This window comes from Python bivittatus, unplaced genomic scaffold (assembly GCF_059951505.1).
Source record: "Python bivittatus isolate LINGU-HERP-01145 unplaced genomic scaffold, Pbiv_v1 ctg000480_np1212, whole genome shotgun sequence".
NCBI lineage: Eukaryota > Metazoa > Chordata > Lepidosauria > Squamata > Pythonidae > Python > Python bivittatus.
Window position 1 is genome coordinate 8926140 of NW_028277075.1, and position 569045 is coordinate 9495184.

Genomic DNA, 569045 nt, shown 5'->3' on the forward strand with positions numbered 1-569045 from the left:
GATGTAAAGTGCAGTGCACTTTACCGAATGAACCCATAAGCTAAAATCCTTGAATTCAGTTTCAGAAAGGCACATGGGCCTCATCATCCAAATAGGACATTTCCCTGGTGAGAACTCATGGAGATGTAACAATGTGCTAGATTGCCTCTTTGAGATACTTCACTTCTTCTCAATGGGACAAAAACTGAGATGGACAGTCAGGCCCAGAGTCTCACCTGAAAGTCTCACCTGAAGGCCATATGTCTACTAAACAAGCATCAATATAATTATGTAGTGGGAGTAGGGGTAACTTTTTTTCACACTAAAAGGAGTGAGAATGGGTGGGAAAGAAGGTCTCTTCTCACCCAACTTTACTTCAGTATTTTAAATAGTTTTCCCCTGATACCCTAAGTTTGTCAAGTGGGGGGGGGGGGTTGCTGTTTTCAAAATTGTCCATGATCAAATATTTAGTACTCATGTCACATACAGTGGTGCTTAAAAGTTTGTGAACCTTTTTGAATTTTCAATATTTCTGCATAAATGTTATCTAAACTGTGATCTGTTCTCCACACAAGTCCTAAAACTAGATAGAGTTTTATCTAATATGTAGCTTTGGATCATTTTCCTCAATAAATAAAGGAACAAGCATAATGTTTTTGACTCATTTGTTTCATTGGGGTTTTTTTGTCTAGTTTTAGGTCTTGTGTGGAGAACAGATCACGTTTTAGGTCATATTTACACAGAAATATTGAAAATTCAAAAGGGTTCACAAACCCTTAAGCATCATCATAGCTCTAATCAAATTTGTAATCACTCCCAGCTGCATTTCACCAAATAACTATAACTTTGGGAGGTTTGGGAGGAGATGTACACATCTCCTATGATTCATCCATTTTGGGCCAGAAGATAGAGTAGATATAATAAATGTTGATTAAAATTATCAATTATAAGAGGAGGAGCAGGGGGAGGGGGAGGGGGAATTTATTCTATTTTCAGGGCTTAGTACTTTGGGTCATTCAATGAAACTTTCTGGCTGAGAATTCAAGACAAACAAAAAGCATTACTTCATATAATTTATGGAATACATTGCTACATGTAGTGGTTAAGGTCAGGCATTAGATTAGCTTGGAAATGGCACCAACAGAAAAACAGAAGTTGTATTTTGTGTGAACTGTTTATTGTCTGACCCACAAATGCTTTACACATTTCAAGGAGCTGAAGTGGAAATTCCTACTGCAACAAAAATTGCCTTATGACAATAACCTATCAGTGAGCATCCCACGCTTATTACTAGATTTTCTAAAGAATACAGCATGGTCAGAATGTATGAACTTATTAAATGTTATTTTAACAATTGTTAAAATTTGGTGCCAGTTTATTGAACATTCTTGTCTAAACTGATTGGTTTTTTTCTAATTAGTGCTTTATAAGCATTCTTTTCAATGCATGTATAATGACAAGTATGATAAAGAAATGTGTGCATGCTACAATTTAAGCATAACATGAAGAGCGTCCTGTACCACATTGGGCTTCATGATTACTAATGCTCCGAGACAGGCCAAAAGATCAAAAATCAAAGGACACTATGACTCTCCAGGGTGGAACAGGAAGCATTAGCACTTGCTTCCATGTAAAAATACAGTAGATAGAATTGTAAAACAGAACGTTCAAATTAGTCTTTTTGTAATCCTGTTTTCCTAGTGCCACCCTTAGATGTATGTCAGTGCTTCAATTTCCTGGAATCCTTTTACAGGGCATTTTTTTGCCTAATCAGGAGAACAAGTCAGAGAAAGAGAAAGGGAAAGCATCTAGGATATCTATTTAATTTTAGACTTACATTGGATTTTATACTATGTGTTTTTTTAGGCTATGGCTCAGCAGGATTCGCATATCTCAGAGATGAAAGGAATGGTTCAGTAGGCCACAACAATTCCAACTAAGAAATGCATGATGTGGCTCTATTTAGCATTCCCATCTGTGATGGAATGGACTTATGAAGGCCAGGCTCAGGGAGATACAGTGTGTTCTTAGCCCCCAGCAGGAGCGTGGGAAGTTCAAGAAGATGAGGCTGGCACCTCCCTAAGGAATTCACGGTGTTGTGGCTGGCTGGCTTGGGAACTTGGGTTCAGTCTGGTGAGATTCTGTCTTGAGGTGGAACTAATAAACGCAACAGAACTGTATTTGCATTGTCTCTTGGAGTTCTTTGGGCTGAACCTGACACCATCATCACCACTGGTATAAATATGGTCCAAAAATATTAACCTCTAGTATGCCCAAGATAGTTCAGTCCAGTGAGTAAATAAAGCTGTTGCAGGATCCAAAATCATCCAGGAGTTATCAGATAGTTATGTCTGATCAAAAGTGATGGAGAAACTCCACTATGAGGAACTGGAAGCAAGCAAGAGCAGACACTGATCCATAAGAGCTGGACAAAGCATCAGATCCAATCTCCTGCTCAGTGCAAGAATGGAAATTAAAGACTCCCTGACAGATACTTCTTCACCCTTGCTTGAACGCATCCAAGGAAGGGGAATTCACCACTTCTCTGGTAATTGGTTCTGCTATCAAACAATTAGAAAGTTAGGAAGTTACAGCTGGGAAGTTTTTTCTAACATTCAGTTGGAATCTGCTTTTCTGTAATTTAAACCCTTTATTCCATGTGCTGTGCTCTGAAATGATAGAGAATGGGTCTTGGCCTTCTACGTGCTAATTTCTCTGTATATGTCTTTAAAATGCAGTGTGCAAAACTGGATATATAGTAAGATATATTAAATCATGGATATATTAAATCATGCATTGCAGAGAGTGTATTTCCTCCCTCCATTATAATAATAGAACTCAGAGTCATTCAAAAAAGCAGAGGGAGGTTCAGGACAGATTGATCTTTGCACAGTATATAGTTAATCTGCGGGATTAACTACACACAATTTGGTGATGTCACCAAATTAAACAGCTTTAAATGGAGATTAGAAAATATCTTGGTAAAACTAACAATGGCTACTAGCCATTATGGCTAAATTTTATGTACAGAATGCTATCTGGGAGCCAACTATTTTTCTTCCATTCTCCTTGCAAGTTTTGAAAATCCCCTCTAGAAGGCTAGTGATGGAGTCACCATGCAACCTACCAAAGACTTCCACAAGCTCTTGCTGCCTTTCTCAGAATCAGGAAAACGGCATCCTGGGGCAAGCTCCGTCCCTTTGGGGCAGATGCAGATGGAAAAGGGGTGGAGCCTGCATTGCTACAAGTGAAGGAATGTCTAACAGATCCCAGGAAAGCAGAGGAGGAACAGAGACTGTTGCGAAAGAGACAGCCCAGCCCAAGGGAAGAGGGAAGCACGAGAATGAGAGCAACTCTGCCTTAATTATACTAGTGGAAGAAGTGCTTTCAAGATTCTATTAACGTTGCCCTACTAGCAATAAAGGTCTTTCCAAAAATCCAAGTGTCTCTTGTTTCTTGGGTTTGCCAGCCTCACAGGGCTTGACTTTAGTCTTGAAAGCCTGTCAAAGCAATTCTCCCACTCATCTTATACCTAGCATAATTAAGTAAAAGTTCCACTGAGTCTCTTTCTGTATACATGGTGAGAAAAGTTCTGATAGAGCCCATCTCTATGAGATTTACAATGTGAAGCAGATTTAGGCAACAGAAAGGAAAAAGAGGCAAAAATAAGCAAAGGTAGACTATGCAATTATTTTACAGCTTAGTTACAGTTGGAAAATACTATCAAGAAATGTTTCAAAAGCTGTCTTGAAAAAATGACTTTTGATTAAAATCTGAAGGAAGAATACAGTAGCTTACTGTATTTTAAATTTCTTTTAAAAACTGCACTGCCATCAGAAATATGCTTCAAACAAGTAAGATCTGCAAGTCATGTTTATTCTTGACAACAGTTAACATAATGTTCTTTGGCCACGAGAAGGAGTTAAAGGAGACACCAGGTACAAGAAATCCAAATAAAATAATATTCCCTTGAATTTTAATCTTGGAATTCAAAGCCTTGTGCAAATGAAAGACACCTGGAAAGAAATTCCTTGCAAACAAGAAGAAATTATTCCAAAACATGGAATAGAGAAAAAGTTCATTTTGACTAGTCTGACCCAAAATCTGAAGTGGACCAAAGTTATTGAAATAATCACTTTTTAAATAAGTAACCAGAAATGTAAATCTGCACATTTTTTAAAAAAAATTCAAAATTAGAGATTAATGTTCAAAATTACACTTTAATTGGGATTTTTTTAAATTTTTTATTTTTATCCGCACTCAATCGTTACCGATTCTGCAGCGACTGCCCGGACGAGTCCCTACAGTTTTCAAGGCAAGGTGTTTTGGAAGTGGTTTGCCATTGCCTCCTTCCTAGAGCAGAGCCTAGCTGGCAAGCACAGGAGGCGGGGTTTCCGTGGCTTCACGCCTTTTTCGGGCGTGCGCGACTTCCACATTGCTGGCAACTGCTCCCATCTCCTGTCCAAGCGCTGCCAGCATTTTTCCTCCCACCGGGATGAGAGTACCCATTTATCTACTCACATAAGTTTTCGAGCTGCTGGGTTGACAGGAGCTGAGGAGGAAGCAGGAGCTTACTCTGCTGCATGGAGCTGGGCTCGAACCGCTGAAGTGTCGACCATTTCTGGCCGGCAACTTTCAGCGTCATTAAGCCGCTGCGCCACCGCGTGAGTTAATTTCATATCCATATCATATCATATCAGTGAGTTAATTTCATATCCATACAAACCAGTTGTTAGAGGAATTCTAGTTCAAAATGTCTTCCTGGCAGGAAATGAATGTTTAGGAAATGTCTCCCTTAGGAGAAATGAGCAATGGTTGACCATTGTGTTGCTTGCTGGGAATCAACAGACCCATTCTAAGGATATGCTCCCTTCTCCCCATTTAGACCTCCTGGTTTCCCCAACATTATTCCAATTTCCTTCAGCAGGTGGCAATGGCTTTCTCAACATTTAACATGTAGATAAACTTTCACTGAAGGCTGGGTAATAGTTAGAAAAATAGTGGGGTCATATTCTGGGGTGAAGTATGTGCTCTGCATTCAGAATTTCCTAGGATCAAGCCCTGGTATTTCTAGTTAAAGGGATCAGATAGCAAGTTACAGGAAAGGTCTCAGCTAGAGACCCTGGAGAACCACTGCTGGTGAGGGCAAACATAGAAGCAAATAGTCTGACCTTGTGCAAAGCAATCTCCTAAGCCTTGTATAAGTTCTATGTTGTATTATGAGGACAGAAGGAAAATAAATAGTAACTGTGACTACATGCTGTTTTGTTTGGCAAAACAGTAAGATCAAGCTGAGCCTGGGGCTTTCCCCATATACCTTTCGTTTGTACAATGAACAAATAAACAGGAGAGATACTTGGCAATGTACATGATGGAACAAAGGATTAATGCTTAGAAGGATTTTACTGAAATTGGCATTATTGAGCAAATAACAAGTTCCACAGTTATTCCAGGAGTTTTAAATCAGATATTTTATTCTGGAGCTGAGTCAGGCAGGGTCCAATGGATGCTCCAACTAAGTTTGAATTTACTTTGTTTCATATTCCTGAAGACTAGAAATCTAACTGGTAGAATTTATTCAGCAGCAATTATACTCATAATTAATTAATCTCTTAATTAATAGGCCCATGGTTTGTCAAATAAAATGGTGAAATTACAGATCAGCTATACCTTCAGAAGTCTTGCAATATCTAACATGCCTAATATTTATATCCAAAGAAACAGTGTTTAAAATTTGGTTGCAACTTGTACATTTTTAATATTTGATACATAACTACTTCTGACCCTGTAGAAGATCTCACTAAGAACCTACTGCACATTTTTTTAACAAAGGTAACAAGGGGAAGCATCCTGTCACATAGATCAAAGTAATTAAACATAGATTTTCCATAGCTTCTATCTATAAGATTTTATTGATATTAGTTGGTTGAAAATAATTACTTAAAAATGGTTATATCCTTATTAATGCAAAACAAGGCCACTATTCCCTAACAATAAAATAGTTCCTACATTACCATACTGCTTTTATAAAATCTGAGACATTGCTAACAATGTATGATATTCCAGCCTTGATATAATGCATCACTGCAAGCCCTTTTATGTAGAGGTTTTGGAATAGTAAGCTCCATGTCCATGTTAGATTGTATGCTGTATTTACAATATTTTTTAATTTATTTATTGTTTTTCTCTCCATAGGGAAAATGAAATAAATGGAATTATTTCAGAGGGGTATTATTTGGATTCTCTGTAAGAAATTAGTATTTCCCTACAAATATACACACATAATCAGCATTTAACTTGTAAATGAATTCTGAAACAATAAGTCGCTATTTAACATTGTCTTCATTTTGAACATTTCAAAAGAGGCTCACGGTTCTGTGATTATAACAAAGAGAACATACAAAAATGACCCTAACTCACAATCTAAAAGTCAGTTGTGAAAACAGATCTCCAATCCTAGGCTTTCCTTCCCAAAACAGTTATCCATTCAATTATCCTGGCTTATAGTCCCTTGTCCATATGATTTCCATTTCATTTTAGCGCTCTCCATGAAAGGTGAAAATGTATTAATAGAGCTATCATGTAGTACACCAGCTTAAGAAACCCAAAGCACAGCCTTGCCTAACTTGATATCTTCAACATCATTTGAACTACAACTAATATTTGACTACTGGCCAACTGCAGTTATAGTCTAAAACACCTGAAAGGTAGCAGCTTGGGGAAGGTGACCATAAAGTACTACTAAAAACTCAATGGTCTTTGCAGATTTTAAAGTTGCATTTCATAATTTAATTGTAGGATTAGGTTTTCTTAATTGCCCTTTTTAAAAAAAATATGGCCCTATAAACATTAATTTGGGTTGTTGAGATTTCGCCTGGAGAATTTCCAGAGACCTACCACTTCCCTGTGCTATATTTGGAAATGCAAGTTTCTGACTTTTGTTCTAGCTGCTGTTTTGCATTTCTCACTTTTCCAAACAGGACCCTGCCAAATACAATGAATCTATAGCACCATGTATACATGAAGAAACACCAAAAACACTAGTGGAAAAATAAATAAGAACAGAATGCCACCATTGGGAAAGGCAAGACAAAACCAAGCCCAGCTTCACCAATTCATGTTACTTAGAATGGTGCATCCAACTTAAGAAAGCAATGACCCAGTTTCCCAGTTGGGACACTTTCAGCCATAGGAAGAGTTCATACAGGTTGATCTGCCACAAGCTCAGGGCCTCAGAAAGGGATATCTGGGCCTTTCGGAACAGGGAGTTACTCTTGTTCCTTTGATACCTGAGAAAAACACAAAAAGAAATGCATTAACTGTCACATAAACTAGCAATAAAACACTCAGAGAAGAACAATTTCTGAAAAATAAACTATTTTGTAATTTGGAGCTGAGTACAATAAATGCAGTGTCTACTGATTTACATAGTGGCTCTTCTCATCTGGGACTCAAAGTGTCTCTTTTCATCTCTACCTTTGCATTAAGCTCTCTGATTACTCCATACTTTATAGAAGAATGAGTGTAACAAAGACACCAATAACAATCCAAAGGAGAGGAAGAAAACAAATTATTTAACCTTGTCTAGAAAATCAGTGAGAGGAAGCACATAGTCTTCCACACTACTTTGAAGATAGGGATGGAGAAAACAGGTAAGAGTGAATAGGAGAGGACAGAAGATCGATTAAGATGGCAGGTAAAACAGAAAAATCTGCACAGAAAGAGCCAAACACCCCCAAGCCCCATTTCATATTCTTCCTCAAGTGGTGAATGGTATGTTATGTCTACAACTCCATAAGTCCTTTGCTCCACTTTAATTGAATTTCTTTATGTTGTTTCAAGATAACACCAGATAATAAATATCAGGGCTGGGCAAATGCTTTGAAAGAGGTACTTCACAACATCATGAAAGTTATACAAAATACTTTTCTTGTAATCAGTGAAGGGGCTGTGCCCTTTTCCAAGCTCACACAACTATTCCACATGCATATTGTTTCATTTGGAAAAAAGGGAAGTGAAATAGCCGCACGTGCACATGTTTGTGTAGATAGCTGGGAGGAGCTACTTTAATGATTTGGAGAAGTCCGACATACATGTCCCCTCATGTAGCAAAGTATCTCTTTTGAAGTATTTGCATAACTCTAATAAATATTATATGACTACTATTGTCTACTGCATGAAAAAATGTGCCAAGCCTATTTTTGTAGCTTCAGCTATTCCAAAGTCATTGGATACAGGAAACATATAGTCAATTAATAGTTCAGAATCCTGCTTATGGGGACTGATGGATAAACAGTTAGAGGAGAGCCATGGAACACTGTTTGTATACCTGATAACTGCAGTGACATTATTGTATGCACAAAGATGGAAAGATTTGGCAACACCTACAATGGACGAATGGTTGATAAAGATGACAGAACGTGCTGAAATGGCTAAATTGGCATGTTTGATTATAGAAAAAACCATATCTACATTTATTGGTGACTGGAAACCCCTTATGGACTTTTTGCGTAAAAAAGAAAAAAGAATCCGGTTTATGGTTATGGTTATGGGTTTGGGGACTCACACAGAAACAGCTCGTATGCAACAGCGAGACATATTGAGGAAGGAGCTGGCATTAGCCCGTGTCTGCAGGGCAGATTCAATCCCCCTTAGCAAATCGTTGGTCTTCAGCAGCAGCAGCATCTGACGAGGAACGTTGCTGAGAAGCTTAGTGATCTGAGGTAAGTAAGTAGCAGCGTTGGTCCGGATTTCCACATCCTGGAATAATCAGATTAGAAATGTATGGAAGACAAGGAAGGAAGAGATTCACCTTCTAAGCACTGTCAGTACTGTCTACTGTGATCAACAGAAGATTTCCAAGGTAGTCAAGGTCTTTTCAAATAGAAATGCAAAATCTGAGAACTTTATGATTACACAAAGCATATGCTTTATCTATGGTTTATGTCTCCTTTTTAAAAAGAACCTTAGAATCTCCCGTTTAGTAGTTCTGACGGCATTTATTTACTTACATGTTGGATTTCTATCCCACTTTTCCTGAGCAGCTTATATAGGAGGGTTCCCCTAATTTTATCTGTGCAAGGACAATCTCCTGAGGGGAGCTGAGCTCAGAGAGAGCAACTGGCCCAAAGTCATGCAGTGAGCTTCAGGGCTGAGTCGGGATTTGGACCCCAGTTTTCCTGGTCCAAGCCTGGCACCTTAATTATACTATATTAAAAAATATAGCACAAGAACTGGTTTACACCAGTAACTCAGTGAAAGGCAGTATGCATTTTATGCAGAAAACCCCAAGTCCAATTTTGGGAATGGCTGATCCCCAGTGTGAAACTGCTATCGGGCAATTAGAAGAGAGCAGACTCTCTTTAAAGCAAGCTGCTAAGCAGGCCTATTGTTCTACCTGAGATAGCAGCGAATCTTCAGCATGGCATTTTTGGGTGTCACTTCCTTATCAGGTATCCCAAGAAAATGTACCTCTTTAGTTGTGACAGGCAACCGATCAATGCCTCTGTTGACCGATTCCCAGGAACGTGCAGTCAGCATGCAAGCAAACAGGGGGTACAGGTCACCTGCTCCCAGGCGCTGGCTATATTTTTTTATCTGCTTCATATCTGCCTTGATCAGGGCCTGCCAAAGTTGGCAGTAATTCAAGCGGAAGTTGTCCGTCAGGACCTTAAGAAGAAGAGGAAAACAAGGCACAAAATGTTGTTAAATAGGAGTTAGGCTCAAGAACAGATTGTACTTGGAGGAATTAAATGGCCTGGGACACTTGTTCAGTGCCAATAGGGACAGCTGACTACTACTGCAGTGGAACACTGATGAGCATGTGTGGCACCTCTCTTATATTCTACATTTAGCCTCACACTCCAAGTGAAATATTAACACTGTGCCTTCTTTGTTGTGCCTTCCAGAGCTGTATTTGTCCAACCCTCTGTGCCCATGCTTCAGACCCTCTCTCTCCAATATGCTTGTTGGTTTCTTTTTGGCTTGGCTGCTCTTGGCATTACCACAGCATCTATCTCCTGCAGGTAGAAAGGGCACCTCATGGGAAAAGCCTGCTGTTCGCTGCCATAGCAAAAAGATTCCTACCCACAAGTGGTCAAATGTTGCTGCTTAATGACAAAACCAGCCTTAATTATCTCTCCATCTGTTTGTCCAGCCAGCTACATACCTGATAGAGTCCATGGTCCAGAAGTATAATGTGCGACTTGCCTGTAGTTGGACACTTCCTCACCAAGACATTGCCAGGATGTGGGTCACAGTGCACAAAGCCATTCACAAAGATCATTTCACTGTATATCTTTCCCAGGTTGCGAGAGATCTGAGGAGAGAAAAGGAGGCGATGCAAGACCCCAGCAAGCAACAGTACCAGGGGCATAGGACTATAACCTTGTTCAGATCAATACCACCTATTGGCATGGCAGAGAAGTAGCCAATGCTGGCAAATTCCTTTTTATGACATAAGATATACAAGAGAAAATGACAGCATCCAACTAACATATGTGCCTTCAGAGAAAGGATTTAAGGTATCTCTCCCTCATCTGGGTAGAGCTAGAACCATGCTAGCAGAAATGTAAACATGTTAATCAAAATTAATCACAAAGAGCAATAATAAGAAGCGCTATTGGGGCCCAGGGTGTGGACAAGCAGCATATAAATCACACATAAGTTGTGTGGGTTGCCCAAATCTTCCTATGAATTTCCTTATTTAGTAAGGAGGGAATGCTTGTGCATTGTGTGTGCATATGCATGTACATGTGAATAGATACAAGTGAGTCAATTATCAGAGAAGATGAAAAATGTAATTCAATGTTTATGGAAGATACCTCATTGAGGAAAGTTGTATGTGAGCATTCTTGCTCAAATGTATTGTTGCATGACCATCCACATGCAGTTGTGAATCTGAATGACAGCCTATGGCTAAAGTGTTATCTGAAATGAACTGTAAATCTATGCCTGCCAGAGACTGGAAAATAACACTTTCCAGTAAAATATGACTCAAACGTGACTCTGACTGCATTTACTTCTTTTGAGTTTGCCTTCAAGCATGAACAGAATCCAATTGGTAAAAAAAAAAAAAAGATGGATGTCAAAATATTACAGAGTACTAATGAAAGGAGGAATGCTCATTTAATTAGGAAACGGCAGATGCAATATTTAATTTTCTGGACCAATTGCCCAATCAGCATGAAGTAAGGAAACTTGAATTTCATATATACTGAGATGAAAGAAGAAGCTGGGGTTGCTGTGAATTAAGAATAAAGCAATGGAAAAATAAATTAAGTACCTGATTTTTTAAATCTCTTCACTTACAGTATGTCTACCTCCACTACAAACATACTTTGTTTATATAAGCAGTGTAACTAGCAGAGTTCCCCCCCCCCAAGGAATCCATAGTATGATCAGGTTATAATGAGAATTATCCATAAGCAATCCATCCCACCTACTGCTCACCCCCCAGGTTTTGTAAGAAAAAAGAATGTAACAAATAAATGTGTACCAAAAATAACACATCAACTTCAGAGTGCTATTTATTTCATTATATATTATTTCAAAGTTTACCCTATCTTTCCACTGGTCACACACGGCCAGAAATCACTCATGTGCTACCACGGTTATGGCTTATAGAACTGTCAGTACCATCCACACAATTAGTTAATTACCTTTGTTAAATTTACCATACCTCATCTATTCCAGTGCAATGATCAAAATGAGATATGAGGACTTCTATATATATACTTGACTTCAACCTCTCTCCAAACATTCCAATAGTTTTGAGCACATATCCAGTTGTTTAGCACACCTGCTATATGATTGTGAATATTCTTAGGCATTTCTACCTGTTGCCTCACATCAGTATTCCCGTTTCTAACAGTGAAAGACTTCTTATCATAATATAAAATTATCAGTATTTCCCTATTTCAGTATTTACATGAGACAGTGAACAAGCTGGTTAAACACATTTTAATCTAGTGTGTGATATGAACCCAGACCACAGAGTTATTTTGTGGTTCACTATCTTGTGTGAACCCATAAAACTGGATTAATAACTAAAGTATGATTAAGTATGTTGTGTGAACACAGCCAATGAAAGAAGCTATTATTTTAATGACTCTTTAAGGTCAGCTAAGATAACTAATGTATATAAAAAAATGTTCCTAAAGAATAATTATTCAATAATCGTATACTCAGTACTTTGTGATTGGTTTGCATATTGTTTTCCCCTTCTCAGTGGCCAAAAAGATAGACAATAATAATTCACAGGTAACTCCTTGAAAAGGAAAAGATAAAAAGATGGGTGAGCTAATTTCAAAATATGTTATTGATATTTTGGAACTCTACAGTGCTGGTGTTCAAATGTTAGGGTGGATTATCACAACAACTTAGAAGGTATAGGGGAGAAAGGGAAGGTTAAGTGTAACTTAAGCCATGCCTCCTAAAACTATGGAAGTAAAATTCTACAGAACATCCAGATTCTTAAGGATTTGCATTGAGTGCTGAATCTTTCTGTCTAAATTATCAGCACTAAGATCATTCTCATTAAGGAAATTAAAAAAAAAAAAAACCATGAAAGCAAGCAGTGCTTTTAGGATGATACCACAGGGATGTGCTATGAAATTACCATAATCGCAATGTATATTGTATATCGAAAGGTCTGTCTGAAGCAGTGCAACAAGTCTTTTAGGTCATAGGGTACATTACTTCTGAGGAGTACAGGCACAATCTTTGCAGAGGAAGGATTGTGTTCAGCTTCTTTTAGCCACCACCCATGTATAGGGAAACCATCTATGACTTTTAGCATATCTTCTTATATATGGGGTTCAACCCTGAGCTACACATACTCGCTTATATATGGCTTTGAAGCCAGTATCCCATTCTTTGGCTCGAACCACAGAAACTAGTTTCTTTGTTTTGGATTTGTTTTTTTTAAAGGAAGTCAAGTAATGTGGACAGATATGTTCAGTTTTGACCTGGAGGTATTTCATGATACCCATCTCTGGAATTAAATTGATGTTATAATGTTTTAATCTCCCTGCCGACCATGGAGCAAGTGGTACAAGATGGGATCCTACGTGCCTGTTTATTCCTGTCTATTCCAATTTAGAAAACATGCTAACTGTTGGCTTTAATTCAGCCATAATATTTGCCAATTATTTTAAGGAATGGCGACACTAACTTCTATTGATCTCATTAAAAGTAAAGGTCGTGATGTAGCTAATTTCTTAGGGCTTGATATTACCTCCTCAGGCCAAAAGAATAGCATTGATTTTAAAACCTTAATCGAAGGTTAATTGGATTAGTAAACATGCTTTTTAAAAAAAAAAAAAACACCACCACTGCAGGCCCCCAGTCACACTGGTGTGAAATTAGCAAAGGCAGTGCAGGATGTAGGTGACTGAACATGTCAGCTTGCTCCCCATCACAACTGGGCAACACCCTGTATTAATGTCAGCACAGGATTTCATAGAAAAGACAGTAAGAAAAAAATGAGGACTTACTCTTTAGGAAAGCTAGAGCCCATAGAGTTTGGGTTTGGATTTTTGTTTTTGCTCTTTGGTGCAAAGTTACATAGATTTGTTGTGCATTTGCAAAATGTTTGGCTGAGACTTTAGGCTACTTTATAGCTAATAATTGGCCACAAATTTGATTGGACACCAATAGAGGAAAAAGCCCATTTCTAAATTCTAAGCAGCAGAATGTTTGGCTTGGTCAACACTTTCAGTCAAATGAAGTGGAAACATTCTGAAATAGCTAAGTGAACCGTACTATTTCAGATTGCAGGGGATAACAGCATTTATGTATGCTACCACAAATAAAATACAAAAAGAAAACTAGGATATCAAGGAGAAAAATATTCTAGAAAAGTAGCACCTTATTCTTCTGATGATACACAACCTATACTTAATGGTTCTTCCATCTTACTTCATATTGACACACCTAAGATACTTCAATTTGAATCAAGGTGGTCTTCTACATTCTCCCATAAGGAGTTAAGAAGAACACTACTGGAGCAAACCAAGGAACTATGTAAGCCAGTATTCTGTTTCACAGAATGACCAACAGATGCATCCAGGAAGCTCACAAAGAAGACATGAAGGTGATAGCTTTCTCACCCTGTTGTTCCCTAGTACCTGGTGTGCCTGAAGATAGAAATTAAACATAGTGGACAAGGATTCCTATTATCCCCATCTAGCATGACTATTGGAAATAATGGGAGCTGTAGCCACTTGAATGTGAGAAAGATTAGCTTTGAATATCATGATGTCATTAGATAAAATTATCTGACTCCATGGCAAATGGCTGTGTCCTACATCTTCTGCCAAATTCTGTCTCTTGGAATGCTGAAAAAGGGATTCATCATTACTAGCTGAATGGAGCAAGTGTACTTTAAATGATTTCTGACAAAGAAGAATACCCTATATTAATGGGAGTGGCAGATCATTTTTCCTGAATTCCAGATATGGCTTTCTAAAGGCCAGTGGATAAAAATGCCTCCAAGTCCTAACAAGAAGAATCTTACCAGCTATTTCCAATAAACTCCATTCATATTTGGAGGGCTGATTTGAGATTTTAAGAAAAGAGTTTTTAAGACAGAACAAAGGGTAGTTGACCATTTATTTATAGAGAAAACAAACATGTTGAAAACATTGCTCTGAAGAACTGACATGCCCAGTTCATAGTCATTACACAGGCAGGCAAGGAAACAGAGTATAGTTATAAATGCAGATCACATATGGCTGCGTAAATTCAGTTTATTTTTTTACTATTGGTATAATGATTGTTGCTTAGCATGAATAGTCCTGAATCCAGCACAAAACACATAAAATTATTTATAGGATTGTAGCAGCTAACTGATGGCAGCTGAAAATTACAGGTTCTGGCAACCAAATGGAATTTAACTCATGGGCATTGGAGCTGTCCTAATCAGTAATATTGAGCATTTTTCTAAGAGTACACAACATGCACAACAACATCAAAATGTACAGAGGTACTATTAATGTAGTGTGGAGGTAATAAGGTTATATGCAGAACAAACTAGAAATTTTGGTAACCAGATCAGATGAGCAAGATCCAAAGAATGGACCTCTTGCTGCATATATCTGAAAACAATAGTTTGCTGGCCACGTATATGATGGCTGAGACACAAAACAAAATTTACAGAAGATTAAATGCTAAATTCTTTGCTTCACTGACAATGGCAAAGCCTTTGACTGTGTAGATCATGCCAGAATGTGAAACATATTCAGGATAAAGGGCACACCAAACCCCTTGATTATTCTTCTAAGTAATCTTTACAATGAACTAAAACTATTGTAAGGACTTAATTCTGAGAAATATTGGAAGGGTGGGAGACAAATATGCATATTATTCTCATATCTGTTTAATTTATAAACCAACTATATTACATGAATGGCAGGATTGGAAAGTTGACAGTCACAGAATAAAAACACTAGCAATTTATAATATGCAGATGATATTACTTTGTTAGCTGAAGGTAATGAAGACTTAGAGTTCCTTATGGGAGTGAAATGAAAAGTGAACAAGATAAAAAAATAAAGCTAGTATTAAGCCGTGTGCTTAATCTTAATCAATTTACAGTTGATGGCAAAGAAGTGAAAGTGATAGATAGTTCTGTCTTCCTGGGCTCCAGAATACAGATGGACAATGTGCTGGGAAGTACAGAGGAAATTAATGCTAGAGAGGAAGGCAATGACAAATGTTGATAAAATCATGAAGGTAAGGATGGTTCACTAACAAGATCAAAATAAGTCTGAGAAAGAGCAAGGCAAAGAATATAATTCAACTTATGGATGTGGGGATAGTTATCAAAAGTATCAAGAATGCAAAAACACCAATCAATCAGATTTAGGTCGCATTCAAATATATTATGGGAATAGTCTTGAAAGAGCTATGAGTTGTTACTAGAAACAAGTCAAAATAATGAGCATTTGTCTACATAGTCATCACCAAATTTGACTCAATGGCACCCAAATAATCAACTTAAGGTTAAACAATGGAAATTGGACTAGATGTTTTTTCCATAAATGAACAGCAGGAAGAACCCAATTCAGAGCAGGTTCATGGGTTAATGGCTTGGGATTCTTAACCTTTTACCCCTTGTCCTTTTCGGATAACTGGGATCTGCTATTTGTACTAGAGAAATAGCTATAAAATGGTGGTTTCCCCTCCACATTCTCAGTTTTGAGTGAGACTGAAAAGAGGGACAAAGAGTTAGACTCACTATTTCCCACCAAAAACCAATGTTCTGATCTGGATTGAGTTTGATATTTTTTAAAAATCTTGCATTTAAATCCTATTGTCTGACCCTCACTGGGAGTTTTGGGAGTTGCCAAAAGAATAAGTGTGGCAGGGAAAGCTGTGAATTTGCTACAGGCAGTGTCTCTTCAGAAAGTTAATCTTAGAAATCTAGATTCCTTGCACAAGCTTCTTCTGTTAACTATAAAACTAGCTGGCAGCCAACAGCTAAACTTGTCTAGTTTTTGATGACTCTGCCAATTTTTCCCCTTATCTTAGTTAAAAACATTGCCAACAATTCCACTCTTTGGAAAAAGGTAAACACTGTCAAGCTGCAAGAAATGGAGACATTTCTGTATTTTATGTTAAGGTTCAGCAATTTCTTAACAGCCTAAGCACTTATACATTCATCTGATAGTCCCCCAACCTCACCCCAAATCTGGAGAAAAGGAAACCTAGCTACCTTAAAATTTTATTACATGAATCATATACATCATAGCAGGTGGCAGCAAATAGACAGCCATAGCCGATCTTGAAAAGCTACCTATACTTGGCTATAATATAGCCAAGGCCATAAACTAGGCTAAGAAGAAGTAGAAGTATACTGGAAGAAGTTAATGGTAAACCATTTCCATACTGATGCCAAGAAAACATGGAGTCCAACTCAATCCAAGGGAGACTTTAATTTTTTTGTTCCAACACTGGCTTCTAAAATATTTGATGCCCCAATCCAGACAGTTCCTTTCTTAAAATACCTCATTCCCACAAATCCTTGGTCTTCTTTTTCCTTTACTTTCCTCACTTTCTACGTTCAGTCTCTCCACTTTCCTCTTTTTCTTAGTCTCCCAGCTACATTCTCATTCTAGGCTGCACGCAGACACATGACCAAGAAACTGTTCCACAGTCAGATATTTCAATGTTTGCACTTGTCTTTAGAAATCAAAAGCTTCTCTGATTAAATGCTATTATAGTCCAGCACTTGGACGGATCCACACAGATTAATGTGCTTTGGGGCAGCTTTAACGATAATCCTGCTACAGATGGCATAAAATAAATGTCAGTAACCTAGTTTGAAGGGAGCTTTCACCTCAAGGATCCTTTCATTAAGAGGAGAAAGACTCAGGCTGCTTTTTAAGCATCTTTTGCTTGAAAAAAGCAGAGTACATAACAGAGATCTTTCTCCATCTCTCCCAATTAAATATGACAAAACTTTTCTGGGGTAGAGTGGTATGGTTATAACCATGGCTCCACAGTGAGGCTGCATGTTTGCCTTCTCCAACTGGGCCTGTTCCAGATGTGTTGGACTTCAATACCCAGAATGGCCTAAGGTTGCTATAGCTCAGCACTAGTACACAAGTTTCCAGTTTAATCCTCAGGACCCTGAAAAAGCAAAATTAATCTCAACATGGCTAGGAAAAATTACTACCAATCCCAACAGATTGTGCTGCCTGGATAAAAAGATCAATGTTTTGACTTGATATAAAGCAGCTTCCTATTTTCTCCTAGCAACACTAGAAAAACCTGCAATCTCTTAGCATGCATAAAGTTAACCTCTATTTATTTACTATATTTGTTAATCAACTCCAGAATATAATTGTACAAATCACACTGAAGACCTAATACAAAGCAAAATTAAAACAATAAAAATACTGCATATTCCAGCCTAAAAGCTTAAAATGAACGTTAGTGCTAAGAAAGACAGTTATGATGTAGTCATGCATTAACCACGTTTTTAATAATGAAAATAATAAGAGGATATTAATAAAATTGTGCAGTGTTCATATTCTAAGAGTAAATGACATACATGTTGCAAATCTAAAACGTATACAAGGAAGGTATGAGACATCTTATTGAAAGTACAGAATAGAGGGAATACAGGCAGAAAATCTGTTTGATCCAGATGTTTGACTACAACAATCCCTTGGCATAGAATAAGAAAGGTTCAAGCCAGTTTACTGGCTTAAATATTGACAGCATATTTTCTCATACAAAACACTGTCCTCTGATATGAAAACTACCATCTTAGAAAGCATAGTTATGGTACAAAGCATCCAATCTGAAGAATTCTTCTTTTTAAATCAGTTCTACCACAGTGACCTAAAAGCTGTACTTTTCTTCATAGCAATGAACAACCACCACTTAAAAGGGATAAAAAAAAATAATTAGACAAGGGCAACACAGAGGTTGTTACTAAATCTGCCCTCTGACACAAGCGGCTTCTGTGATCCCAAATACTGAGACTCAAAGCACACACACACACAAGCAATAGAGGCATAAGGAAGCAGTGAAGCAGTTATTGTACATGTCAATTTTCCTTTATGTTACTGCCAATTAGTGTATTAATGTAATTTGGGAGTGCTTACTTACCTTTGTGAGCAATTCCTTCTAGTGAAAAGTAGGAAAATATATAGATGTAGGCTTTTAACAGATAATGAATGTGTAACTTGACTTCCCCTTTGAATTTAGGCTGGAATGTATATAAATGATGTTGAGTGACCTCTGCCACAGAATAAAAAGTTGATGGGAAGGGAGCATTGAGGCTTCAGAGACAGACAGATTAAGTACAATTGATTTTATGCTGGAGCTCTCTGATAGCTAGTCAGCCAAATGGCATTTTGACGCTCATCAATAGAGCACAGGGGGAAAAGCAAGCAGCACTAATTCAATCAGAATTCACTGACTTGGAGGGCAAATCTGACAGGCTCAATTTGCCCTATTTTTTGCATATAAAACTAAGCCTCTTCCCCTGAAAAATCACATATACTTTAATCCTCAAACAGCCAGCCACACGCACCCTGTAATCGGGAACCGCATCAGGCTATGAAATATGACTGCATCTGGAACAGAATGTGACATCTCTATGCATATATTTCTAATTAAGGTAAAGGTGCAGGACATATAGTAGAAATCATACTTGAACACCAAATCTGCATGTAGAACTATGTGGAATTGTGTACTTCGTGTTATAAGCCATAAATTGTGCCACAGAGAAAAAAGAGTACTGAAATAGTTTCTACTACCAATTATACAATCTTCAGCTCCCCTCCTCCCTCCACTCAGTTCCTCATTTTGCTCTCTGCTCAAATTTTTTCTGGCTTCTTCCTGAGAATAATCACATCAACAATATAGCTAATCGGGAGTCATGTAATAAATAACATGACAGTCTAACTTATTTAAGTCAACCTGTTTTGGCTAAGTCACAACATGATTTAGACTCCTTCTATGACTGCTCCTCTCTACCCCATGGACAATTTACATAAGGACAGTTAAACCACACTATTGCTTTCAATATATGTGCGATAATGGTTAGAATTAGTAGTTTCTGTGAATGAATACAATTACAGTATTGTGCTTAAAAGATTAACTCTGTTGTAGGTTAATCTTCTGAATGTATGTTTTAATTCTTTTTAATAATGCAATCCTTAGGTAAGCCTTTATGTCTTTATTCTCCAAATTTCATTAACTCTTAAGCTCCTAAATACTGGGAACTCTCAACTTTAAAGAGCTCAACTTAAAGATCCCTTTAGATGTCACCACTGTATACCATAAAGAGCACATTTTTGGCTCAGCTCCACTGGCTGCTGTCATGGTCAAAGGGAATATTACCTCACTGACATTGATGCAGTTTCTCTCCATGTAGTCCTTGTCATTCACTTGTCCACCTTCCATGAACTCCATGAAAAGAACGCGTCTTGTTGAAAGCTCCCAATAAATTTTTGGAACCTGTAACAAAACACCAGACTCTGAAGAATATTAAGGGAAGCAGAGGAAGCTAAAACTAGACAAACCATCTTTTTTTAGCATGAGATATGAACACTTGAGGAGACTGGTCCTATCTGTCTTGGAAATATGAATATGTAAGTAGATTATTCCGGCTCAAATTAACCTTTCTCCATTCCCAGCGGAACAGATACAGGAAATAGTTAAAAGAGTTCAGAACTGGAAATTCTTCACCATCAGTAAATGTAAGAAAACAGTTATAAAGTACTGCATATTCCCAGCCACATACCATTCTGCAAATACAGTGCAGTTTGGTAAAGGGAAAACAAGAGCTGACACTAGAACCCAGAAACTTATATTCAAATCCAGGTCTGCCTTGGATAACCTAAGCTCAGTGGTACAGCATTTGCTTTGTATAACTCCTCAGTTCAGTGCATAGCATTGTTGGTCAGAAGAATCCAGGGACTTGGCCTCAAAAACTGGCAAGCCACTGCTAGTCAAGGAAAACATTACTGGCCAAGATGGAACAACGGTCTCACTTAAAGGCTGGATTCATACAATATATTAGACTAAAATGTGGTTGTCTAGTTATTGGCTCACTATATTGAAATTACTTTATAATTTGGTGTGTAGTAAGATCCAAGGCAATTGGGTTGATGCAATAACCTATAGTTCACTTAACCATAGGATAGCATGTTCTGCGAACACTGCTATCATAATCTCAAATATCATATGTATAGAATTTCATGGAATTATATGGTTAGAAGAGACCATCAAGGGCAATCTCTTGCTCACTGCAAAAATCTAAATTAAAGCATTCCTGATAGATGGCTGTCTAATCTCTGCTGGATCCCCTCCAATGAAGGAGAGCCTACCACCTCACTGGGTATGTTTATGAAGATTCTCAGTCATCCAGGTGGAATTGTCTGGAGGTTGAGTCATGGTAACTGGACTTCTTTTCTTTTCAGCAGAGACGTTTTGCTACTTGAAGAAACATCTTCAAGAGACTGAAGAAGCTGCTTGGACAAGTAGCGAACTATCTCTACCAAAAAGAAAAGAAGTCCAGTTGCCATGACTCAACCTCCAGACCTCACTAGGTAATTTGTTTACCTGTCAAATTGCTTTTCCTGTTAAGAAGTTTTCCTAACATTTAACTTGAATCTGTCTTCCTGAAGCTTACATCAATTATCCTTTTATTCTGGAAACAGAGAAAATAGTTCTTGATTTTCTTCTGTGTGTCATCTCTTCAGGTACTTGAAAAGTGTATCTCCCTCGGTCATTTTTTCTCAAGGTTAAACATACCCATTTCTATCAGACTCACCAGAGGGCATGATATCATCAAAACTCTGTGCTGGTTTATTTAAGCCAGCTGTTAATCAGCACTCACCTCACAGGCATGTTGGGAGTTTAACTCTTCTGTCTATATCAAAGGCAGGAGAAGAACTATATCTTTCCTGCACCACCTTTAACATGGTTCTGTAAGAAATCAGCCATCCCACTTTGTCTTACAACAACCTTTCGTGTGCAGATGTAGCCAAGCAGACATGCTCCATATATAAGCCTCCAGGCTATTACATCAGCACTGGCAGAGAGTAAACAACAATGTTTTGCAAATATGAGATTTCTTGGGAGATTATTAAGCCCCTCTTTGCAAATGCAATGTCTTTTTTAGGTGTTACTGGAGCATCTATCAATGAAAAAAGGGTCCCTTTCCCCCAACAACTAAAGCAGACAAAAATATCTCTTCTATCCTACTGCCAAACAGAAAACCTATGGTCGGAAAACTGAAAATGTTTCTGATAAAAGAGTATCTCTTTTAGAATGAGGAATGAAATATTGTCAAAACTACATTTTCAATTTTAATATAATATTGCTATCATTAGCTCACCATGTGAGTCATCAGAATAAATAAATTGAATTGTAGTAAGACTGTAAGATTAGCAATATTAGAATTGCTAGTATATGTTCAAATTAGATAGTCAAACAAGCAATATTTTTCCACCTTAGTGTTAGAAGTTTCAAATGTTCCAGAATTTAAAACAACTCAAAAGGGTTAGATTGAAACTGGGACATCAGCTTTATATTAGAAAGCCTCTGTATCCTCCTAGGTTCTGGAGGAGGATGAACGTTGCTTCATAACTTTCATATTGACAAACACATTTATGGATTCTAGACTCAGATAATAAAAACTTCCTTTTGTTGAGAATCTATATATGCAATTATCTGAGTAAGTGTGAGGCATTTAGGCCTTTTAAGTTTCACAAGCATACAAAATATAATATGTTATATGCAAATTAATACAGAACATACGTTCTTTAAAGCAAATTTCTATGCACGCCCTCTCAGAAAAAAATCCTATTGAGTTCAGTGGGTCTTATGTAGCCTTATAGAAGTTGGGAATTTAAGGATTGAGAAAGAAGAAAAAACCAGATATATTTCAATTCAGATGTTGGGTTTTTTGTTGTTAACGGCTGGTGATAAAATGTGGTTCCAAAATTGCAGAAATTATAGATCTGTGGGCTAGAACTCTTCAGTATTTTTTAATCTGTAAGCTCTTTTTTTCTCTAGGATACCTCACAGAAAATTTCCAGGATCTCTATAGCACATCCAGCAGTGCAATATATATACAGCATAATTCAGAGGACATGAAGAAAGGTAAGGATCTTTTTATTCCAGCCTTGCTCAGAATTATCTCCAAATTCCCTTTTTATTTTTCATTAAAAAAAAAAAGACAGTACAAACTGATTCCTGATGCTAACAGGTTTTTCCCTGCTGTTACTATGCACTGGCCCTTAAATCTACTGATCCAAAAGGGCATTGCTTATTTTAACCCTGAATCAATACTTATCCTCATTTTAAAATTTACAACAGTCAATGGCCCTTACTAAGCTTTGTAAGTCTCAGTTGTACAAAATCATAGTCTTTGGCAAGCTTAAATTATGCACAGACATTGGGCCCTAATGCCCGCACATGGAAACAATTTATCTTTGGCTTTACAAGCTTAACTGGGTTCACAGTAAGAAATCCACTTCCCTGCTGTGCTGTAGGTTTCCTTCCCCATCCCTCAAGAAAAAAAAAATTATACAGGAACAGAACACCCTTGCTGTCTTTGGGGTTGATGAAAATGTCTTGGAATCGACAAGTTGGACAGGGGAAATCTATTATTTAGCCATTTTTGCAATAATTTGTTATTATTCCCTGAATCGATACTACAGCGGCTCTTTCACCCAGCAAGGATGTGATTGGCGGTCTCCATGGGGATTTGCTTCACACTCTCCAAGTTGTTACAGCAGCCATGGACATAGGCACACTTGTGATAAACATTCACTCAGAATGAGCCATCAGCTTTTGGCCTTTTCTGCCCTTTAAAGGCCTGTTTGCTTTAGCATTAGACATGGAAAAGACTACAGTGGAGCATTCCCAGGCTCTGTTCAAGATTGAAAATGGCCAGGCCACATATACAGCTTGAGAAAGGTGGGGCAACTCTACCCAGGCTGCTCAAATCCAGATGACCACTAGGTGGCAGCAAACAGCTTACTCTCTCTTGGCTGCCAAGTAGTGGCTTTCCAGATGTATTCATTGCAGGTATGTAGCCCTAAGAGAGGGGCTCCACCCTGTTCAGTAATAATAGCAACTGTTCAACTGGTGCTTTTGAGAGAAAGGAAAGGACAACAGCAAGTCACACAAAAGCTCTGTAGACAAACACACATCTGGCTAAAGATGTGCATTTGCAATCCAGCTATGCACCCATGGCAGTAATGCCCATGATCACCTGTGTCAGGTTCAGCCAGCGCCACTGTTCAGTTCACCACCGCTAGTCAATTTCACCGCCTCAGGCATAGGCGGTCAGGGAAGGGAAACGAGGCAAACCGCAAGCTAATTGCAGGCAGGTGGTGGCAGTTAACTCATGGCCAAGAGTAAATTGAAACTGGCAACATTGTAGCACAGGCGCTCCCCAGCCACCCCGGGCAACGCCGATTACAACACTTTAGGAATACAGTGATCCGGAGGCAATCAGCAACCAGTTGGAACATGACTTAAGAAACCCCAGTTCATCCGAATGAGAAAAGCCCCACGAGCACACCGACAACACGGACAAAAGATGATGATTATGAGGACAATGAAACCTGACTGAATCTGCCATTAAGGAGAGGGGAGGGAGATCACGACAAGCAGAGGGGTGACCCAGGACAAGGGCAGGGGCGGAACCCAGGGGTACTACGGGTCAAGGGGCGACCCCTATAAAACCCTGTAAGAAACCGTGCCAAGCCAATCCTGGCTTTGTCTGTAACCACTACGCATTACGCCTGAGTAAACTAGCTTTCGTTCGAGTTCGTGTCTCACAAGGGTTATTTCCAGCACCTAATGCAGTGAACCTTACAACCTGAATGAGTGCTTTAAACATTCAGTACATGCCTCTTTGGAAAAAGGAAGATTGTGAAAGGAAACGTCCACCTTTTTCAAGTATCTGAAGGGATGCTACACAGAAGAGGAGAAAGGCTGACTCACCACTATCCAAGAAAACAGGTTTATCTCCAGTTGGCTGAAGTTATGGGAGGGTAGACTGCAGCTGAATGGTAGGGCAACCTGCTTTCCCTCACAGAGGGGAAGATTTTCAAAGAGAGGATGGACAGCCATCTGGGATGGGAGGGAGATGTGCTGGCTCACTGAGTAGGAAACTGGATTATGTAGCCTATAAAATTCCTCTAAGCAATGCTTATTTGTGATTTGCAAAGTCCTGTGTTGTTGCAGTTTATGTGTGGGTGCAGAGGCAGATCCCTTCTGTCCCTCTTGCTGGGGGGCAGCAGTGGGTTAGGGTTGTGGTGCAGGTTCTTCAGTATTATCCTTTCATGTGATGCATAAGGGGTTATCAAAGTATGAGCCTGACATTTGCTTATTAGTATTCAAAGCACTCTAGGCCTCTGTCAGAAGGTGTACTGCCACATCTGCAATATGCAAACTAGACCCATTGCAGCAGCAGCAGTGGGGAAATGGCAGCCCCCGTCCTCATCTCGAGATTGCTTCTGATATATGCAGAAAACTCTACTGATGGCATTATGCCCATGCTGAAAATCAAGTTGTGATGTGCAGGAATGTTGCATTCAGAAGGAGGGGTTCCCCTTTTGGAAATGTGCCCAGCTGGGTTTCCGGTGCGGCATCAGCCAAGACCTCAGGCAGGGGTGGTGGTGTGGCAATTGTCATCTGGAAATCTCTTAAGGCTTTCAGAAGCGCTGCTCCACAAGTTGCCAGATGTGAGACCCTGTTCATTAAGTTGGGCTCTAGGGATCAGTTGGGATTGTTGCTACTTTATCAGCCTCCTTGCTGTGTAGCAACCTCCCTGTCTTAGCTGCTTGACTCCATTTCTGGGTTGGTGGTGGGGTTCCCCAGACTTATGGTCTTGGGGGACTTCAACCTGGAAGTGGGGTCTGAGGCAGCTCAGGAATTCATGGCTACCATGACAGCCATGGGCTTATCCCTGGTCATCCAGGGCCCAACATGGGACAGTGGTCACACATCTCATCTGGTTTTCCTGTTGAAGCAGTAGCAATATGATCTGGAACTGCGGGAACTTTTAGTGTCCCCCTTGTCATGGTCAGATCACACCCTATTACCATGGGATTCTCCAGTGCCACTATCAACCACAGTGAGGCAGGACCTATTAGACTGGCCTGCCCTTGGTGATTGATGGACCCTGATGGGTTTCAGAGGGAGCTGGGGATTGTTCCTGCTGATCTGCTGCATAGTCTATCTAAAGCCTTGGTGGCTGCTTGGAACAAGAGGGCTGCCAAGGCCTTGGACTGGATCACACCTGTGGAGCCTTTCCCTTCTTGTGGATCCCATCACTTTCCATGGTTCACGGAAGAACTGAGGGAGATGAAATGGGAGAAGAGACGTCTAGAGCATCACTGGCACTCAGTGAGGGACAAACTCAACCGAACATGGGCTAGAGCAGCTATTAAGGGCTACATTGTGGTGGTAAGGGCGGCAAAGAGACAACACTTCTCTGCCCCTATTGTGCCACAGATAACTGTCCCACAGCCTCATTTCAGGTGACACAACCAAGATCCCCCTACAAGGCCACACAGAAAAATATGCTCAGCATCTGTTGGACAAAATCACTCAAATTTGTTCTCAGTTGGACACAGGTCCCAGTTAGTAAAGTCTGGTCCCTTTATTTGGGAACAGTTTGAACCTGTTGGGCCTGAGGAAATGGACAGGGTCCTTATGACTGTGAGCTCGACCACTTGCTCTTTATATCCATGCCCCTCCTGGCTAACTAAAGTGGCCTGGGAGGTGTTGTGTCGGCAGATTCTAGCAGTGGTGATTTCCTCCTTGAGTGAGGGGTTGTTTCTCCACCCTTAAGGAGGCATTGGTTTGCCTCCTTCTCAAGAAACCATTGCTGGATCCCACCATACTGCACAACTTTTGTCCAATATCGTACCTCCCCTTTTGGGGGAAGGTGTGGAGAAGGTTGTTGTGCAGCAGCTTTAGAGGACTTCCATGGGATGAATACAGCATTGGTTGTACCTTTAGATGATCTCTGGCACAAGCAGGGCGGAAGTTGTGCATCCATCCTTGCTCTGCTTGACCTCTCAGCAGCCTCTGATACCATCAACCATGGTATCCTTCTGGACTGGTTCTGGGGATTGGGGGTGGGTGTCGCTATATTGTGGCTGGTTTTCCTCCTTCCTTCAGGGTCGATACCAGTCAGTGGTAATGGGGGGGGAGGTCCTGCCCTCAGCCCCTACCATGTGAAGTGCCACAGGGTTCAGTGCTCTCTCCACTCCTATTTAACATCTACATATTTAACATCGACATGAAGCTGCTGGGAGAGATCATCCATCACCATGGGGTGAGGTAACATCAGTACACTCATCACTATGCTCTCTGCCCCTGGTGATGTCCTATTCCAGTGTCTGGAGGTTGTGGGGGCCTGGATGGGGAACAACAGGCCTCAGCTGAACCCTGGTAACACTGAGTGGCTCTGGGATTTGGGGCCCTCCAGTTCAGGGACCATGCCATCTTTGGTACTGGATGGGGTTGCACTGCCCCAAACAGACCTGTTGTGCAACCTGGGGGTCTTCCTGGAGTAGCAACTCCTGCTCAAAGAGCAGGTGGCAGTCATGACTAGGAGGACCTTTGCACAACTTAATGTTGTGCACCAGTTGTGCCTATCCCTGAATCGGGAGACTCTCTTCATAGTCACTCATACCCTGTTCACCTCCCGGATGGACTACTGTAATTTGTTCTACATGGGCTGCCCTTGAAAAGTATCCAGAAGCTTCAGCTGGTACAAAATGCAGCAGTGCAGGCAGTTCTGTGTGCTCCTAGAATGGCAAACGTTACACCTCTGCTCCATGAGCTGCACTGTTTGCCAGTTTGCTTCCAGATTCAATTCAAGGTGCTGATTTTGATCTTTAAAGCCCTTCATGGCATGGGGCTGGGTTAATTGACAGACTGCCTCTGCCTGATTACATCTGCCCATCCCATCAGGTCCTGGAGAAGAGGTCCTGTCTGCAAAGAAGTTTACAATCTGGCAGGACCTAGAAAAGATGGGTCTTTTCTGCCATGGCACCCAATCTGTGGAACATCATTCCCCCCAAGGTGAGACTGGCTCCATCCTTGACATCTTTCTGGAAGTCCCTCAAAACATGGTTGTGTCAACAGGCTTGGGGATCTCAAGGTAAATGTGAACGAGTGAGATGGCTGCATTGTCTATAACATCAAATCCTCTCTGCTAATCTGTTAATAGTAAATACTGATGGATGTTTTTAATTGTAGAATTTTTTAATATTGTTTATTTTATGATTTGTTTTTTATTGTACGCTACTCAGAATCACTTTTTGTGATCATATATAAATATGATAGATAGAAAGAGTGTAATGGTACCCCTGTATTTGCACAAAGCTCAACAGATGGCTCAGGGGCATTTATGTGTTTTTTATGTCAGAATGCACATACAGAAATGTACTCTAGCAAGGAATATTCTGTTTATATTTTACAGAATGTGATAAATTTCTGGCAGTTTTCCTTCTGAGCCCATTTGATTCCTTCTGTCTTGCTCTTCCCATTTTCTTTCTATGTTTTTCCATTTACCAGAAGAAACTTGTGAAAGGTGCTCTCTGATGGGCCAGCAGTTACCAGAAGACCTAGACCCTGAAATCAGTCCCAAAGAGCAGTAGCCACCCAAAAGAAGATGATTAGGGATTAGCTAATTTATACAATCCAATGTCATTTCATCTTGAATTTTTCAGAAAGACACTCTCTCAGAGTACTCATGAAAGAGACCCTCAACTCTAGACCCCTCAAGTGACCCTGGCAATGTATACCCCCCCAAAAAAATATCAAGCCAAATTCAGGTTTCTGTTGAACATTGCAAAATCATAATGGGATTCCTTAAGCAGCATCATTGCACTGCTTATGGTTTAACACTAATTCACTAGGCCAAGACTATAAAAAACTGCATTGTAGGTATGTCCTTAACCACAGAACCCATTCTGGCTTTCTATGTTATTCAGGGTAGTGAAATAGCAGAATAAAACAACTCTGGTTTCCTATTTTATGTTTTATTTTGAGCCAAACTATTGATTGTGATAGTCCTTCCCAGTTTCCACACTATTTAAAACAACAAAACCAGACTCAGATTTGGAATTGGTTGATATCCCAGAAAGCTCTGGGCCAGAATACATGGGAGGGATGTTCATTATTTCCAAATGTCCATTAAATCTGCAAATAGAATATTTGTCTCCAGTTATGCTATATATGTAATGATGTCATTAAACAAATAATGTAAATCGATGCAAATAATGTAATTTGCATCACTTCTGACATCATTACCCAAATGACTTAAATTGCTACAGAGATTGAAAAATTAAGGTAAAATTAACATAAACTTAACTGCCTCATCTGGATTTGTCCATTATATTGGGGGAGAGGGGATATCTGGTCTGAAATTTTGTCCATTACATCCCAATCCTGCTCAATGGGGGTCCACTGAATCGAGGTTTCACTGTACATACAGGCATGCATACAAACACATGTCCACCATACCTTTAGGAAGTCAAAGCATCTGAGCATGTAGGCAACCTTCTCAGCATTCTTTCCCTCATTAAGGAAATCAAGTTCAAGAGGCAAGTTCTTCTTAGCTTCTTCCACTAACCACATGAACTCAAAGTCTGGGAAGATTTGCTTCACAACCAAGATGAGTATCTGAAATCATAAATCAATAATCTTGTTGGGTGCCATGCAGCAGGAAACTAGAACTGGGAGATGCATGCAATAGGCGTACATCCATGTGTTTAAATAGGAGAACTGTCCCAGATGTATAAAAAGGAAGGAGAAGGATTCCACTTTTAACAACAAAAGGACTGTGGAAATAAAGAGTGCATAATCCTCCCCCTCTGCCTACTACCTCTTCACTATGGGCACAGAGGCAGGCTATAAATTGTAAATAATTTAATGGGTAGCTTTACCACTTAGCAAAGCTCTAAAAGCAAAACTGTCCTTAGCCAGGGGAAAAGAAATTTTAGGACAGCAGGTAGAAAATGGCATATGCAAGAAATTAGGGCAGGGAAGAAAGCAGTCAGTTGTCTGTCTGTCTGTCTATCATCATGCTGCTTCAATCACAAAAATAACCTTAGGTGGCTTAGATGTTCAGGTTAAAATAACCATAGAAGTAATAAAATTAAAAAATAGATAATAATACATAACCACATATGAGAGACAACAACCAAATAAAAAAGGATTACAGCAATCAGAAATAAAATACAAGGGAGTAAATCAGTGTACCCTACTCCAGGACTTGTTAGAAGAGCCGAATTTTCAGAGTTTCATGAAAGCCAATAGAGATTTGTTATTAATCTCATGGGGATGCTGTTCCACAGGGCAAGTGCAGCTACAGAGAAGACACATCTCTCTGGCCTCACAAGTTGGGACCAGGAACACTCCAACTCTTATATTGCTGATCAGGCAGAGGTGACAGGAGAAAGAGGTATTCAACACCTTGAACTGCACCTGGAATCCCACTGGTAACCAGTGTACTCACAAAGCTGAAATGTTACACGGGCAAAATAAGGAAAACCCATGATGCTCGACCAGCTACATACTGGATGAGTTGTAGTTTCCAAGTGGTCTTCAAGGGTAGTCCCATGTAAAGCACATTGCAACAGTCAAAGAAAAGGTGATTAGAGTATGAATGACTCCTGATCCAGAAAAGGATGAAATTGGTATAGAAGATGGGATTATGCAAAGGCTGCCACCTGCTCTTTAAGCAGGAACTGAAAGTCTAAGAGCACTCCCCAAATTACATATAAGTTCTATCTCGGGAAGAACAACCACATCAAGGACCTGAAGGTCCTTGAAACCAAACTCATAGAACTGTTGCTATGACTAGTTTAATTTCAAAAGTACTTCATGGTTAAACTATCTTCTCATACAGTCAATTCCTATTCCTACATGAGGTCATATGAACTTAACATTCCCATCTTTGGCAAATAGGAAATGAATCCTTATTGTGGCAGCTAAATTCATAACATAAATTAGAAGGGATAATTTAGACAACTGCATCCAACACTCAGTCCAGTGCAGGAATCCAAATTAAAGCATTTTAGAGAGATAGTTTCTAGCCTCTGGTTGAACACATTGCACAATGTCTCTATATAATTGGTTCCATTTTTGAGCTGCCCTTGCTGTTAAGAAATGTTTTCTAACATTCAATCAGAATCTGTCTTCCTGTAATTTAAATTATTATTATTATTATTATTATTATTATTATTATTATTATTATTATTATTATTATTATTCTGTGTCCTGTACCCTGGAACAAGAGAGAACATAACTTGTTCTTCTTTTACATGATAGCCTTTCAAGTATTTGAAGAGTGCTATCATATCTCCACTGGATTTTCTCAAGACTAAATATACCTAGTTCCTTCAGTCTATCTTCATAGGACTTAGTTTCTACACCCGAATCATCCTTGTTGTCCTTTCCTGAATCTACTCCAGTTTCTCTGAATCCCTCTTAAAATGTGGACACAGTGCTTGAGATGGATAAAACTGAATATAGTGGAATGATTCCTTTCCATTATTTGGAAATAATACTTCTGTTGATGCAGCCTAAAACTGCATTTGCTTTCTTTGTAGTCATGTCACACTGCTGCCTCATATTTGGTTTGAAATCAACTATTTTCAAGATCTTTTTCATTCTGCTGAAGTAACTGTCCAATTGCCTTCTGTTGTGGAACCTTCTTTCATCAGCTGAAGTGTGGCTACTTGCTACTCCAATCCTTTGACTTTTTCAGGACTACTGTGAGCTTGCATTTGCTGCAAATATATATCATGTTGTTTTCAGGCAGGAGGCAAACTTGGCACAAACACTGCAGATCACAATTATAGGGACCTCTCCATTCATTTTCACTTTTGCTTCTTAGGGCATTATCAGTAGAAAGGCTAATGTTTCTTTTTTCACTCTTGGGTTTCAGATTAGTACAAACTCTTTAGTTAGAGGGAATTTTTTTTCTGGACTCCCTCTTAAACTGCCACAAAATTTTCCTTACAAACTTCTCTTCAGGTATTTTGTGAGCTTGTTCCCTGGAACATGGCTATCTTATATGCCTGTTGCACTCTCTGCTTACTCTATAGGAAGCAGTCATTTAATCAACCCAAGTGGACAATCAGCTCTCTCAAATTAAAGTGGCAGAATTGAAAATTCTTACTTCCGGTCAAATCACTTTTGGAAGTGATTGTATTATATAAATACAAACATGGGGGGGGGGGACCCTGAAATACTGGGAATCCTTCTTCCAAACTGCCACCAAGTAAGAAAAAAAGTTTGGGTTTTGAATTCAAGAAAGCAATCTAAAGGAGCAATGTTTACAAAAATCCATATATTGCATTTTCCACAGATCTACTTGAAAAAATTGCCAGCTATTAAGTCTAATCTCAAAAATAAATGATATTAAGTTAACAAAGAGTTTCTACATTGTACAAATTTGAAGATGGAGCAAGACAGTCTATGAACCAAACCAAAGCAAAGAGATAAAAAAAAATTCTAACTCTGCATCTTGTAGTTATCCACCTTTTTGCAGCCCAGTTGCAGTAGCCCTAATGTAAACAATATTACCTAGATACAGAGACAGAGACAGAGACATACATTATATATTTGAGGTACAGTATGTAACAGAGATGCAAAACATTTGATGTACTGGATAGCATACTGCTTTATATGACTGCAGCAGTGTCCACGGAAACGTCAATTTGATTCTCCCATTCCCCTCCCTTGTATATGGCCCTTGCATATCCATCCATGATATGAATTTTGACTGGAAATGTCTCAAATCACCTAAGATGTTTATGATGTAAATTGTAAAAGTCTCTGACTTAAGAGGAATAAAAGAACACGGTATTCCTAATAGATTGTTCCACATCTATTTTTTTTTCAATGAATCACTTTTTTAGTTTAATTTAATAGGATTGAGAAAGCATGATCAAGATCCAATATAAGTTCTACCATCTTTCTACTTTTCTTTCCACTGCTGAACTACAATGTTGTGAAGTTAAAGATCTCCAGTGCTAGCTTTTTCAGTATGGATTAGTTAATCATTATCAGGGTTTTACTGGGGTAATGTGCCTTTAATTGGAAGTTTCCTCTTGGTTTTACTCTATAATTGTTCACTATGACAGCAGAAGCTTCTAAAAATAGTCTTTTATTGCTAATTAATCAATCTGCCCTTTCCTGTTTCCTGCAGAGAAATTCTTTTCCTTGCTAATTTCCTTTCACGTTTTTATAAAAACATAAGAACAGCCCTGTTGTATCAGGCTAAAGCTCACTGTAGTCAACATTTTTGCTTCCTACAATGAGCAAGCAGATGCCTCTGAGATGCTTCTAAGCAGGAGATGGAAACATAAACTTTTATCACCGTTGTTCCCCTGCAAATGGTATTAGACAATATGCTGCTCCCAGCCACAGGTAACATTGAGTGTCCAAAATAATAGCCCTGTCTTCCATGAATTTATCCAATTCCTCTTTTAAACCCAAAAATGAAATCTCACTGTTTATTAAAAGAAAAGAAGCAAGGGAGAAGAGGAAAATAATATAGGAAACTGATTAATTATTGGGAAAGAAAGAAAAAATGCATCGGTAATAAGATTCAGTAATCTTGCTGAATAAGAAGCAGTAACAGAAGTTAAGAGAAAGAAGCTACTAATTAATTTTGCAGGGGGGCTTTGCAAAAGGATCAGAGTAAATATATCCAGGATCACATAAACTATTGCATGGAATTATTATTTTAATTCCCATCCCTGGAGACTGGGAAAGCAGTACTTCACCAGGATGGATGCTTTAGTATGGAAAGAACCATCCTGGAAAAAGAGAGGTGGATGGGAAATAGATGAATAGAATGATACAAAATGGAAACGATACTTTAAAGCACATTTTCTCAAATGTGATCATATGATGAAGATGCCACTTCAGTTTGCATTACTGAGATCTAGATAGAGAAACTGGAGGAAACTTATCCATCCTGTTTCTGTCCACAAAAATTCTGATGCACTGCCAATGCAGGGCTAAGAAGAACAAAATTGCCAAGGTGAATATGTGTACTCTCTAAGATCTTGGTCTCCCTCACCAGGATTCCAGTTGGCTGATTCTGAGTGTCACGTGGAATGGGCTCTGAGGAAAGGAAAGGGCTGTATTCTTGCTTAATGGTCTCCATAACTGACTTCTTCAGGTTATTGCAAAAAATGTGATATATAATAATGGTGCTAAATAAGTTTGTGTGTGAATCACTGGCTCACATAATCAAATGAATCACATTTGGTGAGTTCACCCAACCCCCCAAGCTAAAACCCATGACCCATAAATCAAACTGGCCAGGTTCAAAAAACATATCGAGGCAAAAACAAAGAAAATACAAGACAGTTTAGCATGTTGGGTGAATGCTGCCTTTGTGATAGGTATATGTGTCTTAATCAAGACACATATACCTATCACAAAGACAGTATTCACCCAACATGTTAAACATGATATGCACAATCTTTTCAGCACCAATGCCATATTCTGGCAATGGCGGCAGGCACAACGGCAGCATGGGCAGTAGAAATAGAAGAATGTGGAGAAATAGGAAAATAGTGAGAGAGGACCAGCAAGTGGGAGGATTGGCATGCAGTATTAACAGAGCATATTAGCAAAACCCAATGGTAGCAATGATAAATCAGAGGTCATTGTGGAGAGGTTTAAATAGTTACAGAAAAGTCTGGCTATTGGTTATCTGCCTATGGTTTAAATAACAAGCTCAGATAAAATGTTATGCAAGTGTAGAGTTCCAGCTTGAACATGCAAGAAGCCATCTCTGCTCTGTATTTGATTTGATACACACACACACACACACACTTATAGTATACACTACTTCTCTTTCACACAGCAGTTGAAAAATGTGCAGCTTATTTTCTGAAACATTTTAACAAGCTAAAGACATCCTCGTTGAAAGAAAAGAATCATAATGCCAGAAGAGATCCAACCTGAATTTTTCAGCCTGTCTGCCTTAGGGATAATGGAGAGCATTTTTAAAGTGGCTACAGAAAGCCTCTGATTTACCTCCATCAGTAGAATATCCTTAGAACTCTGTGCTTCGACCTTAGGATGCTGAACCTTTACAGCAACCGTCCTCCCATCTTGTAGCACAGCTTTGTGGACTTGGGCTAAGGATGCTGCCCCCAACGGAACATCTTCAAAACTGACAAACAACTCATTGATCTGCAAGGAGAAGAGAGACATCAAGTTTGCAGATGCTTAAGTCTATCAATATTTTAGTCCTTGAACTTTTGCAGTATCCAAGAACAAAATAGAGCAATATAACATATTATCGTAATATTTAGAAAGGCCATGTCACTGAGAAACTGAAGAATTCATACATCACGTGTTAAAAACCAAAAGCATTGTTGTCATCATGTAGTTTGTCCACACACTGAACCAGCGTTAAGATGAGAAAAGGCTTGGCTGTTGTTTAATTAAATAATTTTTACATTTACCTTGCTCAGTAATAACTGAAAGTAGTTACACACAGAAGTGTTTTTGAGCATGACACAGACATTCTAGCATTGGTGAACTGGACTGCCTAGGTAATATTACAAGCACACTTCATCCTTGTTTACTCCATGAAAATTAGATTTAATCTGTTAATTAATTTTACTTTCTGCAATAAAATTTCTCTGTTGTTCTTTTACTCAATAAGGTCCACCTTGAGATCAATCACTATGTGCTCTGGAGAACTGAAGTCTTTTCTCACTGTTTTTAGATCATTGCCATTTCAGATGCCAGATGAACCTTGGCTAGTAAGGATAATTTCTTCCATTAGACAACAACCAACTAGGTCTACCACAAAATGGGCCTTAATCAGGGGACTGAAATTCATAGCCACATCACAAACAGTTATCTGTTGTAATCACACTTTGTGCTGCTAGAATTACTCTTAGCATAACACAAATGTCACTTGTTATTTGCTAAATTAAAAAATACTATACAAAGATCTAAGAGAAGGCTTAGTGATGGCTTTATGCCCCCTCCAGAATGGCTTCTGAAAATTGAGCTGTGTTGCCTGTTTTCCAAAAGGATGTAAAAGAGACACCATTTTAATTTAGCTTTAGAAATATGTAGTGTTTTCTAACATGGCTAGGATGGATAGTATCGTTTTAATGTTGTATTTTATCATTTATTTTTGTATATTTCTTGTATACTGCCCTGGTAGACCCAAAGGTGACAAAACAACTCTAAAAAGAAAGAAACAGAATAGATAACGTCCTCCTTGTGAGCTTCCCATATACATTTATTTAGTTGATGTGAAAACTGATCCAACAGTGCTATTCTTACATTAGCAGGGTGTTTGAGATGGCTTTTCACATATTTGCCAATTGGCTATGTTCACATATAACCATAAACAAAGATTTCTAAGTCATAATTTGCTAAACAAGTCCTAATGGACTGGTCTGTACATAGCAGTTTAACCAGCGGGGCTCATACCACACTGAGCAAGAATCAAGCAGATCACATGATGGTTCAGTACACTGTATGAAGCCAGAATATACCTTATCTAGGTGAGCTGAACTCACACATTGCACTGAGTCACTGTGTGGCTGACTTTGAGTTAGTGTCCTGCATGAACCTAACCAATTACAGTTTATTTAATATCCACAATTAAACCAAACAGGGCTCAGTTTGATGATTAACCTGACCCTAATTAAGGATAACGGATTCGCTGCATATAGTCATGGTTCTATGACTATATGCAGCTAACTGATATCCCATTCACTGAAAGACGTAACAGTCAAAAGCTAAACAGAAGGAAAGCAGAATAGATAGGGTTGCCATATCTAGGCTGCAAAAATTTGGACAACCATGAAATAGCAGCAAAGCTAAACTCTTTGCTGCCATCTAGTGATTGTCTAGATTTTTGCTGCTCAATTATAGGAGTCCTAAGAGAAGAGGATTAATCAGAAAAGTGCATATGGGAATTGGACTATTGGAGAGCATGGTATGTATGTATGTATGTATGTATGTATGTATGTATGTATGTATTTATTAAATTTGTATGCCACCCATCTCCCCCCCCCAAGGGTGACTCTAGGTGGCTCCCAGTTAAAATCAAAAACCCCATCAACAATTAAAAATGCCCCATAAATAATTAAAATAAATTAATCCATTAAAAATCAAGTATAAAAAACAAACCCTGTACATAAATACTAAAAACATTGGGGGGCAGGGGCCAAGGTCAATCACCCCACAAGCCACCTCCTGGTGCAAGCCCCCATACGGCCCCCAGGCCTTCTGGCACAGCCAGGATTTCATCCCTTTCCCGAATGAGGTAGGATGGGCAGAGAGAGAAAAAATAGGAATTTTGCATTAAAGTTTCAACCTTACAGTTGGGATTGGCTTCAAAGCTATTTTGAATCCCCTGGGTTTGGCCAAGCGTGTTTAAAAATCTGGTAGCAGATTTGAAAGAAGACTGCTTACTCGTCCCCTACTTATCTCATATACATGCATGCACGTACACACACACTTAAACTCACATAACAGAGGCAGCAGTCAAGGAATACATTATATATGCAGAAATTAAAAGAAAACAAATTGAATGCTAGTGCATTTTATAGCCTACTTTTTAACACAGTAATTAAAGATGGGAACTGTAGCAAGCCAGCAATTAAATATGAATAAAACACTTTTAAACAGCCTACATGCAAAGCATCCAACAGAAACCTTTTGTGTTGATGAAGGGGGAGGCAAAGAAGCAGCCCGTGCCTACATGCAGCTGTTGACAGCAGCTTTCCCTCCCTCCCTCCCTCCCTCCCTCCTCCTCCCCCCAGCCAGCACACAGACACACCACTTCTTGGCTCTGCCACCCCTTTCTTCCTGCTTCCACAATAAGTATTACCAGCAGCTAACTGGCACATTTGCAGCAATTAAATTCCAGTGGAGGCTCAGCTGCCTCCAGTAATTCACAGGGAGGGCACCTTTTAATTTTTTTTTATTTATTTTATTTCTCTGCCGGCAAAATCAATTAAACAGAACAACTGCATTTGAAAAGAACTAGTTACATATTTTTTCATAATTACAGTGGATTCATGATTCATCCTTTTGACATCCTTGCCGCCAGAAAAATTGTCTTCCTTTCGTACATTTCACAAGATATTAAGATTACATTTTAGTTCCCCCACCCTATTAAACCCAAGTTAACGCTCAGTCAGAGGTCAGATGGCTTAGAGAAATTAGTAAAGTTGTCAGGGGGCTGTTTTGCTTTTTAATAGTTTCATGGTATCACCAAAACTACTATACTTGACTAGAGGTTTATGTATCCTGGAGAAACAGTAGATATTCTCCACATTCGTGATCACTCCATAGATTGGCACAATACACTGAGCCACAAACTCGTCCGCGCATTTTAGTCTAACATGGAGTGCAAATCCTACTCACATAGTTAGTGATTACACAGTATGGCAGTACTTCCAAGACTAGTAGAAACATAGTTCCTATAGCAATTATTTAGATGAACTAAACCAAACCAATCATATTATGGCTTAGTGAACCCAGTCAGTCTTTGAATCTTCCTTTAGGAAACCAATCCTTCTCTCAGTCACAAGAAAGGCTGTTGGGAAATGTAGTCTTCAAAATCCAACCCCCATTACAATTTGCTATGTGCTAAATGAGATTGATTGCCAATAAGACTGATTTCACATCCATCAAGCTGCATCTTTGAGCTACCTGGCATACCGACATTCCTACTGTATCTCCATATGTGCCACTGTTAAGCCTCATGAGTTGCGGGTCTAAGACTCCATAGCATCACCTCATTATAAGTGGTGCATAGCTAAGCAGCTACTTATCTGGCCCAGTGCACCTTGGGCTACCACATCTGGGCTGCAAAAATCTGGATAACCACTAGATGGCAGGAAAGAAATGCAGTTAAGTCTGAGTCTTTCCTGTTACCTATGGCCATCATGAATTCTGCAGCCCAAATATGGAGCCCTTATTGTACTGCCAGATTGACTTTAAGCTGTTGAGATGTGTGGAAACATTCACCACATTGAATATTGAAATTCAATCTGCACAGCCAGATAATTTACATTATAAAATTCTTCACTGCTGGGGCTGATTTTTAATCATGCAAATAATATATGTAAAGATAGAAATAATGTTTATAATAATCATGATGAGAGTGGTAATACAGATTGGGCAGAAATTTGAATCAGTAAAACTCCTGGCTTCAGCCATACATATTTTTAGACATGATTTTATGAGGATGAGAACATACAGTAACTCAATGGCACTTATATGCTTTGCATAGAAAAGATTCAGTTCCGATACTTGTCACCTCTAGTTAAAAAGATCAGGTAGCAGGTGACAGGAAGAAAATTTGGCCTGAAACCAAGGAAAGCCACTGCCAGTAGGAACAGATAGTCTGACTTTAGTTGGACTAATCTGTCATGATGCAACTGCTCTGGAAGAGTGGCTACATTTGTCTTGCAGCAAAACCGAGAGTCTCTTGGCATCTTAAAGACATAATATAGTAGGGTTTTTTAAATTGTATTCCACAGAACCTTAAGGGGCAAAAAAAAAAAAAAATTCACTGAAATGCAGGAGTGAATATTTACAGCGGAAAGGGTGTGGCTTGTCAGCTGACCTTCAGAAGTCCCCCCCCCCCCGGCCCCGGGGTGTTTGTGCTCATGATGACTCAACACTGTTTTTGAGAGGCAATGGCAGCAGCAGAGTGAAAACCACCCAGTGGTTGAGATGGGCAGTGACAAATCTGAAATATAAATAAATAAAAATTAAACGAAAACGATGGGCACAATTTTTACCTAGGAAAATGCCTCTGCCTGGCAGCACTCTCCCTGCCTCTTGATCTAGGGTTCTTTTTCTTAAGCTTATGGGTCCCATAGCCTAAAAAAGTTTGAAACCTCCTGTATTTATAGCACAGGTTTTCATGTATGTGATGTCTAGTCCACAAAACATGGTATTATTAAGACATTTATTAGTCTTTCTGGGACCAGAAGGTTCTTTGCCTTTTCTGACTTGGAAAAAGAAAGCTGTATGTTGCTACACAAGTACTCAGAAAGCTTTTGAAAATTCCTGTTGAAACAAATCTATAATATACCAACCTTATTCCATCCTGCCCCAACTATTTAAAAATTAAATAAGATGCTGAATCATTGAAACGCAGATCCCCACCTCATTAGTTTTCACAAGACCTAGGCCTCTAAGGTCACCCAAATGTTACACTAAAAAAAAGAGCTACTTTACATTTGGACAGCAAGTACAATTCTTTCTTCCTTCCATCAATTTATGCATTCTGTGCTCAGAAATCAAGTGTTGCATTGTTGCTCTAGGAGTTATTAAGACAGCAGAAGATGAAAGATTAGATTTATCATAGCAGATAGTGGATTATGAAGAAAAATTCATCAAATGTCAGAACAAACTGTTCAGAATTTATAGAGGCCAGGTCTGTGAAATCTGATTGGACTTCTTCTTGACTAATGAATGCCAAACTTAATTGATGAGACTCTAGCTTGGTTGTCAAAGTCCATATTTATTAAGTATTCCTAATAATAACAACTTCTGTGCAATATAGTGCCTTTCACTCCAATCTGAGGCCCTGTATAAAATTTCTCTCCCCAACTGTTAATGGAGATGGATCATGCCCTTATAATGATTGCCTATTATTTGGCCTTGTGGATGCTTTGCTGTAGTTATTGCAGAGCCTGACTAAGGCAGACAGCAATAACAATGGGAGGAATAGGGGATAGAAACCTCCCCTACTAACAAATGCATTAGTCTCTTCATGGTTATAGGATTCTTATACATATCTGGTTAAATTATGTATGAAAACATGTTTAGATCACTTCAGCAAGCTCTACATCGGTTTGAGCACCAGCTAAAGAAGGAAGACCTGTACTGTCAGCCCTATCCACAAAGTTATGGAATTCACTTGGACTGTTCAAGAATAATTTAGGCAAATTGGTACAGCTTTAAGGAAGGGCAAAAAGGATAATCAGAGGGGTAGAAACTGTCTCCTGTGAGGAGAGATTGAAGGAACTGGGAATATTTGAGACTGAATTTACACTGAGATAATGAACCAAGAGGGCTAATACTATAGGTTTAATTGAGCTGTTGAGGTGTTTTAATTCTCCCAATTTTCAGTTATGCCACTGGGCTTATATTGACCATATAATCTGGGCCCAATGCATTAGTTAAATCTGAAGTTTCTAAACTATTAATATTATTAGAAAAAAGTTTTTGAAATTTCTAAACCTTCAATTAATTTTTATTTACAATTGAAAAATTGTATTATGATAGATGATGGGTAATTTAGAATTTGCAATAATGAATTAGAATAAACTGTTTTAACAAATCAATTTATTGAATTAGTATCATAGGATCTTAAAGTGGATTATTTCAACCAAATATTCTTTTTTAAATACAGTGAACACCCCAGATAATGATTAGCAAGGTTTGGGTTTCATCCTTTGTATGCTGGAAATGCAGTCTGGGGCTATTCTATGTTGACACCATTTCAGTTTAATATTCATAGGCAATGCCAGCTCAAGAATATATGATGCCCCTAGGCCACGTTGACTGATGGTGCCACCTCCTGCTGATGTGAAGCTTTGCATTTTTAGAATGGATTGGAAGGAAGGACGGCATTGGCACCCCCCTAAGCTTTGGCGCCCTAGGCCAGTGCCTACTCAGCCTTATCGTAAAGCCAGCCCTATTCATAGCATTATAAGTAGGGCACTCGGGAAAGAAATAAGGGTCAAAGATTTACGTTTGGGATTTAAGGGTCAAAGATGTGGAATTTCATTCTGGAAATGTGGAACCTATCCAAGTGTGAAGTTTAGATTTATCATCCACAGGGAGCAACTAAGATGATTATTTTACTCTGGTGGAAACACTCTAGCATATCTAAATTAAAATTCTGGATGGAAGACATGTTTATCCTATCTACAATTAATTGACTTTCTACCTACACTGGAAGAAAACTGATCAATACAATTCTGTGCAGTCAAGGTTTATTCTGAGGTTTAAGATTTGAGTACTAGCATATATTTAATTATTTTAATATATAGCAACTATTTTTTTCTTTTTTCTCTACTTTTTAATTATGTTCTGATTTATTATGTTTTGCTTTTTGTATCATTTGTTTTTCTCTTTTGTGACAAATTAAAAAGGCATACTTTTTTTTCAAAAAAAAAGTGTGGAATCCCCAAAGTTTAGAAAGTGAGAACAAACCAGGGTTTCAGGTAACTTTTTTTTCATGATGTTGCACAGATTTTGATGAGCCTTAGAGCTGAAGAAAGAAATTGTAAGTAACAGACTACTTTTCTTAATTTATAGAACAATTTTAAGGAAAAAAAATAAAATTGTCTGAGATTCCTGGCAATTTTCAAGTGATTCATCAAAAAGAAAACGAGAAGTGAGAATGAGAATTGCTGGTATAAACAATAGCGTGGACACGACCTGATTTTAACGTAGTCAAGAATTTTATATAGGCTCAACTTATCTTCATGGTGAGCAACAACAGAATAAATTATTCAATAAATGTAGGCAAATCTTATACATTTGGGTTATTTATAAAAATAGCTTTACTTGGAAAAAAAAACACACCTTTCTTTTGGTGTTTTAAAGCATCATCCTCCACTCAACCCAGCTTTCTATTAGTATGTGCTTGGTGAGTAATACAATAGTGGCCATTAGCCTAATTTGGTTTAAAAAAGAAAAAGAAAAGAAATCTGCACAGAAATACTTTAAGGAAATGCTTTATTCTGTCCTAATTTATTTTTGCTTATCATCCACATTCAGAGAAATACACAGAACATATTTAATTAAAGTCAGAAGTTTAATGAAAGGTAGAACTAGCAATAAAATCAATAAGCCTGGATTGATCAAGTGCAGCATTCTAATATATGGGTATTACTAGAAAAAAAGGAGTAGCAAAAATATGTAGCCAGAGGCAAGAGCAGAGAAAGCAACAGTGGAGGAAAACAGTGAGACTACAGTGGGCAAAACAACAATGCCAAGCATTTTGACCATATCATGTGCATGTGTGGTTCAGATTTTCTATTTCTTACCTCTAGGTTTGGGAAAGTAGTTTTAGAGTTTTCATTTTCCTTCTTTTCAAATGTATTTAAGCCTATTTCAGGATTTATACTGTAGTTTTTGTGTGTGTGTTTGCCTCAACGTTTCAGGAAATTGCACCAATGCAATCTGGCCATTGTCAGAAGCCACTGGGGACTGATTGAAGACCACTATTTTACCCACCAAACTCCAACCATGCAGATCTATTTTTGTATTTATATTTCCCTTTTACTCAGAATTATAATTCTTATTTTTCTTTTCTCTCAAGAGACAAGCTTCAACACCTGTGTTTTAAAAATATAACAATAAAGAAAATGTAAACAGTGCAGACTATGGATTAGTTAAATTGGTGATTAGTTGAACCTTCCTCAATTCTTCAAATGTATCAGACTTCCATAATAAGATCTAGTAAGCAGGGAACCCTTTAACACTGAGGGAATATCATCATCAGGGACCACAAAGTGGGCCTTCCTGTTGCTGCCCTTCTCTCTTGGAAGAGTGGTGCACCCAGTTAGATCAGCACCAACCCTATTGGCATTTAGAAAGCTGTCAAGTCCTGGCTATTTCAGAAAGCCTTTGGAGATTGAAATGAGTGTTGGTTTGTTCTTGCTGCAATATCTAATTGTTATGTGGTTGAGAGTGCTATTCCTTAGAGGTAAAGATTATTTTGGTTTTGTATTGTATTGTACTATTATTCATTGTTTTAATCTTTGGATTGTATTGGAGCATGGACCTCTTAAAGTTGATTGAAATTAAAGCAGCCTATTAACCTATGTCAATTAAAAATTTAATACTTAGCCTCAAAAGCTAAACACCAGGTTGGGGAAGAGAGTTCAAAGGCTTCCTACTCCAGCGGGAAAACTGGGAAGCCTCCAGGAAAAATACAGATATGTCTCTTCTCCCAAGACAGCTTCATGCCAAAGTAAAGTATCACAGGTTTTCCCATGTTTGATTATACTCTGCCTGTGAAAATTCAGCCTAATAATAGGTAAGTAGTTCCCCTCCTAATATGAGTTCAGGACCCAGTTTCAATATACTCCTTTGTTTTTCTCTGTTCTCTACTACTTCACATCTTTTTTTTCCTCTTCCCCTTCCCATACTGCTGACATAAATTACCTTTTGTCTGGTTGCCTACAGTTAAGTGAATGTTCTTCTTAAAATAAAAGCAGTTAATTATCAATAGAAGCGAATATATGTAGCTCAGGGTTGAACTGTGGAGTCCTTAGGGTTCTCTGAGCTCAGACTCTGCAGTTAATTGTGTTTTAGTATGTTATGTTCTTCATACAGTATATAATTAACCTGTGGAATTAATTACCATAAGATTTGGTGATGGCCACTAACTTGAATGGCTTTAAAGGGGATTGGATAAACTCATGAAGGATTAGTCTATCAAGTACATTACTACTAGTTTTGAGACTCAGTGTTATTTTTGGGTTAGGGACATTATGCTTCCAAATACCATTTGCAAAGGAAGAGAAGCAGGAGATTCTTGCTCACAAGTACTCTAGAGACATCTGATTGACAGATAATGGAAAAAAAGGAACATGCTTTATAAAACCTATTGTGATCAGGAAAATTATAAGCAATTTATATGCATTATATAATGCCGGAATATTGATTTATTTGTTGTTTCTTCCCTGTTTTTCTATATAACTTATCAAGTCAGCCTAAAACAACAGAACAACCACCAGCAGCAACTGATGGTTTTAAGAAGGAAAAACAGCTTAAAAACTTTAAGGAAAGCAATATGCCAAGAAAATTTACTGAAATTAAAACACATATAACTGTTTATCTGTTACTGGACAAAAATTTGACCAAAAGTGTCTTAAATCCTACAGTTCCAAATTCTGGATATTAAAAGCACAGAGGCCTTCTGTTCAACAGCTACCCACTATATCTTCAACAGACCTTGATATTTTCTGGATTTTAAACAAATTTTTGAACTATATTATTCCATTAATTAGAAAGAAATATTTTAAATGATACTGTAAATATAGAAAAACACATACAAATTCAGATTATAATGAGATAATATTATTGTACTTTCTCTTACAAGTTGTATTTTAAAATGTAAATAAATAATGATTCCAAATCAAAATAGGTGACACATCTGTCAGGTTTGCCTGTATTAATTAATCCTACTTAGCTATGTATCAGTAGTGTACATAAACTGTGTTTGTTTATTCAACTATTCCTTTAAAGTTGGATTCAAAACTGCTCTTGGAGGCTTGAGGGTTGGGGTATGTGAGGAAGGAATTGTTCCACTGCTATAAAAATGGCCTGTACCTCGGGTTTGGGGGGACAGGCTTGTGCTGGATCTTAGCCATTCCATAAATAGCACTTTTTTTCCAGTTTGCGAAATACATCCTGAATCAGTCCACAATTCTTTACAATAATGCGAATTTAACATAAACTTTTCCTCCTCCAGTCATACCATTATAAAGAGACATGAAATTGGTTTTACTTCTTAAATAAAGAGCAATTCTGTCAGTAGTGACTTTTCCTGTTAATTAATCAGTTATTTCCCCAACTGTCAGAAATTAGTAGGCCATGAAAAATAAATCCATTGAAAAAACTTTCTTCCTTTTAACTCAAAAGTTCTCTTAAGTGGTTTGAGACTTGTTCAGTTATAACACCTCCCCTGCAACTAAGAGTTTGTGTAGCGTTCCTGTTAAAAGACAACCTGGGTTTAAGTCCCCATTCAGCCTCAGTCTAATCTGTATTGCAGAGGACGCACTATGGATGTCACTTTCAGGTTCTTGGAGGAAGAGGGGGAAACAATATAATCATAAATGTAAAAGCTGGACTCCTGCTTCATTTCATTAAGCCTCTTTTAGGAACAGGAAATCTGCCACATTCAGTCAAACCAGGAATTCACCTCCACCATGCGGTTGAGGATATTCAAAGCAGCAGATGGAGAACTACAGGCAAGTAACCCCCTGAGCATATTTCTGACTCCTTTATAATCTAAAAGGAAACTTTGGAGGGCTTGTCAGAATAAAGAAAATCTTTTAATTTCATTTAGAGAAGGGGAATAGCTTAAATATGCATAAAAACATTCATATATTTTGTGCATCTTCTGTGGACATTATGATCAGGAGATTATGTTCTGCCGGCTTATACTGATTTTTGATTGACTGTGACATCACAAAGCACCCTCAACAGAACAATTTTGGCATTCAAAATATAAATGTGAGGTGCTATATTTTGAGGAAGGTTTTGTAACAAAGGGGCATATACTTTGAATGGAGGAAATACAACATTCAATATCTTGATCCACCAAATGATCTAGAAAACCCAAAAAGCCATCAGTGTAGACTCCTTCTATGTGTAATCACTTTGCCCTACCTGGGCTTTGAGTGGAATGCTAGAGCCTACTCTCAAAAATAACAGGCAGGGGTAGACAAAGGAAGAAGAAGAGCCTGAACAAACTAAAATTAATATTAAGCTTAATTATGATGACTGTATAGATAATTTCTCTCAACTGTTGTCAAAGTTACAATTCATCAACTAATGGAGATCCTCTGAGTGCTGGGGTGGGGGACAAAATTGCATACCTCTGGTATGACCAATTTACTCCAACCAGGTACTTTCCAAATGTGCCGAGTTCCAAGGACGGACTTTTTGTAACCAACAACTACAAATTTTAATTTTTTACATAACCAAGGGCCATAGTGGAAATAATAGTGATGCAGTAATGGATGGAAGCTTTAGCTCTTTTTCACGTTATTGAGGTTTTCGGTTTTTTAAAATAAGAATAGTATACAAAATCTATTGGAGGCTTAACCCACCTACGTCACTGGATTTTCTGATGAAAACTGGCAAAAAGAAGGCATTAATACCATGACTTGCAATTTGCCATTACATTTTTGTGGCACAATGTTTAGAGATCCTGGAAGGTGCAAAAAAAGAGCTGGGCTGCTGTTCACAGACTGCCCATTCCAAATACAGCCCAATACATCTGGAAGGCATCAGGTTGGAGAAGGCATTTTTAGGCAATACTGAAACAGGAGAATAATAAACAGCCTTGGAATAAACTTAGCTTTCTGTGTTGTTATGTCTTAAATGTATACTCACAACAAACCATCCAACAAATGATAATTATGATTAATGATATAATAAGCCTAAATACATGAAGACATTTTTAATGAATACAAAACCGTTCAACAAAGCATGGAGAAGAAACAAAATGGCAAGAAAATCAGCATTCATTACTTGGGTACAAAAGGCAGAAAAACTTGAAGCCACATGCTGGCCATTGATTTTATATCTGTATGCATAAAAGAATGCTTCAGATATCATAAGTTTTGATTGTTTTGATATTTCTTTAAAAATTACTGCCTTTCAATAAAATCAATGTGACCTGATTTTTCCCGTTTGTTTCACATACTCAAGGGTTGCCACAAGGTCACAGTTGTGCTGCGTGGATTTTGCATTTTCAAGGCTAGACACTGAATTGAAGGATTTGCCATGAAAGCAGTGAAGAAGACACTATTCCCTTCCTCAAATTCATCTCCCTCTGCTCTTTGCATCTCCTATCTTCTTCCTTCTTTTTCCCACCTCAGATGCCAGAGGGCTGGTTCAATAATGCAATTCAGCTGATTTTGCCATCTTAAAGCAGTGTCTGCTTGCATGTTAATCACCCTTAGAGCCCAGCCTGTAAAATGGGCTTGTTCACTAAACTCTATGAATAGGGAAACAAGCACAGCTGGCCTATTCATAATCAACATAAAAATAGATTAGCACTTTACATATTAAACATTATCGTTTCAACTATTAACATAAATCAGTTACAGTTATGGGCTCAGAGCTGCTGCTACTGCTCTTCAGGGACATGATCTGCAAGAGAAAGGAAACAATCTCAGATTGATGGATGTTACTATAGGTTTGTCGGGATGGTTAGGGGTATAACAGCTTGTACACATTTTTCAGCCTTACAGAAAGACATCAGAAGCTATCTTATACCAAGTCAGATTGTCTATCTAGCTCAGCACTGCCTACATTGATTTGCAATTGCTCTTCAAGGTCAGACAAGGATTTTCTTCATGGCTTACCCAATCTTCCTTCACTAGTGATGGTAGGGATTGAACCAGGGATCTTCTGCATGCAACCTTTATGTTTTCTCACTGTGTTATTGGATAGACGCCAAGAACAAAAGCTGCTATCAGAGCAACTGCTAAAAAAATAGCTCTCTTTCCATTCCTAATTATCAGACAGCAACTATACATTAAAACAAAACCAGAATTATTCATGGATTCCAAATGGATTCATCATAATGTATCATGCAATGATTGCTCCCATTAGGACAGCATTCTCCCTTTAACCATGCCTTCCAAATTTTAAGATACAAAAGCAACAATAAGGTTATAGCACACTGGTCAAAATCATTTGACAGTTTCTGTGTTCCCATGGATGTGTTACAGAATGCCTTACCAGTGCAGAATAATCTAGTTAAATATGTGGTGGCTAAGCACGGACTAATGTAATGATGCAGTCCAAAAGCTGACCAGGCATGAATAAGGAAGTTTTGGTTACAGCCTTGCTTCTGCTTTGAATTCAGTCAATGACTTTAGGCAAATCCCTCTCGTCTCGTCTCCTCTCCCTCTCCCTCTCTCCCTCATTTGCAGTTGGATAGTGGTGCTGGTAGTGGTGGTGATGCTGGTAACAGTAATAATCTGATATCTTTCAATGTTATTGTAAGGATTATAAAATAATGTACTAAAATGTTATGAATGGTATGAAGTTATATAGAACTGTTAAATATTATTAGTATGTCTCAGCAGGTTGGCAGGACATGGCCAACCTTGTCTGGTCTGCAAAACTAAACAGAGTTGAGCCTCATTTATACATGGATGGCACTACCAGAGCTGTAGACTAGACTGAAAAGTTGGAAAAAAATATCCTGTAAGACTTCAGAGACAACCACTTCTGTATTTTTGCAAAGAAAACAAAATGTTGCCCCTCTATATTTTAGTAGTTACACTATTAAAACTTATACTACCTTCTTCATCCTAATGGCCTTCAGAGATATTATGGCATCTAAAAATAACATAAAACTGTATTAGGACATGGGGTCTATTTTGATCACATTTCCATATCACATGGATCAAGAATAACTATTTCAGTAGGAAACTTCAAGGCCATTAGACAAATCAGGGGACATACTGGGCTCTTCAAGAGCTGCATTTTGATATCCTAGCTTCCCTCTAAACTACTCACCCAGAGAACTTCTTAGCCATGCCTCTGGTAGTGACCACATCTGAAAGCAAGCAATAGAACTGTTTCTCTGTATGTTGGAAGTACATATTGGAAGTACTTATAGGGCTTTACCTCCAAGGGTCATGCCTGTACTACTAGGCATGTATGTATTTCTGCATTTACTGAAAACAATTTCAGCCCACTATTCATTGATAAGAATCCCAAAGCAATAAGCTTTTGCTGGACACCAGTAGCTTGCACCAGATTGCCCTCAAAAGACCTTTCCTTTTTAAGGTGCAACAGGCTCATCAAGCTTAGGGGAAAAAAATAGGCACATCACTTGAAATCCAGGCAGTGGCAGCGGCACAACTTTTCATTTGACTAATGGGGGCCCATTTGTTCTGGCTGACATTAATGCTCTATGCCATCCATCTCCGACTCTTTAAATTATCTTTTTATGGCTGAAATCTTTTTCATAATTGATAAAAATCTCCTTTTTATAGCCTATGTTATTAAAAAAATGTGGAGTTTCTTTTTCTTTTTATTCTTCGTTTTAGTTTTAATATAAATGTGGTTTTTATTGATATATGCTTGAAAAGCTTGAAAAGCCCACTGGAAAAGAGTAACAAAGAAAGTGAAAACTGCAGCCCTGTCCTATCTGTTTTAAGCTTCCATCCTCATCTTCATCATCTTGAGCAGTTAAACTGCCAACCTTTCTAGGACTTCCAGTACAAAGAAAGGTTAATCAGTGAAAAACCATATGGAATCCTCTAAGATCCTCTAAGTCAGGCTTCCCAGATAATTTTAGTCTATAGCTCACATCATCCCGGCCTGTGCTCTTCCTCTGTACCCTGAAACTCAGCTGATTTAAAGAGAGAACTCTAGAAGAGCGTTCATGAGTATCTATGCTGCTTTCAACAGCATCATAGCTTCAAGCTACAAGCTCTGCTCCTTTCATATGTGTGTGTGACACCACAATGCATCTACAGAACAAGTGTGGCTTGCATCGCAATACCAAAACACCGCTTTTGTCATTCTGCTCCCCCTTGTGTTTGTCCCCAAGGGCATTCTTTTCCTGCAGCTTAGCCTCCCCCAATATGGGGATCCCCATATAAGTTGGATTTTACTACCATAATCCCCTAGGCACCACATGCAAGGCTATTACAGAAAATGTTGTTTATGGTTTATAGGAAGAGTGTTTGTGACATCACATGTTTACCCAGTAAGTGCTGTCACTAATGATAACAAAATTGCAGAACTGTTTTCCATTCTTCCCTCAAAGCTCAGCAATGCAGAGGAAAGAGAGGATTGATTGATTGATTGATTGATTGATTGATTGATTTTCTACATTTTTATCCTTCCACAATCCAGAGTCTCTCAACAGTTTACACAGAGTATAAAAACCCAGTAAATATCCATAGTATAACAACTATAAAAACAATAAAACAATAAAATAGGAGAACAACACCTCCTATTCCCAACTTCTGCATACAGTCCAATAAGATACCATGGTTGATGGTGACAAAAGCCACTGAGAGGTCCAGTAAAACCAGAAGGGGTGCACTATCCCCATCCAGGTCTCAACAAAGGTAATCTAAGAGACCAATGCAGTCTCCATCACAAGCTTGGGTCTGAATCTTGACTAAAAAGGCTCCAGATAATCCACTTTCTCTAGGGTGCTGCAAAGTTGATCCACCAGTTCTAGCTCAACAAAGGGAAGGTTGGAGACCAGCCAATACATTTGAATTCAGTGTAATTGGGCTACTTCCAAACTAACCCCATTGCTCCCAAATGTTACACTTGTGTTCATCCTTTAGCTTGAACTGAGAATTTGAGGACACTAAGGGCTAATCTTCAAGACTGTCAATCCTTGACAGTTTAAAACCATATACTGCAGAAATGTTAAAGTTTCATCTCTAACTTAAGAAGGATCAATAAACCTTTTATCTGTTGAGGAGTCTGATAAATACATAATTTTTCTGTTAAATTGTTTTCAGATTATATGAAATATATGACCTGGTTGTGTAATATGGGAAATTCCAATTCTCTATTCCAAATCTATTTTATACTATCCATATTTTTGTAAAAAAAAAAATTTAATGTTGGTAATACTGAATTCTTGGATTAGCCTCTTAAAAAGCTGTCCTCTTATTACATTCAGAGTTACAAAAGTTTTGGAGGCACCCCAGGCATCTCAACCAAATAAGGAACATTACAAATACTTTAACATATTGCCATTCAACTGTTTCTGGCAAATTATATTTATTTTGTAATGCTTCAAAAGTTTTATATATATAATTAATAATTAACTAACTCATTTTATACCCTCATTTTTCATGCCAAAAATATTTTCTTCTACCATTTTTCACTAAGGATTATTTCAACTGTCAAGTCCTTACATATTATTCTATGAGGTAAGGAAGAAAGTGTTATGATTCACATTCCTATTACTGGTTGATAAGAATTTGTTGTTACAATTTGTTTGTTTTAAGAACTACTTCCAGCTGAAAGCTTCATTGCACTTACTTTGCATATCTGAACATTTTAAAAAATGCTATAATTAACATTTTGTGGATGCAGTCTTACCCTTACTTGTTTGGTATTAAGTTCCACTGAACACAGTGGGGCCTACTCATTAGTAAATATGCACAGAATGACACTGTAAGTATTCAATACTCTCTTCACCAAAAGAAATCAACATGTTAAATTGTCTAATACCTTACTACACAGAACATTGCAGAGTCTGGCAAATCATTATTTAATATAAATAAGCAACCTGCTATGATTGTGTTCTGTGAGATATGTGGCACTCTGCAGGGGTCACAAGTATCCCTATGAAAATATTTCTTTAAAATATTAACTTTCTACAACTTAGAAACTCTTTTTTGAAACCTATCTCTTTTACAGTATCACCACACAAAGTAACATCTATTTAATAGTCATGTAGCATATCAGTTCCAAAATATTTAAATAAAATGCTGATCTTTTCAAAGTTCAACATATGCACAAAATTGTCAGGTTCAGTTCATAAATAAAACTGACTAAGGATTGCTTTGGATATGTATTGCCCCATCCAGATTACAAGAGGATGATGTTTCCTTCACACACACTACCAGATAAAACATGGAAAGCAAAATGCAACTGAAGAGCATTTCTGACGGCCCCACTTGTTGATAAGTGAGCTCTAAAATTAAACTGATTCATGCCAGTATGCATATTAATAAATACCATGTCTATTAAAGAAGATAGGAAAGTGATAAAAACAGGAAATTTGTATAATTTATATAATTTCTGTTGCTCTGAATAAAACGACAATAGAGAACATACACCTATGCAAATATCTGTAGACTCTCTCTCACACATACAGAGCTAAGTTTAAGCAACAGAAGCTATTGTGATTGTACAGTCCTATTAAATATAGGTAATTAATTTTAACCCATACTTATTAATTCAATTAATATTAATTTAATGGTTTTGGAGTAGAGCTCTAGGACATTTATATATACATACATGTGGGTTATATACAGACATTTGAGGGGTGACCTCCAGGATTGGTTTCAGTTGGAGTTGGCAGCCTTGAGGTTGACAAGATGGGGAAACTGGCCATTGCACAGAATTTTTGTCTGTGTATTTTTTCCTTGGGGGTGGGTAATCTTAAATTCAGGGTCATCTGTACTTTGTTTAAGTACATACAGAGAAGAAGCCTGCCTGTCAAATAAAACAATAAAGTAAAACCATACTATAAAACTGTATTCATTAATTAAAAATCTTGTCATATTATAAACAAATGTAATAGACAATAAAAATCTGTTCACAGTCCCACAATATGACATCACTACCAATGTCAATAAAAGGCTGGTTATAATATGGGTATAACCAAGACTTTTAATTAGTTATTGTTAACTTTGCTTTGTTGCAAGAGTTTATTTACTTTGGAGATACAACTTGTGAATATACAAGTTGAACATTGTTGAATGTATTTATTTGCTCATTCTAAATTACATTTCTCAATTGGATTGTTGATTTCTTTTCTTCAAGGCTAGAACTTCATGGCTAAGATAATGTGCCATTTAGCCCTCATGTATCTTTCTCAAGAGAGAGAAGTAAACTTTACTTCTTTTTTCACCCCTTGGATTCTCTGCTAGATACATCTTAGTCTCAATCCACAAATAAGTTAAATTTGCTTGTTATTGAGCTACTCTGCATTTTGGTCCCATCATTAACCAGTTACTGTCAGGTTCTTGCCAATTAAATTATTGAAAAAGCCAAAGACTACCACCCAGCCAAAAGTAGGATTACAAAAACTGTGGTATATTAATGTGTACAATGCCCACTCAGTTGAAACTAACACCAGAGCATTAACATTCTACTACTTTCATAGTAAAACTGTTTCCATATCTGTCAAATAGGCTGTCTGAAGACTTTTTCTAAATGACCTCTATAACTTAACTGCATACAGGTAGTCCCCGGGTTAAGAATGTCTGGGTTACAGTTGACCCATAGTTAAGAATGGAGCCTACTGTAGCAAAATTTGAGTTAAATACACAATGATTCAAGTTAAATACACAATGGTTCAAATTCATTATACAGTACTACTTATACAGTATTATACAATAATACTGTTCTGGCTTACCTACAAAATTGACTTAAGGACAGACCTTGGGAACAGAACTTGTTCTTAAACTGGGGACTACCTGTACTTACAATTTCAAAAATTAACTTTATTTTTTAAACAAAAAACTCAGCAATCTAGTACACAATATTTTTATATTTTTGTCAACAAATATCAAATTATAGGTTTTGTAGACTGTTATTGTGGATTTCATACACTGTAAGATTCAAACTTTTTAAAAAGTTTAGACGATTTTTAACAGTTAAGTCAAGCAACAAAATGGAAATGGCCTGGCTATTGCTTATGGCTTCTTTGACAAGATCAATTATATTCTCCAGATATAATCATGTTTTTGGAATAAGAGAAGAACATATTTTAGGGGAGTTGACACATATCCCTAATAGCAGATTATTGCAAATCGATAAAAAATAATTACTGTAGTGCACCTTAGTTCAGACACCATAGATTCAGAGTGTCTCTTCATTTTGAAATGTAGATGCTACAAACAGTTGATCTTCTAAACATGTCTAAAAATTCCCTTTTCCCTAAATGACTGTATTAATTTTACTAATTTCGTGATAAGGTAATTGAACTGATTTTCACTGAAGAATAGAGTCTTGATCTAACAAGGGAGATCCATGTGACAGAGTCTTTTTTCATACGTGATAAGGACACAATAAACATTTATCATAGTCTTTCCAAAGCTGACATCCTCTAGATGTATTCGGCATCAACTCCCATTATCCCCCAACTAGAATATTATACCTATTAATACTGTACTGAATTGGATGGAGGGAATTTCTAATAAGAATGAAGGTTTGCATCCACATCACAATCACAAACTCTTTTTCTTATGAATAAAAATTTGAGCCAAGAAGTAGTTCTTTAACATCTATTTTTGTATTTGTGTAAAGGTTTGCTACTCTTGAAAAGCTTCCCTGATCTGGCTTTTCCATCTAACCCCAGAGGAAGGCTTACTTTGAATGTTGGGATGCACTGGTGAACATATGGCTTTTTTTTCATCCCTTATGATGCTATTGTCATGTTGATGTTCATCATGATGATGATTTCAGTGGGTTTACTTTTACTGGTGGCTTTTGTGGGGGAGGAGATTGGTGATGTTTCTGTCAGCCACTCAAAGTCTTCGGTGATGAGTGGCATACAAATACAGTAAGTAAGTGAGTAGGTAAAGCAGTAACAGAAGCCATTTAAAAGGGAATACTGAAATTGCTAGAGTCCTGCTCCTCATCAAAACAACTTTAACTTCATGTGAAAAAGTCTGTCTTTCATGTATGATATAAGAACCAGCATCTTGAATTAGCGTCTAGGTCAATCAGCAGTTCCCACAAAAGACATTAATGTATGCCATCATTCAGTATCCTATAAGATGAAACTGAAGGAAACCAATCCTGCATCATTCCTATACTCCAGAGGCGAAGGTACATTTGCCTCCATAGGCACTGACCAGCCTATATAGGGATTCAGGCATACTGACCAGCATTACTTCTATCTTATCTGGATTCAGTTCCATCTAATTGGATCCTAGTGAGTGGGCATTGCTCATTACAGGGAACTGATATCTCAGCACCCTGAACTGATACTCTCACATGGAGAGTCTGTTTGGCCAGGGTCCTATATGAAATTGCTGTGAGACAATAATTTCCAAATACTGGTTTAGGAGCAAGAAAGTTTCTACAGGATGTTATGTCTATTAACTAAATATAGGACACTCTGATGTCACTCAACTGTACAACATTCATTATTGTCTCACAGCAATTTCATATAGGACCCTGGCCAAACAGACTCTCCATGTGAGAGTATCAATTCAAGGTGCTGAGATATCAGTTCCCTGTAATGAGCAATGCCCACTCACTAGGATCCTGCCATTTCAGGGACTGTGTGGTTCACGCAAACACAGGAGGATATATGCCACCAGCAGGGTAACCTTGCTCACTCTGGGCTGTATTTTCTACTGCTGCCATTCAGAGTTTTGACATTCCTATCTGGAGATACTTTAGCTCTCAGGTGAAAAAAATATTCAGGATATAGGTGTTAAAAACACTGGAAATAAAATCAAAACTTTAGGAGATACAGCAGAGTTATTTTCAGGGAACTGAGGTTTGTCAACAATAACAAATTTAATATAATGTGCCAAAAAAGGTTTACTTGAGGATTGCTTCCACAGCAAGTATCCTAACTACAGTTTTGAAATATTTTATGATCCAGATTATAAAAAAAAAAATCCAGTATTGAAGAGTATTGAAATATTTTACAATCCAGTTTATAAAAAAACATTATTGAAGAGTCTTCAATAATCAACAGATAGGAGGTGTTTTCCATTTCATCCTCCAGACACAATTAATCTGTCAGAGAGGTACCGAAGTCATCTCAGCTTATAACTATTCAGTCGTAATCCATCTCTTTTCTGCCTTATCTCTTTTTGCCTATTCATCCTTTCCTTTCCCATTTATTTTCCCCTTGTTTCCTTTATTGTTTTCTTTCCATCTCTCTAAAACTAAATATCAACCTGGCGTGGACCATGAGGGTGAAGGAATGCTAAGAAGAAAATCTGTGACTGAGAAGGGATTCAGGCTTCCTCGCTGGGAATCAATGAGGCATGGAGGGTTCTTTCTGGTTCTTGAAATGCTGAAAGAGACTGGGATGGCTCAGTGGCGGCTGAAAATGTATTCATCCAAGAAGAAAAAGGTCCCTGTCGCAAAAGCTACATTCAGTCAAAGGCCCACAAGCAGAGCTAGAGAAGAGAAAATGCTGCACGCCAAGGTAGCTGCTTTCTCTATGCACAGCAACTTCTGGATGAGATGGAAGCCATTTGGAGGGTGGCCTGAATGATATAGGCCGTATTAACACAACATATTCATCCATTATTCAGTTAGCCATGGTTCATGCAAGTAACTCAGTTTCTTCAGTTGTATGACCATAAATTGAATCATAAACTAACTACATGGGCTAGGTTTGCCCAGCATGCACGGCTAAAATATGGTTGATTCGTTTGGGATTCAATATATTATGTGGATATAGCCACTGAATGGAGTTTCACTTGCATGACAGAGATTCATTACATATTTTTAATGCATGAATTCAGTGCACAAATACGTGTCCTAATTGTAACCTAAACTCACTACATTCCTCCAAAGAGTACAAAGAGCCTCCAGGCTTGGGCACTTACTCTGGTTCCTTTAGTTATTCCAGCTGCTGGTTTATGTACAACCTTTCTCAATCTGTACTAGAGACCTGGAATATGACCATCAGTGAACACAGAGAAAACAAAGAGTGCCTGAAAGTCAGTGTAACTCCCAGGTCCAAAGAGTTAACAGTGACACAGCTCCTTTGGTACCATATGGCCTTGGTGTGAAAGGCAGCAACGATTTATGTTGTTATTAAGGGGATTTATTTATTTTTCACTCAGGGGTTAATTAAGGAGCGTGCAAATGTAAAGGGCTGACAGTGCTTATCTGGAAATGGTAAAGTGCAGTGAGAAGCAGCACAAACTGCCCATGAATAGCTTTCTGCCAACAACAACTTTTCTGCTGCTTTTAGCTGAAGCTGCTCTTCACGGGGAAGAAAACTCAGTGGCTCTGACACAGACGATCTGCGTTGCCCTACTGCTGTTCCTTATTCTCTGCTGTTTTTCCATGTTTTATGAGCCTACCATTTCAATTGTATTTGTCCTGTTTTCTGATGGGATGCAGAGGAAGGCCTAGAGGAAACTCATCTTTGGTAGGAGTCATCTCGCAGAATGAGGCCTGTGCGAAGATGGCAACCAATTTGATCAGGGGTCTAGGATACTTTCTCTGGGGGGGGGGGGGAAGAACTAGAAGTTTTGGAACTCTTTAGCTTGGAAAAGGTGATGGGGACATGACTGAGCTGTATAAAATCATGCATGCTTGGAGCAAGTAGACAGAGAGAGGTTTTTCTCTCAAACTCTAGGCCCAGATATCATCCAAAAGAGTTGGTTGGAAGTAGGTTTAGAAGAGGCAACAGAAAGTACTTCTTCACACAATACATAATTAATCTGTGGAATTTGTTACCACAAGGTGTAGTGATAGCCACTTACTTGCATGGCTTAAAAGAGGATAAGTTTATGGAGGATAGGCCTATTGAGGGCTATCAGTCTTGAAGACCCAAAGTTACCTCTTGGCTGCAGACAGCATATCTCTATTTGCAAGGGAACAATGATGGGAGAAGAGTAAGTCTCCATTTCCTCTTTGTGAGTATGTTTGTTGACTATTGTAAGAAACAAAATGTCGGACTAGGATAGACTTTGGCCAGAACCAGCAGAGCTATTTTTATGATCTTCTGTTTTTAAGTTCTAGGTTAGAGGTAAAAAAAGTGGGAGAACTTTCCAAAAAGATGGATCAACTTTGACAATGATTGAGCAAAACAGGCATGCCTGCCAAATGCCCAAGCCATGAGGGTCCCTTAGCTAATAGGTATTTAAAGGGAGGCTACTGTCTCTGAGGAGTTTATAAGGAAGCAAGGGGTTCACCTACGTTTAAGAAATCGTCTTAATCTTTATGAGCTGCCTGATAGGAAAATCATTTTCCCCAGTGCTTTCCCCACTGAGGTCTCCAGACTTTTGGAGGCCTGGTCTGTCTGCAATGTATTAATTTACTAGATTTGTAAGGGCCGTCTGACTCCAAAAAGAATCTGTGCGGTTTGTGCAATAACATATATATAATTAAAACACAGCTAAAAATATAACAAAGCATAACTGCCTGGACAACAACAGCAACATTAAAAAAACATGACATGGGCTCCACACACACCTTAACCCCAGGCCTGGGAGCAGAGCCAAGTCTTAAGGGACTTCTGGACACTTGGAGAGGGGTTGATGATATAGTGATGATGACGATGATATGATAGGAGTAATAAGTGCCAATGTCCCTGTATCCTGCTTTGTTGCAACTATGTCTCTTTCTAAAATAGCTGCCTCTGGGATTCAAACTGCTCTCAGGCAGAGGACTGCTGTAGCAAAAGAAGGCTCGGCAGCTCAGCGATAACATGTTAAAGGGCCACTAATTAGACAGAAGGCCATCCATGATTAGCCAGACCAGATCAAGACTGTTTCAGACATTTTTACTGCAATGCAGCCTGCCAGATTGTTTTGCCTACCTTCTGTTTATCTCCCAATGATCCTCCTATGACTCTGTATCTCAGCACCCCTGCTTACTTGTCCCACATCTGCATTAGGCATACTCTTCAGCATATGAACTATGCTCAGCATTCAACTTCACTGTGGTGCAATTGTTAAAACTGATGCCAATCAGATCACTTCTTTGGATTTAACTTAAGGACACAATGTGACCCCAAACTGGCATCAGTCTTATCAAGTAATTGGATTCCTGACAGGTCCTTCCCTTTTTATTCTATTTATGCCACTCATCTATTCTACATCCCAGATTCAGCACTTCACTCCTGGATCCCTTTGAACTAACTGGGCTTTTACAATAAAGACTTCAATAGCTTTGTTTGCAGTAAATACTGTTGGTCTTGAAGAGAAAACTCCTACAGCTAGCCTTAATAAGACATGCCTCTGTGACCTCCTGAATTGAATGTTAGGGAAAAAACCCACTAAATTAATACATACAAAATAATGCAGTCAGTTTATCTTGTCACTGACAATCATGCAAGCTTTAACAGATTTTCTGTGACAATCACCCAGCAACACTGAACATGACACAAAGCAATCAAAACAGGCAAGAGAGCTAGAGAAAAGAACCAGCGTTTTAAAGGAACCCAATAGTTCATTTTGAGCCCTGCAAAAAAATACAACAACAACAAAAATTTAAAAATGGGAGTACAATATTTCTGCAGCAGAAGTATTATTTTGTGTGGCAGAAAATGCTTGTAACCTGCAGGGGGTGAAAAAAACAGAAAATGTATAACTGTTGTGTATATAGCTGTGTCTTTTTAATAGAAAACCACTAAGCAGGTCTGCAAGACTAATCAAACAACATTCTGTGGTCTTGCTTGAATGACAGCCAACAAAGGGCGATTGCCTGACGTACCCCTTTGCCTAGGTCCTCCTGGATCACTCGCTCGATCTCCTGCCTGCTGCTCTGAGGAGCTTGGCTGTGCAAAATCTTGAGGGTGCGGGTGTATTCCTCAGGCAAGAGATAATCAAGAGCCCCCAGATGCTGTCCTACTTTGATGAAGGTGCCTCGGTTGGCACAGCATAAATCTCGGAGACGTTCTGCAGAACGCAGATGCACCTGCAGAGAGAAAGGGAGGGAAAAAAAAAACTCTGAAACTTTGCTTGAAACCTTTTCTCCAAATTATATACTGTATCTTTCCATATATCCTCTCCTAAGGCTTTGAGATACAATTGTAATCAGGAGGCTTCCTGAATTGATCATTAGGACAGAAAGCACATTTCAGAAAAAAGCAGACATCTTTTCCCCCAAAAAGGGCCCTAGGTCGATGTCTCCGTTTGCAATGCCTGCGTTGCACCTGCATTACCCCCAGTCGTATCAGTAGGAACTGGCACCCACGGCATGTGCAGACTTTCAAATATTTGATGTTCAGGCGTGAGCATTTCCAGTCCCCTGACATATTACTTGAGGGGATTCAAAAATGTGCAGCAAAAAGAAGTGGACACAAGCCCCGCCCCTCCTAGCCTGATGCTTACAGCTGTTCAATTTCTGCTTGTATCCTCCATTTTACAAGCCTCTGTAAGCTTCCTTGATGTGGGCCGAGCCGTGGCATGCCAAAGGGCCGCGTAACCACCAGGAAATAAACCCCCCCCAACAAGCAGTACGCTTTCACCGTGAAGAAGCACAGCTGCACATCATATGACTCGGGAAGGACAGAAAAGGCCAGTTTTATATGACTCCTTGACTGGGCTGTTTATCCCTTTCTTCTCTCCGAGTAGCCGAGATGCCAAGGGGGAAGAAAAAAAAAAGAAACACAAAAAAATGGAATGGAAAAGGTGCAGATGGAGGTAGAAAATGGAAGGGATGAAGCCAGAGCAGCTGGGCAGTTTGTCACAGTACAAGGAGTTCAGCCCATTACAGGGAAACAGTTTTTATGCAGCTTGAATAATTGTCCTCGACACTGTCTCCAGCAGAGGAGAAGGGAGGGGGCGGAATCAGCATCCAGCCAGAGTAGGGGAGGTCTATCTATAGCTTTCCAGAGTTAACCTGTATTCCAGGGGAAAAGAAAGGCAAGATGGGTGCATTTGAGAAGGAAAGAGGCCATGTTAGCCCCAATTCTTCATATTCTTAATAGCTCATGTTGGAAAATGCAAAAATATATTCCCTGTAGCTCTACAAAATATGCAAGAAGGCGAGGCTGCTGGGAATATACGTGCACACACATACATTTAAACATGTTAATTCATCTCCTAAAAAGGCTGCCTCAAAACATTTTTGATAGCCGCTTACTAGGAAGCATCAAGAAAATCATAACCGGCATCACTGCAAAGATATAGCAAAGTACTATCAGATGATAACTCTGTCTAAGTAGATGATGAGCCAGTGTTCAGACATTTTGTATTTGTATTTTATATTTTGTATGTTTTTTAATAATTTGTATCCATCTTAATACTTTATATAACCTCTCCATCTTTTGAGAGAAGGCACGAGGTCACTTGCAGGTTGTCCACCCAGCTGAGTTGGTAGATTAGAATCATGATTTTTATGAGTGGCCGGGCTATTGCTTCCTGACGCCTACAAAGATTTCACAAAGACCTGACCATTTTGCTGATGACCAGCACTCCCGGTCTTGCCTTGTTTTCTGGGAGGAAACAATTGCCATATTGCCCTAGCATCCACATCTGAATGAGAGGCCCCACTTTGACAAGGTGCAAGCGCTGATTTGCCTCCTGTTTACCATAGACCTGACTGTTTTGCAAACAATGGGCATTACCATCGGGTCCTCTGTTGCCTTGTTTTGCTGATTTACTTTGCAGATCCTGATGGAAAACCTTACCTGTCTTATTTTGCACTATAAGAAGAAATACACTTGTTTTGTTCCACTACTTTGTATTGCTAATAAGAAACACTCCTAGCTGTGAAGCATTCCCAGAGGGCCAAATAAGGGATTTCCTGTGCCCGCCTAGACCGGGCAAGACTGATGAAGTGTACCAATGAGATTTTGCCATCTCCCTGTGTGCTAATGTATAAATAATGCTGTTGAAGACAAGCACTTGAGCTTGCTTTGCGAAACTATTCCCAAGCATCTTTCTTCTCTACAGAGTAAACTTTGGAAAGATCTCTATGTCTTGTGTGTTCTGATTGGGCGTGGGCACACCAGGCTACGAACCCAGCGTTCCTGGGACAACACAGAGACAAGAGAATATATGCATACTAGTCCCTTAAGTATCATAGGTTGAACAATAATGGTTAGCAATGCATACAGAGGTACTAGAGGCACACTGATTGCTTAAATGCTGAGACAGAAGGAGAAGCCACATAGTACGCATTAGAGATTATTCCAAAAGATAGTGTATGAAAATGCTTTTATCCCTACCTTCACTGCATTCGCAAGTGGTAGCTGTAAAGAGCAGAATGTTTGCACAATTACAGGTAATGCACCAATTGTGACCCCCCCCCCTCCTGATCTTAGCAATTATTATTCACACCTCAGTTACATCCCATCTTGATTACTGCAATGCACTTCCCATGTGAATTTGGAAAATGCAGTTGATACAAAATGTGACACCTGGGCTGTTCAGAGTGCAAGGGACAGGGATCCTATGTTGCTTGTACTGAAAGATCTGCACTGGTTGCCATTTGCTTACTGGCCACAGTTCAAAGCATTGGCCCTACATGGCTTAGAGCCCAACTATCTGAGGGACTCTTCCCACTATAAAGCTGTCCAATTCCTCAGATCAGTAGAGATCTTTTTCAATACATTTCTCTCATAGATGGCCCACTACTAGATAGGCAGGAGAGGGCCTTCTCCCAGGCTATGGAATCTCTCCCCAAGAAAGTATTGTACACTTGCCCCTCTCTCTCCCAGTAATTAAGAAAATGTCAAAAACAAATACCTAGAGTCAAACTTTTAATTGCTCATTATTTTAGTGATGCTACTTGCGTTTTTAGTTTTAGTTATGTTGATTTAATGGCTATATTTTACATTTTGCATTTTTTTAAATTGTGTAAACATACATTATGGTTTGGGCCAAACAGAAGGATGGAGTATAAATTTAATAACAACAAAGAATAAATGGTGACTGGTAACAGAAGATTTCCTCAGACCAAATGAGATCATGATCTGAATCCCGTTTTCAACAGATTGAATAGACTTAAATGGAATACTTTACAATCACTTATTATAGGACTGTATAAACATCTATTTATTTATATAAGCATTTACATAATATCAAAGCAAGGAACAGAATAAACAACATGGACTGAAGTTCTTTACTTCCTTTCCCAAACACTTAATGAATAGATAATATTTAATACTAGAAACATCAAACATATTGAATTGTACCCAAACTTAGCCATAACAACATAGCCATAACAAAACAGCCATAACAACAAATTTAACAATATAGATTTCAGTAGGTTTACTCTGTATATTACTCAACTGAGATGTGATCTTAGTATTTTTAATAGTGACTGCATGGAAAAGAAATTAAAGGCTAATTAGAAGATATGACACTATTGTATTCAGCTAGACTTTTTACAAGTAAATGGTACCTAATGTTGGTCTAAAATCTAGCTGAGAGAGAGCTTTAACTGTCCCCCATGATGGTGCCCAAAAGCATTAGGACATCAAGCCTGCTATTTGCACTGCAATAGGCACAGAAACTTCCCAACAGATCTCTTAACTGTATCAGGTCCACATTTATTTTTTAAAAGGCATTTACATAATTCTTAATCAAATAAATGGCGTCTCGTCTAATTTAGTTTTAAATTTCAATCTAGACCACTTAGATTGGAAGTGTTACCCTCCAGTTATTGCTGAACTACAATTCCCAAACATTCCTGCAATGGTGATGATGCTGGAAATTTTAATTCACCAACATATGGAGCGGCACAGATTCCTCAACTCTGGTTTATATAATGATGTACCCATAAATTGGTAATAGAAGACATGTACTCAGGAATAAAGAAGCTGAAGAAATTCTCCTTGTTTAAAGAAAGGTAAAATAAGTGCATACAGTATATTTTAATTAAACCTAAAGAAATCAAACCTTGTATATAGATCAGTCACAATATTGCTTTCGATTGGTCTAAATGTTGACATATTAAAAATGGACTGAAAATTTAATGCCAGAATACTCAAGAGAAAATAGATGTAAATAAAGATGTAAATTTTTAATATATTATTGTATCCATTTGCTTCACTCTGTTTGTTTTAAATTTTGCTGGTCATTGACCAAGTAAGTATTATTGCTATTGCTATTTATTACAAATAATGAAATTTTAAAAACAATATACCCATTATACTAGAGTTAAGAAATGTAATATATAATATAAAATTAATTAAATGTCTATAATGGCAATATTTATATAGTTAAATACAGAAAAGCTCAGGCATAAATTATACCGTGTCAAGCAAACTCCTAAAACTCTTATTTGTAGTAATGGATTACTTAACATCTCTGTACTGACACACAAGGAATAATCTCAGGTGGGAAGTAAAATATGCCAAATACAGAGGGTAGTACAGTACAGTATTTCAGTTCTTGGCTGCAGTAAAGTATCTCTATGAAATGCCCAAATTCATAATTTGTTTCATTACAATCATCAGAAACAAATTATTTGTTGTCGCTTGTTTACACAGCTGGGCCTAAACATCCCAAACAAGCTCTTCCTTGAAATCTCATTCAAATTTTAATCATACCAATTTTCTTCTCAGAGTTCAGGTTCAACACATGCCAGATCAAATACACAAAATACAGCAAAGCAGTAGTGAGTGGATGCCCTTGCTGAAAATTATTATGAAGATTTTTTTCAAGGTTGCATAATTTTCCTTGGTATGACTTAGGTTACCTTCAGGAAAAAAAATCCTATAGCTCTTCAAATAATGAAGTAACCAGAACAAACTGTATAAAAATAAAAGAATGGAACTGTGCAATTAAGCCTATTATAACACTGGAAGAAACAAACATATTAAAGCAGCCAACTGTAGGAAGATATTGAAGAAAGAAAAATATCCAAGAATAATAGTTTTTAAAGACTACAGTTTACGTACAATTAAAATCAGGTAAAACTTCCATGAAATTGGCCAAAACATAGAAAATTTTGGTGTGGATGGGATGATCTGTAAACTGTTGTATGTAATGAAGTACAAAATATATTACCATGTAGCGCATGCACTAATATTGCTGTATAGAACATACAGAGGCGAATATAACATATTCATCTCTAACATCATGGTTAGAGACGAATCATCATAAGCTCTACACAAAGTATAATAATTATCACAACATTTGATTGATGCTTTTGGGAAAAGAAATCAGGTTAACAAAGATTATATTTGTAGTACAGTAGAAAGCCTGGTATAAATTTTAGGTGAAAAGAAATTAGAAGATATCATTAAAAAACAGAGCTCGGCTTTCATGATCCAGTCCCAAGAACCTTCAGAAGCTTATGGCAGCAGCTCTGAGGAGGAGACAGAAGCAGTGCCTGGTCATTCTCCTGTGAGACCCTCTATTCTGGACCTTGGAGCTTGTCTCATCCATCCTAGGTAGACACTGCTGCTCTCTGACTCCAAAGAATGGGCTTCGGATTTGTCCAGTGAACCAGGAGTATTGCCCTCCACAATTCCACTCTTCAGAGCTGAGCCCTTCTTTTAAGCAGCCAGAGACAATAAACCAAACTGATTTTTTCAAAAACCTAAAACAGGATTTGTGAGGGTAAGCTACTGAAAGGATTTCCATTTAAGTCTGTGAATATTCTCACACAGTCAAAAGTAAACAACCCAATACATCAGTTCCTAAAATAAGGAAGAGATGGAAACTGTGTCTGCCACCCAAAAGAGAACTGCTTCTAGCCCAACACATACTGGGCAGGAAAAAAATGTGACCTTTGATTATTATAAGTAGAACTCATACTTGGTACTCAGCAGTTGCTACAATTTTTTCGTAATGGCTTTTTAGTTTTTCTACAAGAAATTTAGCATCAGAAGTTCCTGAGTTTTTTGTGTATGTTTAATTAGGTTCAGCCCAGCCTGCTGTGGAGAAGCCTGACACTTTCTAGGTCAGTGTTGTAGGAACCTATCTATACTAGGCTTTAGTACTGTTTTCTTTGGTCCTGGATGTGAACACTTGAGATTTAATGGATATTGGTAACAGCTATTCAGGGTACTGAACCTAGTACTCCATCACTTTTGGATGGAAATCCCACTGGAACATGACATCAACTTAATAATGTCTGTAGTGTTGCAATCTGGAAGGATATACCATAACAGTAAAGATTTTAATTGAATTCATACAAGCTAGGAGGGGGGATAACTGGTCACTGCATGTAGATACATTTACTACTGTACTACCTGGCCTAGTACCATCCTTACCTATGGAACTATGAAAACAAATGGTACTAGTACAATAAATAAAACAACCTGAAAATGACAATTAACAATGGTGTTATATATTACTTCACTGAGCAGGACAGATGACAAACCAACTTGACTGTTGTTAATGTACTTATTTGGACATTCATTAAGGAATACAGTGGAGGGGAGAGTAGCAAGAATGAACAGAAATGTTTTCAAATGGTCTTTTCTTTATAGACTATAAAAAATGATCATTTTACAAAATGCAAAATCATGGCTGCTGATCAATCACTGTCTCAATTTTCTCAGGACTTGGCTTCAATTTAAATCCCACTTAGATATACAAATATTATCACTAGATCTTGAGTGCATTGTAATGCAATCCTCCTGAATCAGAACATTTCTATATATTATCATCCCATATAAAGTAAGATGTATCCCTCCTGTTCTCCCAAATTTTTGAACACATTTCTCTTCATCAATGATCTGACTCATTAAGTTGAAAATTCTTGAATAGTGACTTTGGAATTGGGATCTCCAAAGTACATATACTTTATTCCCCGGAGAAATTACTCATTCCATGCTAGAGACCTGTATGTACATGGATGAAGATCTCACTGTGGACAGCAGCTTGAACTAATTCTTGAGCTGGAACTATACAGTAAGTCAAAACCAAGAGACAACCAAAAAGGCAAGATTCAGGAGCAACACAGGAACAAATAAAGATAGAGGAACATGCCAGAGTTCAATAACTTTGTTACTGAAACAAAGTTCAGCTGTAAAGCAAGCATTCTTACATTCCTTCCAATGAACAGCCTAGTAGGACAGTCAATACAGGATCCAAATGGTTCAACTACTCACCCTATAAGGCAGAATTTACAGATCTAGTAGTTCTAAATAACATGGCAGACAGCAGCATTACCAAACAGCTTGGAGAGAATTATCTGAGAGAAGTGCTGGCCCCACATCCATGTTCTAACACTTTAAGATCTTCCATTTCCCAGAGGAGGGATTGAATTTGAGAACAGCAATCTGGTATTAGAAGATTTCTAAATTCAGACTGCTGGATCAAGTCAAATGTCCATAGAGTTATCTACAGTGCCGCAGCCTATGTGTTCCCCCCTTTTGTCACTGTGTCCTGTGGGCTTCCAGTCAAGACAGGACATGGGAGCTGATTTGAGACCCTTTTTCCATTTCATTGAGCCTAATGCCATTATTTTTTAATGCTGATAGGAAAAACACATAAACATATTTTCTTTTTATAACTCTTATAAACACCAGCATTTAATACACAAATATGTACAGCTATTAAAGCTTGAAAACTGATACATGCACAAAAAATACTATAAGGCTCAATGAAAAATTACACACTTTTTCAGTTCTCCTTGCACATTCCATAAATCTTCAAAATGCATTGAAGATTTCAGTGCATACACTCAAAATGGGAACTCAAGAGCTCATGTTGAGCTGCAAATGACTGCAAATTGTTACATCTTAAAGATTTTTGCAAAAGTTGCTTCTGAACTGAATTCATAATACATCATGCCAAATCATCCAAGCAGCTTCCTGATGGACACTTTATAAATTGCTAGCAATATTTACTTAGAGCTTATTGTGAAAATATATTCTACCTAATTACCAATGCTAGAAAATGTAATCACATTTGGCTTTAATCAAGTTCTTTAGTTGTTTTATCTTCTGACAAGTTTGGCAGATTTAAGAGAAGAAAATTTTTGATGTTTGCAACCTGAAAGCTACATATGACAAAGGCTAAATCTACTAACAGAGGTGAATATGTGTAGCTCAGGGTTGAACTGTGGAGTCCTTGGGGTTCTCTGAGCTTGATTGTTTTCTTGCAAACGTTTCGTTACCGGGCTAGGTTACATCTTCAGTGCTAGGAAGGAATGGGGTTTGCTCTCTATTTATATACTGTGGCATGCCCTGCCAGTGTTGGTGGGGGTGGGGGTTTTGTTTTATTTTTTCCCTCTGGTAGTTCCTTGATTAGGGTATTGTTTACTGCTTGATTGTATGTCTGGTAGTAATCTTAGTGTTAATCTCTACTTATCTGGGTGATGATTGGTGGTGAGATGTTCTGGTCTTTTGTTTTCCTTTCTATTGTCTCTTTTGAATAGTGTGTAGACGATATAAATTCAGTGAATTAAAAGTGCACAGATCTAAAAAAAAGTCCAGAAAATAAAATTGTGTCAAAGTAAGAATTTGAGAAATTTTAGAAAATGCCAAGCAGGATTTTTCGAGAAGGGCCTATCTTCATTGGGGTGCCACCACTGAAAAGGGTTTTTTTTTTCAATAGTGTCATTTTTCATTCAGTGACTGTACCCAGAAAAGGGTCAGAAAAGATGATCTCAAGGTCTCAATACAAATAGGAGGTAATTCATCAGATGATCTAGTTCCAAGCCATTAACAGCTGTAAAAACTTCACTTAGAATTAGTCCCATGAATAATCTTGCAGCCCATCTGCATTAGCTGAAGTTCTTAACCCTTTACAAAGCCACCTCAACAGCTGTCAAGTGAAAGAGTAAAACAAATGCCTGAACCAAACCCTCCAAACGATCAAGGCCCCTGAACTCAAGTAAGCCTCCTTAATAGCTTGCTTAGGCATTTGCAGATGCTGGCTCATGAGTTATCTTAAATCAGCACTTCTATTTTTAAATGGGAACTAGGAAGTAACTAACCACAAAAACTAACTCATGCTGACCTCCACTTTACTTTTCTGCCTATCTCACTATAAGTAGAAAATCTGACCCATGTTATGATTGACATTTGACATCATTACTGGTCAGCATTATTATACAACTATACAGAGGTTGTTTGCACCCTCCTTCAGTGGGCAGAACCTTGTGGTCTGTTCAAATAAACTTGGCTCAAGCAGATTGTGTGGTTTCCCACTAGTAAATTGGGTCATGGGGAATTTTTCTCCTTCACAAGCCATCTGGGGATTATAGGAGTTGTAGCATAAAACTAAAGCAAGGCTATCCTATCCAATACAGCAGTAGACACTGTCAAGCTGAAGCTTATAAAGACTCTTTCATCATTTAAATCTTTAAGTAGTCTTTTCCAGGTGGGGACATGCATTTGTGACTGGGAAACCACTGGGTAATGTCTGCAGGGTCAGAGTTGCACAATACAATTCCCCCTATCATAGACACATACATACCTGTAAAAAACCAACTAGAGGGCACTTTGCATTTGCACAGCTTTAATACATTTCTTCAGGCAGATCAACACTGAATCATAGGGTTGGAAAGGACCTCAGAGGTCTTCTAGTCCAACTTCCTGCCCAGTGCAGGAGTCCTCGTACCTTCCTGGACAAATGTTTGTCTAGTCTTTTCTTGAAAACTTGCAGTGATGGAATATCCACAACTCCAGGAGGCAGGCTGTTCCACTGCTTAATAGCTCTCACAGTCAGGAAATTCTTTATTTTAAGTTTGCATCTCTCACTGTACAGCTTTCACCCATTGGTTCTTGTCTCACCTTCAGGTGCTCTGGAGAATAAATCCACACCCTTTTCCCTATTGTAGTCTACTTCATCAGAGTAAAGTTCTGCAAGTGGGATTTTATAAATGTACCCAATGGGCTAGGTTCACACAACATGCTAGATTAGGCTACAATGGGGTTGGATAGCTTGTAGTTCCATGTATTGTGGCAACCCAGCCATCATTTTGTAATATGATTTCTTTAAGCAAAGCATGTTATTTGAATTCAGCATTTATATTTAATTAGTCCAGATTTAGGATTAAAATGTGTGAACTTACAATCATTAGAAAGAGGAGAGGCGAATAGTGAGAGGTAAGAGACAGAACTGCTTTAGGTAGTGAGATCTTAAATAAATGGCGGAGGGGGGGAGGCAAGAACTCCTTTTTTCCAGAGAGGTCAGTCTTTTGCAGCAAAAACAAGAGAGTTATATGGCTATTTAAATACCCATTTTTCTGATAGAAAAAATAAGACAGATTCATTCCTTCTGTTCCCACCTCAATAGGGACATAATTCTACATCTCTTTCCTCTTTATACACTGAAATCCCATCATGTTTTCCTCCTTCCTGAAACTCGGTTTGCTGATCTGAATTTTAAACGGGAGAAAAATGAATGAGGAATTACTCTCCCTGTACAGCTTCCTCCATGGTAGGCTGGTTGTGGTATGATCTAGTCTGAGAGAAAGAAATGTGCAGATTACTCTGCTCACATGCATTCCTCTCCATCCCAGTCCAATTGTACCAGCCGCACGCTTGGAGGCCTTGCCAGAACACGATTCAGCTGGAGAAGAATGTTTAATTATTATTCTCCCCATACACCTTTCTCTCCATTGCTATCATAGTAGCCCTAACCTACAGAGAAGCTACTTGGCAGGCTGGGTTGATTTACCTGTGGAAAATGTTTGGCAGGAAAGGTAACTCCCATTAGGTATATCCCCAACACTAGTGTATGGTAAGCAACTGAGAAATAGGCAGACAGGAGCAAACTTGAGCCCACTGGCTGTGGTCACAAATCACAGGTTAGAAGTGTCTACACTTCAGAGAAATTCCAACTATTTTTGCTAATGGATAAACAGCATTTGCTTAAATCAGGAGTATGCAAGCTGTGGCATTCCAGATGGTGCTGAACTACTACTCCTAGCCCGTATGGTCAGTGATAAGGGATTTTAGGAATTGTACTTTGGCAACATCTGGAATGCTGCCAATTGTTTATCCCTGATCTAGACAAAATGAACTTCTCTCATGCCTGTACTGACCCTTAATTTATTATTTTTCATCTGAGCAAGCCAAATTGAGGTAAACCAATTTTAACTTTCAGAATCACAAAACACCCTAAGATTGTCATACCCACTGGTACAAATAATACTACAACAGCCATCTACCCAGACCCATCTAGGCAAAACAAGTCCAAAAAATTAAGTAAGGATACACTTAATATATTCAAAATCATAACAACCAAGTCTCTAAAGTCAATGTGGCAAATATCATTCTCTTCCTGCGTCAACCTGTGCAGTGGCAAACTTTCCTAGGTCCTGTCTAGCAAGCTATTGCAAACTAAAGATGCAGTGGCACAAAACATGCTGTTACATTAGAGTTTGAAGGGTTGCTACAGCATAATGCACTTAGAATTAACTTTCATGCTGTAATTCATGAGGACTTAGATGAACAATGTGGTGCAGATAGGTGACCTTTAGACATGACAAAAATCCTTCTTGATTTTCCAAAGTGAATATGCAAACTTTAGCATAAGATTTTCAACATGAACCCAAACTGAGTTCCAACATGAACCCAAATTGAAAATATAATGAAAACCAGAGGGTATAGGATATGGGGATGCAATAGCCACCCACCTGCACCAAAAGCTTGAATAAAGCCTCTGGTCACTTTGGCCCATATCTTCTTCCATTGCAGTTTGATGTACACACAGCTTGTGCCACATTCCATTTTGCTCCAAGGTTGGTCATTTGTGCTCTGATTATGCCTTATTGTCAATGACCTTGCAGTTTTAATCTACCTTATACTAATTAAAAACATTTTCATTAGCCAGCATGATTTTGGGTAAATAACTAATATAAGTATCTGGGCCGCGATTACTTATCAATAGGAGTTATTCAGGGGAAGATCAAATGTATATAGGAAGAAGCTGGTCTCTAAATACCAGTAAAACACAATAGACTCTTCATAGAAGGCATTTTTAGAAAATCTAGGCACCTTAAGTTTTATTTTTTTTAATTATACTTGAAACACAATTCATTGAGAAATTTTCCAAAGTGGGACTCCATCACTGTACCCTGGAGCATTTCATTAATTTCAGTATATGCTGTGTGAGTAATTTTCTAGTCAATGGTTTCCTCAGGCATACAGACTTCTGGAACCAACCCAGAAAAAGTTACTGTACTGAAACCAATTGAATTTGGAATATCTCACCTTTTTGCACTTATCAATGCCATCCAATCACTAGAACACTGGATTTGAATTAGTAAATTCAGATTAAATCCTAGTTGCACAGAAAGAATCAGCAACTAAAGCTTCTCATCTTTAAATCCATAATCCATATTAAGGCAACATTTTCATTAGTTCAACTAAAAGTTTACAAAATATGCCAGCTTTCAAATTTCCAGGACCATTTCAACTTGAAGGAATTGCCTTAATAAGGATTTTTATTTTTTTTCTTCCTCCTCATGGACAAGATGGATCCTTTCCTTTTTCATTTATATATAGTTTCTAATATCTCTAAAACTTAACTTGGGATCTCACTCAAGGCACAAATGACCAGGCTCAAAGTATAATATTTTGGTCATATTATGCAAAGACCTAGCTCTCTAGGGAAGTGTATAATGCTGGGAAAGGTGGAAAGAAAGAGTTGAAGAACACAACCAGCAGCAAGATGGATGGACCCAATTAATGGGTGCACAGCTAAGGACCAGACCAAAGACAGATTATCCTAGAGAAAGTCTATTGATGAGGTTGATAAGAATCAACATCAATCTGATGTCACATAATCAGTCAATTCCCTTCAATGGGGGATAATCCAGATAGGCAACAGAAAATGTGTGCTGATGTGCCAACTCTTTTACTCTTCGTGTGTATGGGTAATAGCATCTGCACAAGAGATTTACAATAAGGAGAGATTTGTAGTAAGGTCATAGAAAGAAAGAAGATGCTATACCCCATATTTCCAGAATAACCCTGTGGGACTCTTAATTTACAAAAACTGCAACAACAGCTACAATAAATCCTAACCATACCTCTCTTCCATATTATTAGGTCAGAAGCATGGTGGAGGATATAAAAACAGCTAATGGCAAGCTCTGTCCCCAAGCTTGTACATTTGTTGTGATGCCACATACAGTGGGGCGAAAAAATATTTAGTCAGCCACCAATTGTGCAAGTTCTCCCACTTAAAAAGATGAGAGAGGCCTGTAATTTTCATCATAGGTATACCTCAACTATGAGAGACAAAATGGGGAAAAAAATCCAGAAAATCACATTGTCTGATTTTTAAAGAATTTATTTGCAAATCATGATGGAAAATAAGTATTTGGTCACCTACAAACAAGCAAGATGTCTGGCTCTCACAGACCTGTAACTACTTCTTTAAGAGGCTCCTCTGTCCTCCACTCGTTACCTGTAGTAATGGCACCTGTTTGACCTTGTTATCAGTATAAAAGACACCTGTCCACAACCTCAAACAGTCACACTCCAAACTCTACTATGGCCAAGACCAAAGAGCTGTTGAAGGACACCAGAAACAAAATTGTAGACCTGCACCAGGCTGGGAAGACTGAATCTGCAATAGGCAAGCAGCTTGGTGTGAAGAAATCAACTGTAGGAGCAATAATTAGAAAATGGAAGACATATAAGACCACTGATAATCTCCCTCGATCTGGGGCTCCATGCAAGATCTCACCCTGTGGGGTCAAAATGATCACAAGAACGGTGAGCAAAAATCTAGCAGAACCACACGGGGGGACCTAGTGAATGACCTGCAAGGAGCTGGGACCAAAGTAACAAAGGCTACCATCAGTAACACACTATGCCGCCAGGGACTCAAATCCTGCAGTGCCAGATGTGTCCCCCTGCTTAAGCCAGTACATGTCTGGGCCCATCTGAAGTTTGCTAGAGAGCATTTGGATGATCCAGAAGAGGATTGGGAGAATGTCATATGGTCAGATGAAACCAAAGTAGAATGTTTTGGTCTAAACTCAACTCGTCGTGTTTGGAGGAGAGAGAATGCTGAGTTGCATCCAAAGAACACCATACCTACTGTGAAGCATGGGGGTGGAAACATCATGCTTTGGGGCTGTTTTTCTGCAAAGGGACCAGGACGACTGATCCGTGTAAAGGAAAGAATGAATGGGGCCATGTATTGTGAGATTTTGAGTGAACATCTCCTTCCATCGGCAAGGGCACTGAAGATGAAACGTGGCTGGGTCTTTCAGCATGACAATGATCCCAAACACACCGCCCGGGCAACGAAGGAGTGGCTTCGTAAGCATTTCAAGGTCCTGGAGTGGCCTAGCCAGTCTCCAGATCTCAACCCCATGGAAAACCTTTGGAGGGAGCTGAAAGTCTGTGTTGCCCAGCGACAGCCCCAAAACATCACTGCTCTAGAGGAGATCTGCATGGAGGAATGGGCCAAAATACCAGCAACAGGGTGTGAAAACCTTGTGAAGACTTACAGAAAACGTCTGACCTCTGTCACTGCCAACAAAGGATATATAACAAAGTATTGAGATGAACTTTTGATATTGACCAAATACTTATTTTCCACCATGATTTGCAAATAAATTCTTTAAAAATCAGACAAAGTGATTTTCTGGATTTTTTTCCCCATTTTGTCTCTCATAGTTGAGGTATACCTATGATGAAAATTACAGGCCTCTCTCATCTTTTTAAGTGGGAGAACTTGCACAATTGGTGGCTGACTAAATACTTTTTTGCCCCACTGTATACATATACAAAAGGGGCAGAACTTGCACTTGGACCCTGGTGATGGCTCCGTCCATCCCTGAGAAATTTGGGGGATTCAGTTCATCTCTCCACCAACAGGGTATAAAATTTCAAGAAGCAATTTGCATTAATGACACAAATTATCCCGCAATTCTTTTATCAATTCTCTTTCAGTCTGATGGAAGAAAACTTGCTTTTAAAATGTCTTCCAAAGGAAAAGAGTATTTTGATGAACTTCTCCTAAGTTGTTCATAATGTTTTTGCATTAGTTTAGTCATGAGTAACTAAGGGTGTATATGAATGTTTATCTTCATTGTACTATCATCTAGGTGGTTGGCAGCCTCTAACTTCCTATGCTTTAATTAAATCCCATGGGAAGACATTATGAGGTTGGGAACTCCTCCCAGTGGGCTTTTTTCAGATTCAGAAGTGTGGGTAGCTACAGAAGCTTCAGAATGATGGAAGGATCTGTAACAGAAAACAACACCATCAGTAGCAGCTTCTGTTAACTCCATCAGTAAAGTAAATTCAAAAACACCAAGAGCAATTCAAACCAAATTCTTAAGCACCCAGAGAGTAAAGTAAGAAAACAGAAGCTTCTTTTGGAAAGGGAAGAAAACCCTGGACAGACTGCAACAATATTGCTTTGCACAGCGTGCTGCTTTCCAGCAGTAGTCATCTACCTTTCAAACTGATTGTCTGGGATCATCTGTTGTGGGAAAGATGTTTTTTAAAAAAACAAATGCAAACTCACAAAAAAAGTTTGTGTAACTCACTTATACTGATGCTATGAATAATGCTACTGTAATGTGATAAATGTTGCTTGTTTAATTTGGAAAAAAATCAGCAATATTATCTGAGGCTCCTTCCTGGTTTGTGGTATCAAGGAAGTTCCCTCAAACTGTTAACAACCATATCACAGTGCAGAGGTTGGCACATTCTTATCTAGTTGGGGTTAGTAGCCAATAGTCCTTAACCTTTTATTAAAGCTTCCTGTTCCATAAAGCTGAAGAGAATTCTTTCTCTGACACCTGAAATGATACATATATATTTGTAGCCTTGTCCTCAATTGCACCTAACCATGGAAGAAACATGCTCTGGCAACATCATTTGCTAGCTGTGTCCTAACAATACTGCCTTCATCTCATCCCTGGTCCATGATGAGACAGACTTAAGTCATTCATAACTGAACAATGTTAAGGTTCAGGTAGTATTTCCCAACGCCATTCAAGATATATAAACTTTGTTGGGCTTTGTCACCCTTTACGTTGGAGGAAATTCAGATGGCTAGTAGTGACTGGGTTATACAACCCCACCAGTACAGCAATTTTTTTGGTTTTACCTACAATGGCAACAGAGAACATTCCCTTCTTTCTTCTCTTTTTCCTCTGCCCTTATCATAGCCTTTCAAACATTATGACCTCCAACGATCCTCCTAAAGCTTAGCCAACCTAACAGGTATATATGTGCCCTGCCTTCAAAACCCATTATCTTTATTGCTGTCTTTGTCCCAGAAAGGCGTAAAAGGTTGGAACATTTGACCTCAACCATTCACTAAACAGAAATCTGTCTGTCATTATGGAAACTGCCAACTGGTTCAAGCTAAAATTAATGGGGCTGAAAGGTTACAGAGTAGAACGCTGGTTTATTTGCACAATTTTTTCAATTAAGGGCAAGTCATGAACAATGAAACAAAGTGGAATTCCAAAAAATGGGATTTCATGACCACATATTAGGAAGGCAGGAAATAATGTGGATTGTCAAGTTAGGCAAAGAACTAGACTACCTAAGCAGATAAACAGAATGACCAAAGGCAGGCAAAAAAGCAGTGGGAGCAGGAGCGACTTCCGACTTCTGCCAGCTTCCCCCTTGACTTTGCTTGTGGGAAGCTGGGAGAAAGAGTCGAAATCATGATCACAAGACTACGGGGATGCTGCAACGACCACAACTTTCCAAATAAAACTGGTCTGAACATTGTGGAATTTCAATTCCACAGGAGTAATGGGTCCTGGACGTTTTACACATTCTTTAAGTTAGCAGACTTCAGGTACCTTGGGCTAACTTGAAGGTACAGACAGACAAATAGGTAACCACAATGAGAGTTTTAGTACTATATAGATAACATTGAAAGCTGAACAACTGCATATGACAAGTGGCTGCCAAATCAAACTAAACATTTTAGTCAGCTGGATGCTGACTGCAATTTTTGACTCAAGGCAGTTGGAAACAGTAGTAAATGTGATACACTGACCCAAATAAACCATAGCTAAATAAATAAATACAAAAGAAAAAGAGCAAAAAATACCAAAATACAACACTAGAATGACTATTTTAAAGCCAAAAAGTAAAAAATGGGCATCCAACAAAGCCAGCTTAATCAGAAACAGAATTCTATCACTGATACAAGCCCTTCAAGTGTTCTTTTGTATTTAGCCTAATACATCTATCACATTTGCCGTACACACTAGAGCCTGGACACAACTTTTGTAGAAACAGCAGAAACAGTAACAGCCTGTTGGAAACAATGCTACCCGTGTCAGACCAGAACTTCTGCTTTAGCTACTTGATTTTTGCTCTAAAATGTACAGAAGGGGAATGGGGAACAAAAATAATGTGGCGAAAGTAGACAAATGATGGAGCAGTGGTCAAAGGACTTCCATTTAAGGCCTCTCTCTTTGACCTGAATTTTCAATTATGGTAAATATACAAATAAGAGGAGAAGAAGGTGAAGAGTGGTTTTCACATATCTTTGCATTTACATTCAAAGACAAGTATAAGAATTCAAGACAGCTCACCAGAGTCATTGTTCTGCAAGACTATTCTGTTACATAAAATATCTCTTATTCTACTGCTTTTAAGGAAATAGGGATGCAAAGGCCACTAATAAGCAGTCAGCAGTCAGCAGTTTTTGTTTCATGGCATTATATGATATTGTATCATTCTGTTTCTCAGCATTAGAGTAAATTATAGCAACGCATTTGGAACTAGCTATGTTTATCTCAAAGAGAAGACTAGGGGGACAAGATATTTGCAGGGCATTTAGATATGGCATCAAGGCCAGTTGTTTGTTGCTAGAGTTCTAAATGTTAGTTGATGTCAGGATGGTGTTAGTGGTTGGACAGGATGGAAGATTTGGTGGTTGGTTGAATGCTTGGAGTGTTCAGGCTGCTCAAAGACTTGTGGTGCCCTTTTCAGTTTGGTGCGGTGTGGGAAATGGCAGCAATGGCCGCTTGGTAGGCTGGCAGAGACAGGATCCTTGCTGGGGCGGCTAGAGTATGGTCAGCCAGTTGGCAGAGGTTCATGGAGTCAGTGAAGCTGGCAGAGAAACTCCTTGGAGAGCTGATGGCAGCAAAAACAGCACCCCTGATCAGTTGGCTGGCAATGCATCGATTCAGGCTGGAAGAGCAAAGTGGGTGGAAATTCATCCTTAGGAAGAGGGAGTATCTGCATCCTTCATTTGGCCTAGGTCTGCTGGAATGGGAGCATGTCATTGGTCTTGGGAGAGAACTGACCGGTGTCCTGCAGCTGCTGAGTGTCCATCCATGTTGGGCTGCTCTTTCATCATTTTTTTCTCACTGTGCCATGGGCCTGGGACAAGAGTGGACAGGGGTCTGCTGTACCTGTTACATCATGACTTGCAACAACCCTGGTTTCATCTCACCTGTGTCTCCAAGGACTTGTTGGAGAACTGTTACTGGACTGACTAGTTTGAGGAAAAGATATTGGAAGGGAGCCAGACCCATTCACCCCTTTTCAGGTAAGAGATAGGGTGGCCTGATGTACAGTATGAAAATATTTTTCTTCTACCACCTAGTGAGAGTAGGGGGCATTGGGGAATGGGAAGATGAGTATATGGGAGAGGAAGTGGATAGTTAGACTGACAGATGCTGAATGGTGGTTAGAAGGACTCAGGGGCTAAGCCAGGGAGCTGTTCTGTTATGTAGTAATGTTATGGTTTGGGGCCTTTTGACCTGGGGGAACAGAGAGTAAGAGGAGGGGGAGTGATGGGTTTTGTAAGCAGGAAAGAACGTCATGGTGGTGACAGGCAGGGAGAAATATGGCAGGAGACAAGGGACAGGTCACTCTCAGGGAAGGTGGCCTCAGTGTTTAGTGCCATGTTTCAGCCCCCTGTGCTTCGTCCTGTGACCTAGTCATTGGAGCTTCCGAAGCCCTGGGCTTTGCTTGCTGCTCGAGGCTGCTCTGTAAGGAGGAACGGACTAAAATTCCTCCAAGCCGATGTGCAGGACTGATCAACAGTTATTGGAAACACTTAGTTGCAGTCATTGCTGCCCAAGGGGGGGAACCCCAATTACTGAAAGCAAAGATTCACATATTTTTGTCACACACAAATATGTAGCTTTGGATCATTTTCCTCAATAAATAAACAAACAAGTATAAAGTTTTTGACTTATTTGTTTAATTGGGTTCTCTTTATCTAGCTTTAGGACTTGAGTGGAGAACAGATCATGTTTTAGGTCATATTAATGCAGAAATATTGAAAATTCAAAAGGGTTCACAAACTTTTAAGCAAACGTATTTTGTAGAAAGAGGATAGTAAACACATGCCCTTTTTAAAAAGAATGGAACTAATTTGCCTAGAAAAATGCCATTCACAGTCCATCTGGATGTACTATGATTTCTATTTGCAGTTTGTCCTTGGCAATAAGTTGATATAGATAATTGTCAGAACCTTCAGCAATCAAAATATTAATGTAGTAGTTGCTTGTTTTGTTTCTGCCATTCACTAGGAGTGGGGAGAGGGGAAGGCAACTTACCAAGGAAAATCCAACAAAACGCCATGACTACGGAGGGGAAGGAATTGCTACAGCTGGAAGCCAACAGCGCTGAGCTCGAGCTCAGGGCAGTTGGGGGAATCGAGAAGGAGCCATCTTCTCCTATGGAGGTCGAGGAGATCTTCATCCCTCCCCAGGTGATTGAAGCGCAAGTGGTCATTAAACAAAAAGACAGAGAGTGACAGCCCGCTAAGTGATGGGATCCACAGAGTGACTGGGAGTTTTGGGAGGTAGCCAAAGAACCACCACCTGAGAAGCCAGACTGCCCTAGATGGTTGAGAGCCACTGAAGGGGTGACAGGATTCACCGAACAGCGGGACCAGGATCGCAGGGTCTGGGCACTGGAGGACGACGTGCATGCCCTGAGAGAAGAGATGAGATTCCTGTTTTCAGAACAGGGGTGTGCCAGACCAAGGGCAGCTGAACCAGAGCCACCACGGCAGCGAGCAGTCAGTGAGCCAAGGGAAGCAGCAAGGATCCCGGGTCAAATTGCCAGACCGGGAGGCGCCCAACTGTGGGGTCTTGAACGGCCAGCGGAAAGAGAAGGGGAGCTGAGGAACCAGCAAGGAGGGGCGCGGAGGTAACCCGAGGACTTCGGAGCATGGCCACCATGCTTCGCCCGGAAAGAGGGGAACCCATTGAAGAAATGGGGTTTGGAGAAAACGTACGATGGAGACCTGGGAGAGTTGGCTAGCTTCCTGAACCAAGTCAGAATCTGCATGAGGAGCTGTGGGCACTTGTTCTGAAGTGACGCGTGGAGGGTCTTGTACGTATCACATTACCTGGTGGGTCGCACAGCTGAGTGGGTGATCGATCTACAGGAGGCTGAAGCACCGGAGTTGGAGATCATTTCAACGGGTTCATCACAGCGTTGCAGGATCAGTTTGAAGAGCCTTGCACCCATGCCCAGGCAGAAGATGCCATTACAGAACTCAAGCAAGGCTCCCACTCGGTGACCAAATACACCCTGGAATTAAAGCGACTAGCAGCTAAACTGCACGACTGGCCCGAAGCATTTCTAGAGAAGCAATTCCAGAAGGGGTTAAACTCAAAGCTATGTGAAATGGCCGTAGTGTGAGGCTGCCCAACCACAGTATCTGGATGGATCTCTCATGTCTCGGTGCTAGAATTTCAATTGGCAGCCATCCAGGGAGTGGGAGCAGCGGCTCAACCAAAGGTGACAAGCTCTCCTCATCCGCCAGCAGCAAAGCAGACCGTAAGAGTTATAAAAGCCGGAGCGAGCGCTCGGGCAGTGGGGAAGTCATGCTTCCACTATGGAGAGGAGGGCCATTTCATCTCAGCCTACCCAAAGAAGCCGACCCAGAAACCAGCTACAAAACGCAAACAAACTGGCAAGTCTGTGAAGCTGGCAAAACCGGAGAAAAAGGGAACAGCGGCTGCAGGAGAGGAGGAGCAGTTCCCGATCCAGATCCTGATAGAAAGTGACAAGGAGGAGGAAGAGCAGCCGATGGAAAACTCCAGCCGCCTGCTCTAAAGCACACCCAAGAGGAGGTGGGAGACCCAAGGCATGACCAGCGAAAGCCGAACGAGACCATTGAGGATATCCGGGTGAGTCCCATGTCAACCGAGGTGAGAATAAGAGTGCTGAGAATGACTCACAAAGCGAAGTTTACAGCCCTAATAGACTCAGGATGCACTGGTGTTTAATCAGTCCCACGCTGGTAAATGGACTGGGACTAAAAGTGTGCAGGCTGAAAGTGCCCATGGTGTTTAGGTAAGTAGATGGAACCCCAGCAGGGGGAGGAGCTGTGCGCTATTACACAGAAGCTTTTGAGTTAAGAGTCGGCTCATGCTGGGAAACTTTAAAATGCCTAATGGTACTTCTGGAGAGTTACCCCTTAATTCTGGGGATGTCTTGGCTGGAACTGTGGAACCCCACAGTGGACTGGCGCACCAGGACCCTAACGTTCCTGGATGGTGTGTGCAATGTGGAATGGGTGGACACCCCATGCTTGGTAGAACCAGGACTGGCAGCCATTGGCACCCGGCTCCAGGACCCAGGATCCCAAGAAGGGGGCATCTCAATCCCTGAACAATATAAGGACTTGGCGAAAGTGTTTAGCGAAACCGAGTCCGATCAATTACCACACCGCCCAATGGATTGCGCAACTGAACTAGAGCTGGGCATGAAATACCCAACCCCAAAAATGTATTCAATGAATCAAAAGGAAATGGCGGCACTCCGAGAGTTCATTGATAAAAACCTGTACCGGGGATTCATAGAACCCGCCAAATCCCCCCTAGCCAATTTATCCCCAACTTTGCTCAAGTTGTCCTGCCTTTGACATATTTGTTAAAATCCAAAGGCAAAGAGAAAGAAAAAGTCCAAAAACCACGGTCACCATTAAATTGGACTGAGGAATGCCAGGAAGTGTTTGAGCGCTTAAAAAGACTATTTACCGCAGAACCCATTCTGAGACACCCAGACCCAAGGAAACCTTTCGTGATTCAGGCAGATGCATCCGATGTAGCAATTAGAGCAGTGCTATTACAAAAAAATGACAAGGGACTGTTGCACCTATGCACTTGCCTATCCCGAAAATTCACTGAAATGGAGAGACATTGGTTAGTTTGAGAAAAGTAAGCGTTTGCTGTGAAATGGGCTTTGAAGTGGAGGCAACTACGGGAGGGGGCCAATCTACCATTTGAGGTATGGACTGACCACAAAAACTTAGAGGCTTTAAGATCCCCAAGGAAATTGTCTCCCAAACAAGTCCGCTGGGCGCAGTTTTTTAGCTGATTCCAGTTTACTCTGAAATACCTTCCAGGGGGAAAGAACTTTTTAGCGGATGCCCTTTCACACCTGCTGCAACACAACAGTCAGAGAGAGAAGGTTGTGTCGGCAATTATTCTGAACTGCCAAGAGGCGTTAGCTGCACCAGAGTGCAAAGCAAAGGGGGAGAACTGCCCCAAGGACTACTGAAAGAAATTAACTCCCATATCAACAAAGATGAATGGTTCTTACAAAATAAAGCAGCCCTGGTGGAGCGGGAAGGAGCATGGTGGAGAGGGGATAGACTGTATGTTCCTGCCGGAGCCAGAAAAGAAGTGCTGGAAAGGAGCCATGACAATAAAACAGCTGGGCATTTTGGTTTCATAAAAACCCTCCACTTCCTCCGGAGGCAATTTTGGTAGCCAACCATCCAGAAAGATGTGGCAGACTATGTGAACACATGCCCCATGTGTGCGATGGCAAAAGGGCAAGGGGGGAAGCCCAGAGGGTTGCTGCAGTCCGTGGCGAACCCGACCAGACCGTGGAAAGAGATTGCAATGGATTTCATCGTCAATCTCCCAGAGAGCAGAAAGAGAACAGTGATTTGGACAGTTACAGACTTATTCGCCAAACAGATGCATTTTATAGCTTGCAAGGCAATCCCCTTAGCGTCTGAATTAGCAACCCTGTTCATCCAACACATTTATCGGCTCCATGGATGTCCCGAGACAGTGATCAGCAATCATGGAATACAGTTCACTTCAAAATTCTGGAGGGCGTTCCTAAAACTGATTGGGACTAAACAGGGTCTGAGTTCGAGTTTTCATCCACAGACAGATGGGGTGAGTGAACGACGGAATGCTGAACTGGAGTAATATTTGCAGCGTTTTGTAAACTATCAACAGGACAATTGGGTCGATCTATTGCCTTGTGCAGAGGTTGCTTATAATAATGCTGTACATGATAGTATGGGATTTTCACCTTTTTAAATTGCTACAGGGCAAGACTTTGTGCCGATCCCTGAACTGCCCCATGAAAAGACGGGAGTTACCTCAGTAGATGAATGGGTTAAGCAAATGAGAAACTTGTGGCCAATCACAGAAAAAGCTCTAGAGAAAGCGAAAGAAAGTTACAAAAAATATGCAGACAAAAAGAGGGTGCCAGAAGAGAAATGGAAAGTGGGAGATAAGGTCTGGTTATCAACATAGAATTTGAAATCATCACAGCCATCAAAGAAACTGGGTCATAAATACCTGGGACCATTTGAAATTGAGATAGTAATTAACCCAGTGCCAGTTCATCTTAAATTACCAAAGAACCTGAGCAAGATTAACCCTGTGTTTCACAGTGATTTACTGAAGCCATATAAAGAATCTCCTAAATGGCATCCAACCCCACCAATACCAAAACCCTTAATGATTGAAGGCGAACAACACTTTGAGATAAAAGACATTCTGGATGTCAGGAGATTTTTTTGGGGGGGGGGGACATACAATTTTTAGTGCAATGGAAACATTTTCCAAAATCATTTTCTGAATGGGTAGCTAAGAACCATATGAAGGCACCAGAATTAATTAAGGAATTCTATGAAAAATATCTAGATAAGTCTAAATGAATGTACAGCGTAAATGTCAATTTATTGCCAGTAGATGTGTAACCTGTCTTAATTGTATCCTATTGTTTCAGGTCTCCCAAGATAATCGTGGAAGATCTATTTTCTTTGGAGGGGCGGCATGTCAGAACCTTCAGCAATCAAAATATTGATGTAATAGTTGCTTGCTTTGTTTCTGCCATTCACTAGGAGGGGGAAGGGGAGAAGTGAAAGTAGAAGGAACTGGCATGCTATCAAAGGCCAGGAAGATGGACTGTTATCGGAGGTTAGGAATGTGCAAGGTCACACCTCTGTGAGAACCACAACTGGCGCCTGGAAAGAGGGGGGCAAGAAGTAGGGGTAAAAATAAAGTGGGAAAAGCACGGGCTTTAGTTTCAGCAATGCTTTGATTAGAGTTGCATGGACGTTCCAATAAATGAAATCTTTTTTGAACCTAACTTGTTTGCATGAGATTTTACTTCACTGGGATTTGAACATCGCAGACCTGACAATAATATGCATTACATCAGGCATCTGGGGAAAATTTTATTTGTAGTACATAAATGACCAACACCATGCCTGCCAAAACATGAAGAAAGATGAGAAGAAATCTCTTCTACCACCCTATTAATCTACCACAACAAGAGTCTAATTAATTTGTCCCTAACAGTTTCCATATAATAGCAGCAACAAAATACTTTAGGATGGCAATTACCTCTAATGTCAAAAAGATGAGGAAAACAACCATCAACAAAAATATCAACATCTTCCACGCTCCCCTTTTTCTATCATGGGTGAGAGTTGCACAGGAATTACTATGCAATTAATTACAGTACATGTTATGATTGAAACTACATTTTCCATCTAAAGATATACTAGTCCAGGTGGAAGGGTACATCTGTCAATAGATGTGGGAGAGGAGAAACATTAGTGCAGGAGTGGTCAAAATTATGCATTATTCTTTAATTAGTTGCACATATGTTCCACAATTTACAAGCAATAAATAGTATATTTATATATTTATGGAACTGTTATTAATGGCACACATGGTCCAGAATTATTCTACTTAAGTTAAAAAGAGAAAAAATTACTTTGGCTTGAATTAACCAATAATTATCTTGAAATATTTCAATAATCTCTTGAAATATTTCCCCACTATTCTACTTGTTCCTGCTGCAATCAGAGTTTCTATTTAGTGCATACAGCAACATTCCAGCTACACTAATCATGGTCTGGCTACTGCACTGCACTCCCGCACTACTTTCTTTTGGAGTTGTCTATGGCTTGGATTTATTTAATGTCCTGCAAATCATCATGTCTGCTAGTGAAGCCAAGTCAAATACTGCTACCTGGATTGTCCCAATCCTTGAAGACTTCAGCATATATTGTAAGAAAACTTTTTTTGCAATGCAATGTTGCACCTCAGGGGTGAACTTTGTGTTGTCTTATGCAGAAGTATGAAATGCAGGGTGATATAGTGGTTAGCATGTTGAACCAGAACTTGAGAGCCAGATTCAAATCTCCATTTGGCCATGAGATTGAGCCATTGACTGTACCTCAGCCTAATCTACTTCCTATGATTATTTTGAAGATAAAATATAGGAACTATGAATGCTACCTTGAACTTGTGCAAAAATTGAGATTTATATATTATTATATTATATATTACTTTACATTACATTACATTACATTATATTATATTATATTCTTCCTCCTAGCATTTGTCTTGCTTGACTGCAGGGTCTGCTTGTTTTGTCCTGTGCCCACAAGTTTGTATTCACAAAGCCATCAATGCATGACACGTCAAGAGGGTTGTTCTTCAGCCAGCTTGTCATAGAGGTTGGTGCTGTTTAGGACTGAGAATAACTGGCCCAAGATCACCCAGCTGGCTTCTGGGTCTTAGGAGTACTGGAAACCTGGGTCTTCCTGCTCCTAGTCCACAATGGTTCTGATATGATATGATATGATATGATATATGATATATGATTTATCATTAGAATATCAGTGACATATAGTACAGAGATTATAGTCATTCTGAACTTCATCATGTATCTTGCATGTGATGAAGAAACTGAAACTACTACTTGAAGTTGGAGAAATTTTAAGGACTGGGTGCAAAGAACATAATTTGTTGTCAGCAGGGATTCTAAGCAGAACCTATACTGGAGCCTCTTTCATTTCATTGTCATGGCAGCACAATTGCTACTCAACAGAGATGCATTCATGGATCTTGCACAGGATTCTATGTACTTACAAGTACGTAAGTACTGTATATGATCAAGGGCCATTCAGAAAGGAATAGGGCAATTATGAGAGAAAAGGTAAAGTTAGAAACTAAGAGAAACACATCCTATAAACCACCAAATTAACACTGTAATTGTAAAAGAACTGGAAAGTCACTGGGTTGGTGGTGTTTTTTAAGTTGGATAACAATATATGCCCTGCCTGTTGTGCAGAACTCAGATTTAAAAGTATTGTGTGATTGTTCATCTGATAAAAAAAAACCAGCCTCTTTCTACAAAATCTGTTCATTCATGCCTGTCAAAGGTCATAGCAAATGTTGCTAAACAGTTTCAGCATCTCTCAAACCATCTAACAGATAAAAGTTATAATACTACTAGTTAGAAAAACATAACTTGGTAGCATACAGGAACCACAGTCAGCGAAACAAATAAAAATGATATAAACAATATAAGCAAAAAGGAATACTGAGGGGAAAATGGTGTCAGTAGGCCATTGTCTCATGAGTAAGCCAGATACCCCAATATTGATATAAAATGTACTATATGTACATGTATCTTAGTTTACACAATCCTATTCTGTAACATTATTATTATGAGTTACTTTTTATTGTCACTTATATACCGAGTATAATTTTCACATCAATCTCCAGTTTAAGTACAGGGACGGAGCCAGAAATTTTTAACTTTATACTCATCATTTTCCAGAATCCAAAATCCATACACAGTACATCTTTCTTCAAGGATACGAAATGTCTTTCCCCCTTCCAGGTGGAGAAAATGGTGGACAAACACATCTCTGGGGAGTGGGGATGACACTGAGGCAGAGACCAACGGCCAGGCAGCTGGAAAAGGAGAAGCCAAGAGATTGCCCACCTGTCTTTGGAAGGCAGCTCCTTGTGAGGAAACCTGCAGGATCCAGAGGGAACCTGCAGGCAACTTGCAAGTAGAGCACCAGAAGCCAGGGAAGAAATATCAATCTCACAGCCTCATGCAAAACCTGGGTTCTAGTGCACATTGGATTATACAGTGGGGCAAAAAAGTATTTAGTCAGCCACCAATTGTGCAAGTTCTCCCACTTAAAAAGATGAGAGAGGCCTGTAATTTTCATCATAGGTATACCTCAACTATGAGAGACAAAATGAGAAAAAAAATCCAGAAAATCACATTGTCTGATTTTTAAAGAATTTATTTGCAAATCATGGTGGAAAATAAGTATTTGGTCACTTACAAACAAGCAAGATGTCTGGCTCTCACAGACCTGTAACTACTTCTTTAAGAGGATCCTCTGTCCTCCACTCGTTACCTGTAGTAATGGCACCTGTTTGACCTTGTTATCAGTATAAAAGACACCTGTCCACAACCTCAAACAGTCACACTCCAAACTCTACTATGGCCAAGACCAAAGAGCTGTTGAAGGACACCAGAAACAAAATTGTAGACCTGCCCCAGGCTGGGAAGACTGAATCTGCAATAGGCAAGCAGCTTGGGGTGAAGAAATCAACTGTGGGAGCAATAATTAGAAAATGGAAGACATACAAGACCACTGATAATCTCCCTCCATCTGGGGCTCCACGCAAGATCTCACCCCATGGGGTCAAAATGATCACAAAAATGGTGAACAAAAATCCCAGAACCACACGGGGGGACCTAGTGAATGACCTGCAGAGAGCTGGGACCAAAGTAACAAAGGCTACCATCAGTAACACACTACGCTGCCAGGGACTCAAATCCTGCAGTGCCAGATGTGTCCCCCTGCTTAAGCCAGTACATGTCTGGGCCTGTCTGAAGTTTGCTAGAGAGCATTTGGATGATCCAGAAGAGGATTGGGAGAATGTCATATGGTCAGATGAAACCAAAGTAGAACGTTTTGGTCTAAACTCAACTCGTTGTGTTTGGAGGAGAGAGAATGCTGAGTTGCATCTAAAGAACACCATACCTTCTGTGAAGCATGGGGGTGGAAACATCATGCTTTGGGGCTGTTTTTCTGCAAAGGGACCAGGACGACTGATCCATGTAAAGGAAAGAATGAATGGGGCCATGTATCGTGAGATTTTGAGTGAACACCTCCTTCCATCAGCAAGGGCATTGAAGATGAAACGTGGCTGGGTCTTTCAGCATGACAATGATCCCAAACACACCGCCCGGGCAACGAAGGAGTGGCTTCGTAAGAAGCATTTCAAGGTCCTGGAGTGGCCTAGCCAGTCTCCAGATCTCAACCCCATGGAAAGCCTTTGGAGGGAGTTGAAAGTCTGTGTTGCCCAGCGACAGCCCCAAAACATCACTGCTCTAGAGGAGATCTGCATGGAGGAATGGGCCAGAATACCAGCAACAGGGTGTGAAAACCTTGTGAAGACTGACAGAAAACGTCTGACCTCTGTCACTGCCAACAAAGGATATATAACAAAGTATTGAGATGAACTTTTGATATTGACCAAATACTTATTTTCCACCATGATTTCCACCATGTCTTCCATTTTCTAATTATTGCTCCCACAGTTGATTTCTTCACCCCAAGCTGCTTGCCTATTGCAGATTCAGTCTTCCCAGCCTGGTGCAGGTCTACAATTTTGTTTCTGGTGTCCTTCAACAGCTCTTTGGTCTTGGCCATAGTAGAGTTTGGAGTGTGACTGTTTGAGGTTGTGGACAGGTGTCTTTTATACTGATAACAAGGTCAAACAGGTGCCATTACTACAGGTAACGAGTGGAGGACAGAGGATCCTCTTAAAGAAGTAGTTACAGGTCTGTGAGAGCCAGACAACTTGCTTGTTTGTAAGTGACCAAATACTTATTTTCCACCATGATTTGCAAATAAATTCTTTAAAAATCAGACAATGTGATTTTCTGGATTTTTTCCCCATTTTGTCTCTCATAGTTGAGGTATACCTATGATGAAAATTACAGGCCTCTCTCATCTTTTTAAGTGGGAGAACTTGCACAATTGGTGGCTGACTAAATACTTTTTTGCCCCACTGTAAATATAGGTAGTTCCTGGGTTAAGAATGCCTGAGTTATGGACAACCAATAGTTAAAAACAGAGCCTACTGTAGCAAAATTTGAGTTAAATACACAATGATTTGAGTTAAATACACAATACTACTTATATAGTATTATACAATAATACTATTCCGACTTACATACAAATTTAACTTAAGGACAGACTTTGGGAATGGAACTCGTTCTTAAAATGGGAACTACTTATACTTTAAAAGTTACAGAGATCTTCTGAGCAGCAGAGCAACTAAACCACCTGGTGAGTTTCCCTTCTACCCAGGGCAAGTTTAAAGTAAAAACTAAAGAAATAACTATAAGGATTTAAAAGCAACTAAAAGCAAAGGTCATCAAGAGTTTGAACTAATAAAGTTTAAAACCGATTAAGGGAACAGTTGAATTGGGAATGTTGTTTATTTTAATGTACTTTTGAACTAATTAAATAATACCTCCATAGGAATGCGGACTGTTTCCTAAGAGAGACGATTGGTTGATTTTGTTAAACAAAGATACAAAGAATTTTAAAAATTAATATTCAGATGAAACCAGAATTTTTCCATAGGTTCTATTTTCCATAAATTATCTTGGGACTTATGGATAGTCAATTAGAAAAGACTTATGGAAGATTGGTTTTATATATGGTAACTGCAGCAAGGCTACTATATGCACAAAGATGGAAAAATACTGAAATACCCACAAAGGAAGAGCGGAGTATGAAGATGGTAGAATTTGCGGAAACGGCAAAATTGACCTGTCTGATCAGGAATAAAACAATAAGTACTTTTATAAGACTGGAAACCCTTTATGGACTTTTTGCTGAAAATCGAAAAAAATGAATTGGTGATTTTTGGATTTGCTGATTGAAAGGGGTTGAATATAGGAGGGACGGAATTATGTAACGTAATCTTAAAGAGGGAAGAGAGACAATACATTTGTTTGTAACTGCTGTAAAAAAGATCGGAAGTCGCTTCTTTAAGTATCTTTTTCTTTTTTATACCTCTACCTGTATTGTTTCCTGCACTTTTTCTTTTATTTTTCTTCTTTTTCTTAACATTTCTTCATATATTTCTTCATGTTTATCTTTTATTCTTGTAAAAAACTTTAATAAAAATTATTTTTAAAAAAAGGATACAAAATGTCTTAGGTTTGTAGGCCTCATGCTTAGAGGGGAAACAATACATTACTTTTAAAGCTAAGCGCTTCCTATTTTGCCTAACCACCTTGTCATTTAAAAAACATATACTTCTGAAAGGTCTGCTGTAGCAACCATTTGTAATCAGGCTCTAAGATACTCCAATATGATTTTCTAGATTTATAGACACACACTGTACATGAACCACCAGACAACTCAGTTATCTGCTGCTACGGATAACACTGTTGCAAAACTCCATTTCATTTTTCACTGTTTCCAGTCAAAATCAGCTGCTGCTGTCATTCGTAAAGACAGACCATTATATCATACAGTTTAACTAAAGCCCCAGATTAACTCCAGCGTTTCACTCTTTGAACATTGATTCACATAATCCAGTTGACTAGCCATCTGAAAAACTTTCCATATCATTTCTCTACCAGTATAATAAGCACTGACTACCTCCTCTGGGAATAAATCTCTTGTGCACCATTTACAGACTTACATTTTGAACATTTATAACAACATATGTAACAACAAAACATAGACCTGCATGTTTCATCAGCTGCAGACAATCAATAGGCTATGGACAGTGAGCTGGCCTTATTTTTCCTACTTCAGGTATCACAAATAGCACATATTTATTTACTATTTCTAGGCTACCTGTCATCAGAAGGCCTTCAAAGCAGCTATCAACCCAACAGTTATGTTAATCATCCTTAAGATCTTTTCATAATTTGAAGAGCCAACCCCAAGCCAATACCAATTTCAGATATCCCCTTGACACTGACAGAGTAGGATAAAATGAAGATGTTGAATTGGCAGGTAAGCTAATTGTGTGTTAGCCTCAAGCACATTCCTTTATCAGATGCACCTTAGGGAAATTTTGATAAGGTCACTGATTTATCAGAGAAAGCCTCCAGGATTTATAAATCTCACCCTCAATCTTTGTAAAGATCCTTTACTTGATCCAGTATATATTTCCATAACAGGTATAATGCTACTCTCTTTGTATTAAGCAAGTTATAAAAATAATTCCTTTTTTCCCTCTTCATATCAGACCACTTATATATCAGATGGACTCATCAGCAGTGCCCTAAACCTCCATCAGCAGTTCCCTAGGATCACTGAGATTTGTGCATGCTTCTTAAACAATACATTTCACTTAAGCATAATCACTATTTTAAAAAATATAAAGCTTTTCCTTTTATGTCCATATTTCAAAATATATGTATGTATTTATATATTAGATTTATAACCCAGCTTTTGCACAGGAGCTTGAAGTGACATATATGGCGTACCCTCTTCCTATTTGTCCCCACAAGAGCAGCTCTGTGAGGTAGGTTGGCTGAGAGAGAACAATTGACCCAAAGTCACCTGGTGAACTTCCATGGTTGAGGGTAGAAAAGAAGCTTGGTCTCCCCACTCCTTGCAGTCTCCTAAAATCATAATAAAGAAAAAAGAAACAGATGCTGTTCTTGTTTTACGGATAGACAGCTGCATTTAATGTTTTGCTGGTAACATAATCTTGATCACTACTGGATTAGATCAGCCAAGTTAAATACTTAATAATTCTGAGACAAGCTATATTAAGGCCTACAAAAGAGGAAAAAACTCTTGAAAAAAATAGAAAAGTGGTAGTATATTTCCTAGTATTTTATTTTCATGGGATATAAAACAGTTTTTAAAATGTTTTTATGTTTTCCACTCTTTACTCCTCCATTTTTTCTAAAACATTATATAATAAGTAGACAATATTATATAATTTACAGTATCAGGTCATTACAATATCTATATACACTAGACAAACTATATAGTAGACCTACACAAATCATTCCATGAGAATGATCCACTCATTCTCTGGATTCACTCCTCAAAACTACTGCTTCTTAAAACCCCAGTGTGGCTGCTTTGAGGCTTTCTGGAGATCATCAGACTCTCCCACCAGGATAGCCAGCACTGTTGTGGCTGTTTTGCAAAACAGATCCAAAGAGGTGCTTCACTTGCTAAATGATCTGCAAGGCACACTACATAGCACAACTCTAAACTGCAAAGAAAAGGCATATTAACATATATTTTCACAGGAGAAGGAAGGACGCTTCCATACTATAGCATTTCCACATATCAATATCTCACACCGCAGCCTGACACTGACCTCCAGTCATCTTTATTTCAGCCAACCTCGATCCTGCGTTTCAATATCCATTTATTAGCTTTATATATCACTATAATTTACAACATAGTGATTAACATCATAAAATCTTAAAGTATATTTTTTAAAAAAACATAAAACTTATACAAACATAACAACAGTCAACCACTAATAATCAAACATGGTGCCAAATTCCCTCATCCACCGAAAGGTCTTATGGAAAAATTCACAGTTAACTGATTTCTAGAAAGTTGTCAGGGTAAGCACCGACCTGGCCTCAGGGAAAAGATTATTCCATAAAATAGGAGTCATTATGAAAAAACATCATTTCTGGGTGCCAACCTAACTCATCTTTCAGCAAATATGGAGGTATAAGTAACTTTTCCTAGGAAGAATATACCTTGATTCCTTGTAGAAAAGACAATTCTGGGGATACCAAGAAGTCAAGCCATACAGGATTTCATAAGCTATAATCAGTATTTTGAATTTCATCCAGAAACCTACTGGAAGCCAATGAGGAATGTGTAGCACAGGTGTTATTTAACTACAACATAAATAAACAAAACATTGCATTTTGTACCAACTGGGGTTTCTAAGTGGTCATCAAAGGTTGCCCATATACAACACTACAGTTGTCTACTGTATTGTATTTTTCTTATTTTGATAAACTGCTTAGGAAACACATACAGTATTGGTAAGTAGCCATATAAATGGAACATTATTAATAAATTAAATTTAATTAATTAAAGCACATGAACATTTATCCTTTCATTTGTTGCCTTGTGTATTAAGAGAACAGGGGAAGGTCTGAAGCACTAACACTTGCAGAAGTATTTTCTCCCCATAGTCTCAATCCTGCAAGCAGAAAACATATCTGGATGTGCTAACAAACAGAACTCCAACTCATATATTTTGGTTACTTTGGACTTTTTTTTTTCCAAATAAGCTGTTTTAAGTATATGGAACCAAAAATTGGCATGCAAATCTTTACAAATAAATAAATGTAACTATACTTTTAATATCTAAATAAATAAATAAAGCTTCAGCCATTTTCAAGAATTCCAAGACATTAAACACTAAAGCACGGTTTTTCAACCTTGGCAACTTTAAGAGTGTAGACTTCAACTCCCAGAATTCCCAATCCAGCCTGCTTGGAAAGTTGAAGTCCACACATCTAAAAGTTGCCAAGGTTGAAAAACACTGCGTGACTGAAGACATCCATTTTGATTAAGAATGTTTATATTACAGTGTGGCAGTATTCAGGTTTTCTGGAAATAAAATTGATTTGTACCATAGAATTAGTTTAACAAAAGTTATAATTAAAAATTAAATATGGATTTAACAAAATAGTAACTCCTACACAATGTCTAGGGTATTGCATTTTTCTTGTTTTGGTAAACTGTTGCAGGGAACACATATTGGTAAGTAGCCATATATATGAAACATTATTAATAAATAAAATAAATGTAAACATTGTGTGAACATTAATTTCTTTCTTTGTTGCTTTGTCTATTGAAAAAGCAGGGGAAGGTCTGAAACCATCTTTTGAAGTTACTCTTACAAATATTACTTTACAGTAGGAAATGGTGACTGCAAATGTTTCCTACTCCCATTTTAGGAAGTGTCCCAAAAAACCCAAATTCTAAAATAAGCTTTATAGCTTCCTTCAGATGTGACACTTGCTCCCAGCATATCCCAGCTTTTTTTAAAAAAAGAAATGTCACTTCTTTTAGACAATGAGTTCCTATAGATGTGACAATTTTCCTCCTGTCTTTCTCACTCTTGCCTCTTGTTCTCGGCTTCTTCCATGGTTTTTCCCATCCTCTTCAAAACAGTTTATTCAGGTTCCTCCTCCTTCTTACACCACTTCCCTCCCATCTCTGCAGCAACTACACATATGCACACAGACACACAAGCCCCAACTACCTTCCATTTTGTTGCCTAGGTAACCTGTTTCCTCCCTAACACCACTTTCTAATATATCTGCCTAACCTTTGAGGGTTAGCAGGCAAGTCTGACATTTTCAGAGAACATTGTAGGCACTCAAGGAAAAACAGCACCACAAAGGGAGAGGCATTCCCATTCAAAAAACGGCTGTTACAGTGGGCAATGCCAACACAAATGCCAGTTACCAGAAGGCAAATTTAAGAAGGCACATGAGATTACTTTCTCCAGTCCCTCGTCTTTAGTGATATTGACTAGTAGCCCGCAATCTCTCTCTTATCCCACTCTTTTTTTTTTTCTGTGTAGGTTAGCATATATATAAACGAGGCACTGGGCTGCATCCACCAGTAGTTTCATTTTTTAAAGAATGCATGTGGGGCTTAACTAAAAAATGGGATCTAAAGGCATTTTTGGAATTGCAGATAATTCTGGAAGTTCATGCTTCATTCTTATGTACTCAGATTTTTTTAATATTTTGTTTTACATTTTAAAAAACTCCTTTGAAATTTTTAAATTAAAACTATATTTAAATTTAAATAATATGTTAAAATTTTAAAGTAGAGTGGTCAGGGGACTTGATGGACATCAAGGAGATCCCTGCAGGCATATTCTGTCTCTATTTGTCATGTTGAATCACCCAGGGCTAGACATTTCATTTTCAACTTCCTAATGATGTTCAGAATTCAGGTTCATTCAAAAGAGCTGAGGCATCTGATTTGGAATCTAAGAGACATCCTATGACCTCAGAAATCTTCTCTGAGTTTGTTTAGATTTTTTAAAAAATATTGTGCTGCTATTGATTCCCCCTTATTAATAATCACCGATCCACTTCAGCAAGGAAGAAACTGCAAAGTCTTAAAAGAAAGTGAAGGAGAAGACTGTAGTGTATAGCAGCTAACAGTGTAGAAATGAATCTGCACTCCTGCTCTGGAGTGATAAAGCCTATTATCTTTTCACTCAGCACAGAAAAAAATAGCCTCAAAATTGCACCAAGAAATCGCGGGTCAGTGACCTAAGTCCTTTCACAGGTTTTGTGTAATAGGCAGAGATAAGCCACAGATTCCAAACCTACCTTTTTGTGTGGAGCCTCCATCTAAAATTTTGATTGCCCATCATTTTGAAAACCATAAGAATAATTCTTAAAAATCCCTCTTCCAAACCAGAAAAACAAAACTCTTATTAATGCATGTTGTCACTGTCTCATTCACTGCAGCCCTCAGTCCCCTCAAAAATTGTTAAATGTAATTCTCAAAATTCTAAAAGTTGCTCATCTATCTGAAAGGCACTGATGACACTCTTCTAACCTGGTGCCCATTTTGGAAGTCCTGGTCTCAACAATCTAGAGCAAATCAACTCCAGCTGGTGCTGTTAAATGCCAGGTAACAAGACTCCCTTCATCCATAGTGTAGATGAGGCAGCCAACCTGGCAGCCAAGAATGGATGGGCTCAGAGGAGGTGTGCGGCACAGAGTCTGGCATGGTTCATGTCTACTATGGACCTGAGCCAATTTATTGAGGCCACAACTCATGGAAGTAGTCACACTTCCAGTCACAGGGAGATAGGACCTATAGAATTCAATTCGTCTACTCCAGGTGATTAATGGACCTGGATGGGCTTCAGAGTTTGGGGTTTTTTCTATGGATCTGATAGGCAGTTCAACTGAGGCTTTAGTCTCCCCTAGAATGCGGGCATGATGAGGGCCTTGGATCGGAGTCTTCCTATGTGGCCTCTCCCTGTTCATTGAGCCCCTGGGTTTCTCTGATTTTCCAAGGAGCCGAGTCGGTGTGTAACAAGGTTCCTCGTGATTGAGGCAGCTGACCTGGCAAATATAAACAAGAATGGATGGGCTCTGAGATGTAACAACAGAAAAGATGCCTGAAGTGCTGTTGAAGAAAGAAGAGCAAACCCAACCAAGCATGTGTAAGAGCTTGTATTAGGGATTGCATCATGGTCACAAGAGTGGTAAAATGCAGTTATTTTTCTGCTTTTATCACATCTGCAGATAGCCAGCCACCAGCTCTGTTTAAAGAGATGCATTCCCTGCTGGGGAGGGATGAGTCACAGGAATAACTACAGGGCCATTGTGAAGAATACTCCAGGCATCTTACAGATAAAGTTGCTCAAGTCTGCTCTAAGTTAGACTCTGTCTGAGCAGGTCCTGTCAAATACTCCAAGGCATGGTCTTGTCCTGTTACCTGGGAAATGTTTGATCCTATGACTTCTGAAGAAGAAAGCAGGATTCTCACAACTATTAGTCTGTCCACCTGTTTATTAATCCCATGTCCCTCCCAGTTGGTTAAGGCTCCCAAAAAAAAGTAACATATGGTTAAATCCATGTGATGGTAAATTCATCCTTGAGACAGGGGGGTGGGGACTTCCGGGAGAGGCATGGTGAACTGAAGATGTCTCCACAAAAGCGGAGCTGATGAACACAGCAAAGACCAAAGAACCAGTGAGCAGACTGGTTCTTCAGAACCTCTCCAGATAATGAGAGGATAGGAGATTGCCCACATGTGCTCCAGGCCGCTGGTCCTTGTGAGGAGACCAAAGGACAGCAGTCTTCCACGGGTTTGAGCACTGGGAGACAAAGGGATTAGCCATCTTGCTCACAACCACAGTGGAGCCTTTTAAAGGACACTAAGCTCACAAACCTCACTTTCTAACCACTTTCAGAAATTGCCTATTAATCATCTTAAAGCTATTAGGGACCTTCAGAACAAGAAGTTTGAAAAGTCGCAAGGTGAGTTTAACTTCAACTCTGAACAAAAGAAAAATTAATTACAAGCTTAAGAACTTTAAAAAATTGAAATAAACAGCAAAAAGCTAAATAAGATTTTGATCTAAGAAAGTTACAAATGGATTTAGGATCCAGATAAATTTGAAATAAGATTTTGGAATTAATTATAAAGAATCCTTCCTGTGGGAAAGTCAAGTCGTTTTGAATTCTTTTCTGACATAAAAGGGATAAACCATTTAAAAAATTGAACACTAGAGGGAACTAGAGATTTTAATTAAAGGATAAGAATACATAAACCTGATTAACAGCTACAGAATGATGCAAAATATTGTAACATTGCAAATACTGGAGGATACTTTTGAAAAATGGAATCAGAAGTTAATACCAACAGTGCCAATAGTGATGTTTGCTTCTATGGATAGACTGTGTCCAAAAGATGTTTTGGAAGAAATGGCAGAAGAGGAACAAGTTTTCTTTCATTAAGGACTGAAGGCAGACTCACCCAGTGTTTTCAGACTTGTCAATCCAAAGGTTTCTAATAGCTGAAAAGTGGTTAATAAGCAATTTCCAAATATGATTAGAAAAGAAAATATACAAACTTACTGCCCTTTTAAAGGCATCGACTGCTGTTTGAGCAAGATGGCTAATTACCTGTCTCCCAGTGCTCAAAACCCACTGGATACCGCTGTCTTACGGTCTTCTCGCAAGGAGAAACTGTCTGGAGCACTTGTGGACAATCTCCCATCCTCTCTTTGTCTGGAGAGGTTCAAAGAGCTGGTCTACTCATCAATTCTTCGTTCTTTGCCACAATCATCAGCTCCACTTTTTGCAGAGCCGTCTTCAGCCTGCCATTTCTTCCTCCGGAAATCAAGGGAACTAAAGATTCTAAGTAGAAGGGGGGAAAGAAATACAGGCCAGCTTTTGATATCGGTTAACTGGGACTTACAAAATTACACAAAATGTCATAACATTGGAAATACTAAAGGAGATTCTTGAAGAATGGAGCCAGAAATTAGTAGCTACAATATCAACACTGTCAGTAAATATGTCTGATCCTACAAACAGATTACAGGTAATCCCCGGATTAAGAACGCCCAGTTTAAGGACAATTTGGAGGTCCTCCTGGAGAGCAGGTGGTAGCTGTGGCCAGGAAGGCTTTCACACAGATAGAACTGGTGTGCCAATTGCACCCTTACTGGACCAGGAATCCCTCCTAATGGTCACCTCATGCATGGTTTATTGCAATGCATTCTAGATGAGTCTGCTTGAAGACTGAGTGCTTGAAGGCCACTCAAACCTACAGCTGGTCCAGAATACAATACTGTAAGCAGTCATGGGCACATCTTGGTATGCCCACAGAACACCTCTGCTACACAAACTGTGCTGGTGACCACTGAGCTTCCAGATACAATTCAAGGCACTTGTTATCTCTTATAAAGCCCTTCATGGCATAGGCTCTAGCTATCTGAGGTACTGCTTCTCTCTCATAAGTTCTGCCCATCCCGTAAAATCTGACAGAGTAGGTCCATTTTGTGTCCCATCTATTAAGCAATATTATCTGATGGGACCAAGAAAGCACACCTTCTCTGTCATAGCACCTGCCCTCTGTACATCATCTCCCCCAGAGGAACACACTGCTCCCACCCTGAAAACATGTTTTGTTTCCCTAGCTCTGGGATAGATCAGGGTACCCCCATCTGGTATACAGAGTCTGTTTTTAGTTAGGGTATGTCTGTTTCCCCACCTACCCCCATTCCATTATGTTTACTGTTATGTTATCTTTTGTTTTTATGTCAAGGTATTGTATCTGTTTTTAATATGAATAACACCCAAAGTCAGTGCTGAGTTGTGCAGCCTAAATAAATAATCAATGTATGTTGAGGACAGCTAACCTACTCAGTGATTGGACAGCAAGAATAGGCCTATTTTGCTTAAAATAGAATTGCATTTTTGAGCAACAATACTGTAGTGTTGAGAGTACAGTCTAATAAAAATGCCACATTGTCACAACAGCTGTTAATGGAGTAAGAATCAGTTGGAACTTTCATTATAAATAATCATCAACAACACACTGACTGGACAAAGCATGTAATCACTGCAAAATACTTAAGAAGCCTTCAGTCTACTGACATCTCTTGTAACAAAGCAGTTTACATTTGCAATTGATTGTAATACCAGGCTAAACAACTTCCTCAGATTTTGTTTAAAATTCTGAGAAATTCTGGTGAAGATAAGAAATAAAGAATAGGGAGGCATTAAGTAATGGCTTTCTGACTTGAAAATTTGCAGACATATCCTAACGGTCTTTTCATATACATATGATGCTATTATTATTAGTGTCATTTATACTCAAAGGTAAAGTCTCCTTCAAGTGGAGTTTCGTTCTGGTGTTTCATTGTGTGTGTGTGTGTCTTCAAATCAGTGTTGACTCCTGGTGACTGTCTGGACAAGTCCCTGCAGTTTTCTTGGCACGGTTTTTCAGAAGTGGTTTCCACTGCCTCCTTCCTAGGGCTGAGTGTAACTGGCCCAAGGTCACCTAGCTGGCTTTGTGCCTCTCCCACAGCACCTGATACAGTATTCCAGGTACAGCTTGACCAGGGCAGCACAGAACAGAACTATTAATTCTCATGATCAAAACATGATACCTCTGTTGAGGCAGCCTAAGACTGCATTGGCTATTTGGCAGCTGTAGCACACTGCTGACTCATGCTGAATTTGTGGTCCACCAGGATGCCCAGATCCTTCTCAGAAGTTTCTAGTCTGGTGTCTTAACCACTACACCAAACTGGCTTGGTGTTTCATGGAAACAACCATATAATTTGGCACAGAGGAGCACAGAGATTACCTTGGAGAAGAAATAGGGAGATCAGTAGCAAAACATGAACCCAGACTATTAGAAAAACATGAGCTCAGTCTGGGACAATAAGAAAGCATGAGAAATAAATTTAAAATTGCCCCCTCTTCACTCACTTTGGTATAAGAGGGAAGGAAGCAGAAACACTGTAAGGCTTTCAAGATTCTGTTATATCATAGCCTCCAATCAATAAAGTTCTAGTATTTCTTGTTGTGTCTGTTTCCTGACCCGGCCTACTTCAAAGGGCTCAGCAGCAATACTGAAATGGTTTTCTACTGCCTTCTTCCAGGATTTTTTTTAACTGTCCAGTTTAGTTTATAGCCCTGGTATTTATTGCCTGGAGGTCTCCCATCCAAGTACTAATCTAGTCTAACTCTGCTTTGCTTCCAAGCCTAACTTGATTTTAATTAACGGAGAGGGAAGCACAGCATTTCTCAGAGCAAGGCTACCCACATCTTTGAACCTTCCCATCTACATCTGAATGAGATAAAACATTACTGCAACTGAATTAAAGGAATTAATATGGCAAAAATATTTTGAGATGGAAGAGAATCTGTTTTGCTTGTAATTGACTACAAAAGGGTCAGAATCCTTTAAGCTAATAAATCTATTGGGCCTATATGGCATCCAGCAACAAAGGAACAGCCCCACCTGGAGATGAGAAATAGAAATACATATAAAATCAGGCTAAATAAGGAGAAAGAACTGGAAAGGCACGCAGATCCACAACCAGATTGGAGACAAATATTTTTGCTTATGAATGTCACATAGCCTAATTATATATTCAGAATTAAATTAGATGTTATTTAAATGTTTGCCATTCTACAAATTTGATGCAGGACAATGAAGTATAACGTGCTAGCTAATACACCAGTTATTTCCCTTGGCAGGTATCTTACCAGAAGCCACATTAATCTGAGACTTGCTTAAACAAATCCTTTTAACAATTGCAGTCATATTTGCTATGAAACAAATTTGTTGAGTCTGCAGAATTCAGAACTTAAACCACAATGGACACCTCTAGAAGGTAGAAGGGATTCCAGTGTGGTACAGTGGTAAAGGTGCTGGACCAGGAGTGGGGAGACATAGGTTCTAGTCTACCCTCAGCCACAGAAACTCATTGCATGACTTTAGGACACTCTTTCTCAGCCCAACATATCTCACCTGGTGTTATTCTGGGGAAAAATAGGTGAGGGGAGTACTAAGGCAAGATAACTATAAATCTAATTTTTAAAACTCCACTTGATTTTACAAATTGGTATATTCTTCAAGGAAATTATTTCTCTCTTCCCTCAGGTTCTGCCTAAGAAATAGTGGTAGCAGAGTCCACAGTTTTAGGAAGAGAATGAGGTTTAGCTTCCCCTAATTAGTGATCAAATCCAAATCTGAGCAGAGGAAAGAGCAGTTCAGCAAGATTAGCTTGGCTCTGGGACACATTTCCAAAACACTGAAAAACAAAACAAAATCACTGCTGCTCCTCATATCACACCAGACCAAAGTAATCAAGGAACTTCAATATTTTAAAAAATGCCTTTCAGAGACACCATCCAGCCCTCCTGAACAAAAGAAAGAAGGTAATTAATGGCTTTGTTCTTGACAAAGCAGATCTGAAACCAGCAGTGTTAATAGGGAGAATGATGTTGGCTTAGTATTTCTTGGGACTCTGTACAAGCAGGTTTGTTTCCCTTTTCTTACAGAGAAAAGTAAATAGTCTCCCAATTTGCTACCCATAAAGAGATGTTAGGAACTGCCTGGCTGTGAGCATTAGCAGCATGAGTAGTTCACATATGAAAGGAAAAATGGAGAGGAACCAAAGATGTTCCCTTGAAGCTAAGTAGGAACCTGCCTAGGAGTCCACAGGGAGCCCATTTCCTTCTTAATCTGCTCAGTCTGTAATTGTTTCCTAATGACAATGTCCTTGTTTGGCCCCAGCAGACTCAGGGAAAAGGCTGACACTGACATCTCCTGTCTCCTCACAACTATTATGTCTATTCCATTAAACAGTGCATCCTATTAATTGTCGCGCATTGTCCACATTCACAGCAAAGGATCTTCAGAGGTAAAGCAACAGCTATTCAGGGAAGGGGTGAGGAAATACAGTTTACCTGTATTTTCTCTTCTAAAAGAGCCTCTGAAATGATGGCTCAGTGATTTTCATATTTCAGAAAGAATTCTGTAAAGAAACTGAAATGCACATAAAGTTTCAGTGACAGAAGATTTAGCTGTAACAAATATGAGACAAATACTATTCTTCAATGTCAGATCCTTAAAAATAATGTGCCTTAGTCACCTCAAGAATGCACCACTACAATATGCTTTATATGGAGCAGCCCCTGAAAATCACTTGGAGGCTGCAGCTGGTCCAACACGTGGTAGCATGCCTACGTGGCACCGCTGTTCTGTGAGCTGCACAGATCTCCAGTTGGCTTCTGGTGCCATTCGGGTGCTAGTAATTACCTATAAAGCCCTTCAGGGCATAAGGCCTTGTTATCTGAGGGAATGCCTATCTCCAATAGGTTCTGCCTGTACAGTAAGATCTGGCAGAGTAGGCACAGGTCCTCTCAATTAAACATTGTCACCTATTAAGGCCTTGGAGGCATGTCTTCTCTGCACAGCACCTGCCCTTTGGAACAGCACTCCCCCAGAGATCCATATGGCTGCTACACTGGTGATGTTCCAAAAGGTGCTGAAAGCCTAACTATTCTCCCAGGCCTTGGGAGATATGGAGCATGATGAGTGAGCCTTTGTATGATTTTGTATGGGTATATTGTTGTGATAGATACAGATAAAAATCATACAAAGAAGTGGGATGGGGCTGCTGCCTGGTTGGATCGTAACTTGTTCCTCCAGAATCTTAATTGGGCCTCAAATCAACTTTCAGAACTTTTTTCTTTCACATTGTTCTGATCCTTCTTGAGTCTTCTCTAGTTGGTTTGCTAGGGGTTTTTTGGAGTGTGGAGTTTGTGTGTTTTACTTTCCCCAAATCTATCTGTCTGTCTATCTATCTTAAAACATCAGAACAAAATTGAAACAGATTATATATATCCAGAATATATATCAGGAAAAAAAGGGAAAAGAAAAAGAAAAAAGAAAGAAAAAAGTTTTTTTACCTTTTTTTCCTTTCTTGCACTTTTAGCTTTTTCTTTGATTTCTTTATTCTTCTTTTATTTTACTTTCTTTATATTAGTATTAGTTTTTAATCTTCCCTTTTAAAAATCTTTAATAAAAATTATATATATGAAAATGTTGAGAATCGCTGGACCTAAGACAGAATGCTGAGGTACCCTACTGCATACCTTTCTCCATGTACACATAGATCCATGAAGGAACATACACTGGACATGGCTGTTCAACCAACTGCAAATCTATCTGGTAGCAGGACCATCCAAACAACATTATTCCATTTTATCAAAAAGGACAACAGTCAACTTAATCAAATATCTTACTGAAGACTAAGTACAATGCATCTACAGTGTGCCTTTGGTCTACTCTGGTGTTTTATTATAGAAAATCATCAAGAATATTTGGATTCTGGCAATATTTGTGAAATAAATGAATAAAATATATTCATCAACTTCAGTCCATAAGTTCATGCCATCTTCATCCAGATGTATGACTTCCTTCCCCTTTCTCTTAGTTTCACAACAAAAACACAACTTTTTTCTTTTACTTCATTTGTTCATTCATGCGCTTTATCATTTACACCTCTTACATTACTTACATTATCTTCTATCTGACATGGTCATCACCAGATAAGTCCATAGATATTGCCCTCCACCAGGCATCATCAGCTGGGACTTTCACAAAATGCTTTTTGGTAAGATAAGGTGAAGATTAGGTTACCAATCTTAGTTTTACCCATGCCACATTCCTTGCTAACTCTCACTTTTGACATATTTGCCCGTTAGGTCACAAAGGCAACCAAAGCGTAGTTTTACCCCAACCATTCTCATACTGTTCTATTCAAACTATGTTCATTACTTCAGGAACCTTGTAAGCCAATATACTAAGAGATATATGCAGTGTACTGACACACCCTTGGGATGTGACAAATTTAATACATCTTCATACATGCTCCACATTCACCTGTAAAGGGATAAACCCCACATTTTGTACCTTTTCCTCACAGGGAAGAAACTCATAGCAACTGCTATTGATAATTTTGGTCATGATTTTCTGCATGCATGTGTGCCAAATATACTAGACCTCAACTTTTACACCACCTTCTTCATGACTCAACAGTTGTACAACCAGAATTTAAAAAGCAACATCATTATTTTTATATTGTACACTGAATTTTAACCCTGGAAAGAGTTAACTGCAATCCAGGATATGAATCCCTTCACAACTTCCAGATACACTGCCCATGCTAGCTGGGAATTCTGGATATTATAGTCCTAATGCTACTGGATGGTCTCAGCTAGAAAGGGTTGGTTTAGCACTATAGGCTACAACACAAGCACAAACAATGGTGTACATCTTGCAGTACAGTAACATACTGAATTAATGAAGTCTTCACCTTGACTAAGCTTTAATGCTGAATCATGACAGCTAGGCTGCCAATTAAAAGGAAGCAAATGAAACGAAGTGGGCCTCTCCTCCATGCATTAACTGAAAACCTATCAGCCAATGTCTGACAGAGGTTAATGAGGCCATAGAAACATAAGGCCAAGGGTCAAAGCTTTGCATGGGCTATTGACAACAGCTATCAAATCACAAAAATGACTACAGTACAAGAACAACCCCAGCATCAACTCCTAGGCAGGCAGAAGATATTAGGGGCATTATTTCTTCCAATCGATTTTTTTAGGACAAAAGAAGATTCTAGAAAAACAAACTTTCAGTCTTAATAAGTTTTGCATCTTCGAAATACCTACACTCCTTTCAACAGAGAACCTACTTTCTTTCTTTATCAAAGCTCATATGTTAAGCCAGCTTTGCTCAACTTCCTGAAGGCAAGGGCTGCCCTTAGCCTTTGACTGTAGTGTCAAGGAAGGTACTCTTAAAAAGTAAGTGTATTCAGGTCAGTGAGGTCCAGACAAAAACAAAATCTGATTTTATATAATTTAAATGTAAAAGTATTTAAAACTAAATTAATTACTATTAATATGATTAATATGATTATACCCCACATTTGTAATAAATCTTCCTCTTTGTCGCATTAGAAACTTAGTCATAAACCATCACTTATAAGCCATTCACACATCACAATGTCATATTACTGCAATGTGCAGGCTAGGACTATCTGATCTAGGTTGCAAAACACTAGATGGCAACAAAGAGATACAGAAGATTCTCTTGGCTGCAATCTAGTAATTATCTGGATTTGTGCAGTCCTGATTTGGTAGCCCTGGAATGCTAAGCACCTTGTTGGAGGAGTGAATTTTAGCTGCTTATCCAGTCTGAGATTGCTGAGAATTAGCTTGTCAGTCTTAAGAACTATCAGAGATAAGGGAATTGTCTGAGAAATGGCCATATAGCAGATCACAAAATTCATGGATAGAGAGCAGTACTGTTATCTCCAGCTGTTACGTTTTGTATTGTTTAACCATTTTCTTCTGTATTACAAACTAGACAAGAATTTGCCATGCAAGTTCCCTTGATATCTTCAGGAACATCCAGTGCCTACTTACTGTAAGGCAATATTTGGCCTCTTGTTTTAATGCCTACATTATAATGCCTACAAAATAGACATTAAGTTATATTTATTTTAACAAGTATATTTAAACATACAAGTAATGCTTGTAGGTGAGGGTGGTGAGAGTTCCTCTATTATGATCCTGATTAAAATGGCTCTTCTGAAGCTGCTCTTTGCACAGGAAGCAGCTTTCAAGGAATTATTTCATGTAATTCATGAAGTACTTCTGGACCGCAAGAGGGAAGGAATGAGCATGCTGAGCATAGATAAATACCAGTTGTCAGGAAATGCCCAGAATAAAGCTACCAGTTTTTTTGCAGCTCATCTTTAGCGCAGCATCAGCAACAGCAAATCCTTTAGTGCTATTTCTTCTGAAGGCCGTAATTGTCTCTAACTTCTCTTTGTTTTCTGCCTATATGGCAGAATGTTGCAGCTGAACACTGTCTGCCATTCTGTCACATGATCACCCAGGCATACACTCTGGGTCGGTACCCTGATAAAACAGGCTGGGAAAGAAATGTTTTTATACCTTTGCACAGCAGTTCTCACAAGGGGAGGCTGGAAGTTAATATGGGCTAAGGTGACTGGCAGAACTGGGGGGAAAGGAGATGAGATGGCTGACAAAACGTGGCTAATGAGGCAGTTTTGCTGGAGTTCTGCTTGCTCTGGAGCAGGCCCAAGAAAGCTGAAGCATTCCAGAGTAGTCCAGACCACAAGAGGGAGAGATCAGAGCATCACAGGATCATGTTCCAGAAGAAGATAACATCCCGCCAGCCTGAGAAATTGCCAGCCAGGTGTAATTAAAACCCTCACTAATGACTAAATAGGGAGGGAGTAACAGACAAACTACACACAGAGATAGCCATAAACTTAAGCTAAGCATATGTCAACTAGAGAAGAGTTAATCTAGAAACACTGGCACAAGTAACAGTAAATCACTGCTACATTCTTATCCTTTTATGGCCAAAGAACAGGAGGATGGAAATACACTGGTTTAACTGCCTTAATTGAAAACTGTATTATTAGCTTTGCACACTTGAAAATGATACTAACAAACTTCCAATTACCTCTGTTCCATTTAGTTTCCTGAACTGCTCTGTTTCCTTCAAGAGAACCATACTGCCATATACAGCCCCCAAAAGAAACACTTGTCCCAAGATAAGACACTGATTAAGTTCAAATACTAACTGTGCACAGATTACAGTAATAACCTTTGAGTTAAGCATTTCTGTGCTTAGCAGGAGCTGCTGGTTTTCAAACCAATAGGGACACTCAAGCAGGGAATATACAGCATTTGGGAATCTGCTATCAAAGGGTGAGTCAAGCACAATCATACTTTCTGAGTGAGCTTTAATTAATTTTTCCCTACTTTTTTGGCTCCTTTCCTGAAGCCTCCTTGCTTCTCTCTGTATTATTTTCTGTGATATAATCAGAGTCTAAAGAAGCCTGCTCTATGGCTTTCACTTTTAAATTCTACTTTGAATTCATAACCAAAGCCTGAGAAAGTTGAGGGCAGCATGTACACACTGAATTTTTCAGCTGTTGATATCCACTCAGAAGAGATGTCCTTTGAATTTCACGTACTCAGAATAATATCCACTTATGCTCTAGTTCTTTTTCTCACCCACATCTAAAAGCATTGTTTGAACATCCCTATCTCACCATTTTCACCAGTGCTAAAGCTCTCCTGGCACAAAGATTCCCAAATCTCTACCTTTTTATTTACTTATTTATTCAATTTGTGTAGCCACCCATGTCACATTTATGACTTGCTATTTTCATAATGCCTCATTCCACTTCTTACAAATTTTTTTTCATCCATTGCTGCCTTTCTTTAATCTTCAGTTAGGATTATTAGAAACTGGCATACAAGTAGTCCCTGGGTTAAGAACGCCCTGGTTACAGATGACCCATAGTTAAGAACGGAGCCTAATGTAACAAAATTTGAGTTAAATACATAATGATTCAAGTGAAATACACAATGGTTCAAGTTCATTACACAGTACTACTTATATAGCTTACATACAAATTTGACTTAAGGACAGATATCAAGAATGGAACTCATTCGTAAACTGGGAACCACCTGTATAGTACTATGCTGTTCCATATCCTAGAAGACTGGCATACTAACCAAGTAGGTTTCTTCTTTTAGAGCATATGTAGGGATACTGTATGTTAGGAAAATGTCAACATTTCAACCTGAGTGGTTATTTGAGCTATTTCTCTCAGTTTAGAAGTAATTACTGCCACTTTTTTGAATCTGCTGAAAGACTCTCTTTGTTCCCATATTCTTGACATATTTGCAAGTACATGTACATGAGTGAACTGACAATGCACACCAACACTGACCATGGATTGCATATTTCATGATACATCATTCAACCCTAAGATATTATTCATTTATTTATTTACAGTCTTACATGGCCACCTATCTCATACAATGACTCTAGGCAGCTCACAACAATCCATAAAACATAGTTAAAAACATACCCTTCCCCCCAGGTGCCAAACCAAACATCCTCACAGCTCAACACCCCCCAATCCTAGCCCAGTGTTTGGGGGAAGAGCCAGGTCTTCACAGCCCTCTGGAAGAATAAAAGGGTAGGAGTCCCTCTCATATCCAGTGGGAGGCTGTTCCAAAGGACTTGGTATACCTCCAAGGTCCTATCAGATGGCAACATTTAAGGGAGGGGACCTGGAGCACACCCACCCTACCTTAGTAGGACAGGCAGATACCCTCAGGGATCCATGGCAGGATGAAACCTCTACTTCCAATCCAAGGTTTGCTTTAAATAAGGGGTTGGCAATTTCTGATAGCCAAGGGAAGCATTTACCATTTTTGGAAGGAAAAGGGGAGTTGGGTTTTTTTTTTTTACCCCTTTTTTTAATAGCTTAACCCTATTATTACAAACATAGTAGTTTTTATTGTTTTTCTTCCCAAAATTATGGAAACCTGTAATTTGGATCAGACAGGGTTGCAGGGGCCACAAAAAAGAAAACAGTGGCTCTTGGGGACTCAGATTGTTAACCCAATTTTAAATCCATGCTGGCTGCATTTTCATTTATCATTCATAAGAACACAAGAGTTCTTCTAGTGGATTAGATCAACAGTTTATTTAGTCCCTCATTCTACTTCCAGCACTGGTTAGCCCAACACTTCTGGGATATTTACAAGGGTTATTTACATGAAGGCAAGAGCCCATGCTGAGTGTTAGCTCCCAACATCTAAGAAATACATTGCCTTTAAATCCAGCTATCATTTTAATATGTAATTAGTAAGGATATGCAGGGGTTTAGTTCTGAAGTGACAAAGGTGTTTGGGTCTGTCATGGGTATGTTTGATGTATCTCTCAGTAGCATTTTAAAGCAACTGCACCTTTTTCTGGTGTCACACAACATGGCTGCTTTCAGGTGCCACTGACAGCCACAGTACATATATCCATGCCCGATCTAAAGCACTCTTGTAGCTTCAGATCCAAATTCTGCTCTCTTATGGAAGAGACAATACTCACAGAAAGGCCTGCCTGCCACCTGCACCAGATAAGGACTTTCTTTAGATTTTCATTTCTCTAGATTCATTAGACTTTTAAGGCCTTGGCAGAGGGCAGCACCAGGCTGACCTTCCTGGACTCAGTAAAGAAGCAGGGTTCAGCTTGGTGAGTTACTTGCACAGGAGACTATCAGAAATACCACTACTGTAGATTAGATAGGGAAGACAAAAAAAAAAAATCTCAGAAGAAGCTAATGACAAACCATATTTATCCTGTTGCCAACGAGACTGCATGGAAGCATCCATGAAGTCACCAAGAACTGAGCTTGATTTGAAGGAGTTGAAAGAGATTTCACATAATTTATAGTTGGGTTTTATTGGTTTTAGCTGGCTTTAAGAGTTTGATGCCTTTTAATTCTTATATTATTATGATTATTTTGATTTGCAGCTTTCCATTTTGTTTTTATGACAGTTCAGATGTCATATCCTCATGTTTAATACGGGGCATACATTTTCATTTCCGTTACAAATTGGAATCCAGTTTCTTTTGGCATTCCATTTTAGAGTTACTATTTGACTCTAATGAAATCTTAGCAGTACAGCAGGTTTCTTGTTTTATTCAAGGATACCTGCATTCAATGATACAAGATATTCTGAATATTGGGTTAGAAGTGCGTTTCAATCCTAACATTCACTAAAAACTTAAATTATAGAAAATCTAAGATAGTTTATAAAACTGTTTAGGGGACTAAACTGGGCATCCTTTAATATAATAGTCTTATTTCTGCAGAAACAGTTTTTTAAACTTTTCTGGAACTCAACTCTGAGTTTAATTTATCTTAAGAACGCTTTTGGCAATTTATTCTATAAATATTTGTTATTTAAATGCTATTGCAGCTTCTGAAATTCCATACTTATTAAAGAACTTAGATTATTTATTTATTATTTATTTATTTATTAAATTTATGTGCCGCCCATCTCCCCCAGAAGGTGATTCTGGACAGCTCCCAATTAAAATCAAACATTAAAAACAGTAAAAATATAAATATCCATATTAAATTAGCTAAAGAAATATTATATAAAAAAACAATATACAATTCAAGATGACGGGGGGCAGAATCAATTACCCCACCAGCCAATTCCAACAATGCGAGCAACTTATTAGGCATAACTAAATCAACCAGTTATCTTTATCGCAAATTTAAATTTAAAAAAATAGATGAAATTTATTTATTTATTTATCAACTTTGTCACTGTCCATCTCATGAAACAACTCTGAGCAGTTTACAACAAGATAAAAATTCATTAAAATACAACATAAAACCAATCCTATAAAAATAATATTATTTACATGATCTTTGGAATAATGTTTAAATTGGTGACAAATTGTTTTAAAAACTGTGAAACAAGCTTTATTGTCCTTAAAATGTGGTTAATACAGCAACAACAAAATTCACACTTAGTAGACACCTCAGAAAATATTTAAGAGGGCTTGGTTGTATTCTTTTCATTGTTAAGACTGCAATTCAGCAGTTAGAACATTACTCATATTATTTGCTTTTTTGATATTTTGGAATGAAAATGCTAGAATCCTTGACATGATTTAATAGCCAGTACAGCTTACCACACATGTACAGGGTGTATCATATGGAATTTATCTACAATGTAAGTCTATGAATACATCATGCATGGAGAGGCAAGTACCCAAGAGCATTATTTGAAAACACTGGGAGAACAAATCTACACCAAACTTGCAGAAGTGGATTATATATTTTTGTAAATATCTGAAATGATTCTTTTTCTGGAGGCACAAAGAAGAATATTTTTATAGCAGTTTGGTCAAATTTGCTTGATCTGTTTTGCTAAAATTATGGTTTTCCATTTGCTGTCTTGGTTTTTTTTTAATGTAATTTTTGTACATTACGTATGTTGTTATTGTGTCGATTCAGATCACATGATACCATAACATCTAAAATCTAATAAATCTGTTTATATTTTTGCTGTGTCTTATGTCTTATTTTAATCATTTAAATGTTCAGACTTCAGTACATTTGCTGAATTTTATGGATGGCATTGGGGTTTTTTTTAACTGAAAGATAATATTTTTAGAAAAAAGCAATGAAGAAAACAAACTTTAATTTATTCCTTTTAGAAACTCTTACATTCTATGTTTTGTCAATCAAACATTTAAGGAGTCCCTATTTGATGAATTCAGATCACTATTCATGATAAATCCAGGCCAAATGAATTAGGCTTGACGGGTTCACTGGAAAAATGTTGTACAACCTGGCATCATTCCAACTTCTGCAAGAGCAGGAGCAAATCTGACTGAGAAATGAAGGACATCACTAGAAATATTGTAAATATCTATCCTAACTGATACCATGGCAGATGTTATTTTTAATTGGGCTATTCAGTAATAACCAAACAGCTACAGCAGCTGTTGTTGTTAGTTTGCTTCGTTATTTCTCATTTCTTCAGATACATTAATCATCCAGGCAACTTTTCTTACCACCACACCTCCTTTATGCACAATAATTTGTTCCAACCTTCAACCATTGTTCGCTACTGATCTCTATCCAATGATATCAAAATTCTTACTGCTAACCGATAAACAATTTTTATAATTGCCATAGCTAAAATATGGGCCATCTGGCTATCAGAAATTTCATGAAAGATGGGAGTTAAATTCATATTAGTGATTCCATTGATTAATTTAAGAATGCCTTGTATTAGTCTCTGTCACTCCATCACTGACTCTTTACCTGTGATTTGACATAGTCATACTCTTCTGTCCCACGTGGAAAATTCCGGAGAGAAGTGAGGTAGTCTAAAGTAATCACTGCTGTCTAGAAAACAATCCAGAAACAAAATTATAAACCACATTCTCTCTTTCCTAGTGTTCTGTTAAAAGCATTTTGACACTTCTGATTCCATATCCCAGAAGTATAGCTCTTCATTCAGAACTTGCACTGTGTTTTCCTACTCTATAAAATAAATAAAATTCACCCACAGTTCAACAAGCTACACTTTATTCTGCATTAGTCAGACATCCCACCTTCAATAATCTGTTAAATTCTGGACACCACAGTTTAAGGACTTAGATACACTGGAACAGGTTCAGAGAAATGCAAGAAGGATGATCAAGGCAGTAGAAACAAAGTTTTATGAAAAGAACATATTTTAGCCTTGTAAATAAGGTGGATACAATGGCATATATGTGAAAGGATGTTCCAAAGAAGGTTAATATCTGTTCTCCTCTCTTCAAAAGGAATAATGGATAAAAGTTTCCAGAAGGCTAATGCCAATCAAATGTTGGGGGGAAAAACTTTATAATATAAATGATCAGTTTGACAATGAAACCAAGGGTAGGAGTGGTGGGCATGTTTGCTAGATGTGTCCAATCAGACGAATATAAGCATCTCTTAGAGATACTTAAAATTGGATTCCTACACTAAAAACGAAATTGAACTCAATAGCCTAAATGTACCTTTCCAACTTTATATTATTCTAAGCACAGCCCAATCTACATACCTACCTTTCTACTAAAATCTTTGGCAAAGAATTTTTTTTTCAATGTCAGCTTTCACATTTTTTAATTTCAAATGCACAGCAAAAGTAAAGCCTTAATAAGCATTCACAAGGTCCTTTCAAACAATGGTGCAAATAACAAGGCCTTTCTACAAAGTAGACTAAGGATTTCTATTTCAGATATTCAGAATTAGAGACATGAAGTAACAGAAGGAAAATCCAAGAAATAAGGGCCTTGCTTAGCCCAATTTATATTTCATAGAGTCATGATAGTACACAGACTAAACTTGTTGTCCAATCCCTTGAATTTTCCTTCTACCCACTTTTTAGAACTGCATCATAAATCACAACAGTGGCATCATATCTGTTCTCACAATGACTAAATCTTATTTATTAGTATTGATATGCATCACACATCAGAGCAATGCAGAGACAGAGAGAGACAGAGAAAGATGGGCTCAGATGGCGCAATATCTGGGACAAATGTCTTTTCTATATTATTTTTTCTCTTTATTAGATCATCTCACCATCATGATATCCTCCAAACATACCAGTCTCCATACCTATCATTTGAAAATCCAACACACTTGGAAAATATCAGGCTGGGAAAGGTGATTAAAATATCAGTCAGTCATGTAATTAAGAATGCTTTACAATCTTATTTTATGACAAAGATTTTGGAGCTTAACAATGTCATGACAAACAGAATCCCTAAACACTGTGCTTTTCTCTGCCATGGAAAAACAGTGATGTGAAAAAATAAGTCTGCAGTTAAAGTCAAAGAATATTAGGATAAAAAAGAGTAGTAATCCTAAATTTGGGGGTTGGGGGTAAGCCAAACAATGATTTGGCATTTTCTACCAAATATGCTAGCATATGGACCTAAAATATGATTTTCAATGACTCACATCAACTGTAAACCAGAAAAATCTACATTAAATATATAACGTTAGCAAACATATTCTCTGGAATCCATTTCTCTTTTAAAATGATTCATCCTTTTAATCCTAAATGTTTTGCTTTAAAAAAAAATTAATGTTTTCATGCATACAAGCTGCCAGGTTGAAACTTACTGTGGCAACAGCTCTGCCTACTCGAACAACTCCAAAATCATTGGGATCCAGATGCTTGCTGCTGTGCAGGTAGAACCCAGCGGTGGCCCCCGCTACACTAGCAAATGATGCAAGTTTTAAAGCTCTTCTGGCCATGGCAGCAAACTGCATGGAAATAAAAACAGAGGAAATATGAACCTGTAGCATAGATGCCACAAATGGCAGAAAGGCAGGTAGGCCTCACTATGCATTAATTAGATCTGCACACTTCCCTCGGTTGTCCAAGTAGACTAAAACAACTATAGGAGTACCATGTAAACATAATGTCTCAGGATAACAGTGCATTAACTCACCAGAAATATAAACAGGCTTCTGCTAAAGTAACATGAATGCAGAGGTAGGGGAATTGGGGGGCGGGGGGAGAGAACTATGTATTTTCAACTACAAATGTTCCAACTCAAATAAATAACTTAGGACGGCTGCCCGATCTTCCACGGAGTCTTTCTGCTTTAGTTGGTGGAAGGGATTTCTATGTCAGAATAATATTTTTATGCCTAATATTTTCTTAGGTTTTCTGCTTGGGAGATTTTTTTCAGCAGCAATTATTTTTATAGAAATCTGTCTTATTCCCCTCTTTTCCTATGTGTTCTTTTATTATTATTTTAAAAGGACTTGTGCCTTGAAAACTCCATCTGCTGCTCTACTTTATTCTCACTTGAAGTCAAATGGGGCTATTTGTGTCATTGCTACTACTGAGCTTCTCAAGTTACTGCAACACTTAGCACAGGATGGCAGCTTCAGTGGGGAACCTGAGCTATTAAGCGACACCTGCTTTTGTGTGGGGTTTGGTTTTGTTTGGCAATAAAGTGAGAGTTATTAAAATATAAAGTAAAAGGAATCGTTAGAATAAATTGCTTTGGAAATTTTCCATAAGGCATTGGTGTAGCTCTAGCATGTAAAAGAGCTGCTATATATCCCTCGGGAAAAGCTTAAAACCTTGTCAACCCCACAATATGTTTCCAATATCTAGATTCTCAGCATGAGAAGGTCTTCTGATTTCATGGGAATCAGAAGGTGGTTAAGATCAGCACACTAGTGTAAGCACAACCCTTTGGTGGTCAATTACACCAGAACAGTTTTCTACCTACTTGGATGACTGTGATTTCTCTATTTCCTGCTTTTAGTATTATATTCAATGCAATGTAGTATAGGCAATAAAATAATTCTGCCAAAAAGCAGGGGTAGGTATTGTTTTCAAAACTCAATGCAACTGTAGTAAAGGACCTTTAGTCATTGCTCTGATTATGCAATCTATATACCATTTATATTGCTCAAATGTTGAGGACAAGAATACCTCACCTTTTCCTTGCAAAGGTGTAAGGATAGTTTAAATCTTCACTATGTCTCTAATTCTTCTAAAATAAAAAAGCATTCTTCACAGACATTCAATACTTTCTGGGAATAGAAGGGGTCAACCTTAATTAGTAAAACATGCAAATGTTGACAACATATGTTTTCTATATTCACATTTTAACAACCACACATCAACCTTATCCTAATGGCAAGCTTATATAGTGGCAGAAAAGACTACAAAGAAAACTTTGTGGTTAATATGACTAAAGGAAATTAATTCTTTATGGGGGAAAGACATACATATACTCAAAACAAGGACTGTCTTTCCCCACTGCAAGCTTGTCTCCACTGCTGAGTGAAAGTGCTATCCACTCATCCTTGAGTCAGCAGAAAACTATGAAATTTGCTGTTCCTATTGCTGATCCCTATCCCTCCATTGCCTTTAATTTCAAGTCACTGCAGTCACAAGGCTGCCCTCCAAGATTTTAGGTGTGATTGAATGATGGGGGGAGGGGGAGGAGAGACACTACTCTAACACTGACACAGCTAAGTACTATTAAACTTATTTTACTCATAAGCAGGGGACAAGATGAAAAACCCAGCAGAAAGAAATAGGTACCAGGACATGTTTGTGCTATGGTTAGGTGCAAATGGCAAAACGCTGTTAATTCAACTCTCAGACAAAATGTATCTGTTTAATAAGTAAGATCTTCAGATGACATACTTATTAAACACTTTTTTTACGTACACACTTATTAAACACATACATAGGGGAACCATGTAACTCAATGTATGGAAACTGCATTATGACTAAGACAGACAAAGTGGTAACTACTTCTTTCAACAGAATTTAATACTGGATCTGATAAATATAAAAAATGGAGTCTTCCTCCAGAAAAAAAAATCCCTGTTCTTTCAAATCTGTCTCTAATAGAACCCAAGAATATGAACAGTGAAATATTCTGAAATGGACTAGTCTACAAAAGCTTTTGTTGCAATGAGAGCCATAAATGTCTATTCGGGAGTAAGCCCAATTGAGTTCTGCATGACTGTACTCCGTGATAGAAGATGCTCCTGAAAAATTCACTCCTGAATTTTTGGGTGAGTATGCTCCACCCACTTTCATGCAACTTATTCCTGAGTAGACATATAATACAGGATGTTGTAAATCTGTAAAGTGTTTAATACCACAACATTCTTCACTCAAGATTCCCTCCCCCTTTCAATGATTACTTTTCCACCTGCCCTCAGCATTTGCTGAGCTGATCTCACATTCAGTGCAAAACTACTTTGTTTTAAAATGGGTCAATAAGATCATTGACTAAGTTTTAATGCAAGCATGAAAGCATGTTCAAAAGAATCTCTACGGTATGTTCAATTCCCTGACTTATATTTAGTATCAGTTACAGCTTCCTAGGTTTTAGTGTCTTTGTATTTTTGTATATTCTAATTTAATTGATATTCTTTTGTTCCTGTTCCACACTTAGTTTTTAAGCACAACATAAAGAAATACTGTTCTTTGTCCACTGAAGATTATGTCATAATAAATGCGCATCTTAAAACTGCTAAAATATCCTGGATCGCATTAGTCACACGCTACACGTGAAAACACTTCTAACGCTAGCCGGTTTACGAATCAAGAACTGGATGGGGGTCGACTGAGAAAAACCTATAAAAGGGAATATTCAGGTGGGTCTTCTTTGGGACGGAGTCCGGGAGAATTCAATTATAGAGGTCAATAAATGACCGAGTTCTACAGAAACGAGAAGTGACCAGCTGGCGTTATGAATAAAGAAGGACTGCCTGTATTTCGGGAACGAAAGGCAGAATACACTGATTGGGTGGGTGAAAAATCAACTCTGACCGATCACTGAAGCAGTAGATTCCCCGCATCGGTCTTACGGGGAAAATTCCATACTTAAAGGAAAGGGCGGAAGCGAAATCCTCGAATCACATTAGAGGGAGGGAGAAAGTGGCGATGGGAGTCTATTCCAATCCAATTCATTAGAATCCTCTATGTTCTCCTTATCCAACGTTCTAAATTCCACAAAGGCAGGAATAATTTCAAAGGCGCCTGCTCCTCTTCCTCTTCCTCTTCCCCCGTCATCCGTCCCGCAAAGCATCTCCAGCAAAGTCAGAGCGACCCCCTCCACCCCGCCTGCCGCACTTACCGGCTTCCTGGGCAGCGCGACAATTTTAATTGGCGGAAAATATGGTTCCCCCCCCTTCTCTTCCCACGTGGTACAGGCTTTTCTCTGTAGGGGATGCTGGGACTTGTCGTTTTTTTCTGGTAAACCCAATGGCTTGTGCATAGAAACAGCGTGCGTTCAGGAGAATTAGGACAGCGGCGCTTTCGGCGACTTTGTCGAGTGCGTAAAGGAGACCGAAGCGTTAACAATCGCTTTGGCTTTCCGTTCATTTCAGAAATAATTTCTCAGTTCTCTTCCACCTGACGCCATTACCAGCTGCGAGTGTCGGTTGGGCTTTTTGGTTTGCTTTTGTTCTGCTATTCCCCTTAAACCATCTTTAAGCTAGAATCCTAAACATAAAATGTCCTTATGTACCTCAGAACAATAGGAGTTCTCCGGGCAGTATGCAAAATATTTTATAGATGCTGGACAGGGTAGCAGGCCTTATCTTTGAATAAATATACATGTAGATTAAACTGAAAATCCTCGTATTCTCTATCCCACTAGGAGTAAAAGTCTATTCATGATAATAGAGGAATTAATTCATGTCCTGACAACTTCATTTACCTACACACTCTACCTCAATATTAAGAGTAAATGGAAATCCATGTGTGGCTTGGGAATTAAAACTAGGAAGAAAGAGTTAACAAAAAATAAAGTTGAAAACACATTAATTTGGAGATAATGGGCACAAATCTACCAGTAATGACAGCTTTATCACAGATGCTATTAAATGTAGTGAAACACCACATTTAAGGCAATCTGGCAGCGCCAGCCAACTCTGGGAAACAGGGTCCTACCCTTGTTAGTTGGATGGGAGACTACCAGAAAATATCAGGGTTGTAGGCTAGAATGGAAATTGAAAAAACAACTCAGCAGAAGACAATGACAAACCACATGGATGCATCCATGAAGTCACAAGGATCAAGCTGAACTCGAAAGAGGCTTTACGTACATTACAAACTGGGATGTAATTTAGGGAATACTTAATTTCTAATTGTGACCAGTGGGATCAAGCTTAGCCAGCACTCTAGTCCATCCATTTCTTTTGTTTTAGAAAAGGATTAATTCCTGTGAAGAGTAGTAAAATTATGCAGTTTGAGAAAAGGCCCTGCCTTATCGTTTTAAGTACTTCTGGGCTTTATTCACATTTCAGAGGGGATCCAGATGTCTTCTAACGCTAGCAGTTCCCTCCCCCAACTTCTTCCATCATTATTCTTATCACAATAAAAACAATTGAGAAAAAGACAATCGTTGTGTAATGTTTTTTGACTGCTAGTATTCAAAACTGCCCTGAAATAATCTAAGTAGACTACCATTGGGGATGAAGGGCTTATTGGAAGAAACATCATCTTTCCTCATATTCCTGAAGCTGTTTTGAGACTGATATATGAATTTTCAAAGCTCTTCTACGTGCCATGAGGGATAAAAGTTGCAGCAACAGGAATTGACTGCATCCCTTCTAATACCATCCCAACCATGTCCATGGAATTTCAAAGAAAAACTAGCAGTGGAACTTAATCTGAAATGCATATTTTATGAGCCTGTGGCATATAAAATTCAGAACTTGAGTCCAGTTCTCCATATGTTTACACTAAAGTTGCTTTCCTTCCCCTGGTAACACCTCCACCAGTTCTGTCAATATATAGTTTATCAAGATTCTCAATAAACTGAAACATTTCCTGTATATTGCCACTATTGCTGTCAATAATCAAGGATAAATATGCTCATTAGAAACAATGGAAGTGTTGATGACAAGGGAAAATGCTTGCAGGTGTGAGAGATGAAGCTTCCTGTACAGCTGGTGCCTAACTCAGGCCTCTCTACCATCAGAACGAAGAATAATGGCAAACATCACTGATTTCTAAAGCAGCCCTAGAATAATGATGATGGTGATAAAACAGATACTGAAAAAAGTTTAAATGCATTTTATGGGAGAAAGAATCAGAAAAATGAGAATCTGACAGAGCTGCAAAATTGTCAAGGAAAGCACACCAGATCTAGGGCACCAATAACTCTGCTTTGCATTTTCCATTTTTCTGACTTAAAAGGACATTTCAGGGATGGTCTTTTATAAAATGTGTTTCCTTCAAGGGACCCTTTTATGCAAATATAGACACAGTATAGACAAATGAGACAAAGATCTACTGGAGAAAAATATACTGTAAAGAATACACAGCACGAATATACAAAAGAACTGAACAGAAAAGATTGCAAATCAATGATACATACACTATAAAGGCTTAATCAGTGAACTACAGCCGGATATTCTGAGAACTTAAGTTACATAGGCCTTAGGAAATATTATTAACAACAAAACTGCAGGAGTTGATGAAAAACCAGCAGAACTATTTAAAATCTTACAGGATGATGCAGTTGAAGTGCTTCTTGAAGTTTGTAAGCAGATATATAAAATATAGCAGTGACCAAGCAACTGGAAAATATCAATTTATATTCCAATACCAAAAAAGAACAGTGCTAAAAATCCTACTGAAGAATTGTACTTATCTCACATGCCAGCAGGATAATGTTCAAGATCTTGCAATCCAAACTTCAACAGTACATGAAACAGAAACTGCAAGATACACAAGCTGGATGCAGAAGAAGCAAGGGCACCCATGATTACATTGCTAACATCCAGTGGAAAATGGAAAAAGTAAAGTTGATTTAAAAAGACATCTATTTTTGCACTATTGATTGTATAAAGGCTTTGACAATATAAATTGCAACAGATTACAATAGCTCTTAAAAATAGGTGTATTAGGTATAGAATTGGGTATATCATTGGGTATAAAAGAATGTGTAGGATGACTATGATGCAAGCATTAGAATGGAATATGGAACAACTGAATAGTTCAAAATTGCAAAAAGAAAAATGTGCCAAGGTTGTATACTGTCATTTATTTAACTTATTTATTTAACTTGGAAGCAGAATATATCATGAGAAATACTGGATTAGAAGAAATAGAAACTTCAACCTCAGATATGGTGGCTGGAAGTAAGGAAGACTTAAGGAATCTCTTGTTGAAAGTTAAAGAGAATGTGAAAGCTGACCTCAATATATTTTTTTTAAAAAAAGCTTTCCCCAAGTGCTAGATTTAGAAATAAGGTTCTCATAAGAATTGTGCTTTCTGGATGGATTATATAGGTATTATTAATCAGCTCTGCTAGTATCTTAGCAAACATTTGTTGGAAATTGTCCACACAGTACAGCTTCAGCTGCTTTAGCTAGAAAACCACCATCTTGCCTCTTCAAGCACAAGCATCTTCTGTTTTTTTTGTTTTTGAATAGATATTGCATAGTTCAAGAATGCTATTTGATGATGCCTGTGATAACATTTCTGAAAAAGATCCCTTTATTTTATTTTTAATAGTTTCTTATCCACTTGGTTTTCAATAATATATCACAGAATTATAAAGAAAGAATTTTAAATCAACATCTGCATAATATAGCAAACACAACCAAATGAAAAACTAAAAATGTTTGGAAATAAGATGTTTTTACATGACACTGAAAAGAAAAGAGTGCTAGCTTAGACTCCATTATACAAAACCTATTTCATCTTGGATGGTGACAAGACTTTGAGAAGGATTTCCATATACAGTAACATATATATATATATAGCAGGTATATATAGCAAATTCTTTTAAAATCCTATCCCTTATTCTGTGCTTTTTGAATTGCCCACTAGCAGGCCCCTGGAACTAGAGGCCCTGGCTACAGTTACTCGTGCCCTTGTCACCTCCAGCTTGAACTACTGCATATTCAAGGAAAAATATTGGAAACGCTGGATGTACAGCTGTGTGGGAAGCAGTTTATTTACTTGCCAGGAAGATCTGTGACCCAGATTAGGGATAATACTATGTGAGATCCAGAGAGGATGGTTGGAAAACAATGTTTCTCGTTACATGCTCCATCCCTATGGAACCACCATCCTCCAGAGATCCGGCTGGTACCTTCCCTAGGATTTTTAGGAAGGCAGTCCAAATGAAATTGTTCTAGAGAGCACATTTCTGCATGGTTTCTGGAAGTAGTCACTATGGGAAGGTTTTTATAATTTATTGGGAGTGTGGGTTATTTTATACTGTGATTTGAATGATTTTACTTGAGATTTATATAAGTTGATCTGCGTCTGTGTGGAGTCTACAGTATAGAACTATTGTAATAATAAATGCAATTCATTTGTTTTAAACTCTTCAAACACTACCAGTATCAATACATTTTGTTAGTTAATTATGCTAAACGTTGTAATATACATTAATATGCATCTCTTATGCATATTCAACGTATTACCTAGGTGTAATGTGTACCTGATACAACTATAAAGGATTTTATTATTATTGACTCTGATATTTTTTGGCCATAAGATTTTGGTTCATGCTTTAGATGGTCCTTTCTTTACAAAATATTATAATAACCCTGCATTAAACTGTAGGAAATTGCAGCATTTTTATATAAATATTTGCATACTGGTATTTGCATCTTCTAGAATTTATATCCAAAAAAGAAGAAAAGTTAATATTATGTTTTATAACAACATACACACATTTTAACCTTTTAAAATATATTTAATACATTTTCAGTGCTTCATACTTTTCTTGAAAAAGTCTCTATGTGATTTTGAAATGCAGTTAATTTAGTACAAGGACTCATCATTACGTTACTCCAACCATTGCCAACTGTTTTGAAATGACATGGCCTCATGGCTTCTTTATCATCCCTACCCACAGTAGAAGCAACTTAAATTCATATTACAGTGGTGCTCTCCACGGCCATTCTGACTTGGGCTGCAGAAGACACTGGATGCCTGACTTCCACAGAGTATCTGCCCACATAATGTTTGCCTGGCCCTTTCAAAGCACTTGTCAAGTCTTAGGCAGGATCACTTCAGAATGCCAAGTCTGTGCTGCACATAAGGCCAGCTGGATATACAGGTAGTCCTCAGGTTATAACAGCAATTGGGACCACAAATTTCCATCACTAAGCGATGCAGTTGTAAAGTGCAATGTCACATGACTGCATCACTTAGCAAGGGCAGTCCTGGCAGTCCCAGTTGCCGTCATAACCCCAGGACCGTGCACATCATTAAGCAAAGACCTCATGTGACCGTAACATGGGAAGAAGCGGGAGCCCCAGACAAGCAGGCTAGCAGGCGAGAGCTGCGGGCTGGCAGGCGCTGCAAGTGGGCACTATGGAGTGTGGGTGGGTAGGTGCTGCAGACAGGCTATGGAACGTGGGTAGGTGGGTGCCGCAGGCAGACACTACGGAGCACAGGTGGTTGGGCAAAAAAGTGGCGGGAGCAGGAGCAACTTGTGGAAGTGACTTGCACTTTCTGCTGGCTTCCCCATTGACTCTGCTTGTGGGAAACCAGCAGGAAAGATCGAAAATGGCAATCACATGACCATGGGACGCTGCAACTGTTGTAATTGCAAGCCGGTTGCCACATGCCTGAATACATGACTGTGGGGATGCTGCAACTGCTGCAACTTCAAGGACCGGTCATAAGTCCCCCTTGTTCAGTGCCATCGTAATTTTGAACGGTTGCTGAACGAGTGTTTGTAACCCAAGGACTGCCTGTAGCTGATCCTGTCAGTGAGTGCATTATAGGTTTTCTGTTGTTTTTTCTGACAAAGGGTTTTGTGTGGCTATACTATCTGCTGTTTTATTACTTGGAGAGGGCAGGCTACTTCCAGGAGCTGCAGACCATGGCTACTTGCTGCCAGCACATCCATTTCTTTGTAATACTTTACTTATTTACTTATTTGGCACATTTCTAAAGCCACCCAACTCCATAATGACTCTGGGTAGCACACAATACTAAAAACCATAAAATCATGACATAACCAATAGAAAAGACAGATATTCCAAGAAAGCAATAAAAACAACCCTCAACCCCTCTACTCCCAAAAGGGTCCCAACACACTCCCTAACCCAGGCCTTTTCTTAATTTACCCATGAAAGAGAAAATATGACATCAAGTTAGGCAAGTAAAAGACCCCCTCTCCAAATACACTTTCCTAAGGAAAGTACACTGTCAACTCATCCATAAACCAGTTAGACATAAAGGAATGTTGATTCATATATTACAGAATAGTAGACACTCTGGCAAGCAAGGGCGTTTATTAACACCTAGGGGAAACATCTTAGCAGACGTTAGACCCGTCTTAGACCCCTTTGTTCAACTCAAGGAAGCTATTGTATTAATCCCCATTATCTCACCATTCTGATTTCATTAACATGCACATGCCATAACCCTATCAAGAATTTGCTATACTGATTAAATGTATATTGCAGTTTGCATAAATTCACCCACTTTAGGCTTGTCTATTGCCTCTGGTACTGAAATAAATCAATTCGTCCTTCAGTGGAATTGTATAGTTGTCTCTGGTCCTAAATGAACTCCTGAAAATTCTCCTATACCCATATTAAACCTACAAGGACAGCAACATTCTGCAGCCTGATTAATGAAGCAGCAGAAGCCTCCAATTTTGGTGAAGTGCACTTATACCAGCATACTTTTTCTCCTGATTGAGGGACTAGAAAATAGCATGTGAACGTGGCCATGAGAAAGAGCCCTAAGACTGTGATCTTATGCTCACTTGTATGAACTTGAGACCTAATAGACATAGGTCTACTTAGAAGGAAATGTTAATAGGATTCTTCTTAAATAAATTACTGACACTTATTTCTGAGTAGAGTAGTTTATTAGGACTCAAGTTCTTTTGAACCATCTAGACTGCATGTGATTAAAACTTGTTTTCCAATATTTTGCACAGGTACTATAAGTCAGAAGACGTCTCTGATACTATAGTTATATTTATACAATATTCCAATCTCTTAGAATAGGATATAAAAGATTATTTTCTGGAAAGAAACATAAGGCATTATAGAATTTGACATGCCATTCAATTTCTTTAATATTTGAGATGAATGAATGTTTACAATTTTTTTACAGAACATCTAATCCATAATTTAATATATTATTGCACTATTGCATGTAATTACTATATTCCTTCTGAACGTAGTGTTTAAATTAATATAGAGCAGAAATGTTACTGATGTGCTAAATTTGGTTTATCTTGGTATGCTGTATGAATTCAGTTGTTGCTACCTGTAACATATGGTTTCTGGTTCAGCATTATATACAAATCCAGCCATTGTACCTTATTCAACAAGCTATTTTTTATTATTATTATTATTATTATTATTATTATTATTATTATTATTTTAAATTAATTATGGCACACTCCCATAGACTCTTACAAATACAAATACAAAACAATAAAAACTGTTTAAAACATACAACCTCACAAAAATATACAAGCTATAGTTAAGCATTCTTGCTATGGAATTCCTTTCCTGGTTAGTTATGGTTGATACCAAATTTTAAACTTCCACCCCAGGCTTAAGTTTTGTTCACCTTGTACTGCTACATTTCTGACTATCTTCATAGGTTTAAAACTCTGTTGGCCTTGTACATATGTTTAAGAGTTTTATTGAATTATTCATTTTAATTGTAACATTTAAAAATTAATTTGTTTGGGGGTTTGTATTTGTTTTTGTTTTGTTTTTTAAAAAAACTTTTAATTGCATTTTCATTCTGGGATTTTTAAAAAACAAAAAACAAGTGGAATACAAGCATAAACTGCAAAATACAACTTTGTACAAAATATTAACCCCCATGCTTTCAGCATTATTTATCTGTCATGGAGTTAAAAAGACAAAATCATGTCTGCCACCATGAGTTCCTGGAGGTAAGGCAGCATATAAATGTAACAAATGATGTGTGAACTCAGTCTGTGGTTAATGTATAGTTCAGTGTTACATACATCCAGAAAATTGGATTGAATAAACAAATCATAGTTAAGTATGGGTAAGCATATCATGTGACCAGAGCCTTCAGAAAAAACTTAGGTACTCTCTGATTTTCTCTAAGCCTATTGAGGCTGCAATTTCATACATATTTAGGCTGAAAGTAGGAACTTTCATAGGAAACTTAGAGAAGCCTACTGTACTTCCATATAATTTTATTTTAAAAATTGAGTAAGTTTAGCCATGCAGAGCAGAGCAGGGAGATCTCAGATATGTGGATTCTTCTTTTTATTTCATGGGAAAGGTAAAAAGTTTTAGCTGGATTCACTTATCACAATACAGTGCTGTAAATGAAAACGATTCATTCTGGCTTAGCATGTTGTGCAATCTCAACCTTTTTGATGCCGTAATTAAACAGGAGTTAGAAATCCTTACTGATCTATTTCAAATAATTCAGAGAGCTTTAACTGGCTTGCCCCCAGTTAAAAAAATTTCACTTGGCTTGTCCATCATGTTAAACTACAGTAAAAGGTTGTGGACTGGGTTGTTGCAGTGTCTTGTGTGAACTCAGCAAGCGAGGCAATGATAGTTTAGTGCTTTGTACAAAACCCAAGGCATTTTCCTAGTTAAGTAGACCACCGTTCAGTTAATCAACATATCGCGGGAACTCAGCCTTTATCAATACAGTCTAGTCCTCTACTCCACGCTAATCTATTGTTTTTCACTTTCAACTCCTACTGGTAGTATCAAGGAATTTAGCTTTTTTTCATTTCATATATTGTAACCACTACATTACAAAGGCTTTCTTGTACATTATACAGCCCCGCTCCTTCCAAATTGTCATTCATCTCATCCTGCAAAAAAATTAAAAAACACCTCATCGTAGTATTACCGAATTCCATCAAATTTTCTTCCACTCCCTAGAGCACTTTTCTTATGACTTCTTTTCCCTTTTTATTTTTTGGAGATACATTTGAAAGACAATCTGTGTTCAGAAGAATCACATTCCCAACGAAATCCTCAACCACTGATTTCTTTACATCCGTTACAAAACACCTCGAAGCGTTCTAGTACTGCAAAGCGTCCACACAGACAGACTCATGTCTTCCCGCTTACATTAAAAAAAAAACGTAAACACTACAACTCCCAGAATGCCGTTGGATTCCTCCCTTCCTTCGGGGTGGGCGTCATTCACCATCAGCAACGCAGGATTCGCAGAAGAGGGAGGAGGACAACAAAATGGCGCTGACCAGGTGGGTTGAGGGGAAGAAATGGGAGTTTATTATGATGTAGGGGTAGGTTGTTGACTTGTTCCTGGATTTCTTTTTTTTTATATATACTGTAAGCCTAGATGTATACACATCGTGGTCTGTGGTGAAGTGGATTGATTACAGGAAGGTTGCGTTAGGGAGGTCTGGGGTGATCCGGGCATTTTCTTTAGCGCTTGTTCCCCAGGCTGGTCGGCCGGCCTGTTGCCCCCGCCCCCATATAGTGCACTTAATAAGAATAGTAGAATCCTTTCAGAAATGAAAGCTTCGGTTCAGAAATAATAAGTAAATGTTTGGCCGCACGGTGTTTAGGTTGGCCGACTATCCAGAAAAAGAATGTATTGGGTGGTCACCCCTTCTCTGCCGCCCCCCCCCAATTAGGATCGGTAGGGTGTGATCGATTGACCACAGTATACCGAAAATTGAACTTCAAATCTAAAATTGTTTTCACCCAGCAAGGATCATATAGGAGGTTGCTGATAACAATGGCTTCCACATGCGCAAATAGGTCACTGTTATTTCCGGGTCGGATTGGAATCCACTGCTAGATAACACTAAGTGGAATGGGCCATTTTTTATTCCAGGTAGCCCCAAACAAAACATTTTCATGTGTTACGTTTACATCTTCAGTTTTAATTTGTCAGTTGTATAATAGCAATGCATGAACATCCTTATACAGCAACTTGCATTTCAATATATTGTACAGTATGTTAATCTTATGAGATTAACATATGTACGTAGTAAAAAAACAGATGCTTGTTTTAGCCGGGTTTCCAACATATTACTGTATAGCTCAGTCAGAGTGTAAATCCAATGTAAGTAATTGGCCTTTGTGTCCATACTGGCAGTGATGAAGCATAGAAAGGAAAATCTGAAAGCGAGCCTATAGCAATTGGGATCTCGGCTCATCTTTTCCATTTATGTGTTGGTATACTGCATAAGAGAATCACAGTGGGATATATTGCACTGTATATAAAGCACTGCAGTAAAGCTCTAAATCTGAAGCAATTATCATTTGAAATAACTGAAGTAGAATTTGTAGCTTCTGAGCTCCTAAAACAATCTAAAAAGAACAGTTCAGAACTGAAGATGACTAACATGAAAATTAATCCTTTCTCCATAGATTTAATTGCCAAAAGATCTGAACAATATTAAGCACTGTGGATAGTTTCATAGTCAAACACAGAACCATTTTTAAAAATATTTTTGGAGTAAATGTCACATATTATATTGAAAGAGAGAACAATATTAATTTCTTCTCTGTTTGCTTAGTTTTTTACCAGCACCAACTCAGCTGTCTCAGGACCAACTGGAATTAGAGGAGAGAGCAAGATCTCAAAGAGTGAGACAGACTGCATTGGTGTCATCACGAAGGGAACCTCCTCCTTATGGTTATCGGAAAGGATGGATACCACGAATGTTGGAGGTAAATAATAGTTTGCATTGCTTTATTAACCAAAAATGATTTCATTCCTACTGAAAGATAAAGTTTTGGTTTTTGAATGTAAAGTGTAAATTTTATTTAAAATGTTTTTCTTTCATAGAAGTCAGCTTAGGTGTTCCAAACTCAGAATCCTTGAATTTGCTGTTATACTATTGGAACATACTTAGCTTGATGCATTTTGCCCAATTGTAGCTGCCAAACATTTTAATGTTTTTATTACGTTTTATGGTTTTTATTGTAAACCATAAAAGCATAGTAAACAATAAAATGGTTCAAAAAAGATATCAAATTAACTAATGGCCCCTATTGCCCAGTCCAGTGTGACCCTTCAAGATTAATAATCTTCCTCAAGGACATCAGGGTGGGAGAAAGCTGTTTCAGAAGCATAGCCTCTGTACCCCAACCTCTCAAAAGAAGTACTTAAGTACTGCTATACAAGAAAGGCCATTTCTGCTTGCAGAGATGGTCCTGAAGATATCTGGGAGCCAAGCCATGAAGGGCTCAAAGATTATTACTTTGAATTGTGCCAGGAAAGCTAACAGAAGCCAACGGAGCACACACAAAATAGGATTGATGTGATTATAATGGCTCTCTTACACTAAGAGGTGGGTTGCTGTGCTTTGCACCAGTTGTAATATAAAAAATCCTAAAAGACAGCCCCATGTAAAGTATAGTCTTGCTTAGAAATGATGAGGGCATAGGATACTGTCACCAAAACATCAGGCACCAATAAGGCCAGCATGGGCTCACCAACTGAAGCTGGTGAAAGATTCCCATGGCCACAACACTCCATTTGCAAATCCAGCAGCAGCTATGAATTGCAAACTTGATCATTCAGGGAGAGTGCAACTCCATCCAGAGTTACAATAGGAAGTGACAGAAAGCCAGATGCTTTTTGTACAATAGCAATTCCATCTTCTAAATTTCAGTTTATTTAGCCCCATCCAGACTTTTCATAGTTTCCAGACACCATGTTAAGACCTCCACCATATCTCCAGCTTGGTCTGGGGTAGAGATAAATATTTGCAGTCATCAGGATGCTAATAATACTTCACCCTAAACCAACAGATGATCTGTCCCAGCAGTTTCATGTAGATATTAAAAAGCAAGGAAGAGACACTGGAGCCCAAGAGCATCACAGAAGTAAGCAACCCACCTGGCTGAACTCTCTTCCCCATTACCACTGACTGGAAGCACTCACATAAAATGTATCAGGACCACTGCAATGTACCCCTCACAGGCTGTTCAAGAAGGCTGCTATGATCTATGGTATTGAATGCTACTGAGAGAACCAAGAGCACTTTATCCATGTCATCCATCAGAGTGACCAAAACAGTTTTGTCCCATTCCCATATGTAAATCCTGACTGAAAGGGATCCAGGTGCTTCAAAATTCTGTAATAGAAGCAGGCAACTGTCCTGCCAATTCAGTAAGCCCAAACTGGTGTCTTAATATCCTCTGGAACCCACACTTAACTGTGGCACCGTGGCAGAGGACACCTCCCCATGGTGTTCTCTCACTTTATGGTGGACCACCCACCAAGATTCCCCATCTCTCAGAGGGCCAATCCTCAGGAAGTCAAAAGTATCATCCAGATCTGACAAGGAACAATAATAGGGCCCCAGTCAGTCACCAGGATCCCTGGGGAACCTGTGCTGGCCCTGGAGTAGCCTCCAAAAAGCCCTCCCCAGACTGCAGTCCTTCACCATCAGCAGTCCCAGCCCAACAACTTGTCCTAGCTGCTGCTTGCTCTGCCCACCAACACAGACATCAAATGATGCTGTCTCCCCCACCTCCAACACCATATCCTTACAGCATTCATCTCCAACCAAATCCATTCTCCAGTACCCTTCCACAGTTCCATGGCACCCTCTGCTTCATTCCATCTACTCCCCACCTCACAGTTCTAGTGTATTTCACTGTGTTTCCTAAGACAGTCTCCCATCCACAATTCTCTATTTGCCCATTCTGTGGTGGGAAATGTGGATCAGAATCTAAGATGAGCTAGAATTTGAAAGACCTGGATTATAATATCCCATTTGAATTGTAAATTAATTTCTTTTGCTTGGGACATTTGTTATTTCTAGGTTTTGTTTCTCAGTATATGAAATGAGAATAAAATACATCAAGTTTTGTTTTATGTTTATATTCAAATAATACAAAGTATAAAAACTTTTAACAGTAATCAGTAGGAGTAATGGGTTACAAAATATCTTTTGAACTATAAGGACATCTTATAAAGAAGGTACAGAATATGTAGTTACTTAAGCCTCTGTGTGAGGAACTCAAAAAGTAAACAACTGTTACTCCTACTGAAGTAAAGTAAAACATACTGTTATTACACAATAACTGAAATTGCTATCAATTTCCTAAAGACAAAGTGTTGCCACACTCTTTTGAAAAATAGTTAATTTCCCTTTTTTAATTTAATCAGCTTCTCAAGCTTCAGACTCATGCAGACTTATCCAATAAAAATTAAAGTTTCCCTCTAGTCAAACTTAACACCTGATGACTGTGTGGTAGGTCCATTTTTTTGGCAATAATACTGAAATGGTTTGCCTTTGCCTTCTTCCACAATGTTTTTCAACTTCCCAAGCTAATCTACAGTTGTGTGATGTCAAGTGGTATCTCATCCAAGTATTAACCAGATCTGATTCTTCTTAGTCTGTTCAGTATCACCCAAGGTCAGTTAGGTAGACGGTTCCATTTAAAACAAAAAGGATACAAAGTATTCAGGTATAAATTTATTGACAGTATTTTTAAGAGGAAAAAGCCAGTATAGTGGTTATGATATTAAACTAGATCAAAAACAGGTGTCTGCATTGGAATGTCTACTATTTTGATTGTGGCTTTTAACAAGAATTGTTCCTTTCTTTTGTCCAAAGCTGTTTCTTGACTGTTTCTTTTTTTTAGTGATACCTTAACTGAGTTATATCTAATGGTGGCAGGTTGTGTTTTCTCTTACACAAATTGAAATACCTGTTTTTAATTGATTTTCATTACCTATTATAGCCCTCTATACAGTATCTTAAATTGTTCTGCCAAAAGGTTCCCCTAAAACCTACAAAAGCAGAGCTATAGGGGCTTAAAATTCAAAGCCTACACTGCATGACTAGAATGATACCTTTTTTACTTCATCTTTTTTTTTTTTTTTTGGTTTTTGGTTTTTTGCCATTTTGGTCTGTAGTTTGCTGGATCTTCCTCTGTACCCTTTTTGAAAATCCTTGCTCTCCTGTCATCTGGTACTTTACCAGTTTTTTAAAAGTTCTAATCCCCCCTCAACTTTGGAATTTCACTAGGTGTATCAGAACCAGTGCTTTTTAACTTGTTTATTAAGCTTTAGCCTTAGGATAAGCAATGAATTAGCTAAGCCTATGAATGATACTGAATAGCATAGTGAAAATCAAAGATGATTGTGAAGAGCTCTAGAAGAAACTTTTTAAACTGGGTGAATGGTCAACAAAATTATTTTAAGAAAATATAAAATGGTACACATTGAGGCAAAAACCCCTAACTTCACATTGATACTGATGGGGTTTGTGCTATCTGTAACTAACTAGGAAGATTTTGAGGTCATAGTGGATATCTTAATGACATTATTGAGTCAGTGTTCAGCAGTTGTTAAAAAAAAAAACTGCTAGGAGAAAGGCAACTGAATGGGAAAATGATGAAAGGGTATAAAATCATGCATGACAGGGAGACATTTTTCTTCCTCTTGTCAAAATATCAGAATCAGGGGTGATCCAGTGATGCTGATTGAATGGTGATTTGGAACAGACAATAGAAAGTACTTCTTCACACAGTAATTAACCTGCAGAATTTGTTATCACAAGACATGTTGATGATCATTAATTTGGATGGCTTTAACAGGGGACTTAATACATTAATGGAAGACAGGTCTCTTGATTGCTATTAAAATAGAAGATTCAGTGTTACATCCAACTTAGGGTAGCATATTTCCAAATACTAGTTGAGTGGAACAACAGCAGGAATGGAGTATGTATCCCTCTCCTACTTGTGAGTACTCCAGAGGTATATGTTTGGTCACCTGAGAAACAAAATACTGGACTGAGATGGGTCTTGGGTTGTTCCAGCATAGCTATTCTTATCAGCTAGGTCTATCAGGAGCCCAAAAGGCAATTCAACTGGCCCCAGAGATTTAACTCATTCAGACTAAAGAAATATTTCTGACCATGGTTTTATCAATGCTAAACTTCAATCTTGCTCCTTCCTTCTACTCTTTATAATTTCCTGGTGGAACAAACAGGTTTTTGTTTTTGTTTTTTTGGTGGTTGTGGTGGTGAGCACTGCACCAAAATAGGAACTGAGTAGCTCACTTCTTTGTTACTTGTTAGCATTTTGTCTTCTTTATTGAACAGCTGATATACTGATTCCATTTTTTTTCCTTTTGTTTTGAACATATCAAAAGAAATCCTATTTGTCCTTAGTATGCTCCCCCAGTCTCAGATCAATCTGAGCTACCACTTTCCTGATACTAACTAGACTATCTATGTACACTGTTGTTTAGTGGCCTGGCCTTTTTTTCTTTTATATCTTTTTCCCTCTATTTTCATTAATATTAATCTTCATCAGGAGTGGTTACAATTATGCTTTTAGTATCTTTTTTTCCTTAGAAACTCTCATCCACCTTGAGCTCCTTTTCCACATACCTTCTTCTGTTATGGAATCCTGCTTTTTACATGCTTTAAGTTTATTAATTTTTTTTAAGTTGAAAATATGCATTTGATTACACTCAGCTTTAATTTCCATTAAAATTAATAATTTCAAAATAACATTTCTTTCTCCCAAAGTTCCTGCTACCTCCACTTGATTAACTACGTCTTCAGTATAATAAATGAAGCTCTTTCAAGGGCAGGGTTATTTAATTCCTAACAATTGTTTTTGGCAGCAAACCCAATGTAGTTGCAACATTTTTCATTTACTTTTTAAAAAATGTTGGATTGTTGATGCTCCTAATTCAATTTTTTTTTTTTTTTTTTTTGGTGCCTTCAAGTCAGTCTTGACTCCTGGCAACTGCTTGGACAAGTCCCTGCAGTTTTCTTGGCAAGATTTCAGAAGTGGTTTGCCATTGCCTCCTTCCTAAAGCTGAAGGAGAGTGACTGATCCAAGGTCACCCAGCGGCTTTGTACCTAAGGCAGGACTAGAACTCACAGTTTATAGCCTGATGCCTTAGCTACCACACCAAACTAGCTCTCTCATATGAATTAGTGTTATTTTAAGTCACATAGTATACTGGTTTTTAATGAAATCTTGGAATTCAATTATAGTTGTAAATATGTGAATTGTGGTTTGCTAGACATTGAGGAAAATATGCAGACCGGTCTTTTTGTCTAAGGTTTGTGTGACAACTTAAAAGGGAATAGATAATCAGTTTGCATGTAAAATACCTGAATTTGTTGCTAAGCATGTCTCAAAAGTATATACATGATTAATAAATATGTTTAGGATTATAGCATAGGATATAACATAGCTACACAATTAATTCCTATCTAAACATACAATTTTTGGAGGAAAAAACCTTCTACATACCAATGGAAAATCAGTTTTGAAACTAAAACAGCTTTCAGAAACATTTTGTGTTGGATAAGACTGATACATAGAAAGCCAAAAAGTATGCCAAAACTTGAGATCTTTGATCTTCTTATTTTTTAATGAATCTTCAACCATTAATTACTTTATTTTCTTCTCTTGTCCACAGTCTAATCACATCCATTTTTATTTCTATATAGGATTTTGGAGAGGGAGGTGCTTTCCCAGAAATCCATGTTGCCCAATATCCTCTGGATATGGGCAGAAAAAAGAAAATGTCCAATGCATTAGCTGTTCAGGTGGATGCAGAAGGAAAAATAAAATACGATGCTATAGCTCGGCAAGGACAATCAAAAGACAAGGTAATAGGATTCTCAAATGTTTATGTTTGAAGTATAATTTCTTGTTCAGCTTACTAAAATGTTTTGTTATGAATACGGGAAAAACTGCTCACAAGAAGAGATGTAAAGGTTTTAAAACATGCTGAGAAATTTGGAAAGAAATTTAGACTTTCCATTTTTTTCCTGTGGCTGTTTTTGTTTTTTTCCCAGAAATGAAAATGAGTCATGAAATATATCCTAGTATTTTATTTATAAACAATACAGAAAACAGTTGTGAAATAAATTAGTATATGTTTGGAAATATACCAATTCAAGAAACAAAGAAGTATATTAAAATTCTAGAAATTCTACATCTCTACTCACATATCTGGCAATGCAGTAAATTTAGGAAAATGGATAATATCTTGAATAATATTTCATTTTTCTGAATTGTTACACTCAAAAATAATATAGCAACTCTTTCTTCCTTTTTGTTTGCTGTAAAGAATTGAATGGTCTATAAAGGCACATATTAAAGATTATTAGCTACACATAGAATAAAGTAGTAAATGAATCTATTTCTGACAGCAGGGCAGCATTGAAGAAATAATATCTGCAGTCTGAAGTGATATTTTTGTCCATACCCAGATTGACCAAAGGATATATTTCTATTTCTGTACCTAATTACTGTTGTCTGCCTACCTGCATTGTTTTATTTGTCTGCCTATTTAGCCTTCTGTGCTCTCTCCTTAAGACTAAGGGTAGAAGAGATTACCGTCTATGATTATTAGAGCCTGTGCTGTTTGCTGTATTGATTGTTATCAATGGATGTTGACTACCTCAACTATGAATTTTGTTATGTGTGTTTTTATGGCGGTTTTTTAATATTGTTTTTAAATTGTATTGTTTTTGTGTTTTTATACATTTTAATTGCTTGGGAACTATCCATTGAGAAGGGTGGCTATATAAATTTGAATAATAAATAAATAATCTTCACCCATGTGTGGGAATCAATGATAGAAATACTTTCTCTATCTTGTTAATAGAAATACAATGACAGTAACAATAGAAATTGATGTGTTGTAAATATATATCAATACAGCGTTTTAACATACAGGTGAAACTCGAAAAATTAGAATATCGTGCAAATGTTCATTTATGTCAGTAAGGCAACTCAAAAGGTGAAACCAATATATGAGATAGACGCATTACATGCAAAGCAAGATATGTCAAGCCTTACTTTGGTATAATTGTGATGATTATGGCGTACAGCTTATGAAAACCCCAAATTCACAATCTCAGAAAATTAGAATAGTGTGAAAAGGTTCAATATTCTAGGCTCAAAGTGTCCCACTCTAATCAGCTAATGAATCCATAACACTTGCAAAGGGTTCCTGAGCCTTTAAATGGTCTCTCAGGCTGGTTCAGTAGGAATCACAAGCATGGGAAAGACTGCTGAGCTGACAGTTCTGCAGAAAACCATCATTGGCACCCTCCATAAGGAGGGAACCCCTTCATGGATCACTGCCTTGTAGTGGCGAAGGGGCTTGCGTAACTCAGTGAAGCCATGAGCTATACCGTGCAGGGCCACCCAAGACGGACAGGTCATGCCAGAGAGTTCTGACAAAATGTGGTCCACTGGAGAAGGAAATGGCAACCCACTCCAGTATCCTTGCCAAGAAAACCCCATGGACAATGTTAAAAGGCTAAAAGATATGATACCGGAAGATGAGCCCCTCAGGTCGGAAGGTGTCCAATATGGTACTGGGGAAGAGCGGAGGGCAATTCCAAGTAGCTCCAGAAAGAGTGAAGCGGCTGGGCCAAAGCCGAAAGGACGTTCAGCTGTGGATGTATCTGGAAGCAAAAAGAAGGTCCGATGCTGTAAAGAACAATATTGTATAGGTACCTGGAATGTAAGATCTATGAACCAAGGCAAGCTGGATGTGGTCAAACATGAGATGACAAGATTGAACATCGACATCTTGGGAATCAGCGAACTGAAATGGACGGGAATGGGTGAATTTAATTCAGGTGACCATTATATCTACTACTGTGGGCAAGAAACCCTTAGAAGAAATGGAGTTGCACTCATAGTCAATAAGAGAGTGGGAAAGGCAGTAATGGGGTACAACCTCAAAAACGACAGAATGATCTCAGTGCGTATCCAAGGCAAACCATTCAATATCACAGTCATCCAAGTCTATGCCCCAACCACTGATGCTGAAGAAGCTGAAGTTGACCACTTCTATGAAGACCTACAACACCTTCTAGAACTAGCACCAAAAAAAGATGTCCTTTTCATCATAGGGGATTGGAATGCTAAAGTAGGAAGTCAAGGAGTAATCGGAATAACAGGCAAGTTTGGCCTTGGAGTACAAAATGAAGCAGGGCAAAGGCTAATAGAGTTCTGTCAAGAGAACAAGCTAGTCATAGCAAACACTCTTTTCCAACAACACAAGAGACGACTCTACACATGGACATCACCAGATGGTCAATACCGAAACCAGATTGATTATATACTTTGCAGCCAAAGATGGAGAAGCTCTATACAGACAGCAAAAACAAGACCAGGAGCTGACTGTGGCTCAGATCATGAGCTTCTTACTGCAAAATCTAGGCTTAAATTGAAGAATGTAGGGAAAACCACTAGACCACTCAGGTATGACTTAGATCATATTCCTTGTGAGTACACAGTGAAGGTAATAAATAGATTTAGAGGATTAGATTTGGTAGACAGAGTGCCTGAAGAACTATGGACGGAGGTCCGTAACATTGTACAGGAGGCAGCAACTAAAACCATCCCAAAGAAAAAGAAATGCAAGAAAGCAAAATGGCTGTCTGATGAGGCTTTACAAATAGCTGTGGAAAGAAGGAATGCGAAAAGCAAGGGCGAAAGGGAAAGATATAAGCAACTGAATGCAGATTTCCAGAGAATAGCAAAGAGAGATAAGAAGGCCTTCTTAAATGAACAATGCAAAGAAATCGAGGAAAACAATAGAATGGGGAAGACTAGAGATCTCTACAAGAAAATTGGAGATATGAAAGGAACGTTTAGTGCAAAGATGGGCATGATAAAGGACAAAAAAGGCAGGGACCTAACAGAAGCAGAAGAGATTAAGAAGAGGTGGCAAGAATACACAGAAGAACTATACAAGAAAGATCTTAATGTCCCTGATGTCCACGCTGGTGTGATCACTGACCTTGAGCCAGACATCCTAGAGAGTGAAGTCAAGTGGGCCTTAGGAAGCATTGCTAACAACAAAGCTAGTGGAGATGACAGTATTCCAGCTGAGTTATTTAAAATACTAAAAGATGATGGTGTTAAAGTGCTGCACTCAATATGCCAGCAAGTTTGGAAAACGCAACAGTGGCCATGGGATTGGAAAAGGTCAGTTTATGTTCCAATTCCAAAGAAGGGCAACGCCAAAGAATGCTCAAACTATCGCACGATTGCACTCATTTCACATGCTAGCAAGGTTATGCTCAAAATCCTACAAGCTAGGCTTCAGCAATACATGAACCGAGAACTACCGGATGTACAAGCTGGGTTTCGAAGAGGCAGAGGAACTAGAGATCAAATCGCCAACATTCGCTGGATCATGGAGAAAGCACGAGAGTTCCAGAAAAATATCTACTTCTGCTTCATTGACTATGCAAAAGCCTTTGATTGTGTGGATCACAACAAACTGTGGCAAATTCTTAAAGAGATGGGAGTACCAGACCACCTTACCTGTCTCCTGAGAAATCTGTATGCGGGCCAAGAAGCAACAGTCAGAACTGGTCATGGAACAACCGATTGGTTCAAAATAGGGAAAGGTGTACGACAAGGCTGTATACTTTCACCCTGCTTATTTAACCTATATGCAGAGTACATCATGAGAAATGCCAGGCTGGAAGAATCACAAGCCGGAATTAAGATTGCAGGGAGAATCATCAACAACCTCAGATATGCGGACGATACCACCCTAATGGCAGAAAGTGAAGAAGAACTAAAGGGCCTCTTGATGAGGGTGAAAGAGGAGAGTGCAAAAGCTGGCTTGAAACTCAACATTAAAAAAACTAAGATCATGGCATCTGGACCCATCAATTCCTGGCAAATAGAAGGGGTAGAAATGGAAGCAGTAACAGACTTCATTTATTTGGGCTCCAAGATCACCGCAGACGGAGACTGCAGCCATGAAATTAAAAGACGCTTGCTCCTTGGGAGGAAAGCTATGGCAAGCCTAGATAGCATATTAAAAAGCAGAGACGTCACCTTGCCGACAAAGATCCGCATAGTCAAAGCTATGGTTTTTCCAGTAGTAATGTATGGCTGTGAGAGCTGGACCACAAAAAGGCCGAGCGCCGAAGAATTGATGCCTTTGAACTGTGGTGCTGGAGAAGACTCTTGAGAGTCCCCTGGACTGCTAGGAGGTCAAACCAGTCAATCTTAAAGGAAATCAACCCTGATTGCTCATTGGAAGGATCGATAATGAAGCTCAAGCTCAGATATTTTGGTCACCTAATGCGAAGAGAGATCTCTTTGGAGAAGACCCTGATGCTGGGAAAGATTGAAGGCAAAAGGAGAAGAGGACGGCAGAGGATGAGATGGTTAGATAGCATCACTGAAGCAATGAGCATGAAACTGAGCAAACTCAGGGAGGCAGTGAAGGACAGGAAGGCCTGGCGCAATATGGTTCATGGGGTCACGAAGAGTCGGACACGACTTAACGACTAAACAACAACAACAATAAGGAGGGAAAGCCCCAAAAGGTAATTGCAAAAGAAGTTGGATGTTCCCAAAGTGTTTTGTCAAAGCACATCAATAGGAGGTTATGTGGAAGGGAAAAGTGTGGTAGAAAAAGGTCCACAAGCAGCAGGGATGACCGCAGCCTGGAGAGGATTGTCAGGAAAAGGCCATTCAAAAGTGTTGGGGACTTTCACAAGGAGTGGACTGAGGCTGGAGTTAGTGCATCAAGAGCCACCACACACAGACGGATCCTGGACATGGGCTTCAAATGTCGTATTCCTCTTGTCAAGCCGCTCCTGAACAACAAACAACGTCAGAAGGGTCTTACCTGGGCTACAGAAAAAAAGAACTGGTCTGTTGCCCAGTGGTCCAAAGTCCTCTTTTCTGATGAGAGCAACTTTTGCCTCTCATTTGGGAACCAAGGACCCAGAGTCTGGAGGAAGAATGGAGAGGCACACAATGCAAGATGGTTGAAGTCCAGTGTGAAGTTTCCACAGTCTGTGTTGATTTGGGGAGCCATGTCATCTGCTGGTGTTGGTCCACTGTGCTTCATTAAGTCCAGGGTCAGCGCAGCCGTCTACCAGGAGATTTTGGAGCACTTCATGCTTCCTTCCGCAGATGAGCTTTATGGGGATGCTGACTTCATTTTCCAGCAGGACTTGGCACCTGTCCACACTGCCAAAAGTACCAAAACCTGGTTCAATGACCATGGGATTACTGTGTTTGATTGGCCAGCAAACTCGCCTAACATGAACCCTCTAGAGAATCTATGGGGCATTGCTAAGAGAAAGATGAGGGACATGAGACCGAACAATGCAGCAGAGCTGAAGGCCACTATTGAAGCATCCTGGTCTTCCATAACACCTCAGCAGTGCCATAGGCTGATAGCATCCATGCCACGCCACATTGCGGCAGTCATTGCTGCAAAAGGGGCCCAAACCAAGTACTGAGTACATATGCATGCTTATACTTTGCAGAGGTCTGATATTGTTCTATTTCCAATTCTTGTGTTATTGATGTCATGTAATATTCTAATTTTCGGAGATTGTGAATTTGGGGTTTTCATAAGCTGTACGCCATAATCATCACAATTATACCAAAGTAAGGCTTGACATATCTTGCTTTGCATGTAATGCGTCTATCTCATATATTGGTTTCACCTTGTGAGTTGCCTTACTGACATAAATGAACATTTGCACAACAATCTAATTTTTCAAGTTTCACCTGTAGTTTTTAAAGCAAAAGAAATATTGCCAGATTTGTAGCCAGATATCATAGGGGCTAATCCAGCACTATCTCTTGGACTTTGCATATTGGTTTTTTCCATAAATGGAGAATACCTTTTGGGTCTAGGAGACTACATCATATTTGCAGTTAATTTAGTGTTGTCTGGGATGACTGCTCTTTCTCCTCAGGTAAATGGAAATTACAAGGCATTCAGTGTTTAGGCTATCATGCACATACAGTGGGGCAAAAAAGTATTTAGTCAGCCACCAATTGTGCAAGTTCTCCCACTTAAAAAGATGAGAGAGGCCTGTAATTTTCATCATAGGTATACCTCAACTGTGAGAGACAAAATGGGGAAAAAAATCCAGAAAATCACATTGTCTGATTTTTAAAGAATTTATTTGCAAATCATGGTGGAAAATAAGTATTTGGTCAATATCAAAAGTTCATCTCAATACTTTGTTATATATCCTTTGTTGGCAATGACAGAGGTCAAACATTTTCTGTAAGTCTTCACAAGGTTTTCACAGACTGTTGCTGGTATTTTTGGCCCATTCCTCCATGCAGATCTCCTCTAGAGCAGTGATGTTTTGGGGCTGTCGCTGGGCAACACGGACTTTCAACTCCCTCCAAAGGTTTTCCATGGGGTTGAGATCTGGAGACTGGCCAGGCCACTCCAGGACCTTGAAATGCTTCTTACGAAGCCACTCCTTCGTTGCCCGGGCGGTGTGTTTGGGATCATTGTCATGCTGAAAGACCCAGCCACGTTTCATCTTCAATGCCCTTGCTGATGGAAGGAGGTGTTCACTCAAAATCTCACGATACATGGCCCCATTCATTCTTTCCTTTACACGGATCAGTCGTCCTGGTCCCTTTGCAGAAAAACAGCCCCAAAGCATGATGTTTCCACCCCCATGCTTCACAGTAGGTATGGTGTTCTTTGGATGCAACTCAGCATTCTCTCTCCTCCAAACACGACGAGTTGAGTTTAGACCAAAACGTTCTACTTTGGTTTCATCTGACCATATGACATTCTCCCAATCCTCTTCTGGATCATCCAAATGCTCTCTAGCAAACTTCAGACAGGCCCAGACATGTACTGGCTTAAGCAGGGGGACACATCTGGCACTGCAGGATTTGAGTCCCTGGCGGCATAGTGTGTTACTGATGGTAGCCTTTGTTACTTTGGTCTCAGCTCTCTGCAGGTCATTCACTAGGTCCCCCCATGTGGTTCTGGGATTTTTGCTCACCGTTCTTGTGATCATTTTGACCCCACGGGGTGAGATCTTGCATGGAGCCCCAGATCAAGGGAGATTATCAGTGGTCTTGTATGTCTTCCATTTTCTAATTATTGCTCCCACAGTTGATTTCTTCACACCAAGCTGCTTGCCTATTGCAGATTCAGTCTTCCCAGCCTGGGGCAGGTCTACAATTTTGTTTCTGGTGTCCTTCAACAGCTCTTTGGTCTTGGCCATAGTGGAGTTTGGAGTGTGACTGTTTGAGGTTGTGGACAGGTGTCTTTTATACTGATAACAAGGTCAAACAGGTGCCATTACTACAGGTAACGAGTGGAGGACAGAGGAGCCTCTTAAAGTAGTTACAGGTCTGTGAGAGCCAGACATCTTGCTTGTTTGTAGGTGACCAAATACTTATTTTCCACCATGATTTGCAAATCAATTCTTTAAAAATCAGACAATGTGATTTTCTGGGGTTTTTTTCTCATTTTGTCTCTCATAGTTGAGGTATACCTATGATGAAAATTACAGGCCCCTCTCATCTTTTTAAGTGGGAGAACTTGCACAATTGGTGGCTGACTAAATACTTTTTTGCCCCACTGTAAAACAGAGGGTGGGAAGCTTTGATGAATCAGGGTTATTTATGGTGGTGTAAAATTGTATTTGTGGCATGTGAAATAGAATTTTTTTATTATCTAGAAGTACAGTGTGATAATCTTCTGTTTGAACCGTCTACATATAAATACTGCTATTCTTTGTCCTTCCATCAATGGTGCAACCTGTTTTTCCAGTACTAAGAAAGCAACAACATACCCCAAGCTCATCTTCCATGCATGTGGATAGTGAACATGTGGTGCTTTTCCTGCATCAGATTGGGCTCTGAAGCTGAAAGAAAGAGACAGTCCCCATTGGTATTTAGCCTTATGCTGTACTTTAGAAAAAGCTGTGGTTTATTGTCACAGCAGATGGGGTTTGTTTGGGTGGTGTGAAGCAACAGATAAGTAGACCGCTGGCTAATTGTAACCTGGTTATTCACCTCAAAGGTTTATCACACTAAAGCCCATTTATTGCCATTATCATAAAGAGTGGATGATTTTTGTTACTTTTTCTATTTAGAACTTCCTTGTTTTAATGCTAAAAGAACATCTTTGCATTTTATTCCCTAGGATTTTTCTTTTCTTTTTCTTTTTTTCTTTTTTTTTGGTCCTGGAAGTAGGTTTAGTTCTTCATGCATTGAGATTCTTGTGTTTTATGGGCAATTACTGTGAAGAAATAATTGCTCTTCAAATGTCTTTCACTTGGCTTTGTGAAATGTGATTCTGTTGATGCTCATTTTAGGGACTGTTAATTTTGGAAATACTTGGATGAGAATTGGTAAATGTCTCCTATGCTAAATTATTATTTGGACTACAAGTCTGCTTTTATTGCAGTACAAATGTCATGACGATGGAAAGTTGCTACTTAGAACAATCTCTAATGAGCAATACTTACTATTTGAGCAAAGTAAAGTAATTATAGTTGTGATATATTCAGTAGAAGAGAATATATGTGGTTCAGGGTTGAACTGTGGAGTCCTTGGCACTCTCTGAGCTTGGTTGTTTGCTTGCATTTCATTACCCAACTAGGTAACATCATCAGTGCAAGTGATATACAGGTAACATCATCAGTGCAAGTTGTGATATATAAAACAGCCTGAAGCCATTTTTAGTTTCCCATGGGCAAAATATATCATACTTTATTTTAAAAAATATTATACAAGCAAAAATAAAAACAATACGTGATGATATAAAAAAGTATATATTAGTGATAAAACAGATTAAAACTTGTTTAAAAAGAAAGAAATCTAGACTGGGCCTAAGCAATTCGTAAAGGGAAAAGGGCCAGATTGAAACCTTTAAAATAATTGTGGGCCACAAAGGAATAGCTGGTGCACCAATCAGCTGTTAGGCAGCACAGTGGCAGCAGTAGAGCTAGCGTCTGTGAGACTTGGAGGCATCAGGTCTTTTAGAGTGAAAATGGCTGCAAGAACGTATGGGGTGGTAGCACTCCTTCCCAGAGGCAGTGGGTTGGTTATTTTTCAAAAAAACACCAATGGGCTGCACAAGACTGCTTGGCAGGCCACATGTGGCCTGCAGTCTATATGTTGTGCAGAACTGATCTAGACCATATCAAAACATTCTGCTCCAATCCAAGAATATGCCATTTTACTACAAGCATAAAAGTCTGGAAAGCAGATTGGATTATTACTTACCTTTAGGCAAATTACTCATCATCATCTCTAGCTGTAGGTAAACAAGATAATTGTAGTTCCAAATGGCAAAGAATCCTAGGTTTTGATTATCAAAAAACCAGAATCCAGGACTGTGTTATGTGTTTTTCTCCTACCTAAAGCTAAGAGTTAGGAGTATTATATGATAATTTTTAACCTTATTCTGAAATAGTTATGCTAGGTATTATGTAGCTTGTTCGATATTGGAAAGATAGTCTGGTTTTCTAAAAAGTCACAGAGCCTTTTTTTAATCTACAGTGTTCCTTTTCCTTAGTGCTCTTTTCCATGTTTCAGGTCATCTACAGCAAATACACAGACCTTGTTCCCAAAGAAGTTATGAATGTGGATGACCCTGAGCTGCAAAGACCAGATGAAGAAGCTGTCAAAGAGGTATAGCTGGTAGTGATGCATATAACTGCTGGAAGTATGTGCATTTTGTCCAGATGTTTAATATGTTACATATGATTGCAGCTTACAGAAAAGACACGAGTTGCACTGGAAAAGTCTGTCTCTCAGAAAATTGCAGCAGCAATGCCAGTCCGAGCGGCTGATAAACTAGCTCCAGCTCAGTACATTCGGTATGGAACACTTTTTGTATTGTTTACTTTTTGTATATAGTGTATAATATATGCCTTCTTCACATGATTCTGTGAAGGCAGGAAGAGTTACAGGAGAATTAAAAAATTATTGCTGTTTAATGAATTGTGATATAGCCCTGAAATCACAGTACAATGTACTTGGCTATACAAGTGTGTTGTTCTTATCCTGTTTCTGGTAATGATTTTTTCTTTGAAATATATAACAGGCTCATGGTCCATAAAAGGTAAATAAGCATAATGATGTCTGTGAAGCAACAGGACTTGTAACTGGAAATTATATTCTATGTACAATCAATAAAATTGGATAGAATCTGGAATATCGAGCTTTGTTCTCTTTCTAAAACAGCTCTAATATATTTCTGTACAGTCTAAAGCACAGTAAGATTTCATCTATTGCTTTAACGTGTGTGGCTGGCATTACTGTGCCTTTGAATAAAACTGAAATGCTGGCAAAGTTTGTACTGATAAGACCTTTTTTTCATTTTGTCAGATACACACCATCACAGCAGGGAGTGGCATTCAATTCTGGTGCGAAGCAGAGAGTTATTAGAATGGTGGAGATGCAAAAGGATCCCATGGAACCACCAAGATTCAAGTGAGTTTCAGAAATATTTGATTGTTAGGCCATAAGAAGTTTTTGTAAGTCCTAATTATGCTACGATTTTCACATATTAGGATTAATAAGAAAATTCCTCGTGGGCCACCATCTCCACCTGCTCCAGTAATGCATTCTCCCAGTAGAAAGGTAATGCTGTTCCCAGCTGGTTTTTTTCCTCCAATTCTTCTTTGTTTTCATTTTTTTATATTATTGTTGGTGTTGTTAAAATGTATATGCTGCCCAATTTCCCACAACTCTGGACAGTTACAAATAAAAACATTAAAAACAAAAAATACAGCAATAGATGACAGAGTAAATATGGCAAAGATGACAAAAAACAGGAATGAAAAGAAACAAACACACAATCTGATATATGCATGTGTGTTAAAGCAGAAGCTAGTTTTCTTCTATCTTGAGAATAACTTAGAGCTTGATTAGACTTAGCTGTTATTTACAATACATTGTTTCATATATATTTGGATGGGATTTAAGCTATTAGTAGCTTAAGAATAAGCTTTTCTTATTACTAAGAAAAAAGATTTGGGATTGTGTTGCAAGCTCAAAAAAACCCATCCATCCAACATGTAACATCTGTAGCAGCAGTAGTAGTCATAGTGTCAGTCATTATCACCATCATGGAATTTGCATGCTAAAAATCATTAAGGTTTAAAACTAAAACTGACTACCATAAAAACTTTATACAATTTGTAGTATTTGTTTGTTTATTACATTGTATAGTGCCCATCTTAAACCAAACTCTGGGCGGCTTACAACATACATACATAATAAAACCTGGGTGGTTTTAATAATAAAACAACAAAGGTGGGGTCCTGTTGGATCTCAGAGGGAGGGTGTTCCATAGGACAGGGCTGCAACAGAAAAGGCACACTTCCGAGGACCCACCAGAAGGCAATGTTTAAGAGAAAGGACCTGGAGCATACCTACTCTGTCTGCTCTGGTGGGACAGCATGATTATTCTTGCCACATATGAAAAAGAATACTATAGAGTTGGATAGTAGGCAGAAAAAGTAAATAGTTCTGTAAATACTTCAGCATCATTAGCACTGTTCATTCCTATCAACTGCTCAGGCAGTGCAGTAAGCACTTGCAGAAAGACAGCATGTTCTTTGCATTGATACTTGCTGAAGTAGCTTAAAATCATCAATGAGATTTAAGGGAATTAAACTCCCTTAAGGATGCATGGAAGCTCTGTTTTACAACTTGAAGCTGACCTAAGCTGATTCCTCCTTAGACCTTGGTACCCCAAGGAAGAGTGTGATTGATTGATTTTAAAAATTCCACGTTTGTATTTCAGATTGTTGAAAAGTTCTTGTAGTTTTTAATTTCCAAAAGATAGATCTTCAAAACCAGTTTGTTGTATATTTTATTGAAACTTGCTATTTATTCTGCTATAGTATTGAGAAAGTCCCTTTTTGTTGATAAAGATAAAAACCTCTCTCTTCTCTGTGTAGATGACTGTAAAGGAGCAGCAAGAATGGAAAATTCCACCTTGCATTTCAAACTGGAAAAATGCAAAGGTAATTAATTGGTCACAATGATATACCCAAAAAATAACATCCTAAGAATCTCACTGAACAATTGGTAATTTGGATTACTTTGAAATATCTAGAACTGAGTAAACAAGCTACTTTTAGAAAGTTTTTTTTTCCCAATTAGTTTCAAAATATTCTTAGAATAACAGCTTGAAGTAGGGCAGGGCAACAACGTCAGTTGTTAATCACTATAACTAATTCCACAGATGGCGATTTGCTTAATGTAACAAAACATCATATCATAATAGCAAAAGTATTTTTAAATGTCTCCATAATAGATATTCAAAATGAGTATTTTTTAAGCTGCATGTAGAGTAACTTTGCGGGTGCATTCTACTGAAATTAAAAATATGGAGCTGCTTTTGTAGTACACCTATTTTTTATGGTGATTAAATGCCTTGTCGATTTTCATTGCAGGGTTACACCATTCCATTAGACAAACGCCTGGCTGCGGATGGCAGAGGATTGCAGACTGTACACATCAATGAAAACTTTGCTAAGTTGGCAGAAGCTCTTTACATTGCTGACAGAAAGGTCAGACCATTGTTTATTCTCCACTATACATTTTCCTTCAGTAATTTCATTCCATAGAATCTGAGCAGCACTGTAGCATTTGGTTAGAACCATGAGAACAGAACTTTGTGATAACATGGTACAAACTTAATACTAGTTTCTGGTTTCTGTAGCTGTCCAATATTCTACCTGGCCAAATTCTGGGTTGTATCTGTATTTTTATATTATAATTCAAAGCATAAAGGTAAGTTTGCGTTGCTATCATAATTGCTTAAATTCTGAATTTTGTGCAGGCTCGTGAGGCTGTAGAAATGCGAGCCCAGGTAGAACGGAAGATGGCTCAGAAGGAAAAAGAGAAACATGAGGAGAAACTTCGGGAAATGGCCCAGAAGGCCAGGGAACGAAGAGCTGGAATTAAAACTCACATGGAGAAAGGTACCACTTTTCAGTGTTCCATTTCATAATATTTCAAAGATTTTTTAAACCAGTTATTGGAAGAGTTAATCTGTTGGGAAGATTACAGTGAATCTGCAGGAATCTACTTTATCCTATCAGTTTCTACCTCTTCATGTATGCTGGTTCTTATGTACAGAACTGCTGCCTGATTGCATGTAGGTTCGGGTAAAAATGAATTAGAGAACCTGCCGTCCTAGAGCCAGATGCAACCAATGAATCTCATTTTGTCCCTCATAAAGTCTATCTAGCCAAACTGCTGAAGTTTCTTCCCTTTTGAAGCGGGAAATAAATGAAAACTGTAGCATAAGCCCTAAAGTAGGAATATCACAGTTCAAAAGCAAGCAAATCCTTGAATTCCAAAAATAATTCCAAGTCCCCCACACTTTGCAGATATCAGTTTCCCCAAATGAAACAGTTGTGCATCCCTAAAGTAGAAGTAAGTTCCAATTAATTTAGTGATGTTTAATCCCAAATAAGATTTTAACCTTCAGTGATTTTTATTGCATATATAACTTTTAATGAATTTCAGTCACAATGAACATTATTGGGGTAGAAATATTTGACCTCTTTTCAATTAATTCTGTGTCACCCTGAATCTCAAATCTACCTGTAGAGGATGGAGAAGTTAGGGAGCGTGATGAAATCAGACATGACAGGCGAAAAGAAAGGCAGCATGACCGGAATCTTTCCAGAGCAGCCCCTGACAAAAGGTAAAATTGTTCAGCTAATATATAATGTAACTGACGCTTTTCCTTTTACAAGAAAAAAAATACTTGTAGTGCATGCAGATCTAAAACAATCGGCCTCATAACTATTCTGTCAGATTGTACTTTTTTGCCAGAATTATCCATTATGTAGTGCGGGTAATCTCTTCAGAAATTTATGTATGTATGTATTTATTTATGCAAGCAATTTATATGGCCTCCCAACTCACAATGACTCCGGGCAGCTTACAAGAATAAAAATCCCAAATACAAAGCCCAGTACACCCCCCACCCCCAGCAACAATAACACATTTACACTAGCCATTTGATGGGCTCCTTATCGACCTGGGATCTTCAGGCCCGCTGCCAAAACCATGGCTTCAGGGCCTCAAATGTCTCAACATTTGTCTCAGATGTTGAGACAATATTACCAGTTGTACTTCAAGTGATACAGAGAAACCAAGAGTCTGTATAGCATTTAATTATTACTTCATTACATATCCCAAAGGAAGGACATTGGATAAATCCCCCACACTACTGTAAGATATAAATGAATTTTGGAATTAGCACTTTGATATAAAACCTTTCATGCTTTTGTCCAAAGAAAGAGCAGGACTAAAGTGCATTATGAACATAAAACCTGTAAATAGCATCCTATAGATGTTTCCTTTGATTATTTTCATTTTTCACCCTTTATATTTACCAACCTTATCTTGATTTTTATTTTTTTTAATCTATAAAGGATTGATTTTAAGATCAGCTAGAAAAAAATCAAATTTGTTTGAAATAATTTCCCTATTTGCAATTCACCTATTTCCTGATTAATAAACACTTTAATTGGTTATTAGAAACATTAATACATGCTGATTTGCATCTAAATACAAAATTATGGGGAACATAATCTACAACCTCTAGTAATATACCTCAGGCCAACGTTTGTAGAAGATATAAGCCAAGTGACACACTTTAATACAAGACAATTATATGGGCAAAGTAATTTTTGTATTTTAACAAGTCAGTGCTAATTTCCCCCAGAAGATCAAATATATTCTAGATTGTAGCTAGCATCATTCTGCAGGAAGAATAGCAAGAATAGGTGAATGGGTTCTTTCTTCCTATGTATCTCCTGACTCTTTTCTCCAGAGTAGATTTGGAGCCCTGGAAAGATTGAAGAGAAGAGAAAATGAAATCCCATAGCTCCAGTCTGATCATTTTGCAATATAGCCCTTTGCCCATTCAGAATAAAGATAAGTGAGGCTAAGTGTTAATAATTGACATTATTGTAACCTAGAAATGTATAATACTGTTAAATTCAGATCAAAACTACAGAGGAATGAGAACAGAGATATTAGTGAAGTCATTGCATTGGGTGTTCCTAACCCTCGGACATCCAACGAAATTCAGTATGACCAGAGACTCTTCAACCAAAGTAAGGTAAGGAACTTCATAAGTATATGGAACAGAAAATTGTAGTTTCTCTATCTGATAAAGAATATAAACATTTTTTAAAAGTATAATTGATCTATTGGTATACTGAGCACCTTAAATTTAATTCTCCAGGTAATTTGCTGTTTGAGCCTTTGTGTGTAATTCTGGTTAGCGTTTGCAGAATTGGATAATACGTGTATATACAAATGAACATTTCTAGTGTTGGGAATTATACCTTTATTATAAAATATACTGCAGACATAGGAAAAAGTAAGTTCTCGGGATGCTGTTTCTACAGTGAAGGAGCACCCACCATGTACTGTTGGAAAATACTATTGACTGACAGGCAGTGGGTTCCTATGAAAGCACACACTATGCCTTGGGATTTTATTTATTTTTCAAATTTATATGTGCTGCCCATCTCACTATACAAGTGACTCATTCTAGAACACGGTTGAAAGGGAGTACAGATAGTCCTTGCTTAATGACCCTAATTGGAACCAGCAGCTCCACCACTAAGCAAAGTGATCGCTAAGTGGGAAATCATGTGACCACAACTGTGCTTTCCAGCTGGAAAGAGACAAGTTAGTTTTACACCTTCAGCTTTTGTTTGCTTCCTAACCACTCCCCACCCCTTGGAATGCTCGAGTGCATGCTTACTGTCTTGTACGCATTGAAAGCAGTGTGATCACACAGCAGCCTGGGACTGGGAGCCACAGGCGTGCTACACAAACAGGCTACTCTCTTGAAATCCCTTTGTCTCCAATCTGTCCACTCGGGCGGGGGGAGAGAAAGCAAGTGATTTCTTTAGGCAATCTCTCCTTTGCCTTACCCTTCTTCCCCCCACCCTGCAGAGCAGAGAGATTGGAGATGGATTTCAAGAGAGTATCCTGTTTGCTCTTCTACACATCAAAAGCAATGCGATTGCACTGGCAGCAGGAAAGGGTTGTTTTTGCTTGTTGGAAGCTGACTGTGAAGCTCACAAACGGCAATTTTGTGATCACGGGACACTGTGACTGTTATAAATGTGCACCAGTTGCCAAGCGCCCAAATCACAATCATGTGACCAAGGGTACAGCATGACAGCCGCAACTTCGAGGACCCATTGTAAGTCTTCTTTTTCAGTGCTGTTGTAACTTCGAACGGTCACTGAGGGGCTTGGAAAGCGAGGACTACCTGTTTATGTTAATGAAATCTAGATAGCTGCCACTTATATCCATGATTTCTGTTCCTAGTTTCTGTGACCTTGGAATGCAGCTTTTGGTCGCCTTCTACATAATTTCCATTTATATACTTGAACACAGCTATTATGCCTCCACCCAGTCTTCTTTTCTTCAGACTGGACATCCAAAGTTCCTTCTACCTGCCCTTCTCTGAACTTTTTCTCATGTCTTCATATCCTTTGGGAAATGGTCTCATCAGTGCTAAATAGAAAGAAATAATGACCTCACACAAAAGTTTTTTCTAATGCAACCCAGAACCACATTAGCCATTCTAGTAACTGTCTCACACTGTTGATTCACCTTCAGTTGTTGTGAGTGACTATACCCAAGCCCTTCTCAGATGTAGTGTTTCCAAGTTATAAATTCCCCACCTTGTATCTGCACCCTACATTTTTTCTCCCTAAATGGAATACCTTACATTTCTCCATGTTAAACATTTTGTTCCTCTTGGGTGCCTTCCAACTTGTTGAGATTAGACTGCAATCTCATTCTGTCACCCTGAGCACTGGCCAGGTCTTCCAATTTTGTGTCATCCATACATTTGATAAGCAGCCCATTAGTCCCATCATGAATAAAAATATTGAATAATACTGGACCCAAGACATTGTGGAACCACACTGGTTATTGCTGTCCAACAATGTAAAGTCCTTACTGCTGATTTCCAGAGTGTTATTTGCCAGTCACTTGCAGACTCCCTTTTCTGTACACTATCCAAACTTCAAGAGTTGACAATGAGAGTAACATGTGGAACCTTGTCAAAAACTTTGCTGAAATTAAGCTTCTCTCCCTCACCCACATCTTACACTGTTCCTATGTTTTGCCTTTTTTTCATAGTCACTGTAAGAGCAAAAGCGATTGAAACAGTGAAAAAGGAAGGCTTGTCAAATGTATAGCTCTAATGACTTTCTAGTTCTCCCAGCGAACGTTACTGTTTTAACTTTTAATAACAATCCATTTAATCAAGTCGATAGGTCAATATAAATGTTGGCTTTTGAGATGGAACTTCTGGAATTTGTTACTTGTTATCCTAAGTATGTGAACTATTCCTAGGGTATGGACAGTGGCTTTGCAGGAGGAGAAGATGAAATTTATAACGTCTATGATCAGCCCTGGAGAAGCGGCAAAGACATGGCCCAAAATATATACAGACCAAGTAAAAATGTGGATAAGGACATGTATGGTGATGATTTGGAGGCAAGAATAAAAACTACTAACAGGTAGGGAAATTAATGTGAACCTCAATGAGTGGACTTCTACAAGAAATATACTACATTTCCTGCTTTCTTGCCTCTTACAGGTTTGTTCCTGATAAGGAATTTTCTGGCTCAGATCGTAGACAAAGAGGAAGAGAAGGACCAGTTCAATTTGAGGAGGATCCTTTTGGTCTAGACAAATTCTTGGAGGAGGCAAAACAGCATGGGGGCTCTAAAAGACCTTCTGATAGCAACCGTCCTAAAGAACATGATCATGAAGGCAAAAAGAGAAGGAAAGAGTAAAAAACTGATCTCTCTCTGGCCACTGAGACTGAATTCAGTACTTTATGCTTTTAACTATATGCTCCGTGCTGAAAATAACGCACCATGAGTGTTCAAAGGCAACATTTCCCTATGGAATAGAGAAGGAAGGAAAAAGCAGACCTCTGAATAACATAGGTTCTGTATCTTGGTTTCTAAGTATGTTCATCCTCTTTGTTTCAACAGAGAAGGATGTCTTAATTTGAAATATGCCACTTGATTTATTCTTTACTTAAAAATGTTTATTCTAGGTATATTCTCTTGTACATAATTTTCTCTATTTCTATGTATTGTACTTGAAAAAGGGAAGGGTACTAATTCATTTGCTCTGATGTGACTATATAGTTCCACTAAACCTTAAAGAAGCAGCTGCACACATTTAATTAAGATGAATATATACATACCAAAATTTATTTTAGTTTCTTTACATAGCAATGAAATAAAGTATCCTTCTTTTTAATTGGTGTTAGCAACTATTTCATCTGGCTGTTTTTTCTTCTCTTGACGTTTAACTTCAAGCTGAGGGGTTTAAGACAAAAAAGAACTGAACTTAATACCCATTTTCAATTTTTTTTAACTAGAATAAATATCTGAGCTATATATTAGTGCTATTTCCATCAAGTTAAATAATACAGTCTGCATTATCTATGCAGATTACAACTGTATACCTTTCAGACATCCATACACATTGAATTAAGCTACCCACATAGCAGTGTATTAAGTCCTTTTAATTAGAGGTGCACATGATATGGAAAATGTATCTTGTCCCAGGTACAGAAGAAACCATGGCTCTGGAGTTTATAAGACCTATCCCAGGTGGGTCATGATCCTCCCAATATTTGGAGCTGCTTTGTTGTAGGTTTCAGCCAAGACAAATTTTGGACTGTCTTGCAGGACAAGCAGAGGAAGGCTGCTGCACTCTGCTCCTCCTTTCCCTTTGTCACACTTACACGTTCCTTCCTCTGATCATTGAAACACCAGCACCTTCCTCTCCTTTGGGTGCTGCAACCACCTTATGTGAATTCAAGCATAACATCCCCCAGCCAGTCCACCAGCCCTTTACACCAACTATCCCAGTCTTCCTTCCCTTTGCTGTTGCCTTGTGTCACTGATGGCTTTTCTTTTTCCTTGCTGTCTCCCATCTCAGAACATACATTTTGATTTTGGTCTGGAACAGTCCATGCACAAAATGTTTTGCACATCCTGCTTTTAATTGTTACTTCTTAATTGTAGATCTGGGGGGGGTTTTGAATGTTGTATAAATAACAGAATAATGAAGCTTTTTTTTGAAAGAGAGGCACATGATATATCTTAAAATTAATTGTCAAAGAACTGAAATTACCTGTCTTCCATCAAAAATATGATCTTTCAACAAAGCGTTACTGCGACCCTCTTCTGTAGCAAATCCAATCCAGCCAAAGCCTTTATGGAACCCTGTTTCTACATTCTGAACATTCAAGAGAATACATTAGTTGATCCAGATATCTGAATAAAATTTCTATTTTACATTGGAGACTGTATTCATGGTTAGTTACAAATTATTTTATCTGTTAGGTAGACTAGAAACCATTTTCCAGTATGCAAGAACTAATTTGACAGAAACTGCCTTATGGAACAATAGTTTTAGGGAGAGTGGTGTTGGTAATTATTTTATTTTTCTTGTATTTACTGGTATGTATTGGAATACGGAAAACTAAAGTATACTGCATTACCTGAAAGTAAGCCCCAGTCCAATTCTGCATACTTTTGAATAGTTGTGTGTATGATTGCACTATGTTAATAAAGGATTTTAAAATATTAGTCAGGCAACATGATGTACTTGACTGTTCACTCAAACTTATATATTACTACAATTTTTGTGCTGCTCCATTCCAGAGATTCTACGTGGTTTATGGTATTAATAAGATTACAATTGTATTCATTTTTTAATTTTTAAACAGATGCATAATTTGCGGCACAATACCTGAAATTATATACTAGGTCCTATTAACTCTGGGGGAGTTCAGAACAATGTGCACTTATCCTATTAATCAGTGGAAGTCAGATTACTCAAGGGCGACTAAACTGTGTCTATGATCACTAAGAAAGGCAGACAAATCACTGTATTTTCCTTTTAAAGCAGTGATAAACAAGACTCTTCTCCATGTTCATGTGGATTGTGTATCTGTACCAAATATAGCACTACAAAAAGTGTTGGTATGCAGGTATAATTGTAAAAGCTAAAGCAAAGATTTCAGCTTTAAAAAACTATGCATATACCAAAAAGTAAATGAATATTTATGCTTTATTTTATACAAAGCAGCATAATATTCTGTATAAAGTATTTTGATACACTTCTCATTCCAGAACACCTTAGTTATAACAATGACAAAATCTTTCCAGAAAAAGTAAAAATAGGATAAAAACCCATTAAAATATCAGGACTGCATTCTTGATAGTGAACAATTTCTATTAGCTGGTAAGAGAGAGGGAAATTATTTTGTTTGAATTATTCCAAATCTGAACCATGGAAGGAGACAGAAGTAAAAAATTTTATATGAGCAGAAGTCTGCTTGAATGCCCTGGATCTCATCCCTTACATTTATATTAAAACTGTAATCATAAAGGTAGAACTGAAATGTAGCATCCACAGCAAAGGATAATTGCTATCACTAGACAAACCTTCATGCCTTTATAAAGAATAGCTTTTTTTTTCCGAGCTAGGAAAAAAAAAATTACTAGTAAAAATAAGAAATAATTCAGCCTCATCAATCTGGTGCCCTACAGATATGTTGAACTACAGTTCTCATAATCCCAGCAACATGGCTAAAAAGTAAAGCCTAAAAGAAACTCTGCAAGCTCAGTATTATGGACGGTACAGTAGTGATGAAAAGTTTGTGAATCCTTATTGTCCATAATCTTGCAATATTGTGAACTACGGTGTTGTCAGAGCTTCAACTAAGAACTATTAAAATATGAAGGGATTCTGGTTAAACAGCACAAAACAGTATGCTGCAGCATATCCACTGAACAAACTCAGCCAATATTTTCACTGTGATTGTTGGAAAAATTAACTAGAATAATCAGCTGTCTTAGAAGGTCAGACGAAATTGACCCCAAATTGAGTCAGATGTTCCACTATCAGATGACAGTGATGTGAGTTTGAAACAACTTGTTGGTTGTTACTATCAAAATTTGCTATTCATTAGCACAGCTTTGTAGAAGTGAATCATACCTGATCAAAAGATCTCTACAAACCTCTTTTGTCTCTTGTGAAGGCAGAAAAGGCTACAGATCTGTTGCTAAAAACTCTGGTTTGCATCATTACACTGTCAAACAGATTGTACAAATGGAGAAAATGCAATAGCATTTTTACTCTTTCTATTTTGTAATCCAACAAAAATCACTCTTAACAGCAAGACAAGCAATACTCTAGGAAATTGCAAAGAACCACATGGCAATGGCAAAGGATCTATAGGCCACTCTTTCATTGTCTAATGTTACTTTGATGTGTGTACCACAAGAAAAACACTGAATAAAAGTGGTATACATGGGAGAATACTAAGGAAGCCACTACTCTCCAGAAAGCACACTGGCAAACTTTAGACGAAGCCACCTGAATGGTCCGGTAGGCTATTAAAACAATGTTTTATATACAGATGAGATTAAGATGGAATTTTGCAGCCTCAAGATGTGGACAATTTGCAATTGCTAAGGGAAGAATAGATTTTAGACTGCATTGAATAGCAAATTATACAAGAAAATGGCAGAATATCTGTAAACTAAAGCTTAAGTGAGCGAGGGTCAAAAAGCACAATACTAAATATGCAAGTAAATCTGCAACAGAATAACTGAAGCAAAAGAAATTACAACTTTTGGAATCAAAGCCCTAATCTAATCCAACTGAAATATGCTGATGTAAGCAGTTCAAAGAAGACAGCCTAGATATATAAATGAGTTGAAGAAATTCTGTAAAAAAGAATGGTCAAAATATCCCCAAGCCACTGAACAGCACTGATCAACAGGTACCTAAAACATTTGGTTATAGTCACTGATGCTAAACACCAGTTACTAAACCTAACATTTCACATACTTTTTCCAACAAATAATGTAAATGTGGGTTCAATATATTCAATAAATACATCACATGTTACACTACTTTGTGTCCTTCTCATTTAACCCTATTCTCTTTGTCTATTAAACTCAGCTGAGGTTTGCACCACATTGTACATCACAGTACTGCAGGATTACGGATAGTTTTAAAGAATTCACAAACTTTTAACCACTTATATTAAAATACCCTAGAGCAGTGTTGCTTAACCTTTTTTCTCTCAGGACCCCTTCCCACTTTTAAAAATTATGGAGGACTCCAAAAGAACTTTTGTTTGTATGGGTTATATTTATCAATATTTACCATATTAAAAATTAAAGTTGATGCATTCATTACAGCTACTGCTTCTCATGATTTTTTGATGGGATTTTAATACTGTATTATTTTTCAACATAGGCTGGCAAATAATTTTGATTTCAGGGACCCCTAGACGGTTTTGGGGGACCCCCAATGGTCCTAGGACCACACTTTAAGAAACACTGCCCTAGAGTGTTGCATTATAACACCCCATCACATGCTAGGCATTTCTGTTAGTGCAGACTAGTAAAATCAGTTGTACGCTAACAAGGAAGCTAGCATGGAAAAGTACCAGCAACAACCTGGGGAAAAGCCTCAAATTTCAGGAGGCAAGCCCCCGCAGCTTGTCACGTGCTCAATCGGAGCACATGATCCCTTGCGCTTCATGTATTACCATATATAGTCATGGGCTTGTATTAGGTAGTGTGACGTATATATGCTTAACCCAGCCCTCTGATGTATTAACCCAGCCCTCTGATGTACTCAATAAAAGAGGTTTCCAGACTCCGGTCTGGGCGCTCTCACCCCCCTCGAAGGAGAATCAGTTTGGTGTCTTCTTTCCCCTCACTCGTGGGAGGCCCGCAGTAACTGCGTGAATGTTACACTAGAGGACATCAGGTTAGAGAAAACTGCCAGAAAGCCTTTATAAATGTCATGCCTACCTATCTATTAATCTATAATTTTGACATATAGGAAGGGATGACTCTACCTGACAATATCAGACCACTGCTCAAATACAATTTGAATGATATTTTTTACTTTGGATGCAATCATTTAATGACTATGATACTTACAAATGGCAGGATGCATTTCTTCACAGGTCCAAACTGAGCAAAATATTCTCTTAGTTCATCTTAAAAAAAAATGGCAGGAGATCAATAAGGTATAGATCATTTAGATGCACTTCACATTTCAGGGAGTCAGGAACAAACTAATTTCTAATAGCCATCTTCTCAATTGGTGGGTGGGCTATTGTGGGCTAAAGAAATGGCAGCATTCTGAGGAGCAGGGTCTAGTCACCCTAAATTTCTCACAATCCCTTGGGATGATAATATATTACAGGCATTTGAGGGAAATGGGTGACTAAATTTAACTGTTTGGTGCTGCTCAGAATGTTAGGCTTCAAATTTCAGAAGTTCTACAAGACAGTAGCAATGGCAATGGGCATTCTGGGAAACCACATCCTCTAATTGCTCAAAACATATGCTCAAACTAGCACCCAAAAATTATACAGCATTGATTGATTACATTTTCAACCTGCCTAATAATAGCTCTCTCTGATCAATTTTATAAAACAAAAAAGATTAAGATAGCAGCTTTTAATTCAAATAAAATTCAGATTAAACAGTTGACAGTCCCTAGATGGGAGAGGATTACTTTGCTCCTCTATGCATATAACTGTACACGAAGAAGAAAAAGTATCGTAAAATGCTTTTAAAAGAAGCAAGCATATATAGTCAGCATAATCAATACAGGAAAAAAAAATCAGATTCAAATTCAAATTAACTATGACACTCACTGACTGGGCTCATACAATTTACCCATAATTAAGTGAAATTAACCCAATCTTCTGGGCTCGCATGACACAGTGAACCATAAGTATTCACACTGGTTGTCTACAAATAACATTCTAGACTAACACATGGTTGGCTGGTTTGCGGTTCCCTATGTCACATAATTGCAGTTATTCTATGCTGTATATCTAGGATCCAATCTTTACATCACCATTTATCCCAGAAATAATGGACACAAAACCAAAACAAGCACACCACATAGGGCTGAAAGTGTTGTTTGAATTAGATTTCCGAAATGAAGAAGTCTGCATTAATTCCCTCCTACGTTGTAATTCGCACAGGAACCTACACAGTATCGGCCGCAATGCCTGTGTCTCGGGCAAATCAAAATTGCCTCCGAAGCAATTTCCACTCTAATTACTTATAGCACCTTATCACTAAACCATTGATATGGTGATATAAAGCCTATCTCCCTTAGTGATATATTGCCAGCGCGATAGCTGAACGAAGCTATAAGCCGCTATAAACCCCCTAGTATACAAACGGCCATGTGTTTAACGCTTTCACATGGGCTCTTTGCGTAATCTTCCCTTGACGGCCGTCGTCTAACTGGGGCCTCGATAAGAAGACAAGAGGGATCGCAGACAAAATCCGCAGCATCTCCTCAAGGCAAGAGAAATTGGAAAGGAAGAAGTCAAGCCGCCACTGCGATAAGGAGGTAGGAAAAATCCACTCCGGCCTCACCTCCTCTTCACACGAAATAAGTTGGAATCCCATGCCCAGTAAGAGAGAGCGCACTCGGATATACCCCTACCCTCCGGCGGAACAAAAGCTTCGGTCACCCAAACTTCAAACAGGGGCAGACCCTAATATCACCCCGTGACCATCAGAAGAAAACGCATCTTCTTTCACTCACTCTCCTCCATGTTCCAGGGTATTCGCCTAACGAAGACCTCGAACACCCGCCGAGAAACACCCCTCATCGCCATCTTAAAATGAGGGACGGACGACCTTGGCCGGCTGAGGCGGCTCCAAACCAATGGGAGGCGAGTTTCCGCCGCTTCGGCTGAGCGCGTCCAAGGTCACGCTTTGCGTTAAGATGGCGGCGGCCACGCGGGAGGAAGATGCGTTCCGTCGCCTCTTTCGTTTCTATCGGCGGTGGGAGGGGTCGGATCCTACCGGGGTGATTGACTTCTCGAAGCCAGCTAGGCGGCAGGTAAGACCGAGGGCGCCTTCCGCTTCTTCGCCGTCGCGGATCCCACCGGTCTCCGCTGCCAGGAACTTTTTTGCATCTTCCTCTTGAGAGACCCTCCCCTTTTCTGCCGCACGTGCTGCGCGGTTTTTCTGATTCGGCGGATTAGGTTCCCGAGCGAATATCGGCGTGAAGGCTTCGTAGTAACAATCTGGGGAAGGTCTCCACTTGACAAACAGTGAAATTTGATCGCGAGAGAAGACTTCCTTGGCCAGTGCCAGACGTTCTCAGTTTCTGTGCTCCCTCCCGTGCAGCATTTAGCAAAATATTGACCGTATTTGCCTCTGCTAAATGAAACCATTGTTTACTAGTCACGGTGACAGCACTGAGGACGAAACAGTTCACATTATAGTTAACATAAATGATGTTTAAAAGTGTCCCGGTAGAATTTGCCTGTTAAGTCGCTGGTTCAAAACCTGGTAGAAACTTAAAAAAAAAAAAAAAAAACTAGTATGGTTTAACGGTTTAGGCATTAGACTAAGAACAGGAAGACCAGATTTTAATCGACCCTCAGCCACAGAAACTCGGTGATTTGGCGCCAGTCGCTGCCTGTCAGTCAAACCTACCTCACAGGGTTATTGTTGTGGAAAAAATAGGAAGAGGGCGTCCTGCGTATGCCACCCTAAACTCCTGAATGTAATGGGATGTAAATCTAATAAATATAAAGGCCTGAATCAATAATGGAGTTGGGTTTCAAATTTAAGGTTTATTGTGGGAGCCTAGTCATTGTAGGTAGTAATAACCTGGTATGGAAAAACTATGATATTTCAAGGGCTTTTTCTTCAGATACTGTTTCATTTATTGCTTAGACCTCTGGGGTTAATAGTGCTTTATAGAGATTGATCAGAGTACATCTACTCATATTAAGTGAAACGAAGTGGTAGAATTCTGGCTTGTAATACTTTGTCAGGGGTTTCTAAAACTTTCGCCATCACACCTCCCTTTAGTATAATCTTAATGTACACAGCTCCCCTAAAAATCCAAACATCAAAATGAGCAGTGGAAGCAAAACAATGAAACTTTGGGAAAGGTGGATTTGTTGTAACCATGTAACTAAAAGGCTCTTCACACCTCCCCTGGATTCTGTCTGCACCTCCCCAAGGGAGGTACACCTCACAGTTTGGGAAAGCTTGCTTTATGTCATCTTTTAATTATCTGCCAGTTTAATGAAAGAAAATATTCTCTGATAATTTACTAAACATTTGGTTTAGTATTAATTGGGATAATTAAAATATAAGAAATTACTAGGGACCACAAAGAAAGTAAAAACTCACTAATTTTAAATACTCCTACAAATATATTGTAAGTGGCATTTCTATCCCACCTTTGTAGCGCACATGGAGCTTCCTTGTCTTTTACATTATACTGACAGCTAACCTGTGACAAAGGATTGACCAAGTGTAGCCTCAGATGACCTAAAGAACCTTATATTCTAGTGCCAATTTGAGTATTGGTCCCCTTTATACCAGTCCAGTACTCACCACTACATCTCACTGGATCAGGGAAAGGGAAATCTTGTCAACAGGAACAGTGTAATCTAACAGAATTCTGTAGAGCCTACTTTATCAGATGCATTTTACAGGATAGTATGCTCTTGCTCATGAAAATTTATGCATTTACCAAAATGGACTAGTTAATTGCCAATTAATTTATCTTTAAATAAGAGGAAGATTTAAATTTGCTGAGAACATAGACAAGGATGTGTTTTTGTTTTGCTTTGTTTTGTTTCTTCAGACTACTGTTCCTCAGGAAGTTGTCTTAAATTTGTCTATTTCAGGGAAATACAGTGATGTTATATTAATTTAGCTAAAGTCACAGGATAATCTGTTAAGCTGGACCAAATCACCATAGATATTGTTCAGGGAGGAGGGTAGTATAAAACAATAGTCTTCAATTTTTCATTTAAGTCTCAACGATCATTTTGTTAAAGGACCTGAAACTCACTATGAGAGAAACAGAAAGCTCCCTTTCTCTAACTAGTGATACTCTAGACTGTTTCTCATGGCCAACAGCACCTCTGTATATGCTCACCTGCAGCACCAAAGTCCCACTTTTAACCAATAGTCCCCTCTCTGCAGTGTCAGTAGGGGTCTTTCCTACCAACTTTAGTGGGGAACTGCCACCCTTTTCTTTCTAGATGGTGCAATGCTACCACAAGCACATTCAAATAAAGATTGATTGCTCTGCCATTCTTCTCTGCTTGCTCTCCTGTGCATGGTTGTGGGGAGATGAGCTATGTTCTTCTCAGGGTCTTTGTCTTTCTACATACCACCAGTAATACATGTGTCACTGGTTGAGGACTATTGATATAAAATGCATTTCATGAAAGGAATGGCTAAAATGATGATACCTGGTCCAGTGCTGCTTGTGGGCAGCTAGTTTAGAACAATAACTCAAGGAAAGCATAGGTTTATTAAATCTGGATACCATTTTTTTCTGCCAATTCAGTGATGCCTGATAAACATCATAGTACATATCCAAATGTGTTCTGGTCTGGCCTCTTTTTTCCTTTATTCATAGAAGCCTGCTTTCTCACATGGAAGTGTGATCAAGAGAAGCATGTTTCCTTAAAAAAACAAAATAAGAGAGAATTATGTTTTCAAACAAGGCACTTGATGAAAATAATATATCAAATTTATTTTTTTTTTAATAGAATTCACTATCTCTTTCATCCTTTTGCTAATGATAGACATGATAGACTAGGATATATCTAACACTGGTCATCTTCCACTATCGTAGATGTAGCAGACTTAACCAATTCTTCTTAAACCCCCAATGTCTTCCAATTTTCAACTAAAAGGATGGAAAACTGAAACTGATTTAGGAGAATGTGGTGAACAAGGAATAGTTACTGGAACAAGTGAAAATCCACTTGAGTAACATATGGAACAAAATGATCTCTTTCTGTTCATGAACTGCTGGGATCTTAACCCTTTGGTGGACAATATAAGACTGTATGCCCTGATTATCACCCTGATCAAACAGAACCAAATATTTGTTTTAATATAGGGTTCTAGATAATTTTATCCTTGTGCTGTTGATTATCTTCAGAGAGAATACTGCATTGTAAACATTCACTTGTGTGCTATACTTGTACCATAATCTTTGTCCATGGAAGATTGTGCTTCCTTTTATGACCCTTGATCACTAATGATAAGTGATAGAAGTTCAGTAACTAAACAAATTGGCATAGGAGCATAACATAGAAGCTACCTCTCCATATGAGAATGTTTTACTGCATCCTACTAGTTAGCTGAGCAATATTATGTGCACCCTCTTTTTCTTTTTTTAAACAAGTTTTGTAGTATCAGAAAGGAAAATCTTTTGCATATTTCTTTTTTAAATACCCTGATCCCATTATCTTCTCAAGATGGTTAGAAATTAACTGTTGAAGAGAAAATTGTCCATACAGCTGACATTTGCAGGGTGATAAGGATTAAGTTCTGTCTTCATTAACAAAAGGTCTCTTTTAATTTAATTAAGAAAAACTAAGAATAACATATTAAAAATTACTACTAAGTATTGTTTTCTGACTTGGACCAGTTCTTAGACAGGTTCTCTGGTCCTCAGTTAAGACAGTAATTAATGCAGTATAATTACAGCTCTCCCAAGAGACTTTCTGACATAAAAATAAGCTCTTCAGTCCTTAGGGTTGCATAATTATGATTACCTTCTTATTCTCTAGCATAATTTGTAATTTCAGTTAAAATAATGTATCTGCTGGAGTTAGACATTTATCCATTATCCCATTCAGACTGGAATTCTAGTCTGTTGTAGGCTATAAAATGTGGCTTTCTAGCTCTAGCAGTTCCAGAGTTAATAGCTGTTACCATACATAATGTCAAGATTATTTGCAGGAAGAAAAGCAAGCTATTTGTCAGAACATTGTGGTTTTAGGGCTAATTATCCTACTACTGAATCAAGAATAAAATGTATTATAAGCTTCCTCACAGTTCCAAATAAATAAATACTGTTTTATTGTCTGGTATTTGACAGTTTTCATATCATGAAAGTCAATGCTACGTTGCTTTTGAAAAGCTGAAATGCAGCATATATCGCATATTTTTAATATGCATGTTTTACAAGCATTCAGAATCCATATAATAATTATGCATTACTGGGCAATTTGAGATATTTTAAATAAATAAATTCTGTGCTTTAGAGTCAGTGTTGACTCCTGGCAACCGCCTAGACATGTCCCTGCAGTTTTTTTGGCAAGATTTTGGAAGTGATTTGCCATTGTCTTCTTCCTAGGGCTGAGATAGAGTGCCTGGCCCATGGTCACCCAGCTGGGACTAGAACTCACAGTCCCCCAGTTTCTAGCCTGGTGCTTTAACCACTACATCAAACTGGATTTCTTTGATATATTTTAAGCACATACAAATATAAGCTTAATCTCTTGGCAGCATTTTATGTGGCACTGTAAAGTATTTATTGATAGTCATTTATTACTCCCATTTAAAACTTAAACAGATGAGTATGAGAGACAGTATGGCTAAGATTATTCCTGTATTTATTTCTATGACATGTGCTGATAATTAATTTTTTACTTTTTACTCAGAGAATTTGTAGTTAAACAATAATTTAAATTTAATCATATTCATTACCAACTGATTTTTAAAATATTCTAATAATATTTTAAATTACACTATACATTTATTTGCAAGATGGAATTTGTATGCAGGGTTCAAAAATATCCTTATCAGTATCAAACTTTAAAAAATGACAAGAGTTTGGACTTTAATGGGTTGCACACATAAATGTCTTATATAAGCAGAAGGGCTTTTCATAAGAACTGTCAGCCCTTGGAAGTAGGTCAGATCCAAAAATAGGCACCATAAGGATTCCAGGAATACTATTTAATTTTTGTAGGATATAATAATAGAACCTTGATAGCCTGTCAGAGTCTCTATTTGCCTCATCTTATGCCAAACAGAATCAATTATTTTGAGTTTCTTTGTCATGCTTTCCACTTTCCCAGGACTGAATTGCCATTTCACCTCCCTTAATGGCTTATCCTTTTCTTCATCAAGGTTATTGCTACATTCCTTTATAATCTCCAAGGAATGGGTAGAGTTGGTGGTATTTACAACTTCTGGTTGGCTATCAGTTCAGTAAGAATCTATAGACATCTCTGTGGATATCTGATACTCAGGTTTTTGGTTTTTGGTTTTTTTTACTAGGTGGTCAGCTGCCCTCTGAAGTTAACGTCAGTAAGTGATCAAGATACCTACAGAGCAGGATTGCATCCAGTTACTCAATGGAAAGCTTATGGTCTAGATAATTATCCAGGTGAGCATATTTGGGATATCTCAGCATACATGAAATCTAAATTTAGTCAGTAGAACAGCTGATAATGTGTGCAACATTTTTGGAAGACATACATTATAACACCTGCGTTCCTGTTTTCTTCAGTGTTCGTAATTTAAATTTATGGGGGAGGTCTTATCTATATTTTCTCTTTTTCACCCATCTCTGTTTTTGTCCAGGATTCATATATATTAATAATCCCTTTCTTCCGGGCTCTCAGCGCCATTGGGTGAAGCAGTGTCTAAAGCAATATACCCAGAAACCTAACGTATGCAATTTGGATATGCATATGTCTTCTGAGGAGGTTACTGATCTCTGGGGGAAGAGTCAATATCAGCTTCGGTAAGTCCTATCTCTGAGTTATGCCATAACAAATTTGGTAAAAGAGCACAATAGGCATTGTGCTGTTGGTTCCTTTCTTTTAAGTTGCAGCTCCTTTTAAATCCCTTTGAGTCAGTTGCAAAAAGCCAGTGTAAGCTGTATTCTTGAGGAAGCACTAAAGCTCAGTGATGGAGTATGTACTTGTAATGTCATAGAGAAACCAAACTTGTAACAGCTCTTTATTCATTATGCAGTTAAAAAACAAGTAACAAACACAATCCATATTCCGAGGTTCCTATTTCTCTTCTCCTTACATCCTTATCTAGAACTCCTAGCCTGTCCTTTGTTCCACAATAGCATAGTGTTTTGCCCATGGAAAGCCCTAGATCTAATGTTTGATATTTCCAGGTAAGTCTTAAAGAAACTGAATTTTGAAACTCCAGAGAACTGCTATCAAATTATATAGTATTATGCTTAGAATAAGGAAATATATTATGTTCTTATAACTTTTCATTAGAAAGCCTAGGATCTACAGTTTTGATTACGCATGATGGCTTTAGGTCACAAATTCACAAATATGGATCTAGGTCAGATATCCATAAATCATTGAAAATTAAGCAAAATTCATGATCAGGGGTAAGTATGAACTTCATATTTGCCCTTCCAAATGCCTCCAAACCACAATGCAGTTGTGTCCTCCTTTTTAGTCCACAGTGGAGATTAAAGACATGGGATTGCCCTGACTCCAGGATTTAAAGTGGGAATTTGGGGAGTCTGGCTTTAGATTTTGATGGACTAGGAGGAAATGACTTGGGCATAGGGTTCCCCTACTTTGGTCGAGACACTACCATTTTTTGGCAGATCCTTGAAGACCAAGGAAATTGGAAGGAAGACTGGAGGCCTGGTAATTGTAGCCATGGATACCATGGTACTTGGAAGAGTAGGAGAAGAAAATGGCAGAGATCAGGAAGGAATGACTGGTACTGGAATGGAAGATTCAAGAAGAAGGAGTTAATTTGTCACAGTCAGATAGCAGTTGGATGATTAATTACATGCCATCAGGTTGTTGTCAACTCTTAATGACCACATAGATAGATTTTCTCTATGGTGATCTGTCCCTAACCTGGCCCTTCAGCTCTTCCAGCGGTACCCACATCAAGCAGTTGAATGGAACGTATTAAAAAAAGGACAAAAAAGGCAAAGGAAAGAGGTGATGGAAGGAAGCTTCTGGAGGAGGAAACAAGATTTCTCTTCTATGAGATGGAGGGACAAAGCCAGTCAGGCAAAGAATTGGCCGGTATGGTGAGCAATGAGCTTCCTACAGGAGCAGCTGGTGAAGGGGAACAGTGGAGGAAAAGGCTGCAAGATCCTCCTTCACTATGCTAGTTCCAGAAAATACCATTATGACAGTCTGCATTCAAACATGGCTTATTCTTAGCTATTCATCTAGCTACTTAGATACCCACTTTGTTTTAGTTAGCAGATAAGTAGAAGCTGATAATAGATCAGATAGCTTTGTTTCCCATAGGGAAGTATTCCTGTAGGAGAAGGGGGGCATCAGAGGTGGGTCTTAAAAGACAGAAACTGGAGAGGAACTTTGATAGAGGAGGTGTAATGGGTGGCATAACCTAAGATAGATCTTGTCAGCCCTACAAGGTAGACCAGACTAAGAAACTAATCCATGTAGGTCTGTACTACATTTTTGTAGCAGTTATAACAGAATCCTGCAAGTCTGAATGTGCTTCCCCCTCCCTCCCTTTTTTTCTGTGTGAACTAGGGAGGGGCTTGCCTGAGACATTTTCTCAAGTTACTTTCTTGACCAGGGCCCAGGCCCCTTTTATCTGACTGTTTCCTTGGTAGCAGCTCTTCCTCCTATCTTTCAAGGCCATCCCCTCTACTGTCTACAAATCTAGACAGCAAAGGCTATTGAAGATTTGTTGTTTTAGTAAAGAGTAATGCTGGCTAGTGAACATAAATTGGACTGGGCACTGTTATGTTCCTGAAGGCTTCTTTGTTCAAGGGCAAGTCCATAGAAGATTGCTGAAGAAAGTTATTGAGTGAGATCCAAAAGATTCATTGAAAATGTGAAGAGGAGGATGAGCTGTAAGACTTTGTCTGCCCCAAAAAATGATTCCTCTGGGATGACAGAAGATAAGCTGTTCTATGAGCTAGAGCCAAGGAAAGTAATTGAAAACAGCTTGCTTATTTTTTTAATAGTAATTTTATTAAAGATTTCAATTGCAAAGATAAAAACTAATACACACAAAAAAAACCCTAAAAGAATAAGAAAAAAATAGAAGGCGCAGAAAAGAAAAAGAAAGAAAAATAGAAAAGAAAGAAAGAATAAGAATATAGTAAAGAAGAAAAAAGAAATATATAAAGAAATTATTTCCCCCTTCATCAGAACAAGTATGAACAATATTAGTAACTTATCTTCTCTTAAAATAAAACAAATGCTCACTTCTTCCTATATCCCATCTCTTGTCTATAAACAAATCCTTAAAGCCTCCTTGTTTCAGTCCTGATCAGCAAAAGTCCATTAAGGTTACCAGAGATAACAACATATCTATTTTAAACTTGATCAAATAAGCCAACTTTATATTCCTTTCTTTTACTTTTGACAATCTTAATCTTTAGTCCCTTCAAATAATGTCTTGATTCCTTTTCATTTTTTCTTTGTCCCTTCTCACAAAATTCTTCAAAGCTATAACAAGCCTCTTTTGTAAATCCAATATAGGAAAATTATCCAGATCACTCTCTTGGTTTGTTATTTGTATATCCCTTTTAATTATTAAGACATCAGCCAGTTTCTTTTGTATGTCCAGTGTAGCATATTTTTCCATATCATTCTTGTAGCCTATCATTTTTAAATCCACTTTCAGATCAGTCTCAGTCTTGTCAGGTAAAACTGGTTCCTCTTTCATAACATCTTTTAAATACAGTCTATCTATAGAGGCAGACACTCTTAAAATTAACTTCTGGGTCCATTGTTCAAAAATATCCTTCAATATGTCCAATGTTAAAATATTTTGACTCATTATGTATTAGTAAGTCAAATGTAAGTGTTCTTCTTTAATTGTAATTTTTAGTTCCTTCTGGTTCCCTCTAATGTCCAATCTTCAAAGTCTCATCATTTTTTTTTTAATTCAAAACAAAAGCATTTTTCCATGGGAAGGATTCTTATAATTAATTCCAAAATCTTATTTCAAATCCATCTGGACCCTTAGTCCATTTGTAACTTTTTAAAATCAAAGTTCTAGGCACCCTTTTGCTGTTTATTCCAAAAAAATATATGTTTTTCTAAGTCCTTAAACTTGTATTTAAAACTTCTTTTGCTAAGGATTGAAGGAAACTCACCCGGTGTTTCAGACTTGTTGATCCAAAGGTTCCTAATAATTAAAAAGCAGTTAACAAGCAATTTCTAAAAGTGATTAAAAAAGGAAGTATGCGAACCCAGTATCCTTAAAGACACCAACCGTGGTTTGAGCAAGATGGCTATTCCCTTGTCTGCCAGAGTTTTAAACCCGCCAGAGACCACTGCCTTGCGGTCTCCTCACAAGGGGCAGCTGTCTGGAGCACTTGTGGGCAATCTCAAATCCTCTCCTTGTCCGGAGAAGAATTATCAAAGAGCCAATCTACTTGCCGGCTCCTCATCCCTCCACGATGGTCAGCTTCACTTTTAGCGGAGCCATCTTCAGTTCACCATTTCTTCCCGTCATAAACAGTTTGCTTATTTTGATGTGTTTCCTTAATAAATGGGGAAAATCCCAAAGTCCTTTTTCATCAAGTCCTATGGACCCACAAGAAGCCCCTTTAACAAGCCCCATTGTGCAGGACATGGAGTGAAGAAGGCCTATTAATTTTTTTTATTTAGGGCATTTACAGGTAGTCCTCACTTAGCAACCACAACTGGGACTGGCAACTCCATTGCTAAGTGGAAAATCGCATGACTGCAACAGGATTACAACCTCACTTCCCATTCAGTCATTAAGTGAGACATCACATAACTATGACTTGCAATTTTACTTCTCCATTAATTCTGCTTGTTGGAAGCCAGTTGCGAAGCACACAAATGGTGATCATGTGACTGCAGGATGCTGCGATGGTTGTAAATGTGAGGATCGGTTACAAAGCTGTCTTTTTACACCATTGTGACTTTGAACAGTCATTAAGGCAGTTGGTAAGCGAGGACTACCTGTATATGGTTGCCCAACTCAAACAGTGTGACTTTGGGCAGCATACAAAATTACAAAAGAAAAATAACACTAAAGCATACTAAATAATTAAATGTAATTGGGACTAAAATATATTATAATTCACCAGTTGGGTACTCATCGTGACCCAAGGACCCAGAGGAACACCCAGCTCTTAGCTGCATTTCTAAAGGCCTACAAGGTCAGGGCCAACTATATATTGGGGTAGGGGTGGGGGGATTGTCCCAAACAATCATTCCTCCTGAGTCCCAAGATTACATTGTTTCAGAGAAGAGATCCAGAGTGTGCCCTCCCTGTTGGAGCTTGTGGGACAGGCAGATGCCCTTGGGAGAAGGCAGTCACACAAATAACCTAGTCCTATGTCATGCAGGGCTTTGTAGACAATAACCAGTACTCTGAATTGCACCTGGAAGCCTATAGGGAGCCAGTGCACTCATGAAGTAGAGATACTACATGAGCATAATGAGGAACACCCTTAATTACCTGGCCCACTGCATTCTAGACCAAGTTTCCAGATAGTGTTCAAGAGCAGCCTCATGTAGAGTGTATTGCAATAATTCAATTGGGAGGTAACTAAGGCATGAATGGCAATAACCAGATCCCTCCAATCCAGGAATGGGTACAATTAATACACAAGAGAAAGTTGTGTGAAGGCACCCCTTGGTCACAACCACTATCTGCTTTTCAAGCAGGAGTTGTCAGGCCAGAAGTGGGTTTGCTCACTGAGCCTGAGTGGGGTTATGTAACCCCATCCTGAGTCAAAGATTAAATCTGTCCAGTTCCAGGACCCATGGGGTCCAAAACCCACAGCCAGTGGGTAGGATTGAGCTGAAGCTTGCTCTTCCCAGTCCAGACTCTTACAGTCTCCAGACACTGAGACAGAACCTTGACAACTTCACTTGGGTGGCTGGGGCAGAGAGATACAGTTGAGTATCGTCAGCATACTGATACTAATGCTCCCTATTCTAATGGATAACCTCCTCCAGTGGCTTCATGTAGATGTTAAAAAGGAGAGGGGAGAATGTAAAGCTCTGAGGTACCCCACAAAGGTCTAGGACTAGACTGCTCCCACTACCACCATCACTTACTGGAACCAGTGATTTATCCAGGACCACTGGTGATTGATGAGTGTGGGGTATGAAATCCCTGGTGGAGATTACTCCCTGACTGCCACAGTTTTGCTGGGGAGCCCCGATATGAAGCATCAGTACTACTCTGTCTTTATTGCTTCAACAGGATTTCCCAGCAGTCTTGTTTAGGGTGTTCCACTGTGTTTTGGGAAAAGGCCGAATGATCTACTTAGACAGTAATGAGATATTTTTGCAACATTTTGCAGGTAAAATTGCAGAGTGATTCAGACCTGGATTCCACATAGGGTCTGAAAAAGTGACTGGAATAATACTTTGTGACATCATGAGGGATTCATTTCAAGTTGCTGATTCTAAAGAACTGGATCAGGAGCTCAATGGCATGAGCTCTACCACTTGCAGGTTGGACTCATGCCTAGTGTATCTTCTTCAGGTGGCCAGGAAGAGCTGGTTCCAAGAGGTGGTCAGTGCCTCATTGGGAGAAGGAGCTGTGCCAACTGCCTTAAAGGAGACAGTGGTGAGCATCCTCCTGGGGAGGCCTTTTCTAGATCTCACATTATATACAACTTCCTCCCTCCAATTTTCTCTTTTTGAGAAAGGCTGTAGAGAAAGTGGTGGGATTACAGTACAGGCTAGATGAAGTACATTTATATAGATACCCTTCACTCAGGGTTCAGACCTGGGCATGGAACATAAACTTCATTGGCCCCTATGATGGATGATCATCAGAACTTCAACAGAGGGAGTGCAGCCCTCCTGGTCCTTTTAGATCTCTCAGCTGCACCTTCAATACCATCAATCACAGTATCTTTCTCAACTGCCTGTGAGAGTTAAGAGTTGGTGGCACTGTGTTGTAGGGGTCCTACTCTTTCCTGAACAGTGAGGGATGGATTGGAGAGGGGGAAGAAATTGTTTCAGTGGGTTCAGCCCAAGAACAACAATGAGACAATCCAGTACAGTTCAGTTCCTTTATTAGCTCGCACCTAATAGACAGAATCTCGCCAGACTAAACCTATGCTAAAGCAACTAGTAGATATACTCCGTGAGACTCTAGGGAGGGGCCAGTCTCATCCTCTTCGTCTTCCCACACTCTTGTTGCAGGCTGAGGAGGCGCTTGCTCTGGAATGCCTCTCCCCCCTCCTGAGAACCTTGAACTTCCATTCCAGAATCTTCCCCACTCATGCCATCCATTACAGTTGCTTCCATACGGGGTGCCTCAGGATTCATCTCTCTTTTGCTCTTTGATGTCTATAAGAAGTAGCTAAGGAAGGTCATCCATCAGTTCAGGTTGGAACCACAGCATTGTTTGGTAGATCCTCCTATGACGTAGTAGAGGAGTACAGAAAGAGCCTTGAAGAAAATACGTGGAAGCCATACAAAGACATCAGCTTAGCCCAGAAACACAGGAAGAAACTCAACATTGGCCTACCTTGACTGTTTTAGGGAGGGAAAGAGAAACTTTTTCAGACTTTCAAGATTCTGTTGTTATAGCCTATATCAATAAAGTGGAATCCTACTACTGCTTGTGGTGTCTGTTTCCTGACTTGGTCTACTCAAAGGGCTGACAATTGAGGAAACAGGAAAAATGCCGATCCTTTTATTAGTAGTATGCTGATAATATGCAAATACACATTTCCATCCTGGGCCAAGCTGAGGATGTGATAGAAGTCTTGACCTGTGTACAGGTTGTAAGAGAATGGATGGGGGGGAAATGAAATTAAATCTTAGCCAAATAAAAGTGCTGCTTGTCTAGAAACTATCTGACTCTTCATTTTTGACTCTGGGCAGAGTTGTATTCCCCATGAAGGAGCAGGTCTGCTACTTGGGGTTCCTCCTGGGTTAATGGCTACTGCTGGATATGAAGTTGGCAGTTATGGCTGGAGGTGGTTTTTGCCCAGCTTAGCTGGTGCATCAGTTGCAGCCCTTTCTGGTGTGAGAAGTTTTGGCAACAGTAACTCTTGCCCTGATCACCTCTAGGAAAGACTGCAGTGCAATTCACATGGGGCTGCCTTTGGATTCACAGGGAGTACATTTGATGCAAATTGCAATGGCCTGCCCACTAGCAGGTTAGAGCTGATAACAGCCTGATGTATCAACAGGCATTGCATTGGATCCCAATTGGTTTCCAAATACAATCCAAAGAACTGATTTTAATCTTTAAAGTCCTTTAGGGCTTGGCTTTTGGGTAACTGCAGGACTGGCTTTTTCAACCAGAACTGGCCCATCTTCTCACCTTGGGTAGGAGTATTTAGGATCCTCCTTTTACATGAGGGTTGTGGGCTATGGCTAGAAGAGTGTTTCTCTATAATTGCCCCATCCCTTTGAAACAGGGAAGGTCATTCAAACAGCTATTCTGCAGAGCATTCGATTTAAAAGATTGTTGGTATTCATCAATGGGTTGGGTTGTGATTTATTGCTTTTGTGTGTTTTTATGTATCTATTGCTTTAATGTGATATTACTTCTAAACTGCTAGGAGCCATTTCAGAATGCTTCAGTATATAAAAGCCATCAATAAATAATTAATTGTTTAACTGATATAAACATAAGTAAGAGTAGTTTTCTTTAGTAGATAAGAAATAAATGCTTTTCTGCCAGCCTTTTCTCTCTTTTTTTGGTTCTTTTTAATTTTGCATATAATAAAAATAATTTAATTTAATTTAATTTAATTTAATGCATGCCACTGTTCTTAAATTATCCTTCTTTCACCTCTGCATATTTTTTCTGTGTGCATTGGATCTATTTCTGAAAATGCAGTACAGATCATATTTCACTGTTCAAATAACTATTAAAGTTAAGCTTTTTGACCAACTTTGTTTAGAACTGTATCAGGGACTTGATTTTCCATGTCAAACTTTTGCAGAACTTTTTATAACTGAAACTGGTCATGTTTCTGTTATTCTGTATCCTTTTAGAAACAAAAGTGCCAGTAAACAACAGCCAAAAAGCTTATTGGAAAAGCTGCGCTGGGTAACTCTAGGTTACCATTATAACTGGAATACAAAGGTATGCAAGGGGCAACAGAACCTCCTCAATGATGTGATAGCAAATATTTGATTTTATTTTTCCTATGGGTAGGAAATAAATTCAGTGTAAATGTCTAATTTTAGCACGAAGAATAACAATTAGACACCAGGGTTTTAAAGCCAAAATATTCTAATCAGAATGTAAACTTGAACTGGAGAGAAAACATTCTTTATCAGCCAGCTGCAGACATGGTTAGCTTAATGAGCTTTGAGCTTTTTATTGTCTGGTCTTCATAAGAAACCAACCTATTTCCAATCTTCTAAGTACAGTATATTAAAGATTCTGGGCCCTGATAATATAAAGAGGGACCTTCTTATGGCATGTTATAAAAACTGCTAATTATATGTCTGTCTTCTCAAGTCATTCAACCATTGTTGTCCAGAAACAACAGCTATGAGGACAAGCTGTACATTAATTCAGTGACACCCTGATGATGCTTTGAAGTTGCTTTAAGTCACTAGTGAGAAAATTAGCTAAGTCACACTGCAAAACTGCTATTTCAGTGAAAAACATTTGACTAACCTCATTGTTAGCTACAACAGAGGAGAGAAATTGATTCAGACAATAGTGCTCCATATTTTAGATAGTTGTTATATTTGAGTTTGCAATAAAGAAATCTGATTATTTTCCTTCTATAACTTTGGCATTGTGGGCTTTCAGCCAAATAGTGGCCTAAGCTTCATTTTAGATTATTAAAAAGTAGCAACCTGAACTTTAATTTAGATTACTAAAAAACATATCTAACTGCAACTTCTTTTGCTCTTTTTACTAGAAATATTCAGCAGATCACTATACTCCCTTCCCATCTGATCTGGCTTTCTTGTCAAAGCAAGTGGCTAAAGCTTGTGGATTTCCCAGCTTTCAAGCAGAAGCAGGGATCCTGAACTACTATCACTTTGATTCATCTTTAGGAATTCATGTAGATGAGTCTGAACTGGACTTTTCTCCGCCTCTTTTATCATTCAGGTAAGCAGTGCAAATGTTTTTATATAGCAATATATATTTGACACATCTTGATTTAAAATTTTAGAAGTCAGAATTCTTCTAGCATTTTATTTATTTCATTTTTATCTTGATCTTTCTTTTCCTCAGTGGTATACTTTATTTTTCTCACATAATTTTATGAGATACCTTGGTGAACTCTACCACTCAACCTATCTGTTCTCTAGAGGTCTCCAAGAACTGGTGTGCACATTTGAAATTTTGAGGGCATATTGCTGTGGAGGTTTAATTCATATGTTCATTTTTATGCCTTAGAAATAGATAATTTATGTTAGCTTAAGTATTAAGGTGCATGTAATTTGGTCCTATGACCCTGGAATGGAGATAGATAACAGAAACCAGACAGCTGTCCTCCTTTCAGTGTATATGTGGAAGATATGAAAGGATATACAATCAGCAATGCTATTTACACTGTTGTTATTTACAGTATTGTAAATGCTGATATTATATAAAAGAATAGAATCCTACTACTGTAATTTGAAAAATAACAGGGAGGTCATTCCAATAGTTTATGAAAAGCATTCTGGTGTAAGGATTGGTTTGTAATTTGCAGCATTTCTTTTATCTTTCTTTAACAAATCAAATGTATGTAAATCTGTAGCTTTGCTTTGCTCACAGTTCTTCTGCAGTTCTTTAGTGAGGAGCCTAGTGATCACTAGTTTGTGCGTGCCAGTAAAAGTGTACTTGGTTGCATCTATCTCCGATTGCTGTGGTTTGTTATTTAAAGTGAGCATTTTTCTCACAACATTGAAGATACGCTTGCAAAATTACTTTGCCTTTGGCTGTTATATAGGCATAACAATCATAAAAAAAAAAATCCATGCTAAGATACTCTGCTTACTTTAACCTATATTTGATTTTGTTTTTCTAGGTAGCCTAGCCTATTGCCAATATGCAGCCACCCATCCCTCTTTTTTATCCTAAGCTATCACTTAATGCTAGGAAATTGTTTCCTTGCCTACCAACTAGCACAGATTGCATTCCTTTTATTTCCACTTGGTGGTTGGGAAAGAGAACAGCATTCAAATGCTCCAATGAACTTTTGAGTATATACAGATACTTTTCTGTGTGAGCCTGTTCAAGTCTGACATGTTGCAAATGTCAACTTTATCAGATTGGATTTCATAATAATGGAAGGCATTATGAGTAGATTCTAAACACTCACAGTATTAATAACAAATAAGTTTCTCCTAAAACACAAGTGAGCTAATGTATACAAATATAAACAAATAAATTAGAGCGCAACATAAGTTTATTTATTTATTTAACAAAATTCCTAACCTGCCTCTATTCTGGCAAACTCTGGGCAGCAAACAGCAGAAAAAGGATAAAAATTACATAGCAAATTAAACCAGTTGAAACTCTTACAATGAATTGTTTGAATTTGCTTGTTTTAACATAATTATAATTACGTTAGCCTATGATGAAGGCTTGATAGATGTAATATTTTTTTAATAATACTTATCTCCTTTCCTGCCAAGTAAAATGTTACTTCTGTTAAACTATAGAGAATGTAGACATTTATTGCTTCCCAAGCTTGGCATGGAGAAGTATGGTCTAGTTAAATATTTGAGGAAAAACTGAACCTGCTTGAAGTATGAAATAAATGAATGAGATACTGAACTGATATTAATATGTTACAAGGTGATGGTTACATTTATTTCATAGATAACAAGGCTTGATTGTGTACATTGTACAAGTTCATTACTTTGCTTTAGCTGTTAGCTAATTCTGAGGCCTATTAAATCGGAAACTTTTCATGATTGCCCCCATTCCATGATACTAGAGGCACAGGTGGCTTTAGTGGCAAGGAAGAGCTTTGCCCAACTGCAGGTGGTATAGCAGTTCCTGAAACAAAAAAGTCTAGCTTCAGTGATCCATAATAATTTCAAAATTGGATTACAGCAACATGCTGTACATGGAGCTGTGATTAAAGTCTTGTTAAGTAGAGTGGCTAAATGAGATTACATAATATTGTAAGAGAATTTTTTTAGGGGTAGGTTTAAGCCAGAGACCAGGTCACAATTACATCAAAGCATAAATTGGTTTATTAACAGGATCAGTACTGGAAGTGGAAGAGAAAAAAAGTCTAAAGAACGGTAAAGTTACAAGCCTTCTTTTTACACTTAAGTAAATTATCTTTTAGAGAGGTTACTATAAAATGTACAGATAGACATTAGTCATGTGATAAAACCTAGCAGTTGGTGTGATTGCCAAGGTTAACAGTACTGATTGGGTTAGTTTATACGCATATTGGAAATTATAACAGTTGGAGTGGATGAAGTAAAATCTCCCTTAACAATGGATCCTTTGGATTAAACAAAGAAATATAAGAACTGGTGTCTAAAGTTGTTATTTTAGTTTAGCCTCTATCTGAAAACCTTAAATACGCTTATCTTGTTAGTGCCTTGTAACCTTTGAAGTGGCTGAGAATTCCTAGTGCCTGATTGCTTTTCAGCTGAGTTTGCAATACTGTACTGTTAGGGTCCTAAGTGTTTTTTGCAGGGGGAGGGGTGCCCAAGTCAGTGTTGACTCCTGGCAACCGCCTGAGCTAGTCCCTGCAGTTTTCTTGGCAAGATTTCGAAGTGGTTTGCAATTGCCTCCTTCCAAGGGTGAGAGGGAGTGACTGGCCCAAGGTCACCCAGCTGGCTTTGTGCCTAAGGTAGGACTAGAACTCACGGTTTCCCAGTTTCTAGCCTGATGCCTTAACCACTACACCAAACTGGCTCTCCAGAGTCCTAAGTTGGACTCCTGAAATTTTCTCCTACAATACCCACTTTTAAATTGCTGCACTGATTGCTTGTCATCTACTAGGCCCAAATCCAAGCTATTGGCACTAGTTTGTAAACCTCTAAATCACTTACTGCCTAAGTTCTTAAAAGATTATAACCTCATACTATCCAACATGTATGTTAAGATCACTTGGGCAGACTTTGCTCATGAGCCCATCTGTGGGTTAAGTAAGCACTAAGTAAGTAAGCACTAAGAAAATGGCCAGTTACGGAACACTGTCCAGGGGAAGGATGACTGGTTCCCACTCTGTCTAGATAGCTTAAAATGCTTGCTCATCTGAAATTTTACAAGGTAAAAACTACTGTTGGGCTAAACTTTCTTTTAATTAATTGTTCAGCTGAATCCGCATTTTCATTATTTTTCTTTAATAAATCTTTTCAATGAATTGTTCCGCGTTTTCGGTGTACTACTGTATTTAGAATATAATAATAATGTAATTTGTAAATATCTCTATAGGCCCACATGGGGTCCATAAGCTTTATAAAAATAATATTAGCTTAGCTTTCTATATGCAATGTTTCTTTTTTTTTTTTTTAAAGGACCCTTTAAAAAATGAGTTGGTAAATGCCAAGGAGGTTATCTGTGAGTGCAGTGGAAAGTCTAACAGGCCCTGGGAACAGTAGAAAGGAGCAAAGCTATTATAGGAGGGAATTGGAGTGTAGCAGAAAAAATTTCATCATCCAGGGGAGGGGGAAATGTGAGAAAGAGACACATAATAACTGCCTTAATAATGCTAAAAATAAGTTGATCTGGAGAACTGCTTTGACAGGCTTTCAAGATTCTGATATGTTTACCCTACTGGCAATAAAATGGTTCTTGTTCCTGAGTTTGCCAATCTCACAGGGCTTGACAATGAGTACCACACCATATTGATCTTTCCTCAGTGAACATTTTGCATCTGAGTCTGTTGGTTGCTTTCTTGTCTATATTATGTGGATAAATGATACATGGAGGCCACAAAACAGAACAAAGTATTTGTGAATGGAGCAGGAGAATGAAATGTCTTAATAATTTCTTACACTTAATACTTATCCCTTTTTTCCAGGAAAAACCTGTTTCTCTGTTGTGATAGAATAAGAATGTGACTTTTATGAGATTTCAAAAGAGCCTCCTAAGTGGCTACTTTAAACTACTGCCTCTTGGCTGCGTATCATAAATAATTTTTAAAATGCACTTGGACAAACACTACCTAGGACTGATTTACAAGTTCATACATTGTAAGGTAGTTTGTTTGGTTTTGACTTGGCTTGTTATGTGAACCCAGTGAACCCTTATACTACCTTGGCCCTAAGAATAACTGTGATGCTCCCATAGAGATCAGTACATGTTTATTTTAAGGATAGTACAAGTTTCAAAGTGTATTGCTTTGTAATCTCCTAAGCAAATTAATACCATAAAAACAAGAACCAATATGATATAAGTCTGGTGGATTCACATGTGCTAAATTATAATGAAGCTTCAGAGTAGCTTACTAAAAGGGAAATATCCTTTAAAAAGTATAAAGCCTTCCCAACTATGTAGCTATGGTTTTACTAACTTGTCTTCTTTCTTTTACTCTATTAACTTTCTAGTTTTGGACAGTCATCCATATTTCTGCTGGGAGGACTGAAACGAGATGATACCCCTGTGGCCCTGTTCACACATAGCGGAGATATTATGATAATGTCTGGTTTCAGCCGCCTGCTGTACCACGCAGTTCCCAGGATCCTTCCCAATCTAGAGGGGAAGCCTTTACCATCATGCTTCGAGCTACCTCTCCCTGCTGACCTTCCTGCGGACTCTGTGATTGAGCCCTGCTCCCATGACGACTGGCAAACATGTGGCAGATATTTGGAAGCATCCCGTATTAATATGACTGTGAGACAGGTGCTACCTGAAGGTCAGAGCTTCTTGACTGAAACTAGGACAGAGAGAGAACAGGATGCTTTCTCCACAGACTGTCATGAAGAGTATAGAGAAACCAAAAAGCACAAGCCTGTTACCAACAAATGAGCCCATCTTCTTCTTTTCACCATGACTTCAAACACATGAAACACCAACACGTAGCAGAAGAGATAAGATATGCCACTGAAAGAAAATTGATTAACTGTGGAAATAAGTATGTATATGAACTTCACAGCCAAATATAGGGCTCGGGGAGGAAATTCAGTGCTGTTTCTATCTCTTTAGGGTCACATAGCAAACCTATGTGGGTTACTTTGATGCTTTGCCTAACATTGGCTGATTAAAGAAATTAGAATCATCCTCAGTCTATAACTTTCTTGTTATTTGCTTTTGAGATATCAGAGGGGAGGCATCAGTTAAAAGAGCAGATTTGGGTAATCCAGAGTGTGCCGAATGGCCTGCCCAAGGGCTTTCATGTGCCAAGTTCAGTAGCTTAGCTCTGAACTTCTCTGGCACAGTTATCTGCTGCCTCACCTCCTGTGTGTTTGGGTCTCTTCTGAGCCTCACTAATACTCTTTACACAAAGATTAGTTTGTCTTTGCAGACTGTGTCACTAGGCAAGACTTCCTAGCCTTGAAAAGACTGATCTGCTTTTTGCAGAGGACCTATGTCTGCCTACCAATCCTCACCACAGGAAATTCATCTCCCTTTGGCTGTGATGTGTATGGCTGTTTCTCAGCTGCTTTCTTTCGCTGTCTAGTTTTCATTAACAGTGTCTGAATGAGGGGAGGGAGGGCTCAGCTGAGCTGCTTGGAGAGGCTGCTAGCATGCCAGCTAGCACTCTCCTGGTGATGGCATGTCCATCCCCAACACCATATCATGTGGAAGACCCTTGACCACCTCCAGCATGGCAGTGATTTTCAGGCCCTCCACCCACATCACCTGTTCTATAATGGGGACTTTCCTTGTGTCCCCAAAGGTGCTTTAGGTTGTTTCCTTCCTTTTTGGAACAACCTTCCCCACCAAAGACTCTCTAATTAGGGACATGTGGCTCCCTGTGTCAACTAGAGCCTGCATATTGGTGTTCTTGAGCCTGACTGGGACCATGGTCAGGACTGTGCAGTTCCCTGAGGCCTTGCATAACTAGCTGTTTGCACCCTTTTCTTCTGGCACATTTTCTTCCATGACCAGACTTTCCACATTTGAAACATTTAATGGGAGTTGCCTTACTTAAGATCCCTTTGTCTCCCTTAGGGGCATCCCTTGGTACTTCTCCTTTTTGAGAAGGAAATGCTGGCTTCTCTTTTTGGGAGGAGGGGGTTTGCTTTTCCCCCAGCCTTCCTTTTATCTGGTCAACAGCTGTTACTCCTCTGCCAGCCTTCTCTGCTTTTTGGGCTGCTGCATAGCCCTCAGCTAGTCTTATTGCCTCCTCCCCTGCTGCTCCTGTATCCAGAAATGGCCTAGATAGAATCTGTATGAACTGTTCTAACACTAACAGCTATAATAGGTTACACACAGTTTTCCTTGAGACATCCACTTGTAACCAATTAGCAGCTGCCTCCTCCAGGATTGCCCATGATTCATGAAAGCCTTGCTCTGCATTGAACACATGGTCCTGGAACTTCCACTTATAGGTCTGAGGAGCTATCTCATAAGGTTGGAGAATTACCTCCTTCACAGCATTGATTTCCTCCCTGAGCTGGCAATTGCATGAACATTCAAAGGGCTTTCCCAGCCAAACATGGAGGTAATCTAGCCATCCAGCCTTTTTTTGGCCAGCCCTGTGTTCTAGCCACCCTCTCAAACATAGCTAGATAGTCCTGCAGATCTTCCTCCATCCCTCTCCTATGTAATTTCACAAGCACAGGTGTGGCCTCCACCTCCACATCCACCACCTTAGATTCCTCCCATTCTAGCTCTCTCCCATCTGGTCTACCTCCTTCCTTTTTCAGCTGCACAAGCTGCTTGAAAGTTCTCTCCTGGTTTTCTAGTTTTCTTTCCCATTTTGTTTGCTCCTGCTCAAACTCCGCCCACCCCAGAATCACTCATGAGTCTCTCCCATTGTTGCCTCTCCTTCCTTTGTGCTGCTACCATGGCATGCATAGCATCTACCATCTCCTGCATGCTTTGCATTTGATCTTCTATCTCCCCTCCCCCCCAAGAGACTACGAAATATCTTAGCAAACTTCTGGTAACCAGTCTATTTGGATTCAGTAGCTTGGCAAACACCTCCTCCCTCTCACTCACCCACTGCCTGTGTACCATAACTGCCACCTTAATACACAAACAGTCCCACTGTTGGGTGCCATTTATATGGCACAGTGTGTCAGCATTCGTTTTTTAACTGAATGTGTATTGTTTTGCAAGTGTGGCAAGTGACACAGAAAAACAAGACAGTGGAGGCTTTTATGCATTTTACCATATACAGTGATGTGATTTACAGCAGGCATTTACAACAAGTATATATACCACAATACTGGTGTTCACCCAGGGTCGGGTTTCCTTTCTCCTAAGTCTCCCTCCCAGAGATTATCCCCCTCGATCTCTCCTGCTTCCTCCCCCTTTCTCTCTGTCTTCTTCCCTCTTTTCTAGGCTTGTGAGTGAGAGAGTGAAAAGAAACAAATGGGCTAAAATTTTACTGTAGTGTGCTCAGCGTGGCTTGACCTCCTCCTGGAACCGCTCAGCTGAACACTTACTACTTCTCCATTGGGGGGGAGAACCTCTCTCAGGGTCTTCTGCTCAGTCCTGCCCCAGAGATCAGGGCTTCTCCACTGACAGCCAATCTTCTTCCCCTCCTGGGTCTTGGGGAAGCCACCACCTGCAGCCAGCCAGGTCCCTCCTTCCTGTTCCTGCGCCTTGGGTGGAGCTCTTTGGGTCTTCCCTTCTTCCAGGGGAGCCACCTGTGGCTTCTTCTCCCTTCCTGACCAGGAACCAACAACTGCTCTGCACACTTAACTTCTCTCCCCAACTTTTCTCTCTGGCCACCCCATTGACTCCATTTTGTACAGATTTTTCTTTCCTCCTGTCATTCCAATGTTTAGGTTAGACTGGCAGCATGCCCCCAGCAACTGAGGAGGAAGGTGTCCCCCATGGCTGTAGTCCCCAACACCTATATCCCCGGCTGGACCAATGGGACTCTTGTCTTGACGTCTCACCATAACAGCCCTGGCTAGCAGCCAGGTCAGCTCATCAGGCCTTGTGACAGCGCACCTGCCCTTCAAGGCCAGCATTGAGCTTCTTTTTCCCCCTTCCACTCACTCCAATGGCTGGCTCATGCCAGCAGAATAGCAGCCAGGCCAGGCCACTAAAACCCATATGCCACAGGCAGCCTATAAATTTAATAATAACCAAACCCCTTGAGGCACTTTGCTTACTGCATATGACTACATCGACTTCACTGAATACTGATTTACTCTGAATACTGCCACTCTGGAGTCATGCTGTGCTGACTAGAGAAATGCTATAAGCTTTGCAATATATTTATAATCTATTAACTGATATCAAGGATTCATTTTGTGAGCAGGATGGACTCTTTTATTTAAAATATCTTCCATTCTTGGAGCAAAATAATTAGGAATTGTCTGGTGATTTTTCTATTCAAGATGTCCTTTTCTTCTCCTTGTCTATGAATACTAAAACAGCCCTGTTCCATCAGCATCAGGCCATTTGGTTGCGTACATAATGCAATCTTTGCAGCCTGCCTCCTTTAGGAGGAGATTGGAGAGAATGACTTTACAAATGGGAACAATGTATTTGTAGAAGAAGCACCCAATAAGAAAATTAATCAGCGACTATCTCTGTTGCCCAAAAGGTAAATATATTGAAACAAATAAGGACAACAGTCTTCTGTGCCCATCTATTTTAGTATCCCGACTTCCCTATCTAGTTTTTAATGCAGTTTTAATTGCCAGAGTGCAATGCTCTGTCCCAGAGGTATTTTGTCGCACTTTTCCCATGAATAAGCTTACTCTATTTTAAATTAAAGATCTGTATCTAACTTGAAGAGCAGTTTCCATCACCACTTCCCTCTTTATCCTCCACCTTACTTTGCTGTATTGCTTAAGCTGCTTTGTGCAAAACTCTCACCTTTTTCTCCATTCTTTATTTAGCTATGCTATTTTGATATGCTTTGCAGAGAAGGAGGCATCTCCTCACCTCTTCAGGGTTACAATATAAGAAATCTGTGCCCAGCATTTTTGCAATGTTCAACCATGGTATGGATTTGGTTTTGTCTTTCATATCTCTCCCTCTGGGACTTGTATAGTTATTGATCCAGAAGAATTTTCACAGGAACTATTGATACTGTTTCCAAGTGTCAACTTGTTAACTGTTTGGACAGAGAAAGTTATTCCAGACAAATGTTGAACCATTTTTCTGTTTTTGTGGTTATAATTATTGTAATTGTTGAGTATTCTACTTTTACTATTTTTTTATTTTGCAGACATTTTACTGTATTTAAGTATGCTGTTGTGAGTGTAAATGATTTGGCAGCATACAAATTTGATAATAAACATCAGATTATATTAATTAGCATCTAAGACAACATTTTAACTTATACAAGGCAACTGAATTTTGTTCTCATATTGCAGTAGAGGCCTAATCCAGGTTAGCTAGTGTATGTAATTAGGAAGTGTTGCCTGAGATGGTTCCAATTACTCTGACATATTTCTTGGATTTATATTTGACATTTTCAGGTGAGCACTTAGGGTTTCACACATTGCACTAAGCCTTGATTTGATTTGATTTGATTTGATTTGATTTGATTTGATTTGATTTGGAGTGATATGTGAACTTAGGTATTGCAGTTTATTTATTTATAAAAAAATTAAACTGCCTCTATATTAAAAGACCCTAGGTACTGCACAGGGATTTATAAACCCTGCTTATTGTGGTCTTCATACTAAACCATGATTTAGTTCATGGATACAAAATGGGTAGTCTACCAGCAATCTTTTTTAATCATCAGAGTAGGTAGATCCTCAAAATTTAACCTGTTTTAAGCAGGAGCAGAGTTTTAAGGGACAGAATGGACATCTTAAGCCTTGCAGATACTTCAGACACCCATTTCAAACCCCTACACACACACACGCACACCCATACGCCAAAAGAATTCAGTCCCTCTTTGGGTCCTATTCCTTTTGGAGTACAACCCTTGAGCCAATAGAAGTACAGCACCCCTGGCTTAGTGTGATTATGCTTACTACCTTAAGCTTCTTTCTGAGCAGATATGCTGAGGAATGTACTCAAAGTAAATTTGGTATATGCCAAAGTAAGTTTTTCCTGTAAAAAATGTACATAAGATACTATGTGGTATTTCTAGACAGAGGAGGATAGCTTACAGGAAGTCTATTTTAAAAGAAGCTTCTGCCAATCAGCTAGCCCTGGGACAGTTAAAAATGCAGTTTGGCCTCGTATTGTTCATCCTTATGATGGGGATTACTATAGTAAGTGGAACTGTTTTCTGTGATCAGTCTAATCTGTGTAATAGCAGTTTTTCCATACAATCCAGATTTAGGAAGATTCTCCTTGTGGTACATAAGGATCTGTTAGCTGATAGCACACTTGAATTCCCATTCATCATTGTAAACTCCATTAATATGTATTGATCACATTGTTGTAAACTTTGTTACCACTTATTTAATAAAACAGTCTGCAGCTTTGCAAAGCATTGTGATTTTGCACACACACACATTTGGAGACAACTGGGCATTATCTTGGATAGCCTTGCAAGCCTGGAAAAACTGGCTGCTTTAACCATTAAAAAAGGATGTCCTTTATCGACATTCTCATATACAGTGGGGCAAAAAAGTATTTAGTCAGCCACCAATTGTGCAAGTACTCCCACTTAAAAAGATGAGAGAGGCCTGTAATTTTCATCATAGTTATACCTCAACTATGAAAGACAAAATGGGGGAAAAAATCCAGAAAATCACATTGTCTGATTTTTAAAGAATTTATTTGCAAATCATGGTGGAAAATAAGTATTTTTTCCAACACACCGCCCGGGCAACGAAGGAGTGGCTTCATAAGAAGCATTTCAAGGTCCTGGAGTGGCCTAGCCAGTCTCCAGATCTCAACCCCATGGAAAACCTTTGGAGGGAGTTGAAAGTCCTGTTGCCCAGCAACAGCCCCAAAACATCACTGCTCTAGAGGAGATCTGCATGGAGGAATGGGCCAAAATACCAGCAACAGGGTGTGAAAACCTTGTGAAGACTTACAGAAAACGTTTGACCTCTGTCATTGCCAACAAAGGATATATAACAAAGTATTGAGATGAACTTTTGATATTGACCAAATACTATAAATAGTGGCTGTTACAGTCCTTACACTGTATGCTGTAGATGACTCCTGTTTTTTCTTGGACTACTGGGTCTTTTAGTTTACTTAAGATGTTTCCGAGGGCTTTAGTTGGTTTGTGTACTACAGTGATGCAGTGTAGTTGTAATAGTCTGTTGGTTGTTTCTGAGATGTTTTTGATGTATGCCAGTGTTACCCTTTTTGTAGCTTATGTTGGTTGTGCTGTAGTGGGTTGAGTGGTCAGGCACTTTTTGATAAAGTTGCATGGGTATCCATTTTGTTGGAAGATGTTGTATAGGTGGTCTGTTTCCTTTTTCTGCTGTTCTGGGTTGCTGCAGTGTGTTTGTACTAGTCTGAATAATGTTTTTACACAGCTCCTCTTGGGAGAGGTTGGGCTGTTACTTTGGTAATGGAGCACTTGGTTAGTGTGGGTTGTTTTTTGATAGATTTAACATTTCTAATTTGCTGTTGTCTTCAAAGGAATAAAATTCACAAGGGAAGAAGAAAACAACAACACACTACCCTTCCTGGATATCCTTATCAGTAGAGAAAACAACAGCAAATTAGAAACAGCAGGGCAAGCTACTGTATATAAACAGGGAGCAAAGCCCACACTCACTCGCTGATCATGTTACTTAGGTAGTTAATGAAATGTCTGCAAGCAAACAACCAAGCTCAGAGAGCACCAAGGACTCCACAGTTCAACCCTGGGCTACATATATTCTCTTCTATTGGTACTTCTAAATACTGTACAAAAGGAAACATTTTAAAGGTAAGCATTTTATTTTTATTTTATTTTATTCTTATTTTATTTTAACTTTTTAAGACTTTTGAGAGTGATCTAGCTTACTGTACAATATCTAAAACAAACCTGCATTTGGCTGAATGCCCTTATATGCAGTAATAGTATGTTCAGTGATATCTGCCTTCAGTATGCATTTGTACGTGTTCAGGAAGTTTCTACATTTAAGTTGCAGGTGAGATATCCAACTTCATCTCTACAGTACAGCACCGTACAGTATGAAGACAGGATATGTTGGATTAAAACATTTTTCAAGTTTCATTACTGCAATACTGTATAGTACTGTAAAAAATCCTGTTTTCCTCAAACATTTGAATCCAGAAAAAAAATTAATCTGCTTCCTAATGCTTGGGTAGGGATTCCTCCCTCCCTCCTTGCCTCATCTCAATGTGTCAGTATGTGTGGCAATGATTCCTGTGTGAGAAAGAAAATGACTAGTTCACGCAGAGGGAGGGGGGTATATTTTCTCTAAGTGTGCACTCTTGTGTCTGCATGTGTGGCAATGATTCCTGTGCGTGAGAGAAAATGACTGGATCATGCAGATGGCAGAGACCCAACCTGTGGATAAAATACTAGTGAAACAATATTTATTGTCTATCTGTTCTCTAAACTCCTGAACTTCAACTTTGCAATCTATTTTTATGAGTTTTTATCCCTTCCTATGAACCCTGGCTTTTCCTCATAAATGGACTGTATGTAGCATCTGGCCTTCACAGTTCACTCTCTCCAATTGTCAAGAATCAGATTCAGTCTTGCACATGCTGTACACTAAGGAAAAAAAGTGGCCAAGAAGAAGAGCAGACAGGGAACCAGTTGAGAACAAAGATGGAGTGTATAAACAAATACTCAATATAGTAAATAAATGAATTTAAAATATGTTGTTGCTAGCAGAGACCATTCACATACTTTTGTCCAGGAAAAGAAATTTTTAGCAGACAAGGAAACACATTCTTGCACTATAGTACTGCCTCCCCCCACCCTAACACTGAAGATAAATTGTTCTGAATCAGTTACACAACTATTTTGGGGGTTATCTCTCTCTCCGTCCCTCCCTCCCTCCCATACTTTGCAACTGGCTCTTATTTTAGCTGGCGATGCCTTCAAAGGGAAAGAGAAAGACCTCCACTTCAGCTAAAGAAGGATGCAAGAAGCAAAGGAAAACTGTCGATCTTGATTTGAAGATGAAGATCATCAAAGTACATGACGAGGGGAAGAAGGTGAATATTAAAGCACAAGAAGGGCTGGCCCATTCCACCATCTCCACTATTCTGAAGGATAAGGAAAGGATCAGAGAGGTGATTGAAGGATCACCAGGAAAGAACGCAGTTATAACAAGGCACCAAACATATCCACGAAACAAAAACTCTTTATATTTTGGATTGAATATCAAATACAAAACAGGATTCTGATTAGCCGCCTTCTCATTCAGGCTAAGGCACATAGCATTTGCACAACATTGAAGGAAAGAGCAGGTGAGGAATGCACTGAAACATTCATTGCCAGCTGTGGCTGGTTTATGTGGTTTCAGCAAAGTTTTAATTGCCACAACATATACATGTCAGATGAAGCCACAAGCTCTGACAAAGAAGCTGCCCAACTTTTCTTGGATGAACTTGATGAAATCATAGCAGAAGGGAACTATCTGCCTGAACAGATACTCATTGTGGACAATATTGGGTTATTCTGGAAAAAAAAAAAAGCCAGAGTGGAGCTACGTACACAAAGAAGCCAAAGCTATGCTGTATATAAAGCATTCAAGGACAGAGTAACCTTGCTGTTGGGTAGAAATGCCTCCAGATTCAAGCTGAAGCCATTTCTGATCCACAAAACACAGAACCCCTGTGCACTCAAAAACATACGCAAGTACTCACTGCCCGTTTATTATCAATCCAATTGGAAGGCTTGGATGACACAAGTCCTCTTCAAGGATTGGTATATGAATTGTTTCATACCTCAAGTAAAGGAATATTGCTTGGAAAACAGAATTCATTTTAAAATTCTCCTGCTCCTGAACAACGCACCTGGACACCCCCCACATCTCAACAATCTCCACCCAGATGTAAAGGTAGTTTAGCTACTCAAAAACACCACCCCTCTCCTACAGCCTGTGGACCAGGGAGCTGTCACAACATTTACATGCAATGTTTGGCAAAGCCATAGCTGAAATGGAGAATGAGACAGTAACATTGTGTGACTTTTGGAAAGGCTACAATATCCTCCATTTTATCAAAAACATTGCAGCAACATGGCAGGATGTCACTGAAATGCATGCAAGTGATTTGGAAGAATTGTTTAAAACATTTTGCTGTTCTTGTAAATAATTTTGAAGGATTTGACCATGACAGACATTTGGATGAAATAAATCAGAACATTTTGACACTCATGAAATCCCTTGATTTAGAGGTTGAAGCTGAGAATGTGAAACATTTGATAGCCTACACTGAGGGAGAGCTTTCAAACAAAGACTTAATAGAACTGCAAGAATTGGAAGGATGAGGAGTTGTGGGGGAAGAAGAAGAGAAAAAATAACAAGATTTCGAAGGAGGAGGAGAAAATGTAGAAGTTCAGCCCAAAAAGTTCACTGTGAAAGGATTGGCTGATTTGGCTGAGGAAAAGCCAGGGTTCACTGTTATACAGTTCATGGAAACACAGTGCCATGAACCAAGAAGAACTGGGAGCTTCTGTATTGTAATATAAATTGAACATTAACAGATCATGGATCCAGGTAGATTTATGTTTGACATACCAGCCTAACCTGGTAAAGGGGACTCTGTGCAACAGAAGATACTAGGATCTCTAAAAACAAATCAACACATACCAAATGTTTGAGGGAAAACATACTACTATCACAATTAGATAAACTCCTCCCCCCACCCATACTGTACCTGCTGTTTCACTTAACAACCAAAGGAAAATTGCAAGCCCAGTCATGATTGACTTAACAACTGCAGCAATTTGTTTAACAAACATGGCAAAAAAAAGTAATACTTGGTACAGTCACATGATGCCTCACTTAATGACAACATCACTTAATGACAAATTTTACAGTCCCTATTGTGGTCATAAGTCAAGGACTGCCTGAATTAAAGTTTGTGGATACTGTTAACCCACATAGCCTGTCTTCCTTCTGTATCCCCAAATTCAGACTACAATTATCATGTAGCATACTTATTAAAGCTGCAATTTCTGGTACAGCTATATACCAAGCAGTTTATGCAAACATGCTATTTCTTCCAGAGAATACATGTTTTCAAACCTAGAAAATTGAAGATGCATTGGTCTTTCTCAACCATAAGAACATTACTTAAGAGGGAGCCTGATTTTTGGAAGGCAGAGAACTACAGTCTTGTTACAGGAGTGATTTGACATTTTAACTTTGAGATACCTTGTTTTGTCTTCTACAGGCATATTTGATGCATTGCCAATAAAATGTTACAGTCTGTTGTTTATAATTTCTAATATGTTTATAAATATTTATATTTATAAAGCTGTCTTGTCCCATTTAAGATCATAGACATGCAAGAGATTTGTGATTCTTCCAAAAGCTGTATTACAATTTAACAGTCCAGCTCTTCCAAAGTTCAGCATCATTAAGCTACTGCTAGAGTTAAAAATCTAACTTTTAAAAACCTGCTTTAGTGTTACAATCAACAGGTATGTGGTTGATGAAGATTTTTCTGCCACAGAAAGAAGGGTCATAACGATTTCCCTTTTTAATTTGTAGTGTGTCTGTTCAGAGGCAGCCAGAAACTTGTATTAGCAGAAGGTGGCAACCCAAAGTAGCATGAAAAATAAGACCACTTAAGTAGTAACAGTAACTTATTGTTCTATAAATCTGCACAACTAGGATTGCCACCTTGGAACAGAACTCTGTATCTTCAGCAACTGCATGACAGGAAGAAATCCAATGTGAAAGTCTCAGTATGAATTTTAATTTAAAAAATACTTCTAAACCACTTCTGTCATTATAATAGCATGGGACTGATTGAATAAACTAAATTTGTGTAGGTTTGCCCGATTAATTAAGCCAAAACCAAGCAAAAATATAGCTTAGGCTAATTTATGAAGCCCACTGCTGGCTGGGTTTACAAAGCATGATAGACTAAAAGAGCTCTGTTGAAGTTTACTGCAGGTAATTGAGTTAACTCAGTCAATTATGATTCAACCAAATTTTAAGGTGTTGTATGGATGCAGTCACAGATCCTTGGGGCTCTGCAAATCCTTCAGTAAGTGCTTCACAATGCACAGGAACACGAACAGATCACCTGTTCTTGAATCATTACAGCAGTTTCAGGATTAGAAAATAATGCATCTGCTTTAATGATTCAGAAAGAAGTGTTTATTTGGGCTCTTCCATGTTGTAAAATATCTCATCTGAAGGAGTTGTACAATAAATAGGTGTTTATAATGAAAGCTTCATCTTGATTTCAGAAGGTAAATTCAGGCAACAAAGGTTAAGATATATATAACACAGGCTTCTGAGATATACTGCAACCAGTAGTACCCTAAATTCTCAGGTTTGTACATATGTACACATGTATTATCACATGTTCCTTCCCTAAAATACCCTACAGGTATTTTATAAAGTGAGTAGTAGTAAGCAAAAAAAAAATCAAAAAGAATTATGTTGATTTTTAAGGTATTGCATAGGAATCTTACTTGTTTATCTTGAATATCTGACTCTCACTTTGAGATACCACTTTGGCCAGATTTGGATTGTCCCTTCACCTGATGCCCACAAGACTGCATCTCCTAATACTGAAGACAACTGCCAGCCCCACTAGATGTATCAGACCAGGAAATCTTAATGCCTGGTCAGTGTGTAATGAGGCTGCCCTCATCAGTGATTTAATACTTGACGAGAGGGCCGACCTGGCACATATCACCGAGACCTGGCTGGATCTGGAAAGGGGGGTTGCCCTTTTGGAGTTATGTCCAGTTGGGTTTTGGATGTGGCATCAGCTGAGATCCCAGGGCAGGGATGGAAGTGTGGTGATTGTCATCTGGGAATCTCTTATGGCTTTCAGGGGTGCTGCACCACAGGTCACCAGATGTCAGACCCTGTTCATTAAGTTGGGCTCTATGGATCAGGTGGGATTGCTGCTGCTGTACCAGCCTCCCTGCTGCACAGCAACTTCCCTGCCTGAGCTCCTTGACTCCATTTCTGGGCTGGCAGTGGAGTTCCCCAGACTTATGGTTTTGGGGACTTCAATCTGTCTTCTCTAGGAGAGGGGTCTGAGGTGGCTTGAGAGGTCTGAGGGAGTTCATGGCCACCATGACAGCCTATCCCAGATCATCCAGAGCCTGATACGGGACAGTGGCTGTACACCGCATCTGGTGTTCCTGTCAGAGCAGTGGCTTTGTGATCTGAAACTGGGCAAGTTGTCAATGTCCCCCTTGTCATGGTCAGATCACAGCCTGATTACCATGGGATTCTCCAGTGCCATTATCCATTGCAAGGAGACTGGATCCATTAGATTGGTCCACCCCTGGTGACTAATGGACCCAGATGGGTACAGAGGGAGCTGGGGGTTGTTCCTGCTGGTCTGCTGAATGGTCCATCCAAAGCCCTGGTCACCACTTGGAATAAGGGGGCAGCTGAGGCCTTAGATTGGATTGTGCCCATGTAACCTCTCCCCTCTCAGGAACCCCAGCACTCCCTGTGATTTACGGAAGAGTTGAGGAAGATGAATCGAGATAAAAGATGTCTAGAGTGTCACTGCTGCTCAACAAGGGACAAAGTCGACCGAACACAGATCAGAACCGCTGTTAAGGCCTACCTAGTGGCTATAAGAGCGCTGACACTCTTATTACACCTGCAGATAGCCACCCCACAGCCCTGTTTTGTGTGACATGAGCCCTCCCGGGTAAGGAGGGCTCGGAGAACCTCTTACAAGGGAGTGCAGAGGAATTTGCTCAGCATCTGTTGAATAAAATCACTCAGATTCATTTGCAGTTGGATGCTGACTGTGCTGCAGGTCCAATGGAGATGCCTAGGGAGGAGGCTTGCCCTATTATCTGAGAACGGTTTGAACTTGTTGGACCTGAGGAAGTGGACAAGTCCTTAGGGCTGTGAACTCAGCCACCTGCTCTTTAGATCCATGCCCCTCCTGGCTGATTAAAGCAGCCCGGGGGGAGGGGTGTCTTGTAAGTGGGTTCTAGTGATGGTTAATAAGCCATCACTGGACCTCACTATACAGGACAATTTTCATCCTGTATCTAACTTCCGCTTTTTGGGGAAGGTGGTTGAGAAGGTGGTTGCACAGCAGCTTCAGGGGACCTTGGATAAAGTGGATTATCAGGATCCCTTTCAGTCAGGATTTGGGCCTGGGTATGGGACTGAAGCAGCATTGGTCATGCTTTTGGATGATCTCTGGTGAGGGAAGGATGGGGGCTATGCATCCATCCTTGCCCTACTTGACCTCTCTGTGGTTTGATACCATCGACCATGGTATCCTTCTGGATCAGCTCAGAGAATTGGGGGTGGGCAGCATGGTGTTGTGCTGGTTCACTTGCTTTCTCCGGGGCTGATTCCAGTTGGTTGTAGTTGGGGAGGAGAGATCTCACCCTCAGCCCTTACTATGTGGAGTGCCACAGGGTTTGGTACTCTTCCTCTCCTATTTAACATCTACATGAGGCCACTGGGTAAGCTCATCTGTCGGAGAAGGTGCTTAAATGGAGACTAGATGGCCATTTGTTGGGAATGTATAGTAGTGAACTCTTGCACTGAGCAAGGGACTGAACTAGATGATCACCAAAGTATCTTCCAAACCATATGTTCTATTTTTCTATGAAAACCAAATTGCATTATAACTTATTGTGTGAACCAGGTCATCACATGTAATAGAAACCATTGTTTGTTTTTATATTGTAGAGTAAGTCTCAGTTTTCACTTGGGTTGATAAGTGTAATGAATGAACAAAAGCCCATTCACTCAAACAAGGGACAGCAGGCCCTTCCTGCCCCCACATTCAACCAGATAGTCAAAATACAGGCAAAATAATGACTTCAAATGCGAGCACTTAAAAGGCAAAAGAGTTCAGCAACTACTTTACTGTACATACCTGCAGCAGATAAGCAAAAAGAGGGAGGAAAAAGTATTTCCAATCAATTTAAATCCAAGACCCAAGGGGTGGGGGTGGGAGAACTAGCAGATTTCTTCCAATCCTAATTTTTAGGAATTAAAGCCTCTCTTGGGAAAGAACTAAGGAGGGAGAACATGTGGAAGAGGATGAAAGCAAGATTGCTAAAAGATGTAAGCAGGATGGAGACTGGAAACAGCCAAGGAGGAGAAGCAGACACCTAAGAAATGTTCAGGTGGGAGGAACCAGAGTAGGAGCAAAATTGACCTTCTCAGGGATTAGAGCTGGAGGGGGGTGACTTGGAGCTAAGACAATCTCCAGGGAGCAAAGAAGAAGACCTGCATTAGACTGGGAAGAGGCAGAGATTCTGGATGAAGTCAATTTCCTGAGGACCACAGTAAGAGCAGAGCAAAGTGTTTTTGGGCTGAAGGTAAGAAGCTGCCAAACCATGACCAAGACATTTCTAGGAAATCAATAGGAGCTCTTCCCTCACCCCCAGGTCCTGCTGTGCTGCTTCATTGTGGCTGGGGGAGAGTTCCTGGGAGGGATAAGCAAAGAATGTAGGGAGTGTATGCCAAGAGTATGTATTCCCAGCAGAGTCACCCAAGGTGTGAAAGTCATCCTAGCTGCCCAGCTAAAGCAAATAGGCACCTATGTTGAGCAGCAGTGATATGATATAGGAAGATGCCAGAGGCAAATGATCAATTTAGTGACAATGGCAAAGGCATCAATTCATACTGTGTGGGCGAAAGCAATGGTAAACCACTCCTGTATTTTTATCAAGAAAACCACATGAATAGAAAATATGATACAGTGCTGAATGATTGGCCCCTCAGTTCAGATGGCACTCGATATGCTGCTGAGGAAGAACTGAGGTTCTTTCAAAGTACTAATGGTGTTTATGACATGGCTAGATTAAAGCCTTTGGGGCGTCTAGTTGCTGATGTTGCCATACAGGAAAAGAAAATCTGAAGCTGCAAAGATAGAATTACAGTAGGAGCATGGAATGTAAGAAGTATGAATACAGGAAAGTTCAACCCAGTGAAAGATTAAATGAAATGAGTACAAATTGACATTTTAGGCATAAGCAAATTGAGATGGATTGGGATTGGACACTTTCAGTCAGAAGATCACATTGTTTATTACTCAGGATATGAAAACCAAAGAAGAAAGGATGTTGCTTTTATAGTTAGGAAAGGTAGAGCAAGACCAATACTTGGCTACAATGCAAGCAATGACTGAATAATATGGATTAGACTTCGTGGACAACCCTTTAATACGACAATCATTCAAGTTTATGTTCCAACCACTGATGCAGAAGAAGAGATTGATGAGTTTTATGATCAAGTTCAATTTGAAATTGACAGAACATGCAAGCAAGATGTGTTGCTTGTGATTGGAGACTGGAATGCCAAAGTTGGAAACATGAAAGAGGAAAATACAGTTGGATTGTATGGCTTAGGAAACCAAAAAGAAGCAGGAGGTCAATTTATCAATTTCAGCCACTCCAATGATTTCTTCATAGCTAACACTGTCTTCAAACAACCAAAACGATGCCTCTATACATGGACATCACCTGATGGAGTATATAGAAATCAAATTACTATATTATTGGTAAAAGGAGGTAGAGGAGCTCAATTATAGCATCAAAGACATGGCCAGCTGCTTACTGTGGAACAGATAATGAACTGCTCATGTGCAAGTTCCAAATTAAGTTAAAAAAGAAAGCCAGTCAGTTTCCATGATACAGTCTTAAGCATATATCGACCCTTTTCAAGGAGAACATCAGGAATTGCTTTGAAGTTATGAACCTCATTGATAGAGAACCAGAGGAAGTATGGAATGAGCTTAGAGACATTGTGGAGTCTTTGGGGTTCTCTGAGCTTGGTTGTTTTCTTGCAAATTTTTCATTACCTGGCTAGGTAACATCTTCAGTGCTAGAAGGGACTGGGGTTTACTCTCTGTTTATATATAGTAGCTTGCCCCTTAAATACATTGTTAAGGATGAATGTGAAAAGAGACTGCCAAATATGAAGAAAGAGAAGAAAGCAAACTGGATGTCAGAACAAACAGTGGGAATTGCCAAGAAGAGAAGAGAAGAGAAGCCAAAGCCAAGAAAGACAAAACTCTCAGAAAGGAACTTAACAAAGAATTTCAGAGAGCTGACAGGGAGCAATATTACAACATCTGTAAAGACATTGAAGACCAAAATAGACATGGAAAGAAAAGTCTTTCAAAAGATCTCTGAACTCAGAAGAAGGTTCCAACTTCAAATTGGTTTTTTTAATATTTATTTATTTATTTATTTATTTAATCAAATTTATATGTCCACCCATCTCACACAAGGTGACTCTTGGCGGCATACAACAAAACCAACCATTAAAATTGAATATAAAAACCAATTAAAACAAATAATCAACATACAGTAAAACCAAGATTATGAGAGAGTTAACTAAGATGTCAAACGTGGTGCAACCAACGCGCAGACTCTCTGCTGTCAGGGGATCCCCAGGCCTGATGAAAAATCATGTTTTGAGGGTTTTCGGAAAGGCCATAAGGGTTGGGGCTAATCTTACCACAGGGGGGATGATGTTCCAGGAGGCAGGCACCACAGCAGAAAAGGCTCGTTTCTTGGGTCCTGCCAGATGGAATGCTTTAGCAGATGGGACCTGCAACATGCCTCTCCTGATAGACCTGATGGGGCAATAGAAGTAATCGGGGAGAGGCAGTCCCTCAAATAACCTGGCCCCATGCCATATAGGGCTTTAAAGGTCAACACCAGCACCTTGAATTGCACCCGGAAGCAAGCTGGCCACCAATGGAGCTCACAGAGCAGAGGTGTAACGTGTCCTTCTAGGAACACCCATAACTGCCCATGCCGCTGCATTTTGCACCAGCTGAAGCTTCCAGGTACTCTTCAAGGGCAGTCCCATGTACAGCACAATGCAGTAGTCCATTTGGGAGATGACCAGGGCATGAGTAACAGTGAGTAAAGCCTCATGATCCAGGAACGGGTGCAACTGGTGCACAACATGAAGTTGTGCAAAGGCCCTCCTAGCCACGACTGCTACCTGCTCCTTGAGCAGGAGTAGTAAGTCCAGAAGGACCCCCAGATTGCACACCGCGTCTGTTTGGGGCAGTGCAACTCCATCCAGTACCAGAGATGGTAAAGTCCCAGAATCAGAAGGCCCTAAAACCCAGAACCACTCAGTCTTGCCAAGATTCTGTTGAAGCCTGTTGTTCCCCATCCAGACCCCCCACAGTCTCCAGGCACTGGAACAGGATATCAACAGCAACACTTAGTCCACCAGGGTGGAGAGGTACAATTGATGATCAGCAGCATACTGATGATACCTCAACCCATGCCAACAGATGATGCCCCCCAGTGGTTTCATGTAGATCAGGGGTTCTCAAAGTACGGCCCACGGGCTGGATACGACCCGCCAGGGTCATTTATCCAGCCCACCCACCTGATTGGCTGCTGCAGCTGTCTGTCAGAAGCGGAAGTGCCAGGGCTGTGTCAGGAGCTGCAGGCGATGCATGAGGAGGGAGATCGCAGAGCCGGACTATTCTACATGACAGGTATGCCGGGTCCAGCAGCTCTCCTCCTCTCCTCATGTTTTTTTCAGACTATAGCCCGGCCTCCCAACATTCTGAGGGATCGTGAACTGGCCCCCTGTTTAAAAAGTTTGAGGACCCCTGATGTAGATGTTAAACAGGAGTGGAGAGAGCACTGAATCCTGTGGTACTGTGATGGAATGGAATTTTGAAGGCCTGGCCTTCATAATTCCATTCCATCACAGGTACCCACATAGTAGGGGCTGAGGACGAGATCTCTCCCAATCAACACTGACTGGTATCAGCCCCATAGGAAGGTAGCAAATCAGCACAATACAGTGCTGCCCACTCCCAAACCCCAAAGCCAATCCAGAAGGATATCATGGTCGATGGTATCGAAAGCCGCCAAGAGGTCAAGGAGAGCCAGGATGGATGCACTGCCTCCATCCCGCTTCCACCAAAGATCATCCAAAAGTGCAACCAATGCCCTTTTTGTCCCATGTCCAGGCCTGAATCCAGACTGAAAGGAGTTAAAATTATACGTTATTTTTTACTGGATGATCCTAAGCATGATTTTGCTAGCATGTGAAATTAAGGATATTGTACAATAGTTTCCATGCTCTGTTAAGTCTCCTTTTTTTGGCATTGGAATGTAGATTGACCTCTTTGAAATAGTTGGCCACTGTGTCGTTCTCCAAAGGGGTCCATAGTATGCTAAAGGATGCAAATGGACAGATAGTAACTAATTCAAAGGAGATCAAACAATGATGGAAGGAGTATATTGAAATACTGTCCAGTCGATATGTCAACATCCAAGATACCTTAGAAGATATTTCCTACTTACAAGAACCTCTAGCACTAGAAGATGAATTTAGATCAGCACTCCAGTTATTACCAAGTCGGAAGACTACAGAAATTGATGGAATATCCACTGAAATATGCCTAGCAACAGAAGAAGAATCAGTCAAGGTTCTAACCAAGCTATGACAGGAAATCTGGAGAATGACACGGTGGCCAGCTGATTGGAAGAAGTCAATCTACATTCTAATATCAAAAAAAGGAGATTTAACAGAGTGTGCAAACTATTGTACAATATTCTTAATTTCGCATGCTAGCAAAATCATGCTTAGGATCATCCAATGCAGATTAGAGCCCTGCGTGGAAAAAAGAGATGCCAGATGTTCAAGCTGGCTTTAGAAAAGGCCAAGGAACATGTGACATTATTACATTATTGCTGATGCACACTGGATAATTGAGAAAGCCAAACAATACCAAAAAGACGCTAGTATGTGCTTCACCAATTATAGAAAGGCCTTTGATTGTGTCGATCATGTCAAGCTATGGAAAGTGCTCAGAAAAATGGGAATCCCAGAACATCTAATTGTCCTTATGAGAAACATATATAGGTCAGGAAGCCACAGTACAGACAGAACATTGCAAAACAGACTGGCTCCAGGCTGACCAAGGAGTACAACAAGGTTATATAATCTCTCCTTATTTATTCAATCTATATGCTGAATATATATTAAGGGAAGCTGGATTGGAAGAAGAAGAGCATGATTTTAAAATTGGAAGAAGAAACATCAACCTGTGCTATGCTGATGACACTACCCTGATAGCCAAGAATGCAAAGGACCTGAAAGCCCTAGTTCTGAAAGTCAAAGAGCACAGTGAAAAAATGGGATTAAAGTTAAATATAAAGACCAAACTAATGTAAACAGGTAAAACAACCAGCCTTAGAAATGGCAATCAAGATATCAAAGTGGTGAACAGCAGTAAAGGAACAACCAGTCAAGAAATATGCCACAGACTAGTACTTGGTAGAGCAGTCATGAAGGCCTTGGAAAATATCAGACTCATGGTATTCATGGTAGCCATGGTATTCCCTATAACATTCTATGGAAGCAACCATTGGACTTTGAAGAAGCAAGATAGGAATAGTACAGTACTGACACCTTTGAACTTTGTTATTGGAGAAGACTCCTGAGAATACTGTGGACAGGCAAAAAAACAAATGGATGGATCTTCAAATTAACCCAGAGTTCTCACTCAAGGCACAAATAACCAGGCTCAAATTATCCTACTTTGGACACATTATGGGAAGACCTAGCTCTCTGGAAAAGGCTCTAATGCTGGGAAAGGTGGAAGTAAAGAGAAGAAAAGGATGACCAGCAGCAAGTTGGACAGACTCAGTTACAATTGTGATGAGTACACTGGTAGGAGATTTGGAAGAACAGGATAGGGATACATCATCATGGAGAATATCTACATGGTCACTAGGAGTCAAAAGCGACTTGATGGCACATCAATCAATCAATCAATCAATCAACAGGAGCTAAGAGGAAGTGCTCCTAAAGCCTTTAATGGAAAGTTGCAATCTATGGAAGTCAGGGATTAATCAGGCCCATCTAACTGCAGAAGTGAACTGGGGAATATCCTTCCTCTCTACCTCAAGCAAAAGTTCTAGACCAGAATCTGTGTTCAGACTGTTTTGTTTTTAGGTATGCAAATTTGCCTGATTTTCAATTCTCATATTTCTATTGCATTTTGCAATTGCTCAAGGAATTTGCCTGATTTTTTATCAGAAAGTTACTGCCTTTTGTGCTAACTCAATTCTTAAGCTTACCATCAGATCTGTACTTAGGTCTTCCCACAGCATTCTATGGAAGACTGATGTTGGCAACACTATTTGTATTTTTAACAGTGTTAATGCCTTATTTCAACCTGTTGTAATTGCTTTAGCATTTGACCACCCCAAGTTAAGAGAAAAATGTACTTTTTGCTTCTCTTTACTAAAATGTATTTTTATAGCACAAGATAGAGACTTTTGTTTTTATCTCCTCAAAAGAAAAGAGGGCACAGCCTGGAAGGTGGACATCCTCCACCCCCTTTTCTGACAGCTAGGCCTGCCAACCTGGTCCTCTCTTACAATATATGAACAGCATTTTTGTCTCCTGGCCCATTATGTCTTGAAAAGAGATTGTTCTTAGGTGCCCCATGTCAAGTTTATCGGAGGCTTGCCTTATGAATGATATTTTGCTGTTTCTGATGCAATCCTTCCCTCCCATGGTTGTTCCTGGTATAACAACCAAGAGCATACAGATTATAGCCAATGGAAGCATTCAAATGCGAAAATTTCTACTAAGAAACAACAGAAATTGCTCAGAAGTACTGCATGATTAAAATCTACCAAAAAAACATTATAAACCTAATCTCATTATGTAACTTGAGCAGACTATGAAAGGCAGCTAAATGGAGTAATGTATTACAGTTAAAAGGCAGACCTGGGTAAAAAGCAGGCCTCAGAGCAGAGCAGCAATATATTGGGGAAAGGTGCTACTCTTGCTACTCCCAGTGGCCTACAGATAGTCTTCACTTAACATCCATTCATTCAGTGACCATTCAAAGTTACAACGGTGCTGAACAAAGGGACTTATGACCAGTCCTTAATGTTCAGCTGTTGCAGTGCCCCCACAGTCACATGAACAAAATTTGGGCTCACTCAGGCCCACCCACATTACTGCTTTTTGGCCTGCCTACCTGCTCCCGCCACCTGCCCCTGCCACCTGCCCCTGCCCGCCAGCACCATACCCACCACACTGTATGCCACTACTGTACTATCCAAGGCATTCTTTCATGCCACCTTCTTTCAGGTCAGTACAGACAGGACCCCTGTTCGCACCCCGCCCAGGGTCTCCATTGACACCCCACCCAGGGCTCCATTTGCATGACGACCAGGGCCTTCTTTGAGGCCCTGAGTGGAGAGCAAACAGAGGCCCTGGCTGGCACACAAATGGAGGCCCTGGCCAGTGTGTGAACGGACTGGCAGCATGTGAACTGGACCTTTGTTCAGCGCTGTTATAACTTTGAACGGTTACTGAAGTGGGGCTGGCAGTGTCAGTGAGACTTGGAGGTGCTCGACAGTGTTTCTTTCAGGGCAGAGGTAGCTGGGAAAAACTAGGTGGCAGCAGAGGAACCTTCCTGGCGGCAGCAACACTTGGTGGTAGTGGATTTGTTGAGTTTTCAAAAGATGCCAGTGGTTCACACGAGGCTGTTTGGCAGGCCACATGCAGCCTATGACTGCAAATTTTGCAGACCTGCTCTAAAGTAGCAGAATAGCAGCTTAGGAAAGAGCAGGTGGCAGCCGGGGCTATGAGGGCCTTTGCACACCTTCGGGTTGTGCGTCAGTTGTAGCCATTCCTGGATGAGGAGGCTCTACTCACTGTCACTCATGTCCTTGTGACCTCTCACTTGGACTATTGTAATGCGCTGTACATGGGGCTGCCCTTGAAGAGCATTCAGAAGCTTCAGCTGGTACAGAATGCAGCTGCCCGGGTTGTACATAGTGTCAGCTACTCAGCAGATGTAACACCACTGCTTCGGGAGCTACGCTGGTTGCCAGTGTGTTTCTGGGTGCAATTCAAGGTGCTGGTTGTCACCTTTAAAGCCCTTCATGGCATGGGACCGGGTTACCTTAGGGTCCATCTTTTTCCAGTTGTTTCTACTCATCCAATTCGGTCTGGCAGGATGGGCATGCTCCGGGTCCCATCAGCTAAGGAGGGAGACGTGCCTTTTCGGCTGTGGTACCTGCTCTCTAGAACATCCTCCCTCCTGAGATTAGGATGGCCCCGACCCTTCTGGCCTTGTGGAAGGCCCTGAAGACCTGGCTTTATGCCCAGGCCTGGGGCCCCAAGCGTGCGAAGGGCCCCATTTCATTGTTGTGCTGATACCAACGGTTTTTTAAGATCTCTTGGCTGTATTTATATTTATATTTAATTTTTTGTACTGTTTTAAGTGTTGGCTGTTTTTATTGTTGTTAGCTGCCCAGAGTCACTGGTTTGATATGGGTGGCTATACAAATTGAATGAACGAACGAACGAACAACTAAATAAATAAATAAATAAATAAATAAACAAACAAACAAACAAACCTTAGGCTATTTACTTCTTTCTTAGGCCTTTGTTTGTTTTTTTTAAATATTTTTAAAAAGGAAGATTAAAAACTAATACAAACTAATATAAAATAATAATAAAAAAAGAAATCAAAGAGAAAGGTAAAGGTGCAAGAAAGGGAAAAAAAAGTACAGGTAGTCCCCAGTTTAAGAACAAGTCCCATTCCCAAGGTTTGTCCTTAAGGTGAATTTGTATTTAAGCCAGAACAGTATTATTGCATAATAATGTATAAGTAGTACTGTGTAATTAACTTTAACCACTGTGTATTTACGTAACTCGAATCATTAACTTGATTTAATAGGCTCTGTTTTTAACTATGTGTTGTCCTTAAACCAGGCGTTCTTAACCCGGGGACTATCTGTAAAAGAAAAATAGAAAAGAAAGAAAAAAGATACAAAGAAGTAGCTTCCAATCTTTTTTTCAGAAGTTATAAGTACAATTATAAATTTATGTCAGGTTTAGCCCAAGGAGCGCCAAGAGACAATGCAAAATGAGTTCAGCTATGTTTATTAGCTACAACCTCTAGCAAGAATCTTCCCAGACTGAAACCCCAGTTCCCAATCCAGCCAACCACAACACCGTGAATTCCTCAGGGAGGTGCCAGCCTCGTCCTCTTGTAGTTCCCACGCTCTTTCAGTGAACTAAGAAAACGCTTATCTCCCTGAGCCTGGCCTTCATAATCCCATTTCATCACAATTTACCTCTTACTCTATGGTTACAACATAGCTCTCTCCTTTCTATAATCTATTCTGTCTAATCCTCAAAACCATAAATCATAAATTAATTTTTTTCTGTTTCATGCAAAAAGTCCATAAGGGGTTTCCAGTCATCAGTAAACATAGATATTGTCTTTTCTCTGTTCAAAGAAGTCAATTTAGCCACCTCAGCAAGTTCTATCATCTTCACCAACCATTCCTCCATTGTGGATAGTGGCACATCTTTCCATCTTTGTGCATACAATAATCTTGCTCTGGTTATCATATATAAAAACAAAGTTCCATGACTTTTTTCCAACTGTTTATCCACTGGTTGCAAGAGGAAAAGTTCTGGATTAAGTTGTATATTAATCTTTAAAATCAACTAAATCAGTGTATGTATTTGAATCCAGAATTTTCTAGCTTTTTTACACATCCACCAAATAAGATAAAATGTCCCTTCTTGTTGTTCACATTTCCAACATAAATTTGAAGTGCCTTTATACATTCTAGACAATTTCTCTGGTGACATAAGGCCTTTGTTTGTTTTGAACAGTTCATAATTTTGAATAGTTGGGACTATCTCTGTGTTTCTGATAATTGTTGATCTTATCAGAATGCCATGCTTCTAGGAATTCTCCTGCATTCTTGGATTTGGCATGATCTAAAATGATTGCAATTCCCCAGTTAAATTTATGGTTAAGTTTGTCTATGTGTTGTGAACTTAAATAGTCATTATGTCTTCTGATTACTAACTGGTGTTTATGTATGTGTTCTCCTAATCATCTCTCTGTTTGTCATACACAGTGGCTTTCACAATCCTTGCACTTTATGTTGTAAATAATTGTTTTTTTTAGTTGTTGGATTTTATGTTCTGGAGTCCTTGGGGTTCCCTGAGCTTGGTTGTTTTCTTGCAAACATTTCATTACCAGGCTAAGTAACATCTTCAGCAGATTTTGTGTTCCTTTTTGGTTTCCTCATTAGGACAAGCCTTCCATTTCCTGAAAGAAATCTTCTGGAGTTTTACAGCTTCCTGGACACTACTGGAGTATCATGCTGGCCTCTTCCTGGACATAAGTGGCTCTTTTTTATATTGTGGAATATTTTCCAGTTGAACCTCAGTTATTGTGATTTTAAATAAATTTCCCCTTTTGTATTGGACCCAACTGGCAATTTTCTGCATGCATGAATGTTAAATGTAATGGCATTATGGTCACTGTTTTCTATTGGTTTCTCATTTACAGCAGAACATGGTCACCATTTAAATTAGATCTGGAATTGCCTCCCTGCTGGTTTCTTTCAAGACCAACTATTCTAAGATGTAGCCATTTAAGGTATCTAGACATTTGGTTTCTTTGTTGCAGATTGAGTATGAATATACACAATCTATTTCCTCCATTATTACAAGAATATATTTTTACATGCCTCCCTGATTTCTTCTACCATTTCAAGTTCACCCTCCATATTTTGATTAGGTAGCATATTATTAGACCCAATTTACATTTATGGCCAAACATTACCATTTGCAGGGATTGCATGAAAGAATCTAGCCCTGTGGTCCCCAAATTCTGTGCTGTGGTGCCCCAGCGCACCGCAGCAAACTCACGGGCACTGTGAGATCACAAAGTACTAGCTCAAGGAAGTTCACAGTTTTGGCCTAGGGGCACCATGAAAAAATGACTAAGACACTAATGGCACTGTCAGTCAAGAAATTTATGGAATCTCTGATCTAGCCAATGTTTTCAAAAAGTTAGTTTTATACTGTCTGATACAGAGAGCAGCACCTCTCTCAAGGCACCTTCCCTCTCTTTTTTTATAAAGTTTGAATCTGGAAATGAATTCCAATAATTCTCTCCATTTCTATTACAGCCACTGTTCTCTGTTCTTGTTCACAACCAAGCACTCTACTTCTTCCATCTTGGTTCAGGGAATTCTAGCACTGGCAGAGAAATACATATATACCATACTATTTTTCAAATGTTATTGGTATGAGCCTTTTTCATGACCATTTTATCTCCTGACATCCATTAACCCACTTCCAATGTTGTCACTATCCTGTATAGCATTTTCCAAGCACTCTTCTGAACTGGATGCTCCCAGCTTGTCTCAGCTTTAAATGATAGGCTTAGTGTTGAAAAGCTTCTCTACCACCTGATATTATGCTCCATCAGCCTGTTACATGTTATTTTTTTCTTCTTCCTATACAGGTTGTCTCTTGTACCAGTTTGACTTATCCAAAATGTTTCCCAGTGCCTAATACATTTAAACCCCACCTCCTGGGACCACCAACTCATTCATGTATTGAGATTCTTGAGCTCTGCTTGTCTAGCTGGTTCTGCATATAGAACAGGTAGTATTTTTGAAATGCAGTCCTGAACTTGAGCCTGGTACTTAGTAGTCAAAAGTTGGCTTCCAGGATAGTAGATTGCATTTCCCATTGTCATTGCTACCACAGCCATGGCCTCTTCCCCAGCATTGTGCAATATTTTATCTAGATGACATATGACGTCCACAATCTTTGTACCAGGTAAGTTACCATACAACCTAGATAACTGTCACCAACCTATATTTCTGTTGCTAATGATGAAATTGCCCGAACCAAAAGTCCTTTGTTCCCACCCACCCCCACCAAAAGATTCCTTCTCTTGAAAAGATGTGTTTCATCACCCAAGGATTGGGTCTCTACTCCAGGCACATCACATCATCTGCAAACTTATGTCCTCCTTTCCCAAGACTTTTTCTCCCTGACAGCAAGAAAGCTATCATACTGGGAGTGGAAAGAAACTATCACACCCTGAGAGTCTTGCTTATATACCTCTCTGCCTCTTCAAGCATCTCCAGCTTAACCACTTTGGTTTCAAAGGAATATATTTTCTGAAAACTTGGAGTTCTTTGCATTGAATATAAATCCACAATTTATGCCCAACAGGCAGAAAGCTGTATGTTTGACACACTATACAATCAACTGGCATACACTCCTGCTGGCTTTCTGCTTCATATTGTTTTCTCCTTTAGGAACCGCTTGATCTAAAAGATTGCCACTATGTTAATTTCCCTAATCCTGGATTACTCACACAATTCCATTGCGGTTAGTATGGGAGGTTAGTATGCACCTTCCCTGTCCTCGCAAAACTTATTTGTTCCCGTTTTTTCTCCTGTTCACTTTCTTTGGTCATGAACTCCCAAACAATCTCTCCTCTTTATAACAGGACTGTCTGAGGTCTAAAAGCATGAAGTATTTTTGACTCAACAGTTACACAGCTGTCTGCACAATTATGAACTGTGACCATATTAATGTGGTTACATCTTCACTTAAGATCTTGTGCCCCCAACATGATAGAAAGGTTGGAGTGTAAGTCCTTGTGGCCTCTCCTCACATCTTTCCTGAATGCCTGATAAGGGCTGATAATGTTACTTTCTTGTGTACTTTTGTTACTACAACATTATGTTTTATTTTTAGGGGATGTCATGCTTTATTGTGACTGGGGTAGTTCCAGACAGAGGGAGTTGCTCTATCTACTTTAATGAACTTTTTAGTGAAAAGTTGTGGGAAAACATGTGAGAGTTATAGATGGAAGAAATTGTGAACCAAGCAGGGCACCTGATTAAGTAATAAAGTTTCAACTGAAAGCACCTTATTGAAAGGAGGCATACAGGTAAAGGGCCTGTGTTTGGCTGAAGTTCAAGACTGAGGGCCTTTCCCCACTACCATGTTAGTGCTATGATTTTCACAGCAAGGGAAGAACAGCCTAAAGTAGGCAGGTATGGTAGAAATGCACTTGCAAACATAGGAAAGGATGATAAGAGGTGTTAGCCATCTGATTCTTTTTATCCTAAAACTTTAACATAAATAAAAATCAAGTGTTTGTGTGTATAGTAAAAGCCCAATGAACAGTTGCTACAGAACAGAGCATCTGTCAAGCTTTTGATAACTGAACATACCCAAAAGTTTCACAGAAGTTTCCCTAACCAGATTTATTAAAATGGAAAAGAGATTAAGTAACATAACTCTTATCAGCTAAACATGTTCACTTTTAAAAACAATTGGTGCTTGATAGGGTAAAACTTCCTTCATTCCCTTGACAACAATCTTTTAATGAACAGGAGAGCTAGCTATTTGCCAGATAATGGAAGAATATGAAGATGTTCTGGACTTGCAGTGTTTTTCAAACTGCCCTTCTCATTCCCAGGCTCAGGGAAGACCATAACATCAACTGTTCTAAAGATTTCTGGAGGTATATCTGCTAGGAAGAAGAGAATGTTCTCTTCATTTGATTTAACTGAGGTAATTGGATAAAATGGGGATTAACTTGTGTGCCAGATTCTGCAGAATAGCACATCATCTAGCACAGAATAGATTCTGCAGAATAGCACTGTCTCAATTTTCTCCACTGGGCATGGGCATAAATATTCTTGCTTTAGAATGTCATTATATCTTCCTTATGTTAACATGTATCGCAGGACATTAAATTTAGCCACTCTCTGGCAAAGCAAACACAAAATATTAACTAGACAATTAGCTAGAGTGAAAAGTCCCCCAGACAAGCTACCACCATAAGAGATGGTAGTGATACTCAGATCATTCTGATTATCAATAACAAATACACATTGCTTTAATTCCATTTTTGGTCTCTCAAAGCTCAGTGAAAATGGATATTGGGCTAAGCATCCACAACATATTAAGTCAAATCCAATACTTTTCTTCCCAGACCATAGAAATGGTAAGGAAGCTATAAATGAAAATCAATTTTAGCCAGAATATCAGTCAATAGAGCCACATGTAAGCATCTCGAGAAGCTAGTCAGGATTCTAGGCACAACACTGGGTTGACAATGTTTCACGAAACTCTGATCATGGCTCTTAGAAATTCAGAGTACTCTCTTACAATCTAAGACCTTTTACAATTACAAATCTGTAACCAATATGACAGGTGGTTGATCACATTAGCCTTAAAAATATTTGTAACAGCAGGAACTTAATTACCACTAGCAAATGAAGAATAGCTTTAGCAATTTTGTAGGCCCCCATCAGAAATAGCTGTTATTTGTTTTCTTCAAACAACAGAAGATTAAAAAATTAACCCCAAATATATAAATCGTTTAATGTACTCTACATAGATGCCATTAATTTTCCAACAATGTGTATGACTTGCAAGCTTCTTAATAAAGAGAAACACTTCTGTTTCAGTGGTACTGATACTGAATCTTTCCTCTTTATATGGTATGAGGCAAGGGCTCAGAAGTTCCTCCTTAGAATTACTTGTGTTGTGGGCAGGATGACTTCAGAAATTGAAACAGATGAAATTTTAGGTGTGTCAAGATTTGGAGGAAATAATTGACATAAACATTGAAAAGAAGGAGGGAAAGGATGCAACCTTATTTAATTCCTTTTCTGGATAGAAATTGGGATATAAGGTATACTACATCTGACTTTCACTGAGGTATTTTCATATAACCTCAAAGCAATAATGGATGTGTCACAGAAGAAGCTGTAAGTTTTAGCCAAAGCAAATCTTTAGGAACTAAGTCAAAGGCTGCCTTTAACCCATTAAAAACAGCATAGGGCAATAGGGTATTTTTAACTAGATGCTGCAAAATAATGTGCTGATTTAGTGTTGACTGTTTCACTTTAAACTTAGCTTTTTCATCAACCAATGTATTATCTTGCATTAGCCAATCAACTGATTTCCAATACAGATGACTAGTCTACAACTTACTGATTACACTTAGAAAATGGTTTGGGCAGAATTTTGCCACCACAATTCTATCACCTCCTTATAAATTGGCACTGCAATTGATCAACTATGATCTGTCAGTGAGTGATTGATATGAATGCTAAAGATGCCAGTACAGGAGCCCAACAATCAAAATTTATCTTTAATCGTTCAGCCAGAACCAAGCCTCTCTCAGTTGTGTTATTGTTTTTCAATTGCAGAATAACTGTGGTGATCTCAGGCTAATCTGTTTCATTTATTTAATAAAACAGTATAGAGAAAAAAATAACATAAAAGAAAAAAGGTAACAAAGAGAAAAATACAATAACCTAAGTATAGAGATATTTCATAGATATATATATGAAATTTTATATAAATTTCAATAAAAGATTACCGTATTTGTCATCAATGATACATAATCTATGTCTATAGGCAATTATTCATACTTTGCAAGTAACATCACATCCTCAATCCACTGGGTAATTAGGCCATAAATTTGTCTTTCCAATGTTGAAGATTCAGTCCAATCTGGAATACATTCCGGACTTTACTTATGAGAGATCAAATCACTTACAACATCACGAAGTAAAACATAAAATTGTTCAACCTCTGATGGTATTGTTCTGTCCAACCCAAATAACTTTTTGAAAAGAGTGGGTTATAATATTGGTGTCCATGGGCAGGAAGGAAAATGTATGTTGTGATATAGCAGTGCAAACTCTGCAGCTTATGTACTTGTGTGTGAAAGAGTAGAACTTGCATTGTGATGTAACAAACCACATTTTATCATTTTGGTGTCACTATGAACAAATACTGATGGGCTATAACATGCCAGATTTGGTTATTTTCCATAACTGCCAGTTGGGCCTCCTGCTTTTTCCTTTTCAGCAAGACCTTATACTTTCATTTAAAAAAAAAAATCTGCGTAGGGAACAAGTATCTCGGTTGACCCTGTACACTTTGAGTAATTTGGTCTTGGCATCAACACATTTTCAACCAAACCAAAGCTCAGAATTAAGCTAGGTTCTGCTATTCTTAACCAGAACTTGGCCCACTAGTATCTCCTGATTTTTACTGATCCTTGCTTTCATCTTATTCTCAGCCCAGAAGTGAGACAGGCTTTTGTTCTTAACTCTACTGTTGTTAAAGCAGAATATCCCTTCCATATTCTAAGACTATCAAAGGGAAGCTTCAAGCAAGATCTGTTTAGGAATTGATCACCCGTCATTTTAGAGCAGTGTTTCTCAACTTGGCGACTTTAAGATGGGTGGACTTCAACTCCCAGAATCCCCCTGCCAGCAAGTGAGTGGAAGTGCGAAACGAGACAGTCGACAGTAACAGGAAAAAAGTTCGCGATCGGCCAGGACGGCAAATTTCAAGCGGATACAGTTTTCCGCCATTCAAGGACGGGCGGAGGACAGACGGGAAAGGCCCCTAAAGCGTTCTTCCGTTTCAGCCTTGCTTCCTCTTCTAGAGCGAACAAGTCCGCCCTCGGTCCACATTCCGCTCTTTCTTCACGGGACAATCCATCCTCTCTCTCGTAGGATCCGCGCCTAACGATTGGACCAATTATTTCCCCCGCCCCTAAATTCACTTTTCCTCTCGTGATTGGTCCCACCGACACTCGGAGCATCGTCCTCCGCTTCCGCCTCTGAGTCGCTGCCTCTCAGCAGCGAAAGAAGTTAAGCCCCCGCCCGCAAGCGCCTTCTCCTAGCGGGCGCGGCCATCGCGGCTCCGGGCCAAGGGCGCGCCGTCCCCGCCTCACATTGACGCTCTGGCCTATGATTGGCGAGCGCTTCTGGCTGAGTTTCCGGTGCGATAAAGCAGCCCAGGGACGGGCGGTGGTTGGTTTCTAGGTTGGTGCCGTCCGAGCCGGCAAAATGAAGCGCAGCGCCGAGAAGGTGGGCTGGCAACCTCGTGCTAACGGCTGCAGCCTCCCAGCGCACGGTTGCGACCGGAAAAACGGTTACGTACGAGGCTTCCCGGGGCCCGAATCCCACAGCCAGGTAAGGCGGTGGTCGGCGCATCGGTATGAAGGCGAGCCCGCCAAGGTGCCTGTTCGGGTGACCGAGGCCTGGTCGGTCTTTGCTCCCGGTCCAGAGGCCTTGGGCTGGGCTGTGCCGTACCTTGCCGGAGCTTTGCCGGAGCCGCTCGCTGTCAGTCACGCGGCGAGGAAAGGAAAGGAAAGGGTGGCCTTGAACAGTCGCTTTCTTCAGTGGCTGTTTTCTGCCCTCGTTTCCTGGTGCGGTCGAGGCGGCTTGGCGTCTCCTCGCTCTGACCCCAGCAAAGGAAAAACTTTCCTTTCCCGGTTTTTTCCTCGAAGGGTTCCTTAAATAACAAGGCTCAGCATGGCTTGGTTTCTCCCTTTCTTCTCTTGTGGGATAGGAGGGTTGTTCAGGAATGCTATACGGATTCAGTTTCGCTTTTTCATAAGGGTTGTTCTTCGGCACTTTGGCCTTGTTGGGATACCTTCATTGAGGTTTTCCAGGGCCGTTTATCATCTGCGGGAGAGGAGCCATCTGGAAGAGAAATTTTATCCTTTTTCAGCTTATTCGTCTATTGGTTAAATTGAACAGTTAACAGATCACTACCATGTGCAATTGTCTGGTTCTTCAAGTGCATTTCTAAATTAAGGGTTCCCTGAAAAGGATGGTGAAGACAGGAACTACAGTACTGCTGTCTTCTACTGTGGGAATGAGATACTGAAAAGTTGTTTAAAAGCTTGACAAAATACAGGGTTAGGCAGGACGGGATTCCTGCTGAGATACTAATGTTAGATACATCTTATTTGATTTGTAACATAGCTTCTAATGCCTACAACTCATATTGGCTGTTGTCATTACAGTTGGTCAAGATTAATTGAATTGTAGTTGGCTCTGTCTAGATTCTAGGTATACATGGCACACTGAATCATAAATTAACCACACAGGCTGGGTTTACATAATACACTAGGCTAAATGTGCTGCCATGGTTTGTGTCTCTCTGTGTGGTGCAAACATATATTGCCTTTTCAAAGGTTAACTATGGCAGTGTATGTCATGGGTATGCTGGGGATGTGGGTGCAGATGTTCAACTAGCAAAATTTGAATCTCTAGTATTGAGTGTATAGCTTATTTCTGGAAATCCTTCTAAAATATCAACTGTACCTTATTGTAAGCAGCATACTAGGATGTGCTAGCCTTTATTGAAAACTGTCTTGATTTGTGGTTAGCATGTCTTACTACTGTCTCCCATAATCCGAAGCTGTGGACATTTTGTAACTTGTACAAATGGACAGTACTCTTCTGTGCAAACTTATGATTTTGAAAAGGCAATATATGTTTGCACAACACAGAGAAACCAACCATGGCAGCGCATTTAGCTTAGTGTATTATGTAAACCAACCTCTGTGGTTAATTTATGTAGTCTTTTATTATGTTGTGGTGAGTTTTATTTAAGATTAATTAACAAATAATTTTAAGTTACATTTTGGCAAGATACTTTTTTTGTCTTTTCATAGTAGTGTATGATGATTATGGCTACAGGAAGCTACTTTTAGGCGCTTTCAATTATATTTAAATTTGAGTGTCACAAAGGATTTTTTAAAAAATATCTGAAACAGGAAAAAACTGCTAAAGCTGAACTGTAATATTTGTAATAATAGCTATTTTATAAATGGTTTCTCGCCACTTCTTTAATTTTTCACACACTTATGCAAGTTACAAAAAAGTTGGAAAGGATTTACTTATGAGGTAACATAGGGTCAGCTTAAAAAACAGTGTGCACTTGAAAGTTCTTTTGTCAATTACAGCGTAGGTTTTTACATGAACATTCATAGTCTTAGCTCTTGCATTTATTAACGGGAGAGTGATATTCTACCCTGTTATTCTTTTCCTCATTCTTTATCTCATTTAGTCTGTCCAGATGTTAAGACTCAAAAACTGAGTTTGCTCAAAACCTTAGCCAGAATTGTAAAGGATAATGTTAATCAAAATCATACCCTGTACTGAAATCAAACAGTCTTTTCCTCCTCTTTATTTTTAGTTGGGAAACCCTGCTAACACAACTAGCAAAAATTATTGGGCCCAGCCAAATGGAAGTTCTCATTCAGATTAGTTTGTAAAGCTTCCTAAATTTCCAGAGTGTTGAAACTTGCACACTCTTACAAAAAATAATACATTTTAAAGTTTGTCTGTGTTTCAGCCTAGTTGGGCTTTTTTCTTTTTCAGAGTAGGCATGGTAGCCTCCTTGGCAAGTCACTGGAGTAACTGAGTGAGGTTAGAAAGTATTATTATAAAATTTGCAGATAACACAAAAATATTATCATCTTAGGGGGCCATATCAAAATACAGGAAGATGTACAGACAGACTTGAACAAACAATCCATGAACTGCAGTGGCTCCCAATAGGCTTCCAGGTGCAATTCAAAGTGCTGGTTATCACCCATAAAATGTTTCATAGTATGGGGCCAGGACCACCTTTCTTCAATTGTTTCTGCGCAACTTACTGTATCTGAGAGGATTAAGCATATTCCAGTTCCCATCTATTAAACAGTGCTATCTGGCAAGATCCAGGAAGTGGGCCTTCTTTGTTGTAGTGCCTGCCTTGTGGAATACCATACCCCCTGAGATTTCTTTGGCCCCAACTCTGTTAGCATTTTGTAAATCCTTGATGACTTGGATGTTCCCCATGGGCCCTGTAGGTTAGATGAGCCCATCATTGTGGTTTTCTTTGGCACGACATGATTTACAGAGCTACCCAGAGTCACAACTGAAAGATGGGTGGTTATATAAATCAATATAATAAGTAATAAATAGGAAAATTGGTTTGATTGTGGCAAGTTATAGATGTAATAAAAACAAGGAAGTAGATTTTGGTTAGGTAAATTCCTAATAGAGCTGTGTAATGATTGAACAAACTCCTTTGGAAGGTGATAGATTCTCTTTTATGGAGGTATTTAAACAGAGGATGGATGGCCATCTGTCTGGGGTTGCTGTATAATGGATTCCAGTATTGGGAAAGAAGTTCAACAAATGATCTCCAAGGTCCATTCCAACCTTTTTCTTCTATCATTTAAGTGTGAGCACCAGAACTGTACATAGTGTTCAGAAAAACAGAATCATGATAAACACTGTAACTCCACTTTTCTATCGTTTGCATTTTGTTTACATTGTACAGTGAAAGAAGATGGGCAGTGTTGGAAGAAATTTGTTTTCTATCTCATCCAATCAAGTCTTCATGATGCAGATCAAATTAGTACACTTATCCAAGATCAAATTATTGATTATAGGCATTGAGTCAGTGTCAACTCTTAGCAATCACATAGTTAGACCTTCTCCAGGATGATTTATCCTCAACCTGACCTTTTAGGTCTTCCAGCAGTGCACCCATGGCTGCTGTATCAAGTCCATCCACCTTGCTGCTGTTTGTCCTCTTTTCTTTTATTCTACCTTTCCCAAATGGCTATTGTTCTGCTAACCTGGCATTCTTCCTCCATTCCATGAAAGACCATCGCCTAAATTAAATGATAATAAAAAGTCCCTCTGGCTGTTTTGCAGTTCTTATAAGAATTAAGCTTTAGTAAACTTAACCTAGAGCTACCAAATCTAAGGTGAAAAAATCCAACTATGAGATGTCATAGAGTTACCAAAGATTCTTCTGCCATCTATCAATCCTCCAGATTTTACAACCCAGAACTGGTAACCTGCTCTTATCCCAATGTTCTTTGCACATGTATTCCTAATTGGTTCTGGCAGCTGTTCAAATAAGGAGTTTCCAAAACATGGATCATGTTAATTAGGCCACCTGTCATCCTTTCAGAGCTATATTAACAGACCATTAAATAGACAACATCACTACAGTTGACTGCTCCCTGTTGGATTGACCTCTGCAGTTGCAGATTTCTTAACTATGCAGTTATTGTTTATCTCACTGACTTCTCCCTAGGAATCAGTGGCTCTCAGTTTAACTCTCATAAAAATGGTAAGTCTGTGCTCCAAAAGTCTACCATCCATGATAGATAAAAACTTGGTCATTCAAAGAGAAACCATGTCAAAGGCATGCTCTTTGAGATTTTATTATTATTTGCAATTCGTAAAGAAAATACAGGGAAAACAACTTACAACAACAACAAAAAAAACCCTAAGAACAATAAAGAAATTTTAAAAATATGCACACCCATCTATCAGATAATCTTATTAATTGTTACATTCTATTAAAACAAAAAGAAAGAAAACACAACAGAACATAGTGGCACAACCCCCAATAATTAACATATTTAATATAAATCACCTAAATATATCATGTATATATTTGAATGACAAAATATCCAAATATCCATAAAGATTGTCTGTTCTGGTAAAATATTGTAAAATCTATACCAAAGGGAATCATGTTGTACCATTTTTGATTAGCAGAAAAAGTAGCCTTCAGAAACTGGTTACACATTTCTTGAATCCTTAATAATAACTTTATTGCAAATTTTTAAAAAGAACAATTAAAAAAAACTAACAAAGGCTAATATTAGGAGAGTATAGAAAGAAAGAAAATTTAGAGATGAGATATAAAAGATTAAAAAGTGTGAAAGCCAAAAAGAGAAGAAAAGAATTGAAAAGAAAAAAAAAGAATTAACTTCTGACCCTTCTCACAACAGATATAAGTAACACTATACATCTAACTCTTACTCTAAGGTTAAAATATAACTTCCATTATTAATCCATATTATTTCTAATAATCAAATCCATACAACAAAATTTCATTTTTTTCTGTATCTCGCAAAAAGTCCAAAAAAGAAATGTTTCCAAGTAGTATTAAAATTACACAATCTCTTACCTTGAATCAAAACATTAATTCCACCATCTCAGGTAATTCCATCAACTTCATCCATTCTTCCACCGTAGGTAGTTTTGTCCTTCCACCTCTTTGCATATAAGAGTCTTGCTGCTGTTATCATATATAAGAACAAAGTTCCATAGATTTTTTTACAACTGTTTATCCATCAAACCTAAAAAAAAATTATCTGGTTTTGATTGTATGTTAATCTTTAAAATTTTCTGTATACGAATATGTATCTCATTCCAAATTTTTTTTGCATTTTTACAAATCCACCAAAGATGATACAATGTCCCTTCATGTTGTTCACATTTCTGACATACATTTGAAGTACCTTTATACATCATTTTATAAAAGTTCTCTTTTAAATTATAATACAGTGTAAATTTTAATCCTTTCTGTCACATATTTTCCCATTGTTCCATCTATATGTTATAACCAAAATTTTTAGCCCATTTTATCATGCACTCTAATTTGTTCATCTTCTGTCTCAAATCTCAATAAAAGTTTATACATCTTTGCAATAACATGTTCATCATTGGTACATAATTCTGCTTCAAACTCAGTCTTACCATATTCAAAACCATAAACCTCTTTATCCATTTTAAACCTTTCTTGTAATTGAACATAAAAAAACCATTGACACTCATATCCCTCTGCTAACAAGTCTTCTCTTGTTTTCAATTTAAAATCTCTTTGAGAAAATTCCAGTACATCACCATAAGTTAGCCATTTATTTTTCGTTATCATTTCTGTTTTGTAAAAAGCTTCTTGTGGAGACAACCACAAAGGAACTTTTGAAGACAACCTAAATTTATATCTGTTCCATATTCTTAAGATGTCATGTCTAATAAAATGATTTTTAAAATCTACATTAACTTTAGCTTTATCATATCATAAATAGCTGTTCTACCCACATCTTAAATCATGTCCCTGTAGTTCCATTAATCTTCTGTTTCTCAAAGTCATCCACTCTTTCATCAAGACCAAACAGCAAGCTGCAAAGTAAACTTTCAAATTTGGAAGACCACCTCTCTCTTTGGCATCTTGTAGTACTTTATACTTAATTCTTGGTTTTTTACCTTGCCACACAAATTTAGATATATTTTTATGCTATTATATAAATGGAACATCAGTTGTCATCACAGGTATTGTTTGAAACAGAAATAATGTTCTAGGTAAAATATTCATTTTAATTACTGAAATTCTACCCAACAATGAGAATTGTCATTTTTCCCATCTTGACATATCTTTCTTAATATTGTTCCAAGTGGTAACATAATTGTTTTGAAACAACATACAGTTGCTATTTGTCAAATGCATCCCCAGATATTTAACCTTCTTTTCCACTTTAAAGCCAGTTTTATTCATCAGTTCTTCTTGTACCTGTATCTTTATATTTTTTGTTAACATTTTAGTCTTTTTATTAATTTTAAAACCCACCAGAGCGCCAGATTATTTCAACTTTTTCATTAACTCTTCAATCCCCTTCAGTGGGTCCTCCAGTACCAACACCAAATCAACTACAAAGGCTCTCAACTTATGTCTCTTTTTTTATTTTTATGCCCCTTATTTTCTCATCTCTCCTTCTGTCTCTATTCAAAACCTCCAAAACTAAAATAAACAACAGAGGAGACACTGGACAACCTTGTCTCATTCCCTTTTGTATCTCACATGGTTTGGTTAAATCTCGAGTCACAATAATTTTCACTTTCTGTGATGTGTAAATCAATTTCATTCCTGTTACAGAAGTCTCTCCAAAGTTCATATCTTCCAAAATTTTAAACCTAAAAGGCCAATTTAAATTATCAAAAGCTTTCTCTGATCCAAAAAAATTAATGCAGCTTGTTTTTCATTATGTTGTTCCAAATATTCAATTATGTCCAGCACTGTCCTGACGTTATCCCTTAATTGTCTTTTAGATAAAAAGCCATATTAATCTTCATAAAATTCTTGTAACATAACTTTCAGTCTCTCTGTTAAAATCATTGTAAAAAGTTTATAGTGATTATTCAGTAATGATATTGGTCTATCCTCAAAGCTCTTGTAATATGATCCAGGAAGCCCATCTGGTCCTGGTGCTTTACTTGATTTCATCTTTCTATTAGCCAGAGGAAACAAGATGGCTATGAGGCTGCAGCTTTAATAACAAGCTCCTGCAAAAAGGTTCTCTACTTTCAAATCCATATATCCTTTAAAATTTTAAGATTTATTTGATACTCCCTTCTGGAGTATTCTTGGATAACAGCTAAAGCTGCAACTAACTCCTTGTGCTATGGGGAAAAGGAAGAAGCAACAAAGAATACCCTCAGCGACGCAGCCTTCAGCAAAGCTGCTGAAGCAACAAAAGGTAGATAATTTTATAACCAACAAACATACCTCTTCTGCAAGTAATTCCTCCCGACTTCACTTATCGGACAGGTATGATCCATTAGAGTGGGACTTACAAACAGAGATAGAGAGTCAGCAACTGGTGGAGCTTACCTCTTCCTTGATAGAAAATGCCCCCTCTCCACAGGCTGTTGCTGTCAGCTTAGCTGCTGAACAGTTTATTCAGAAGGGAGTTGGAGCCTCTGACCTCCAAAATTTGAAAGATCAAAACTCTGTAGATTTATTATCTAGATACAGTTTGTTGATGGCACAGACTGTTTTCTCAATTTTCGACCTATTGACCACAGTTAAAAATCAAGTAGATGCCTTAAAAGAATCCTTCATAGACTTTACTAAAAATCATCAGAAGCAATTTGAGTATCCTGACAAATCCAAGAATCCACCTCCAAAATGCCCTTTGCAAACACTCACCAGAGAAAGGAAAACCCTTGTTTCAGAGCTAACCCCTCATTAGGACCAGCCAGGGAGGACAAGGTAAAGATAAACAGCCTTGTACATTCAGGAGGAAAGGGGGACACACCGGTAATAAGCAACTGTTACCTACAGACTAACAAGATAACACTTCAAATTTTAAACATCGATATGAATAGAGGCAAATGGGACACCAAAAGGACAGTCACCCAATCATTAAGTCTGATATTATGCTGTGAAAAACAGCTTCTGGACTTGCACAAGATAGAATGGCTACCAGCCAGAGGCAGCTTTAAGCGGGTTTTGCTGACATTTGGGCAGCCAGTGATTCCTAGTATGCTCCTAAAAATGAAAGCCTTTTTGAATTCTTTCTCAATATTTCCAATTCGGGTCTTTCACTCTGGGACAGTTAGTTCTCTAACAGCTCAGTGCAGCCAAGAGAATGATGGAGCTGTAATATGTAGTGGAAAGGTTACCTCAGATAAATTCAAGGCTATTCCACCAGTGGAGTCCTGGACAACGATTGATGAAAGCAAACAACCCACTTATTCTACATTTGTGCAGCTGCCTGCAGACTCATTAGAAGAAAGTCTAATTAACTCCTTCAGTGCCCTTGCTGATAGCAGACAAGTGAAAATACTTAAGAAACTAGATGATTTAAAGGGATCCTTGATGTCAATATGTCATGCAGCAAAGCCACTTATAAACCTAGAACTCTGCAAAATGCAGGTTAAAACCCCCCTTCTTGGACATCAAAGTAAATGTGCAGATGGGGTAGAACTTCCCATCAGCATTGGAAAACATGCTCTAAAGATACACAAAACACAAACCCCGGTTATAACTTTGGAGTCAGAAGTCCCTAGTACACATAGTGCAAGCTTCAATTTCATATAGAAGCAATGGGAAGTTTCTAGACAAAAAAATATTAACACTGGCCCAGATCCATGAGCAGCCCTCTGATACACTCAATCCTGGGCTTGCAGAAGATAGATGCACTGATGAGATGGAACAGATAGAGGACTCTGGCAGGAAAAGTCCTTTAATACAGATGGTTTAACAACACGCGGACCGGTACAAGACAAAGCCCCTTAAAGATTATATCATGGAATTTAGCTAGTTGGCATTGCAATAATGGCTTCAACCATCTTGAGTTTTTGTTAGATATGGATGTTCTATTGCTGCAGGAAACTTGGACAGCTGATGATCTCCTATTCAATGGGTGGAGATCCATTATTTAAATTGGAAGCGACTGAAGGTAAAGGCCCAGGGCGATTAAAAGGTGGTCTGGGAATTCTCATTTCCACCGCCCTGAGAGTTTCCCCTATACCTAACTCCCCTCTTAAACAAATGGTCATGGCAATACTTTTGAACATGGGTGGCATGCTTTTGTTAGTTATTAATGTTTATCTTTCTCCAAAGCGGAAAAAAAATGAAACTGCCACAAGTTGGCTGGAACTAGAGGATTATGTTGGCAATCTTCTTTTGGAATTCCCTAATGCCATGGTTCTCCTTGGGGGCGATTTTAATGCCAGGCTAGGCACTGATAACCATGCACTATATTCCAAATTCCATCAGCATCCTCCACCCGTTGTGCCTAATCTACCCCCTACCGTGTTGGTGCGTCTCTCTAGAGATAAATCTAACTATGCCGGAATACGACTTGCAAAGCTGACAAATAAATGTAATTTACTCATCCTAAATGGCTCCATTACAAGTGATTATCCAGGTGAACTTACTTTTATCGCCGGGAATAGAAAAAGCACTATTGACTATATGTTAGTCAATTCAAATCTAACACATCTGGTGAGGAACTTTAAGATACTACCACATCCAGAAAATGACCATCTTCCACTCGGTTTGCAGCTGGCGACTCCAGCTATGCAGGAGCATCTGGTGAGTCATTATATTCCTGGAATTGTCCCAGAAGGTCAAGCCAAGTGTCGTGCCAGATGGTGGTCTTCTCTTGACCATAAGATGAGGTCAGCACTTGCAGATTTACAAACACTTTGATTGCCCATTATGTCAACTGATGACACACAGGACCCCTTGAGGGTGTATAAAACATTAATACAAAAAATACAACCTATAATAACTCGTACCTCATACTCCTCGACCAAAAGGGGGGCAAGTTTTTCCAAGTCATGGTTTGATAGAGAATGTGTCGATATCAAGAAAGCTCTTATATTGGCCTATCATCAGTATAAAAATGAAATAGAGAATAATAGCACCAGTACTGAATCTCTTGAACACTTTCTTAATATCAAAAAACAGTATAAGAAACTATTGGCCAATAAGAAAAAAAATGATATGAAATCCACCTGGCAACGACTTATTGAAGCCGCTAAAATGAAGAATTCTTCCAGGTTCTGGCACCTACTTTCTCATCGATCTGCGAGATCCTCTACCATGTTAGATTCCCATATAGCCCCAGAAATATGGGAACTTCAATTTCAGAGACTATATGAAGATTCCTCCAATGAGATGGAAATACAAATGAAAGATGCCTTAACTGAGTGGCCTCCAGTTTCAACATCTGAAATCAAGATGTTAATTGGTCAACTAAGAAAAGGGAAGGCCCGGCAGCGAATTTTATTCCAGTAGAAGCATTGAAAAATTTTACGGAATGGTGGGCTCCGATGCTAGCATCCCTCTTTATTTATATTGATAAGACCAGATGAATCCTGGAGGATTGGGGCTTGGCTATTATAGTCCCAATCTTTAAAAAAGGTAGGAGGGATGAACCTACAAATTATAGGCCGATTAGCTTGCTAAATACAATCAGCAAATTAGATGCTAGACATTTACAGGAAAAACTCAAGGACTGGATGGTCCAGAAGAACCTGATAGCAGATGAGTAGGCAGGATTCAGAGAGAAACAAGATACCATTGAACAATGCCAAGTCCTTCAACATCTGATAGAAAAATATTCCAGCAATAAGATAACATCATTGTATGCTGCCTTTATAGACCTCAAGGCAGCCTTCGACTCTGTTTCTTCCAAGCTTTGGGAGAAAATGGAAGCTGTATCAGTAGACAACAGGCTTCTCTATTTAATTTGGGCGCTACATACTAACACAACCCTTAAGGTTAAATGTAATAGGCAAGGGTTTCTTTCAAAACCAATTAAAGTATAAAAGGGGGTGAAACAGGGATGTATCTTGGCTCCCTTACTCTTTAACTTTTACATCAGTGACATGGTGAGATATTTAAATCACCCAGACTTTCACCCACCTAAATTAGGGGTTCGTAGTATAGCCCTGCTGCTTTATGCAGATGATGCAGTTGTCCTTTCTAGGACACTGATATGTCTAAAAAGAGCCCTGAGAACTCTGGTCCAATACTGCGCAATCTTCTAGAAAACAAAGATTATGGCCTTTTCTAAAAGACCAAAGCAACACTTCTGGACTATTAACAGTCATAGAATAGAACAAGTGAATAGTTTTAAATATTTAGGTATAATCATGCATGCCTCCAGATCAAGGAGAGCTCATTGTGAATATGCAGCCGAGTTAGGTCTTCGTTCTGCCAATGCCATTTTAAAAATTTTTCAAAGTAAAGGGGGGTATTTGGTCCCAGCAGCTCTCAAACTTTTCCAGACAAAGTCGCTACCCAACTTCTCTGTGGGTCTGCTGTTGGCTCTCCAACTTAAAGTATGATATACCTGGTACAATTTAGTACAAGCTAAATTCATTAGGGCAGTTCTGCAAATGCCCAGATGTGTTTCCAGTGCACAACTACACTTGGAAACAGGCACGATAAAGGTTGAGTGGAAAGTGCGCCTAGCCTCGCTGAATTTCTGGCTAAAAATAAAGTAGTACCCACAGGGCCTAGCTCCACTTATCCTTCAGGATACATTTCAATCCTTGTGGAAAAAGGACATTGAGCTCATCCTCTCTAAGTTAGGCTATTCTACGGCTGGGATTCTAGCGATGGAATATGAGCAGGCAAGAATGGCCATAAAGCAAAGGACAGAGCATATAGAACAACAAGCAGATCTAGGGAACGTTCCATCCTTTCTATCTCCGCCATGCAGCAAGTTTACTGTCACCGCTGCCAGATATTTAGCGCAGCTCAAGCTCCCCAGTCATCAGAAAGCATTCTCCTTAGCTTGTTGTCATGCTTTTCCTTCAGCGGTGCTGGACGGCAAATATAAAAGCATTCCATTAACCGCAAGACTTTGTCCTTGTGATGCCAAGGAAGTGGAAGACATGGGTCATGTTCTTCTCCGTGGTACCTTTTACCAAGTCCCACAGAGTAAATTGCTTGCTCCCTTGATCAATAAACAGCCTGGCTGTCAAAATTCAGATTACCTTCAAATGCTTCTTATGGACAACCGGCCTTATGTTACAGCGCAGGTAGCCAGGTTCTGTGCTGCGGCAATAAAGATCCATCAACATTGGATAGGAAGCTAGATGAAAGGTTTTGTAGTAACGGATTATAGTCAACTAGTATTTTAGTTTGCATTATCAGGTACCTTCAGAATGTGCTTTAAAAGAATGACAAATTTTATTAGAATTTGAAATATTTCATTATTGTTATTTGATAGCTACTAGCTTAAACAAGGTCCTTAGGTAGATTTTTGCTTGTGTTGGTCAAAGACCGTATTAAATTCTACTATTAGATCTGCTAGTCCTTAATAGGGCAAGCTCCTGCTATATAGTTGTATTTTACATAAGTCTAGACATTATTAAATTCCATATAATTTTAGATATTATGATTACATTTTAGATGTCATCAAATTTTTGTAATTTTAGATGTTATTAAACTTTAGGGAAATCTCAGATACTACCTTACTTATATTTTAGACACAGACTGCTTCGTCTGAATTCTATCTATGGTTTTGTGCCAGATTGCTTTATATATGTATTTTAAATATGTATTAAATGTTATCTAAATATTTCTTAGTTTTATAAGTGAACATAGGTCACTCATGAACAAACTTCTTGTACTGGTCTAAGACTGTAATAAACTATATCTATCTTTTTATTAGCCTCAGATACTTCCATTATTGTAATAGGTCTATTCATAATCTGCCTTTGCCTATCTGAAAGTTTTGGCAAGTTTTGTTTTTTTAAGTAATCATCTAATTTTTCCAAAGAGAAGTCCTGTTTTTTATATAAATCAGAATAATACTGGTGGAAAATTCTTTGCATAGTCTCGTTATTCATTATTTTCATATCCCCTTCTTGAAATTTTGTAATGACTTTCTTTTCTTTCTCCTTTCTTAATTTATATGCCAACCATCTGCCTGGCTTATTTGGAGATTTGAAATTCTTTTGTTTGACATTCATCTTTTTTTCCAATTCTCTTACTGTTAACATGGATAGTTGTTGTAAAAATTTAATTTGTTTTAAAATACTTGACTTTGCTGATGTTAACTTTAGTTCATCCTCTTTTTTCTTTATTTCCTCCAAAATGGCTTGCATTTCTCTTGACTCCTCTTTTTACACTCAATGTTATACTGTATGAAATACCCTATAATGAAAGCCTTACTTGCATCCCAAACCATTCTCAAGTCCATATCTTTATTTAAATTATTCTCAAAAAATTCCATTAGTTTTTTTTAACAGTCTTTCACTATCACTTCTTTTTATAGCATTTCATTCCATCTAAATGAAGTAGTTTTTCTTTTAAAAGTCCAGCTCTGGAGTCCTTGGGGTTCTCTGAGCTTGGTTGTTTTCTTGCAAACATTTCATTACCCGGCTAGGTAACGTCTTCAGTGCTAGAATGGAATGGGGTTTGCTCTCTGTTTATATATTTGGCATGCCCTTCCAGTGTTGGTGGGGGTGGGGTTTTTGTTTTGTTCTATTTTTTTTCCCTCTCGTAGTTCCTTGAGTAAGGTATTGTTTACTGCTTGTACGGTACTGTGCAAAAGTTTTAGGCAAGTGTGAAAAAATGCTGTAAAGAGTGCTTTCAAAAATATATATTGTAATTGTTTATGTTTATCAATTTACAAAATGCAAACTGAGCAAATAGAAGAAAAATCTAAATCAAATCAATATTTGGTGTGACTACCCTTTGGCTTCAAACCAGCATCAATTCTTACACTTGTACACTTTGTACACTTGCACAGAATCAGGGATCTTGTAGGATTAGAGTCAGGTGTATGATTAACCAATTATACCAAACAGGTGCTAATGATCTTCAATTTCATATGTGGATTGAAACACAGTCATTAACTAAATCAGAAAGAGCTCTGTAGGAGGCTTAAAACTGGGTGAGGAATAGCCAAACTCTGCTACTAAGGTGAGGTTGTAGAAGATAGTTTCATGTCACAGATCATACACCATGGCAAGACTGAGCACAGCAACAAGACACAAGGTAGTTATACAGCATCAGCAAGGTGTCTCCCAGGCAAAAATTTCAAAGACTGGGATTTCAAGACGTGCTGTTCAAGCTCTTTTGAAGAAGCACGAAGAAATGAGCAGCGTTGAAGACTGTAGATGCAGTGGTCAGCCAAGGAAACTTAATGCAGCAGATGAAAGACATATCATGCTTACTTTCCTTCGACATTGGAAGATGTCCAGCAGTGCCATCAGCACAGAACTAGTGGAAACCAGTGGGACCCAGGTACACCCATCTACTGTCCGGAGAAGAATGGCCAAAGTCATGGAAGACTTGCGGCCAAAAAGCCATACCTCCGATGTGGAAACAAGGCTAAGCAGCTGAACTATGCACGAAAACATAGTGGTTGTTATAGTCCTTATACTGTATGTTGTAGATGACTCCGTTTTTACCCCCCTTGGGCTACTGGGTCTTTTGGTTTTGCTTAAGATGTTTTGAAGGGCTTTAGTGTCTACATCTACAACATACAGTGTAAGGACTGTAACAACCACTATGTAGGACAGACAGGCAGAAGGCTTGCAGAGCCCATCCATGAATACCAACTAGCAGTCAGAAGACATGATAAAAACTCCTTAATCTCACAACACATGGACAGACTTAACTGTAGTTTTAACTGGGTAACTGTCAGCATCTTAGACCAAACTAAATCCAAAAATGCAAGAGAATTCTTGGAAGCTTGGTATTCAGACAAGGCAGCCATCAACAGGCACATAGAGATAAACAACATCTACACACTATTCAAAAGAGACAAAAGAAAGGAAAACAAAAGACCAGAACATCTCACCAGCAATCATCACACAGATAAGCAGAGATTAACACCAAGATTACCACCAGACATACAAGCAGTAAACGATACCTTAATCAAGGAACTACCAGAGGAAAAAAAAAAATAGAACAAAACAAAACCCACCCACCCACCCCCACCAACTTATGCTTATGTTTAAAAGCCTGCCAAATTAATGTTTCAGAGAATTATTGTTATGGATTGAAAACCGGATAGGGAAATAATGTGATTATTGTAACTAATGGAGTGCAAGGTACTGAAGTATAATAAGCAAAGCATAATGCTGACTTGTCTCTAGCTAGAGTATGAACTTACTATGGAGCTCAAAGAAATTGATCCCATATTGTTTTTCTTATATTTTCCTGTTTCCCCCAGATTCATCATATTGCCCACAATGGAGGTTTATATAAGAGACCTTTCAATGAAACTTTTGAAGAAACACCAATGCTGGTTGCTGTACTGACTTATGTAGGCTATGGTGTGCTCACCCTTTTTGGATATCTTCGAGACTTTCTACGGCAGTGGAAAATTGAGAAATGCCATAATGCAACAGAAAGAGATGAACAAAAGGTAATGTTTTGATTTAGAGGCAAAGTACCGGTTAATGTGCTTGCAATGAAGTAGACACAAAAGTTAAAATAGGCCATTGTTTTCTGAGTATATCTTTCAATCTGCATTAGTTGGCATTAAAACATAGATTGAAGCATGCTTAGTTAACTGTAGTTTAAAATTGTATTCCAAATGATTAGTTAAATTATGCTTCGTGATACTTCAGGCTTCTGAAACTATCCTAAATCATACAGTACTACCCCATATCAGTATGTGAATTACACTCTTACTGTTGACTGCCAATTAAGATGAGGTGAAGAAACTGAGTACTTGCCTCTTTGGGTGGGTCTTGGCAGAGTTGAAAATAGTACATTCCTGGGTAGTTCATTCAGAGAGAGAGAGAGAGATTCCCCCTTTATTGCCTCCTTCATTTACAATTGTAAATGCTGTTTTAAAGTAAAGTGTCTTATGTATCAGTGTGATGTAAGGAACAAAAGAAAGAAAAGGAAAAATGCCTGGAATTATTTATCATAAACCAAACTCCTACAAATTTCACCATATTGGTAAGAAGTTACATTTCTTTGTTTTCTATTGAAAATATATATGTAATGCTGACACAAAGCACACATCCAGCAATCCACTAATAGTCCTACCACCATTATGTAAGAAGTCTTTTAAGCATAACTCATGTACAAAGAACCCAAAATGTTGTATTTTGATGTTCCAAATACAAGGGGTTCTAGCCAAGGAGACCTTTGTATCCTTGACAAGCAGCAATTTCTCTGAAATCTTGTTAACAGTTTTGTCAATTTCAGCCCAATATGTGGTACTAGTAAGACAAGCCAAAAACATCCAGGTTAATGTTCCAGTTCTTGAACTGTATTTCCACCCACAAGGTAATTGCAAATAATAGTTTCCAGAGGTATCCAATAAAGAGAAAACAATATTTTAGCCTAATGTTAAGAAAAGAAGTAACTAGTTTCTGATTTTTAAAGCATCTTTTAAATATAGGATATTCGAACTGATTATTCCAGTGGTCATGTAATTATCATCTACTTCCTTTAGTGTCGTATGATAGAAATATATAAATCTGTCTTATAATTGCTTGAATTAATTAAGCGTAGTGTTAAATTAGCTGGTATTAATAGCATGATCTGTTTCTGAAATATTGCTAAACTATAGTAATTGTGGTAAGTAGTGTATTGGCAGAAGGGTAAGTAAGTGGGTGGCAAGATTACCAGAACAGAGAATTGTAGGTTGTTATATGGGCCAGGCACTCAAACAATCTGATCTAGTTTTCTTTTTGCTAGATTATTAGCCTTTACCCTGTGATGTGTGATCAAAAGTGATATGTGAGTTTTTTATTGTTTGTAAAGGGTATTCCTTTTGGGTAAAGTATTTCTTTCTCAGTTTTAAGTGTGATATAAACCATGACTATTGTTGTGAGCTGCTTAGATTCATGATATGGGCAGCCTTATCAGTGCTGTAAATAAATAAATGTACCCTCCTTGCCAGTCAGCAGGCTTAGATATTCGCAGGGACATCCCCAATAAACATCCACAAGAGAGAGATGTTCTCTTTCACATAGGCAGAGGCAGGTCCCCCTAGCCCACCGGTCCCCAACCTTTTTGGCACCAGGGACCAGTTTCGTGGAAGACAATTTTTCCGTGGACCGGGATGCTGGTTTCGGGATGATTCAAGCACGTTACATTTATTGTGCGCTTTATTTCTTCTATTATTATTATTATTATTATTATTATTATTATTATTATTATTTCTATTATTATTTCGGCGGGAGGAAATGCTGGTGGCGCTTTGCACGGGGATAGGAATCGGTTACTGGTTCAGCCTAGACGCGAACGTCGGAAAGACGTGATGCAATGGAAGATCAGACTCCCCTGCGACTGCCAGCTGGGCTCAGCCCTAGGAAGGAGGCAATGGCAAACCACTTCTGAAAAAAACCTTGCCAGGAAAACTGCAGGGACTTGTCCAGGCAGTCTCCGAAGAATCGGACACAATTGAACGAATTAAAAAAAAAAGCTCGTGGGCTTACCAAAACTGTGACTGAGAGAAGCGCACAGTGCGGGAAAGAGGTGCGGACAGAAGTGTTAAATAAAATAATGGTGGGCCACGCATGGAGTAAAATAAGTGTCAGATTCTGAGCATGCAACCTAGATCCCTCGCATGCTCAGTTCACAGTAGGGTTCGCGCTCCTATGAGAATCTAATGCTGCCGCTGATCTGTCAGGAGGCGGAGCTCAGGTGGTAATGCAAGCAATGGAGAGTGGCTGTTTTTGCTCACTCACCTGCCGTTCACCTCCTGCTATGCGGCCTGGTTCCTAACAGGCCACGGACCGGTACCAGTCTGTGGCCTGGGGGTTGGGGACCCCTGCCCTAGCCCTTCACTCTCTTACAGAAGATAGAGAAAAGTCTTGTTCTTTTTTAAAATAAGATAGAAGCTAGGAATCAAAGTTAGGAAAAAGACTTGGCTCTGTCCTTATCAGTAACTTCAATCCCTAGAAAGTGAGTAGTTCAAGAATAATTGAGACAGAAAGAAAATCTATTTCAGATATTGTTTATCTTGGAAAAGATAGGTGTAGCCAGGTATTCCACATTGAGTTTTTGATTTTTTTCTCTGTGTGATATTAAGGCAAACCTCATTCCTTCATTGTCGTTATTTCTGTTGAGGAGGGCTAATAATATCTACGTGGCATAGAAACAGAAAAAGGAGTGAGCAAGCTACCTGATGATCCTGGAGGAAGAGGAGACAGATAATAGAAACCAGACTATTGGCTTTTCTCTGGTGTGAAAGGAGTCAGTATATGGACATGATAAAAGTAATTGTTTATGGTACATGGTGCTAGCATCTGTATGGGGGAAAGTTAGAGAGTCCTGATAGTAGAATGTAATTTAGAAATGTTTGGGCAGCCTGTAGTGTTATCAGATGCTACATTCTGGCTGGTCACAATGTGATATACATTGCTTTTTGGATCATTCCTACATAACATTTCTGGGGGTATATAACCCATAACCTTGCTGAAACTGGGGTTGTTTTGCATTCTTCTGGCCGGGAGGCCAGTGGTCACTGTAATTGTACACACCAATGAAAGATACTTTATTGCATGTATCTCCAACTGCTTTGGTTCCTCATTTAGGTGGGCATTTTTTCTACAACAGCATGGCATAGTTTGCAGGAGCAGAAGGTCAAGAGCTGGGTCAGTCTGCTGGGTTCATCATGTCTCTGTCATTTTCACAGGTTCACAGTTTCTGCGCATGCCCTTCTTTCTCTCCAATCCAGAAGTAGTTTGGAGGTACATGGTTGGAGCTAGGTTGCAAAGAAATATGTCAGGGACTTGACAGGAGCAAGTCTGGGTGACTAGCAATTCTGAAGGGCAAGTCACCAGTTCCTGCCATCTGACTCTGGAGGAGCGAGTAACAGGCAGTGGAACTTCAAAGGACACCTTGTGTGGATACATTAGGAATTTTGATGCTTTGATGTTAGTTTTATTTTGTCTGCTTCAAGCTGAGAATGAATGTAATATTTTTCGTGTAGAATCTTTTTGTCATCTATAGTAATAATTATTAAAACCTCCAATCTTTTTATGAAGGCTTTGTAGCCAACCAGTGGCACCTGTTTAGTTTATCTGTTCTTAGTATTATACACTGTGGAGTTGTTTCTGAATTAGGCAGTCTTTTAAAACCAATAAATAAAACTTGTGATCTAACCTGAATAGATTTTTTTTTCTTTTAAACCCATTTAGAAACAGCTGTTTTACTGTTTTATTTTTACCCTTCAGGGGTTGTTTGCATTTTAATATCTGAAGTTAAAAAACACACAGTAGTTTTATTTTGTTTATATTTTATTTATAGTTATAATTTATTTATAATTTTGATTTATAAGGTCATCCCAACTCCTTTTTCTGACCTGGACTACTCAGAGGGCTAACATCAAAACTGAAATCTTCATATTTTTTATTAAAAGAGGCAGAGAATCTTATTTGTAATGGTAGAAATGATATCAGGCCCTCAGGGCACCCTACAATCTATGGAATATCTTGCTGCAGCATTATTGCAACATCAACAAATGGATTTACAAATAATTAACATGCAAAATGCCATGATGCAACTAACAGTATTTTGGACAAGAGTTGCCTCACCCAGCTTCCCAGCACCCACTGCAAGCTGGTCCTGAATTAAAATGCACCTTACCCTTGCAGTTGACAATAAAAGATCACAGAGAATTCTTGCCATTCTATATGACTGCTTCCTTACACATTCCCATCATGCTGGGGATTGATTGGCAACAATGGATATGCACTGGGAGTAAGGAACAATTTCTTTTCCATCCCCAAAATGTCAATACCACCAACTGTAATCTTCCCATTCTCAACATCCATGCCTATGAAGCTTGCTGACTCTCCTACCCTTCCTCCTACCAAAAAAAAAAATACACAGACTTTCCAGATGTGTTTGAGGTTCAGGAGGCAACTGCGCTGCTTCCACATTGGATATGTGACTGTACCATTAACTTGAAACTGGGAGCTGAAATGCCAGTGGAAAGGCAGTATCCCATGGCTATTTGAGAGTTAGCCATCTTGAAGGAATTTTTGGATGACAGTTTGAAAAAGCATTTATTTACCCTTCCAAATCTCCAGCATCTACATCCACATTTTTTATCCCTAAGGGAGATGGTTCTGTTAAAATAGTGCATGATTGTAAACTCCTAAACCGTGTGACCAGTGGGGACCACTACCTGATGCCTCACCTGGACAGCCTCCAGAACACACTTGTTTTCATGGAGTTGGATTTGAGAAGCACAATTTGATCAGGATGAAAAATGGACATGAATACTTCTGCATTGGACACCAGATATGCCAAATTCGAATACACAGTAATACCTTTTGGCTTGGTAAATTGCAGGCTCGTCTTCTCCAGATTCATGAATGAAATATTTTCTGATGTTTTGGACAAATGCATAGTAGTGTACTTAGATACGTAGTGAGCTTTTTGGAAGACAGTTTGCATGAGACTCATCTCAAAATATCTTAGGAAGGTTCCATAAACACAAATCTTTTGCTAAATTAGAAAAATGCGTCTTTTTCCCTACCCCAGTTGGGCTATTTGGGTTATCGGATCTCTACAGAAAGAATATAAATGTACATGCTTTTGTGGCAACCATCTAGAAATGTGAAGGAGGTACAATGTTTTCTAGGCTTTGCTAATTTCTATAGAAAGTCCATCCCTAATTTTGTACACCATGTAAGATCACTGTGTCAACTCCTAAAGAAATGGCATAACTTTGTTCAGCTTACTCAGTAGGGAGCAGCATTTCAGGACTTGAAAGCCGTTTCTCTTCACAGTTGTTACTCACCCAGACCTCACCTGCCGATTTGTGGTGCAAACTGATAACTCAGATATTGCAGACAGGGCTGTTCTTACATGCAGGAGGGGAGACTGAGTCTAACAGGGGAGGTATTGTAGAGAGGCACAGAGGTGACCTGGGATAAACTATGCAGTGACAGTTACAAAAACATGCTTTAAGCCTAAGAAATGAAGAAAGTATGAAAAACTAACTCATATTGGCTCTTCCCTAACTCCCTGGGGTATAAGAAGGGGGAAAGGGAATACATGGTCAGGCTTTCAAGGTTTTGTTGCTATAGCCTATACAGACACGAACTTTCAAGTTGAGAACTTTCACCAATACAAACAAGATGGACCCAGAAGTCAGGGCCGGAAGTTGGAGCCAGAAGTTGGGAGAAGGCGCGCCACAAACTAACCCTTTCCCACCGTCTCCCAGCTTCCAGTTCCGACTTCTGGTCCTGAATTCTCGCGTGGTTGGTTGTGTTTGGTGTGTGGCAACTGCAAATTGCAGACTGCAGATGTCTGCAATTAAGCACAAGAGTGCTGATGAAAAGGGGGGTAGCACAAAGCCGAAATCCATTACGATACGAAGATGGAGATATTGAAGAAAATAATGGCGGGGAGAAGATGGCGAATGTGGCACGTTCCTATGGCATGAATCATTCCACAGTTGGAACGATCATTAAGAACAAAGACAAGATCACAGAACATGTCAAAAATTCAGTGCCTATGTAATCCACAATAATGAGAGAAAAAGTGTTGGAAGAGATGGAGGCACTACATGGCATGTGAATCGAAGATCAGCATCAGTGGCATGTGCCACTTAGCCTACTGTTGATCCAGGAGAAGGCTAAGAGCTTATTCCATGGCTTACAACAGAAGGCTGGTGAAGGTGCTGCTGAAGAGGCGTTTGTTGCAAGCCATGGGTGATTCCACTACTTTAAGGCTTGTGTGAACCTTCATAATGTGAAAGTCAGTAGCAAGGCAGCAAGTTCAGATGAGGCTGTAGCCAAGGAGTTCCCGGAAACCCTCAAGGAGATCATCAAGGAAGATGGTTATTTGCCCCAGCAAATACTCAATGTGGATGAAACAGGGCTTTATTGGAAGAAAATACTGGACAGAATGTACATCAGTAAGGAGGAGAAGACTGTGCCAGGCTTCAAAGCTGTGAAGTATAGGCTAACTCTGCTGCTAGGTGGCTGTCAGGAACTGCAGCTTCCAGTCCAACAAAAAGAAATCTTCTCTGGAACTCAGCAAGTCCAAAAGAAAATCAGTTTATTGAGAATTAACATACAGCCATGGCAGAGATTGCTGGAACTGAAAAGCCCACACATGCCAACGTTTTCTTAACCACTCGTTCCTTGCCCCCCTTCGGTCCTTCTCGTGCCTTCTCCTGCTCTCATACCAGCACGACCTTGGCATTCTTAAGCACTAGATAACAGCCCATCTGCTCTAACTGCTATTCACCTAGCCCCCCCCCCCCCACTACTACTATGGCAGAACTGAGCAAGCTAGCTATGATGCTGGTTAATTGATTGCAAGGTTCTGACAATGGCAGTGCTTCTGGTGACCTGAGCCTAAAACCGCTGCTAGTCTACCACTCTGAGAACCTACAAGCTCTCAAGAACATCTCAGAAAGCTCACTTCCTGTTGTATGGAAGGCTAACAAGACAGCTTGGGTCACCCTTCTCATCTTTGAAGACTAGTTTTCCCACCATTTCATCCTGGAAGTGGAGAGGTACTGCTGTGTGAAAAACATGGATTTCAAGATTCTGCTCATATTGGATAATGCCCCGGGTCATCCACCTTACCTGGACAATTTCCATCCAAATGTGAAGGTCGTGTATCTGCCTCCCAACACCATCTCCCTCCTGTAGCCGATGGACCAGGGAGTGATAGCAACCTTCAAAAAATACTATCTTTGGCGCATGTTTAGGCAGGCAGTCCAGGCAACCAAAGCAGACTCCCATATGACCTTGCTCCAGTTTTGGAAGTCCAACAACATCTACAAAGCTACCAAGAACATTGATGCAGCCTGGGATGAGGTTACTCCTGCGAACATGAACAGGGTGTGGAAACGTCTGTGCCCTCAGTTCGTTCATGACTCTCATAGGCTTGAGGTGGCAGAAAGGGAGTCACAGACTGTTATCAGCAACTTGGTTGCTCTCAGCAAGGAGCTTCAGCTCAACCTGAGGAAGAGGGACTTTCATGAGCTAGTAGCTGCACAGACGGAGGACCTCTCCAATGAAGACCTCATGAAGTTGGAGGAGCAGTGAAAACAAGAGGAAGAGATTGAACCACCACAGCAGTTCCAGACCAAGCTGATGGCGGAGGGGTTCAGCTTAATTGAGAAAGTGCTATCATTTTTTGAGGTGCAGAATCCTAACATGAAGTGCTTCACCAAGGTGTCTGCAGCTTTCCATGATGCAATCCAGTGCTACAGCGTCATTTATGAGAAGAGGAAGACCACCACCCAAAGTTCACTGGACTGCTTCAGGAAGGTGGAAAAAAGTGTTGTTTCAGCTACAGAGGACAAACCCATGCCATCTCGGCAAGCACCTATGCCATCGCCGCAAGCGCCTATGTCAACACTGCCGCTTATGTAAGGCACCAACTGCGCATGTTTTTTATGCTTGTTGGACTTGCGAACAAAACGGACTTACAAACAGGCTCTTGGAACATAACCTGTTCGTAAGTAAGGGACTGTCTGTATCAATAAAGTATAGTTCCAGTAAAACTTGTGGAATCTGTTCCCTGACCTGGACTGCCTCAAAGAGCTGACAATTGCAAAGGCAAAGTTTGATAGGTAAAAAGCTGTAAAGTTCAGATTTTGAGATCAGAAAGAGTAAAACACTCAGTTGCAAGCAAATAACTTTTATTTTCCCCCGAAGAAAGAGAACAGGATATATTTGCAAAGAAACCAATTTTCTGCACTTTTAACTTGATGATAAGAATAGGGTTAAACCATAAACTGACCTCATTTGATACCATACTTATTCAGGGTGGTAAAATCCAAACATGATTGTGAAGTACACCACAAAGATCACTTTAAACTGGGTGAATGGTCAGTCAAATTATATATATCCAGTTCAATTTAAGTAAATACAGAAATGTGCATTTAGACCAAAAAAAAAACCTGACTGTATAATATGTCAAACCTTGGGGTTATAGTAAATAGCTCAGTGAAGATGTTGACTCACCTCGGATCCAATACAAAATGTGGAAGATACAGATTCGGTGATTTAGAAAAGGGATTAAAAATAAAATTGCCAGCATTGTAATGTCCCCACATGTCTGTGGTATATCTGCATTTGGAATTCTGTGTATAGTTTTACATTTGAAAAAAGATTTAGTAGAACTAGGGGAAAATATTTAAAAGAGGACATCCAAAATAATCAGGGAGCTCAAATACATTCACTCTGAGAAAATATTAGAAATTTTAGGACTCTTTAGCTTGGAATAAGAAGATGAAGAAGTTAGAGGCAAAACTTTCCACTCCCCCAGCTTATCAGGGAAGACAGGGTATTATTATTATTAGTCACACAGTCAGCCAGATGTTTAGACTGGATTTGGTATTTTTATCCACCTGTCAAGTCCTTCCCAAGGACCTGGGATAAGCAAATGTTGTTATTTGAGGGTGTTAAAGGTATTGTTGCAGGATGTAAACTGTTCCAAGTAAAGCTGCCTTTTGCAATTGACTGATGGTGATTTTGTCAATGCCGATGGCGTTCAAGTGGTGCTCCAGATATTTTGGAATTGCACCCAAGGCACCTGTTACTACTGGTACTATCTTCGCTTTCTTTTGCCCAATTATTCTACTTCTATTTGAAGATCTTTGTATTTTGTGATTTTCTCCAGTTCTTTCTCTTCTATTCTGCTGTCTCCTGGTATTGAAATGTCCACTATCCAGTCCTTTTTGTCTTTCTTATCAACAGTTGTTAAGGTGTTGTTTGGCAAGTGCTTGTCTGTTTGAAAAAATCACAGAGCACTTTGGCTTCTTCATTTTCTGTTACTTTGTCTATTTTGTGGTCCCACAAGTTCTTGCTTGCAGGCAAATACCATTGCAGATATTCCAATGCACCATTGTTGCTATTTTGTCATGCCGTTGTTTGTAGTCTGTACAATCTTCTTGCAGCAGCTAACTAGGTGGTCCACTGTTTCTTCAGCTTCTTTGCAGAGGCGGCATTTGCGGTTGGTTGCTGTCTTCTCAATTCTGTCTTTGTATGCATTTGTTCTTAAGGCTTGGTCTTGTGCAGCCAGAATTAGCCCCTCTGTCTCTTTCTTCAATTTTCCTGCTCTTAGCCATTGCCAGATTTTGTTATCTGCTTTGCCTGCTAGTTTTTTTGTGTACTGGCCATGTAATACTTTGCCTTGCCATATCTCTTTTCTATTCTTCATTTGGTCTTTCTTGTAGGCTACTTTGGTCTCCTCAGTATTCAGTAAGTACTAGCTTCAGTGCATCTTTTTCGCTATCCTTCAGATATTCTTCCAATGCCCTTTTTTATTCTTTAGCTGTCTGGTTGTAATGGTATGTGGGAATGACCTTGGGAGATGGCGGAAGAGATGCTGCCTAGGGAACAATCAGATAAGAGAGGGTATAGCCCACAGCTGGATAACGGGAAGAGAAAGAAACTCAGAAAGGAACCTCCCTAACTTATCAAGCTGTAAAAGAGACAGCAGGTTTCTACTTTCAGACTTGCAAGGTTCTGTTAATGTAGCCTTAAATAAAGTAGGATTAGCTCATCTGGTCATGTTTCCTGTCTGGGAAGGCTGACACTACTGTACTTGCAACATTCCATGCCCACCTATGCTCCTTGATAAGTAGAGTCTGTCAACATCACTGCATGGAAGAAGGGCATGATTCATTATCATTATTTTTCTGGTCTTCCTATCCAGAGCTTCTAGTTCAACTTCAGTCCACTATTCCAGTTGTGTACCTAATGACAGGAATTGCCCAGGTGTTAATCACCTTGATGGTATTCTTCTACTGAGTTTGGACTTTAAGATCTTCTTCACTCTCATGATGTATTCACTACTAACCTTCTTCTTGACTTCAGTGTGCTTGATGTTGTCAGCTTGAAGGATACCCAGGTATTTGTAGTGATCTTCTTCATCCAGACTCTTGATGTTATTTCCATAGGGCATCTTGATTTCTTCAGTTTTCACTATTTTTCCCCTGTTGATGGTAAGGGTGGTACATTTGTCCAGCCCAAACTCCACTGCAATATCTTGGCTGTATATTTGGACAGCATTAAGCAGCGATTCTATTTCAGATGGTGTTTTTCCATACAGCTTCAGATTGTCCATGCAAAGGAGGTAGGACAATCTGGCAGATGTTTTTGATGTTTGATAACCACGGCCTGACTTGTTTAGTATTGTTGACAGAAGAATCAATGCTATGACAAACAGCAGTGGTGATAGTGAGTCTTTTTGAAAGATTCCTCTCTTGACATTAACCTATCCCAGTCTATCACTATTGACCAGCAACTATGTCTTCCATTGTCCCATTGATCTTTGCACAAAGCTTCTGATGTTTCTACAGACTCCTGTTGTTTCTAGGCACTTGGTTATCCAGTCATGTGGCAGGGAGTCGAATGCCTTCTTGTAATCAATCCAAGCTACATTCAAGTTGGTGCTCCTTCTCTTGCAGTTTTCCAAAATCATCTCATCAATTAGGAGCTGATTTTTTTTTTCCCTCTCTCTCTCTGCTGTTTGGACAGTTTCCTTTCTGCTCAAATGGAATGAACTTATTTTCAACCAGATGGTGTTGGACTGCATCAGCTATAACACAAGTTAGCAATTTGAAAGTTGTTGGTAGGCAGGTAATTGGCCTGTAGTTGCATGGTGCTCCCCTTTTTGTTGGATCTTTCATTATCAGGTAGATTTTGCCAGATGTTAACCAATCTTCAATTTCACCTCCTTGCAGTATGTTGTTAAACTGCTTGGCTGTGATTGGGTGCAAACCAGTCAGTTGTTTCTACCAAAAACCATGCAGTTCATTTTCACCTGGAGTTGACCAATTCTTGACCCTCCTTGCCCTTCTCTCCACCATTTCCGCTTTTATTACAAGTTCTTTCATTTCAGCTTCTTTTTTTCTTATCCACCTCCCTTATCCAAGTTGCATTCTTGTTGATTTTCTCTGGGTTGTCCCATAGCTGTGCCCAGAACTGCACTGTTTCTTCTTTGTCAGGTGTTGACTGGTTCATTGCAGTCTCTCCATTGATGGATTGGTAGAAACATTTCTGATTCAACTGAAATTGAAGATTCTGCCTGTAGCGTGCAATGGCTGTTATTTGCTGCTTTATTATTTCCAATGTTTGCTTGATCTCCCTTGCTTCTAGGTGATATTTCCTGATCAGGCAGTCTTTGGTCTTCATGTTCTTCAGCCTCTTTTCTTTCATCTGTTCTAGCTTGCTTATCATCTGATCTTAGCATGCTGATCTTATTTTCCAACCTGTTCTTCCATTTTGGCTTCCATGATGCACTGTTTGGCCTTTTTTCTTGTTTGTTGATTTTGCACTCAAGGTCTTCAGTTATAACTGCAGGTGTGCTGTACATCAGTTGGTTTGTTTCTGGCAATGCGCTGGTGCTTATATTTGATATTACAGTATTGACATTTTTTAATACTTATGCTAGCTGTTTTTTGTAACAAGCTTCAATGCAGACAATCTTATTCTGTTGTTTTTGTGCTGTTTTAGATGCTCATTTATTCTTTGTTTCAGTTCCTCTTGTTTTTCAGTTAGAGAACTTTGTTCTTTCTGAAGAGAAGACAAAGGAGAGTGTGCCTGGTTTGGGAATAAAAATGGTTCAGTAGAGATGCTGTCTTCCTCTACTGCCAACTCCCTCTCTTTTGCCTCTACTATCTGAGCTACTTCTGGCAAGGCTTCAAATTCTTTACCCTGAGTAGACCTTTGCAGTTCTTCCAATTCTACTTCTGTGAATACTTTATTCTGTATTATAAATCAGTGTTGATCTGCTAGTCTCTGTTCTGTTATTTCTGATTCTGGATGTTGTTCTTTCTAGAACTGGTGCATTCTTTTCAGATATCCTCTTCTTGTTGGACTTGATTTGTAATAGCAGGTCGTTATTTCTTAGTTTTCAGTCTTTGTATATTTGTGATGGGTAAACAACTTTTCTTCCAGTAGTCCTGCAGCTGCTGGCCCTGGTTGCTCAGCCGAAGTCCTGAGTCCTGTAGTCCACTTGACACCAGATGTCCAGGAACTAGAACACGTAGCACAGTCCTTGTCGACCTGGGGGATGACCAATCTGGTATAGGTTTCTGTAAATTACATCTCACCATATTGTTTATGGGAGAGACACTCTTTGTCTGGCTCCTCTGATGAGACCTGTCTAGTATGCTTGAACCTCTAGCATAGCTCCTCAAAGCATGCAAGCCACACAGCTGTGTCAAGGTAGTGCCTCACTGAGGGTTGTTATTGTTGTTATTATTTCCCATCTTTTTTTTTAATTTGGTCAACTCAAAGTGATGAGCATATCTAATACTTCTGCCTCCTATTTTTCCCACAATAACAATCCTGTGCAGTGGATTGGACTGAAAGAGAGCGACTTTCAGACCTAAAGGAGGCCTAGAACTCACAGTCTCCTGGATTCTGGGCCAACACCATAACCACTACACCAAAGTGGGTCTCTTGAATCAAACAAGTAGTACACGAGAAGCTTCCCAGAAGATAGAATGAAATGAAGCAGAGGAGATGGAGGAATATGATACAAAGGCCTAGGACTCTCAAAAAGCTCTTATACTTTTGAGGTTCAAAATAGATTTCAGGGCCTCTATTAGTAGTGATTGAAAAGCACCTGTCAGAAGCCTCAGGGACTGGCTGTACAAAGGGAAAGATTCTTATCTCTGCTTTGCAAACAAAGCAATGGATGGTGGTGATCAGAGACTTCCTAATAAGAAGGACTGAAGCAGCAGTCTGTTGGCCAGATAGCCTAACAAGAGAAATATGCTGTCTTCTTGGGGGAATATATTTGGAATTTGACTGAAAGATTCCCAAGACTTTTTAAGGCTGCTGATAAATATCCCATTTTACCTACCCATATGGAAACAAATGACATAGCCAGGCATAGTCTTGAAGACACTGCAAGAGACTATGTAGTGCTTGACAGGAAGGTGGAAGAATGAGGGACCCAATTGGTGTTTTTTCATTTCTTGTCAAAGGGCATGGCCCAGGAAGAGAGACAAGAATACTGAAGTACTGGCTACACAGATACTCCTGACAAGAAATAGGTTGCAGTTCATAAGAACTGAGAAGAATGTGTTTCAAACTTGCCTTCTAATCTTGACCCAGAGGACCTTAAACTGAATCCTGTGGGTAAGGGAGAAGAGATCCCAGAAAACAATGTAATGCCAAGTACCGAGAACAAAACTGGGATGAGTGTGTATGAAATGGAGGCACTCAATAATGAATACATAGATACAGGAAGGAATAGGTAGGTCAATGTACATAACTGAAGGATTTCAGTCTCTGTATAATGCACAGAAGATGGGGAGCAAACAGAAAATACTACAAGTCTTAATGCAGGAATGAGAATATGATTTATTAACATTACTGAAACTTGGTGGGATGAAGGGAATAGAATAATTAAAAAGAATAGTCTAGACAAAAGAAGTGCTATTATATGTGGAGGAAATGCACACATGTATAGAGATCCAGGAATCTAAGCATTCAAAAGCATTTGAGTAAGCATTTAAGGAAGGTTGTTTTTTTTAAATTTTGTCTTGAATTTTTTATACAAGTTAAAATGAACAGAAGTGAAAGTGAATTATGTTTTCCCCACTAAATTGGATTTCAGCTGTAGGAGTGTCAAATAGTATTTCAAATGTTGTGTTTTGCACACATTTGAACCAGGCTTCACAAATTTGGTGTGCTCCTGGAGGTAACCCAGCAGATCACGTATATCCAGTTTCATGAAATTCATCGTTTGTATTTTCCAAGTAATAAAATATTCAGAAAATGAATGCTGGAATGCCAACATTCTGTTTCAGTATAATGTGCAAGCCAAAGGAAGCAGAAATGAGTGGGTCATCTCTTCCTACTTATTTAACTAGCTGTTATAAAAAGCCTATAAATAATACTTGAGGCTTCTCAAAACAAGAGTCTCACATTCCCTGGGGCCTGATTGGTACAAGTTCAACTGTTAGCATAGAGAATGAGGAACTGGTGAATAAATCATCTGTATGGTTTCCAAATAAATTGCAAAGCTGACTTTCCATTTGTATTAATGTACTTCTCATGTTTTCAGGATTTTGTTCCTTTGTACCAAGATTTTGAGAACTTCTATACAAGGAATCTTTACATGCGCATTAGAGATAGTTGGAACAGACCAATCTGCAGTGTACCAGGAGCAAAAGTGGATATGTTGGAACGAGTTTCTCATGATTATAATTGGACATTCAAGTGAGTAAAAAGCTTTTAAAAGTTCATACATAGCTAATCTTCAGAGGACTTCAGTAAATATTGAACAGTTAGTTTTAAAGGTAGGCTGTATCCTCAGTACAGCTTTAGAACTTGTTGCTGAATTTGGTGATATAATTTACCCTTTCTTATGCTTCCTAGGACTTCCTAAACATGAGGATGGTAGGTCCAGTCATACCTTGTAGGGCAGCATATTCCACAATATGGGGACTCTCACTGACTGAGAAGGCCTACCTCCTTTCTAAGCTTCCTTCACATGGGGAGGGATCTTTAGCGGTGCTTTTTCAGTGTTTGGACAAGTGGAGAGAATCATGCTTGGTAAAGTGGTCCCTGATTTATCTGGTGCCATGTTTTATGAGTGGTAACCAACATTTTGAATTGGCTTGGAAACCTGACTTTAAGATGTGTAGTTCTTCATTGATTAGTTTTCTTGGCAAGCAGTCTGAACACTGCATTTTGCACTAGATGCAGCTTTCTGAGTTACCTTCAAAACGGTCCTGTGTAGAGCACATTGCAGTAGCCCAGTCACAAAATAATCAGGATGTGAGTTACTGTTAATGGAGTTTCCTTACTCTGGGAATGAGAATGGCTGTTTGTAAAACATTATAGAACAAGAATAGATGACCATTCTGTTCATGTCTCCTAAATGGCAAGCCAGCACCCCTTTAAATCAAAAGAAGAGGATCAAAATTACTTAGGCAGACCTGCCTTAACAAACTTGCTAATAAAAGGTGGGCTAACGTACACACATATCCAGTTTCCAAGATCCCATAACTTTTCCTTAAAATAAGCCTGGCTAACGGGAATTTGAGAATCTAGTTTTCTTGGTTACTGTTAAGAAGATTGGCAGTTACTGTCACAAGAGTATCCTGGTCCAGGTAGGACCACAAATGGCACATTAGCCCAAGTTGAGCAAAGTTCTCCCACCATTACCGCAACTTCCACCTCCTGCTCCAGCAGAAGCCATAGGTCCAGAAAGATCCCCAAATCACAGACCAGCTACTTTAAGAGGATCACACCCCTGTCAAGAGCAACTTCTAATACATTATTACCAGATAATCCTGATGTTTACAGACATACATCAACTCCATCTTTTTTAGGGTTTAGTCTGCACTAGTTTCCCCCATCTAATCCCTCACAGCCTCCAGTAACTGATTCAAAAAATTTACAGCATTTTCAGTTCAGCCTGGTTATCAGCATACAGCTGAGTATAATCAGCATGTTGATGACATCTCACCCTATATTGACAGATAACTTCTGCTATTGGATTCATATAGATGTTAAATAACATGGAGGCAAGGACCAAGCTCTGTGTCACCTCAGACTGGAGTAGCCAAGGGTTTGATCATTCATCCCCCCCAATCACTAACTGGAACTGCCTACTCAGGTAGGAGTAGAACCATTGCAAAACGGTGCATCTCACTCCAAACCCTTGCAAGCTATCCAGAAGGATACCATGTTTGAAAGTATTGAATGTCACCAAGGGATCTTGTGGTCCAACAAAGGTGCACTTGCCCCATCCTAGTGAAGGTCATCTAGAGCAGCCAGTGCCACAAATCCATCTTTCTTGCCCTATCCATCCTTCCTTAAAAGGAAGTCTGAGTCACTCTGAACAAAACTGCAGGGTAAGAATGCATGTAATAACCACAGAAGGAATTCATGCTTCATTGCTTTTAGTGGCATTCAATATGCTCAAGCATGAGCTTAAATCAGTGCTCAGTCGTGTCCACTTTTGATTTTACAGTACATCACTTCAGGCATCTTTTCAGTCACTTCATCCCCCACAGCTCCTTAGTAAGCCAAGTAGCTGCCTGGAATTGGCCTCTGGACAGATATTTTGCTAGAGCAGTCTCATCCAGTGGCCTGACAGTCTCTGTATTCCAGAGATCAACTAGGCATGAGCTGGAACTCCTTGCCAAATTGTCAGGCAAATCCCTCCAGAGTAATCTGGAACCTGAGAAAATCCATCACCTTTCTAATACAGTCATGTGAAAAAGAAAGTATACCCTCTTTGAGTTCTATGGTTTTACATATCAGGACATAATAAAAATCATCTGGTCCTTAGCAGTTCTCAAAAGTAGGTAAATACAACCTCAGATGAACAACAACACATGACATATTACACCACATCGTCATTTATTTTACAAAAAGAAAGCCAAAATGGAGAAGCTATGTGTGAAAAACTAAGTACACCCTTACTGCTTCATAGGTATGAAGAGGCTAAGTAGCAGCCAGGTGCTGCTAATCAAATGCCCTTGATCAACTGATCATCAGCAAGTGTGACTACCTCTATAAAAGCTGAAGTTTTTAGAGTTTGCTGGTCTTGAGTATTGAGGTGTGTGTGTTAACACATTGCCAAGGAGTAAAGACATCAGCAACGATCTTAGAGAAGCAATTGTTGCTGCCCATCAATCTGGGAAGGGTTATAAGGCCATTTCCAAACAATTTAAAGTCCATCATTCTACAGTGAGGAAGATTATTCACAAGTGGAAAAGATTCAAGACAGTTGCCTTCTTCCCAGGAGTGGATGTCCCAGCAAATTCACCCCAAGATCAGACTGTGTAATGCTCAGAGAAATTGCAAAAAATCTAAGAGTTACATCTCAGACTCTACAGGCCTCAGTTAGCATGTTAAATGGTAACGTTCATGACAGTACAGTTAGAAAAAGACTGAACAAGTATGGTTTGTTTGGAAGGGTTGCCAGGAGAAAGCCTCTTCTCTCTAAAAAGAAAATGGCGGCACGGCTTAGGTTTGCAAAGTTGCATCTGAACCAATCACAAGACTTCTGGAACACAGTCCTTTGGACAGACAAGACCAAAGTGGAGATGTTTGGCCATAATGCACAGGGCCACATTTGGCAAAAACCAAACACAGCATATCAGCACAAGCATCTCATACCAACCATCAAGCACGGTGGTGGAGGGGTGATGATTTGGGCTTGTTTTGCAGCCACAGGACCTGGGCACCTTGCAGTCATTGAGTCGACCATGAACTCCTCTGTATACCAAAGTATTCTAGCTATCTGTCCAACAGCCAAGCTTGGCCAACATTGGGTCATGCAACAGGACAGTGATCCCAAGCACACCAGCAAATCTACAACAGAATAGCTGAAAAAGAAAAGAATCAAAGTGTTGCAATGGCCCAGGCAAAGTCCAGACCTCAATCCGATTGAAATGCTGTGGTGGGACCTCAAGAGAGCTGTGCATAAACAAATGCCCACAAACCTCAATAAACTGAAGCAATGTGGTAAAGATGAGTGGGCCAGAATTCCTCCACAACGATGGGAGAGACTGATAAAATCATACAGAAAACGATTTCTTCAAGTTATTGCTGCTAAAGGTGGTTCACCAAGCTATTGAATTATAAGGCGTACCTAGTTTTTCACGCATGGCTTCTCCATTTTGGCTTTCTTTTTGTAAAAGAAATGATGACATGGTATAATATGTCATGTGTTGTTGTTCATTGTATTTACCTACCTACTTTTGAGAACTGCTAAGGACCAGATAATTTTTATTATGTCCTGAAATGTAAAACCATAGAACTCAAAGAGAGTATACTTTCTTTTTCACATGACTGTAGGTGAAAATCACCCTTGTGGTGATTTATTGTACTATATGATCTTTGGAAGGACAAATAAAATAGGAATTAATACTTTATTTTTAACAATTGAAAGATCTCAGATTTCTGTTTGGAGTTGAAAATGATTTCTAGGTGGAATGGCATGTCATGTTTTTCTGATTAGCCTATGTTTAAATAAAAGGTTCTGGGTGTGGTATGTAAGAAGAGGACTTTGCACTTGGGATCAATCTAATTGATCAGAAATATTGTCCAATTGTCTCATGATTCAGTATTACAGTTAACATGCTTTTAGACTGTGCTTCAACATGCTAGTGTGTTAATATACTTTTAGCATTGTCCTTTACTTATTACAGCAGTATACTGGCTTTCAGATGCACTTCTTTTGAATTTGTAGAGGATATCCTGCATGAGGAAGTGACAAATATTTGATAAGTCAAGTTCTTTGTGGACAGGGATATCTTGAAATTAGTACAAAGAGATATCAAACTGTTTTAAAATGGCTTCAAAGTTCTGCTTTAATTCTTAAGAGAGTTTTCATTGTTCAATCAGCACACTGGCATTTACTCATTTTATTTGCTTAAAGCCACTTACATTATACTGGTCTAAGACTGTAATAAACTGTACTAGTGCTAAAGCCACTTACATTATAAATGTTTTAAAAGCTATCAAATTGTGAAACAGAGCAGAATTTGTATAGTTTGTCTTAGCTATTTCAACCTGGCCCTTTAACCTTTTGGACAAAAGATACTAGTACATTTTAACTAGTTAGCTTTCATCAGTAATCTCAATAGCTTTCTTTCCACATCATATTACGGCATAACTTTGAAGCTCTTTGTTTTCAAAAGCAGTTTTCAGCGTAGCATGGAGTCACTGCTTTCAGTAAGCTGCTAGAGAACTGAAAGCTCTGTACAGTATGTCCCTAAGTACTTTATTTTCTAAATGCATTGCCTAGATTGCAGCAGTTATTGATAGTTAATGAACTTGATACTGTTGGTGCTCTCTATATAAACATATTGTGTTTTTAATTAAAATGCAGGTATACAGGAAATATAATAAAGGATGTAATTAATATGGGATCCTACAACTATCTTGGATTTGCAGAAAACACTGATGCTTGCAAAAAGGCAGTGGCTGAGGTTCTCTCACAATATGGATGTGGGGTTTGCAGTACTAGGCAAGAGATGGGTAAGTTCAGACAAGGAGCTTCTTCACCCAGACTTCACAAAATGTATTGCTGTGTGTTCTTTCTTAATTCAGCTTCTAATAATTCCAATATTTTCTGTTCTTACCATAAAAGAAACCATTTGCATATACAGTGGTATTTTACCTAATGTGAACTTAGTTTTTATCATATATACAGGAAACCTGGATAAACATGAGGAACTAGAAAGTTTAGTAGCCAGATTCCTTGGCGTGGAATCTGTTTTGGCATATGGAATGGGATTTGCCACAAACTCAATGAATATTCCTGCTTTGGTTGGCAAGGTATGGCTTCAGGAGAAGGGACTATCCTGATCCTGTCTTTGCAAGTCTCTAGTAATAACGTCTCATAGTATAAGTTGCTTAAAGCCTTATTAACTGATATATAGATCACAATAATAAATGAATGAATATTTAAAAATATGTTTGGTGAGAGAGAGGAATGAAAGCTCCAGTATTTAATGCAGTTGTATTTTACAGTTTCTTACAGGAAAAAACAAATTACTATGGGAGAACTTATGCCACCATGATTTTAAAGAGGAAGCTTTTTGATATTTCAGACTGCAATGAGATAGGAAGATATCAGTGAATTTTAAATAATTTAAAAAATTATTCATCTTGACTTAAATAAATGATTGTTACCTAATATTTGTTGTTAATCAGATAAACATTCTGTAAAATAAAGTATCTGAAGACAGTTTTAAAGTCCAGACCACCAAGCTTTCAGAAAGTAGTTGTATCTTTCTGAATTATTTATTTTGCGTTGTCTCCTTATGTTCAGGGTTGTCTAATATTGAGTGATGAGTTGAATCATGCATCTCTGGTCCTAGGGGCAAGACTTTCAGGAGCAACAATTCGAATCTTTAAACACAATAGTGAGTATTTGGCAGCAGATTGAGTTATTATTCAAATGTATGCTCTGTCACTCTTAAAGGATTGGAAGTTTTATTTATTTTACAATGTTTATAACCTGCCCCAATCTTAATTGAATCTGAGCTGTATATTGCAAAATGAAAAGCAGCAATAAATCAGTAAATAATTAAAATAAAATCATCCAAAACCTAAGCATCATAGTTGTCCATAAAACGAAACTAATTTTAATTTAATTTTTTTTTACTTTGATGTAATTTTGAGGGCTGACTGCATGCTGAAATAGAGCTGCTTTGGCTTCTTTACAAAATGCTAGCAGAATCAGTGCCTTCCCTACCTTTTTGGGGAGGATATAGTATAAAATGGGGGGCACCACAGAGAAATCTTATCAACTGCTCTCTGTCTTGTGTGTCTTACAAGGAGTGGGCACCTGCAGCAGGTTTCTCTTGATGGCCAGACCAGGCATAATCAATTCTAGAAGAGCATTATTTGATATATTGCAGCACTGCACTATAAAGGTTTTAAAGGTAATGATTAGCACTTTGAATCAGGCCCAGAAGTGTACTGGTAACTGATGCAGCAGCTTCAAAATAGGGGTTACCCTGAAAGGGTTGACCCCTCAATAGCTGCTGAATTTTATATTGAGTGACCTCCAAAGGCAATCTCATGTGTGTTACAGTAGTCCAAGTAGTATCAAGGAGAAGAGCTATTATTGCCAGGCCATCTTGGCCCAAGTAATAGCATACTGACCAAAGCTAGGTGCCACAACTTCCATTTGTACTTAAGCTGGAGGTAAGATCAGAATTGTGCAGGCAGTGGTTTTCCCATAACGCTCTATGGAAGTGAAAGCTGGACTTTGAAGAAGCAGGATAAAAATAGTATTGTCCCTTTTGAACTGTAGCATTAGAGAAAACTCTTGAGAATACTATGGATAGCCAAGAAGGAAAAACAAATGGATCATAGTGTGTTCCTGCATTTAAAGTTGCTGCAACAGTCATATCTTGAAAAGTACTTCCCTGAATTCTCCCTAGTGGTATTCTAGGAAGCCACTTGAAATTAGAGATCAATTAAAGAAATTGATGCTGCTGGTGGCGGGATGAAAACAAGTAGGAGAAACAACAGAGCAGAGCTTCTGGAAATCTTTCTAAACTCTTAATAGTTTTGCTGTAGGTTACATGACCAGAAAGGAGGGGTGTTTAGAATGCAGGAATCAGCAACATTCTGAAGTTATGCCTGATGGTTTCTCCCATAGAGTTGTATGGCTGGAGTAATCCAATTTATTTTCAATCTCAATCTTTCTTTGGTCAGCTTCTCACCCTGCCCCAGACCAAAATTGGTCCCATTCTGTTAAGTTTTTGAAGAGTTACAGTGCTGATTGACAGACAGATGGGGCCCAGTAGACTACTTTGTGAATAATGTAACCTAGAGTTTTGGAGTGTGCTTTAAAACTATTACAGTAAAATGAGAATTGCCTGTTCTAAACAAATTGTAAAAATGGTCTGTCTAAATCTTTGCCTTTTCTATTGTTCTTTAGTTACATAACTGTGCACATACACATTAACTATTCTGTTTCAGGTTAAGCAGTCTTATGCAAAATGCAGAAAAGGAATTAAAAAGTATAAATACATTTAGTTTATGCCAAGATCATCCACTCTACTTCTCTTTACTTTCTGTCCTTACAAACCATCCTTGCTTTTGATGCTTGTTAAATAAGAAAAAGCTTGCTCACACACGTAAGAAGTTGAAAACTGCAGCAAAATGTTCAGTGCCTTTGTATGAATGGCAGGATACTCTTCTTTCACAGAAATCCAAAACTTGTCCATGGGCAGATCAGTGAACCTCATCTTGAATGTACAATCAGACTGCAGTTCACAAAGTTCTTCCTCTTCCTTCAAAATGAAGTTCTCAGGCTGAGCAGAAGATGCAGAGAAAGGATCCCTCACCCAGTCATACATTTGTGTTGAAAGGGAGGGAAAGTACTGATCGGTTTTGTTCTGCAATATACTCCAGGTGGTTTTCAATTAGATTTGAGACTTTTTGGTATCCTTCCTCACTCTCAAGCCCAAGCAGCAGTGGAAACATTTCAGTATTTCCTTTTGCAACATGTTTTTTCCAAACATTCAGTTTTCTTTTAAATCCAAAAATCTTGTCACTTGAAATCAAAACATTTTCTCCAGTCCCTTGCAGAGACTTGTTCAGCTGGTTCACATGATGAAAGATGTCTGCTAAGTGTGCTAGTTTCTACAACCATTCTCCATCTTCAAAGCACTCAGCAAAATGTGGAATACTATTTTCTCAAAAATACTCTTGCAGTTCTGCCTTCAGCTCAAACACCCTGTTGAAAACTCTTCCTCTGCTGAGCCACCATATTTCTGTGTGTAACAGGAGACTTATGTGCTCTTTGTCCAGGTTTTCACACAGTTTTTTAAACATTCTTGAGTTAATTGGTCTTTGTTTAATAAAGTTAACCATTTTTGTAGCATCATCCAGAACTTATTTCATCCCCAAGAAGTTTTGACACCAACACCTCTCTGTGAAAAAAGCAATGTGTGGTGACAACATCAGGATTTTCTTTTCTTACAAGACAAATGAAACCCCTCATGGAGCCAACCATTGATGGAGCACCATCAGTACAGATGCTGACACAGTTCCTCCAAAACAGACTTTTAGTTTCCAGATATAAACACAAAACATTAAATATATCTTGGCCGTTGAATGTTTCATATAGTTCTTTGCAGCAGAAAACGTTTTGTTGAATTTCACCATCATTTACAAATCTTACAAATGCTATAACATGACATTTATTGATGAAATCTGTTGACTCATCAACTTGGGTAGAAAACCTGCTATTCTTCAGTTTATCACACAAAACCTCTTCAGCATCATGTGACATGTCATCAATCTGGTCCTACCATTTTTCCCACTATTATTTTACATGCTGGCATGATTACTTTCTTACCCAAAGCATGACTTTTCCTTTGCTGTGTAATAAGTTCTGCTACTAAATAACTTGCTTCTTGGGCTTTTTTACTGACGTCATTTTATTAACAAAAGCTTTACTCTGTTTTGTGAGTCCAGTAGCTATTTAAAATAATCAGAACTTTCATTTGTCATAGTCTTCAGGTATGCCTCAGAACTTGTTTTGTACAGTTCTATTTCAGCTTATTCTGATTTAGCTTCCAACTTGTTTAGTTCTACCTTCTGAAGTTACTGAACTGAGGGCAATTCCTAATGTCCTTCCTGCAGATCTTTAATTTCTTTATTCTGATGTTCTAGTTTTGTTAGCTTGTCAAATCTGTCAATAATATCAGCCTGAAGAGAACCTAATTTTCCTTCTAGATCTTATTTTTATTGAATTAATGTGGAAATATTATCTTCCATTTTATGCAACTCACCTGTAAAGAATTGTTTGAGAGAAAGAAGCAGAGGAATCAGGCTTGGCTTCTTCCAATTTTGTTTCTTCCTTACTGTGTCTCTTCCTACTCAGTTTTGATAAATAAAAAGTAAGTTTACACCCAGAATTGTCATTTATTAAATGGAAACATTGCATTGTAATTTATTAAAGTATACCATTATGAGTAGAATATCAAATCAAAGAAAATTTAATAATAATTAAATGTCATAGTATGTAAGTGTCCAAATAATACAGTGTGAAACAAAAAGAAACAAAGCCCATAAGCACATTAAATTCTAAAAACAAATATTTTAGATAATCAATCTTCACACTAGAAATGTAAGCATTTGAATCATTCTCAAGCTAAGTCAAATTTTGAAGTTATGAGCCACCATTTCACTTCCCCTTCCCATCCATATCTAGTTTGATTTCTTCATCTTCTAAAAGATAAATTCAACCTCTCTTAATTGCCCTTGGATTTTATCTAATCTGTTTTTCTTCCCTGACTTTCTGCTTAACAACACTAAAGTCATATCTGACTGCTGTTCAACAGCTTGCCTAGTCTCTTGCTCTTGTTAAGCAGTTTGTGCACTTCACATCTTCCCCTTACATTACGGTGTATACCAGTGTACTGTTGTCTTTTAGTTTGACTTCGCTCTGTATCCCTAGTTATATCCCTTTTGTTTTACAGTGCTACAACTCTTCTTTTCTGGACTTATAATATCAGTTTTTCAAAACATTACTGGGTACTGAATAGTGTTCAGAGGATTTTTCACCTCTGATTTCTGGAATTTTAATCAGTTCATTCCAAGGTTTTTGTTATTCTGACAGAAACATTCTGAAGTGAAGATTACTTCAGCACACTTCTAATGGCAGAGCAATCTTTGCCAATTTCCCCTTCCCTGTATTTCCCAGTGCCTCTGCCAGAGGATCCTTTAACCCCCTAGAACCAATGTGGTTATTCTACAAGATCCTTCCAGTCTTCAGAGCAGATGCTTTCTTTTAATTTTTATCTCTAAGTTACTGTGGAATCAGGTGGCCTCGAAATTGAAATTTTAAATAAATATCTGATAAAAGCATTATGACAGAAGGACAGCTTTTCAAACCATTGACTTTTGCTGGATCCAACTTACTATTTACATTACTTTCATAGTACCAGTACTAGCTTCCTGAACAGAGCACCAAAGAATGTGGAAATCAGAATTTGTAACTTACTAGCTGTTCTCTCTCTTTTGCAGTTTGGCCTCTTTGATATAGTCAATCTTTTCCAGCTTTTTTGGTACTGCTACCCTTCTTAATTACTTAAAATTGTTTTTTATCTTCCTGCTTCCTCTAAAAGGTCATTCATATATGTTGCTTTATTTTAGAAAAAACCATCAAAGTTCTTGTGATTCTATTACTATCATACCATCAGAAACGATGCAGAGGAGATCTTATGTATCTTATTCACTCACTCAGATGTTCTTTAAGTATGTGATTGCAGTTATTAGTGAAGCACAAAGGGGAACTTCATGGTCTTTCACTTTTCATTAAAGCACAGTCCCCAGTAGTCAAGACCAATATGTGCAACGATGAGGCATGTTAGGAGTATATAAATCAACCAATATTTGCAATGATGAGGAGTGTTGGGAGTTATAAGTCAGCAACATCTAAAAGGCCATAGATTCCATACCTCTATGGAAATCTTTCATTTCAAAAAGTGAAACCCTTTTTCATATTTTATATGTCAATACAGATAGACTGTTTATGTTGAGAAGATTGCATAAAAAATGTAAGAGGCAGCCTGCTACTTCATTCTGTTTCCCATATGGGCAAAACAAATGGTAATGGGAAGCCCCACAAGCAAGACTTGTAGCCCTTCCTTGCTTATGTTGATTTGTATTGAAAATGACTTATATTGAAAAATATACTATCCCTGATTTTGGTCATATAGTCATCATAGCCATTGATAGTTTTAGCCTCCATGAATTTATCTCATACTCTTTTAAGTAGGCTGTCATTAGTACATCTTGTTGATAGCATCTTTTGTTGTCCAGGTTATATACTATGTAGACCAGTTTAAATACTATGTGAAATGTTAATCCATCATTCAATTTTACTAGATCACCCCAGTTTTTACTGTAGTGGGAAATAAAGCAGTCTCTGATTCTCTCTGTTCACTTTACTAAGGACAACAAAACTCTGTACATCTCTATTAATTCCCCTCTCCATTTAAATACTTTCTAAAATAAAGATATTGTAGATTTTTCTTCATAGAGGAAATTTTCCAGCTATCAGATGATTTTGACTGACCTTTTCTAGCCTGGTAATAGCTCTTTTTGAATGGACAATCAGTATTACTGTGCACAGTAAATCAGTACTAAGTCATTATGATGCTATCTGTATCATCCTTATGTTTATGTTGAGCTGCAATTCCCATTTTACTGCTGACTCACTCATCTTGTATGGATCCTTTTGAACTCTTCACAGTCCCTTTCATTTTTACCATCTGAATATTTAATATTGACATAGAGATCTCATTACTTATCTTTAATTCTCGTTAATTTATAAAGGGATTTAAGAAGTCATGGTACCATTAGATAGTTATTCTCCCTAACCCCATTTTTGGCTAATCAGAAACACGTTTAGCTTTCCCAATGTATTCATTAATTTACCTCACATTAGATGCTTCTAATGGCTTTCCCTTGTGATCAGTTTAGAAGCTGCTCTACTGTACACATATCTGATTCAGTTTCCTGTACAGTTAGCATGGAATGGCCAAATGCTTAATTTCATCTGGGCATATATGAACATCATAAATGTAGTTATGATTTTATTTTTGCATGTCATTGTTCCTTTTATCCATATAAAAGAATATGGCTTTCCGAGTTATCGCTTGATCTAAATACATACTGTAATTATGCTTTTTATTTCTGATTCTGCTTTTAGTCCCTTTCTGAAGTAACAAAGATTTATAATTGTGCTCTTTGTGTATAGATATGCAGAGCCTGGAGAAGCTGCTCAAAGATGCCATTGTATATGGGCAACCTCGCACACACAGGCCATGGAAAAAAATTCTCATCATTGTTGAAGGCATATACAGGTACAGGCCTACAGCACCATTCCATTGGTGTTCACCATATTCAGCTGTTGTTCATTTTCGTTTTGAGGCAAAATGTAATCAAAGCCAAAATATAGGATTCTCACTACTTGATCTTGGCAGTTCTCTTTACTTTAACGTAGCGGTAATAAGTATACATGCCCCAAGTAGGACTAATACTAATAAATCTAAATTTAAAATGTAAATATGTATATAGGGTGTTTCAAAACTGAAACTTAGTGTTCATCTCACTTCTTTCGTACATATCAGAAATGGAAAAATCTCCACCCTATGAGTCAAATCCAGTCTCCATTTGTTTGTTTTTTGGCCATAGTTTTTACTTCTCACTATCCGCCAGATTAACTTTGGTAATACTAAGCAAGCTTGATTCAAAAGGAGTAAGCTTCCTGTGGAGTAAGTGGAATGCCGGTATGGTAGCAAGCAAAAGTGATCTTGTTTCTACTCTAAGCTGTGTAGCATGGCATGGTAGTCTGTTTTACGCACAGACACATGGACATTTTGGGGAGCCTGGGTGAAATGAAAGAGTGCGTCAGTATTTTAAACAGAAGGCTGTTTCCAAAGCTTTACTACAAATGTAGTCATATTTTTCCGCAAACCAAAGAAATATGCTGTTTTTGTTGGATTTAAAATGTTAAGTAATAGTTTTAAAAATGGCAACATTAAAAGTCCTTGCCATGATTTGTAAAGCAACTGACATTCTGATTCTTGAATACTAAATACTTGTTATACTAAAAGGTTTGGTATTTTCCCTGTCTACATATAAACCTAATATACATGGTTGCAAAATAGCTTCCCAACTTTTGGAGATAGATAACCCTGCTCAAAATTTGATCCCTGAAGTTTGGCCACTTCCTTTTCCTTTCTAGTTGAGGCCTATGACTCCATGCCTGATTGCTACATATAAGATCTTCTGACAGTTTTTCTTATAGAAGCATAAAGGCATACTGTGTATAAGTGTATCTACTGCCATTATTACAAAATGTTGGGTGAACCATTTTTAAAGTTGATTTTGGCACTACTAAGAGATTCTCAATTTGATCTGTGCTTTTCTATAACAGCATGGAGGGATCCATAGTCCGACTACCTGAAGTAATTGCTCTTAAGAAAAAATACAAATCTTACCTGTACATGGATGAAGCTCATAGTATAGGAGCACTGGGTCCCAGTGGCCGGGGCGTAGTTGAATATTTTGGACTTAACCCTGAGGATGTGGATATTATGATGGGGACATTCTCCAAGAGCTTTGGAGCTGCTGGAGGATACGTTGGAGGCAAGAAGGTAAAAATAGTTATTGGGAATTTGGCTGATTGTAATGAAAAGAAAAAGCTTCTAACTGTAATATTAGCAATGTACTGATTTCAGAATGTGGAAGCTGGCCATTAGAATCTCTCAGATAAAAAGACTTGTTTCCAAAATGCTATGGACATATTTATTTAAAGTCACAAGAAAGAACCAGATAGCTGGTTTTGTACTATACTGTTTTTGCTTTGTACTGTTTTTATGTGTTCCTATTAAAAATGCATAGCCCAAACAAGTATTATTTTACTACCAACATTTTAAAGTTTTAAAGCCAGAAGGTTAGTGACAGTAGTCTGTTCTAGGTGCTAGAGGTGTCTTGCTCAAAGAATGAAATAATATAAAATAAAATATTGCTGTTCAAGGCTTATTTGATTATTGTTTTAGTGAAAATGTCACCTCTTACAAGGATATCATGATAGTAGAATTGCTCACTTTCCTGCATAATTAATATGTCTGACTGGCCTTTCTCATGTATGTTGCTATACATATTTCCTTCATTAATACCATGATATTAACATATGTCTGTGCATTTCCTGCTAGCGAAAGAAGATTGGATTAATTATATCAGCATTTATCTGTCTTTTTTTTAAAATAACTACCATACAGTTCTACTAAAACTTTGTAGCACTACTCACAAATAAGCTTTATACATATTTGGGTTTATGCTAATACTATGTTCTCCTTTCAGATGTGTGGAGATACATATATTCTGGGCTTTCTAACCATATATATTGATATTCTTTTCATAATAGTAAAATACAGTGAAATTAAGGCCAAACATAGGTGAAAATTTATATTGGAAGATGGCCACCTTTTGAAAGATAAGTGTTCCATACTGATGTACTCTTTATATGAGTTGTTGATTTAATTTACTCTGGAGAGATAAATCCGGACCTTGTTTATACTACATTAGACAGTGTATACACTCTCTTGCCCACCATATAGAATTAGAATGTAGTAAAGTTTCCTCATTATGTTCTAGTTTTCTGAAAAAAGGAATATTTGTATGATAAGCATTCAGTTGTGTGAGCAACCTGTGATATAAAGAAATAAAGCCCTAGTAGAAGTTTCTCATTTCAATGAAAACAAGGCTTTATTAAGTAAGAGAATAATTAATGTACTCCTCTACACTTTGCTTTTCTCTCATTCTCATTTCACCATTGACTAATTGTATTTCCAATTTTATGTGCGTTAATTTCTCTTTTGGGGATAGAAAGACCATACCAAGTATGCTTAGCAGCCCATTTATACCTGTTCTTCTATATCAGACTCCCTCAACAGATACATCCCATGAGGGCTGAGGACCCACTGCAATCATCTAAAAGTTTGAACATATTGGTGTTATCTGGGAAAGACTATGTACATCAGTTACTTCAAACTCATAGCCACATTGAATACAATTTTAAAGTTCAAAATCAGATGGTTATAATCTCTTCTGATAACATAGCAACAAACCTAATTGTGGGAGTTACAATGGAAGTTGGAATTTCACAGAGCACAATGCTGATTGTTGGAACCCAACTGCTATTTAGCAGCAAGTTTGAGAAGTACAAAGCAAGGTCAATTAAGCAGTGAGAAAGAATTGCCAGATTTAAACTGCAGTGAGTATAAGAGAGGACTCACTCTCATGTTAACAGAGGGCAATCAATTGCTTAAAGTGCCTTAATTCTAATATTTAACAGATTCTAATCTAGCCATGCCATATCTTCCGCAAGAGTGGGCTGGTGAGCCTGACACCAATCAACTTCGTTGTGTTTTTTTTTAATCTCTTTAAGACAGTTTGAAATTGGTTCATCTCACCGAACTTTCCCATAATGACTCACTAGATAGATGCATGTCATCACATGAATAATCTACCATTGTTTGCTTTGCTAACTGGTCGACCCTAGCTTCTGGGGGAGTAATCGCGGGTTGAAGACGTCTCCATTTTTGTGGAACTGAGGGCCTTAGCAGTTAAGAGGAGCTGATGAAGGATCCAGCTCTTCGGAAGCATCTCTGGACAAAGAAGATGATTAGATCACCCACAAGTACTCCTTACAGAGGCTCCCTGTGATGAGATCACAAATTAGTGATCTCCAGCAGGTTGAACACTCTGGGAGTTGCGGGAAACATTGAGCCCAAGCCACAGCTCAGAGCCTTTCAAAAGGATGCTAGGTTCACATACACTTCCTCTTTTAAATGATAAAGGAAACTACCTATTAACAGTTTATTTGGAATTAAAAACCTTCTGAAAGGCAAGTTGCTACGTACTGGGAGAATCTCCTTCTATCTTTGAAGAAAGAAGATTTAACTAAGTTTAAAAAGAAAAAATACTTTAAATTTTGAAACAGCAAAAGGGAGTTTAGAATCTTGACTGTGGACAGTTAAGGGGCCAGATGGATTTGAAAGAATAGTTTTTATAAACTGTTTTAAATGCTATAAAAATACAGCTGAAGATTTTGGAATTAACTGTAAGAAACCTTAATGTGGGAAAGTTTTGACTCTGAAAAGAAACAAAAGATAAGCCTGGGCTTTGAAGGTTAACTAGAGGGAACCAGAGAGCAATTAAAGGAGGAGATACTTATTAACATAATGGAGGAATGTAATCTTACTATAGAGAATTTAAGTCAGTTGAGGAACAATGTGTTCAGGATTTATTTTTAAAACTTTTTGATACTCCTAAAGTGGAGTTAACAGAGGTTATAGAAGAATAAAAGATTTTATTGGATAAAATAGAGGCTGAAGATGATTCCAACAGGGATCTTAAAATGGACTTTAGAAAGGTGTTAGACTGTAAAAAAGATATGGAAGACACGGAAGAAGATGTTGTGGATTTGAAAAGGAACTTAAAAATATTTGACTATAAGAGTTATGGAGAAAGAAGCTGCATGAGACCAACAAATTATGCTAAATGATGTTTTAACAATTAAAAGGGATATTCAGATTATAAATCAGAAGAGTGACTCTGAGAGCCATTTTATTTTGGATCCACAGCAGAGAAATACAGGTAGTCCTTGCTTAATGACCACAATAGGGAACAGAAAATTGGTTGTTAAGTGGGGCGGTCATTAAGTGACTCACCATGTAACTGGACCCAATTTTATGACCATTTTTACAATGGTTGTTAAGCAAATCACATGGTCACTAAGTGAATCATGTCATTAAGCAAATCCAGCTTCCCCAATGGATTTTTGCCAGAATTCACTTAATGACCACATGATTCGCTTAACAACCATGGTGAGTCGCTTAATGACTGGTAAAAAAGGTAGCAAATTGCAATCACATTACCACGGGGGGTGATGCGATGGTTTGCGATGGTTGTAAGTGCAAGTACAGGTCATAAAGCACTTTTCCCAAGGCTGTCATAATTTTTGAACTATTAAATGAATGGTTGTTAAGCGAGGACTACCTATATGAAAACAGAGACAAAATTACAAGATTATGTTGTGGGATTTATTTGAAGAAGCGATTGAAGATCAAGTTTCTTAAAAAGAAGAAAAAGGAGTTCAAAGTGGACTTATTTGATCAGAGTCAAATTGTATAAGTTGTGATTCTGGATTGTTACTATTGGAATCTTTTATTATGACCAGGATTGTATGATGAGGATTTAAAGATTTTTTCATATGGGGATAAACTTTCTATGTTCTATTTGTTAGAGAAAGTTATAAGTTTAAAGGTAAAGGGGACCTTTTTGATTTAGTCTAAGATATATATGTTAGTATTTTTATGCCTTTGGGAATAATTCTTTTAAATTTTACTTACTAGCGAAAGTTATAGTTAAAATGCATAATGGATTTATTTGTTTAAGGTTAAAATATATGACATTTATTACTGGTACTCATACTGCTTTTGCTGTGTAAGATTGATGAATTTTTTATAATTTGGCTATTATTAAAGGATGACAAATGGGAAGAAGAGGGTTTTTTTTTTGTAATAATAGACAACTTCTTAAGTTACTGTAAATGTTTATACTTGATTGGAGGAAGGGGGAAGTCACCTTTTATATGTCTTTCTCTATTTTTCTCTCTCTCTCTTTCTCTTTCTCTTTTTTGTTTGTATATCTTTTTTAGTTCTTTACTAACTAGCTTTTATCTATATAACATTTAATACAAATATTATATAGAGATAACTGATCTACCCTGATTGTGGAACTTTTCACAGAAGCAGAGATCACAGATTATCAGTGGGTTTGCTGGAGAGTAGAAGCCAATGTAAGCCAAATGGTACTTAAAATCTATCCTCAGAGTTCCAGCCATCGCAGCATCCCCATGGTCATGTGATCACGATTTCCAGTGCTCCCTGCCAGCTTCCCACAGCAAAGTCAATGGGGAAACCAGCAGGAAGTCAGAAGTCACAATCATGTGAGATCCTCACTTAATGGCCCACATGGTCCTCACTTAACGACAGCAACCAAGACTGCTAGAATTGCCGTTGCTAAGCAACGCAATCATGTGATGTCACGCTTTGACTGTATCACTTAGCAATGGAAATTCCAGTCCCAATTGCCGTCATAACTGGAGGACTATCTGTATTTTGTATTCTGTATTTTGATTCTCCTGAGCAATTTACTTACCACTATATTGAAATGGGACTCACTTTCACAGAGCCTTTCATTTCATTTTTGTTCATTCCCTCCAGAAGCTGTCATCTAAAGTTCAGGAAGTACTCAAAATAGCATGCTAACCCTCTACCTGCCTTTCTATAATAAAAAAATTATTCTGCTTACATGGGCTTTGGGTTTAAATTGTCTGCCTTTTGTAGATTGTTTTCCAGGTTTTTTTCTTTCACTTCATTTTCCCCCCTCTATTTTGCCCTTTCATCTTTTACAGCATATTTTGAGATTATTTCTTTGATAAGATGGATGAGCATTACTTTTCTGTCATCTACTGATTGAAAGGTTTCTAAAAGATCTTGTAAACTGCTACCTTCTAATGAAGCTTCCAATCCCTGCCTATCAAGTCTCTTTATTATTCTTACATCCAAATCCACTTGATGTAACCACTTGCAGCTAAGGTGATCTGCCTTCTCAGTAGCAACCTGTGCCCTGTGAAACACCTTCCCCCCTGAGATCTGGCAGGTCCCCATCCATCTAGCTTTCCAGAAGGCCTTAGAAAGCTGGCTTTTCCCCCAGGCATTGGCATAGGGTGAGACTGGAATCTAGGGATTGTGATTTTTATGTATTGGAGAGTGTTGTTTTAGGGCACCAGGAGTTGTTGGTGTTTTGTTTTGTTTTGTTTTTGGAGGTTGGTTTTTATTGTTTTTATGTTATTATCACTGCTGCTGTGGTAATCTTATGAGCCCTTTGTTTCATAAGTATAACACAATTCCTGAACTGGTGCTGCCTTTTTTCTAGAAATGATTTATGTTTTTCAGCTAAATAAGAATGTTGTTCTCCCCACCTTCTTTCCCATTCCTTCTACTTCTTTGGAATGCTCAGACCCTGGTATTCATAGGGCCCTGTCTTTTTGTACAGGTTGCATTACTTCTTTACATCTTTCTTAAAGGCTGATTCCCCAGTCTCTCAACATTTTTAGTTCCTTTTTGGGGAAGTTCATTAAGACAGTGGTGGTCAAGAATATACATAGCACCTTAGATGAAGCAGATTATCTGAATCATTTTCAGTCTGGGTTCAGGCCTAAGTATGGGACAGAAATGGCATTGATCCCTCTCTTGTCAGTGCACCCCTACTGGTTCTGTTGGCTTCCTGGCAATTTTTGATACCACTGTCCATGGTATCTTACTGGATCACCCATTAGGGCTGGGAATTGGAGACATTCTTCTTCAATAGTTTTATTCCTTCCTCATTGAGTAGTTTCAGCCTGTTTCAGTGAAGGAGGAGAGGTGGCCCTGTGACCCCTAGTATGTATGGTGCTGCAGGAGTTGGTTCTCACCCCTATACTATTTAACATCTATATGAAGCTGTTGTATGAGGTCTTTTGACAGTTTGGGGTACAATATCAGAATGCTGATGATGCTGAATTGTACATTGCTACCCTAAGCTGTAAAGGAGATGCTGTTGATATTCTGGAGGCTATAAGGGTCTAGATGGAGAGAACTGTTGATTCATTATGCATCAAGGTTTCATTCATTCTCCATTCATTAAGAAGAAATATAGAGGATACAGATGGGGAATGAATGAAACCTTGATGCATAATGAGTCAAAATCCCTGGGTTATGATCAGAAAAAGTTCTTGGTACTATCTCAGCTTTGTCAGTCCATTTAAGTAGTTTCTTGGAGATCCACAACATATCAGTTCTCAAAAATGAGTTATGTCTCTCAGAATAGTGTGTATATTCTTTTGTATTTATATGTCACCAAACGTCTATAAATTCAAAATTCTCAACCATTTCAAAACAAAATCTTAGGAAGTTTGCCTTGTGTTGTTTTAATTTCTTTTACCAAGATTTGTAGCTTTAAAACGTTCCTGGAGGAACATGTATGTAACCACAGAGCCATATTGGTGTAGTGGTTAAGGTGCTGGCCTAGAAACCAGGAAATTGTGCATTCAAGGCCTCCCTTAAGCATGAAAGCCAGCTGGGTGACTTTGGGTCAGGCACTCTCTCTCAGCCCAACCCAACACATAGGGTTGTTGTTGTGGGGAAAATAGGAGGCAGGAGTATTAGATATGTTTACTACTTTGAGTTGACTAAATTAAGAAAAAAAGGGCAGGATAAAAATCTAGTAATAATAATAACAATAAAAAAATATGTGATTGCAGGAATGACTGCTCAAAACAACCTGCCTCACTTGCCTTTCCCATTAATTTTTTAGTATTATGCTCAAATAATCCACATAAAAACATAAAATAATTTAAAAACATAGTAATCAAGGAATACAATGTTTGATGACACATTTTAAGAGCAATAACACAGAACCTAGCCAGAATACTTGCAATGCTGATTTTGGAAACTGAAAGTTGGAGCTTGGTGTTAATAATATTCTGTTTGTTCTGGGTGCTGTAACAAAATGACAGAATTCTATTTGACTCTTTGGAAATGACAGTACAGCAATACATGGGCATTTGTTTCTGTCTCTGAACCACGAAGGCAAACTTGTTCAGAATAATGATAGTGATACATCAGAAATTTCAGATGTTTCTTAGTTTTCCCTTAGCTTTGTGTAGAATTATTTTTAATCCAGAATGAAAATTTGTGAAGAAAAAATAGTACATTTAGAAGAAACAAATATATAAACAGAAGTTTAATTTTTTTCCTGTTTAACAAAAAAATATGATAACATAACAAAAAACATCTTCAATTTTTAAATGAGTTATAATATAGCCAGACTTCTCTGAATTTTAGAGAGACTATATTCAGCTAAATGGTCCTTTGAACAAAATCCAGTTCAAAGCACTATATAAGAAATTTAAGATAGCTTCACACTTCAATATGCTTAATTTATATTAATGCTATATAGTATAATCTATAATAGAATTTAGCAAAGGTCTTGGTGATGACACACTTTCTGCTATTCTAAAATAAACTATTGTTTATTTATGTTTAAGATATTGGGGAGTTAAATAAAAATAGGTAATCAGTTACGTTAAACATTTTCACCTTAATAACAACATGGTATAATAGCTGAAGAATACAATTTTATGGGTGGGAACCTGTCAGTGTCTTTGTTTATCATGGAAAAATGCAGAATTTGATTTCTACCCTAAGAACTTAAGATCAAAAATCTTGGAAATATTCCTCATGTTTTTTCTTCCTTTTGAATATTTCTTGAAAATTTGTGCTAGGGCAGGAAACAATTAATTTTTAATTATCCCTCAACTTCTTTGAGCATAAGGTTTTAAAGTACTGCATATACAGAAATGCTATAGATCAAATACACAATAATATGTTTTATTAGTGTTAACAATAACTATGCCTTGTCATTTTCAATGTTTTAATCCAGTTCTTGTATATACAGGTAATCCTCACTTAAAATTGGTCGTTAAGCAGGACAGTTGTTCGAGTCACCATGTGACCGGACCCGATTTTACAACCATTTTTACGACAGCAGTTAAGTAAATCACCATGGTTGTTAAGTGAATCGTGTGGTTGTTAAACAAATCCAGCTTCTCCAATGGACTTTTTGCCAGAATTCGCTTAACCATATGATTCGCTTAACAACCATGGTGATTTGTTTAACAACCACAACGATTTGCTTAACAACCGTCGTAAAAGATATTGCAAATCACAATCACATGAGCGCAGGGAGTGGTGCAACGGTTTGCGATGGTCATAAGCATGAGTACAGGTTGTAAAGAACTTTTTCTGAGGCCATCATAACTTTGAACCATCATTAAACGAACTGTTGTTAAGTGAGGACTACCTGTAATTCATTTCTAAAACCATCTGGCTGACTGCAATGATTGGTATATTTTCACAGAACCTTAGTTAATACCATCAACTAAGTGAATTCTCTTTCTACATTGTACTTCTTGACAGTTGTGAAATACTGTTTCAATAAACCAGTTCTAATTTACCTATTACAAAGAATGTATCTTCTAATGGTTTGCTGTATTTGCTTTGCCAGGAGCTGATTGATTACCTTCGTGTCTACTCACACAGTACAGTGTATGCCACATCATTTTCCCCTCCAGTTCTTCAACAAATCATTGCATCAATGAAGTGCATTATGGGTGAAGATGGCACAACATTTGGTGAGACTCAGTCATTGCAGTAGTTTTTCTTATCTGTACATAAGGAAATAGATTTCCTAGCCTTGGCACAAATAAGGGAACAACCTCTTCCAGAAGCATTAAGAAAAGAATAGGTCTGGATAAAGCATTTGAAAGAGGCATTTCACAAAGGATAGTAGTATAAACTGCTTAAAAGGCTGCTCTCTGTTGTCTTTGCATCCATGACCGTACACAGCAACTTCATTTTGCTGGCTGTTCAGTAGCAATATTGTCTGTGCATGTATACCCATGAGCAATGAAAAGGCAGCCTTTAAAGCAGTTGCATGAGTCTTGCAAAGGAAGCAGCTACTTTGATACTTCTAAGAGTGGTGCTTCATTTGCATTAATATGCTTTGCAAAGCACCTTTCAAATGCTTTGTGCAGCCCTAGAAATACTATAGAAATTATATAGTATACACTATGCAGATTTTTCAAAACTCATACAAAGTATCTTTTTTCAAATTGCTAAAGCAGCATGTCTTTTTCAAGACTTACGTGGCTGTATCAGAAGCTACTCCCAATTGTCTTCACATGCTCTGTGAACAGGATGCACATCTGTGTGAAGACACAACTGGGAACAGCTTCTGAAGCAGCCGTATGAACTCTGAAAAAGATATAGCTGTTTTAAAAGAAGCATTTAATATACCGTATTTTTCCGACTATAAGACGATACTTTTTTCTAAAATCCTTACGATAAAAATTGAAGGGCGTCTTATGCAAGGAAGTAAGCCAAGGAGAGAACCATGTGGTTGCAAAACTGCCCATACTTTGTCTCTGCAAACAGGCTTCCTCCTATTGCTAGCTTCCAATCACGAGTGAAATAGCTTGACTCTGCAAACAGGCTTCCTCCAATCACGAGTGAAACTGCCCATACTGTCTTTGCAAACGGACTTCCTCCAATCATAAGCCTTATGTAACTGACGTCAGCTGATGCTGAACAAACCAATTGGAGGAAGTCTGTTTGCAGAGACAAGCTATCCGCAGTTTCACTCGTGATTGAATGTAATCAGTTATGCAAAAGAGCATGGAAATAGAGCTGCAGAGAGACGGTTTGGACCTCCTCCCACCGAGTGTATCAGGTCAATGCTACCTAATTACTAAATAAAAATGTGTTCTGCACTATCTTTAAAATATTGATTTCTTAATTTTGGGTTGGAAAAGTGGGGGTTGTCTTGTACATGGGAGCCTCTTATTGATGGAAAAATACGGTATACCCTGATGAATTCCAAAGCACCATTTCCAAAGGAGCTGCACAGCTTTAGTAAATCAGGTTGATTGTCTTGGGTATTAGTGGAATGAGGTATTGAATGTTCGTGTATAAGTCTTTTTAAAATGGCTTCTGTGCTGAGATTAGAGATGGATTTAAATAAGCTAATGCACTTTTTATTGAACATTTATTAATAGAATCTGAAGTAAGCTTGCCAACTTTCACAGGATTTGAGTAGTTCTTCCTACTCAGCTGTATCCAGGATGTTAAAAATACTTGATTCACATTAATGGGATTATATGGGTTGATGTGTAAAGCATTGGACTTAATGCTTCTAAACTCACAATTTGAACTATCCAAATTTTGCTGCTGACCACTAGATGGCATTATATATTGAGCAGTGATGCCTGTCAGATTTGGTAAAACTTTGTCTTAAATTTTTATAGAGGATTTTTTTGGAAAAAGCTAATTTTTATCCTTTTTATTTCATATGGATATAAGTAGGCGTCATTGCCAGATTGAGACAGGTTATCTCTTCTTTTTCACCAAGGGGAAAACTTTATAAAAACCTTGGTTTAAGTCACATATAAGTATTCTTAAATATTTCTGTCACCTGTAAATGTTCATGATTGGATAGCCACGCTGAAATTTAGATAAAGGAAATCTTAGGCAAGATGATCTTAGCTAAGATGATGATTTGTCAATAAATTATATGGAGGGAGTAGATTGTCTGCACTGAGTCTGTAGTGGTGTGTTATATATTTTTAGGTAAGAAAATTCAGTTGAGTCTTGCAGATTGCCTCTGAAATGTATGTGAAAAGTTACTGTTGATATCTTATTAGGCATCCTAGAACTGCAGCTACAAAAATTTTGTTCTTCCCCCCCCCATCCTCCAATTTTCAGTAAAGAGAATGACTTTGCAATAGATGTAATTTTTTTAGGTTTTTTGTGATAATAATTTTATTAAAGTTTACAAATACAAAGATAAAAGAGTAATACAAACTAAGAGAAATATAAAAAGTGAGGAAAAGAAAAAGTGCAGAAAAGAAAAAAGAAAAGAAAGAAAAGAAGAAATATATAAGTGACTCCCTCCAGACAAGTATAAACAACTCTGATAACTTAACACTTTATCTAATATTTGAATAATAAAAAAAATCTTCTTTCCATAACTCATCTCTTATCAATAAATGAATTATAAAAACTCATTCATCAAAAGCCCATTAATTACTACCAGTGATTAACTAATTAATTGATTAATTAATTATATATATGTATGTATATAAAAACAATGAAATAAATCCATTTTCTGCTCCAACGTATCACTATCTCTAAGAGATAAAGCAAAACAAATCTCTCCCCAGCTGTAAACAATTCTTTAAAGCATCGTCATTCAGTCCTGGTCATAAAGAAATTCCTTTAACAGCTACCAGAAACCAATATATTTGTATATATATGTATATAAAAACTCTGATCAAATAAGTTCACTTTGTAGTCCTTCCGTTTAACTTTTTAAAAGCTTGGTCTTTAATTCCAACAAATAGTGTCCCACAGGTTGATTTCTTATCTTTTTCTCTTTGTCTCCTCTCAGGAACAGTAGTAGTTTAGTACTGTTTAGTAGTTTGACAGAACCCTTTTATAAGTCCAAAATGAAAAAGCTATGCAAGTCACTCATCTGACTTATTATTTGTATGTCTCCTTTAGTTATTAAAACATCAGCCAGTTTCATTTGTAAATCCACTGTGCCATCTTTTTCTATGTGACTCTTATAGTCTGTCATTTTTAAATAAATTTTCAGGTCCACATCTTCTTCCATATCACTCTTATAATCTGGCATTTTTTTCAAATCTGTTTTCAAATCCACATTCAAATCAGCCTCAGTCTCTATTTTATCCTGTAGAATCTGTTCCTCTTCTGTAACCTCTGTTATATCCATTTCTATAGTGGCACACAATCTTAAAAGTAATTTCTGAGTACATTGTTCCCAGACAGCTTTAATTTCTTCTATAGTCAAATAATATTGCTCCATTGTATTAAAAGGTCTCTTTTCCTTTAATTGTAATCTTTAGTTCTCTCTGGTTCCCTCTAGTTAACCTTCAAAGTCCCCTCTTATCATATGTTTATTCTCCAGTCAGCAAAACTTTCCTACTGGAGGATTTCTTACAGTTAATTTCAAAATCTTCATATATACTTTTATAAAATTTTAATCAACCCACAAGTAATATTATTTCAAGTCTATCTGGTCCCTTAACTTTCAAAAATCAACATTTTAGATGCTCTTTTGCTGTTTCCCAAAAATTTAATTTTTTTCTATTTAATCTTTAAACTTACATAAAACTTCTTTCATCCAGAATAGAAGGAAGCTCTCCCAGTGTGATGAAACTTATCCTTTAGAAGGTCTTAACATCCAAAAGGTCGATAATAAGTAATTTTCTAAAGTAGTTAAGAGAGGAAGTTAGTGAACCCAGTGTCCGTTTGAAGGCACCAAACCGCAGCTTAGGCAAGATGATTTTCCCCTGGCTCCCAGAGCTCTCAAACCCAGGAGAGATTGCTATTTTGCAATCTCTTCATGGACAACCCTCTATATGGAGCAAACTTGTGGGTGATCCTAATCCTCTCCTTGATCCGGAGAGGGTTCCAAGGAGCTGGTCCCTTCACCGGCTCCTCTTTCTACCGTAGCCATCAGCTCTGCTCACATGGAGCCATCCTCAATCTGCCATTGCTTCCCCGGAAGATGTAATTTTAATTTTTTTGACCCTAAGGTACAATTTTTGAATTTAGATTAAAGAATAGCCAATGCTAAAATCTGCTAAATTTGATGACATAGTTTGCTCCAGATGGCTTTTAAAGTACCATATTTTTACGACTATAAGACGATACTTTTTTCTAAAATCCTTACGCTAAAAATTGAAAGGCGTCTTATTCAAGGAAGTAAGCCGAGGAGAGAACCACGTGGTTGCAAAACTGCCCACACTTTGTCTCTGCAAACAGGCTTCCTCCTATTTCTAGCTTCCAATCACGAGTGAAATAGCTTGACTCTGCAAACAGGCTTCCTCCAATCACGAGCCTCCAATCACGAGTGAAACTGCCCATACTGTCTCTGCAAACAGACTTCCTCCAATCACAAGCCTTATGTAACTGACGTCAGCTGATGCTGAACAAACCAATTGGAGGAAGTCTGTTTGCAGAGACAAGCTATCGGCAGTTTGTGGCATTTTATCAAACAATAATACAGTGTTCTTGAATTTGCTCTGTAAATAAGATTATTTTATTTGATCGATTGATTGAGTGATTGATTGATTGATTGATTGATTGATTGATATAGCTGCCCATCTCAAGTACATGACTCTGGATGGTTCATAAAGTACAATATTACCCATAGTAGTATAAGAGGTTGGTCTGCTATTATGTCACACGGAGTCATCTCTCACAGAATAATCAGGTTACCTAGATTTTGAGGCAGTTATGCATGAAGCAGAATGAGATATGAAATATGTCAGGATGTGAATATTGAGATCCACGAGTAAAGTTTGTTACACTGTTTTCAGTACTTGGACTTTCAAATTACATCTTGTTACACATTGGTTTTGTAACCTTTTCACAGAGACAGTGAAGCCCCATATATGATTAAGTAGGCTTCACTGTTATGGGAATAAATAATCTGTCTGTCTGATTAGAGTTCTGATCAGATCTGTCTGACAGAATTCTTACATTCTTCATGAAGAGGGGTTTATGGATAAGCATCTTGAGCATTTTCTTCATAAACTGTATGAGCAGTTGGTAGCTCTCTAAACTTGAAGTTCACCATTTATTTGCAGTTTCTGTAGCATATTGTTAAATATTTGTAATTATTCCAAAAAATTTCCTTGGCCAAACAGGATGTTAATAGAAGGCATATGGATAGAATACATATGCTTCAGAAAATAGCATTTCCAGAATGGGACAAGAGGCTAATGAAGAGTGAATAGTTATAATTAGATGACAGCATATGAACATGCAATTTGGAAGGGGACAGTGGCTTCCTTTCTTTTATTTCTTATTGTTTGTTTCAACAAATCTTTCAGTGCCTATTAGTGTTTCCGTCTGGCACTTATAATGATAATCCCCAGGGATTTGTCTCAAGTAATTCATGTAATTTAAGAATACAACTAATGACAGTTTTGTATCTTAATTTTACAACTGAACATGAATTAGTTTATATACAGGTGTTGTGTTCTTAAAATCTGTTTCCGCTATTTTCCTTAGCCTATTAAGTATTGCTGTCTAGTAACTAGCAATAGTATGTCCTTATTCTCAGAATTCATAAGTGCATACCCCCCCCTTGTGTTTTCTAACATTTAACTTAAAGTAAAATACTGATTTTGAAACCACCATAATAAGGCTTCTTTAAGACAAAGTAACTATATGATTGTTCAACTGAACCAAAAAAACTGAAATATGGAGAATATGTGGTTTCTTTGAAGAAGAGATTTTAATTAAAACCTTGAGTGCTGGAGAAGATTAATCTTTCTTTAGTTTATACAGGTGGAACAGGGTTTAAAGGAAATAGCGTGGGACACACTTTGTGCTAACTTCAGATGGGGATCAGAAAAAGAAAAATATTGGTCCAAACGCATTGTATAAATAAAAAAATTCATTGGAGCATTTTTTTTTCTTTTATCCAATTGGTGAACTGAATAATTTGTAAATGAATTCAAATAATAATTTTTTAATGTTTGCAAGAATTAAATAATAGCAAAAAACAGTCCATAGGGTTAGGGTTGCTTATCTAATTAAATTGACTGAACTATAAGTAATCTGAAAGAATGTAAATATGATATGCAATCATTGCTGTGTGTTAATCTACTTGAAGGAATTATCTTTTATTATATAAATTCATAGACCTGATTCATAGCTATGGATTGCTTAGCTATGGCTTACTAACCATGGTTTGTAAAATAAACCATAGTTGGCTAGGTTCACGTACCACCTACGCTATAAACCATTGTTTATGAACCACAATGGCTGGATTCACACACTATACTAAATTAAACATTTTAGCTTTGTTTAATGTGTTAGCCTAGCCAAAATGACTCAAAGAGAATGAGTGGGGAAGGAAAAAAGATTCCATTTCTTTCCTCATTTGGGAATACAAAAAGACATAGTGTCAATAGTTCATGTTGTAAGTTCCTATATGTATGGTAGGAATTTGTAAACTACCAAGAGGAGATTTAGAAGCAAATGTGAGTATGAAATATAAATGTGCCTTGTTTTGAGTCAGTCATTTGGTCCATCTAGCTTTCTAGTGCTTTCCGATGACTGGTGGCAGTCAGTATAGGTGGCGGTCTTTTTTGATAGAACTGTGTCCATGATCCAGTTTTCAATGAAGATTCCAGCAAACCTATTACTTATTTTTTATAAATCATGTTTTCTACTTCTGAATCACAGCCTTCCCTTGCTTTCTTTTCCCAGTCCAGTCCATATTTCATCTTAAGCAAATTCATCTGTTACACCATTAAATCATGGAGGTGGGTGGTGGGGACTGTATAGCAGAGGAAGAATCAATGGCATATCCTTTGCCTTGTCCAATGAAGTTACTTCAAGTATTCCTATATTGTTGTTCCAGTCCTTCTGCCCTAGTTTACTTTTGATTAATGGCCGGAGAACTCTATTGTACTGCAAATTAAATGGTCAGTCTTCAGTTTTATTTGAAGAGAGCATATGGGCCACACATTGGTTCTTCAGTATCTGAAGAAAATAAAATGGTGGAGGTAAGCATCCAGTGTTTTGAATTGTGTCCATTTGCTCAGAAAAGGACAGACTTAAGCTGGAGATAGAGGAAATTATGAGGAATGTTCTCATGTCTAGTAAGTGGATATTTCATCATTTACCATATCCATTGTGACAATCTGAATGAACAGGCTCCCCCGCCCCCCCACTACTTTGTGAGAATATCCACAACATGCTTTCAAGACTCCAAATTGGCTGATTAGTCCCCAAAGTTTGAAGTCTTTTGAATTACTTCATGGTAGAGTTTAACTCTTGAATAGTCTGGATCCAACTGCATATTGCTTCAGAGTGTGAAGGGCCATGAACCATGAACTTGTCTGCAACTCTTTAAAGCAGGGACACTTTTTCCTGAGACTGTGTAGCTCCACCTGCATGATTCGGGGAAAAGACACAGCTGCTGTAAAGCATTGAGACAGGTAATACATCCTTTTTTGAAATTGAATCCATGCATCACCTTTTTGAAATTCAGTCCATAATGCTGCAGAGTTCTAATATTTACAGTTGCTTGCTTTAGTTACAGATTGGTTATTTCTTTGTACATACATACCACTGCTTCATTGATTTTGCTGTGGTTCATGGTGCAATGAAGTATGAATATTAAGTCTGGTATATTCCTCCCATTCTGTAAGCCCTTCGTAATTGTAGAGGTTCTTAAAGAGCAATGTTTACATATTGTTTGCTACTTTCAACGATATTTTCCAAATAATGCTAAGTCACTTGCAACAAATTGAATTTTATCAAATTAGACAAAAGATTTTGTTTTGAAAGTAATGACACAAACTTTAATGAGTCCAAGAAAGGATGCCTAAGATTTTAATTGCCCAATGTTTTCCATGCTGGTTAATTTATAAAATGGGGAAATTGAGTTTTAATGTCTAGTAATCTAACTGATAATAATAGAAAAGATGTAATCATAGGAAACATAGTTTGGATTTGTTGGGGTATGTAACAGTTGTTACAGTTGTTGTTTTTCCCCAAGAGGGATTATTGGAAGACAGGTAAAAAAAATTTAAATGCTACAAAAACTGTTAAGCTTTGTATGGGTAACTTTTCAATCAAGAATCTAGAAACTTGTTAAAAGCAATAAAATACTTGTATTCTTCTGGAATAATGAATCCAAATAAAATGTTTGTTTAGTTGACAAAGCAGACTTTTGCATACAGTTTAATACAATTTGCTCTTAATTTGGAAATGAGGTTATTTGCCTCTTCATGACTTATAAATTATTTTTTAAAAACTTGTATCAAGGCTGAAAATGTTTGGTTATACCATAGGTATTTCTCTTTTGAATTTCCTCCAATGACACAATTGTTAATGTAGTGTTGAATTGTCACCTTGGGAACTCAGAGACCAGTCAAAACTAATTTGAACAGAACAGAACTTTTGTTGTTGTTGTTGCTGACCTCAAGAATCCCAAGCTGTGCCAAGGAGCTATTGGGAAAACAAATACTTTGTGAGTCATAAAGAGTTTCCTGCTTCTCCTCAGGGGACTGACAACTTTAAAGCATCACTTAGTAGGGCTGTGGTTCTGGCAGGGAGTCTTTTAAATCTAACAGACTGCTCCTCGCCTTGCAGTTCCTCATGGCATGAAAGAGGCTTTTGGAAAGTTCTCTTTATTTCATCCAGGTAGAATGTTTTTGGTCCTTATAGAGGAATGTTCAGAGATGCTGGGCACGTAGGACTTTTCATTCAGATATTTAGCACGGCTGTAAATGTATTGGTAGTTCTGAATAGCTGCCCACTTGAAGCACTATCTGAAAATGTTAAAAATACTGAAACAGTTGTCTGTGGGTAAAGGAAGTGGTAGACATCAGTTTTCCTGTGAGAAGAATAAATAGTATTTTCCTGTGAGAAGGATAAATAGTATTTTCCTGTGAGAAGGATAAATAGTATTTGCCAAATGACAAATCTATTTGAGCAAATATACTCAGCTCCAGTCAGCATCACAGATAAATAGGTTATATTCCAAAACATTTGGAGGACCCCAAGTTGCTACCTTTTCTGAAAATAAATGAAAACGTCTGCATTATCAAAATGTGAAAGTGATATTAAATCTAACTAAACAACTTTCAGCCTTATCTGTGATATGGCCTTATTTATTTTTCCTATATTTTCTTCAGGTTTTTCCACAGTAAATTGTAGTTCGTGATTGTATATGAATACTGCTTTATTTTTATCTATCTATCTATCTATATATCTATCTATCTATCTATCTATCTATCTATCTATCTATCTATCTATCAAATTTATGTGGCCGCCCATTTCACAAAAAGTGACTGGGTGGCATACAACACTTAATTAAAAAACAAATACATAAACAATCATTATTAAAAATATATATATGAAAAAGCACAAGACACAGGAGAGGATAAATGTTAACTGCAATAAGGGAGCCACCTCAAGATCTCACCAGTCCCCGGGTCCCCCAGGCCTGATGACATAGCCAGGTCTTGAGGGACTTCCCGAACTTTAACAGGGATGGACCTAGCCTCACTTCTAGGGGGAGAAGATTCCATAAGGCAGGCGCCACGGCAGAGAAGGCCCACCTCCTGGGACCCACCAAGTGTAGTTCCCTAACAGGTGGAACCCGCAGCATGCCTCCCTCAGATAACCCAGCCCCATGACATGAAGGGTTTTAAAGGTTAAAAGCAGAACCTTGAATTGGGCCCAGAAGCAAACTGGCAACCAATGCAGCTTGAGGAGTAGAGGTGTAATGTGCCATTCTAGGGGCACATATAACTGCCCATGCCACTGCATTCTGCACCAGCTGAAGCTTCCAGATACTCTTCAAGGGCAGCCCCATGTACAGCGTGTTACAGTAGTCCAGTCGGGAGGTGACTAGGGCATGAGTAACCCAGGACCCCCAACCCAGGAACAGCACAACTGGTGCACAACTTGAAGCTGCGCAAAGGCCCTCCTAGCCATGACTGCCACCTGCAATATTGCAATCCATTTCATATCTAAAATGAGTTTATGCAATTTCATTCCTATTGTGGAAAATATTTTAATTGGGATGTTTGAATATATTGAATTTTGCCTAAAATTGAGGCCTTTTGTTTAGATTAGCAGTGGACTTGAAAAAATGGAAAACAATAAGCAGATTTTAAAGCCCTTATAGAAAAATCTTCCTCCTTTCTTAGTACTTATACAAAAAAAAATACCAAAACCTTTGTTAGTAAATCTGGATTCAAGGGAATACTTAGCATTATTGATTTCTCTAGAGAAAAACAAGCAGACAGCAAATATTGTCTACACTGTCATGTAAAATAGCTAAATTGTTTTCATGATATATTTTGTAAGCATCCCAGATTCCATGTCATATAAATGAAGTGCTTCTGGTACATGTTCCCAATGTTTCCTCCTTCTGACATTTCTTGGATCCTGAAAGCATGCTTGATAAAAACAGCATGGAGAAAGATTCTTGTTGCTTTTAGTTTAATTCTTCCTACTTATTTTTTTTCAGTGCTTACTGGGACTTAGAATATATGTTGCAATGTATTTGGGGTTTTATTCAGTAAGGTGAACACACATACTGTATAAAACTGTAAAACAGATAAAAAAACATGTCAGTTCAGTTCTAGAATCCATATTTTTAGCTTATTTTCCCTCTTTAAGCATAGATTATTTTTTAATTTCTTTTGAAACCTGGGATTTAAGGTGTTTCACCTCTTTGTCATTGTTATAGGAATATATGCATGTTGAAAAACAGTAATGCTATATTTTATCTATCTACCAATATAGATTTTACATATTATTATATGCTTGTATGATATTCCATTTCAGTAGCTAAAGCTGTGTTAATAAAATGCAAGTGTAGTGTAGGACTGTGTATGAAATCATTTTGCTGCAGAAAGGAAATGGCATTGCAGAGAAAATGCTTAACTTTTTAAGACTTATCACCTCATTGCAAGAAATCTTTTGACACTGGCAGTGATAGATCCTATCCAGTAATGTATGACTATCACAACATTATCAAACTGGAAATTCCTAACCTATCACTTTTTTCATCTTGGGAATTATCAAAGAATCCAAATGATTCCCATTGGCATCATCCTCCTAGCCAGTCTTTCACTTCTTGTATTCTTGACTCTTTTCTAAGGCCTCATCCTTTTGTAGAAAGGAATGAAGAAAGCTTTATATGTGCCCTCAGTTCGTTCACCCTCCTGCCAAGCACTACATAGTCCCTTGCAGTGTCTTCGGTGTCTGGTTGCATCATTGGTTCCCATGAGATTTATGACAGCTACTCTTCATCTAGGGATCTGGAAACATCCTAAGTGATGAGAGCCTGCAGTCTGTTCTGTATAACTCTTCTTGATAGGCTTGGGCCTTTAGGTCATATTCCTTCATTTTTCTATCCTGTCTGTTTGGCTTTCATCTATATATTCTGGGAGGCTTGCTGGTGCTGTTATGCTTCCACAATTCTTCCTCTGTCCAATTTACTACTACTTCAGAGTATCTGCTTCTCACACAAGGATAGTATGCCTGTTCAGGGACTTCATTGGGAACTTAAAGCCATTCATGGCACAGGGCCAGGTTACTTGCAGGATCACCTATTTCCAATTGAGTCTGCCCATCCCACGAGGTCCAACAGTGTGGGCATGCTCCAGGTCCCCTCTGTCAAACAGTATCATCTAGCAAGACCTAAGAGGAATTAAATGATTGTGGGCTGGCCTCCATTACATTTTGTATGTGTTGGTTTTTGTCTTGTTAGTGTTCGTGTTTTAATTCAACTTTAGCAACCCAGAGTTGCAATTTCCCGTCGAAGCATTTAAAAAAAAATAAATAAGTAAACCTTCTATAGTTGAAAAGAATTTCAGTAGGGAGCACAAATATTGTAGAGGACATAGGGAATGGCCTTGAAGGACAATGGGAAGACCCATTGCCAAGGCAACAATCAGACAAGCAGGGTTTAGGATGATTCCAAGAAACTAATTGGTTTTTTAGACTGATCTATAGGATAGGGCGGATACATACATATGTGTCCATAGAAATGGCTCCTGCTATCTCCTCAATGCTTTCTCACTCTAGGTAGCTATAGCATAGGAACTTTCTAGGTAATTATCATAGCAAGCTGAGAGGGCAGGAGGATCATATTACTTATTTTGCTTAGTTTTTTTTTTTTTTTTTTTTAATAAACCGAAAAAATACCTTTGTTTAGGGCAGGGATCACAAATTCACGGCTTTCAGGCCACATGTCACTCTCTGAGTCATTTTCTGCATCACTGTGAATCACTACATTCCCATAATCATCTAGTTCAGACCTCAGTTACGCTATTGTTTTGTATTTACATTATATTTTGAAGGTGTTAATCTTGCAAAACAGCTGCACTGTAATCTGAGGTTCTCTAAATTGCAATGAATTTAATAATTTCCCCTGTACTTAGGCTGTCAGCTTTTAGCCCACAATAATTTGACATTCGAACAGAATCCTGTAACTGAAATCCATTCATAAATGTTCTGCATTCTGCAGTGAGGGAGATTGGGTTTTGACCTTCTACATGACATTCCATCAGATATTTCAAGATAGTTGTCCTGTCTCCCTTTACTCATCTTTTATCAAGGCTAATTCAGACGCTTCTTAGTGCTTAGTTTCTAGTATTCTGATCATTCTTGTTGCCCTTTTTTGAATCAAGTCCAAATTTTTCTAAACAAATTGGACATATACAGTGGGGCAAAAAAGTATTTAGTCAGCCACCAATTGTGCAAGTTCTCCCACTTAAAAAGATGAGAGAGGCCTGTAATTTTCATCATAGGTATACCTCAACTAGGAGAGACAAAATGGGGGGGGGGAAATCCAGAAAATCACATTGTCTGATTTTTAAAGAATTTATTTGCAAATCATGGTGGAAAATAAGTATTTGGTCAATATCAAAAGTTCATCTCAATACTTTGTTATATATCCTTTGTTGGCAATGACAGAGGTCAAACGTTTTCTGTCAGTCTTCACAAGGTTTTCACACCCTGTTGCTGGTATTTTGGCCCATTCCTCCATGCAGATCTCCTCTAGAACAGTAATGTTTTGGGGCTGTCGCTGGGCAACACGGACTTTCAACTCCCTCCAAAGGTTTTCCATGGGGTTGAGATCTGGAGACTGGCTAGGCCACTCCAGGACCTTGAAATGCTTCTTACGAAGCCACTCCTTCATTGCCCGGGCGGTGTGTTTGGGATCATTGTCATGCTGAAAGACCCAGCCACGTTTCATCTTCAATGCCCTTGCTGATGGAAGGAGGTGTTCACTCAAAATCTCACGATACATGGCCCCATTCATTCTTTCCTTTACACGGATCAGTCGTCCTGGTCCCTTTGCAGAAAAACAGCCCCAAAGCATGATGTTTCCACCCCCATGCTTCACAGTAGGTATGGTGTTTTTTGGATGCAACACAGCATTCTCTCTCCTCCATACATGATGAGTTGAGTTTAGACCAAAACGTTCTACTTTGGTTTCATCTGACCATATGACATTCTCCCAATCCTCTTCTGGATCATCCAAATGCTCTCTAGCAAACTTCAGACGGGCCCAGACATGTACTGGCTTAAGCAGGGGGACACGTCTGGCACTGCAGGATTTGAGTCCCTGGCAGCATAGTGTGTTACTGATGGTAGCCTTTGTTACTTTGGTCCCAGCTCTCTGCAGGTCATTCACTAGGTCCCCCCATGTGGTTCTGGGATTTTTGCTCACCGTTCTTGTGATCATTTTGACCCCACGGGGTGAGATCTTGCGTGGAGCCCCAGATCAAGGGAGATTATCAGTGGTCTTGTATGTCTTCCATTTTCTAATTATTGCTCCCACAGTTGATTTCTTCACACCAAGCTGCTTGCCTATTGCAGATTCAGTCTTCCCAGCCTGGTGCAGGTCTACAATTTTGTTTCTGGTGTCCTTCGACAGCTCTTTGGTCTTGGCCATAGTGGAGTTTGGAATGTGACTGTTTGAGGTTATGGACAGGTGTCTGTTATACTGATAACAAGGTCAAACAGGTGCCATTACTACAGGTAACGAGTGGAGGACAGAGGAGCCTCTTAAAGAAGTAGTTACAGGTCTGTGAGAGCCAGACATCTTGCTTGTTTGTAGGTGACCAAATACTTATTTTCCACCATGATTTGCAAATAAATTCTTTAAAAATCAGACAATGTGATTTTCTGGATTTTTTTCCCCATTTTGTCTCTCATAGTTGAGGTATACCTATGATGAAAATTACAGGCCTCTCTCATCTTTTTAAGTGGGAGAACTTGCACAATTGGTGGCTGACTAAATACTTTTTTGCCCCACTGTAGGTAGTCCTCAGCTTATGATGGCAATTGGGACCAGAACTGCTGTCACTAGCCAACACGATAGTAAAGCATGACAGCAGTCCTGGTTGTCGTCATTAAGTGAGGATCTCATATGACCGTGACTTCTGACTTCCTGCTGGCTTTCATTTACTTTGCTTGTGGGAAGCAGTCGGAATGTTGGAAATCATGATCACATGATCGTGGTTCAGTGTGACATAGTCCTGAACCGAGTGCCTGGATTGTGATCACATGACCCCAGGGATGCTGTGACGGCCAGAACTCCAAGGACCTGCCATAAATCTCCCTTCTTCAGCACTGTTGTAACTTTGAACAGTCGCTGAATGAATGAACGTAACCTGAGGATTACCTGTAGCACTTAAGGCCAGATCTGACCAAAGCAGAATAAAGTAAAACAATTACTATATGTCATTTAGAAATTATACTTCTCTTGATGAAACCCAAATTTCATTTGCTTTCTTTTGTAGCCACACTACTTTGCTGGCTTATACTCAGTTTGCAATCAACTACTACTCCAAAACCATTTTAAAAGTACCATTACCAAGATATGTTATCCCCCTCCTGGCTCTCATATATGTACATTTGATTTCTGTTTCCTAAGTGAAGAACTCTGTGTGTGTGTCTGTTAAATTGTATCTGTTACTTTCAATTCATTTCTTTAATTTACAGGATAGTTTTTGAGTGTTGTTTCTGTGTTCTAGGATATTAGTTCTTTCACCCAAAGTTGTATAAACTGCAGATTTGATATGTACCAAGTCAATCTCTTCATCAAGTCATTACTAAAAGTATTGAATAATAGAGGATTAGGATTGAATTTTGACACCTCATTTGATATCTTTCTTCATGTTGATGAGGACCTATTAAGAAGCTGTCTTTAAGTGCAGTTTCGTAAATCAGTTATGTGTCACTTGATATCAGGTTCAGCCCAAGAACAGCCGCAAGACAATCCAGTACAGTTCAGTTCCTTTATTTGCTCACGCCTAATAGACAGAATCTCGCCAGACTAAACCTATGCTAAAGCTACTAGTGGTTGTAACTCGTGAGACTCTAAGGAGGGGCCAGCCTCATCCTCTTTGTGTTCCTACAATCTTGTTGCGGGCTGAGGAGGCGCTTGCCCTGGAATGTCTCTTCCCCCTCTTGACAACCTTGAAGTTCCATTCCAGAATCTTCCCCACTCATGCCATCCATTACACTTGGTGTCATGCCAAATAATTATAACGCTTGGCAAATCAATATTCAAAACAGTAATTAACATTTACAGAATATCAATTTTTTCTTTTCTTTTCACTTATTTACATTTAATTACATTAATTTAATTAGTTACATTACATCTAAGGCATTTACATCATAGAATATCAAGAATTTCAGCATACACTTAATGACCGCAATAGGGACTGAAAAATTTGTTAAGCGGGGCGGTTATTAAGCAAGTTGCATCCAATTTTACGACCTTTTTTGCAGCTGTCATTAAGCAAATCACCAGGGCCATTAAGCGAATCACACGGTTCCCCATTGATTTTGCTTGCTGGAAGCCAGCTAGGAAGGTCACAAGTGGTGATCACGTGACCCTGGGACACTGCAACCATTGAAAGTATGAGCTGGTTGCCAAGCACCCGGATTGCAATCACATGACTGTGGGGGTGCTGCAACTGTTATGTGAGAACTGGTTGTAAGTCCCTTTGTTCAGCACTGTTGTAACTTTGAATGGTCACTAAATAATGGGTTGTTAACTGAGGACTACCTGTATTATATAAATATTGTATCAAATAACATACTGTACTAAAATTGAGAAAATGGAGCAGTATACAGTGGGGCAAAAAAGTATTTAGTCAGCCACCAATTGTGCAAGTTCTCCCACTTAAAAAGATGAGAAAGGCCTGTAATTTTCATCATAGGTATACCTCAACTAGGAGAGAAAAAATGGGAGAAAAAATCCAGAAAATCACATTGTCTGATTTTTAAAGAATTTATTTGCAAATCATGGTGGAAAATAAGTATTTGGTCAATATCAAAAGTTCATCTCAATACTTTGTTATATATCCTTTGTTGGCAATGACAGAGGTCAAACGTTTTCTGTAAGTCTTCACAAGGTTTTCACACACTGTTGCTGGTATTTTGGCCCATTCCTCCATGCAGATCTCCTCTAGAGCAGTGATGTTTTGGGGCTGTCGCTGGGCAACATGGACTTTCAACTCCCTCCAAAGGTTTTCCATGGGGTTGAGATCTGGAGACTGGCTAGGCCACTCCAGGACCATGAAATGCTTCTTAGGAAGCCACTCTTTCGTTGCCCGGGCGGTGTGTTTGGGATCATTGTCATGCTGAAAGACCCAGCCACGTTTTATCTTCAATGCCCTTGCTGATGGAAGGAGGTGTTCACTCAAAATCTCACGATACATGGCCCCATTCATTCTTTCCTTTACACGGATCAGTCGTCCTGGTCCCTTTGCAGAAAAACAGCCCCAAAGCATGATGTTTCCACCCCCATGCTTCACAGTAGGTATGGTGTTTTTTGGATGCAACACAGCATTCTCTCTCCTCCAAACATGACGAGTTGAGTTTAGACCAAAACGTTCTACTTTGGTTTCATCTGACCATATGACATTCTCCCAATCCTCTTCTGGATCATCCAAATGCTCTCTAGCAAACTTCAGACTGGCCCAGACATGTACTGGCTTAAGCAGGGGGACACATCTGGCACTGCAGGATTTGAGTCCCTGGCAGCATAGTGTGTTACTGATGGTAGCTTTTGTTACTTTGGTCCCAGCTCTCTGCAGGTCATTCACTAGGTCCCCCCATGTGGTTCTGGGATTTTTGCTCACCATTCTTGTGATCATTTTGACCCCACGGGGTGAGATCTTGCTTGGAGCCCCAGATCGAGGGAGATTATCAGTGGTCTTGTATGTCTTCCGTTTTCTAATTATTGCTCCCACAGTTGATTTCTTCACACCAAGCTGCTTGCCTATTGCAGATTCAGTCTTCCCAGCCTGGTGCAGGTCTACAATTTTGTTTCTGGTGTCCTTCGACAGCTCTTTGGTCTTGGCCATAGTGGAGTCTGGAATGTGACTGTTTGAGGTTGTAGGCAGGTGTCTTTTATACTGATAACAAGGTCAAACAGGTGCCATTACTACAGGTAACGAGTGGAGGACAGAGGAGCCTCTTAAAGAAGTAGTTACAGGTCTGTGAGAGCCAGACATCTTGCTTGTTTGTAGGTGACCAAATACTTATTTTCCACCATGATTTGCAAATAAATTCTTTAAAAATCAGACAATGTGATTTTCTGGATTTTTTTCCCATTTTGTCTCTCATAGTTGAGGTATACCTATGATGAAAATTACAGGCCTCTCTCATCTTTTTAAGTGGGAGAACTTGCACAATTGGTGGCTGACTAAATACTTTTTTGCCCCACTGTATGGTCTATATGACTAGACTTAATAATATGTTAAAGGATTGAGCTAGTTTTATACTAACGTTTTATGGATATTCTCTTAAGTTCTACAAATGTTACTTATTCATTGTCTTATATATCCCTTTCCGATTTTACTAGCACTACTATATTTTTGGTTGTACTTTATCATATCTTCTGGTTGATATACTTATCAAGAAATATATACAAAAAAAATCAGACTTTGATGGTGAATACCTAGAATTCTGTTCTTTAAATAAGGCAGGACCTCCCATACTCACACCTGATTATCATCCGATTGATTGAAACACCTGACTCTAATTTCCCCTTCAAATGAATTGATAATCCTAGAGGTCTACATACTTTTGCCACATGCAAATATGTAGCTTTGGATCATTTTCCTCAATGAATAAATGAACAAGTATAATATTTTTCACTGTTTTGTTTAATTGGATTAACTTTATCTATCTTTATTAACCTTGTCTGGAGAACAGATCATGTTTTAGGTTACATTTATGCAGAAATATTGGAAATTCAAAAGGGTTCCTGAACTTTTAAGCACTACTGTAATAGTTTTACGATTCAATCCGCATTCATTCTTTCTGTCTTCATCACCCTCTTCTTGACCCTCTTCTTTTTACCATGCATACTTAAGTATTCCATTCCTGCCACATTCAACTCTCCTTTATGTTTCTCTTGAAATATTCAGATGTCACTTCCATAGAACAAAGTGGCAGAAACATGCTTTTAACACAGCTATTTTAGCTTTTTTAAACCTTCACAACAGCCCACATATTACTCTTTGCTTTCAACTGACTTTTGCAAATTTTAAAATTTCTCCATTTTCTCATTGTTAGTAAACATTTGATCAAAGTGTATAAATTCATCTTCCTGCATAACTTGCAATCATTCATTTTGTTTGTCTGTCAAACACAGCTACAGGTAGTCCTCATTTACAGACCACAATCAGGACCAGCAACTCTGTCATTGAGCAATGTGGTCATAAAGTGAAACATCAGGTGACCGCGCCCGACTTATGACATCAGGTCCAGCTGCAATTGTGAAGTGAATTACCCATGGTTGTTAAGTGCAACATCACGTGACCGCGACTTGCGACTTCCTGCCAGCTTCCCCATTGATTTTGCTTGTTGGAAGCCGGCTGTGAAAGTCACAAATGGTGATCATGTTACCATGGAACACTGCAACCATCATAAATGCATGCCGGTTGCCAAGTGCCCAAATTGCAATCATGACCACGGGGACAGTGCATCAACCGTAAGTTCGAGGACCAGTCGTAAATCTCCTTTTTCAACACCATTGTAAATTCGAATGGTTGCTGAATGAGCAGTCGGTAACCGAGGACTACCTGTACCTTAGTCTTCAATACATTAAGTTTTCGATACATAATGGCACCATATAATCTATCTAACATTCATTGCAAATAATTTAGGTTGTCAGCTAGGAACACAGCACTGTCTGAAATCAGAAAACACGCACTCATGTCCCCAACCAACACACTGTTGACATCATCACAACAGTTCCTTATACATTTATCTATAAATACCATAAACAAATCAAGGGAACATCACACATTGTTGTCTTATTTCCTGCTCAGTGTTGAAGCATTTGCTAACATTCAGTTTACTATCTCTCAGCTTCGCTTCCATCATATATCAGTCTTACCATATTCAGCAGCAGCTCATCTTCAACTTTGCGCAAAACACATAATTCAGGCCTATTAACTTGATCATGCCTTTTCTTTAAATTCACTAATGTGCAATAAGCTTTTTTCCCCCATATTCACACATTTCTCAATGATACGCAGAGGAGCAAAACCTAGTCTGTACATACATCCTCACTGTACTTCCCAAATTTTGCACATTATCTTCTCTCAGAATTCCGGGCAGAATGAAATATTTATTTGATTTAAAAAGCCAATTAATAGAAAACTACTCAAGGCAGCCTTATCCCCCTGTAGTTTTTGTATTGTGGAGGAACACATGATCTTGGAAAAGATCTGCACAGACTGTTAGCAAAACATGAGCTTAGTCTGGGAAAACAAGACAGCATGAGAAAGAAACTTAAAGTTGCCCTAGCTTGACTCTCTTTGTTATTAGAGGGAGGGAAATGGAAATGCTATCAGGCTTTCAAGATTCTGTTATTTTACCTTATATCAGTGTTGTAGTGTTCTAGTATTTCTTGTGGTGTCTGTTTCCTGACCTGGCCTACCTCAAAGTACTAACATGCATTCAATTGTTATGTTTTCCTTTGAAAGAATGTCTTAATCGATCCCCTTAGGCATGCATGTAGTCTTTACACACATGTTAAAGTTGCATAGGCATTCCATAAACAGAATATATCATATTTTAACAATTCTCCAGTTATACCATCTATTCCTGCACCTATTTCTTTGAGTGGTGAAATATAATGCAAAATCTAAACAATTTAAAGACCCACCTGTTGCAGAAGCATACATCAGTTCAGCAAGCATAAGTGATATTCTCTGCAACCAGTGGTTACAGAGAAACTGATGCAAGGCAAGAAAAGTTTAAAATTGTTAAGCCAAATAGTTAAATTGTAGGATGCACATAATAGGATCCTTGGAGACAATGGGTAAATAGAAGAGCAGATTTTGGAAAGAGGCAGTTAAGATCTTTGTAGACCTGCTGGCTCCAGGTTAGAGTTCAATTAGCCCCAGCCTCTGAAGGTCAGGTAGTGGGAAGGGGGATAGAATGGAAGAAAAAAAGGCAGTTTGGGGGAGGAGGGAAAGAAGTAGCTCAGAAACATATGCAAGGGTCTGGCAAGGCAGAGAGAAAAAGGGAAAGAACAGAAGAAAGCTTGGAACCAGCATGGCAGGGATTCCCCCCCCCTTTTTTTTTTTTATTGGCAGAAAGACTAATTGCACGCAGTAGTTAGAAGATGTGAGGCTTGGCACAGAGAATCTAGGAGCATCAGCTGACACTTTTCCCTAATGTGGAGCCGAACTCTTCTCTATTCAGAGGAGGATTCAGCTGGGAGGTGATTTGTTGGTGGGAGAGCCAAGAGGAGAAGCAGACTAGAGAAGAGGAGGAAACCTGGAAGAAAGTGAGAGAAGAAATATACTCCATCTTTAAAAAGACTGTTAACTCAATATCTTTGGGTCATTTTAAAATTCCTGTTACACTGTGTGTTGTAGTATTTGTGTGTTTGTAGGCTATTTCTTAATGATATATGTAAAAGCTGTAAAAAGTTCACAATTAGAGGTGGGATATTCTTTTTCTTTCTTACTGGATGCAGAGGAGGGAGAAAAATCTCCCCAGGTCCCACTGGACTGGAGCAATGTTATATAAGCCCCAGTAAAATAAATAAATTAACCTGCACCTTAGAGTTCCTCCTGCTGGTAGAAGGTTTGGCAGCAGGTTAATGAGAAGAAATTCAGTAGGAACTAAAAGGGATCCCACTTGGGAAATCTCTGGGGGAATCAGCTCTCAACTCAGTATCACCTTCTACACATGTGAGGAAATGCACCCTAAATAATCTACATATTAGTGATTCCATAACTGAACAAATTTGCCTGGAAATTTGGGTGAATGGCTACAAGATTAGTCTCAAAGATTATGAGTGATAGGTTTTCCATATCGCACTTTCCATCTGCACGCACTTGAAGAAACCAACAGACAGCAAATTTGCATATAACAGTGGAACCGTAAATCAGTCTGACTTGTTTTTTACGTGCTCCAGAATGTCAAAATTATTTTGCATCCTCTTTTTACATAGGCAGGGAAATCTGTAATATATTAGGCCTATATCCTTGCTTGGTATCTTATGGTTAAAAGTCTCTAAAAATCAAAATATATTCTCCATCTTCAGTTTCTAATTTGATTTTCTCACATAAACAAAACTGGATTACTGTTAGTTCTTCATAATATTGATATTGGAGGATTTTGCTTCAGCTATTTTGTACTGTGCAGATATGAATCTGAGAGTGGCTAGTTATCCTTTGAATTCTAAGCTAGCATTTAAATATCTTCTTTCCAAAAGGGAGGTTATATATTTGGGTTTTGGTGAACAAACTAGTGGAGCAGTCTGAAGTTTTCTATTTAGAATGAAATTAAATGGTATCATGATGTAAATGAGAGCTAGTGTGGTGTAGTTGTTAAGGCACCAGGCTAGAAACCAGGAAACCATGAGTTCTAGTCCTGCCTTAGGCCCAAAGCCAGCTGGGTGACCTTGGGACAGCCACCCTCTCCCAGTTGTAAGAAGAAGGCAGTGGCAAGCCACTTCCAAAAACCTTGTCAGGAAAACTGCAGGGACTAGTCCAGGTAGTTGCCAGGTGTCAACACTGACTCGAAGGCTGACCACACCCCAGAAGTAAATACCAACATTCCTTGTGAATATAATTTTATTTATTTACTTGTTAGATTTATATCCCACTTTCCTTTAAATACCCAAGATGGATTACGTAGCATTCCATCTTCCCATTTTTCTCAGAACAACCCTGTGGGATTGGTTTCAATAAGAGACTGATACTGGCCTATAGTCACCCAGTGAGCCTCCAGTGAGGATGAACTTGAACCTGAATATCCTTGGATTCTAGTCCAACACCTGAATCATTATACCACATTGACATTTGGCTGTAATCTGAAATTATATTTTGGCATTTCCGTTTTAGTGGTATCTTGATAACTTCTCAAAAGTTCTGGTCTATCTTAAACCTTAAGTGCAACTTCTGTCTTGCTATATGGGATCCAAATATTCAATCTCATCTCAACATATTTTTTTTATCCTGCTGTTTTGTTGATAACCAAAGAAAAGTTAAGACACTCTTAATAGTAATCTTTCACATTTTGATGGGATTTTTTTCTGTCTTGTATATTTGACTCTTCGTAAGATAGGCTATTAGCTAATATTTAATTTAAGATTTGTAGGAAAAAAAATTACTGAAAAAAGGAAAGAATGTATGCATATCTAATTAGCTTCCTGATTCAAGAACACATTGAAAGTGACACTAAGGCAGAAATAGCAATATCTAGCTATTCAATTTTTTATACTTAGATTCTACTTTTCTCAAATTATTCAAATTCATGTTAATATCACAGCATGGTTTTGCAAAAATGTGATAAAACTGGATTCATTATTTTTTCAGGCAAGTTCCGTATACAACAGTTGGCAGAGAACACCAGATACTTCCGAAGACAACTTAAGAAAATGGGATTTATAATCTATGGAAATGAAGATTCTCCTGTTGTACCTCTGATGCTGTATATGCCAGCAAAAATTGGGTAACATTTGGAAATTGTTCATAGTTTACACCCTGCAAAGTAATCAATTTTAAAGAGAAGGAGCTGTGGCAAAAAATCAAATTTCCTAATGTTGGAGACAAGTCTTTTATTTTTAGTAGGCTGTATTTAAGTTCAATTTGTTTTCTTCCTAGCATTTTTCCTGCATGTGTAGGGTCTGCTTTTTTTCAGATCAACCAAATGTTGATCTGTTGCTTGCAACAAGAATTGACTGACCAACTTGTCACCTGAGCCTGACATCATGGGCTGAGAGAGAGTGACTCAGTACCACTTTTAGTTTTCTTTCTTGCAACATTGTAGAATTACAGAGCACAAAGACTGACTCTTCTACTTAGATAGTCATCAGCAAGGGAGGAGTGTAGTAGAATTCTTAGTAAGTGAACTCTCAAGCTGAAGTTGCTGTGTTACAGCAGAGACTTTCAAGTTTAAGTTACAAATCCATTTAGAAGCAGCCAGCTGGAAGACAGCCCCTGCCACATAGAATTTTTCAACTCTGAGAACTTAATACAGTAAATATTTTTGGAAAGTACCACCTTAAGACTGAACAAAATAAGTCTTTGTGTATAGATATTCTCTTTCTAAATCAAAGCAGTCAACAGTAACCTCTCAGGCACTCTTTGCCAACCCCCCCTCCCCTCGTGCTAAACAGCACCAATCTTGTGTTGTTGTGGTTTCATTAGTCCTGCCTTGGTCCCTTTGCAGTGCATTTGGACGAGAGATGTTGAAACGGCATGTAGGTGTTGTTGTTGTGGGCTTTCCTGCTACCCCAATCATCGAATCCAGAGCGAGAATTTGTTTGTCTGCATCTCATAGCAGAGAGATACTTGATACTGTAAGTACCTTAGTTTGTGTCTGTTTTGTCCTTCTCTAAAACAAAACATTCAGTTTTTTAAAAATATAATTAGCTATAACAGTTAGACACCAAAGAGATACTTTGTTCAGGAGTGGGTCACATGAGTCTTGTGTCTAGGACACATCAGTAAATCCAAGTGGGGAGCTCTGTTTCTGAGTTAGAGACTTGATGTGTTTGTTACTTGGACTACTGTACTGAATCAACTATTGTTTTATGCACTAGTAGTATTCAAATAGCAAGCTAAAAAGACAGGTATATGAAGATATTCTAGATAACTTTTGTAACAATATCCTGATTATATCATCTCCATTTGAAAAAATTTGAAGTGACTTTCTCACATATGGGTCAGGATAAATCTAATTAATGGGGATTTTTAGAGGGCAGGTGAAAGCATTTTGCTTTTATGTGCCAAATTATAATTTAATTGAACAATAGCAGAGTTTAGCATATTGTTAAAGATTTGCTGCAGTCTTTAGCAACTCCTGAGAAATCCATTGCTTTGGCTTTTTATTTCAATAAGATACTAATTTAAAAAAAAATGCCAATTTTTTCTTTCAAATTATTTCATAGGTCTTGATTTAAATAGTCGTGTCTTATGTAACCTTTGTACATATGTACACACACATATATACATTGCTGTCATGTACTAAGATAAAAGTGATGTAATACATTTGCATGGTTAAAAGAATCAGGAGAAATAAATATAGTGGTGGGTCAGTATATGTGTGTGTGTATTTACAGACCAAGAAAAATTATGTATAAACATCATCGTAATAGAACAAATGTACCTTGAAGAATCAGCGTTTCCAATTAGGTAGCAGCTCCTAATGTCACAGAAAGCCTTTTGATGAACAATAGATTAGAATATTTCAGGATTAGTATTTGAATTTTAGAGATTGGCTAAAAGGTGCATTCTCTTTCTCAGCAAGCTATTCTGTTAACTGAAAAGATGGTTTGGCACAGCCCATTCTTAGAAAATTGTATCTATGTTAATATTTAGACAGATTCCTAAGACATTAATAATACAGGTAAATCTGCCTTCTCATGTCTCCTCTCCTTACTCATTTCGTGAAGCATTCCTTTTAGCCTATGTTATGTCTTTCTTCTAATACGTCCATACCTTGTCTGTATTCTAAATATTTATTTTGTTTTGAAAAACTGTTATTTGAAGGGAAAAAATCTTTTTAGTAAATATACTTCTTCCAGTATTTACAGTGGGGCAAAAAAGTATTTAGTCAGCCACCAATTGTGCAAGTTCTCCCACTTAAAAAGATGAGAGAGGCCTGTAATTTTCATCATAGGTATACCTCAACTAGGAGAGACAAAATGAGAAAAGAAATCCAGAAAATCACATTGTCTGATTTTTAAAGAATTTATTTGCAAATCATGGTGGAAAATAAGTATTTGGTCAATATCAAAAGTTCATCTCAATACTTTGTTATATATCCTTTGTTGGCAATGACAGAGGTCAAACGTTTTCTGTAAGTCTTCACAAGGTTTTCACACACTGTTGCTGGTATTTTGGCCCATTCATCCATGCAGATCTCCTCTAGAGCAGTGATATTTTGGGGCTGTCGCTGGGCAACACGGACTTTCAACTCCCTCCAAAGGTTTTCCATGGGGTTGAGATCTGGAGACTGGCTAGGCCACTCCAGGACCTTGAAATGCTTCTTACGAAGCCACTTCTTCGTTGCCCGGGCGGTGTGTTTGGGATCATTGTCATGCTGAAAGACTCAACCACGTTTCATCTTCAATGCCCTTGCTGATGGAAGGAGGTGTTCACTCAAAATCTCACGATACATGGCCCCATTCATTCTTTCCTTTACACGGATCAGTCGTCCTGGTCCCTTTGCAGAAAAACAGCCCCAAAGCATGATGTTTCCACCCCCATGCTTCACATTAGGTATGGTGTTCTTTGGATGCAACTCAGCATTCTCTCTCCTCCAAACATGACGAGTTGAGTTTAGACCAAAACGTTCTACTTTGGTTTCATCTGACCATATGACATTCTCCCAATCCTCTTCTGGATCATCCAAATGCTCTCTAGCAAACTTCAGATGGGCCCAGACATGTATTGGCTTAAGCAGGGGGACACGTCTGACACTGCAGGATTTGAGTCCCTGGCGGCATAGTGTGTTACTGATGGTAACCTTTGTTACTTTGGTCCCAGCTCTCTGCAGGTCATTCACTAGGTCCCCCCGTGTGGTTCTGGGATTTTTGCTCACCGTTCTTGTGATCATTTTGACCCCACAGGGTGAGATCTTGCATGGAGCCCCAGATCGAGGGAGATTATCAGTGGTCTTGTATGTCTTCCATTTTCTAATTATTGCTCCCACAGTTGATTTCTTCACACCTAGCTGCTTGCCTATTGCAGATTCAGTCTTCCCAGCCTGGTGCAGGTCTACAATTTTGTTTCTGGTGTCCTTCAACAGCTCTTTGGTCTTGGCCATAGTGGAGTTTGGAGTGTGACTGTTTGAGGTTGTGGACAGGTGTCTTTTATACTGATAACAAGGTCAAACAGGTGCCATTACTACAGGTAACGAGTGGAGGACAGAGGAGCCTCTTAAAGAAGTAGTTACAGGTCTGTGAGAGCCAGACATCTTGCTTGTTTATAGGTGACCAAATACTTATTTTCCACCATGATTTGCAAATAAATTCTTTAAAAATCAGACAATGTGATTTTCTGGATTTTTTCCCTCATTTTGTCTCTCATAGTTGAGGTATACCTATGATGGAAATTACAGGCCTCTCTCATCTTTTTAAGTGGGAGAACTTGCACAATTGGTGGCTGACTAAATACTTTTTTGCCCCACTGTAAGTGTCCTTTTGTATCTAAAGAACTAAAAAATGTATCATGGTATATGCTTTCATAGATGGAAATCACTGTTGCTTTTAACAAAACAGAGTATAACCCATTAAAACATATGCCCTATTTAAGTTTATTGGTTTTTAAAATCTCATAGATTCTTGATGTTGCAGCAAACATACCAGACATTTTAAAATGTGTATTTTCTACTGCTACATGATATCAATAACTGGGGTCCATTTTTACTTAAATAATAGCAGTGGAAAAATGGTTTTGTGGCACTGATAAGATCATTGACAAGAGTATTGAAGAAATTTGATATGAGGAAAATCATCATGAGTCTTAATCCTTTCTTCTTTCCAAATATTGATAACTTAACAAATATTGATAACTTCTTTCTAAGTAGATAAGTTGGATTGGTCCTACTGAATTACCACATGTTAATTGGACTATAGAGCAGCTTTCCAGAATGTAAACCAAAGGAGTGGGAAGAAGACATACCATTTTCAGTTTGTCTAGCCATATCTGGGTCTTCCTTATGCTTGCTAAAGTGAACATGTCTTTTCTGTTCCTCTTTCTTCTTCACTGTCAAGAATATTCTAATTTCTAATTTCTCTAACAAGCTTAAATTTCTAATGGTCCCTTATGAAATCACCCCATATGATAAATAGTGGTTCCCTATTACAGTGTATAATTAGGTGATATAAATACACCTTTTCTGCCTGAAAATACTTTGGCCCTGAATCAGAGCAAAGTTTTTTTTTTAATTAATTAATTAATTTATTTATTTATTTATTTATTAAATTTATGTGGCCGCCCATCTCACCAAAGATGGTGATGCAATTATAAAATACTTTCCTGTGGGGCTGCTGCTTTCTTTTCAGGGATGAAAAATGTACTTTCCTGAAATCACAGTTTACTGATGCCTTTTCCTTTGTAGTCTTTGCAAGTCACAGGCTTCTCTTTGTTTTAAATTAATAAAATCCTAAATCTGAGTTCAAGAATAACAGTCTTTCAAGAAAAAAATAAACCACAAATTATTTCCATATGCTATTTTTTGCTGAGTTATTGCCTAAAAATAAAATAAAAAACTGCTAAGCTGTGTTTGGTAATGTTACTTTTGTATCTTTCTCCTTGCCCTCCCTCAAATATATGAAGACTATTTAAGAGGGCAGGGAGAGAAAATGCTCCCAAGCAATTTCACCACCTTGAGGTTTCATGGCATATGGCACTCAATTGTTTACTTTATGTTATTGACCATTGAGATCCAAGTGGTTGTGAGTGGATAAGATGTAATGAATTGTTGGTGAGGTAAGAGGCTTGGCACAGCCCTTCCAGATGTTGTTCCATAAGCTGGAGCAAAAATTAAAAGATAAAAAGTGAGAGATATTGTAGTGTTGTGGTTAAGTTGTAAGATTAGAATGGGAAAACACAGGTTCAATTGCTCCTTCAGCCATAGAAGCTCACAGGGTGACTTCAGGGCAGTCTCTTTCTCTCTTTCTCCCTCTACCCTACTTACCTCACACGGTTGTTTTGTGGAGAAGAATTGGAGGAGAAAATGCTGTGTACACCACCTTGAACTCTTGGAGGAAAGGCAGGATATGAATCTAACCCATCTGTCTAAATAAGAAAAAGAAAGAAAGAAACTGTCATGTAAAAGAAGAACAACTAAGAAGAACATTTTCTGTACACCTTTCCTCCAAACACCTTGCAAGAGCCAGGTGTTTATCTATTTAGTTGACTTATATACTGCTCCAGTTGTTACTAATTCTGAGTTCCTCACATTCCTGAATTCAGTAACAGGATTAAAATACTGTAATAAACATTAAAATTCAGATTTTTTGTTGTTGTTTAGTCGTTAAGTCGTGTCCGACTCTTCGTGACCCCATGAACCATATTGCGCCAGGCCTTCCTGTCCTTCACTGCCTCCCTGAGTTTGCTCAGTTTCATGCTCATTGCTTCAGTGATGCTATCTAACCATCTCATCCTCTGCTGTCCTCTTCTCCTTTTGCCTTCAATCTTTCCCAGCATCAGGGTCTTCTCCAAAGAGATCTCTCTTCGCATTAGGTGACCAAAATATCTGAGCTTGAGCTTCATTATCGATCCTTCCATACTTTTAAAAAAATGAGCAGGGACTCAAATACTCAACTTCCAAATTGGATCCAGGTTTTTTCTGGGCTCAACATTTGCCTATCTTCTTACCTAGTCTGTTAACCCATCTACTTGTTTTGGGAGATGCATGTAACTGTACACAGCACTGGAGCTTCACTTCCCTACTAGATGTCTTCCTAAACTTATCAGGTTATTATGTTTAGAGATCTCATTGGATACTGCCACTTTCAAACCTCGATTTAAGAGCTAGAACTCTGCTTTCTTAAAATTAAAGCTGAGGTTTTCAGGAGTCTACATTTGGCAAAGTAATATCAAAACTTGTGGAACATATTTTTGATGGTATGCTTATTCACTGAAGTGCAGCATTTACTGCATTTCAGTAAATATTGCAATTAATTTTATATAGTTTCCTCATGAAATGCAATCTAATTCAGAATCATACCATAGCTCTATTGATTGTGGTACAGGGTAGATATAATTCCATTGGCTGTGCACTTGATATTATAAGGCAAGAAACTTTTTTCCTGAGGGTTCACCATTCTTAATGAAACAAAAAGGAACATTGGAAAGAACTGAAACAACAAAACACTTGTCCTAGTATAAGCCTTGTCATGACCCTAATCAGTTATTTAAATGCTACCTGTAGCATTTCTCCACCCCACCCCACCCCCAAGCAGTAAACTTTCTTTGTATGTGCTTTATTTTTCCAGGCTTTAAAGAAAATAGATGAAGTTGGAAACCTCTTGCTATTGAAATATTCTCGTCATCGAGTGCTACCTCTCCTTGACCGACCTTTTGATGAGACAACATATGAAGAGACGGATGACTGAACTCTTTTGATGTGTTTTGTGAATTGAGTATGCTCCCCAGAACTTTATAAGGCTCAAAGACCAAGGTTCTTGAATCCAATACTTAATGACTGCTCAGCATAAACAGAATGACTTTTTACTCACAAAACTGAAGTGGCCACAAGAGCTGTTAAATCATGTGTGGTAAATGGCAAAACAAAACCTGGGTTTTATTCCCATTGCTTCAAGGTCCTGCTATAGGTAGGTGCCTGACTTGCATTTTTAAAATGCTGCCTCCTTATTTATGTTGCAGTAAGATCCCGTTAACTTCTGTTGACACATCTGCATTACCCATCATACTGCCATGGAGGCTCTGTTGGTGTGTTAGAAGATGCTGCAGTGTTTCTGTTACTTTTTCTCATTTCTAATATCTGACCTTCGTCAGAATATATGACTGGCCAAATGAATCAGTTAAGGTTTCTGAGGAGATTGTTGACAGCTAATTAAAATATATTGAACAGAAAGAATCAACCTAAATATTTCCTTTTCCCATTATTTCATGCTGTTGGGAGAGTACCTTTTTATTATTAAAATGATAGTAGACCCACCAGTTTGAGGAATATTGTGTTCATCAAGGTACAAAAGAGGAAGTCTTCCAGACCATTGGCCACTTTGGTTTTTCAGGTTAAGTATCAAGCTTTCTGCATTTGGGTAAGTAGCAAATAATATCTGAGAGCAGGAAAGGTTTTTATGTGAGCATTTTTTTTCTTGAATGGAATTACTCTACTCATGCATACTCTACTTGTTTCTATTTTCTTCATAGAGAATATTACAAAATTGTATCCTTGTGAATTCAGTTGATGTATTCCATCAAGGAGTTTGTATTTTTCCCCAATATGGTAAATATTGACTATCATATCCTACAGAGTGAAGCTATAATAGTTACCATGTAAATTTAACATAGTAAATTATCTTGGGCAAGCTTCATCATAGAATGAGCATTGGAAATTGAGTTCTGGCTGGTTATATTAGGAATTTTCTGTATGAAACGTTTTCTATATGAAATTCTGAATTTAAGTTGCTGGTATGATGATTTTAGATTGATTGTTTAGATCTCTGATTATGAAGAAGGTTAAAAAGAGTCTGAACCAAAAATTAAGAGCCAGTTTTGTCTCTATGGGCTTGACATGATATCATTAACCTTTTGGGGACCACTAGAAGAATTATGATCTGATGGAAAAATAATTTATGTATATAGCTATTTGTGGCAGCTGGCAAAATGATGTTCTCTCAATAAAAGTGTGTATAAAGCAGTTGGAGTATATCAAAAGATGACATCAGTACAAAAACCCTCTCAAAGTACAAAAGCGCATTGAAAAATGCAAATCTCTGTGTTGTCCATTTGCCAAATGCACCTTCTTGGGCCAGTATTTTACTGAACTCTATCGTAAAATTATCTGCAGAAATTTTATGTGTAACTGTAAAGAAAGTTGGGAAATAAACTGAGTGAAAAAACGATGTATGGAGCCGGAGGCTTATTAGCCCGAAAGCTAATGGTGGCCCATATTTTGGTAGTCAGTAGACAGGCTTGCACTGTAAGTTACAATTTGAAAGTCTTAAATTGCACTGTGCTCCTACTCTTCTCTGTTGGTAATAATGTACATATATCCTAGATTTTTAAAATAAATGTTAAACATTTTAAATGAACTTTTTAATTAACTTTTTAATTTCTTCCAGAAATACAACTTTTTTACACTGTGAGGAAATCAAATTTGGGTGCCATATGGGAAGGGAGGAAAAAGAGAAGCAGATTTTACATTGACTTTTAAGAAAATAACAATGCATGTTAAGCTGAGAAACTGCTTGACAAATCTATTTGTGTTCTGCTTAATAAAGAGTTCACAAAAAGGTGTCTGAATATTTTATTTCTTAAAAAAAGTTGGTGAAAACTCCTTGTAGAATATAAAGCCATAATATTGGCTGATGTTTTTGTATGCCAGGCCTTCATGGAATTTGAAAGCTGATAGATGTTGAGCTGAAATTAGGTGAAACCTGTGAGATTGAACACCCAGGTCAGCTGCCCTGTGACCTACTTCAAACAACTTAAATGCAAACCCTACCTTTAGACTGTGCTGGAATAAAATTGAATACATAGCAGGGGACAGAAAATGGACACATGCATTCCATTCAAATACAGTATTTCCAGGTCCCAATTGTGAAAAAGAGTATGAATTATCAGTGTTAAATTTAGAAGCTAAAAAGTAGGTGTGCCAGCAAGATTTGATTTGGAGAACATCATCAGAATAAAAGATCAGTGTAAGAATCAGATTTAATACACTTAGCTGATGTGAAAGAAAATCTGAGTGGTTCTGGGAAGAAGTAAGAGACATGAAAACTGAAGTGGAAAAAGGTTTTCCTAATAGGCAGGGTCAGGCAGAGGATGAAATCCTGGCCAAGAAGGAAAAACTGACTGAAAATAGTGATCAAGCAAGAAAGGATAAGGAAAGGAATGTCAGTCAAGAATATCAATAAACAGAAGAAAATAACAAGAAAAGGAAAATGAATATGTTTAAGATCAGCAAAATCACAAGAAAAAATTACAAGTAGAATAATAGAGTTTGTAAGAGGCCATTTAACCCATTGAATCCAACTCCCAGCCCAGTGCAATCCAAATTAAAATATCCCAGAGGGATAGCCTTCACTTGAATGTGTCCAAAGAAGGAAATGCAGTAAATAAATCCTTTCAGATTGTACAGCTACAATGAACCAAGCTTGAAATTGGTTATGTTGACCCTTTCCAGCCAGGATTCAGGCATAGACACAGGACTGAAACTGTATTGGTTGCGCTTGTCGATGACCCTTGGAAGGACCAGATGGGGGAGTGTGACTCCAGATCCTGTGGCTGTTGATACAATCATCTATGGTATCTTTCTGGTCTGACTGCAAAAATTGGGAGTGGACTTGGAACAGTTTTGTTTACAGTGCTGCTGCTTCAATACCCCCCCCCCCCCCCGCAAACCCAACAATCTTGCTGAGGACAATTCCATACGGCATCCATTTCTTCAGTCAAATTTTGGAGGTATCTGGGATTGAGGTGTTCCTTATGTGAGACTGCATTCCTGAGGGTGGGAATCTGACCTGAGTAATTATTAATGAAGTAGATTTTGTAACTAATACAGGAGATTTATTTATAGATTATAGACATAGTGCCTAGTTAACTACTTCCTACTAGAAGAAGAATCAAAAGACGTGCTCTGTTTCTGTGCTGGGGAAGAAAAGCAGAAGGAAGTGACCTCAAATTATCAATCTCATAAACAAAGGGAGAGAATAAAACCTTTACACTTTATACATCCTACTACAGTACTCCCTTGTGGTCAGTAATCATAAGGTGCTGAAAAGTTGGTGCCATTGGATTTGGAACTCAACAGTATCACTGAGTAACAGCTATCCCAATTTAATTAATTTCTATGGAAAAGGGTAAGAGCCAGATCTTGAAATTTAAATATGGATTTGATATATTTTTACATGTGATCTGCCTGAAACCACCTTCAAATAATAGATCATGTCTATCAGCATGGAATGCACTGTCATAATAATGGATCTAACTGCTTTAGGCTCCACCAAGACAAATGTGAATCTGAGATACGATCCTCTCAATTTTGCATGATTTTTATATGTTATCCACTGAAACTTGTTAAATCAAAGTTCACTTCTGTCTGTATACCATGAGCCATCACAGTCACGGAACAGTTTTTTACATTACCATGATGCACAAGCCTTGATCCGATATATAGGTCTTCCAAGACCTGTATAAATTTTACATGAGATCTAAATGAAACAATAAATTATAGAACTAATCTGTCTGCAGACAAGTCATAGCAATCAAATCTGATTATTTTTGGCAACAATGTGCAAAAATGTGATCTGGGGCAAGGATCCTCAGATCCAAATAATTACATAGGATCCACATAGAACTACTACCAGATCATAGGTCACATCTATCTGTACACAAGAAATCATAATGTCAGATTCAGCACTCTTTTGGACCCTTTGTGATGCATAATATGGATTCAAGATACAGATTTTTAGATTTTTTCAAGGAATCCACCTGAAGCCACCATTAAATAATCTATCATGTCTGTCTACACAGAGTACCCGCTGATAATCATAGATCACACCATGTTTGGCTCTGCCATACTTTTGATTTTGCATTTTTTTATATACGATCCTTTTGATTTTGCATTGTTTTTACATAAGATCACCCAGAGCTACCATCAAATGTTGATATGCATTCACTGCACCCTACAGTCATGAATCTGACCATTTGTGACACCACTGTAGCGTAAACCAATTTCAAAGCACAGGTCTTCATGGATTCCCATGATTTTTAACATATCTACATGAAACCAGCATGCCATTACAGATCACATCCATCTGGATGCAATGATTCATTGAAATAGTTTCAAAGGTTTTTGGAATTTCTATAACATAAACTCATGATTCTGAGTCATATATTTTCTGGGATCAACACAATTTTTGTAATGAACAATCATAAAATTACAGATCATATCTTTCTGCATACAGTGAACTATCACAATCATGGATCCAAAGAACTGTGGTTCTTTTCATGGCATGCACACATGCCATGTCTGTGTGCATGCATGTATAAATCTCAGGTATGGCTCCTCATGGCTCCATATAATTTTTACATAGGGTCCACACAAAATCACCATCAGATCATATCTCATCCAACTGCCCGCAATCATGGATTCAGTTTTTTGGTGCCCTTGTAATGCAAATATGTGAATTTGAGGTACATTTCATAATTCATCTAAAATGTGCTGCTTGCAATATTGTTATGGTCATGGGAGTATTTTTTTTTTTTAAAGGAATAGGAATAAGTGTAACAATCAGCAGGATTTTTCCACAGAAATTAAAAGGATACCTTATGTTGAGAGACATCATTAAGAAGATCAAAGCTAAGAACCACCAACTAAGGTGGTGATGGCTGAGAATTCCACAGTCACTAAGATATTTAGGAGAAGTAGAAGATAAAATTTTCCCCATCCATTTGCTTGGCAAATGTCACTGATCAAAACAGAAGTTTCAGCCCAAACCTCACCAGAGGGAAGATAAAAATGAATCAAAATAATCATAGCTTTTAAGATCATTTCCTTGATCTAGCTGTGCATCTAGCTGTGGCACAGACATACACCAACAAACTCTTTTATGTTGTTTACTCATGATGTTGCCGTCATCTGATCTCAAACGCATACCTGAGATAGCCTTAAGTCATCAGTGATACTGGTGTTAGAATAGTGTTTTCCTCCTTACTCTGACATACCTTTTGGCATGGACACAAGTATTCTTTTGGTAGTGCAGTCAGGTGACTCCCACAGGATGTGATGAACCTAGCACTTATTGGCTACTGCATGCTGATGTGGGCATGCCTGTCCCTGTGCACAGTCTTCCAGAGTGATGCTGCTTTGAGCAGAAGGGTCCAGTTCTTTTAAACTACAAGTAGTCCTTGGCATATGACCATTCATGCAGTGACCGAAGTTACAGTGGTGCTGAACAAAAGGACTTACAACTGGTCCCCAAAGTTACAGCCGTTGCAGTACCCCCGTGGTCACATGATCAAAATTCAGGCGCTTGACAGCCTGCCCACTTAAGACCGCTGGGGTGCTTCAACCCCCCACCCACCTATCTCCTCCCTGTCTATGCCCTTTTGGCCCCCTGCACTCCACGGCCCCTGCCGCCCTAGCTGTCAGCAGAGGAAACAAAAAGATGGCGAAGGTCAGCTGGGGAGGCAGAGCTCAGGGTGGCAGGGGCCTTGGAGTGCAGGGTGTTAAGGGCAAGTGTGGCTGGGACTGGGCTGTGGCAGCTGTGGCTTCCCAGGGGGCTGCGGCTTCACACTGCACTGCTGGGGTTTCCCGGGGCACTGTGGCTTCATGCCATGCTGCTGGGGCTTTCCAGGGCACCATGGCTTCATGCTATGGCTCAAGCTTTTTGCAGCCCCAGAGCCATGGTGTGTCAAGAAGCCCCTGAGCCGCAAAGCAGCAAGCAGTCCCAGAGCCATGTGGTTCTGGGGCTGATTGCCGCCCCGCAAGGCAGGGTGCGAGGCAGCCAAAAGGGCAGAGATGTGGGGAGAGATAGGTAGGTGGGGGGAGTTGAAGAGGAGGTAGTCCCTTACTTTACCAAGGCTTGGGGATGGGAGGGACCAAGCCTGGAATGGCTTAGATTGGGGTGGGTCCTCGGCTAATGACCGGAGGAATTCACTGTCATAAGTTGAGAACTACTTCTAGGCTCTTCCTATATCTGCCAAGTCTCTAAGCCAGTCCTGGGCTTGGAGTCCTGGATCAAGCCTGAACAGTTAGTTGACCAGCAGAAGAGATAGGAAGCTGCACAGTGAAATGTGAGAAAGCCAGTGCTCTCTGCTGCTTTATGGTGCACCTTTTCCACATATGTCAATTATTGTACCGGCTGCTTTTCAAGATGGGTTTAGGAGTGTTCTTGAACAAAAGAGTCTGATAGATTTAGCTGCCTGTCAAAACTCATTGCGTGGGTGTATTCAATGGAAGCTAGCTATCAGATGGTAAGCTCCTTTTGGACACAGGTTTAATGCTATTCTAGAACAGCTGTACTCCAGAATGCACCGATGCAAACTCCTTATGCAAAATCAGAGCAAGTTCTGACAGATGATTAAACTCACTGGCCTGCTATCTGTCAAAATTCATCTTCTCCCCAGCCCTCACTAAGGAGAGTGACTGGTGGATTCTTTTGCACTGGCTTGGGTTGTTTAGTGGGGCAGGAAGGAAAAAACCAGGGAGAATACGCCAATAAGAATAATATAATATTATTGGTGATCTTTTCAAAAGCCACATTGTGCAGGATGAGTAACTGAAGGTAATATCATGTATATTTTATATGTCAGTCATGGTCAGTATTTATGAATGAAGGGTTAACAAGGAAATCGAATGGTAGCTTGCACAGTGGGGAGGATCTTTTCCAGCCTTCAAAATCCATTATGTAAGACCACTGAAAGTGGTAGGGAAAAAAGGCATCATTAGAAACCCCAATAATACTGGGGCAAAGAACTACAGGGAGCCCTTGGTTGACAATGGTAATTGGGACTGGAATTACTGTCACTAAGCAATGCATTTGTAAAGCGCAATGTCGCGTGACCACATCACTTAGTGACAGCAATCCCAGCACTCCCCGCTGCTGTTGTTAAGTGAAGATCACGGGTCATTAAGCGAGTCCCAAGCAGCTTGCAAGCAGACTGGCAGGCAGGTCAGTGGCTGCTGCTGGGCAGGGAAGGGTGTGCTGGTAGTTGATGAGGCACAGCCGGGGATGGCTGCTGCTGGATGGGAGAGGGTGCTGGGGTGGCCCACAAGGTGTGGCCAGGGGTGGCTGCTGTCAGGTGAGGGAAAGTGCATGGGTGTCCCACAAGGTGCAGTATGAGCCTGGCAGGTCTGGGGGTGGCTGCTGCCAGGTGAGGGAGAGTGTGCAGGTGGCCCACAATGTGTGGTGCGAGCACAGTGGGGCTGAGCATGGCTGCTGCTGGGCAGGGGAGAGCGCGAGTGACTTGCTGAAGGGATTTGCAACCTTCCCTGCTGACTTCCCCATTGACTTTGCTTGTGGGAAGCTGGCAGGGAAGGTTGCAAGTGGCGATCACATGACTGTGGAACTCTGCAACTGTTGCAAGTGTGAGCCGGTTGCCAAGCACCCAGATCTCAATCACATGACCGCTGGGGTGCTGGGATGGCCAGAGCTTCAAGGACTGGTTGTAAGTACCACTCGTTCAGTGCCACTGTAACTTTGAAGGGTTGCTGACCGAGTGGTTGTTAAATGAGGACTACCTGTACTCAATGAGATAACCAGTTGGACTGTGAGTTTTTCCTGTTTTCATAGATCTAATCATATCTAAAATTTCTTGGAGATATAAAGGTGTAATAGGCAGCTTGATTGTGTGTAATCTTAGGAACAGCTATATTATACAAAAATGAATTAATGTCTTTGTTCCATTTGACTCAGTATTATACAATCAAGAGTAAACAATGGTTTGGTTATTATGTAAGAATCATTATTTATTTTAGGTTTGGTGTCTTAATGCAGAGATAACAATCCACTGTTGTAACTGTTTCAGTTTAGAGACTAGTAATTTATTGGGGTCTTTCACCTTGTTCCCAATATAACTGCTTATATGTTTAATAAATATTTAGTTGCAAGTCTGTAAAGGAAATTAACTTCTTGTTTAGCATTCATAAAAACTTTATATAATCCTAGTATGGGTCATTTTACATGTGCACTCATAAATGCCTTAAATTTTTCCCCATATTTTCCTGTTTGTTTTATTTTTAATTTTTCCATGAATCATAAGCAATAATCCAACTACTATGATGACTTTATTTAGTATAATATATATGCTAATGACATCCCAAACAACCAATATATTTCCAGAATGTCTGTTTATCGGGGGAAGGGAACCCTTGTTATATTACTTCTGTTTTTGAACTCTGATGGTTCCAGGAAGCACAAAATCCATTATTTTTATGGTTTCATCTGTGTGCATGGATGGGTGTGCAGGTTCATGCCTGAGATTATTTTATGTATTATGATGGCACGGTTATTCACTGAATCAGTAATCTTTCAAACAGTGTATGGCTTGAAAGGTAATTTAGGAGAAGGGTAATACTACCTGTGATCTATAAGACTTTGTTTCCTCATATTCATGACTGAGATCTGATTTGATGATATTTTCAGGTGAATACCACATAAACATTGGACCCTTTTCAGCCTGGGTTCAGGCTGGGGTATAGCACTGGGAAGGCATTGGTTGTGCTTGTTGATGACCTTTGGAGGGCCTGGGATGGCAGTGGTGCAACTGTCCTGGCTCTCCTGGCTCTCTCAGCGGCTTTCGATACCATCAACCGTGGTATCCTTCTGGACTGGGTCTGGGGTTGGGAGTGGGAGGCACCGTTTTGCAGTGGTTCTCCTTTCTCTGTGGCCAGTTCCAGTCGGTGTTGGTAGGTGAGGAGAGGTCAAGCCATAGGCCCCTGCAGTGTGGGGTAACTCAGGGCTCGGGTCTCCCCTCCCTCTTCTTTAACATTTACATTAAACTGCTGGGTAAGGCTATCCGACGGCACAGGGTACAGCATGATCAGTATGCTGATGACACCTAGCTATACATATCTACTCCTGGCTGGGCAGGTGGTGCTGTTTTGCTGCCCAAGTGCCTGGAGGCTGTAAGGGTCTGGTTGGGGATGAACCAACTTTAGCTCAACCCTGGCAAGTTGGAGTGGCTCTGGGTTTTTGGCACTCCAGGGTCTGGTGACTTGTCATCTTTGACTCTGGATGGGGTTGTGCTCCCCCAGACTGAGCTGGTGCACAATTTGAGGGTCCTCCTGGACTCACGGTTCCTGCTTGATGAGCAGGTGGCAGCTGTGGCTAGGGGGCCTTTGCACAGATCCATCTTGCGCGCCAATTGCCCCTTTTCCTGGACTGGGAGGCCTTGCTCATGGTCACTCATGCCTTACCTCCCAGTTGGATTATTGCAATGTGTTTTACATGGGGCTGCCCTCGAAGACCACTCGGAAGTTACAACTGGTCCAGAATGCAGCAGCATGCACAGTATTGGGTACCCATAGGTTTGCCTATGTTATACCTTTATTGTGCGAGCTGCGCTGGCTCCCAGTTTTCTTCTGGGTGCAATTCAAGGTGCTGGTTATCACTTTTAAAGCCATACATGGCACAGAACCTCGTTATTTGTGGAACCGTCTCTCCCTAAGAATATCTGCCCACCCCATTAGATCAGATAGGGTGGCCACGCTCCAGTCCCCTCCCTGAAATCTTGCCATCTAGTGAGGCCTCAGAAGCGAGCCTTTTCCGCAGCTGCCCTTAGCTTGTGGAACAACCTCCCACCAGCAATTCGACAGGCCCCCACCCTTCTAGCCTTTCAGAAGGCCATCAAGACCTGGCTTTTTACTGAGGTGCTAGGATAGGATTGTGTAGGTAGATAGCATGGAAGGAGGGCAGCTGAACCTGCTGTGGGGCATCCCAAGGGGATGATTAAGGCGCAGGGTTTCTGTTTTATCATTTTACTGTTTTTACAGTTTTATGATTGTTTCATTTATTGGTTTTACAGTTGTTGTGAGCTTTTACATCGTTGCTTAAGATGGGTGGTCATATAAATCTTTTAAATAAGTAAGTAAGTAAGTAACTTGAGGACCTGTGCCTCAGATTGTTGCTTTAGTGCCACACAGATGCCAAAAAATGGCCAGATATTGATTATTATGGCTGATTTGAGGACAAAGATAATTTGTGATTAATATAATTTCTGGTGGATTCCTTATAAAAATCAGGTGATTTTGTTTTTAATTTCCTTTGATTTTGTGCCATGTTACCATAAAAAATTACCACATTGCCACCAAAATTACAGAATCTGGGTTTTTGTCTCTTCAGCCATTCAGAAAGAGGTAGTTTATGGTTTGATGGTATTTCAGGTATGTTTTTTTTTAAAAGGGGGGAAAAAGAGTATCCATATCCCAAATACAAGACTCCTGAACTCTAGCAATAACAAAACAAAGACCAACCCCAGCCTGTTATTCTGATGGCTAGTTCTGTACAGGGGCTGTGAGCTGTCTTCTGGCAATGGCTTTAGATGAATCTCATGTGAAAATCGTGTGGATCCATACTCATGTCCAAGATCCATATTGTACACCATTGTGGCTTCCAACGTGTCCAATCTATTACTGGGATGGGTTAAATGCATTATTTTAAATTGATGAAGATTTCATAGGATCCCATGTAAAAACTGAGTGAAACCAAAAAGATCTGTGCCTCAGATCCATGTTTATGGATTGGTTACTGTATCTGATGTTGGTTTTAGGTGAACCCCATCTCAAAATCATGCAAAATCAAGACAACCCGTGCCTTGGATTCATGTTTTTGTGCCATAACCTATCATCATGACAATTCATGCAGGTCTCAAACAGGAACCATGAGGATCCTTGCCCCAGAACATACTTTTGTGCTATGTTGGACCTCAGAAACAGTCAGACACATGATCACTATGTCTCATTGTAAGCAGAGTGCACACAACTGAGATCTGACCAGTCAGACTATTATGTGCAATTGTGATTTCATTTAGAAAACTCTTATCATTTGAGTGTTTCAGATCCATGCTTTTGCACCATGGCAGTATCAAATACTATTGTATTTCTGTTTGTGATAACTGGCTTCATATAGTACCTTGTGATTTTATAGTGGTTTAGTGGATGTCATGTAAAAAGCACACAAATCAAGAGGATCGATCGGAGCCTCAGATCCACGTTTTGGACTAAGATAGACCCCAAAGTGGTTGTAAGTCCAGTCTGTTATAGAAGGAGTAATATATCGGACATAAGCTGTTCTCAGATGAGTGGACCCCACCGGATTTTCCCACTTCTCAATTTTCTTTACGTGGGTCGGGGGGTGGGGATTGCGCGTGTGCGTGTATCCATTCCCGCGGCACGCGTTCACTCCCGGGCCTGCGAGCAAGAATCCTGCGGGCAACGTCACCGAAGGCTGCTGCTCGAGGGAAGCCAAACCACTGGAGGGAGAGCAAGAGCCGCAGAGGAAGCTCGACTCCTGGGAGCGCGCTAGGAGAGACGGCGAGCGCTCTGCGAAATCCGAGAGCGGGCAGGTCCGCGCCCCGAAAGCGCCCGGTCGCGGCAGCCGGGCTGAGGAAGCCACGGAGGCGCCGGGGAAGGACGTCGAGGTGAGGCGGGCCAAGAAGAGCCGAGCGACGGGACGGGGGCTCTTGGCTGGTCCGAGGAAGGCGCCGGGGTTGGGGAAGGACCGACGCGCGGCGACGCTGGGAAGGCGAGCGAGGCTGGCTTTGGGGGGAGGGGGAAGCGAAAGTGCCTCCCGCCGCAGAAGCAACAGCGTTGGAACCGTCCCCCGGGGAAGCTGCGGCGGGGGAATTGGCCGCAGAGTTTGCAGGACAAAGAGCTGCCAAAAGTCTTCGAGGGGGGCTTGAGCAAAAAGAAGGGGGCGAGGGCGCGCTCTGCAAAATGCGAACGAAATGGGACTCCTCTGGCAAAGGAGCGGCTGGGAGCTCGCTGCAGCTGCGGCAGGCGCAGCAGCCGAGATAATCGGGGGCCGGGAGATGCGGCGGCTGCGGGCAACACGGCGCCTGGCCGGGTCTGAGGAGTGGGCAGCGTGTGGATCGGCGACCGGGGGACACGGGTTTCTTCCGAAGATGACCCCGGCTTCGGGATGAGGAGGAGGATACGGCCGCGGAGGCAGCGAAGTTCGGAGGCGACCCGAGGAGTGCTCGGCCGGGAGGGACTCTGTTTTTCCACCTCCCGAGCAGAAGCGTTTCTTCGCCTCTGCTCCGTGGAAACGGGGCGGCTTCGAGAAATCTGAGCGCCGCTTCTTGAGATCAGTTGGGCGACGCGAATGAGCCACGTGCGGCGGAGAGCCGGAGTGGCAGCGGAAGAAATCGGACTTCTCGTCGCGGGACGACGGAGGGGAGCCGCTTCCTCCTGTTCTTCCTGCACCTTTTCGATCCGCAGCTCCTCTCGCGCCAACGCCCTCCTTCTTCAGCACCGGGGCCTGACCGGGCGCCAGCCCAGAGCTGGGTAATAAAACCTGGTGCTCAAAAAACGGCGAGGAACTGAGCCGGACGGAGGAAACGCAAGCCGGGGCGGAGGCCGCGGGTGGGTGGGGGGGCGCAAAGTCTTTCCCTCACCCAATTTTGTCTCTCCTTCATTTGCCCACTCTGATCCCCTCCGCTCCGGCCGCTTCCAAAGAGGAGGAGAAAGGCGGCAAGAGGACCGGGTTGTCTCACCTCCCTTCTTCTGAAAGGTCTAGACCGGCGAGGGTAGATTAGCGCGCGCCGCGGACGGTCTTCCTGCTCGCCTGCCTCGCCGGGGGGAGCCTTGCAGGAGGGGCGCTGCGCTGGAGTGCGGGGAAGAGATGTCTAAAGTCCGAGGCAGAGCTGTGCTTATTCTGAGCCTTCTATTTCTGACAACTTGTCTTACTGCTGTCAAAGGGCTGCCCTTGAAGAAACAGCGCAGTCCCAATCCGAAAGAAAGGGACTATACCTTGGTGGAGGTGAGTGAAAGCGCTATCTTGCCTTCTTCAGGCAGGCCTGAACTGACCAGGCTTCCTGACCATTCCACAGCCCTACCTGAGGTACTTCCTGAAAGTTCTGAAGAACATAACCTTAGCAAAAGATGAATCAAGACTCTTCAGTCCAGCTGCTGTTACTGCTGGAACAAGTTCCCTGTAGCGCCATCTCCGCCCTGAACGTTCCTGTAAGGTTTATTTTCTCTTCAGTTTTGTGGCCAGAGATGAAGGCAGACTATTCTCTTTGCAGGAGCCCTCTGTCTCCTGCTGCTTATTCCTGACCTACAGGCGTCATTCTCTCCCTTTTTGACCCCTGTCCTTGCCTTGGCAGGAGATAATTGGCCTGTCACAGACAGTGGGTAAATGGTGGCTCCAGGTGGGGAGTTGGCAGGGGGGGGGGGAGCATCAGAAGCAGCTGCTGCTGCACCTTCCCTTCACACCCGGAAGGAGGCCACTATGCTTGCTTGCCTGCCTGTGCGGAATGCAGGCCCACCGCTGGCTGCAGCAGGGGATGGTCTCTGACTTGTGGGTGGATGTGCTTTTTTTACTGTTTCATTTCTTTAGCAATTAAGCCCTCTTGTCTCCTGCTTTGTCCTTTTCTGAGGTTGGATTTGCAGCACAACACAGGCACTGAACCATTGCTCATTCTGAAAAGGGCCTATTGTGCACAAGCTTTTGCTTTACTCTTTTGGAGCCATTCTTCCTTTTGAGATGTGCCAGATTATTTTAGTCAAGATAATTTGGGGAGTGGGGGGAAGGATAGTTGCTGAAGGGGGGGAGCAAAGAAAGATTTGAAACAGTGGAGGCAGCAGCTGAGAGGAAAAGGACCTGTTTGAGGAGATAAAGGAAGGAGGGCATCCTTTTGCTGGAGAAATGTCTTTTTCTCTGAGGAAATCAAAATAGTATGTATTTGATACCACTTCTAATTGCAAGAATTCCAAAATAGTTTACAAACCTAGTAAATCCAGAACTAAAAACTAGCCCATTACTGTTATTATTGTTATTTTATTTTTAAAGTCTCTGTTTCCTGTCCTTTTGGTGCCCAAAGCCAGCTCCCTCATTCTGAACAGCAGTATGGTTGGCTCTTTTGAACACTTTTAGGGCATTTGAATCCAGAACATGAATGACAGGTTAAATCTATCGCCTTCTCCCCCCCCCCCCACCAATAAGCAACTAGAAATGCTGTGGTTCTGTATGTGGTTTTGTATGTTTTTATTGTCTGGAACTATTGTGACCTCACAGTAATCAGAACTGGATGTTCATGCTTACATCTCAGTACCAAAGCATTCTGGATTTTTTTCAGCAATCTTAAACCAATTATTGCTATTTTGTTCAGATGTTCACCTCTCCCCTGTCGTAAGCACAGGAGCTTGCATTTCATTTTTTACTGTTTGTTTTCTTTAATGCCAAGGAGATAAACACGATTGCTTATGTTGCATTCAATAAATTGTGTATCTGTCTCCTAAGCAACTGTCACAGATATAGAAGATGTATAAGGGAGACAAATATGATAACCTTACTTTAAAGAAAATACGTTCACAGAAGGGAAATATTATGCTTGTGCCTGGTGTTGGTTCAGAAATTAAAACATATAGTAGCTGTTGCCATGTTGGGATCTTTCAGTCTTCTTTGGGACACCTTAATAATGACTGACTCCTAAGGTAACACAATAATATAGATAAAAGAATTGGCTTCAGAGCTTTTAGTTAGCCAAATTTCTTGCAGAGGCTCCTCTGTTCCTTATAGCCTGCTGTTCTAAACAAGCCCCAATTAGTGGGGAAGGATTGGAGAGAGCAGATGTTGGGGTATTCTCAAGGCAGCAGAGAATGCTCAGGGTTAGTCTTAAACCATCAGGTGCATGTTTTGCTGTAATGTTCTTTCTGAGAGTAAGCCCTAAGTGTTGTTAGTTTATATTTTCTCCTTTTCCATAGAACTGCAGCTGCAATTACCAGCTGTTTCCTAAATCTAGACTTGACCTAGGCTTTTTCTCCTAGAATGGATACAATCAGAGGGTCCCCAACAGCTTTCAATGCTGAAATGTATCTTGCTGCCAAAAGCCAGTTAGGTGAGCACCGTTTGTTCTGCAGCTGCTGTTTGCGTCTGACACATCTCTTCTGGCTGGCTTTCTGTCCAGCAGCTGTTCCCAGGTGGTGAAGCTTATGTTCTTCAGCTGCTGAGCTGCATATGTACAGGAAATTGGGAAGGCGTGCTAACCTTTGAAGTCAGCAAAGGGCTTTTCGATCAGGATATATTGAGGCAAATGGATTGTCATGGCTGAAGTAGCTTGCTGATGTTGTCCACCTAGGAAGGGCTCTCTTTGCAGGGATATTGCAGTTAACCGTGAAATTCCCAGAAAGCAACTGTTCATTACCTTCCAGAAATGGAGAGCTGTAAGATATTCCTGAACATACTGAGATCTAGAATTGGGGAAACGGAAGGGATTTTCCCCAAATCAGGAGCTGGTGAATGAGATATTTGCAATGCTTGTTTTCATATCTAACCTTGTTTTATTTTACTTCACAGAGAAAATTAATATAGCTTTTGCTGTAACTGTGATATTCATGGATTTCTCAGTAAGATAAATGCCAGCATGTGAAGTAAAAAATGCTTTAAGCCTGTATTTGAAAAAAAAGCCTTCTTTAGGGACTTCTGTAGTACTTCTTCCACTCCATGCCCACAGCCAGACAGAAGGCCTACTTGCTAAAAATTAAGTCTTTATTCATCACAGATTTGCCTTTCTATTATTTTGTGGTAGATTTTATCTTATTGTGAGTTTATTCCTGTAAACTTCTAATCCTAACCCTTTTGAACTAAGAACTAAGAAGAAGAAAAAGAAGTTGCATCTAGAGGTAGCATTGTGCTAGTGCAAAGTATTTGCAGTTGTGTGAGATAAAAGCATGTGCTATTAATTGAAAAGACAATGGTTGTGGTGTACAAGTCCCGGCATTTCATTGGTCAGAACAAGTTAATGAAGCTTATCTCAACCAGATGCTAAATAGAGATTTTGAACTACAGCCCTACAAGCTGGGCAACCAATAGCTGGATATGATGGCAACTGTAGTCCAACATCTTTAGAGACATCAGGTTGAGCTTTAACAATAAACAGAAAAACTTTCATAATAATTTGACAGACTAAGAGCTTAATTTGCACTGCTTTTTTTTAGCACATTCTTTGTTTGCAGTAGCAATATGTTAGTCAACTTCATATGTTGACGGAGAGTATAGAATAACATAATTTCTTGTCTGTTGTCTGGACTGTAATACCCTTGTAAAACTTCTGAAGAATGAATTCAATTTGTTGTAAGAGGCCCAGCTTGTTTTCAATAGCATTGTGTTTTCCTCTGTATACATTAGAGTGCTTTTAAATAGCTGAGTGTAGTGTGTATCCACAAGGAGTAAGTATAGATTGTGGCATATTAAAAACCAAAAACATACAGATTCATCTGTATTTCTTCAGTAATCTTTTGTGCCCCAAATATTTGAAAATTTTGAACCAACATAAAAACCGTTATCACATCATGTTAAACTATTTTTCCTAGTTATATTTGATTATGTTTTGAGGACATTATACCTACAACTCCCTGATCAGTCCCTTTCTGATGAACTTTAGAAAACAACATAGCATCAAGCACTAATCAATCTATGTAAACTTTGCAATGTCTTTTTTTAACACTGAAAAGTGGGCTAAATCCAACAACTGGTAATACTTTTATACTAGAACCAATTGAAAAATCCATAAATCCACAGGCAATTTGGATTGAATTCTTCCATAATGGCTGTTAAGTAATTATTTTAAAAAAACATAGTTTGTTTAATGTGTGTGTAATTGAACCCACTATCTACAAGCCAATTGTACCCACTTTTGCTATTATTAACTTTAAGTATTAGATTTCATATTTCCAAAAATGGGGCCTTGGTCCTGTCTGTTTCTCTCAAAAATTCTTAGATGTGCTAAAATGTATTTGTACTGCTGCTGTTCTTACCTGACTGAAAGCGGTTTCAGTCATGGACAAGTAATTGTATAGCAAGCATGTCTTCAGGGTATTTTAGCATTCAGATGTCTTAGTTAATCAAAATATGTATGTATTATAATTTGTCCAGAATGCATGTGTGTTTCATCTTAGATTTGGTGGTTTTTACAGTTGCAAAGATTGAAACCCTGAAGCTATCGGTCTATCTGGCTCTGCCTTTAAATTGCAACAGCAGTCTGAGGACTGCAGACTGAAATGTTTCCAACTATTTGCTTCCTAGCCTTTTAAAACAGACCTGCTGCTAAGGATTACATCTAGGACCTTTTGCCTGCGGTCTATCACACATTTATTATTATTTCATATTATTCTACATTACAAGTCAGATTGCTATGAATATTTTTAATAGAGGGACGGTATTAAACAAATTGCTTGCAATAAATCTTCTGTCAAATTAATCAAAGATCCTAGCCTTTTAGGGCATCTTATAATTCCAACAGAATATTGTGAGCATTTTTGCAAGGTGGCTGACTTAGGGATTTGCTCACTCACAAAAGGGCCGTTATGGTGGATGTAGCCAGTCATAAAATGTCCATTTAGCAGAGGACAAATTAGTGAGGATGCTCCCTGCCATCCCCTCTAGCCCATGGACACTACATTGTACTCCATTTTACTTTTGTCCTTTTCTCTGGACCAGTGGGCACACTTCCAAATGCAACACAGGAATGCTGCTTGTCATCATTTTTGTTTTGAAAATGCTTATGAGTCTCATGCGGAATTCACTGGCCTTTTTGTAAAGAAGCATGATAGTAGACACTGGTGCTTTGCTTTGCAGAATGCCAGCTTTTAAAAAAGCATTTTTCCCCCCAACGTAAGGGCAAGAAATTTAAACAGCATCACTCTAAAGATCCCAGAATTTAAAAAAAAAAACTTTTTCAGCATGTAAGGTTCCTTATTACTAGGGTTACAAAATGTCCGGCAAAAGGAGGACAGGCCCTCCTTTTTGTCTTCATGTCCTCCATTTGGCAGGCATAGCCTTAAAATCAAATATTGTCTGGCTTTTTGAGTATCAATAGAAGATATCTTGGATAGAATAAAATAAAATAAAATAAAATAGAAGAGATTTTTGAGTATCTTGGGTTTTTGGGGGGAAGACTGTTTTCACAACAGTAGTCATTCAAACTTTTGTGTATTGTGACCTTGTAAATTGTTTACTTCTTTCGTTCCCTCATCCATCGACAGACTTGACAGCCTAGATTTACGTTATTTAATTTATTTCTTGATTCCAGTGATCAGCTTCAATCCAGCCCCTTCAAATCTACAATCACTGTAGTCTGTAGATCACATGACTCATCATACATTTCTGTAGTAAAATTTGAAAAGCACATTGTTGTTAATTTTGTAATTGGTAGCATATGTTCTTGAAAATAAAGATTTGTTGGAAAAATACTGTGATTGAAAATCCAGTCTTTCTGATGCTGGAAAAAGTAATTTTATATACATGTAGGCCTAAATAGCATTTTTTGCCATTTTTCACTGTAATTTTTGTCAGGGAGGCCAAGAAAGTTAAACAGTTAATGTGCCCTTCTTTTCTCCCAACTTGTCCTCTTTTCCAGTTGTTCATGTCTTCCTTTGCCTGTTCAGATATCTGGTAACCTTGCTTGTTACAAGCTTTAAGGTGTCTTATATAGAGGCCAGAGGAGGTTATTATTCTGTCAACTAGGTCAGTGAAATTCTTCAAGCAAGTCAAAGTCTGCCTGACCTGCTTGTGGACTTTGCAGGTTTGGTTTCCAACTGGCATACAGATAGTCCCTGGGTTAAGAATGCCCAATTTAAGGATGAACTGTAGTTAAGAATGGAGCCTATTATAGCAAAATTCAAGTTAAATACACAATAGTTTGAGTTAATTACATAGTACTATTTATACATTATTATACAATAATAGTGTTCTGGCTTACATACAAATCCAGCTTAAGGACAGACCTTGAGAACAGAACTCATTCTTAAACTGGGGACTATCTGTATTAAGCTTCCTCTTCTGCCATCCCCTATTGCTTTAGCTGATGTGACTGCAGGTTGAAGATTGCCCGCTCCAAAGCCTGCCTGCCTCTCTCTCAATATAAGCCACATTTCAGTCTGTTTCCCTCTTTCCAAGGGAAGGTCAAAGAGCATAAGACAGCCAGGAAGGAGGAGTGTTCCTGCTCCAGTTAGCAGGTGGTAAAAGCAGCTTTCCTGATCAAAACAATTAAAAGTAGCATTGAAGCCTTTTGATGGCTAGCCAGAAAGCCTGTTCTCAGTGGTTGGTCAAAGCAGTTTTAATCCAGTTAAAGGTGAGAAATGAACAGTGCCAACTTGGTGGAGACTCACTGTGTTTCTGAACTGGGGCCAGAGGGAGCCTTTATATATAAGGTTACTATAGTTTTGACTTCGTATATAATTTCTTGCACAACTACTCATAATGATCCTCTGTTCCAAGGTTTTTCAAATTGTGGTCTGTGAAATATGAGGGTTCTGTGACAACTTGATGGGGTTCTGTGAACAAGCCCCCCCCCCCCGAGTTTGGTCAAACACAGCCAATTTTCTATCACTAGATCTTTGCCTCTTGATCGGAGTTCCAGGACTGCCTGTCTTCCTGCCTTCCTTCTGTTTCTGCGGCCTGAAAAAGTTTGAAAACCCATGCTTTGTAGTAAGGCAACAAGATTAAAAAATGGACAAGGCTATGATTTTCATATTACAGTAAAAGAGGGCAGAGTCTCAACTTATCTGGAGGGTACCACTGCTTGCTGGTGATTGGCCAAAAATTGTTCAGGCAGAACATAAGTTGTATTTTTATAGCTTTTTAGTTTACCTCCAATCCCTCAAGAAATAATAATTTTATATGTGCAGATTTATATCAAAGTTGCCACATTAGAGTTTTATTTGCCAATAGCCTATCTAATATTATAATATTCTGTTGTATTTTGAACAACATACAACATGCTGTACCCTAAATAAGTTGAAAATGGTAAAGCCTGTAGAGGCGAATACGTGTAGCTCAGGGTTGAACTGTGGAGTCCTTGGGGTCCTCTGAGCTTGGTTCTTTTCTTGCAAATGTTTCATTACCGGGCTAGGTAATATCTTCAGTGCTAGAATGGGATGGGGTTTGCTCTCTGTTTATATACTGTGGCATGCCCTGCCAGTGTTGGTGGGGGTTTTGTTCTGTTTTTTCCCTCTGGTAGTTCCTTGATTAGGGTATTGTTTACTGCTTGATTGTGTGCCTGGTAGTAATCTTGGTGTTAATCTCTGCTTATCTGGGTGATGATTGCTGGTGAGGAGATGTTCTGGTCTTCTGTTTTCCTTTCTATTGTCTCTTTTGAATAGTGTATAGATGTTGTTTATGTGCCTGTTGATGGCTGCCTTGTCTGAATGCCAAGCTTCCAAGAATTCACTCGCATTTTTGGATTTAGCTTGATCTAAGATGCTGACAGTTCCTTGATTAGGGTATTGTTCGCTGCTTGACTGTGTGCCTGGTGGTAACCTTTGCTTATTGACAGGTAAAGCCTGTCAGTTTACAACTAGAGGATGTAATTTGGGCATTTGTGGTTAGGACCACCAGGAAATCCAAGGGCTGTAGGCTAGAGCAAGAATCAACACAAACATATCAAAGGAAAGCAATAGCAAACCATTTCCATTCTGTTGCCAAGTAAACCACATGGAGGTGTCTATGTAGCCATCAGGATTTGGGCTTGGCTCAAGGAAGCCTTTTATCTTATTTCTAACATGTTGGTGACCCAACATCCTGTTACTGGATGGAACTTTCCTCTTGAAAATTTAGACTTGCATTTAATCATCCTTCTGGATTAAATCCTGAATTTGGCAAATGAGATTTCAGTGATGCTTTTGCACAGTTCAAGCTAATATGCTAATTGTACCCATTCCTAGGAATGCTGGATTAGGCATACGATAATACATGGCTTAGTTGTGGTTTATTTGGACTCTTCTTTGTGCCTACCACAATAGAATGGGAAGAAGACAATCTCCATTAAGAACTTTCCTTCCATGAGGAATTTATTCAGATACTTTCAGTCAAGTATCAAGCTCTCATTTCAGTTTTGGTGTAAATTGTGAAAAAGACTCACTGTATTTTATGGTGATCAAGGGCCACATTCATTTATTCTTTCATTCAAGTTAACATACCAACTACTGAGGTCTCTTGGTAAAGAGTATAACATAAAATGAAAATGAGAATTAGAGTTATTAGAAGCAATTGATTTCCACAATTAAAAGACACCACCAAAGAGGATAGATACCTCAGTCCAGAAAGGAATATATCCCAAAGTACTGAGCAACTGCAAGGAAGGTTCAACTGAGCTTTTGGGAAGAGCCGAAGGGCAGAAGTGGAATGAGGTGAAGATACAAATGGGCTGGGCTGAGATTATTATTTTTATTTTCCTGGTTTTGAGGGGGAAGGTTGAGGACTTACTTTGGACATTTTAAAGCTATTTTAAGCTACTTTAGGGCTTACACAAATCTTTTCATGCATTTCCTGCCTCAGTAATTAAAGTCAGAGGAGAGTTCTGGAGCCACAAAAAAGGGACTTGGGGGTTGCAGGGTATCTATCCCTGAGTTAAAGGAAGGGGCTTTGTTGTTGATCCCCTTTGTTGTTGTTTGTTGTTGAGCCCCTTTGTTGTTGAGCCCTCCTAACAATTGATTTTTTTTCCAGAGAGCTTTGCACCAGATGAGACTTAGACCTTGGCTGCTCTTGCTTGTCAGGGAGAGAGATGATAGAGCCCAACCACCCAAATAAACAACCAAACAATTGGAGCCCTTCCTTTGATTTTGGTATCTGAGATTCAGTGTATCCTCTCCTGAAGAACCCAGCCTCAAAGCAGACAGAATTAAAATTATTATTTTTAAGTCTCCCAACTTCACTAAACTTAAAAGGAGCTGGCTGGGTGACTTTGGGCCAGACACTCTCTCTCAGCCCAACTCACCTCACAGGGTTGTTGTTGTGGGGAAAATAGGAGGAGGAAGGCATATTAGGTATGTTCACCACCTTGAGTTATTTATAAAAATAAAGATGGGATAAAAAATCTAAAAAAAAAAAAGGAGCTGGGTGGAGCATTGATTTTGTTGGAGCAGTGGACCTGAAAGAGAGAATAACTTGTCCTTTCCCTTCTTCATTTGCTGTTTCAATGGTCAGAACCTGTGCTTTTCTCCTGTTCTTCATGGGTGTAGTCATAGCATTTACTTCTCCAGAGGTTATACTCTGATTCTGTGAGGAAGAAAGATGGCTACTTTTGCCTAAAAAGTGAAACATAAGGAACTCCAATAACTAATCTCTCAATAGCCAGTTAAAACTCTAGGAAGAAGTATATATTTAGATAGTCCTGTGTACTTAGATACCTTATATTCTGATTAACTGAATGCCTTGAATCGATGCCTTGAATCGATTAATTGACATATATGCCTTGAATCGATTAATCAGATCCCTATCTGCTGGACTATACAATTTAAAAACTAACACAGAAAAACAACAAGAAAGGGGAAAGAATTAGAAGTGGGGGGAGAGAGAACAAATATGTTATTATTTCAATTCTGTGTACTCTGGCTTGGTTCCAAGAGTCTATTAGGATTAGGGGGTTATTTCAAAGATTTCCTGGAAAAGGTGAACACTGAGGAGGGATTTGAAGGGACTAAGGGAGGTGGCAGGACAGATATTCTGAGAGGCAGTTCCCAAAAATAGGGGTAGTAAAGGTGTTCTAGGTATAATACAGTATGAACTCTGGAGAGTTGAAGATGATGAAAGCAGGCATACAAAGAACAGAAGGAGTGTTGTTTTGCTTTTATACAGAAGATAATTTAGATCAAATTCATGAGAAATAGTGATTCATTATATCAGGCATGAAGATAGCCATTTGCTTATTTGCATGCAATGGCAAAGAATTGCTTTCAAGTGTCCAACAAGGATGTCATTTTAAAATAGACATGTGTTTCATTGTGCAGTATGGCTTTTATTCCACCCCATTTCAGGCTATGGATATGTTACAAATTACACTAGTATACTGGGCCAGTAAGAATGTTTGAAGGTAATACCTTGTATAGGTCTATTTGCAAAGCTGCACAATTATTATTTTGATTTTATATGTACTTTCAAGCTGACTGTGATATGTATCTTCTGCTCAGAGTCACGTATGTGAGATGGGCGGCTATATAAATTTACCAAATAAAATACATTGCATTTGGGAACTATTTAGCGTTCCATAAAACTGAGCATCAGATGCCTGTTGGGACTACTTTACTCTGTCTACTCTCACCATGTTAAGCCAGCCTTGGACAATGGCTTCTGTGGTAGTAGCAATGACAAATATTTGGTTATCTGTTAATTGGACCTGAAAAATCCCATTGACCAGCTTTGAAGCTCTTCTTAAGCCTTTATTAGAAGGGTATGAGAATCTCTGCCAAATTGAGCAATCACATTTCCTTCAGTCTTATAGCTAAAGCTTGCTTTGGAGATCAGGAATATTTAGGAAATACCCTTTTACCGGTGCTGGTCCCATTCCTTAATAAAAACAGCAGAGACCAGCAACCTTCCTGCTGTTTTCTCTTATTTTCACTGTGGGAGAGGAAGACAGACTCCAGGGCTTTGATGTGCAGCCCTTGTAAATCCATTGATGATGCCTTGTATGTGCGCTCATGTGAGTCCCAACCGGCTCCAACTCCTTTGAAGTGCTCCAGTGATCAAGATGAAAGTAGTGGAGGGGGAAGAGTCCTTCACAAGCCATCAAGCCCTAATTGCAGGTAATAGAGCCTCTTGATATCCCATATGGAAGGAGGGGGAGCATCCCCAGTTTCCCTAATCCTACAGCTACATTCTGGGGTCCTGCAGTGAAAGGAAGTGGCATACAGAGAACAAGACTTGGGGAACTCAAGCTGAATGTTGGGAAATAGCTCCTTGTGGTGAGATGCAGTAGGCCTGCAGAAGTGGTCTTTCAAAGAATAGTTGGGACAGCCTTCTGCAATGTGGCTAGGGTGCTTCAGGAATTGTAATCCAACACATGTGGAAGCCTCCAGACTGTGGAAGACTGAGTTTAAAAGATCATTGGTAAAAATCATTACATGTTAGATTGCACGTAAATCATTCCCAGACTGCCTTCTTGCTAGTGTTTCTTTTAATTAATTTTCCCACCCACAGCCAACGGCCATATTTTTTCACTTGTAATCACAGGACTGGAAAAAATACTCCAGTGAGTTGAATTCCATTTTGTATAATGCCACACAATATATAAAAAGGAGTGCATCAATTGTTTCAAACATTGTAATGATAACATAATTTCATTTGCCCTGATTTCTTTGCCATTCTGAAACTTCTAGCCATTTTGTGCTATTTTATTGAGGGACCATTGGCAGCCAGGAAACTGGCAGTCAGTTGGGATGTGATTGCTATTCATGATTATAATTCTATAAGTTTTACAATGAAGTAACTAATGAGTTAATCTGCTTGCTTAGGTTTTCTGGAAAAACCACGGTCCTAATTCCACCACAGTCTGAATGTGCAGTTGGTGACTTTATAAGAAAAGGCTTTTCCAACAGTAATGTCTAGAGAATATAGTTCCTCTTGAGTGACCATCACCAGAGCCTGCTCTACCTTGTCTTATATGCAAGGTTGCAAGGAATGGTCTTGAGGATCATAGGAGTTGTAGTCTAACGTATCGGGATAAGTGAAAGCTGGCTCTTCAGCAGGCAGTGGGACTACAACTAACTTTCATTTCAGATTGCCACTTCGTCTGAAGTTGCTTCATTCAAAGAAGAAATGCCACAGTCAAACAGGATGCAGAACTTGAGGCTGAATGGACAGGCCATACCAGACCAACAGAAACACCGTTGGCCATTTCAACATGCTTCAAGGAACCAGTTGGCATCACTCCAACCTGGGGAAATACTCCCAGAAGAGAAAACACCTTTTGTGCTGGATTTACAAAGCCTGACAGGCTTAGCCAATGTGGATCTGAATGCCCAGAATCCAAACATACAGGTAAGTCCATGAGTTGAGTTATTCTTGGTAGACTAGCAACAGACAAATCAAAAGTGGAAGAATCCTCTGCATCCATCTCTCCCTCTCCCTCTCCCTCTCCCTCTCCCTCTCCCTCTCCCTCTCCCTCTCCCTCTCCCTCTCCCTCTCCCTCTCTCTCTCCCTCTCCCTCTCCCTCTCCCTCTCCCTCTCCCTCCCTCTCTCACATTGATTTTTTTCTTCCCAACAACTCTGTTGAGGCGAGTGGGCATGAGAAGTAACTGGCCTAAAACGACCCAGTGGTTTTCACTGGGGATAGCAAAGTTGCTTTTAATATATACAGAGAAGAATGGCTGGGAAATATTTAAGTTTCTTTATTGACTTTTTTTCAGATCAAATTTTTATTGTGGTCTTTGAGCAACTTGAGAAAGTTTCAACAAAGAAATAAGAAACAGTAATACTAAAATCAAATTAAAAACTATGAGTTTAAAATTAATTGCATGAATGTTAGAACCATACATAAAATAGTGTAGTATTCTAAACTTCTAAAGATTTTTGTTACAGCTTTACCTCATTTAATATATTAAAGAGAAAAAAGATATTAAAAGGTAATACAAGCTCATGGCTATAACCTTTATCTAATCTAAATCTGATCAATCTAATTGATCAGATCTTACATTATTTAGAGTGAGAAAGAGAGGAAAAGAAGAAAAAATGTGATATTGCTTTATTGTTTATCTTTCCTTAAATTTTCTGTGTCTCAACTAAATCGGTTGATAATTTCAGTGCTAGTGATGCAAATTTAACAACTGTGCATGAGCTTATTTAATTATCCATCCAAATAAACAAGCTTATTGAATTGTCCATCCAAATAAATACAAAGCGGAATCGTATTATATCAAAGGGGAATTTTATGTTCCAAATGGAGTAAGAGAAGGACTTTATTTATTTTCCTGTGTCTCTGTCTACTTAATTCAACTAAAACTGCCAATACTAAAATAAGGGTATAAAAAAACCTGGGAGTTGTGAGATAGAGAGTTCCCAGTTCAGTTTTCAGAAGATACATATGACTTACATTGATTCAGTAGCTGCTGTATACATTCAGTTAATGTGTGTCATAGAGAACAGGATTGTCCTTACGTTTCATTTCCATCATTCATTTACTGTTTTGTTTTACAAGGATGTGTATTCACATTCAGTTGACCAATTCCCCATAATGTGTTTAGAATGTATTTTCCCTTCATTTGGTAATATCTAATCTGGATGTTGGATAAACAACAAGAAATATTAGAAGGTATATTCTGTGTGAGCCAGTTTGGCATAGTGGTTAAAGGCACTGGGCTACAAACTGCAAGATTATGAGATCTACCTTATGCAGGAAGCCAGGCAGGTGACTTTGGGTTAGTTACTCCTTCTAAACTCTATGAAGAGTTCATGGGCAAACCACTTCCAAACAGTGTTGCCAATAAAGTGCACAGACTTGTCCACATAGTTGCCAAGAGTCAAGACTGTCTGAAAGGCACAAATTATTATATTTTCTGTGTAGCATGTAGAGGTTGGATATTGAGCCAATTATATAATTATGGTAGGAATTATGCTGATTCCATTTTTAATTTAAAAGCTTACTTTATGTGTCTGCCCCTTGTTGATCACCTTGTGCAATGGCTCTGAAAGTCTATTCTAAAATCATTCACTGCCTCATATTGCAAATACGAGCATTATAACTTTGGTGTAGGCTCCACAGAACTTAGTGATACTCACTGATGAAACGTGTCCAGTTCTAACTGCTTCTAGCTCATTCTAAAACAGTGATAGATAAGTTTATCATTATTAAGTACTGACTGTTAAGAACAGGTTTAAGTACTAGGGCTCTGCAAAGTCTTTGAAAGGAGTGCCTCAGAATGCATGGGACCATATTCAAAGCAACTTCTGTCAAAGAATTAAAGCATTTGTGTCTCTTTTTTTTAAGAGTTCAAAACAAAATGCTTTATACACTTTATTGGCAACACTGTTTGGAAGTGGTTTGCCCATGAACTCTTCATAGAGTTTAGAAGGAGTAACTAACCCAAAGTCACATTCCAAAGCAGGTCTTTCAAATAATTTGTTTAATCTTATTTGTTATTTACATTATTTTAATGTAAGTCTTTTTCAAAGGCTTATGTAGTCTACCATGCTATTTTCAGAGTAATTTGCCAGATGCCTTCCTCCATGGTGCCTGACTATAATACTGAGGATAGTTATTGTGATTTGTAGCCATGGATAGCCTTATTCTCCATGAATATGTTTAGCCCTCCTTTTAAAGCTGTACATGGCTGCACCCATCATTACATTCATACAAGATACCTTCATTTAAGTATGCAGTTTGCAGAAGTTCTGCCTTTGTCTTCTCTGAATCTTTCACTGTTGAGCTTTATTGGGTGATTCCAGATTTAAAAGCTATGAAAGAAAGAGGGGAAGAAACTTCAGCACATTCACACAATCCATAATTTATTCCCGTCAAATAGTTGTGCTTAAATAGAAATGGAAAATATGCAAATAGAGTTTGAAAATGAATACAGTTGGAAAGAATAAGTGAGTGTGAAGAATAGTTTGAGAAAGCAAAGAGAAGAGCTACAAGGACAAGATTCTTCAGACAAGAAAGGTAAAGTGTGAAAGACATTCAGATAGTTGAAGGTAAAATCTGCTGTTTACCTTTTGATTTACTGCTGGTATTTCCAAAACAGTCTAATTCAATGCCTTGGCTTCCAGGTGACCATTGAGGTAGTGAATGATCCTCAAGCAGAGATTGAGATGGACTTGCTGAAGGAGACTAGCAATGACTGGTCCCTGTCTACCTCTGACTGGTTATCTCATAAGGACCTGTTTTGGCCACTTTTCTGGGAATACACAGATCCTGTAGAGCATGGTGATGACAATTTGAACATAAAGAGCAGAGATGAAGAGGAGGAGGAGGAAGAGGAAGATTATACATCAGAGTATGATGAAGAAGAAATAGTGCTGAGTGGAGTAGGGGGAAACTGGGATCAGAGATGGCCTAATCAGAAGAACTGGATCTTAAAAGAGAAATATAACTATGGTGAGTCTACCTTTTTTGCTCTTAGTAAGTCTGGTCTGTTGAGTATACCCTCCATCCATTAAAGAACAAAGAACAGCTGGTGAGTGCTTCATTTTATATGATTTCATAGTACATAGAATGAGTTTGCTAAAACTATGAGTATTTTTCATTTGTGAATATGGCACATGCTGCATAAACTGGAATATAAAATTTTCATTTCCCTTTATACTATATACTACAGCTTTTCCCAATCGGACATTTATGTGTTGTGATTGCTACTGCCAGAATTCCAATCCAGCATGATCAGTGGCTGGGTGTTCTGGAAATTGCAGTCCAAGCACATCTAGAAGGCATAGGTTGTATTGGGCTGCAGGTTGAGAATCCTGAGGCAGAGTTTGACTGATACATCTGAGAGTTGAAGCCCCCCCCCCTGCTTTTTTTCCTTACTAAGGAATCTAGTAAAAATATAGTGTCATCTGCAAGTGAGAAAATCATCTCACATTGATAACCCTGGGGAAAAGCTAAGCCTCCATGGCAGAAGTATAAGTATAAGAAGTATAAGTGGCTCACACTGACCTCTTGTATGTCTCTTCTCATAGTGGAGTTTTCCCCAATTTGAGATATTCCAGATGTGTTGAATTTTAATACTTGATGCCTTTTAACCAGTATGAATGATGGAGGAAAGAACAAAACATAAAACTAGAAGGATTCTAACTTTGTTTTTTACTAGGCTTTTTTGAATCTTCATGTGGTTTTTTATTTTTCTTGTCATCTCCAGATTATGAAGATGAAGAGGACTGGAGCCCTTGGTCTTCCTGCAGTGTAACCTGTAGCAGTGGCCACCAGAAGAGAACCCGGTCTTGTGGTTATGCATGCACAGCCACAGAGTCAAGAACTTGTGAACTGCAGCACTGTCCTGGTATGTTCCAATTTTCTGGGCTGCAGGATTTCCATAGGCTGAAATGCCTCTGCTTTAACACTTCAGCTACTCATTCACTGATGTCAGTCTGTGAGCATGCTCTGTTGCTGTCTCATCTGGACAATGTGGAACTTCTGTGAGTTTTGAGAAGTTATCTTTTCAAACATCCTATGAGAACTAATGTGGAATCTGAGAAGGGGGAAAATACTTTTGGCTGTGATCCATCTCCCATTCTTTGCCCTTGGATGTTGAGAAGCCCCTCTTCCTCCATTTCCCTGACATAATAAAATGAAGACATTTCTGGAACTGGATGTCTTCTGCAGTGAAGCAAGATTTGATGACAGTCTTAAAAAAATCAGTGGATATGTTATTAATTGTGGCAACCATTTCCACTGGTCCTTTACTCAGCTGTCTGACACACTGGCTATATTGAGGCCATCAGCTAAAAGCCTACTGTGAAGTTCAAAAGGAAGCTTTTAGCCTTCCATATGCGGGATCAGATTGTGCTCTGGGAGATAATCATAAGAAAAATTGGTGGATGATCATGTTCAGTTTCTATACTTGTACTGTAGGTCTTTTACATAAAACAGATTGTGTCTTACAGTGTTCACTCTGATTTGTTTGCTTCTGTGCTTTTCTCAAGGAGAAGTGGGGGAATTGGCTTCTACCACTGAAGAGATACCATCTGAAGCTGAAAATGCCACAGAGATTCTAAATGCAGGCCAGTAAAGTCCTTGTCCTTAAGACAATAGTATTAGGTATTGTTATTAGGGAGAAACAAGAAACTGGTTCAGTTTGCATTTTAATGTGGATCTGTCTCATTTGTACTTCCCAGAGCTATATGTGAACAGAGATATTGGTAGCCTTTGATATTCTTATGTCCCCATATTTTACTCACCAAATTTTTATGTTAGAACAAATAGGCATTAAAATATACAAAGTCTTGTGTAGATTTTATTAATATTGCAGATGGATGCAGAAACAGGAAGCAATACATTTAAGAGTGAAAAATAAGAAAATGAAGGCAATTGAAGTTAATAGATTGCTACACCAAAGAATTACTTTACCAATGGGGCTACAGTATGTCTATCTGCTATGACTGATTGTAGATACAGAAAAATGTGTTGTTTTGTATTGACTAAAGATTTCAAGATAGGCTCAAGGATCTCTGTTTTACTTTCTGCTACCCACTTCTGAATTCAAGATGCTTCGCTATTTGTCCTCCAACTTTTTTTTTTAATGTTTCTTCCATTTTTGCTGTAGTTTTAATAAACACCTGGGCTTATTCTCCAGCATCCTTAAAATCAACTTCCCCCAATGTTGTAGCACCTTTCAGATCTGCTGGATTACAAACCCCATAATTTCTAGGCAGTATGAGCTCCCTCAGAGGAGGTAACATATTCATTAACTTCTTTGGAGATCATTATGATGGGGAAGGCTAAATTGAACCATGCATAAAAGCTGTAGTAAAAAGTATTTGTTTTCTTAGAATTTGGGCACAAATTCTGAGACATAATCTAATGACTTATGCTGATTTGATTCTTCCTTCCTTTCCCAGATGTGGACAGTTGTGAGAAATGGCTTAATTGCAAGAGTGATTTCCTCAACAAATATCTAAGCAAAGTGCTTTCAGATCTCCCCAGCTGTCCCTGCTCCTATCCTTTAGAAGCTGTTTATAGTGCTGTCAACTTGCAAGATGAGCAGAAGGGCAAGAACTTCCGATGGCAGGATGCCAGTGGATCAAAGGAGCGGTTGGACATCTACAAACCTACAGCCCGATTCTGCTTGCGTTCCATGCTCTCCCTGGACAGCACTACCCTAGGTGCCCAACATTGTTGCTATGATGAGAACACCAAGCTTATTACCCGAGGCAAGGGAGCAGGAGCACCCAACCTCATCAGCACAGAATTCTCTCCTGAGTTACACTACAAGGTGGACATGCTGCCTTGGATCCTCTGCAAAGGGGACTGGAGTCGATACCATGCTGTACGGCCTCCCAATAATGGGCAGCAGTGTGCTGTCAACCCTCCAGAGGATGAGTATCTTTCTCAATTACAGGAGGCCAGAGAGTATTAATACAGCAACCCAAAGGAGGCTGTGGAGATCAGGACCTTTTCTATCTCCCTGGCTTGACAGCATAACAAACTTTATTGTTTCCCCAACCCCACCCCAATATTTATGTCAAAGGTCTCTGCAACTTCAGAATTATCTGTTATTTTTTTATCCTTGGTAACAAGGTAAGTCCGTAGGGCAGCTTAAGCAATCTCATCAGAGGTTCCAGCCCTGTATTCTCTATAATAACTTCTGCTTTCTCTTCTGACTTTCTCAACACCCAGAAGTTGTCTCAAGCTGATTGGTTCTCAGGGCATTTTAGAAGGCCAGCAATTCGTCTGGAGGGATTTTGGGCAAAGGAAGAGCCCAAGGATTTAAGGGGATATCTTGATTCATTCGCTACTATGCTTACTATGTCTTACAATGCAGGTTGTGAATTTCTATTGCATAAATCTGATGGGTACTCATGGTGTATGAAAGTCCAGAAATAGATTAGCATCCCAAAATTATGTGTTTAGGTAAAAAGGAAACTTTGTCAGACATGTAGAGAGAAGAGTCTGGATGTACTCTTATGTAATTTTGGCATGATCCCAGGAAAGAAAACAGAAGATACCATCCTGGTATGTTACATTCCCTATATTTGAAGGAAAACTGGAGGATGGGATGGAGTTGTTAGGAGGTTAGGAATTCAAGTTCCAGGATGGATGTGAAACATACTCTTGCTAAGTGGAAGATGAGGCTAACCTGCATCCCAGATTGATGGACAAACTGACTCCAGTTTCTATCCAGATGATCAGATAACATTTTGGATTTTATAATCCTCACCCTCCCAACACCCCCTCCCAAAGATGCTACAAATATATGTGAAATAATCCAGCTACCGTGGGAAAGTCATAGTACATGTAACGTTAGTCCAGTCTTTCCCTACCAAATGTGCGTCTCTCCATATTCTCTGTTCAATAGGACAAAGGCTGGGAATTCTGTATTCCTAACTCTTCTACAGGATGCTAGGTTTGGAAAGTCTTTCCTACACCATGCCCTTGAACACGTCTCAGGAAGATGGAAGGGAAGGCTGTACTTCAGGACCAAAATGTTCCTGCTGGCACAGCTTTGTGGTTGTGGCTGGGCAGATGGTTCTTGGCAAAATCTGTATTTATGCTTACGCATTTTGTACTGAATCCTGTCAGCTACTAATCCAGTCAAATCTCTTTACTGCTGCTGCTAACAGCATATGATCATACTACCTCAGCAAAAGTCACCACTCTGCATATAGAGTCCTGATTCAATTTCTCCTAGAAGTGCCTGGTATCCCATGAACCATTGTACCAAGAGAGGTTTCTGGTCTCTCTTGCAGCTACAGCTGAAATGGCCATGGAGACACAAAAGCCAGCAACTTTTAGAGAACTCCTAAAGCTATGTCACCAATCCAAATGAAGCCCAGCTGATTGCCAACCTCCAAAAACTTCTCCTCTATGTTCCCTGGAAGGACCGCCTAGGATGTCTTGTACTACGGAAAACACAACGTTCATGCAAGAATACCTTAGACTGGCTTCAGTTGCTTCAGAAGTGGGCTAAAGATGAGATGGTTGTGTTGTGAGACTATGTTGAGTGACAGTTCATGGGTCATTTTCATGCCACTGCAAGCAGGGCACGCAGATGACTCTTCCTGACCTCAACAACCTTTTCCCCAGTTTAAGACAGGCAGCAATGGGGTATAAAGGAAAGCAAGAGAAAAAGGAGCAAAGGAAAAGTGACAGTATTCCAAGCCTCAGTTTATTCCAAAACAACCCTTACCCATTCTAGTTCCTGTTCCTGCTGCCACCCTCTATTCTGGCAATCACTCTCTCTACCACAGTCCCACCAGATTGCATCTGCTTCATCATTCCTTGCCCAATATTGTGATTCAGTTCAATATGTGTGTGTTTTCAGAGTTTTGGTTCAAGAGCTTCTGCTGGGTTTTTCTCCTCATTTGGAATAACTCTTGTTTGTAAGTGCTAAAAAGGGGAGTGACTACAAGCAAGCCTGACTTGTATGTTTATGTCTTTGGCCTCTGCAGCCAACCAGTCCTAAGGAGGCATGTTCAGTGACAGCTAAATCTGATAGTGAGTTTTATAACTGAGAACCTGGCCTTTCCAGCCATTCTGTAGCCCAACTCTTTTTCTTGGAGGATTAAGTAGGGAGGTCTCTGTAGCTGTCCTACTTTAGATTAGGTTAGGATGCTTGCATAACAGGGTTAAGCAAGGAAAGGCACTTTAACTTAAAACAACCTGGGGCATTTTGGATTACAACTACCCCTCCCACCTCATACTGGAATAGGTTTTGGTGTTTACACTTCATAGTGACTCTGCCCTGCCCCAGTTAAGATTGTTTGCAATCACAGTGTCTGAGTTTAGGACTCCATGTTTGGTAGAAATGGGTGGGATAAGCAATATTAATTGCATATCTGTTGGTTTCTGAGTTTGTGAGAGAAAAAAACAGATTTCCAATTGATAGTCTGTTTTTTGTTTTTTAATTTCATTGGGATTTTGTCTTGTTTTGAGACAGTGCCGTTCTTTTCACATGGGCAAGATGAGGAAGGTTAACATTTGGAACATTCAATAACCTTTAAGTTGTTGCTGGAGGTTTAATATCAGAGTTCTTGGTACTTTGGACCTTTCTTTAGTTAAAAGAAGCCCAACATTTTATATAAATGAATTATGCAAATTAAACAACCTACCATAATTGTTTTGCATAATTTATTCTGCAAGTGTTAGACAACAAAGCCCTATTTATATGACTCTGGAACTTCTGACTTTCCTTCTCCTCTAAATTGTGTTTATACTACGTATTAGCTAGAAATTCTTTTTTTAAAAAAAAAAAATCTAACGTTTCAGATTTAGTATCAATTAATAAATTTCATCCAGTCTCAGAATATCATCCTTGCACAGAAGATGTTCACAGTATATAATCCTAATTTGCTCTCTGCAGCATCTAACATGCCAGTTCCTTGGACTGCTCCTTGTTAAATGTTGCTGTCACTGTTGCATTTCCCTTTCATTATTTTTTATTGTAGAAACTGGATAGAATTTTTGAAAAAACCAAAAGCTCCTTTTCCCCTTAAAGATCTAGCTGGTGCTGATGAACCATCCGAACACTGCTGCAATGGGATGGCACCCATGTGACCTCTAGTGTACAAATAAGGAACTATGTGGAATTGTCTGGTGAAAAATTGAACCCAAATCTTGACACTATATGGAGATAGGGAAACATTGCTCATTAGCTACTTAATTATTCTTGGATTTTTATCTCCGATTAGAAATTTTAAAAGATTTCTTTTTGCAGCACTTGCTGCATCAGAATACGTAATTGTTTAAGATGTGGCATCAGGCACATTGAGAAGACAAGGCCTCTGTGTATTTGTTCTACTTATTCCAGATAGGTTCTCTATTGTGTGTAAACCCTACATCTCTCAAGAGTAGCAATAGCAGTAGCTTTACTTCGTGCCTATAACTAAGCATGTTATGACATATACAACCTGCAGTAGCTTGTATGCAAATAAAACAAATACAAAAATTAAACCAAATCATTCATCAGTGCAACATAAACATATCAACAGACCTCAGGTTCAATAAAGTAAAAAACTAACTAGCACAATAAAGTCAACTAAATACCGTCTAATACAAATGGACATAAAATAAATGTCAATATTTCAAACTTTCAAGGAGAGGAACAACTGCTATTATTCCAGTGCTGTAGTGGATTGGGGAGTCATCCAACAAAAATTCACGACTTCATTGTCATCTTTTTTGCTATTGCCAAGTGGTTAGTGAACTACAGTATAAGCAATGTGCCTCCTTTTGCTATTTTCATGACTTCATCAAATAATAGCTCTTCTGATTTCACAACAGTATCTTTGGCTTTGTGGTCATTGATATTTTAGTTTGAATATTCAGATTAAATATGCAAGTTTCAGATTCTGTTGTCAGCAGTTGGTTTATTAAGTTTCTGCTCACCATTTCCCATATATTCCATTCATTCTTCATTTTGCTAGAGTAATTTCTGAAGTCATTACTCCTTCAGTCATCACTGAAACTTGCTAACTGGTTTACTTTGTTTCTTTTTTAGTGTCTTCTGAGTTTTCTTCATCTTTTATTTTTTGATTTCACAGTCTTCTTCTCCAATATATATAAAGTAGTAATGCAGTAACAAGAACATCACATGGCGCCATGTATTTAAAATACTGCAATACATTATGTTGCTATTTTCCTTGAACTTGAGATACAAGAGGAGAAGTTAATCAAATCTGAGAATGAGACATACAGAAAGCTAAGCACAAAGCATCTAAGTTCAAAGTACATATTAAGAAGAGCATTCCTGGTCCCCAGCTCCACATATCCTTCTGTTGTCTTAGTGTTCAAATGGTAAAGATTACCCAGTTGTTGAATTTTCTATCACTTCTGGAGTTTTTTTTCTGTTGACACTGACCTTGTGTTTGTGAGATCAAAATTAGACTAGCTTGTAGAAAAGAGATCATTAGAATTTGTCTGAATGAAAAAAAAAAAGCCTGAGGAACGGTGTGGAAACTATTTAAATACTCTGCTTGGATTGCTATTCCACAGGAGGTACCAATGGTTTATCATCTAAAATACTAGTTGCTAAGCAACTGATTATACAACATACCCATGTCTATATCCAGCTGTGATGCTTGCCTTACAATCCTCTTTGTGGGTGTTAACTCTTATTCTTATTGCCTTGTAGACCATACCATCTGCTGCTGTGGTTCTTATCCTTTTTTGGTGGCATCCCCCTTGGACAGGCCTAGTTAGAAGGTTCCTCTGCAACCCTCTGAAGCAGAGCTACCAAGGAGATGGATAACACTATGTATTAACTAATTCTGAGCTGTTGCAAATTTCAGTCCTTTGTGAATCTCAGATTCGGACAGTAACCCCAGTCTTACTGTTGTTGGGCCACACTTAAGGCTATGGCCTGCTACATCCTGATTGTTAACCCCACTTCCAGAAGCTGGCTGGGGCAAAGCTGCCACACTGCCATGCAGAAGATGTCTGTTAATGCTACCTCCGTTAACCACTTAGAGTGACTTATAGAATTATCCAACCATTGTTGTGCTGATATAATGGTGACAATGACACCTCAACAAAGTCTGGATGAAACTTGAAGATGGTATAAGTGATTAAATGAGAAAATAGCCTGAGCTGTCTTGTTTAAACCTTTTTTTGGGGGGGGGAAGAGAGAGAGAGAGAATGAGAATAAGAATACAAACATGCAAGTACACTGCTATGCATTTTTTTTAAGAGAATAGTTTAGCATTCATGAATAAAACATAATGCAAAAGCAGCTTCCAGTGAGAAATGGGATTTTCTTTTATTTTCATATACCCTGAAGAACTGCTGCAGAGACTCCCACAACCATCTAAAACAGATTGTGTGAATGCACAAGAGCAAGAAAGACAAATGACAAAAGTTCACTGAGTGAATTTGTGTAAGGTTAAATTACACCCAGTGTGTTTATGGTAGTCAGGTTTGAGAAAGTGGTGTGCTATATTTAAGCAGCAGCTACTGTAGGTTACTGTTAGAACTGAGCTGTAAACCACTATATCCAGATGCTCAATCCAATTCAGTCTGCAAGATAATGGTGGAGAAGGATGATAGGAGTTGGGAAACCTGCCTGTCAGCTTTCAGCCAGAATTGGCCGCCTTTCTTTTCTTCCAAAAAATGACGTATCCTTTAAAATATGGACAGTCTCTTAGAAGAAAGCTGAGTGTTTTCCCTCCCCACAAATGCTGCACAAAAAGGAGCAAGTAAGATACTCTGTGTGGTGGTTCTCTCATCCACTGCTCTGGTCTTCCTCTAGAACTTCTTTCCAAAACACATAGGGTCTTTTCCCGCTGCTGAGTTAGTGCCCTCTACCCATCTTTGAGGCAGCAGAAACACGCTTAGCACAATAGGGCCGATCTCTATCCTGCCTTGACTGCCTCTGTTGAGACAAAGCCATGGGTTGATTCCTCAGCCTTTGCTATCTCCCTCTTCTGCATGACCCAGCCAGCAGAAAAACATCCCCTAATCATAGTATTGCAGCAGGAAGGGGGGAGGGTGTCTGGCTACAGGATTCTATCCATCATTTGTAGGCATGTTGCTCCTTCCCCTTCTCCTTCACCCTATTTTTTTGTAACACAAGCTGAATAGAAAACATTAAAAACCCAAGCAACTGAATCACAAGCAGCACTTTTCCTTAGGAATTCTCTCCTTTTCCTTTCTTCCTATAGGCAACAAATGCTTACCTCCAGGTTCTTCCATGCTCTAGTTCCGTAGACAAATAGAGCAGGGCAGGGAAGAATTGGTCATAATTTCAGTGCTATTTCAGCCTATTTTACCAAGAGATTTCACCGTTATCCTGTTTCATGCTGTTGGAATACCTGGCAAGTAGTTTTTTTCTTCACTCACTGTTGTATCCAGTTCTTTAGGGAGGTATGAGTATCTTGAATAGGTAGCAGTAGACACGGCTGACTGGGAAGGCATGCTCCTAGCAGCCTGGAATGGGCAATAAGACACTAATCCTCTCTGCTACTGACTTCACCTCTGACAGGTGCCAAAAAGTTAGATATTTGACACACCTTGCAGTGGTCACTGCATGCCTCAGAAGGGAAATGCCACCACTGCTACATCTAAGAACGATGTCATTCATGTGCCGAAAATAAATTGCCAGAGCATCTTAGGTGCAAGTAGGTATATCACAGTTGATGCTCATGGTTAGGTGTTAGGCCTATATTTAAACTACAGGATCTACTGTTCTGTGGAGTAATGGTTGTCAGATTATGGGGTATTAAAAGGGGATTAGATGAATTTAGAGAGTTTTAGGCTACCTGAGCAAACATGGCTCTTCATATATTTTTTATGATTCTTCTTAACTTCCCTTTTTTTGGTCAGAACTTTGTTCCTAGTTTTGATTTTTCCAAGGAAGTTATTTACTCCCTTTAAATTAATGAGCTCATTTGCTTACTGAAACTCAGTATCACATGATGACATAAAGATCCATCACCAACAGGGCTTGCCTGTCAAGCAAAGAATCACAGGGTTGTTCTGGGGCTTGGATCCAATGAGGAAATTCACAACTTGTCAACAAGGGTGGCAATCTGAATCACAAATGCCTGGAAGGAGTTGGGGCTGTCCACTTCTAGCATATCCAATGTTGCTGTTATCACAAGCACCTTACACTCCTGGGAAGCTTTACAATTTCACTTGATCAAGAAAATGATAAGGAATGAAGTTTATTTTTATACCAGGTAACTAAGATTCTGTGCATTTCTATTTAAGCAATTTTTTTAAGTATTGTATATTCCTTCCTCATAATTTTATTGGTTATTTCAGCAGTATACTTTTGAATAAAGTTTAGTAGCATTTATGAGAAGATCTCCTTTATCTGACTATAGATAAACGCACTTTATTTCAAATTATATGTGTTTGTGATCAACATTATTTGGTTGTAAGATTGCTTGGTCATTCAGTTGATTTTGAAAGGGACAACACGTTGCCAAATGCTGTGTGTTTGGAGAACTGAATCTTATTGAACGTGGTTATTAAGGATCCAGAATGTGCTGTTTTCTTTCCTGTCTGCATTTTAATTGTAATTTTAATGAGTAAACTTCAAGGTAAAGGGACACCCCAATGTTTCCTTTCAAAAATAAATGCTTCTGGGTCTTTTTCTAGCTTGGCTAGAAATCGGTCCTTTTTTTCTGAGCTGTTCTTGAAAAAAACAAAACATTTTTGTTTGTTTTCCAAAGAGAAGTGTTTTAGATATAGTCCCTCAATGTAGGATGAGGAATCAGCGACCCTCAAGATCCTTTTGAATAACAGCCACCCACAATCCCTGTTCAGTGGATTATAATCCCCACTTGAGTTGATAGGAGTCATAATCCAGTAACTGCAAAAAGGCATCTTATTCTCATTCTCTACCCCAGTTCAGTGGAATGAAGATATGAGGCAATCTGTTCCCAGACTTTCTTTTGTATAGTATTTATTGTTTGTAATATTTGATATCTTAAGGAATGGAGATTCATGGTGCTGAATGGGACTTTGCTCTCAGAGGATATATGTAAGAAATACCAAAAGGGAAGCAAGATTTCAGGTTCTTCTGTTATAAATAAACTCTATTGTTACACCTTGTATGCTTCTGCTCCAGTTATTCTGCACTTGAAAGTGAAGAACCTTTTTGTACATTTTAGACTGGAAACTGATTCTCTGGCATAATGATGGATAACCAGAAATGGTACTTTATAAATACTTTGGGGAGGGAAGAGATTAAAAGGCTGGAGGAACTGTGACAAGGGTGAAATGTTCATTCCTTCTTAAATTATGTTGGGGGGGGGTTTTCAGGTGCCCAAGAGTGATACTAGGAGCCTTCATATGGCCTAGGGTTGCCCATCCCAGTTCTATAATTTATAGAATTCATGATACTGCTATTATCAGCTAGCATTCCGTGTCAGTCTACTGTCCTACAATTGTGTTGGACAACAGTGAGCCTCCGAAATCTATCTTTATAATATCCATCATCAAAGATAAATACAGTCCCTCTTCTTAGCACGTTTTATGGTTATGATATTCCAAGAAGCCAATAACAGACATACAGATGTCTGTGTGCATGTATGGAGCACTGCCAATGGCTTTTACTAGCTGGAAACAGTTTGTATTAGGAAAGTCTTTCATTTGTTTTGCTACAGGAATCCAGCTGGCCTTTTGCTGCAGGCTTGCATGAAAGCCACACTCCTCGCCAGTTTGTCTTCAATCAGGTTACTCTCACAGCTGGACTGCAGCCATGCACAGGGACAAGCATTTGAAGCTGAGCCAAGCTTAGTCTGTCAATGAGAGTAGGTCAGCCCCATGGGGCGCCTTCAGTTAAGAATGCAAAGCACTCCCCATTGGGACCAAGCAAAGAGTGTGAGCCAGCATCTAAATGTAGCCAGCATCAGATTTCAAAGTTCTCTGTAAGGCTATAAAGCAAGATCCAGCTGCTTGGGAGAGGGTGTGTATTTAAACAACAGGGTGCTACTGAAAAGTTTGATGACAGACCCAGAAAAGAAACCCAAACCTTGTCCATAAACCAGGCGCTTCTCAAAAAGTTGCCTCTGGAGAGTATGGGGTAATGGTATTCAGCTGATTTACATGTGACTGAGTCTTTGTAGAAAGGCTGTAATGGGACCTTCTCCAGGCTATTAGTTTCTCTCTAGCTGATTGTGGAAAGCTCCAAATTTTATAGCTGTTCCCCCATCCCCCACTGTTACAGTTCCTATAACAGTCTTGCCCTTGTTATGTCATTTGTGCAGAAAATAAATAAATAAAAAAAATGATTAGTCAACTGAACCAAACCATATCAAGATATCAGCGTAGCAATAAAGAAATGCAGCATTGCTATCTGTATTTTTGCCTTAGGAATTTGATACAGCTCTTGTGAAAGCAAGAGTACACATGAATAAAGTTGAAGATCAAAGAGATTATGAATAAACAGTGAAAAAATCAAATTGATAGTAACAAATTGTAGTTGTTACTACAGAGAAGGCAATGGCAGACTTCACACATCACACTAGAGTTTGCTGAATAAGCCATAATCGTAGCATTGTACAAAGGCTATGGTTGTTTTGTGAAGCACATTATAGCTGCAGTAGCATCACTGTGGGTTAAGGAACCTTTTCTTGTTGATTCATCTGCTCCTAATTTTGTCTGGTAAATCAGCTCAGTGGTGGCTGACTCCAAATGCCATTGTGGATTGAGGAGACTTGTGGGTTCCATTTTCTGCCCTCCTGTTCAATTCATCTTTAGAAAACCAGAATGGAAAAGATAGCACTGCTGTATTCACAATAGAACTGATTTCCTGGGCTTGGAACTTGTTCTCCTAAGACAGACTCACATCACCCAGCCCTGACCTGTGCCTTTCCCTCAGAGTTTTTGAGTAAAGAAAATCAAAGAGCTTTCTGGCCTTTTCAAGAACTCTAATTTGACAGCTACATTCCTCCTAGAAGTTGCAAATTGGCCAAACAACAGAAAGGATTAGTTGAATTGTCAGGGCAATATTGTACCTTCTTCAGAGGGGGAACCCTCCTCCTCTGAATAACTGGGGAGACTGCCTGGAGAAAAGGTCTTCTTTGTAGTTTTTATATATCTACAAATACAGCATGCCTCAGCATTTGCTTTATGATCCCACAGGGTGCCTCATTGGCTATACAGAAATAACGTGGCTTAAAATATTCTCAAGTGACATGATGGGTTTCTAGGGCAATTTATTTACTAAGTGCTTCCAGGCTGTTAACTTTTCTATTTTTCCACCAAGATAGGCCTTTGTCCCCAAATTCAGCAAAGCCTCTGCAGTTAGAAACTTAAAACAGGCTTCTCAAACTCTGAGCAGCAACTCCCCAGGGGTTGCAAAACGTTTTTAAAGCTGATCAAGCAAAGCAGAAAGCAAAGCTTGGACTGAGTATTGACTGTGCTCCTACTATGCATGGCAAGCCCACAGTGGACTCACAAAGATGAGGCAAGAACAGCCCAGAGTAAGTTTAGAGATGGTTAAACCTGAGTGTTTTCCCTTCTGTCAAAATAATCCACCAAGCCTAGCAACGCCAGGATACAGAGGATTGTAGAAGTATATGCACTAGTGAACTTCAGTATTTTTTATGTCTAGCCCTTCAAAATGGAAAAGATTTTGTTGAATGGTAAGACGAAAATTGATGATGACCAATCTGACAGTAAAGTAATGTAGATAAAACCAAAAGTGCAATGAAAATTATGTATATTTTAATCAGTGGGTTATTTCTTACCCAAACCTAGTTGCAATGCAATAATTAGTTTAACTGAGGAGATTTGCACAAATTCATTTATCATTTTAGGAGGTGGCATTATTTAGTTTGAGAACTGCTACGTTAAGAGAACCATTTTCATTTGCTGCTTCTCTGATACCGTAATTCCTTCAATAGTCTAAACCAATGGTTATATACAGGACAAGGGTCAAACTGCAGAATCTCTTGACATTCTGTATTAATACTTTAAATATGTGTACATGCACAAACAAGTCTTGCTCATTTTAAGCAAATATTAGAGATAACACATTTCTCCTTGATTTTTCATAACATCCCTCACATATAATCTAGATCATTCATCTTGGCTCTGGGTGTTTTTGTTATGAAGTTAAATTCTTTTTTTCCAACAAAAAAATTTGTTTTCTCAGCAATTACCAGTTTTGGGGCATCTGCATTACTTTGAGATATAAAATCCCCACCCCCGCCCCCAAAGCCTGGAACAAAAATTAATGCACTATCATACATGTCTTAATACACTCTGGGAAAACTTCAAACTAGTTTTCCTGTTAAACATACTTCAGAGAACTGGGTTTAGAGACACTGCAGTCTCAGCAGTGAGACTTTAACTACAAGAGTCTTAATAGGAATCTACTGCAGTAATTGTATGTATCTCACAAAACCAGCTGTCATATTATTCACATGCATAGGATTTACATCTGGGCAGTGTTGTCAGTTGGCAGCAGAAGCAGGGATGACGTGCCTACATAATGGCGGCAAATTGATTTTCAAGGTAGTGATTTTAAACTTCTAAAACCCTGCACTCTCCTTTTTAGTCCACTGATGTATTCTGTCAAAATGTAACAGCATAAGCAAAACTAGACCCATTGTAGCTGTTTCAGGAAACTGGCAGCATTAAGCATACATTAATATAAACTCAAGCTATGATATACTAGGCCCTGCTGCCATCATGTGGGCATCTGAAAACCTAAACTCTGAGGCCAATTGCTGCTTTCCATCAGGACCAACACTTTATAAAAATCAAACAACCATTTTCAATGTCAAAACAGAAAGATTAATAAAGAAACACTGAGGTATTTTGGAGTAATGAGATGTGTTGCATGAGAATTCAGAAGCAACAGCTTACTTCTAAATGACACACACTTTCCTTATCAGAGTTTGGCTGTATTGGATTATAAAAGTCACTGTATAAATTTCTTCTTGAATTCAGGATCAAACATGCCTCACAAGTAAACAAATTAGATTAAAAGAAAGGCTAAGTTTGCATTTTCTTGAGGCGTGACTGCCACAGAAAAAGACATTCAAGGAAAGACTAAATAAAAGAGTTATTCCAGACTCTTGCTTACATAGCAAGCAGTATAATATTGCTGCTCATTTTATCTTTTTTCCCTTCTAATCTCTCACCAAAAAAATAAATAAATAACAAAGCCATCAAGCGTGACTTTTAAAAACAAATTCTAAATGTACAACTGCCACCTAGTCCCAAAGAGATTCAGGTTATAGTGCAAGCAAGAACTTAGATTTCCTATTCTGAAGAAACCTCAGATCTGTAGGTATAATTAACGTGTTATAATCTGTTTATTGGTCTCAGTAGTAATGTTGAAATATATTTTGAACAAAGAAAGTCACATTTGCCTCCAAGAAAGTCTCTTCCTAGAATAAAATTGTACTCTCAAAGCTAAAGATTTAAGGTATCAAAACTTTAAAAATGAATGCTGGTTTTAATCAGATGTGCTCCCTTCTGTTTTATACAATCTGTTCTGGATTCCAATATACTCTAAGTGCTATTGTGCACATTCAAACTTTTGAGGGCGCTACATGGAATTTTCTTGGGTAGTGCGGTTTTCTAATATAAGGGCCCACTCTCAGAGAATAGGCCAATAGAAAGATAATGTGGCTGTGAGAGCACATCAGTTACTAGGCATGACATTTCAACAACAACAGTTTAGAACGCTCTTGCCATTAACCTCTCTGCTGGTAGTGGTGCAGCAATTTTTGAAAAATAAAAATAAAAAGATGTCCTTACACTATGATGCATCTTAAATATAATGCTTCTGTTCCCATTAGTTAAATCCCCTCAAGTTTCAGATACCTTCTGAATTAAGATCCTCTCTATCCATGATGAGTCTGAACTCTTCTGCTCTTTGCTTAAAAGCTCTTTGATCTCTCTACTCAGATAAGAGAGCTGGTACCTCTTCTTTTAAGTTATGTTTATTTAGCAATACAGGTATATGTACATTTATGAGAATCTACCTTTGAAACCCATGAAGTAGGAGACCTGCACAGGCAGGGAAGGGTTGGAATTGGTGCTGCTCAGTGGCCTTCAGGGCCCTCCTGCTTGTCACAATAGTGAAACAGAGGATAAGAAAGGAACAGACAAGAAGCGAATCAGTTCACATGGCAGAATCTTTGGGTAGAGACTCCGCAGTAGCCAGCGTTAAAACAATCGGGCTCCATAGCCAAACGTCTGTTTAATGCCCTCAAAGTAATAACGTTGCCAGCCCTCTTTTGTTCTCTCTTCTTCACTGGCTGGGATGCCCTTCCCTTCTAGGCAGACTTCTGTTTCACCACCCTTGTCGGTGAAGGTCAATGTAATAGTTGCAAAGTGTCCTAAGAGAGCCAAATAAATTCCACATCAGTCATGTAGCATCATCTTGAGAAATACAGGAAAACTAACCACACACTGAGTTGGTAACATGGTTGCAGAAGTCTACCTCCAGAAAAACACCTAAAAAAACTTGTGAGATGCTTAGACCTTAGAGCGGTCAATATTTAATTATGATGAGAGAGATTACCAGCTGCAGCTGATACAGGAATCTCTCCACCAAGGAATAGAGCATTTATCAGAGCCAAGGCTTGTGAGGCTTGCACTTTTTTTGCTATCTCACATTCAGGATAGCTTTATCTGCAACCTACCATCTCCTCTTAGACTTCTTTTGTTGTGGTATTTGCAGCCAAATAGCTTACCCTCTGGCCAGGACTTAAATCTCCATTTCATAGCAATCTGCTTTGCAGAAACCTAAAAAAGAAAGAGAATTTATCTACCAAGGAAATTTTCATGTGGATACCAAAAGAAGGGGAGAGACTTGATCGGAAAGCCAGTGTTATCTAGGTGAAAGTCAAATATCTGCACCTACTATAAAGTGTCTATGAGGTGTTTACTTGCTAGGGCCATGCAACACCTAAGCAGAGCACTTCCCTTAGAAAAGGTAACCTGTCACTCTCAGATTGCCCAGTAAAGTAAAGCTGCACCAGGATTGAAATCCCTTGCTTTCCACTGCTTAATAAAAGCACATCCTGCTTTGTCTTTATTGAAATCAGAGGCATCTAAAACTTGCTGCAGTCCACTAGACTTCCCTTGACAATGACCCCTCCCTCTAGTCACCAGATCTGGATAAACAAACATGCTTTTTCTCCTTTGCTCATGTTCCCGAATGTTTTCAGGATTTTTGATGCCTATAAAACTACCCTAGTTTATTTCCCCAAAGACACAGTCTGGTTCAGATGTAAACATGGTTTATAGGATCAAAACAAGCTGCTCCTTAAGTTGCTACCTTCTTCCATAAACTTCTTCCTCCTCCCCTTACTTGCCAATGTTTGCGCAGTCTCACTGTTCTACTCAAGAAATGAGGCCAAGCCATGGTTTGCAGCAAGCCTTTGACTTTTACAATAAAGCTCGCAGCAGCAGGCATGCTGGTAAATCTGGGTGGCTTTTAAAGGCCCCTTAAACTGTGAGAGAATTCGGGTGGCCCTAGAGAACCCCATGCTCAGCTGGTAGCATTAGGGAATAAAACAATACTAAATCAAGTGACAGCTACGTGGCTCTAAAGCTGGGCAAAGACTGTTGAACCCTGATAAAACCCTGAAAAGACTAAGCAGAAGGATAACTGCATCAGAATGTATCTGAGCCATAAATTCTGGGTTAGTCCTTTTGAAGAAGCCAAAGCTGGCAATTAACTTCTTTGCAACTCTTTGTTCAAGCCAGGAACCTACCTGGCAAAACCCATTCTCTGTTTCTTCCTAACATTCTCTTATTATGCCACCTTCCCTTTCCCCATTTTATTTTCACCTGTATTTCTTTTCCACCTTCTTCCTTTCTCTCAATGGAGGCAACTTCTTCAGTTTCTCTCGGGCTTGTCCCCTTTAATTCAGCATAATGTCCCTTTCCAAACACTCTCTATTTCACCTGGGATCCTGCATCTTCTTGCATAACTCCATACAACAGCAATTGTATGGAACAACAGCATAACCAACAGCAAATAGTCTAGCACTGCCCAGAAAGGTACTTGTTTCTCCCCCCCTCAACCTGAAATCCTTTTACCCCTTTCTTTCCAAGAAAACCACCTCTTTCTCTTTGCTCTCTATTTCCAAGCTAAGTGTGCTCTTCAATGGGCTCAAGCACTACCTCTTAGCATGGGTGAAACGTGTGTGTGAATATATTGTTTCATCTTTTAAATCTCTTGCTTTTTTTTTTTTTTTTTGCTTTAACAAGAAATTTTTCTCCTTCTTTGCTATGGCCGGAAGCCTTCATGCCACATCCTTCTATTTTCATTTTTCAGTCCACTCTATATATGCTCCATTAATCTCTTCTCAAAATTCCTTGCTTCCCTTGTGTTTCTCTGAACTCACCCCTCATCTTTCTTATCAAACTGAATGGAATTTGATTCCCCATCTCTCATGAAACTGAATGTATTAAATTTCTCATAGACTGTAAAATTCTTCTGATTTCCTGCCCCACTTGGCCCTCTTTCTCTACCCTTGCTTTCAGCTTGTCTCATATAGTCTTCTCACAGGCTGTCAAATTTATGGGTTGCTTTATTGCAATTAACATATGCTAATTATTTAACATACCTACACTAGCTTTTATTCATACTATTTATGCTCTAGGTGATATCATGTGGGCAAAGAGATCATTGTCCAAAGGAAAGGGACTATCCAATTCCCAAACAACATACAAAGGACCCATCATTAGTAGTGAACTTACTAGTTCAATGAACTTGCCAGTGACACTCCCATTTAGCAGCTGAAATTTTCCTCCTTTGTCAGCCTCCACAACAGCAGGTGAGTGAGTAAAAGCTTGGACCATCTACAAAAAAGCAACATAACAGTCTATTAACTTTCCAATTTTCAGGTATGGGATTATCTACTATCTCTCACTGATAAGTTTGGAAAAGATTAGAGGAGTTTCTCAGATGAAGGAAACAGCAGCACCTCTTACTTCTCATGCCATTTTCAAATCAGGGAAAGGGTGCTTATCTCCAAGAAGAAGGTGCTTGAAATCAGGACTTTTTGCTGTGAGACAATATAAAGCTGAGAAGAAGCAAACTGGCTCTTTTTCTTGGAATATTCTGGAGGCCTAGGCCACCTCTGTTATAACAACTTAATCACTGCTCCCTAACAGTAAGTAGGATACCCCGGGGGGGGGGGGAAGGAGGTTGATGACAGACAACCTGAAGACACATTTCTTATCAAAATCATACTGAAAAGCCTATATAAATATATTAGGCAAGAGAAAGCACAGAACATCCGCAAAGAGCCTGTACTAACCTACCTCTTGGGTAACGAACACTCTATAGAGTTCCTCTGGGGATGTCAGGAAAATATCCTTCAAATTTATCTTGCAGGTAGGAATCTTAACTCCTACCGATTTAGATGCAGAAGTGTTGCCAGCAACCTGTTCAGTGACCTAAAACAGTATCACACATCACACAATTAAAATGCCTCTTGATTGCTCCTGAACTATAACCATCCAAAATCTTCTCCAGATAAAGCTAATTGCTGCATTACCTGCAACTGTGGTGGCAGCAAAGGTATGAACCTCAGCTAATCTTGCTCCTGGCTGGAACCCACCAGTCCCTGACACCAAGCTATATATGATAGCAAAATTATCTAACAAAGATAGCCCATCTTTTGCATTGGCTACATAATTTGAATAATTCAAGTCACAGAATATATATATTCCTAAATGCAATCTTTAAAGCTCAGGACAACTTCATACTACACTATTTAATATGCAAAGAAGTCTTCTGCCTTTTGAGTAGCATTCAAGAAATATCCTTTAAAACAGTTTTGTCCGGACTTTCTAAACACATATTATTTCAAACTGGATACTCCTAAAGCTTACCTTATGCTCGTCTGTTTTACGCACAGAATGATGCTGTGGTTCTGACTGTTCACCATTTACTGTAGGCAAAATCATGCCTTGGGTAAATTCTGAAAAATATTAAGAACTGGCATTCAGAAAGCTATTATACAAGTGACAAGATGTTTAAAAACAAGTACACACCAGCCTGATCTCAACTTAGAATAACTGCAGAACCACTGGGACTGTTAGACGGTGTCTGACAGGGATAGGCAATCTTTCCATATCCAGAGGTCACACCTCCAATCATTTTTTACTTTTTCAGCTTCTGAAGGCTACAAGGGATGTTCTGACCAATAACATAACCTCAGATTCTCTTATAATTTACATATAAAACCACTTAGTTCCTATATCCATTCTTCTTCTCTTAATAGCATCAACGAATGCTAAGTCCAGACAGGAAATCAGTTTTCAAACTTGATCTGTCTAGAATTATGGCCAAAACACCAATTTTTCTGTTTGATTTCAATAACACTGAACACAAATAATTGATGCCCTTTGTGGGAAAACTACAAAGCAAGCATCCTGACTCATATTCACAATTTCTATGTTAATATGACAGTGGCATTTTGTTCCTGTTCTTTCAGGTGTCCTCACACGTTACGGTAATCCAATCAAGATACAAAAAGGACATAAAGGACCACAGATAAACCTCCAATATTTCAGAGATTGTCCCATGCAAAGATGAATACTGAACGTGCATTATATCCTTCATTTAAAAGCTAACCGTTCAAAAGAAAGCCTCTATTGTTCCTTGGGCTTTATTTGTACCTGTTTTAAGAGTGCTGATATAAGTTTCCATAGCATTGCTGATCTGCTTTACACCTTCTTGCCTCATCAACAGTAGCAGGTTTGTATCTGGTTCATCTTTTGCAAGACTAACATTGATCTAAGAATAGAAGGGAAAAAAGACATATTGTCTCAACAGAGCATGTCTGCTTTTACCACATATACCATATATTGTACTGCTTCATAAAATAATTTCTTCAGAAAATATCAAAATAGTTTATGCCTTTGTATTATCAGAAGCAATATGTAAAATATTCCATACATGAACCACCCTGTGCATATGACTGCACATACTAAGTGGTCTGGGCCCAAACTGAAACTGTGTTTTGGAAGTTTTGCTCTGGACAGAGTATGAATTGCTTTTGTTCCAGGCAGTAGTTCAGATCTGTGTGTGTTAGACAGAGGGAATAGGAACAGGAAAAAGCCAAGTATATTGATAGCAGCAGATGAGGGAAAGAAATAAAAGCACTGGAAAGTTGGGGGGGTATGCCATTCTTGGAGTTGCTGAGGGGACAAGGAAGGTGACCCACATCAGCCTTGCCTTACTTGCCCTGTACAACCACTCTGGGATCCCTTCAGATGTTGTTTTAGCTGAATCCTGGGACAATATAAACATTCCAGGTTTTGTTTATGAAGATTCTCAGTCATCCAGGTGGAATGGTCTGGAGGTTGAGTCATTGCAACTGGACTTCTTTTCTTGTTGGTTAGAGACGTTTCACTACTTGTCCAAGAAGGCACTTGGACAATTAGCGAAACATCTCTAACCAACAAGAAAAGAAGTCCAGTTGCCATGACTCAACCTCCGGCAATTCCAGGTTTTGTTTCTCTCAAATTGTGGCTAATCCAGAACAGTTTGGCAAAACTTCCAGAATGCAATAGAACAAAATATATTTCCTGTTTTGTGCACACCTTTGAATTTATGACAAAGAAAAGAAAAGAAAAGAAAAGAAAAGAAAAGAAAAGAAAAGAAAAGAAAAGAAAAGAAAAGAAAAGAAAAGAAAAAGAAAAAGTCCAGCAGAGAAATTAAGGGGAACCACAATCCTCCTTCAGAAACAACAATATTCAGATCTGCAATTTCTTTCCAATGAAATAGCTCTGAGAAATATCACATGCTTACCTCAATTTCATCAATATCATTTTCATCTGAAAGATTGGGAATTTCCACATGTCCTTTATATTTTACACCTGATTTTGAGGTACCTATAAGCAACAATAATTTAAATTAAAATCATGGTTCAATTTCACTTTCCCAACAAATTTTGACAGGTTTTGGCATTCTAGAAATGGAAGTATAATAAATGTTTCAATCCCCTTTGTGTTTCTTCGAAAACACTTCAGAGATTCAGATTTGTGATAATATCTAGTATTCACAATATTTGTCTTCTTGTATAAAAACAAAGCAGCAACTCGCCTTTCCAAGCCAACTTGATGTTCCATTCATAGAAGAAAATCAGTTTTCCTTTGCGATTGTTGATGGAGGCTTCCCCATCTAATTTGCTCACTTCTGTCACTTCACAAGTCCCCTCCGCATTCTCTACTCTAACAGCCAGAAACAGTGTTTTCAGCTTCTCGGAGGACCAGTTCGATGCATCTCTTTCGGTCCTAAGAGGGGGAAAAAACTTAAAATGAAAAAGCGCAATAGTAAACACTATGCATGTATGCTCATATATAATAAAAACTAATGCTCAGAACTTTACATATCTCCTTTCAGGTAGTATTTGCTTAAACATGCAGTGGTGTGTATTTCAGCTGAATCTATACCAGGAGTTTGTAACTTGCTCACCTCTGCAGATTGAGCTGCTGGTTCACCTGTATCACCTTTCTTCCCTATCTTAATACTGGGGCAGGAAAAAAATAGAAAAAACAGCTACTAACCCTCAATGGTTCTAGAGAAGTACACTCTTCTTCCCTGGGACTAAACTTGACAATGACAACCAGGCTCAAAATATACAGGACAAGACTCTATATCACTTAGCATCTCCTATGGTATAATTTCACTGGTGATTTTCTAAGTTAAGAAATCAGTTGTCTCACTCCTTTCTCTTTTAAGATTTCCTGCAGCTCAAGAAATAACTGTTCCTCATGATAATGCCAGTAGTGTTCATGTTTCTACTTATCTAAAGATGGATTACAGTCTGCATTTCATGACGAGCTAAACCAGCTGGACTAAAGATCCCAGTGGCAATGCAGCCAGCACCTATAGCCATATTGCATGGAACCTATATGGTTGTGATCATTCTACTGCTGTCCCTAAATAATGTAACATAATAGTCTTTTTTTACATTGCAAAAAAGCATTTTTAACCAAGCAACCTAATGCATGGCAACACTTGAAAATATTGCATATTTTGTTCTTTGCCAATAGTCAGGTGATCAGTTAAAGCTGCCAACATATTCAAAATTCATTTTTCACTATATGCTGGAAGTGCTGCAAGTCACAGTAAGGGCTTTCCAAAAATTCTGTTTTATGGTACATAATGCTCAAAGATTTGGCTCCTCCTATTAGCAGGAACATTAAACAAACTGCAGAAGCTTCTTCTGAAGTTTGTTTATTGCATGCTGTGAACCTGATACCTACTCTGTCTTCTCCAAACAAGAAATAACTGAAAGCCAAGAACACATGACAGCTTTCTGTCTCTTGCTTGCTAGGATGGGAATAAGGTTCACATATTGGTTCACATATTATTATAAGTAAACCTTTCATGATTTAGGCTCTGCCGCTAGTAAGAGAAGCTAAATGAGCCAAATTTGCATAGTCATTATTTGGATTACAATGACATGTGAGCAGGTAGACATAAAGTCTCATTTTGGTTGAGCTTAACTCCTAGTGACTCATGGACACATCCTATGTTGTTTCCTTGGCAACAATGAGAAAGAGCTTGCCACTGGTTTTTTCTGGGGTTTAGTCTATACACATGAGATTTCCTCATGGTCTAACCTTTCAAGTATAAACATAGCCTAGCCTTTTTTAAGATCAATCAGATTTTGCTTGGTGTTGCCACCACTTGTTAGAAAAGGTCAAAATCTGAACCTCTGACATGAAAGTTGATGTGGAAGGCCAACTAGTTGTGGATAGCCATTCGGCATCTATAGAATTTTCAAGTATCTTTTTTTTGGCAATAAAAGAATGTCCTTCTTAAACCAGATCACAATTAATCGAAGATTCGCATAATTCAATATTCTATCTCCAAAAGTGGCTCTTGATAAACTTACACAGTATGATGACAACAGCTATTCTCTTTGTTACTAGCACCTGGCATATAGACTATAACTGTACAAAGAGGTTTTGCATAGTTATGAAGATTGGCCAATCAACAATGGATTAATCTGCAGTAAAATTATTAGCTTGATTTGCACAGCATTTTCTGGCCACAGAATATTGTACCAGATGATTATCATCTAGGAAGGTGGTTCTTGTCTTACAGAAAGATCCGTAAACATCCTAAGGTCCTAAGACACACAGGCCCTATCCCCTAATGAACTAGCCTTCTGCTTCTGCTGTAAGCAGTTAATTTTTAATTTTCTAAATTATGTAATTAATTTCATATTAATGTGTGAAATATGTCCTTTCCTTGTCTTCAAACTGTTTTCTCTAGATAATATCAAACTCATAATACTACAGAGAACAATTTATCTTCATCCACATAACATATTTATAGCTAGTAAGTGTGCAAATCTGTCAAAAGAATAGCCTAAAATGATTTTAAAAGGCCATGCATATCACAATACAGTATGACATGAAAATAAAAGCCTGACAAGGCATTTTGCATGCATATGCAGAATCTAAAAAGTAGTAAAATTTCTGCCATAACTTGTCTTCATGCTTGCTGATGTTTGGTGCTGTATATGGGCCCTGGAAACAGAAAAAATGAACCTAGTGCATACCTGCATTCTTATGCCCAGTACAGCTGCCAACACAGACATACATGCACCCAACTAGCCCCTGCTCCCCTGAATTTAAAAGCAGCTTGATACATCTGCAAATAGCATTTATTTCTATGCCAGGAAAAACCTTCTACTGGCTTGTGCAGGTAAATGCTATTAAAGGAGCTTTCCACACTTTTGAGAAAGTAGCCTACTTCTGTTTCCGACAAGAGAAATACTGTAATTCAGTGCAATAAAAGAAAAGGCACAGAAGCAAGTACCCCGGTCAGGTGGCTTTCTCTGCCCCCGCCCCCCCTTCGCCCCGACTTCTCGCTTTTCTGGATACTGTCAATCCTTGCAAATCGCGCACGTCCTTGGGAGCAAGCCCCAGCGGATCCCGGCCAAGGTTCCTGCGGAGAAAACGCCAGGAAGAGAGGGACGCTGAGGAACCCCGGGTGAAGCGCCTGGGGCAGGCAGAAGGGACCCCGGGGCAGCTGGAAGGGGGAGTGCCCGGCCCTCGTGCCTCGGGGTTGACGCTACCGCAGCGGGGATCCACAGTGGCCGCCCCGCAGCGCCCTCCCTCCCTCTCTCTCTCACCCACCAGTGCCAGTTATTGACGTTGGTGGCATCCGCGCGCTGCTCCACGATCCAGCGCGGGTCCCCTTCTCCCCACTTGGCCATCGGCGCCCCGAAGAAACAGCCACCGCCGCGTCCGCCCCCGTCGAGCCGAGCGCTGCCTCCTCGCGCCTGGAAGCTACTAGAAGCGCCGGTACCGCGCCGCCTCCCGACTTCCGTCACCGGCAGAGGTTCCTTCCGTCCCCCCGCCCCCTCCCCAGAAATGCCATAGAGGCGGAGGAGGGGAGGGGGGCGCGGCGTTGGAGCCGCGGGGCGATCCGAAGGGAAGGAACGGGCCACGGAAGGTGCCAGCGGAAGTCATGCGCCAGGAAAATACGCGCGCTACTCTCGGGGCTTGGGTCGCCGAGTGCCACGCGGTTGGGGCTTCTCTATGGTGCAAACTCCGCTCTCTGGAACTGACAGATGGCGTGGGAACCATTTCTTTCAGTCTTTTCGGGCCGCTCAGCCGGGTCGGGTGGCGGCACCTGGTCGACCTGAGCGGATCTCCGAAAAAGGCTAAGCTGAAAGAAGCCTGGTGAGTCTCTACCACAGCCGTTGCTCTTGGTCCCGCGACCAAAACAAGGATGCAGGATAACGTATGAGTCCTCTTGAAAGGCAGCCTGTGAAATATTATGAAAAGGAAATGATGTTCCGAGGCTCTTGCAGCCCCTAACAGAGCGAAAATGCATGGCCACCTGGACGATTTTCACACGTATTATTCTTTGGCTAACAGAAACTTAAAGGTGACGCACCTGGTTGCAAAGTTCTGCTTTTTAGCATACGTGTAGGACTCTCGTAAATACACTTCCGGTGGAACCACCCTAAAGTACACGCGTGTCGAAGTTCTATTACGCAAATTATTTTTTGTGACTTTTATTTTATTTTATGCACGGGTTTTGATCCAAGCGTATTGAAGTGCTATGTATTCACTCAAAGGCGCAAAGTTCAATTTTTATGCAAAGTTCAGCCCTTTGTGCATATACTTCATCATTATCAATAGCTCTGCCCTTGGTCCGAACCCAGCTATGTATGATTCCACCGTTTGTGAATATCTCGATCGGGGACGCTTCTATTGTAACTATATTTATAAGGCACCTTTAAACCGAGCGCCGCGCAGTGGAAGAATATTGACTCCTTTGTGCTCCCGTAGTTATGAAACCGAAGTAAACCAGGAAGCGGAAAAGGAAGTATGGTTTCTTAGAAGTTATATTTCAACTTCTCTCTCGATTTTTGAGGCATTTCGTCCCTGGAAATCAAAATGTGCAGACATGCTGGGACTTGTAGTTTCCTAAGCAATATATCTTGATACATCAAAGGCGAGGCAACAGCTTGGAAAATACCACTCCCGTGATGCTTTTCGGAGGCACCCTCCTCTCCCTGGCTACGGCGGTATCCGAGAGCGGTGGACGCGATCGAGTCGCTCCGCCGGGAAAAGGGGGAGTTCGCTATTGAGCATGGAGCGCGGCCCCGCGTGATTGGAAAGTTGGCCGGTCGCTGGTTCTCGTTTCTCGTGGTGTGGCCTGTTCTTTCGAGGGTATCTGCGTCCGCTGGTTTCTTCTGGGGGAGGGAGCACCTGGGGCGACATCTATCCTGGGTTGGGGGCGTACCGGTTCCTCCCCATCAGTTTAGGGTCGAGGAGGTAGAGACTTGCTGGTTGGGCCGGATTCCAGGCGGGAGGTAGCTGCTCCACGGATCATCCCTTTCAGTTTGCGTAGGCGAACGGTGCTTCCTCTCAGACGGACCTAGGCCTTTTCCCCTGCGGAGACGGCAATTTAAGCTTGGGACAGGCAGAGGAGTAAAAGAAAAAATCCCGGCAAAAGCAATTGTGTCCCCCCCCACACACACACACGTTATTAAAATATAATTACAGGTTAGGATGAAGATGAAAGGAAACGTGGGGGCTTCCCTCCAAAATCCTGATAAGGAGAAGGTGAATGGATTGAACATCAGAAATAACTCCAGTACAAATTCGTTTGCAGCTGTGTTTTGGCCGTGGCCCAGAGCATTAGTACTCCTTACATTTAGAGTGAAATATTGCCTAGATGTGCCTTTTTTGTCCCATTCATCACAGGCATGGACAAGTGCCACGTGTATATGTATGAAATGTATCATTGTTGAACTGCTGCAAATGGATTAGATATACCTGAGGATAGTATGTTGTTTTTAGTCAATATTCCATGTGCAGATAACTGGCTTCAGATTGATGACTAAATCTCCAAAAGAACAAGCCCTATAAAATTGTACGTGATACTAATTTGTTCTACACTTACTTATGGTTTATAGGTCCATACAGCAGTAAACAGCCCAGTAACATAGAGTTCACTTACTAGCCAATATCATTCAGAGAATGAGTCAGTGAATAACGAGGGAAATGTGTGGCACCAATTTAATAGCTATATTGTCACATAAGTGGTCTGACTGTTCAGTTGTACAAAATATTCTGTTTTTATATGCTCAGATAACATGTTGACTGAAGTGACTGTTCACAGCAGTAACAATAGGTAAAAATTCAGTCATTTTAGCCCTAATAATACAAGTCTAACTCCTATAGTGGGAAAGGAAAAACCCGTTTGAATAGATGGAATCCAATGTATTAATACATTTCAGTGGAGCCATGTTTCACTGAAATTTTCTGCATCTTGGAAAAGATTCCTGCAAAAATGGAATACTAAAGTATTTTTAGAAATGTCATATTGTTGATAGTTTTGATTTTGGTTTTTATTTTGGCATTAGAACTGACACCCTATGGGGACACTCTATGCGGATATTTTTGGTAACTGGTGAATATTTCATGTTTGGGAATGGAAGTTCGGTAGATGTGTAGATATGTGAAATATTGCTTGGGATGTATTGACAAGTGACATGGCAGAATGGCTGCACTTGGGAGCAATGACAGTAGATATTCTGTCACTTTTTTTTTTCTTGGACCTGCCTCACAGTATGTTGTTCATAGGTGCTAGTTAGATAAATACATTTCTTTCAGTGGCTACACATTGTAGTTTTGGGAATATTCAGCATGCAAATCCCTCTCTGAAGATTTAGCTATAATAATAGATTGCATACTGTACTCTGGCTGTGTATAGGAAATGTATATTTATACACAGCAGTTACTCAGTTGATCACAGATTGTTTCTGAATTGAGTAAAGGAAATCTATTTGCAATTAAAAAGGAAACTTTTATTTTGCAGATGAACAAAGTGAAGGTTGATGAGGAAGAATATTGGAACAGTTCCAAATGTAAGGCCTTTACTTTTGACGATGAAGATGATGAGCTGCTTCAGGTACAGTTCCTATCCTGAAAAAATGGTGAAAAAGTGCCTTTTCATGCCCTTGCCTGAATTGCTACAGAGAACTGATATCTGCATATAGAATTAGCCTTTTATATTGTATATAAAGGTTTTAAATACAATATTTATATTTATATGGTATATAAAGGTTTTATTATAAACTGAAAGCAGAGCTAATCACATTTGATTGAATGTGTGTAATTTACGTGATACAGGGTGCAGAACTGAGCTTCCTCATTCTTTAAATTTTTTACTACTTATGATTTGTGAATGTATTTATGAAAATGAGTTAGAAGTTTTAGATTTCTATTCCATGTGGAAGTATTTGTCTGTGAATATGTACAGTAAACCCATGATTTACTGAACCTCAGATGAAGGGCTTTGGATGCAACATTTGCCATTTTACACGCTGATTAAATCTGATTCATCATTTAATGGGCATATACGTCTAACAGATACATTTGTACCCTATGAGTTAATTGAAGTGAGGGTTTACTGTTACCTAATGCGAAGAGAGGACTCTTTGGAAAAGACCCTGATGCTGGGAAAGATTGAAGGCAAAAAGAGAAGAGGATGACAGAGGATGAGATGATTAGATAGCATCACTGAAGCAATGAGCATGAAACTGAGCAAACTCAGGGAGGCAGTGAAGGACAGGAAGGCCTGGCACGATATGGTTCATGGGGTCACGAAGAGTCGGACACGACTTAATGACTGAACAACAAATGTAAGAATGAATGAACCTTTACAAAGATGTGATGCACAGAGAGTACATTCTGATTTGGTGTCTCAACAGAGTGACAAGTTAGTGCTTCATGGTATGTAGGCTCATGGTTGGGGAAGAGCTCAAACTATTCTTGAAGTGAAAAGTTGTGTTTATTTTAAACACACCCATACACATTATAAAGGAAAGAAACTGGTTTACTTATGATACCAACTCTTTAAAGGGGGTGGGACAGTATTGTGCCTAGGAGTATCTTGAAATAGTTCTACCCCAGAAGATAGTGCTTGATGGTGCTTCAATAAGAGAGCATCCTTAAATCTGGCTCCTAAGAAACTAGCTTTGCTGAAACTTTCCCTTCCTCTTTGGAAAAGTGAGGATTGTATGTAGGAACTCTAGCTATAGCCTAAACATATTGTTCTTGCTGCCAGTGATGGAGGAGGATCCTGGGTGAGAATCCTATGGGCTCAGAACAACAGGACCACCAGTTTAGAAGTTTGTCAACCCTGCAGCAGTGTATGGTACTACTCCAGTTCTACCAGTTATAACTCCTAGTTCATAAGGCTATGCAAGTTTTGAAAATGATTCAGAAAAGGTGCTTCAGAATGCAGTGGGCCAAAGCAGTGTGACATAAGAAAAGGAGTGGTTATTCTAAGGAAGGAGAACATAGTGGTCTTTGTTCAACTTAATCATGGGTATCTGAAAAAAAAAATGTTCTGAGGGCACGTTGCGCTCAGATTTCTCAGATTTAATTATATTTCATAATGCAGTGTGAATTCCAAGAACTTTAGGAGTAGCCAATCGATGATATATCCTATGGAGTTCTGACACAACTGATATTTATATTGTTGAGGAGAACAGTTGTAGCCCAAGCCAACAGGGGCTGCATATCTAAGCAAATCCAGAACTTGTCTTAAGAGATGAGCTGTCTTATAAATACAGTGGTCCCACATAAGACAAAAAAACAAGACTGAATGCTAAATGTTCAAACACTAGTCAGAACATAGAGTACAATAGCCCGGTGTCCCTGGGGCTGTACTCAGGATTTACCAGTGGGAGGTAAATGACCTGATTCTGGGAAATTAAAAGGACTTCCAGGACAATTCTGGCATTTGAGTTGGCATCCAAGGAAGTTCTAATAGTTTTATAGGACAAACCCCTTTTAATTCAGTCAATGAAGGAAACACATATAATATTAGATTCTGATCTCTCCACAGTCTTTTAGAGTTGTTTTATAATTCTTGCTTGCTTCTAAGTCACTACTATATAGCTTTTCAAGAGCAAAATGGTTTCTTGAACTAAGGTATAAATATGATGCCAATAAATATGACACAAATATGTCCAGAGTTAGTATGTCTGAATTTCTCTGTAATACTAAAGTCCTTTTGAGCACATTTGGTCTAGTGCTTAAAGGCACCAGGCTGGAAACGAGGAGACCATGAGTTCTAGTCCCACCTTAGGTATAAAGCCAGCTGGGTGACCTTGGGCCAGTTATTTTCTCTCAGCCCTAGGAAGAAGGCAAGGGCAAACCACTTCCAAAAATGTTGCCAAGAAGACTGCATAGATTTTTCCCAGTAGTTGTCAGGAGTCAAGACTGACTTGAAAGCACCAAAATAAATAAATAAATTCAAACTTTATATGGATGCCAAATAAAACATAATAGAATTTAAGGGAAGATGTGGTGAGTTCTTCAAAGTTGGCATTAATTTTATTGATATCTTGTTCTATTTGCATCTAGTTTGTGTAGACTCACATACTTGGAATAACTGAGGATGTCACCTTGGACATTTTTTATGTGACATCCATGTCATGTGTGCCATTTAGGAAAAAAATATTTGTTTCTGAAGAAATCAAGATTTCATTCTAACTTTGGTTTTATTTCTAGTTGAAGGAGTCCAAGCGAACAGTCAATAGCCTTCCAGATATTGTAGATGATGACGATGACCTTGAGAAGTTCAGCTGGAGTGGGGAACCTGTGGGCAGTAAGTGTAGTAGTTCTTCATTTGATTTGGGGGAATTCCTTTGAAAGCATAAGTCTATGTACCTGGATTGATGCTGTAGCTGTCAGAATTGCACCCCTAAATGAATATTTGAAGAAGAAAGACCCATGTTTAAAGTTTGAGTGGTGACAAAGTCTAATGGCTTCATTCATTCATTCATTCATTCATTCATTCATTCATTTTTCTTTTCTCTTTCCTCTTTTCTCTTTTCTCTTTTTTCCTTTCCTTCCTTTTCCTTTTCCTTTTCCTTTTCCTTTTCCTTTTCCTTTTCCTTTCTTTTTCTTTTTCTTTTTTTGCTTTGCTGCTTGAATTTCCTCTGTCCTAATTTCCTTTTTCAGTAGGGAAAGAGTATTAAAAACAACTAATTGAGAGTAAACAATAGCCTCTCCAAAAAGTTCAAAGGAAATCCCTTATTAATTATGAACTGGAGTATCTGATAATGCCACATCCATGTTTGCAAGTCCTTAATAATGTTAAATTGGTATTGACAGATTTGAGACTAAAATTGATTCATCAAAAAATTGTGTTTTGAATTTATTGGACTCCCCAAATAATATATTGGATATCAGATTTTCTTTGTTGGAGATGCAAAAAAATTGAGGTCTCACTGACCCATATGAGTTGGTCTTGTGAATTTAGATTTATGGGGAAATCCCTGAATGTCAATGATGTTAATGTTGTGCTAAGTTATATCCCAAAATTTTGCAATCTGACTGAGTTGTAAAAAGAATCATTGTAAAAAAGAATTATACTAAGAAATTGGCAGACTGATGTTATTCCAGACATTTTGGGGAAATGTATAATTTATCTGTTTGGGAAAGGGCAATATTTTCATCTAACCAGAAAATGAAATATGTTCTTCTTTGGTATAGATTTCATGATATTTTACAACAATAGCATTTTTAGATATTTTTAATCCTTTTCTATATGATAATATAGTTTAAATTTTGTAAACCAGTGATTTCTACATGTTAAAATTTAGAAATTTGGTATTTGTACTTTTAATTTTTTTCTGTTTTTTTCTTCTGTTTTTTCTTCTGTTTAGGTTTTTTGTAGTTTATTAATTATATTTAGTATTTCATTGTTTCATTGTTTATGGTTTGTACTTTTGTATTCTGTTCGTTTATTTTTGTAATGATTGCTATAAAATGATAGAATGGCTAAAAAAGCCTTCAAAGGAAATCCCAAAAGGTACATATTGTAAATTTTACCTGGTCATAGTAAAAGTATTTGTTGCTGCTACTTGACTCTTGGTCAGTTCAGCCATCAGAGGAAGAGGATGTTAGTTTTCACTTGCTTTCTCCTAACCTGGGTGGAGATAGCTATGCAACAAGGCTTGATAGCTTCTTCTGTGCTCCATTATGTGAGCTCTTTGATCTTGCCTGTGCTTGTAAAAAAATCTATAAGAAGGCTGCTTCCTAAGTTAGTACAAACCATTTGTACAGAGATAATGATGATGTTTCCATGAATTTAGCAATTATCTTCTCATGAAGGGCAAATTAAAAATATCATAAATATTTGGTGCCCAATGTGACATTTGGGAAGTAGGTTTCCTATTAAGCATCAGCATTTCTTATTCATAGGTTAGCCTCTAATCTGGCCCCTTTTCAGTATGAACCTGGGAGTTGTATTCCAACACACTAAAAGGTTGCAAAATTGGGGGAGGCTGACTTACTGTATACAAACTAAGAATAATAAACTCTTTCAGGTGCAGACCCTTGCAGTCCTTCATATGTTACCATGTTATTCTGTAGATCTAGAATTTGTTGGCCAGAGATAAATCACTAGACCATTTGTTGTTCATATTGGTTGCTATAGATAGAAGAGAGATAGGTTAGGAGCCTCCAGTTGCCTATCAAAATTCACTCTTCAGGTCTCAAAAGGGATGCTTTCTGACCACATGTGCCCCATTACCCTTTTTGCATTTATGTTGCACCGATACATATGTTGCTGTAAAGAATACATAGAGTGCAGTACTGAGTGCATTATCCCAATGTGCAATATCCTTACTAACTTCCCTAATAGACCTTTCTGTACATTTTGTGCTCTTCTCCTCTCTGACACCTTCCCCGTTTATTTGATGTTGCAGCTCCCGTCATCCCTAATTAGGATCGCTGAAGATCATGCTGATTGGGTATAGTGAGAGTTAATAGCTCAAAGTATCTGGACGGCACCAGGCTAGGGACAGTTTGGTTGATTTGTAGATATATGAGTGCTTTCAGAGACTATTCTTAACACAACAGTTTAGGTTGAGGTTATGTATCTTATAGGACATAGCTATCTAATAAGCAGAAGCATAAGAATTAGGCCCCAAATAATGATCATCAGTATTTCAAATTAATAATATTAATATTATTAATATTTTTCTTTGCTAAAGAATGATACACATTTTCCAGATCTCTCTCTTTCTTTTCTCATAGGCATTTCGTGGTCAATCAAAGAGACTGCCTCCAGCAGCAGTAGCAGCAGTGCCTCTGAAGGGAGGGATCAGCAAAAGGGCTCTTCCTATGCAGCTATACCCAAGCAATCCTCTTCTTATTCACTGAGCAGCTTTTTTAAAGGTAGGATAATCATTATGGGGGCAGTTGTTCAGCAAAGCTACCCTCAGAAGCATCAGGATTGCATTTTTAGGTCTGTCTGATCAAAGGACTTCTTCATCTCTGGCTCCTTACCATCTCGTGATTGGCAAAGTGTCATTATAGCACTTGTTTCTCAATTTTGATAGCAAGTCTGTGCAAGGTAACATTTGCTATGTGCCCCATACCCTTGTTACCCAGTATCTCATTGTGCAAGAGGTCAGTGATTTTATGCTCTCACAGTGAAATACTACATTTATTTCCTTCTCTTTATATTTTCAGTTGAATTAACAGTTTTGGCAACAGGATAGATGCAGCATAAGCAAAGATTGGTTCTTGAGAAAAGGGAAAAAAATTACCATTTGTCCAGTCTTCAGCCCTTGTTTCTGGACATTGTTAAATGAGATGTTCACAGAAGTTATGCAATTGTATGTCTTAATTCATGCTGCTGGGCATTATTTTATAGTTAGTGACTTAATAGGCTTCTAGCGAGAAGAAATAACTTTATTTCTGCCTTTCATATTTGTGCTTTTCTTTTAGGAAGAAACAAACATGGGAGTTTTCAGTCACTTTCAGATGGTAAGAATACTGAATTTTGTCCTAAGTTTGCTAAAAGGGAAGGTTGCTTCTCATATACCATTGGAGAAATTAGTACCATCTTTTCTATATGACTAACCATGCAGATTACATAGGAAAATGTATATAGGAGCTCACATCTTGTTTACTACAAGTTTCTCCTCTCTGGCCTTTCCTTTGCAGTCTTAGTCCTTTCACTTCATCCAGAGTTCACTCCCCAAAGAAAAGGTCTCAGATGGTTCCGGAGTGCAAACTGCCCTCTTTTGAGTTCAGGATGTAAGGTCAGGTCTGGCCCTGCCGTTAGGAAGAGAAAGGAAGCCAGGATATGGCAGCTAGCAGTTGCAGCCCGTTCCTTATAATGTATCCAAATGAAGCAACCAACTTCAAGTGTCACCACAAAACAGACACAGATTTATTTGTTTGTTTATTTACTATATTGATTTATATAGCGTTCCATCTTGCCTGTTGCAACTCTGGTGGTGAACAGGAGATTAAAAACCAACAGAAAATGAAACAAAAAAATAACAAAATAGTACAATAAGAACATAATGGGGCCCAAGGACAATTTAATCAATTCCATGTAACAACAGTTGTCCCAAAAAATCACATTGATGGGCTCACCCAACCTCTAGGCCCCATGACTGAAAAAATATTTAGGTCTTTAAAGATTTTTTAAATGCCAGCAGGGATGCAAGGAATTTGCATCTGAAAGTTTCAGCATGATATTTTAAAGCATAAGTCCTAATAATTAGACAAGAACTAGGATAGACTTTGGGCTCTGACAGATAATACCTTGAAACTAGCATTGTTTACTTCCTTTTGGTCTTTAGAAAGAAACAGATGCATTTATTTGTGCCTTCAGACCCTTCCTTTATTGATTCTTATTGTTTCTTGCTTTAATTAGCATTATTGTTATTTTGGTGCTGTACCAAATTTAGTGACTATGCGCCATATGATGGGCAAAACAGCGTGGAAAGATGGGAACTTATTCAGAAAGTTAAAAAGATCTGTCCTTCCTTTTTCAGCTCTTACAGACACAGGATTTAAAAATTATGCTCCAGAATTACGCAGACCAAAAGCAGATTATAAGGTTAGTATATTTATTGGAGTCTGGATGAAGGACAAAGTTAAGTAGTTTAGAGCCAGATGACTAAACCCTATCTAATTGTAAAAGCTCACATCTCCTCTTTCTGTCCAAGGACTACAGTATTTGTTGAATGCTCATTGCATAATTTATTAAAGTGATTACTTGCATTTATAGTCTAGGATTTTACACTTGAGTAATTGAGCACACTCCTTGAGTAATTGACCACATGGAGGATTACTCTCATATGCTATGCATATAAGTGGGCTATAAGTCTAGATAAGGAAATCAGAAGCTTACAACACAAAATCCATAGCATGGTTTGCTCACAGTGATGACTCCCATGCAAATATATTGCTTTAGGAGCAGGTTCCATGTTTTAAAAGAGGTTTTTTTCCCTTCTTAATTAACAGTCTGAAAAGAAAGGAGAAGACAGATTAGATCGTGAAATCATAGAAAGCTATAGTGGTCATCTGGTTCAAACTACCGCTTGATGCAGGATCAGCTAAAGCCAGTGGCTATACAGCCTCTGTTTGAATACCTCCAGTGAAGGACATGCTACTTCATGAGACAACCTGTTCAACTGGTTGACAGCTCTTATCTTCAGAAACTTGTTCCTAATGTCTACCCTGAATCTACTACCCTGTAGATTGGTTCTAGTCCTATCATCCAAGGCAAAAGAGAACAAGTTCACTCCCTTCTTTATATGACAGTCCTTCAGATAGCTGAAGACTGTTATCAAATCTCTCCTGTGTCTTCTCTTCTGCAGGCAAAACATACCCTAGCTCTCCCAGCAGTTAAACTAGCCACGAATTAAAAACTTAGGTTTGTATCCAAACCAAGATTCCTATCTGTCATTATGTTGTATTCCTGGATTAGTTTCTAAGTCCCCTGAAAGTTGTCTAGTATGATACTAACAATGTTATTTCTCTCTCTCCCCATATATCTCAGTCACAAATCATAACTGGATCTTTCAAAACTTGTAAAGTGTTAACAGTGGTTTTTGTTTTCTTTTTACTTTTTCAGGATTACAATTCTGATTGGAGTCCTAATGATACAGTAAGACGGCTGCAGAGAGGCAAGGTAGCAAGTGAAACTGGGATGAGCTTTCAGAAAGCTCAATTTGTGTTTCAGAAAGTTTGGAAACTACAGGTAGTCCTCGACCTACAGCCATTCATTCAGCGACTGTTCAAAGTTATGACGGTGAATGAATGATGGTTATGACTGGTCCTCGGAATTCCAGCCGTCCCAGCACCCCCGCAGTCATGTGATCATGATCCGGGCACTTGGCAACCAGCTCACATTTATGACTGTTTGCAGCGCCCCACAATCATTTGATTGCCATTTGCAACTTTCCCTGCTGGCTTCCTGAGAAAGTTAATGGGGAAGCTAGCAGGAAAGGTTGCAAGTAACTGGGGTAAGTCTTCAGACCTGTGCACCCTCCCCCAGTCTCTCTGTGCTCGCACCAGCCACTCGCACACTCCCATGCACCCTCCCCAAGCCTTGCCCCACCATTCGCGCATCCCCATGCACCCTTGCACACCCTCCCCAACCTTCACCGCGCCTGCCTCACACCCTCACGCACCATCCCCAATCTGTGCTGCACTCATGCACCTTCCCCAAGCCTCGCCATATCTCCTTTGCACCCTTGCACACCCCCTCACATCCCTGCATACTCTCCCTGACCCTCCCCTGCACTAGGCCTCCCCTGCACCCTCACGCACCCTCCCTGACCCCAACACTTGCCGCGCCTCCCTCAACCACCACCACCCCCCTCCCTGGCCCTTGCCGCACCTCCCCTGCATCCTCATGCACCCTCCCTGAGCCTCACTATGCCTCCCATGAACCCCCTTGCGCCCTCCCCCACTTACCTGCCTGCTTGCGAACCACCTAGGACTTGTAACTTCCTGCCGGCTTCCCCACTGGCTTGGTTGTGGGAAGCCAGCAGGAAGTTGCTTTGTCTAATGACCATTGGATTCAGTTAACAATGGCAACCAGGACTACTAAGTAATCTGGTCGCGCTTTATGACTGCATCACTTAGCGATAGAAGTTCCAGGCCCAATTGCCGTTGTAAGTTGAGGACTACCTGTATCGAAATTAGAACTTATTTTTTTCATTCCTACTTTTGAACCTATTATTTTTATATGTATTTGGAAGGGTTTCTCACACTACTTTTGCATAGTCACATGGCAATATGGCTGTTGGTAGTTTCCTTTTCTGCTGCAAAGAAGCCTGTGACATCTTACTGTGCAAAGGGGAATGAAGTCCTCCACATGAGGTCCAGTGGGAGATTATGGTAGGGCTAGCAAGCCTATCATCAAGTGCCATAATTATACGTTATGCTGTGCCAACGTCAGAGCAAAAGAAGATTCCATAGATTTGGTTTTAGCTCTTGAGAACTCTCCATTAATAGCTAAACAAGTGATTCTTACTAGATATAGAGAAGATCCACAACCAGTTGCTTTAGAGCTGCTAAACAGATATATCAAACACATTTGCATGCCTTTAATGCCTCTGAACTACTATTAATTGTTCTTAGGGAGCTGTTTAAAATATGATCCTCAAAATGAAAGGTGTTGCTCAGCTTTTCCCTTGCTATGATGATTAGGAAATAAATGAGGTTACTTGAGGAAGAATTGCCAAGGAGCTATAAGACGAACCTCCAGCTCCTCACTTTCTATTACTTCATGATGGATTTACCAAGCAGGATCTTTATTGATCCTCAGAGTTATGACTGGAGCTCTGCCTTGACACTTGGCACTTGCAGTTGGGTTAGAATGATTTCATGATTTTCTTGAAAATGCTAGAAAGAGGATTCCTGCTACAATGGGTAGCGCTTGATGATGCAAATCCAGAGGCACAATACTAAATGGCAAACTGTTTCTCTCAGTGGCTAAGGTTCCTGGGGCTTGTAATTAGACTAAAGGTGTCTCCCTGAAAACAATCACTTCCACTGGTTGTCTCTGGAATTGCTCACACTATCAACCAGCCAGGTGTAGTTCCATCTCAAAGAATATGTTATAAACACCCCACCACCACCTTTCTAATATTACTTTTGTTTATGAATCTCATCCTACTCTAGGTGTGCTCCTTGGAAAGGTTCCATTCTTTGCAGGACAAATTACTGCTGCTGGATGAAGCTGTTGCATTGCACGATGGGAATGTTATTACAGCCGTAAGTCCTGCTGTGATCATAGAGTAGAGGGGGGACTGCAGCTCAGTCTGACCCAATTAACTTCCATTTCTGTGTATGGGAATGTCATTACTTTTGTATTAATTTTTCCATAAATGAGTGCCCTAAATTCTTGGAATCTTCTGAATGAGAAAATGAATCTTTTTGTTTTTGTTTTGCTGCTAGAAAACATTTTGGAAGGCAAGGCATTGGTTGAGCTACCCTTGCCTCCGAGAAATGAAGAGTGAATGAATCTTGTAAGACCCCTTAAATATTTTCTAATTTTTAAAAAATGTCCAAAAATCCAAATATCATGCAAGCAAGGGTCCCCAGTGTTTTTGAACTAGCGAGTACTTTTGGAATTTGGGGAGGATGTTATGGACATTCTTACAAAATAGTTGCCAATGTTGAGTGTGGCCAGATATAAAAAGGCAGAACTACAGCCACTCCTCATTTAGCAATTTCCTCAGTAAGCAACCATTTGCAAATATTACTATAATAAATGGTAATAAAAAAATCATTTTCCAATCAATGCACGCATTTACAAATTTCATCTGCATTTACAAATTTCATCAGCCTGAAAACAAAAGCCTTCAGTGTGAAACTGATTAAGGTCTGGTCAGTTTCAGGCAGCAGCACAGCTGGTGGGAAGGTTCTAATCAACTAATTAAGGTCAGAGAGCTGAGCTTGTTAACTTGCAATTAGCACTTTTTAGGGAGGAGCTGCCTTAGAAAAGCTCCTGCCAGAGGGCAAAAAAAGAAAAAAAAAACAGGTCAGGCACAGGACACTTTAGAAGAGAACTTTATCTGAATGAGATGGCAGCAATCAGTGATCTTCACAGTCTCTCTCCCTCTCTGTCGCATGTTCACTTAGAGGCCATTTCACTTAACAACCAACTCATTGGAATGGAATGCAGTCACTGAACAAGGAAAGGGTGTATGTGCTCCCCATCACATTTTCTAATTTTTTATTGCCTCCCTACCCACTTCATCTTCTATTTTTGTTTTGTTTTTGGTGGGCAAGTGAGCCTATTTCCAAACAAAATGTTGACTACTGACCTACCTTTTTTATTTTCTCAGAATGCCTCCAGTGTATATTGAGGGCACAGAAGCATTCTTGAAAATAAAGATTGTTCGAGATTTGCATTTTGTATATACTAGCTTTCAGTTTAATTTTGTTAGTTAAAATAATTTAACACGTTTTTTAAAAAATAGGAGTAAAGAAGGAGTGCATTCAAGGAGGCATTAAAGCTGCTTTTTACCACAGAGGCAACTTGTGTATCTGATGTCAAAGATGGATCCAGAAGGGCAAACTTAATCCTTTAGGGGAGAGTGAAATCCTGTCTAGAAGAGGCTGAACTCCACTCACATCAATACATGAACTATCCACTGATAACACCAATGCTTGTCTGGATTGAGCTTCAGTTTTTTGACGCTTGTTGAATACCATAGCCAGGCACTAATTCCTCACTTCCACTGCCTTATTTGAATCTGATGAAAAGAGGAATAAAGTTGAGTGTCATCAGCATACTGATGACATTTTGCTCTAAATCTATAATGATTTCACTTAACAGTTGTACAAATAAAGGCGAGATATCAATCAATCAATTGTAGATGAATGGAGGATACAATGGACCCTTCTTCTATTTGTTTTCCTGCAGATACTAATTTTTCTGAAAAGAACCTTAAAGAAAGGTACGTATTGTCCAGGATTCCCAATCAGATTTATAAATTTGTTTATGTAAAGTATGTATAGCCTAATTCTTGTCATACAAGTTAAGCTGACAGATCACCTGCGCTTTTCAAGACAGTCATTTTAGGCCATGAACATTTTTGTCTCTTAGCATATTATCTGTGCTAAGCCTAATTTTATATCCTCATGAATTAGATGGTAGTACCTTTATATATAGTGGGGGAAAACATTGCTGCAAGGAATGGTTATAATTGGATTTGCTGAGCATAGAGGCCAGTTCTCATTCATCACCATAGATAAGTTTTTTTCAAACTTGGCAATCTTAAGATGTGTGGACTTCAACTCCCAGAATTCTCCAACCAGCATGCTGGCTGAGGAATTCTTGGAATTGAAGTCCACACATCTTCAAGTTGCCAAGTTTGAAAATCATTGCCATAGATGCTATCATGCTATACATTATGTCCTATATAGAGCACTTTTTTTTGGAAATGAATCCAATCCTTGTAGCCATATGTTGGCTAACTGTGAAGTGCATCAGGTTTTCTCTCTTGATAGTACTTTTGCAGTGCATAAAGTACATTTTCCATCACATATAAAACAGGGCTATCAGTCTGTCAGCTATTGAAATAGTGCTTGTCCTATTTGGACAACACAGCTGACCAGGGGAATTAATTTAGCCCAGAACTAACAGATTGAACCACAGTGTTGTTTTGAGCTAAAATTAGTCTCTAATTCCAGTATTGCATGACATGCTAACCCTCTCTCCTTTGACTTAAGTATGTTATGTGAACAAAGCTAGCGAAGGTAGTGTGGGAAGATTATAGTTTATTTTCCCCTTAGAAAGATGGAGATGTAGAGTAGGTTCCCAGCCTTAATTGTAGCAGTGCAGCATTCCCTTCTAATGATAATGATAGTACGGGTCAGGCGTTTTTATATTTTAGCAGTATGCCACAAATACAACAAAAGCCCAATTTTGCAAGCTGGAATTTCTAATTTAGAGATTCCCTTGCAAGCCAACATTCTGTTGCCTCCATCCCACTAATTAGCTACATGCAGTGTACTGACATATCCAAGGTGATCCTTTCATCCCTTCTGGCTATTTGAATGAGACCATGTAGTAAGCTGACTTGTCCCAACCTGATGCCCTCCAGATGTGTAGGACTACCCCTCCCATCCTCTCTTTCCAGGATGGCCAACAGAAGTGAAATGCTTAAGCAAAGGAAAGAGTGAGGGGATAACTCAGGCCTGATCTTGTTAGACAAGCATTTCTTCTCTTTACAACTAGAGATCCTGTTCAGAGAGCTGGAGTTGCGGCAAGTTGCCTTGCGCCATTTAATACATTTTCTCAAGGAGACTGAGGACCAAAAGCTTCTCCTAGACCTGTTGAGGTAAAAGCCATTGTGAGCATACAGCCAAAACTAAACTCTGAGCAGGAAGTTGAATAGGTCTGATACTTATTCTTCCTCTCTAGGTTCCTGGACAGGACTGAGGAAGTTGCAGTGAGTATCCCGTGTTGCCTAGACTCTTTTTAGTGGGAGGAAACAATAATATTTTGGAAAATTGAAGGTGAGCCACACAGTATTTACCCTCAGTTAGGAAAAATGGAAATTATATTCCCAATGTCTCTGGAGGGAATAAGTTGAAATAGATGGGGCCAGGGCTACCCAGCCTTGATTGAATATTCAGTCTGTACTCCTCCTGAGCCTTTTGTGTCTGTTTCCACCATCTCCAGCTGACCCAGTACCGTGAGCATCTGACTATCTCGGATGCCGAGAAAAGAAAAGAGTTTCTGAAAAGTTGCATTGGGTAAGTGTAGGTTATGCAGAAATGAAAGGGGAACAAGCCTTAGGGGTGAAGTAGTTGCAGTATTAATGGGAAGGAAGCCCTATTGTTCTCCATAAAGGAAGAAATATGGAGAGCAGTAAAGAAAAGGCTTTTCTTTGGGGAGAAGAAAGGGCAAATAAGGAAAAAAAACCATCATGGTTATATAGAGGTATGCACTGTGTAGAGAAAGTGGTTTGGGAGACGTTTTTCCCTACTGTTGCAATAACAAGACCATACCAGGAAATTTAGGGCCAACAAAAGTACTCTTTCAGTTAGAACACAGTTCAACTGTAGGAGCAGAAATCACTCCTCAAAATGTTTTGCTGCCTAACACATGGAAAGGTTTTTAAAGAAACTTAGACAAATTAATAGGGAATAACACTATCAGTAGTTGCTACCTAAACATTACCAAGTTCAAATGTATTGTAATGTCTAATTATCTGTTACTTAAGGGCCTGCTTATGTGAGCTTTTCATAGAAGTCTAGCTGACCATTTTGGCAAGCAGAATGCATGGCATGCCTTTGATCTGATCCCACATGGCTCTTTTAGTATTCAGTGAATAGATTGTAAAGATCATTAGCCCAGAATTATTCTTTGTTAACTGAACCTGTGGGGTACCTGGTTGGAGAAGGCTGCCTCACTGAACTTGCTTTTGAATAAGTATGATTACATTCTGTACAAAGGAAGAATGCAAGAGTGACCCCCCCCCCACTTCTCCACTCTAGGTTGCCCTTTTCATCAGAGGATGCTGCTCATGTTCAGGATCATTATACACTTCTGGAAAGGCAGATCATCATTGAGGTGAGGTCCCAGCTCTGTCATTGGACACATGGGAGTGACGATTATTCCAGTTTTCCTGGCTTTGACCTGCTTCTTGTAACACCAAATGTTCTTATCTGGCTGAAAATAAAAGTAGATAGGGCCAAAATATTAAATCCTTTTTTACATTTTGGAGTGGGGGTGGGGTTAAGGAGCAAAACAGGTACTTGTGGACAAGGAACAAAGGAAAGGTATAGCCCAAAAGCTAGAAAAAAATTGCCCATGCCCGCTATAAGGGAGCCACCATGGCAGATGCTGAGTGACACTTTCACAAGTCAGTTGGCAACTCCTTAAAGAAGGCTTGTCTTTTCCTGGGCTTGCATGATTACTGCTATGCAATCTCAGAAAAAGAAAGCTGGGATAGATATATTACTAATGTAGTGTTTATCCTACCCTTCCTTCATCTAACTCAGTGTGGTTTGAGGTAAGTTAAGCTCTGAGGTAATGGCTGGACCAAGCTCATGAAGACCACAACTCTGTCCATACCTCCTTAGGAGAGAGCACCACTGAACATAGGCCATTCCTCTGTAAATATACAAAGGACTGCGACCTACTTGTTAGGATTTAACCCTGATTGTCTTTGGAACTTGTAAAAAAGTGTTGTTTTGATGTAACACTAGATGTCTTTATCCTTATGCAATTTATTTCTTCTGATTTTTTCCAGGCAAATGACAAACATTTAGAGTCATCTGGGCAGACAGAAATCTTTCGAAAATACCCTCGAAAAGCTTCCATTCTAAACATGCCATTGGTCACCACGCTTTTCTACTCCTGCTTCTACCATTACACAGAGACTGAGGTTAGGATAGCAATAGCAATAGCAATGGGGATCTTTGTGTTAATTGGTGAAGCCTGGTGTCTTTTCAAAACAAAGGAGAAGCCACGCATCACCATATGCAAGTGGGCATCTGAAATATTATATGGTCTTCAGACAGACAATACACTCTTCAAATACTGCAGAGTTTTTGAGAATATTGAGTGTAAAAATACTATCATCCTCAGCTCAACTAGCTTAGATAGGGTTCCCCTTGGATGTTAAGCACTGGGGTATTTTAAACATAATATATAGTATATGTTTAAAATGGCTTATATATAAAAACGGTTCAGGTTTGGGGAGAAAATTCTAAAATGTTGTGTGATCTGTATCTATTCTATACTATACTATACTATACTATACTATACTATACTATACTATACTATACTATACTATACTATACTATACTATACTATACTGTTTGTTACCAACTTTTTCTTCTTGGTTAAAAGATTTTAATAAAAGTTCCAATATCTCCCCTTTCTAGGGAACATTCAGTAGTCCAGCAAACTTGAAGAAAACTTTCAAGGTAAGGAAACTGGTAGTTTGCCAAGCATACATCTCTATCTTCTAGAAGAGACCAGCGCTCCTAGAAATGTATGCAGAGGATATGTGTTTTGGAATGAAGGCATTCAAGGGATTGTGCTGCTAAAACCATGAAGTGTGACAAAGTTTAATTATTACCAGCTTAATTGGGCAACGTTCATTGCACTGATCAAGAGGCTGAATTCACAGCCATAGTACAAGAAACAAGCTTAAGTTCATTCACTTGCTCCTTATCTTTTCTTTAGGGCAGTGCATAAGAGTGTCTATGGGTTTGGGGTCATGTTCAGCTTGGTCTAATGTTGGATGGAATACATTCTTTTGCACTATGGTTCAGAGATACAGATTGTATTTACCTACAGCTGCATTACCCCCATTTCACCTGCAGAATTCTGCAAGGCTTATTGAGTGGCTGGTATTGACTAATGTATAGTATGTTTTAATTCAGATGTAGACAGACTTCTTGCATGGCCTATTACTGTTTTTGTTTATTATTTTTTATTGCTATTATCATGTTCTTCACATGATTCACTGTTATGTAGAAAATTCACAGTGAGATGGGCAGTGACAAATTTGAAATATAAATAAATAAATAAATAAAACTATGAAACAAAGAAAGCAATAAAAATTATGTGAAATTATCCAGATAATGTGCTGTTGGATAAGACATAAGGAAAGCCTTGCTAGATCAGACCAAAGCCCATGTAAGTGAACTTTCATTACAAGAATTTCAGCAACCAACAGATGACTGAAGGTCCACAATTTAACTCTTTTTATTTTTGGTTTCCTCTAAGAGGTTAAGGCAGTATACAAAGTATTTCCTCCTCTAGTTGTTTCCCACAACAACAACCTCTTAGGAAGAGTGGGCTGACAGAGAATGATTAGCCTCAAATCATCCAGTGAGCTTCCATAACTAAGGATGGGTATGAACCTGGGTTTTCAGAGTCCTAATCTACCACCTTACCCATTACTTCACACTGGATCACAATCTAGCTCTGTCAACCCATTTCTAGGATTTCCATTTCTTTCCCTACAGATTCCAGACAAACAGTATGTGCTAACAGCTCTGGCTGCTCGTGCCAAACTCCGAGCATGGCATGATGTGGATGCTTTGTTCACAACAAAGGTGAGTCCCTGCTGATCTTCATTGACTCATGGGTTTGCCTGGTCACTGATTCATACTGTTTTGAAGGTTGGACATTAAAGGGAACCAGAAGGAAGTAAAGATTACAGTTAAAGGAGAAGAACACTTAAATTTGACTTGCTAGTACAGAATGGAGCAAAATATGTTAACATTGGATGATATTTTTGAACAGTGAACCCAAAAGTTAATTTTAAGAGTGTCTGCCCTTATAGATAGATTGTGTTTAAAAGATGTTATAGAAGAGGAACAAGTTTTACTGGACAAGACTGAGACTGATCTGAAAGTGGATTTAAAAATACCAAGCTACAAGAATGATATGGAAAAAGATGCTACACTGGATATACAAATGAAACTGGCTGATGTCTTAATAATTAAAAGGGATATACAAATAACAAACCAAAAAAGCAATCTGGATAACTTTCCTATATTGGATTTACAAAAAAAGACTTGAAGCTTTGAAGAATTTGTGAGAAGGGACAAAGGAAAAATGAAAGAAATCAAGTTCTAGGACATTATTTGAAGGGATTAAAGATCAAGATGGTTAAAAGTAAAAGGAAGGAATATAAAGTTGGTTTATTTGATCAAGGTTAAAATGTATATGTTGTTATCTCTGGTAATCCTTAATGGACTTTTGTTGATCAGGACTGAATGGACAAGGTTTTAAGGATTTGTTTATAGATAAGAGATGAGATATGGGAAGAAGAGATTATTTGTTGTATTTTAAGAGAAGGTGATAAGTTATGAAAATTATTTATACTTGTGATGAAGGGGGAAGTCATTTCTTTATATATTTTCTTTTTCTTTATTCTTATTTTTTTTTCTTTTCTATTTTTCTTTCTATTTTTTTCTTTCCTGCACTTTATATTTTGTTATTCTTTTAGTTTGTATTAATTTTCATCTTCTTAATTGTAACGTTTAATAAAATTACTATTAAAAAAAGCAACAACAAAGGTAAGTCCCTGCTGATCTTCACTGACTCATGGGTATGCCTGACTTATACTGCTTGGCATAATGATTCTCTATGCCAGTGAGGTGCTAATCTACCTGCCCTTATACAATGCTTTATGGATTAGTTCATTTATAGGAAGAGGCTTGTCTAATTATTCTCTTTGAATTGCTAATGTATCATATAGGTATATTACATCAAAAAAGGACAGCAGCTTTGTCCAAGAAAGAATGCATCTTCCTTTTGGACATACACAAAAAGAGGAGTTGCTATTCAAGAATATCTGTTGTCTGCTCCTAAGTGATGTTTAGCAGTGCATCTCATCCCCAGACCATCACAAGGTCTGGTGCTAATTTCTTTTTTCCATTTGTAATTTCAGAATTGGTTAGGCTATACAAAAAAAAGAGCTCCTATTGGTTTCCATCGGGTGGTGGAGATCTTGCAGCGGAACAATGCCCCAGTGCAGGTGAGTGAGCAAGCTGTCCAGTAGTCTGCCTCTGGAAATAGTCCACTGGCCTACCGGCCATTGCCTCCACCTTGAAAAGTCTTCATGTGTCCATGTATTTTTATTCATTGAATATGGAAAACTAGAAGGGATATTTCTCTAGTTCTGTATGCATTGTTTGTGTTAATAGACCTTTGATTGTTGAGTCAACCACCTGGCTTTTGGAAAATGGTTGGTGTAGAAATATAATTTGGGGTAAAATAAAGTTATTGCAGGGGGAAGCTGATGTAGAAATAAATTAGGGGAGATGAACAAGGGATTATGAATATTCTGCTGATATTTTCTGTCTTCTTCGTACAGGTCCTACAGGAGTATGTGCGTTTAGTGGAAGATGTTGAGACAAAGTTGAATCTTGCTGTGAAATACAAGTGCCATGATGTTGTTATAGATGTATGTTTTCCTTGCTGAAAGCCATTTCCTAGAGATTATGGGAAATTGTGGAATAGGCAGAGAAGCCATGGATTGATTCTTTAGCCAAAAATTCCTAAATTATTCCTAAAATACCTGAAGGAATTATCATTAGCAGTTTGCTATAGCTTGTATTTCAGAGCTGCTGCCTTCCTCGGTCCTTATAGTGTTCTTTAAATTGCTTCTAGGATAGTTATGTTTAAAGAGATCACAGAGCAGCTTGCTGCACCTTTGAGTGCAGCTTTAGCAGATTACTATCAACAGATTATGTTTGACCCCGCTGAACAAGATGTGGCTTCTACTACAAGTTTGGGCTCACTTATAAATCAATCAATCAGTCAATCAATCAATCAATTCTAGGTGGTATACAAAATACCCTTCCTAACCTCATGAGTGCATCTCTTTCAAGTTTCTTCTCAGTTCTTTAATGCTGTGTTGGTCAGTTTCCATAACTTAGACACCGAACTTTCCACATCAGCAGACGATTGCATGTGTATATTTGTGTATCTGAAAATATTCAGTAAAACATAATACATATTGAAATATAATTTTTTAAGAAATGCATAAAATCAACAGTTCCATAACCTATTATTTCAGGCAGTACTATGCATACTAGATTGATTTCTTCTAAACACAAAGCAGAAGGGAAATTCATGTGATGTTGGTAGCTAGTCAAGCAAAAAGGTTCTTTGGAATTCCTTCTAGATCAGGGAAAGGGGATCGGTGGAAGAAAAAGACAATACTTTGCAGATCTTGTTTTAGCTTTCCTGCCTTTGACAGATGCTAGCCCTATTTTTTTGCCACATCCATGAAAACATGCCAATCTGATAGATGTGCTAGACTAAATTTTGTTGGCACAAGTCACTGACTTCTAAGACACAGCATCAGTTGTTTAAATGTTGCCCATTTCTATTACTATTTTAGCCTAAAAGCAGAAATAAAACATTGGCTTGAAAAGAATTAGCTAAAGCTAGCCTTCTGCTGTTAACCTTAACTTCCAATTATCACATATTAACTTAAATGAATAGAAAGTGAATGTTATGTATAAACTGAATGTACTAGGTAATAGAATGTGCTGACTGCTTCTGTACCCAAAAGAAGTTGAAGGAAAGTCCTGATTCTTTGTTGGGGCAGCCTTTAAGTCTGGCATCAGCCTATGGAAGAAGCAGCAGGATTTCCAGACCAGTTATTGAGAAGGGATGGGTGATAACTGTCTAGATCACTGTGATTGTAAGGATGTTGATAAAAAATAGTTGTTTTGCTTTAGTTGGCTTCTCTTTTTGGTGTTTACCAGACATACAAAGACTTGAAGGACCGACAGCAACTGATGGCATACAGATGTAAAGTTGAACGGGGTTCTCCAGCAGAGGAGAAGATTGATGTTATCCTCAGTAACGCAGTAAGAAAGAATACATTATATTTCATGCACTTACTAAAGCACAGATAAAAAGGGAATAAAAGAAACCCCAACTTCTGAAGAGCAACATGTCCAGAATGTCTGTGCTTCAGTGAGTCTCCTGTCCAATTAAGCAAAGAAGCTATTGTCCCAGTTGTTCAAAACCCAAGATAGCTCTGCTTTCAGCCAATCAAGTTGGAGCACCTGCACACATGAAGGGTGGGAGAGTGGGAAGGATCTTGTTCAAGGTCAGATGGATTGGCCTGTTGGAACCATGTTAGTTTTTCATACTAGAGATTTCTTATGGTGCTTTATATGGATAGGCCAGTGGCAAAACACAACAGTCATCCCAAAATTCTTGCAGCTGAACTTTTGTTGTTCATATGCTTAGTAGCTTCTGACTCTTCATGATCCTTTCTATAACAATTAGTAATTGCTTCTGCTTGCGATATCTTGTCTTCTGCCAGCCTCTTTTTTTCTTGCCTTCAATTTTTCCAGGCACCAGGGGTTTTCTCTAAAGGTTCTTGCTTCTGCATTATCTGTTCAAAATATGCAAACTTTATTTATGCTTCCAGTGATATGTCTGTTTTAAATCATCTTGAATTATTTGTTTTTCTTGAAGTCCAAAGCATTCTCAGATATTTTCTCCAGCATCACAGTTCAAAGGCATCCATTTACTTCACTCAGCCTTTCACGGCGATACTCTACAGCTTTGAAAACCATGGTCTTGACAATAAGTACTTGAACTTAGCTATGAATGTAGAAGTAAATTCTTTTAGTTGCAAATTAATATGCTTAGGGTTGTAGCACTGGGTGCATTCATACTGAATTTAAAGGTTCTCCTTTTAGTCTTTTAAGTGTATGGTACTATTAAAGTAACTCAGATAACTTTTTTGTTTACAGATAAAAGTATATCTAGTTGTACTTGAAACTAATGTCTATAGCGTTCCTTACTTACCCATTTCTGTTTAAACATAAAAATAAGAGTCCATTGGAGATGGGCAGCTAATACATTTAAATAAATAGTGATTTATGAATTTGTAGGTACAGTTAGATAAAGGTGCAGTCTTACTGTCTTTTTACATAGTTCTTCAAAAAAATTTGCAACATTTCTCATTGGCTAATTTTTTAGAAAAACTGTTGCTTGCTAACTAGGCCATAGTTATCTCATTCATATATCACACTAAACCGTAATCAGTAAGTTTATATAACATCCTAAGCTGAAAGCAAATAAAACATATTGTAGCTATATGTTGTCTGTGACCCAGGCACTGAGTAGCATTTTTTAAAATAATTTTTTATTAAAAGTTTTAACTATAATAGTAAAAGATAATACAAACTAAAAAGAAAAATAGAATAAAAGGTGCAAGAAAGCAAAAAAGAAAGAGAAAATAGAAAGAGAAAAGAAAAAAAAAGAAAGCAACTTCCCACCTTCATCACAATTATAAACAATTTCACTATCTTGTCACCTCCTCTTAATTAACAGATATAAAACTCTTCATCCCATAACTCAAACTATAAGCAATGTCTTTTCCTATCCAGGTGTCAGCAAAAAGTCCAAACAGAGCTCTAAAACAATAACATTAGTTAACAAATATAAAACTCATCATTCCATATCTCAGCTCTTCACTGCAAGCAAATCCAATACAATGTCCTTTCCAACCCAGATGTTGACAAGTCCAGAAAAAACGTCCTATTTTAACCGTGATTAAATAAGCCAACTTTATGTTCCTTCCTTTTGCCTAAAGCAATCTTGCTCTTTAATCCATTCAGTTATTGACCCTTGTCTTGAATTTCTTCAAAACTTTAAGAAGCCTCTTTTGTAAGTCCAACAAGAAGAAATTATTCCAATTGCTCTTTGGGATTGGCATTTTTATTTCCTTCTTAATTTTTAAAGCCTCATTCGATTTTTTTTGCATATCCAGTGACAAATTCTTGTTCACGTTGTTCTCCACAACCATGTCAGATAAATTTTGTTACCACTAGCTTACCATCACCTGCTTTTGGATTTTTTACCTCAATATCAAAGTCATAGACCAGAAAAATAAAGGCAACCTCTCTCGTAAACTAGATTAAGAAATAATGTGTATATGGTATGAAGCTGTCAGTGCATCTTTATCCCTTTATCATGCCAGATAATTGCTTTTGCGAGTCAAGTAAAATGAAAATGGATTTAACATCTTCTACCATTACTGGGAATCTGATTCTACCTCTCAGATTCAATTTTCTTTATGGGGCCAGATGTCAAGAATGTTAAGAATTATGTTTTCCAGCTTAGTATGTAGAAATATATCTTCAAAAGGTCTATCAGCAGGTTAAATACCTGAAATCCCATCCATGAAACGGATGGAATTAAACATCTTCTGAGCCATGTTTTATGTAAATGTGTTGCTGATTGTTTATGTTGCTTTACTTTATCCAGCTTATGAGAGTGAAACAAAGCTGGTAACTTTTCTCCTTTCTTTTAATGTGCTTTGGGCTTTAAACCAATATTGCTTTGTTAGTTCAGGCCATGTCAGTGGATCATTTACTTTTAGTAACCTTTTTCTTGTTTTGACCATAAATAAAACCTTACTTTATCTATTTTCTCATAAGTTGTTTATACAGTGGGGCAAAAAAGTATTTAGTCAGCCACCAATTGTGCACGTTCTCCCACTTAAAAAGATGAGAGAGGCCTGTAATTTTCATCATAGGTATACCTCAACTATGAGAGACAAAATGAGAAAAAAAAATCCAGAAAATCACATTGTCTGATTTTTAAAGAATTTATTTGCAAATCATGGTGGAAAATAAGTATTTTTTCCAACACACCGCCCGGGCAACGAAGGAGTGGCTTCATAAGAAGCATTTCAAGGTCCTGGAGTGGCCTAGCCAGTCTCCAGATCTCAACCCCATGGAAAACCTTTGGAGGGAGTTGAAAGTCCATGTTGCCCAGCGACAGCCCCAAAACATCACTGCTCTAGAGGAGATCTGCATGGAGGAATGGGCCAAAATACCAGCAACAGTCTGTGAAAACCTTGTGAAGACTTACAGAAAACGTTTGACCTCTGTCATTGCCAACAAAGGATATATAACAAAGTATTGAGATGAACTTTTGATATTGACCAAATACTTATTTTCCACCATGATTTGCAAATAAATTCTTTAAAAATCAGACAATGTGATTTTCTGGATTTTTTCCCCATTTTGTCTCTCATAGTTGAGGTATACCTATGATGAAAATTACAGGCCTCTCTCATCTTTTTAAATGGGAGAACTTGCACAATTGGTGGCTGACTAAATATTTTTTTGCCCCACTGTAAGTTCCTCTGCTTCCATTGGTTTCAGTGACTAGAGATTTACTAGTTATTTTCTCAGAGAGCCTGGAGATGTGATTATATTTGATACTAACCACATCCAATTCTGCTTTTCTTTCAGCAGATCCGGTGGAAGAACTAAGAGACATTCCATTCTTTTGGAAGCACTTCATTTTGGCCCAATGAGGTCAAAGAGTAAGATTGCCAAGCCAGTTCTGCATTGATTTCTAGCCACTGTCTAGCTTGCCTGTCACCTCTGGATGCTGCCTCTGAAGCCTTCACTGAAAGAGACATCTTAGGCATTGAGTTGGCCAAAGGAGACATATAGCCAATGGGGCACAAATCTGACAAGCTGAACTCCACAGTATAAACATATGAGGAATAAAACAACGTTATATTGATAAGGGAAGCATATTTGAGTCAAGAACTTAATGCTTCCACTTCCTGTTCACTGTCTAGTCGTCTGAAATGATCAGGACAGCTCTCCATAGGAAGAAAAAAATCTACTGTATAATAATTGCTGCCAATTCTTTTCCCTCATCCATATCTAAGGGGTGAGACTGTTGTTCTTAGTGGGATTAAAACTCTGTTCTGCACATTATTCTTGCTTCAGTTACCAGTTAACCAGGATAACTACTTGGGAAATGCTACATAAGATTCTTAAGGATTAACCTACTTAGAGTCTCCTCATCAGATCTTGGAGTGTTAACTGCATGGCCCTTCAGCCAATAAGAATGTGAGTTCAGTTCTAGATGGAAACTACCAATTTTGCTGTAGGGTGTACTGAACAAATCAAATTATATTTTCTCTCAAGGTGTAATGAAAGCACTTGCCCCTTGCTTCAAGGTTTGTTAACAAATCTACATCCTCTTTATAGACTTCACCTTATCCTTCACTTTCCATGTCTGTAAATAAAGCTTTACCTCCCTTATATATGGTTTCTCTGCCTGTTTGGCTGTAAAGATGAGCAAGAGCAGAATAGCTAGTGTTTCCCAAAGCTTATATAACCTTTAGAACCTGAGACTGGGTTCATGTATTGTCTCAGCAAAGGAATTAGACGCTCGGTGGCATCTAAATACCACTAACAATCTCACCATCAATGGTGAATTAAGTTACAATTGGCTGGATTCACACAACACATTAAGCTATAAACTGTGCTTTAAAAACCACAATGCTTGTATGAAACCCAAAAAGATGATAGGGCTTACCGTAAACTTAAGCACACTATCTATTTCCAATTAGGTTTTTTCTTCAGATTAAAGTTCTGCAGCTTTCTTGTAGTTACTATGATATGTACAGTATCACAGGGCATCATGCAGTTACTTCAAGAATAAAAACTATGACAGCAGAAATCAAGGTTTCCTCTCTGTTCCCCGTAGTACCTGCCCCTTCCCCCTAAAGTTGCTGTAGGAAATCACCAGTCCTCCCAGATTTTGAGAATAGTCAGGGAAGGTGTTCTTGGTTCTACTGACAATGGGAAAATAATATTTCTATGACATTTTTAATATTCATTCATGAAGGTCATTCAAACAATATAATTTGCATGTTAATCCAAGACTTCCCCATCTATTCATTTAAGTACATACCTTCTCCATGCCCTGCTGAACTTTCAAGATGGGTGGTTGGATTCAAGTTCCAATTAATTAAAACATAATTCAGCTGTCATTGCCCAATGGCTGCAATGAATTTCACTTATTTTTAAAATGTCTATATTACCTTTTTATTGTTTCTTAATCCCAAAGTGGAGATTATTATGCAAATATAGTTGTATACAGAACTCCTTTATATGCCAAACTACTACTTTACAGTTAGTGTGAGGATGAAAATTAAGGAAAGTGATGTTCTGAAAACATTTTTGGGCAGATTTATGTGTAGTCGTGGGTCTGTGATTCCCAGCCAACATGTTGGGAAAGTACCAAGTGGGGAAAAGATGGGTTTAAACAAGCCAACATTTGTTACCATTTGTTTTTATAATTTATAGGGCAGTATAATACATAATATATTTGAAAGCAAAGCCCAATGCACATGTGAAGGACTGCAACTTTGCATATTATCTTCAAAAGAGCAGAAAACTCTTTCTTGCTTTATTCCTGTTGTGAGGCTGGAAATGATTTGCTGTCTCCTTTAAAGTAAATGCAAAAGACAGTTCTAAAGACAAGGTTCTGTATCCAAGCGTTTGCCATGACGACCTTCCTTTGTTTGGACTGTGTCCTTAGTTGCAGTCCAGAATGATAATTGCTGGGAAGAAGCCAGAAGCTTAAATTTGGGGCAACCCAGCTGGTGGTTTCCACACCTGGTAACTATGTGAGATTTTCTTTTCCATTTCTTTACAGGCTAACAAAATTAGTGTCTTGACATTCAAATAAACTTGTCCTCTCAGTAGGAACTCGAGGTTATGCCTGTTTAACAGTCTTTATTTTAAACAAAGCACAAACTGTCAGAGCAGGAATAATAGATCCATTTAGTGATTCCGTCTCAGAAGCTGTATATTGTAAGTATAAACTAGCAGCAAAGATTATCAGAATTATTCCTTTTGTAGTCTCCACTTTATCCTAATGTGGTTTCTTCTTAGGAGAAGAGAACTGGAGTACAGTACTGTGTATATTTGTTCATGTAAGGCAGAACAGGTGGAAAGATATGGTTGGCTTAAGTGGGATTTGGGGGACTGGAGATTTTTGTACAGCTACATAAGTTGCCCTTGTGAGGTAGGCTGGTATCTCAGACTCTCAACTGCTTATCCTGCTGCATGGAATATTTGTGTTTCTAGTTTTAGTCTTGTATTATGGGATGAAGAGCAGAGGGTGAGATGCCTTTTCCCCATCAGCCTTCCCAATGTGGGATATATTCCAGATATGTGGACTTCATTTCCCAGAATTCCCTAGCAAACAGAGGCATGGTTAAGTGTTTTGGGAGCTGAACCCTATGTACCTGGAGGACACTTAGGTTGTGCTTTCCCAGACTGGGAAAAGTGCACCTGTGCTGTATAGGTGCATAATTGTACAGTGGGGCAAAAAGTATTTAGTCAGCCACCAATTGTGCAAGTTCTCCCACTTAAAAAGATGAGAGAGGCCTGTAATTTTCATCATAGGTATACCTCAACTATGAGAGACAAAATGAGATAAGAAATCCAGAAAATCACATTGTCTGATTTTTAAAGAATTTATTTGCAAATCATGGTGGAAAATAAGTATTTGGTCACCTACAAACAAGCAAGATGTCTGGCTCTCACAGACCTGTAACTACTTCTTTAAGAGGCTCCTCTGTCCTCCACTCGTTACCTGTAGTAATGGCACCTGTTTGACCTTGTTAGTATAAAAGACACCTGTCCACAACCTCAAACAGTCACACTCCAGACTCCACTATGGCCAAGACCAAAGAGCTGTCAAAGGACACCAGAAACAAAATTGTAGACCTGCACCAGGCTGGGAAGACTGAATCTGCAATAGGCAAGCAGCTTGGTGTGAAGAAATCAACTTTGGGAGCAATAATTAGAAAATGGAAGACATACAAGACCACTGATAATCTCCCTTGATCTGAGGCTCCACGCAAGATCTCACACCGTGGGGTCAAAATGATCACAAGAACGGTGAGCAAAAATCTCAGAACCACATGGGGGGACCTAGTGAATGACCTGCAGAGAGCTGGGACCAAAGTAACAAAGGCTACCATCAGTAACACACTATGCGCCAGGGACTCAAATCCTACAGTGCCAGATGTGTCCCCCTGCTTAAGCCAGTACTTGTCTGGGCCCATCTGAAGTTTGCTAGAGAGCATTTGGATGATCCAGAAGAGGATTGGGAGAATGTCATATGGTCAGATGAAACCAAAGTAGAACATTTTGGTCTAAACTCAACTCGTCATGTTTGGAGGAGAGAGAATGCTGAGTTGCATCCAAAGAACACCATACCTACTGTGAAGCATGGGGGTGGAAACATCATGCTTTGGGGCTGTTTTTCTGCAAAGGGACCAGGATGACTGATCCGTGTAAAGGAAAGAATGAATGGGGCCATGTATCGTGAGATTTTGAGTGCACACCTCCTTCCATCAGCAAGAGCATTGAAGATGAAACGTGGCTGGGTCTTTCAGCATGACAATGATCCCAAACACACCGCCCGGGCAACGAAGGAGTGGCTTCGTAAGAAGCATTTCAAGGTCCTGGAGTGGCCTAGCCAGTCTCCAGATCTCAACCCCATGGAAAACCTTTGGAGGGAGTTGAAAGTCCGTGTTGCCCAGCGACAGCCCCAAAACATCACTGCTCTAGAGGAGATCTGCATGGAGGAATGGGCCAAAATACCAGCAACAGTCTGTGAAAACCTTGTGAAGACTTACAGAAAACGTTTGACCTCTGTCATTGCCAACAAAGGATATATAACAAAGTATTGAGATGAACTTTTGATATTGACCAAATACTTATTTTCCACCATGATTTGCAAATAAATTCTTTAAAAATCAGACAATGTGATTTTCTGGATTTTTTCCCCATTTTGTCTCTCATAGTTGAGGTATACCTATGATGAAAATTACAGGCCTCTCTCATCTTTTTAAATGGGAGAACTTGCACAATTGGTGGCTGACTAAATATTTTTTTGCCCCACTGTAAGTTCCTCTGCTTCCATTGGTTTCAGTGACTAGAGATTTACTAGTTATTTTCTCAGAGAGCCTGGAGATGTGATTATATTTGATACTAACCACATCCAATTCTGCTTTTCTTTCAGCAGATCCGGTGGAAGAACTAAGAGACATTCCATTCTTTTGGAAGCACTTCATTTTGGCCCAATGAGGTCAAAGAGTAAGATTGCCAAGCCAGTTCTGCATTGATTTCTAGCCACTGTCTAGCTTGCCTGTCACCTCTGGATGCTGCCTCTGAAGCCTTCACTGAAAGAGACATCTTAGGCATTGAGTTGGCCAAAGGAGACATATAGCCAATGGGGCACAAATCTGACAAGCTGAACTCCACAGTATAAACATATGAGGAATAAAACAACGTTATATTGATAAGGGAAGCATATTTGAGTCAAGAACTTAATGCTTCCACTTCCTGTTCACTGTCTAGTCGTCTGAAATGATCAGGACAGCTCTCCATAGGAAGAAAAAAATCTACTGTATAATAATTGCTGCCAATTCTTTTCCCTCATCCATATCTAAGGGGTGAGACTGTTGTTCTTAGTGGGATTAAAACTCTGTTCTGCACATTATTCTTGCTTCAGTTACCAGTTAACCAGGATAACTACTTGGGAAATGCTACATAAGATTCTTAAGGATTAACCTACTTAGAGTCTCCTCATCAGATCTTGGAGTGTTAACTGCATGGCCCTTCAGCCAATAAGAATGTGAGTTCAGTTCTAGATGGAAACTACCAATTTTGCTGTAGGGTGTACTGAACAAATCAAATTATATTTTCTCTCAAGGTGTAATGAAAGCACTTGCCCCTTGCTTCAAGGTTTGTTAACAAATCTACATCCTCTTTATAGACTTCACCTTATCCTTCACTTTCCATGTCTGTAAATAAAGCTTTACCTCCCTTATATATGGTTTCTCTGCCTGTTTGGCTGTAAAGATGAGCAAGAGCAGAATAGCTAGTGTTTCCCAAAGCTTATATAACCTTTAGAACCTGAGACTGGGTTCATGTATTGTCTCAGCAAAGGAATTAGACGCTCGGTGGCATCTAAATACCACTAACAATCTCACCATCAATGGTGAATTAAGTTACAATTGGCTGGATTCACACAACACATTAAGCTATAAACTGTGCTTTAAAAACCACAATGCTTGTATGAAACCCAAAAAGATGATAGGGCTTACCGTAAACTTAAGCACACTATCTATTTCCAATTAGGTTTTTTCTTCAGATTAAAGTTCTGCAGCTTTCTTGTAGTTACTATGATATGTACAGTATCACAGGGCATCATGCAGTTACTTCAAGAATAAAAACTATGACAGCAGAAATCAAGGTTTCCTCTCTGTTCCCCGTAGTACCTGCCCCTTCCCCCTAAAGTTGCTGTAGGAAATCACCAGTCCTCCCAGATTTTGAGAATAGTCAGGGAAGGTGTTCTTGGTTCTACTGACAATGGGAAAATAATATTTCTATGACATTTTTAATATTCATTCATGAAGGTCATTCAAACAATATAATTTGCATGTTAATCCAAGACTTCCCCATCTATTCATTTAAGTACATACCTTCTCCATGCCCTGCTGAACTTTCAAGATGGGTGGTTGGATTCAAGTTCCAATTAATTAAAACATAATTCAGCTGTCATTGCCCAATGGCTGCAATGAATTTCACTTATTTTTAAAATGTCTATATTACCTTTTTATTGTTTCTTAATCCCAAAGTGGAGATTATTATGCAAATATAGTTGTATACAGAACTCCTTTATATGCCAAACTACTACTTTACAGTTAGTGTGAGGATGAAAATTAAGGAAAGTGATGTTCTGAAAACATTTTTGGGCAGATTTATGTGTAGTCGTGGGTCTGTGATTCCCAGCCAACATGTTGGGAAAGTACCAAGTGGGGAAAAGATGGGTTTAAACAAGCCAACATTTGTTACCATTTGTTTTTATAATTTATAGGGCAGTATAATACATAATATATTTGAAAGCAAAGCCCAATGCACATGTGAAGGACTGCAACTTTGCATATTATCTTCAAAAGAGCAGAAAACTCTTTCTTGCTTTATTCCTGTTGTGAGGCTGGAAATGATTTGCTGTCTCCTTTAAAGTAAATGCAAAAGACAGTTCTAAAGACAAGGTTCTGTATCCAAGCGTTTGCCATGACGACCTTCCTTTGTTTGGACTGTGTCCTTAGTTGCAGTCCAGAATGATAATTGCTGGGAAGAAGCCAGAAGCTTAAATTTGGGGCAACCCAGCTGGTGGTTTCCACACCTGGTAACTATGTGAGATTTTCTTTTCCATTTCTTTACAGGCTAACAAAATTAGTGTCTTGACATTCAAATAAACTTGTCCTCTCAGTAGGAACTCGAGGTTATGCCTGTTTAACAGTCTTTATTTTAAACAAAGCACAAACTGTCAGAGCAGGAATAATAGATCCATTTAGTGATTCCGTCTCAGAAGCTGTATATTGTAAGTATAAACTAGCAGCAAAGATTATCAGAATTATTCCTTTTGTAGTCTCCACTTTATCCTAATGTGGTTTCTTCTTAGGAGAAGAGAACTGGAGTACAGTACTGTGTATATTTGTTCATGTAAGGCAGAACAGGTGGAAAGATATGGTTGGCTTAAGTGGGATTTGGGGGACTGGAGATTTTTGTACAGCTACATAAGTTGCCCTTGTGAGGTAGGCTGGTATCTCAGACTCTCAACTGCTTATCCTGCTGCATGGAATATTTGTGTTTCTAGTTTTAGTCTTGTATTATGGGATGAAGAGCAGAGGGTGAGATGCCTTTTCCCCATCAGCCTTCCCAATGTGGGATATATTCCAGATATGTGGACTTCATTTCCCAGAATTCCCTAGCAAACAGAGGCATGGTTAAGTGTTTTGGGAGCTGAACCCTATGTACCTGGAGGACACTTAGGTTGTGCTTTCCCAGACTGGGAAAAGTGCACCTGTGCTGTATAGGTGCATAATTGTACAGTGGGGCAAAAAGTATTTAGTCAGCCACCAATTGTGCAAGTTCTCCCACTTAAAAAGATGAGAGAGGCCTGTAATTTTCATCATAGGTATACCTCAACTATGAGAGACAAAATGAGATAAGAAATCCAGAAAATCACATTGTCTGATTTTTAAAGAATTTATTTGCAAATCATGGTGGAAAATAAGTATTTGGTCACCTACAAACAAGCAAGATGTCTGGCTCTCACAGACCTGTAACTACTTCTTTAAGAGGCTCCTCTGTCCTCCACTCGTTACCTGTAGTAATGGCACCTGTTTGACCTTGTTAGTATAAAAGACACCTGTCCACAACCTCAAACAGTCACACTCCAGACTCCACTATGGCCAAGACCAAAGAGCTGTCAAAGGACACCAGAAACAAAATTGTAGACCTGCACCAGGCTGGGAAGACTGAATCTGCAATAGGCAAGCAGCTTGGTGTGAAGAAATCAACTTTGGGAGCAATAATTAGAAAATGGAAGACATACAAGACCACTGATAATCTCCCTTGATCTGAGGCTCCACGCAAGATCTCACACCGTGGGGTCAAAATGATCACAAGAACGGTGAGCAAAAATCTCAGAACCACATGGGGGGACCTAGTGAATGACCTGCAGAGAGCTGGGACCAAAGTAACAAAGGCTACCATCAGTAACACACTATGCGCCAGGGACTCAAATCCTACAGTGCCAGATGTGTCCCCCTGCTTAAGCCAGTACTTGTCTGGGCCCATCTGAAGTTTGCTAGAGAGCATTTGGATGATCCAGAAGAGGATTGGGAGAATGTCATATGGTCAGATGAAACCAAAGTAGAACATTTTGGTCTAAACTCAACTCGTCATGTTTGGAGGAGAGAGAATGCTGAGTTGCATCCAAAGAACACCATACCTACTGTGAAGCATGGGGGTGGAAACATCATGCTTTGGGGCTGTTTTTCTGCAAAGGGACCAGGATGACTGATCCGTGTAAAGGAAAGAATGAATGGGGCCATGTATCGTGAGATTTTGAGTGCACACCTCCTTCCATCAGCAAGAGCATTGAAGATGAAACGTGGCTGGGTCTTTCAGCATGACAATGATCCCAAACACACCGCCCGGGCAACGAAGGAGTGGCTTCGTAAGAAGCATTTCAAGGTCCTGGAGTGGCCTAGCCAGTCTCCAGATCTCAACCCCATGGAAAACCTTTGGAGGGAGTTGAAAGTCCGTGTTGCCCAGCGACAGCCCCAAAACATCACTGCTCTAGAGGAGATCTGCATGGAGGAATGGGCCAAAATACCAGCAACAGTCTGTGAAAACCTTGTGAAGACTTACAGAAAACGTTTGACCTCTGTCATTGCCAACAAAGGATATATAACAAAGTATTGAGATGAACTTTTGATATTGACCAAATACTTATTTTCCACCATGATTTGCAAATAAATTCTTTAAAAATCAGACAATGTGATTTTCTGGATTTCCCCCCCCCATTTTGTCTCTCCTAGTTGAGGTATACCTATGATGAAAATTACAGGCCTCTCTCATCTTTTTAAGTGGGAGAACTTGCACAATTGGTGGCTGACTAAATACTTTTTTGCCCCACTGTATAAATCGTTATATTTTGGCTTGCACTTTACACAATATTTTAATTTTAGACATATTTATTTGTTTATTTATTTAAAAGACTTATTCAGCCACCCATCCTATGCACCATAATCCTGGGTGGCTTACAAACAATAATAAAAACAGCTTAAAACATAAAAACTATTGCAAAAACTCTGGGCATCCCCAAAAACAACAATCAACTTTACTGGGCTCCAGCCTCATTGTACCACAATGCTTATTGGAAGAGCCAGATCTTCAAGGCTTTCCTGAAGGCTAGGAGAGTAAGGACCTGATGGTCTTCAAGGACACCTCCATGTACACTGTATTGCAGTAATCCGGCCAGGAAGTGACCAGGGTGTGAGTGACTGGGAGCAAGGCTTCCCAGTCCAGGAATGGGTGCAATTGACACACAAGGTAAATTTGTACAAAGGCCCCTCTAACCATGGCTGATACATGCTCCTTGAGCAGGAGCCACAAGTCCAGGAGGATCCCCAAATTGCACACCAGATCTGTCCAGGGGAGTGCAACCCTGGCAAGAGTCAGATATGATACCAAATCCAGGAGGACCAAAGACCCAGAGCCACTCCATCTTGGTAGGGTTGAGTTGGAGTCAGTTTCTCTCTGTCCAAACCTTTATAGCTTCCAGGCACTGAGCCAACATTGGGACAGCATTGCTTGGTTAGCCAGGGGTGGAGATGCACACTGATGATACCACACCCTGTGCCATTGGATGACATCTCCTAGCAATCTCATGTAGATGTTAGAAGACGGGTGAAAGATCTGAGGCACCCCATGTTATAAGGGCCTAGGGTTCAACCTCTCCCTCCCCCTCCAACACTGACTGGAACCTGCCACAGAGAAAAAGAGGAGAGCCCTCCATAGGTCATCCACAAGCACACCTAATGCTGTCTTAGTGCTGTAACCCAGTCTGAACTCTACTGAAAAGGGTCCAAATAATCTGCTTCATCCAAGGGCCTCCGAAGCTGAATGCTTACAGCCTCCTCAACAACCTTGTCTAAAAATGAGAGGTTGAAGACTGAACCAAAGCTGTCTAACCAAGGATGGCCCTTTAAGAAGGGAGCATACCACTGCCTTCTTCAAGGCAGGTAGCTCCACCCTGTCCTGCAATGAGGCATTAATCTCAGCTTGGATCCAATTGCATGCCTCCTCCCAGGGGGACTTAACCAACCAGGAGGAGCACAACAGTCCAGCGCACAGGTGGCAGAACTCACAGTCCTGAGGGCCCTGTCCACTTCCTCAGGAGTAACTGGCTCAAACTTTTCCCAGATAGCAGACATGCCCCAGTCATCTCCATAGGACCTGCCCAGCTGGTGTCCAATTCTCAGCAAAATTGAGCAATTTTATCTGACAGATGCCAAGCAAATTTCTCACTGAAGCCCTGCAAGAGCTCCCCTGGCCCCTCCTTATCCAGAAGAGGCCTGATCACCTGAAACAGGGTCACTGTCTGTCTGGCTGCAGATGCAATAAGAGTGGAGAACTTCACTGCTCTTATTACCACAAAGTAAGTTCTAATAAAGCCTCACCTGTGCTCAGTTGGCCTTGCTCTACTAGAATAAATTGGTATACAGGCTTTACAATGTTGGCATTCTACTTTCTCTTCAGTTCCTAATGAACCTAAGCAGAATTTGTCATTTTTATAGCAGACACTGAAAGAATTTGTGATATAGCTTGTCCTGTTCAGCAACCTTCTGCTCATACTGTATTTACATTATTTTGATATTTCATTGTGTTATTTAACATTTGTTTTAATTTTTGTTCTCAAATTGTATATCACCTAGAGCAGGGTTCCCAAAAGTAGTCAATATCAACTCCCAAGGGTTGATGGGACTATCTAAGAGGTTGATAAATGTCTGGGGGTCAAAAAGGAGTCAGTAAATCTCTGGGATCAATAGGAAGTTGATAAATGATGGAAGGTCGACTGGGGTCAATTAATCTTTTGAGGTCTCTGTAGAGCTCCACACCAATCCGTAGTCCTGAAGGTGAGGTGGCTAGCAGCGAGACAGTGTTACCCGGGGTTGGATGGTCAGCTGCCAGCAAGAGTAGCTTTGAGTTGTCTCTATCAGCTCTGTGTTGTTATTGGCCTCATCTACTATGTTGTGTGTCTTTGATCTACCACCTTTCCCCTTGTCTTTCTCATCTCACCTGTCCTGGGAAGGATATATGTATATGTAGTATTCCTGTTCACCTCACATACTGAGCATACTCCCCCACCTCACCAATCTCCAACCAAATATCAGTGCCCTTGTTGACACTCACCAGATTCATCCTTCCCATTAATGATATCGACAGTTTCAGTTAAAAGGTATGTTAAATCTTATATTTTTCATATTTTAAATATTACCTATTTTTATGAAGTTATCTATTATCTTGTATCTTGTATCTTGTATCTTGTATCTTGTATCTTGTATCTTGTATCTAGTATTTATTATCTATTATTGTTGTTATTCATAGTACATTTAAAGTAGTATTTATTAAATTATTTTCATATAATGAAAGTTTGGGGGTTGATGGACAATCTGAAACTTCATGAACGGGTCAATGAGCTCAAGAGTTTGGGGACCCCTGACCTAGAGGATTTTTTGTTGAGATTAATAAATGTACATTATAAAATAGATCAGAAATAAAAGCTGTCACTGTTTTCCCAATTTCTAGATGCTGTACATGTTTTACAGCATGGGGCACAACTGAATTGTCTCATGCTTCAACAGGCAACACATTTATGCAATGGATGGCCACCATCAGGTGGTACAGCAAAAGTAATTTCTACTGTAATTGCAGTTGCTGCTCAGCATACAATTCAAATGGGCGATATTATGGCAAACCTGAAGACCTTCCAGCCGGAATATGGGATTGCGGCAAATGATCCACTGTTACATCTGAGGTCTCGTGCCAAAGGACTGATGGTGAATGCTTGTGCCCATGCACTTTTCTTCTGCAAACTGCTCAGTGCCACCAGGTAAGGCACGGAATATATATCTATCTACAATTGTGCCTATCCACCCAATAAGATCTGCAGGATGTGCGTGCTTCTGGTCCTATCTATTAAATTAGTGTTTCATAAACTTTTTTCTCTCAGGAGCCCTTTCTGCTTTTAAAAAAATTTTGGGGGGGGGAAAGACCCCAAAAGAGCTTTTGTTTTTATGGATTATACTTATCGATATTTATTGTATTAAACATTAAAATTGACGCATCTGTTGCTGCTGCTACCGCTTCTCATAATTGTTTGATGGGATTTTAATATTGTATCATTTTCCAACATAGGCTGGCAAATAATTTTGATTTCATGGACCTCTGAGAGGATCTTGGGGGACTCCCCAGCGGTCTTAAGACTATACCTTAAGAAACACTGTATTAAATAATGTCATCTTACAGGATCCAGGAGGCATGCCTTCTCTGTCACTGCCTTCTGGAACTCTATTCCCCCCAATGTCCATTCAGCCCCAACCCTAAAGTCCTTCAAGAGAGGTTTATAGACTTGCCTTTTCCACAGACACTGGTTCAGGACATTCCATGAATCACTGGTTGTCAGAGATTGTCTGTTGTAGATGTTTTTCCCTAGCAAGTCTGTGGAGGCCTTCCCCCCAATTATGTTATTTGTTTATATTGTTTGCTTTTAATATTTCACTTAACACAGGCAAGTGAATGGTCAAAGAAATTAAAATTATAAATAAATATAAAGTTTTATTTTTCAGGGTAGAATAACATGACTGGACAATCTCAGGAAAATTAAGAATTACTAGCAGACATTTGAATAACTTATAGCAAATTAACAAAGAACTTGAATTTTCAACTGTGAATAATAGCAATATTTAGGAATTCTAAAATGTTATTTTGGGGGGTTTATAGGATATTCCAATTGTGAAAAACCCCTGAGGGGCATACTCCCCAACTTCCATAAATTGGGTTAAAAATAAAACAGTGAAAATAAAACAATAATATAATTTTACCTATGCATAGCACTGGGAACAATAACCCCAAGTCAAAAGACTTTCCACTACCAGAAGAAACAAGTTCACAACATTCTAGCCCCTAATGGAATAATCATGTTTTAATCGCATTCCTAAAAACAAGAGGGAAGGGGCCATTCAGTTATCAGAGGAATGCTACTCCATAGAGGGGGTAGCCACTGAGAAGGCTTGATTCTGTGGTCCCTGGAGATGGCATTATCCATGTGAAGGAGCTGTAAGTCCAGAAGGACCCCAAATTACTAACACAGTAGCAATCCGTCCTTTTCCTATTGGAAAATTGGATGGCTCTTCTGCTCTAAAGCACTGCTATTTGCTAAAAAGAACACGTCTGTCTAGGCTCATACATGACAGAGTAGCAGAGAGCCAAGCACAACTGTATGGTGTCACAATATCCATTTCTGATCTTCTCTTTTCAAGGCTAAACTTAAAAAGTTTCTTCAATCTCTCCTCACATAATTTCCCATTCTCTAATTGCTCATACTGACTGTCGCCGAGCATATTGTCATTAGCCTGCATCCTTCCTAATGAATTAGATACTAGTAATCAGGGTGACCTCAACCAAAGCAGAATAGGATGGAACTACTGTATCGTGTTTCAGCAAATGTACTTCTAGTGATGCAGCTTAAAGTGGCAATTTTCCTTTTTGTGGACATATCACACTGCTGATTCAAATTCAGCATATCATTCCAATATATTTTTCACACATTTGCCCATTCATGCTCTAAAAAATATGTAGCATTCATTTTACACTTTGATTTTTGTGTATGTATATGTAACAATAGCTGTTTCGGGTTTTCCCTCAGGCAGAAAGAAGAGGATTGTGAGGGTGCACCTGCTGGTTCCCAGGCTTTCAAGGATAATCAGAGATTGAAGATTGGTATTATTGGTGGAGGCCATCTTGGGAAACAGCTGGCCAGAACTTTGTTACATCTAGGTGCCGTTTCAGGAAAGAACCTTCAGATCTCCACAAGACGGCCAGAAACTCTATGTAAGAATCAGATGCTTGAATGACAGACATGAAGCTTTCTCACACATAAAATTCAAAATAAGTCCTTTCTGTATAATAGTAGAATTCAAGTTCTAATCAGATACTGTATATCCTTTGTATATCTTCCTCCACAAACTACTGATTCTTAGCCTTATTTATATTCCACTATAGCAACTTATTGATTCATTTTCTTGCTTTCAAACATTGACTTTGAACAGTTGCCAAGCGAAATTGTGAAAAGAATTCAAAAAAAGCTACCCATATTGGATAAAAATAAGAGTTGGTGTGCTTTGTTAAATTAAATGTTGTAGTTAAAGTAAGATTCCTTGCTGCTGAAGCATAGGAAACAAAATACAAAAAAAGTCTCAGAGTTGTTTTAAAATGGAATAATCAAAGGAAGCATTTGGTTGCATTCACTGGCGGCTTTGCCTTAGGGAAAAGTGCTTCAGATTATGCTAAGCAGGGACACCAGTGTTTGCTAAAGACCAACCCATTTAGCTTCCACTTTCCCATAAAAAAATCCAGTTTGTAAAAGGAGAAGTACTTTCTTTCATCATCATTACCTGTAGAAATTCTTGGTACTTGAAAGGAAAATTAAATTTATAAAATCAAAATAAAATATAATTTAATGATAACCTTTAGAGTAGGAGAAACTTAATTGTGCCCCTCTCTCCAAACCACAAATCCTGGCTTCTATTTTTTTCATCTTTTAAAAAGGAATTTACAGTATATGTCCCTCTATTAGTTTTATCTGGTGTATTTGTAGATTATATTGTAGTACTCCCAGTAATATAATCTTCATTGTTTTTATGCACATGTGTGTAATGAATGAATGCTCTCTTTAGAGAGATGGAGCTGTGATGGAATGGAATCATGAAGGCCAGACTCAGGGTCCAACCTCTCTCTAAACTGGTCCATAAGAGCCACTTCATTCCACTCAACATCCCCCGCTAGCAACTTGAAATCTGCAATGAACAACCTTACCGGTCTGTCGCCTTGCCTGAGCTTACGAATGTCCCGACAGGAGTTAATCTTCTCACTGGATCTCCAAAATGCCCCCTGAATGCTGTGACGAAATTCTGGTAGTTGTTGAGCATTGGATCTCCTGTCTCTATGATGGGGGTAGCCCACTTGGCTGCAGCACCCTTCAATAAACTTATCACAAAAGCCACTCTTGTCCGATCTGTAGGAAACTCTCCCGTCCATGAACAACTCACATTGTGCCAGGAAGGTTCTCATCTATTCCACCTCACCTCCGTACTTCTCTGGCATGCTACCAGGCGAACGTAGTAACACCAGTGGCGGGGGAGGTGGTGGTTGGCTACTGGTCCGAGTTGCTGTATTAGTTGTCCCATAGCTGCTTGGAGGTTATTAATCTGTGCACCCACTTGTTGCTGATGCTGTAGCAGGGCTGCTGCCAATAACTGTGGTGTCAAATTAGCTCCCTGGGGATCTGTTGCCATGATTCAAACTCCTTCGTCCAGAAGGTAGTATTGGAGTCTGGGAAGATTGATGTCAGGCCTAGCCCAAGGAACTCCAAGAGACCATATAAATTCAGTCCAGCAATGTTTATTAGCTACAACCTCTAGCAAGAATCTTCCCAGATTGAAACCCCAGCTCCCAAGCAATGCCAGCCACAACACTGTGAATTCCTCAGGGAGGTGCCAGTCTCATCCTCTTATCTCTCCCCCGCAACTCAGGAGATGAAAGAAAATGTTTTTCTCCCTGAGTCTGGCCTTCATGATTCCATTCCATCACATCAGCACACACATTGCACCAATGATAGGAAGCTTGTTACACTCTACATTTGTAGGTTACAGTTCCCATAATCCCTGATCACTAGCTATCCTAATGTGGACTGATAGAATATAGTATCTTCATTGTGATCTTTGATCAGCATAAAGTAAAAATATAGAGATTATAAAATTAATAACTATAACATAAAAACAATTTGTGTCTACAGATTGTAAGGATAGTAACTATAGAGTAAAAAGAGGGAGAGATATAAATTATAAGTCTGCTATAAAACCAAATCTGTGCTATCTAAAAAAAACTAAAAGAAGAAGCTACAATAGCAATAATACCTGGAAAACCAAATAACTGGAAATGAGCAACCATCGTGTGATAGTTAGGCATGAACTGTTGGTCAAACAACTGGAGATGTTACGTTGTCTACTGACTATATTAGATGAAGTAAGGAAGATATTTAGTTTACAGTTCTTTTTTACAGAAAGAAAACTGCTTCATATACTATTCCTTAGCACTAGATTGATATTTTTTAACTACATTAATACAAACAGGATTAAGGAAGTCAGGAAATTATTCTTGACAAATGAATTGTACAAAATAAAAGAGGACATAAAGCTAATAAATAAATCATAGATTTGTAGAATCAGAAGGAACCACAAGGGTCATCTAGAAAACTAATTATGACAAAATATATTTATATGTTAGAAAGGAAGGAAAAAGCATAATCGCTTAGGAGAGAGACAATGAAATCTTGCCCATCATATGAAACTGAACTATGGAGCAGCAACATATAGAGAACTACAGAACTATGATTAAGGATTTTGCAGAATTTAATTATAAAAGAGAGCAACAGCAAAAAGAAAATAAAAGAAATTCAATTAGGCAATGCTGCTTCTGAGGAAGTCATCTAACTTGAGGAAAATAACAAATATGGTGAAGATACAGAGGGCCTAGGAAAAATGGAGGCAAAAGAGGGAAGATACTTTGAAGGTGCATGTATCCAGCTATTCTTGGCCATTTTGACCCTTGTGATTTATTATAGCCTATTATAGAGTACAAAGTATTGACAGTGACGGTATAGACATTATAGTGACGGTATAAAGCCTATGTTTATTACTGATACACTGGCAATGGCATGATGATTCTATCAGATGTTGTAAGTGTGGAAATGGCACTTGGCTCAGAGCTCATAAACAGGAGAGGAAAAAACACTACTGACTTTAAAGCCAACATCCTTAACAATCCTACTGCTTAGCTCTGCTGTGGGGCAAGGTTTTACCATATAAGTTCAGGAGGGTCTAGCCCCCAACATCTGCAACCTGATGAACAAGTAGAAGTCCCAGGAATATCCTGTGACTGCCAACCAAACTCTCAGTGTTGCTGGTGGTTCATTAAAATGGGTGCAGCCTGAAGTAGCATGGGCTGTGAAAATCTGTCTGGCTACTCAGAGTAGCACAAGGAAGAGAGAAGAGCCTTGGGCTTGGGCAGATGTGCTGATTCCCAAGTAGACAGCAATGTGAGAAGAGCACAAGAAGCAGAAAACCTTGAAAGAGTTACAAGCCAGTGCAACAGAGCAGTCTGGGTGGGCCAGATTCCATGGTCACACTAGGAACTAAGATGCCAGGTGCTTTATAAAAAATGCAAGCAAAGAACACAAAGAAGGCAACAGCCACAAGTGTGAATGAACGGAGGTAGGGAAAAATAAGAAACACTGGTTTATCTGTTTGATAGAATTGGAATCTTCCTGACTACTTGAAATACAACCAGCTGTTTAGATCCTGTCAAGCCATGCTTTCAAGGATCCTTGTCGAGAAGTTCTGTCTGAAGGCACATAAGCTCAGAAGGAATATATATCGTGCTTGGTCATTAAATTGGCTGCCAAAGTTGTCCTAGGTTATCTAATTAAGATGATTATTTGAAAACCCAGGAAGCCATCTGCATTATTCATAGTTCCTATTGTATGTGCAGGTGGCTACTTTAGGATTAGTTTTAATGAAGGAGGGCTAATAATGTATATAACTATATACTTAAATGCCATCTTAAGTCAGATACTTTCAGACCCCACTTATATAAATGGTATATTATTTACAATAAGTCAATAAAATAATAACACCAATGAGTACTCTAGAGAAATATAAATAGATACATTTGTACAAAACCATCATTGCTAAACTTCTCAGCAATATTTATTGAAATAGTCCCAGATGATTATTTTTGGCATTTTTGGTTTCTACATAAAGGTTTCATTGGTCCATGGTCCAGATGGCTATGGTATGTAGCAGTTCATCATTATTTCTGTTCTAAGTGCTAAAATGTCATCGAAACAGGGAGACTGGCTAGATCACCTAATTAAAATTAGAGCATATTTCTCTTCCATACTAAATAATTTGAATGGAAATGGTTGACACATGCAGACATATCTAGCTGAAGCATTAGGCAATGCCCTCAGGTTCACAGTGCTTAGATCAGGACAACAGGGACACACAGAAAAATGTACCCATTGGCTGCCTCCTAATTAGGAAGTTCTGTTCTCCTGTGACATGCCAAAAGATGTCAATATATCTCTCTGGATAAAGATAGGAATATTGGAAGCCATGGGAGCTTTGACTGATGGCAGAGACTGAAGGATAACAAAATTTTGCAACTTCAGATTTTTGGGGTGGTATGGCCATATATTTAAATAAATAAAATGTTTTATGTTGGTTAGACTGTCTCAACAGTGCAGTTTTGAATATGTTTACTTAAAACAGTGAAAAGACAAGACTTAAAAGCTAACCAAATTATGATAGCATTTCGTGGACTATAGTTCATTTCATCAGATGTATTAAGTAATGTAAATGAGGAATGCATATATAAATCCATGGTACAATGGGAAACGAAACTGGCTAGTCTCCACACAAAAGAATGAATGGAGCACAAATCTGACATCAAGCACAGCAATATCCCAGAACCAATGGGGGACATTTCAATGATCCAGTTTACTCTGCTCCTTCTCAAAGCAAAGGAATTACACAGCCTGATTTCAATTAAGCTGGAATTTATTAGAAATTTTATACTATTTTCCATAGAAGAAATAGAGATAAAAGTTCATATCTGCAACCCAAGTGTGATAACGCATATGTCTCAACCCCAGAATAGTCAGTATCAATAGCTAATAATCACTTGCTCTGCATATTACACAAGTAATTTTTCTCTGACCCCGCTGTTACTGTTTTTTCCTCAGAACCATGTGTGTATATAAATTTCTTGCTAAGGATGATACCGCATGCATCCATAATAGTTTATGTAATAATAAAATCAATCATTAATGTAGTCATTAGTCTCCAAGATGCCACAAGCTTCTGCAAGTTTTACTGTAACAAGCTAACATGCTTATCTTTCTGGAGATTCAAGGAAACTGAAGATTGCAGCCTCCTCAGTTAAAGCTTTGTTCTATGAGAGCAGAAATTAATTTTTCCCTTTTCTTTACCTTTTCTAGTAGAATTCCAGAAGCTGGGAGTTGAGTGTGTTTATAACAACAAGCAGCTGGTTGGCTGGGCAGATGTTGTTTTTCTCTGCTGTCTTCCATGTCACCTTCCACATATATGTTCAGATGTTCAGGATTCTCTCAAAAACTCTTGTATTCTGTACAGCTTGGTCACAGCAATCCCTTTGACCAGGTATTGTGCATTATGATATCAGTGCTAACTTGAACTGGAAAACAAAAAAAATAATCATACTCCCTTCCACATGCATATTGCTAGAAAGGCCCAATATTGAGCCAATATATGCAGTATATTTTCTGTCTGATCTGTATTCAAGTTCAGTGTATCATAAAACTGTAAGTCTCTCTCATTTACACAACAATGTTCTAATATATGCAAAGGTAAAACATGTACTTTCAGGACTTAAGGAAATTTTCTGCAGCTTTGTCTTTTTTTTAAAGATAATCTTTGCGTAGCATTACCATTAAGCCTCAGGAAAGCTGTATTTAGGTCGATGATTTTTACCATTATCCACAGAGTGTAATAACTTTTTATTTTCCTCAGTAAGAATGGCAAGGCACTTGTAATTATTGCCAAGAACATTACATGGATATAATTGCCAGAAATGGAGTTAGGCTGTGTATATCTTAGGTCCTGTATATGAAGAATGAGAATGGCATTGAAGTAGACTATTCTGTTGAATAGTAAAAGTCAGGCCTGAATATTAAGGGTACTCCCATTTCTAGCTAGCATCCATATATTTTGTGATTACATTTAAGGTAATCACAAGGTATAAACAAGGGTGTTGTTGTAACTAAGCAGATATCTTTTTGATTGTGCTCATATACAACAAGGAACCAATATATGCAGAACATGCTCATTCTGTGTTTGTACAGTTTATCAGCAAACATTGGCTGAAGGCACCAGCTGAGAATGAGCATGATCTATAAATACATACTCTTTGCAAACTTGCTTCTTGATGCTTGGTCCATCTGCATAATTTAAGCTCTTATTTTCAGACTGAAGCAACTTATTTCCTCCTGTTCAATCCTGAGGCCACAGTACAAGTTCTCTGACAACAGCTCTTTTCATATGTGGGAGGCTAACAGGACAGTTGTGGAAGCCCTCAAAGACCCAGCAGTTATCCAGACAACATGTCCTTGCAGCTCAAAGAGTAGGTGGACTTTTTTCAAGCCATGTGAAAAAAGGAACTGTTTCCCTTGTTCTTTTTCAACCTATAGATCTGTCTGTGGTTTGTCCAGAAAATTAGTATCAGTGGCAGCTGTACAATATACTATGGGCACTACCAGCCCATGTGATGCCTGATCTAGCCATGCAGCAGCATGAGATGGTAGATTTGGCTACAGGAGAGGAAGGGCAATTGAGGAATGTTCAGAGCAGGAGCAGCGCAAGCATTTTTCCATTATTAGCTTGGTATTTTACAGTTTAGGCTTTAAACAACTTTCTCCAACTTGGTGTTCTCCATTGGCCATTATGACTAGGAGTGATGGGAGGGCAACAGGTTGAAGAAGGCTATTATAGAGGCATGATGAACTAAACATGATAAAATATAAAATGTTTCCTTATTTTTCAGAGGAAATAGTTGTCAACATGAAGTGGCTGGCAGCTGTGTTTTATGCAGCTCTAAATAGCTATTCACAACAGCATTTCTCCTATACAAGAGCTCTGGGATTGCTCAATCAAGTATGTTTTCCTGAAGGCAATGCCACCACCCCATCACCATTACTAGTTTGTGAAAATTTTATCAACCAAGCTTTTGCTTCCTCTTTGGCTGCTGATGAGTAAGTAAAAACCAATAGGAGATTGTTCTGTTTAATCTTGCCTTATCCAACATTTTAAAAAGCTGATAATGCATAATTTGTGGAATTTATGAGTAATATTTAATGGCTCAGTTTTTTAAGTGATAAGCTTTTTTGCCTCCTCAAATCCCCAGTAATGCATGAGGATTCCAATGATGTAAGAGAATGGTGCTATGCGCACTGGCTCCCTTCCTCCATATACCTCAGTTTGAGACCTATCTTGGTGCATGATACCCAATTCCTGGGCAGAATTTAAGTCATTGCACAAATAAGCCTGGATTTTTCACAATTTGTCCCACATTCAGATTGGGCTGCTTCTAAATTTAAGTCATCATGTGGAGGCTACTGAAAATACAATTTGCATTTGTAGCAACTTTGTCATAATTTGAAGGCATTCCTCTTATGGATAATCCTGACTGTAAAGAAGATTTTCTATACCAGCATGATGTGCTGTAAATATGTTCAGGCTGGCCCAGAGGCCCTGCATATATGCAGTTAGAGCTGTATAAAGTGAGCAGTTCTTAAATTGCTTAGCAGCAGCCCCTGCCTACATTCCCAAGAGAAAACAGTAAGCCATGCTTACTTCTTTTCAGTCATTTTCTCCCTCTAGGCACTGCATGCTTGTTTGCAGCAAGAGAATATGAGCAAGGGATTTGCATGTGTCCATTTATTTGCACATAGCCTTGACCTGTGCTGATCAATCTTCTTTGAGCATTCTGAGAGGGCTTACTTGCTGGTTCCAAGTGTGGTAAATGCACCATAGAGTGAGGGAGCAGTGTCATCTTCATGTCTTGATGCCTTTTCATACCACTCTCTTCCCAGAGCTGCTTGATCTCATCGCTGGAGTAGTTATGAATTTACCCAGCCTGTTGGTACTGGGTGCTCTTAACTTCCCCCCTCTGGGATCAGAGGCAGCTTGGGAGTTTGTAGCCATCATGGCAATCTTGGGCTTGTGCCAAGTCATCACTGGCCCAACCTACACTGCTGGCCATCCATTAGATCTGGCCTTTACCTTGGAGAAGATATGTGATCTGGTTCTGGGGGATATTTCCTGCAGTCCCTCGGTCATGGATAAATCACTTTCTTGTGACAATGGGATTAACTGGAGCTACCAGCTTCTGCAGGGAGGAAGGGCCAATTAAGATGCTCCACCCCAGATGCCTGATGGGTCTGGAGGGTTTCAGACAGTGATGGGGCTTTTCCCAACAATCTGGACAGCCATTCTGTAGAGTGCCTTGTTAATCTCTGGAATACAAAGGCAACCAGGACAAGATCACCTCTGAATAATAATAAATAAATAATAACTCAAAAATATAACAAAACAACTCATGGATAAAACATCTCAAAGAATAAAACAGAGATGGCCCAATCTAGTTCAAATATCTTCCAAAACAGTTATGTCTCAGCATCTTTCTGAATGCAATCAGGAAAGGAGCCAGCTCAGAGGTTCCCAAACTCTCTTGGTTCCTGGCACCTTTACTAATTTTTTCAGTGACCCTAGGGTAAAACTGTGAGCTACCTCGAGCTAGTACTTTACAGTAACAGATGTGAAGTACTCTGTGTTTTCCTTGAAAAATTAAAATATCTCAGGGTGCCGCATGCATAGTTTGGGAACTGCGGGGCCAGCCTGATCTCCACAGGAAACTTGTTGGCTCCAGCTCCCTTTTGTCCCCAAAGTAAGGTGCTAGGAGTAGTATCTGTCTAGATGACCTGGTTGAAGCAAGTGGTAAATTGCATAAATAAATACAGAAACTATGATAGACTCCTGAAGAGTCTTTATAGACTGGAGGTTTAAATATGCTCCTATTTCCATACCTTTACCTCTATAGTGACAAAACAGTGAGGATACTGATTTATCTTATAGCTTCAGGGACCTATAGATAACAGACTTTTCTGTTCTCCTAGTTCCTTCCCCTGGTTTGATATAACAACTGTACAGCTAAAAGACTCGCCTCTTAGCCAGCTTCTTGAAACAAATTCATCTCTTCAAGAAATCATTGCTTCCTCTTACTGTAACATGGTAACAGTATTGCCCACAAAAACCGAAGATTTTATGACCTCCATGACTAAGAAGATACCTCTTTCAGCTGTGCTGCTGAAACCCACTAAGTCACTGAATTTTCAAATTGACAGAATTTCCACAAGCAAAACAGAAGAGGCTTCTAGTACTGATTCTGGAGACTCATAAATTATCTATTCAAGCTGTCAGAAGTGGAACCATTTTTTTGCTTTCATTTTTTACATTAAAAGCACTTTGGGAACAGCATCTATGATGGTGTTGTAGGAATTCAAATAGTAAATATTAATGAAAGCCAAAACTAGGAATAGATGTCAAACAGAAGGGAAATCCTAAAAACCAATTCATATGATTTGTGTGTCCCTTTCTATCATATTTGCCAATGGCTGCATTCACATGACACACTGAAATGTTAAACTGTTACTTTGTGCACAATTCTATGATGTTACACCCTGTCATTTATGGCTCTTTAATTGAAGTTTGCGTTTTATTGTATCTTTTGGATCTGAAATGGCTGCCTCCTTGGCGTTCATAAATCCACTTTTTAGACATAAATTACATTGTAAATACCATATTTATAAGTTTGGTTATTTGATTTTTCATGTAGCTCCTCCATCTTTGCATTTATCTAAAACTTAACTATATTAACACAATATAATTGGCTCAGCTAAATATTGTTGCAGTCTTATATTATGATAATGATCATTTATCCCAGTTTAGAATAAGAAGATTGGACCTGCAGTGAAATTGATGCATGTACTTCTAAAGAAATGGAAGTTCTAAATTATGTTATGGATTAGCAAATTCCAGTAGGAAAATTTCTTAATTTTATACGGCACTGGAACATTTTGAGCAGTTGGATATCCTTTGCACTGCATGACTATTGTACTTTCTGTAATGGATGTTGTCACATGAGCCTAAGTATTTAGATCAACTCATTAATATACTGCAGGTGACCTGAAGCCACATATATTCTTGTAAGAGTCCTCACAGGAGGAACGATAAGATTTCTTCATAAATTCCACTAAGAACAATGCCCTGTGTTTACATATGGCTGCAAAAATTTGATATGCAAAAATTTCTGTTTTGCATCATTAAGCACTTCCTCCATGATTATCCTATATATCATGTTTAGGATTAGAATACTTGTTAAACTGCATCCATATACAACTTTGTTCCCAGTGAAAACTGAAGTAGAAACACAGAAAACTATTGTAATGTGATATCTGAAACATGTGAAAAATAAATACTATCTTTTTGTTTATTTTGAGGAAAGTGAACTAGTTTGCTGTAGTTCTTCATATGATGGAGTTGAAGGCTGGGGTTCATATTCACATACTGGAGTTGAAGGCTTTGGTTCATAATCTTGCAGTCCTGCGTCTTGAACAAACTGAGAATAACTAAGAGCATCACTGTGCTTTCCAGTTTGAGACTTTTGTTCTAAAAACAACCCAGTATTATCTCGAGGTGGGAGAGATATACTTCTCTCAAAAAGGGGCTCCTCTATTTCCAGCAATTGTCGCACATGCCGTGAAACTTCCTGGAGAAAAAAAATAGAGGAAAAAATCTAGAAAACAAATACCATATTCATGTTTCTAAAGCTACATAGTTGTCATCCTAGTACCCCACCATGGAAAAACAAGATGACTGGGAGGTGGTTGGCACATGATTCACAATAATCCAGTAGTGGAGTATATATTGTCATATAAATGTACCACTGTCATGTCGAGTTTTGGTTCTTAATTTTTTAAAACCATAAGGCTTATTGTTTTTGCCACAATAAAGAAACATAGTCACATGAATCAATTCTATTCTCAGTAAAGAGAGCTGGCAAATATCTCTGTAACATAAGAATAACATCTTAAAATGTGTAAGTTTCTAAGTTTCTCATTTAAGCAATCATTCTCAGTTTCTAAACAAACACAAAAATATTGTACTCTTAACATTTATCAGTTAAAACATCTGCACAGGTCAGTACAAAAATAGAAAATTAATAAAAAATTAAAATTAAAAAATCAGCAATAGTCAACAACACAGTGGCAACACCCTATCTGGGTAAACAAAAAAATATAATTAACTAATAGGTCCTCCCATATAGGATCCCTTTAGCACTACATAGTTAATACCTATGTACTATTAATAGGAAGCTGACATATAGCTCTGGCACTATTCTTTCTATCTATCTATCTATCTATCTATCTATCTATCTATCTATCTATCTATCTTGTCTGATAATATCCTTCAGTCACCATCCATGCAAGTATAAAGATGAGCAATAGTGGTGTGCATATTCAGTACATGACAAGTGTCCAGGAAATTTAATAACAAAAATACAGGTAGATGATGCAACATAAAAACAAGAAAATATGCCCACCATGTCTTGGTTAGCTCTTTCATAAAAGACAAGACTGCTGCAACCCTATCTGTAAGTGAAAAATGATTGACTGAATAAATGCCTGAATGAGTGGATGGCATAAATACGGGAGAACAAAAGCTACTTCAGAAGTACTGAGTGTCAAATAAAGCTATAATAATATGAGGAGGAAAACCTACCATGATCTTATTGTTTTTGTCAGTTTTGCAATAGGCACAAAAGATAATCAGTATTTTTACTCTAGGGAAGATATAATTAAATATGTGCTCTCACCTTCATATGTTCAAAGTCAGTAATCCCAATCTGTGGCAGATTTGAACAGTTTACATATATGAGTTTCCGTCCTGAGATAAAATTTGCAGTAAAACACTCCTACTTAAAACAAAACAAGAAATATTATATAGCTTAAAACCTTCTGTTCTTCCTACTAACTAGCAGCACATATATAAATGTGAAAAAAAGTGGTTTATGAATATCTATGGAGACAAAATTTTGGGTCCTCCTTTAAATTTTTTAAGTGCCTCATCTTTATATTGCAATAGGCTGACACACCAAACAACCTAAAGATATGGAACTTAATTCTAGTTTACTAATAGTTATACTTGATTGATGATTTATCAATGACAGGATTTATTTAGCAATGGATGGCACTCTTCAGTGACTGAGCAGCTCCAAATTCCCTGGCTCCCTTTCATATCTTTTTTCCTTTTGCAAGATAACATTGTAGACCTTTATAACACTCAGGTCAATTCTGCAAATCTCAGAGTTTCCCCCTTTATATATTATACACTAGAATCCCATGACTAAAATCCTTTGTGATTAATTATTTCCCCATCAAGGTAGCCTTTCTTGGGATATGACCATGATGCAGACAGTTATGTGAAACTAAATTCATACGTTTTCCTAAATTCATACATCATGACATTAGAGTTTGTTTAATGAGCCAAAGTTGGCTGGATTCACACAACAAAACCAGATAAATCACATTATAACTAGTGCATGAGCTGAGTGACTGAACAAAGCTACAGTACATCTCATTCTCCTTTGCATCCTTTGCCTCTCTTCATCTCATTCCATTAAAAAAAAAAAGACATTTAGTACTACTTATGAAAAAAATGCTCAGGATTACTCCCTCAGATACTGTACATGTACAAAATCTGCAAGAATCCAGATAGCCACTAGATGGTAGCCAGGAGACACAAAAATTCTAGCTTTTGTTGCCATCTAGGGGTCATCTGGATTTTTGTCACCCAGCTCTAGCTGCCCTATCACTCTGTGTGTGTGTGTGTGTGTGTGTGTGTGTTGTGACATGACATAAACTCCACCACTTACATATTTGTGTATGACATCATAATACCAGTGCAAAAGGGGGAAGCATGCATTGTGACTTTCTGATGCACATTTTAATATTCTGGAGTCACTGTGGTTAGGAACAAATGCCTATGCATAATTTTACTGTAATATGAAAACTGTCCACGGTTGCTTTGTATACAGTAACTAAGCAATACTTGGACGTTTACTTCATTATTACTATATTCTGGAACTGAGTACTGTAGGTTATTTTTTGAAAATAGGCAAATCCTTGTCACAGATAATGCTGCTTTTTTATGAATTCATACTTCATGCTGTGCCATATTGTTTAACTGTAATAAATAAACCACAATTGGCAGGATTCACACATCATATTAACCCACAAACTATGTGTTAAACTATGCACATAATCTGGATTCACAGAACATACTAAAGTAGATCAAACATTTGTTGCTTAAAGTGATGTTTGAATCCAGTCATTGCAAACCATGGTTTGTGGCATACTGTGTGTCATAAATAAGCCAGTTTGGCCATACTCAGCAAACTATGGCCTAGTGTGATGTGTGAACTCATCCAGAATATCCTCCCCCTCTGCTTGCAAGGCAACCCGATCCTCTGGCCTCTTACTTTGTACTGAGGGAACCCCAAGGCATCGATCCATTCAGCCACCTCCTCGGGGGTCCAGGATAAATACAAAGGACCAACGATGGTGGGAGTTTTGACCTCGGCTCTGAGTGGCACTTCGGATTCGGATACGAGTATTGTTTCCGATTCAGCCGACGCTCGGCTGTCTGCTTGGGCAGAAGTCTGAGACTCAAGGGGACGGGGACGGCGGCGGCGGCGGAATGGCCTCTCACCCTCCTCCTCCTCCTCTTCCTCCTCCTCCTCCTCTTCTTCCTCCTCCTCCTCTTCTTCCTCTTCCTCGATGTCTTCGTCGTCCGCGATCTCCGTCAGCGAGGTCCCAGTACTGTCCATTTTTCCGACGGAAGGGGGGAGGGGAAGTGGAGGAGGAGGGGAACTATCCCGGTGCTATGACAACGCGTCCTTCCTGGAGCGGTCTCCATGGAGACCAGTACTTCCGGGAAGTGGCGCCGTTTTTCCTTTCCTTGTTTCGCTGTCTGTCATCGGAAAACGCTCTGTCGCAGCCTGACGAAGAACGTTCTCGTTTGCGGCCGGATTTAGGCGGGAACTCCATAGGGTGGAGGCCTGACAAGCGGCTGCTATCGGAGGAAGGAGAGCCGTTCGGCTTTTCCCGGCTGCTTCCGGATCGGTTCGCCACTTCCCGGTTGACTTCGGGGGCTTTGTTGTCTTGCTTTCCGATGTCGGACGAGCCGGCCGCCCCGGAGGGCATCCTGTTCGAATCCTCCGCGCCCGGGGGCTGGGGAAGCGGAGGCAGCGGTGACCATTGCTGTCCCAGCGGGCCCGAAGACCACAAGAAGCGTGCCGCGGCGTCGCCGCTCCCTGCTCCTTCGGGTACTTTCGGGGCTGCTATTAGAAAGAGGTGGTGAGGGAAATCATTGTGTCTGTCAGGCCTAACCTCCCCATGGGCCGAAGGATCTCTCAGAGCGCAGGGCGGAATTGGTAAATGCGAGTTAGTTGGGGAGGGGGTTGATTTGCCACTTTGTTTTCTCCTTTCGTCTTGTAGTTGAGGCCCTGCAGGCAGAAATTCAACAGGCGATTCCTTCCCGATAGCAGGGCTGTGGTGAGGTGCTCCAGCCCGTACTCGGTTCCTGTGTTTGGCGGACTCGTTGCCTTGTCAGAAGGAAAGTAAATATGAGGTGGCCTTTGGGACGGAGGTGCGGAGGCGAGAGGGAAAATGTCCCTCTGTGGAAATGTGGTGACCAAACCGCACAGAACCGAGGAGTGAAACGGTGTGCCTGGGCTGGCTTGATGAGTTATTTGTGCAGAATTAGTGCTGCCGATGTTTGTACAAGGACTTTCTAAGGTGTTAACAAGTCATCTCTAATCCATTACTCTCCTGGTCCATTGGTGTACAATTTTGTCATCCCTATCTGTAGCCTAATACAGGTGGAGTGTGCCAGGCTCTATGGGAGGGCTACTTTAATGCTTGCTGGTAGCCATTCAGACATTCAAGCTGAAGGAGTAAGCTCTGTTGAAAATAATGAGTTCTTAGTAATGAGGAAGGTTTGACTGTTAGGGTACTGTATCCCAAGAGCTACTGTGTGTGTGTGTGTGTGTGTGTGTGTGTGTGTATATTTTGGTAGCAAGTGCAGAAAATTGTCCTTCTCCTATCCTTTTCTCTTGTGCCCAATTTGAATGTGTCCTTTGTTTAAGCTCCCCTTCTTCTGGCAAGATATTTCATATGCTTAGCAGCACATTTTACTAGGTACATATCTGTAAATAACCCTTCTTACCAGAATATGCCATTAGTTGTGGTGGAACAGGTGTTTCCCTGGAAGCTTTGTTACCTGGACAATGGTTTACCTCAAGGCCTGCATAATTATCATATTGTTCTGTGTTAATCTCAAAGAGAAGCAGCATGCATGCGTGGGAATTGATCTTTAGAGATGCTTCTTGTACTTGGTTGGTGAGGTAGAAGAGTACCATAAAAGAATCCTTGGACGTGTTGTGTACAAAGGGATGTCTGTATTTTAATGGAGGGATTGGTGCAAGTTCTGTAGCCCCACAATTTTTCCCCCTCTCTTTAGAAATTCTTGCATTTCGGTAGCCAAATGTTGAACCAAAGATCAATTTCCATTGTAATGACAAGATCAGCATTAGAAAATAGGATGTTGCACTCAGCAAAGAACAAAACCATACTCCACTACTTTACAGGTTTGGGGGAGAATATTGTCATGTAGAAGATACATACAATATGTATCAGTGTTGCATTTTTATTTTATTTTTATCCTGCCTTTATTTTTATAAATAAGGCAGCAAACTTACCTAATACTCCTTCCTCCTCCTATTTTCCCCACAACAACAACCCTGTGAGGTGAGTTGGGCTGAGAGAGAATGAGTGGCCCAAAGTCACCCAGCTGGCTTTCATGCCTAAGGCGGGACTAGACCTCAAAGGTCTCCTGCTTTCTAGCCTGGTGCCTTAACCACTAGGCCAAACTGGCTCTCTTTTATGAGCCAAATAATAATGTGTAAATAATTATTATTAATAATAATAAAAATAAAAAATAATAATACAATTATTTATTACTGTGACAAATAATAATATAACAAATTGTTTATATATAAATAATATAAATATATATAAATATAACATGAAACATAAAAATATATAAAATATAACAAATAATAATAAAATGGCTCATTTATGAGCCAAATAATAATGTGACTGACATTTTTCTTTTAGTAATATTCTTATGTTTGATAGTTTTGTTTGTAAGGGACTACTCCCTTGAGGTATTGCACTGTTTATCTTTTCCCCAATGTACCAGCTGTTTTATAATTAGGCTAATGTAGCTTGGCGCAACTGTTGCATCATGTAATAGTGGTAAAAGTATTAAAGTTATTTGCTTTCTTGTTTTATATGCCCAGAAGCTATTGCTTTTTTGCCCTGTGTAATCACAATATGTAGAATTGAGTAAATTAAGTACTGTTTTCACTAATGTGAAGATCCTAGAAACATGAAATTAATGTCTGATCTGAAGTCTCATATGTGATTTTCTAGAGCAGTAGTCTCCAAACCTTTCTGACTGTGCATCCCAATCAGTTAAAAAAGTTTGAACATGGACTCCAATATGTGCATGTTTAATGTATATATTACTGAATGAATATATTATGTACATTATAAATAGTATATATAAATTTTACATATAAAATATTATATACATTCTGCATATTAAGTATTTATATAGCTTAATTTCTTTCTTATTTTTCTAGATAATAAAAATAGACTTTGTAATACTGTTGTGTGTGTGCACCTCATTTTGGAGACCAGTGTTCTAGAGCACATCTCTCCATAATACATAGTTTTGTTTGACAGCTGTTGTAGCATTGTAGATCCCAATTGAAGGTTATAATACCCAAAGCAGACTGAATTGTTTTTGCATCTGAGACTGAAAGTCTCATAAGTGTCTCTTCTTGGGAATAATACAATAATAATAAATAGCAGTATCTGTCTTTCATGGCATTAAAATCAACTTCAAGAGATTATCACTTTAGTACCATGAACTAATTAGGCAGATATAGAAAGCCATAGTATCAGCTTTTCATTGAAGGGTATGAAAAGGATATCCAATTTGAGGATACTTTCTAACAATTTAAATTATTTTAATGCAGATTATAACATAATAATATATATGGAATGCTTTGAACCCCATTTGAGGTGCTGTATAGAAATGGTGGTGTTTTTATGAGAGTAACCAATGTTTATGTTGCTTGTTTAGCTCCTTCAAACCTCTGTCAATATACAAAGGATGTTGCCAACTGAAACCATTAGAAGGGGATAGAGTGTTGTATGTTATTCTGGAATGAAGCCATTAGAAGGGATAGAGTATTGAATGTTGTTCTGTTGTATGTTAATAAATCTTGACTAGCCTTCTTCAATCTGGTACAGTACTTTCCAAAAGTGTTGGAATTTGGAACTACATCTCCCAGAATTCCCAGCATGTTGACGAGGAATTGTAGAATCTGCAGTCTCTACACATTTGGAGGACACCAGATTCGGGAAGGCTGATCTCGGGTATTTTTGCATGATATGCTTTCCCATGATTGCTGAATCATAGTTTGTACAAAGCCCAATTTTGGGATTTGGAAAACATATTAAACCACGAACTAACATTGTGAGTGGGTTAAAATGTGTGATCAATGGTTCCTATCTGTTTGGGGCCAAATGGCATATTTGACATTTTAAGAACACTTGGCAGGTACTCTTAAAAGAAAAAATATGGCATGGGTAGAGTTTGCTCTATGAAATGGCTCCCACAGTGGCAATCACAGACACACTCTAGCTCCTTCAGAAAGTGATTAATCCCCAGTTTATCTCTGCCTTTTTGGGGGGCAGATAAATCTTATTTATTCCTACTCTTTGACTGTAATGGTATGTGGGAATGTCCCTGGGAGACTGGGCAAAGAGATGCTGCCTAGGGAATGGTCAGATAAGAGGGAGCATAGCCCATAGGTTAGTGGGTAGAGCAAGAGGCTCAGGAGGGACCCTCCCTAAGTTATCAGGCTGTAAAGGTGACAGCGGGAAAATTGTACCTTCAGACTTGCAAGATTCTGTTAATGTAGCCTTACAATAAAGTAGAATTAGCTTATCTGATCTGTTTCCTGTTTGGTCTACCTAGGAAGGCTGACATTGACAGAGGGAAATAGTACGAATGATCTATCCAGTAGTTGTTTGGACTAATACATTGTTGTTGTTCAGTCATTAAGCCGTGTCCGACTCTTCGTGACCCCATGAACCATATCGCGCCAGGCCTTCCTGTCCTTCACTGCCTCCCTGAGTTTGCTCAGTTTCATGCTCATTGCTTCAGTGATGCTATCTAACCATCTCATCCTCTGCCGTCCTCTTCTCCTTTTGCCTTCAATCTTTCCCAGCATCAGGGTCTTTTCCAAAGAGTCCTCTCTTCGCATTAGGTGACCAAAGTATCTGAACTTGAGCTTCATTATCAATCCTTCCAATGAGCAATCAGGGTTGATTTCCTTTAAGATTGACTGGTTTGACCTCCTAGCAGTCCAGGGGACTCTTAAGAGTCTTCTCCAGCACCACAGTTCAAAGGCATCAATTCTTCGGCGCTCAGCCTTCTTTATGGTCCAGCTCTCACAGCCATACATTACTACTGGAAAAACCATAGCTTTGACTATGCGGATCTTTGTTGGCAAGGTGATGTCTCTGCTTTTTAATATGCTATCTAGGTTTGCCATAGACTAATACATTAGAACAGAGTATATATTTCTGGAGGAAAATATTCCATTAATTTTTTTCATAAAAATGAACCAGCAAGATAATGAATAGGCATAATAAGCATGTTGTAACATTTTTCCTTTTTATGTTACTTTTCCCACAAAGTAACTATATATTTGTACTGTAGCTATTCAGACCTGCTAAAATACTTTTAGTTTTTAATACAAGCAACCTTTTCAAAATCCAAATTCTATTAAACTGAATGTTATAAAATGTTTACAAACATTCCAGTCAAATAAGTTCTGAGTGAATCTTTGAATTTTGATGGTCATAGGAATTAAATCACATTGCATGTAATTTTTTTCTTAATCATGTATTTAATTCCAGCTATTTGGGAAAACTTCTAAGATATTTATATAGCAAGTAAACTTAACCATGAAATGAAACAAAATTCATTTTAGTTTCAATTACTAATATAAGCCTAATATGCTAAATTAGATTAATTTTGAATTGTGGACAACTGATTCATTTTTTTCTGGAAAAGTCACAGCTCTGGTTGGCATAGACAGTAAAGAGATGTCTGCCACTGATTTCTGTATTAGGTGCTACCTCCCCTTAGAGCAGCTGCTATGGGATTCCCATAAGGCCTTTTCATGCTGTATTATTTTCTGAAAAATATATGTTTCTGGTTAATTTTTCAAACAGCAGGTTAGTTTCCTTTTGCAACATATTGACCCCTATTAATCAGGGCTGTGGAGTTGGAATTGTGGAGTCGGAGTCAGGGTCAGAGACAGAAGCAATTCTTGGGTTACTGGAGTTGGAGTTGGAGTCGGTAAAAATGTACAGACTCCAACTCCTAATAAATATAATTTGTATAAAATATAAATAATATAATATTTCGTATTTCATAGATACTGATTTGATTAACATATTTTTTTCAGGATATATTTTAATTTTAATGCCTTGTATGCTGCATGCTTGCAGTCAATATAGGAAATACATGTTTAGTATATTTATAATTTATTTCCTATATCGATATATAATTAAAGGAGTTGGAGTTGGAGGTACCATGAATAAAGGAGTCAGAGTCGGAGTCGAAGTTTTTATGTGGTGACTCCACAGGCCTGCTTTTAATGAACCCTATGTTTATTCATACACTCTATGTCAAATATTGTGACCATGCAAATTAAGATTAAATCAAGAAGTTTATAAGTAAGTCATTTTTCAAACATTTAATATTTTGCTTTTCTATGAAGCTGTTTGGATAAAATGAGAAAATGTGGTCCTTTTAGAGGTACCTGGTTTAATTATGGCTCATATGAAGGAATGAAATGGTTGGTACTCAAGATATTAATATGTTGGCTTTCTAAGCAAGAAAATATGATAATCTGAACCAAATTATTGGCACCAACATGTTTGTGTGCACATGTATGTGTGTGACACACACACACACACACACACACACATAATCTAGTTGACCGTATTTCATTTAGAAGAACATCATGACTCCAATACTTAATTGTAGAACTATTGATTTCTCTCACTTAGAGGCTTTCAGTTCTGTCATCTTAAATAAGCAAATATATCTTTAAGATTATTTAGTATTTAGCATTTATTTTTAAATCTATGAAACTGTACCTTTCCAGCCCAATATTCATAATACTGTATTCTGCTTGTAAGATAAACTGACTTGGTTCTTATAGGGCCTGAATCCTATGTCACAAATACAGACATATTATTGACTAATCCCACTGAGAGTAATGTAGCCAATCCAACCTTTTTGGTGTCTCTTGTAGTTAATCTTTGTGAGCCTAGTTATAAACATAATTGTTTAGCATTCTTTAGGACTAAATTCCTGGGGCCAGGTATACTAACTTGGAATAGAAGCCACTTCTATTTATGTATGTTATGGTACCTAGTAAATGTATTAGATTTTCTCATATTTCTTTCTGAAATAGGATGCTCTGAATCCTGCAGAGACCAAAAGCAGTATATAGCACAACACAGCCTGCTGATAAAGTATTTTGTGCCTATAACTGAATTGTAATTAGTACTAAAAGATGAAATATTATAGCTATCTTTGCTCTCTTCTAGAAAATGAAGATTCAGCTCAAAAATCAGATTCTACATCCCAAGGAGCTGTTGTTTCAGAAAAGGATGCATTACCATGCAGGTAAGAAATATATAAAGATCTATATAAAATGTTGAGGAAATGAGATTCTGATTTGCATATCTTTTCATAATGAAGACATCTATCAATCAATTTATTCCCTTCACATTAAAGAAGAAAATTGAATTTTTGGCTCCATGATTTGTTCTAGGGTTTTGTTGGATAATTGCTTATCCTGAAAGTGGATAAAAATAATTTGTCCAGCAATGAACACATGCAAAATGCAGCATACAAAGATATGACTACTCTTTTGGCATAATTGAGTCTTAAATGCTTATTGTATTGAATATCACTGTGTAGCAAATTTATTCCTTAATGAGGGGTTCAGCAATTTTCAGCACTGATCGACTGATGGTTGAAATGATAAGGTCATATCATATACCATAATTAACAGGAAAAAAGGAGGCATTAAACTTGCACTCTTATCTGGGAAAAAATCTGGAAACAAACAAGATTACTTTTGGAAGACAGAAATCCTTGTTTTTTCCATTTCCTTCCCCATCCAAGGATACTGTACAACAGTCCAGTTTATTCCAAAAGCTTTTCCTTTAATTTCCAAGTTAGCGTGAACTCCATGCTACAGCCCACGATATGTTTTCTCATTAGTATGGATATGAATATAAAATAACAGTGAGTTTCTTGATTTAAATCTTTTGGTTTTATCTTTGATTTTGATTTCATTCTTGGTTGCTAAAGAGCTGCTAGATAAAATCCAAAGCACTGTTCCTTATTCCTAAAGCACCTCATCTCCCACTGGCTATGATGAGTAGTAATATCTTCGGAACACCCTCATTAGAGAGGATCTTCAAGTGTATTCCCTGTTAACTATTATTGAGAATCAAGGCAAATGGATAAGTGATAGCAATGTTTTTACCTTTTAAATTTTTTTTGGTGTTTTATTTATGCTTCAAAACTTACTGTATGCTTGATATTAGTGTGAGCTGTAAGGGGCAATTTAATACATAAAAATGAAAACAATCACAACAAAAAAGTTTTTGATCATTTTATTTGTTAGCTGTATTTATTGTTAGATTTATATTCCATCTTTCCTCCAGGAGCTCAAGGCAGCCATCATAACATTCCTGCCTCCAATTTCATCCCCACAACAACCACCCTGTGAGGTAGGTGAGCTGAGAGAGTGACTGCCCAAATTCATCCAGTGAGCTTCCATGACAGAGGGTAGACTTGGTCATAGGTCTCCCCTGTCCTAGTCCAGCATCTTAATCACTACTCATTAATTCATTAAACATGATTAATTCCAATAAAATCTAATATTCTCACTAAAACAACAAAAAGTATTAGCATTAATGTCTTCTTAGGACTAGGAACAGCTTTATGGTATTTTTCTAAAATCAACATTGTGCAAAACAGTGTGATAGATCCTAAAATAGTTCCTTAAAAATAGGGATGTGATTCTACAGAAGATCATGGAATACAGAGAGGGATGATAATGATGAACCTTTAATAGGTTCCTGATTTCAGACATAACAGAATACATGCATAAGATGGTACAGAGATAAGGAAGCAATAGGTTACCACTGAAAATTTTTGTATGGAGATTTCTAGGGAATACTATAGATGTAGGGCCTGGGCAATAGCCTACTTAGTTTTATTTTATGGTAGTTGCTATTGATTATTGATGAATTTAAGTTAGTTTTAAGTTGTGTTTTCTTTGCAGCAGAGAAAAAATAACCATAATAACAATAGTAAGAATTTATTAAATTTATATGCCGCACCACTCCCAGCAACTCTGGGTGGTTTACAGTTGTTTAAAAACAAAGAACAATACAAAAAACGCCAAAACAGCACAGACAAAAGAACAATGGCAAAAAACAAACAAACAAACCCAGAGGGGAACAAAAAAGGAGGAAAGAGGCATCAGTCATCCTCTCCAATTAACAATTAAGTAGGTTTTTAACCATGTGACTTTAGACTAAATTAAATAGGTTTTTAACCATATTAAAAACTTAAACAAGTAGGTTTTTAACCATATGACTAAAGTCTTTATTCTAATATTTTCATGGTATTGTTTTCAATTGCTTTTATCTGTCCATTTTTCTCAACACTGTCAAGCGTAGTGAATGCTGCACTTCTATACCATTCAGAGAAAAATAAACAGTTTAATAAAATAAATCCACTTCGTAGTTGGTTCCATGCTAGGAGGTATAGTATTTCAGATGAAAACATGCAATAGGCCAATTTGGCTAATACAAAGTACTGTAACATACAGATTCAATTGGGTTTAGCTCTCATTGCTTTTTTTTTTTATCTTAACTTGCTACTGGAATTTAATTGTCTTCCAGTTAATGAAATTTGAGACTATATGTGGCATACGTTTCATTAGATAGTGTCAATGAAGGCAGAAATGAAGTGCTTGTTACTACACTAGTTTGGAAAAGTTGTTATTGCAATGACAAATATATAGTATAAATACTTCTGAAAGAATCTCTGTATCTTTCTGTTTGTGAGTGCATTATGTATCAGTACACATGGAAACCTTCTTACAGCAGTGGCGCCTACACTTTTTGGGCTAGTAGAAACATTCTGAATTTTGAGAACATGATATGAAAGCACTTACACAAATGGTAGCCCTCATGGTTGTGAATTTCCCATTTGCAAAATGGATGCATTGGAGAATGGCCAATTGCACAAACATTAATTTACCAAGAAATAATTTGGTGAAAAAGCTCCTACTATTCCTTAGCCCACTCTCCAGGATGTTACCTTCTACCCTCAGCTTAGGGTAATCATTTTTTTCCTAGAAAAGTGAATTTGCTTCCTGGCAAAGTATTATGCTGTAACCTCCAGAGTCTGCTCTACATCGGTATATATCCACCCTAGGGAATTCATGTGGAGAAGAGAGCTGCCACTTATTCCTGTGCCTTTAGCCCTTTGTTCATCTCTAATGTATATAAGACACCTGCTCCCATAAACCACAATACATTTTGACTCCTCCCCTTTACAGTAACAGTCAGATACATCACAAATTTTGCGTGCACAGGTTCAATCTCCAGCATTTCCATTTGAAAAGAACTTTCATAGCAGACATGGGAAAATCCCTGCCTGTTGCTTTTGAGAGCTCCTTCTTGTAAATCAGAATAGATAATACTTATTTAGATAGTGATATGGCAATTTATAAGGCAGCTTTAAATGTTTGCATCAAGCCCAAATGCAATGGTCAGCTTGTGGAGTACTTGGCAGGGATAAGTTATTGCTATAGCTTCTTGAATTGTTCTCTGTAAAATATATTTTCATACACCATATATTTTCTTTCTTTACAATGTTTTAAAACTGATTTTTTTAGGTAAGTTTATAGATAAGTTTGAACCAAGTAGTCAAACTGTTGTGCCTTTTTTGTATGGATACATTATCTGTGATAGCTAATTGTTTTTTTAGTTCTGGATATAGTTCAAACCCACTGTTTACAAGAAGGTTCAGCAATAACTCATCCTGAAGAAAATCTATCTTTGTGGTCACTAAGAGTCAACACTAATTTGATGGCAAATAACATTCTTTCAGCTACCTAAAGGAATACAACACAGTATTTCTCATTTGAATTTTGGCTTAGCTGAGACTTTCACCTGGATATAACAACAACAAAAAAAGCCAGAGGAATCCTGTTTGATCCCAAGTCCCCTTACAAGTCCCTGTTTATTTTCTTCCAATTGATTGGCGTTTTACCTACCTATTATACCAGGTTCTTAAAACATCCTGCATTCTTGTGCTATCTTTCTCTGAGAGGCTGCAGAATGGATCACCTGTAAATTCAGATGCTACAAAGGATTCTGCAAGTGCTGATGGTAGTCCAGAGGAGCAAGATGTAGCAGGAAAGGAGGAGATCCTCACTGATCAGTTCCAGCACCAAAAGGAGGTAGGTGATTTGACTCCTGGGCTATTTCTACTTGCCAAACCATTTTACAGTCCTTTGTTTCTAAACATGTTTATTCGTGTTTTTCATTATAGTGGCAGTATACTGTGAAATGTTTAATATACTGTTAAAACTTGTATGTAGTACAGACAAGATTGTTGAACTGTACTTTTTTTCTGGGATCCGATATTTTTAATTGATTACATTTCTTTGTTGCATAAATTTTAAAAAATGTGGACTAGAAAAGAAACTTGAAAAGATATTTCAACAAAGATAGTTGCAAATAGGTATTTAAAGAATTGAGATAAAGATATGTGCAGAAAAAATATTTTTGTTAAAAATTGAGGCACTTTGACATTACTGTATTTTCTACCATGGGACCCTTGCAAAACTTCTGCTATAGGTAGTGTGGCCAACAAGTCTCTATTGCCCCATAATCAGTGAAAAAAGGACATGGATATGAGATCTAATGGAGTTATGAAGGAAGAGGCACAGTCTCTGAGTGACCTGGAGCTTTTAAAGTTACATATATAATCTCTTGTTACCTAGTTTTTACTGCTGGAATTTTCCTTGTTTGTCAGTATGAGATCTGGACATTATGCCTTGAAAAGTTTAAATGTAATATCTAAAGAAGTAAGGGGACAAAAACTGAATTTTGTTATGGTATAATATTAAGAAGGCATCTGTCCTCTGTATAGGAAGCTGTACTGACAAAGTACTCTGCGCCACAAGGACCAGGTGATGTAATCATGATACAGTCTGAATATACAGGTGCAGTAGATATCCTCTCTGCAGAGCTAGAAACTACAGATCTCCTAAGCGAACAGAAGAAAGGTAAGGACTGTGCTTTTATTGCTATGTCTTCATACGGATCAGTAGCTAGAGTTCTGCTGAAAAAACGTTTGCAAGATTTGAGATGTTTTGTGATAAAGTGTATGGTAAGCCTTATAGTCAATAGTAAAATGTTCATATATAGGAAAGTGGCAACAAAGATTTTGATTCTTCTTTGCTTTTTAGTTTTTAGTTTTCTATTTTTTGTGGTGTATGAGCCAGGATATATAATTTCTACCCTCTGTTGGATTGTTTTCTGATTCTTTTTATTTAGCTTTTATATTATCACAAATTTTGCTGTCACACTGTGCTTATTTGGTGAGAGTAAGTGAATCTCCCCTTTGGACTATGTGGGTTTATTTATTTTGTTCCCACTAGTTTTTTGTCATTCTTCCCATCTTTACTCATTTTTGCCTATTGTTGTTTTTTTCTTGTTTTTAAAGTTTTTTATCTGTGACTGCCCAGAGTTGTTGGGAGTTGGGCAGCATATAATAATAATAATAATAATAATAACAACAACAACTATTATTATTACTATTATTATTATTATTATTATTGAGTATTATGACAGAATAAGAAATCCACAGAAATTTGAGATGAAGCAAGACAACAATAGAGTTGAGATGCTGTCACATACTTTATTTAATTTTTAATGCTGGGGATGAAATTCTCATAGTGAGATTTCTCTGGAGATTTTAAAAAATCACAATAGATATTTAAAACAAAATTTTTAAGTAAGGCAAATTAACACAGTCCACATTGTAGTGATAATTTATTATACCTTCACCACCCAGTTTGCTCTTACAAACTTTCCTGTGCTAAGATGTTTAAGCAGTTGTATAGTATATGGCATTATGGGTGAGTCAACTTAAAGAATAGATTCAGTCAGCCAAAAAGACCCTTAGAAGAAAAAGGAATGTTTAATTTTGAGAGCCCTGTCAGCATTAAGGGGACTAGAGAAATCTGATTCCTTCTTTTGAAAAAGATAAACTTGTAATTAGAATGCCCAGTCTTGTTAAAGATTCTATCAGCATCTATGTTATAAAGAACTAAGAAAGCCATCCTTCTTTCTTTTAGTTCGGCCACCTCCTCTGATTCCCCCTACTACTTGGACAAATTCTAAGATAAGGGAGTTTAAAACAAGGATGGCAAAGGAGAAGAATGCCCGAATGCTAGTGAAGCGGGGCGAGGTGTTAACAGTCCGGGTGCCCACCCACCCTGATGGGAAGCGCGTCTGCTGGGAATTTGCTACGGAAGATTATGACATTGGGTTTGGAGTCTATTTTGATTGGACTCCTATTACTAGTACTGCCATTACTGTTCAGGTCAGTGAATCAAGTGATGAAGAAGATGAAGAAGAAGAATTTGAAGGTATGTCATGTCTTATATATAGTGTCTGAGTTGGTTCACACAGTTAAAACCATTATGTCCCAAATAGTCTCTCAAGCAAACACAACTTCTTTAACTTGAGTGACAGAACTGTGCCATTAGTCTTCAAACTATTTCGTAGAACATCAGCAGGAAAATTTAATAAAACCTGATAATAAAACATGTATTTGTTTGTTTGTTTGTTTATTGATTGATTGATTGAACTGGACTTATTTGTCCAAACACTGCCAACTCTGAGCAGCTTGCATAGTCAACCTCTGCAAATAAGGTTAAAGTGTATATAGCACCAGGGCTGGGGCCATTCAGGTCCTAGGGAGGGTGCTTTTCTAAAGAAATAGGACAGTGACTGAAAAGGCCTATGCCTAGGTTTTTGGCTAAGGTGGTGCCCAGTTTTGCTGTCTTTTTTCTTTATTGTTATATGGTTTTATTGTTATTTTTTTCTGTGTTTTTAGTTTGTGAACCACCCAGAGTCACTGGGAATTGGGCGGTGTCCAGATTTAATTAATAATACCTCCGAGGACCCTGCTGATGACATTCCTCAGTGATAGGATCTGTAGACACCTTCACAGTCCTCCAAAATTAACAAGTTTTACATTTTTTCCTTTGAAACTAGAAAGAGTTTACACTTAAATCAGGAAAGAATTCCATAAATATAGGGTCACTGCAGAAATCGTCTCACTCTGTTCTTGCTTCTTTTGCAGTGTAAAATAGAAAACCCTTCATCTGCTAGAAGTTGGAATTTGAAAATTGAATAAATCAATGCCTGAGCAGGGAGAGTAGGCTGTTCCTTATTGCTTCCTCTCTTATGAGCATTACTATTTTTTATTATTATGGAATAAAATGAGCTACTTGGAAGATTTATATGTTGAAATGAATAAAGACAAGGGGGGAATAATTCCCTTTTGCTACATTTTCATTTTTCTAATCAATCATGCAAATGTACAAAATACATAATGAAAATAATATTTAGAGATTTAATAAATGTTTCACATGCTTTAATTATGAATAATTTAGGAATGAGGTTGTGCTTCGTTTTTTTTTTTAAATGACAGGACTGTTGCATTCTCAGTTTCCTGAGAAGCATGAAAAGTCTAATCACCAGATGCTTTGAAACCTGTGATAATAATGTTCTCTTTGTGTAAGCTCATTTAGTTAGATTCATAATCCTGAATCTATATGGCCTCCTTCTGTTGGCTTCTATAGCTGATGTATATATTGTGCATTCTTCTCAGGACCTATTCCTGTTGGCGATGTGGAAAAAGGCTCCAAAAGCTATTTGCGAAACCGTTATGGGGAGATCATGCCAGTCTACCGAAGGGACAGCCACCAGGAAGTGCAAGTAGGAAGCCATGATTATCCAGGCGAGGGCATCTACTTGCTCAAATTTGACAATTCTTACTCTCTTCTACGCAACAAGATTCTCTTTTTCCATGTTTATTATACCAGTTAAAGAAGTAAATCGTTTTGTTGCCAAGACTAGCATATATACCTTGCGATGGCCAAATTTTGTACTCTGTGCTTATATACAAATATACGTTTCCTACTTTGCCCCACTCTCCAAGTGGAGCAAGTGATCATTAGGAATTCCACTTTGTTTTATGCAGACACAAAGCTGGGATTTTAATTACAGCAAGCAAGTCACTGGACATGAGATTTCAATGTCTGTTTTTCTTTTGATTGCACTTACATGAACTGAAGTTAAAATATGCCTTTTCTTTGGAGGTAAATATATTATCTCCTTCTACCCTTCTGGCTGCAGTACTCACTGGAATCAGCTGCCAAAGCAGCCTACGGAACTCTGTCCACAACTGCACTGTGACTGTGATATGGTGCGCTGCCATTTGCTTTAGAGCGGAGATCTTGTGAAATGGTACGTAGGTTGGCTACTCAGGCCACTGGCAGGCTGTCTCCTCTCATCTGGCTCCCATAAATGGCGACCTCCTCAGTTGTTTGTATATATTTTACAGCTTGGCTGGATGGAGCCCAAACTGCATCATTCTCTTTCAATAAGAGAACAACATAAACTATAAAAGAAAAAAGCATACCCCCCAAAATTCTGCTTTTGATGAATTATTCAGGAAGCAGACATCAACAAAGGCTTTCCCAGTCCCTTCATTCCTAGTTTTTGGGGCATAATGTACTGTTCTGTTGGTGACTTTTTTGCATGAATTCATTAAAGTGTAGTAAAAATTGCTGAAATTCCAAATGTCTTTTAAATAGATGTTCATGGAGCATAATTTAAAACTAAACCAACCAAACCAGGAAATGTTTATTTCAGTGGGCAGAAAATATCAGTTTCACTCAGCTAGATACTAAAATGGAAGCAGTTTGTGCATATTTGCCATGCTGCTTCTGGACACCCAGGAGCAAACATTTCCAGAAGCAAGAAGACTTTACATAAGCACCCAATAGTTACTATACCCATAGTTAGACAGACACAAGATAATACCAGTGACAGAAAGCAATACTGAGCTATATGTTAGTCCTTTTGCTCTATTGGAAGTATTAACTTCGTAGCTTCAGCAATGGTTTTGTAATTTATATGGAAGAGCACAGTATGGGGCCTGCAAAAGGCCTGATACATTTCTAACCTTATATGACCTCCCTCATACAAAATGAAGAGTCTTTAAACAGTCAGGAAGCATTTCTTATCTTGTACATCTTTGTAATTTATTCAGACTTCAGAAGCACTGCCAATATTTAATATAGCATAAGCAGCAGAGCTAGCTATTGCAGTTACCTACCAGTTGGCAATTGTATTACTATCTTTCACAGCTCAGGTTTTATAGAATGTGTATGTACAGCTCATGTTGTCTCTGTAGCAGACGACTTGTAAATGTATTTAAGATTTCAGAGGCAGATTTGAGCAGGCCCTTTTAAAGTCACTACTTCTTGTGATGTTTGTCTAGTATGCTTGACTCTGCATGATTACACCAAATATTTGTTGTATGTAGTAGATCTGGGGAGAATGTTCCTAAGAGGTTTCCTTGTTGAAGTTTGGTGATTTTGTATTTCTGCCATATTTTTTAGTGAGAAACATAGAGAAGATAAAATTGGCTCTTACCTCAGGCTTAAAAAAAATCAGAAAATAAAAATTCATTCTTTCTAAATTTGAAATGGGAGACTGAGTAAACATGTACTGCTAACTTTAAAGAGGAAGCCAAGTATGGCTACTCCTTCCCATTTTGTATTTATTTAAGATGAGATTGGAGAAACAATTACAGCATAAAAAGTACAGTAACTGCAAGGAACAGAGTTTGGTGGAAGAAGGGGAATCACAATTCAAATGGATTTTCTGGTTTTTAAGCTGCTGATTTTTGAAGATAGTCTTGAAGGAACCACAGAAGAGGAGCTGCTGTATTGTTGGTTGTAAAGCCCATGGGCAGCATTTAATGTTTCTTCCTCCCCCCACCCCAACTGTTTGTATACCCTTATTATTGTTGAAATCATTTCTAGTTGAAGCTTATCTCTAGATGTCCCACGCTGTACAGAAAATAGAGCTCCCTATGTTTGTGCCCGTTTTCAACCCAAAGATTTTGCTTTGTTTAGAGTTCAGAAAATGAAACGGATTTGTTTGCTTTAGCTAAGGTTTTACTTGAAGAAATAAAAAAAAGAAAAGATATATATTTCAAATGTGCAAGTTTATGTTGACTTTAATTACAGAGCTCTATTTTTAACTCTTGAGTAATATAAGTATCTTTCAAGCAAAGCAACTGCATTTGTTCTTAAGTCCCACAATATCTTCTAGAGGTTTGTTTAACATGAATTGTTGCTGAAATTACAGTATACATTCTGCCTGCAAATCTAGAAAATATAATGAACTTAATTTTAGAAAAGAGAATAGGGTTGAAATGTGGAGCAAGTTAAAATTTGCAGTAGGTATCAGCTGAGCAAAAGCTTTCTTGCCTTTCTTACCATTCTCTGTTTAGTGACAGCAGTTTTCAGATTTGTTCTTACTGAACTAATCAGTTTAAAATTGACTGTCTTCATAGGTACACTTTGCTCATTTGACTAAGGAGATTAATTTCTGAAATAATGCTGAAGTTTAGTTTAAAAAGGGTTAAGGTTCTGGATGTTCTGTTCTCTTTATAGAGCTCACCTTGGATTTTATACTCATTTGATGAATTAGTGTATAGTACATAACATTCCTTCTTCATATGTGTGGGTTGTATATTCACACATATGCATGTGAGCTTAATATGTATCTCTTATCCAAAGACTAGCCAACCTCAGGCCAAGTCAAAATATGGCTGTTTGTCTCTCTTCCTCCTGTGAAAAAAATTAGCTGTATGTGCTGCAGACCTAAAATTCTGTAACCACAATGCTAATGAAATCTGTGGAAAACATTTAGAGCGAGCATTTATCCTTGCCTGTAATTGATTCTAGAAATTTCTCAACATTATACATGCATTGTTGTAGATAAAAATAGAAATATAATTTTAGTTACTGGGATAAATGAGCTATGATTTTAGATTGGGAAGTAAAAGTCTGATAGAAATGTACTAAAATAAAATAATTATATGAGTGCCTCATAATGAATGCACTTTGACCTCTCCTCACCTGCTTTACTTAGTGTATGTGAAATACCAGGCTTTGGCCATGTTCATATGGTAGTGTACAGAATTAGCACAAATGAATAAAAGTATATATAAGGCTGCTAAAAATGGAGAACAGGATCTAATTAGTTCCAATATATAAATTAAGCATTTTGTAACTTATTTTACTTCTACTTTGCATGAAAAGCCACATTTTAGTCATATTAATATACTCAGCCCATGTATTTGTTTTAATTAGGTATCATTTAGTATATGTTTGTCTTTCTCCTTTAACTACTGAGAAGCAAGCTAGACATTATTGGAAGTAATCTTGGGTGGGATTGGCGGGGGGGGGTATTATTGATGCTGCTTTGTTTGTCTCATTTTAACCAGGATATGTATGCCAAACCCCTGATTCACTAAGAACAGTGTGATATAAAATGATTGCTACAATTCTGTATGCATTTAAATCCCATGAAAATTTGGACATATTTCTAAGTAGACCTGTACAACATTGTCCTGTAAGTCTCCTTGCACCCCAAGAACTTGTTTGTTCAAGACATATTCCTCTTATTGTCCTTGAAGATCCAGTAGAATTTTATAGACCCACAGCATGAAAGGAGTTTTGTTAGTGAGGCAATTTTGGAACAGTTCACAAGAGAGAGTTCACTGACATCTTCATGGTAAATCTCATTTCAGATAAGAGGTATTTTGTTTTATCTCTTAACCTTCATAATGTAAGACCAAAATCCATTCAACCTGTATCTTAAATTGATTACTGAGAAATCAGGGAGGCATTGTCTGATCTTAAAGCATACTATAACCATTGTTGATTTGCTTATCACAGCCTGGGCTAACTGTTCCTAGTCATACTGTATTGCAAATGGGTTATTTTTTAGAGCACACACAAAGGCTGCTTAAGAGAAATCAAGACTAAACTTTTGGAATTTTTGTGGTGGACCAAAAGGATTTACAAACTCTGTCTTATAGTATAGTGAATAGTATTAGTACAGTAAATTTGCTTATATTGATTTGAGAGGGTCGCTGTGAGATTTATTTGAGTTTAGAACTATGGCCTTTAAAAAAAAAAAACCATTTACAATGGTTCAGTCTCAAAATAATGGGTATAGATGCAAAAATAAATTCATTTTGGAGTAGGTCCTATTCATCTCTATGAGACTTATTCTTAAGTGATCATGGATAGAAGTGAGCTCTATAAGGATGTGAAACTGGTACATCAGGATGTACTTATATTGTAATTTAATACCAATATATTAGCAAGGACTTCTGCTAGTCCATGGGTATTTATAATTGATTGGCATTGAAGGAAAATATTTTAATATTTAGACTTCAATAAAAGTTTTGATTAACTCAAGTTATAAACATATAACTGCCATTACTTGCCATTACGTGCTTTCTGTTGGGCTTAGTGGAACTAAACCTATACTTAGCAGGTCTAAGCTTTATCAAATGTAGGATATTGTCCCTGGGAACAAGAATAAAGGGTTGCTCTTTGCATTTTTAGCAGTAACATTAAAACATGATTGAAATAAAATGAGTAGACTGGTTTGTAGTTTAAAATGATTGGCCTATAATGAAAACATGCCCTTCAGATGAAATTCAATTCTGTTTTGTACCATATAAAATTTTTATTCTGTGGTGATCTGTTTGATATAATTTTCTTAATAATTTTGTGTACTTTCTCCTCTTATCCTCCCAAACATTTTTTTCTTAAGTGGAGAAGGTGTTTTATTAAGTTATGGCACTGAGTCGAATATTCTGGTACTAGCTAAATAAAGTCTGTCCAGTGTATTGCTTTGTCTTTCAGAACTTGATTAATGTTTGTTACGTTGTTTAGAGCCATGGTTTTGTGATTGTGTTTGACTTTTACAAAGTTATTTCATTAAAGATTTTCATCATTTTGCCAAGACTTTTTGACTTGTTTTTTTCCCCCCCTTCTATTTAAATTATTGGTTGTGGATAACATTCTTAGTACCAAAGTTTTTGACACCTTATACAGTTGTTACTTGTCAAAGTAGAGGTCTGCATCTTTTTGTACTGGTAGATACATCAGCAATGTTTAGAATATAAGTACACTTGAAAAATGGGTACTAGATAGGCTGCCCATTCAGAAATGGTTGCTGTAGAAGACATTACCAATTACAAAGCACCAAATTCACCAGTTTGCTGCCTGCCACACCCTCTAGTCCATCTGCAATCAAACTTCACTCCAGGCACAGCAATGGATCTTGACTCTCCAGGCACTCAACCCTGTATTCAGGAATGTGCTTTCAGCAAAAGTTCTAATAGGAGCTATGTATGTGTAGATCAGCCTAGCCCAGAACACAGAAATTCAGCCCGATATACGCGGGCTTAAGGATTTAAATGTGGCTGTCCTTTTAGAGTGAAATACTGCTCAATGTTTACATAACAGTTTTGACAAGAATGAGACCAGCTAGTTCCCACCTTGCCAGCTTCAGCCCTTGCTATACTCTCTTGCAAGACTTTATTATCCCTTCTCTATCTTTAACTTTTTATTGCAGCTAATCATACTTCCAACTATTAATCATTTTCAGTTTTTAAAGAAAGCTTATATGGCCCATTTAGGATGCAAAGGTATTCTTGCGAATAAAGACGGTGTTGGAGGCTGGTGTTTGTAGCATACAGGCTAATTTTTTAAATATATCGTGTGGGATAGGACTTCACAGGTACAAAGGGAGATTCCATGGTAACACTGATCTCCCCAGGTGCAATTTTTCAGGAGTAGACTATAATGCGCTAAGTGGGCCAATGGATTTAGATGTTTGTTTCTCAAAAGCAAGCATTTACATATCACTTTTTAAAGCAGTTAAAAAAACTTGAAATGGCCTATCTTTTGAGTAGTTTATTCCTGCCAAAATTCATATAAAATTACATTTGTAAGGTTTGGCCATTGGAGGGAAATGACCTTTTCTCATCTGTATTATTTTATGATTATGTTATAGCTTTACATCTCTAAATTCTTCAGAAATATTTAGATGAAAAGAGTCTTCAAATTATACATATGGAGGCTATCAATCCAGAATTCAGAAACCTTTCTCTATTGCTTTGCAATAGTTTAGATAGGAAAGTATGCAGTTAATGATCTTGTGATCTTGCAGAGGTTAGAGGGCTGAGCAGGATTTCCTCCATCCTAGTGATTGTGAAGGTGGGGTAGTAAACATGCAAATTCTCAGTATCCTGCATAAGACTTTATCCATTCTTATGATTAGCAGAATAATTATTTAATGAAGCAGAAAATATGTTTAGAACCACAATAATGATCACATTACTAAACCCAATATTATTACATAAAAGGTGTATAAATTGTTGCTGTGCTATATGCTCAGTGCTATTCTGATGTATTAGGAATCAAAGTACTATTTCCCTATTTCCACTGGTGTTTCTGCTGCACACTATACTATCATTTTTAATAATGCCAAACATATCTGCTTCCAACACAAATGACTCATAAGCATTCATGTAATAATTACTGGTAAGCAATAAAGTAGTTTTATATAAACTTTTCTTATAAGGCTCTTCTTTTCTCAAACGTTTGTGAAAACCTAGGAAACGCTGAGGAAGAAAAAAAACTCCAAGACAAACATGTGAATGTCTGTATATGCATTTATAACAATATACTGCCCATCAAGCTATAAGTACAAAATGATCTTGCAACAGAGATACATTTTGTTACAGTGATTGATGGACAAAACAAGTACTGTATCTCCAAGCTGGCTCTAAACGATTTCCAAGCACCTTCCCTGTTTTCAGGTAACTCTACTGGATACTCTGCATTTGAGAACAACTCAGATAGAAACTAACTGTGCATATTATTTCCACCTACATAATGCAACTGCTCTGTATCACTATCACTGTGGCGATAGTGTTCCTGCTGCACAATGAACGAGATGATCTTGAGATGGAGCTGTTCTTCCCAAAAGCACTTTCAGGGTGACACTGCTAAATACCTTCAGTGGGGTATAGTTTGCTTCTTTGCTGCCCTTTGAAGCCCGGGCCTTGTGATGTTTTATTTTTCACTTTTTCAACTAAGTGGGATTGAATGTTGGGAACAAAGTTTTTTGAACACATTTTAGACTCAAAACTATTTATATCATGGATCACTTTTTTCAGCTATCAATGTTTGCCTTAAAGAATTCTCCTGAATGGTGCAGTTACTCTCTACGGATTTAGGTCACCCAGGTTGCTCAACCTCTCGTGGAGGAATTTCTTATAACCCATTGCCCTCACTAAACTGAGAAGCTGACATGGTTCAAAACAAAGTGCTAGCTTTGAGAGTGCCTTTAGGCCCAATAGCTATTCTTGGAATAGGTAGGAAGTGTGCCCATCTGGCCAGACACACACAAATTCCAACATAAGAAGAACTGGTAGAGAGTATCCTGAGGAGCTACCCAGGACTGTGTCCAAGATTTCTAGTCAGTCACACAACAGGATTGGTTCAGATTCTCTAAATCGGTGTTTCTCAACCTTGGCAGCTTGATTATGTGTGGACTTCAACTCCCAGAATTCCCCAGAATGTTGGCTGGGGAACTCTGGGACATGAAGTCCACACATCTTCAAGCTGCCAAGGTTGAGAAACACCACTTTCGTTTATGATACAATTTAATCCCCTGCTAGGCCAGTGCAGCTGTGAAAATATAAATCTCCACCTACTTATATACAATTGACAATAGGGAGCCTACCAAAGGCCTGCCTCACCAATTTGATCTCAATTAAAGGCTGTCTCAGCACTACACTGATTAGCCAGTAACCACCCTGATTTACTAATTTACTCTCTCATCACTAAGGGATACAATTTAAAACCACGGATGTGTTTGTATTTTTCTTTTGCCACCTTTGTTACTATAAGCAACAAATTGGGAGGCAAGGTTTCTTCCCCTGAACCTCATACTGTTGCCACCTTTGTTACTATAAGCAACAAATTGGGAGGCAAGGTTTCTTCCCCTGAACCTCATACTGTTGCCACCTTTGTTACTATAAGCAACAAATTGGGAGGCAAGGTTTCTTCCCCTGCCAGGTTCTGGCCACTTAATCCTCAGTGTTTGCCTTGTTACTAACTAACCCTGCACAGACTCTATAAGTAAATGAACCACTGCCCGCTGTGTTACACCTGCAGTTGATGAATACATCAGGAAGCTGTGTGATACTTGAGTTTAGCCCCGGACCGTGTGACCCAGCATCTCCGAGCAGCTTCAAAGGGCCCCGGCGGTCTTCGTTAGTAGTAAAGACTACTGCTTATAACCACACATCTGAGGTTAAGGAAGGGTAGAGATTCGAAGCGGGCTTAACCACGGGGCACTTTTGTTTAGAAACAACCCAAGCGGATTACGACGGAGAAGCTTCTCTTTCGGCTGATGAAAAATATTCTATGCGGTTGCTCTGAACTGAGTCGGCCGCTGCCGGTTTCCCAGACCTCGGAGGCTCCTGCGCCCCCGCCCTCTTGAGCCTCCGGGCCATGTTTCCTACTACCTCCAATTTCCTGGCTTTAGATGGGTGGAAAACTCCCCTCCGCCGATGGAGCTGGGCTGCAGGAGGCTTGTGGCAGCGAGAGGCCGCCTCGGCCCCCCAGTCCCAACGCCCTGATTTCGCGACGCTGAGCAGCAAAGTCGAGTTCTACGTTCTGTGGTCTCTGCGCGAGCCGCCCCGGCAGCTGAGCAGGTGAGGTCTCCGCGGGGCGCGCCGAGGAGAGGACGAGACTGCCGTTTTACCTATACGAGTAACAACAAGCAGCCGAGTTTCCTTTGCATTGTGACAATATAGATTTCAATAAAGAAAACCAATATAGGTTTTCCAACTTTTAAAACAATCGTGGTAGCTATACCTTTAATAGTCTCTTGATACCAAAAGATACCTTGCTAAGTCATAGTGTGGTTCGTTTGGCTTAGTGTGGTGCATGAATGGTTTATCCAATAATTTATGGTTAAAACCAATCATGGCTAAACAAACCTAGTTATTCCTTGTTTTTGTGCTCTGAAAAATTTCTGATGATTTCAGCAGGTCAACCTGGTTTTAAAAATACAGGCAGAAAATCCACTGTTGCTTCAAAGATGAAAATAAGCATACTTATTTACCTGCATGCAGTTTTTTTCACAGTCTCAGCACACTCCATCATTCTATATTATTAACTGGTTTTCCTTCTCTATTTATTCTGCAAGCTTGTTGTATAATAATTGATGAATTTGTGTTCATCAAAAAAATGTCCATTACTATTTTTAAAAATGTTTTTGTGGGGAGGGGGTTGCCGCCTTTTCAGTGTTACAGAGAGGTGAAGTTTCACATCTTTTCCTGAATATCTGGAAGCTATTAAATTTTCATAGCAGGCCAGGAAAGCAGTAAAGACTCTTGTACTAAAATGTACCTTCCATGTACTGTTGATCAAATGTTTTGTTAGGCCAAATTGTTGCTTATAAACTATGGGAGCAACTGTTCAATTTAGGTAGAATTTGTTTTCTTAGATTGTGGGGATGGGGAAAACAACTGTTAGTGATCTTTATAAACAATAAAAAAAATGGCTTTGTCACATTATTAACTTTCTAGATCAGTGTTTCTCAACCTTGGCAATTTGAAGATGTGTGGACTCCAACTCCCAGAATTCCCCCACCAGCCTTGCTGGCTGGGGGAGTCTGGGAGTTGAATTCCACAACTTCATGCTGCCAAGATTGAAAAACACTGTTCTAGATGTTATTACTTTTGTTGACCTACTTAATTAAAAAATAAGCTTCACTTGCTTCTTACCATTCTATTCCCCAATTTCTCCAGCTATTTCCTTCCCTCTCTATCTCTTCCAAAGTAACTACATTTTCCATCCCCCCTAAGCAAATGTCGTCGGAAATGCTACCAGACTCGCTTGCCGCTTCCATTGCCAAAACAGTTTGTGATCTTCGGGTTGGGTGACTGGAGCTGTTATTCTCAGAAAACTAGCATCACTGTGGATGTATTAATAAATCCAGACATTAAGCCACAACGAATTGGAAAGCTGGGATCTGAAGCAAGGTAAATTCCAATTGGATCCCTTCCAGTTGGGTTTCAGGCTTGAGCATGGGACTGAAACAGCATTGGTCATGCTTTTGGGTGACCTCTGGTGGAAGCAGAATGGTAGTGCATCCATTCTTGCTCTACTTGACCTCTTGGCAACCTTCAATATCATCAACCATAGTATCCTTCTGGACCAGCTGCAGGGGTTGGGAGTGGGCAGTGCTGTCTTGTGCTGGTTGTCTTCCCTCCTCTGTGGCTGGTTCCAGTTGGTGTTGATTGGGAGTGACGGGTCCTGCCCTTGTCCCCTATTGTGTGGGTTCTGCAGAGTTCAGTACTCTACTCCTGTTTAACATCTACATGAAGCTGCTGGGTGAGGTTATCTGTCATCATTGGGTGAGGTATCATCAGTATGCTGATGATATCCAGCTGTACATCTCCACCCTTGGCAAATTAAACAATGCTGTTGATGTCCTGTCTGGAAACTCTGGAGATTTAGATGGGGACCAACAGGCTTCAGCTCAACTCTGGCAAGACTGAGTGGCTTTGGGTTTTGGGGCCTTCTTAATCTGGGAATTTACTATCTTTGATGCTCGATGGAGTAGTACTGCCCCAAACAGTTCCTGTTTGCAATCTGGGGTCCTTTTCGACTAACGGCTCCTGCTTAAGGACCAGGTGGCAGTTGTGGCTAGAAGAGCCTTTGTACAACTTTGTTTTGTGTGCCAGTTGCACCTGTTCTTTGATTGGGATGCTCTACTGTCAGTCACCCATGCCCTGATCACCTCCTGAATGGACTACTCTAACATACTCTATGCTTGGCTGCCCTTGAAGAGCATCCAGAAGCTTCAGCTGCTGGAAAATGCAGCAGTGCACACAGTAATGTGTACCCCTATATCTGAAAATATTACACCTCTGCTCTGCAAGCTGTATTGGTAGCCAGTCTGCTTCTGGGTTCAATTCAAGGTGCTGGTTATGATTTTTAAAGCCCTATGTGGCATGGGACCAGGTTATCTGGCCTCTCCCTGGTTACATCTACCCACCCCATCAGTGGTCCAGCAGAAGAGGCATATTATGGGTCCCATCTGTTAAGGAGTTTCATCTGACGGGACCCAGGAGGAGAGTCTTTTCTGCTGGGGCAAATGCCCTTTGGAACATCATCCCCCCTGAGGTGAGATTGGCCCCCAACCCTATTGACCTTCCGGAAGGCCCTGAAAACTTGGTTTTGTCATTGGGTCTGGGAATCCCATGGAAATATGGAGCTTGTGAAGTGGCTGCATTGTATGTATGATTCTGAATGCATTCTCCCATGTTTTTTGTTTTATATTTATAGTTTTAAATTTTTAAAAACAGTTTTGTTCTAATTGTTCTGTTTGTCTTTGGTTTCTGTTATTTTAATTGTGTGTGCTGCCCAGAGTCACATATATGAGATGGACCGTTTATGATTTCAATAAATAAATACATTTCTTTTATTGGAATTTTCTGCCAGTACTTTGGTACAACTAGTGTATAGAGCTAGATGGTATGGAGGAAAAACTCAGTATTCAGCAAAATATTTCTTTGTGGCTATTTTGAGATATGGCCTATTCTCCAAGTAGGATGCTCTTGTTAACTTCCAAACCAAGGCTCCATTTTGAGGGAAGTTTGACAAAGCATGGGGACAGTTGAAGTTATTTATCAGTTGAATTAATACGAATTATTCTGGACTTGGAACAAGAACTAATGGTCCATGTCTCTGTGTTTGCTCCAGCAGATGTTTGGTTTGGGAAGGTGACTGGAGGGTGGACATTCTCATGGCTTCGTTTGAGCAGGCAGAGAATGGTAATCCTCTTAAACTTTTCTTGACTGTCAAGGAAGAGGTAAGTAGGCTTCATGTTCTGATGTCTTGTTTATGTGTCCCCCAATGGCACTTGATCCTTATAAATTCATTTAGAAATTTTACTACGTTTATAAAAAAGTAAAATTGTCTTCAGCTCCTCATGACTAAAATGATGTCACATCATTTTCATCAGTGATGTGTTAAATTATCTGCTGCTCTAAAAGCTATCTGTGGTTATTCATTATGGGAAAGCTAGTGGGTCTACTCTTTAAACCCCTTCTGATTTTGATGGTTCATCTCATGAATCATCTGTATTAGGATTGCCAAATTGTGAATGTGCTGTAGTCAAGATAGATATTTCCTGGTGGCAGTCATCCAGGCATGAGTAAAAGAGCCAAGAAGGAATGCCACTGACAGCAAGATGGAGAAAGACACCATAGTCAATAGTATTAAAAGCCATTAGGAAGACCTGGCAAAGGTCATTCCACAGCGCAACCAAAGTGATTTTAGTGCTCAAACTCTAATTCATGAAGCCCCAAACTGGCATGTGTGTTGAGATCCATTCAAAATTATCATCCTGAGAATTCTCAACATTAAAGCCAAGACTACTTCCATTAATTTAGACATGGAGACTGATTGATAACAGGGTGAACAATGTGCCAGTAGCACAACCAAATTCTCCAAAGACATTTAAAACTGATTATCAGATGAAGAAGCTGAGAGAGGGAGGTCTTATAGGTGCCTAGCACCTGCTTTCTCCAGTCCTCAAGCCCATTTTAACACTTAGCCAGATAGTTCAGAGCACAGTTGGAAGAGACTCACTCCCATAGCCATGCCTCTATGCTGATGTTTCTCAACCTTGGCAACTTTAAGAATTCTGGGAGTTGAAGTCCACGTATCTTAAAATTGCCAAGGTTCGTAAACAGTGCTCTATGAAGTTCAAAAATATAATGTAGTAACATAATGTAGGGTTAGCTCTTTAATCAAATGAAATCATTAATACTTTACTAAGAACTAATCTTGTGTATACTAGCAATACAAACATCAGATGATGCTGGCTATAGTTAATTGAGTTGAGGAAGAGACTCAATAGGTTTTGTCTTCCCCTCCTTTTACTCAGCTCATACCTCTTCTCCTCAGCAACAATCATAGCTTCACCTACCCTTTGTACATCACACGTTGGTAAAGTTGTAGCTGGTGTTCTCATGTTTGCATCTCCTCCTTAACTGTTTAATAGCACCTCCATTTACCCATTCAGGAACCATGTCCTTCCTGAAGGCACCCTCCAAAGATTGGAGGAACTCTCTATGGTAGGTTTTGTGTATCAGAGCCTTGTAATTGGCTTATTTCTGTCTGCTTGTGCCATCTTAAATAAATCTGAGATTAAATGAGGGTGGAGATCTGAAGTGGACTGGCTACAGCATACTGTATCTGAAAACAAGCCACCTGGTTTAGTGATGAAGAAGCTTTTCTTTTAGCAGTTAAAAGTATTCCCTGATCACGTGAGTTGGATTGGCAGATGCTTTCCCAAATTGAGGTGGCTTCAGACCTTAAAGCACCATTTCTTAATATTTGTTGATCTCCCAATCCTGTTCTTTGCTGCTTTCACTTTCCTGTCTATCAAAAAGGAAAGTCATTTTCAAGTCACGCTTGATTTGTGGTGACTTAACCCAGATGTGTCTATGTACTTTTTATGGCAGAAGATGTTATCTACTTTTTGATTTCCTATTTTAGTGTAGAGCTTTGGTAGTCCCTGCAGGTATCATCTTTACATAGCTTCCTGGCCCAGATAAAGGTGACCAAGTCTGCCACCTAGCAGTAAATGGATGGTAAACTTTTCTTTGTAGTTGGAACTGGGCTCCCTGAGGTTTGTGTTAGAGGAAGGCTGCCTCAGCTCCAAGGCATTTATTTTCCCTTCACAGGGAACAAGACTCAGTGTCATGTTCAGTGGTTTTTCAACTTTTAGGATGTGGCGAGAACAGCATCCAGCTGGCTTTAGAATTCAGGATGATATTGTTTCAGAATATGATGGTGGGAGAATGGCCCTGGCTTTTTAGTGCTCCCATTTATAAAAGTCCCCTGTCATATCAAAGAGAACATGATAATTAGGTTTTTATGGTGTGCTTGTTCTCATTAAGGATATTTGTTTTTAAATATGGAAAATTTCAGAAAGTGATATCCTTGCATCTGCAATCTGAAACGATACATTCTGTTATTCCAGCCTGTAAAATACATATAGTGCTTTCAGTTCATGGAAACATTGTTCAATGTCTGTGGTTCTTGGAGCCCTCATAGTGTAATTGTAGGAAATTATCATCAAAAGATGCTGCATTCTACATGTCCCTGCCAAATCAGACAAAACATTCAACATCCTCATTCCCAGAGTGGCCGGTTGGATCTTGCTGAATCTCCAGAAGCATAGTTTATGAAGCTTTTTTTAATAAGGCCACTGATAGGGCCTGAATAATTTCTAATGCAATTCTACCTTGTTTTCTGAGGAACAGGATAGAAATCAGAGTTCAGCAATGTGCCATAAGGAAGCTATGCCTGAAAAGAACTTTTCTCCACCTATGGAAAAGCTGCTGATGCTTCCTGCTCCAGAGATGATTACTACAGAGCTACAGGTTAGGAAGAGAACTTGTCTAGCTAACCCTATTCAATTAAATAAAACCAGAAGGACTCTCTTTGAAGTCTCGGCAACCCACAGGCAAGAAGAATCTGAAGGTAAAGAGTCTACAATTTCCTGTTTGCAAACCAGTAACCAAATAGCATTTTTCCCATAGCATTCCATCCCCCAGTTTTTCCCCACAATAACACCCTTGTGAAGTAGATTGGGCTGAGAAACAGTGACACCCCCCCCCCCCCCCTTGGATACTCAGTCATCGTTCATGGCTGAAAGTACAAGTCAGCATCTTATCCAGGATGTTACACTGGCTATCATTGTGGAAGGATTCATTTGTGCAGTATTCTGATTTGTGGTAGAGTGATGGTTTATGAGTTTAGTATAATTAATAATTGGCTTCTCTGTGTCTAAAACTGAAGATATGAAGCTATTTAATTTATGCTAAATTATCCTGAATGTGCATTCTAAAACATGAGAATCAAAGGTTTGGTGATACTGCCATAAGAGCCAGCTTGTTCTAGTTCAGTGTTTCTCAACCTTGGCAACTTGAAGATGTGTGGACTTCAATTCCCAGAATTCCCCAGCCAGCCATGGTGGCTGGGGAATTCTGGAAGTTGAAGTCCACACATCTTCAAGTTGCCAAGGTTGAGAAACACTGGTCTAGTGGTTAAAGTGGTGGACTAGGAGCATGAAAAACTGAACTCTAGTCCTGGACCAATCATTCCCTCTCAGTTCAAGGAGGAAAACAATGGCAAACAGCTTCTGAAAATGTTGCCACATGGATTTGTCCATACAATCTCTAGGAATCAAATCTGACTGGGGGTGGGTGGGTGGGAACCCTGCCATACTCAACATGATAAAAATGGAGATTTCTTTTTCCTAACACTGAAAATTAATATTAAGATGGTCTTAATTATAAATTATAAAGAAATTATTTCTGTGTGTTTTCTCTGCAGATTTGGAGGTTAAAGAGTTGCAAGGTAAATATGGTTTTTAAAAAATCCCTTTTATTGAGTTTTGCTGGGTGTTTCTAGATCAGCAATTCTTAGTTTTGCTTAATTACCCTTCTGGCATAAGCTATATATGGAATTGTAATTAATATTCCATGTTCCCTGGATGGGAAAGTAATTGTTTTCTTTCATTTCCTTATGCTCTGTCCTTTCTTCAGGAGGAAGAATGGAATGAAAATAATTAAAACATTAAAATGCTGGTAAGACCGCAGGGCAACCAAGATATAACACATAAGGACAGTCTTTTAAATCAATGATTTAAACTTGCAGTACCACCCTCACTGATTTCAGGACCTTCAGAAAGTTTGAAAGGTATTAGAAGCTGTGTCCTGGGACATCTGCATTTGAAAACATTAGCAAGGATAGGACTGGGGAATACATGACTTGGGAATGGTATATGACGAAACTCTTGTAATAATAAATTGATTACGATTCAGCAATATGACTCCAAAAAGGAAAACACAATTTTCAGCTGCATCAATACAAGAACATTGTTCTGAATACACTCTAAGAAGGATTCAGGCACAATGATTCAGAGGACAGCAAGGATGATGGCCAGTGGACTGAAACCCTTTTTAAGGACAGATTGAAGGAATTGGACTTAGCACCGAGAACAGAAGATTGGGGGCAGGGATCTTCAAATACCTGAATTGGCGTCCCTGAGAAAAAAAACAGTGTGTTTTCTATTTGTATGCACTAAACCAAGCTACCACCACTGCATGAACTTTTAGTATAAAAAATAATAAGATGCACAGCAGGGCACAGACTGTATCTGGGAATGCAGTGGGGTAATACCAGGTGCAGAGACGCTGAGTTGTTTACAGGAAGGGTATTTCACTGATAAGCTAGTTTCTCACACAACTTATTTTGTACGTGCTCAGCATGATGGTTATAAAACTTTACAAACCAGCTCCTTGGAACAGACGTGCCATGGCAGAACACAGCATACATACCTGCAGTCCATTTCAGGGAGCATTGCGTGCTTGCTCCTGTAAGGATTTACCTTTAATAAAGCTTGTGCCGATTGCACTGGCTTTCAGCTCCTGTGTTCCTGTGGAGTCGCTCATGGTGATAGCATTTTGTGCTTTATCCAAGAGCGCCCTCTGGAGGGCATCCAGAGAAACAACACTATTGTATAAAAGCAAGCCCAGAATAATGGCCTTACAAGCAATTCAGTGCTGGAACCAATTTCTAGATAGGTGGCCTGCTTTCCCTGATGGCATATGTTCCAGCAGAAGCCAGACAGCTGCTTCTCACGGGTCTTTAATTTGGATCCTTAAAATGAATAGGGGATTGGATTCGTTGGCCAAAATGGCTCTTCCAGTTCTCAGGTTCTACAGTGGTAAGATGCTGGTAAGGAGAAGGAAGTATGGTGGATTTTTTTCTTGCATTTAAGTACATTTATGAGGATGTGTTTAAAAGTATACTGGAAAGAGCATCTGTGGCTCTGACTAGGAATGTGCATCACTTTGGCTCAGAAGTAGAGAGGGTGTTTTGGGAGTGGCATGGACGTACATGCCACACCCTTTGGTTTACTGGGCTTGTATGGCAAGCATGCAATCCCAGGAAATGGCATGTTTAAGGTAAGGAGGGTCCAGGAGATTGCTTTTGAGAAGGTGTGGGTGTGCCACTGTCCCTGAAAAGTGTGGTGCGGGTGCCCATGTCCTCTGGGAAGCACCATTTCCACTTCAGATGCAAAACAGTGCTAATTGAGTGTTTAAAAGTGACGCCGACACCACAAAGTACTTGGTTGATGTATCTAAATTCCATCTTGAGGTAAAGAAGTAGAAAGGCACTATATATGCTTACAGAACATGTTTAAATCTTCAATTTTTTTTAGAATGTTAAATTTTCTGCAGTCGAAGAAAGATGGAAAATATGTAGGGAATATTATGTCTATGTTTATGAAATACATATACCATCTCAATCCAACTCAAGGTGGTTTACAGCATATATAATAAAACAGTAATAACAATTCAGTAGCATAAAATATGAACAATATATATCTCTGATGAAATCTAAAAATGAAACTTACATTGATAGCTCCAGAATCAATCCTGAAAGGCTCTCAGGAAAAGCCAGGTCTTTACAACTTTCTGAAAGACCACGAGAATGAGGGTCACCAAACTTGTGTCAAGAAATAAGCTGTTATATGGGAGGGGAGCCTCTACTGAGAACATTCTCCTTCAGGCCTCCTCCTGTCACATCTCCTGATAAGTGGTAGGTGTTCTCTGTCTGCATCAGGCAGGCAGATTTGATCAGGAAAAGATGGTCTCTTTCATGGAAGAACAATCATTTGATCCTGATATTTCAGTTAGAATGAATAAAGAGTGGCCATTTCATACAGTGCTAATTATGGTAGCATGCAAAGATCTTTCATGCACTAAGCTTATAGGAGTAGGCCCTCCTGAATTATTCTGGTACAATGAAATGGTTTCTGTTGACTGACTGTACTTCTACTGGTTGTCTTTAGCATGTCCAAGTCCTCGATGGTGTCATGCTATGTGCCTGTGTGACACAGATACAGCAGTTTTGATTGGTGGTGAAGGAATTAATCAGCAATTCTGCAAAGATGTTCTCTGGAAACTGGAGATTGGTGAGATGCTTCTGTGCTTCTAATAGTGATATGCCTTGTCTGCAAGTCATGGGAAGGAAACTTTCTAGATCAAAATCTACTGATTTGAAGGGACCATCAGCTGTCTTACAATTTGAGTTTGAATGTTACTGGAATCAACGTCCATTGCATAATATTAAGGGCTAGCTCTAAGGAAGATGTCTCTGAATTTCACAAATATAAGACTATTTTATGTATCTTCTCTGTTCACTGTGTATCTTCTAATTCACAGATAATGACTTTTGGTTCCCTATGGATTTCCCAGCACAAAATTCCATACCACAATGTTCCCGAGGTCACAGCGCAACTTATGACCCAGATACCAAGCGCATATACATATTTGGAGGAATAAAAGAGAGGAGACGCTACAATAGCATCTATGTTTTGGATACAACATCTTGGAAATGGCTTCATGTTTCTGTGAGTAGAAACCAAGCACTGGGAACTACAGAAGAGTTGCTTCAGCTATGCTCTGTGTCTATTTTTTGTTCTTGCAACTTTCTCACTCTCTTTTGTAAGAAAGGGAGTTCAAATACAATGGCAAGAAGTGGAGTAATTCATTTAGGAGAGAGAAAAGGGGAGTAAATGGAGCAGGTGAGATTTTCCTGATAGATCACAGTTAGAAGCTGGGTGGATGCTATCCAGTAATGCCACTGAGAGCAGGAGAATCTCCACTGCTGTTGATGCTGAGCCAGACTCGCCTGCTGACTTGGGTTGTGATGAGATTTTTCCTTCTTCTCACAGGCTAAAGGGAAAGTGCCTACTCTGGCCTTCCACAGTGCCACTGTCTATCACAAGGAGTTATTTGTCTTTGGAGGAGCTTTCCCTAAAATGTCATCCTTGGAGATGGGCGCCTGCAGTAATGCGCTTTTTATTTTCAACCCCGACTATGAGATTTGGTACCAGCCCATTGTGGAGGGGGAGAAGCCTTTGCCAAGGCTTGGGTAAGACATCTTGTCTTGAACTCAGAGGAATCTGAAATGAAAGCCTTCGACAATACATCGAATCTGAAATAGGCAATATTTTCTTTGATCTTTTTCCTGGCTGAAAATTGAAGTATGATAGTGGTCTTTTTTCATGCACTCTTATTTTAGCTAGAAGTGTTTCTTTTTTGATGTTCTTGTATAATATTCCTTCAATAAGTTCAAAGGTCATATGGAGACAGCCTTGGATAAACTCTACCATTTGAGTTCTACAGAACTCATTTTAAGTAATCTTATGCATTTATGTACATATTCTCATTTCCTCTTTGTGGCCATTGTATTTTTCCATCCCACCCATTATTATGCCATTACTTAGCAATGCAAAGTAGTTATGTCTCTTTTCGGTGGCAGAAGTAAAGACTTTGAGTAAGATCCAGTTGTCATGAATGGCAAGACACTTTCACTCATAACGGAAAGTCTGTGATTTCTATGGGCCTGTCTCTATAGGCATTCTTCTAGACCATATCTCACATTGTCACTCAACTGTTTTACTGTTACTTCCATTTATAAATTTAAATATGTCATAAAACCCAAAAATAGGGTCGATAAGACAATAAACTGCATTGTGGACTCTTGAATGTGCTGGTTAATGCCATTGTTCATATTCAAGAAAAAAGATTATCCTTCAGTTTGTATCCGTTACTTTTATTCTAAATAAACATTCAAGAATTAATACAAGTGGAGTATAAAACATTGGTTGCTTGACGCATTTCTCCTGACAAGAAGGTGTCCTGTGGTTCATATTAGAATCTCTGAGTTTGAAAGCTGTTGGGAGGAACTAACTTTCAAAAACTTTCAATAACTGCTCTACCATTCTCTTAAAATTATGTTAAAGCCAGTCAGATCTTTCACCAAGCCTTTCTGGATTTGATGTGGCTTCATTGAGAAATAGCCTGAATGTACTTAGATGCTCATGTAAACTCTATAAAAAGAGAAATAGAAAATCCCAAAGTACCACTGAGATTGATGTAGCCACCAAAAAAAAATAAAAAATGTGTGAACAAGATTTCTGCCAAATATGTTTGATTTTTATGTTCTCTGTCCTTGTCTCAAAGTCATTCAGCTACTTTGTTGAAGAACAAATTAGTCATATTTGGAGGCCAGAGGAGTTCTACATACCTGAATGACATGCACATCCTTGATCTGGGTAAGAAAGGCACAATGCTTGCCTTCTCAAATATTGCCTGGATTTGGACAGAGTTAAGAACCCACCTTTTAGAACCAGCTCTATTTAGCGAGAAGAAAAGATTACCCTGAAATGGGAGCTGCCAAGATATGAAGTAAACCTGCAGCATAGTAAATGGGGAGTGATTTCATTTTGAAATCTTCATGGGAAAGGCAGTGGTAATAATCTGATATTAGCACTTGTAAGACTCTAAGTCTTATAACAGGATTGATGCCTAGGATAATGAAATAAAACTGCATCCTTGGACAAGTCCTTTAAAGAGGGGAAGTTATTTAAGTTTATGGCAACAAAAACAACAGAAAGGTGTTGTAGTACTTAATTGCAGTTTTTGTGGAATAGAATAACTTGGTTGCCAGATGGGATATCAATGCATTTTTGGCCATTTCACTTTTTATTATCCCTCTGATACAGTACAGTTTAATCTATGAAAGCATGCACATCAGCTTAGTCTTTTTAAGCTGCTACAAAACTGTGTGAGAGACAGGGTTTTTTTGTGTCCAAAATACTTTCTAATTATTTCAACCTATACTTCTAGGTTTCATGGAATATAAACCAGTTCCACCTCTCTCTGGACAACCTTCTGCTCGCAGGTCTGTTTATGATGTTTTATGTGCTCTTTTGCATTAACCGTGCTGTGCTAGAAAATAAGTTTTAAACGGTCAGTTATTGTTGACATCTCTGGGCTAGATAAAGGGGTGAGCTTTACACTGTTACTCTTTGAATGTTGTCAGCTTCTAAGGAAACTCAGCTCTGAAGCATTTATCATATGAAACTTTGCAGGTTCTAATCAATCTGCTCATATCTTATACATGCTGGTAAAGCATGCTGATATAAATATGGATAGAGGGGATAGGAGGGGATCTTAAATATGTCTTAAATTTATCCCTATATATAACTTGAGAACCTCACCAGACTCAGGCCTTTACCACTTCTTCTCTCATTGCTTCATTGATGATCTACTCCTGTCTAATACGCTTTCTCATAAAAAAGGATAAAGTGTGAGTTCCAGAGAACGTAGTGCTAAGCATAGAGTATACTATATTTGGAAAAAATAAAGGACTGGGTATAACTGAGTAGAAGAGATGATAATTCCCAAGGATGGGAAGTAAGTTTGACACATGAATAACTTCTTGTTCAAGGCTTACCAGTGCTAATTAGAAGTGTGCTAATTTTAAGATGACCTATTTGGCTTCTAGTTTCCATGCTGCTATCCAAATCTCTGATCAGAAAATGTTGATAAGTGGAGGGTGCAATGCCAGAGCAGCTTTTCAAGATGCATTCATATTCCATCTCGGTAAGTTATAAAATCTTACCATAAAACTATTCCCTGGCCTTAGAAAACATTTGCCAGCACTCATCACTTTCTTTCCATTGCAGATACCTTGACTTGGAGTGCAATTGAACATAGTGATCTTTGCACTGTGCCCCGGGCAGGCCACACACTGCTCAATTTAACTTATGCTGACCTGACAAACATGGAGAAGCAGAATCAGGACAAACACAACCTGTGCATGATGCTTGTCTTTGGAGGCTCGGACCATGCTGGCAAGTTCTATAACAGCACAAACAAATTCCAGCTCAATCTTCAGAACTAAATAAATGCCTGCTAGGAGCCCACCTGAACTGCTGTGACTCCATGATCAAGACACAGAACAGCAGAAACAATTGGACATCTAAATAAAAGTGAATGAGTAACCACATCAAAAAGAAAAGGCCTGTTGAGGCTGTGCCAGAGATTGCTTTAAGGTTTGATTTCTTAAATCAGTGTTTCTCAAATTTGACAACTTTTAAGATGTGTGTTTACTTCAACTCCCAGAATGCTGGCTGGGGAATTCTGGGAGTTGAAGTCCACACACCTTAAAGTTGCCAAGTTTGAGGAACACTGTCCTTAGATCTTACACTAGAGTTAAAGTGTGTTGCAAAGAAGCCAGCTCCAGCCTAACTTTGTTTTTAACATGGGTAAGTGCCAGGGGGATTGATATCCTCTCACTTTGCTGTCAGTATCTTAACTATTTCTGCCCTTAACCCCCCCCCCCAAATTCTATCTGTGATGGCATAATGGAAAGCCTAGCAGTTAATTTCTCAGCTGAATTCAGCAGCTCAGCATCCTCACTTTTTAGTTTGTCAGCAGTTGGGGTGGCAGAGAAGGAGAGGGAGCACTGCCAAAATAAGTAATCCTATTCTGAAGAATGCTTAGTGTTTCCATGGAAAGAAGACTGATTTTAATATTGCTGTGAAATATTTATATTGGTCTGGATTTCCCAACGTATTACTATACATTTCGGTTTGTTCCTGTTCTCTCCTTCCCCCAACTCATCTTGTTTACCTTTTTTCTCCATACTTCACTAAGACTAAAGCTGTTTATATTTTGCCAATCTCAAATGATATAATAAAGCAAGCATAAGAATTTTAACTTGACTATATAAATCTTGGCCATCGGTATGAAGACAAACCTCTTCCCAGCATCTTAGAAATAATAATTTTGAAGGTTCTATATGACAGTTGCTGACCGCAGGATTTTCTTTGAGGTGCACAGTTCTAATTAACTCTTCAGAGAGCTGTGTGCTTTTTTCTGGAAAATCTACAATCCCTGTGAGGGTCAGAAAACTTCTAACTTCTGCCAATTTATTGCATCAACTTCTATTGTTTATTATTCTGAAGGAAGAATTAGAAATTCCCTAACTTTCAATATTTCTGAAAAGCTGGTGTGTGCTGGCTAACGATGGATACTGTAAGGCAAGGGTGGCTAACCTATGGCTCTAAAGCAACTCCAACTGCGTCACCAAATTTTGGCCATGCGATTGCCAGAAAGTAGTGGTACAGTTTGCTGTTGTTTGGGAAACACACAAAAGCTGTAGTGAAGGTCTTTAAATTAGTCCTTAGTAACGCTAAAAAGGACATATCATACACTGGACAAAATGCCATTAGTCTAAAAGTTTGCAAACTTCTGACATGTGACTGTTCTTTTTCAGGCCCAATCACTCTGTGCTTGCTAGTATCTAGACTGCTGCCTTTTCATGTTCTGTAACTTTGTATGCGGTCTGATTATAGATTAATACCTTTGCTATTTACACAAAGCAACACAGCATTTTTTTGAACTTTCACAAGACGTACCCACAAGTTCTTATCCTTTTAATCTGCTTCATTATTGTATTACAACTGTCACACATGATCAAGAGTTTGGGTTTTTTTTACTGCAGCTACATACTTTGCAACTGCAGCAAGTTTTAAAAAAGGATAGCCCCATTTTATTTTTGACCTACTCTCCCACAGTGTAACAAGCACTTGAACAGCTTTAGGATCTTAGTTCTGAAGGAGTATCCGGCTGCCGGGAAGGATGGCTGCTCTGAAATGCTTCTAATTCTAGGAGAGCTTTGTTGATTCTGCTTAATGTGGGATATGGAGTCAGATCCACTTTAAATCTGTTAAGAGAAATTAAGCATTAGGCACACCCGTGTTATTGTAAAACCAATGTGCTTTAGATACATTTAAAATCAAAAGAGTGCAAAACAAAGATCTGTTACAATCTTTATGCAAGAATGTATTTTGTATTAAGTGATAATTGGCGATGAGAAGAAAAGTGAAGGAAGAGATCAATGAAGGGAGACCAGGCAGGGACAGGAAGTGATACACTCCCAACCAAGAGTGCCATATGCATGTAACAAGTATAGCGGAAATTTAACAGAATGAAGAGACCCAGCAAAATACAGTTATACCCCGATATCAGGTCTGTAGCAGAGATGGGTGAGGGACAGTCTTTCAGTGATGAGGCTGCAGTTTGATTTATTTGAACAACCATTCTAATGGTGGGCAAGGCTAGGGTCAGGAGGAGAGAAAATATTAAAACCAGAAATCCCTATTAGTGCACATAAACCACACTGCTGGATTTAATGGTAAATGCACTACTGAAAGTTAGCAATACTATGAATGGGACTCCACTGAATGCACAAAGGCACCATATTGCTTTCCACCTGCTCTTTAGGATGGATAGAAAAGGCTAAATTGGAGACAGAGTTACATTCTCTATCAAAGAAAGAGTAGAATAGATAGCTAAGGAGAACTATACAATCTCTGCCTTGTTAATGTGGTTCCTCTGCCAGTCGGCAGAACTCAGATACCCTCTTGTGCAGAATGCAAACTTAGAATCTGTATTTCCCTGTCTGCATCCGGTGAGGTTGGAGAGCTGCTTGCAGGGGCACTGCGGCCAAAGGGCAGCTGGATGCGGGATCCAGACAGCCCATAATTCTTTCTGGATAAAAAAGAGATCTTGGGATTACCCTCATACATTCCAGACAGCTGGGTTTATTTTGTGAGTTGGCAGCAGAAACTCTTGTTTTTGCAGCCATTTGTGATCAGCTTGGACTCATGGGTTTCATCATGCTCTGAGCCATTAATGTAGTCTTTTTAAGGACTCAAAGTTTGTCCAAACCTCATCTTTTTAATCACCTTGGAGTTAATTTTTTTTTTCTTACTGTTTCACTAAGACTGAAAAACTTTCAGAGCTGCAAGTTGGACATTAGCTGGGTGAGTGCTCTTCAATCCATTTAAAAAGAAAGAACATATGTTTCCAGCTTTGTAAGATCTTTATTTTTTGTAATATATAACAAAAGAGGAAATATACTGTTGTTCTTTGAAAAGTTTTTAAATGCTAAGGATTTGGATGAAATTGATTTAAAGAAAGACTTGGAATATATTGTCGAAGGCTTTCACGGCCGGCATACGAAGGCTGGTGTGGGTCTTCCGGGCTGTGTGGCCGTGTTCTGGAAGTTTTGTTTCCTAACGTTTCACCAGCACCTGTGACCGGCATCTTCAGAGTGCAGGAGCACAGACAGGAGCAGTTCTCTCTGTGCCCAGGATGATGTGACCCTTTTGTGGGTCTTTATAGAAATCTGAAGGGGGGGGTATGGGGGGATGGGGGGGTTAGGAAGCAGAGGAAATAAGGGGTGAAATAGCAAGGATCCTACGGAGAGCAAAGCCCCCCACCAGCAACGTAACGAAGAGAGAAATGCCATAGAAACCCTCAATTCGGACCCTGACATCATCATCCTGCCGGCTGACAAGGGCAATGCCACAGTAATTATGAAAACAGATGAATACAAAGACAAAGTTAGAGAACTACTAGACCCCACCACATACAGAAAACTAAAACAGGATCCGACCAGCAAAATCATGAAACAAACCAACACCCTGAGGAGCTCCTCCCTTCACCCCAACGTACTTCAACACATCCCCAAAATCCACAAAGACTCGATCCCACTCAGACCCATCGTAAGTGCCATTGGCTCCCCGACATATGAATTATCCAAACATCTGGCCACCCTTCTACAGACCTACATTGGACAGACTCCAGCCCACATCAGAGACTCAGGACATTTCATCAACAAAATCAGCACCCTGAAACTCAACCCCACGGACAAACTGGTCAGCTTTGACGTGGTCTCCCTGTTCACCAAGGTGCCAGTGAGGGACACCCTGGCACTCATCAAACAGATCTTCCCAGAAGACATCACAGCTTTATTTCAGCACTGCCTAACAACCAGTTACTTCCAATGGGATAATGAGTTCTACGAACAGATGGACGGCATCGCCATGGGAAGCCCCGAGCCCAGTCATAGCAAATTTTTACATGGAACATTTTGAAAAACGGGCTTTAGAAACCGCACCCGTTACCCCAATAGTCTGGTTCTGGTTTATGGATGATACCTTCGCAATTTGGAGTCAGGATGAAGAAGAACTAGAGAAGTTCCTGAACCACCTAAACAGCATCCACCCCAATATACAATTCACCATGGAAAAAGAAATGGACGGCAAACTTCCATTTCTAGACACGGTCATACGCAAACCAGACCTCAAATTAGGACACAAAGTCAGAAAACCCACCCACACAGACCGGTACCTACACAAAAACTCCAACCACCACCCACGTCAGAAAAGAGGCATTATCAAAACCCTCATGGATCGTGCCAATCGGATCTGCAAAACCCAATTCCTAAACTCTGAACTTAACCATCTTAATTGGGTCCTACAAGTGAATGGCTACTCCAAGAATGAAATAAAAAGAGCCATCAAACCAAGAAAACAATATGCAACTGAAGAAGAAAACAGCCACCCACCAACAAAGTATTTCTGCCCTACATCAAAGGGGTCACAGACCGCATGGGAAAACTGATGGCAAAACACAATTTCCAAACAATCTTCAGACCCACCAGAAAAATACAACAAGTGCTAAAATCAGCAAAAGACAAAAGGGATCCCCTCACTGCCGCAGGAATATACCGCATACCATGCAGCTGCGGGCAAGTATACATCGGGACCATAAAACGCAGCATCCATACCAGGATAAAAGAACATGAAAGACACTGCAGACTACAGCAACCAGAAAAATCTGCAGTAGCTGAACATGCTCTCAAGCACACTGGACACAAAATCCTATTTGAAAACACAGAAATACTGGACAACACCAACAGCCACTATACCAGGCTATACCGGGAAGCCATTGAGATTCACAAACACCAGCATAGCTTCAATAAAAAAGAGGAGAGTCTAAAAATCAACAAAACCTGGCTACCAATCCTGAAAAATACAGCCTGCAAAAGGTCAACGAACTCAGCTCAACCACCAGGATGTGTGAACAGTTCACACAATGAACATGCTAATCACCCCCAGAGCCACTCCTTAACAACTCAATAGAAGAAAAAACCCTGCCTAACCCCCAGGAAGATACACACACATTCTGACACCAAAACAGCCACTCGTTAACCTAACCCCCCCAATCCCTCCCCCTTCAGAACTCTATAAATACCCACAAAAGGATCACATCATCCTGGGCACAGAGAGAACTGCTGTCTGTGGTCCTGCACTCTAAAGATGCCGGTCACAGATGCTGGTGAAACGTTAGGAAACAAAACTTCCAGAACACGGCCACACAGCCCGAAAGACTTGGAAGTTAATTAAAAAGATCCTCTTGTGTGGGAAAGAACTTTATGTTTACGTTTGGTCCTGATAACAAAGTCTTGAAGTTTAATCACTAGAGAGCACCAGATGGCCACTTTAAAGGAAACATATTGGCTCAAGAAATCCTAGGAATAATTAACCTTATACTGGAAGCAAAAGTTGCTACCGAAGAGAACCAAGTTCCTTGGAATAACTGAAATGGATTTTAAGGTGGACTTAAAAATTATAACTAATTAAACTAATAATTAAAAAAATAATTATAAAGAAAGATGGAAATATTGGATTTACAAATGGAATTGGATGATCATTTGAAAATTAAAAAATATACAAATAATATACCAAAAGAGGGATGTGGATTACCCGTTTAAATTGGAATGTAAGAGACTTATAGGAGTGGCTACATTGAAAATACATATGGACTTTGATAAAGATGACAAGGATTTAGAAAGAAAAGACAAAAATAATAGAAAAAGATGTTAGAATTTAATCTATGGAATTTAAGCATTGATGGGAAGAAGAAAAAATATAAAACTGATTTATTTGACTAGGGTTAAGTAATGGTTTGTTATTTTTGGTGATGCCTAATGGTTACTTTGACTGGATAACTCTTTTGGAATGTCCAATTGGGTGTAATGGATTAGTTTGTAATATCTGTGTTACTATTTTTGGTATACAAATAAAGGATTATTATTTCTGGTAATGTTTAATCGTTTTTTGGGTTTAATTTTTTTGTAATGTTTAATTGTCATTTGGGTTTACTTATGGATTTTTATAATATTTAATCGTCAATTGGGATGAGATTTTGATTATTAAGAGAGGGATTAGGGGGATTATGTTTAAATGGAAAGGGGGCTAAATGCTTATGTTGCTAGTTATATCTGTTAATCTTGATGCCCTTTGTTGATTAATAAGGAGAGCTGAGGATTTAGAGATGGGGTTATAGAAAATGGGGTGAAGTTGGGAATGAAGATGTATTTTAAGAGACAGTGATTGTTAATGTTGTATATATTTGCTGAGGATGAAGGGGGAAGTTTCTTCTTATTACATTTTTTTTTTGGTGGAGGATTTTTTTTCTTTTTCCTTGCACTGTCCTTTTTTTTAAATCTATTTTTGTATTTGATTTTTGTATTAGTGTTATCTGTTTTATATAATCTTCAATTATTTTAAAAAAAGGATCTATTTCCCTGAGGAGTCAGAGCTCTTTGTTCATTCAAGTGCCAACCCCCCAACCGATATCCCAGCCCCTCCCTTTATTCATAGGATAGAATTCTTTATTACAGGTGAAACTCGAAAAATTAGAATATCGTGCAAATGTTCATTTATGTCAATATGGCAACTCAAAAGGTGAAACCAATATATGAGATAGACGCATTACATGCAAAGCGAGATATGTCAAGCCTTACTTTGGTATAATTGTGATGATTATGGCGTACAGCTTATGAAAACCCCAAATTCACAATCTCAGAAAATTAGAATATTACATGACATCAATAACACAAGGATTGGAAATAGAACAATATCAGACCTCTGCAAAGTATAAGCATGCATATGTACTCAGTACTTGGTTTGGGCCCCTTTTGCAGCAATGACTGCCACAATGCGGTGTGGCATGGGTGCTATCAGCTGTGGCACTGTTGAGGTGTTATGGAAGACCAGGATGCTTCAATAGCGGCCTTCAGCTCCGCTGCATTGTTCAGTCCCATGTCCCTCATCTTTCTCTTGGCAATGCCCCATAGATTCTCTATGGGGTTCAGGTCAGGTGAGTTTGCTGGCCAATCAAGCACAGTAATCCCATGATCATTGAACCAGGTTTTGGTACTTTTGGCAGTGTGGGCAGGTGCCAAGTCCTGCTGGAAAATGAAGTCAGCATCCCCATAAAGCTCGTCTGCGGAAGGAAGCATGAAGTGCTCCAAAACCTCCTGGTAGATGGCTGCGTTGACCCTGGACTTAATGAAGCACAGTGGACCAACACCAGCAGATGACATGGCTCCCTGGACTTCAAGCATCGTGCATTGTGTGCCTCTCCATTCTTCCTCCAGACTCTGGGTCCTTGGTTCCCAAATGAGAGGCAAAAGTTGCTCTCATCAGAAAAGAGGACTTTGGACCACTGGGCAACAGACCAGCTCTTTTTTTCTATAGCCCAGGTAAGACGCTTCTGACGTTGTTTGTTGTTCAGGAGTGGCTTGACAAGAGGAATACGACATTTGAAGCCCATGCCCAGGATCCGTCTGTGTGTGGTGGCTCTTGATGCACTAACTCCAGCCTCAGTCCACTCCTTGTGAAAGTCCCCAACACTTTTGAATGGCCTTTTCCTGACAATCCTCTCCAGGCTGCGGTCATCCCTGCTGCTTGTGCACCTTTTTCTACCACACTTTTCCCTTTCACATAACCTTCTATTGATGTGCTTTGCTACAGCACTTTGGGAACATCCAACTTCTTTTGCAATTACCTTTTGGGGCTTTCCCTCCTTATGGAGGGTGTTAGTGATGGTTTTCTGCACAACTGTCAGCTCAGCAGTCTTTCCCATGCTTGTGATTCCTACTGAACCAGCCTGAGAGACCATTTAAAGGCTCAGGAACCCTTTGCAAGTGTTATGGATTCATTAGCTGATTAGAGTGGGACACTTTGAGCCTAGAATATTGAACCTTTTCACACTATTCTAATTTTCTGAGATTGTGAATTTGGGGTTTTCATAAGCTGTACGCCATAATCATCACAATTATACCAAAGTAAGGCTTGACATATCTCGCTTTGCATGTAATGCGTCTATCTCATATATTGGTTTCACCTTTTGAGTTGCCATATTGACATAAATGAACATTTGCACGATATTCTAATTTTTCGAGTTTCACCTGTATATGAAGAACAGGAATGGATGTTTCCAAAATACTGCAGATGGGTACTCCTTTCATACCTCCTAATGGGTAACAATCTGTCTCCTAAATCTCTTGAGAGCTAGAAAGAGGATCAAAGGCAACAAGGAAGGCCCATGTTAATACAAATTTGAAAATAAATAAAATAAATATACTCACTGATAAACTGAGGGTTAAGGTTCATTTATCTGGTTTCCAAATTTCTGTAACCTAACCGCTTTTTTTCTTTGCAGTCAATCTGACTAATGAGACTCTGAGAATCTAGTGTTCTTGCTTGTAACTGTTGTTAATGACTTGACATTCTGGGTTTAGAAAATGTCAGGCAGTGAAAAAAGACAAGGGCAGAACTGGAGGAGGAACCTGAAGCAGCTGTGGACAGAGGCAGGGTAAAGAGGGGACCAACATCATGGAATTTCCAAGAAAAATGGAAGTCTAGGTAAAAGGAAGCAGGGGTCTTTGCTTCAAGAAAAATGGATATTTCGGTAGAAAGAGGGATATGCTGTAGATAGGATATACAGTAGACTGTTTCTTCTTCTGTGCACTGCTAAGACAAGTTGAATGTTCTTATTTTTCTATGCATTTGGAAAATTAAACTTTACATCAGCCTTGAATCAAACCCCTGTTAATATATAAGAAGATATTTTATTTTATATTTTTTATTAAATAGATTAAACCTGTCCAGGCAGTGTGTGTGTGTGTGTGTAAATGATGAAACAAGTATTGTGATATCACACATACGTATGAAACAGGAAGAGCACATAGTACAATACTCATTTAGTCATTTTGATGAATGTACTGGGCCCTGCAGAGGCTGATCTTACTCCTATCTCTTTATAGAGAACTTTCTATTGATTCTGTTGTGGCCTGCCTGGAGCATTTGTTTGGGTTGTCTTCTAAATTTTCTGTTTAGTTGCTGATACTGATCAAGGCAACTCTGTAATTTCTTTCTACAACACTGAATGTATCCACTTTAAAGTTAATAGTTAAAGAAGGGGGTTATATTTATCTCTTATTTTTTTAAATAAAGTTTGTTTTTGTTTACCTCACAAAGGCAGGAAGGGTGAAACCTCTAGTCACACACCAATGTACTACATGGTACTAAGGTAGCATTATTGAAATTATTTCTATTTTTTCTTTCTTTACTTTTTAATTACAAGAAAGGGCAATGTAAAAGCCTATCTCTCACACAGTGTAGAAAACAAGGAAGATGACCTTGATGGAGATATGCAGGAATTATTACCTAGGCAGAGGGGCTGAAACATTTTTTAAGCCCAGAATAACAAGATAACATTCAGAAGCGGCTCAGGCAGATCCCTCCCTAATTCACTGGAACAGTGTTTCTAAACCTTAGCAAATTTAAGATGTATGGACTTCAACTTGGCAACTTTTAGATGTGTGGAGTTAAAGTCCACACATCTAAAAGTTGCCAAGGTAGAGAAACACCGCACTGGAGTATAAGGAGGAGGGGTGGGATAGGACAATCACATTCTGTTGTTATAGCCAATCTCAATAAAAGTAGCTTTAGCTTTGGAAGGGCGGAGCTGGCGTCGCGGCGATACGGTGGGCGATCCTGGGCTCCCAGGATCGCAGCCGATATCTCCTCCCCCGGATGGTCCCGATGGACCTAAGCCGTCCCGTAGAGATGGCAATCGCAAAGGGCGCGTCCCGCGGATCTCAGGGATGCCGCAAGTCCCAGATTGATCCCGGGAGAAGCTCTTGAAGCCGGCGGAGGAGAGCCAGCCAAAATGGCTGCGAAAGCCGGGACAGCTCCAAAGGAAGAAGGAAGAGAGGGGTGTCAACTGGGTGAGATGGACTTTTACTATTCAACTATTCTTAGAGAACACCTTAAGTAACTTAAAGAGATTTTTAAAAGTGAAAAAAAGTGGATCAAGCGGCGAGATTGAGCCTTATAAAAAAAGGGGGGAAATTTTTTTTTCTTTTCAACTTTCCCTTTTTAGTGGAATTGGCAAGATGTTTTTCTCTTAAAAAAATATATTTTTAACTGGATTGGCTTTTTCTTTTTAATACTCAATAACTCTTTATCTTAAGCCTTTTTTTTGACTAAGATTTCTTTATTGTTATAAGAAATTTATACTTTTTGATTTTGAAATGGGGAAAGTGGAGTTAAGAGAAAGTAAATGAAAGAAAGTTGCACTGCCATCTAGAGGCTTGACATAGTGCCTTTTTTCTTCCATTGTGACGCATGCTCAAGGACCCTGGGCTTTCTAAAAAGATAGTGGGATGTGCATGTTTATACAGGTGCCATCAGTAACTATAAACAAGAAAGTGGAGTTGAAAGCGATTTTGAAAATATCAAGATGGAAAGTTTGAGCTAGTCACAAGAGCCCTGATTAGTGGCAGTAGCTCTTCTTTCTGCTAGAAGCTCTGCTTTGCTCTCCATTCCCCCCTCAGTTGGATTTTTTTTAAAGAGACTTAGTCTTTTCCCTCCTCTTTTTTTTTTTTTTCTCCTCTTGCTTTTTTTTTTTCTTATTTTTGGCAAGAACAAAGATAAAGAATCCTTTGACTCAATAAAGGTTTATCAAGATAATAAATTATACGAGAAACACAATGCAGAAAAAGATCTTTAAACTATTGAGGATGACTATAAAAAACTGGAAGAAGAGCTGCAGAAATTCCCGCAAAAAAAAAAGAAAAAAAGATATTAAAGCTAAAATGGACTTAATTAAACATAAAACGGGATCAATGGAAAAGGAAGAAATAGTACAAGAAATCAGAAACATTAAACAGAATTATTGTGAGGCCTATAAACTGAGAATTAAAAGGGTTAATCAACTGATAAATGAAGAGGGACAGACTTGTTCTTGGCACTGAGGGTGAGAAAAAGATTATACAAGATTATAATGGAAAAGCGTACTAAGAGAATGCACAAAAAGAAGTAAAACAATATTGAAAGAAACTACTTCAGATGTTTAAAGAAAAAACGAGGAATACAACAATGATGGAACTGACAGAAGCTTCAAAAAGCAGAATGTTTGAAAGGACATTTATTATTGCTTTCTTTTATTCAATAATATAGAAAAAGGAATAAACAGCTAGATATTTTGGGATATTGAATGAAAAGGGTGAACTCAAAATTATGCAAGCGCTGGAATAAAGTATAAATCCGAGATATATAGTTAAAAATTGTATTTGATTGTAAATGTTTCAAGAGATTAGACTAAAATTTATACATGGTTGAATATAGCAACATATAGATTTTAAACTAGAGACATTTTTGTTGAAACATGTAGTGAAGAATCTGGTTAGAACTGTAACCCGGTTAGAACTGTAACTGATATTGTAACTGATACTGGTTAGAACTGTAACTTTTAAGAATTGGAAAAATTAAAAAGTACTTATGCAGGAGGAAGTTATTGAAAATTATGGAATGTGCAGAGATGAGTTAAATTGAGATTTGAAATTAGAGTAAGAAGATAAGTAATTTTATATGACACTGAGAAAATATAGTAATGTAATGGATTAGGAAATTTTATAATAGAAATTTGATATTAATTATTATATATATACACATATAATCGATGGATGAAAATGTATTACTAATCCTATTGAAAGTTAAAATTTTTTGTAATAAATGATTCTATAGATTAGCTATGAATGATTAATAATTATTAATTGATAAGTATACAAGTATATTTTGAATAGATGATATGAGAATTTAAGATTATGAAAGGGGCACCAACGAGTTGGTAACTGGTTGACACAAGGTATAAAATGGAAGATGCTTTTTTTTTATGCCTTTCTATGTTTTTGTTTGTTTGTGTATGTTTTGTGTTTGTTGTAAAAATAAAAAAATATATATATTTTTTTTAAAAAGTAGCTTTAGCTTTCATGTGGAGTTGATTTTCTGGTCTGGTCTACCTAATGGGCCTGAGGGGAAGACGGGAAATGTTCCCTGGAAGATAGGTGGTGCCAATGGGAATTACCAAGCTGCTACCCCAAAGTAGGAAATGAGACCAGGGTATGAAGACCCAGAAGACTTCTGGGAGTGGATTTGAGATTCCCCAGCCTTCTCCCCTAAGGGTGCTGCCATTCTACTATGCGCTAAGTAGCATTCTACAGTAATTACATAGCTGGCTGCCTCATTAGACTGCAGTTTAAACATGCAATGATACAAATGTGTCTGACTACTTGCTAGGCATCACAGCAGTCATCCCCCTTAGAGCTTGTGGAACTCCATTTTCCTTACCTCTCAGCATTGTATACTTGGGGGACCAAGCAAAGGTCTGCCATGGTCACCTAAAAAAAACAGAGAAATACCAGTTCAAGATGCTTTCTCCTAGCGATAAAACTTGTTATAAGGTGTCAACCCAGGGAGAACAGTATAACTTTTGTGATATTATGGAAGTTAAAATATAAATGATTTTTTATATTTTTGCCCTAGGACTGGTTGGCTGGCTTTGGACAAATTTTTCTACATCTCTTTTTCCAGTATTTTACATTAAGAAGTAGTCACTGTCCTAGGTCAAGTAAAACATTTAGCACATTTGGTATAAGTAACTGCTGATAAAAAATACAGATTATAGGAATATGGCAGATGATTAATGAATATTTTTTTAAAAAATATTGTGTTATAAAACAAATTATCCAGAGGGTGAAGATAGTAATTCTTTACAGTTAGTGTGTTGTCTAAATATTGCCATGGAGGTCAGCTACAATTCTGTACTGCTTTGGGAATTCAAACCATTAACTGCATTTGGAATGCAAATAAATCAAAGTTTGGATATAGTTTTATTAACTGAAGTATTTACATCCCATCTTTCTATTCCAGTTGGGATTTCTAGTTCAAAAATAAACATGGGCTTTACTATGGGAGAGACAGAACTAAGGAATGCTGGAAGTTAATTATTTGTTAGGGATACAAAATTCATTTGGGAACAGACTTAAGGCACATAGTACACTACTGTTTGAGCATGTCAATAAGGAATCCCTATTCACTTAAAAAGAATTGGCAAGAATTTCTAGATTTGCAGAGTCCCTATGCTGTTCTCTCTAGCTTTTATTGGAGAAACAAAAATAACTCTCTAAGTACCACCATTCATAACTGCTACAAAGTTTAAATGTAACTTGACTCTGTATTCCTGAGATTAAATTACAAGTACATCATTGATAAAGTGACCAAATCTACAATATGAATGTTAAGCTTATCGGGAAAGACAAGTCTACCAAAGAAGCGTTTGTGAAGCAGTCTGTAAAGACTTTTTAGCTGCATTTGTATTTTCTCCAGGCTAGTATATTACTGAACACATTCAGTGTTGACCATCAAACACCAAGTTGACGTACAAAAGAAGCAGAGCATCAAAACATAGTGTGATGATTGCTTCACCTAATTTTCTTGTACCCAGTACTGGATAAAATAGTTACAACCCTGGTTAGAGATCCCTTAAATGGCTGGAAAATTAAGATGGGGACAGAGAAAAAGGAAGACAAACTCTTAAAGGTGACACCTTGGATAATACAGTAACACAACTCTGTTAATGTTACGGGTAAGCAACTGAGAATCATAGAACTTGATCAAATTATACTGCTCAGGGCTATCGGTGTTAAAGGGTGATACTGTAATATAAGATATAGGAAGACTGGAATACATCAGTATGCCATTTGCTTATGTGACTTTTGTTGGGCTGTTTCATACTGGATCTATTAACTGATGCCAAGATACAGACCAATTATTTCTTCCTTTCATAGCCAAATGAAATCTGGAATGCTCCCTAACACACTGATTATGCAAACATTACTAATTATGAGTTTTTTAGGCCCCTTTATGATCAGAAACCTATAATTTCAGCTTGTGATACCTCATCCCCAACACAGTAGCGGCCGGCTGTTTCCTGCAGGATCTGTTCCAAAGCTGTAGGAAGAGAAAGTAAAACCATTGTTGGAAATCAGGAATGATGTAGGGCTTAAATAGACTGCCATTTACAATATTCTAATATGAGTACAGGTAATCCCCAGGTTAATAATGCTCAGTTTACAGATGACTCATAGTTAAGAATGAAGACTATGGTGGCAACATTTGAGTTAAATGCACGATGATTCATGTCAAATACACAATGGTTCAAGTTAATTACACAATACTACTTATACATTATTATACAATAATACCATTCCGGCTTATGTACAAATTCAACTTAAGGACAGACCTTGGGAATGGAACTTGTTCTTAAACTGGGGACTACCTGTACAAGATAAACAGTATAAGAGAATGAAATAATCCCTACATATTTTTAAAATTTGTTGTAGCATGTAAAAGTAGAACTTGGGCTGAAAAGTTTACTTGAGTGGGGGAAAAACATACTGTGAACATATTCAAGGCAAGAATGTAAGAGAATCCCTTCCTGATCAGAGCAAAAATCTGTCTAGCTCAGCATCCTACACTTTCCCACTTCTGCTCCCCAGCCAGCATTACTGAGCATCATCATGCTTCTAATACTGGAGACAACAAATACACAGCTACCATAACTAAGAGCCACCAATACCTTCCAAGGATTAGTCCTGTCTTTCAAAACCATCTAAGTTAGTGGCTATCACTGCACTGTGCGGTAGTAAGTGCCATAATTTAATTACATGCTTCTAAAGAAGAATTTGCTTTTGTCAACTTTAGCAATCCAATTGTGCCATTTCATTGGATGACTGCCAATTTGAGCAGAGAGAAAGCTGTTCTAGAGACCTGATAACCATTTTTGCCTCCAGTACATGGAGTGGCACGGCACTGAAAAAGATCCACTACATGGAAAAGTGCCCAAGGAAATAATTGGAAAGGGAAACCAGTGTACAGTGGTACCTCAGATTACGAACGCTGTTGCATTATAACACCCCATCACATGCTAGGCATTTCTGTTAGTGCAGACTAGTAAAATCAGTCGTACACTAACAAGGAAGCTAGCATGGAAAAGTACCAGCAACAACATGGGGTAAAGCCTCAAATTTCAGGAGGCAAGCCCCCGCAGCTTGTCACGTGCTCAATCGGAGCACATGATCCCTTGTGTTTCATGTATTATCATATATGGTTATGGGCTTGTATTAGGTAGTGTGACGTATATATGCTTAACCCAGCCCTCTGATGTACTAACCCAGCCCTCTGATGTACTCAATAAAAGAGGTTTCCAGACTCCGGTCTGGGCGCTCTCATCCCCCTCAAAGGAGAATCAGTTTGGTGTCTTCTTTCCCCTCACTCGTGAGAGGCCCGCTGTAACTGCGTGAATGTTACAACTGGTGACCCTGACGTGATCCCCAATAACTGGGTAATCGTCCGTCGCCCTCCGCCTGAGACCTCCGATACTCACGCCCGGGAAAAGGGCTCGATGCATCCCAGCCGCCTGCCGGCTCTCTCGTAGGTATCAGAGGCGGGTTGTCCAAGCCCCAGGTTGCGTACCTCCACGAACTTGGAAACCTTCTCAAGGCCCCTTCTCCCTCCGCCTGAGACCTCCGGTGCTTACGCCCGAGAACGGGCTCAACGCATCCCAGCCGCCTGCCGGCCCCCTCGTAAGTATGGGAGGTGGGTTGTCCAAGTCTCAGATTGTGCACCTCCACGAACCTGGAAACCTTCTCAAGGCCTCTAACATTATTCTTTCTAATCGAGGCACCCCATTGCCTCCAATTAAGAAAAAAAGGCTAGCTGAACTGCTAAAATATGTCTGGCTCAAATGTCCGGTCTATCCTGAGACCGGGTCAACAAAAGCCACATTGTGGAGAAAGATTTTGAAGTATTTAGATGAGCCACCAAAAGCTCCACAGCAAATTATTGTCTCCTGCCGTATTCTTTTAGAAGCTCTGGAAGTTTACGATGAGGAGCCGAGGATGGCTGCTGCTGAAATCACAGCGCCTTCTCTTTACGAGGGCCATTCACCATCGGCCCCCCCTCTCCCTCTAACATCAAAAGGAAAGGGATGAGGAATTTAGGGCCATTTGCCATCGGCCCCCCCCTCTCCCTCTAACAACAAAGGAAAGGGATGAGGAACTTTTCCCTCCTCCGGCAACTCCAACTGCCAGACCCCTGGTACGCGCCATGATAGAGGCTCGTGCTAGAGGGGAATTAGATTTGGAGGATATGCAAACTTGTGCTGCCTTCCCTGTCTCATATATTCCCGATCCCAACAACCCCAATAACCCTCCTATCCAAGTGTTTGCTCCTTTGTCTTATAAAGTTGTAAAGGATATTAAAACTGCTGTAACTACTTATGGCTTACAATCTCGCTATTCTATGGGCTTGTTTTTAACACTTGCAAATTCTTCTGACATGATGATTTCTGATTGGCAAATGCTGTGTAATATGATTTTAACTCCTGCTCAGTATGTTGTGTGGTGGTCAGAATATCAAAAACAAACTGCCCTTATTGTGCAGGATGGTTTCCCTGCAAATGTAACTAATGATCACTTGCTGGGACAAGGAATTTTTACAACTGCTGCCACTCAAATCAACTCTCCAAGGGCTTCATTTCCCTTGGTTTCACAAGCAGCTATATCTGCATTGTGGAAAGTTGATGATTCCTCAGCCACCCCCACACAATCCTTTTCAAAAATCATGCAGGGATCTATTGAAAATTATTCTGAATTTCTTAGCCGTCTCCAATTAGCCATTGAGCGTCAGATTGACAATGAGGACGCTCGTAATGAATTGTTATTAAAACTAGCCTATGAAAATGCAAATGCTGATTGTCTGGGTCTCTGTGTATTATAAAGAACCTCTTGTGCCCCAGTGCTTGGTTGGAAGTGATTTGTGTGTTTCCCCAATTATTTCCACGCTGTTGACCAGGGCTGTGTGTCTGTCTGCTCCAGCTGCACCTATCTGGAAATCCAGGTAGAAAGCAAAGGGGGCTGACAAGATCCGCGTGCCTCAACAGGCTGTGAGTGTGTGTGTGAGTGACCATAGGCTGAACCTGGGAGCAGCGTCTGTAACATACCCATTAGACTTGGCCACTTTGGAAACAGATCTGCGAGAAGCAAGGAAAGCTGTTGGAAATGTTGGAGAGGAAAGTAAAGTAAAGACTGTGGGGGAGGTGCGAATAATAAGAGATAGGTGGAAAAGAAGTGGGGGAGACAGCAGGAATAGGAATTTGTGGAGTAATCAGGGGCAGAGAGTAGGGAATGGAGAGGAGCGTGTGCAAGTGTGGCGAAAGCTGAAAGAAAACATGGAGAGATGGGATGGGGCTCCTACTAGAAGCTTGTAGGCGCGGGTGAAGCAGTTATAGAGAAGTCAGGGAGGAAAGCATGGATCAGAAGAGGAAGATGTAGGGAAAGTTAAGGAGAAAGAGCAGTTTTTTTTCTGCTCCAGCAGGAACTGAAGCTGGAAGGGGAGGATATGTGAATTGGAATCCCGAATGGCTTAAAAAACCTAGCAGAACTAAGAACAGATATAGCTAAAGCCTTGGAACAAACTGATGCTGTTTCCAAAGAATCCACAATTACATTAAACCAGGGGATCAAGTTATGGTGAAAAAAGGAAAACCAGGAGGAGCCCTGGGACCACGATGGAAGGGACCACATACAGTCCTTGATGTAATTTCACCCCATCTAGTGTACCTGGACACAAACAGATGGTGGCACCGTTCCCAAGTTAAGCCTGTGTAACTTGTGTAAATAGGCTAGGTTATTTTTCTTTTCTATTCCCTTTTTTTTTTTGTTCCCCCCCCTTTCTTTGTTTTCCTTTGCTTTTTGTTTGTTTGTTTGTTTGTTTTTGTCCCCCCACCCTTTTGATTTTATCCACAGGATCCAAGCATGAAGATCTACAGTACATCCAAATTCTCCTGCTGGGACAATGCCTAGAAGCTCTGCAGCACAGTTCTAACAACAATTTTTTTTGTAGAACTGGCACAAACAGCTATGAACAGCTCAGCTTTTGCGTAGGGTGACTTTTGGCAGTGGGAGGAATCACATCTACCTGTTTCTTTGGAATACCCTCCAGCCTAGAGACATTAAGAGATGTTACTGCTTTAAAGAATTTCACTAATGACTTGTGGGAGGGAATGTTTTTTCACTTTGGATCTTCTCCAGAACCTGAACCATGGACAAACTAGAGGAGAATGACCCTGAATCTTTCAGGTGTAACCAATGAAGAAGTGACTGATATTAGTCCTCCAAAACCGTGTAGCTATTGACTAAGAGCAGGACAAGGCTGCAAATCCTTTCAATGTTTTTGTTGTTTTAACCTTGTAGGGCATTATTTTGATACACAATTTTATACTCTATATATACACAATTTTATATATTTTATATATGCTTCACATAATGTATAACCATACCTGTAACAGTGCACTCTATTTTATTTCTAAAGGGTTAACTTGCTTTTGCTTTGTAAAGAGCACTGGTTTCTTCCTCCCCCTTATCTCTTTGCTGAATGCCCGATTGTCTTCTAATAAGCAATTAGCCGAGTACAAGCTCAATGTTGTATCAAGCTTTTCGCAACAGTTGTGAGGCCCTGCATTCCAGAGAGAGATAAGAAAAATCTTGTATGCCATTCCCTTGGTAACCAGAAGAAAAAGTTACATTTAAGTTCACCTTCCTAAGAACCACCTTTCACTTGTTCAGACCGTCCCAAAAATCCCTTGTATGAGGGGATGTATTATCTGATTATAGATTTAAATGTCTATAAAGCCTCTGATGTTTGTGTTGTGAGGTGTGATTCCATCAACATTTTTTGTTAATGTGTTGATTGGGGTCACCCAGCTGTGTCTTGATCAAACTACATTTGCTATTCATCAGAAGTCTTACATTGAGACAAAACTAGCCAAGCTTAAAAATTCTAGCCTCTCACATTTCCCAAGATCCAGAGGGATGGAGCTGGTCATGGCTCACATCTTGGTTACCAGACTTTGGATCCTGGGGAAGGAAAATTGTTCAGACCTTGTTGTTTGTATTATTTGTTTTTATATTAATTTCCTCAATCTTTCAATGTGTTAAAATTGTTTTCTGGAAATATTGTATTTCCATGTCAACTGGACAGCAAACCTATTGGCAAGAATACCTAAAAAAACCTGTAATGCTCTGAGTGGGTGATGAGTGAACCCCATTTTGTGGCATCTCCTGTTTAACTCGATGCCAAGGGGAGGAATAGGTCAGACTTGGTGGCTTCCATCCCTCTAGCTAGTGCCTGGCAGCCTGGTTGGGAAGGACGTGGGTAAGTGTGTGTGTGTGGCCTTGAAGGAAGAGTGCTGCTTCTATGCTGACCATTCTGGAATTGTTCAAGAATCCATGACCAAACTGAGAGAGGGCCTGAATGCTCGCAGACGAGAGCGCGAAGACCAACAAGGATGGTTTGAGGGATGGTTTAATCTCTCCCCGTGGCTCACAACCTTGGTTAGCACTCTCGCTGGACTGTGATTATAGCATGTACAGTTGGTCCTTGTGTCCTTAATAGGCTTATAAGGTTTTTTCAGGACAGACTGGGTACCATAGAAGCACAGGTCAACATGGTCTGCACTCATAAATACCTGCCTCTCCCAACCACGGAACCAGTGGCACCTGAACAGCTTTTTTGCAAACCTCAACTCACCTTTATCAGTGATGAGGAGGAAGCTGCTCTTTAAAATAATAAAAACACCCCATCACATGCTAGGCATTTCTGTTAGTGCAGACTAGTAAAATCAGTCGTACACTAACAAGGAAGCTAGCATGGAAAGTACCAGCAACAACCTGGGGAAAAGCCTCAAATTTCAGGAGGCAAGCCCCCGCAGCTTGTCACGTGCTCAATCGGAGCACATGATCCCTTGTGTTTCATGTATTATCATATATGGTTATGGGCTTGTATTAGGTAGTGTGACGTATATATGCTTAACCCAGCCCTCTGATGTACTAACCCAGCCCTCTGATGTACTCAATAAAAGAGGTTTCCAGACTCCGGTCTGGGCGCTCTCATCCCCCTCAAAGGAGAATCAGTTTGGTGTCTTCTTTCCCCTCGCTCGTGAGAGGCCCGCGGTAACTGCGTGAATGTTACAGAACGCCTCTGTTAACGAACTTTTCGGGTTACGACCAGCTCCGGCCGCAAAAATTTACCTCGGTTTGCAAACTCCACCTCGGGGTATGAACAGGATACACGGCCATTTTCCCTCCCATGACACGGTCCGCGGCCATTTTTCCGCCCCGACACGTGGTCTGCGGCCATTTTTCCGCCCCTGACACGTGGTCTGCGGCCATTTTCCGCCCCTGACACGTCGTAGGGAGGGGGACTCTCCCTCCAAGCAATAGCCGCCTCCCTGTTCTCCACGCCAGAACGGATTAACGGTAATTACATTGAACCTTATGGGGAAATTTCCTTCGGGTTGCGACCAATTCGGGGTGCGACCAGAATCACGGAACGAATTAAGTTCGTAAACCGAGGTTCCACTGTATTAGGGGGAAAGGACTGAGTCTTTTATACTCTCCAATTCTTTCTCTTTGGGGAAAAAACTCCCACCACCTCTCTATCCCCTCATTTTGGACATCATGTAAGAACATGGGCTTGTGAATCCTGTTGTTAGCTGCTGAGCAACTAGCTTCTGACCTCAAACATGACTAGGAGCTCAGGCTTCTTTCTGAATTTGTTTCATAGTGACACTCAGCCCTGCTCATGGGTAGTTACTGAACATATTGCTAGAGTCCTGATCATAGAGTGGATTGTATCAGCAAATGGAGGAATGTAGAACCTCTCTTCAACTGCAACCCTAACACGTGTGTCAAGTAAACCAGATTATCCATTTTCTTCTTGGGTTGCTGTTTCCTATTGAACAACAGCATATGTTTCACTTGAAGTACAACCCCATCTGCGGTCCACACTGATACAGTCTTTGCTGCTATGACACTATCCTATCCCAACTATCTGTTTTAATATTTAAAGTTTTGAATATTAAGGTTTTTTTTCTCACTTGTTTTCATTCAACCAGCAATAAGATCTTTACAGTATTCTCCATGAGTGTCACAAACCATCATTCCTGCTTGGTTTTGACAGTGTATTTTAAAGGTTGACTGAAAAATAAACTATAAAACATCATGTGAAAGCTTCCTGGAGATCCTTTCCCACTGGTCTGTTTCTCTAGGAAAAGGGTTATAAGGAATATTCTATTTTAATTTCCCAGAAGCTCCCTGAAGGATTGCTTTAGGTTACTCATTCTGCAGGGACTCCCAGTACAAGACAGACATAAGAACAGGCTTCTCCAAAAAAAAAGCCTTGCCATATTTGTAAATGACTTAAATCCAGCTGAACATTTCATCCTGAAACTTACCTTTGAAGCCTCGAGAAATGACATGTTGTGCCCAATCTAGTTTTTTCTCTCCCATCTGTTGCAGCAAAGCCAGATTCTGAAAAATGTAAGTGGAGACTGAGATATACTGTCTATATATAGATTTAGGATATAGTTTGTCATTGAACAACAGTCAGGTCTTACTCCAGATAAACCTAACTTTCAGCAGCAAAAGGATAGCAGATACTGTTATTAAGGAAGCAGTAATTTAATCCATATTACAGTATATGTTACAAATGGAGAACCTGTGACCTTCTAGATGTTGTTGGACTCCAACCCTAGCCAGCACAGCTAATAACTAGGGACGATACATAACAAGCTACAAGTTTCCCTGGCTCTGCTTTATAACAGTAGAAAATATTCTACAGGAGCAGCTGAAATTGAGTGGAATAAATCCATCCAACAAGGGGTTTTCAGTGTCGTTTCCTGTTATCCTCCTATGGTCTTGTTTTCTTCCATAAAGAAATCACTATTGTTGAGACGGGTGGCTATTAAAACAAAACAAAATAAAGCTATTAATCAATGCTGAAGGACAGCATGTTAATTACCATGCAAAAATCAAGATGTAGCTTCTTTAACCATTTCCCAATCACTCCATCCAGTATGAGCATAAGTGAGCTTTTAGGCAAGGAGGCAGCTCACTTCTTTGTACAGTCCAGACCCCAGATTTGCTTAAGCTGCAATTACAACAGGGAAAGAAGGACTCTTTGCCCATATCTTCACTTGAGAGTGTGGGAAGGAAATCTTCCTCCCACCATACTGTCTTCCTCCCTCCCTCCAGTCTCCTGCCATAGTCAGGGCAAAAGGTTAAAAATTACAGTTAGAATGGGCTCAACACAAAGATTAAAATGCAGCAGGAAGTACCAGTCTATTTGGGTAAATATTCCTTTCAGGCTGACTTTAATTGGAGGTCCCCTTGATTAAATAAGAAGGGGTCCTTTCTTCGAGGAGATTACTGTTTCAACCAACAATGCTAAACAAGCAGTAACTGCAGAAACCACGGCTCAGCAGGTGCCTGACTGCAGAGCGCTTCCTCTGGGAACAACTGCTAAGTACACTTTCTCAGAATTCCTCAAGGGCCTGCTTTTGGGGAACAAAAGGCAAGGGTCCCCTATATAAAGGGCTTTCAGGGAAGACTTAGCACTGCCGCATCCAATGGCTGACTCTGTACGTTGTGCTCTCGGAAATAAACTTCACCTCTGTTTCAAGCAACTGCCTGCGCATTTGATTCCCAGCTCAGAAAACGATCCTGGTAAGATTTCCTTCTGACAAGAGAAAGTGGCTAACACATACAGGAATAAAACTGTCTCACAGTGCTCTTCCTCTGCATCATTTCTGGTTGATCACTATACATACTATTAACTGAGTAGTGCCAAAGTGTTTTTGTTTTCCTCTTCCCCATTTCACACTTTTTCCTTTTGTGTCATTTTTTTTAGATTGTAACACCTATAAGCAGGGAATGTTTAATTTTCATTGATTTTACACAAACAACTGCACTAGAATAGAAAGATGGTTTCAAATAGGATCCTTCAATAAGATCACAATTTTCTCAATGCTCTATTTTCTTTGTTCTCAAATACTTTGGATGTTGCAGGTGCAGTATCTAAACACCATGATTAAAACTCAATATGATGATAAAAGTTACCGATAAAGCTGTCTTCTCTGTAGAGGTATGTCAATGTCAGAAACATTTTTTAAGTCAACAGTGTTAGAAAGACAGGCAGCCACAGCAAGCAGATGCTTACCTGCAGTGGCTGAATTCCAGAAGCAACATGATTTGAGATCATCCGGACCAGAGCTCTCTTCTTTGGATCCTGTGGAAGGAGCCTTGGGAGTGGTTGGGTGTCCTCCAGATACTCTATGATGGCTAGCTGAAATAGGCAGAGAAACAGTCACTCATTCATTCATTCATTCCTAAGGCTGCCCACTTGCTAACGGTACTGGGCAGTTTGCAGAGGATTAAAACTGTTTATTATTATTTGTAGCTGGGTTTAAAACCATACAGTTCAAATAGCAGCAGTAGTAGTAGTAGTAGTAGTAGAATATCTTGGATGCAAAATCAACAAATAAGAAAAAAGCCAAACAGTGTACCACCAAATGGAAGATCAGGTTGGAAAACAAGATCAGCATGCTAAGATCAGATGCAAACAAGCTAGAACAGATGAAAGAAAAGAAGCTAAAGAACAAAAAGACCAAATACCTGATCAAGAAATATCACCTAGAAACAAGGAAGATCAAGGAAGCATTGGAAAAAATAAAGCAGCAAATAACAATCATAGCCAAGAAGGTCAGCAGTTATAAAGCCCGAATTGCACAATATAGGCAGAATCTCCAATTTCAGTCAAATTAGAAATGATTCTACCAATCCATCAATGGAGAAACTGCAATGAACCAGTTAACATCTGACGAAGAAGAAACAGTGCAGTTCTGGGTGCAGCTATCGGACAACCCAAAGAAACACAACAGGAATGCAACTTGGATAAAGGAGATGGATAAGAATAAAAAAGAAGATGAAATAAAAGAACTTGTAATGACAGCAGAATGGTGGAGAAAAGGGCAAGGAAGATCAATAATTGGTCAGCACCAGGTGAAGATGAACTGCATGGTTTTTGGTTGAAACATCTGACTGCAAGGAGGTGAAATTGAAGATTAGTTAACATCTGGCAAAAGCTACCTGATAATGAAAGATCCAGCAAAAGGGGCAGCACCAGGCAACTACAGGCCAATTACCTGCTTGCCAACAACTTTCAAATTCCTAACTGGTGTGATAGTTGATGCAGTCTAACAGCACCTAGTTGAAAACAAGCTCTTTCTATCTGAGCAGAAAGGAAACCACCCAAATAGCAGAGGGACCAAAGATCAGCTCCTAATTGACAAGATGATTTTGGAAAGCTGTAAGAGAAGGAAGATCAACTCGAATGTAGCTTGGATTGATTACAGGAAGGCATTCAACTCCCTGCCACATGACTGGATAATCAAGGGTCTAGAAATAACAGGAGTCAGTAAAACATCAGAAGCTTTGTGCAAAGATCAATGGGACAATGGAAGACACAGTTGCTGGTCAATGGTGATAGACTGGAAAGGTTAACATCAAGAGAGGAATCTTTCAAGGAGACTCACTATTACCACTATTGTTTGTCACGGCATTGATTCCTCTGTCAACAATACTGAACAAGTCTGACCATGGCTATCAAACATCAAAAACATCTGCCAGGTTATCCCATCTCCTTTGCATGGACGATCTGAAGCTGTATGAAAAAACACCATCTGAAATGGAATCAGTGCTCAACACTGTCCAGATATACAGCCAAGAGTTTGGACTGAACAAATGTGCCACCCTTACCATCAACAATGGAAAAATAGTGAAAGCTGAAAGAATCAAGATGCTCAATGGAAATAACATCAAGAGTCTGGATGAAGAAGATCACTACAAATACCTGGATATCCTTCAGACTGACAACATCAAGCACAAGCACACTGAAGTCAAGAAGAAGGTTTGTAGTGAATACATCAGTAGAGTGAAGAACATCTTAAAGTCCAAACTCAGCGGCAGAAATACCATCAAGGCAATTAACACCTGGGCAATTCCAGCCATTAGATATACAGCTGGAATAGTAGACTGGAGTCAAGCTGAACTAAAAGACCTAGATAGGAAGCCCAGAAAAATAATGACAATGAATCATGTCCTTCATCCACACACCGACATTGACAGACTCTACTTACCAAGGAGCATAGGTGAGTGTGGAATGTTACAAGTACACCAGACAGTTGAAGAAGAAAAAAGGGCATTGGAAGAATATCTGAAGGACAGTGAAGAAGATGCGCTGAAGCTAGTACACCATGAAGGCTTACTAAATACCAAAGAAACCAAACTGGCCTATAAGAAAGACCAAATGAAGAATAAAAAAGAGAAATGGCAAGACAAAGTATTACATGGCCAGTACACACACACACACAAAAAAAAACCTAGCAAAGCAGATAACAACAGGACCTGGCAATGGCTAAGAGCATGAAAGTTGAAGAAAGAGCAGAGGTGCTAATTCTGGCTGCACAAGACCAAGCCTTAAGAACAAAGATGCATACAAAGACAGAATTGAGAAGACAGCAACCAACAGCAAATGCCGCCTCTCCAAAGAAGCTGAAGAAACAGTGGACCATCTAGTTAGCTGCTGCAAGAAGATCACACAGACTGACTACAAACAACTTTGTCAAACTGGCATGACAAAGTAGCAACAATGGTGCATTAGAGTATCTGCAATGGTATTTGCCTGCAAGGAAGAACTGGTGGGACCACAAAACAGATGAAGTAATAGCACATGAAGAAGCTAAAGTGCAACATTAAACTACATACAAAATGTAGTATATTTCCAACAGCGTCCTGTTAGAGAGTATGCAAACAAAAACAATGGTTATGTTAATCATTGTTAATAATAACAGTAATGTGAGGACACCATGGGGGTGATATAAAAACAAAAATACAGATTAATCTGCTTATTCTCTTTAGGATACGTAAATATTTTCCATGTCCATTTGGGTGGAGGGACATCACCCTCCACCCTTGTCACCTCTTCCATCTCCCCCAATACCAGCGTGGAGTTTGTTGACAATCAGACTTCAGATGCATTGTTTCTCAGTGCCTCATAATCTACTGACCACAAGAAGCAGTAGATATGGATTGTTAGGAATTCCCTCTGTGTTCCCTCTTTATTTCGTACTCTGCCTGCTCTTTGTTTACCAGACTGCTAATTCAAGGTCTTCCTCTTTGCCTTTATTCCTAGGCACACATGAAAGGGAGATCTCTCCTCTTGGATCTCCTTCTAGGAGGATGTAGCCAGTTGGATACCAGGTTTTTCTGCCCACCCCACTTCCTGTATTTCCTGTAAATGAGGATTTTTTTCTGTTAGAGTTACAAAACCTGTTTCAGTAGTCTTTGCACAGGTAGGCCCTTGTTCTCCAGGAATACAAAAGGGTTCCTTCAACAGAAACCGCTTAAATGCTTGGTGTTAAAGAAAAGGAAAACTCTTCAGTATCAAGGTTGTCTTTCTTTTTAACTTGGCTCTTCAGACTTTATTGACTTATTAATGTGTATTCCTATTCTTACTATTATCCTCATCTTTACTCCCCTTTCTGGAATTTTACTAGAATGAGTGGCAGGGCAATTACTGTAACAAAGAAAAACCCAGGAAGCATAAGCCCTAGCACCCATAAGCCCAGCATAGCATAAGACCTAGCACAACTCTCCCCACCCTCCCCACCACTTAGATTCACCTTTCATTGCTTGTTTCCATTGGATCCCTTGACAAGTACATCCATACAAGCAGTGTGGGGGGATGTGAGCAGGGCATGAGTGTGGACCATGGCAGGCTCAGCCTCTACACCAACCTGTTCTGGAGGTTGTTGCTTGACTATTTTTAGTCAAGGAGGAGAAAAGAACTGCAGCCACTAGAGTGACTTGGCATCACCTTCATGGGTGCAAGGAGAGAGGGCAGCCCGGCCAAGAGTTGAAGAAAGATGATGGATGTTCAGCTCAAATCCCAGCTCTGGGGACTGCAACTCCCCTCAAATTTGTTCATAACTTCCCAGAATCCTGTTGTATGTTAAGGTTTGTGTTCACATAACATGCTAAACCATAATTTGCTTAACCATGGTTTATTCAAACAAAAACATAGGGTTTGTGCAACATATTAAGGATCTTTGCCCACTCTGGCATCATCTTTATTCTGCAGGCTCCCCATAATGTTGCCTTCATCTTGTCCTCAGCTCATGTATGAAACAGTCTTAAATCATGGTTAGCTGTATCAATGATACAGGCAGTCCCAGGGTTAAGAATGAGTTCCGTTCCTAAGCCTGTCTTTAACTCAAATTTGTATGTAAGTTGGAACTCGTACTTATAAATGGGCTGTCTGTTACTAAAAATGGCGAACGGAGTTCTCCTTCTGGAGCTGATGAGCTGGCTTCAGCAGTGGATTTCAGCCCATTTGTAAGTATGAGTTGTCTGTAATTCGGATGTTCTTAACCCAGGGACTGCCTGTACATGTGTTTTCTTTTTAGGCCAGTAGCAACCAATGACAGTTTAAGGGTGAAGATAATCTGTCATGGTTCCTTATCCCTGCTGATGGTGGTATACTCAGGTGATCCATAAGGGGCAGGATGAGCCTATCACCTGTTGGTCACTTTGGACTAGTGCTGTGCATACCCTTTCCTCTGGGATTCAGGATACCCTCCACGGGCCACATTCTTTTTTTTTCCTCCTTGGGGGGAAAAGCAGGGTATAGTTTCTAGCTGCTGTTGAACAAGCAGCATGAAGGAGTATAATGGTAAAGGTGACAGCTTGTGGATTCCGAGACAGCCACCACTCTTCCTTTGTCACAGAGTTCCATCATTCTGCTGGGCAGCTGATCGACCAAGTAAAGCAATGGAGGCTTTACTGCTTACTGGGCAGCAGTGGGAGAACCTGATTAGCACATAGGGAGTAGCAGTAAAGCTTCTCTTATTTTACCATCAGCTCTCCTTATAGATTAGCTGTCTTCTGCTCAAAGCAAGCCTGCCAAACAGATGATCAGCAATGGGGCTGCCCACTAAAACAATAAATCCTGTTTCACCAGATAGCCCTTACCCTGCCCCCTGGCTCAGCTGCAGGCCTGTAAGCTTATTTGGGCTGTGGGTTTAACATTAGTACTGGAACCCATGTCAAAACAAGCCCACCAAGCGGACGATCATTATGCTGAGGAAGATAACTAGTGAAATTAGACAGCTCCTTGCAGGTTACAGGGCAACACCCACCTCCTGGATCAGCTTTCCAGCAGGCTTGGGAATGCTAACAGGCTTTGACAGAAGTCTAAAACTGCAGGCGGAGCCATCTGTTAAAATATCTGTCAATCACAATAATATTGTGACTGGTTAATGGTTTCCTGCTGGCTGATGATGTTCAGAAATGTGAAGGGCAACAAAAACAAAGCAGTAAACCAATAGCAATCCAAAATAGAGGCTACAAAGGAAGTATAAGTATTGGCAGGAGGGACAGCATATTTTATGTTGGTTTAGTTTTCTTGCTGGCTGAAGGATGGGTGGAGAGCACTTTATCTGAGCCATCGAAAAAGGGCCTACATTTGTTGGGCAGATTTCTACCAATAGGGAGTGCATTTCTAAAAAGCTCCATATTTGTGCCTTGGCTTCCATGGGCTCAAGGACAGTACCTCTGATGCAATGACATCACCAGAGTAAGTAGGTAAAAATGTTCGGCTTTTGTTTGGGTGGGGGGCAGGTTAAATTAGGAAAATGCACTTTGCCCTTACATTTGAGGGAAAAAACCAACAGCAGGAAAAACTGCACCACTAAAATTAGTGCTTCCCCCCCCCCCCCAATTCAGCCCTATAATCAGGGAATACTCTAGTGGCTGCAAAATGCTTGCTGGGAGCCACATGTTGCCATTCAATCATGGTTTCCAACCATAGTTGCTAGATTCACAGTAAGTTACAAACTGTATCATTACCTATGGTGTCATATGAACTCATTCTAAAACACAAATTCCATTTCTGGAAACCATCAATGTGGAATCTTTTGACTCATACTGGAAACCATACGAAATTGGATGAGATTTTCAAACAACATTAGCAAAGAATTTATTCATATGGCTAAGATAACCTTCCTGTCAAAAAACTGCAATCTTGCATGGAGTACAAAGTCCTCAGTGTAGCCAACAGAATCAAGTAATTAATTAACAGAAATTGCTTACTTACAGATTGGGAGAGGGTGATGCCATTGATTTTGATGGCAGGGACTTGCTGCATTGGATTCACTGCTTGAAAGTCTGAAGTCATCTGGAGAGACAAGATAATTTCTCAGGCCCTTGGATTCTTCAACTTAAACCTAGCACATCAAAACTTTCTGTTCAAGGAAGTTCTTCCAAAGATGAGAGTTTAGGGGAGTATGAGGTATAGTCTTGTCACTCCATTCATAAAACTAAATGTCTCCCCTTTCAGGATCACACTTGCACACAGTATCCTCCATACACTGAAATCCACTGATACATATATTCTACTGCATTCTCCATGGAAAGATAAAGACTCCCTCAAGACAAGCTCAATTCCTGGTGAGTTCATAAACGCTCCATGTAATTTTCTTGCTGACAACACTGAAGTGGTTGTGTTGCTTTCTCCTGAGATGTTTTACAACTTCCTAGTCCAGACACAGCTGCCACCTGCTTCAACCATAATACTAGACCCTCAAACATTCCTGTTGTAATGCAACATTCACATACCATGCACAGATACAGATACACATACTAGTTACATATACCATTACATTTCTAATTTTGAGTGTTGTGGTTCTTGTTACCCTTCCTGTAATGAAGCATTTTACCCATTGACCAATAGCAACTACACTGGGCATCATAAATAACAAAAATCTATCATAAAAAGTAAAGTGATGAGGATCAGGGTGACTAATTTGACTGGTGGACAAGAAATGGGTTCTGAACTCCAAATGCCAGATCAATTTGCTTTCAAAGACAAATCACATACTTGCCTTTGAAAAGCAGAACAAAATATCCATTTCACAGAAGGCAAGCTGTAATCCTCAGGGAAATACACACACACAAAAGAACTGCAAATAAGCTATCACTCCATAAGCCATATATGTATAATTTCATTCCCTCTAGCACCATGTTTTGAACAGAATATCAAGTTTTAGAAGCCACATTTTAAAAAAATGGGCGGGTCCAGGAGTCAATTTGGGGGAATAGTTTTGGGAATGATAAGGAACAGGTGCCTTAAGTACCCATGGAACTTTAGACTCCCATTTTATTTCTTAATATTTGCAAAAAATCTCCCCCAAGTGCCAGGAAGGACTTAAAGGTTGATCCTACCTACTGGGGAGGCACAAAAAGGATGTAAGCGGGCCATCTTTTTCATATCCTTATCTTATGCATGCACACAGACACACACACAAAACCAGGAACCCCCTTTTCACCTCCTGCTCCCTTTGAGATGGTCTTCAGGATATAACCTACTAGGGGAGAAGGCCCTGTGCCATCAGCATGAAACAATCAACCAAGAATGGAATATCACTGATTTTGATTCCTGACCCAGTTAAAGAACTTAGTTATTGAAAAGCACCGCAGGAGAACGTCTACCTTGCACTACTGATTATAATGAGCAAAAAACAGGCTTCTGATTAAGATCAGAAGAAGAGTGGTGCTGGATTAGACCAAACCCCATCTGGTATCTTCCTTCTCACAGTGGTTGGCCAGATGCCTCAAAGAAGAATAATTAACTTCTTCCTAAATTCCCTTTGAACTGCTCAGAAGCACATTGGGAAGGTTCATTTTGATCCTCTTTAAAGAACTTGAGATCTTACAGGAGACAGTAGATTCTTAAATAACAAAATTGCCATGGATAAAATGAGTCTGCTTCTCAGGAAACTGGCCAAGGGAAGAACCTGCCCCCATGGAAGGGGATATTGAAATCCAACCTCATTTTCTTTTGTACTGTAGAATGTATAATGATATTTGAGAACACTGGATCTCTCCCTCTCATAGTCAATTTCCCAGGACATTCAGATCTGTTTTATCTTCAATTACCTAAAGAAAATCAGGACGACGCCGGTAGCACCTTTTCCAACTAACACATTTTATTAATTTTTTAATTAAAATTTGTTAGTAGTAAAAGGTGTTACCATGTTCCTTCTGATTTTTTGCTATCAGACTACAATGTTTTCAATTACCTGCTGTCAGATCAGAGTGCCTTAGTTTTTAAACATATCTCTAAATTCTGTTACATTGTTTATATAACTTGAATAGAACAAACTGATAATAATCTGCAAATTGATAATAATTGATGTCATTTTCCTCTTTTGCTTTATAGCAGTTTTATAATTTTGTGATTTGCTAAACTTGTTTAAGTTAGCCATATGCCTTTTCATATTCTGTATTTTTTAATCATTCTAATTACTGTAGCTTTTTTTTAAACTTCATTTTTATATTATTACATTTACATCGTTTTCATATTAATTGTATGTTGCTTTTACTGTTTTCTGGTTTTATAATATTTTGTCTAGTCATGTTTTACAGCTAAGACTGTCCTTACTGGATTGGTTCCAGGTTTGTTACATACTGGGGTTTTTTTGGTCAATGACCATAGTAATAGGGATTTCCTTACCTGCTGCCCTCCATCCTTCACAAGATTTATGGATACTTGTTCATAGGCGATTCCCTTTAGAGCCAATGCTACCAAGAGAAAATTGAATACAGTTACTGCTGTAATATTGAGTTGTTTAGATTTTTAAACTTCTCTGTGATATTTTCTAAATTATAATCACACAAAATCAGTAAAATAATATTGCAAGAATTCTTAACAAATCTATAGCAATGAAAACCAGTACTTTGTTTCTGAATAAAATGGACTGTACAATGATTAAATCAATAATAGTTGTTTCCCATTCTTAGCAGTTGGCCAAACTGAAAGATAGCAGTTCTTGATAATGAGCTGATCTGCACCCCATACTAAGCACAGTTTACTTAACGACAGTTATTCAATGAACCATTATTTGTGCCAGGCCAGTTTCTTGAATAACCCATGTTTTACAAAACTGTAAAGGCTACATTTATATTACTAAGAGACAAATGACTGTGTGCCTCAATATGTGAACAGAGTGTTTGCCCTGTTCACCCATCAAGTACAGAATGGGATAGCATGTCTTATTCTTATAACAAAACATAGATGAGGTGACATTCTGTCCTGTTGGTCTCTTTCCCCCATCGCCATCCCACTCCAGTGACTGAAGCAAATCAAGGCTGGGAAAAAAAATGCCTACACCATCAAAGACTGGGTAGGGTTGATTCCAGACTGAGGAATGTCCTGAAAAAATAAGCTTCTGGTTACATATTGCCTTTTTTTACACACTGGACTTTAGTGATTAATCATCAGATAAATAATGGGCAGCTCCCAGACCTAGCCTGTTTTTACAAGTTATCTCATGATCAGCATCAGCTGAAATGCTTGGCCTCTGACAACTGATCAAAGATGCCAGTAGCTGCCACTAGCCCTCCATGGAGAAGGAGAGCAATTCAATTCTGCTTAATCCATGTGCAGTGTCTTAAATAAAAGTTAGTCTTTGTTAGACACTGCCTTGCCAAGACTGAATCAGCCTGTCCAAAAAGAGAATCTGCTTCAAGTCCCACTCCCTAGGTTAGGAGGACATGGATGAGAAGGCTGTCCTTTTCAGCTGTGGCCCCAACTTATGGACCTCTTTACCTGCAGAGGTTCATGCAGCCTACCTCCCTCCTAGCGTTCCATAAGGCAGTTCAAACAACTTTATTCTGTCATGCTTTCAATCTGAGCTGATTATCTTACGGCATATATCTTGGGTTGTGGCTTTTCCTCTCAATACCATTGTAGGTTTCGGTGCCTATTATTATTACAGTCCCTATGAATGGGGCAAGTTACAAAAACTGTAAAATAAATACCTGACTTTATGTACGAACAGGCAAATATGTGCAAGATCAAATGTAAATGCTGATATCATGCCTAATTTGCCCTGAAGGTTATGGCCTAAATCCATCTGTCCCTATGTTTTCCTTCCAGATATGTTGGAACTTAAATTTGCATAATTCCCAGCTAGCACAGGAACTAGGTTATATCTAGACCAAAGTCTCATGTTGACTTTTTTCTTTCATTATCTCACACCTTTTAAAAATGCTGAATCTGCATTATTTCATCTTTGTACTTACAAACCTGAAACATCTTGTAATGCTATCATAAGCATTTGTTTGTTTGTAATATATTTTCTGGCATGCTCCACCAGAAGGTACACTGATAACAGATTAAAAGCACTTTTTATTAAGAAACATCAATAAAAAATATATTGAGCAAAATACAAAAGTTAAATGTGACATATTTAATATGACCCAGTTTGGGGTAGTTCTTAAGGCACCAAGCCAGGCATTGGGAGACTGTGAACTCTAGTCCTGTTTTAGGCACAAAGCCAGTTGATTGACTTTGGGTCAGTCACTCTCTCTCAGCCCTAGGAAGAAGGCAATGGCAAAACACTTAAAAAATCTTGCCAAGAAAACTGCAGGGACTAGTCCAGGCAGTCATCAGCAGTCAAGACTAACTCAAAGGCACAAAATATATACAGGTTGACTTGTAAACTGGCTATATGGTATAGCAATTTCACAGCTCAATCAGACTATTGGCTTATTTTGCTCAATACATTGACCAGGTATGCTGCAGGTTTTGTCTGCCAAGGAGCTACATTTGGCGAGACCCAGGAGACGGGCCTTTTCTGCCATGGCACTTGCCTTATGCAACATCATCCCTCCTGAAGTGAGGTTGGCTCCATCCCTGTTAATCTTTCAGATTCCCTCAATTTGGTTATGCCATTGGGCCTGGGGACCCCAAGGGACCAGTGAGTTGCTGAGGTGGCTCCAATGCTGATAATATCTGCTGCCCTCACTTTGCCTTTTAATCAATTTTTTTCATTCTCTGGATTTGTTAATTGTTTTTATATTACTGTTTTATACTTTTATTGTACACTACCCAGAGTCACTTTTTTGTGAGATGGGCAGCTATATAAATGTGATGGATGGATGGATGGATGGAGTCCAATGACTAAAACCTGGGGACTTTTGCATGCATGCTACAATCTACCACTGTCTCATGGACATCTGGCCTCACTTTTCTGCAGTGCAAGGCTATAATATTAAATATTAAATGAATGCCCCAATGTTTACTTTCTGTTTAATGTTGAACCATTCACTGAGCATTCTCTTTCTTCTTACACAAGCTTCATTTCCATCATGTATCACAGTCAACAGTTGCTTGCACAACCAGGAGATGTGACCCTTCACACACTTAGGGCCCCAGGCCTTGTGAAAGGGCGGCAGGTTCAGGGCCATCCTAATTTCTGGAAGAAGAATGTTCTATAGGGCAGGTGCTATGGGAGAAAAGACACAATCTTAGCCCCTCCTGGCTCACTTTGACAATATTTTTCGCAGCTATCTTTTTCTAAGTGTACACACTTATTTGGTATCTTTCATTGTTATATATGAAACAATTATTCTCTTATATTCTTTTTCATTTCATCATTCCATCAAGCATCTTTTTCACAATTCCCATTTGTGTACCTCTGCATGAGTTTGTGGCACTTGGTAATACATTTTTTTTTACTGGGTTCCAAAAATCTTCCACATCCTCTTTCCTTACATCCACTTTCCATTTAGTCTGGTAGAAGAGTAATCTAACAGTTTTTCACACAAGACGTGTATTTTCCCTTCCTGCATTTCTTCTTCCACTTTTATTTCTTTAACTTCTGTTCACTATTTAACTTTTTTCATTAAAATCCACTCTTGACAGTATTAAGAAATGTTCTCACATTCCGAACCTCTTACCGTTCTTGCATCCTCCACTAATTGCCTTTCATCATAAACAATAAAATCAATAAAAGCTTTTAGATTTATTCCTTTGCCATGTAAATCCAAAATAAAAAAATGTCACTGCTTTTTCCATAAATCCTGTAATTTAAATAATCAATTCTTGAAATTCCATTAGCTTCTGTTATCTAAACCGTACTAGCTAGCTAAAACCATTCTTGCTTATTGTACTTCAGTTTCTATAACTTTTAAGCTTACTTTTACTAGGATGCCTTTAATCCCAGGATATATGGGAAAAATGTAGTATCTGCAGACTTCTGGATTGTGCTATTTTTTATGCTCAAACTGCAATTCTAATTAATGTCAGAATTTCATTTTTTTAAAAAGGACCACCTTTTAAAGAGAAAAGGATCAGCCACTCCTAAACCTTTCTGAAAGGTTTGAGTTTCTAGGGAGTAATTGGGTTCATCTGCTACACAAAAAGTGCTATGGCCCTTTAAAGATTAACACATTTACAATAATGTAAGCTTTTATGGACTTGAATCAACTTCATTTGATGCATGGAGACTTCATATGTTAAAACAAAGGAGTATGTATCACAAACATTTTGGGCTATTTAAAGACATATTGCATAGTTAAACATTTTTACGTGGAATGCATGCCTATATATTTTGTGAATATGGGATACCGCCTCCTCCATTGCTTACACATGCTGAGAAAATGTGGAATATACAAGAGTTTGCATTCAGATTGCATACCATTCCCAACTTTTAACAGTGCTCTCCAGCTGTTTTGGACTACAGCTTCCAAAGGCCTTTGCTACTAGTCATTCTGGTTGGAACTGAAGTTGAAAGTCTAACAGGTAATGAATCAGGTTCTCTACTTCCATCCCACCGTAAAGAAGAGGCTCTCCCAATCCACACAAAACAGTGACTTTTTCATTTATATCTTTGCCACTCTGTAATTTACTCAATCAGTGATTAGTTGATTAGTCATATTTCAGTAAATAAAAATAAAACTCTCCAAATTAGCAATACTGTATTCCTATACCTAGAATTCAATAGTTATCCTTACCAATTCGCACTCTCCAGGAGCAGGAGCTTCTGAAGTAAGTGTAAAGAACGGGCTGCAGGAAAAAGAAAAAGAAGAAAAAAGTTGAAAGCTGCAATTGTAAGCTCACTAATGTCAAACTTCAAATTGTATGTAATTTAAAGACCTTTTTGAAGGTTAAGATGTAGAGACTACCAGTCCCGGGCAGCAAAAGACCAAACTATCACTAACTTGCAGCAAAGAGATATAGAAAACTAATGGCTATCAGATTTTAGCCACCCAGAACAGTAAGATTATTAAAATGGTACTGTAACTTTTCATCCTGACTTCTTTAAAGTTGAATTAACTCCACTATTACTTTTTTAGACAAATCCCCCATGAAATATCCTTTTTGACAGAAGATTATGCACAGACAAGCCTGTTCAGAGGGTTGCAGCTACTGCTCTCAAACAGAGAAGTATGAAAGTGTGTGAAAAAAATCTCCACAAATGCAACGGCAACACGGCAGCTCCTGAGCTATATCATAATCCCACTTTGTTCTCACCTTTGTGGAAGTCTCCATGTTATGTATGCATATAGATTATTCCTCAGACTGAAAGCCAGCTCAGATAGTCTTTGCTGGGGCGGGGAATGGGAGCTTCACTTGCAGCCAATCACAGCTGTCCAAATGCAGAGGAGCAAAGAAATTACAACAGCTCATTCCTGTAAAGTTTTAATCTAAGACACTGAAAAAAAGACAAGCGCCAGTGCCATGTGTATTCTGCTCAAAAGAAATGCATTTTTTTTTTTACAGAATTGGCCAACAGTGCCTGTATTCTACCATTTTCTTTCTGTACTGATCTCCAGAAGCAGAACTCATGGGCTGTAGTCCTTTTCTCTTATTATTTCTGAGCAATTCTTCCTGAGATGCATTAGGACCTGCACATTGTACCTATTGCGGCATACATAAATCCGCTTCTTTAAAACCTTTGATCATTAAAAGGAAAATAGAAGCTCAAGTTACTACTGTGATTTAATTTCCCATCTGCTGTTGACTTTATGATATTCTCACTGGGAAATATAGCCTGTGGTTATGAGTGTTTAGAAATCATAATTATTTGTTAGCCACAATGTTGAAGCATTTATATTGCTTGTTTGTTAGACAGAAAACTATTTGGCTTGAGAAAGGACATTATATCTCTTACCAGTGACCCCACCAGGAAACCGATAAAAAAGGCACTAGAAGCCTCTGGCGTGAATTATAGCTACACTTTCTCAGCCAAAGATAAACAAAAAAAGACCTTCAAGGTTACTTCAAGGTAATTTCTAGTAACATCTGCATTCACTGCTTATCAACATCAGGGAAATATATCATCTAGCCAATCAAGTAATTTGCAAATTGCCAGCATCTAAATCTTGTCTTAAAATGGAGGGGGGGGGGTGATGGCCCAAGATTGCTGGGAATCTTCATCATTTGGCTTCAAAGCCTGCTCCTTCGAATGCACAGTTTACACGATCTGCTTCACGAAAAACCATGTTTCATACAACGTGCTACACCAGACACCCCCCCAATCCATATATTTTATATTAGTTGTTATTCTGCTGCAGTCATCAAGGACTCCTAGCAGTTAACATCATTAAAAAGAAAGAAAGAAAAGAAAACATAGTATATAGAATATAACCAGCAGCGTCTTGGGCAAAAGGGGGTCACAGTGACGCAAGTAACATTGCAATTCAAGTCCTACTCCTTTTCCACATGAATTGTGACACTGCACACATGCCCCAAGGACTTTTTTGTTATTCTAGTGAAAGCAGTGAGAGCCTGTAGACACCACTAAATTTAATAACCCATTGATTCAATATATGCCATTAAGTTGCTATCAACTCTTAGTGATCACATAAATTTTCTCCATGACAATCCATAAAATACAATAATAAGCAATAATTTATCACATAGGAGTTAACTATTTGTAGCTTTAAACAAGGATCTGTTCCTTGTTAATTTTTAAAAAAACATTTATACATTTAATTTTATAAATTTAAATCTATAATGCATCATTTTTTTAATGACATTTATTTATTCCAGTCAGCACAATACGTAGCTTGATTCATATAGACCTATCACTATTTGTATGTTATTAGCATATTCACAATCCACAAGTGCATAGCTCAATCTTCACTTGATAGCCAGCATTTCCATCTTTATCCTATGATCCATTTTGTTTTCTACTGTTCTCTTTATAAGGGAATTACACTGTTGGTACCTAACCACTGGGCATATTCACATGATACATCAACTGCCAAATGTAGTTTAGCTCCGTGATGATAGATGACTCCTCTTCCTAGTTCCATGGCTGCAAACACCCATCCATGCTTCATGTACCAGCAGGGAAGCCATGCAACCAGATGCAATGACTACTTTTGGTTGGAATAAACCTGAGGGAATCTCTTGTGGTAAGTTTATTTGCAAGTTGTCCCTCAGATTTATTTTAACCATAAACAGTCTTTACACCAGGTTTATGTGAGACAGCCATTGGAAAACAGTGGAAGGTTTGCAGCTAGGATTCTTAGCCAGAGTTCTCGAGTGTTCTTGCAGCCAAGCTGTGGTTCGCAGTGATGGTCATGTCATGTCCACACAGACACGAAAGGTTGTATATTATATATTTGCATGTTTGAATCCTGCCTACCTATGTGAAAATTGCCACAAAGCAAATATGACTGTCCAGCAAACTGCCATACTCTTTCCTTCCCCCAGATGTGCAGATAACTCTCAACAATAGCTCTGCTTCCCTACATTGGAGAAGGCAAATGATTTTGTCAAAATGCTTAATAGCATGCCCATTTAATGTACACTGATTACCTATCAGTGACCAGTTCATTCTGATGTACAATCAGGTTGTTAAAATGATTCCAAATAATGCTAAACTGCTTTTAAGGGAATAGGCACAAATGAAATTAAAATTCCCTTATCTATGATGGTGACTGGAGGTTGAGACTAATCAAATAAAATATTAGATTGTTCCCACTTGCATTTAACCATGGAACAGACATACTCCGACAACCTCAATTTTCCCTCCTGGCCCAACAACTTTGCCCTTATCTCATCCCCAGCCCATGAGTGAGACAGTTGAAAGTGATTAGTTGTATTGGTATAAAAGTAGTATTTCTCCCCTCATTTTGACACTGTCAAATGATAGCTTCTCAAGCCAAAACCTTGGAGTTAAAGTCAGCTGACCTCTTGTGGCTATGACTAGAAGTATGCTCTGGATATGTCAGGAGGAATAAGCACACCCATCCCCAGCTTCCACCGCAGCCATTTCTCTCAGGCCTTTGCCCATTCCATTAGCACTTTACTTTTGCATTCTGCGTAATGTTGCAGAAGGGAAAGGGAATAGCATGATGGGTATATATGTATGTATTTTAAGTCCACTCACCTTGTCTCTTCCCTCACCTATTTCTGACACCAACTTTTCTCCAAGGAGACAAAGCAGACACCCTCCTCTCCCATTCACTTGGAAAAGTCAAGAATGTTTTTCCCTATTCTAATTTATCTGCACTTTAAAATGCATTTGTTATTTTGGATGTAGCAGTCCTCTTTTCCTCATTGCAAAATCTAGATAATAATAAGGGGCATTATGAACTGGGCCTTTGTTCTTATTTGCCAGTTTTTGAGTGTTTGTCAGGTACAATCACACCCAACAGCTGGTCAGTTTCACTTCCCTGCTTTACAGAAGAGTGAGCCAGTTTGGTGTAGTGGTTAGGGCACCAGGCTAAAAACCAGGAGACTCTGAGTTCTAGTCCTGCCTTAGGCATGAAGTCAGCTGGGTAACCTTGGGCCAGTCACTCTCTCTCAGCCCTGTGAAGTAGGCAATGGCAAACCACTTCTGAAATGTTGCCAAAAAACCTGCAGGGACTTGTCCAGGCAGTCTCCAGGAGTCAACACTTACTTGATGGCACACAACACATGCTACAAAACTACCTAATTGCACAACTACAGCAGGATCTGCTTCCCTCTTTTCTGTAGCTGTTTCAACCCTAGTAGCTGTTCATGTTTTTTGTGTGTGTGTGTGTCCGTTTTACTTGGGAGATGCCCAAATTGGGTTTAGGAGGAGGGGCAGTCAACCGTCCTGAAAAGGGACCCACCTAATTTGTGTTTCATTGGTCCGCTGGTGGAGCTTTTCCCAGCTGGCTGCAGACATGATAAAGGAGGAGGGCAGCAAAGCCAAAAAGAAACCTCATCATCTTCCCTATACAGTAGCAAGCTCACAAACCAGGAATCCAGTCAGAGCAGAGGCAGTAAAGGAAGGATAGGAATTCAACAGGGGAGATGGGTAGTAATTGCTGATATTGATTTGTGCCAACTCCAGTGGATAGCACTTTAACTCGACAGTGGAGAAAGACTGATTTCTAGGAATTGCATTTCGTAGAAGTGTATTTATTGCCCAAAACATGCACCAGCCTCTACCTCTGGCCTCAGATTTCAAACCCTCGTTCAACTGCATGGAAAAACTGGACATATCCTAAGGGTCTTCAGAATCTGCATTAACCTCCCTCTGAACAGTTTAACTATTACGATAAATATTTAAGTTAACTATTAATTAACTAACTCTTAAGTTGGATAACCAAACTGGAGTCAGGTTGTTAAAAGAAGCATTCACGATGAATGTGAATGAAGAAACAACCACGTCGTATTCTTTTATCCGCACAGCTACCGGGGGAAGGAAGGTAGTAGTAACAAATACCTTCGTTGACGCGGCACACATCCCACACTTTCCCCCTTGACACGTCTCTGTGGGAAGAGGGAGCCAGGCTCCTTTAACAATGGGCGTAGGCTCCGCGTGCAAGAATAGCTCTCGCCGCCTCGCGTTCCGCGCTGGAATTTTAATGTTAGCCAGCCATGGACTCTACGAATGACCCCATTCCGGCGACTTGTTGGGATTGTGGGAGTTGTAGTTTCACCTCTTCCCCCAGCTTCTCTCTGTAGTTTTGAACAGGAAGATCAAGAATGAGCCGGGTTCTTTTTAATAGCTCATGCGCTTTGGACAGAAATGTTATGTAATTTAAAATATGTATAGAATAGCTTCGGTTTGAACATGAAAGTGAATATGTTATCAACTGGGAGTGCATAGCAACCTTCTTCATTAGGCCAATGTAGTTTGAATGCTTTTATTTTTCTAGATTCTCTGTGATATTATTGTCATTAACCCCTTTCACTGTTAAGAAATGCACTTGATTGCGTTAAACAGAATAAAGCTTGAGAGTCTTATTCTAGAAGAAATTGGCTGGCTGCACTGGTTCTTGGGACTGAAAAGAGTCTGGTTTTGGAGGTGAGCAAAGGCTCCTGGCGAGCAGATCCTTCAAACAGTAGCCATATTTTTGTGAAATTCTAATTATGTCATTAGGTATCTTTCATATGAGCAAGCTTAAGGACGCAAGAATGTTTGATTTTCATCAACATAGAAGAAAGTACCAATTTAAAAGCTGCTTCCATCAGATTTATTTCAAATCTTCCCTTCAGTTTACTCAGATATAAATACTGGATTTATTACAATCTTTCCACAGTGGTAGCATGCAATATCTTAGCTAGGCAAGGGAAGAGGAATGGGCTGGAGAACTCAAAAGAAACAGTTAAAGGATTTGAAGGCATTTGCAAGCATTTTTTCAAGCTAACACATTTTATGTATTCAGACTTTCAGAAAGACTGAAAAGGTGCTCCCAGACTCCTCCTGATTCTGAGTTACATTTTGGGTTAGCTACCTAGACTAACATGGCTTTCCTCCTACAATAATTTAAAGGACTACAACAATAAAAAGGGAAGAATTTACCAAGCATCCAGGAATATTCAAGCAGCCTGAGAAAATTATAACTAAGCTAGGTTACCAAAAGTGTTTTTGTTTGTGTAGAAACTATGAAGAAATGTATACCTGATGCACTTTATAATACTGAAAAATATTGTGCCTTGTGTATTTTGGACATTGAGTCTAAGTTTCAAGTTACATGTAGGTGACAATTCAACTGAGGCTTCAACTTATGTCAGCACATAAAATCTTGGCATGGCCTTTGCCACCTTCCTGATTATATGAAGTGAGTGCATTATTTTTTATGCAGAAGGATTTTTTTAATGACAGTCCACTGGATCTAATCTTGATTAAAAACAAACTTAGGTAAAACCATCTCACTGAATACAAAGTGGCAAGCAGGATCTCAATGACAATTTCTCCCTAACGGACATACAGAAAAGGTTAGTGCTCTGTTTTTTGAACTCGGAGTGCTTAGAGATGCAGCGGCCAGGAAAGAGATGTCATTGGCCCACTTCTAGCATAGATGGATATGCAAAAGAAGGTTTTGAGTAGGTGGTCCAACAAAATTAAAGCACTAGGCTATGATCCTAATCCTATAAGGAACAAGAATCATTAATCCCAATGGGAATTACTTCTGAGGCTTCACTTCACAGAAGTACATAACCATATTTCAAGAACTACGTTTCCCACAATGTAAAAAAAAGAAAAAACGCTGGTTTTCTGTTTCCCTCACGTGGGGTGCAGAATACCCGACCCTTTTGCCCAACATGCCTCTCGAAGTGGACTCTACTTCCCGTGGTGCGTTGCGCCCGGTTACGGGACCCGACAGGAGGCGCCTCCCATCAGGGCGCGAATGCCACTAGCAACGAGCAAGAATTGCCCGGCCGTGCTGGGCCTCCGGCAGCGAAAAACACTCAGGCTGGCGAGTGGCCCTGCCTTGGCTTCCTCCACCCGCACGAGCCCAAGGCGGTTCTGGAGCCCACTCGCCTTCGTCACTTTCCTAAGCTTTGCTACCCGTTTCTATCGGCTGCGGGAACCGCCGCACATCTGGTATTGGGTTGCGGGATGCCATGGCGACGGGGGCGGGGCTTTGTTTCAGAGGCGGGACTTGTTGGTGGAAGAGAGTTTTCTTGCATTAGAGCTCACTTCAGACAGGAGGGTGGTTGTTTCCGGGTCACACGTGCAGTTCATTGTTGGTTAACCTGCCTTGGGGTCGTTTGCTCTGAAAGGCAGAATATAAGTAAAAGTAGCATTTTTGGTCTACTCTTTCTCCATGTGCATACGTCGTTCTCTCTTATTTCTGTCCTCCTAACAATCTTATGAGTTGGGTTAGGCTGGACGGGAGTTATTAATCCAAGATCACCCTGTAACTTTATTTGAGTGTTGATGTAATTTTGCTTTTGGTTTAGTCTGGATTTAAATTTGAATATGTGGTGTAATGTAGAGGACAAAATAGCTAACACAGGAACGAATGAAATACAATAATCTGACCTGGCTAAGCAAAATTCAAATGAATAAGTGTTCAGAACAGTGTTTCTGACACAAGGAAATGAACAAGCTCCTTGCATTTCAATTTATCTGGCAGTATTGTACATTTAGACAGTAGATGACCTCCATTTTTCAAGCCACACTGTTGAGCTCTTAGTTAAGGGAGCATCACAAAAGAAAATATGAAAATACAGAGAAATTCAACAGTTTGTTGCAGTGGTCAAATGTTGGCTTGGTAGTAAGAGAAGTGTTATGGATATGCTAAATGTGATAAATACCTGTACAAGTTCATTCTAGGAAGTTCTTCATTGAGGGTACTTTTTTGTTGAGAATTCAGATTGTGAGATGGCATTTAAACCTATGCAGCAGTAGTCTTGTTCTTGCCATCATAAATGGCATGCTGAGTATTACAGGCGTTCATACAATTTAGTATATCTCTTGACTATTAGTTACTGCAAGTGGCATAGGGCCTGGTTACTTAAAGGACTGCCTGTCTCCCATAGTATCTGCCTGGCCAATTCTATTTTGCAGGGTTGGTACACAATGGGTTCCTTTGATTAAACAATGCCATCTGTCAGGACCCCAGAAATGGGCTTTCTCTGTAGCAGCAGCTGCCTCTGGAATGAGGTTCTCCCCTAGATCCAGACAGCCCCCAACCTGCTGGTGTTTTGAAAGGCCTTTGATTACCTTTGGCGAGGAAGAATGATTCCACCTTGCTTTGTTCCTGTCTAGTTTGTCATTCTTGCCATACAAATTTGATGCTTACAAACTTCCTGTAAGTATCATAATAAAGTAAATAAAAATAAAATAAGCGTGATCTTATGCACAGTTAGTCATGCCAAAGTCTATGCCTAAAATGGGCTTAGGTTCATCTAATTTTAAATGGGATTGAATGGCTGTAACATGAATTTTCTGATTTATTTCCACCAAGATGAATTGGAGAGTGATCTGCTCCAAAATGGACACTAAACCTTTGCAACAGTGTATGACTAGTCAGTTTTCATGTCTTTCCTGGTTACAAGATTGGCACTCAAAAACTATGACCACAAATCACATTCCTTAATTTTTGTGTGTGTGTCAGTTTTCTAAAAGTGAGTTTGTACATTTTAGGGATGCTTAATTATACACCCTATTTTGAAGGAAATAAATATATGGGATGCAAGTCAATATAAGTATATTTGGAGTTGCATATTTGGAGAATTAAAGAACCATATAAATTAATATGATGAAAGAGAATGCTTCACCTAGCCCTTTTAATCCAGTAGGTGCTAATTTTGATAGATCAGCTGCTTTTTTGTCATGAACTACATGCAGGTTTGTTAAGAGTTCATCATGCTGATAAACTAGAAGTAAACAAGTCTAAAAATTGCAAGTAAGCATGAAGTTAAAGCCCTGATAATGAACTGACATTATTTTTGTCTTTTCGTAGCTGGGATGAAACACATTTTGGAAAGATGGGGAGCTATTATATTAACCGGACATTTTTCTTTGATGTCCATCCACCTTTGGGGAAGGTAAAAAGCTACCCTAATATTTTATACCTTTTGGGATTTAGTTAATATTTTTGGATACTCTTGACTGGAACAGTTTTACTTCCTGTAAGCATTATAAACACTTCAGTGGACATTCTTTAACATTAATTATTATGGTTATACAAACTCAGGTCCTGCTAGCTGGCTACTCTTTCATCCTTAGGTTGAACATGAGAACCAGTCTCTTGCAAAGTTGACAGATCAGTTTAAATCTGGTTGTTTTAGTGTTACATGGTAAACTGTTATTCCAAAAATGCTCAACCTGAGGCCCCTGAAAGCTTTAGCGCAGTTCCAGAGTCTTCTGGAAGCTTGCTTTTAAATTGCAATTTTTAATATGACAGAAGGAGGAAAGTATTCAATAGCTGACTAGAGAGTAATCATACAAACTACTTAATTTGAAATGTAACTATGAATCTAAATTAGATTTTTGGCCTGGCCTCACCCATTATTTTTTGGAGTTCAACTTCCAGACTTGAAAGTGCATATTATTCTGAATGGCCTTTTAACATTTTGTTTAATAATTAGAATTCTCATAGTTTGGTCATGTATAATATTTTATAACATAGGAAGTTTGGAATGCAAGTAATCCTAATACTCTTTTCTGAGGGCCAGTATTTATAGTTTTTTTTTCTTGAGTTCCTTACTACAGTACAGTATATACTTACATGTACGCATTTTGGAATGACAAGCATTGGGTATTGATTGGCTTTGTTCATTGTTTCCTATCCATGTTATGGCCATTTATATCAGTTAGCTTCCATTGTAATCTGTGGCTAACCTTAACCCTATTTAATTTAACTTCTTCTGGTCTAGGCTTTTGTTAATGTGTATGATCTGATGCTTGCCTATAAGTCTTTGAGGAGACCATGATAGTGATAGCTTTCTTCCATTCCCATTATTTCTGCTTAACATATTTAAGTCTGGAGGTTCATTTCTGAAAGCCATGGCCAATAGGCAATACCTTTTATTTACTTAGCAAATGATATTTGATTTGATCTGATAAATTTTTGAATCTTCTTTTCCTTTACTAATATCATTCTTTTTCATCCCTAGATGTTAATAGGACTTGCTGGCTATCTGAGTGGCTATGATGGGACTTTTCCTTTCCAGAAGCCTGGGGACAAATATGAACAACATAATTATGTAGGAATGAGAGGGGTAAGATTATATATATCTCTGGAGAATATGGAGCGGGTTCCTGTTTTTAGGTCTAATCAGTGTTTGGTTAGAGCCAGAATTTATTCTGTCCAAGACTCCTTCTGTCTCTGGAAAGCTTCTGATTCATGGATGAAATAGTTTTTTCTATCAGTTCTTTCCTCTTTCAAACCTGTTCTGGAAGACTGGCATGATGTGTACCATCTACCATTGGGAGCATTCTGAATTACTGATGATGGAAGGAAATGTTAGAGCCACTTTAGATTTTAAGAATAGATTTTGAAGTAGCATATAAGATAAGCCTCATTTTCCTTCTAATTCTTTCTTAAATAGTTTGCTGTATGTTAAAATGAAATATAGTTTGTAGCTAAAGTTTTAAAATATATAGGAATGAATAAAGGAGATAAAATATTATTTATTTTACTTATGTACTGCGGTTTCTCCTGAGGGAACTCTAAAAAGTTACTTCAAACATTCTTAGCAATTGTCCCTTAATTTGTGATGCCCATCATTTCAGCTGACCCTCCTGCGAATATGGAATAAATCTACCTATGATGGAGCTTTCTCTGTCTGCAAGCATGCCTTTAGTTATGCGTGCCTTTTCCTGTGCAGGTAGTAACATTGCTAGCAGAGTTGATCTGTAAGCAATTTGACTACTTTGGGACACACATATTATAATGGTGTTAGTGTGGGGTGAATAGAATTAAGAATGAAGGAATGGAATTCAGCACTTGAAGGACTGATTACATACAAGGTAAAGGAAATGAAGAAGAGTAATTGAAGAGTTGTATCTAAGGTGTCTAAGGGAACAAATTCCATCCTTTGAAAATATTAAAAAAAAACCAGAGACACTATTCATGTTCAATGTATTGGATAATGTGTATTTGGCTTGGATCAGCAATATTTTCTCACTTTGTGAAATTATGAAGCTATTGCATTAGCAGGATTTGGGGAGGATATTAGGGAAGAGAGATGGGGGGTGGAGTTGAAGATAAATTGGAATTAAGAACTTCCTGGGAAATAATTGGCCAACGGTATATGAAGAGCAGAGAGCCAGTTTGGTGTAGTGGTTAAGGCATCAGGCTAGAAACTGGGAAACTGTGAATTCTAGTCCTGCCTAGGCACAAAGCCAGCTGGGTGACCTTGAGCCGGTCACTTTCTCTCAGCCCTACAAAGGAAACAAGAATACTGCAGGGACTGTTCAGGCAGTCTCTGAGAATCAGCCATGATTGAATGGATAAAAAAAAAATGAATAGCAGTCACTTTTTCACTTTTTGAGAATATTGAGCAAACTGGCTTAAAACACTTAATGGCTTCTTTTCTGTTTTTTATGGTTGTATAGAGCCCTAGTGGGGCATTCTCCCATCTGGCATTCTCTAGATATGTTAGTACTACAACTTCCAGAATTCTCCGTTGGTCCCTGGGCTGGGAATCTTGGGAACAGCAGTTTTAGCATATCTGGAAGACACTAGATTGGTGAAGGCTATCATAGAAAGCGAGTGTTTCAACACCTTGTAAAGAATGCTTCTCTTCTCTTTCATTCAGTTCTGTGCCTTCCTTGGTTCATGCCTGATCCCCTTCTGTTACCTCACAGTGCTGGAGCTGTCCAAATCATTGCCTGCAGCAGTAATCACTGCTGCCATCCTAATTTTTGGTAAGCGGTTGCTTTGTGTGGCAAGAATTGTCTTTCGAAGTGTGAGTTTGTTTAACTGCTTTTTAAAATGTTTCATGTTTTACATCTCCCCCATTTAGCTGTGTTTCTGTTTTTTGAGACATTGATGCTATTTTTGATATTTTTCTTTCTGTCTTTTTGCGTCCTATAATTTTTATTGCTTTAAATGTATGAACAAAGAGAAGAAAAACATTAACCAATAGAAAAATTAAAAGAAATAGAAAAACAGAAAAGTAAACCAAAGAAAAGAACAGAAGAAAAAAGAAACAAATACATGTTAGAATAAATAGATATAATACATAAAATTAAGTTCTTAAAGAACAAATTAAAGCTTGACCACATGGATGAACATTAATTAGATTTTCTGTAACATTGGTAGAAGGTCAGTTCATACATAGAAGATAAATACAACACGTCTTCCATCTAGTCTTTCCACCAAAATAAGTCATTTTAGCTGCATGTTAAATCCAAAGTTCTTCATACTTCGATTGATTTCATATTTTTGAAATATAACATGTTTTTAGCTCATTTTTTTTCCAATACCATACCAACAATCTTATAAATATTAAACCAAAATTTTGCCTGAAATACATGAATTATGTCCTCTCCAAATTATTACACCTCCAGTATGCAGAACTTGAAACCCACCTCTTATTAAATGTCATTTGTGGCATCCAGTAGAGACACACAAAAAAGCAAATTTTATTGTGCTAATTGCATCTTAATATAATAAAATACTAAATCATATATTCTATAAAACTCTAGCTCAGTTTTTTGTTAAAACAGGATACTCCAACTCTTTGTTCCAAATTATTTGTAGGCTTCCCATATCTCTTAATATCACTTTTCAGTTGTACATAAAAAATTAACTGTAGATTTGGGAACTACCAAAACTTTTTCAATAGTTTAATAGTTTAGGAATTTTAGATGCTTTTAAGGCATCAGGCCCAAATTATAATTTCAAAATACATTTAATTAACAATTAAATAATTAATTTAATTTAATCTGGTTCTGGCCATTCTATTCGCACATATTAACAACACAGGCCAATTTCCATCTGATTGGAATCAGGCTATTGTCATACAAAAATGAAAGAAATAAATGTGATCCTACAAATTATAGGCCTATTTATAAATTTATAGGCCTTAGTTTATTACACACAATAAGTAACTCTGTGCCAGATTTTTATATCTAAAATTAGTGGATTGTGTCCAGAATGAAGATCTTATTACTGAAGAGCAGGCTCGATTTAGAGGAGAACAATCAGCTTTAGATCATTGTTTGGTTCTCCATCATTTGGCAGAAAAATATTCTGCTCCACCTCAAGGTTCCCTTTTTGTAACTTTTGTTGAGCTTAAGTCAGCTTTTGACCTAATACCGAGGGAGAGACTGTGGGAGAGCCCTCCTTGCAGCTCCTGGGAGGGGGAAGGTCTGGCTTTGCACTGCAAACAAGGGAAAAAAGGGCTGCTTTTCTCTCTCTTTTCCCCTTCTTTGCAGTGCAAAGCGAGCCCCACCCCCTCCCAGGAGCTGCAAAGAGGGCTTTGCATCGCAAAGAAGGGGAAAAGAGATCCTAAAGCATCCTTTCCCCCCCCTTCTTCCCAGCGCTCCCTCTCGTCCCTGGGAGCTGGCTGAAAAAGCTCCATGCCAAAATCCAAGCAGCCAGCCCCCACAGTCATGAGGGAGTCCTTGTGACTTTCCCTGCTGGCTTCCCCATTGACTTTCTGGGGAAGCTAGCAGGGAAGATTGAAAATGGTGATCACATGATCACAGGGCCCTTGGCAATTGCAAGCCGCTGCCGCCTGCTGAGAGGACTCCCTCTCTTCTCTGGGGGCTGGTTGAAAAAGCTCCATGTCAAAATCCAAGCAAGATTTTCAGTCATGGAGAATTTTCAGCCATGGAGTAGAGAGGCTTCTCTACTCTGGGGCTGAAAATCCAAGCAGTTCTGAGGTCCGTGCGCACCCAACCCGCACCGCACCCCCACACACCCTCACTGACCCTCCCATGCACCCCCTTGCTCCCTTCCCCACCTGGCAGCACCTGGGGCTTGCAACTTCCTGCCAACTTCCCCACTGACTTGATTGTGGGAAACCAGGAGGAAGTTGCCTCGCATTGGGTATTTGCTTAACGATGGCAACCAGGACTGCCAGGATTGGGGTTGCTAAGTGAAGCAGTCACGTGATAATTTGCTTAATGACCGCATCGCTTAGCAACCTAAATTCTGGTCCCAATTGTGGTGGTTAAGTGAGGACTACCTGTAAATGGGACTCAAATGATGCACACCTACAAATATCTTGGAGTACAGTTCCATGCTTCTATCCTGGAATGTTCTTTTTTTGTTTAATCAGGCAAGTGTTGCACAGTGTATCTCTAGTTATCGTAAGATTTGGCCATTCAAGGGAGCCCATTATATCCTGCAGCTTGCAAGGTTTTCCAAGCTAAGGCAGCCCGTCAGCTTCTTTATGGCTCCCAAATTTGCTCTTTTGCAAAGCTTAACATTCTTGAAACTATTCAAAATAAGTTTGAGTAATACTGATGGTTCCAAAAAGTATCAAAAGTGCAGTTCCATGTTTCTATCCTGGAATTAGAGTAGAGACAGGTATAGTCTCATTGGAGCATGGTTTCTTCTTATTACATTTTGGTTAAAATTAATTCTACTTCCTACAGGTTTGGCCCCATTAGTACGTAGAGATCATTTTAAATCATCATGGCTTGAAAAAGCCCTAGATAAAATTCATTTACTGGGCTTCTCTATGGGAAGTCTGTGCTCATTAGGTTTTGACAATGATAGAACTGCCCTCAAACAATGCATTTGGGATATAGATCTCCAAACATATTTAAGGAAGTTGTCACGCCTCATTATTTATCAGATTCTTCTGAAAGTGTTTGCTCCAGCCTCTTATCTATCATCCATCACAATTCTGAAATTTCGTAAGGCCTTCACTTTAGCCAGGCTGGATGCATTGACCTCAGCAGTCCTTTATGGATGTTTTAAGGATACTCCTGTGTCTCTCTGGTTATATCCATGTGGTGATGGCTCAGTAGAAACTCTACTATGCTGCTTCCTATATATAAGGACTCTAGACAAACCTTCATTTATCCAATCTTGAAGAAATTTCTAGGCAGGAAGTGTAATTTCTACTTACTGTTACTTCTTTCAGACAAGGACTCAAAAATATCCTCCCAAGTCACCCAGTTTTTTACTACCATCTGTACAATACATCACATCATTAATTAAGTTTAGATACTCATTATTCATAACTTTTTATAATACTGTTTTTATTTTATTTTAATACACACACACACACATTTATTTTTAGATACTATTATACTCATTGTTTTTCTGTTATATATATATAGATGTATGTAACATTTGTACTATTAGGTATTTTACTGTATCTGGCCTTATGGCTATAATAAATTGATTTGAAACAACTGATCTGTGATTAAAACAGGAACTATTTTGTTATATCCAAGTTTTATTAACAAGAGAACAGAGACTCTTCTAGAAGACCGTGGTTCTCTTTTTAAACATAAACTATCTGGGAAGGGGAGATGGCAGATATAAAAATGAGCAAGAACTTTCCTTTAAAAATGAGGTTTTTAGGTGTAGAAATAAAGAGGCAGACTTTGGATAAATTAATTTGACCTAGATTTGAGGCAAAAAAGGGAGGAACAAATGAACCCAAATGTTGTGCCCTGAGCATAATGTATTTGGTGAATATTATATTTAATATTGGTGAATATTAAAGAAGGCCAGGTTTTTCACAAAATAATTCACCTTTAAAATAACAGGTTTATTTTAGATTCACTGAGTATATAGTAACGGATGCAATCATCTTTTTTCTGTCTTGTCTTTGTGTGTGTGAGAGAGAGAGTGTGAGTGAGCTGGTGATCATCTTAGATTCAGAACCATCTTTCTAAGTACAGTAATATTTCTGAAAATGAAAACGTTGGAATGACATTTTGGTGGAATGTGTGGATCTTCTCCCCCACTCTCTATTTTCAATTTAAGCTTCAGAAGGAAACCTATGAGGAAATGCTTTTATATACTTTATCTTATATTTTCCATGAATTCGGTGAATAAATTTTTAATTTGGAAAGCAGATTATAATATAATATTTGAGATGGTTAAACCATATGCATTTGCTTGCATATTATGCTCTTACTTTTAGAATTTGATATTATTATGCTCAACTGAGTGTTGATCAAATAAATTTAATGACAGCTAGTATATGCCTTTTCTAATTTTTTTCAGACACTGGATTCATTACAATTTCACAATACATTCTGCTTGACCCCATTTTGATGTTCTTTGTCATGGGAGCTGTATTCAGTACGGTCAAATATAATTCCTATTCAAATAGGTAAGATGGCAGCAATTGATCGTCTTAGGAATTAGACATGTGCCCCTTAACTCTATTATAGAATATTCATATTTATTTATGTTTTAACTTTTAACCTGCCATCATGACTCCAAAGAGCTCTGTGGAGTCCTTATAGTATATCATGAAACAACTAAAATACCAGAATTAATCAAGAAAAATCAAGAGCTTGACCACATTATATATTACATGGTTAAAATGTAACAAGGAAGGGAAACATATGAGAGTATAGAATACGTAAGGGACCTCCCCCAAATCGTAAGCATTTGGTGTTCCATAATCCAACTGCTGAGACTAGCAGCTCATAGAACTGGTAAACAAACTTTTTATTTCAGAAGGAGAGATTGTTTTAGTGCAGTTGCAGTTATTAGTGTTGCTGTCCTACCATTTGCTGCTATGCCACTATTGCATTATTTTAAAAAAAAACCATAAAAGTGGTCATATGATACTGATAAGGTTGTGAAAGTCAAGGGCAGTCTCTGCTTCCTGTTGGGGTAGACTCTTAAAGCTTTTAATAAGATCCTATGGGAATGCCCCCTGCCAAGTAAAGTGAAAGGGATAGTTAGTAGGATGAGGATATTCTTGGTGATGCAGAATGTTTTGCTAAGTCAAGCTCACTGGATCCCTGGTTTGTCTATTTATTGGATACTAGATCACAGCTTTTTGACATTGAAAACCATTAAGTTTCATGATTTGAATTACTGTATGTTTCTCATCTACTTTCATTCTCTCTGAAAATGTTTTATTACCAAAGTCTATCATTATACTGTGCTTTTTATTATTTGCATTTATCACTGTATGTTGTCAGCTATCCAACGAGCAATGTTTAAAGGGGAGTTTAATTTTATGGTACATAAGTAATAAAACCATGGAAGTTGTTAGGATAATTTATCAGATGATTTTACCTACTTTGGCAGCCTCAAGTTGTGGGGGTGTGATGTTTTCTGCTATTGTAGATTAATAAAATTAATGTGAAACAGCAATAGTCTTAAGCATGCTTATTTGGAAAAAGATAAAAAGAGAAAGAGGTTTAGAAAATACATAGAGTGAAATCTGCTGCATAAGAAAGTATAATTAAATGGTGAGATGATTTTCAAGAGAATCTCAGAAGAAATTAATACGTTTTGTTTTGATAAGTTCTGTGTCCATAGCTGAGATTTTCTACATTAATTAGATTTTTGTTCCACCTTTCCTTCAAGAATTCAAAGCAGCAATCAGCAGTTTCTCCTTGTTCAGCCCTGTGAAATAGGTTTTGCTGAGAGTGGCTCAGAGATACCCAAGTGAGCTTATGTAGTTGAGTGGGTACTTGAATCTGAGCCTCCCCGTTCCTGGACACTTTGATGTTATCTTTTAGTTATATCTCCCTTATATATGCAGAAAAGGGAACTCTGTTCCCTTAGTAAGCATATTCATAGTTACTTTCTTCAGCAACCCCAGACCCACTATAGTAAGATGAAGTTTAGATAATCTCTCTAGATCAGATTGTGAATGAATATTTTTATTACGGTCACTGACCAGAATTGCAAACAAAAACACATTAAAATAAAAATAAAGTAAAAACAAAGCAAGATAAAATATTACAATTGGTGGTGGGTTCATCAGTGAATAATCAAAGTCTGCCTAATTTTACAGGCAGTATAACAAAATTTAGCTACGTTCAAGGAGACTGAATCATTGATCTGATAAGAACAACTGATCAACAACTGATCAGATTATTTTATATGTGATTATGGAGAAGCTTTATCCTCCTCCAAGAAAAGTTCACCTTTTACCCAAAGTGGTGTCCTCTGTATTTATTGGAACTGCAACTCCCACATTTCCCAGAGGAAACTTGGAAAATACCAGGTTGGAGAAGGCTGTTCTAGAACAAGCTTCCTTAATGTGAAGTTCCGTAGTAATTTTGGTCCAGCACCTATCATTCATGGCCTTTAGTTTTGCTACGCTACCAAGGTTGTTGAGAATTGTAGTCCAAAATGGGTGGGCCAAGGTTAGGGAAGGGCATTCTGGAGCCTGATTCTATCTTTATGAGTAAGTGATATCATCATCCTTTGTGGTAGGTTAAATAGAGTTCTGTCTTAGTATATCTCAGCGCATCACAACCAACCTGGTTTTCAGTGTTTTGTTTTTTTCCATCAGAGATCCTTTATAAATAGAGTGTATTCTGACTTGGATTGTTCAACAAAACTTTTTTCAAGAATATATGTTTTGAACAGGAAACGTTAAAAAATATATTTTACAGGTCCTTTTCTGCCCCCTGGTGGTTCTGGCTGTGTTTGACTGGGGTGAACCTCGCTGGTGCAATGGGGGTGAAATTTGTTGGTCTTTTTGTTGTCCTTCTGGTTGGCCTGAATACTATCTGTGAACTTTGGGAGTTACTGGGAGACCTTAGTCTATCACTGGTGAGCATCTAAAATTCATTAGTTTTTAATACTTGAATGAAAAATGGTATTCTTAACATCAGAGCACAAAATTGTAAGGCGCCATTTAGGTCACTGAATTCAGGTTAAAACAGCCTCAAACTCTGTCTGTACAGTATGTGGAACTATATAAGCTTTCTACCTGCATTACATATTGAAAGATTGTTATAGTTCATTCCAAGACAATATTGCTGTCTGGGCTCATTTATTTTTATTTGGTGTTGAACTATATATTTATATCTAGCATTGTTATTGAGTAGCCAAATTTAAGGACATGTGTAGAGTTCTGCAAATGATTTTGTATAACAAATGCTACTGGTGAAATGCTTTAAATTGGTTATATCCAATAAGCTATGATGTATGTTGGGGAGAAGGGGAGGAAGCCTGGAATTGTTTGACCTTTAGTGAAGCAATAAGGGGTGTAGGCTACAGATTGGATTTTTGTACACAATAAATTACTGGTTTATAGCTATGCCTGATGGATTTAATGGCCTTTATAGGTTGAGCTACTTTTTTGAAGATGAAGAAAACCTCAACTCATCTATCACAAAGAATTTTGTTTCTGAACTTAAATAGCTTGTCATGGTAGAAAGAAGTTAAATTATTTCTAGACAGTAAATTATTTGTATGCAGTAGTTAGGAGAGGTTAAATAGGAAGTATGCTGACATTGACAATGCACATTGTTAAATTGGTACTTCATTCACAGCAAGGAAAGAGGCTTTCTGGCACAGTATAATTTACTGAAGCCTGTCTTCTCTGGATATTTCAGTCTGAAGTTATTCTATCTATTGTTTTTGCTTCTTTTATATATGAAAATATGATTTTTTTTCTTTCTGCTATGTGACTTATTTATTTTTTAATAAATGTAGTATATTTACATAGTATATTTACATTAATGTAGTATAATAGATGTGAATTCCAGCTTCTGAAAAGAACTACTCCTAAAAGTATCAGTTAATTGCATTTGAATAAGGCAAATCCATGATCCTTAAGCCTCCTCTTGCACATGGCTGTTCAGAAATTTAAGCTGCACCTTTGCCAACACAATTATTTGAATCTTAAACTATGCAAAGCAGTGTATATATCAGGATTGGGAGAATAACTGTTTTTTAGCCCTTTACCACTTAAATTGAAAACGCATTAGAGATTATTAATTTTACTAATTATCTCCTTCCTATGAGATATTTGGTTTGCTCAGTGATCCTTTTTTGCCATTTGTATTTTTCTTGGATAATCCAAGCAGAAATTCTTGCAATAACAATACAACTTTACAGGGTTGAAGGACGAGTGGGAGATAGTGGATATGGGCAGCATTTCGTGCATGATTATTTGAAAGGATGCCCCACTGAATAATTGGATTAAGTTTTAGCTAGCATACGTAGGAGTTTATTCCAACTCTCTATTCGTCTATTTCCCTGTGTGGTATATAGACGAATGTGTAAACAGCAGCTAATACTGTATGTCACTCTTTGGAGTTTTGAAGAAGTTGAAAATAAATAAGTTCAGAAGCCTGTCTTGAACCTGTTTGAAAATATTATCTGTTAGTTTTGTTCAGAGATATTTTCAGTTAGGTATGTAAACAAACAATGTTAGAAATAATTCCCCTGTGAGAACTACTGTTGTACACGTACATAGGATAGAAGCCTGTAGTACAATCTTATATATCTTTATTTAGAAATAACAGTGCATATCTATACTCAAGAATAAGATATATTGAATAAGTATAGAAGATTACAGCCCAATTTGTTCTACCATCAGAGGATCTTACTTCTGGGAAAGATTGAAGTTTGAATGAGTTAAAACTTTTGGATTAATGAATATTGTATTTATTTTTTAGATAGATACCATGTCAATTATTTTTGGGACACACAGTTCATATATACAGCTCCAAAAGTTTTCTTGTTTATTTCGGATCAAGTTGTTTTTGAAATGACATATGACTCTTCTATTTTGGTACCATACTGGGGTACTTATGGCATGATTTACTTTGGGAAGATAACACATCCATTAACAGATGAAGCTGATTTTTTAAAAATTGGGTTTCCTTTGCTCCAGTCTAATTTTAAATGTGTAAGCGTATAAATTTGTGGCTTTGTGGCTTGAGCTCTGGAAATATATGTAGACAACTTGTTTTGATAAAGAAAAATCTTGCCTAAAGGTTGATGTGTCTGCCTTAATTTTTTTATTCCAGGTCACTCTGGGGAGGCACTTCTTGGCTCGTGTCCTTTGCCTCATTATACTGCCTCTTGCCCTCTATACAGCTCTTTTTGCAGTCCATTTTGCAGTGTTAAACAGAAGGTATCTTAGCTCATTCTCTCAGAGAGGAAATACACAGTTGAGAAACTCTTGTGCTTTAGTTGCTGCAACATTGACTTAATTTGGACCCTACACTAAGCCTTTCTTAAAGACATTTAGTTGAGTTCAGGGTAGTGTTTACTTTGACTAATTGTAGCAGGTAGTAGCCCCAGGCCAACTTTAGCTATCCCCAAAGCTAAACTGGGTTGGAAACCTCAAGGGTGTAGAGTAGCCTGAAAAGTAAAAAAAAAAAAAGCACATGCAGGAAAAAGGGAATGGTGAACTACTTCCATATTGCTGCCAAGAAAACCTCATGGATTGTTCATGTGGTCACCAGGGGTTGAGTTTGACTTGAGGGAGGCTTCAATTATTTTCAAACTGACTAAACATGATTGATAATGAACAGCGAAGCACAACTTTGAGATTACTGCTGATTATGGTTGGGACAATAATTGATTTGATAAATCACAGTTCTGGCTGTTGCTTTGCCTCTGGAAAATGAAAGGCTCTAAACCATGGCATGATTTGATAGTATGTCTAAACTAAGCCATAGTTCTAATGGCTCAGGACGTTAGATCCTTGCAGACATCTAAATAAGTGGAAAATAGTTGTTATGTTTTCTCCTTATTTAATCATATACTGAAAGCCTGTGTACTTTTTTTTTTTCCTCAGTGGGCCTGGGGATGGTTTTTTCAGCTCTGGATTTCAGTCCCGGCTGATTGGAAACAATCTTCATAATGTATCTGTTCCAGAATGTGAGTACCTAGATCTCTGAGGGGACAAATACTAGTAAACATTGTGATAGAACTCTATGCTCCAATAATGAAAATTTCCTATATTTAGATAGTTCAAATTAAAGCAAATTAATCATTTTTGATAAAAAATAAAAAAGCAATTTTTGCTTATTATTGTTTGGAATATTTAAATGTGCTACCTCCAAATTATTTCTAAAAATGTTAACCTTTATCAATTTTGATTTGGGAACAGGAAATGTAGAATTAAGCACAAGTGTGATAGAAGCATATAGAATGCTTTTTTATATTTTATATAAAATTATGTACTTCATAGCGAGGCTGGGGGGGGCAATACATTGATAAGTTGAATTTCACACGTGTATTGGATTAAATATATTTCATTTTTGAGCACCATCCTGACAAAAGCCATATATTATTATGCAGCAGATTAAGTCCAAAACAATTCAGTGTACAAATGTCTGAGTTACTATTAGTAACAAATTAGTAGTCTCCCAAATTGTGCTGCAGTGTGGTTGGTTGTGGTTCAGTGCACACATTGTACAATTGTTTGACTTAGTTATGGTTTGTTGAATATCTTATAATAGCCTAATTTACACACAAAATACTAAATCATAAACTGTACAAACTTAAACCAAACAAATTATATAAGTAGCCTGTTTGTGTGAAACCAGCCAGTTACTGCTTATTCAACAAGCGATGATTGTGGGCTAATATGCTGCATGAATCAGGCCAATGTGATGGAATGTATCTGTGAGGAGGAGAGTGATGTGAGAGATTAAGGCTATCAGGAAGGAGGGAGTGCATTCCAGGAGGGGAAAGGAGACAAGAGGCAGCATAGTCTGCAGGGGGAGCATGAGAAGAACAAGAGATTCAGGATAGCCACTCCCTAGAACCTCACAGGGTAGGTATATCCACTAGTTGCTGTAGTATAGACTTAGTTTGGCAAGATTCTGCCTATAAGGGGTAAACATATAAAGGATCTGTAGTAGACTGGACTGTTTCATCGTTGTTCTTGGGCTGGGCCTGACAGGCAATGAGTTCTCATGAAGTTGTTATCAAATAGCATGTTTATCAAATAGCATTATGATGCTCAAGTAGGGCTTAATTATCTAGACAGGTTGATCTATTTTACATCTGTTTAACAGTATTCTGAACAAATGGGGTTCCTTACAGTAAACTGGCAGCATAAATAGGTGGGCATAGAAGCAGTGATGTCTCAAGAAGCAGAATAGTATCACTGCATTCCCTTCATTTCAGCCTATCAGCTCAAGATGTATTATCTGAATATTTATTCCGAAGGTATCTGGATTTATCATGGCAAGCAAGCAAGAAACAAGAAGTATGACTGGAAATTTGCAGAAATCAATAGGAATATTCAGGGGCAGATGCAGTGTGTGAATTTCTGATGTTTTTAAAATAAAAGTTGGCCAGGACTGAGTTAATGATTAGATTATTCAGTACATCTTTGAATCATCACCTATTTTTTATTTTAAAAGTTGCTTATGAGAAGTACAGTTTCCATATTTATTAGGATGCAGTTTCCCAGTGAATTTTTCAAATGACTCTGACACCACAATTTGTGTTAGGCAAAACATTCTGTTTGCTAAGCCAAGATGCAGTTTATTTGGTTTTGTCTAGCTGGGATCTCACACTCTGTTAAGCAATAGTTTGTTATTAAGTATGACTTGTTGAATAAGCTGCAGAGATTTACAGAACACTAAGGAATAATCTGTGGTTAGAAATCATGCTGGATGTGGAGCAATCTTTTAAAATGAGCTGTTCCAAGCCCTTGTTTCTTTTTAGATGTAGCATATGGCTCTGTGATAACAATGAAGAACCTTCGTATGGCAGGAGGATACCTTCACTCACACTGGCACCTGTATCCTGAAGGAGTGGGAGCAAGGCAGCAACAGGTCAGTCAAGCACTAAAATGTCATTCTACTGATGTTTCTATAAGACATTCAGCGACTAAAACATGAGATGATGTGGACATTATGTATTTTTTAACTTTGTACGATGCCCTTCAAGACCTGCTTTTCCTGGGATGGCTTGCAGTATCAAAAATAATCCCATAAAATTCTTAATAATTAAAATATATAATGGAGTACAATCATTCAAATAAAAAAGTAAAGATGTCTTCAAGTCAAATCCAATTCTTGGTGACTGTATGGGCACAATCATGTAGTTTTCTTGGCAAGAGTATAGAAAGAATTTGTAATCATCTGGAATGATTTTCAGTAAAAGCAGCAGCCAAAATATTTCAAAAGTTTTAAGGAGCATATTTGTTTAAAATTAACACATTCATTGATTAAAATGTCTGAGAGAATATAAAGTCTTTGCCTAGCACCAAAAATCAATAAAGTTAGCATTAGGTATACTTTAATGTTTATTCATGAATACAGTTTCCTATTTGGTAAAAAGTATTATTGAATTTTCACCTATGCAGTGAAAGTAACATTTAAAAGACCAGTGATGCATTTCAGTTCATTTTATTGGGAAACTGCTTGCTTCTATTAGGATGATTTCTTTGAAAAATAACAATACAAGTGTTTCTGATACTTATGTTTTAGTGCAACTAATCAGACAAGCAGGAGTTAAATTGCTATTCACACCAATAAATGTGTGGTTTTAATGGAAAATGAGCTAAAATTGGTATAAACAGATGTAGTTTCTTTTAGAAATGTAAGATATCACATTTGTTAGTTGTGAGTACAGAAGTGTGGCATTGTTAACATGCTTAAGGAATGAACTCTAATGACTCTTATGTATTCCTAGGTCACTGCATATTTACACAAAGATTTGAATAACTTGTGGATTATAAAGAAACACAACTTGAATAGAGGTAAATTGAAAATCACCCAAATGGATTATATTGTTCATTTTAGTTTTCTTTAATTAAAATGTCTCTTTTCTCAGGATTATGTATAGTCATACCTGTAACAATGGTGTTACCCAGGTTATTGTTATTTGCTATATTTAAATCTCAGTTTTCTTTCAAGGAAAAGCATAGTTGTAAAATGGAACACGCTTGTATTGCTTGGGAGGATATCTAGTCCTGGACATCTCATTTTGAGGACATTAATAAAAAGGAGTGTATCAGAAGGACAGCTGGGACAGTAACAAAGTCTTATCAGAAAAAAAGTTAAAAGGGCTGGATATGTTTTGCTTGGAAAAAATAAGTTTGAATGAAAATATGACAGTCTTTCAGTTAATTTCAAGTATGTAAAAGTTGGAATGGATTGTTTTCCTATTTTCCAGATAGCATGGCCAGAAGAAGTGATAGGAAATTTCAGTGAAGTAGATCTTGGTTAAATGTTTGGAGAAACGTTCTGTCTGAAAATCTGTTTGGCAGTGGAGCAAACTACTTTGGGAAATGTGAACTCCTATTCAGTTGGAAATGTTTAAGCAATGCTGACAGTGAATTGCTGATCTTACATTAAGAAAGATTTTAAATACCTCCAAATCAGATCCAATCCTGTGTTTGAAGGTCACTGTCCAGCTTTTTTATGAGTTGGAAAGTCTGTGCCCTATCCTTGTTTTGCTAGTTTTTACTATAGGAGCTCAGAGACTCTACCAAACTTTTTTTTAAAAGAATTCAATAATGGCAAGAGGGAGGCACATAGAAGTGCATACTTTACTGTGCCAAGCAAAGCATTTTCATAATAAAAGCATGAATGAAAGATTGGATCAAATGAAAGCTTGCCAAAGAAAATTTCTCATGTTCATTTTGGTGATATGTGATACACAGCTTAGAACTTGCATGTATTATATGTCATCTGCCTTAGTCTTAAGGCTCTTTATTTTACATGGCAATGTTACTGTTGCGTGTAGTATCTTATACCATTAACTGCTGCTTTATGCTATGTAGATGTACTTCATTATAGGTGCATGATAAATAAATGTATTCTTCCAACTACTGTTTTGAGTTATCAGCTCCATTATCTTTTCAGACTAATGTTAACATTTCTGAACATTTATGTTAATAATTTTTCTCTTTAACCATGGCATTGTATAGTTCTTTTTCTATGTCCCAATGCAAATACACTTCATTCAGTATTACATTAAATACATTTTTTATTAAAATTATTCTATCATACTGCATTCATGAATGTGTTCTGAAATTCTTGTGTTGCTGGCTAACTTAGAATTTGCAGGATGAATACCAGAGCAGGAGGACGTTAAAAGAGGTGCCAGGACTGAAACAAATACATCATGTTTATTTAAATTGCCCCCATTAATTACTTACACCACTGGGCACCTGCTATGACAAAAGAGGGAATAATTATCTGATTGGGATTAGAGCAAAAAATATGTTATTTCACAACTTGCAGGAGTAAATAGGAAGAGTTAGCTTGTATAAGCAGCCTCTCTTCCAAGTGTTAATTGAAAAATGCAGGTCAGTCACAGGACAGTGAAATACTGTAAATGGAACTGTTCAATGTTCCTACAGTTGAATTAAATCATACAGCTGGAAATATGCTACCACTCTTTTTACATTATTTTGCTAATATATTTAGATATCAGTGTTCTAATGTCTTTTCCATTCTCCTCAAATCTCATGCTGAGACCCCTTCTATTTCATCAGATCATTCAGACCCTTCCTTCCCTGTGGATTTTGTGAAACATGGAGATATTATCCGTCTGGAACACAAAGAGTAAGTAGCACAGGAATTGAAAGGAATGTGGAAGATTTTCTAGAGTTGTTCTGAACTAATAATTCTAACTGAAGGCAAATGTAGAAGTTCTGATCTGCCAGTGATGACACCTTAACTAAAATAGGTTTTTGAAGCAGATGATGGTTTGTTATTATTTCTTTTCTTTGTAGTTCATATGTATTCTGGCATGTTTCCTATTTTTAAAGTTACATATTTGAACTTTAAATGCTTCCTTAGGATCAGATTCAATGAAGCAATAGAAATCCTTTTCCCAGCAGCAGCAGTAGCAGCAACAGCTAACTAGCATGGCTGCACATTTGGAAGTTGTTTCTATGGAAAACAATGAGCCCCGTATTGAAACTAGAAATTATGATATTTGTATATTGATGGATTTATATTTGGCAAAGCATTACTATATTGCTCTCATTATGTTTAAGATTATTCATCCTTCAGATTATCCTAAGAATTGGATCAAAGAGTTTGACTTTATTTTAATTTTAGGACATCAAGAAATCTGCACAGTCATCAACATGAAGCCCCCTTAACAAGGAAACATCTTCAGGTCACTGGATATGGCATTGTAAGTGAATAAAGAGAATTCTTGATTGTACTTTCCATTTGTAATAAATATTTTGCTAAACAAAGGGTTGTTTTTCACATTGTGGCTTTCTTGCTTTTAAATTGTTCAAAATCTGTGATGCTTTATAGAAGAACAGAGAGGTCACAATGGAATTTATAGTTAATAATATATTTCTTTAAAAATTAGATAGGACTCCTAAAAGTAAATGTGGAGGAGAGCACATCAAATAAATTGCAACACTGAAATACCACCATAGAATTTGTGTGTGACCTCATCTACAATGTTCCTAGACCTCAAATCATTTAGCTTTTCTAAAGAGTTTTATTAATTATTAAGTTTTTACTGTTTTTTATATGTAGCTGTTTTTATGTATTTATTTTTTTAATTGTTGTATGCTGCCCAGAGTCACCTTGTGTGAGATGGTCAGCTATATAAATATGATAAATAAATAAATTTAATTAATATGATAAATAAATAAATTTAATTTAATTTAACACATCTATTTACTGTGTGACTATATGACTCTGTAGTGAGTGCCAGGAAATTCCACTTCAAAAGGCTGAGACGTTGAAAGGGTTAAAAGAAAGTTAGATAATTGGGGGATGTAATCAGAACCCAAGAAACACATAAGTGCAAAAGCCAAGGAGCTAGTCAGAATGTGAGTTTCCCCTTTCTGGTGAGGTTAAAAAAAACAGGAAAATGCTGAATTAGCCAGTCATTTTTTCAACCTATTTTAAAGGTTTTTGTAGTGAAGATAAAATGAGTGGTGACCTATTTAGAGAAATTTATTTATTTATTTATTTATTTATTTATTAAATTTATATGGCACCCATCTCCCCCAGAGGGTGAAAATAGAATATAACTTTTACAAATCTTAAGAGATTTTCTTAATGCCTCTTCTCTGCCCCCATCCTGTGATATATATATATTTCCTAGAATGGAACTGGAGATTCCAATGATTTCTGGCGAATTGAAGTTGTAGGAAGAAAGGATGGGAAACGTATCAAAGTCCTACGCAGTCAAATACGATTGATTCATCTAACAACAGCCTGTATCTTGGGTTCGACTGGAAAGACACTACCTAAATGGTAACTGTTCAAATGTCTAGCTAACCTTTTCTTAAAACCATTGAATATCTTTGCTTTACAGTTATTTTAAGAGACCATATTTGATTACTCTTCTAACTATGTCTTCTAATTTCTAATTTAAAATAGGCAATAGCTAGTTTATAATCATACTGTACCTTAGTACCATTCAGCATACTTTGGTCATTTTTATTTTCTACCTGGAATATGGGCATTCATGTTAAATGATGTGCCAAGAGTTAATGGGTCAAAGGGGCTCTTATTTTCTGTGGAGGTAACATCCACCTCATCCCTTAGGAATATATTAAGATATATTTATCCATTTATTTCTCCTTATGAAGCATAATGCTTTTTATGAAAAATTGAGGCAAAGTTGTAATTAAATATCTGGCCAAAGCTCAAATTTTAACTGTTTTAATGAGATTTTAAGAGGTTTTTGTTTTTTTTAAATTGTTAGCCACTTTAAGTGTCCAGTGGGCAGAAACATGGGTAAAAATCTTACATATAACTAAGAAGAAAGAATGAGATATGTTCTATCTTGGATATCTTTCTGCCAAAAAGAAATTAATCTAAAGCAATCAGGCTGAACAACAGACAATAGTCTCTTCCATTGTAGACCATAGAAGTCAGAAATTAACATGTCTTACATTTAGATGTAAATCATTTTAAAATGGTTCAAAGGACTTAGAAACCCAAGAATTAGGGGATTAGTTAGATGGCAAAGATGGAAGTGGAGAGAAGAAGCAGGGAATAATTTTCCATTTAGAGCAAATAGTTATTTTATATAAATGTGTGCCTAACCACTCTAAGACCACATGTAAAATTTTTCTCAAGTCCTTTGAAAGAAAATGTGACCATTGTTCCAGAATCCATACAACTCTATTGGTATCTGCTAGACAGGAATATTGTCAAGCTACATCTCCTAGAATTTTTTGACATTAATTTAATGAGGGTACCTTGCCCATTCCAACCATATGTATGTTGCTGAACATGGCGACCAATGCCTCTTGGAATGAGACTATTTGTGTTTCAGTATAGGTATTGGCATTAGCATCTAGAACACAAATGTGTATCAGTGAACCTCAAACATCAGTCCTCTGACTCCTTGTGGCATGTTTCAATGTGTAATGCCAATGTTTCTGAAAGAAGAAAAATATCTCTATCAAAAAGATGTGTTGAAAAGAGTGAAGGAATATGACTGCTAACTGGGGTAAATTGATTAAAAATATTTGTCTTTCACAGGGGCTGGGAACAAGTGGAAGTCACTTGTACTCCATATCAGAAGGAGACTCCAAATACTCTTTGGAATATTGAAGATCATATTAATTCCAGACGTATGTGATTATAATATGTCATTAAATACTGGATATTTTTAATATATGTTAGTAATATATATACAGGTTGGACAGAGTGGTACCAGAAAAAAGCAATCAAAGGAAAATAATCAGAATTGGTTGTCTTAATTGTTTTGCATCCTACACTAGAGTGCTCCTTGATTCCTCATCTCAAAGTCTTAGTAATATGAAAAGTGGAACATCCTGTGATTCAAGTTTAATGTTCTAGGGTGTTACTGGAATGAGGACTTGAGGGAAATTTGGCCAGTCCATGTTTGGTTGGATATTTTCTTTCTCTTCACTACTTCACAATAATGTTATCCCACTTAATGTAATTGAATGCTGAGAGAATGATTGAGCAGATTTAACATACAATATTTATCTTAAACTGTCTACTTTTCTGCAGTGCCCAATATCAGTTTGGATGTTCTGAAACCTTCCTTTCCAGAAATACTACTGGAATCTCACATGGTTATGATCCGAGTAGGTAGATTGTTTAAGAGTTGTTGTTTAACGTTGTAATAAAAAAAAATTGGGCCAAAATAGCAGAATGCTGCAATCCAATAATTCTGTATTTAGTTTCTAACCATCAGTTTTCAAGGCACTTTCAGTGACCTGGGGAGGTTGCTTAACATATATATTAGATTGTAGCATCTGCCTATAAAATATACTGTAGATACTTAAAAGAAAGATAAATTATTTTATATAATACATTTTATCAATCCTATTTTGGCAAGTGGAAATATTTTTTAAAAAAACCTAATCCGGGATTCTTGGCATGTGAGAGAATTGCATATGAATGGAAAGAGCTGGGAACTTAGCATTTTGTGTTCAGACTTTTATAGCTCTTAGTTGGGGCCATAAAAGGCAAATTATCCCTTTATCCACAGTTCCACTAGCCTGATTCATAAATAACATTTTCTTAATTTCTAAATGTTATTTGGAACTGTTAATAGTAAGCAGTTCAGTATTAATCCATTTTCATGGTGAGCATTTTTGGTGCTGTACTAGATAAGACAGTTATTTTATTTATATTCCAAAATCCATCCATAGTAGGGGATTGATACAGTTTTTGGATGATAGCTACATTTCTGTGCATTGTAGCTACATTTTTGCTTTTCTCATATTTCTTTGAAAAAAAAAATAGCAAAGCATACTCCTCCTAAGATTTATGATTTAATGCTACAGCTTACCAGTAGACTAGACTTTATTTTAAACAGTGATTCCTGGTTCAACTGTAAGAATAAGACAAGGAATCTGTCTAAGCTGATTTTCTGTTTACTTTTTATTTCAGTTGCATGGGCAGCAGGGAGTGGGAGATGTATGAACCCAAGATTGCATTGGGCTCCTTATTACTTACATACCATGATATAGTGGTTTAGTCTTATTTGTGAACCCTCTAACTCATTTTAATAATAATAATTCGTTTTTTAGACACTTTCTGCTGGTATGAAAGCAAACTGAATGAATTTCCATTTTGGGGATAATTGTTGAGAATAAAGAATAATAAAGGAAAATATATTTTTTTCACCATAGTTTTCACTATGGAGCATCTTCTAAAGCATTCCTGGTGGAATAGTTGAATATCAGATTCTCAGGGTGGGGTGGTTAGGCTGTCTCCACCAGAAGGCAGAATAGGATTTTTGGTGAGGAAGAACAGTAAAAGATTGGATGTATGTTCTGTGTGCATGCATGTCTGTATAAACACACATAAGCTTTCCAGAGGTGGCTAATAGGCTATTGTAGGAAACCAGTTAGATGGACTATTAATTCTTAAATATGAGAGGTACAATGATCTATAAATAGAAATCCAGATAAAATGTATATGGGCAGTTACAAAGGGTTTGCAGCATAACTGATAACTATACCTTTCATTTTATTTGAAGGGAAATAGTGGTCTTAAACCAAAGGAGAATGAAGTCACATCAAAACCCTGGCACTGGCCAATCAATTACCAGGTATATGAACAGCACTGATGTTGAAGAACTCTGTCTTAATCTTGTTTTTAAGAGAATAGAACTGCTCTTTACTTGTTTTTGCATATTTGCAGGATGCATGTTTAAATGACTTCTGCACACCAAAACCTCATTTTTTCCTTCAGTAGTTCTTTTTGCTTAACAGAAACATTCTAACTATTTGGAGGCTACTACCGAAACAGATGCTTCTAGAATGTTGGTTAGCAAAGATGTATGAAGCTCATGCAAAACTGTATCTCTTGAAAATATTTAACTGCAGTAACTGAATTGCTTTATAAATATGAAATACTTTTTTCTCTTGTAACGGAGGCAGAAATCAGACTTAAAGAACAAATGAAAGCTAAAAATGAAATACATTGATCACTTCTGATTCAGCCATCAATTTCTTCATAGGGTTTGCGTTTTTCTGGCGTCAATGAAACAGACTATAGAGTTTATTTGCTGGGAAACCCGGTAAGCAAAATTTGATTTTGGTTCTCCAGCTTAGGATTGGATGAGTCATCTTTGTCTTGGGCTCCCTAGAATATTTCTTCCACTTCAATAGTTTTCTTTATAATTTATAATCTTTTCTTTATAATTATAATCGTTATAATTTGTTTCTTTATCATTTGCATTGCACTGCATAGGTTTATTTGCAAGGCTTTTTTTTTTTACAGGTGATTTGGTGGATGAGTCTAATTGCTATTGGATTATATCTTATAATGATAATATTTATATCTGTGGCTGTGAAGCGAGGAGTTCAGCTCACAGCTGAACAGAAAGGTAAGACCAATTTTCTACCAGTTACGATACATTCTTGCTTTGGACTTTCCTTCTATGTGGAGGGGGCAGTTGGGAAAGGAACATATATTTGAAGATAGTAATAAAAAACTGAACGGAATTTTATATGGAGAAAGTTAAATAACTTGAGTCATATTCCTGGAACTGCCCACAACTTTTTCTGTAGCTAAAGGATCATTTGATGTGCTTTTTCAACATAGCTATGAGTGATAATTAGTAAAGAAACCCTTATGCATATGTGGAATACTTGTGTGCATTCATATATAGAATTCTTTACATTTCAACTTGCACTTTTAGAAATATTCTGTTTCCTTCTAATTGAGATAAAGTCTAAAACAACAAAAACCATGTAGCCAGTGCTATATCACATTTCTTTCAGAAAGAGACTTTTGGAAGAGGAAGAAAAAAGGGATTATTACTGATGTTGAGATCCAAAAATGAAAATACAAAAAACTAAAACTGGAAAGCTGGAGAGTCTCATGTATTCAACAAGTGCTGGCATTGCTGTTTCTGTTACTGCCCAAGATTTTCTGTGACAAGGGGAGACTGAGATCATCCTTCCTCTTGTTGGTTATATTCTTAGATTTGAGGATGTTGATTGGACATCCATTCCTTTAGCACCTTACTATTTTTCTGAGCACCATCTGAAGGCTAATCTGCAACAGAGCTATCAAGAATTATTAATTGTTCCTTGTTCTATTAATTAATTAATCATACACTTTAAGTTCCTTAATAGTCGGATACAGTGATATCACTAGTACTGCCCTGTTCATGGAAATTCACATTCAGATGGCTCTAACTAGAGTCTGCCAGCTTCTTAATTACTTAACATTAGTTTTCACCAGTGTACTTTCCCCTAATTGTATCGAGCTTCAACATATATGATTCTATGCCTTTTGGCCATATGGGCTTGGAATTATGGGAACCAGTAAGGCCAATGTATCTTTGGGGCACAAAGTTGGAGAAGACCTATCCAGATAATCATGAAAGTTTATGTGGTTTTTGCCTGGAATCGTGACAGCTTTCAAAATGCCCTTTTATGTACTCGTTCATAATGGTTGTTGACGTTCCAGTGATTTTCTTTACCTAGCTTGGTACTGTAATGATTGCTGTCGTGCATAAAAGAAGTAGATCTGATTATTAGCAGTGTAGTCTGGTTTGCTTTTTGAAAGCTTTCCATAAAGCATGTGTCAGCAGTAATTCTCTCCTGTGAGCCCTTAACAGGGCAAATCAATGGCATTTAGAATTTACGCATTCCCTAGAATTAGATCTCTTTGCAATGTTTCACATGATCAAATGCTTATACAGCTCTGATATTAAATGAATTTAAGAAATGTCAGTGAAAACAGCCTCAAGTATATGCATATATTACAGATCTTGGTCAAGTCTTGCTGCATGGTGGAGGAAGGATTATGTTGGGATGGCTTCTCCATTACTTTCCTTTCTTCATGATGGGCAGAGTGCTCTATTTCCATCATTACTTCCCTGCAATGCTTTTCTCTATCATGTTGACAGGTAAGCTTTACAAATTTTCATATAGCAGAAATTAAATATCATGGTAATCAGATTACAGAGAGTCTTGAAAAGCACGAGTTTATGTGATCATGCTATTTACTTTAACACATTGTTGATTTAGGGTTAATGTTTTGAAAAGGTTCCCAGGAAACAATTTCTTTATCAGCACTGAGACCACTGTAAACTAGAATTGAATTTGGGAGATTAGAATACAAAATACCAGCTGTTATTCAATAGCCTTGGGCAACCTACTCTCTACTCTCATCATTTCTATACTGGTAATGTGGATATTAGAGTAATGTTTCAAATAGCAGTTTAAAGATTCTAAAACAATTTGCCCCCAATTTTGCTGCAGAAATCCTTTATTATTACAATGTTTTCTAGGTGTATCAGTTAAGGTTATTGATAAAAATATTCTCATTTTTAGCCTCAGGACATAGGACACTGCAAGCGCTTTTTTTTTCTTTAAAGTCTTTTTACATCATTTTTCATCTTGCTCATCACTGTCTGCCCCAAGATTGCTCTGCTTGAGGCCTGCATGTGCCTTTCCAAAGGGTTTTGTTTCCCCATATGAGTGTTCCAGAAGGTGCTACCAAATTGTGATTTCTAATGTGACAGGGAAAACTGATTAAATGCATGAATAGTAATCATATAAACTGTATTAATTTAATTGCAAATCAAATTTAATTTGTTGTTTTTCCCTCAGGGATTACATGGGATGTATTCCTGAAATTCTGTGTTGGGTTTCTTTCAACCAGCATCCATGCTAGGAAGATTTATAACTGTGGGATAGCGGTGTTGGTCTTGCTCAGTATATATAGGTGAGAGTTCTTGAGCCACTCAAAAATATCTTTTTTGAGATGGAAGGGCATCATGACTATTCAGTATTAATGTGAAAGGTTCTTGTAAAGAAGCCAAAACAGTATTAAATAAAATAACAGGCTATAGGGAGATGATTTTACAAAAGTATTTTCCCTTTGGGTGTTTGGAGAAATAATTCATGATCATGTATTGCAGCAATAGTCAAACTTGTAGCTGTCTGTAAGTTGCTTCTTAACTGCATTAAATTACAGCAGTTCAATTCACAGTTTCATGGTGAAACACAGTTTTTATATTTGTTTATTTATTTAAACAATTTATATGGCCATCCATCTTAATGACTCTGGGTGGCATACAAAGTTTTAAAAAAACTATTAAAAACAATTAAAACAACAATAAGTATCTGAGGTCACAAACAGCAATTTTATCTTACAGTAAAACATTAGACAGCAGAGCTCACTTAACTTCCTGGCCTAAGTGCCTGGGAAGCAGCCAGGTCCTTAATGCCTTGTGAAAGGTGAACAGGGTTGCATCTGAAATGCCACAAAGAAGCCACAACTCTTAGATACAACAAGATGGCATTGTTTAATGGATGGGACCTAGAGCATGCCCTCTCTGTTAGATCTGGTAGGGCAATGAGGGGTGTCAGGAGACAGGTGGCCCTGCAAATAGCTTGACTCTATGTCATGTATGGCTTTGGAGGTGATAATCACCTTTTGTCTCACTCAGAAGTCTACTGGGAGCCAGTGCAGCTTGAGGAGCAGCGGTGTTATATAGGCATAATAGGAAACGCCTAGAACTGCCTGCACCACTGTATTCTGGAGCAGTTGCAGCTTCTGAGTGCTCTTCAAGGGCAGCGCCATATGGAGTGCATTATAATAATCCAAAGAGGAGGTGATTAAGGCATGACTCACTGTGATTAAGTCCTCCTGGTCCAGGAATGGATATAATTGGTGTGCAAGATGAACTTGTGCAAAGGTCCTCCTGGCCACAGCTGCCATTGGTTCTTCAAGCAGGAGTCATGAGTCCAGGAGGACCCCCAAGTTGTGCACCAGCTTTGACTTGGGAACTGCACCCCCCTGCAGAGTTAAAGAAAATTTCTGGATGTGGAGAGGAGAGGGAGGCACGGAACCCACAGCTATTTAGTCTTGACAGGGTAAAGCTGAAGCCTGTTCTCTGCCATGCAAACCTCCACAGTCTCCAGGCACTGGGAAGGAAATTCAATGATATCACTTGGTTGGCCCTGGGCAGAGATGTATAACTGAGTATTATCAGTGCATTGGTGATACCTTATCCCACATTGAGAGATGACCTCACCCAGTGATTTGTGTAGGTGTTAAATAGGAGCAGGGAGATGGTAGAGCCCAGAGGGACCACACAAAGCAGGGGCCTCAGGCTCAAACAGTCCTGCCCCACCAACACAAACTGGAATTGGCCTCAGAGAAGGAGAATTACTACAATATGGTGCTTCTCACTCCCAGTCCCCTGAGCTAGGCTAGAAGGATACCGTGAGAGATAAGGAGGGCCAGGATGGATGCACTACCCCATTCCGAGCCCACAAAGGTCATCAGTAAGTGAGAACAATGCCATCCCAGTACAATGACCAGGCCTGAATCTTGATTGAAAGGAATCCAGATAATCCATTTTTTCTAGAGGTCTCTAGAGCTATAAGCTGACCACCTTTTCAACAACCTTCCTTAAAAAGGGAAGGTTGGAAACTGCCCAGATCAGTTGGGTCCAGCAATGGCTTCTTGAAGAGGGTGTGTACAAACACATCTTTCAAGTGGGCAAAACCACCCCCTACTGTAAAGAAGCACACACCACTGCCTGGATCTAGCCACATGTCACCTCCCAGGAGACCTTAATCAACCAGGAAGGACATGGCTCTAAAACACAGATAGCTGAACTCACAGCTCAGCTTCAAGGACCTTGTCCACTTCATAGAGCAAGAGATTCAAACTCTTCCCAGATAACTGGGCAAGACTGTGTCTCATGCAGTTCATAGGATCTGTACAGTTAGATTCCAACTCCAAGTAACTTCATCTGACAGACACCTTGAATAGTCCTTACAGCAGCCCGGTAAATGTTCCCCTGGCCCCTCCTTATCCAGGAGGGAGTGGGTTATCCTAATCAGGGCCACCAGCTCTCTGCAGATACAATAAGAGTGGGAAAAAAGCTACATTTGCTGTCTTTGTTGCCAGAAGGTAATTCTCAAGGAAGGTTCTTACCCATGTTTGGTCAGGTTTATTCTTCATTTTCTTCCAGCAACACTCTAGGCATCGTTTATGTCATTTCATCATCTGAGCTCCTCTGAAAACCAAGGGACCCTCCATGATCTATGTGCCTGGAGAGTCTGCACAGATGCAATCAGAAGGCCATTGCTACCCTCTTGTCCCAAGCAGGGGCTAAAGCATGTACCAGAGCCCCAGGAACAACCCCAAGCTCCCTCTGAAACCCAGTAGTCCATTAGACTGTTTGAATAGGTCCCACCTGCCTGCAGAGGGTGCAGTATCAGAGAACTCCAAGCCAACAAGGAGTGATCTGTCTAGGACAAGGGCTGATGGTAATATCCCCCAAATTTAGATCATATTGCCACTACTCCGAGACGTTCCCTAAATGTTATAATGTAAACAGCTTTTCTTTCACAATTGCCATTTCTCTTTAACTGCAGAATTCAGTGGACAATACACTTGAATGAACTCTGTTCTACCTTATAATGTTCTATATTATTAATTAGGCCAACCTAGGGGATGCTGAGGTATGTTCTGCTGTTGTGACCCTGAGTTTTTGGGAATTTAATTTATTATTATTTTTTTATATATATATTTTCCACAGCTTTTACCTCTTCCATCCTCTCTCCTATGGGATGATAGGACCTCTGGCTTCTGATCCCAGCAGCCCAATGGCAGGTCTTAAATGGCTGGAAACATGGGAGTTTTAGATCCAGCTTTTTTTTTTTTTTTTAAAGAGAAAGGAATAAAACAGAAGAATAGATGTGGTGGAATGTTTCTGTCCATTTGAAGACAGCTATGAAGAATCTGCTCTAAAACATTTCTGAACGGAGACAGTGAACTATTGAAGAAGGAGGCAACAGTGAGGGAGAACCTCTGACATAAGGGCTGAGCCAGCTGCTACTTTAATGTTTGAACCGTCCAGGCAATATTTAAACAGTCAAGCTGTCTATCAAGACACTCTACAGCAATGTCATAATTGTGATTTTGAGGATGCATGTGTTTCACAAAAATGTAGATTATACAATCTGTCTCTGTTCAAGTGTGACATGACACACAGGAAATATCAACTGTGCTTAGACAGAAAACAGGTCTTTTGAGAATGTGATAGTTCATAACCAATAACTTGTGATGTTTTTAAAGGGAAGTTGTCTGTGTGTGTAGAATCACCTGTTTGTTGCTTTGATCTTAGATGATTGGACTTAAATGTTTCAGTTGGTTGAAGGATTACAAGTTTCTGGGCATTCCTTTCTTCTAAGACAAAAGGCAACAAGTTCTTTCTGTTTTTGCATAATACTTATATTTCTGAGCACTAGCTACTAGTTACAGCTTAAGAAAATCTTACAGCTACCTGGAAGACTCTCACAGAGGTATTAAATTCTAGCATTCCAGTCATCAACCACTCTTCTGAGGATTTTTTTTTTAGTAGAGAGATGTTATGTTTACGGACTCCTCTAAATTCCTCTGAGATGCCTTTTTAGCAGGATGTAAAACTGCAGAGATTACATAATAGCTTAGAGCATTTGCTAGTGCTGGCATTGATCCAATTTGTCCCATCACCTGAGGGAAAGCTGACATGAATGAATGTAGATTGTGCAAAATAAGCTGCTAATACTGGGTTATTCTTTGTTAAATGCATAATAATTTTGAGGAGAACTCTTTGCCTCTTGCTACAATAAGCTATCTAGAAAAGGTTATTGTAGTTTCAGGATAGCTTGACATTAGAACAAAACTTCATCTGGATAGAGGAGAGAGATTTTCTGGTGGGATGTGAAAGAAACTCTGAAAAACAATCTGACTGAAAAATATTTCACTTTCAATTTGTGTGCACTGCACTAGAATTTTCCAGAATGAATTTGGCTTCAGCTCTAGTTACACTGAACACATTGAGATCACTTTTGCACCTGTGTCCAGGTTACTGAGATATTCCAGTAATTTATTTTAACGTGTATAAAACTTTGAAGCCTCCCACTCTCTGTTCCCCATGCCATCCTTCATCTAATGGCTATCTCTGTTGGCATGGAGACTAACTGCTGATATCCCCATGATGTGATTATACTGAGTGAAGTTCAGACGCCCAAATCCAAAAAGAGAGGAAATATGACTGTGTTTATTAGTCTGGCTTAATAGTATTAGATTGTCACAATGCATTTGAGTTATTTGTGTTAGGTTTCAATTTTTATCATTTGCAGCCCTTTCAAACCTGACACCATCCAGATATACCAGGATTACAACTGGGATTACAGAAGCACAGCCAATCCCTATGTTGTCTGGGAACAATGGATATTGTAGTCTCCGTTCAACTGGAAGGCAGCAGGTTGAGAAGGCTACTTTACATGATGATAAAAAGTCCCAGGTTTCTTTTATTTGCCTTGTTGAGCATTATGGGAAATCATTGTAATAGACAGTATATTTCCTATGGCAGGAATCCATTTTTATTGGGTGATGAGAGACCTCAGTGATCATATATAGAAAAAGAAACAGAAAAATCGAAAGAAATAGCAGATAGAGATGACTGTGCTTAGAATCTGCTGTTTCTTTTATCAGTAGATGCAGAAAAACAGGAAGACTTCATGACATCAATAGCAATTCAGTGGGTTATAGGAAGATAATTTGATAGGCAAGAGTTGTTATAAGTTCTTGGCCATATTGTATTATGTGTTCAAGTGTTACTCTTGATTAGATTTCTAAATCAGTTTCCCATAAAACGGTTCTGAACTAGTCATGTTACAGTATTTTTATTTTGGGAATCTTTCTTGTAGATTCTTGTATAGAATAGTGTGTTCATATCCATTACAGTGTACTTTGCTTTTTAGAGGAGAGCAACCTTTTTTTTCTCATCAATTAAAATTATGTTGTACAAAGTAACATTTTAACTATTTAATTTAGAATTTCAGCAAGGCTGTCTGAACCCTTTTCTTCTGGATTCTGCAGTACTCCAGTGGATAATTGTTCAGTGTAGCCTTGCCTGATGTTCTGAGAAACCTTATCAGTCAGCACATATGTGCTGTGGCTAAAAGGCAATACTACATAGAGCAGCTTCTTTCTTATGAACATGTATAGTTCCTTTTGAATTTGATGCAATAAGACTGGTTTACCACTGTGCAAAGGGAGATGTCAGACCTGGCATTACTTGCTGTCACTCACAGAATAATGCCAAGCATTCCAATATTGCAGGCTACCACTGGGTGGCCTCTTGCCTGTATGAAGATAGGGACAAAGTCCCCCTTAGCTCTTCTACCATCACAGTGCAAACAGTTGGGTTCTGTGAGAAAGGGTAATTCTAAGTGAATGTGCCTTAGCTTAGCATTTTGTACTTGTGATGCATTAATGCATGCTTGTGTCCCTACTGTAGTGTGCCTTTCCACAAATCTGTTATTGGCTTTCCTGAACTTTGAAATCTTACCTTATTAATTTTCTTTTACTGCATATAATTGATTAACTAGCTTCATTCATTCATTGTTTTGAAGACTTTTTCTTTTTTTAGAACTCTTGAAATATTTTACTAAAAAAAGTATACAGATCAAAGAATGAGTTGGCTGCAAAAACTCCTTTGAAGTAGGCCTTTGTGATTTTGCAAAACATGTCTATTATTTCACAGTATTAAATTTCAGTGCTGTTCCAATACTGATACTAATGTATGGGATCATTCACTTTCCTATTAGTTACTAAACCTATATGACTCCTACAGTTGTCTCTCTTCTTCCCCTCAGTGGTCTTAATGGAACACAGACAATTTTACCATGACTGAAGGCATGACTAAATAAAACTTCTTTGTTCTGAGTCCTTGAATTGTATAGTCCTTGTTTTTCCATACTAGGATGGGACTACCAATTATGATCCCATATATGGGATGAGGAAGGAGAAGTCAGCAATAAATTCTCATGGGAGGACACTATGGCAGTACAATAGCCTCTCTGGATAGCAAATCTTAAATAGGCTTTTTATTCCTTGGGGTATTGGTCAAGAAATTCATGTCTGGAAAGAGGCACTTGCTTGGTAGGAGCCCTGATGCTTTTATTTATGTAAGCTGTATTAAAGTAATGTCAACTCAGAGGTTACAAAACAGTGAATAAGCCTTTGATTTCTCTAGAATTTTTCATCTATTTAAAAGGTACACAGCAAGGGAAGAGGGAAGAAATAGATACTATTGAAAGCATAGTCAACATGGAGTGTGGGAGGAGGTTGTAGACATTCAAACAAGGCTCTTCCAGGTACTGAAATGGTTTCAAGATTTGCACTCAGACTGTCTCTATGTTTCTGTAAGAAATAAACAATGGTCAATCCCCCTTTTTTTTTAAAAAAAAAAATCCAGCTATTATTTGACACACTCTGTTCTCAGATAAAACACAGTCTCCTACATTATGAATTTCCTTACTGATGCTGCTAATACGGAAGTTGTGAGTGTGCGTGGTTGTAATTTGTATAGGATCACTATCTGTATGTTTAAGTTAATACATGTCATTGCTCTGCAGTGTACATGGTACTAATATAGGAAAACTGCCTTTGGATTGGCACTGCTTTTTCTAATGAGGATTAACTGATAAAATGATTACCTTTCAATTTTTTTAATAAATAAGCTTCCTTTGTTTCAAGTATTTGTTGGTTTCTGAATGTTTTTCTCAATTGAATGAAGATAAAGGATCAGTTAATTCTAACAAATATTAATGTTGGACATGGAATCACTGTATTTTCTGGGACATCCTTCGTTTTTTGTTTTCCCTGAGTACCACCAGCAGTGGTTTACTCTGATTCATGAGAATACGTGTATATGCATGCATACACTGTGACATAAGTTTGGACCACTGCTAGATTTCTTTCTTGTTTTCACTGTCTGAAGTTTAATACTGACTTATTCTATTGACTTATATTTGGGGGTTCCACGTGACCCCCATTTAAGTATCAGGCTTCCAAGTTGCCATTGAGATGCATATCTTAATCCATTCAGTTGTGTTGCTTATATTACAGAAGCAGTTACATGCAGAGTAGGAGCCTTTTCATGGAACAAGAAGTTCAACAGAAGAATAACCAATGTAATTAAGTAATGTGTGCTCATTATTTATCTAATATCCAGCTGAGGGTCTCAGCTGGAAATAGTGGGTGAATATTCCATAAAGGTGAGTGGTAAAAGGTTTCATGCAATGCAGAATTAAGTTAAGAACTTCTTTGTAGATTCAGAAGTCACTGATGTGATTAATTTTTTATTACATTGTATGTTACCCACCAACACCTTGTCCTTTTGGTCATTAGTAGTAGTACCATCATTCACCAAATTTTTGTGTTTTTTTCTTCTACATCCTATTGATTCAGTGAAGGAAAAGGAGGTGAAATTAGAAGGAGAGGAAATACATTTAAATGCTGAGTTAAAAATGCTGAGGACACAAAAATATATAGTGTGAGTTTGATGGATTATAGTATCAGGTTTGCACTAGATATCATATTTAAATGAGTTTATATTGCTCTTTGTATTAGATGTTGAAATAGTAAACATACAAAACAGCATATAAAACCTTAGAACAGATTGATGTCTTTAATTAGCTCCATAAAATGTCTAGTTAAAGAACATATTTTACCTCATATGCAAAATTTATTTGTTGGTGTCATGTAATTTTTCTTTGGGGAGAGTATTATATAACAGCTTCCAGTGCTAAGAACTTTGTATCACTGTAGAGTAGTTCTAGTAGTACCTAAGCTAAATACCACCATTGGGTAAACAAACAAAAAGGTAAACACGACCTGTTTAACTCCTAATGACTATCTCTGCAGGTTTCTTTGCAAAAATGTGGATGTGGTTTGCCATTGCCACCTTCAGGGTTTCTTTTAATTCCCAGTCTAGCCTAAAGTCCTGGAATTCCCTGGTAGCCTGCCATCTAAACCAGGCCTCGTAAGCTCAGAATCAGCTAGCCAGGTGGTGCCGCCCATTGAGACAAAGGAAACAACCAACCAGTCAGTAAAAATTAGCTTAAGATGGGAAACACATTTGTTCAGCACTAATCAAAACTTCTGAAATATTTTCAGGAGCTTTGCAATAAATCTGTCACTCCAAATATTAAAACTATCTCTCCACAACACCTATATCTCGCCAGGATTTGACTTTGCCTGTTGATCCTCATCTAGCCCTTTACTGAATCCAGGCACCAGGTGTGTCTTCCACAGTCTGAACCTGGATAGCCACTTATGAAGAATGCTATAGTGGTGAATTTTCTATTTTGGCAGGTGATTGGACTAGATGGTATTTGAGGTCCCTTCTGTGAGCCTGTAAATCAGATGATAGGAGATACAACTGAGTATCATTGATATAAAGATGGCAAGTAATCTCAGTAGCATCTTAATATAAAAATGTATAACAGAATATACATATTAAGAGTTTAAGTAAAAGTTCCTTTTTTCCCAACCATGTAGGGAAGAGAGTACAAATTGTACTCTGTGCCTCATATTTCAAATCTACAATTTCAGTCCAGAAGAATGCCATAATCAATGCTATCAAAATTCAGGGGTCTTGACAATTCAAAGGATACTTTTTATTGATTTTTTTATTGATCATACAAGGCTGAAACAGTTTTGCGGCTGAAAGGTTTAGGAATTAATGAGATGTAGAAAATTACAGTGGAACTTGTTAGTTAACCAATGTTTAGAAAGACATTGTGGAGCCTTGAATGATTAAAATGTTTTTTAACATTTAAATAATATTTCCAAAAGAATCCTATGAATTTTTTCACTGAATCCTTACAAAACTTTTGTAAAGTCAAGTATAGTGGAATGGTTGAACCCATAGAGTAGAAAGCTAAAGGTCTCAAACCTTCTCTCCCAGAAGCTCTCTGAGTCTTCACACACTAGCCCCACTTCATGTTTGGGGGTAACATTTGATAGTTCCCACCACCAACATCTGCATTCCACAGGATATCTCACCTGGCATTCTCCCTCTAACCCCAGTATGTGAAAGAGAAAGCACTCTCGCAATTTTTGCTGCCTTTCTGGGAATTAAAAGATTTTTAAAAATGCAAATGTTAATAATGCAATTTCCTAGCTATAGCATACAGGCATGCAGTTAAAGGTTTCAGCCCTTCCTCCACTCTTCCTTTGGGAGATAAACCAATATCACAAAATGTATTAGCAAAAAAAATAAAACTCTTGACTTTTATGTATCAAAAATACAAACACTCAGTGTTGGAGGAGATACATGCCACTTGGTTAAAAAAGAACATGCAAAAGAAAATGTAGTACACCCAACAGATCAAAACATCGTGATGGTCTGCTACTTATAAGACTCTCTCTGAAAGAGATGGTGCAGAGATTTGGACTTTCTACAGAATCCAAGAAGATTATAAATACAAATAATATCCTCATGCTCAGTCTGAACAATGGATAATGGCTGAAGTTTGACAGAATTCACTAGCTTCTATGAAGAAGCCAAATATATATAATTAGATGTGACAGCACCATACCGAAAAAACAAAGGCAAAGTATAACACATTTCCAGGCTAAAATCTGTACCTATTTATCCTTAGATAGAATCTCTTAAAAACATTTTCCTTTTCCTTCAGTCTTCCTGTACTTTCATTTTTTCCTGAAAATTCCAAAGTTTAATCTGAGGCTATGGGGAAAGGCTAGCTCCATGCTTTCCCCAGCCTCAGTCATAGCTATTCCCGCCCCCCTTTTTTTTAGAGGCAAACTTTTCCTTATTCCCAACAGTTGGGATTATCTGATTCTGTATGTGACCAAGAACCATAGCTCACTCTTGAATGTGGATTCCATGTAGGTCAAAGTTATTATTCCCTATACAAGATATAGGGAGAGTCAATGTATGGTATATCTAAGGCCACTAATGAAATGTGAGACTTGTCAGCCCTCCAAGGTAAACCAAACTTGGAAACCAAAACATCCAAGCTAATACTACTTTTATTATAAGGTTATAGTAACAGAATTTTGCAAGTCTGAATGCGTTTCCCCCTACCCTCCCTCCCTTTATCTTCATGAGAACTAAGCAGGGTCTTGTCTGAGATGCTTTCTAAAATTACATTTCTGCCCCGAACTCAGATTTCTTTTATTCTTCCTCCTGTTCCTCAAGGTTATTCCTCCTGTCCATTACAGATTCCAGTTTGATATTTCAGCATTCTAGTCTATACACTACGGTAGTTAAAATAAACCTGAAAATAATAATAATAATATAGCTTGTGTGCATCTTGCTTTCCTGCATCAAATATAGTAAAACTTTTGGGAATAGATTATAGTTGATAAAATTAGAATATAAACAAAGTTGGAAGGGACTTCATTCTGCTTTGGTGGTTTTGTTTATTTTTTCAGCCAAAAAAAAAAAAAAAGCCTCTTAACATTCAGTGAACATGGTATTCAAAACAAGCTATACCCTAAAAGTGATGGTGAATAATTGAAATACTAAAGGGTTGCGGTACCAAAGAAATAATATATAGGTCAAATAACTATTGTAATGATACCAGGAATGAAAGCCATAATTTTGCACTTGGTTCTTTCTGGTTTCCTTGTCTGAATCATGCACTGATGCCCTTTTGGTTTTCATTTTATACATCACTCTCTACTTACTTTGTGAGTATCACCATTGTGAGTATCAGCTTAAGCCACAGGAAAAACCTAAAATGTTCTCAGTCCTAATGGCTCAGATCCTTCAAAGCCATTATCCCTGCCCCACGGTTTCTCCTCTTTACTTTATAAGAAGGAAAAAAATGGTCCAACTGTTGCCCTTATCATTTATGTACAAGAGAGTTAGTTTAAATTAGCTTTTCTGCTGCTTGTTATGCAGCTGCACTTGGAAGTAGCTTTGCAATGTTGTGGTCTACAGGGAAGAAATGGGAGACACGTTTTGTCATTTCTGCTGTTTTAAGCTAAAGGTGGACTGTGTGGGCAAAACTGTTAATGGTGCTCAGTTCTTACTTCAGAGAGTTAGTGGAGAACATGGAATAAGAGAAAAGATGAGTCCAGTCTGGGAAATAAGCTCAGAGGTGGGCAAAGGCTGCTTGATCAGAACTGCATTATTCAGAAAGACATTCAGAAGGTGAATTTGTATTATTTTAATACAAATATTAAAATAATACAAATTATTTTAATTACAAACATGCATTTACAAAGATGAAAACAAGACATTATGGTGCAATGAGGTCAGGAAGAGTCAATTCTTTGAGTCAGAATGTTGAGAAGGATTATTATTATTATTATTATTATTATTATTATTATTATTATTATTATTATTTGCAAAAACATAATATAGAGGTAGACTTATCAATGTAGAGGCTCTTTTTACAAGAGGTTTCCTCTACATCCAATTCCTCATCCTCATGGCAATAGGCCAACAGTTCACTATACTGTCGACAGGAGGATGTATTGGAAAGAATGTTTTAAAAGCAGTAAGATACTGTTCTTTGAACACCATAATAGAATTCTTAAGCATAAGACATTTTTCAACAAAACATGTATGAAATAATGAAGGTGTGCAAAATCACAAAATGCAGACAGCTCAGAAAAGCAACCTACCAATTAAATTTCTGGCTGACATCAGACCCTGGGAATCTGTTTCACAGGTGAGTGTAAGAACCTCATAGCCACTTTGCCATATGTTACTGTATGTATTTGGTGGGACTGTTTTCTCATACAGTAGGCTGAACTGAAAAAGAACTGATTCATCTATAGTTTAATTACTGCAAATTAGGATTTACTCAAAATCCTGTATAAATGGTCAATTGGCTGTGATGCCTTGTTGGTGATGAACAGATGAGCTATGACTGCTTAGAGGTACAACTGATTCCAGATGGCTTGTAAGAGAAGTGAAAAAACATTCTAGCTGTTTCAATCAATCAATCAATCAATCAATCAATCAATCTTCCAAGGCCTGACAATGGCTGCATTCACACATCATGCTGAGCTATTTTTTAACCATTGTTTAATAAGCCATGATCTAATTCGTACGTAACACTGAGTTGCAGTCCCATCGCTATGTAACACGCAGTCCAGGGAAAACTGCTTGGCCCACATGCTTCTGGTTTTCAAGAAAGCTATCAAAAGCTTTCCTTTCCTTAAAAGACCTTGGAAATTTTACTTTATTGGGCCACCAGCTTTGCTTTTTTGTATATATTATGTTGATGTGTGGCAGCCTGTTCTACAACTGGAGACACATCAATGCACCATATATTTTCCTTGCTATAGTTTAGAGGTAAAGTTCACCTTTGGTGTACATGTTGAAGCTGCAGCTTTGTGCAGATGGCATGTTTCACAGGAATCCAGAAATTTAGGGTTATATTGCTAGAATGGGTAGCTTCAACCTCTCAGGCTCCAAACAATGGCAAGACTTGAGGTATGTAGCATGCACTTCTTAGCCCCTTCTAAGATATCCATATTTTGTTTCTTGCTTGAAAGTTAACTTAAAGGTGGGACAAGAGCAAGTAGTTTGTTTGTGACAGTTCCCTTTAGTTCATCCTCATTCTGTCAGCACAGTGGCAGCCATAGAAACTCTTTTGACACCAATCTAACAGGGACCAAGGCTGCTTTTTATGCAAGGGAGAGCAAGATGGGCTGTCAAATACCCAGCAACATACTCATCTCTCACTTCCTAGATGATGCTACAAACTGCCCTGAAATTCTGATCATCTTTCAGCTTTGACCCTGGTTTCTACCTTTTTTTTAACTGCTTGTAATTTTTTTAATGTGGAGCTTGCCAGATTTGTTTATGAGCAAAAAAAACATTCTATTCTCTTCTTACACTTTGCTTTTTTGAATATGAAATGGAAATAATTATTTGGGCTGGATCGAGGTGCTTTTAAACCATAGTTCTGAAATGTAGTCTTGCTCCCATATTACAAGTGAAAGTGAAGAATACCAATCAAGCTATATTTTTCCTACTAGAAACCTGTTTGGAGATGTTTCTATAATTAACAAACAAAGCAATTCTCCTTTCTTCTTGGCAATAGAAAGCATTTTCCAATGTGTGACTAATGTGTTAAAATTTTGCATTTCCCTGCCCTGGACAAGAAGATACAGGGTGATGTTACATTATGCCTTACTCGGGAAAAGAGATCCTGGAAAAGCGCACATGGCATAGTGACAGATCAATATCTTTAGTAGTGTGCCTCTTACACGCAACAGTATGGATTTTTGATTCTCTTGGCATAGTGAGAAGCATCCTCCTCCCTGCCCAGTGTACATAATAGCTGGCATGAGACCCACTCATAGCATTTATATATTTATATGATTCCTGCTTTCCATGGCCATGATCTCTCAAAATGTTGTATATAACAGAAACAGTAACACATGTAAATGTTGTATATGCAAAACTCACTTGCACTCTTAAGACGATATTGAAGGAATAGATTTTTAAGGCATCCATCCAGTTTGTTTGGTCCTTCCCCACAAAGAAAGTCAGGCCCTTTGTGTGTGCATTGCTGCACCCATGTAACCATTCCTCCACTTTCTAAAGAGGCATCATAGCTCAAGTTAGTGTATGAACAGGGATGTGATAGCTGGGTCCATTAGGGACCGCACAGCTTGCATGACTGAATTTATTAGCAGCCTGACTATATTAATCAGTTGCTATTAGTGCTGGAAAGGAAGCCATCTGATCCTTACCCCAAACTACACATGCAGAAAAGAGATCAGCTCAGAGCAGGATCCTGGGTAACAAGTGATGGAGCAAAAGATGAAATGCCCTTTTCCGATTTTCTCTGGGCATTCAGACAACTATGTTTCTCTGTGCTCCAAGCAATACTGCTATTTTAGTCATGAACATATATATTTCAAAACCAAAGCAAAACAAGCAGAAAGTCTTGGTTCTTTCCTGAATTGTGGAGTCTCTTGCAACTCTCACTAGCATCTGATTAACAACTTGTAGGCTGAAGGGAGTTACTGGTTCATTGATTCTGTATATAGAGTCAGTTGCCATGGCTGCTGTTGACTAAGATTCTGGCACTGAAAAACAGATGAGCACTTTTTGACTTGCTTACCTGAATGTATTGACTTTAATTCAAGTACAGTTAGCAATGCTTGTATTTCATTTAATCAGTTGCACAAGCTAGAAAGATAAATATTACTAAGAAGGGGCAATGTGAAAAGTGGAGTTTTGAGAGGATACCTAGAACAAATTAACACTGCGCCTTCATGCATAGGTAGTCCCTAGTTTAAGAACGAGTTCTATTTCCAAGGTCTGTCCTTAAGTCAAATTTGTATGTAAGCCAGAACAATATTACTGTATAATACTGTATAAGGAGTATTGTGTAATTAACTCGAACCATTGTGTATTTAACTTGAATTTTGCTACAATAGACTCTGTTCTTAACTATGGGTTGTCCTTAAACCAGGCGTTCTTAACCTCGGGACTATCTATACTATAAATGGGCAGCCATTCCATAACAGAGGTAGCATTATGGAAAAAGACCTGCCTCCATGTTGGCACCAAGAGGTGATCCATAAATTGTGGTTTTCCCTTGAAGATTATTAAGACCTGGGAGGTTACTGTAATGAAGACCTCTTCCTTTTTCAAAGTAATGTTTTGTTTTTAATACAAAAATTAAGGTGAGGTGAGATGAGTGAAGAGGTCTGAACAAACAGCCTCCAGCAGAATGAATGGAATGAAAAGCAAAAATGTTGAAATTATTTAGAATGAAATAGAACTGAGGTGATGCTGGAAGAAGTAGTTTTAAGATGTATATGTGAATGATAGTAATGATAGTGGTGCATCAAACAGTGCAATTAAAATGCTGTGAGAATGCTGAAAAATGGTAAGGCAGATGGTATAACTGGAGAAATGTTAAAATATTGATGTAGTTTGCTTATAGGGTGGCTGTGTGACAACATGTATGTGAAGATTTCATAAGTACTTGATGATTGGAAGAATGCTCTTATTGCTGCCCTGTCCAAAGGAAAAGATAGCAAGAGTGAACACAAAAACTACCATTAGTTTGGAAAGTGTTTCTGAGAAGATATTTGGCAAATTCTACTAGAAAGAATGCAAGGCATGACAATGGGCAGAATTTATATTTATTGAGTTAGAGAAAGAATATGATAACATGAATGGGCTTGAAATATGGAATATAGAATATAGGAAAATATACTGGCAACTCCACAACTGAAGTCGAATGTTTTTTGAATGTGCTCAGAGCAGTATATGATGGAAGTAAAGCATTTTTACAATAAATTGAATGCTTAGTGTTTCCACATTGAGCAGCCAATAAGACAAGAATGGTTGATGTCTCCCTTTGGTTGTAAATGTATTTATGGATAAATGTATAGACATCAAAAAGTGACTGGGTGATTTTGGGCCAGTCACTCTCTCTCAGCCCAACTCACCTCACAGGGTTGTTGTTGTGGGGAAAATAGGAGGAGGAGGAAGGAGTATTGGTATGCTTGCTGCAAGGCAGAGTAAAAATCATATATATATATATATATGTCTGTGTGTGTGTGTGTGTGTGTGTGTGTTTGTGTGTATGTATGTATGTATGTATGTATGTGTACTTTTCTATGTGGATTCTTTGATGCTGTTGACTGAGAACCCAAAAGATTTTCAGCAAATGATAACCAACTAGCAGCAGAATCAAGGAAGTCAGGTAGGGATGTCACTGAGCAGCAAGGAAGCTAGTATACCAGCAAGAAACTCAACTGATCCCTAGAGCCCAACTTCAATTATAGACTCTCACATTTGATTATCTGTGGCGCAGTGCCTCTAAATGCCATGAGGGCTTTCCTGATGACAACAGCTACCCCATTCTCCTACCCTGGCTTCCCAAATGCTGCCATTCAAAACCTAGGTGGGCACATTTCTGAGAGGGAACACCATCTCTGGGCTCACCCAGTCTCAGTAATATATAGCAGGTTGGCCACCTCATCCAGAATAAGATCATTACTGTACAAACTGACTTGGCAGTTAACAACAGCAGCTTGCGGAGGTCAGGGCCACTGAAGATCTGGGGTTCTGGCCTCAGGGCTGAACATTGGGGACTGAAAGGTAGATTATTTTCAAGCATCCTCTCTGCCTTCCCTGAGAGCAGTCTGCCTCCAGATTTCCACTATATCTCACCCTACTTGTCGTAAGCAAGATGTTACTGCCTGCCCTCTCATCCCCTCATCCCCAGCCATCCCTCTTCCAGGAGCTAGGCACCATCTAATAACTAACTAGATCAATATCACTGCTCAACTATAGACAGCAAAGCCCCCAGCTGCTTCTGCAAGCTCGCAACTCTTGGCAATTTGCAACAATTATAAAGTACAACAATTAAATCATCCACTATAAAATATAAATAGATGGATCAAACCATTATAATCACATAACAACATAATTCTGGCAGCAGCACTTCAAAGACTCAGAAATAATTCAGAGTATCTGGAAAACTGTTGCTGAGGGAGCCAATCTTGTTTCCAAGGTAAGGCCATTTGAGAGGGCTGAGGGCATCATGGAATAACAATACCTCTGGGCTGGACCGTTCTCACGCATTGGAAATAGGGCACTATCAGATACTTCTCCTAAAAGAGATGTCTCAGAAGGGTTGGAGGAGATGGTCCTGAAGGGACCTAGGAGAAAAGCCCTAAAAAGCTCTTTATAGGTTAAATTGGCACCCTGAATCTGTAGAATTCAATTTTATAGAATATTTAAAACTTCATAGATATTTATATTAATAGGACCATTTCATCACATGTGGTCACTGTGAAATTCACTATATAAGCTATGTCTCTGCCACTTTGCATTTGACAGCAGAACACACACAACATAGATGTTCAAAGTTACTTGATAGATTTTAGAAAATAAGCTTGATAATGTTTTCAAGACTACAACATTCCTGTGGAGTTTTAATTTAATGCCTCAGTAATTTGTAATACAGTAATGCCCAGAGTCCCCTGTTGTGTGGAGATGAGCGGGGACAAATCAAATAAATAATAATAAAATAAAATAAATAATATGGGTGCTCTGCAGCTAGTGTATATTTCCTGCTGCTGCCCAGGATTGATATGGTATGGGTATTATGAAATCTGCTTCACACACTTTCAGCAGCAGACCATGTAACAGTCACCGGCTTGAGGGCTGCATCAGGTTGTGCATGCCATGTTGAGCACAGCATTCCAAAAATAGATTGGGCAGGACCTTTTTGGGGTCTGGTTTGACGATGAAGTTGAGGATCTAAGTTGCAAGGCACACATCTAGAACATTAATCCCACAAAACATACACATACATACATACATATATATACATGCAAAACTCTGAGAGATTTGGCCCCATTCTCTATGCAGAGAGCTCTGTGGTTCAGTAAAAGGTTGCTGGCATTTTTTGCCCCATTGTGACTTAGAGGACATGAGAAGGAAATGCTTATTTGAATTATCTTTGTTTGTTTGTTTGTTTCCTTCATTTTCTCTGGAGGTAGAATGTGTAGCAGAATGAACTGGTATTATGGTTTATGCTGTATTCTATATACAGTACCAGATAAAACATGCAGTCTGACTCAAAGGTGGAAGGACTCCAATCCACACGCGTTGTGTGATCATAGAGTCCTGCTTTATCCAGGAAATTCAAAGTTACAGAGGCTGCAATAAAGGCTCTTTAGCCTCTGCTGCAAGTTTGGAAAAGCCCATCCATTGTTGGATCATTATCACCCTGGATGTTATAAAATTCATTATCACCCTGGATGCTGCAAAAATTCACATGTCTAGTAGGGGACAACAAAAACGTGCACAACCCTTTGCTTCCGTTTTTGTGGTGGTCCAGAAATTTGCAGCAGAGACTTCGTGGTCCTACTATTACTATTGAGATCTGTCTGGCCATTTAAGCTTAGCTTCTGTCTAGAGCCATTCTTAGGTGGGAGATTGCTTACCAAATGAATTATTAATTGCTGCCATTCAGAACTGGGGCAAATAGAAAGGGCATGATGTTGTCTGTAAATATGTTCCTGAAATGAAAACTCTTTTAAAGCTAACAGTAGTTTTATAATAAACAAGCTTTTGATCATTTTTGTTTAGACAGAAATTGTGAAGCTGCAACAGATGTCAGTATCATTTATTGCTGTTTCCTGAGACTGGGATGAAGTTAATGGCTCAGATGCTATCTAGAGATGACAAATGTCCTTTTAATTCTTAAATAATGTCTAAAGCTCTCTGCAATGCACAAGCAGCATGCTCTTTCCAAAGATTTAATTTTTGAAATAGCTTAAATGCAAAGAGAAAAACAGAGAAGGGTAAAGAAAGATGAAAAAATTTCTGAACTTTTCTTGCTCATTGGAGGGCTGATTCAACTTACAGTGGCAATATTCATTCTTGACCTCATCAGTTGCAAGCAGACATGATAATTACAAGGATTTAACTTCTAGCAGTAAATAGGATCCTGATCCTGATCACAAAGTAAATTGCATAGATGTTGAGCTCAATCAGAAAGAAACTTTATTTTACCTTTCCTGATTAATTGTACTGGTGTTACACTGACATGGAGAGCATTTCAATATATGAACTCCTCATAACTGCATTTAACATTTAAAACACTAATATAGTCTCTGAATTAACTCCTGAAACTCTGTATCTGCAAACTTTCTGAATCTGTTAAAAATATGTATGCTAAAGCTTCATTTGAACATGAAACTGAATATGTTATCACTGAGTTGCATGGCAACTTTCATCCTGATTAGGCCAATGCAGCTTGAGTGCTTTTATTTTTATTGATTCTCTTTGGAATTACTCTCCTCATTAGTCTCTTTCACCATTAAAAATTTGGGGTAGAAATTGTCTAGGTAAACAAGTAAACAGTAGCATGCTTGAAAATCTTATACTGGATCTGTTGACTTTTTGGTTCTCAGGACTGAGAAGATTCTTGATTTAGAAGTTGTCAAACTCTGTTGGTTAGTTGGTCTTTGAGGCACATTAGTTTTATTTCTTATGGAATCTCTAATTGTATCTTGGTGTTTTCTATATGGACAAACTCAAGGATACAAGAACTTTTTGATTTTCATCCACTGAGAAGCAAACAACATTTTAAAAATTACACCGGATTTATACCAAGTTATAACAGATATTGTGGAAAACCAGTTCACTTGCTTGGAGAATTAGCAAGGCTTTTAAATAATATTTATGTACTTTCCAGCCTGATTTTTTTGCCTGATAGTTTCCTTTCTCTAAAGCTGCACCACTAGTGCCTAAAGCAACAGAACATTTTAAAGTATCAGCTTTCACTTAATCTTAATGATAGAAGCGGAGGGCTCTGAATAGATGTGATGCAGTTTAAAAGCCATTATTAAATGCTTGCTTTGCCTTGTTCAATGGTTCTGTTTGCTTTAAATTAAATGAGTGGTAATGTTCCTATTTATGTCTTTCAGGAAGTTGGAATCTGTACAATGATTATAGTAATATTTTTATTTGGTTAATTATTGATTTATATATATTTTTGCCAATTTTTTAGACTTCTGAAATAATAGAAATACAAAACAAAATGTATATATATGAAAATACAGTATGACACTGTGCTATCCTCAGGCCTCTAATCTAAAAGAAAAGACCAAATTGAAAGCGATAGAGGAAGAAGGAAGAGAATGAAGTAATTAAGTATTTTTTCATTGGACTAACTGCTTACAGGTGTTTCTCCACAATCTGGATTGTGAGTTCCCCCACTTCCCCATGCCCAGGTTTATTGAACTCCTTTCTACTCAACAAGCAGCTGTCCATTGGTAATAGGAGGGACTGCTCTTTCTTAAAGGATGAAGAACAGTCTGTTGTTCTCTATCCTAGCAGGTAATGTCTTTGGAATGCATTCCTGAACACGCTACTTAGTGCTGCATCTGGTCTTTGGAACTGAAGAAGTTATCCATTCTTGCTATAGTTACCTGGAAGTAAGAGAATTCAACCAACTACTTATTTTTAAATAGAGGAATTTAGGATTGCATTGTTGAATTCCAGTTAATCTGAAGGAGCCTCCAGGTTGCTTAAGATGTCTCCTAGATCACAACCTAACTTCTTAAAAAACAAACAAAACCCAGTAATGGCATGTCCTAAATGTATGTCAACAACTATGCTGCTATGCTACTATGAACTTGGTCAGAGATGGCAGCTTCTATATTCCTTGAACCAAACTGTTCTCCAGATAATAGTGCTAAATTCAGAGCCATATTGTGTTAGTTGGTGTATTTACCCTGTCTTGCACTGCTCTAAATACATAGTCTTGAGATGTATTGTACCAGCAGATCAAGACCTTTATTCATGATTCTCATATAGTTTTTGATAGAACAAGTTATCACTTCAGGGGTTCAAATCTGCTTAGGACACCAAATCAGCCTTCCACTAACAAAATGACAGTACTGCTGAGTATTATTCTTGGCAATTTCCTCTACAGAATTTCATACAAAATCTTGCCATGGAAGCAGGAGGAAGCTGGAATTTGTATGATTTAAAGGATCCAAAGATGATATGAATAGATTGGTTGATAATTCCCATTCTGGTCTTGCCCTCTGGGGTAACTGAGGATGTCCATTTCTTCTTCTGTGTGATAGTTCTTCAGGTATGTGAAGACTGCTGCGATATCTCCCCTCTAATTCATGACTGTCCTTTGAATTATACAAAGTACTCCAAGTGATGTCTGACCAGGGCCTAGTTTAGATAATCCTAGTTTAACAACCACAATTGGGACTGTCAACTTGGTTGTTAAGCATAGTGGTCGCTACGTGAAACATTACGATTTTACAATCTTCAGCTTTCCTTTGCTTTACAGACCTGCAAAGGTTGTAAACGCAAGGACTGGTCACAAAGTTACTTTTCACCACTGTCATAACTGTGAATGGTCACTAAACAAAGCAGTCGCTAAATGAGGACTACCGTACTGTACTTCCTGTAAACTGGACTCTGTAATCTTGTTAATGCACCCCAAGATAGTATTTTGGCATTTCTGAAGTTGCAACATACTGCTGGTTCCTGTTTAATGTGTGGTCCACAAAGACACCCAGATCCCTTTCACAATTACACTGTCAAGCCAGGCCTCTCCCATCCTATGCTTGTGCCTTACATTTTTTCTACTCTGATACAGTTCTTTACATTTCTTCCTGATAAATTTCATTCTATTCATTTTGACTCACTGTTCAATCCTGTCTAGATAGTTTTGAATTTTCTCTCCTTCATCTACAATATTAGCTACCCCTCCTAGCTTTGTGTCCTAAGTCCCCTTAACTCCCTCATCCAAGTCATTGATGAAAATGTTGAAGAGAACAGGACTCAAAACAGAGTCCTGTGGTGCTCCACTCCATATTTCCCTCCAAGCTGAAGTGGAGCAATTAATGAGTACTCTTTCAGTGTGGTCATTCAGCCATCAGTAAATTCATCTAACAATAAGTTAATCTAGCCAATATTTTATTATTTTATTCAGGAGAATATCATGAGGCACTCTGGAAAAGGCTTTGCTGAAGTCTAGATATACTATGTCAGCATTCCCCTGATCTACTAAACTAGTAACTCTATCAAAGAAGTTGCTGAGGTTAGCTTGACACAATTTGTGACAAACCTATGCTGAGGTTTGTCACAAATTGGGATGAGAGGACCTGATTGCAACAGAGTTGTAAAGTGGTCTCAAGTTTAAATGTTTTTTTCCTCTCTCTATTTGCCAGCACCATATGAAATGTTACATAAACACTGAGAAGCTTCTTCCCTAATTAAGATACCAGGGAGTAGGCATATCTGCCTTTTGGGGAAAATATATAAAGGGCAGATTCTTAGGCAATGGAGGAGGGTGCTATAGGTTATTGGAAGTTGTTCATCTTATATTTGTCCTGTGTGGGTTGGAGGTTTGTGTGAATCTGGCCATAACTGGAGGGAGACTCTGCAGCTAAGGACCTAACAAGAAGCAGCAGCATCTGAGAGAGAAATCTGTGGAGCAAACTGGCTGGTGGAAAAGTCTTCTGCATTTGGAAATGGATTCACTTAAATTAGCTAAGTTCTCTCTTACCCTCTTCTTGTCTGCCTTAAGTACAGTTTCTTCCTTCCTCAGTGGGATAATGATGACCAGATAAAAGTTGATTTCCCTCCTGAGAGAAGACAAGATGCAAAATAGGAATAAAGTTCTGCCTTCTCACCATTAGCCACTACCAATTACCACTTTCTCCACATAATGGACCTGTGCACTCTTTGGCCTTCCTTTTGTTTCTAATGTAACCAAATAACCTTTTTTGGGGGGGGGGGGGGTTGGTAAGCCTTTCATAAGCCTTACCTCATTCTGAACTTTAGCCTAACACAGTTCTTATCTTGGGGTTTCTTTTGGTAATGTTCCCCTCCTTCCATTTCCTTTTTATGGAAAGGAACTTTTTTATTCCTTAGAATTTTAGAGAGCTCTGTGTCCACACTGCTGTCTTTAGATTTCTCCAATTTTTCCTTTTTGTAGGAACTATTTGCAACTGCATCTCCAGTATCTCATTTATACATTTTCCCATCTTTCTGAACACCTTTCAAAAGCAATTGGGATTTGAAGCAATTGAATCCAATCAACCTTTCCTCTGACTTCATTAAAATCCATATTTCTGAAATCCAGCATGCAGATCTGTTGTCCCTCCTCTCAATATCACAGATTCAAGGGTAACATGATCACTTTCCTTAAAGTGCCAGTCATGTTTACTTCTTCAATTGATTCCTCCCTGTTAATGAGGCATAGGTCCAGAATAACAGCCCCTTTGTTTGTTCTTCCATTATCTAACAATTAGAACTGTCTGCAAGATGTCAGGATATTTAAAATCCCCTGTTATCACAATTACATGGTTCTTTGAAAGACTGGTCATCTGTTGCAGAAAGGCCTCATCTGTATCTTTGCCCTAAATTTCAGTGATGCCAATCACATCATAATTGTCTTTCTGAGACAGGATCCCTAGTTCTCCCTGTTTATTTCCCACGCCCTGAGCATTGGTGTAGAAATACAGTGGAACCTCGGTTTACGAACTTAATTTGTTCCGTGACTCTGGTCGCACCCCGAATTGGTCACAACCTGAAGCAAATTTCCCCATAAGGTTCAATGTAATTACCGTTAATCCGTTCTGGTGTGGAGGACAGGGAGGCGGCTATTGCTTGGAGGGAGAGTCCCCCTCCCTACGACCACGTGTCGGGGTGGAAAATGGCCGTGGACCACGTGTCAGGGGCGGAAAAATGGCCGCGGACTGTGTCACGGGAGGGAAAATGGCCGCATATCCTGTTCGTACCCTGAGGCAGAGTTTGCAAACCGAAGCAAAATTTTGCGGCCGGAGCTGGTCGTAACCTGAAAAGTTCGTTAACAGAAGCGTTCATAACCCGAGGTTCCACTGTACATGAGGTTTTCAGTAGCACAACCTAATGGCCTTGCTGTTGTAGTTTCCTGTGAAACTATGAACTCGTAACTGGGCCTTCTGCTTCTCTTTCTGTGTTCTTTCTTGGCCCCAGTCCATGGATGCATATTCAGTTCTTGGCTTTTGCCATCTTCTTCTTTTGTAATTATTTATTAAGAACTTCAAATAAAACATATGTCCATTCCAAGCACTTAGATCAATTACAGAGTCAGACTGAGTCCATTCCTGGAGAAAGGAGCAACTGAGAGCAATTAGCAACATTAATCCTTCTAAAAACTAATGTGATCTTTTTGTTGGGTGAACATTCATGATGAAGCATACCTTATACTGTAATAATAGAAACATATTTTGATATTAATTCTTAGCAAAGATAGTAGTTTGTCTAGCTCTTTTCTATAGCACCCCTATCCAGTTATTTATTGACAGGCTTGAGGGGGCTACTTCTAACTGCTGCCAGTATTGCTTTGGTTGGAGTCTTGCAAAATATGTTCTCATTCTTTTCAATAAATGTGAGAACAGAATTAAGGTAGCACAGAATTAAATCTGATGTCAAATAATTTTCAATACCTGGAGAGAATCTGGTTTTAAAAAAGCAAACCATCAGACAGAACAATGTATTTTCCAGTTGATGTTGGAACTAATATTTTATTTCACATAAAGTTTGAGGAAGTGATGCCAAATTGTTTGCAATGTTTCCTTTTTAATGATGTATTGATACTTGGATTGGCCTTGAATCTTAACCCTTTTTTAAACTATTACATGGGAACTTTCTAACCAGACAGTATTTTAGTTATATTCTGCTAGTGTGATGAAACAAATATGTATTAGTGTTTGTGTAGCAGTTTGGTTTAGTCTGATTTCTGTAATCACAGACATTTGTTATAACATATATTGATATTATTATATCATATTAATTGATAATGCATGTAAGCATTTTAGAGAATGAATGGAGGATGACAGAGAAAATATTGCAGAAGGCAGAAGAATGGGTAAGAGTGAGATCAAAAGTTGCAAACCAAATCAGCTGTAAAACTAAACATTTACAGTACATCTAACAGGAAGATTATGGATTGTCAAGAAAGCAATAACAGGAACCCTGAGGTCTGTAACAGAATGGCATATTATTTGTTAGATAAATAATTTGTTTAAAAAAACATGTGGTATCAAAAGCAGCTGGATGTGTCCTAAGTAGTAGTTATGCTGACCCATACTAAGAAAAACTTTTGAGGCCATGATGGTCAAAGCTCTGATCACTGAAGAAATTCATCATATTTTGAGAGGTGACCTCCTCTGCTATATGAGAGAACAAGATGGGACATTATTAATAAAAAGTATATTTAATAAAATTGAGTTGCGCTATACGTTGGTGTTGGTCTCATGCTTGTTTTTTTCAGTATTCCACTCTCATGATCCTGCAGGGCATGACCAGTTATGTCCAGGATGTATGCAGGGTGGGTTAGGAAAAAGTCTCTTAAACAGAATTATGCCTTAATTTTGTGGTTGATGTATATTATTGGGAACCAGCAGGTAAGGGCTGAGGGGCACCATGGGCTACACTATGCACTCTGCCATGTTACATATGGCCTGTAAATCACACTTTTTGCACTTCTATGCTACAGTCAAAGCAAATGATAACAAGGTTCATTGCCAGATCAGTGTCAGGCCTAGCCCAAGGAACTCCAAGAGACCATGTAAATTCAGTCCAGCAATGTTTATTAACTACAACCTCTAGCAAGAATCTTTCCAGACTGAAACCCCAGTTCCCAAGTAATGCCAGCCACAACATTGTGAATTCCTCAGGGAGGTGCCAGTCTCATCCTCTTTATCTCTCCCTCTCGCCTCAGGTGATGAAAGAAAATGTTTTTATTTATTATTTATTTTATTTATTGGATTTCTCTCCCGCCCATCTCCCCTACAATAGGGGACTCTGGGCAGGTTACAAAGACATTAAAACTATAAATAAATATAAAATACATACCATATATACAATTAAAACAATACTCCCTGAATATTGGCCTTCTTAATTCCATTCCATCACAATCAGGACCTTTTAGTAACCTGAGCAAAACCACGTAGTTAAAGCCTGCAGAGAAAAGGTTGGAGGTTCAAAACCTCCCCTTCATACCCTGGTTGCTGCTTTGGGAAGATATGGTGACTCGTTAGAGCTTGTTGCTATACCTATGCTCCATGGGGTGCATCACCAGTTATCTATCCTTTAACCCTGGTGAGCAGGAGAGATAGGGTTCTCATATCCTATGCTGTCTACCTAGAGAGTAAAGTCAATATGCAAAAACTGAAATAATTTAGGTTGTGCAACCTTCTCACTATTTAGTATAAGAGGTGTTATGAACAACACATCAATCCTTCATTCTCCCCCCTCAGAAGATAAAACAATCTTATGGGAGATTAAATCAAACCATTTTAAACAATTAATATAGATTTATGTAGGGAAAATAAATAAAACAATAACAGATATATAAAACAAAATACAGAAATGTCATGCCAGCTTAGGTGGAGTGTAAAAATACTGTAATTGCTGCAGATTTTTACAGGAAGTTACTACTAAGATGTCCATATGTGTTATTCCTCTCATCCTGAGTCAAAAAGTGAAACAACTCACAAGTAAAAGAAGCTCCTTTTCACCACAGTATCTGTCACTGTTGATTTCTAAATAGGCATCCTCCCTATTGCTTCTCAGAAAAAAACACAGTTTCCTTCATAGGGGGGATCTGCTAGCTCCAATTGTAATTAGTGATCTCATCCAAGTGCAGTCATCCAAAGAATTCTGATTGCATTTCATGCTAGATAAAGAGGAATAGTTATGTCAAAGGAAGAAAGAAAGTTGACCATTTGGGTTTGATTAACCTTTATAGCAAGGAATACCAAACAGAAATGAATAGAGGTTGCATTTACGCAGTAGATGCAGAATCATTTGTTGGGATATAGTTCTTGAAGCAATTATATTTATTTTTTAAAAGCACAACTTTGTTCAAGAGGAGTACCAAATGGAATTATTGTCACACCATCTTAATGGCCATCTGCATCTGCTTCTTTCTTGAGATAGGTGCAACTGTGTTACTCAAGGCTAAGTGATTTAACCTTTGGAGTCTGTGATCTTGAACACACATTTAGAGGACAGGATTATAAGAGATTTGCTAATTGGATAGGTAACAAGGGAACTTTAAAGCTAAACTTTCAAGAAACCGAAAATATTAGAAGGAGTGGACAACACTGAATAAGTTTTGCCTAATACTTAGAAAGGCAGTTTAGATACTGGGAAAACTAGTTTCAAGCTTTTGTTCTGTTGCTAAGCACTTCCCTTTATGTTGTATTTTTTTCTGCTAGAATGACCTAGCTTAAAAAAAAAAACTGTAGCCAACAGCAAAGAGTTGTCCTAACTCCATATAAAATCTAGTTTGAAGTTCTGTTTGTTTTGTATTGGGCACTTCTGTTAACACGCAATTCAAGAGAGAATAATACATTCTCTCCATATATTGTGCTGTGTTCCTCATTTTCCCATTCTATAGAAAATTTCAGGGAAATTTTATAGGGTTTTCATTGTTTGGTGGAAAGTATACTTCAGAATGTTTTATATTGTCTATTGATTTACAAAAGTATAGATTGAAAAGATTGTGAAGAATAAATAAATGTAGGCAGGCCATGTTAGCTCAAAGCAGCAATGGCGTCCCAACTCCCTAGTGATCTAGTTCCCTCAGATTTAATAAGCAGCCTGTGCCCATTAGAAACCACATCCAGTTTCTCTAGAAATGTCCTACTCTCTCTACCCCAGAACTGCCTCTAATAAAATTTAACATACATAAATTGTTCCTTTTATTACACTTTTAACTACAAGACATCCAAACCTTTTCTCCATCTAGACTCACTTTCACTTATTTAGTATAACAGAAGAATTTGTCTGCAGCATTCTGTTTTAGGCAGCCCATAGTAAATAGACGATAGTAAATCATAATTACCACATATAGAAAATACAGTAAATAATCAAATTAATAACAGAGTTGTATAATACAGCAAAGTGGTTAATGTTCATTAATGTCATGATAGACATTTACCACAAAATCCCAAATCAATCCCAAATTTGAATTCAGATTTTTAATCCAACTGTTATTGTGAAAATATTTTAGGGTAATTTTTTAGCTAAGCAATTCACAACCTGTAAAATAAAAACAGGACTGTTATCTAGATGAAAGGAATATATTTGGAAATGTTCTAGGGAATTAGGCTATATGAACTTATTTTCCTATTAAAACATTTTGTCAAGTTCCAGTATATGTCAAACGTGCATTGGAAAAAGTTAGCATTATTTACAGATGGCATTAAGGTCATGACAAGCTTGATTTTATCTAAATAAGACACATTTCATAAGTGTAGATATTTAGTTCACAATATTGAAGCGTTCTCGAGGAGAAATTTACAGAAAGAATTATCCATAATTTCTTGAAGCTTGGGTGGTCAAAGGAGGTATAACATACCAGTTGCTGGGGAACAGATGAAATCTAACACCTTGGGCCTAGTTATGAATTCCTTGGAGTTTTCTGATACTGTGAAGAACAGGCTGCTGAATTAACTGGACTGGCCCAGCAAAGCCTTCACTTCACTAATTGTATATTAAACTTCTGGACCCAAAGAAATCAAAATTTGGAAATGATTTTTAATTTAAAAATAGTAATTGAAAATGTGTATATTTTCAAGATTTTGAACTGGAATTCATATTTAAATAGGGTCAGTGCTCAAATGTTTTGATAATAGATCTAATTTAGAGTTCCATGTCAGATCTCTGCTCAGATACTGAAAGAATTATGCAATCATGTTTTGAGATGTATTATTTGCAACAGAATTGTTGCTGTTGTTATGATATACTCAGGGTTTGTAACAATGCTTATGCAAGAGGCCTGGCTCCCTTTGTCCAGGCTGAGAAGCTAAGTGGAGTGATGCCTACTACTTACCTACTAATACCTTGTTAGTATTGGATGAAAGACCTCCATGGCATATCAGGGGTGTAGGCTGGATTGGGAGGTCAAAAACACCCCAGAAGAAGAGTGGCAAACCTCTTGCATACAGTCGCCAAGAAAACTGCACGCAGGTGTCCATGAAGTTCGCCAGGAATTAGACTTGGCTTAAAGGAATCTTTTTGTAACAACAACGTGTGATGTATTGTCGTGTCAGCTTTAGTTAAAAATACATACATACATAAATGGTGATTGCATTATTCCCCATTGGGGTAAACAACGTTATGGAAAGGGGGTAAGAAACAGTAAGCCCCAAAATTTAAAGGCAGAAGATAGGAAAAGGAAACTGGATAATTAAATCCAGTTTACACCACACCATTCACTATATCTCTCTCCATACCTTCTATCCTATTCTACCATATTCTATAGCAGTGTTTCTCAACCTTGGCAACTTTAAGATGTGTGGACTTCAACTCCCATGCTGGCTGGGGAATCCTGGGAGTTGAAGTCCACACATCTTAAAGTTGCTAAGGTTGAGAAACACTGTTCTATAGTATTATTATTATTATATTTATATGCCACTTGACTCCAGTGACTCTGGGCAGTTTACAAATTGTTGAAACATTAAAAACAAGAAAGCAACAAAAAATAAAGAGGAAAGATGGCAAAAATGACAAAACCGAATCAGAACAAAGAAAACAATGCACACAATTTAAAGGGGTCTCACTCTCCCTCACCAAAGGGCTGGGTAAGGAGCCACCTCTTCAGGGCTTTTTGAAATAACAGCGGGGGGGGGTCATTTGAATCTCGGGAAGAACCTCATTCCAGAGGGCAGGCACTGCTACTGAGAAAGCAGGTTTCTGGGGTCCCAATAGACGACATTGTTTAATCAAAGGAACCAGGAACATATCAACACTGCAGTATCGAATTGACCAGGCAGATACTGTGGGAGACAGGTGGTCCCTCAAATAACCTATGTAGAGCTTTATAGGTAACAGCCAGCACCTTGAATTGCACCCAGAACCAAACTGTCAACCAGTGCAGTTGGTGAAGCAGAGGTGTTGCACGGGCATACTGAGGCATGCCCATAACTGCCCCTGCATTCTGGACCAGTTGAAGCATCTGGGTGGCCTTCAAGGGCAGCCCATGTAGAGCACATTGCAGTAGTCAAGCCATGAGATTACTACTACTCTTTCTTTTTGAGGATCTCATCAGACCACCTTCATTCAGATCTATTTTATTGTCTTCCTCTAACTTTCACAGAGACATAATGTATGTATTTATCTTCTATTTCATTAATTAATTAATTAATACTTTTGAGTACTTATTCCTCTTACATTCCAAGTCTCAATCCTTCATATGCTATGGTCATCAGCAGATGGGCCCACTGATATTGTGACCTATCAAAAAATCTCAATTTTAAGCTTATAAAATTGACTTAATCTCTAGTAAATGAGATCTGTAATGTGACCATGTTAATTTGGAAGCAATTCTATGTAATCGTTCAGAAAGGTTTATTCCCAAATGACTGCACTAAATTTCACCTTTAATGTCAATGGTAGGAATGTATGAAATTATATTATGATCTATGCATTAGTAAAAATGTGTGAACATTCAATATAAATTCTTGAAATAGAATGTTTTCTTGGACAGCCACTATTCTTCTGTATCCTCTTGCTCAACTTTTTTGGACACCTCGGGGTGGGGTGGGGATCTGTGTGAAAAGCTTGAAACTGTATGCTGACTAGGAAGAGACTCTGAGCAGCCAGCTCTGCCTAATTCTTTATCCTGGTCTCTGGGACAGTGTAGTATACAGAGTTGGTAAAGACAGAATGGCAATCTCCTCATTTGCACACTATTCACCTGATTTCTCCATCTGGGCAGGACAGTGGTGGCAATTATGCTTAGTGAATGAGGTTCTACCTTCTGTCCCACCTTACACAAAGGGATGAGTGACAGGAGGCAGCAAATCCATCAAATCCACTCAAACTTCACGCTGTGGCAAAGACAGAGCTGGGTGATGCTTCCCACCCACCTCTGGTTGGTTACTTGCCTTCAAGAGCACCCAGGCAGAGACGGAAGGGAAGAGAAAAGGAGAATGTGGCCTGCTCCCTCACCCTTATTGGCCCTGAGAAGTGGCTTAGGGAGAAAGGTGTTACCTCCTTACTTGCCCCCCCTTCCTTTGGGGGCTGGGGGGAGAGCACAGATGAATGAGAAAATTAAGTGGCTGCTCCTTTAGTGCCCTCCCAGAGAAAGCTTGTGAGTAGGCAGAAACAGCAAGTACTCTCTGCGAAGCCGCAGCGCTAGGAGCCCCTCTGCCCTGGTGGCCAGAGAGGAAAGCAAGTGGGGTCACTGAAGCCACTCCTGCCTCCTCCTCGGTTGCAGGTCCAGGGGTAAAGAAAGAGGTGACATCAGGATGAGGGTAGTGGCAAATCCCTCTTTTTTTCTTTTCCACCCTCAGCAGGAGATGAGAAAAGAGATGGACAGTTGTTATTTCTGACTGACTGCTTCTCCGTAGCCCAATTCATCGCTCTTCCTTCCGAATAAAAGTGGCCAAATGCAGCCCCCTCGCCCAGCACGCGTGCAGCATCAGGGGCAGAGAGGCTGGGTGTATCTTGTGAGCTATGGTTTTCGACGGGGATTGAGAGAGGGCTCTGTGCCTTTAAGAGCGCCCGTGGCAATGTTGTTACCACTGGAAGCTGGGAAGGTGCCGCCGTCGGGGAGAGGCGCTCGCGTCCTCGTGCCTGTTCGGGCGAAACGGGGGCAGGGCAGGCCCGCGCTCCCGATCGGAGATCAGGAAGAGCCGGGCGAGGAGGCGCGGGAGCTGGGATCCTCTCCTCTTTGTGGCTCCGAGAAGCAACATGGCGTTTCCCCAGGGCGCTTGGGCTCCTTCTCTGGGCAGGGTAGGAGACCGCTCTCCTCCCAGCGGAGTGGCGCCCTAGAAAGAGGCGAAGCTCTCCCAGCGATGTGAGTGCAAGCGCCGAGCTCCGGGCGAGAAAGCGGGTTGCGAAGCTCCGCTGTTCGTCGAGCCTAGCAAGTGGGTTTTGCTCCGGGATCCGGGCCACCTGTTACTCCGAGTGCAGCCTGAGCCTCTTGCAGCGAGCGAAGCTTTCTCCCGAAACGGCGCTGCTCCTCTGGCAGTTCGCTCTCGGAGAAAATGGAGCGCGACGGACTTTCCAGCGCGGACCAGAAGCTGATCCGGGAGAGCTGGCAGAAAGTGGGCGTCAGTCCTCTGGAGCACGGCATCGTCCTGTTCACCAGGTAGGGAAAGGCAGGTCGCCAGGCCGGAGGGCGCACGTGCGAGCGCCTCGAACGCCCGCAAGAGAGATGGGATTGTGGTCGCCGGTGGAGAAGCGTCAGGTCTGAGACTGGGCATTTTAAACATAGGAAGTAGTGGGGATATCCCCCTCCTCCAGCCATTAGGAGTCCTCCTCAGCAAACTTAACTCAAAGCTTCCCCCACCTTGGCGCCTTGGTTATCCTGTTCTTCCTGTTTCCTCTCTTTAATGCAAACTCCCTTCTCCTTATTCTGCCTTTCACGGCATCTGCTCCTGGTTCAGTACCCTCCAGATGTGCTGGATTACAGCTCCTATCATCGTCAGCTATTATAGTAAATCGCTGTGCTGTTTGTGCTGGCTGGAGAGGATGGGAGTTGGAAGGTAATGCACTGAGAAAGGCTGTTTTGGAGCACCACATGGGGCTTTGATAGCTGGGAAAAGGTTAGACACCAAGCTGCTCATCTCATCTCTTACCTAGCTGGGAGCAGGCTCCCTTTCCTCCTTTCCCCATTTTGATTCTTGAGAGCCTTACGTGCTCATTCAAATAACTCTCTAGTGCTTTATGGGAAGCGAGCAAAAAAAAAAAAAAAGTCTGGAAAAACAGTAACTGTTCTTCAGATCTCTCATGCATTTGTGCATTTATTCAAGAGCAGGATGCATGGTGGAGAACTCTGCCTGGCTAAATAGATATAAATGAGAGAAAATCTTATAGGGGTGAGAGAAATAAGGTCGCTGGTTTTAACCACTTTAGAGAAGAAGAGGCTTGATTTTCGTGCTGTGCATTCTTAAGCTGAGGAACTTACAAGCGCAAGATGTGGGGAGGCACCAGTTTGGACAGCTTTAAAAGTGCAATTGGCAAATTGGTGGAGGGCGTGAGCCTAGATTGCTATGCCCAGCATGAGAGGTGGATTGACTTTCAATCACAGTGGCTGGGCACCTGGGCAGGAGGATGCTGCTTCTCCCAGACTGCTTGTGAACTTCCCCTTGGCATCTGGCTGGCTGTGATGAAAATGGAACCTTCAACCAGGTGGGCCTTTGGACTCATCCAGCAGAGCTCTTGTTCTCTTACTTTGTTGATTGAAGAGATTCTAATACGATGGTCCTTGCATCCTTTGTAAAGAACAGTACTTTTGTTTTGGGATTGATTAAATGTAATAACAAATACCATTTTTAAAGCATTCTTTTTCCTGACTCTGGAAGAAGGATGATCTGCATTTAGTGCACAAGGCTTCCCTGCCCCTCTGTCCAGCAATTAGGTTTTTACAAGCCTTAGTTGTCTAGTTGCCCTACAAGGGAGCTTGTTTGGAAGTTGTTCGTGAATGAGCAAGAAAGCACCACACTTTCATCTCTTTCCTGCAGAAATAGCCGTGCAGAGTAGTGGGGGATTCTTAAAAACCTGCATGCTCAGTAAGAGGCATATCTGTGTGAGGGAGGAACATATGAGTATATCAATATCCATCAGTGGATGGCTGGGTTATGTGAAAATGGATATATGCAATGTTTGTTTTGTCCTCCAAAATCCATATTGAGTAATAGCCTTAGCGGGACACCCAAAAGGTATTGCAACCCAGATATTTATGGAAAAAGGTGTTGGTCTCTGACAAGAAGACCCAGGGTCAAATTTATCTTCAGCCATGGAAGCTAATTCTGTGGCTTTGAGCCAGTCACTGTCTAGCCCACCTCACAGGATTGCTGTTATGGTGGTGAAAAAATGGAGGAGGGAGTGCTGGTTATGCCATTTTTGCTCCTGGAGGAAAGGCAGGGAATAATGTAACAAGTAAATTGTGCAAAATATCAGTTTTAGATTTTTTTTTTGTGGATCAGTATAGAGATAATTTAAAAAAAAACATTTTATGTACGAAGTGGCATGGGCATCTGTGTGTTGTGTACAAAAGATTATAGAGTGCCTCTATTGATACTTTTAATGGAGCATTACTGGCATGTAGTCCCCTGGAATATTCTTTGAAAAAATAGGACCTTCAGAATACAACATTCCCTACCACTGAAATATGTGAAACTCACACTCCACTACAAGTTTATCATGTCCAGAACAGCTCCTTTAATAAACAGGCAGAAGAGAAACAGTTACTGAAATGTGAAATCTAAGCTGAGGGTGAAGAAGCAGTTCTGCAACTACTGTTTCTTTGTGTGATGGTTTGCGCTGGAGACTAAATTTGAGAAGTCTAGTATGGGGTATTGCACAATGCTAAATCCTAAGAAACACAGAAAGCATTTGGCATATAGAAATGCAACATGCTAATGAAGAAACCAGTAAGTCTTTCTGTAAATCACTCTTCTTCCTGAAACTGTTATTGCACTTTGGAATTAAAGGAGGGACAGTGTTGCCAGTTTAGAGGAGAGAATGCATAATCAAAAGAGCCAACTTCATCATAAGAAACAGGATGCTTCTGGACTTTGGAAACCGGTTCTGAAAGCAATTTCCTGACCTTGCTCACAGAAATGCATACAAGTTCAGAAGTTAGATACTTGCAATGTACATTTTTAGTTGCCAGTCAAGAGATTGTCATCAACTATTTCAGCCCTTCTGTGTTTTTGCATGCTGGGAAAAAATCTAATGATGATTGTACAAATAGCAGTACAATATGTTTTGGTAGTATTAGGAATCTTGGAAACACTCACGGAATCACAGTATCACAAGGAAATTGTATGTGAAACGAGGATTCATAGGATTAGATATTTTTTTTATAGGAAATCTGTTTTGGCTGAATAAGTTCTACAGAAGAATTGGCAACAAATTCCAGCTTGATTTAAATAATTATAATTGTATCATAATTTTATAATTACTCAATAATGTAATAATTCATTCTAGTGAAATTTTATTGTCAGTTTTCCTTAGGACATATAAATAGTATGATATGAGACATTAATTCAGTTTTTGTTCTTAGCTGACTGACTTACTATAGAAAACACTGGAAAACTTGGGAAAATAGCATAGGATGAAAACAGCAAAGAGCCTTGAAGAAACTTTTAATTAAATATTGCTTTATTCCATATTTTAGTTATATCAAAAAAGTAATTCCTAATAAATTAACCTCTCTGTCAAATGCCTTTTTAGGTAGAAATATTGGATAGAAATGTTTTAATGTTTTGCATCCTTGTTCAATATTATAAATCTATAAATTAAGAGGGTTTTTTTGCTTTTATGTGACTTCTGCTTTCTAATCCTTTTGTTTTCTTTGTTTTTACATTGCTTTTTTTTACTGCTGTTATATTTAAATAATTTTTTTAAAAAAGCAAAAAATAAAGAACTAACCAAAAGAACTGTATCAAAAGGCAATCAGTGGGAAAAAAGGAGTCAGTTATTGTGAAGGCATCAGGGGTTGCTTAAATATAAGGTAGATATAGATATAGATATATATATAACCCAAACCAGAATTTGATTTCTTATAAGCTACTAAAAATGGGCAAAATGTGTGCATATTGCCTGTAAATTGTACTGAGAATATATAGATGAAATATGAAGTATCTAAAACCGTGGAAATAGCTTACTTGTTAGTGATGTAAAAGCTGATGGAGATTATTTTAAATTATAAATTATTTAAAAACATAATAAATTTAAACTACATTGAGAATATATTATAAAGCTTGAAATATTCAAAATAATTAAGCTATTCCAATTGTTAGTGGTATAAGAGTTGATGGAGACAGTTACTGAAAAATACTAGTGAATTATTTTACACCTGAACTTCATAAAGCTGTTAAAAGTTCCACAGAGAGCAGAACTGGAGTAGCATTGATAAGTATTCTGTAGAGAGTATAATGTACACTTGATGTGTACAATTCTTAAAGCTTTAACTTGCATTTATCATTAAATGAGATTGACATAATCCAGTGATTACGAAGTGTATATATTTGGGTGGTCGAAAGTGCCTCTTTGCATTCCAAGGTAGTTATTTGCCAATTAAAAAACTCCTTACAAAAAAATTCAGTCTGGAATAAAAATCCAAATAGAACCCATTTCTGCCATGTCCTAGAATCTTGCCCACTGGAGACTGCAGTGAGTAAGCTTTTCTCCTTCTCTATCATGATTTCTCATGTTCCACATATCCACAATCTGAATGGTTAGAACTGGGCTTTGTTCATCAGTACGGTAAATAAATTCTTTAAAGGGTAGATTTCGTCTGCTTCATAGCTAACATTTTTAACTGCCAATACATATGTGGGATAATGGAAGTATGTTTTGCTGGTAAATGTTGCAAATGTGTATTAAAGGTATAAGTCAACCTACGCATCCTGGAAATCATGAGCAATAGCTTTTTTCCTACTTATGGATATCAAAATATATAGCATATTTATATATGGATTTCATTCTCTTTTGGTGGAAGCATTTTTCTAGCAAGGCTGTTGCAATATATAAAATTAAGTGACTTTCAGTTTCTAATCTCAAAGGATGGGGGTTGATTTTTGCTGGAAAATTCTTTTGTCTTAAATGGTGCTACATATATTTTTAAAAAAGAAAATGCCTTGTGTAACTTATGGAAAGGAATTGAACTCAAAGACAAAAACAAATAATGTTTTATAAGAAGAATTCAGAAATCTAAGATTCATATAAATCAATCGGGGTCATGGTGAAAAGCCATTGTTTTCTCAGATGCACCAGGATTTAATTTAAGCTAGGCTTTAGCAGAGGAACTCATTTTTAATTTCCCAGAGTATCTCTGGAGCATATTAAATATCAAAATCCTCCTGATCATATGCAAATGGCTCTTCTTTAGCATTAAATAGTACAATTGACTCATAGAAATCTTAGGTATCAAGGCATCTGGGACAGCGAAGGGGGAATTTTAAACAGTATTTTGTTTTAAACTGACTCTGTGCTTTTGAGTAAACACCCATAAGAACAAACTTTATAGACTTGATGGAATTCCGCATCAACAGCCAGCAAGAGAAATGCAGAGGGAATATGTTTCTGTGGCCTCTACTTTGGATTTGGGATTTTTCTTGTAAAGGATGGCTTCGGTAATTCAAGGGAGCAGTTCTAAGCCCTTCACATTTGCATAGTACTGCAAAGCATATTGGAGAATGTTTCTAATTGCTTGTGACATGGCAATCACCCGAACTGATGCCAGGCCTGGGCCTTGGGGGCAAGGACAATTAATTCCAGAATCAGTCTTCCAGCAGAGGAAATGGTGCATACGAGAAAGCAGCTGAATGCCTGTCACATTCTGTAACCTCAAGGCTAAGGAGTAGAAAGCTGGAAGAATCACATGGGATGTGACCTCTGGAGATTAAAACAGTTGAGGTTGACTTCAGCATTCAGTAAGATGGTTTTAAATGAACAGAGGTAATTTACAGATCTTGATTTAATTTGTTGCCATTTAATAAATGTTTTAACCCATCTTTCAACATGGTAAAATCAGAGGGATTGTGAAGAGCTCTAAGGGCATTTTACCAAGTTGGGTAAATAAGTTTCAAAATGGCAAATCGAGTTCAGTGTAAATAAGTATAGAGTGATGCACATTAGCTCCTAAGATCTAAATTTCACTTATACATTAATGAGGCCTGAACTGACATTGAAGATCAGGAAAGGGATCTTGGAGTCAGGGTTGGACAGATCAGTGAAAATGTCACCCCAGTAGGCAGCTGCGGTAAAAATGGCAAGCTCATGTTTGGAATCTTTAGGAAGGGAATTGAAAATAGAACACCTGATACAATGCTCTTATACAAATGTATGGTGAGACCACACTTGGAAGTTTGTGTACAGTCCTAGTCCACACAATTTAAGAAGGACATGCTAGAGCAGTGTTTCTCAACCTTGGCAACTTTAAGATGTGTGGACTTCAACTCCCAGAATTCCCCAGCCAGGCATGCTGGCTGGGGAATTCTGGGAGTTGAAGTCCACTCATCTTAAAGTGGCCAAGGTTGAGAAACACTGTTCTAGAGCTAGAAAAGGTGCAAAAGGAGGGCAACCAAAACAATTAGGCAGCTGGAACAGCTCCTTTAGGAGGAAAGCTACAGCAATTGGGACTCTTCAGCTTGGAATAAAGGAAAGCGAGTGGAGACATAATAGAAGTATATAAAATCATGGATGCTATAGACCAGTGTTTCTTAATTTTTTTTCTCTTAGGACCCTTTCCCATTATGGAGGACCCCCCAAAAGAGCTTTTGCTTCTATTGGGTTATATTGATCAATATTTACTGTACTAAAAATTAAAATTGATGCATTTGCTGCCGCTACTGCTTCTCATGATTGTTTGATGGGATTTTAATATCATATTATTTTTCAACATAGGCTAGCAAATAATTTTGATTTTGCGGACCCCTGAGAGGATCTTGGGAGACCTCCAGGGGTCCTGGGACCACACTTTAGTAAACACTTCTGTAGACACGTGGAGAGAGGAGTTTCTCTCCCTCAGCCAGAAGGAGATATTAGAATTTGAGGATATCTGTTGAAACTAAATGCTAGGAAAGGTTGGTGCATAATGAAACTACAATTTGCTCCCAGTTGTGGTAACAGCAACCAGTCAGATATTTTTTAAAGGTTACTAAGGTTTGGGGAAGATCCAGCTTTCAAAGGCTGCTAATATTGGCATCTATTTGCTGCATCCTGAATCATAGCAGCATGCCTCAAATATTGGAAAACAACAGTAGAAGGGGGCATTGCCCTTAGTCCAGACTTGAATCTCCCCAAAGCATCTTTGTGACATAGAAGGCTGAATGAGAAGGCCTATGATCTGATCCAGCAGAGCTCTTCTTATGGTTTTTATAACTAATCTGGACCTCCCAGATCATACACAGTGTCCAGAATCATTTCAAAAGTTACTGCTGCATTTTAATTTGTAGTGTAACAGGCAGAAGAAGGAAATCATTAAAAACATACAAACATATTAAAGATGTTTAATTAAATAAAATTTAATTAACTTTCAATTTAAATCTCATTTTGGCCCTGGCCCCACCCACTTGTAGCCCTTGTGTTCAATGTAAAAGCCAAATGTGGCTCTTTACTTGAAAAAATATAGAAAACCCCTAGAAACCCCTCCAGTCAGGGATGTCTACAAGAGTGGTCAACAATGTCAAAACTGTAGGAGTGATCAGGTAATTAAAGCCCCATCCCTTTTTAATGGTATGCCATATGCATCATATCCCTCTGCCAGTAATAATTTGGCATTTTCATCAGGGCTGAGGAATCCATGGCCTTCCAGATGCTGCTGAACTACAGCTTCCATGATCAGTGGTAATGCAGCTAAATTATAACAAAAATTAGTCAGCAAAGAGTATCAGGATGACATTGTACAAGTAAAGTGCTGTAAAAGTTTGCAAGGGTTTCACAGTGTTTTAAAATTTAAATAAACAAATTAGAAAGCACCAGGTTACCAGAGTAATTGTACTCACAAGAAGTCAAATTGTAAAATTGATGAACTATTAATTAAAACATGCAATTTAAAATTGGCTTGTGGTAGACTAGGAAGCATCTAATGTAGCACCCATATTAAAAATTATAATTGTTGCTGTATCACATTAACTAACGCAAAGCAATATTCAGTTTAGATTAAAAAAAAAAAACACCCAGGAGCACAACCAGGTTTGCAGAGGAAGAGTTGCCAGAGACACTTTAGATGCCTTGCTTTATTAGCATTTTTGACGTATTCATTTGGAAGGGTCAACAAATGCTTTCAGAAGGATTACCAGTTGAACGTTGTACATTAATTTTATAATTATTTTTAAGAGAGCTTTTGGCAGTTAGCAATTTTTTTATGGATTAGTCATTGGATAAGGACAAAAAGTCTTGGCTGGGCTCAGAAGCCAAGCAGATCCAGCCTGATTAATACTTGGAATAGCAGGCTGAATTCCAAGGAATCGAAGGAATATCAGGCTCTGTGCGAGATGGGAAGCTGAAAAAGCACATCATGCAAGAAGGAAGTGGCAAACCATTCCCATATTGTTGCCAAGAAACCTTCGTATATGTACCCATGAAGTCACGAGGAGCCAAATTCAGCTAAAAAGTTGTGGCTTTTTATAGCTTATCTATAAAAAGATACGATAGTCATGGTATTTTAATTTTCATAGTACTGATACTTGATTTTCATAATACTGATATTTTCGTAATATTAAGCACAATTAATTATGGAACTAGAGTCTTCATGTTCTGTTCTAAGGTGGGAATTCTTCTGAATATTGAGGGCTGCCATACTCTAGTGCCTTGGAAATCTCCACATTTCATCTCTCTTGGATTGACTAGGCATTCTTTCTGCAATATAACAATGTTTTACAAATTATTTTAAATGTTACTGAAATAATAGTTTATTTGGCTATGTGTAATATAAATGCTGATTACCATTGTGAAGTATTCTTGCTTTCAAATCAAGAAATGACTAATTGCTTTGATCAAGTCCACTAAGATAGTCCACTGAATTAGGCTCTGTTGGCTGGTATAAAACACTAGATATCAAATTAACTTTGATGAGAACTGCTGGCACTGTCATCTGTAGGCGGTCTTGTTTCATTTATCTTCTTTTTTTTAATGAAGTATTTACATGAGAACCACTGATGACACTTTGCTGCATTCTCACATTTTAGAGTACAGTAATAGTTTGGCTAGAGATTGTGTTTGGATCAGTTTTTAAGTATATTACCACACGTTTGCTCTTTTTCAGTTGCATGAGATATATGAACTCCAGTAGGATTGGATCATTCCTAGCTATGAAGACATTTCATACCGGTATATAATACTGTATACTAATCTTGTAGATTCTTATGCACCCTCAATAGCTGGGAGAGATGCCTGCAATGTAAACAGGAAGAATGTTCCTGGGAGATTAGTTAATTAATCTATTTAGAGGCTGAATAACTGGAGAATGCTCAGGGAGACAGGATTAAAAGGCTACTGTGGATGACATGCATGTGTAAAATCCAACATGACAATGAAAAACTAATGAGAATTTGGGACTATGTCACAGAATGAGAAAAGCAACATTATCTTCCATACAGCTTGAAGATGATCCTTAAAGTGTCTTGTTGGATACTGTTGTAGGTAGTGGTCATTTCCAGAGCATTTTGGAAGTAGGGATGCAAAGTAGGACTTTCATCCAAGGTCATTAGTAGATTTCTAATTGCATTTTGAGACTTCTTCATGTTCTGGTCCCCAGTATAGGAGCTCCTTACACCATCTCCAGGATCTATTCCAGTAGATCTCCTATCATCCACATCAACTTTGGAGTGTGCAGATGAGGTAGAGGAATCCATTCCACTTGGGGAGAGAGAGGATTAAAAACAGCTCTCTGAATGAGTGCAAAATGAGTCATGGTTAGATAAAGCATGAAAGATACTAATACTTGTGATAGTAAGAATCTTTTAAGAAAGAAGTCTGCAGTGGCTTTCAGTGAAATAAAATCAGTGAATGAAATTATGTTTGAGGGGTTTTTTTTTATGAAGAAGGAGACTTAGTGTAAAGTATCTTCCAGTGTTTTTGTTAAACATTATGACTTCTGTGGGTTTTTTTTTTTTTTTGGCCTCTCTAGGTCTTTGTCATTTGATGATATATGAATTCTGTATATGAAATATACATCTGTAGCATTCTATTCCTGACATGCTCAAGCATGTAACACTACACACTAAATGTTGATCTGGTAACAAGAGAGGCGTGCTACATCAGGGATTCATTGTCTTTCCTGTTTCCCGATAGGAGGCAGGAGGCAGAAGGGTAGGGAGGAATACAATTGGATCTGTGTGGTCCAGCATTTTTCTACAGTGGCCAAGGAGATGCCACCAGGGAGCTGATGAGGAGCATGTGATGGCAATAGCTCTTTCCCACTGTTTCCTTGCATCTCTAATACAGAACTGTCCCAGAGCATCAAAAGAATCTTTGTGGTGTCTTGAATAACTGCTTAGGAGTCTGACAAAGTGGGTTACCTTTCCTTTTATTCTACAGGCAGTTGCAGTGTTTGAACATTGTTGGGTGAGAAAAAGGCAAGAAGCTGGAGCATAGGAGACAGAAAATGCATCTGTGATGGGTTGTGCAAGGAGAAGACTGGCTGGAGTAATTGGAATGTTAGTAGGAATGTGCTGTCTCTAATTTAGAGCATTCCACTGTTCCAGTCTGTTGCCAGTTCTGCACTGCCAATTTAAGCCATCCTACACAGTGCACCATCTTGTTCAAGTCTAGGTTGACTTGAGGAAGGAGGAAGGAAAGCACATAATGTCATATTGCCTTAGCTTAAAGGAAGTGTATTGCCCAGAGTCCAACTGTGCTTGACATACTTTCATGGAATGAAGTCTGTTGTGATGTGACAGATTTAAGTTATAAAGAAAGTTGAAGAGGAAGCCTTATCTTCTTTTGCAGTTAGTTTGTATCCCTGAAAACTGGTGTGGTATGAAGAAAGATAAGCCCATGGGCTACCCGAGGGAGAGAAAGCTGCTTTTTTTTTTTTCCTGGTGAGGCCCTGTTCTTATTTCCTTTTGAGGTTGAATTTCTTGTTTTCCTGTCTCTCGTGAGTGAGATCTCTCCAGAAGAACCCATGAGATGGAAGAGAGCAATTACTGAGCTGAGATCAAACAATGATATTGAAGTCTTACTATCTTATTTGCATGGAGACCAAATAATTAATGGGTGGATGTCATTCCTTGTGTTTTAGGCTTTTTGATTTGGATCCAGATCTCTTGCCCCTTTTCCAGTACAATTGCAAGAAGTTCTCTACTCCTCAAGAGTGCCTCTCATCACCTGAGTTCCTGGAACACATTAGAAAGGTGAGGGCTTATAAAATAAATTACCCCAATTGGTAAAGCTTATATTAGGAGGTAGTACTGCTAGTATAAAGGTGATTCTGATAAATGTAATGGGTATTAATAGTTGATCAGCGTAGATTTATAACTCCAAACTGTAGATCTCATGAGCTTAAAGCCTATGTATTCTTGTCACCCATTCAGCTTCTCATCTTCTTAGAAAAAGATGGGGATTTTAAACATACGATATATATACGTACTTCAGTGTAAGTCTTTTTATCTTGCCCATTGTGATTTATGAAGAAGTTTTACCTAATAATTGTAAATTATAACAGCTTATTTATTTATTTATTTATTTATTTATTTATTTATATGATTAAATGCCTATCACACAGCATTAAACCCCAATGTTACAAACAATGACTCAGGATGCTCAAGGTAAACAATATATCCCAATCATGAAACCACATCAACAGCAGACTTTGCCTAACTTCTTAACCTAAAGCCTGGGGAAACAGCCAGAACTTCAGAGCCTTATGAAAGGCTAACAGGATCAGAGCCATCCAGATGTCTGGGGGGGATGCTGTTCCACGAGGCAGTTGCTGTCGGACAGAAGGCACAACTTCTGGGTCCAACAAGATGGCATTGTTTGTTGGAAGGGACCCAGGACATGGCCTCCCTGATAGATCTGGCGAGTGAGCAGAAACAATGGGAGAAAGGCAGTCTTACAAGCAGCTTGACCCTGTACATGGCTTTATAGATGACAACCAGCATCTTGAGTTGCACCTGAAAGTCTACTAGGAGTCAGGACAGCTCACGGAGCAGCTGTGTTATATGGAGGCATTACTTAATTGGCTTAGGGTGGACATGTACAACTGGGTATCACCAGCATACTGATGATACCGCGCCTCATACTGACAGATGACCTTGCCTAGTGGCTTCATGTAGATGTCAAAGAGGAGTGGCAAGAGGCTGGAGCCCAGAAGCAACCCACAAAACAGGAGCCTCAGGCTCAAACTCTCCCCCCCTAACACCAACTAGAACTGGCCTCGAAGAAAGGAGGAGAACCACCATTACAAAGTGCCTCTCAATCCCCTAAGATGGGCCAGAAGGATACCATGATGAAGATCATCCTCTAAGCACTCACCTCCTTCCCTCCCATTTCCCAGAGGGTTAGGCACCTGGAGCCTCTCCTCTTGTCTAGATTGCATAGGTGGGCAGATTCTACCTAGAGAAGATGGTTCTAAAGGCAACTAGGACCAAGCCATGTAGAACTTTATAGACAACTACCACTTTGAATTGATCCCATATGCCTACCAGTAGGCAGTGCTTTTCCTGAAGGATAGGCATTATTTTACTAAACTGGCTGACCCAAGTCATCAAACAGGCAGCTGCAACTTTTAATATATCTTCAAAGGTAGTGGCTCATAGAGTGAATTGCAGTGCTCTAACCGGGAAATGACAAAAATATGAGTCACTGTCTTCAGCACCTCTAGATCCAGGATAGGTTAGAACTGGTAGACCAACCAAACTGGCCAATAGCTGTCCTGGTCACAGCTATCACCTTCTACTCTAGCAGGAGTTGTGGGTCCAGGAGAACCCCCAGATCATTCAGAGGAAGAACAATAGAACATTCAGAGCAACAGAGGGCTTCTGTATAAACAGTAACTGCATCTGCCTGGGATTTAGCCTGAGGTATAGATATAAAGTTGGGTATCATCAGCATACTAATGATACTTAACCCTAAATAGAGGGATGATCTCTCCCAGTAGCTTTATATACATACTAAATAAAACAGGGGAGAGATCTGTGCCTTAAGCCCAAGAGTTTGACCTCTCTTCTTCCAACAACACTTGATAGGAATAATCTACCCAGGAAGGAGTACAGCCACATCAAAATAGGATCCCTGGCTCCTAACCCTCACAGGCAGTCCAAAAGGATATCATGTCTGATGGTACTGAATGGCCCTGAAAGTTCTAGTAGGACCAGGAAGGAGGCACCTCCCCCTTCCAGCTCCTGCCACAAGAGCAGCCAAGGGAGTTTCCATTCCATGCCCATGCCTGAATCCCAACTGAAAGGGATTTGAATAATTATTTCATCCAAAGCCCCCAGTAGTTGGAGCCCCACCACCTTCTCAACAGCCTTTCTTAAAAAGAGTGGCCTGAAGAAGGTTTGAGAATGATCACGGATAGCTGGATTGGGAAAGCAAGGTGCTCTTCTGGATCAGCTCATGGGCAGCCCAGTTGAGTTCCTTCATATTCCAGAACTCAGCCAGATGTACTAAAGTTCTCTGGCAAACTTCTCAAATGCCTGTTATAAATCACTTAGATCCATAAAGAGGCTGGTGCAGACCAACTTAATGGATTCCCCCATAGAGGTTAGTAACGGTTCTGTCCATCACGTTCCATCTAGTGTGCTTCAGCCATAAGTAAACAGAAGTTTAGGAAAAGGGTTTTAATCATTGATCATAATCAGTGGGCAGATTAATTTGGAAATATGGAGGCAGTTTTTACTCTACTCTGATTCCAGATCATTTGGGCTTTGAAAGTACAGTACATCAGATTGATTCTGTAAATCAGTTGGGATCCATATGGATATTAGAGCGATGTGCTCCATTCTGCCAAATCTTGTAAGTTATCACTGGCATTTGCATTTTGGACCAATGGAACTTTCTCAGGTATTTTCAAAAGGTGCACCATGTATAACACAATACACTTGTTCAGTCTGGAAGTACCCAAAGCCTGACCAACTGGCCATTTCTCAATTTTTTCTTACACTCAGCTAATAGTATTTCCATTTTGGACAGGAAGGGTTTATAGGCAGGTGTGATCAAACCCCTTTCTGTTCCAATAACCAAACTGTTTTGAACTATCACTGTATTCATTTTGACCTTTTCCTTTTGAAACTGTCTACAAAATACTCTAAGGATGGTGTTTCCTCATGAATACATATTAGGAAAAACCCTCCTCTTTTTCTTGTTTAGTTTTTGTTTTAAGGAGAAAAAAACTTTCAGCTGAGAAGAACGGCAAGGAGGTGAAGCTAGAATAAATTAAGTTTTGATAGCATCTCTCTATGAGATAACTTGTGGCTATCTGTCACAAGTGAGTCAGAGATACAAATTGCTTGTGTAATAACTGGAATATATATTGATAAGATACCACCAGGTATAATTTTTTGAACATGTACAAGCAAAGGGAAATAGGGGTATTTGTATGTTCTGTCAACAGCCTATGCTAGTGATCTGTATGTAATTTCAACTATTATTCCAGTATAAAAAATGTTTTGTACATATAGACTTGGTAATAATTTCTTGGCTAGGCCACCATCTTGCCGTGTTATCTGGGACTCCTTCTGGTTTGTGAACTCTGAGGAAGTAGATAGAGTGCTGTCTAGATTGTCCTCTGCCACATGTAGTTTGAACCCCTGACCATCCTGGCTGTTGTGAGGAATGGGTGGAGAAGTGACCACCTGGATCTGTGAGACTGTTAATGCTTCCTTGCATAAGGGGGAACCGCAACCATGAAGGAGGCAGTTGTACACTCCCTTCTGAAGAGTTTATCTCAGGACCTGCAATCCTAGATAACCATCAGCAGTCTCCAACCTTCCCTTTTGGGGGAAGGTTGTTGAGACAGTAGTGGTGGATTAACTGTGCAGCAACCTAGAAGAAAGAGATTATCTGGGCCCTTTTCGATAAGGCAGTTTTGATTGTGCTCCTAGATGTCAGGACCTGAATAGGGTTAGGCAAATAGGCATTCAGTACCATTGACCATAGTATCTTATTGGTATTGTCAGTAGGAGGTCTGTTGTGGTGGGGGATGAGAGGTGCCCCTGACTTATAGGATACTGTAGGGGTTGGTCCTCCCTGCCTTGCTCTTTAACACCTGTATGAAAACACTGGGGGAGGCCATCCAACAGTTTGGTTGGTATGATATCATCAGTATGATGATGACACCCAATTATACATCACCACCCCAGGAGAGATACTGTTGATGGTCTGTCCTAGTATCTGGAGGCTGCAAAAGTATGGATGGGAGAGAATGGGTTGAAGTTAAACCCTAGGAAGGCAAAGTTGCTGTTTCTACACTGGGATTCTCCATTGACACTAGTGTTATTTCTGGGCAAGCACTATCTATGAGGAAGCAGGCTTGTGATCTGGGGATCCCTCTGGACTCACAGGTACTGCCTTGCCCAGTTTCGGCTGGTGCACCAGTTGTGGCTTTATCTGCTGCAGGAGGACTCTCACTCTCATTACCGCTTGGATAGTCCATTGTAATTCCCTTTACATGGGGCTGGTTGAGAAAGCAGCAGCCTGTGTGTTTATTTCACTCAGTGCTGGGAGCAGGCCACACCAATAGTGCAAACTCTGTACTAGTTATCAGTCCAGTTCTGGGTACACGTTAAAGTGTTGGTATAGCCTACAAAGCCATTTAAGGGTTAGTACCTGAGTGCCTGCAGGACCACCTTCTCCAACCTGTATCAGCTCAGCCTAGATCATTAAGGGAAAAGCTCTTGTGGTCCCACACTTCTGGGAGGTGAGGAGAGCTAAAGCATTGCTTCTCAGTGGCAGCATCAATGCTGTGGAATGCTTTCCTCACAGAGATCAGACTAATGGTGGCTTTCAGAAGGTTGTTAAAAAGTGAACTCTCTCACTGGAGAGAGTTCCAGTGATACTTACCAACTGTGACAGCTTTTATTTTTTCACGTTGTATTTTTTTTTTTAAGTATTATTGTTATGCTGTATTTTGGTGGTTAAATTCATGATTTGGATTTATTTTAATCATACCATGGATGTTTTAATTTTTTTGGCATATCATGTAGCCCACCAAGAGTTGCAAGATAATGGCAGTATATAAATTCAAATACTATGATAAAAAAATAATTGAAGGAGGCTACATTAATAGGCAGATACAGATTTCTTTCAAATGTGCTTTTGTTCCTGCTGAGCTCCTTGGTTTATGGTGGATAACAGCAGAAGCCTTTGCTGCAATATTTGCAGAAGGCTTTTAGAAAAGGACAGAGTAATATAAAATGGAACACCAGATTTGCCTTTTTTATTGTATTATCTTTTCTCTTTGATAGGTAATGGTGGTAATTGATGCAGCTGTAACCCATCTGGAGAATTTGCACTGCCTGGAGGAATACCTTGCTAATCTTGGCAAGAAACACCAAGCAGTTGGTGTGAAGCTGGAGTCCTTTGAGGTAAGCACTTGTTACAGCTGGTTTGCTGTGCCTTGCTTTTCAGTCTTTCCTCATTTCTTTAGGTTGCGTTACAGGTAGTCCTCACTTAACGGCCATTTGTTCAGTGACTGTTTGAAGTTACGGCAGTGCTGAATGAATTGTAGTTACAACCAGTCCTCCAAGTTATAGCTGTTGCAGCACTCCTGCAGTCACGTGATCAAATTTTGGGTGCTTGGCAGCTTGCCCACGTTTACAACCGCAGTGTGCGCTTCAACTCCCCCCACCCGCCTCTTTCCCCCCATCTTTGTCCTTTTGGCTGCCCTGCACTCTGCTGCCACTGCCTACCCCGCCACCCCCCAGCTGACCTTTGCTGTCTTCCTCCTCCCACTGCCGACAAGGTGTGCCCAGTTGAGGCCTTGCGAACAGCCAGCAGCTGCTTTAGCCAGGTGTGCCTCATCAGCAGCAGGAGGAAGAAGACAGTGAAGATCAGCTGGGGGTGGAAGGGGTAGGCAGTGATGGCAGAGTGCAGGGCGAAGGGCAGAGTTGGGGAAAATAGGCAAGTGGGGGAAGTTGATGCGGAGGTGAGCACACAGGGCAGGAGAAGCATGAGGTCCTTGCCTAATGAGGGCACAGTCCTTGCCTAATGACCACACCTGGGACTGCAGGTTGGTCACATGATGTTTTGCCTAACAACCACTTCACTTAGCAATGGAAATTCCAGTCCCAGTTAGGGTCGTTAAACAAGGACTGCCTGTAATGTTATCAGGCATATGAAAAACATAGTGATTGCATAGGGAGTGTTCTATGCATATGTTATACTTAATGGATAAAATCTGGGAATGTTGTCTTTGATCTCATATTTGGAGATAAAGAGCAGATTTACTTTTGAATGATTCTAATGTTTGCAGTGGATTTTAGTGAATAAATCTCTGTTAGATGCTATAAGGTTTCAGGTTGTGTAGGGCAGTTGAGATAACCACCCTAATGCTAAACCTTTTAATATCTAACAGAGTTTTATTCATTAAAATCCACTGCATATATTTTAATATATTTTTAAAAACGATATTTTAAGTCACTTATGTAATCGCCAACAAAACACAGTTTATTTGTGAGAATATAGTAAACAATGTTGTCTTTTATATTTACAGATTGGGCATTAATTTTCAGTGATGTGCTGTAGTAGGTAAAGGCAAGAAAAGCCAGATTAGGTAGCATAATCTACCAGGTGGTAGACATTACCTTCTTGCCAAGTACAGGTAGACCTTGCTATCTGACCTCAATTGGGACCGGAACTTCAGTCGCTAAGCAGTGCAGTCGTTAGGTGAAACATCATGTGACTGCATTGCTTAGCAACTGCAATCCCAGCAGTCCCAGTTGCCATCGCTAAGTGAACGCCCCGGTTGTTAGGCGAGGCAACTTCCTGCTGGCTTCCCACAATCAAGTCAGTGGGGAAGCCAGCAGGAAGTTGCAAGCCCCAGGCACTGCCAAGTGGAGGAGGGAGCAAGGAGGTGTGTGGGGGTGCATGGGAGGGCTGGGTCGGGTGCACCCCGCACCCCTGGCCCAACTCTCCCACACACACCCATGCATCCTTTCGCTCCCTACCCCATCCTCCGTGGCTGAAAATCCTGCTTGGACTTTCGGCACAAAGCTTTTTCAGGCAGCCCCCAAAGCCCCATGCGAAGCTGTTACAAGTTGCCTGTAACAGCTTCACACAGGGCTTTGGGGGGGTGCCTGAAAAACCTTCATGCTGAAATCCAAGCAGGGTTTCAGCATGAAGGTTTTCAGGGTTGCCTGAAGATGCCCCATGCCAAAATCAGGCAGCCCTCAAAGATGAGAGGGGGTCCTCTGGACGGGCGGCAGCGGCTTGCGACCTTCCCTGCCAGCTACTTCCCTGGCAGGCAGCAGGAAAGATTGCAAATGGCAATCACATGATGGTGGGGTGCTTGGCAACTGGTCATAAGGGTGAACCAATTGCCAAGGGCCCAGATCGCTGTAACTTTGGGTCAGGTTGTAAGTTGCTTTGTTCAGCGCCATTGTAATTTCGAACGGTCGCTGAACGAATGGTTGGATAGCTATCTGTACCATGTTCATGTGGTAGACCATCATCTCTCTCCAATATTAATAAATTATATTTGCCTTGAAACTTCTCCTGTTTGAATGCTAACTCTGTAGTCTTCTTTATGATTTGCAGGCTGTTGGAGACTCCTTGCTTTATATGCTGGAGAAATGCCATGGTCCTGCCTTCAAGCTGAATGTGCGTGAAGCCTGGACAAAGCTCTATAGCGCTGTGGTGAAAGCCATGAGCTGTGGCTGGGATGTTCCCAGAAAGGTGGAATAAGCGCCGATCAAGATGCTTGGAGTTCTTTGCTGTTCTGAGTCAGGAACAGCTATGATGAAAGAGCATGCTCACCCTTCCAGCTTGATGTATTCCAGAGTAATCCCAACAGCTTTCTTTCTGTCTCTTGCTTACTTTTGCATTCCCTGTCTTGTGACAGTGTGCTCCAAAATTCAGCGTAGCAGGTCCATGTGTAGAGGTGTGTAAAACATTTCAGTTCAAACTGTTTTAAGCACCAAATTCTGGGAAACTTCTCACCCAGAGCATGAGATAGGCTGTTTTGAATATTTTCAAACTGTTATGAGCTCTAAACAGCTCTTTTGACCTTAAAATACTTCCAGAATGCTCAAAACAACCAGTTTTGCATTAAAAAGAGCAGATTAACCTTCAGATTGGGGAGTTTTGTGAAGATGAAATGATTCAAAATGAAACATTTTGCATACCCCTAATCTGTTTGCAGGGGACAAAAGTGAAGCAACCTGGAACTGTTGCCTGCGGTGACTTTCCTGCCTTTAAGCTCTTTTTTTTTAATTAATCATTTTTAAAGAAGAGAATGGACAAGTGGGAAAAAAATTAATACAATGTTATAATATCAGTAAGTGGAAAGAGATGCAAACATTGTACAGATAGTGCTCAGTATATCATTGATAAAGGATTACCCATAAAAACCAGAATAATTAAGTTATTTTTAACAAAAAAAAGAAAAGGGTTTTAAAGATCTTTTTAAATCTCTGAGCTGAATGCTGGTATCTCCACAAGCTCTTTATTCTCTGTCTCTTTATAAAGAGTGACTGCAAATATTTTTTTTAGCAGAGAAAGGCTACTGGGCTACCAGTTTCTTAGGGTGGAGAGCTTTATATTCCTTCTGTAAAGTTAATGAACAGTATGGGCATTTCCCTGGGATTATCTAAGCAGTTCAGTTTTTTCAAAAAGTGGGTTAATTCTCCTATACAGTATACATTGGGGCTGCAAAAAAGTTGGGCTTTTCAAATGCTTGGTCTCAAGTTATAATTTAAAAGCCAGTAGGTATGCAGTAGCTGCCAGTTCCTTTTGTGTAAAAATAAAGTCTTGAAGTGAAATTATAACTGATGTGGGGAGCAGCTTGGGAAAGCTTCTAGAATTTGTCCTGATTTCTAGCTGAAGAGATCTGTACCATCACATCCATTTCTGACAATTGCTAGGTTCTTATATTTCCTCTTCCTCCCAAGGCACTGTTTTTACAACCCTATGGGTGCCTGTGGAAGGAAAGAGAAGAAAAGGATGACCAACAGCAAGTGGATGGATTCAGTTACAGTAGCAATGGAAGAGCTGAAGGACAAGGTTAGGGATAGACCATCGTGGAGAAAATCTGTCTATGTGGACATTAAGAGTTGACAGTGACCTGATGGCACATAATCAAACATGGGTACCTGACAAGATAACTTGCCTTTCTGAGTTTTAATTAAAGCTACTTTTCTAGTTCTTGCTCTAGTGCCTGCTTTGAAAGTTAGAAACAATACTTCATTTTTGGAGTGGGGAAGGAGCATTTAAAATACTGTAGATATTCTTACCCTTTTTTGTGCTTTCTCTCCGGAGGTAAATTGGCTCATAGAAAAAATCCATGTAGATCAACTCTGGGCTTACTGTATAAAGAGGCAGTGTGTCTGTCTTCTTCATGGTGGGGGAAGAACATTACATGACAACAGGATGATAGAGGGTTTTGAGGTCCTTCTACCAAACTACTGAGCTAAGCATGTAGCCTAGGAAATGTACTTCTAGGCTGAACAATCCCACAAGCGGCCTTGGAATCTTTCTGGGACTAAGCAGACACCTTCCTGCTTGTCCTTTGCAGATCATGAAAAGATAACTTTTATAAAACCTCTTGCCAAATAAATTAGTTAGGATTTAAGGTGCCAAAAGTCTTTTGGTTGCTTTTTCTGGAAAACACTAATGCAACTACACTTTTGGAAAGTATTAATAGAAACATTTTCAGTTAATGCAGAATCATATCTTGTGGTATTGCTTAATGTAGGAAACTACATCATTTTGGTGATTATACGTGGGTCATTTTCTAGATGAAGTAGAAACAGTTGTTTGCCTGTTATCATGCTTTACCTTTATGCCTGAGATTTTGCCTGTAAAAATTCAGTTTACAGTCCCACATTGGCATTTATTTAGCTATTGCAGTATCATTGTAAGGAGATATATATTCTTTGGTGTAACACATGAGCGCACACACAAACACATTTCCCTCCAAACAGCCCAGGACACTTACTCTGAAAGATGTCAGAAATTACTAAAGCATGGCATATATTCTAAAATGTAACTGTGGTGTCAGAATTTGCAGTGGAGTTTATTTCATCTGTAAGGCAGTGGGGGTATTTCTTTCAAAGACAAGGAATATAGCATAACATCCATAGTATTTATGAGAACACAAATGCTTAATGCTGGAATGACAGGAAATGGTGTGCTTTTTATTGGTTTATTGGTGCTGTTATTATTTTGTCAGCTTGTGAATTTGATTATGAAGGTCCATAGATACCCAGGAGTGGAGATGTGTGGAATGCACTTGTAGATGAAATGATAAACATCTACTGCATTTGAAAGCCCAGTCCATTTGCCACTTCAGCTGGTATGTGTATCTCATTTCTTTCATAGAACTGCTATTCTGTTTCCACTATTCATTTGTCCTATATCTTTCCTGATATGCCACCTTGTTTCTCCTCTACCTACCTTCTTTCCTAGTTATTTCCCCTATCCTTCTCACCACCTTGAATGTTCCTGAGCAACCCCAGTGTGCAAAGTCTCCTCTCATCTTCCTTATTTCAAAGTGCTCCCATGGGGGATTCCTGGAATATTGAAACACATTTTATTTGACAGTGTGGGGAAGCTGCAGGCACTAGCAGGAACTATCAGATAAGGTATATAGGGAGGAAAAATAGAATAAGGAAGGAAAATAACATAAAGGAGGAATATGCATCATATGTCTCCTGATTGGGCCAGACTTCATATTGACATAATGAAGTGCTTGTGTAGATTCTTCTAATGGCTTCTCTCTTAATACAGGTTTGATATTGTTTTTGGATTGAAGCCTTAGATCAAATGGCAGCTTTCTGTTGTTGGCTATTTGTCAGTATGCCCCCTCTAAAGTTAATGGGATCACACCTTTTCAGTATTGGGCTACATGTAACATATTTAGCACATCTACAGATCCAGTCTGATAAGACACGAAAGCTCAAAAGCAGTCCTTTGGCCTGCATGATAACTCCTCAGTTTCCTTTCTCCCCTCTAATATTTTTCTTGTGCTCTGCTCTATTTTTTCTTCCACTCATTCCATCATCGCTTATCCAGATATGTCTGAATATGGCTGCCTTTTTTTGCGGGAATGCGCTCCCTTCCTCCTTCAGTTGCAGACAGTTGTGGAATATGGGTGGCTAGCAATAGTACAAAATCCCTAGAGACCTCGATTTAGTTCATTGGTAAATAAAGCAAATATCATCCAAGATGTTCAGTAATCAGATATGATCAGATTCTCCGTTGGCCATCAAAAAGTCTTGTTTCCATTTCCCAGTTGTGCATAAACATATTGTTTGAAAAAGAAGAGTTCCCCACTGAATCCTCACACAATTCTGCAGGGCTTGATTCTTTCTTATGCCTACTCAATTAGCATCCCATCATGTTAGATAACTGCAAACAAGTGGCTCATAATAATTATGATTGAATTCTGTCTCCTTGAAGAAACAGGAGAAGAGGTGCAGCTGCATCTGGAGTGCACTGCTTCCAATTGCAAGTGGCAGCTCAAATTATGGATTGCATGTATCACCCTAAATGCCAGAGCTGTCTTATGCCTCTCCTAGCTCTTGAATGTTTTGTGTTGGTGTGCATGCCAGGGCACACATGTATACCATATTTTGTTACATTCTCTAGAGAAATAAAAATCAACACTTGGTGAATGTCAGTTCCCTGTTGACTTTTGTGGCTGTCTTGCAAGTGTAATGTTGCATTTTTAATCCACTAGGAATCTAGCACTTTAGAAAATGTTGGTTACATTGTTCTCTGAATACGTCTGCTTTTTCTAGTAGAATTAGGTCCAAGTATATCTTGTCTCTCAGCCTATACAGAATGCTTCCATTCTTTCTGCCCCTGATTGCTATCACAGAAGAGAAGGAAGATGAACTCAAATCAGGGCCACATAACTGGAATATTCTGTCTCCTGTTTTGGGATTATAAGAAACTGGCTAGTAATATCTACTCAGGCTGCTATCATTTTTGCAGGCAAAGGGCCATTTGTGCCCTTAAGTTCAATACCTTGCTTAGTGAAGGAATCCAAATTCTAGCATCACTGGTGTTCATCTGCTGGTTGACTATTCCACAAAGGGAGCCTACCACTTTCTTGGATAATTGGTTCTTTTGTTTAACTGCTCTTACTGTGAGTAAGTTTATTCTTACCTTCAAGTGGCTTCTTTGCTTTCCTGTAACATTGTTCTGTATCTTGCACTCTGGAACAGTAGAAAACAGGTCTTCATCTTCTGTTGTATGGCAGCCTTTCAGATATGTAAAGAGTACACCATATTCCAGAGCGGATATTCTTTATTCCTTCAGTCTCCATAGGGCTTGATTTCTAGTCTCCCAGTTATGCTTGCCACTCTTCTGTGCACCTTACAATTTGTCTGAATGATTCCTAGAGTGTGGTGCTTAGAAACTGACAAAATACTTAAGCTGGATTCTGACCAATTGGAAACCTTGGCATTTGTCTCTATTAAAAATCACATTTTCTTATTTACAGGCAATTTCTCTATCCTATCAAGAGTGTTTTGGGTATTATTTCTGACTTCCAGAATATTAGTTATTCCACCCAATTTTATATAATCTGCAAATTTGAAAAGCATTCCCTCAGTTTTTCAGCTACTTATTCAAAATTCTAGATTGCCGTTCCACTAGTTGCCAAAGAGAGTGCCTAGAGTCGCCATTCTATCTGCAAAATATATGTTCTTCCACTGAATTATGATCTCTCCCCCAGAGTGTCACGAGTTTTGCAGTGCAAGGCAAGATGGAAGAATTGCAATAGTGAATTTATTTTTCTTCAATTCTAGGATCTGCCCATTTCCAGAAGGGGATACTTGGGCAGTGCTATAAGTCTCATATTGCACTACATTAATCTCCATTTTGGACAAGTGATATGGAGAAGGATAGATGAAAGCCAAGGAGCATAAACTTTTTAAAGCACATCGTGTATTTCCAGTTTTGCAGACTGGTCCTAACACTAAGGAGAGCAGCCTTTTGATTGTCCTTATGTTCAGATTTGGTGTCAAAAGTACAAGCTACTATTGCTTCACACTTCTTCAGGGATGTGCCGCATTTAGATGTAGTCAGTAGTTTGACCTGGATTTGCTGAGGGTTCAAAAGCCCTTAATCTACCTTTTGAAATCCACATTTTAGCTCATTCTTCTCCTGAGCAGATGGAGCCACTAGTACCCGTCCACAGCTTTTGCCCTATCTAGAGCTTTTCTGTGGTCTTACGTTATAGTAATAATTTTGCCAAGAGCAAGCTGGCTTTGTGGGAGCTCTGATTTCCATAGAAACAGAAGTAGGAGTTTGCCAAAGCAGATGGTTGCCAGCAACAGCAGCAGCAGGTAGCCCTTCCTCATTGCCTGGCAGTCATGGGGACTGGACTTCTAGGTGACAGTAAGCTAATAGTACAGAAGAGATAAATGCATATTATTATTTACATTAGAGCAGTATCGGCCTGTTTTGACGGTGAGTGGCTTAAGAATACAGGGCAGGGACCTGTAGTGTCCCTGGAAATGAAAGGTCTAAGTTGAGGCACTTCCATTTATTGTATTCTTTCCCTTTTGTCTATAACTGGCTCGTGTGTGGATGCTGTGCTAAATGGATGCTGGATCTGACCTCATAAGATGCTCTTAATGTTCTCTACTGCTTACCTCAAGGGTTTATACAACCATGTTCATTATGTAACAACTTTGTTATGTGAAATTGCCACTACATACCAATTTTAATAAAAGCTATACTCGACAGTGGAATTAAGGTTCATGGAGTAATTGCATTTATTGTTTGATTATTATGATCTTGATTGTAAGAACCAACATCGCAATAAAAGAATTGTTCTGCACAAGGTGGGTTTAAATTGCATGTTAAACAAAATAACTCAGTCTGCCTTTGTGAACGATGGGTAGATCCAATTGGTAATGTATGATTTCTTGGTAACAAGACTTTCAAGTGTGTCCTTAGTACTAGCACATTCCCATTCCCATACATCTCTCTGCCCCACCTGGTATCCTGTAAATATGTCAGAATTCAACTCACAAGAGTTTAGGAAAACTAGTCCAACTACATTTGGAAAGCATCAAATAGGGGAAGACTGCCATGCAGTTTTTTTTTCAGAACAGATTTATCTCACATCTTTTATAGACCAGCTATGACCCACAGGTACTTCATAAACCAAACCTATCCCAGAAAGTACTTTTATTTAGGCTTCTGGTAGACTTGCCAATTTTAATAAAAATGTGTAAGTGTGTGTGTATGTGTGTTTAAACATTCCAGAAAGGTCAAGAAGTACCATGCCCTTCCGGAAAATATTCATGCCAGAAGGATTTTATCTTCTGCTGCATTAGGCCAGCCTTTTATAATATTGTGCACACGTATACAGCTATTGTTACCTCTTTCTTAACTTCTCATTCCTTATGGATACCAGAATGATTTCTAATTAGGGGAACTCTGTAGCAGTAGGCCTTCTCTTTCTCTGCTCCTCCCCTTTGTGGTTTATCACTGTCAAATGGATAATGGTTTGGAGTTGGCCATCTGTACTGTTTCCTACTTGATGGTTTGTTTGTTTGGAAATGACCAAATTTTTTTGCCAGTGTTTTTGCCATAATTGTAGCCCAAATCTTGTTTGGCTTGGTAGTAGCAACATTCACTGAGTGAGGTTTTTGCAGAGTGCATTGTACTTGGTCAGCCATATGGACAGTGGTTGCCAGTGAATTAAATCTCTTTATTTACCTTGGTTATTGGGTTATAGGCTGTTTTGGTTGGACTGCAGAAACTACAGAACCTTCACATCCTTCACTGCTACATATTTGGCAACATATATCACAACAGACTCAAGCAGGCAAAGGATTGTTTTAATGGCAATTTTGAATTTATAGTACAGCAATTTAAACATTCAGAGGAATATTTTACTGAATTGAGAAGATTGTCTAATATCCATCAGACTTTATCCCATACCTTTGTTGCAAATGTTAGAACTCCTAAACAGGAATACACTTTTGAAGGCAAGTCTCTGACTTACCTTCTGGAGTAGAGAAGTCCTTGAATTGTCCTTGAGTGTCTCTCAGGCATTATGAGGAGTTGATGGGAGAGTGGAAATCTTTAGTTGGGTGCATTATTTGTGCTTGTTTTCATGGGTCTACAAGGGTTTATTGCCTGCTCTTTCCCATTTGTTTTAGTGTAAGTACTGCAGGCCTGTGAGAAGCCCACCCTGTGTTTTTACAGCCCTTTCATTTCTTTAGAGATCTTCCTTCTGGTGTAGTTGGATTCTGATCGTTCCTTTCCTAGCTAATTGGGTGTTATAATCACCACATTATTTAAACTATAAATGATTTAAGCCACATGAGGTTTAGAGGACCTGAGGAGCCTTAAAATAGTATAGTTTAATGATGTTGCTACTTCCATCCCTTCCGTAGTTGGGCTGATTTCTAGGAAGCATTTGAGTGAATTCAGGGTCTCCAACTCTTGCTTTTGCAAAGAGGGAAAATTAAGTTACCCAATACCATCCCCTGGAAGTATTGGAGAGTATCTTTACCAGCAGGGAACTTCTCTGCTCTTGTCAAACAAGAATCTACAATTTGTATCTCGGGTTATCCAGGGCTCCATTTTACTTGGGGAATTCAAATGAGGAGACTTAAACCTGTAGATATTTGATTCAATCTCATAAAAGTTAATGGGGATGGCAATGCGTTCTTATTGCTTATTTCAATTATGCAGTGGGGTTAGAACAGCAAAACAGCTAGGAAGGAATACTGTATGGGGGAATTGGGGGCTGTATGTCAAGTGTATAACCCCACAGCTCTTCCTTGCCAATTTTACTCCAAGGTTACATCCCCGCCTTTGCTGGGCTCACTTTGTGCTTGGCTAGAGCCAAAATGGTTTAAAATGGCTGGAGGGGGTGGGGTTTTATCTGCATGCAAGAATTGAAAGATGCTGCAAGGGTTCCCTGTTCCCCTTCCTCCCTTCAGACCATTCTCTCTTTGCAAGGCTTCCTCCTACCTCTGCTTTCTGAGAAATACAGGACCTCCTGATTCACTCTCTGTCTTGGCAGAACCATTCCAGGAAATTTCGCTTCCTCTTGGCAGTCTTGAAATTTTAATAAAGCTGTTCATTATGTATGTATTTCAAGCTTGATTCATTAATTGAATGAGGATAAATGATTGTAATAAAGGCTTTCTGATCTTTAGCATACACATGAGAAATGTGATTGCTCCCTTTACAGTGAAGTTTAAGTGGAGAAGGATGAGGCTGAAATGATTGTCCCCCAGGCTGGTGCTCTCATGTTAGAAATCTACTAAGAAACCGACAAATGAGAGCTATTTATGATCAGACACCCTGGCTCTGTGAGAGGCTGGAGCCCTTGGCAGCTATTATTCACTTTTTGTGTGTGATGGCCATGGTCCCTGATCCAACCTTGTCCTATTTCAGGCACCTGGTTTTGCAACTCATTTAGCTTGGCACTCTGTATGGTACCTATCAAACCATATAGAGTAAGATTAATAGAAAGTGAGGAAGAAAGGAGGTAGAATGTAGTAACTTGATAGAAGTCATTGTTGGCTAGAACTGAACAACACAACAATCTGCACTGCAAGATTTGGAGGGGTTTGCAGGTTCCGTTGGTCAATTTGATGATGGACAGGAGGCTATGCAAAACCTTCAACACATAGGCACTTACCATAGATAACTGGTGTAAGTCATTCCGCTACTGTACTGGTTTTGGTGTATGTTTTCTACCACAGTTCATCTATGGATTAGGCTGATTTTCCAATCATTTCCATTGAATCAGATGTTTGATTTTTTTTTTGAAGAGCAAATTAATCAGAACTATTTGAGCTCTTATATTTGGTACCACTGATGTCACAGTATTCTACCGAATAAAGCAAAATAAGATTCTCCAAAGAAAACAACTTCATAAGGCTTTCTGTTCACATGAGTATTATTCTGTGATAAAATGTGCAGCTGAACCCCAGGGGTCAGCTGGGTGAAGTTACTTTATTCAAGGCACAGTCATAGCAGTAAATATTACAGAACTCGGACACATTCCAATAGGAAGCATGCCAGGGAAAAGACAACGGGTCACTTTCCTGAAGACACCATTTCCACTCCACAGGCATTTTCCCTTTGTGAAATTAGAACAGCTAGGAAAGGAGGAGGCTTGAGGTTTGCCACATTAGCATGTGAGCTGGCAAACATTTCATGGGCACTTGGAAATGAAAGTGACCGTGCTAGAGGACAGGACCATCCGGAAGCAGGAGGAAATGGCACTAAGTAGTGGGTCAAAGGAAAGCACGGCCTGTGTGTGGATGGATTCCTTAGACACATTGGGTAGCTTTATACTATTGGCAGTCATGGTCAAACAGAAACACAAACAACTTTCCTTCCCTGCCCCCCCCCCCCCCCCCCAGGAAATGTTATCATTGTGAAAGTCCTATCTTATTCTGCAGATCAGGTGAGTTCTCTGGTGCACCTCTGTAAAAGAATGAAGGCGAATATTTCTATGCATGAGAAATTTAGAAGCCAATCAAGGGCAGGAGCATAGGCATACCTACTTAATGGCACCACACACAACTGTTTGGTGCAAGGGGTCTTACTTTATAACATACATGCACGTAGTCCTACTTTGGGACTCATTTTTAGACTACTCAACCATACTTTTTAGACTACTCAACCTCAAGTATGTCTGTCTGGAGCTCTGGGACTCAATAGTGTCAGGACTATTAAAGGCTCCAGGATAGGGAACACTGATGTATGCTGGCAGTCGTATGCATGTGTTCTTCAGCTTTCTGCTAAGGAAACTCTGGAGGATTCTGCAGCTATTATATCTGGAATCACAGTATTAGTGGTTCCTGAAACAAACACTTATTTGATGGTCCTCTTGTAATGCCATCAGTTAATGTTGCGAACACCATCAGTATGGATTATTTTCTTATCGTGCTGCATGAAACTGCATTTACCAGAGTAAGATCATTCATCTTTCATGTGTTCCCTGCTCCATCTTTGGTCTGTTGCCCCCACCCCATTTTACTATTAGAAAACTTTCTTTTTGCTGTGAGCCACATAATAAAATTTGAGCTCTTTAATAATCTGGACATTTTAAAAATATGCTACTGCTTGTAAAAATGGGCAACAGTGTTTCCATTTCCTTGCATGTCTGAGTTGGAGATATGGGGTTATTCATGGCACTTCTACAATGAGATCAAATTACTGCACACACTCTCAATAAGGTTCAGAGGCAGCATGTTGAACTGGTGTCTTCTGTTTCTTTGAAGTGTAGCCCAGTACACTTGATGGTGTCCCCAGAGCAGGAGACTGAAAACAGTGGCAGTTTTTAGTCTAAGCCTTTGTGACTAATTTATAGTTCAGTGTGTCCTACAAATGGAGAACATTGGTGAAATTCAGCAAACCAACAAGAGACATGAACAGTGCATATGTAAGGTTGAGATTCAGACTTGAGGGTTGATGGATACTCTGAAAAATATACACATTTGTATTTTTTATTGTAGCTTTTCCCCACCAAGCACACTCCAAATATGATTGGGCTGAATTCCCAGCTACTGTGCTACAGAGCCAAGTTGGGGAAGGCTGATTTTAATGCACTTGTGCCCAAGCTACATAGGGCATATCAATAAAATTCAGGTAAACATGTCATTATGATAGAGGATCTACAGTAAGTCTGCCAATTCCTTACAAGTAAGGGTACTTAGCTTATGAGAAGCAGTCTTCCTCTGAGGTCAACAGCAATTATGGTATTCATTTATGCTTCCTCTTTAAATGGGGAGAAGAGCAGAGAGGGAAGAATTAACCCTCCTGCTCCAGTTCTCAGATACAAATTCTTCCCCTCTAAATGCAGCATAGCTATTTATAAGTGAAAATATGCTTACCACGCAACACTGCATTTGCCGATTTAACATAAAATCCCATGGCTTTTTAAATGAAGGTTATACCAAGTTAAATGTGTAGAGCAGGGATGGCTAACATGTGCCTCCAGATGGTGCTGAATTCCACTTCCCATCAAGCCCAGCCAGCATGGCCAATTTGGAGGGATTATAATCGTTATAGACCAATAGCATCTGGAGGATCAGAGGTTACATCCACTTCTGAAGTGCAGGATTGTACTATTATGGAACAAATCACTGATTTCCTTAGCAAAACCAATATTGCCCTTTTGTGTGTCTTCCAAGTTATAACAGGGACAGAGATCTTACACCCATGTATCTGGCTATAACTGCTTTTGAACTGAGACTTTTGAGTCATCATACAATGGTGCGTACTGTTGGTTCAAACACTGCTGAAAACATTGACATTCACTTAAAAAAATACTTCAGGATGAAAGATGATGAATCTGAGACAAGCAGCCCTAAATTAAGCTAAAGCAGAGTAGCCAAGATAGGATATCTCATTCACTGATACTTTTTCATGGTCCAATAGGAGTAATTGACCAAAGAGCAACTAAGTAGCCTTCAACCACTCGGGAATCCCAGATTATCAGAAAAGAGGCGTGCCTTTGTGCAATTTCTGAGCCTTGGCCCTAGCTTCACTGAGCTAGGGGTAGAGACCAACTTAGCTATGACTAAACAAACAAACAAAAACAAAAATGGGGAGAGGAAGGGGTGGGTTTCACTTCAGAACACAAGAGTCATAATGAATCAAAACTATCTAGGCCAGCACTCGGTTCCATCATTCCCAAATTATGTGCTATTGGGAAGCCCACAGGTAGCAAGCAGAAAGGCAAAAACCCAGATTTGCTGTTCTTCTTTGGCAAGTAACGTTGAGGTACTTGCTGCTTTCTAATCTTGGAAATAGTTTATAGACATCCTAACTATTAGCTGCTGTCAGTGTTTTCTTTTTCATGTCTTTATCTCGCCCCCTCTTAAAGCTGTCTAATTCACTATGTCTGGGGTTAGCAAATTCCATAAACTATCCATATTGAATCTCCTATCACTCAGCAGACACTTACACTCTGTCTTACAAGTTGTAATTAGTGACTGAAAAGAATCTTAGAATTTCACACATCCTGATTTATAGTCAAGTTTCCCAATAGTAACTCTCATTCCTTTCAAAGGTATCCTTGTTTAACATTATAATCTTAGGTGAAAGTTTAATTTACAAGGTTTTTGTTTGTAATTTTCTCTAATTTAGGATGCTTTTGTGCCCCTGCCCTAAAGGATTGGTTTATGCAAATCAGGGTTTCTTCTGAGCTCTAGAGAGCGCATTCCTCATTCGGGTCAGTATTTCCAACCAGAGTGAAGATGGAGGGTTCACTTTTTAAAATGATTGTCTAGAGGAAGAGCAATTCTGATTCTTGGACTGGTCTTGCCTTACTGAGTAGAACTAGACATTGTGGAGATCTATGATCCAAAACTATGTCTTCCCTTTGTAACTATATGATTCCTTTTTCCTTAAAGGTAAAGAAGCCTTGAGTTGCAAGGTTCTTCAGAACATAGTAGTGTTAAATTATCCTGGAAGTCCTCTTTTTGTTTCATTGGTGCTAGTATTTACTGAGACAAAGAATGTCCTTGGTGAAGCTCAGGAGAAAGGGAGACTTTGGCTTGCTGTGAATTTCTCTTCTATATAATAGAGAACATTCCAGCTATCTTTTGTTCCAGCATTAGCACAATTCAGTATATTTTCTGCTATGTTTTACACATGAGAAGGCAGTAAGAACATTCTGATTTTTTTTCTTTCTGATTGCATGTTTAAGTCTCTTTTATTAAGCTCACAGTTCTCTTTTCCTCAGTGGCAATACTTCTTCAGTTCTTCAATTCTGCTATACATGGAAATGGCTGAAGAGCATGGAAGTCAGGATAGTTCCTTCATTGGGGAGAAGTGAACTTGCCTGCTTACCCCAGCAGGAGATGTCATCCTGAGCTGAGGTCTGCTCTCTATTAAACTTGGAAGCGAAATCCACAGTAAGCCAAATTTCTATTTTCTTTTTGTTTCATTTACTATTGTAGAACAGGCAAACACTTAGCAGGGAAAACCTGTTCAGCCTGCAGTTTAGTACTATGCAGTGTGTTTTCTCCATTTATAACATCTATAAGTTAGGAACATTTCACCTGCTTATTAGTTACAAGATTATCTAGGGGAGGAACAATTCTGACTCTTGAACTGATCTTGCATAAGAATCCTGTGAGGAAAAGAAGGTGGTGATTTTCTGCAAATCACCTGTGAACTCTCCCTCCTACTTATTTTTTAGTAGCATTACTCATCTCTCAGGAATTTTCAGACTGCTCCATTGTAAATCCTACAATACAGCTTAAGAGACAAAGTGCACATGGTGTTAGGCCCAGGAACTAGCAGAATGTACTGTGAGAAGCAATCATCTAATGTAGAATGAAGAACCCGTGTCTCTTCAGCTTCTAGCATCCCTCACCTGGTACTTCCTGGGATTGCAGAACATCTTTAGTGGGGGAAGGGGGTGCAAGGTCCTGACCATGATCTAACTGGTTAATGTTCTAATGCAGTTTAACTTGAGGAAGCATTGTATTATAGTGGTGGCTTTGAAGCAAAACCAAATCATTCCCATGCACAGGTCTAACAG

At 38.9% G+C, this 569045-nt stretch overlaps 15 protein-coding genes across 28 annotated transcripts; 10 read left to right on the forward strand and 5 right to left on the reverse strand.

Moving 5' to 3' along the window:
* Positions 1–3800: 3800 nt before the first annotated feature.
* On the reverse strand, positions 3801–116733 carry ADCK1 (aarF domain containing kinase 1). 6 transcript variants are annotated; one of them, XM_088145272.1, is made up of 11 exons: positions 113197–113222; positions 111358–111441; positions 91155–91216; positions 59413–59616; positions 34546–34704; positions 29005–29163; positions 19840–19956; positions 10148–10297; positions 9451–9648; positions 8546–8739; positions 3801–7268 (listed from the first exon to the last, which is right to left on the reverse strand). In XM_088145272.1, exons 3-11 carry the CDS (start codon positions 91167–91169, stop codon positions 7100–7102), a joined length of 1365 nt encoding a protein of 454 aa, XP_088001398.1. In that variant the 5' UTR covers positions 91170–91216; positions 111358–111441; positions 113197–113222; the 3' UTR covers positions 3801–7099. The 6 variants fall into 6 exon arrangements, with proteins under 6 accessions (XP_088001398.1, XP_088001397.1, XP_088001396.1 ...); XM_088145271.1 differs by lacking the exon at positions 91155–91216 and adding an exon at positions 116700–116733 and having other exon boundaries at positions 3804–7268; positions 113197–113340; XM_088145270.1 differs by lacking the exon at positions 91155–91216 and adding an exon at positions 116393–116660 and having other exon boundaries at positions 3804–7268; positions 113197–113340.
* An 8983-nt stretch (positions 116734–125716) lies between these two features.
* Positions 125717–152847, forward strand: SNW1 (SNW domain containing 1). Its single transcript, XM_088145274.1, has 14 exons — positions 125717–125783; positions 127071–127224; positions 132993–133154; positions 142867–142962; positions 143044–143150; positions 143662–143766; positions 143847–143916; positions 145242–145307; positions 145740–145856; positions 146129–146270; positions 146905–147001; positions 148312–148429; positions 150697–150863; positions 150944–152847. The coding sequence occupies exons 1-14, from the start codon at positions 125770–125772 to the stop codon at positions 151140–151142; spliced, it is 1614 nt and encodes a 537-aa protein (XP_088001400.1). The 5' UTR covers positions 125717–125769; the 3' UTR covers positions 151143–152847.
* SLIRP (SRA stem-loop interacting RNA binding protein) lies at positions 151539–158199 on the reverse strand. The gene is made up of 4 exons (XM_015888632.3): positions 157978–158199; positions 156342–156400; positions 152503–152607; positions 151539–151679 (listed from the first exon to the last, which is right to left on the reverse strand). The coding sequence occupies exons 1-4, from the start codon at positions 158048–158050 to the stop codon at positions 151617–151619; spliced, it is 300 nt and encodes a 99-aa protein (XP_015744118.1). The 5' UTR covers positions 158051–158199; the 3' UTR covers positions 151539–151616.
* Positions 158147–183601, forward strand: ALKBH1 (alkB homolog 1, histone H2A dioxygenase). Its single transcript, XM_007431342.3, has 6 exons — positions 158147–158277; positions 163497–163605; positions 163803–163965; positions 172160–172250; positions 173044–173237; positions 177638–183601. Exons 1-6 carry the CDS (start codon positions 158161–158163, stop codon positions 178056–178058), a joined length of 1095 nt encoding a protein of 364 aa, XP_007431404.2. The 5' UTR covers positions 158147–158160; the 3' UTR covers positions 178059–183601.
* Positions 183602–208726: 25125 nt separating this feature from the next.
* Positions 208727–292635, forward strand: SPTLC2 (serine palmitoyltransferase long chain base subunit 2). 2 transcript variants are annotated; one of them, XR_456214.4, is made up of 13 exons: positions 208727–209055; positions 224166–224360; positions 238964–239118; positions 243752–243900; positions 244076–244200; positions 244697–244790; positions 251156–251261; positions 252338–252557; positions 261082–261208; positions 284015–284150; positions 284871–285000; positions 290650–291626; positions 292465–292635. XR_456214.4 is itself a non-coding variant. In XM_007431338.4 (12 exons), the coding sequence occupies exons 1-12, from the start codon at positions 208930–208932 to the stop codon at positions 290767–290769; spliced, it is 1683 nt and encodes a 560-aa protein (XP_007431400.1). In that variant the 5' UTR covers positions 208727–208929; the 3' UTR covers positions 290770–292635. The 2 variants fall into 2 exon arrangements, 1 of the variants encoding a protein (XP_007431400.1); XM_007431338.4 differs by having other exon boundaries at positions 290650–292635.
* A 9746-nt stretch (positions 292636–302381) lies between these two features.
* ISM2 (isthmin 2) lies at positions 302382–329988 on the forward strand. The gene is made up of 6 exons (XM_015888631.3): positions 302382–303828; positions 315565–315825; positions 318550–318877; positions 319635–319775; positions 320419–320496; positions 321334–329988. The coding sequence occupies exons 1-6, from the start codon at positions 303691–303693 to the stop codon at positions 321849–321851; spliced, it is 1464 nt and encodes a 487-aa protein (XP_015744117.2). The 5' UTR covers positions 302382–303690; the 3' UTR covers positions 321852–329988.
* Positions 329989–334820: 4832 nt separating this feature from the next.
* On the reverse strand, positions 334821–344241 carry AHSA1 (activator of HSP90 ATPase activity 1). The gene is made up of 9 exons (XM_007431337.3): positions 344021–344241; positions 340968–341158; positions 340674–340756; positions 339539–339656; positions 338750–338838; positions 338177–338311; positions 337610–337711; positions 335593–335644; positions 334821–335235 (listed from the first exon to the last, which is right to left on the reverse strand). The coding sequence occupies exons 1-9, from the start codon at positions 344098–344100 to the stop codon at positions 335063–335065; spliced, it is 1023 nt and encodes a 340-aa protein (XP_007431399.1). The 5' UTR covers positions 344101–344241; the 3' UTR covers positions 334821–335062.
* A 156-nt stretch (positions 344242–344397) lies between these two features.
* VIPAS39 (VPS33B interacting protein, apical-basolateral polarity regulator, spe-39 homolog) lies at positions 344398–371440 on the forward strand. Of its 4 annotated transcripts, none has more exons than XM_088145276.1 (20): positions 344398–344569; positions 347223–347315; positions 349928–350024; positions 352463–352603; positions 353159–353197; positions 354220–354284; positions 355305–355361; positions 357362–357454; positions 359112–359145; positions 360429–360531; positions 360615–360642; positions 360876–360949; positions 361694–361769; positions 362452–362586; positions 363089–363130; positions 364181–364270; positions 365614–365700; positions 366040–366129; positions 367442–367546; positions 370961–371440. In XM_088145276.1, exons 2-20 carry the CDS (start codon positions 347223–347225, stop codon positions 370979–370981), a joined length of 1470 nt encoding a protein of 489 aa, XP_088001402.1. In that variant the 5' UTR covers positions 344398–344569; the 3' UTR covers positions 370982–371440. The 4 variants fall into 4 exon arrangements, with proteins under 4 accessions (XP_088001402.1, XP_088001405.1, XP_088001404.1 ...); XM_088145279.1 differs by lacking the exon at positions 344398–344569 and adding an exon at positions 344602–345568 and having other exon boundaries at positions 370964–371440; XM_088145278.1 differs by lacking the exon at positions 344398–344569 and adding an exon at positions 344603–345547.
* Positions 371441–382854: 11414 nt separating this feature from the next.
* Positions 382855–394439, forward strand: NOXRED1 (NADP dependent oxidoreductase domain containing 1). Its single transcript, XM_007441733.3, has 6 exons — positions 382855–383009; positions 384825–385009; positions 390237–390417; positions 391242–391396; positions 391817–392024; positions 393948–394439. The coding sequence occupies exons 1-6, from the start codon at positions 382855–382857 to the stop codon at positions 394228–394230; spliced, it is 1167 nt and encodes a 388-aa protein (XP_007441795.2). The 3' UTR covers positions 394231–394439.
* Positions 394440–395205: 766 nt separating this feature from the next.
* SAMD15 (sterile alpha motif domain containing 15) lies at positions 395206–398933 on the reverse strand. Its single transcript, XM_088145281.1, has 3 exons — positions 398372–398933; positions 396707–396805; positions 395206–395599 (listed from the first exon to the last, which is right to left on the reverse strand). The coding sequence occupies exons 1-3, from the start codon at positions 398717–398719 to the stop codon at positions 395321–395323; spliced, it is 726 nt and encodes a 241-aa protein (XP_088001407.1). The 5' UTR covers positions 398720–398933; the 3' UTR covers positions 395206–395320.
* Positions 398867–418301, forward strand: TMED8 (transmembrane p24 trafficking protein family member 8). Of its 2 annotated transcripts, XM_025175377.2 has the most exons (6): positions 398867–399217; positions 405660–405738; positions 409477–409606; positions 410302–410437; positions 411512–411805; positions 413056–418301. In XM_025175377.2, exons 1-6 carry the CDS (start codon positions 399064–399066, stop codon positions 413271–413273), a joined length of 1011 nt encoding a protein of 336 aa, XP_025031145.2. In that variant the 5' UTR covers positions 398867–399063; the 3' UTR covers positions 413274–418301. The 2 variants fall into 2 exon arrangements, with proteins under 2 accessions (XP_025031145.2, XP_088001406.1); XM_088145280.1 differs by lacking the exon at positions 398867–399217 and having other exon boundaries at positions 409433–409606.
* A 2672-nt stretch (positions 418302–420973) lies between these two features.
* On the forward strand, positions 420974–435198 carry LOC112542459 (uncharacterized). The gene is made up of 14 exons (XM_088146731.1): positions 420974–422055; positions 423214–423390; positions 425120–425225; positions 426306–426367; positions 426444–426495; positions 427684–427909; positions 428765–428788; positions 431292–431414; positions 431665–431852; positions 432177–432376; positions 433471–433562; positions 434137–434191; positions 434798–434895; positions 434979–435198. The coding sequence occupies exons 1-14, from the start codon at positions 421853–421855 to the stop codon at positions 435194–435196; spliced, it is 1824 nt and encodes a 607-aa protein (XP_088002857.1). The 5' UTR covers positions 420974–421852; the 3' UTR covers positions 435197–435198.
* Positions 435199–436718: 1520 nt separating this feature from the next.
* GSTZ1 (glutathione S-transferase zeta 1) lies at positions 436719–475956 on the reverse strand. Of its 2 annotated transcripts, none has more exons than XM_088145283.1 (9): positions 475801–475956; positions 471104–471155; positions 466818–466885; positions 464400–464480; positions 458406–458531; positions 456643–456718; positions 449245–449297; positions 447636–447685; positions 436719–437023 (listed from the first exon to the last, which is right to left on the reverse strand). In XM_088145283.1, exons 1-9 carry the CDS (start codon positions 475819–475821, stop codon positions 436897–436899), a joined length of 654 nt encoding a protein of 217 aa, XP_088001409.1. In that variant the 5' UTR covers positions 475822–475956; the 3' UTR covers positions 436719–436896. The 2 variants fall into 2 exon arrangements, with proteins under 2 accessions (XP_088001409.1, XP_088001408.1); XM_088145282.1 differs by lacking the exon at positions 475801–475956 and adding an exon at positions 471624–471752.
* A 1721-nt stretch (positions 475957–477677) lies between these two features.
* POMT2 (protein O-mannosyltransferase 2) lies at positions 477678–511314 on the forward strand. Of its 3 annotated transcripts, XM_007437642.4 has the most exons (21): positions 477678–477909; positions 479777–479861; positions 480933–481037; positions 482580–482688; positions 486962–487070; positions 489328–489487; positions 491698–491804; positions 492474–492556; positions 494360–494469; positions 495332–495398; positions 497142–497211; positions 497713–497791; positions 498728–498879; positions 500119–500210; positions 500617–500693; positions 502097–502168; positions 502580–502639; positions 502843–502948; positions 504341–504481; positions 505188–505302; positions 508136–511314. In XM_007437642.4, the coding sequence occupies exons 1-21, from the start codon at positions 477713–477715 to the stop codon at positions 508239–508241; spliced, it is 2202 nt and encodes a 733-aa protein (XP_007437704.1). In that variant the 5' UTR covers positions 477678–477712; the 3' UTR covers positions 508242–511314. The 3 variants fall into 3 exon arrangements, with proteins under 3 accessions (XP_007437704.1, XP_088001411.1, XP_088001410.1); XM_088145285.1 differs by lacking the exon at positions 505188–505302; XM_088145284.1 differs by lacking the exon at positions 502580–502639.
* A 25165-nt stretch (positions 511315–536479) lies between these two features.
* NGB (neuroglobin) lies at positions 536480–564416 on the forward strand. Its single transcript, XM_007437639.4, has 4 exons — positions 536480–537032; positions 547641–547752; positions 552808–552927; positions 555098–564416. Exons 1-4 carry the CDS (start codon positions 536929–536931, stop codon positions 555242–555244), a joined length of 483 nt encoding a protein of 160 aa, XP_007437701.1. The 5' UTR covers positions 536480–536928; the 3' UTR covers positions 555245–564416.
* Positions 564417–569045: the final 4629 nt, after the last annotated feature.

Excerpts from the sequence above, each read along its gene's own strand:
- ADCK1 (XM_088145268.1), bottom strand. The coding sequence starts at position 113,382 with ATGCTACAGGTTCATATTTCCTCTGTTTTTATTTCCATGCAGTTTGCT. Across the intron at positions 59,617-111,357 it reads ATGACTATGTCAAATCACAG|GTGCATCTGCGTTCTGCAGA; the intron begins GTAAAGAGTCAG and ends TTCTCTCTGCAG. Across the intron at positions 10,298-19,839 it reads ACTGCATCAATGTCAGTGAG|ATCTCTCGCAACCTGGGAAA; the intron begins GTAATATTCCCT and ends TTCTCTCCTCAG.
- SNW1 (XM_088145274.1), top strand. Across the intron at positions 143,917-145,241 it reads TGCATTCTCCCAGTAGAAAG|ATGACTGTAAAGGAGCAGCA; the intron begins GTAATGCTGTTC and ends TTCTCTGTGTAG. Across the intron at positions 145,857-146,128 it reads TTTACATTGCTGACAGAAAG|GCTCGTGAGGCTGTAGAAAT; the intron begins GTCAGACCATTG and ends AATTTTGTGCAG.
- SLIRP (XM_015888632.3), bottom strand. The coding sequence starts at position 158,050 with ATGGCGATGAGGGGTGTTTCTCGGCGGGTGTTCGAGGTCTTCGTTAGG. Across the intron at positions 152,608-156,341 it reads AGAAATGCATCCTGCCATTT|AATGTAGAAACAGGGTTCCA; the intron begins GTAAGTATCATA and ends TTGAATGTTCAG. Across the intron at positions 151,680-152,502 it reads ATATTTTTGATGGAAGACAG|CTTGAAGTTAAACGTCAAGA; the intron begins GTAATTTCAGTT and ends TAAACCCCTCAG.
- ALKBH1 (XM_007431342.3), top strand. The coding sequence starts at position 158,161 with ATGGCGGCGGCCACGCGGGAGGAAGATGCGTTCCGTCGCCTCTTTCGT. Across the intron at positions 163,606-163,802 it reads TGGTCTAGATAATTATCCAG|GATTCATATATATTAATAAT; the intron begins GTGAGCATATTT and ends GTTTTTGTCCAG. Across the intron at positions 172,251-173,043 it reads ATTATAACTGGAATACAAAG|AAATATTCAGCAGATCACTA; the intron begins GTATGCAAGGGG and ends TCTTTTTACTAG.
- SPTLC2 (XM_007431338.4), top strand. The coding sequence starts at position 208,930 with ATGAAGCGCAGCGCCGAGAAGGTGGGCTGGCAACCTCGTGCTAACGGC. Across the intron at positions 209,056-224,165 it reads GGCCCGAATCCCACAGCCAG|ATTCATCATATTGCCCACAA; the intron begins GTAAGGCGGTGG and ends TGTTTCCCCCAG. Across the intron at positions 239,119-243,751 it reads GATTATAATTGGACATTCAA|GTATACAGGAAATATAATAA; the intron begins GTGAGTAAAAAG and ends ATTAAAATGCAG.
- ISM2 (XM_015888631.3), top strand. The coding sequence starts at position 303,691 with ATGTCTAAAGTCCGAGGCAGAGCTGTGCTTATTCTGAGCCTTCTATTT. Across the intron at positions 303,829-315,564 it reads GGGACTATACCTTGGTGGAG|ATTGCCACTTCGTCTGAAGT; the intron begins GTGAGTGAAAGC and ends CTTTCATTTCAG. Across the intron at positions 320,497-321,333 it reads CACAGAGATTCTAAATGCAG|ATGTGGACAGTTGTGAGAAA; the intron begins GCCAGTAAAGTC and ends TTCCTTTCCCAG.
- AHSA1 (XM_007431337.3), bottom strand. The coding sequence starts at position 344,100 with ATGGCCAAGTGGGGAGAAGGGGACCCGCGCTGGATCGTGGAGCAGCGC. Across the intron at positions 341,159-344,020 it reads AACGTCAATAACTGGCACTG|GACCGAAAGAGATGCATCGA; the intron begins GTGGGTGAGAGA and ends TCCCCCTCTTAG. Across the intron at positions 340,757-340,967 it reads CATCAAGTTGGCTTGGAAAG|GTACCTCAAAATCAGGTGTA; the intron begins GCGAGTTGCTGC and ends TGTTGCTTATAG.
- VIPAS39 (XM_088145276.1), top strand. The coding sequence starts at position 347,223 with ATGAACAAAGTGAAGGTTGATGAGGAAGAATATTGGAACAGTTCCAAA. Across the intron at positions 357,455-359,111 it reads ATGGGAATGTTATTACAGCC|ATACTAATTTTTCTGAAAAG; the intron begins GTAAGTCCTGCT and ends GTTTTCCTGCAG. Across the intron at positions 366,130-367,441 it reads GCCATGATGTTGTTATAGAT|ACATACAAAGACTTGAAGGA; the intron begins GTATGTTTTCCT and ends GGTGTTTACCAG.
- NOXRED1 (XM_007441733.3), top strand. The coding sequence starts at position 382,855 with ATGGGCGATATTATGGCAAACCTGAAGACCTTCCAGCCGGAATATGGG. Across the intron at positions 385,010-390,236 it reads AAGACGGCCAGAAACTCTAT|TAGAATTCCAGAAGCTGGGA; the intron begins GTAAGAATCAGA and ends TACCTTTTCTAG. Across the intron at positions 392,025-393,947 it reads TCCTCTTTGGCTGCTGATGA|TTCCTTCCCCTGGTTTGATA; the intron begins GTAAGTAAAAAC and ends CTGTTCTCCTAG.
- SAMD15 (XM_088145281.1), bottom strand. The coding sequence starts at position 398,719 with ATGGACAGTACTGGGACCTCGCTGACGGAGATCGCGGACGACGAAGAC. Across the intron at positions 396,806-398,371 it reads TGGGGTTCCCTCAGTACAAA|GAGTGTTTTACTGCAAATTT; the intron begins GTAAGAGGCCAG and ends TGTTTTAAGTAG. Across the intron at positions 395,600-396,706 it reads CTGACTTTGAACATATGAAG|GAAGTTTCACGGCATGTGCG; the intron begins GTGAGAGCACAT and ends TTTTTTCTCCAG.
- TMED8 (XM_025175377.2), top strand. The coding sequence starts at position 399,064 with ATGTCGGACGAGCCGGCCGCCCCGGAGGGCATCCTGTTCGAATCCTCC. Across the intron at positions 405,739-409,476 it reads AAGGATGCATTACCATGCAG|GCTGCAGAATGGATCACCTG; the intron begins GTAAGAAATATA and ends TTTCTCTGAGAG. Across the intron at positions 411,806-413,055 it reads TGAAGAAGAAGAATTTGAAG|GACCTATTCCTGTTGGCGAT; the intron begins GTATGTCATGTC and ends CATTCTTCTCAG.
- LOC112542459 (XM_088146731.1), top strand. The coding sequence starts at position 421,853 with ATGTTTCCTACTACCTCCAATTTCCTGGCTTTAGATGGGTGGAAAACT. Across the intron at positions 426,368-426,443 it reads CCTTTGTACATCACACGTTG|GAACCATGTCCTTCCTGAAG; the intron begins GTAAAGTTGTAG and ends TTACCCATTCAG. Across the intron at positions 431,415-431,664 it reads TCTCTGGAAACTGGAGATTG|ATAATGACTTTTGGTTCCCT; the intron begins GTGAGATGCTTC and ends TCTAATTCACAG.
- GSTZ1 (XM_088145283.1), bottom strand. The coding sequence starts at position 475,821 with ATGTGTGCCGCGTCAACGAAG. Across the intron at positions 471,156-475,800 it reads TGTGTGCCGCGTCAACGAAG|CCCGTTCTTTACACTTACTT; the intron begins GTATTTGTTACT and ends TTTTTCCTGCAG. Across the intron at positions 464,481-466,817 it reads TGAAGGATGGAGGGCAGCAG|ATGACTTCAGACTTTCAAGC; the intron begins GTAAGGAAATCC and ends TTGTCTCTCCAG.
- POMT2 (XM_007437642.4), top strand. The coding sequence starts at position 477,713 with ATGCCACTAGCAACGAGCAAGAATTGCCCGGCCGTGCTGGGCCTCCGG. Across the intron at positions 491,805-492,473 it reads TTTGCAGTGTTAAACAGAAG|TGGGCCTGGGGATGGTTTTT; the intron begins GTATCTTAGCTC and ends TTTTTTCCTCAG. Across the intron at positions 505,303-508,135 it reads GTCTTGCTCAGTATATATAG|CTTTTACCTCTTCCATCCTC; the intron begins GTGAGAGTTCTT and ends TATTTTCCACAG.
- NGB (XM_007437639.4), top strand. The coding sequence starts at position 536,929 with ATGGAGCGCGACGGACTTTCCAGCGCGGACCAGAAGCTGATCCGGGAG. Across the intron at positions 547,753-552,807 it reads TCCTGGAACACATTAGAAAG|GTAATGGTGGTAATTGATGC; the intron begins GTGAGGGCTTAT and ends TCTCTTTGATAG. Across the intron at positions 552,928-555,097 it reads TGAAGCTGGAGTCCTTTGAG|GCTGTTGGAGACTCCTTGCT; the intron begins GTAAGCACTTGT and ends TATGATTTGCAG.